The sequence below is a fragment of the Sturnus vulgaris genome, chromosome 4 (genome assembly GCF_052056855.1).
Source record: "Sturnus vulgaris isolate bStuVul1 chromosome 4, bStuVul1.hap1, whole genome shotgun sequence".
Taxonomy (NCBI): Eukaryota; Metazoa; Chordata; class Aves; order Passeriformes; family Sturnidae; genus Sturnus; species Sturnus vulgaris.
In genome coordinates this window covers 74,256,671-74,734,099 of record NC_142246.1, presented here as the reverse complement: position 1 = coordinate 74,734,099, position 477,429 = coordinate 74,256,671, and the positions used below count along the sequence as shown (strand labels likewise).

Below are 477,429 nucleotides of genomic sequence, written 5' to 3'. Positions count from 1 at the left end.
TAGCTTTGACCGAAATTGACCTTTCTGGGTAAGTAAATAGCTTGCCTTAATTCCTACACTGGATCTCGAATTTTACTGGCAGATAAGATGAATTGGGAGCAAAGATGAATGCGCTTGAGAACTTTTCTGTTGGGGCTGGAGTCAGCTGTGCGGATAGAGGTAGGAAAGGCTTTCAGAGAGGTGGCGGGGGAGGTCGCCCAGGAGCCGAACTGTCTCTGTTCGCCCTCCCTGCCTGCTGAGCAGCTCATTAGGAGCAGGGAGCTCAGGGGGCAGCTGCGAGTTGTGCCCAGGCTGCAGGGATGGACGGCGCCCCCGGCAAGGAGCCGTGACCTGGCCCTGTGCCTGGCCAAGCACTCGGGTCTGCGGCTCCGGTCTACTCTCTGCACTCCGAGATGACTCAGCATGAAACTCCCAGGGTCTGGGGGCTCAGCCCGGGAGGTGACCAACGCCCGGGGAATTCATTGTCCCGGAATCTTCCCGAGGCCCCAGCTCAAGCCGCTACTGTGTGCACCACGTTTAAATTATTCAGGGAACAAACGGTGTGGGGCTCTGCCACTGGAAACCTAGAGCAGAGCTGGCAAGGCAACCTGGTTGGACTGTGTGAGATTACAGGATCTGTTTGTGCTCTGCTCCATTTATGCTGTGGTTTTCCAGGGAGCAACCGGGGGAAAAACAATGATCCCAAGCAAATATCTCACATGTTGACGGCAGAAAAGTGCTTCTATTTTAAAACTGAACGGGTGGAAATATTCTCGGCGCTGGTTTTTGAGGCATTGAAACTGTTTTTTCCGCCCCTGCTTTCCCCATCTGCAGCCGGTCGTGCTGCTTGAGCGGGAGGAGGTGGCTGACGGGAGGACCCGAGGTACCTGGGGGTCGGGGCATCCACCCTGCTCATGCCCAGCTCTCCCTGCAGGTGTCAGCCTTGCTCCACGCACCTGGGCCTGCCTCCCGCCACCTTCCTCCTCATCCTCATCCTGTACAGTTCGGGGCTCACCCCGCCGGGCCCGGGCCCCGCACACCCCGAGCAGGGTGCATCGGGGTGCTGCTGGTGTTCCTGAAGTTGCCGTGGCTCCCAGTTTGGTCCTCGTCTGAAATGCCCGGCAAAATGCCTCCTCCCAAGTTTTGTTCGGCTTTCCACGTTTCAAGTGAGGAAAGGGGAGATGCTCTGGGGCTCCTTTCCCCACTGTTGGAATCCGCTTTGGGAGAATTAAGCTTGCTCTGAGTTTTCCAGAAAGGACAGATTAGTGCCCGGGAATTAAACCTTTTATCAGGCTGCCTTAATTAGGAAATGCACCTGGGAGTGTTGGTGGAAGGCACTGCATGGCTTCCTTTGCATTGTGCCCACAGCAGTATTGGTGGATAGCTCAGGGTTTCTTTGCCTGTGATAAACACAGTTGTGTTTTCCCTGGGGACGGGAAGCAGGTGGGATATGTTGGGATGTGTGTGCAGCAATTTTCAAAACTTGCAGATGAAGTACAGGCACTGTTTTATGGCCACAGAGGCCATGTAGCTGTTGGTGTGCATGGAGTGTCCCTGTGCACCAGGCCATGCGTGACATCAGGAGGGGAGATAGCAAAGCCCCTGGTCATGTACAACACAGGAATCCTGTCTCCAGTTCTTGGAAGGAGCCACAGCAGCTGTGCAATGAATTCCTAGATCTTGGTGCACAGTGGAGTCACATGTAAGGAACTAAGACTTGCAGCCTAGTAGGAGTCAAAGAGGCTTTGAAAGTGTGTGTGTGTGTGTGTGTGTGTGTGTGTGTGTGTGTGTGTGTGTGTGCAAGAAGAGAAATCCCAGGACAGGCCCTGATCCACCACCAATTCCCTTCACGAGAGAACACTAGGAATGCGTGACATGGACTTTTAATTCCAAGAACGCTTGATTTCAAGGTCCTCTTCCCTGAAGGTCTTCTCCCAGTGTCCCCACTAGGAATTTTGTGGCCAAGTTCTCCATGGTTTCCTGCAGCTCCTTAGTTCAGCACCAAGCAGCTTCCAGGAGTGCTGCAGACAGACCTGCTGACATCTGCGCGGGGGCTTGGCTCTCTTCCCTTTCCCATGGAGAGATGCCATGTGTGCACTGAAGTGACTTGGTTTGGTTGGACTCTTCCTATCTTCTTTTTTTTAATTTTTTTTTTCAGGGAGTGTTTTTGTTTTTTTAATAAATCCCTTTAGCTTTCAGCTCCAGCTTCTGAATCTCAGCATCTGTCAGTGGTGCGATGAATTCTCTTTGGTGATAAGAGAACAGCTGCCAATAGCAAGAGCAGGGATGGCATTTGGGTTTTTTTCTGCTGTGTGAACCCTTGCAGTCAGCAGAACCGCCCCTGTGCACACAATGGGGAAGGCACCTCTCCTACCCAGCCCACTGTTCTGCTGCCAATTTAGCAACATCTTTTCCCTCCACGTTAAGCAGATGCACACAAACAATAGTGCAGCATAATGGAATCCTGAACTGAAAGAGCTGGAAGTAATTGACAAATGGCTTTTTTCTGGATGCCTTCTGAAGGTGGAAGCGGTATGGGGACAATAAAGGAATTTTTTTGAAAACTTAAGGGATTTTTCAGGGAAAGAGAAGCTCCTTCGAAAAGACTTTGAATCATGTCGGTAGTGTTTCCTAGCACAACAGTCTGCTTCCAGTGAAATGGGTAGAGGAAAAAAAAATTGGTAGAGGAAAAAAAGTCCTTTCTGTGGAGTCCTGAATTTTAGGCACATCGGATTTGGGTTTTTTGTTTTTCTTATTTAAAGGTCTCTTTAACTCCAGTCTGCCTATGAAATTTTATCACAGCTGGAATGCATGCCACAACAGAAGGCATTTTGAGACCAATTATTTTGACTAGAGATGTTTTGCTTCTCTAGTTGGGGTAAGTTTAGCTGACGTATTTATAATGAGGGTGAAACTCCAGGAATTGTGGACAACTTTGTTCCATAAGGGATTCTTGGAGAAGTACGTGGGTTTGGGACTCTGCTAAAGAAAGAACCAGACGGTTCCTGCCTGGAAGAGAAGTCTGAGCCTCCTCTCACCTGGTTGGAGTTTGACAGCAAATTTACAAAAGGAGATTGTATTTCTAAGGCACTCAGAAGTGAACCCAGCCTTTCTGTAAAGTCATCCTGTGGGTTTTGCTGTAAAGCCTCGCTGGTGCTGGTGCATATCTCCAGGTATTTGAATGTTGTTGTGAGTAGGATCACAGACACACGTTCTCATTTGGTTCTGATGAGGATTTCTATGCTGAAATAAATTGTGCCTTTTCCAAAACTCTTTCCAATCTTTCAGTGGGCTTTTAAATCTGATCTATGAAGCTCTGCTTTAGTCCCAAACAAGGCCTGGGTATTGACATCTGGGATGATCTCACTGCACTTCCTTTTGGCTTGTTTATTTTTTCTCGTCATCTCCCAAGATGAACACATGCAAATCATGTTTTTTTCCTGTCTGATTTACTAAATGCCACAATCTCTGCTAAGTAGAAGTGGTATAGTTTGAGATTTGGTGATATCAAGATGAAGGTTTGCCTTGCCTCCAGAAATGCTCCAGAAAGATCAAGGAATTGCCGAGGAATTAAATGTCTTGTTTGGCTTAACTGCACTGTGGATATTGTTGCCTGCCTGCCTGCCTGCCAGATTGGGGTTTTCCCCTTGCTACTTAGTCTGTCTTCGTATAGGTTTTCCTCAGTTGTTTTGCTTACTCAGATTGGAATTCCATGATCTTCTGAAGTTACACAGGTCATTTTCCCTCTCTCATCCTCAGTCTCTGTCCAGCCTCATTAAATCAGGGAGACTTAAAAGTGCCGAGGAGGAGGCTGTGTATTAAGAAGTGCTGGGAAGTCAATGAAGAGCCAAGTACAATATAACAAATCCTGCAATTGCTTTTAATCTCTTATTTTGTAATGTCTTGTGTTTGTCCACTCTTCATGCTAGTAGATGCCCCAGTCCCATCTCCATGTGGACCTGGGAGACCTGGAATGCTCCTTTTCAGCTATTACTTGGACTAAAACTTCTCTGCAGAGAAGAGAGGAAGGGAATTGGTGACCTGCTTTCCTACCTGATTTTTCCTTTTTTTCATCAAATTATTTGAGCATTTCATCTATTACTTCCACATATTTAAGCTAATGTGTTGATTTTTCAAAGCTGTCAAACATTAAGCAAGGTCCACAGAAGATTGTTTCCCACTCTTAGAAGCATCTGTTGGACCTTTCCTCTGTTCTCCAGTTGCCCTCCTTGCCATTTCCTTTCACAAATCATGCTGTGTCCTGTATCTCATCAGTCATACAAAGCTCACCAGCATGTCCCACAAGTGGCTGCAGAGCACTGGGGTTTGACCAGTCTCAAGAATTCTGTTCTGCTCCCCCTTTCCCTGTGACCTCAGAATGACAGTAACCCAGTCATCCTAGTGTTCTGGGAAAAACGAGGCAGTGATTGAACTCTCTGTCTGTGCTGTGCACATTGAGCCGTGAGGAATTTGAATTCTGCTACTCTTGCCCAAAGCCCATCTTGATTCTGTTTCCCGTCTTCCTACAGTCTGCTAAGCTGATAGATGCCTTGTGACGGTGTTGTGCTGTCAGAGTGACTGCTGGAATGAAAGCTCTGTGCTCCACAGAAGACACAGTGCTGGAGCTGCCGTTGTGTCAGCCTGTGCTGTGTCACTGGGAAGTGATCTTACCAACATGTGAAGTGTGCTCTTCCCCCGCTGCGATCTGACTCCTGACAACGTGCCGAATGGCAGGAGTGACTCCTGAAGGCTGCAGATGATCCATGCTGCAGGGGAGGGCTTTGGAGTGGGAGTCAGAGAGCAGCGTAGGGATGTGGAGCTGTTTACAGCTCCCTTGCCTGTCCTAGGGCCACGTGTCATGGAGAGCCGTCGGGCTGGGATACTCTGGGTATTCCCGGCAAGCTGGGACTTTTTTCAGCAGCCTCGCAAGGAGTTGAATGGCCACAGATGCTTCCTCCTGACTGGAGCTGGGAGTTTGAAGGGCAGCTGAATTTGCTAATGTTGGTGCTTTGATGCAGAGTGTGAGAAATGGTGATGAGGCATGAGGCAGAACAGCTTGCTCGATTGCTGCTGGAGTGACTCCGCAGTGCTGACAGTAGTTAAAAACATGGCTTTGGTGCATAGGCTTAGTTAATATATAGAACTTGGAAGGCTGCTCAGAACAGCTACGGGCTCTCTCTGTCTCTTTTTAATAGAGTCGCTTCCCTGCCCAGAACTGCACTTTAATTTTCACTCTCTTTAGGGTCATTAGAGAAGACTGACATTTTGGGAACATTTGTACAGTACAAGTATGAATAACAGTATCCATGCTTTTTCCTGCAAGGGCATGTGCAATGCGGTCAGGGTTATTTTCCTGGTTGTTAGCAGTGGTGGCATTTTTGTTGCAAGTATAAAACATGGTGTTCTTTTTGCTGGAGAGTTAGTCCAAAGCAAAGACTCAGCTGGGATTTGAAGCAGGACATACTGGACAGGCTGTGCTTTCTTGGGACCATAGGACACGATTGGATTAACTCCCCAGAAAGACCTCTCCTGCAGTAGGAAAGTGACTTTAACTGCACACCAAGTAGGAAGAGCAGGTAACTCTGCCACCTGTGAGGAGTCTGGCTGGGCCTGGCAGGACAAAGACCACACTGAACATGGCTGACAGCTCATGTCCAAGGTGTCATCCTGCTTGTGTTCAGGCAGCCCAGTCTGCCCTCATCCTCACCTCCTTGGCTATCCAGATGCTGTATCAGTGGTTCAGGAAGAGACTTCTTAGTTCCTGCCTGGCCTTGTGGTGCTGCTGCTGCAGGAAGCAAGATCCCAATGGAAGCATGTCTTGCAGGCAGCTGGGAAGGGCTGTGGTTCTGCAGGTCACGGTGAGACCTGCCACTGCCAGCTGGAGTGAGAGGAAGCTGCAGGATGGGCAGCAACAACCCAAGAGAACAGATGACCTTGACTGCACATCCATCTCTCTGTATCTGAGTCCTTTCAACTTCGTGAGAGCTTTCCAGATCATTTTCTCAATTAACGATTGATGTGCCAGCTGTTTCAAAAGTGGGATCAGGTGGGGAACTCAGTCGCTTATGTTGGCCATTGGTCCCTCCATGGGTGATCTTGCTGACTCCAGTGGGAGTACTCCCTGGGGAGGGAGATTTACCCAGCACAAGTGGGATCCTTCTTGAGCAGTGCCAGCAGCTCTCCTTACAGAGTACAGCTGGGGGAATGGTTGAAGAGAAAGCAATCTTGGGTTTTTTGTTTAGTCTCAAAGTCGTGTTCTCCAGGTTAAGATATTCATCAGCTCATGGAAGCGGAAGCCAAATGCCTCTGGAGTTGCTGAAAGAATATTTATCAACATTTCTCTCTTCACCACATTTCATTTAAAAAAAACCCCAAACCAAAAAACTAGAAAAAAACCCAACTGAAAACCTGCAGCCTCATTATTATTTCAGTGTAACTTGTGCCATGAGGAGATCAAGCAAGCATGTCAGTGTGTGACTGTCAGCGTGAAGAGACCAACTGTGGCTCTGTGTGTGAGCGAGTTCTGGGCATGCTACGTCAGGGGCACTGCTGAGTTTCTTTCAGGCTGCTGGAATGCTTTTTTTGGGGGGGGGTTGTTTGCAGGGTTTTTTTTGTTTGTTTGTTGTTCGGTTTTTGTGGTTTTTTTATGGACTACTAAGGTATTAGGATGTGGACTTGTCAAACAGGCTTGCCAGGTTTTCAGCAGTCATCCCAAGTGGACTGCCTAAAAAAGGGCTGGCACTGCATCACATGGAATGACCGATGATATGTCATATATTTTTAATGGGCAAAATGTTTTAATAAACATTCTCCCTCCTAAAATACTGGATTTTAAAATAGGTTTTAGCCTTGAGCCATGTAGCTACCCAGCTGTGAATTTTATAAGGCAACAATCTCCACACCATTAGATGTTATGACTGATATGCCAGCGATGGCAATAGCAAGTATTTCCACACATTAAAAAAGTTTCCAGTAGCAGTTAAAGGAAGTATGGCTCTACTTGGAAGATTTTCTCAGCTCAAAATGAAAGCAATTTGATGAAATTATGAAGTCAGCCATGTACTGTGTTCTAGTGAGCTGCAAGTTCTGTGTATTGAAGCCATGCTGATTGCTGCACCTCACAGCTTTAATCACATTCCCTGATGCTTTTGAACATGAACATTATTTTTCTTTTCTTGTGACTTCTACATCCTTAGCTACTCAAAATTCCGCTGAAAGGTCGCACAATGGGGGCAGATGAGACCCTGGTATGATCTACCACAGTTGTCTTGGTGCATAGGAAAAGCCTGCTTAGGTTGTTTGGGGTTTTTTTCTGGGTTGCAGCAGGTATCTTGTTTTATTTAGAAGTGTTTGGGACCAAGTCTCAAGTTGAAAGGTGATCCAGTGATCTCTCTTCGGGTAACCCAAATCCTTCCTGTACTGTGACTTTTGTGCAGAGATCATTAAATCATGTAGCCTGTTGGAGAGCTGTTCTCTTCAGCCTAAACCTATGAGCAAATCAAACACTGTCTCTGTTGAAAATGTCTCACATCTTGTCCACCACTGAGAGTGAAATCTGAGTGTTTGTGTGTGTCTGAAAGGGAGAGCTGATAGACATCAGCTTCTGCTCTTTGTTGTTCTTTCTTGCCTCCTCTGTGAGCTGTAGTCATCCTTTACTTACACATGGGATAAGAGAGTTTATAAAGTTGAAAACAAGTGTTGTCGTTTATGGGCTCTTTACTGTCTGGGTTGGGATAAAGCAGATGTGGTTTGTGTGATTAATTTAAGTTTGGCACTGGGACATTTATTTACTTTACAGAAAATCCCCTTTTTTCAAACCAAAGGTATTGGTTAAAATTCCAGTAGTCATTCAGAAATCCTGCACAAAGTCATTGTTTTAATAGTTTACAATTAGCTTCAAGCTGTAGAAGGTGACAGCAGGCTTTCTGCAATGCTCCTGTAGGACAGAAATAGAAGCACAAACATCGCTTGAAAAATCTGACGAGAACTGATACCAGGGTGGTGTTAATCCTTTGCAGCCTGCACAGTTCCACCCAGCACTGGTGCTGCCAGCTCACTGGTGAGCTGATAGAGCTGTAGTGAACAGTCCCATGGCTCGTCTGTGTCCTGTCAGGCTTTTCCTCTTGTGTCACTAAAAGGTACTCACATTTCTAGCAATGTAGGAAGGAACTTTTCATTGCTGCTCATGCAGTGATTTGTTTTACCAGCAAATAGGTATTCCATATCATTAGAGTTTTCAGGTTTGGTATGTCTCTGGTTTTGGTGGCTGAACCAGAAGACCCTTGAAGAGAAGTAAAAAAATTGCTTGTGCAGTTTCACATCTTTTTAGCATTTAGATGGACGGTGGCCTAGGATCCTGCCACAGAGGAATGAGTTGCTGCTACTCCACAGTTTTGGCATTATCTATTGGTGCTGGCCAGGCAGAAGAGAACTCACAGGTCCTGGGTGCTGGCTACTGTAAGGGTAAATGACACCAAGCAGCCTCTGTCCCACTGGGCTTTTTAGTCCAGAAGATCCATTGCAACAAAGGAATTCAGATACCTCAGACAAAGTCACTGTGCCAGGTCCCCACTCGGGAGACTGTTGTGTTCACCTGGTGGTCTTGTGGAGCTCTTAGCAAAGGAATGAAAATAACTTTGCCTGATGCTTGGTATGGGGTAAGGCTTTGGAAAGACACATCCAGATGTGCCCTTTGGTGTCCATTTCTCTTTCAGGTAAACCCTGTTTTTTCATACTTCAGAGCAAATGACAGCACATCCCTAGCTCTGAAGTTGCTGTGGTACCCAAAACTCTCCCAGGGATTTGTGCAGCCTTATTACACTGCACTCCTGAGCAGGCTTAGGGATCTGCAGGACAGGATTTGGCAGCGAGCAGGGTAAAGCCTTCCTGCAGGTTATCCCTTGTGATGGGATCTTGTTTCCTAACACTAGCCACATGTCACTCACTCCCATAGCACTCCTGTCCCTGTTCCTCCTGTGCTGTCTGTAAGGAGCAGTTAGTTAAATGGCATATAAATCTGATTCCTCTTGGATGAAAAAGCGAGTCAGGTAAGTTGCTGCTTGTTTTGCTTTGACTGCTGTGTCTATTAGGCAGTGATTTCTGGCACTTTCTCCTTGCTGCTGTCACCCCTCATAAACTGCATTCCCTGGGGCCCGACAAACTTGTGTGGTACCAGAGAGCCGCGGGAGAGCATTCCTGCCTCTAATTCCTGCCGCAGCTGCCCGGCCTTCCCCTGGCGCCTGGGGCCGGGGGAGAGCTGCAGGGATGGATGCCCTGCTCTGGCATTGCAGGGAAGCCACAGCAGGTGGTGGGGAGCAGGGGCCTGTGGTGGGGGAGAGGCTGGGGTTCTGCCTCTGCCCCGTCAGTGCCAAACCCAGCCTGGGGCGCGGGTGAGGCAGAGAGAGGCAGCACGGTGATCTCATTCCATGCTTCTCTATGTGTGCCAGGCGTCCCTGCGGGCTGAGAAGAGCCCTTTGGTCATGAGGACGGGGCAGAGGGACGCCGTGTGTGGCCACTGTCATCAAGGACCGTCTCCTCCTCGCCAGCTCGCTGAGAAGGGACAGGTAATTAATTGGCTTCCTTCCCGGGGGAAGAGGAGCTGTGGCTGCCCGTCCGTTCCGTGTGCCAGCACACGCAGCCCCAGTGTCCCGGTGCCCCGGGAAGCGCCGCCGCGAGAGCGGCAACGGCCGCGCAGCGCTGGCACGGCCTGCGCGGGGACCTGGTTAAGTCTTGAAAGACTTTGTGGGTTATGACATTCCCCTAAATGTGCTGAGCTTTCTTTAACCTTTCATAAAACATTGTGATCTTTATGGACTGTATCATATTGTGCAGTAATGTGCTTTATTGTCCACAGAATAAGCTTTTCTTAAAGATAATTGGAAAGCTGGAAATGGCTGCTATCGGCTGATTTTTTTTTAACACATTATTTCTGAAATGGGCCTGGTGTAATAATGACCCTATCTGTTCAAGATTTAAGATTTGTCTTGGCAGAGAAAATTGATCCATTTCACCTTTGTCTAATGGAAATTTTTATCTGGGATTATCTGTTTATGTAAATGAATGTTCCTCTGAAAAGAGAACTTGAGGGGGCTGTAAATCTCAGTGACACTTTAGTTTCATGGGGGGAAAATTGGAAAGGATTCTAGTATTTATCTGACTGAAATTGGTTATAAAAACAGAATTATCTTCGTGTACCTGCTGCATCTGATGTTTCTTGGAATTTCATTACCTTTTTGAATAATGCAGCATCACACTATATACAGGATTCACTGTGATTAGCCCTGAAATTGTTGGGGGGGGGCGGTGTATTTGCCAGCACTGTAATTATCAGGAAAAGGCAGCGTGTTTGGGGCAGTGGGATTCTGATTCCTGCCCTAATGGGTACCAATTAGCACAGTCACATTATTCAGAGGCTCTGAGGAGAGCAGGGGATATATACCACATGACTGTTTTTCCTTACAAGTTATGTGGGGCTTTTTTAAACTAAGCAGTGAACCTAATTACAGAGGAAAATGTCTTTGGGTAATCAGCTTTTGTTTACAGTTTGCAGAACAGGACTGTGAATGTAGCATTTAAACTAATATTTTAAACATCATCTTTAAAAGCAGTTTTGCCATCAAAGAGACAGCCTAGGATTTTTTTGCCAAATTTCCTCTTGAGCTCTACATGACACATCCTCGATGGGATAAATCATGGCTGGGATTGCCATACCAAACACAACATTTGGCTTGTGCCTGCTAAGCATTCAAATGTTTGTCTAAGGATTTTGTAGGTGTAACATGATAGTGTCCTTTGTCGGTGCCCAGATGGAGCATACACACACACAGAAGAATACACATTGGACATACACATTTAACAGGTGGAACTTTTGCTTGCTATTGCTTAGCATGAAATTCCTGCTCATCTGGAGCAGAGGAAAAGTGGTTTGCATCTAGGAGCCATCAAAGAATGCACTTCGAGATACAAAACAATGCCCCATACTTGTACATCTAATAAAGTGGTCTAATTTTCAAGCATCTTTCAAAGCTTCTGGTGGCTCAGAGCTTCCCCCTGCTCTAGCTGCCCAAGTGGACGATAGGAGCCTGATTTGGGAGGTGGATCATCCCAGTCTTCCTGGGCTGGTTGCAATGGGAATTGCACTTAAGGCTCTAATGAGGGTTTTCCTCTCTGCAGTTAAAAATCATGGTTCCAATGGATGCTGTGCAGAGGTGCACCAAGGCTTCTTCAGCCCAACACAACAGTAAGCACTAAAAATATTTTTTAAAACCTTTTGAAAACAGAAAATCAGCACTTAATCGTGGGTTTCACTCTGTTAGAGTTCCAGATCTTAATGTTGCTCAATTTATTTCCAAAAAAACTTGAGACAGCAACGTTCCCTACACAAGTTCTTTACTTTTGTGACTTTCTGTTCCACATTTCAGGCAGTCATTTCAGTTGGAAATATACATTATTACCAGGTCATTAAATCCAAAATAAATGAAGTGGAAAATTACAGAACTCCATGGATTACAGTGCACCCAACTCAAAATAGAAGTGTGTGATTAAAAACAAAATGGTCTGCATTTTAAAAATGGATTAATAGTTTTGGGCCCAGCTGGCAAAATATCACATGAAATGTGTTTTCAGACTAGGAGTAATGTAAAATAAATGTCACTAACGGTGCTCAAGGTGGGCCTCTACAAGCACAGGAATTTGCAATATAGAGGCTCAAAAAAAAAAAAGGGAAAACCAAAGACATAGATACATTTATAGTGTAAGGAACTGAAATGCAGGACAGGCACTTGAACAATGTAGGGAGGAGGACAAGGCTTTGCTTTGCTTCAGCTGAAGTGTAAAAACATTTGTAATTCCTGCAGAACTGGAGCATGGTTAGGCTCTGCCGCCTTGCTTATTTGCTTTGAAGGTAACAGTGATGATAACCAAGAAAAATAACCACAATTACTCTGCTAGGCAAAAGAATAACAACGAATACATCCCTAGACAAAAGCCCTGGGGCCTGTGAACAGCTTGGTTGTCAGCATCAGGAGCCCAGCATTAGGTAGCATTGTACACGTAAATGACCTCCTCCTTGCACACGGGCAGTTGGAAAGAGGCAAGTGTGAGCACAAACAGTTGTGTCTTCACATCTGCTGTTTAACTCATTTCCCCTGCTCTGGGTCCTGGGACCTGTTTCACTAGAGGCTAAGAGAAATGAGACTAAATGAGTGGTGAAACAGGTCTTTTTTATCTCAGTGAACAGTGTAGCTGTTCAGTAGTGAAGTAGAAAATGAAGAGTTAGGAATGAGGCAACGTGATAAAAGACAGGTAGGTATTTTGCAAGAAATAAAAGGGGATTGCCTCGTGGCATTTTAGCAGATCTTCCAGGCTTTGGAACTATTTCCAGGTCGGGATAAGTCTTATTGTTCTTCATAAGGTGAAGAAGAAGAGAACATTTTGCAAAGTGTGGCATAAAATATACTAAACACTAAAGGAAGAATCAAGTTTGCATAGTTAAAAACTCAGCAGGATTTTTTCCTGGTTTGTCCTACGGCAGTGTTTAACTGCTGCTCTAGGGCTGTGCTTTGTGTGTGAGCCAGACCTGGAGGAAGGGACTTTTGGCTCCACAGTGGATAGTTTGCAGGTTCAGAATTGGGGTTTCCTTACTTGTGTTGAATTTAATGTCTGTCTAGCTTGTGTGGCAGAGCACAGCAATCCTGTATCCCTGCCTCTGTTCTGCAGCCTCCAAGAGCTGTTCTACACAATGGAGAAGGGAGGAAGGGGGGGGGGAAAGGGCCATCTGTAGCTGCAGATGGGGATTTGTGGACGGGGTACAAGTTGCAGTCACTGAGTAAGCAGAGATGCCCAAAATATGTCACCTAAATTGACCAATCATGTTGGGAAGGGGAGCATTAGCCTGTTTGGATGCGTGGTCGGACAGACCCACCCCAGCAACTGTGCAGCACACGCAGGCAGGCAGGCAGGCAGGCAGGCAGGCGCTCCATCAGCTTCCTGCTGCGCTGCACAGCCGGACAGACGAGCTGCTCCTACCTGGCAGCTTGGCTCACACCTCCTCCCTCTGGCAGGTGTCATTGGGCTTCTTCAGAACATGTTGCAAGAAATCCTTTCTATTCCTTTTAATGGGTAGGGTTTTTAAAGGGATGATGTGAGATGTTTTATACTGTTTGTGAGCTCTGAGATGCACTTTGATGACCAAGTATTGTGATGCTGCTGTTGGTGAATGGATCATGCTTTGTTTGACCAGGCGACAACAAGACTTGCTCCAATTACCTAGATTTCTTTTCTGTTCTAGGAGACGATGAATCCCCTACAATGCTGCGTTTATTGGGGAGATTAATTCTAAGGAGTAAAGCTCTTCTATCCTCTTCTTGGAGAAAGATTTTCTTAGGGTAGAAGCCATATGCATTCCTGTACACCACATCTGCTCAATATTATTGCAAGCTGGTGAACCTTTTCTTTGCATTCCCTTCCAAAAGAGCTCATCAAACCTAGCCTGCTGTCCATAGAAGTTTTTTTGAAAACTATTTCTATTGAGTGTTCTAGGTTGCTGTTGTCCTGCTCCAGGAGAGGGTAGTGCTGCAGAGCTTTCTCTCAAAGCAGGCTGGCCAGTGGTGAAGGGACAGGTGGGTTCCCTGCACACTGATGGACTGGTCTGGGCAGGCAGATGGAAATTAGGTAAAAGGAAGAATTCAGTGTGGCAGTGTAAGTTTTCTATATGAGGAAAACCTCAGTGAGGGCGATGAGCCCATGGAGTGGTCTCTGAGGTGGCAGTCTTGCAACTAGGATCTTTTAAAGCCAGGGAATTTCCTATGAGGATCAGACATTATCCCTTAGCACATCTTTCATACTGATACGTTTGCCATAGCTTGTGCTCGTGTCCAAAAAGCCAAGCTGCATTCCCTCGGAGGATGTTCTGAGGAGGCCATTGAGTCCTGTCCAGACTTGCAGGACGGGAGGTGGGACAAGGCTTGTAGCTGTGAAAAGCACTGTGCAGGGTTGTTGGTCAGTCACTGCATTAAAGTATGTGTTAGCTGGTCGTTTCTAGCCAAGCCTGATGGCAGCCCCGTCAGTTCTGCAGTGAGGGATCTGCATCTGCTGAAATGGAGGAGCTGTAGACCTCCAGGAGCACAGCTGAGCTCACAAGTGCTCTGGGCAGGCCACAGAAGACACTAACTTGTACCACCGGTCCGATGCAGTGCTCATTGCTCCTCCCCAGGAGGATTTTAGGGTGCCAGTGTATGCTATCTTTCCTAGTGAGCTCTTGAGATCACTGTAAGGGTTGGTGTGGAGGAAAGACGGGGAGAGCAGCACAACTGCTTTGGCTGCCTTTCCTTGGAAGCAGTGGCAGGCAGGTGCCAGATGCAGCTGTAAAGCAGGAACAAGGGGAGGTTTAGCCCCAGGCTTGGGGTTCCTCAGAGCAGCTTTGCTTCAGCTGGGGGCTGAGATTCAAACTGCTGTGACTGCTGCTGAAAGGTGTGTGTGGGGTTTCAGACCTCATCCTCAGGGAGTCTGCCCTTAGGTACACTGCATCTGTTTGCCAGGTACCAGGAGCCAGGTTTGATTTCAGAGAGGGCAGTCGCGACTGTGGCAGTTCAGCCTTGCAAGCATTTTCTTCGTCTGTATTTCATGACTCTTGTTCTTTGATGTGGGCTTGGTGTTTTGTGAGCTGTAAAGTGTGGTGAGCCTGCTTACACAGGACTGCAGAGGAACAAGCCTCCTTGTAATGCCTTTCAGGATGGCTCCATTATTAATGGTGTCACTGAAAATACTCCCTTTTACTTAGGGGGTGAGGATAGTCTGCTCCACAGATGATCCAGATAAAAGCTGTACGCACAGGTGGTAGCATTTTCTTTAAGGTATAGTATCTTTCTCTGTTAGCTTTAAATTTAACACCCACCCACTCTTCCCTGTTTGGGGAGCTGGCACAGGAGACTTCTGTGGGTTCCTGGCTGTTCCCATGTTTGACAGCAGAAGTGTCTGCGTTTCTGTGGTTAGAACCAAAACTGTGTGACCTGGAGTCATTAAAACTTTATCCCTCAGTAATGTAAGAGCAGTGAAAAGAGAAACTCGAGTACCAGTGTGCTGGGCAAAACAGGTCATGGTGAAGCACCTTCGCTCGTGTTGGTGTTGCTGCTGAACACTGAGAACGAGGGTCTTAACTGAAATGCATGTCAGGGTTGTCAGGCAGCTCTCGTCTTTCCTCTCCTGGAGGCTTTTCTGTTTTCAGGGAACCTGTGATTCCTGAGAGCTGGCACACAGCTGCCACCAAGCTGTCTGCTTGCCTCAGCTCTGTTTGGCCCCGCTGTCTGTTCTTCACATGCTGACTGGAAGTGGAGCTTCTTCCTCCCAGGCCTGCTCTGCCTCTGGCTCCCTGCAGTCCCTACGTGTCTTTGCCTCTCTGCAACCTTTGGCTGTGGGCCCTGTTCTACATCCAGCCAAGGCTGCATCAGCTTCGGGTGTTACTGTCCCCTCCCACTCTTTCCTTTTGCTGTACTCCTTGCTCCAAGTTCCCCGACTCTGTGCTTTCCCCACACCTGCTCCAAATTCCCCCTCTGCTTTCTCCCCCCTCCCCTTCCTCACCCAACAAAGTCTTAGGTTTTTCCCGCTTGTAATTTGTCGCTAATCAGCTGTCAGTGTCGGAGCAATGATGAGAGGTTCATCTCTTGCTGAGGGTAATGGCCTTAAAAGTCACCGAGTCAATGTCAATGGGATCGCTCCAATTCAATCAGAGCCCTGGATGAGGAATGGCCCCCGCTGACATTAGCACTCATTTTGAGCCCAAGCATCTGGGCCCTAGTAAATAACCATCAGTGGGTGGGTCCGGGGGACAGGTCATTAGCCCCACGAAAAATAAATATCGTTTCCCTTGATGGCTGCGAGTAATTTAGCTCAGACGAGGAAATTTCACCCTAGATTAAGTATGATGAGCCAATATCAGTCAGAGGAGGCCAAACAGTGAGAGCTTGATGAGATAGAGGGAAATTTATATGCAGCTGGCTGAATGCAAGATGAGTTTAAAGAAATTATATTCTCTTGCACTCCTTGTCCACGTGCAATGCCAGGCACCGTGTTTCCCGAGCTGACACCCCCTCCCCACGCCCTTGAGGCTCCCCCAGCGCCCAGGCACACGTTTGTGGGCTGCAGGGCCCACCCAGTGCCACCCCTCCCCTCCCCTGCCCTCCCCTCCCCAGCGGCAGCAGTCCCTGCTCTCGAGGCTCTGGTGCCGATGGCTTTGGAAGCGCTGCCGCGGAGCCGGAGCAGCCGCGGCTCGCAGGGAGGCCGTGCCACGGCCGAGGGCTGCCCTGCCCCTTCCCAGGCCCTGAGGGGCTCCGTGGTGCCAGAGTTCCACCACTGCAGGGTGGCTCCTTCCCTCCTGCCTCCCCTCTGCGTGTTTGCCCTGCGTGCTTTTTGTGTTTGTTACTTATTTAACCCATCAATCCTGCGCACGATATGCTCGGCGGCTATTAATTCCACCCCTCCAGCCCCTCTTTATTGGCAGCACACATTGGGAGTTGTGTTTTATGCGTGCTGCAAACAGCGAGCAGGCAGCGTCTCTCCCTCATTGGCCCAGCTCCGTATCCTGGAGCTGCGGCTGGAGGCTGGCTGGGCTCTGTCCCGCAGCTGTGGTTCGGAATGCAGATCAGGCGTGCTGCAGTAACCCGAGCAGCTCCTCCTCTTTGCCAGGCTTGTCAGACCGAGCCCGGGAGGACTGGGACACGAGTACGGGATGATGCCCACGAGCTGCAGTGCCAGAGGAAAACTAAAGCAGGACAAGAGCAGACAGAAACCAACAGAAGGCACATGGAGAAGCAGGTTATTTTGCAGAGGCATGAAGGAGGGAATTAAAAGTGGAAGGAAACAAGAGGCGTTCTGCAGGCAGTGCAGGATTTGGCTGTCTCTTGAAGGCCAGTTTACTGTGTGTTAGAGCTCTGTGCTAAGAACAGAATTCAGTCTAATTATGTGATACAGTTCCGTGTCTTTTCCCTTGATTTTCACCTACCTGGTGCATTTGCTGGTGCCTGAGTAGTCATTCTGACTTCACTTAGGTTTGCTGGTGACCCAATGAAATCTGTCAGCCAGGAAAGACCAAGTATTTAGCTTGTCTGACAGAGAAAAAACAAAAAGGTGGAAATCTGGTGGTACTTTTTGATATAGAAGTAAGTATTTAATTCTGGAAAATGTTCTAAGTTTTCACCCTAAACCAATGTAAGAACCTGCCCATCTCTCTGTTGTTTTTTCCTTCTATTTGACGCACTGTTAATGTATTTATTTTTAAATACTGGAAATTCCTGAGGCATGAAAAATCAGAATTTTTTCCTGGTGATATCAGGGATTGACCTGGTATCTGTTTTGACAGGTTTGAAAATCTTGGTGTCCTTCTACCAGGACACAGAGAACATGGTTTTGACAGAGTGGTTCTTGGTGATGGAGTAAAGGTGAGCCACTCTCCTCTCTGAAGTTTTTTTGCGCATTCTTTCCCTCATCTCCTGAACTTCTCCCATTCTTGGTGTAGCAGAGTTGCAGATTCTGTTCCTAGCACAGTAAAAAAATACTAACAATAAAATTACGTGTAATTTATATACAATAGCTTTTCCCCACACTTGTCCCTGCTTTGAAAAAAATTGGTTGACAGGACGTCGTGGGCCTGGGTACAGATCTCTTTGGAGGGTGAGGGTCTGTGTTTGGAATGAGTGACAGCACCTCTGTCTGTCCCTGGGGTGGCTCTCTGGCCTCTCCCGCAGGCAGGGGCAGTGCACTGCAGCTAGAGGAGTGACTGTCAGCTCTCAAGCGAGCCAACATTGTGTACCTTCTCTGCAGCAGGATATGCGTAGCAGAATTCGGAGTTCTTTGCTGCATTTTCCTACAACAAATGGACTTTTCCTTACTACTGGCTCTTGCTGGGGGGTTTTCAGTCTTAAATATTTGCTTTGTGTTGTGCATTAAGTTCCAGCAAACCTTGGTGGGCTAAATTCTGACCTGCCTAAGCAGGTGCAAAGTTAACAGAGTTACAGCCCCTTGGGCTTACCCTGCTTTTGGCCCTGGGCCCGCCCTGCTGCCTTGCCAAAGCAGAAATTGCTTGTTCTGTTTTGGTTTTTTTTTCTTTTTTTGTCTCCTTTTTTGCCTGCTGTGTGACCATTCTCTGTGACACAGTATCTGTCTCCTGATCTCCTGTGTTGGTGCATGAGCAAATTGATGAGCAAACCATTGACAAAGTCCTGATGGTGGAGGGGCTGATGATGAATTGGGGGCCATTACAGCAGGTATTGTGCACGTTTTACCAGCTGACACCGAACTTCCCTTCTAATGCCAGTTTCCTTCTATCTGGGAAATGAGTTGGATGCCGGCTTCTCCCAATTAAAGCCAGTGAGGTCATATACGTCCTAATTACAGGCTAGCCTTTTGTATCTAAATGTGACAGACATGTGCTTGGAAATTGCTTTTAATGCTTAAATAAACATGATGAGCTCCGTGGCAGATTTGAATCGCAATTGGAAGTGCTCAGCCCCTGGAGTGCTGGGCTGGAGTGGTGACAGCCACTTGTGCTGCTGACCCCTGCTTGGGATCTTTGTTCCTGGCACAGCACTGCCACTTTGTGTGGGGGCCCTCACTCAGCCTTGCCCTTGCTCTGGACAGGACTATTTCACAAACATATGCGGCAGGATCTCTCAGGAGCACAATACGGCTCTCCTGTGAGAGGAGGAGAGGACTGGGACAGAGACTAATTGAGTTTACACCAACAGCAGGGGCGGATGAACAAGCAGGTCTAAGGCAAACCCACAGGACGACACAGGATGCTTAAACGTAGACTTGGAGTACTCCTGAGAAATCATAAGTGACTGCGGTCACCAGCCCGGCTGGGGGATGTCTCCACATGGGCAAATTCTGCTCCCAGGAACTTAGTGAGAAATCTGGACTGTTTCCAGACAAGCAAAACCAGTCACTCCTCATTCAGACCACAGGCATTATGCTGCCCTCCTGCATTAAAGCTTTGAACACGAGGGGATAACATCTATGTAGATATGCAGGAAGAATCTTTTGAGGATATATGCATGTTAAATAATATACTTAACGTTGGACCAAAGGCAATGTAAGTGTTGTGCTTTATTTGACACTGGAGGCAAAGCGCTCCATTTCCCAGGCAGCTTGCTCTTGCTTGCATATGTATTTGTTTCTGTTGGTAGTATTCCCTGAAGGATTGTTTAAACAGGCTAAAGCCTTGCTTGCTATTTTCCTGTATTTTATAATGGTTGGCAATACTCAGTGCTCACCAGCAGTCACACGTACCTGCTGTGCCTGGCTCTGCCTGTTTGTTCCCTAGGGCAAAACCTGTGTCTGAAGGTTGGAGCCTGAGTAAGCAAACTCTGATTATCTGTGAAAATCAGTAACCCTGTTTGTGGTGTCCAGAATAGTGGTGCTGTTGCAGGAAAAGTATGGAGGAGTGGTGACCATAGGCACACCTTGCCCTTGAGCTCTCATGATTTCTAGTCATGGTTCAGCCAGGCACTTTGGTGTGTTCCAGGCTGTAGTGTGGTAGGAAACGTGCTTGGGGCTTGGCCTATGAGGATATGCCTTCCTATTTGTACCACCTAAATTCTCTGAACCAAGTTAGACTGACATCCCACAAAGCCCTGAAGCTTTACCTTGAAGAAGCTGTGCAGTCTCATTGGATCCCTTCAAACCCAGTGACCCTAAAGTCCTTCCCAGTCCCAGGCACAGGCAAGTGCTCTGCCCATGTGTGTGTTGGAAGGGGACCTGAGCACACACACTTGTCTGCCGCCCTGATTTTCCAGTAACATGTCTTGCTCAGTGTGTGGATGCCATCCATGGTGTCACCAGAATCGCACAGGTACCTTGAGTTACACCTCAACAACAAGATTTTTGTCACAGCAGGATGGGGGAAAGGTCTTGGGGTGTTAGAGTGTGAGGAACATCCAAAAGCCAAGGGTTTGTGTCAGGTCAGAGCCCATTAAAAAACCTTTAAGGACAAGGACTTTATTTAAGGAGTGACTTATGTTTATCGCGCTTTCTAAGCTGTGCTTAGATCTGGAAAGGCTTGGCTCAGGAAGGTGGGTATTGATGATGGCTTATATCCCTAATTTTTCCTGTCGAGTTGCCACGAGAGCCTTTAGGACTGTACCCTGTTTGATGAGTGCCATATATTTGCTGGCTTTCAATAACAACCTAACCAAGCCTTCTGTTGTTCAGAAGCAAGCAGCCTCCCCTCAGGACAGGGGATAGTGGCTTTAAATTCAGTGCAGTTGGTAGCAGGTAATGGGCATGGTGGCACTTGTGGTGCAGGACAGACTGGGCCCCAGGCTGGCTCAGGCCAGGAATGCCATTCGGGCTGCTTGAAGCGCTGTGGCGAGGCAGGCCTGGCAGAACCCGATTTAGCCTGCCTTTGTGCATGAACACAGCATAAGTGTGTGCATAAATTCAAACTGCAAGCAGCTCTCTTCAAGGGGGTGCTCGAGGTTATGTGCTGGCATGGGCACCCAGCTGGACTGAGACTTATCCTGACAGGTACTTTCCCATGGAACAGATCAGCATATTTGCCTGTGTGTCATGGCCCAAATCCTTTAATGCTGCCTGAGCAGAGAGTGCTGTCTGCCTGCTCTGTGGAGGGGCGAGCACCGTGGTGCAGGGCCAGAGCGATTCCCTGGGCAAGCTGTATTTTCTCCTTTGAACTGACGGGTGTCAAATCCACAGCGGTGTCAAGACAGATGTGAAGTACTCAGGGCTCATGGTAATGGATCATGCCCTGTTGTTTTATGCTGATAGCACAGTGGCACAATTTACGTCAGCTGTTCTGCCTTACCTTGAACTGTAAGGCACAGCAGCTGTTGAGTTTATATTTACAGCACTGTAAGTGTTTAGGCCATGCTTCTGACAAAGCACACACATATTTCATGATGCTCTGCAGCCTCGTGGGCTCTGACAAACCCTTTGCATGGATGGACAGTGAAGCACTGAGTGTGAGTCAGAGAGGGGTCTGCTCTGAAGATGGGCTGTAAATTGCTGTGGAAGTAAGATGTTTGTTCTCTCCAACAAGCAACTTATTTTCATGATCCTTGTAGGAGCTGAACTGTCTTAAAATGTGTCAGTGCTTTCTCATATTTGGTTGCAGCAGGCTGGTCTGCACAAAAGTTACCAGAGAAGTGGAAAGTGCAGAGTCTGAATGGGTTTTATATTCCTTTTCCCTTCCTTTTAACCCTGCTTTTAAACAGCGCTAAGAGTTGAAAATGTGAATAAAATCTGGGAGCGTTCATAGCGAGACTAGGTGGAAGCTGTTGGGGAGTCAGAGCTGTGCCTGGATACGTTGCTGAATCCCAGGCTCAGCCCAGGTGAGCTAAAGCATGAAGTGAAGCCATTAGTACCCTGGGATGTGTGCTATGTCCTGGCACAAGAGAGGGCTGTTGGTTGCGGTCTGCAGAGGTGCTCTGTCCTCTGCGAATAATGTGACATCAATGCCATTTATTTATTTATTTGGCACAAGGTGGGGATATTAAAGGAATAAACAGGTCTTCCCAGTAAGAGCTTTATTCCTAGGGTGATCTGTAATAGCATCAACCATTCCATTTTAAATGATCTGGCTCCTGAAGGCATGGGGCTTTCTGGAAGACGAGGAGTGCTCGGGCAGGCAGAATAACAGCTCTGAGCTCTCTCTAACTCCTTGGAAGGCTCTGGGAATGCCCTGCAGGTGCAGGATGCTCCTGTCTGTGCTGGGTGCATTTGTCTTAGCGGCAAGGAGAGTAACATTTCCCAGAGACCATGGGAACTAAGTCTGCCCTGCTGCAGGCTCCTGGTGTGAGCCTGAGGTAGGTCAAAATCCTCAGATGTGTTTGCACATTGACTCCCAGGTGATATCCTGAGGCTGAAGTGTCTCCAACAGTCTGGGTCCTGCTCTCTTTGGCTTCACAGATACTTTGCCCTGCCACATTTAAGATCTATCCAGGCAAACCTGTTCCATCTGCAAAGACTGCTTTTCCCTCCCTTGTCAGGGTGTTGTGAGGATAAACACAGCAGAGATTGCCAAGTGCTTATTGATAATAGGAGCCATATAACTACCTGACATGGACATGCTGCTCTTTTGTTCATGTGCCTGGTAAGGAAGGTATTATTTATCCCTGCAGCATTCTCTGAGAATGGAGAGCTCCCTCTGGGCTGCGCCTGATGCCTTCAGGCTGATCACTGCTTTCTCTGCCATCGTCCTCTACCTTATTCCTACACCCTTAACCCACCTATTAGCTCTTTTCTTAAACTAGAATTCGTTTACAGTAGGCACTACCTCTGTCTTGTGCATAGGACCCTTCCTCTCCCTCTGCAGAGCCCTATTGCACAAAAGCAAGTTCCTGGTAGGAATTTGCTGTTCTTTTTCTGTCCAGATGGCCCTTCTGAGCCCCACTTGACCTCTCACGAACAGGCTCTGGACTCAGAAGCAGGAATTAGCAGGCTTCATACTCTACTTCACCACAAACTGTGAAGAGCTTGGGCAGGAGGTTGGCTTCAGGGGGAGGCAGTGTATTGGAACACATTGGAAAAGCCACTTCATGCGAGAAAATGTGGGGAAGCAAGTGATTGCTGTCGTGCCTGGAGCTGAGACTGGCTTTCCAGCAGGGACGGGGGGGCCAGAGACCCCCGCTGAAACAGAGAGCTCCCTCAGGTGTCTGGTGTAAATGTTCATTCCAGGGGTTTCTTCCTCCTGGAATGGGCAGGGGGACACTCCTCCGTCCAGCTCTGGCTGCCCCTTTGGAGTCTGTCCCCGAGAGCCGCTTCCCTGGGCCGGGTGGCGTTGGGGGTGCCCTCACTGTGGCTGCTCTGTCCATGCCAGCAGTGGCTGTTGGTGATGGCCATGGCAGGGATGGAGCCCTGATGGGGAGGGGCTGAGGGACAAAAGCACACAGTTGAAGTTCTAGCAGCAGAGGCCAGGCCTGGGCTGTGCGTAACAGCATGTGCAGGGGTTTGAGTGCTCTGTAAGCTCCTCCAGCCCGGTGAGAGTTTGAGACTGGACTTCTTGGAGCATGGTGGCACAGAAAAGTCATTATTGGCTCCGCCAGCAGTGTGTAGGTGCTGGAGTAGGGTCCACCTAAGAGTAATTCTACCAAATTAGTGTAATGCTGCATTATGGTTGGGTGTTCATCTGTTCTATTTCTCTGTTTTCTCCTGTAATGAGTCTTTCAATTTTAGAAAGCTAAGACAAAACCAAAAAGTGTAAGAAGTCCTACAGTAGCCTAAAATGCAAGGTCACTTGATAGTCCTTTGTGCTTCTTGTTCTCTTTAATTTTTTTTTTTTTTGTCTTAGTGGCAAAGAAAATATTTTAAATTTTTAAATCCTAGAAAAGTATGATCTAGCTATTTTTGTAAAAATAGTCTTTTTGGTCACAGTTACATATTTCAGCCCTGGTTCTCTGCTGCTAGAGGCAGCTGGGAGGCAGTTTCTATTTGTTCATTTCTCTCATCATAGCACAGTTTCGGATGCTGCCGTATCTACTTCTCCTCCTCTTGCTTGATGACTGTTCACCTCAGCATATCTTCATCAGAGCAAAGTTTTGAAATTAACACTTCAGAGCCCTCTGTCGCTTTTAGGGCATCCAGTTCCAGTGACACCTCTGTTGAATGCTTGTCACTGTAAACAGCAAGCTTTTCAGTAGGTGTGGGTGTAAATCCCAAATTTGACCAGTTTCCCCCCTAAATCTCTGGGCTGGAATCACGTACAAACTGTTCACTAAAGCTGTACCCACCATTGTTCCCAGGCTGAGGTTTTACCTGAGCAGGTGCTACTAAACTCTGAGGGTTTCAGCCCTTGGCCCTGCACTGGCAGCACTCTCGAAGTGCAGCTTATCGGACACAAGGAGAGGCTTCAGAGCAGACATTCTCAGATTTCCAGTGTCACTCTCAGCGAGGCAGGATGGCAGTGCTGCCTGTGTATCAGCTGTAGGAGGAGCGTGCCTGTCCCTGAATCGCCGTCCAACGGAACAGCGAGCTCATCCTGTTTGTGAAATGATGGCATTTTAATCCACTGGAAAAAGCAGCTTGAGCTGGCCAAGTTCCTCTTCTTTCTCCCCCTTTTTTTCTCCCCTTTCCAACTCCAATTCACTGCAGCTAAACTGTGGCCAGAAAGACTTTGCAGAGTGCGGTTCCAGCAATGTTCTCTCCAGAACCGAGACATCCTCTGCTTTTTACTTCTGCCGGCAGCAAATTTTGAGGAGTGATTTATAAAGTTCAAGGCCTGAGGGCTTTGTAATGGAGACACTGACAGACACTTAACTGGAGCATTGTGGAATGCAACACCAGAATACATCGAATAATATTCGTGAATCTGCCATAATGCTGGATATTGTCACTCATTATCATTGTAAGAAAGGGGTGATTAAACTAATAGTTACTGAGAGACATTTCTGGTGACAGGAGGCAATGATGAGAATGAACTGACCTCAGTATACATTTAGAACTGGGAATAATGGGAAGTGGCAGGAAGCCAATAAGTGAACATGGCCCACAGCTCGGATCAATGAATAACTTTTTTTCTTCTTTACAGCAGTACATGGTGTTTAATGAAAAATCAATAGCCCCCTGTAACTCAGAGCCGTAATCAATCGTTTGACCTGAAGCTTTCCCTTTTTTTCTTTCTCCTTTTCCTCCCTCCCGTCCCAGGGAAGGTGTCCAGAGCTGATGACACAATTCAGTTGCGAAGGGCAGTACTTCACCAGGCTCACAGAGGGAACCTGACAAAGCCCTGCTGCAATTTATACCAGCAGCAACATAGATACGTATATGGAAAATCTGGGGATAGACTTGGCCAGCTGTTGCCACTGCCTTTTGCAGAGAAGTCAGAGTCATGTTTATGGCAGGTAGGTTATGTCATCAGGCCTTAGGCTTTGGCTGCCTGCTAAGGATGTCCAAGGAGGTTGTTTGAACATAAGGGAAGGGAGAGCATCAGTGTTGGAAATTGGTGGGAAATCCACCCCAGTCAGCAGTGCTGGTTGACTTAAGAGGAAGGATCCGTAATGCTGGGTGTTGGGGTGTAGTGTGTGATGTATTCCAGGGAGAAGTTGCTGTCTGAGTTTCGCAGTGAAATTAAGATGTCGCTGGTAATGGTGCAGGATCTCTGCAGGGTCTTACTGGGCTGCACTGACAGCAGGTGTGATGTGGGGCTCATGTATGATTGCTCCTGCTGTGCACTGGTGAGGACAGGAAGAAAAATCAGTAATGAACCCCTGCTCTCAGCAAGTTCCTGGGAAGGACTGATTTTGGAAAGCTATGGCTTTTAAGAGCTACTTGACTGGAGGTTTGGGGTTGGTTTGCTGGAGTTTCTTGGGTTGTGTGGTTTTGGGTTTTTCGTGTCTTTCATCTCCCTTACTGGGTCCTTGCTCTAGTCTTGTCACCAGCTAGTAGAATGTAAGATAGTCTCCAAGGGATGGAAATGAAGCGTTGAGAAGGATGAGGACCTGTTTGCTGCAGGATTGTTCCCAACAGCCTGTTCCTTATGGTTTTACTCGGTCTGCTTCTGAATGCCACAGAGACAAAAGGGCACCTTTTGCCATGGCAAGGCAGCTCTTAAATGGGAAGGTTTTTGCTCATAACCTGTGCTCTAAGGTATCATCTCAGTCTGTTGGTTTGGGTTCCTCTTTAAGCACTGACTAAGCAGTTTTCTTTTTTGATGCATTGGAGAGATAAACGGGTTAAGCTAACATTTCCAGCATCTCGCTGCTTCCTCAGTCCCCCAGCCCCCTGCTCCTTGTTGTAGCAGAGGGAGGAGAAGAGAACAAGCCTGTCTGCGGGGTCTGACGGCTCCCTTCTGCTCCCGCGTGTCCGTGGCTGCTGCTGTGCCGATTTCCTGGCACCGTCACAGCGCCGGGCCCTTGGCGGGCAGCGCAGCTCGCGCAGGATTGCCAAGCTACTCTTTCCAGGGATTGTGTGTGCCACGACTCTCGTCTGCTGTCACGTGCTGCAGCCCTCTGAGTTCTCCTTCCATGCGGCTGAAACGTGGGTGCCTCGGGATGTGGAAGTGAGGGGGTATGATGGGACCTGGCTGGGCTGGGGAAATGCTGGGCTGCAGACAGCAGGTTTCCCGAGGGACACGGATTTAGTCATGCGTGTTTTGGTCTGTTTCGGAGCTTTGGGTGGAAACCGGCTGGGAAGAGAATGTTCACTGTCAGAGCTGCACACATGCCTGTGTCCTCCTCTTCTGACCTCTGAGTGTGAATGACTTCGCTGTCCATTGACATGCTGGGATAGTGTCTGTCAGGCCCTCTCCAACCCTCGGCTGGACAGGCATGTATGGCCCCAAGGCAGGCTGAGTTCAGGGGAAAACATAGGCTCTGAGCAGATCTCCGCAGCAATGATGTGCATTCCCACTCCTTCTCCTTCATTCTCTCACCAGTGCTTTGCCTTTAGTGACTGGTGTTCCCTGTGTGGTGTCCTGCTGACCTCTTTGCTTGGAAAACACAGTTCGGGATTGAGAACAAGCTCCTTGTACTTCTAGACTGTTCCTGAGCAGTGTTGGAGGAGGAAAAGGCTTTACTGTACTATGTAGGAATGTGTTTGGGTCTTGGAGTTCTGTTCCAAAAGGATTTACAAGATGATTCCTTGCTCTGTCCTGCAGCTCTTGAGATTTGGAGCAAAGGGAGTGGTTTCACGCAGAAAGAACATGTTCTGGAGTAGCTGAGCAGCGGCAATTTTGGGGTTGCTCCGAAACTGTTCCTAAACTGGGAGAAAGAACTGGACGCAGCGCTCAGAACATCTACGCTGGTTTTGTATGTCATATTTGGCTCTGAAGCCACGTTTATTGCTTTCATTCCTCTGTGATCCCTTTGTGAACAGAGTTGAGACACTGTTGTGCTGCTGTGGGTGCAAGTCAAGCAGCCTTCACCGTACTCCTTTTCTGTCCCACACCTCCCAGACCTTCACCTGCTCTGAAACAGGACTCGCTGAGGGCTTTGGGAAATGGCTTCAGGAGAGATGACCCCTTCAATGCAAGGAAAATGCAGAGTGAAACTCTTTGCTGGAGATGTCACTCACTCCCCACTGCCACATCTGTGGCTCTGAACTGCCTCCTCAGTTGCTGGCACGCTGGGTACAGCAGGAAGCAAAAATGCTGCTGGTAACAGTGCTGGGAGTCAGAGGACCTATGAAACTCTCAGTCTGGGTGATGCAAACCTCCTCCTGCCAGGGGAGCGAGTGAATCCACAATACCCTGGGTTGCTGCAACGGCAGCTTGGCAGGTGGCTGCGGAGCAGTCAGGAGCTCTCAAGCTGTGGTAAAACACTGCATGGCAATGATGTAACAGCCACATCCCACCCGAGCTCGGTGCAGAACAAAAAGGACCAGCTTCTCTAACGGGTGTAAATTGGGGAGCAGCACCGACCGGGGCGGCCGAGGCCTCAACCCTGCGGCTGCTCGCCCAAGTCTCGCCATCCATCTCTGCGGTGCCTTTTGGAGATGAACCTGTATTTTTACCTTCTGCTGCTTGTCTTAATTGATTTCTATTTTTAAAAAAATACTGTTTGTTAATTCACGTTGTGTCTTTGGCCGACCAATTATATGCATGGCCATATTGTGTGACTGCAGCAGTCTGGTGCGGCGCAAGGAGTGCCACATTATGTGAGACGTTTCATCTCCACAAGTAACCTCGGCACTGTGGCAAATGAATACACGGATACAGTGCAGCCAGGAGAGATGAAAGGCATTGACCGCTGCCCCTGCTCACCTCACAAATGGCATTCTCTTGGAATTTTTTCCCCCCCTTTCTTGTTTTCCCGACACATTTTGGTCCCCTTTTCGCTTCTCCCCTTTTCCCTTAAGTAGAGATGACACAGATCAATACCTTTGATGGAAAGTAATAATCAGGCCTATTAAGTGACAAAGGTTTACTCTGTAACAGCTGTGCTGGCGGGAGAGGAGAGCTTGTCTGACTAATGAATCATGAAACAATCAGGCAGTAGCCATTTGTGTTTAGATCTGTAAATATGGTGTGGTTCAAGTGCCAGACCATCTCCAGCACTCCAGCTGGGGGCACAGATGGTCCACATTCAGCACAGCACAAGTGTAAAGAAAAGCCTCCCTGCTTCCCCCTCTCCTGCCTGTCCCACAGTGCCCCTCCCAAAGGAGAGAGCAGCCAGCTTGGGAATACACTTGGGCTGTGGGCAGGAATCCTGAAGTTGCCCTTCCACATTCAGCAGCTCCCAGCAAAATGCCCGCTCCTTAGCTTGTCCAAGACACCGAAAAAAAGCCAGGAAACCCCTCAAAACCTCTGTGCTGTATAAGGACTCCTATGTTTTGGACTAAAACACTGGAGTTTATTCCTTGCTTTCTATCCCTTGGATTTCTTCCTTATGCTCTGCTGACACCTTTCCTTCCATAGTGCACCGTGATGTCCACTTGTTAGTCCTGAAGGGCAAGTGACTGACACAGCAGGAATTCACAACTAAAACACAGGAGCAGAGCTTGGTGAGAGAGAGAAGGAAATAAAGTTGTCAGGCATTTCAGGCTCTTTGCATTCTCTGGACTGGAGCTGGGAGTGCTACTCCCAGTACTGGAGATTGAGGCAGCCCCTTCCTCGGCCTGCCATGGGAGACTGGCTGTCCAAGGCATGGGAGTGCCAAAGGCAGAAAGAGCAGAGCGTGCAGGTAACTCACTACCTGCGGTTGGTGCTTTTGGGGCAGTGAGGCTGAGCTGCTGAGACGTCTTTTGTTTGCAAAATATATATTTCTGTCTTGACCCTGCTAGAGCTATAGGGTGTACTTGAAAGCATTTAATAAATGTTTTGTTGTCTTTTAGTCTCCTGACAGGGAGGTGGTGGTGGGACACCATTATCTGGACTAGTCCATGGGAGAAATGATGGATTATTAGTGCTGTGATCTGACTTTCAAATCCCTCCGAAGAAGGCAGTACTGCCAGAAGCAAGGGAAGGACTTGCCATTCTTATTTTAGTATTTATGTCTCCTAGGCATATCTACTTAGCCACCATCTCTGCTCATTGTGGTTGATTTCTTTTAGAGATTGTTATTCCCTCAGTAGCCTCCCACCTTCAGTGGGCCTGAGGCTCCAGCTCAGTCCTGTGGGGTTTGTCTCTGTGCTGCATCTTCTGTGCTGGCCCCTGCTCACACAGCAATGCACTGCAGATGAGAGTCAGGGAAGGCATTTCACCGCCTGGTAATCTACACTGATGTCACTCTGCAGGACACCAGCAAGTGAAGAGACACATCCCCAGTTTATGGGAAGCACAGGTAGGTTTCTGTGCCTCCACTACCTGCTTCTGGCTCCTGCAAGGACCCAGAAACATAAACCCTGCTCATGACAAATTATGTAAAATATTGTGGGATTCCCCCTCATCGCCTGCCTTTTGTGCTGTGGCTTGCACTCTGTGAGTTATGTTAAAGAAATATATACAGACCTGTTAGAATTTCAGAGGTGTCAGCAAAAGAGAGTGAAGGTTGGCTTTGCTTGAGGTGGTTTTAACTCTCATCCTTTCTCTCTCTCTCTCTCTCTGTGAAAAGGGCTTTGGGACTGAGGTTACAGACCAGCATAGCTCAGTGCAGTCTATAGACCAAAAGTTCCTGAATCTAGAAGCAAATACCTTGTTTCTATGTCTCAATGTATTTGGAGAGGTGTGTAAAGCACTGGAGAAGCTACTTGAATTCAGTTGACTTTAAAAAGAAAGCTATTTAAAGTGTGGAATGAGGCCAAGGTGAGCAAAAAGCGCAGAGGAGGCAGGTGAAGGCTGCCTGACTGCCATAGCTCAGCCCTTCAGTGGCTGTGGGCTGCTGGGGTGCCCACAGCACAGGGGAGGGTGAGCTCCCAGTGTCCTCAGGGCTCAGTGCATGGCATTCACCTTGCTGGGCTTTTTGGCAGGAGTTCTGAAGCCCTCGGCCTGGGTAACTCAGGATGACGCAGACTGAAAGAGGGAGAAAGGACATAAAGGGAGTAGACTTTTTCTCCTTTTGTTTGTTAACCCATTATTTTTTGTGGACAAAGGAGCAAATTTGCCAAAACACCAAGAAATACAGAGTGTTTGGACAAGTACTGTTCTTGCCAAAAATCACATTATGTCCCACCTTGTTTGAGCTGTTGAATGTTTATGTCATGCGAGAAGGTGTATGAGGGAGAAAAGCTCCCAGACTCTTCCAGCTCCATCAGAGCAATCAGTAAACCTCACAAAGTTAAATATTCTCTGACTTAAGACCTGCTTCCTTCTTTGTGGTGTTACTTGCTTGCAGTGACCAAAATTCCTTTGAGAACTTTAAACTCATGTAGTAATGTCTTCATCCCCCTCTTGTCCAATAACAATAACCTCCTTTCCTTTCTTTTATTTTTGGGAAGGGGAATAAATTTTTTTTTGTTTGTTTTGTTTTGGTGTTTTTGTTTTTGTTTTTTTTTTTTTTTTTTTTCTCAGAAGCTAGGCTGAATTTTGCTTTTTGAAGGCATCTTCAATGGGCTGTGCACAGCTGACTCTTGAATATGGAGTTCCTGCTGAAACTTCCCAGCTATTACCTTGACAATGTTATTATTATCAAAGCCTGCCAGTATTAGGTATGGCAGTGAGTGCTCAGGGCAAGGAGGGGCACAGCCTGGTCAGCAGAGGAAGGGGGCCACTCACAGTTGTGCCCCCTGTTGTAAAAGCCATAATGATTTAATCTTTTCATACTGGGATCTGCATTTCTCATACTGGGCCTGTGTAGAGCTGCCGAGTGCCTGGTTTGCTTTGGCCAAATCACAAGTACCATTCCTTGAGCATTTGCAAGACTTCAAATAGAAGAACATGCTGGTAATGACTTCAGGCTGCATTGGGGGTTATGGTTTTATTTTTTGTCCTAGAAATAAATGACTTAACTACTAAAATGAGGCAGGCTTCTGGCTTTGGATTGTAATTTAGTTGAAAGTTGTATTAAATACAGTAGTAGATCAACCACTCTCCTTTGTCAACCTGCTTAGCAGAAACCAGGGAAGGCAGATCAGCTCAGTCTCAAGTTGGTGGATATGAAGTATCACATACTGTAGTTGTTAACTAGCAGCTGCATTATCCAGGTATGGATTTCACTTTTTAGCTCTGTGTTTGTGCTCCAATCCGTCAGCATATAACAAGCTATGTTACGTGTCTCACTGTAAAGACAAATAACTTGGCAAATTGTTCCATGAAGCGTTCTCATTTCTTTGCACAAATCCGCTTGATCATAGAGAAGCCAGCCCTGCCACCTTCCTGGAAGGCTGGCTCTTCCAAACCGGTTGTTACATAACCCCCTCTGAGTCTTGCTGGGATGTGCAGAGGAGGAGCTCTACAAGGTGAAAGCACTTTACTGTGTTTAAGCAGAACACAGGAAACAGAGCCCTGGGCCTAAGCTGCTGTCTTCAACAAGGCACACATTTGCCTGTTTGTAGTATGAAAAAGCTCAGTGGCAAATTTTGGTTTACCAGCTAAGCTAAAGCTACACAGGAAAAATCACAGGCAGTGGCTGCTCATCCAAAAGCTGTTCTGAGGCATTGTCTCTTCCACTCCTTGTGCTCACTTGTTTGTATCCAGAGTGAGAATATCTTGCAGAGAATGTACACCTTGAAGTGTCAGAGCCAGCTTTGGCCAAGCTCACCAACAAACAGTGTTAATTTTGAACGCAGGCTGGAGATTCCCATGACCACAGGGGTCCTGCCCCTTGTTCAGCAGCCTGGTGGTCTGAGGCATCGGGGTCAGAGTGCGTCTCTGGGGCTGTGTGTCTATTGTCTGCCCTTCCAGCTTGGGCTGGAGAGAAGGATAATGGAGTCTGGGCCGTCCGCACGGCCGAGCCCTCGCCACTGGCCACGCCTGGTCATGAATTATCCCAGGGAGCTGCTGACATTGGGTGGCCACCCAGGAGCAAGGGAGACGCCTCTCCCTTGGAACGTGGGCACCGGCAACGAGGTTTGGGTTGAGCCACCTGGGGCAGCAGGGTTAACACCCTGGTTCTTCCTTTGCTGGAAGTTGTAATATTCTTGGTGAGAAGAAAGCCAGCGATGGGAATTCCTGCATTTCCCTGGGGCTGGCCAGGTCCTGGCAGCAGAGACACCAGCCCCTGTGTATACAAGGTTGGCAGTCGTTTTTATCAGGAAGGTAGGAGGTCTTCTGCTGCCGCAGGTACATGTCACATGGACAGTGGGGAACACAGACTGACAGGACACAGGGAGATGGAGAGTGTGGGGAGAAGCAGTCAGAGAGATTTTTCTCTTTGATATGCCTGTTGTCGTGGAGACAGGGAAAATATTTTGTTGTTGTTCTTGTGAGTTGCTGCAGTCATCCATTCCCATTCTCCTTTGGAAGTTGGTGAAGCTACGGCTGGGTACCGCTGGAGAAGAGAACAGAACAACGTGGGTTCTTGCTGCTGAATAAGTGGCTGCTTGAGAAAATTGAAAAGCCATATATTGCGTACAGAAAGAGATGATATGTTCTTTTGTGCCACTGATCTCAAGCCCTTGTTACAGGCTGAAAGCAGGGCTGCAGGCAGAAGGTAGTCTTTAGCTATAGATATTTAAGTGCAGTTACTGTGGCTGCAGTATCCCCCATATTGCCATCTTCTTTCCCCAATAGAGTGTTCTTCTGGGCTTTGTCTCTATTTGTAAGCTGTTCACAACTCAGTGCAGGCTCCTTCTGAGGACAGGTTTCTCCTGCCAGCTATCCCAAGGGATACCTGTACCTTGTGAACCCATTGTTTCTGGCTGGTGTGCCTGGCAGGACAGCAGGCTAAGGAGGCCTCTGATCACTGCATGGGGCAGCAGGTTAAGCTCACACTGAACTTCCTCCAGAGGCTGGCAGACTGGCATTGACCGTGTGCCTGCCCAGGTACATGAGAGGTAGCTGCATTCCTGTTGCTGCCTTTGCAGATGCCAGTTCTGGCAAGGCTTAGCAGCGGCGTCATACTCACTGGTGTTTCCTGTGGCTTTATGCTGAGCCACTGCTTTCTGAGCAGCTGCCTAACATGCTGCTGGCATGGTGGGGGTTAACTGGGAGATCACCTCCTGATCCCACTAATTGTGTTCATTTGCCGTGCTGTGGCTTCCAGCACCATTTCAGACACTCGAGGATGTGAAAAAGATGGAGCGAAACCAGTGCAAAGTGGGCTTGAAGTGGCTGCTCTCCTAAATGTCAGCTGCCCAAACTAAATATAACCCTGAGAGTGGAATTTATGCTTCGCACTCCTTCGCTTTTTATTGTGGGGCGAAAAAAGCCAGGAGCTCAACGGGCTGTAACTTTAATAGGTCATTCCAGCCAGTGCTTACCTTTACAAAATCCTGCTAACGCTGGGAAGACAATACAGTGATCAAAAGCAGTGATGAGATTTTTTAGCAGCATTAACCGTCATGACCTAGCAAAATGAAAGAAAATGGTTTAACAGAACTGTCAGATCCAATATAGCTAATAAAGGCATGGATAAATGTTTATTACATACCGGAGACAGATCATTTCTGTACAGAAATTGAGGATGACCTTTACTGATAACTCTTATCTGCCTGATATCCTGAATAAGAAGAAGAGAGGGAGAGAGAGGGCTGTGCTATTGCTGGTGTTTATGAAAGGTGAAGAAAAATTACCATTTGCAGATGATGGTTTTTAGACAAGGCCTCTCAGTAAAATAAAGACATGAAAGTATTCATTCTGTGCAAGGGACTCCAGGCTCTGACCTGGCTGCATCAAATGTAATGAGTGTGTCCAACTAGGACACTTTATGGAGACTTGATTTTCATACATTTTATGTATGTGCACACACGCATTCTTGTATGTTTGTGTATGAGTCTGTGCTTAGGGCAGCACCCAAGTAAAGCTGCCCTGAGCCACCTTCCCTCCAGCTGTGTTTCTGTGCTGAGCACCAGTAGCTGACAGCAGACTTCTAAGAGAGGCCAGCTCTCAAAAACTCCTGCTGAAACTCAGCAGCCAGACCTCTGGAAGAAATGGGAAGGGGAAGCCATTTATTTTGAACTGCAAATGCCATGTAAGCTTCTTGAGGCAATCTGCCTTCTCTGTTCCCATTCCATACAAAGCAGCACGTGAGAATTTGAAACACAGGTAATTGCCAGTGCTGAACCTGTCAAGTGAGGCTGCAGAAGTCCCACCTGACCTGACAGCCAGGTAAACATGAGAGTAAAGAAGCAGACAGGTCAGCAGGCTGCCTGAAGCGCCGGGAGTGGGCTAGCAGAGTTCTGCTGTCAGGCAATCAAAGAACAAGTTAAATGCAGACTTTTTTCCCCTCAGCCTAGAGTGCAAGCCCCAAAACCCTCGCTTCCCTGGTGTTCTCAGCGTGATGTAGAATTGATATGCTGAAAACACAATTGTAGCCGTGAGGGTGAGCCTCTTCCAGAAGGGAGACATCAGCGGCTACCTGTCAAACAACTGCCTGGAATGAGATGTGAGTGAAATCAGAATCAGGGCTACTGCATGCAGTACTTAATCATAAATAATGCTGTCTCGGTAATGGCTGCAATTAGTTATGAACTTCAACCATTGCTATCGTTTCCGTGTTGGCCAATTATGCTGCAGGAATTACCAAGTAACCCATAGCACATTAGCTCTCTGTACTGCCATTGTGGGGAGGGCTCAGGTCAGCGGCTCCTCGCAGGATGAATTAGCACGGCTCTCCCTGCACAATGGTGCTGGGCTGATTTACAGGACTGGGAGCTGCCCCTTTGTCTGCTGGGGGTATAGCAGCAGCACGCTGGAATCACAGCTTTGCAGGGGAGACTTACCCAGCTTTACAGGAACGATGGCAAGTGCCCTTTCTCTGGCTGTGCAGGTGCCTTGCTAGATGCTGCCAGTAATTCTTAGGTCTGGGGGTACTTAAGCAATAAGCAATAATCAGACTTGAAATGGTGCAATTTGAAGCTAGGAAGAGAAACACAGTTAATGGGCTTACCTGACTCTAAAGCATGAAAGATAAGCAATTTCTTAAACTAGTGTGGATGAGAGGCTTAAAGGTTCCCTAGGCACCTGCCCTACAGCTGATTGGAATGCCTTCTCTTTTGGTTTGCAGAGGTGAGTAGGACTGCTGTCATCTGAGGGCAGGAGTGCTTCCATTACTGTGGGGCATCCATCACCTGGCTGTAAGCCTTGGCCAAACAGGCAGGACAGTTTGTTCCTGCCCTTATGGTCTTTGCCTTGATGCTCTTGATGCTCTTGATGCTCTTGATGCTCTGTCACTTAATTTCTTCAGAGAACCACTGACTTGGCTCTTCATGTGAACTTCTGTTCATCAAGTTGTATGGAAAATACTATCCTTGACTGCTGAAAGGCATTTCTGTGTTGGTAACCATAAAGTCCATGGTAGCTGAGGTGTTTGAATACTTGGAAGCTTCCAGACGAGGCCGACAGCCACACCATATTATTTTGGGTGAGAACACAACTCTAAAGGCTCTTTTTGATGAGATCTCAAGCCCCAAGGTCTGTTACTCTCATGGATGCTAAGCCTGTAGTTTGAAGATCTCATACCTGGTTCTGTGCTCAGAGGTTCCAGAAGGAATTAGTTTAAAGCAGAAAATCTTGGGGAAATTAGCTGCAGTTTTAAAACAGAATATTTTGTCAAAATCAAATTTATTTCAACAAGGAACAGTCACTGTAATGGCTGAGAAGAATGCAGAGATTCAATGAGGTATGAATAGCTGTAAGATGGTACAATTACCACCTCAGAAACAATATATTTGTAAAGTTAATTCCTCTTGAACATGAACAATCTCCTTACACTTGACCCCTCTCTATTGCCTCTTCCATGCTTGAACTCTCCTTGAACTTTGTAGATCCATCTTGAGAGTATGATATGGCCATCTCTTTTGCATCTGGTTATTTTAGCTCCAATTTGCAGCCCTAAAATGGCAATTATGGTGATATATTGCACAAGTCACCCGACATGGATGAGTATCGGGATCAGTGCATTTATGCACAGGAGTAGTGAATGGAGACTACAGCTATGATTTTAAATTACTTGATTAATTCTGAAACAACACTTCAGAGTCCATTACATCCAGCAGGTGTTGGGGTTCAGGCTGCACTCCTATTGCATATTCAGACTGGCTTCCCTCAAACAGCACAAACATGTCCCCTCTTTTTATTGCCCCCTCTTTTTTTGTGTGTCCAGCATTTCTTTCCTCCCCCTTGCTCCTCCTTTCAGATCTTCCCTGACTTTTACAGCAGGACAGGAGGGGCAGGTTTGGGCTAGAAGTGTCCCTGCTGAGGCTGCTGGCCTCTGTCAGTCTGTCCCTTGTCCTGTGAGCAGTACTGCCGGGAGGGAGAAAACGAGAGTGAAGCACAGAAGTCATCTCAGCTTCAGGGCTCACTGGATCCGGATAAAGCAGGGAGCACCGGGCTGAAAACTCTTGCCATACATCACTCTGTAAGGACAGCCTTTTGTAAGGATCAGTTGTCATGGGGCTTTATTATGTGCTTGTTGCCTTTATTGGAGTCTTTGTGGCCTGATCCTGATGCGCTCTATGTCTTGTTTCAGCCAGAATAATTGCTGCAGTTTGGGGAGTTCAGCCCAGCAGAACCGCGGGCTCCAACAGGGAAACAAGACCCTATTCAGGGGGAGCACTGGAACGACTGCTCCGTGGCCAAGGGTGTTTCTTCCCATGAATAAGGGGACAAAAGTCTGGGGCTAATGAGAAGCACGATGTTGGAGTGTTTGTTTTAAAGACAGTGGCTCATTCTGCAGGCTGTGCTCTGGAGGCAAGGGAAATTCTGTCTGGGGTTAAGAGGCTCCCAAAGGAAGGGGCTCCTGTTTGCCCTGGATCTGTAGCTCTTCCCAGCAGAGGTGACAGTGCATGAACCTGCTCTGGAGTCCGTGGAAATCACTGGGAGCCCGTCTGCATCATGGAATGTGCTGTAACAGGACAAGCACAGCTCTACTTGGAGGTGTTCATGGGAGATGGAAGAGGTGCAGGGCTTGCCCTAAGGCTCTCTTGGAAAGCATTCCCGGCTCAGACCCACTGAGGGAGTGGAGGGATGATCTGTACAGAGCTCTGCAGGAAGCTCCTCAGGGATAAGATGAGAATAGTCCTGGACATCCTGGGGGGGCAAATAAGAAGTAGTTCTGTAGTTGTCTAGCATAATTGGGGTTCAGACCTCTGTAAACAGCCTGTCAGGGAAGTATCTGGCATGGCCTGGAAAAGCAAAGGACTATATTTGGGGGGTTGTGGGGTTTGGGTTTCATTGCTTTGGGAAAATACCTAGTTTTTTTTCTATCTTTTTTCCCCCCTTGATGCTTCATCGGACTTTTATTTCTTTTTTAGGCTAGATGGAAAATAGTGTGTCAGCCAGCAGCAGAGGTGGCTGACAGGACTCTCTGCCCAGAGTCTGCTGAACCTCTCTGCCCAGAACCATTCCTTTGGAAGCTGTTCCTGACCCGGGGGTGGTTCTGTGCAGTCTGCCCGCTCTGCACAGCCTCCTCTCCACCCACCCGTGCCAGCGAGGAGGCTCCTGCACGGGGGCTCAGGCAGCTGCGAACGTCCACTGCGCCACCCAAACCAGGGGTTATTTATAATCCAAATCCCATTTTTCTGCACTGTCAATTTTTGCCTTATGGGCACACGAATAGACAGTTAAAGGGACTTTTGGTGACATCCCCCCTGGTTAATGAAGCTTGGAGCTATGGGCAAGTGCCTCGAAGTGCCGTTATTATCTGCATGAGCGGGCGAGGCCGAGGGTCCAGCGGTGTGCACAGAGCTCCCGCAAATGTGCACATTGATCATGGCTAATCAGAGCGCCTGGGTCAGGGGGGCTGCAGAGATGGAGAGGGCTGAAAAAGCTGACAAATGAAGCAGCAGAGCTTTGGGTTAATGCAATATTCAAACAGAATGAGCTATTCAGTTCCTTAGGAGCTTGTCACTTTTCTTTTCTTCTGACATTTTGCTGGAGACTGCAGTGGGGAGGCAGGGGGAGTGTGCGAGTGCATGAAAAAAGCAGTGTCCTAACTGGGGGGGGGCAGGAGGAGGTACTTGAAGTGCTTCTAAAGAGCAGAAGGGAGAGACATGAAGGAGCACAATTCTCCTGTGTCCTTCTCACGTTTCCAGTGCTTTGCACTCTAATTTTAGAGCAGAACACTTTTTACTTGGTTTTTTCAAAAGGGGATTCTGCTTTGAAACCTTTCTAATTTCTGCAGCCAGCACTGATTTGTTACTCTGCAAAAAGCCTGCTCAGGCTGGAGCGTAGATGAAGAACAGATGTTGGGGGTGCTTCTCAGGCCAGGGCTCTGCTCTCCCCGGGGCTGAGTTCAGCATGGTAAGAGGTGAGGAGCTGTGTAGGATGCTGATACGTTTGATTGGTTGGTTGTATTTTCAGAACCACTGCACTGAAGGCTGCAGGCAAAACATGTGTCAGAAGCAGCACTATTGCCTTACTTGGGCTTCTCATGACTTTCTGGTTTCTTTATAATAAATGCCTCACCTGAGGGCTCCTAAGTATCTGTTAAAAATTCCCTGTATTTCCAGTGCTTTGCATGCTGGAAGCCTGGCTCATAATGTACAACAATTGTACTTGATGTGGCATAAATGGTATCTGCCAGCTCCTGTGTGGAACTGTGCAGAGCAGACCACAGATTTGCGGGTTTATTCCTGTCACCCCTGCAGGGCAGCAGAGGGGCTGGAGCTCCCTGCTGTCACCTCTTGGCTCTCACCAGAGGAGTGCTTGGGTAATAGTACAGGTAAGTACATAGTACAGGGAGGCTGCTGTACTCTAAAGAAAGTAGCATCTCATGCTCCAAGGAACTCTTAGCAAGAGCCTGCCTGGAATTAACAGCTGGAGAGATTTATTTGGTGCTTTCTAGATTAGAGGGACATAATGCTCGAAGGAGTGAGAGAGGTTTGAGGAATGTAGGGTCACAGCTCCTGGGAGACCTTTGCCGATTCAGTAATCCTGTGGGCATGCAATGCTGAGCTCAGCTCCTGGGAGGGGACTGCCCCAGGAGAGCAGGAGATCCTGGGAAGTGCTGCAAAGCTTCCAAGGGAAGGTGCAACGAAGGACCACGCCACTTGCACTTGATAACTTTGGCCATCCCTTCTCTGTGCAGCTGTTGATCAGGAATCATCCGTGAAAAATTAATCAGATGTTGCTTTTCTAGTGGAGTTTCGTGCCTCTCAGACAACTTTGATTTCTCATGTTTTACTTTGTTTCTCCCTACTGTTTTCTAAGCATTTTCTTCTTGGAAAATCTGGAAGTTTTTTTTTCCTAATTTGCAATTACTTCAGCATTTACAGGGGGCTCTGAAATGGTTTTGCTGTTCCATCCCAGATGCAAATAACTGAGTCCCTCAGCAGGACATTGCAGGGCTTGACCACGAGAGTGTGTGAGGTTGGTAAGAAGAAAACGGTGTTATACCAGCACTGCAGGGAACAAGGAATTTCTGTTTTCAGGCTGCTTCCTGGAACAGTGTCACAATTAAGTTGGAAGGAGAAGGGCAGAGTGAGAGCAGGAGAGAAAGCACATGGCTGTTTGCCTGGTGCTTTTGAAGTGCGTGACAGCTCCAGTTCAACAGTGGTGAGAGCAGCCTGGTAATGTCACCAGGCTGGAGGCTGCAGCCTCCAAAGCTTAGGACAGCATAGCTCACATGGAGCTGACAGGAATGGGTAAGAGCAACAGTGCATAACATAGCAAAGCCCTGGATTTCTTTTTCCCTGCGCTCTGCAAAAAGAACAACAGATGGAAGGAAGACCTTGGGGAAACAGTCATGGAGCTGGGGCTCAGGACATGGGAATTCAGCCACTGGGGTGGTACAAGACCAGGGATAAGCAGATGATCTGCCTCTCCTTTGTTTTGCAGATAATTTCAAGATGTTTTTCTTTCTCCCCATCTGTTTTAACTCTCAGTTCTTCAGGGCTGGCACAGTTTCATATTATCTCCCTTTTAGAGAGGGACTTTCTTGCAGCATGAACCTGTCCTGAAGTACAGAAGAACAGTACTGACTATTTGTTAATGCTGGCAGCAGAATTATTTAATCTTGCCCTGCTCTAACCAGTCCTGCAGTCCGCTGCTGCCTGCCGTGTGAGGTACTTGGCAATGTTCTACAACAAGCTCTCTCCTCATCAAGTTTCTGTCTCAGAGATGCATGTGAAGCATTTCAGTTTTTTCACCCTTTAATCAGATGCCTGACCTGTTCTGAGCAGTGCTCAGCTTATGACCTCTTCCGAATAAACAAGTTTCAAACAAGCTGCCACATCAGATTTTGTGCAGGAGCGACTGTGAGACAGCAAGGAGAGCTGATCATTCCAAATAGTGCTCTTTGGGCCAGACCTCGCTCTCCTTTCCTGCAGGAATTAATTTACATTTTTGGAAAGGCACGACCATCTCACTGAAAAGAAATTATATAATTTCTCCAGCACTGAGAGATCTGCTGTTCTGTGGAGAATGGAGTGTATATAATTAAGCAAAATATTCCTAGTGAGTTGTCCTGGAATGAACACTGTCCAGGGCATTTGGTTCTGCTGGAGTTACACGTGATTTCAAATGTGAAGGAAACCCCAGAGTCACCTGGGCCGCAGGTCCTTTGGTCACAGAGAATGTCAGGAACTCCCTGACACTGAGCCAGCGCTGTATGCTGGACTCTCAGAATGAGGTGGTGCCCAAGTCGTGCTGGGGAGCTCCGTAGCTTAGAGCTGGGTCTTGCTGTTGAAAGCTCTCAGTGTTGAAATTATTTTGGTTTGGGTTTCTGTTTCCTTTGTTCCTTTAATCATAATAATCAGTGGAACTGAAAGAGTGAAGAAAATGGTGACTTTTTTTTTTATTAACTCAGTCATTTTGACCTAAACTGTTAGCATCTTTGGGACACTTGCTGGCAGCTTCAACAACAGATGCTGAAGCTTGGGGAGTGAATGACTGGGTGACACTCACTGTGAAGGTAATGGGTGCAAATGCAGGTACACAGACAGGATCCTGTGCCCATTGTTCCCTCCTCATCACCCAGTTTCTGTTTCTAGTAACTCCTTTCACTGCTGCTGAATGCACATTGCCCCATTTTCCCTGGCAAAGAGGGAAAGCATATTGAGGCTTTGCAGTGCCGTTCTCTGCAAGGGTGGTGTGCTCGAACAAGGCGCCAGGGTGCCAGCTTGGGGCAAGATGTTGTAAATATTGTCCGTTCCAAGGTGTTTGAACACAGGCACTTGCCTGCAATGTTCTCTACTTGGTGAGCTGGCCACTGTGTGAGGACTTGAGCTGCCTTGGCCTAAGGAAGGGCAGGAACCCTGGGAAGGATTATAGGCGAGTATCTCCAGGTATGTCACGGTTGGGTGTTGGTGTCGCTGTAGAGCTGAGCTCTGTGCACACTGCACAGAGGGACCCGTGGAAACAGTGAAAAGGCTTTATCCCTCAGCTCGACAACCCAGTCTCCAGGACACCGTTGCTTGCTGATAAATATGGTTTTTCAAACTCCATTTCCTATGGCTCCATTCCCTCGTGTTTTTGAGAGAGGTGTTCAAACTGCTTTAGCCTTGAGGTGCCATCACAAATGTTGTCAAGAAAGTCATGTAATTGTTGTTGTGTAGCCGTGCCTTGATGACACGTGGACCTTGCCCACTGGTGAGTCAGTGTCACTAAACGTAGATTTGCTTTCCTTCTAGTCCCTTTAGATTAGAAAACCTTCCAAGGTGATTTGTAATAGCTAAACTTGGACCTTTCCTCTGGTTCCTTCTTTGAGGTAGTCAAAAGAGTGAAAATGTGATTTTTCAATAAGTATGCTTGGTCCTGGTTTGTCCTGCATGGAGGTGGCTGTGGAAGTTGGAGTGCCTCTTCTAACATCTGGGCAGGGCCTTGTAGGACAGAGAGCAAATGAGCAGAGGGAAGGTAGGAGTTGTGTATTGTTCTCTTGGAAAAGCAAAGTGGTGAGAAGACCAGCCTGGGCAAATTCTCCCTGCTCCAGCATTTCTGTTTTGGCAAGTTTCTGTGGAGGAGGGAGTCTGCAGTGTTCACATGATGCTCAGCACTCCACAGCTATGATAAAATTCTAAATGCAACTTGATTTTTTAAATCAGCCATGAGTACTTGGTGGTGGGTGGGTCTTGAACACCTTAGGGTGTGTTTGCTGTTGGTAAGAGTAAAATAGAACAAAACAATTGTTTCAGACTTCATAGGGTTTAAGAATACTTGGTCTGTAGTTTCCCTTCCCTGGACTTGAGAGATTAAAAGGGGCAAAAAGACTCCAAACCATCTTGTAGTCACCCTCCTGAGTCATACATATTTTTCCCATCATGTCAGTGTCATAATCTGTTGTTCCCAAGAGAAATAATATTCAGCAGTGAAAGCAGTGCCAAGCCCTTTGCTAAGAGGTCAGGAACTGTAAGAGGAACATCCCTTGAAACAGAATCTGAGGCAATAGACCAGGATACAACGTTTGCTTAGTTTCCTTTTTTTTTTTTTTTTTAATTTTTGGTGTGTGAAATGGCTTGGCATCCATTTATACTTCATGTGAAATATTTACTGTTGCCTTATTTACAGGAATTTTACATGCTTGATCAGAAATACCATCTCTCTAGTTTGTATGCATACTTTCTAGTAACCCGATTAAACCCTAGCTGCTGTGCAGGAGAGAGGATGAGTCAGGTCCTTTTTCTGAAGATTGTTCTTACATAGATTGCTCTTGTGTCCTCTTTGGCTGGAGAGAATTTAATTACATGGAAAGAAAAGGAAAAAAAAACCCCTCTAATACTTTGCTTGGGATAGAAAAAAGTCTAAGAGTTCTTATGGTTTCCCAGAAATGTTTAGGACCGAATCCTCCTGTCAGCTGTTGGAACAGGAGTTTTGGTATGGGCACCAGGCTCTACTCCTCTTCCTCCCCTTTTCTCTGATAACAACGGAAGTTAGCTGGAATTTGATTGTCAGGTGCCCAAAGGAAGTGAACTCCTCCGTGCCTTTTGATTGTACGAAGGACAAGGAGGTACATTTCAATCACTTGAAATACTGTTTATAAAAACAAAAATGGCCCTCTCCCCTAGTTCTGTTCTTCTTTATTATTGAAATTTTATGATTGGCAAGTATTGAGAATTTCCTCAATTTTAAAAGTCATCATCTGAAACCAGAAGAATATTGGATAAGCATGTAGTAGTTTATTGCTGGCTGCCTTCTACTTGATGTGCGATCTCTTGCTATTTAATTCCTTTTGTGAATCCAGGCCATAGAGTTTCACGGCATTCTTAGGTTTCCCTTGTGTCAGTTTTTGTACTGCCTTCACTTGGTTTGTTGATCTGAATTAATCTGTCGTGCGCTACTTCGTTTGTAGCCTCAAACACTGGAATGAGGAGAACGCTGGGGATTTCACCCCGACATCCCGGGCCCCCACGCGGGCGCCCCTTGCGCCGGCAGTGACCAGTAGGGGGCGCCGTCCCTGCCTCGTGACTGGGGGGGGGGGGGGGGGGGTGCTCACGTGCCCCTCACGTGACCGCACGCCCCGACCTCGAGCCGAGGCTCGCACGGCGGCAAAGTCCTGCCCTCAGACAGCACTTCTCCCCTCAGGAGAGCGGCGGGATGGTCTCCCCTTCAGATGCGTGCGCTTCCCCTCAGGTAAGCGGCTCCCCTCAGGCAAGCGGCGACAAGGTCTCGCCTTCAGACGCGCGCGGCTCCTCTCAGGAGAGCGGCTGGTAAGTCTCGCCCTCAGGCGAGCGCCACTCTCCTCAGGGGCGCACGCGGCGGGAAAGCCTCGTCTTCAGGCGCTTGCGGCTCCCCTCAGGAGAGCGGCTGGCAAGTCTCGCCCTCAGGCTAGCCCCGCTCTCCTCAGGGGCGCGTGCGGCCGGCAAGTCTCCCCCTCAGGCGCTTGCGGCTCCCCTCAGGAGAGCGGCTGGCAAGTCTCGCCCTCAGGCGAGCCCCGCTCTCCTCAGGGGCGCGTGCGGCCGGCAAGTCTCCCCCTCAGGCGCTTGCGGCTCCCCTCAGGAGAGCGGCGGGAACGTCTCGCCCTCAGGCGAGCGCCGCTCTCCTCAGGGGCGCGTGCGGCGGGAAAGCCTCGCCCTCAGGCGCGTGCAGTTCCCCTCAGGAGAGCGGCTGCTAAGTCTCGCCCTCAGGCGAGCGCCGCTCTCCTCAGGGGCGCGTGCGGCGGGAAAGCCTCGCCCTCAGGCGCGTGCAGTTCCCCTCAGGAGAGCGGCGGGAACGTCTCGCCCTCAGGCGAGCGCCGCTCTCCTGAGGGGAGCCGCAAGCGCCTAAGGGCGAGACGTTCCCGCCGCACGCGCCCCAGAGGAGAGCGGCGGGAACGTCTCGCCCTCAGACGCGGGCAGCTCCCCTCAGGAGAGCGGCGGGAAAGCCTCGTCTTCAGGCGCTTGCGGCTCCCCTCAGGAGAGCGGCTGGCAAGTCTCGCCCTCAGGCGAGCCCCGCTGTCCTCAGGGGCGCGTGCGGCCGGCAAGTCTCCCCCTCAGGCGCTTGCGGCTCCCCTCAGGAGAGCGGCGGGAAAGCCTCGCCTTCAGGCGCTTGCGGCTCCCCTCAGGAGAGCGGCTGGTAAGTCTCGCCCTCATTTGCGCGCAGTTCCCCTCAGGAGAGCGGCTGCTAAGTCTCGCCCTCAGGCGAGCGCCGCTCTCCTCAGGGGCGCGTGCGGCTGGTAAGTCTCGCCCTCAGGCGCGTGCAGTTCCCCTCAGGAGAGGGGCGGGAACGTCTCGCCCTCAGGCGCGTGCAGTTCCCCTCCGGAGAGAGGCGGGAACGTCTCGCCCTCAGGCGCGTGCAGTTCCCCTCAGGAGAGCGGCGGGAACGTCTCGCCCTCAGGCGCTTGCGGTTCCCCTCAGGAGAGCGGCGGGAAAGCCTCGCCTTCAGGCGAGCCCCGCTCTTCTCAGGGGCGCACGCGGCGGGAAAGCCTCGCCTTCAGGCGCTTGCGGTTCCTCTTAGGAGAGCGGCTGGTAAGTCTCGCCCTCATGCGCGCGCAGTTCCCCTCAGGAGAGGGGCGGGAATGTCTCGCCCTCAGGCGCGTGCAGTTCCCCTCAGGAGAGGGGCGGGAAAGCCTCGCCCTCAGGCGAGTCCCGCTCTCCTCAGGGGCGCGTGCGGCGGGAATGTCTCGCCCTCAGGAGAGCGGCGGGAAAGTCTGGTCCTGTCCTGTCCCTCACGGCGCGGTGGGAACCGCTCCTCCCGCACATGCCGTCATCCACGGGACTCCGATGCATTTTGTCGGTAAGAAGGCTTTACTTGTTCGGGCGGTGACTCTTTCTCGGTGCCTGGCCTGGGGTGCGGCTCCCATTTCCTTAAGCCCAAGTGATCGTCCTCTACCTCTCCTGCTGCTCCCAGTCTCATAGGCTGGGTTTGAGGAAAACAGGTTTTGGTTGTATTGGGAAGCAAGTATGTTTGGCTCCAACGGGTACTGCCAAGGTTGCAGGCTTCGTCACAGGCTGGAAGCCTGCATCAGTGTGTAGCTGGGATTAAAGGGATTTGTCCTTGGGAGTCATTTTGCAAAGCAGGTGGATTTTGCCCAGTATTGTGCCAAGAGGTTTAAGTCTCTGTTTCTGGAGTAGTATGTTCTTTGTATTTGCCAGTTGTACTTTCGGTCATGTTTGTGCCAAGGAACTTTTCTTCTAATGTGCTCTCTCTTCAGGTATTTTCGTGTTACTAACTGTATTTTTCTTTTATTATTTGTTCAGTTTATCCCTGCTATGTGTGTAAGACTGCCAGAGGAGGGTTTATGCACTGTGTTGTATTTTAGTGTTACTGTTTCTTAAAACAACAGTAACTCAAAGGTAGTAATTTGGAGCGAGTATGTGTAGTAACATATTAATTCTACATTAAGTCTACCAGGTTTGTAGCTATCTACACGAGCAGTCTATGAAACCTATTGTGCGGTGCTTTGTGAAGAAAAGGAGTAGTTGATGTGTTTTTTGTTGGTGGGTATACAAATTGTTGAGGCTCTTGGGTTTTCTTAATTTTAAAAATTTTTTATTTAAAGGAGCCTTATCCTTTAATTGTGGTTACTGAGCTGGCAGATGGATTAATGCATTAAGCGGAGGTCGTGTAGCAGAGTTGGGCGCCTGTGGTGGCGATGCTGGGGACGAGCACAGCAATGCTGTAGGGGCTGAGAGCTCCCCCAGCTGCACCGAGTTCCGCTAACAGCAATTACGTGAAGGGATGCACCTGTGAGGGCCATCGATCCCGGGCCATTTACAGGTGTCCCTGCTTGCTGCAGTGTGTGTAATGTATTTTAACCAGCTCTGAACTGAAAACGCGTGTATCTTACCTGTACCACAACTTGGCTTCAAGAAGGATCAATAGCTTTAAAAATGTGAGGGTTTGCTCAAAAAAACCAACAAACCCAAAACTCAAAAACCTGCATAAAAACCCTAACAAGCAACAGAACCTAACCTTACCTTGAAAGTACAGCATCTGTTTCTGGGTGCTTCTAATCTCCAAGGATGATGCTTTGCCTGCTCTCAGGTCTTTAAAAAGAATTGTTTTCTGGCTAACACTGAAAGGAACAAACGTTTGGGGTTTGTTAGTTTCGTTTTGACTTGTTAGTATTTGGTTTGCTTCCTGTTTGGGTGGTGTGGCACCCGAGAAAAAAAAGAAACGGAAGCCCTGGGGGTGCTGGGCTTTTGGGTGATCCTGAGTAACAAGCTCTTCTAAAGACTGGGAAACAGTTGCACCTGCTGATCAAAGAGCAGGCCTTCAGCTGTAAAGGGTCTCTTGCTATCTCGGTTTCTCCTCATAAGGAATGTTTGGCCTCTAATAAGAGTCACGTTATTGGGAAGGGGCTGCAGCACTGCTTCTTTACTGGCAGGGAAGCAGAGGCCTGGGGAGACAGACAGCAGCATGTTTTGATACTGAGGTTTGGAGCAAGGAAATAATCATGACTTTATCAGTTAAGTGTCAGTCATTCTGTCTCTAGCTATTTTGACATGTTTAATTCCAGTGACTGGGTGGTAAAAGAGATGAGAGTGTTAGGGGGGTTTGAAGGGAAAATTTTAATGGAGGGAAGCAAGGGGAGAAAAAAACCTGTCGAAGATAATTTTTGGCAGGCAGTTGGGTTCTTGGTGCAGACAGATTGGCTGATGTTGATTGTTGACAGCTTCTGCAGCTTGCTAATTACAACTGTAAAAAATTCAGGTGAATGACGGGAACTTGAAATGTTAATTCTGCTTTTATTATTTTGCAGCTGCAACTGTTAGTTGGCTCTTGCTGTAATTGATGGACACTGCCAGTTGCTTAGACAGATGGGAATTAATACTAGTGTTCCCATTAGAACTCGCCATCACAGTCACGTTGGCTTTGCTCTCCTGCGCTGGGTTGATGTGCACAAGAAAGTGCGTGTGGAAGCAGCAAACGTGATTGCTGCCTGCAGCACTTGCCTTCCAGGGTATTGGAGCCATCCATCCAACACAGAGCAGATGAGCTGCTTGCCAGGTTAGTACATGCAAGAACAGGCTGTCTGTTTGCCCTCAACTTGTGGAAAAGGTTACGTGTTGATAAATATTGCCATAATAACTTGGGAATCTTAAGACTTGTGTTAACTTGTTCTGCTTATTCCTCGTCAGACATGCAGCTGTCATCTTGGCTGGTGTCTTTGAGTTGTAGTCACCTGCACACCATATGAATTGGGAACTATAATAGGGGCTGAAAGTAAAATGCTAGAGGTAGGGTAAGTAAAACAGTTAATACTGTCAGGTAGTAGAGGAAAGTAGCAGTGGGTCGGGGTTTTTCCAAAGTGGAAGTGTAATCTTGGTGAAAGAAAGTATTAAGAGAGTTGTAGTTGTTTGACTGACCTACAAGTGGGCCTGCTTTCCATATGGGTGAAGTCCTGGTCTCTGATTTGCTTCAGCCTTACAGGGTTGGGTTACTGAGAAAAGAAGTGGCTCAGTTTGTCCCTCTGAGGACTTGTTGTTTTGCAGAGGTTCAGTCTGTGGGAGTGAAGCAAGTCAGCACATGCAAAGACCCCTTTGTATAGGGAGGGAGCTGCAGAAGTTTTGGTCCAGGTTCCTGAAAGTTTGGTTGGGTTTTGACCAGCAAGGCAAGTTCAAAAATTCCAAGCCCTCAGAAGCTTGCTTTTTTTTTTTTAAGCAGTCTTCAGAATACATGTCTTTGAGATGGTGAGGAAAATGCTTCTCTCCTGGATGCTGAGAGATTGCAGTGAGTGGGACTCTCATCCCTGGAGGTGTCAGTGAGCTGTGTTTACAGGTAAGCAGACAGAACACACAGCAGGCTCAGCTGGAGGTGCCAGTGTCCCTAAGTGCTGGTTCATTGGTTCCATGCAGGGCAGGTCCCGCACACACAGGGCCCTCTCCTCCTCCCAAGTCTCCTGCCATGGTATCCATGCCTGGTGCTCAGACCCAGCAGGTCTGGCTGCTCACTCGGCCTCGGGGCTGAGGTGTGAGCAGTACACAGGAGCCCCTCCCCAACCCAGCCGCAGAGCTGTGGTGTGCCTGCTGTGCCCTTGCACGCAGCACAGGAGCTGTTTGACGCTCAAGGTAGGAGCGTGTTGCCCACTGCTATGCCAATTACTGGATATTAATGGCAGGATAGCATGCATATGCCTAAACTGGGAAGCAGAAGGTTAATAGACGAACAGCACCAGAAGATCCCATTTATCAGTTTCTATTTATCTCTCCTTGGGAGGTGGCAGGTTTACAGTAAATACCTTCTGTCCTCCTAATTTCCTAATGATGGGGATAATGATGGAGAATGGTGAAGTCATTAACTGGGACAGCCTCTGTGCATCACTCTGTCAACCACATCTCTCCAAGACCTGCAATGAAAAGTGATAGGCCCCAGCTGTTCACCAGATTCTGTTGCCTTCCCCATGCTCAACCCCAATTGCAGGCTTAGCAATTAGCAAACAAGAGAAGGTAGTGAGACCCAAAATCTGAAAGACAAAAGCCAATCCCATTCTCTGCTATGGCAATGACATGGCAAAGTCTGCCCTGCATTTGGGTATGGGCTGGCCCCCATTGCAGTGCTCCCAGTTCAATGCATGGTATCCCCGGGCCGGATGGTGTCATTTGGGCCAGTACGCAGCCCTGGAGGGAGGAATATGAGCTGATGGGGTGGAAGCTGGAAGAAGGTTGTGCTTCTGTAGCAGAGGCACTGGATTTCCTTGGTCTTGCCAGGAAGAAGCTGTTCAATGCCTGTAAAAATGGCAGCAGTTCTCTGTGTCTGTCTCTGTGTTCTGGGTACTGATGGATTTTGGGGCTTACCAATGGTCATGTGGAACTGTGGGGAGTGCATGGGGTTCTAGGTCCTGCTGCTTGAAGTTTCAGGACAGGTAAGTGTTCCTGAAGGATGAACCACAGTTCAAATGAATATGCACGTAAGTAAGTTATTGCTTTGAAAAGATTGTCTTTTTTTCCCTACAATGATATTTCTATCTAGGTGACTCTTGAGGATTTTTTATATTTGTTTCACATTTGGATGGTGGCTGTTTTTAGAGAGTTAAGAGTGGTTTGCCATTTATAGCAGCCAGGTGTTCATCTAGTGAAGGCCTGTGATTACAGACAGCCCTATTTGGAGCAGGCTGTGGCCTGGAGTACCACGTGGCAGAGCCACCCAACTGTCCTGTGGGTGGTGCCTTTTGGTCCTGACTGTCACGTGCTGTGCCTGACAGTCTGGCCTTTTGCGTGGGTGCATTCTGAAAAGAGAGACCTGCCTCAAGTGAGCTTTTCCTGTCCATCCGCCGTGTGCTCTCGGGCTGTGGGAACTTTGTGTTAGAAGGGTTCATTAACTTTGAAATGTTTCAATTGAGAAATTTCACAGCTCTCATCATAGACCAGGGTGGCCGGCTCAGCCAAGAGTGTCCCCTGACAGTCAGGTACAGATGTGATTGCTAGTCAGAGCACTGTAAGAAACCTAATAGTGTCCCAGCAAGTGTCATACTTGAGTTGGAAAGGATTAAACCAGATAACCCGGAGAGGCTGTAAATAATTTTTATTGGGCATTAAGAAACTAGGGAGACAAGAGGAGCCTTTACCTTGTAGCTTGCTAGCAATTGTGCCCGCAGGGTTGCGGAGTGTGCGTAGTGGTGAAAGAAAGGATTCTGGGACTGGTCTTAATCTGAGCAGGTGCTTAACTGTGTTCTGAAGTGCCTCGGGCCAGGTAGATCATGGTGGTACAAAGGGATGTTTTCTGACTCTTTCCTGCTATGTGAGCCCAAAGACATGAGGAATGAAAGGCAATGTAAGGCTTTCCTGTGTGGGAGATGTGATGTTAGCTAGTTAGCATATGAGACAAATGGGAGAGTAAGTGTTCCCTAAACACTTCTTTGTTTTCAAGTTCTAGATGCTTTTCTTGGCTGTTCAAACCTATCAAGTTCGTTGGTTGTTTTTTTGTTGTGTGTTTTTTGTTTGTTTGTTTGTTTGTTTTTTAATTAATGCTTATCTGTTAGCTGTATGCTGAGGAGTCCTTTCCCAAGGGAGTGGAGTTTGTTAAATACCTCTGGTATCATTTGGCTATTAACTTTGTGCCTCCAGTCACTAATTCTGAGGCTGGGGAAAGCGCAGTTTGATTTAATGCCTGATGATTCAGGGCCCTCTGTTTTACCTTCTTAGCTTGACAGAGGCTTAGGGGCTGATGTTTGACTCTTAAGTCTGTCCTCCAGCTTTGTTTTAGACATGTGAGGAGGTGCCAGTTCACTGGATTCTAGCCACCCCTAGGACAAGCTGTAGGGGCTCCTTGATGGTTTTGCAGTGTTCATTTTCTGGCCAGCTGGCCTTGCCTGGGTTCTCCCAAGATGGGCTAGCCCAGTGTTACCAGTCAGGCCAAGTCTTGTGGTTTGCAGCCCTCCTGTGTTGCCATGGTTTCCATTGGAGTGCCTAGCCAAACGTTAGAATATTCTTAATTGTTAATTTCTTAACTTGCTCTGGTCTGTCCATGACAAGCCCAGTGGTCCAGGGTTGAACTCTGCGCTTTTGTTTCTGTGGCTAGCCTTTCTGCTTTTGACAGCTGAAACTTGGCACAAACTGAGCTAAAAAGAACATTTGATATTACACAGCTGTTGACTTCTAAATAAGGGAAATCATATTAGTTCCTCTGTAGACAATCTGTATGGTAATTTCAGGAAAGCATGAGGTGGCTGTTCTCCCTGGGAAGACAGACCTGATAGATCTTTTAATGTACATGAACTACCTGTAGGCAAGACTTAAGATCCTAGCAAGGAGGAAAGTTTTGCTTAGTTGACTAATGTTTGATGGGGAAAATAAAGGCAGGACCAATTGCCTATCATTGTGGAAATTTGTTTGGGTAGGACGGTAATATACAGCACGAAATCCTGAGGAGGATGGGTGCTGTTACAGATACTGCTGGTCAAGTGAAAGAAATGTCACTGGAGCATTGTAATAGCTATCTGAAATAATTTTTTCAATTATGTGTAACATACAGCAGTCGATGACTTAAAAAGTTATCCTGTCTGACAGGACAAAGGCAGCAAAAAATGTTCGATTTAAGACTGTTTGTAAAAGGTGCAGGATGTACATGCTAACCCTCTGGCTATTGATGGTTGAAAGGAGACAGGAGTGGCTGTTGGCAGTGAGCGTTTAGCTCTTTACAACTTGCCTGACTACATCTGGTTCTGGCTGCTGCAGACAGCCACAACTTCCAGAGGCAAGCATAGCAGTGCTTCTGCAGGTCATTATGGATAAACCTAATGTTTTACATGGATTTCAGTGGACTCTGGCTTCCAGAAGAATGGGGTAAAAGGAAGCTGTGAATGGTGTTTTTCTTGAGTAACTAAATTGTTCCTGCCTCTGCTGGACGAGGTACTGAAGTTGGGATTCAGTAGGAGCCACTTGCTCCAAGTGGCAGTGCTTATTTTGGGCTGCTCTGTACTGCTCAAATATGGGAGAACTCATTGACAGCTGTGAAGAAATGTGAAATACAGGTGGAGGCTGTTTAAATCAAGTGCTGGTGGTTGTTTTAAGGAGAGGCAGCTGGGTATCCAGTGTATCCCACTGATTGCCTCAACTCAAAAGCGCTGTCACTGCTGCATTTGCTGTGGCACTAGGCTGTTTAAAGGGAATTCCAGGAGCTATAGAGAGTTCCGGCCATCCGCCACTTCTCTCTTCCAAAAAAGCTGTTGTGATTTGTGTTTGGTGTGGAGGAGCCTCCCGCTTGCTGGTCTCAGAACCCGCCCATGAATCTGCTCCTGCTGCCCTTGATACTGACTCCTGAAAGTCCTATGGTAAAGACTAATTAACCTAAGTTGCATTTCATTTGTCATTTTTGCCTCCTTTCATATATTTTCCTTACTCTGTCTACTTCTTTCCCTTTCCCATCTTTGCTCCTGCCAGCAGAGGAAACCTCTGCAGTTCTGTCCTGCTCCCATTTTCCAGATAAGCCATCCATGTTACAGAGAGCTCAAAGCTCAATGGACTGTGCATGTGGCGTTTTTGGGGTAACTGCTGTAAGAAATGGGCAGCGCTGTGGTGCAGAGCTCTGCCTGTCTGTTCCCAGGGCTCTCACTCAGTCATGGAGCCTGTGCTTACATATTCCATCAGCTTTGTTGGCTTGGCTGCCTACACAGGCTAAATGTAAGGCCCCTAGTGAGCATTTCTGTCACTTTTGCTGTTCTGGCCACTTTGCTTAATCAAAGAGCTGAAAGGAAAGCTCTCATTAGAGAGGCTTCCTCAGTTGTACATAAGCCTCTGCTTGGCTAATTGAGGCTTTAGAGGGCTCGTGCTTCTGGTTGGGTTTAGTCTGCTTGACGTGATCTGGGCCTGAGGCAGAATGAAGTGAACAGGCTTAAAATGATGCCTGAGCAAACATGATGGCTGAAGACGTACAGGGTTGTATTCTGTAAGGCTGTTGCTCCGTGACTACGGAGTTTCTTGCTGAGGCAGTAAACTGCTGGAATGTGCTGTGGCTGGAGAGGTTGTTGGGAACATCTCGAGGTGAAAATGGGAGTCTGCGTAGGGGTGAACTGATGGTTTTCTGCTTGTATGTTCAGTGGTTGGAGCCCAGGCCCCATGTATGATATGTTGGAGAAAATGAGAGAGCAAGGCAATCTGGGCTGCAGAAACTGCAGTCTTAGTGGAGGAAGCAGGTCAGTGCCAGGGAAAAAAGTGTAAGGGGTAGGGGGACAGAGCTAAGGACTCTAGCTAACCTATCTGTAGTGCTCGAGGCTCTTACACTTTTGAAGCAATGTAGCTATGTCAATTTTGTATATTTTACAGACTGTATTTTATTACATTTTTTTGTGTACTACATGAATTGGTGGTCCTAAAAGTTGCCACCTGAGAAGGAGTGAACAAGGGAAATTATTCTAAGGGACTTGTTGAAATTATTCCAAGGGACTTCTAAATTATACCGGTAGAACTTATGGCCTTTACAGTTGGTGTCCTAGAGAAGAAGTGTGATGGAGGAGCTGAAAGAGCGCTTGTTCTTTGAGGATATGAGAATTCTTCCTCTGTGGTCAGTGACTTGAGTAAATCACACCTGAGCAGTGTTCCTCTGTTGTGGGCCAAAGGCATTGATCTGAATGCCATACAAAATGCGCAGTTGAGTTGCTCCGCTTGCCTTGGAAGGCCCTGGCTTGTAGGTGGGTATGCACTGGAAATGCTGGATGGTAGAGAAGTGGAAGAACAGGAGGCTCACATGTGTTCCAGCTGCTGGTGCTGAAAGCCAATCTCCATCCCAAGCGGAGAGTCTGAGCAGAGATTTCAAGGTGTTCAGTTGCGTTCTGCAGCTTTTTGAGAATTGTGTTGCAAAAGATTAAGCTGTGCTTGAAAGAGTTGGAGTGTGCAGTTGCTACTGGTTGGGAAGTGTTGATCCTGGTGCTTGGGCAGGAAGGCTCCCTGCCCTCTGAGCAGTGTCGCTGGTCATGTGGCAGGGTCCTCCTTGGAGTCTTTCCTTGGGAAAGGAAATGGACCAGCTACCAAGTGCCTAGAATTGGTAATTAAGCTGGGCAGAGAAAGAGTGCAACCAGTGCAGATCAGTTACTGAGCACGGTAAAGATGGAATCCCTTTCCAACTGGGGATGGCAGGAAGGAGAAAGGGGGAGGGTCAGTGGGGCGTCCGTTGGATCTTTACCAAATTGCCATGCCTTATTCCTCATTGGGCAGGCCTTGTCAGATATGTCTCAGTAGGTCTGGCCTGTTGGGGGTCAGCGCGGAGACAAAGGGGCGGATGGGGAAAGGAGACAGGATATAGGGGAATGTACACGATGTCACCCAAGGGACATCTTAACTGTTAGTTTCTCTGTTACCAGTCTGCTGGTGAATTTGTGCCTGACCTTTCAGTGAGGATTTGACCATTCCCTCCTCCCTCTTTCTTTTGCTGTTTGCTTTTCATCTTCTTGCAAAGAAATAGAGGTTGAAATCTGGATAGTTCCTATGGGAAATGAATGCAGCAGTGTTCTGTGAGGAGGAAGCTGTGAGATAGCAATGAGGAGTTTTGTCGGGAAAGCCTGGGCGAGGAGCTGAGATGACTCTGAGAAGGCACAGTTGAGAACAGTGCTGGGTAGTTGCCTTGCTTATGTTGTGTCAGAATCTTCCTACGCCACGGCAGGTTCCAAATGTGTGACAGAACTGTGCCTAAGATGGAAGGATTCTCTGTCATACATCTGCTGTCTGTCTCCCACATATGGAGGGGACAGGGACCTTTGTTTTGGTGGCAGAGGATCCTTGAGCGAGCTGTCTACGTTGATCTGAACAGATGACTTTGTGTGCTGGAGATGAAGGTGTGGCTGAGCAGCGAGGCAGCGGGGAGGGCTGCAGGGAGTAGAGTGCAGGCTTGCAGACAGGTCGGACTTGGCAGAGTGATGGCTTGTCAGGCAGGGGTGAAGTCCTGGTGAGTGACCGGAATAGAAACTTACTTAGAATTGTTAAACACAGAAAAGCTATCCTGAGCTCAGGCAATCACAGAGCCACAGGTTGTTAAGGACTGGGCGTGTGTCCTGAATGAGTTCCCCGTGGGCCTGCTTTATTCTGTGTCCCTTGCCAAGGTGCTGCTGGCTTGCATGGTTCTTTGGTGTGAGTACAGCAGATGTTCTTCTGAAAGAAGCTACTGCAAAAATGGTGTAAAACAAAGGGAGCTTAGAATTCTTAAAAGTACATCGATGACTTCTTATTGACTTAGCTAAATTTTCCTGGCTCACTGGTTGTTAAAAGCAGGGAGAGGAAGCTCTATGGTCTTTGGGCTGTAGAGATGAGGGGCAGATGACTTTTCCCCTGACTTTCAAGGATCCTGGGCCCATGGCAGTGGTAAATCAAGGCGATCTCTGCTCAGCAGAGCAGGATAGTGGAGTTAGTGGATGACTCTGGAAGTATGCAAAAGCTCATAAATATATCAGAGCTAGTCGTGAATGAAATGGTGTCATGTTCTGATTCCCTAAATGTCTCTGAAAAGCTTGATTCAAGACTTTTGTTCTTATGTTGTAGTTATGGCTTTGTCCCCAGCTTTGCAGTGGTCTTTCACTGTTCACTTTGCTAGTAAGAGCTGCCTTTTCCCTAGACTAAGTGATCTGTAGCCCCATAAGCCCCAGAGGAGTAGGTGTGGCCAGGTCTGTCTGTGGAGTCCTGCTCTGTTACACACATCAAGTGCTCTTGGTGGATTATGTGGGTGTACTGGCTGCAGCTTTGTTTATTCCCTGTTACCCAAACACTTGTTCAGAGCCTGGCAATCTCCAAGCAGCAGGCTGCATTAACCATGGCTGTGGGAAGGTGAGGAAGCCATGGGCAGTCTTGGATTGGTCTGGATGGAGCTGCCGTCGTTTCTTGTCCTTGTTTCTCTCATGTCTAAGTGAGACTTTTGGACGTAGAGTAGGATGTGGTCTGTGCTTTGTGAAACCTTGTGTGCACCCTGCCCCCGTGGTGCTGTCTAACCAGCAAAAGGCTATGTGATGGTTTTGTATAGGGCAGCCAACAAGAAGGAAAATAGTGTCTTAAATGATAGCCATTAAATTCAGTAAGGAGACAGTTTATCATGGATGTGGAGTCATATTTCCTGTTATCTGGGACTATGAAAAGGTGTTTGTGGTAATGCTTGCTTAAAATATGTTTCACGTTCTAAAGGACATTTGGGATTTTTTTTTCCCCCAGCTGAAGATCTCTGCGTTACAAAGATACGCTGGGATTTAACATGCTAAGAGCATTTGTGTGTATGCTTGTGTAAGTAACTATATATACTGAAAGTGAGGGTGTGTAGTAAATTACGGACAGCTTCAAGAGCAGACTGACCCAGGTTGTGTAGAAGTTACAAAGTGGGGAAAATAACTAATAAAAAAAACCCCCAGTTGCCTAAATAATAATCTAGGCTGAGATCGTTCTCCTATGGGTAGTCAATGAACTGCAATAAGTACAGTGGGTTTGGAAGGAGGTGAATTCTGCATCCAAGATAGGAAAGAGTAGGTTTAGTACAAGACATATTTAATAAAGAAAGATAGTCCAGGAACTCTTAGAAGCCCGAAATATGAGGCTGAGCATAGCAGTTAAATTTCTGATCCATATCAACATCTGGAGTTACTTGGCTGTAGGGCAGTATTCAGCGCTTGTATACCTGTAAGTTCCTTAGACAGGAACGTAAGGTGAGGATCAGAACTCTTGAGCTGTATCTGAATACACACAAGCTGAAGCATGCATCGGCCTCTGTAGGTCTGAGAGGGAGATGCAGCGTGGCCTGAAGGATCTGACCTGGCCCACCCTTAGAATTCCCATCTGCTCTGTGGTGAGGTAAAGTAGCAATGCTGGAGCAGAGTCTGTGTATTGGTTAGGAGTTTCTAGCTCCCCATGACTGCCTTTGGAGCTCTGTGGAGCTGAACTTGCATCATTGTAAATTAAGCTCCTGCTGAGGTCAGAGGGCAGGAGCTAATCTGTAAATGAACATTGCTCAAACTCTAGTTACCCATTGGACCTTTGAGATCAGCCCTAACAAGCGTAATGCAACCTGGATTAGTTTGTTGTATGCCACTGGGAAATTAAATGTGTCTTCCAAGTTCTTGTCACTTAAAATTTGCTGTGACATTTAGTGTGTTGGACAAAATGCAGGAAAAAGAGGTTCCAATTAACCAGGACATCAAATGGTGTGGATGGTGCAGTTTATTTTGGAGGCATGATAGTCAGAAAGGTCACTCTCCCAGTCAGCTGACCTCAGTTGTTTGAAGCGTTGGCTGTGGCTAATGAGCACTCAGCTCAGTCCATAATGGGACCTTTATGGAGGGCAAATCCAGATAATGGATGTGTGTGGGCAAACTGGCGCTTTCTGATAGCTATGTGCTGGGCGGGGGACGGGCAAACTCTCTCTAAAATAGAGAAAAAGGCACTGAAGGCAATGTTTAAGAGCCGGCAATGTCACCACAGAAGTCAGTACCCTCACGCCTGGGGGGAAGTTGTTGCTGTCTTAGTGCTTCTGCTTGGGCTTGTGAGCTGCACAGAGCCGTGTGTAACAGGGTGGTGGTTTCAAGCTGTGGCAGATAGTAGTTCCTTGGGTATGGTGAATGGAAATATATTGCTTCATCCACATAGTGCAGTCAGTGATGACATCAGGCAGGAGGTAAGATGGCCAAGTCTCCTGATAGGCTGTTGTTCTTCAGCTGCTTCAATGTTGGTGTCAGTCAGTTGCAAGTAACTCGTTACTTGTACCAAAATTCATGGCAACTGCTGGCCCTTTATGTGGACTGTTTGCTGTGTCAGCACTGGGCTCTACTACATCAGCCTGAAAAATCTTGAAAATTAAGACATTTGGGCAGAGCTTCTATAAGAGATGCTGGATTTACACCAAACTGACCTCCAGGAAACTGTTCAGGTTAAACTGGCCGGTGACCTTCCCTTTATGCTCAAAGCTTTGGGTGTTCAGGTTAAAAACGTCATTTTCCTGTATCCTAGCAAAACCCTAAGTTTTACCTAAATTTTTAAAGGCACTGGAGCAGTTTTTCTGCTAGTAAGTGAATCCTGATAAGGCAATGTGGGTTGGCAAGTGGTGGTTTCTTGGAGGTGGTGAAACCCACAGATTTGAACACCCCTGGTGCTGGCTGAGTTCTTGGAAGTGCCCATTTGAAAGAAATGAAAAATAATTCAATATGCTGCTGGGATCTCTCTGAACTTTACTTATTTAGGAAGTAAAAATGAGCACATTGTTTGTTAGATATTCCTGCTTCTTAATACTGTGTTTGTTTTCCTTCATTCAACTCAATTCCCAGTATCCACAGTTTCAGAGGGGTGTCCAGCAAGTACCTGAGATATATTGTGCTGTGAGGGAGGCATCCTCTAGCCAACCTCTAGGATTTACCTTGTCTGCTTTCCACCAGGCTCTGTTGAATTCAGCGGGAGTGGGAATCCAACTTGCACTGGAACTGGGAGAGGGGAGGAAATGGTGACAATTAAGAGGGCTGGGAGGAAGCTCGGCCTGTTCTAAGTTGGTGGCAGTAGGATCACAGGCCAGACCAACAGTAAGATAGTTGCGTTGAATTTCTGGGAGGAAATAAGAACTTGGAATGGTGGGGTGCGATACTGTCAGGCTTTTGGCTGAAGCAGACTTCCTGAGGCACAGTGCGAAAGAAATAATTTCTCAAATTAAATAGAACTCCCTGCATAACTGAAGTCATAGCAACAAAATGACCTCACTGCAACTTTACTCCCCCCTCCTTGTAGTTGTTTCTTTAATTTCGTACAATATGTTATTCTTGTTGTTTGGAATCGTGGGGAGGAGGGAGAGAGGGAAAACCAACCTGTGTAAAAATTAGCTTTGAGTTATTCCATCTGTGGACTCTTAATTTTGTCATGAAAACAGAGAAGCCTGGCAGGAAGCGAGCTTGTGACTGGCTCCATGTATCCTCTTGTCTGGAGCTGGGTAAGAAGTGTGGCATTTAGAATGAAAGCAAAAGCTTCATTTCTGGAGCTCTGAGTGTTTGCCCAATTCTTTGACCATCTGTTTTTGTTGACAACCACCTCTTTGTGTTGTGCCAAAGTTATTTTGGCTTTTATAATTTGTAGATGCGCGCGCGCGTGTGTGTATGGTGGAGTAGTTGTGTGTGTCTGTGTGTGGATCATTAGGGTGCTGCTGACTGGGTCAGACTGGGGGAAGTGGGATGTATAAAAGTAGGTATTTTGTGAGGATTGAATTACCAGGAGAAATACAGTGAGTAATCCTGGCTTCTCTTGGAGACATTTGAGTCCTATTTGTGTTAGCTTGTCAAAAGCTGCCAGCTTCGAGTGGCTGCCCTTAAGTAACTTTAGCTGCATCACAGCCATTTACAGTACGCAAGTACTTGACTCAGAAATCACTGCTGGGATGAACAGTCCTGATGGAAAGCTCAGCAGCTTACTGAAGGTGGATAGCAGACGAGTCCCTGTGCTCCGTGGTGCTGGCATGGAGGTACTCAGCCCCCTTGGCCTCTTGAGCTGTGCTTCTCTTCCGTTCTTTGTGTTGTTTAGGGGCTAGTTATTCATTCCTTGTATCTTTATATGATAATTTTATCCCCAACCAGTATGGATTGGAGATGCACTGGAGCAGCTGATGTCGAGAATTCTATCATGGAAATGCGAAAGCACTTGGAAATTCAGCCTCAAAACCTAGCATGAGATGCCTTTTTGAACATACATGTATGGTTCTAAGCCTGTGTTTTCTCTGCATTGTAATAAACTGTCTTTGTTTTCTTCTGAAAGCTATGTAGAGAAGCTTAGTGCTTTCTGTGCTGCTTTGCACAGTGAGTTTTTCCTGCACTACGTTCTGAACTCTTGTTGGCATGAGGGTAAGCCGGAGTAACCTCCACAGCTCCTGACAGCAGCAAAATGAGGCTAACAAATATCCTTTCGAGGATGCAGCATGACAGCTTCATCCATCCCGCTGCATTGGCATCGGGAGTGTGGAATGGTGGTGTGTCATGGGCCACTGCCACTGCACGCAGTCATTTATTTAGTAACTCGTGCACAGGCACTAAAGGGGAGCCTGCAAGACATCAGTGTGGTGGAGACAAATACGAAATTAAGAGGTGGCAACATTTAGAAAAGTCTGATTTGTGCTATTCCATCACTGTAACATTCTGTTCAGCAGTGCTTCAGGTATAAAGTGAATGGGGTTGTTAGGGACAGTAGCAAGGCATGCGCTGTGGCATGGCACAGTGGCTTCCCCGTGTTTTTTGCTGTGTTCTCAGATTGAGGGTAGCCTTTTCCAAAGGTAAGCTCATTCACTTGCAATATCAAGTGTTAGAGTTAATTACGCAGTTTGCACGAGATGTTTCTGGTGCGTGAACCAGGTAGATTAAAACTGCTTCAGATCTGGAGGATTACTTAATTTTCTCCAGTGTCGTTAATTCACACAAAATTGAGTCTCTGTTAGTCAAGACTTTTCAGAAATACCAAGTGCTGCAATTCCATTCTGGAGAGAAGTGATTTCAAGTGGAGTGCCTTGAAATCCAGCTTCTTAAATACTTATCTAGAGGAAAAAATAGAGAAACCAAAACACATGGAATAGGTTCTGAAAAGGGAATAGTTCTGAAAATCTGTTCATAAGCATAAAATGAAAATGCTTCTGTCATTTTAGATGTCTTTTCAGGGGTTGCCTTCCAAACCTGTGTTTGTGTGTAGATGAGGTGTCTGGGGTCTGTGAGATGTGTTGACTTGTACAAATGCTTCTGGTGAATGCTGGTGCAGTTGACTATGAACAGCTTATCTCAGAAACAAAACTGGAATTATGGTAAGAAAACCAGGACTGAATTCGGTAAGGACAATATGTCCTGCTGAAAAAAGGGAACAGCCAAAGTTCTGTGCATGTAATAGATGGTGTTTCTTCTGTGAAAAATACAAGGCAGGTTTTTAATGGCAGAGTCCAGATGTGAAACTCCTAAACCCTGTGCAGGCACTTAAAATGAATGCTTTTTGCTGCAGTGGGAATGAAGAGTCTTTAATTTTTCTCACTGGTAGGAGCCCAATTTTAACAGGATAAAAAAGATTTCATGTTGTCTGTTCTAGGAGTAAGTCATCAGATTAACTGGAGAGGAACACCAGAGGTTGTCCGTCCCCCTTAGCATCAGCTGTGTTTTCCTCACAGCCAGGCCAGTTCTAACCCTTAGTTTGCAGATCTTGCTGTGTGCAGGTAATGCCATTTGGGTCCCTTTGCTTAATAGCAGTTTAGAATAAAAGGCCTCGGAAGTGTAGCATTCAAAGCATTTCTGTTTTCAAAAGGGTGGAGGGAAAGATGGTTGAAAAATGAAAAACGCCAAGGGCAGAACCTGCATGGAAGAGTAGCAAAAAGGCTCAAGCAAGAGCCATGATTTTTCTGTTGTGTTCTCACTGACCTAGTACTCTGTATTTCCCATGTTGCTTTTCCTAATATTGCTGTCAGTGCAGTACAGGATGGCTGCAGAGGTTATGATTGCCTGCCTGCTAGGGGAGCGAGTGTCTCAGTCTTGCCTAGGAACCAGGGTAGCTCAGCAGCTGTTAGTGCAGCTGGAGAGAAGGGGGAGCTCGTGGGCCAGGTGTGGGGGAAGGTCGCCTGTCTGTGCATGTCAGACACCTGAGATGGATTCTCCTGTTGGCACGTTGCTGGAAGGTGGCACTTCGAGAGCCAAACTTTAGTGTCCTGTGTGTCTGTGGTCACTTGCTTGGGCTGCTTAGAAACCGACGTGAAGAAAATATGCAGGCAGGGTTGGCCACTTGTGCCCTCTGCATACCAGGAACACAAAGGGCATAAAGAGAGCCTGTTCTGCAGCTCTAGGAACCCATGCTTAGTCATGACTCAGGATATCTTTTGGTATAAATGAATCCCACCTCATGGGTATCAGTGGCTTTATCATCCATGAAAGCAAGCAGAGGTGGCAATGGCAGAGGAGGCATGTAACAAGACCAAAATGTTGCGGTGGAGTTGAGTGTAGTTCTTTGGTGTTGCCTTCTGGTGATATTTAGGGAGGACGGATATTTAAGACCTCCTGTGTCTTTTCTAGATGTCTAAATAGCTATAATAAATACCAGCTGAACAAGAAAGGTACCATATACTCAAGGGGCAAGGAAAAAAACCTGTCCTTAAAACAAAGGCAGGGGTAAATTCTTATTTCTGCTCACTAGAATAATATTTCATTTATGTTGCAACGGCAGATTGTTTCAAGAGTTGATTTCCAAGCAGAGAGCAGTGCATAGGGAAAGGATGAGGGCTCCGTCTGCTCGTCAGTCTGGGATGGTGATCCAGTTGAGCGCTGGTACACAGGATCTTCTCTGACTGCTGATTTGTTCATTTGTTGTACCCTGTTCTTTTCAGAATGTTAATTTGGGCAAGATTTCTAGTTCTCAGCATTATCATGAGACCACTGGTAACAGCTCAGTACAGCTTATACTTTGTGACTGCTTGTTGCTACTTGGAGCTAACAAATACCTAGTTGGGAAAGCACATGGATTCAGTGAGCTGTGAGTTGCTTTTGTAAGATGTAGCGGGCTCTTGAGAAGCGTTTTTTATGGCTGTTGGGATGAGTTTGATGTTACAGCTCCAGCTTGCCTAGCAGCTGCAGTCTGGAATGTGGAATATTTCAGATCCTGTTGGGTTGTTTTGTTTCTCAGTTTTTGTTCAGACTCCTTCCCATGGCTGAAGTGGGTGGAAAACCAGGCCTTTTTCCCTTGCTGATATTGGCACCTACCCAGACTTTCCAAAGTTGACAGCAGAAGCTAATGCAAAATACTGAAGTTGTAGAAGTTGTTTGGAGATACGTGGTACCATCTCATGTCAGAAGGAGTTAAAAGTGCAGAAAACTCAGCCTTGAAGAAGGGTGGGCCGAAAGACCCTCTTGAGCTTCCTTTCAGCTCTAATTCTTTGGACTTATTAGTCTTACCTGAAGTATCCTTTATCACTAAGGAAGTATTGGCCACTCCTGCTAATTCTGGCTGTAAAGCTTGTTTTGGTCAGTAGGAGTCTTTCCTGGCATTTGCTGGTTGGTTGGTGATGTATGGGAGAGGCTGATTGTTTATCCAAGAACACTTCAAGACCTGAAATCCAAGCCCCAGTTTCTTCCAGAAAGAAGAGGATCATCCCAGTGTGTGATGACCTTGATAATTTTGATGAGAATTCTACATTACAACTGTCTGATCTTGTTAGTGTGTGCTTTTTTTTTTTTTCTTCCCTCGTAAGTTTTAAATCTGATTTAGATGAGGTTGAGTAGATAAATTGTGGCAGGTCTAACTACTGCTCAGTTCTGGAAGCTGTAGAGCACTTTAAGTGAGGTGGTGTCCTTAGAGGTGGGAGCAGCTTGTTGGGTCAGGGGGGACTGTTGGTGTCCATAGAATGTCCAGCTGAGGAAAAAGACAGCAAGCCAGGGAGCTTTGGGTGGGATGAAGCACCTTGACTTAGACAGGAACGATGGAGGCAGAAGGGGGCGTATGAAAAACAGCAGCGGCAAGAAACAGAAGCCTACGCATTATCTGTCTGTAAGGCATCGATGGCATAATCTGTTTACTGTGTTGGTTCTGGGTGAGGGCTATGGCAAGAGAAAGCAGAGGAGCAAATGAACTTAGGGGAAAGCACACAGACCCTGTTTCTAAACTTGAAACTTGTTCATGAAGTATTTTGGGTTTCTATGCAGGTTAACAGCCTGATTGGGCAGAAGATGTGATTTGGTGCAGTTCTACTGCTAAAAAAAAACTGCCAGCTTATGCCACTGGGGCATGACGTGGTGGATAAAATGCAGTTTACTTGTAGCTCCAAGGGGGTTAAAACAGTTTGAGGTGAAACACTAGATTGGCAGGGTTTGATTAAAAAAAAACAAAAAAAACCGACAAAAACCCAGAGGGGAGTATGTGAGTGTGTGGATAAGCAGAAATGCTCTTTTGTTTCCTTTTTTCATGCTTCTTCATGTGTGGAGTGGTTCAGAAAAAATGTTAAATTTCTATGATGTGCTCATGCTCCACATCCCTTAAATCCATGTGTGGCTGCGGAGCTGTTGCCACACAACAGGCTCTGTGTGCTGCATATTTTGCCAACAGCTACACCTACTTGAAGGCAGCACGAGGCATTTGGGCTGGGATTGCCAGGCTGCTGGATGTGCTCGGAGCCCACAGGCGGTGAAATGCATCATTCCAGCTTGAGTCACAGCTTTGGCTGAGTGTGGGCATCAGAATATCCTCCCGTGGTGGGGGCAGGGGCAGCGCTCTCTGTCTGACTGGAGGTTTAATGGGGAAGGGTTAATGAAGTCGCAAGGCAGTGACACTGAAACTGCAGTGCAGGGCTCGCCGTGCATGAGGGTGTGCACAGGGATGGATGGAGGCAGGTGTAAACTGCTCGGAGAAAACAGAGCTCTCCATCTATGCCATGTCCTATTGGAATATTTGTCTGGTTCATTCTGGCTTCCCCACCATGGATGTGTTGTGAGAGTAACTGTGTTCCCCATCCTCCCTCCCTCCTTTTCCTTCCCCCCCCCCCCCACAAGCTGGAGGGCCAGAAGGTGGGGTGGTACCTCAGGATAATGGTAGCAGAAGGCGAAGGAGGCAGACAGCTGGCAAGTTCTGCCCCAATATGCTTCTCTGAAAGAGGCAAGGAAAATGCCGAAGATGTGATGCCTGAATGGCTCACTTTGCAGCAAAAGGGAAGATGAAAAGTAAAATTAGTTAACATCTTGCTCATTTCAAACCACCACACGCCATCTTTTTGCTTCACCCCCCCTCAAGCCATTTCTCTATGGCTTTGAATTCTGAGGTGAGGAGTGAGAAGTCCCAAGCAGTCCTGGGACTTTGCAGAAATCTATGTGTTGAGCAGCACTGCCAAAAGACTGAGGTCTTCTGGTAGCCCTTGTGTTATCTCCCTGTCATCTGTACGAGCCTGGGCAGCTGGAGCAGACAGGCAGCCAGCCACAGGCCTGTACCAGGAGCTTCTGTTCACTGAACTGACACAACAGTACGGGAGTCTGCAAAGGCAGAGGGTGGGGATGGGGGCTGGGGGCCCTGCAGTTGTTCAGTCTGAGAGGGGAGTTCCAGTAGCGGGGTGTGGGTGCTCCTAAGGGAGTCTGGGAACCTAGAGGTGTTGAGCGAGAGAGATGTTGCTGTCTGCAGTTGCTAAATGGAAGGGTGAGAGTAGGCAGAGCTGAATGCTCCTGGAGGTGCTCTGTGAGAGGGACAAATAGAGTGATGGGGAATCCCAGCTAGATGGAAGGGGGAAATTAATTCCCTGGGAGGGCGGTGAAGCATTTGAGCAGTGGGCTAGAACTTGAATGAACAATACCTTATGCTAAAAGGTTTTTATTTCACCACCTACTGCTGCTTTGAACGATCTGACCAGCACATCCCTTGCTGGCCGAGAGTTCCAGGTGTGCGCTGGTACTGCTGGGAACAGCACTCTGATTTAGGACAGGATTTCCACGTGCCTGTTGTGTAGGGGATGGGTCCCTGTGATCTGCTGAGGGTCCATCCGATGTCTTCATTGTGTGGACAACTGTGTTTTGAAGAGATTTTTGGTCCAGCCAAGCAAAACTCCATGCAATGTCATGGTGATTGGTTTTATGTAATGCTGTTCAAGCAAAGCCTGGACACTTACTGAAGCAGATGGCAGCTTATTGAGCAGCCGTGAGCAGAGGCTGGGTGCTCACTAGACCCCTCTAGCAGCAGCGCTGTGGGCTTTTCTCTGACTTTGCCAAGTAGTCCTGTGAAACTTGTACCTGTGACATAAGACTGCAACAGTGGCTCTTTGGCTCTCAGTGGTTACTGGTCACCAGCCGAGTCTGCAAAGCGACAGAGAGGAATTGGGAAAATGATCATGTTTAATCCTTCCACCTCCACTAGGAATACTAACTAACCAGCCTTAAATGTGTACATAATACTTCTTCTGTAGAAACTTAGTTGGAAGTTCAGCTGAATGATCATGCGATTATTGTAGAAACGTTACTATTAGCATAGTTGAGGTACTTGAGGACAATTCCTTTGGGTAAATGTTGCTGTTGGTTAATGGAACAGGAACTGCTAGATGCCAGTGCAGACTGCTTTTGAAAATTCCTTCATTGCGAACACCCCAAATCGCACGTATTGCTGTTTTCAGTACAAACCAACTATGCCAGCAGTTGGAGTTGTGGAAAAGCACCTTCCAAAAACTATTGGGTTGGTTACTGTCCATGACAGAATTTCTCACACTGATGCCTGAACTATGTGGTCTGGATTGCTGTTGCAGGTTAGGTTCTGTTCCAGCTGGAATGTAACTCTGATCTTGCTTGCTGCTTCTCACGCTGGACAGGAGTCCTGTAGGAAAGATGACGATCAAGGAAATTAATTTTTTGCTGCTTTTGGGAGCAGGTCTCTGAGGTGCTTGTCATTCTAGCAATGCCTTTATAGCTGGGGGATGATGATGCTCCTTTATGTCAGCCTGATTTCTGCTGTAGCCCAGGGGTGCTGCTTACTCAGCAGTTCTCATGCTCCTGGCTCTAAGTGCTTTGGGCTGCTAAGCAGAGTTCATACCTAATAGCTCTTGTTCTTCAGCATTGACCTGCTGCAGTAGTTTAACTGCTTTTCTCTTTCTTTATCTCTTACTTATAAAACAGGCCCAAATGATTGGTAACCCTAGGGAATACCCGAGATGCCTCTAGTGAGGCTTCCTGTCTATTTTGTCTGAGCAGACAGGACCTAAATTCCCTGGGCTGTGTCCTTCTGGCATTTTCACTGTCAGTATTCAAGTATTCTGTCTCTGGTTTTCGGACCTTGTGGCTGTTTTGATGGTGACTCAGGTTACTGTAAGCAATGGGTTTTTACTGTGATGTTTACAGATGTTTACATGGCTTTTGACATCAGGATGAGTAAAAGAAAAGGCGTGTCACTTGCATGCTACCCGATGTGGTGGAGGTGGCTTTGGAGGACCAAGTTCCTCAGCTGCATATATATTTTTATATATCATATATTTGCCTGTATACTTCTAATAGGGTGGGAAAGAAAGTACAGTAATGATGGGAAGTTATTTAGTGCTGCATGGAGTTAATTGCTTCTAATCAGTGCTTACATCCGTCTGGTTTTATGGAAGACAACAAGCCTTCGTTGGATGTGCTCATTAGCCATCCTGTAAATCACAGGGATGTTCTGGCATCTCCCGTATTGTGTGCCCATTAGCTGGGTTGTGTTTGCATTTAGCCGTGAAAGAGGAATGGTATGCACTGGGATGGGGATGGCTTTGAGTTTCCACTTAAGGTTCCTTGTAACAATTTGCAAGTAGAAGTTGTTTCCCAGTTGGCTGCTTAAGCCTTTGATGAGGGAGTTCCCTGGCTATGTCGGGTTCTGTGAGAGAAATGAGGTGTCAGGAGCTGCTTTCCCAGCAGATGGGGAAGTGCTCAGGGTGGCTGGTCATTGTATTGATACACAGTGTGTAAGTGCAGCTACTCCTCCTGCGAGAATCTCTGAGGGGCACCCCATCCTTAAAAAGAAGAATTTCAAAAACTCGATGCCAAGGAGCTTCTCCTTTTTGTCAAAATAAGGTAGTTGTGTCAAAGAAGGTGAGGTTTTGGCTCCTCTGTTCCAGGACCAAGTTAAATAATGAGCTGGAGAATCTGCCCTGTGCAGCTGCGGAGTTGCCTTGTCCCCAGGCGTGGCAGAGCCCTGCCAGGCCCCGTACCTGGTGCAGCATGATGGATATGCCCAGGATGATGAATGGCGTGTGTCTGGGCACCCATTACAGTGCAGGCACTGCAGCAAGATTAATTGGGTCGGGTTGTGCCAGCATCTTTCAGGGCTCAATATATTGGACATTTATCTATCCATCTTGCACATCCGTTACAGCGCTGTGTGCTCAAGAAGAAACCTACGGGTTAGATCTGTGTGCCGCAGGTAGAGGGCGGCTGTGGATGTGTGCTGCAGCTCCTGCTGCCGGGGCACTGTAAGCTCAACACAGGTGGAAAAGGAGTGTTGGTTTTGGATAGAAACTTGGCAGCTACGTTCCTGCTGATTGTTAGCTGTTTCCCTTAGATCTCTCGACTCCCAGCTCTCACCAGGTGGCAGCCTCCAGCATGCCACCACGGGAGCCTGGGGATATGGCAATCTGAGCCTGGATTGTAAATGAGGACAAGAAGAAGGGGAAAAAATCCACAACTTAAGCCAGTGTCCGCTTCAGGAGTTTTTAAGTGTTCAAGTTTTTTGAAGTTTTTCAGAAGCTGGCACCAGGAGGACAAGCAACTTGCTGTTTTTTTGTGGTTTGGTTTTTTTTTGTTTGGTGTTTTTTTTTTTTTTTTTTTTTTTTTTTTTTTTTTTTTTTTTTTTTTTTTTGTTGTTGTTGTTTTTTGGTGGTTTTTTTTTTTTTTTTTAATTTTTCTTTTTCTTTATTTTTTTAAAAAATTGTCTTTGAAATGCCATTGGGAGCAGTTTTACCGTCCTGTGATTGTAGAAGCTGATGCATACAGCGGGGTGTACATGGCCTGCATCTCTTGAGTCTCCACTGAGTGGAGGCACAGCTCTGCTCATTCATTTAGCAGGAAGTCTGTGAGTGGAGAATTATGGTATGGGTTGGTATAGAGCGGGTGAGGTATGCTGGAGACAGTGAAAAGGGACTCCAAAGGAAGGTCTCCCAAAAAAGGGAGACCAAAAGGAAGCAATATCCAGCAGCAATATATTTGAAACAAAACAGTCACAACAGAAAAAGCAGAGCATGAGGGCAGGGTACAGGAAGTGCACAACCTGGATAACAGCAGGTGAGGAGGCTAATCCACTCACCAACAAGTGAGGATTTCCAGGGGAATGGAGAGATTAAGGAAGTAACAGCTCTTTGTGTTTTATGTGCCTCATGAGTTTAGCTCTATCTTTATAATTGATTTGCTGCCAAAAAAAGTGCACGGACAGTTGTGTTTGCTCATGTATCAGCTCTGTTTACTTGGCTTATCTGGGATTGCTTAGAGCCTGAGTAACACAAGTAAAGCAAAAGGCAGGAGTCCTAAATCCAGATCTCACCTGCTTTGTTGGATGTATGGGAAGCCAGCAGGTTGGTAGGGTTCTAGGAAACTGTACTATGAAGTGCAAGTCTGTGTAGGCCTAAAGGAAATAACTAGTTTGGTTCCAAGTGAGGCAGCCTGAGAGAGAAGTAATGGAAGCATAGTCGATAGTAATAACTGTTTTGGAAGAATTGGAGCTTCTAGCCTGACGGTGAAGGTGTAGGGCCTGCAGGCTCACATGATGGCATCTGGAGGGTTCTCCTCCTGTGCTCTGGGTCCAGTGGATGTACTCACCTGTTTGTCTGTATTCACAGGTACACACAGGCACAAGGTTTGCCTTCCTAGCTTGGCCTAGAAGAATCACGTGGCCACACATAGGGAAAAACTTGTTCTTGGAGTGAGAGTTTTGAGCTGCTCAACAGTTTGGAAAATAAATTACTTACATAGTTGCCTTTTTAGGAAATGACTGTTGGGAGAGGTCCATGTGACTAACGGAGCTCGTGTATTGGTCCATAATCCAGAGTAGGGCACAGCAAGATGGAAAATTGGGGCATCAAAGGTTTATAAATAATGCTGTGGCTTCTGTATCTGCATTTTTCTAGCCAAGCTCACTTTCCCAGCCAAAAGCATTCAATATTAAGTTCTGTCCTGAGCTGCCGGGTTTAGCAAACCTCTGGAGTTTGGTTTTTTTCAGTGTTTTTTTTTTTTCCTGCCCGCCTGTCAGGCAGTCTGGACTCTTGGAGTGAATTCCTGTGCCTTTGTGTGCAGAGCTGCTAAGAGATGGCTGTCTGCACTGATGTGATGTCCCTGTCCCCTGCTCCTATTACATGCGTTTGCAGTTTAGTAATTGCGTGTGGATGGCCGAGTCGGTGCCAAGCCCTGCGTATCCAAAGTCGTTTGGTGAAGGAGTCCATTATGCTTGTGGCTCGCAATGATAAATTCCCTCTGATGGTGGCAGCTCACAGCAGCCTCCTCTCGTAATGGCATTCTGCTCCTGTTGGCAGCCTTCCCTGGGCAGGAGACACTGCCCTGAAATAGCACAAGTGATGAGAACAACAATGGCTGTGCAACTCGGGGAGACCAAAACATGGAGCAATCCGTAATTACTTTCCTGGGATTGCTGTGTTTAAGGAAATGTGCAGAGGAGACGATAACCTGGCATCTGGATGTTCCCAAGGCAAAAAGCCACAATGGACTAACCCAGGAGACCCATTCTGGAGCATGAGGGGCTGAACACAGTTCTCAGAAGTGGATCAAAGGGGGGTCCTATGTGTCCTACTGCAGTAACTTCATAGAAGAACCCTTTGGAGCTTGTTTTTAAGATGTAAACAATAGAGCAGGGGTCAGCTAGCAGTCTGGGAGGGGGGCACAGGTGGTATATCTGAAAAGGAAGCAGCTTCCAAATTATGTACTCTGTCCAAATTGTTTTGGTTTAGATGTATTGACCTTGGGAATAGCACAGTGGCCCTTTGACGGATTGGTGCCCCATTGGTCCTAATCTAATTAAAGCAGCACTTGCTGCCCGGCATGGACCAAAGTGCAGCGGGGTCAAGTGTATGTCAGTAATTTAAGCATTTAGTTACTAGGCTGTAAAATGATCATCAAGAAAGCTGTCTCTAGTGGAAACAGTTCAGTAGAATGGGTAAAATACTGTTGGAAGAAGATCTTGATGTACCAGTGCTGTTGCCAGAGACATTGCATATATTCTGCAAGGGATTTATACATGAGAAAGAGTTCCCAGGGAATGGCTGGAGGAGGGATTTATGCATGGACCAAAACAGTTGATGGAGGACTTGACTTCGTTCCTCTCCTTTCTCAAGAAGTCAGCTCCGCTATCCTACATTCAAGGGTAGAAATCCACTTGAATTTGGGCACGCAGTTTTTTGTTAGCAGACGTGTGGATTTAGAGCTCTGTGAGGCAAATGAAAATGCAGCTTTAATAATCAGGAAATGGTTAATACTGCTCAACTCATTAGATACCAGTCACTTATTGGGTGTTGGATTGTCTGCTTCCTAATTGTTAATGTTAATTGGCTGTATATCTACTTGTGTGGGGTAAGTGATGGGGAGCCTCTGCCACAGACCCAGTCCCTAGCTGTGAAGGACTGGAAAAGGACAGTCCCGCATGCCTAGATGGGATGGTGTGAGGAAAATTAATTCATTTCCATAAAGCCTGTGCCAGCCTTGGAAAAAGGTAATCAGTGAAGGGAGCATTGGGCTCCTGTGCTGACCATTTTGTGCAGGCCCCTTACCTGGGCCCTGGTTGAGGCACAAGAGAGTGGCAAAATTAAACCCATTATCAGCTACTTGGGGTGTTTTTTAAAGGCTCTTCTGCACACAGATGTGTGCAAAGCTGGCACACTTTTTTGCTAACCACTTTATTACAAGCGTGGGTATTTCTTTCACTGGGTTATTCACAAGCCCCTCGCTCCTGTCATTTGCCCTTGACTGCAGTATAACTGTAAAACATTTACTGCAAGGCCATGAAGAATCCATATGTCCGTGTGATCTGTCAGGCCACCAAGACGCCAGGGCTTGTGGGGTAACATAAGGATATCTGAAGGTGACACATGCTGTCATTTGATGAACAGAGATGCAGAAGGGGGTTCTGGCAGCCACTACCTTGGCCTTGACAACTTGTGATGGTGACCAGGTGGGGTGTGTTATCTTAATAGTCTGGAGCTCTTGTGAATTATTTGCTGATAGATGTAAACAGCTGTTATTCTTGGTAATGGAAAGCAATTAGAAACATCTGTACTCTTGGCGATGAGTAATGCCTCCCATCTTCACTGCTCCCAAGTGCCAATTGGAAATAACTACATCATCAGGATGGGCTGGCAACCTTCACTGCATTATGGCCTGGTTGTACTGAGCTGTGAAGAACAAGAGGTGAAGCATGGTGGAATGAGCCTGTGTCTGAGCTGGCTGGCGTTTGTTTCCCCCTTCAGGATGAGCAGAGGGACGTCAGGTGCTCCATAGCTCCCTGTCGGCCTGCAGGTAACTCAGTGTTTGGAGCTGGAGCTTTGGGCTGGTATGGCTTCTGGGGCTGGAAGTCTGTGATGGCACTTTGTGCCCAGATACCATCTTAGATGGAACTGCAGCTGTCCCTGAGGCCTCAGCCAGGCATGTATGTCCACCTCAGGGCTTGCCTACAGCTGGAATGAGGTCCTGCTCTGGAGACTCTTGAGTAAAGGAAAGACCAGGAGAAGCCCAAGAGCTTGGGATCTAGCACCTCTAATAAGGCTTCTCAGGTGTGCTCAGAAGGCCCTGGTGACAAACACTAGTGACAGTGAAGTGTATTGTGCATAGAAGCTGATTTTGGCCCTCAGTAACCTCTGAGGTGTGTTGTTGGAGTACACGTGGGCTGGAGTCTTTATTCCACCTTGTAAATTACAGAAAACCTATTGTGGCTTCCTGTGCCTTCTGGATCACAGAATGACTAGATGAGTTGTATTTAACAATACCAAAAATTGGGATAATTTGATATAAAATCCTTAGCTTTCAGGTTTTTTAGTGTGTGATTTTTATTCAGTTTTCCAGTAGCTCTGGAAAAGATAAGAAACTAAAAAGGTCCTAGAATCTTGATCTACAGATTATCGGCTTTGATCCTTGGAAAGCAACATCATATTTAGGTAGGAAGGGTTGTTAGCAATACTTCTGAAGTACTTGTGAGGAAAGGGGACTGATGGAGCGTGATGGGTTGATAGTGATGGATTTTTCCCTACTTTTAGTTGACTGTTTTTCTCTGTTATTGAAAAATAAAATCTAAAAGGATGTATCAGGCAGCGTTTATCTATTTGTTAACTGTGTAGTTGTCTTTCACTTCGTGATGGTTCTTCCTATTTTTTTTCAGAGTCAGTGTTAACTTGTTTTCTGTCATTGTTTTCACTGTGCAGGAGGGCATTATTTTATGACTTTTACATGGTTTTAAAACAAAGAAATGCTGAATTTAGCATATCTCTAGCATCCTGGCTAATAAATTGCAGGGTGCTGTCAGAAGGGGATGGATCTGTTTAGTTCCTGAATTGTAGTTTATAAGTAGAGAAGAAGTACTAGATGGGCAAAAGTTTCTGAAACGGACGGTAGAGGTGTACAGCAGATTTCTTGCTGTATTAGTTAATTCTCACAGGCTATGTGGGTCAGTTCCCCCACCAAATGAAGAAAAGCAGGGAAGTAATTAACATAGGAGACAGAAAATACGAACTGCGATTCTGTGCAGAGGCATTTCATGCTCTGTTGGCTTCATGAGAAGGCCGAGGTGCCAGAGCAATAATTAATATATTGAAAGAAGACAAAATAGATAAATTATGCAAGGTCAGGGCATTTGTTGGCTTTGCAAGAGGGAGAGTTGTACTGAAGCTATGTGGTACATGCAACGTCTAGAAGCAGTAGCTGGGCTTTTAGGCTCCCTGGGTGTGGGGTGAATGGCTGCAGGGATGCAGGTATGGATGGTGTTGGAACAGGCTGTTACCCTCATGCTGATAGCAAGGCCTGACAGAGCAGCTGCATTCCTGTGGGTGCTGCTGAGAGGGGCATTTTAGGAGGACTCTCAAGTGTTGGAAAGGCCGCACGTAGAAATAAGTGCTGAAGTGGTTTATATGTATATGGGCACTGTCTAAGTTCTAGTTAGAACGTGAGTAGTTGTTGTCCTCCCGCCCTCCTGGGTTCCAGTAAAATTAGAACAAGTAACTTGTGTGTGCTGCATCTCCACGCACAGCAAGGTGAAATTCCCTTGTGATGTTTTCCAGTGCTAAGCTGGCCACATGTGGATGTTTCAGATCGTAGTGAATCTGCGTAAAAGGTGATTTCTCTGTTTCAGATTATCTGCAAGGAAGAGGGAAACCTCTGGGATTCCTTGTCCTTTGGTGCCTTGAAGCTAGGTGGGTGCAGAGTTCATATCCATACCATGTTCCCAAGTGTTCCTTGAGGTTTCAGTGGGAGCTAGCAAAAGGTGGTCCTTTTGTGTGACTTAATGAAAAGGGAGGAGTGGAGGAGGTGGGGCTGGCCCTTTGTGTCCCTGATGGGGATCTCGGAACAGCACGTGTGAGTGTCCTTTGGTTAGTTTTTGGAGAGCCAATGGCCGTGGTATCTCTGCATGATGGAATGTGCGCTTTTGGAGAGAGCAGCTGGGTAGGGCCAAGAGAACTTGAATACCACCCTGGCTCTCAGCTGGGTTGGCAAAGTTGGGAAGCTGATGGAGAGTTTTTGGGGAATAGCACAAATTGTATGGATCAAGGTAGCTGTCCCAAGTACCAGGTTTGATCAGCACAACTGTTGTGTGCCAAGGACAGCTGCTGGGTTAAGGATTAGCATGGGCTCCGATTGCTAGGGTTTAGTTGACAGATGTCATAAAAAGGCCTTCTTCAAACCTGTTCATTCCTCCAGTGCTGCTCTTCCAGATGGGAATTGCAGAGCAAGATTCAGTGAAATCTGCTTCTGTGTTATTTGACAGAAAAGAATTACAGTGACCTTTTCTAATCCTTTCATTTCAGGTTTGATTTACCTGCTACACTTTGATCAGAAATTTGTGTCGTTTTACAGGATTAGGTATTTTCATGTCCAGTTGTGGAATGAGTGTAGTGTATAAAAAATTTTATGATTATTGTATTTTGAAATCTGGGATTAACCTGTGATTCTTGATTAAAAAGATATTCTACAGGATGGGGGTGGGTACTGAAGTTGTTGCTTAGCTTGCATCCCTTCTTGTTTGGAAGAAAGCAAAACTGAAGGTGTTTTCTCAGAAGTATGCTAGCAGAGTAAACAAATTTGGGACTAGAGAAGGTAGAATTGTTTTTACCTCTTGAAGCACCTGAGAGTTTCCTTGGGAGCAAAACAGAATGCTTGGCAACAGCTAGGCCTTTGCTTACTGTGTCTGATACTGGGAGATGACAGTGCGGAGTCGGTGTCTGCTCTCATGGTTTGTAGCTCTGCTGAGGGTGGCATCAGCCTCCTCCAAGTCAGGGACTTCAGTATCCAGCGGAAGGCCCCTTATTAAGGCTGAAGCTGATTGATGTTCAGCAAATTTCAACAAAAAGCTAGGTTCGTGCAAGCTGCTTTTTTCTGCCTTGGTGCAAAATGGCAGGGAAGGCAGTTCTTGAAGCAGCCCTTAGACAGAGGTTGAAGAAAGGTGCCACGAGGGAAAGCATTAACTGTCACTGAATGTGGGATACAAGGATGCCTCCCTCCCACAGCCAGGTGACTGAAGGGATGGTTTGGGATCAGCATGGATACAAGGAAGGCTTCCATATGTGTGTTAATACACGAACACATTTTAAAAGCCTAAGTGTTTATGTTGTATATAGCTGTGATGGGTTGACTGACAGTAGCATTGTTGTCAACCTAGGAGGGAAGTGTTGGGACTGCTGTGTATATTTTACATAGAAATAAAGAAAAAATCCATATAATGTGCTCTATTTCAATTGAAATCCATCTCAAAGGTTTTTGTTTATTCTGTTACTGTTTCCCCCTTGAGTAGGCGGGGAAAGTAAATAGTACAGGTCTACTTTGCTTAAGACTGTCGTAGGAATTTTGGTGACATGCTAGCATGGTGGGTATCCATGGCTGTGTGAGGGCTGGATTTGTTCTTGGTCACCCTTTTTAGAAAACAACCAGCATTTATGAGAGAGTTTTCACAGGTTTGTAAATGAACGAAGGCAGTTCTGCCTTGAAGATCAAGGCACTGTCTAGTGCAGTGGGCAGGAAAGCTGCTTTGACTGGTGGGCAGCTTGTTGAGACAAGGGCTCTGGTGGATAGGTTTCCCTTGAAGAACAGCTTCGTGCTTGTTCTCCTCCTAAAGCTCTTGTCGAGGTAGTGCTGCTAACCACAGATAAAATGCTCCTGTTGCGGATGCGAGTCAAGGGGCTAACAAGGAATTGCTTTTTTCCATACTGGGTATGAAAGATGCGATCCTTGGAAATCCTTTGGGAGGAAAACGGGAATTGAAGGCAGGCTGGAGTTGTGTGCTGCCAAATGATATAGTCCTGGTTGAGCCTGGAGTATAGCGTGGAAAATCAGAGCCGAATTTCCAAATGGCAGTTATCAGGCAGCTTAGTTAACTCTATTCCCTAGGAAATCAGTCTCAGGATTATATGGTCTCAGGAAAGATTAGCAAAGCTGAGGAATCTTCAGGTTGATAAATAGGAAGATTAGATGGAAGCAGTGGGAAAGCTACTTAGTATTGAAGTCTTTGCCCTGAGAGCCAAAAGAAAAGCTTTCAACTAAGCGCATTTGGAAGGAGCAAGCCTGAAGTTGCACGAAAAGATGGCATAAGGAGGCAAGATGACAACTGGGACCCAAAGGAGCTTTTAGCTTCTTCTCCTTACCATTGATGGCAACTTAACAGGAACTAGTACCACGAACAGACAGTGCACCATAACCCCAACTACTGCTGTAACTGAGACTATGCACAGGCTAAGCCTCTGTGGCATGAGGCTCTAGGGGTTAGGGGAAGGACCAAACCTGGCCTACACTGGAAACTGTGGGTACTGAATCATACAACCCTGATCCCTGATGAAGCAAGAGAAATATTTTTGTTCTCTATTCACAATGGCAACCTGCTTTTCAAGGGTGTTATGGGCAGTAAGTCTTGGTAATGATTGTGGAAAGCATCCTTTCAGCTGAAATGAGTTTTTTAGTTTGACTGCCGCAAACAGTGCAGTTGAGTAGTGCACAGATGAGAACAAGAAATAGTTTGTGGTAAGTGAGAGCTGGTTTGGTGTTCTAACGTTTCCAGGAAGTTAGTGTGTTTTTTCCTGGGGCCGTGGACTTTTGCATGCTCCATCGCAATGAGTTGTGGTGAGGCATCCACGCGTCTGCCATCTGAGCTGTGCAAATGGAAGGCCTGTTGTTTGTCCCTGAACACTTCTTCTGCAGAGTTGTGTGAGGTCCAGACTAACTTACCAGCTGGGCTTCAAGAGTCGAGGTGATCTGGAGCCGAGGTGTCCTGCTGCCAAGGACTCCTTGTATCGTCTGTCCCCAAGGCATACTCTCAGCATGTCCCAGTGTGCCAGCGCTTGCTTTGCTGCCTTGCTGAGGGATGTGCCTGCATCCCTGGGGCTCTGGAATGTCCCTAAGGATGGAGCTCAGGGCTGGGCCATAGCTGGTAAATGGTGTGATGGTCCTAAGCAGAAGTGCAGGCAGAGGAGCCTGGAAAGATTTTTGTGTTCCTGTATCTTTTCTTAGTACAAAGTTAAAAATAGTTGGAATGCTGGGAGGCTGTAAAATACTGCATAAAACCGAGAGAAAATTCATCTTTTCTCACAACTAAAGAGTTTTCACCTATATCCAGTGAAGGAGAGACCAGTGGTCATTTTAAAAGGAGTTCTCTTTCTCCCCTGGATCTCCAATGCTTGCTTTGTAGTTTATAGATGCTTTTTTAACTTGTTCATTTAACATCACTGGTGATCCATGGATACCTGGATACAGCAGCGTGATAAAATTAATGTCTTGGAAGTGTCATATGTTCTGTTTACTTGTGCTGTCAGGAAGTAATGCAGCAGAAACATGAGAACATTAGACTGAATGATGTGGCAGTCCTCTGACTTCTTGCTGGTGATAAGCAGCCCAAATATTCTAGGGAAAAATTAAAAAGGAAAAAAAAAATTCCGGAATGGGCAGTTGCCAAGTGACAGAGGTGAAGTGGTAAAACCAAATGTGAGCACATTTGATATGTGATGATAGGTGGCTATTTTGAAAGATCAAGTCTTGCTTGTGGCATCTGAAATGCAAAAATGTCCTGGTTTTATTATAAGAACAAAGTTGGAGACAATGAGTTTGAAGGACAAACAGCAAAAATACAAAAAAGGATTTTCATTTTGAATTTGTGTGGCTGCCTTTCAACTTTGTTGAGTGTAATCCTCTCTCTAGCTTCCTGAAATGATTGTGAGTCGTTAAAGAAAAAAAAAACATGTCCAAGCCCCTTAAATAGAGCACCTGTGCTCATGTTTGGGTCTGGAGCCAGGTTTCAGTATGAGTTCCAGCACATTTCTCTGTTCTTTGTGTCAGTACCTTTGCGGAAATAAGTTCCTTGTCTTGCTATCCCAAAAATCCTGGGTGACCTCTCAGATTGGCTGTAGTCGCTGCCTGGGATTTGGCACAGGAGCATTGATATTACTGGTTCCAGTGCTCATTACTTACTGCTCTAATTGTTCTGTCTTTCATCTATTCCATCTTCCTCAAAGTCTTCTATAGGTTGGACTAATCCGAATGAGTTGGTATTATCTGCATAGGTCGTCACCTCATTTCTCAGCTTCTTCTCTAAATCATGACTAATGACGGTAAATAACTCTGGTCTTAGTGTCTTGGGGCACCTCCTTGTTAATCTTGAGCCATTATATTAATTGACCATTTGATCCTCATCTCTGCCCTGCCTCTCCCTTCATCCCTCTGACTAACTTGCAGCCAGAATTGTCTGTGCACAACTGCCTCATTTTTTTCAGAAGGCTTGATGAGATGCTCGGAGGCTCTTGGGGAGCCTGGAATAACATGTCTTCACAAAAATCTTGATCTCCTGCTTTGATTCAATTCCATTATCTGGCATGATTTTCCACACTCTTCCCAGGCTCACGGCTGATTCATTACACACACCACTGTGGCAGCTGCTGCTGCTTCTTTTGGTGTCATGTTGGCTCTCGAGAGGAGAGGATTGAGGTGGGGAAAGAACTTGGAGAGAGGTATGTGGCAGGGGAGGAGGAGGAACAGGGGAAGGCAAGCAAGCCTTTTGTCCTACTTGCTCACACAGTATTTCTGCCAGCATGTCACCATGTCATCTCAGAAACAAAAGTCGAAGGGGGAATTGATTTAAGGTGTTCCTGACTGGAATAAAATAAAGAAACTTAATCTGTAAGATTATGTACAAGTCAATCAGACTCTGCTCTGTGAGTCACCATTTTGCTATCAAGCAGGTTGTAAAAACTGGCTTTGCCCATTCTGTGTTTCACAGTTGCTGCATATTGGGGAGTGGAAGGAGAAGTTTGGTGTTTCTTGTGTTGTCTGTCTCAGCACCAATAGGCCACGTTTTAAAGGCTAAGGTTGCAGGATATCTGCATAAGGAAATATCCATCTTTTTGGCATTTCAGTTTTCCCCCTGGAGATCTTGTTTTGATGCTCAAGTGCTGGCGAATTCTGGGAGCAACTTTGGTTATTGCTGCCTTTATGAAAGCAGCTATTCCATCGGTGTTGTGAGTTTGGTACTTAGTAGGAAGGTAGAGGAATACAGGCAACGGCTACTACAATCCAGTGCTTGTGTAAACTGCATGTTAGTGATGGAATAAATCCATTCCGGGGCTGATGGCTGTGTGGCTCAGCACTGTTAGGGAAGTAGTTGCTCTGTGTGTGTATAAACCACTGTGCAACAGAAGTGCTGAGGAGACCAGTGCTCTGTTCTTGGACCCGCAGCTGCTTTGTCACAGTCCCATCCCACTTGTATTTCCCTCTCTTGTTCCTGGAGAAAGAGGTGATGGAGGCAGGAAAAATAGCTGAACTCCACAGAAGAAAAAGCAGAGTTTCCAAATGATTTCTAGTCGATTGAAGCAGAGACTAAATGCTGAGTTGGGGAGCCAGATGATCCATTTCACAGGTGTCGTGGTTGTGTTAAGGGAGTGCTCCGAGAAGCTGTCGATGGGAGTCCTCAGATCTCAGAGGCCAGGAATTTGACCTGGATGTTAATAGGTGAAAGGTTTGTAGGTGTAATGTGAGGGAAGTTGCTGGATGAAATGTTACATTGAGTCTCCTCTGCTCTTGGGTCATTGTTGAGATTTTTTTTGGTGGAGAAATCATAGATAGATGTGAAGATGGAAGACAGATGGATAGACAGAAAGACAGGATCAGATAGTAGATGAGTTACAGTTGTAGCCTAATGCATGTGCTGTCTTAATGCTGCGATATTAGCACAGCATCAGAGTCCCTCTACATCTGCCCCCCTTCCTCCAACTGTACCGATTTATATGAAAATTAAGATTACAAATTAAAGCCAGGCTATCCTGGAGTTTTCCAGTTCATCAGCCATCCAATAAAAATGATGTCGAGCTTGTGTGCATAATTCCCAGAAGATTACTTTGTCCTTACAGCTAAGCTCTGTCCCTGAAATAAAAGATCTCTATCCAGTTTTATTGAAATAAAGAACTAACATCGTAATCCCAATATTGAGGTATAATCTTCATTATCTCCTGACCCTCTTGAGGTTTTTTTCCTCCCACCCCCATTCTATCCTGATTCAGATTTATTTCATTTATAATCCCGATGTGTTTACCTTTATTCAGATAGGATTATAAACCAAATAAATAAAAGCCCTCCCCCCAACATGCCCTAACATAGAGCAAATACCCTTCAGTTGAGCTCTCATTCTGTGATGTGTTGAGCTGAGCTGTGGTGCACTGGGCTCAGTTCCTGCTGGCTCTGTACCTGCATTTGCCCACAGCAGCACTGCCCACACAGCCCTGGAGCTGCTCCTCTGGGCAGGGGCTGGCACTGGACCCCCGTGCTGGCAGGCGTGGTGGGGACATGGTCAGTGTCCTTGGAGGTGCAGGCAGGTGGGCTGGCCTGTTTGGGAGTGCTGCTCTTGCTCAGTGCACCTCCTCCTTACAGTACTCCCCAGTCCTTGGTGGTACTTGAGTTTGCTTCTGTGCTGAATGCGTGACTGAGGCCAGCAGTTAGAATGAGCTGACAGGCACTTGGTGACTTGGCCAAAACCTCTGTTGAGCTGGTACAAAGAATGGCTTTTCTTTTCCCAGACCCTTTGTGGCTGCAGGCTGTGCCCTGGGCTGGTACCTGTCTTAGTGCTCAGGAAACGAGGGTAACAGGGTTGCTCAGCTAAGGGCTTTTTTGGGTACAGAGCAGTGTTTCTATGCTTTAGGAACAGCCAGGTGGTAAAGGTGAGGTCTATACCTGCCTCCTTTTAGTCACACACAGTAGGTCTGGTGATGGGTAATGTCACGGTCAAGTGTCGTTAGTTATGTCAGAGGGCTCACGCAAAGCCTGCCTCTGCTAAAAGGGAAGCAAGGCTTTTGGAGGCTGTGTTCTATAGTGGTGAGATAGTATTAAGGAAACCTCTTTGCCTACTATAATCACTGGAGTGTTTGCCTACATGGAGAAGAGAGGAACCTCCAAACCGTGAAGTAGGAAAAGTGGTGATTTTTTGGGGTTTGTGCATTGTACGGCATTGCAGCAGGCTGGAGATCCCAGAGGTGTCTCGATGGCATTTCTTTAGGAACATAAGGAACAGTCACCTAGATAAGAGCTGTGGAGATCAACAGTACCAGTGGGTCTAGTATGGGAAAAGGAGGTGCAGCTCCAGCTCCTGCCTAGGCAGGTGGCTTTTCTGGTGGCCCCAGTGTCTCCCTGAGTTATTTAATCTGTATGAAATCAAGTTGGAAGTACTAAGTTGCAGTGAGAAGAGCTTGGCGATTCCGAGGAGATGATGGTAATGCAGTAGGGCATACTTGATGTTAGGGGGTGAATTTAGTTTGCTACAGAGATATATCATGTTGCATTGCTAAAATAACTGTGAGTCTTGTCCTGGAGTAAAGTATGTATGTACTTAGGAAGAAATCACCCAGGTAGGCTGAGGTTATTCCTTCTGTGTCTCCATCTGCTAAGCTGATAACATAGAGACATATTGATGAGGGCTCAAGGAAGACATGAAATATTTCATCAGTAAGATTATACCACACAGAGACAGATGTTGGGAAGCTGTAACATTTAAAAATAAAGAGATAAACACATGCTTGCAGGAGGGATGGAAAGATTATTGTGGGTTGTTGTTTTGGGGTTTTGTTTTTTTTGGTTTTTTTTTAGTGCGTGGGCTGAGCGGGAGGAGGGAAAGGAGAACAGGGTGCTGAGAGAGAGGAAGAGGTTGTATCAGAACCTAAAGAAGTTACTACCTGAGGGCAGACTGAGGAGGTGAATGCTGCTGCCTTGGGATAAGCAGGTTTTGTGGGAGTAAGGGGGGGAAAGTGAGTTTAGCCAGGTTTAGAACCTCTTTTTCTATGGGCCAGCCATGCTGCTACTCATGGCAGACTGTATTTTCATCATTAATTGTAAAGCTTTCCTTCTGAGCTGGTCAGATCTAGAAGACAAGTAGTGCTTGAGTTAGGGGCGTCAGTGAACAGGAGGGCCACTGTCTGCTATGGGTAGCATGTGTCTGATTGTGTAATACCTGCATGTAGGTGTCAGTCAGCTGAGTCTTCCGCCTTGCCTGTCGCTTCCATGGTGCGTGACAGGCACTGCCAACGCTCTCCTTCGAAAAAGTTGCACGAACCGTGGTGCTGTGGTGCTCGACAGCAGCTATCCCAAGCCTTGCTGTTGTGCTGGCCCTCACTTGGCCCTCAGCTGCTATGAGTCATGCCTTGAGCAAGCTGTGTGTTAACCATGAGTGGTGTTTAACAGCTGGAAGCATTTCTACTGGGCTGGGGCCGTCCAGCCGTAAGTGGCCTGTAGATGTGTTTCTGCAGTCTCCAGTAGGTTGGATGGGGGACGAGGGGCCTCTGTATATGTAATAAAATGGAAGTTTTCAGCAGAAATACTTCAGAGGAATTGGATATCAATGAGGTCCCCTTCCTGAGGAGGAAGAAAAGTGCTTTCATCCTTCTCCGAGAGTGTGAGAGCCTGTCAGTGGCTCCTGTCTTTAGCAAAACTGGCGGCATCTTGCAGGTTTGGTACCAAAGGAGGGTCCTACTGGCATAGGTGCCAGGCACCTGCAGTGATTCCCCAGCTCCCATGGAATTGTACAGGGGTACAGCTTTGTTTAGGGCCCTGCTGGGCAGGGGCCAGCTGCAGCTTCCTTGTCTCGTCCCAGTACTCTTAGGCTGGGGAGCCACTGACTCCTCTCTGAGTGCTGGGAGAGTTTTGCATATCTCCTGGCAAAGTACAGCGTTTGACTGTCTCGCCACCAGGGAGGGTTCCTTTCTAACTTTCTCACTTTGATCCTGTGATGAATGACAGTGCCAGGGACATCCTTAATGCCATACAACCTCTGGGGTTCCCTAAAGGTGATATACATCATGTGTAAACGTTGCCATCTGCAGAATGCTGCTTTATGAAGAACTTCCAACTCTGCCTTAAGTGGGAGGCTGGAGTGACAAAGTGATGGTGTCACTTTGCAACTGGCCCTTGAAGGATGGTCCATTCCCTTCGGGAACCATCTGTGTAGCCCTGTGTGCCTGATGGAATGTTTATTGTGTTTGGCTGAAATGAAGAAAATCATCTTTCTGTTCCTTGTGCTGTGATTTTCAGCGAGTTTAAAAGCTTTCTGAAAGATTGTTCCCTCTTGGCCCAAGGACAGTTAAGTTTGGAGCTGGAGCACAGGCTGAAAGGTTTAGCTTTGGTGGAAGTTTTGTGAAACCAAGTGTCACAAAGAGCAGTTGATACACATTTTCTTCTTCCTCTGCAGCACGGGAACCAGCCTTCTGTTTGCCTGTGATTAATCAATTTACATAGCAGGTGGGGATAGCAAATTACCTACTTAGCTATGAGCAGGAGTGGCTTTAAAGGGATGGAAACATCTGAAAAAGTGTTTGAAGAAAGGACGTGTGAAGTTGTGTGAGGTCAGTGGCCAGCTGTTGATAGGAGGAGTGTCTGAGCAGCAGCTGGCCATAGATTATCACCTTGCTGATGATCAAGGTGTGATTGCCCTGTCACTCTGACTTGGCCAGTTCTTCATTCCCCCTTGTGTCAGCCTTGTTCCCTGAGGCTCTTGGAGAGGCTGGCAGAAGAGCAGAGATGTATGTGAAGGTGTTCTGACCTGGGCTTAGTAAGGTAATGCTTATCTGCAGATGCCCAGGTACTGGTCGGGTTCTGGTGTTTTCCACTGTTGTTGCGAGCACGTACCTGGAATGGGCTGAGAAAGCAGCATGAGGGTACCTACGCCTGGAACTGCTGTGCTCTTGGGTGGCCAGTCCACAGCACTCTGGCTCTCTTTACAGTGATGTTTTGTATCAAATAACTTAAAAGCTATTGCTTCTTTTAGTGTAAATACTGTTGCACTGGTTGAGAAAAGTGATCAAATTCAGCCCTACTGCTTTCTATCAAGTTCCCTTGGGTTGTTTTGTTGTGGTGGTGATGGTTTTTGGTGTGGGAGGTGGGGCTTCTTTTGATCGGTTTGTTTGTGGTTTTTGTTCTTTCAGTTGGGGGAATGGTTATTTTCAGGATTTTTTCCCAGTATATATTTTTGTTATTTTCTTGTTTCACATAAAGGCAGGGAGACACTCTGCAAGGTGCAGAAAAGATGATGGCACCAGGGACAGATGAGGAAAGAGGGCAGCAGTGCCTGTCTCAAGAGACAAGGCTGGAAAGAGCCGCTTGGTTAGCTGTGTGTGATGGCATCTGTCGGGAGTATGTCAGGACGATGAGCTGTTGGAGCTGAGAGATGCAATGGGCACACGGGGAAATGTGTATAAACTGCTCAGGGTTGGAAAAATTCCATGGAACACAGGACATGGGATCTGCTGTTGAGATATAGCCAGGCTTGGGCAAGGGGCAGTTCATTGGTATTGGAACATTGCACTGACCCACCTGCCTTGTGCAGCTGTCCTCGCACACTTGGGGAGTCTGACACTGCTCATCCAGGGAAGCTGTGTGCATCAGTAAGATAGTTCCTCAGCTGGGAACACCAAACTGCTCAATCTTCATGTGGCATTGCAAATTGGGCTTGTCTTCTTTCCTGGTTTTGCTTCTCGCCTTCTTCCTTCTGCCTGAGGTTTCTCTTTGTCCAAGCAAATCTGGGTGATTGTCTTCAGAGCCCAGAACCACTGGCTGTGATGCTTGTGTATCCCAGTCCCAGTTGATGCCTGGTTGTGCCTAAGTGCTTCTAACAGCTCTTCCAGTGTGGGTGAGAAGGCACCTTGATCTGCTGAGTCTTAGTTTTTCCAGCTGCAGTATGAACAAATTGATTTCCTAATTTCTCATTTTATATCAATGGACAGCAGGACAGCTGCATGATGCTGGTAATAACAATGGGAATGGAAATGGCAGGGATCTGTACATGTCTGTAAGTTCCTGGCTTCCTGACTAAAATAGCTTTAAGCAATTTCAAAGACATTTATTTTTCTTGCTCTAACATCACTAGAAAAACCTAGCCATAGGACTTGGGGTATTTGAAACAATGTATAGTAAATAGTAATGAACTGACTGCTCATTTAAAACGCTAGCATTTCATTAGAATGTGGTTGGAGGGGTTGTTCTTGCAGATGTGCCAGTAAGGGACACAGGTTTGGCTTCTTCAAGCCCCAGAGTTGACATTGGTTTGGGAAGTAATAGACCAGACAGTCAAGCATCAGGATTTAAGACGCAGACGTCAGTCCATAATGTCTATAGTGCTGGTACTCTTTATGTGACCAAGTTGCTACGTCTAAGGGTAGGTGGGGTATCCCATTTGGAAAGGCAGCTCACAAACAGCACTGTGCCACCTGCAAACCAGGAAAAGGTGGTGCCTGCCTGGAATATTGGCCTTCCAGACCTGTTTGGTGGCTGGCGTCTCTTTCGTGTGTGTGTGCTGTCTGAGCTGCACCCTCAGCAGCACAGTGGGAATGGCCATGGACAGCATCCAGCAGTGGGAACACAGATGACATGCTGGTCGCTGCTCTCCTGCCTCACCTGGCTGATGTGGCAGAACTGCTACCTCTCATGAAGGTCAGAAGGGAGCTACTGTGCACTCCATGGAGGTGTTTGTTGGAATTGTTGACTGTAATGAGAGGTGTGAGGATGTGCTCAAGAAGTTTCTGCAGGCAAAAGGCCTGAACATCCAAAAGATGTTCAGATGGGCCCAGGTCAGGAGAGATGTCTGGAGAGGAGCATTACAGGGCAGTAGTGAGGCATCCAGAGGATTTGTCTGAGCAGTTGTTTGCGAGATGCGTTTGTCTACAGAGTCTGTGAAGGCTTCTAATTAAGGTTCCTTGGAGAAGACAAGTCAGCTGCCTTTTGTGTTGACAAGAACACAAGTTGAGGAAAGATTGAGCAGTGAGCAGGGCAGCAGTGCCCACCCTCGGGGCCAGGGACACGGGTGGAGTGGCAGGACCTGGACAGAAGCCTGCAGGGATTCCGTCTTGAGCCTGACTGAGCAGGTGGGAGGCTGAGGTGCACTGCCTGGCCCACGGCCCCATTCTTTGAAGGCGTGTGAATGGAAACATCCGGAAGAGGGCTGGCTCGGAGCACTTTATTACTATCAGTGCCTTAGTAATGTTCACACTTTGTCATTGCTCACTTTTATGGGGGGGTTGGCTTCAAATGCAGTATATTATGCAATGGTTTTGTCATGTATCAGTGATGATATTAACAGTCTAATGCTAAACAGGTTCTGAGGAAATGAGGAGGAAAAAAAAATGACTTACTATATTTACCCTGAAACAAGATTCAATCTGCCAGTGTATTTAATGCTATATTTTTCATTATCTCACAAGCATATGTTGGAACTGCTACAGATGATGAAGTTAGCTGCTGGGCAGAGCTATCATCAATGCTTTCCATCTTTATTTTAATAAGAGGAACGAGCAAATTGTTTGTGACCTTTGTCAAGGGCTTCCTGGAAGACAAGAATCCTAGCTGCAACAGAATCGCTAGCCTGGAGCCCTGCTGAATATTCAACGCTTGAGCCCTGCCTGAAACGTGCTGTAACAAAGCCATTGTGTCGCATGGAGCCACGTCTGCCACAAAGGAACTGGGAGCTAAAGTTAAACCTTTGCTTTCTTCTCCTCACATTCCTGGAACAATGTGGCAATAATGCTGTTTTGTTCAACCTACTTGCAGGGCAGGAAGCTGAAAATGGTGTCTCCCTGACAGCTGGCTCATCACGAGTATGCTGCTGTGGAGAGGAAAAAAAAAAAAAAGGGGCTTTTGGTTTTTTAGGAAGTAGAAAGCTGACTTAGGTGCTGTTGCTATGTGTCACATTAGGGGCATGTCCCCTATGGCCAGCAGCACTGAGGAGTAGGGATATTCTGTTTTGAGATACAAGGTTCTCTTTGTATGAGGTGTGACTCGAAGCACAGTATGTGACAGTATGGAGCAAACAGGTATGCCAAGGCAGGGGTGGTAACAAAATGCATTCCTGGAATGGAAGGGGTTCCTGCAGTATCCCCTCACCAGTACCAGAACACCGAATGTCATCACCACCCCTCCACAAGAAAACCCCATCCTGAGGCATTACTCCAGTCTGTAGGCAAACTGGGGAGGTGGGGGGTGCCCAGTCCTGGGACTGCAATTGCCTCTCAGCAGCAATGGCTTTGACATTTTCACTTGTGCAGCTCTTAGCAGTTTGTGGAGTTAGAGATTGTACCAGATGCTGTCTGCTGATGCAGATGCTGATGCTTTGCAGGTGACCTCAGATAAAACGCTTCACTGTGGGTTCTTATGTAAGCTTCCAGGCAGCGTTTCATATACTGGAAGAAAGAGAAGTGCAGTAGAAGTGATAGTATGCTTCTGTCTGTTATCTCCGCTTCTGGTGACTGACTCGGTGTTCACACTCGCATAACATGGTGCAAGAAGGTGATCTAGGGAACTAGATTTGTAGTGGGATGATTTTATTTTGGCATCAGCTGTTCTCTGACATCTCGGTACATTACTCTGATGCATTGACATGAGCCTTTTGCTCACTAAGGTATCCTCAAAAAGTGGAGGGAAATCCCTTGTGGTCATCTGAGCAAGTTCAGTTATCAATGCAAATTTCATCAAGCTTTTGTGGAACCCACTACACTCCAGCTTGTAAACATCATTCCAGAATTGGTATTCGGTTATCTTATGGGTGTAATGGCTGTCTATTAGACGAGGAACTCGCCCTTAACTCCCTTTGTAAAAAGAAGGAGCAGTGATCTGAAATGGCAAAGATCTGAAGTTACCTTTTGGCACCTTTGGCACCTTCTTCTAGAGACTTCAGAGCATTTGTTGCACCGTTGACTTGGTGGTGCCATTTATCAGGATTATTATCACATTGGAGCCTTCTGAAAACCGGGTGTACAGTGATTCCTGGCATTAATGCTTCTGTGCAAAACCATCTGGTGGAAGCTTGGAGTGCTGAACGAAAGGTGTAAACCTGGATTAGCGTGGATATGGTTCTCTATTGCCTTTGGCTCATTCACATCTCACTGGATGTTTTCCAGGTTCCCTTGGAAGAGCCAAGATTGCCATCATACAGTGTAATGCCATATGTTAAGATTCATATGACATATTACCTAAAAGTCATAAATTATTATACTGTGTCTCTTTACAGGGCTGTGATTAGAAATGTTTATGTAAATGCACCTTCCCAAGAAAAATGGCACATGATGTTAAACAACAGTATGCATGGCAGCTCTAATGAGGTACTTTGACTCAGTTAGGATGTTTCCTTGAAAGCAATCTGATCAGAGTATAATGAGGTATTAATGTCCTTTTTTCAATGCACTGATCTTAGATGAGGTTTCTGCTGGTGCTGACATTGCTGGGGAAGAATATGATTGAGAGACAAATGTGTAAAACACACTGGTCTGTGAACTGGGAATACCTGGCCCTGGAGTCCAGTTTGTGGTCCTGGCGTTGTGTCTGTGTCACTTGACAGAAATCCGATATGTACACATGTGCATAGAGAGATCCTGTTCTTACATAGGACTGAGACAGGTTTCACTGGGGCTTTTAAGTTGCTGCCATAAAAGTGAAAAAGTTGTCCCTCCCTTAAATTCTCATTTTTTCTGGTGTAAGTCAGCTTATCTTGAGTTCTGCCAGTGATGGAAGGTGTAATATGCCCACTTAAGTTACCTGTAGGTTTGCTTAATTGCTGCTTCAAGCACAGGTACAGAAATCCACCCAGCCGAGAGAAACGGACATAAAAAGCTGAGCTAATTGAGCTGTCTATCTCTGTATTTGGGAAAACAAAACAACAAAACGAAACAAAAACCCAAAAAGCCCAAAAAAACCCCCACCACCCCCAACCATAAAAAAAAAAAGTTGGTTGACTCTCTTAAATATCCAAACGGAGGACATGGAGCAGTTTGGATGAGGTATTGGCATAAAACAGGAAGGATTTAATGCTGAGAAGAATGTGCTTTTTTTTGTCTAACAACAATAGATTTTTCAAACAAGATGAAGAGATCCAATCATTCTAATTAGCACTGATTCACTTTCTCTCCCAGAGGGATTATATCCGAGCTCTGTGGTGGGTACAACTGCAATTTGCTCTCTCCCGTCAGTGCCTGGGATGCTGGAATAGCCCAGTACAACACCAAATGGGACAATCCCGAATGGAGGTGGTGAATTGATTAGGAATCAAAACGTTCAAGAAGCAGGAAAAAAAAGAGGAAACAACTGGCTTGTTTTGAAGCACATGGGAACTTGTGCAGGGCTCACACAGGTTGTCGGAGTGACTCGGACTCATCTTTGACATGGGGTGTGCGTGGCAGGGCCCCTCAGTGGCACGTGCAGCTCGCGGCAGCTATTCTGGCCTCTCGGCAGCGTGCGGTGGGTGTGAGATGTGCGGTGCTGCTACGCCAGCACTGCTGTGTTTTCAGACACGGGTGTTGTACGTGGCTGTGGCTGCCTGCTCTTGTCACCCCCCCATCAGCACCACAGGCGGGTTCCAAGGCTCGGTGTTGCCACGGGATCAGCTCTCTCATGATTATGTGAGGGATCAGCGTGATCGGCTGTCACTGATTTCACTGACATCTGTCCCCACAGCGAGACAAGCTGCAACATGAATTATTGAAGACATACACATGCAGATCTGTGTCATGATTACGCCAAACAATGTGCTTTGCCACCCTCCGGAGAGCACAGAGAGCCGTGTGGACAGCTGCTTTAACCCTTTCTGACAATCTGTTACCAGCTTCCCAGCACAGGAACTTTGTGGAGACACTTGGGTCGCTTGGGCAGCCTCGGTGCTCGTTCCTCATGCTGAGCTACTAATGCAGAATTCCTGTCCGGACAAGTTTACCTCCCTGCAAGGCTTTGCAAAACAAGACATTTGAATCTTGATAGGAGAGCTTGGTCTCGCAACAGGCAGAGAACGCCAGACCTGATCCAGAAAAAGACCTGCTGGTTAGTTTTAACCCTCATTCAAGGGGAGGGCATGAAACCTCATCATTCAGCATGACTGAGACGTGAAAAACTTAGGGGCTCTCAGTGCTTCGGTCACTGCATGGCAGTCTGAGGAAGGGGGTTAGGAAGCAGTCTTAGGAAACAGTAATGGGCTTGCTGACTGGAGTCACTGGGTGAATTCCAAACCTGTGTGACATTGCAGCCGTTTATGTTTGCTTGGTTTAACAGTGTGTATTGATTAAGACAATCAGGTCCTTTTGTTGAGGATAAACCAATAGACAGTTGAATCTCAAACTACCTATCCTGTCAAAAATGCTTTGAGTCAAGCTGGCTTTTGTATCCCATAGTTAAGTGAGCAAGTTCTGAATGTGGGTAACTTTACGGTCAGGATGAAGCCTTTTTCCATTTCAGCGCAACTTCAGCACAGATTTAAGTAAAGCAGACACATCAAGGCCCACTCTGCTGACCTTGGAGGTTGGAGGGGGGGGCACTCTGGGGTCCCTCTGCTCCATGGACCTTTGGAGTGAGCCTCATAATTTGAGGGCTGTTTACAGCTGTGATTCCAGCAGTTTTCATCACCATAGCTGACGAACGTTTTCTCTGCTGGTTTTAGATAACAGAAATGAACCGTATTGATGGGTTTTGCTGCCTGCTCAATGTCGTTATGGGTTATTCAGTATTGGTTTGTAATGACTGGACGTGTTTGGATTTTTTTTTTTTTAATCTCACTGTCTTCTGCTCCTGCACAATAGATATTGATTAAGCAAAGACTTAATATGTCTTAAACACTGTTAGAAGGGAAGATGAGCTGTCCTAAAGGGCTTAGCAGGAGTCAGATGTGGCCTTCACCTTGTTGCACAAGTAATTATAATGCAGACCCTTGGTCAGAGCCATGCATCCACAGCCATGAATGTTTGGAGCTTTGGGGGAATGGATTATTCGCTCTAAATATACTCCAAGTAATTGTACAGCTCATATCCAGCAGGTCAGGATTACAAATTTCATTACAGATTTCAGAGATTGGAAGCCTTTGTACAATTACCCTAAGTCCAACTAAGAGGTAAAGTCATTCCTAGGAGAGGGACGCTGATCTAATATGACTTTCCCTAGGCTTCAATTTCATTAGGAAAATAAGAATCCTTTTTCATTTCATCTGGGTTTGATACACCCTCAGACATAAGGCATATCAGGTGTGATGTATACTTGGAGCCTTTTCCCCGTCATGTCTTAAAGCTGTACAAGTAAATATCCTTTGGGACTCTCCTTGCTTATTTCTGAACAACTTTGTGACTGCTGGCTAAGGGAGTCCCTTACGAAAAGCCTTGTGAGGCTGGGGACATGCTGCAGGCAAGTTTCAGGAGGATGTGTGTACGTGAGACCAGATGGTCAGAGTATGGCCTAGGAGGTGAGGATTGATAGAAGAAAGCGTTAAACACTGATGCTAACCCAGAAACAACTGGTTTTACCTACACATCGGTCACTCGGTGTCTATGTTGGTGCAGCAGGGTATTGATTTTCTGCTTGGCAAAAATGAAATGACACTCACTGTAAAGCTACTTACACTTTGTGCTAAGATCAAAGACCCAGAAGGGTGGTAGAGAGGAATAAATTGTGAACTTCGTAGGTTGGCTACAGGCTCGAAAGGTGTGAGCAGGGGGTAGCTCTGGGTGGGCTGTGACTGGGTGTGACTGGGGGCGGCTCGAGTGCAGTAGTGAGGTGCTGGAGCGCATGAGCATGGGCCCCAGTGCTCTGTGGAATCAGGGCTCATGCAGGTGGGGATTGAGATGGGGAAGTACACAGACCTTTGTCTGCTGCCATGGGCATGAGCTGAGTGGCACACAGGGCTTAACTATCAGAGAGAGGTTGCTGCTACATTGTTTATTCTTAGCCACATCTGTTGCCCTCCTCTTGCCTTCCTGTGGCAGAGGATGGTGACAATGAATTCTTTAAGGTGAGTGAACAGGATTGTATGTTCCCCATCAAAAGAGCAGCATCTGCTGTTTTTAGCACTTCCTAGAATCATGAGTGTCTTAAATCGAACTTAACACCAGTACGTTAAGGTTGTTTGGTATATTAATACTGCATATTTCTTGGTGGTTTTTAAATTTTTTTTCTTAATAAAAGGACTTTGCCTTTAGTGTTTCAGGCTTCCCTGTAGCTGGTATTACTTTGCAAAGCAGCAACTTACTGCTGTTGTTTTCTCATTGCTGTGCTGGTGCCACATGGGTGTTTGTTTAAAAGCAGAGCTGCACTGGAGCAAAAATTTGTGTGAGTGGACATACGGGGAACCTTTGGGTCAAATTCACTGTTCCTGGCTGCTGTAGTCATTTCAGCCTAAAACATGTTATTAGCCTTTGGCTTTGGGAAGCCATATGGCCAACAAATCTGGCCAGAAGCAGACTGAATCCAATTCACAGAAAGCTGGTAAACCTGGATTTGTTGCTGAGAGTGTCCAAATGTTGTCTTTAGTCAGCCAAGAAAACACTCACAGCCAAACTATTATGATAAAGTAAGACTGATTGTTGTGCTTTCACCTGACAAACACAGGTGATGGATGCAAGGAGTGACAGCATCTCTGTGAGGCAGTGCGAGTTCATAGCCTCTCATTCCAAAGTGCGGCTCGGGCTCTGGTGTAGTGGCAGCGTTATGCTGGCGAGGCTTTGGCTGCCGTCCTCTTCCTTCTGCTACCTACTCGAGAAGAGGAGAACAGGCTCAGCCTTGGTGCTCAGTGCTCTGCCCGAGCCAAGGAAGAGCAGAGGGGACTTGGGCATCAACTCTGTTACGGCAGCATTGCCCAGTGGACTTCGACTTGTGTGACCTGGTTGGGACTGGATTGCAGTTGTTTTTCCGTTTTTTAATGAGGGAGATGTAACTGTTATTATATATGAATCCAACATGTTTAGCTCCACAAGAGAGGGGGCGATTTTTATTATCTTTCTCTTGTAAGAGTTACTCGATTAAGAAGCGTTCAAAATATTACCCAGTCACTGAAGGTTCTTTAAGAAAAATATGACTGCTCATGTAAACAATTAATGGTTGTTAAGCGTGGCAGTGTATATTATGACAAACAACACATGCTACATTATGCCAGCTGGTGTAATGATGTGATAATGTCTGACTCATTAACTCTGGCACACAGTTTACGATGCCCTTCTATGACAGGATTAATTGATTCACACATACATTAAAACAAAAATAACTAAACTGAAATTCAGCTGGAAGCCTGACTTCTCATTTGTCATCAGCCCTATTGGTGGCTGCAGCCAGTCCAGGCCCAGTGCAGAGCCAGCCGAGGTTTGTCCCCTGACCTCTGTTTGGGCCGACTCCATGAGTATCTTGTGAGAAGGGAGAAAGTGATGAGAGCAGCCACCACACTGAAGGGTCCCTGCAGTGACTTTGAGGCATTCTGGGACTGTTGGGATCAAATAATTAAGGTGAAAGGTGAAGATACCCCAGAATTTGCGAAGCCCTTTTTGCCTGAGTAAAGCCACCAATGCGTGGCCTGTTGTTTGCTGTTTTTATGGAGCCAAGGGCTAGTTCATGTGTTTGATGTGCTCTTACCTCAGAGCACTGAGATAAGCTGTTACTGGGGAATCTTCCCTCAAACAGAACTTGGACAAAAGTTGGAGCAAGTGCTTGAGGGATGGCTGAAAGTTGTTCAGGCAGTAGAAAAATTGAATTGGAAACAATTTGATAAAATAGAAACAAACCAAATTAGTTTAAAATGGAAATGAAAAAGCTTGTGGTGACGTGATGTCTGGCTTAACCTGCCTGGTGCTGTGGTGCCGGTGAGGAGCCCTAAGTGTCTCTTGTTGACACCAGAGCTGTATTGTCAGGCATAGAATAATAATGTAATCTACATCTTCCTGTTTGACAGGGAAGGAAAGAACAAGTTAATTGTTCGTACTAAGACAGCTTTACAGTTGTCTTGCTGAGTTACTGTTTGTAGCCGAAGGCAAGTCCTGAGGCCTATGTGTGCTCAGAGCTGTTGGCAAAGGGGGACAGAAAGCGGGGGGGCAAGTGCAGGAGCTCTCTGGAAGCTTGGAAGAAGCTGCAGGTAGAATTGAGACTTTGTTTCGGCCTGTGGCTTCTGGCTTTCCAAAGGCAAAGACGCTGCTAAAGTAAACAAGATCTGAAAATAGAGCCTACTACTTGAATGCCAAATAGTGAAAAAGTTCTAAGGAAGAGGTGGCATTATCCAATAAGTAGACTTCACGCCATTTAAGAAACTGAGGTGGCTGAATCTGAAAGTTCAATATATTCTTAATGTTCATGTTTTAAGTAGGTTGCGTTCATTTGTGGTATAACTTGGATAAGTGGATTATTCCTGCAGCATGGAGCAGAATGTGAAGAAGCTTTCTTGGGGCAGAGAGATCTGTTAAAGGGGGAACAACCTAGTAGTACAGGTACCTGGAGCAGGTGCTTGAGCTTTGCTTCTGGGATGTGGATGAGACCTGGGATGCGAGTGAGACCTGGCTACCCCAGCTGCTGTGTTTCACTCTTGATAAACATATGCAGCAGTCACTGAAATGCTCTGAAAGCTCAAAACTAGGTCCCTGGCTCCAGAAGACTTTGCTGCATCATGGGCTTGCTGGATAATAGAATTATCCTGTGGCAAAGGATAATCTAGGCATGAGTCTAGTAGACAATCTCTGTTACAGACATTTCTTTGCAAAAATGTTTGAGTGAAACAATATCATGAAAAGTCTTTTCCTTCCACTGAGTACTCAGGGTTGAGGTTTTCCCCTAGTCCTTTCTCTGAAAAATATACATGTTTTACGTTTCATCCACCTTCCCTGCCTCCCGTTTCCTCTGAAAATGGGATCTTTTGTTTGGGGCAAGTTTATTTCCTGTCCTTTTTCCAGCTGAAATCCTGGTGTGACAATGTTCTTGGTGCTGGTTCTGGTTGCTTGGTGCCTTGGCCTAATAGCGCAACTGGTGATCCTTACAAATGTTTTCAGCGAGGGTTCTTACTCTATGGATGTGGTTTGCAACACAGAGCACCGAGATTCTGTTTGAAATGAAGCACTGCTGGGGTGTGTTGGAATGGAGCTAGCTCAGGCTTTGTCCAGGGTATTTGCACTGAAGCTTTGTGCGTGGAGGACCTGTCAGAGCATCCTCTCTTTGCTTTGGGTTTGTGTTGGGTTTATGATTGTGGTGTCCCGCCCACAACTGGGCAGTGTGCCAGTAAGAAGGATAATCATACTTGATTTATGATTGCGCAGATAAATGGAATAGTAATTATAGGCAGTGTTTTGGCTGTTTGGATTACGTTGGGCACTGAGTAGTTTCATGTATTGTAACTTTGCCTGCCAGTGGCTGCTGATACCTGAGGAGGTTTGCAGATGTTCTTTCTACGTGCTCTGGCCTGAGTTCTAGGCAGGTCCATAGGGAGGTGAAATCCCCATTCAAACATGGTTGTTTCCTATGGCTTTGAGTTTTGCTTCACTCTATCTACAGTCGTTTCCTCTTTGAAAGGCTCTCATGTCTAAGTGTGCCTCGGGTCCACATCTCCATCTTGCTCTGGGGAGAGCCCTGACTGGCCTCAGGATGGGCTCATGTTGGGTTTGCTGGAATTTCTCCAGGCAAGGGGAGTACTGAGGTACTGCTGGGTTTCCAGCCTAGCTTACTGAGCTGAGAGCTGGGGCTGTGTGCTCAGTTGGTGTTACAGGCACCTGGTGGGACACAGTGACCGCCACAGACGGCTCTTAACCTTGAGCTCAACACATTCTTCTGGAGACCTCATGTTCCTTGTATTGAACTTCTCTGATGGTTGTTTTTTTGTTGTTGTTTTTTTTTGTTTGTTTGTTTGGGTTTTTTTAGCAAGTCTGTAATTGTCCAACTTGAAAAACCAGTTCAGATCAAGTCCTTACGGTGTTGCAGTGCACTACGAAATTTTTTTCTGCCCTAAAGAGCTTGCAGTGAGGAAAGCAGTTAAGGAGAAAAGAGTATTTTATCTCAAATAATTCCTAAGAGTCTGGCAGAGACAAAGATTCAAGATACTGTCTGTAATTGATGCATCTTGAACTGGTATTAAAAAAAAAAAGAAAAATCAGGTGTTTGGCCAAAAAAATGCCGCTTTAGTCTATGTGAACCTTGGCTGTAAGGATTTGAGTTTGGCTATTGTGAGATGTACCAATCTCCGTGGGCTGATGAATCAAGTGCTGTGCTTCTGTTCGGGGTTCAGATGACATAATTGGTTGCGCAAGCTTTTCAGAAGAAGGAAGAAATTATGATGACAAAAGCGGATTATAAATATTGCCTGCACACACACTGTACAGATTGTACAGCATACCTGTACAGCATTGCTGGTATCCTGCCTCGTGCCATCTCCTGATGGCCAAGGATGTTTGAATGGCCACCTTAAGTAAAGTATCCCCTGTGCTTGGAGCCTGTGTCCCTTGGGTTCTGGGACGTGCACACACAACTCTGAGGGGGTCCTAGCTACTGCCAAGGGAATAGTATTTCTGGGGCTTCTGGTAATGATGGAGAGGCTGAATTTCAGCTGAAGGCAGCATCTGATGATGAAGGAAAGATAACAATCACCTCCAGAGGGATAATGGATTGCATAATTAGTTGCACTCATGGTTTGCTTCCTCCTGATGTGGAGTTCATACTTACGGAGCAGTTACTTTGAGAGAGCCCGGCAGCCCTTGGCTTGGAATTTATCAGAGGTTTCTGTGTTGTTTGTGTCCTGGCTAAGTGTGGGTAACTGATAAGAAATAGCCTGTGGAGCTGCTGGGACTGTAAGGACGGTAATGCATGCTAAACACGGAGGCCAAGCACTGCAGGCAATTCCTCAGTTCTCTAAACCACCTGGTAAAGGTTTTGCTGCAAACTGAAGTGAATATTTAAATATTCTTCAAGTTAAGTTTATTCATTTTGTTTTCATTAAAACAATTGGAACAAACGGTGTGGCTCTAATTTCAGCAGGAGGTTCAAGTGGGTGACTGACCAAGCTCAGAGTGTATTTATTCCAGGCCTCAGCAGAGAGATTACTCTTGGGGATCTTATTGGGCTACATGATTTAAAAACTATCCAAAACAAAAAGCAGCAGCAACAACTTTTCGATATCTAACACATGCAGTGGCTACATAATGTTGCTTGTAGATGGATGATTGTTTAATTTAATGTTTAGTCTTATGCGTGGGCTTACTCAGACAAACAGTTGCTTACTCCCAGGAGATTATGGGCATTAATATCAGAGTGATAACACAAGCATCACAGCCATGCTCGATGAGAGAGCTGGAGGATTCAAAACAGCCTGGCCCTTACAGGAGCCGGTTTGTTTGGTTGATTTCACTGTGACTTTTCCTTCTTGAGCTACAAGGGAGGCTGGGACAGCTGCAGCATTACCTGTGCCTGCAGATGAGAGGGAGCTGGGCTCCTGCAGCCATCCCTGGTGGGATGTGCATGAGACACCTTATCCTTGAACTGCATCGAGGAGCTGCAGCTCTGGCTGTGCTCACATCCCCTGTGTTTCAGTGAGTGCTCCTGTCCTTCCCACCCTGCCCCTGGTGACACTGCTTGCTCCCAGCCCTCAAGTCCGGCTGTTTAAACACAGGAAAAGCAGCCCGGGACCCTTTGTCCTAGGAGAAGCAGGGTCCAGCCCTGCCTTGGGTGTATGTAGAAAACACACCAGCCATCAAATGATGACTTCGTGTCTCAGAATGGGCATGGAAGTAGTTCTGCTTAGTGGCAGTGCAGAGAAATTATTAATTAACCAATTTGGTAATAGAATATACAGAGGCGACGTGGCTGCCTGTAGGAGGATCAGAGGGCTGTAATTTGCTGCTGTCTCTTGAATTACATTATGGAAATGAGCTTCAAAAACTGCAGGAAAGGAGAGTCAAAAAATAGGGCTGTAATGGGCTTGGGTTGTTTTTCAGTTGCCTTTTTTTCTATTTGCTAATGATTATTGTATGTCCATCCTTCAAGTCATTTGTGATGTGTCCCATGCTGAGAATTATGACCAGCAGCAAGAAATGGGAAATTAATTTGTTTTAAATGATACTGCACATTATCAGGAGAGAGGCTGCATTTTCAGCCACCAAAATGATTCCTAATGACAAGCTTAATCCTTCCATCAGACCCAGCTGCACAGAGTGCTGCAGGTCAGCTCCTGGGCGCCAGGGTAAAGCACAGGGTGGATAGTCTGGCTCAGTTGTTGGAACCAGTAAGTAAATGTGGCGCGAAGGTACTCTCGGTGACAGAGCACTCCTGCTGAGAACCCAGTAAAGAGGGAAGTGTGGAGATGAAGTTGTGTGATTAGCAAAGGTACACATCCCTAATGGAAGTTCCTGGGGCTATAAAGAGCTTAAGCTTACACAAACTAGGCAGTGAGAATCCTGGCACTCCTGAAGGGCCTCTCATTAGGAGCTGGAGCCAGGAAGGAGCTCCAGGCCTAACTTCCTGGCCATTAGGTGGTTAAATGAATGAACAGGTAATGACATACAGACTTTGTTACACAAGTTTTGTGTTTCCCTATGTAATCGAAGCCCACCTTGGCATGAGTTTCTAGGCTGCATTTTTGGCACAGTATAATGTTTTTTTCTCTGTCTTACTCTGCTGAAAAATTTTTCCCCCCAGTTTCCACCCAGCTTGGGCATTGAGCAATACACAAGCAGAGACTGGAATTGTTAAGCTGGAATTGTTTCAGCTGTTGTGCTGATGGCATCATGGGATTTACAAGTAGTGATGGACAGGTTGGTATGGCGAGTCTGGTACAAAGTACAGTCTTCCTGGCTTTGAAGGTCCGTGGCTCAGGTGAAAAAGCTGTTTTCTAGGTTTGAGAAGTACCGAGTCAAGGATGCCAGGCTATGGACAGAACAGCTACAACTGGGATCTACGCTCACCACGGTTTTGAGCAGGGTGCTCACCTCTTGGCAGGCTCCAGTGGAGCCTTCCAAGCCTGGTGTTTTAATATAATTCTCAGGTGTTTTTGTCAATAACCCTGGATTGAACTGCTCCAGATGTGTAACAACTTCTCGGTGCATCTCTGAAGGTTTTGTTTAGGCTAGGAATACTCATGCGCTTAGAGAATTTCCCTGCATTTTTGCTTCTGAATGACATGGGAACATATTGAAGGAAGTAGTGATCTTTGATTATGCCGGTTGTCCCTCCAGCTTGTGTGCCTGGGCTGCCCCAAGATTGTTTGCCCTTGCATGAGATGTTGGCTGCCTTGGAGTGGTGTTTTCTGCAAGAGTTTTTTACGCCTTGGCAGCTGTTGGTATGGTTGTTCCCACCTGGCCCGGGTCCAGGACTTGGCTGTGCTTGAAGCAGTCAAAGCAGGATAGGTGTGGGAGAAGCAGGCCATTGGAAGAGGTGTCTGAATACGGGCTGGCTGAGTGTCCTGCGTGGGATGGAGCCTCTCCCATGCGTGTCACACTGCCATGTGTGCTGAGTGCTTGGAGAGACGCTGTGCGGGCTCATCAGCCCGGGCTGTTTATTTGGTGTAGCCACAGCTGGCTGTGGAGTGTGGGCTCGTGACTGACAAACCAATGAGTTCACCCTTCATCTTTTGAAACTGATACTGAGACTCCCCGCGTCCCGTATTTTAATTTTTGTGTCCTTCTTTGTCATTTTCCCAATGAAAATTACCCCGGCACTGATCTCAATGTTAATGTATTCCTGCTTACATTTGACTCCTGAATATGTTATGGCTAATTATCATTACACAGGACGAGAGATCAGAGCCCTGACGGAGGTGCTCCGTGTGGGTACAAAAGGAGGCCGATGCTGCGCCTTGGCTCGAGGCCCAAAAATGGTGACCGAGCATCTTGAAACTAGGGGAGTCTGAGGAGGGGGACTTACTGCCTTTTTTTTTTTTTTTTTTTCTTCTTCTTAGTTTCATTTTATTATGTTTTATGAACTGGAGGAGGGACCAGGATGGGGCTAAAATTTCCCCTTGAACATGATGTCAATATGTTGGCATGTCTCCTTTTATTAAGATGCCATCCAACTGATAACAAGTCCTGCTGTGTTTTACCAACATAAAAAATTAGACAGGAGACCAGGGAGCGGCAGGTGGCTTTTGGCACTAAGAAATAATCACACTTGATGTGGAAAGTAAAGTAAAAGGAGCCATCTGTTCACTGCAGGAGGACGTGAAAAATCACATTAACATATTGTCACTAACATCATGAAATACACAGTTAATAATAAATTTAGTTATCATGGCATACTGCATTGGGTGCTTCCTTAGAACAGGTATTGTGCGGAAGATGTGCTTGCCCACACACCCGTGTTGAGCTCTGTCCTGGCTGCCGTGGCAGCCCAAGCCCTCCCGTTTGTTGCTGCTGGTATGAGCAGACACGTCTCTGCCAGGAACAGGGACGGTCTGTCAGAGCTCCTCTCTGCCTCTGCCTTTTCATCTGCTCTGCCTGGATCTGTCCCTGTCTTCTGATTGCCAGGCAAGCACACAAGATGGTTGAAAAGGAGGAAGTAGAAATCAGATGGAAAGAAGGGAATGAAAAGCGTAGAAAGCATGAGGAGTCATGAGTCAGGTCTATTTGCAATGAGTCCCGAAGTCCACTGCCATGTCCATCTCAGTCCTTGGCAAGTTGATTTTGGATCACTGGATTTGTCGGGGATGGGGCCCTTTGTTAGCTGGGTGCAGCTCGTTCCCTCAGTGTCCCTGCTTGAATTTCCCAGGGGTCCCAGGACTGTGAGTCCTGATGGATCGTTCCTCAAAGACCCCGTGGAGTGGAACTTGAGGGGTGTGATCATTTATAAAAGATGAGGATTGAAGCCTGGAAAGGCAAGCAACACCCACACACAGGCACGCTGGGGCAGAAACAAGTGCTGGGTGTAATTAATGTCAATCAACCTGGCCGTATGGAAAAGGGATCTTGTCAAATGAACTTGATACCTTTTTTGATGAGATTATGAATCTGCCTCATAGACTTGTCTTGGTAGTAAATGAGATTTTGATTAAGAAACTGAAACGATACCAAGTTAGCACACACACCAGATGAAAAACTTGCTAACTGCTAAGTCTTGAAATACAACTATAGCCAGGTTCTCGGTGTTGAGCATGTGTGATTATCTGATACCCTGCAGGAGTAGCTTTAGTCCTGCACTGTCACACCTCAAAGTTTTCTGTTACTGGCATTGAAGAAAACGCGCTGTGGCTCTCAGTGAGAGCGCAGAGGTGTCTGGGATGTTGTGTAGCAGGAGAAGCATTGCTAAAGGCTCTATTGCAGGTCTGAAATAGCACTAAGGAGTGAAGAGTGAGAGAACTGAAGTGCTTCCATGCCCACGAGGGCTCATGACTGACTCCCGTTTGCAAGACTGTGCTTGGTCCTGGGACTGCCTGGTTCTGGCAGTCCGGTGGAACTTAAGAGAATGTGAAGAAGACTGTGGAAAAGATGGAGAAATGGAATTAGTTGTCTTCTGGGAATGTGGCATGGCCACTTTTGAAATGAAGTAGGGAGAAGGCTGAGGAGAGGTTGGAATAGCAGCCAGGGGCTCTGGGACTTGGGTAATAAAAGACTCTTCGATAAAGAGACATAAACCTGCAATAAAAAGACCGTGTGGTAAGAAACTGTGTCTGGAAGCTGGAACAATTTTCTGCTTGCAGGTGCAAGTTTTCTAGTAAAAGGAAGGGCTTGTTTTTTAATGGCTTGAGGTCCTGGTATAGAAAGGAACCAATTTATGTTTGCAGTAAGGAAGCAAGCCCTGTAAAGTAGACTTGAATATCCTTGTTTTACTCATTAATCCATGTTGTGACCCTTCTGGAGAGGCCATTCTGCCTCCCTTGAAACCCCTAAACAGAAACCTTTTCTTGTTGTGAAAGTGAGTTGCCTGGACTAGAGTGAAATTATGGACTTGGCAGAATGTTTGGCTGCTGACAGTTCATTTTACAAGTAAACTGTCACTTGAGGGGGGAAAAGCCATCTCTATTGACAGCCTTTGTGCATTCTGACAGGCCTTTCTAGTTCAGCCCCTTCGTTTTGTACCTGACGGACCTCTCTGGCTGTGGATGCCGAGGCAGATGGGCTCCACAGGCAGCCTGAGGGCACAGGAGGAGGGAGGGACCAGAACTCTGGAGTGCCCGGAGCTTTTTGCCTTTTATCATAGCGCTGAGGGGACCCACAGAGGCTGACAGTACTGCAGGGGCTCCGGGAGGAGCTCTCAGTTCCCAGGGACAGAGGGCCCTGTCAGGCCATACAGGCATTTTAACACAGGAACTGGGAGAAGGTTGTGCCTGTACACTTAGGAGCACCCATGCTTCATGATGGATCCCAGACTTCCCTGGTTTGCTTGTTGCCTTTCCCTACTTACCTTTTCCTTTCTGATGTACAGCCATCTTCCTCCCTGCACAGGCATCCCACCTGTTTGCAGCAGGAATGGAGTCAGCTCCTCCCAGCTGATGGCATCTTTCAAAAATAAAATAAAAAAGTGACTTTGGGGGCCCTCGAATGATTCCTCACTGCTAGCTGCAGGGCTCAGGTGATATGGTGCTTGAAGTGCCTCCAGAAGCCAATGCTATTTGCAGAACAGGGTTTGCCCGACTTTACAGTTTGGCAAGTTCTTGTATGCATAATGTCCATGTACAGCTTGCAGTGTGCCACTGCCAGAGGTATCCAGCCAGCTCCCTGAGATATGCCCCTTGATGGGGTGCAGTGGTTTAAAGGACAAGAATGTTTCTATTCCTTTTCCAAAACGTTGCTAGATCTCAAACAAAGCCCTTTCAGGATGCCTCCTGCTATGGAATGGAAATGGAATTGCAAGGAAGCATCACCATGTGTATCGTGGTGTGTTCATACACATTTGTATCCTTGGACTAAGTGTGCTATAGTGTGTTCTCATTTACATAACTAATTGGAGCACAGTCCTTATTATTTTGATGATGAGTCTGCATAATAGAAATCTCCTTAAACTCCTGTAGGAGACTGGGGAGATAAATATCGTTGAGTTTCAGTCTTGTGCTTCTTTCAGTACTGCAGTGTGCTTGAAGTGGTGCTAAAGATTTCAGAACATCTGGCGGGAGCAGGTGGCGGTTTACCTTTCAATATGTTATTTAAATGACAATTTAGTTAAGCCTGCAAATAATAATAGTCATAAAAAGTCTCACATAAAATCTTGTCTTAAAGGAGCTTTCTGAGCTGAGCTATCAAGCCCTTTATGTTCCAGGCTCAGCCACTCACTCTGTGGTGCTGAGCAGATTTCCTATGCAATGTTTGTGCTGGATGTTTTTTGCTTAGTCTCTTGTCTAAAATGAACCATCGTATTAAATCAAGGTGCGAGGTCTAAAATGAGCCATCATATGAAGGTGTGAGTGCAAAGACAGCTGGAGGTGCCACCCAGGAGCAGTTCTTATGTCTGAATATTCTGCTATGTCTTGTATATCCCATCCCCAGAGAGAACCCCTGGTGCCTCATACAGTGACTTAGGCTGTTAGTGTCTTCCTGTGTCCAAGGTGTCAGTCATTAGCATGTGTGATCCTTTGAAGGTGGTGGTCTTTACCAGTGTCCTCCAATAAATGCTCTCGGAGCAGGAGCAACACCTCCCTGTGTTTCTGTGCTCTTTGTTGGATCATACGTGTTCCACAGACATTCCTTTGTTTCACCACATCAGCGCTGGGACTGCTTAGCACGGGCAGCACTGAGTGGTAATGAGAGTCTGATGAGTACAAAGAGGCCCTGCTTCCTTACTTTATTAATTGGCTAATGAAATTAGAGGTCTTATTTACAGATGGAAAGCTGACTGTGGCTGTAAACGTGCTGATAGAGCATTGGGCCACAGGAGATACAAGATGAGACAGAGAAGGGGATGAATAGATGCATTTTCTGTTGGAAAAGTCAGAGGAATGGATGTAAACATGTTTGACCCAGTAAGGTGATGGCTGCAATTTTCATCGTTCAAGGAATGATTTTCACTCTGTATTACTGCATGAGTGTAGATTGGTGGGATATTAACGGAGTCAATGCTTTCTCTTGGCTCAGGTTAGTGGCTTTGAAAACAGACTGGTTTGCAGAAGAGAGAGACAATTAAAAAAAATAATAATCTGGGGATGCACCCACTGTTTTCTCTTTGGGGATGGCTGTGAGTGTAGGTGAACCTGGAAAGGGTCCTTTCATGGTCATGGCGGTGGGACTGCACCCCACAGAGAGATGTAAGGAACCAGGTTTTGTCAAGTATTTACTTTTTGGCACTGCTTCATTACCTCCTCTCTATAATTTATTATGCCGTACAGAAGGAGGTTGATTGCTCCCCATCTCCTTGTGAACAAGTGGGATTCATTTACCTGCAGCAGGCTTTTCAGTCGAAGGGAAGCAGAGCTGCATTGTTGCCTTGTTCCAGTCCCGTTAAAGTGTGGCTTGAACCTATTGCTAGGTTGATTGTTAGTTGTCTAGAAGGCCTTTTTCCTTCTGTGCCTTTAAGTAGGATTTCCTATTACAGCCTGGTCCGGAAGCACGCAGGGCTGAGAGCTGTACGCTGTGCTGGGGGCTGTGCTGTGGGCAGGGCTCTGGACCTGCTCACAGAAAAGCACATGTGCTGCAAGTGCTCCCAAGTCCACCTTCTGCAGTGACAGGCGACTGAGCATGTCCCAGCTGGGGGTTCTCACCTTGCACCTTCAGCTGAAGGCTTTTGAGGTTGGAGTCAAGTGTGCCATGAGTTGGTTGCAAAACGACTTCTTTTCTACTTGTTTACATCGTTGTTGAGTGTTGGAATTGGTTAGGAAGCGCAGGGTTACAGGGCCTCACAAAGAACAACACAGTTGTGTCTCCGGGGGTGCAGTGGGAACAGGACTGGAAATTTTTGGGCTTGCTTGCTCTCTGCTATTTATAAATCTCTTTAGTATTTAATCATTGAGAGGATAATTAGTAGAAAGGACTCAAGAGGAAGATGTCGTTAAGTGAAACGCCGTGTGGTGAAACGTCTGGTTTAACCCGGCTGGTGCGGCACGATGTGGAGTGTCTTGTAAAGGCATTGCTTAGGGCCAAAAGTGCCCCAAGGTGGGGTTTGTTTTGAGAGGGAATGGTTCACTTTCACGTATTGCGCAGTAGGAAACCTTCCGCCTTGCAGCTCCCGAGTGATTTATTGGAGGTGTTTAGCCAAGGACTTAAATGGGTTAGTAGACTAGCACCTTCAGGGAAGTTGCTCTTTATAATTTAACTTTGAGAGAGCAGGTTATAGTGCTCTCAAACAGTCGTGTCAAAGACCCAGCAAAAATTAATGGCTCAGAACTAATGGCAAGCTTTCCAGGATGCTGCTCTGATTTATTGAGTGGTGCTAAGCTCCAGCATCCTTGTGTGGAGAGCACTTGCCTTCCGGTAAGGGGGCTAATATTACCTCAAGCTGTTGTCAGTTGACTTGGTGAATTGCCGAGATGCTGCTCCGGGTGTAGGTAGCTGGTGGTGATTACTCCAAAGCATTCAGGGAGCAGAAACCCTGGGGAAAGGCTGATGAGCTGCCCGGGAGGATGATGTTCCAGCCGTGTAAACAAACTCCTGCCTTCTCCTGGCCATAATGAGGACCAGGCCCCAGCGACAGAGCCCGCTTTGCTCTGTGCTGCTGCATCGGAGCTGAGCAATTTGCAGGGGAAAGTGATTGGACGCAGGCCCTGGGATGCACGTAATCCACTAATCACCACTCGGAGATTCCTGGTGCTCGGGAACAGCAGGAGGGAATTGGCTTTTATGAGCTGAAGGAGACTCTGGCATATGTTGTTGAGGAGAGGGGGAGGAGGGACTGCTTAAATATTTATAGATTAAGGGTACATCGGGATCCCTTCTGTCTTCTTGTATGCCTGGTTCCCCTACTTCTTCCTGGGGACGGCAAGACACAGTCTCCTCAGCCTTGCCTGTGGTTTAACTGGGAAGCATCCAGTCTTGAGCCTCTTTCCAGCCCGTGTGCTTGCACTGTTGGACTGGGTGCGTGTGGAGCCTTGTCACCACCGTCTCTCTGGGCCGGCTCAGTCTTCCTCAGAAAATACCACAGCTGCAAAAACTCGGGGCATGGCAGCCTGGATGCTTGTGGAAAGTGCGTGTGGAAGAGAAAAAACAGGTTAGTGGCAGGCAGAGACTAGCCTCCTTCAGAAAGCTCTCTGTGTCTCCACCCCAGTCATCCCAGGCAGAACCTGCGGAGTGGAGCGCTGAGGTTCCTTCCCACCCCTGATTTCAATATCAGGGTTTGTCTTCCTGCAGACAAAAAAGATGGCCTGTTCACTGGAAGGCTCCCCCTTCACTGATGACTTCTTAAGTGTGAGTTCCCCATACCCTTTCCTAGAGGAGGAGGGTGTGTCTCATGTTGTGCACAGTCACAGAGGAGCAGGTTACATATGCTGCCATGTGCAGAGTGCTCTGCTTAGTCCTACCTACGGAGCCTATGAGGGAGACAGGAAAGGCTGAGGAAGAAGGAGCCCTTGGCCACCTCTTCCTGTTCACCTGGAGCTGCCCAACGTGGGCACAGCAGTAAAGGAGCAGTGCTCCATGGAGAAGACCTCTCTGCTGCGAGAGGCACTGAGAACAGTGTCAATGGGCAAAGTGCCTGGAGGAGTCCTTCCTCTGTGGACAGTGACTGTGGAACTGAGCCCGAGGAGCTGTGTGTTGCCTTCCCCCAGCCTGGTGAAAGCTCTAGGATTTTGGTTTGGATTTGTCTGCTTTTGCGGTGGTGTAGGAAAAAAGTTTCTCTGCAACGCACACGTTTTTCTCAAGTGCTGCACTTCTTATCAGTGCCCCTGGAGGATTTTTGAGGGGATAGAAATAGCACGGCAGCCATTTCAGAGGTGCTGGCTATGACGGGACTCTCTCAGAGCCACCTCATGTGTCTCTAGTGCAGGCAGGGCTGAGCCACGTGTGCTCAGAGCCCAAGTGCAGAGGACTGTCTGCTGCAGGTGAAATACAGAGGGAGAGAGAGAGGCTCAGAGGAATTCTGCCAGTTAGCTGCTTTCAAAAGGCCCCACAAAGCTGTGAATAAGCTGTAGTTAGTGTTTGCAGGGCAAGATAGCTTAGTTTTATGTTCATGCACATCCTCAAATCTCTTCATTTGCAGCTGGTTCCATATACTGTTTGGCACTTTTGTGGGAATTGGTGCATGAGTGTGTTCTGTCCTATCCAGGTTAAGAACTCTTTTAAGACCTGATAAAACCTGTGTGTATATAAATCGCTTATTAAATGGCTTAATATTGGATATTCAATTGCATAAATCAGTTCAAATTAGTTAAAACTGTTGCTGTAATGAAGATCTGCCCCTCAAATCCAGTGTTGTGCACAAGTCCTTGACAATCCCTGTGCAGTCCACTTGAATGCTTCCAGGCAGCTCAGCTGATGTGCTGAAAGGACTGCTGGAAACAGCAACATAAACTGGGCGCTGGAAGTGTTCCAGAATGGTCCCGGACAGCGTGAGTATGACAGTGTGCAGCTCTGTGAGGCTCCGTGATGGAACCTAGGTGTTCTTCTGGTGGCTGTCGTGGTACATCTGGAGGCACAGAGTTAGCGGGCCACAGGGATGTTTCCTTCAGCTTTGGGAGTGTGGAAGAGCTGCTGCTGGCATGATTGAGGACCCACTAGAGCAGGACAAGGAGTGTTTCTGTCCAGCAGCAGCATAAACCCCTCAGAAGTGAATTTTAAGCCTGGTGCAGCTTTAATGTTGTGTTCAAGGGCATTATTTACAGCCCGGTCTCCAAGCTTGGGTTAAAGTTAATGCTCCATCTGCGATGTCAGTTATGGGAAGTTCTGGCCTGAGCTGCTTCAGTGGCTGGCAGTCTGGAACTGTTACCTGGAATCTGGAGATAGCTGCAGCATTTAGTCATCCAGCCTCCCAGGTCACTGGCCTTTCACTGGGACTGTGCCGCTGTGGCTTTGCCAGTGGAAATACTGGAACCTTATCTGGAACTAATAGGCACTGCACTTCTTATATTTAGCCAATGGTGTCACTGCTGCTCCACAAGATGGGTGTTTTCCTGTGGATTTGAGGAACACGCAGTCAGTGGTGCTCGGTGTTCCAGGGGCTGGTGGCTGCCGTGCTCTTCTAGTACGAGTCTGGGCAGCTGAGGGGAGCCCTGAAGATGGAGGAGGAGAGCTTTCAAGATGGCTGTGAGAGTGGATGTGGTGGGTTTACTGAAAATGGCAACTTTGACATCCCTGGGGTTGTTGGAGCTCCCAGCGACCGCCAGAGGGAAAGCAGAAGTGAACCTGAAGAAGCCTTCAGACTTTGTTCATGAGCTTTGGAGAGCCTCAGGCTTGTCCTGTCCTGGTTTGCCAGTACTGGTTCCCCACTTAAGTGGAAGCTGTTGTTGTTATGAGTGTTTGCGATACCTGGGATGCTGTGTTGCTCCTGACAAAGAGCTGACAGTGTGTCAGCAGTGTGTGTGCCAGCTTGGACGGAACTGCCAATGCATGCAGTTCATACTTTTTATAAGTGCCAGCTATGGGTCCAACAGTAGGATGGCACCCTGCAGTGAGCTCGGAGCTGAGGGGAAAACACCAATCCACTCCTATTTGTAGGAGGAGAAAGGAAAGATCCTGTAAACTAATTAGCTCATTTGGATCAGATGTCATTTCTGATCAAGCCACTTAGTGCTGCTCTCAGTGGCAGATCAGATATCTTCTGCATTAAATGCCATTCAGCAGGACCCGCAAGTGTCCGGGGCACCTGTCATCTGCTCTGTTGGGATGCTTGGGACACGATTAACAATGGCAGAGGAGCTTCCCCAGATTTAGTTCAGCCACCAGAGTTGGGTTTGTTCTGTCATAGGGTATTTGAGCGTGGTTGACCAGATGTCAGTGAGCTTCAGGGTTTTGTCTTGTGCCTTCTTGCTGGGAATTTCCAGGGAACAGCTTTTGTCCGAGAGACAAAACTCATGGAAGTGCCGGAGGGTGTGGTCTTAATTGCGCTGGTGGACCTTGGCCTCTTCCTTACACGTTCCCAGGAACAAAGAAGCAGCTAGGTCAGTGTGGGGCAAGGAGGCTGCAGGATGCAGGACGGGAATTGAGTCCCTGAAATGGTGTTTTCTGCCGCAGTGAATATTAAAAGGGACTGATAAACAAGGAGTATGTGCTTTGAACAATGAATAAATAAAATCTTCACTGGTGACTTACAGAGCGCTCAGGGCGTTTGTGTGATTCAAGTGTGTTGACATTTGACTTGGAATAACATGGTATAAAACCATGTGGTTCAATTCTTGCCTTGCTCACCTTTATACTGAGGAACCATTTCTCCTTGCAGGATTTTTTCACTGTTAACACTGAAAAGGGTTAAGAGAATAGGCAAAAATAAACGGTCAAGTGAGGTGTTATTTCGACTCTGGTCTGAGGTAATTTATTTTCATTTCGGTAGTTCTTAGGGATTGCAGGTAGGTTGGCATGTGAGCCATGGCGTCACATTTGGAGTCACACACGCAGAGTCAGTAGGTGTTTTATTGTGATAGAGGAACCGTTTGGAAAGAATAGCACAGAGGGGAATTTCTCAGGAGGATGCTGAGGAGACCAGCTGCAGACTTGATGTAGTACTTGCCTAACCACTCTGGCATGTTTGTACCAGTGCTTCTGAGATAGCTGCAGATGGTGGAGCACTGGAGTGATGACATCTTGCTGAAGGCAGGAGAATCCCTGCAGAAATTGTTCAAAATCTGGGAAGCTCTTCTTGACTCCTACTTGAGTGGCCTTAAGCTTTCCCAAAGGTTTCTCAGAGAACTTAGAAAAGGAATATGGGATTTCCCTTTCTAAAGGCCCAAGTGTTTGTGAAACAGCCTCACGACAAAGCATGCGTGTGTAACTGATGGTGGGGTGTGACAGCAAGCATGGGGTGCCATGCAAGGGAGCAGAGGGCCAAAGTTCTTCAGTGGTGTAAATTTCGCATATTGACAGTGATGCCAGAGATGTTAATGCTGGCTTAAACCAACTGAAAACATGGTCCAGATGATCTTCATGAGAGAGAAGTATCATAAACCTGGTGTTTTCCATTGTATTGCACTTGGTCATGGTTTCTCACCTGTGAAAATTGGCACAAGATCAAAATGGATGTTCATAGGGATGGATACACACCCACAAGTGCAGAGCACTGGAGAGACAATGCCAGTGGTAGCTGGCCTACCATTTTTCCCAGAGATAAGTGCATATTGATGTGTCCAGGCTGAAGCACAAGTTCCTGGGTTTGTATATTCCCGGTCTACCTTTGGGTAATTCCAGTAACAGCATCTTGTGTACCAAAGATAATCTGTACTGGAAGCAGTGTCTGCAGGAGTGGTTGAGGATAAATATGACAGAAATGTCGTTGCTTGAGTGACAAACCCAGTGAGCTATGTTTGACAGTGTCGTGTCAGATCCCACGCTAGGATAAAATATGTGTAACTTGTGTCTTCATAAACATATGGTACGTGTAGTGGGGAAGGTGATTTTCTGACACGTCTACCTGTGGTGTGCTCTAGTAACGTGTGCTGGAAGTCTATTTGTCTATAAGTCTACTGGAAAACTATTTGCTTGTGCTCTCTACCGGCTCTGCAAAAGATAAATACCACTTCTCTAATCCTCCCAAGTCTGATTTTGGATTCAGCAAGAGGAACAAGACCATTTTCTGATTATCCAGTTCTTCCCTGTACCTGTGGCTTGTCTGATCCTCCCTGATGAAATTGCTCGTGTTGTTTCTGCTGAGATTACTGGAACTGGCCGAGCACTGGTCAGCAGAGGGTGGGGGTGAATTATAGAGGGGGGGAAGAACTTAGATTTAACTTGATCATTAGAGCTCCAGGGTGTTGAACTGCAAGCTGGGAAGATGTCCCTTCCTGGCACTAAGGGCCAGGTGAGCTGATTGCAGCAGATCTGTGGTGGTGGATGGCACTAGGAGAGGTGACCGGGAAACAGCCAGCAGCAGCAGCTCCTGAACTGTGCTGGTGGACAGGCCATCCGAGAAAGGCTTTTCAAACAGGGTGCACTTGGCAACCTCTGGCATCTGTAGGACTGGACAGGCACGATCTGCTGCCAAACACCAAGGTCTGACCGCTGGCAGTTACTGGGCAGTACTTTATTTTTTAAAAAATAGAGGGAGGTTTGCATCTCAATATTTGAGCGGTCAAGCATAATACAGTGAGAAAGGTGTCAGGATGCATTTCATCTAATACAACAGGATGCTGCAGGCAACACTCTGAAATTTGTTGAAAAGCAGGTGACAGCCACCCATGTAAAGAGTCTCACTTCCCTGAAGTGTGTTATGCTGGGCTGTTGCTATTAATTTCACAGGCTCTGCCTGTGAGTGGGGAGTGAATGAGTGATGCAGTGTTGCTACCCAGAGCCACCTCGGCCTTGGCGGTTCCTGGGCTAGTTAAACATGTTCCATGTAATCCACTTAATTCCATGTGTGAGCTTGTCAAAAGCAGACCAAGGATGTACTCAGAAATGTGTATGGCGAAGAAACTGTGTGGTGGATTACCATGGTGTGTTACTGTTCCTGGGAGTTCAGAGGCAGCTTTAATGCCAATCAGTGATTAGGGCAGTTGCTGCTGGATCTTAGTATAAGTGGAGTCAGGTGTGGCAGGAAGCATACAGCTGGAAGGATGAGCTGTAGGACAGCAGAATACTTGAGGTGTAGTGCAGGGCTGGCAGCCTCACCCCTCAGGCCCAGCTGGGCTTCCGTGGGGCAAGTCTCATTGCAGCTGTCCACACTTGGCACCATTTCTAGCATTGCTTGGTTTTCTGTCTCCCTGTCACAGTGACAGGGATGTGAAGTACAGGTGGAAGTAGCAGGATTGCTCAGGTGCTGATCACCTTCAGCACTGCACATAGGTCAGGCACATGCAAACACACTTCTCCCTGCTGCCTGGGTCTTAGCAGAATGATAGCACATCCATTCCTAAAACCTTTGCGGAATGAGGGGATGTTTGGTGGTTTGTCAGCCTCTTCTGTACAAGCCAAGATAGTGACTGCTACTCAGCAGGCTTCAGAGGGGGCTGGTTTAGGACTCGGAAAGGACAAACCAAGCTCAGCTCCTCATTCACATTAGATTCTCATCACTGTTGAGTTGCAATTGTTAGTTCTTTTATGCAAACTCCAGAAGTAGCAACAAGTGAACTCAGTGAGAAGGAAGTTGTCTGTTTTCAGCACCAACTTCTTGTCTAGTTGTTGAGATAAGCCTTGTGCTTTGTCCTGTTTGTAGGGTCAAAGGACTTAATTTAATTTGTTTGCAAAGCCTCTTCGCTAGAAGGCTTCGCTCTTGTCGGTTTGTGCTGGCTCATCTAACGGACCTCCACAGCTCAAGAGCATTACTCTTGCAGAGAGAGAATTGGCTTGATAACCTGGAATGTGCCAGAGGTGTCTGAAGGCCCCACTGTAAACTGTTCGGGTAACAGAAGGTAGCCAGAGATGCCTGTCAGGTTCATGAACTGCCTCAGCATTGCTGCATGTCGTGCCAGTTTGTCTAATGGAGAAGTAGCTGGGGTAGTTGAGCCATGTGCCGTGCCTCCAGCTACTCTCCTTCCACTCTCTGGATGCTCAGTGGCAAGGCTCCCACCCTCTTGCTCTTGAATTTTGGGTACGGGTGGCCAGTATCAGAAAAGCTGATGCCTCACTGGAGTACACATGGAAACCTGGATCAATGAGTGGGTTGGAAATTCTGTCCCTTGATACCGTTTGTAATCAACGTAATGGAATGAACCCAAGTCACTACATTTGAGACCAGGGTGGGGTGTGTCCACCTCTCGTGGTGTCTGTGCCAAGCACCATACTTGCCATGCTCCAGGCCTAGAATGTAGCTGTCACTCTCTGGCATGAAGAACAGGAAATTTAATTTGTTGGGTGGAAAGAGTTAAATGAACTTTAACTGAAAAGCTCTATCTCTCCCTCTCAGGGTAGAAAATAGCCAAGGGCAACAGCGGATGACTAATGTGTAGAATATTGCAATTAGGATAGCAAGGTACTTACAGGGATCAAATTAAAAAATTCATTAACGTACGCACTTAATTAAGAAACACTTTTCGGTTTACATGATAAATTATGACACCTATTAAATCTTCTAGTACAAGCTGTAATGGCTTCTTTGCTCCTGGGCAGAGAACTATTGCCTTTGAGGCCCCCGAGCTCCCCCAAGGACCACAGCACTGGTTCCTTGGGTGTCACAAACAACACTGCTCCCTGGGAGGTGCAGGCCCCGCTTTGCTGGAGCTCACTGAAAGTCAAGGCACCAGCCTGGGGATGAGAGATGCAGGATGAATGATCGGACAAACAAGAGATGACTTTGAGGGTAAAGAAAGAACCAAGAGAGCAAAGTCAGGAGGGTCCCCGTGAGGAGCTGGTTCCTGGACATGTCCCACTTTGTCCCATGTCCGACTGGGCTGGAGTCTGCCCATCCTGGCTGGTGGTGTCGGGAATACGGGAGAGTTTCCCAAGGCAGGACCCTGAGCTGCAGCTCCTCCCCCCTGCTTTGGGCATCCTTTGCGGGTTTGGGGCACAGCGACCTTGGGGTGGGAGCTGGACTGTTTGTTCTGCTGCACTGGGAACGTGTTCGATTGAATGGACATTTCGGGGAATTTTTTGCTTTCTGAAAGAGACCAAACTTGCAATTCCCATAACACCTGTTACTGTAATTTGAGGGGGGACTCCAAATAATGGAAATGCGTATTTTGGCTTTATTGTTACACAGCTTTGAAGTAAATCCAGAGTACCAGTGTAAAGCAGACTGTTTTGAGACCATTCCAATTTTTAGGAGAAGGGCGTTTTCCACTTGATTTTTGTAAACCTTCTGGGCTTTTACTTTTGATTAGTCTGTGCTTTGCGCATCCAAGATTTCTTTCTAGCATTGGCCGGAGGAGAGTGTGGTGTTAGCAATGTGGGCTGACTGGGCTGACCTCAGGTACACCGGAGGCTGGTACCCAGGGATCTGGGGAACTCCTCCCGAGTTGTCAGTGATGGTCTGTCCTAGCACAGAGGTCTTTCATGCTTTGCTTAGTTATTCCAAAACCTGCCAGCTAGATGTAGTTGACCTCTCTGTAGTTGTTATTCTATTTATTTGGTTTTAGTTTCACTTGGCCTGTAATCTGCTCTTGTTTTTGGCTCTGTGCAGTAACTGGTGAGGAGCACTTGTGCGGCCGGGTGGGCGTGAAACCATGGTTCCGATCACATGCTGTGATCCTTTGGAAAATCATTTTGGATTCCTGAGCAAAAGCTGCAAGTCTTCTGATCTGAACACCTCACACTGCTTAGGTGCATCTCAAGAATGCTTGGTATCTAGCATCTTTCTAGCATTTCAGGCACTTAAAGTGCCCATGTTACAGTTTCAGACTCACGTGCTTTCAGAAATTGTGTGTTTCATTTTCAGGTTCTGAAATTAAACTCTTGAAAATCAGACTTTGTTTTTTGTCCAGAATGCTTCAGCCTGAACCTGTGTTGTGCTGCCAGGACCTTTCTGAGAGTGGAAACCATCTTTCTCTCAGACTGATGTGGATTTTTTTCATAAATGAGTTGGAGTTTTGAATAAGGTTGATGAAGTGCCCTCAGTTTATTAACCAGAGCAATTCTAAGTCGTCTGAAGATTTACTGTTCATTAGCAAATGTTTGAGTAAACCTGAAATGAAAACAGGGCAGGAGAAGCAGGAATGATGGCTTAATTGTTATAGGCACATAAATAGAGTTGAAATGTAGGTGTTTCACCAGCTCCTATGTGCCTTGTCCTTGTTGTGGAGATGGACAGGGTGGATACAGTTGGGACGTGCCTCAGGTGTGCAGCTGTTTGAGTGATACTTGGGTGTTCTTTGTGCTGGTTGTTTTCTTGCTGGTGAACTTTTGACTGTTTTCCTTTGCTCTTGGCAAGCTGTGGGCTGGTGGTAAGTTTTCTGCTTGCATCTTCCGCTTGGTGTTCCCAGAGATGAGCTCTGACTTGGAATACCTGTGGGGAGCCATGGGACTGTTCCAGGTCGGTGGCTCTGCTGTCCTCAGGAACACCTCTGCACTCTCCGTGCACTCCTCCTGCCTGGGCAGGATCAGGATTCTCTTGAGCACTTGCAACTAGGTCTGCCCTTTCCTTCAATTATACAAAGTGGAGTAATCTCTAGCATCCACAGTATTTTATCAACAATGACAGGCCTGCATAAATAAATAAAAATCTTACTTTATGCAGTGAAATATCTTGTTGCTTTTTAATAAATCAATAACCAGAGGTGACATGAGCAAAGCATCTTGAAAACAATTTCTGAGGTGATATGGAAGGCACTAGATTATCTGAAACAGTGATTTTCTTTGCAGATTGTTTGGTTTGAAAGGAGTTCCCTGCTGAGTTCTCCAGAACAGCCTAGAATGGCTGCTCATCACTTGTTTGTTAGCATTTACAGCTTTAGATCTTCCTTGAAGTGCACGAGGTGCCTCACGTGTTCAAGAACTAGCAGTAAAAATCACTAACAAATAAACATCCTGGTCCCATTTCAGCTGACTGCATGTTGCTGCTTATGACAGAGGGGAAGAAACAGCTCAGATTTCTTATTGCAGTTTTGCACTCCTCTGGGGTTTTTTTCACAGAGTGCCAGCACTTGTGTATGTCCTTCCTGTGATCCCATGTGAGAACTGTGGTACAAAGTACAGGTGTGAGTCCTTTCCTGGTGACCAGGTGAACTCTGCCCAGAAGCCAGGGTTCTCTGAAAGCACCTGGAGCAGTCAGGTTGAGAGGGAAGACCCCAGATGGTGAAAGGAAGAGCCAGGCAGCGTTGCACGGTGGCTTGTTCTGCCGTTTCTCTCTTGTCATGTCCCTCAGAGAAGGTACAGCGTGAACGCTGCTCTGGGACACGCTCACACCTGACCCAGCTGAGCTCAGCCTTACCCTGTGTGTGCAGCAGGACGCGTGCTCGACCCTGTGCCCCAGGTGTTGCTGCCTCTGGGAGGCTGCTGTCCAGTCCTGTGCAGTGGGAACTGGCTCTCACGTGTGCTCTGCTCAGGGCAAGGGCTCCTGCGGGGCTCTGTGGGAAGGGTTCTGGGGTGCCTTGGAGTGCTGAGCCCGAGGGGGGCTTTTCAGAGAGCTCCTTGCACTGTTTGGAATGGCAGTTGGTGCCCTTAGCCGTCTTCCTGGAACACAAGCACACGTGCCAAGTCTGCATGTGTTGGCCTCCAGGGATCATTCAGCAGGGAATGATGGGAATTTGTTCAGTACTCAGTGTGTGCACAAACTGAGCGTGTGGTACCTAAGTTGCTGTTCTGCAGGTATTCAATGCCTTGGTTATATTGATGTGACATCTTTCTGTCCTCTCCTCTATTGAAAGTGCAGGGTTTGGTGTGGTCTGAGCAGCTCCTGCCAAAGGGAGCACTGAGGACTTGGGAGCTCGTGTGGCAATGTGGGGCTTAGGCCTGGGAGCTGTCCCCTTCCCAGTCATGGTAATCTACACGTGCTGTGTCCCCTGCTCGCTGAAACAGGCCTTGGAAATGTGCCCAGAGTCCCGATCCGGAGGGGCACTTGAGCTGCCGAGCTCTTCCATTCCCACTGACGCTTGTGACAGCCTTGCCTCCTGGGAATGGCTGTGAGTGTGCTGCTGGGGCTCTGCTCAGTCCTGCCCTCGGCACTGTCGTGTGCCACACCAGAGAGCATTCACCGTGAACGCCGGCAATCCGTTCCTGCTTGTCTCTGTTGTTCTCAGCTCCCTCTAACCTTAGTTGGATTTCTCCCTGTCTCTCCTCTCTGGTTTGTTTCCTTCATCTCGGATGCACTGGCATGGAATACTGATGAGGAAATATTTGGTCTAAAGCCAGCTAGTCAATTTTGGTTAATTAATTGGAATGGTGATTGGCAAAACCCCAGCCCAAATTTTTGTAGGTAATTTATAGCCTAGGTAATCGTTTACTCGTGGATAATTATCTCTACCTGTAGGTAGCAGAAGGTAATGGTTATGGAGATCCAGATGCATCCCTAACAAACGCAGGCTGAGGAAATTGCAAACACTTAGTCTGAGTTATCTGTTTAATTACTAGAGCTGTGCACTAACCCCATCCTTCTTGCATTCCTGCACCTCGGGCCAGGTGAGCAGAAGTAAGGGGGAAATGATTTACTCTTTCTGGGAAGTCAGCGCTCCTGTCTGGGCTTTCTCAGCTAGCACAGATGTGCTGGCTCCTGGGATGTCCTAATTTGCTTCATATCAGGCAGCAATACATCCCTGCAGCTCTGCAGGGTGTGTGAGGCAGTGAGTGAAGGGTGATGCGAGAGAGCAGAGTGCTTTGGGTTGTAACCTCTCACGGGGTGCAGATCATGTTCTTGGCTGATCCAGATGTGCCTGTAGGGCAGCCTTTGGCTAGGTGCTTGGCTCTTGGAAAGGGATGAGCTACTCGAGGAGGGGCATGGGGCACCTGCTCCAGAGCTCCCTAGTGCCAGAGTGCCAGCCTGTGCGGATGTTTGTGCAGTGCTTGTGGGCCAGGAACGCCCTCCCTTGGTGTGCAGCACTCTTGGACCTGGCTGCCAGTGTCACATTCTGCTTTGCGAGTGACTTTCTCCTGCCACAGGTGTAGGAGGTTTATTTTGGAGGGTCATGCCAAGTTGGTGTCGCTCTCTACAGGACAGGGGGATGTCATGTCTGCAGTGACAGTGCTGTGCCGTCTTCTGCAGAAAAGAGACAGCAATGTGCCATCTCTTGCTTTGGTACTCCTGGAAAATTCCTGTTGGTGTGTTCAAGTGTTTGAAATGCCCCTCTGATAAAAACATGCTACAGTTTGGAACAAAGGGACAGTGTACCCCAGTGCACGTTCAGTACTTAAAAGTGACAGCTACACGACAGGATGACCGAGCAACTGCTGAGATTCCAGACAGCTGTTCCCTTGCACTGTGAATGGGATGGACTTGTTTCTTTGTTTGCCAGGAGCTGCTTGTTGTGCCCCTGGAATCTGCTGAAGTTCCTGTTCCTTGCTCCAGTGTGAAATAGAGCCCCAGTACCATCCTGCTGCAGCAGTGGGCTGAAGGGTTGTTTTTTCACTTGTAAAATCCTTTGAGTACATGGTGTCATTCTCAGAAGGGAGCAGGCTGGATGGCGACATGCCTTGGAATGAGAAGCAGGTCTCCATGCTGTCAGTCTAATTTTGCATTAGTGACAGTAGGATTTTTCAGCTCTGCCCTCAAGAAGAGAGCAGAGGATTCTCCAGAAAGAGGAGAGAAAACCCTTCCATTTTGCCTAGCAACAGAGCAATATCTCAGTTTTGAAAACCAGATTCTACGAGTCCTGTTGGGTTTTTAGCATGCTGGCTTTTCAGTTTGGCTGCCTTGCTGAGGGGGGCGAAGGGGAGCCCCGGGGCTGCGTGCTCGGGTTGGGATGAGGGCTGGTACTGCCCCTGAGCTGTCACACCTGCCTTGGGTGCTCACGAAACATCCTCCTCCAGGCCTGCTGCAAGCGGGGGCTTCGTCAGCAGTGACCCAACAGTGCTGCTGGGCACCCAGAGCCCTTGGGATCACACACAGAGCACCACCAAGTCTGCACAAACCGATTTACATCCTGGCTTTGGCACAGCCAATGGGATTTATATGGATTTATACCAGGCACCAAGTTGAGTCTATAGGAAAGCTGCTGGTTTGAGGGGATTGCATATGGCCCAGGAGAGCAAGGAGAATGGGAAACATATGCTTGACACCCACAGGTACTGCAGAAGCAAGTGAGTGTGAATTGCTAAAGCGTAGTTTACATAATCTGGTCAATAATATGCACAGATGGAGCCTGAACGTATCGCATGAATCAGGAGATGCCGAGTGCCGTAAGGGATGGCACAGTAGCAAACTGGAACTTTGAGGGTAAATTGATAAATTATTTTCTGTTCACTAGAGCAGGGGGGAAGAAACCCAGCAGAATTAGAAGGTGTTTGTTGTGGACAGCAGCGCTGGCCAGGGATGTGCATGAAATGGGTCGTGTTGGGAAATGCTGGTATAAAACCAGTTGGGGTGGGCATTGTGCCCAGTCTGCAGAATTCCCTCACACTGCCTCTGGACTTGGGTGGTCGGGAGGGTTCAGTTGGCAGAAGTGGTGCTTAAAGATAAGTTTGGATGGATGGGAATTATTCTGTCCCTTTATCTCCCAGTCAGTTTTGGTGAACTTTGAATTGCAGCAGAGCCCTTTCCTGGGTATTGATGATCCCAAATTTGCTTTGCTCAGCTTGGCGGTGTTTCTTGTCAGGGTTGTGATATCACCTGGATGAAAGGCAAAAATGTGTGTTAAGCTTGGACTGGGGCCGTGATAAAAACACATTTCCCCCACTTTTTCTGGACATCTGTGCTTTTGCCAATAGAACAGTCAGGTCTGCAGTGGATAAGCAAAAGCTGCTTTCGAGGCAGAGGGTCTCTGACTTGAGCAGCATTTTGCTGTGTGCTGTGTTAGTGATTGACACCGGTGTGGATTACAGGGATGAGGCTCCAGCCTGGTGGGTGGAAAGGACTCTTGGGCACCTGCACAGGAGCCACTGGTGTGTTCGTGGTGCGCATGGAGGGTCAGGAGTCCATCAGAAATTGAAGTAGGAGACTTTGTGTGTGCAGTTCCTTGCTAACATCTCAGCCGAGATGGAAGTTGGCACATATAGAGTCTTTGCTTGGATCTTTTGTTTTTATATACTTTGCCAAAATTTAGTTTGGCTATTTTCATTTTATGTAAGTGTGAAAAATGTTATCTGTTTAAGTTGCTTCTTTGCACTTGTATGAATAAAAAATGGCTTTAATTAAATTAGGGAAGAGCTTTGACAAGTGATTTGTCTATAATACGTACTTATGGTTTGTGGCATTTCAAAGAATAAATAACCAAGATGTTGAGGCTTAAACATTGGCTGCTGCACATGTTCTGTCATTCCTTCAAGGATAGCGAAGTGTTTTGAGTGTGGGTTTAGGTCCCCATCCTGCAGATCTTGCATGCTAGGTCTCTCCTGTCCTTCAGAGATAGGGAAGGTGCCTGTCAATGACATGGGGAGGGAATTGAACTGGAAGCAGCCCAAAGGCAAGGCTAGGCAAGGCTCAGATTGCAGCTCTGTAGATCTGCAGGAGAACCAATGGCGGTGGGAAACTAGGTGAATTGACTGCAAATAAAGCCACATAACCTTCAGAGGCTTGGAAGGAATTGCGGCTCTGGAGAGACACTGCCACAGTCCCAATGGCACATCAGGTGCAGGGAGCCAGGAGCGTAGGTGGTTGGAGGGCTGGGGGAGGGGAGCAGTGGACTCAGAAAAAGAGGTCATGGGTTAACAATGCCAGCTCAAAAAGGAGAGCTGCTGAAGAAAAAACTGCCTTCCAGGATTACTGCTCGTGATGGGATTTTTGCTTTGCCTTGTTTGGCATTTGCTTTAGTTGGAAGAGACAGGAAAGCAGGAGAAGGGAAGGATCAGGTCGCATGGACATCGTAGCATTGGCGAGTCCCAGCTCTGGGCGCAGAGGAGCCGAGGCAGAGTGACCTGTCCAGTGCAGCGTGGCTGTGGGGCCAGCTGAGAGCCTCTGACCCGGGCTGTGCGTGGAGCAGCTCTGGCAGCCCTGGGCCCGGGTCTCTGCGGTCTCTGGCAGCTGCAGCTCTGCTGGGGCACAGCCCACCCTTTTATTTATTTGTAGTTTTTCTCCCTGACTCTTTGACACCCACCACCTCCCTGCCAGCCTGGTGTGGCTGATCAAGCTGTTCAAACAACTGGAAGACATCAGAAGTTAAACACTCATTATTTTAATTTGATGCTAATCATGTGTTAATGAGACTAATCCTTGCAATGATTCAGGTAATTTGCTTAATGGCTGCCCAGAGTACAGATTACAGCAATCAGTCACATCTGATAAGATGTCTGTTGTGGAGGAGCCTGTCAGGCTGTCAGGTGAATGAGGTGGGAAAAGACTAAGGAGCAAGATCTGATCCGGTGTAAGTCAGGAACCTTCCTGTTGGGAAGGGCATAGGAAGGGGCAAGTCCCCCTGCACAGCCGGGTTTTTAGGAACCAGGGAAAAGCACCTCAAATCTCTGTGCTTCAGGGCTGTTTTATCGGGGATCTGGTCCTTTCCTGCCTGGAGACCGACTCACACTGCCATCTGCATTGGACACTGTGTTCTTGGGGTCATTTGGGCCATGTCAGAACCTTCGGGTGTAAGAGACAACTTAACTGATCCCATGGAGTAATCCTCTGCCAGATTGACAAGCCTTTGTCTTGGTTGTTGTCTTTGTGGTGGATCACTTCATCATGGCTTCTGTTGGCAGTGAAGCTGAGGTAAAGCAGCTCTGGAAAGCTGCTCGTAGCCACCGTGTGTTCCAGCAGGTCTTGTCTGGACAGAGTGAGGCTCAACAGAAATGCTTACCTGCAGTGTGAAAACAGTTGTCACTTAGATGAGAGGATGCAGGTACCCAGTAGTGCCGCTGGTGAGATGGTGCTTGGGTGTTTGTTAGCACAGCCCCTGTCTCTGTCCCTGTCCCTGCAGGCACATTAATCCTCAACCTCCACTTGCCAGGCCTCAGCACCTGCCCCTTCAGAGCTGCACTGGCTCCCCCCTCCCCAGGAAACATAACTGGAGACGATCTGTCATGTGGGAGATGTGAGCCCAACAGCTACCTCTGTACTAGGGGTTGGGGCTTGCTCTGTCCACCCCCTCCACCCCCCCCACCAGCAACAGGATATTGTGGGATTCCCAAAATAAAGAATATGATAGCTTTAAAAAACCTAGGTTGAAAAAAGCCATTAATCACATTCCTGTCTGCAGACTCAGGAATGGGAAAATGTCTTTGGCTTGTCTTCATGATGCGTGGCAGAAATTACTGTTTGTTCAGTGGTATTTGGATTCCACCATTTGTGGCAAAATATGCTGGGATTTAATCAGTTTGCATCTCTGCTTAAGGCCCAAATTGTTACAGGCTTTAGGGGGATGACATTGTCCTAAAGCACTCATTTAATGATTTAGCGCAAACAGATGGTTTTATTTTTTCCCATTAGAACCTTTCAGCTTTTCTAGTTACATAGAGATATAATTATTATCTCTCCCTTTGATTAAAATGCACAGTATTAATGCCTTACTCTGTCGGGTTCCAATTGCATTAGTTCTCTGTGGGTTTATTAAGTGCTGTTGAGTTGACATCATGTCCAACATGCTGTGCTGCGCGAGTCTCTGGGAATCAGCTGACAGGGAATGCCAGGCACTCGGCATCCTGGCAGGGCTGCTGCTGTGCGAGCACACGTTTGGGTCTCGGAGCAGGAGGCTGGGCTGAGCTGGCTGCAGCTGTGCGGGGCCTTGGAGCTGCCAGCAGCTCGTAGTGGTGGCCGCTGGGACACAGGCCCCTGTAGCCTGCTTTGGAACGTCCTTCTGGAGCAGGGCACGCAATGGCAAAATGCTGAGCACGCTGAATTTGGGATGGGAATTAAGCAGGAATTTGTTATGGTCTTGAATTTTTTTATTTTTACCTGATTGCTGAACAGAAATGTTAATTCTGTGTTGTGGTGGGTGGAGCTGAGGCTTGAAAATCTTTTTAACAGCTCAGAGGTCTTGGCTTAGGAACACTGTGCAGGCACACCAGCACTGGGACGCATGTAGAAAAAGCCCATATGGTTTATTTACAGTGTGTGATGAGTGAGTGGCAGTCTGCTTGTATGTTTTATGTCTCGTGCTGGGTAGTTTTATATGTTGGTCACTCAGCGATCACTTGACCTGTCATTTTTCAGTGATTTGTGAGCGCTTTAGCTTTATCAGTTACTTTCCCAGGCTATAAGCTACCTTTTTTGAGAGCATAATTTGTTTATAATAAATGTTTTAACAGCATAATTTGTTTCATGTTTGTAATTAATTTTGAGCTTTGAGACTAAAATTGCGTGAGAAAATGTAATGGAGAGAGCTGTTACCTCAAATATTTCCGCTAAGGACTTGTAATACTCTGGGACTCTGTCTCTTTTATTACTGACTTGATTTTAGTGGATTTAGGATCTTGCAGTGGTGGCAATGGTTTCCCTTCCTGAAAAGTAGTTGAAAGTTCCACTGTGTTCCTCTGGCACAGCCGGAAGGATTTAGGGAATCCTACCTGCCAACTTCTTGGTCCAGTAATTCCGACTTAATTCAGGATAGCAGCAGAGCTGCTCTGCCTGACAATGTTTTCTTACACATTGTTCCTGGAGCACTGAGCAAAGCCCTTGGAACCACAGAGTCAGTGCAGGAAATGGGCATTTCTTCCATTAAAATCCGGTTTTCTCTCTTGTTATCTTCTTTCCCTAAGGTGACTGAAAGTTTCTGTTTCCTGGATGTTTCTTTTTTGGCTGGACATGCCCAGAAATGCGACATTTCTCAATGACACACTGTAAAGCTTAAAGTGGTTGTTTTTGTTTTTGTTTTTTTTTAAAGAGGGTAATTCTGTAGTGGGGGTGACTTGAGGGGGGCTCATAAATGGGAGTCTTTGTGAAGGATTTTGTGTAGAGAGTGAAAGGCGACGAAACTTGAGTTTCAAGTTAAACACTTAAAAATGTGACAGTTGTTTTCTGGCTGAAAACATAAAAACCTTTTCCAGGTAGAACTGGGATGGAAAGCTTTGCTTCACATGGTGTTTGAAGGAAGTTCTGCACACTAAGTGGCATTTTCAAATAAAAATGGACATTGTTAAAAAAGGCATATCTGGAGGCAGTGTCTGTGCTGTGAAATTAGTGTCTGTAAGACAAAGTTGAAGAGAGACAGCTTGATAAAAAGCATTCATAGATACAGATCTTTTGGATTTAACCTTCTCAGCAGTGCTGTAGGTGGATGTGTGGCCTAAAGAGCCAGAGGGTGTGGTGTCTTCTTTCTGAGCATTGATGCATGTTTGCTGCTATGATATGAAGGTAACATGAATTGCAGAACTCAAGTCTATAAGAAGACTTGAGATTTTTATTAAAACTTCATTACTTACCTTTAGTTTGACAGTACCTTAATTTTCTGGGATCATTTCCCAAGGCCAGTGGGAGTGCATGGAAGTGGGAGCTGCAGATGATGTTGTGGTTTGTCCTCTACTTCTGAGGTAGATTTTCCACTAGCTTGTGTTTGGAAAAGCATACATTTGGAATGTCTGTGTAATGTAAACTATTGTCCCTCTAATTCCCTGTCCATCTGTAGGACAAACGTTTAGGCTGTGTGCAAACTATACCAAGTCTATATCATCCATAACGTATAACTGTATATGAGAATGTGCCACCGATGTCAATTTTTATTTTATTAAATATAAGCTGCTCTCCCATCTGCGCATTGGAGACCCCATATATTGTTTGCCAAAAAAAAAAAAAAAAAAAAGGCACCATTTCCAAGCGTTCAATAATTTTGCATGGAGCGATGTGGAATGCCTCAGTTTCTTCTTTCCCTTACATTGCTAGAACTCCTTTTTGCTGGTTGTTCCTTGCTGTGTGAGTGCAGTGCCCTGGGCGCTGAGCAGCCGTGCGGGCTCAGCCGGGTTCCCCTGCCAGAGCCGCCCTCTGGCCTGTCCGTGCCTGCAGGGGTGCGGCTGTGCTACGGGCAGCTCGGCTTCTGTCCTCCCTCCCAAGCTTCCTCCCACCCGGGGCCAGCACTGCAGCCAGGACAAGGCCTTCAAATGAGCAGGGAGACAAATGTCTGCTGTAGCTCTTGATGCTCTGGCAGATGAGCTGCTGGGACCTTTAGTTGGCATCTCTCTGTGGTTCTCAAGGAGCCAACCTTGTCAGGGCTGCCTTCTTCCCTTTTTTCCCATTGCAGGGATCTCGCACTCTATGTGTGTGTAAGAGCCTGAGTGTCTGTGTGGCTCGTGATACCCCGCAACAGAGATTGACAGGAAGCAGAAGCCAGGTTCATCAAAGGCACAGATTTCTGATCCAGAATTGCAGTGACTGATCTGTGCCAACACAGACCTAGACCGGCCAGATAGACTGAACAGGAGGAAAACGCAATGCCAAAACGGAAGAAGCTGAAACCTAATTAATCAGAAACAAATAAGTCATCCTAATGGCAGCACAGAAGTGGTACCAATTTAATTGGAGAGTACCCTATGTTCCGTGAGGATGACACTGTGCAGCAATTCCACTGCCAGTTACTGCCGTCACAAGTGCTGAGTAGTGAGAACCGAGTGAGTTAGTGCCTCACATGCGCTGGATCCTGCTCATTTCGGTTCAAGGCCCCAGGGACTGCAAGTTCAAATCCTGTTATGGATTTTGGCCTCTTTTTCTCTGGGTGTGGCAGCCAGATCACGGGGCCTCTCAAATCCATTAGTCCTCTGCAGGGTCTAGAATAAAGAGAGTAGGTGTCAGGGAAATGAGATGGATGTGATGGTGTGATAATGAGATGTCTTCACGAGGCAAACAGGATGGGAGCTGGCTGTTGTCTGAGGCACACCTCGGAAATTTGGGGCATAACAGGAACTGAAAACAGGTGCCTTTTCATTAGAGAGGGGGAGGAGAGGAGATGGGTGAAGCATGAGAACAAGTCACCACAGGTCCCAGTGAAAAGGAGATGAGGAGAGTGTCTGTCCACTGTTCGGGTCTGGCAGCGTCCCTCATTCACACCTCGCTGCGCTCAGCAGCTGCAGCAAACGGGGTGCCTGGGGCTGGGAACACGGCTGGGAGGATCCCTGCCTTCAGTGTCCAGGAGGTTAGTTCTACCCAGAGAAGCGTGTGAACCCAGAGGAACGCCATGCAGAAGTGGCACAGCTGCTCTGTCAGGCCAGTGCAGTTACATTGGTTTGGCATGAGGAACAGAGTCAAGCTGGGACAACGTAGCAGGACTCCTTTGCTGTTCTTCTGGATTTGCCATAAGCCCTTGGTTACTGCCTTGGAGAAAGGCACTTAAAAGGGATAGAGCCCTTCTGAAAGAATCAGTGCAGATGTCATGGCTAGGAGGACAGTAGCCCGTGGCTACCAGGTATCTATTTACTGCAAGTGCATGAGCAGGGACTGTGACAGTGTGTCATTTCATTGGAGACGGGTGCTGTGTCCTGCTTGGGAGCAGCAAGTAATGAGAGATAGCGCTGCCTGGGAGAGCTTATAGTAATATGTGTAATGCTTCTAGTAGGAAACACGGGAGAGGGCAGTCACGGGTGCTGGGTAAAGGTAAAGAAAGGGGACTGGTGTCCTGCTGCTATGTCTGGAGTGCTGCCTTTCTCTGGATGAAATTTGGCACGCAATTTTCAACAGCTATTAGACCCCACAGATTTAGAAAACCCAACCCTTAAGAGAAAATGTTGGATTAGAGAGAAAAATCACTTCTGTTTCCTTGGTTACAGAAGAATATGAATAAATTATATGGGGGGAAAAAAAACTCAGTACATTTTGAGTGGTCATTTGTGACAACTGGTCCTGTGAGTGTTTGCACTGAGGAGGAAGAAGCAAGAGCTTTTCCTGTCTGGAGTGGGGTCTGTGTACGGTGTGCAAGGCTGGACAGCTCATCTCTGTGGGCAACCAGGCTGGCTGGGCCTCTGCTGGGGTGAGGAAGGTGAGGGACCCCTGCTGCTGGCAGGGGAAGAGGCTCTGGGACACCATGGCACACCTCAGCTCTAGTCAAGTGAGCCCTGCATATCAAGCTCAAATTTCAATGAGTTTAGGTCTGCAGCCTGATTCATAGATCACCTAATTTCCTGCTAACTGGGTTTGCAGAGCCTGTGTGTGACTTGGGTATTTCCATATGGAGCTGTTTTACCAAGACGAGGCGTGAATTTAAAGTGCCCTCTAGGAACATTATCTTCTGGAGTACGTTATTTGCACTGAAAAATACTTTATTTGCAATCTAGTTGATATCACTTCAGAAATTGTTTGAAAGATGCCAGCTAGCTATTCATAGTGTAGAACGAGGGATCCTTCTGGATAACTGTCCCTGTTTAATCATCTGTGTTTATTATGGACATCCACTGGTGACCTTCCTTCAATTCAGGAGGATTATGGATGTCTGGATATCAAACTTGCTTTGGAAATAGGTCTTCAATCGATGGTTTTGAATTTTCCTAAGCCCCAGTCCTGTCTCCATTCTAAAGAAGCTCTTCTCCTACTAAGCTGGGTCTGATTTTTCTGCTGGATTACCTTCAGAGGCTTGTTGGCAGAAGCTCTTGATGACGCTGCATTGCTCGTACAGAATGCTTTTCATCCCAGAGGAGAGTTTACCTGTGTGTACAGCTCCTGCTCCGGAGGCTGGGATAAAGTCATCCTTTTCAGGATGGTGATCTAAGGTGTGGCATGTGTAGAGGATTGCTTTAACCTTCTGCATGATGGCATCCCAAGAACAGTCACAGAGTGTTTGGAGGATTCTCCAAATGAGAGAGCTCCATTGAGCTCCTGCAGTAAGCGTGTCCAGCAGGCCCAAGGGGCCCCCAGGCAGCAGGAGCAAAGGCCGGGAGAGGTTCACTTTTCAGTGCATTCTGGATGGTGAACAGGAGGTCACCTCTTCTGAGAATGGAATCAGTGAGGATTCCTTCCAGAGACAGAGGCAGTTCTTCCGTGTGGCATCACAGCAAACCTGCGCACGCTGTCCTACAGCAGTGGCCTCAGGGCCCTCTCCAAGTAAGGGATGGACTGCAGCAGCCAAAGCCCGTTCTGTGGGGATTCTCTGCCGTGGGGATGGGAAGCTTCTTGGAGCCCTTCTTGGGCAGGCAGCAGCACTCGCATAGCTCTAGGCTGGGCATGGCAGATTGCAGCGTCAGGGCCGGCTCTTCTGACCTCACTGTCTGTGCGGGTCCCTCACTCACACCGTGCTGTGCTCGGCAGCTGCAGCAAACAGGGCGCCTGGGGCTGCGACCAGGGCTGGGTGGATCCCTGCTTTCAGTGCTGCCATTTACAATTCTGAGAGAGGAAAAGTTAACACACTTTGGAAGAGTTTTTTTTCTTTTTTTCTGGCACTTACAAGTTCAGCACGCTTTTGTGCATTCCAAGCAGTCCTGCCCAGATCGACCACCTGTTCCCTAATTCTGGGTATAGGCAGGCTATAGTTCTTTTCCATATGGGCAGTGTAATTCCATTAAGTAGCAATCCAGCACTCTTTTTTTAACATTAAACCTCGAGAGTTAATCATCCATCTGTGTGTAATCATTGATTCCATTAAGCCTTATGGCCTTGTCAGATTATCAAACATTTTAAACAGCACTTTTTTTCTTTTTTCCTTACTCGACAGCAAAAGCATTTGTTGGGGGCACGATTCAAGTGAAGTTTTCAAGCCATACCCCAATCTCTGAGATATTTACATTTCCCAGATCTTCTCCCTGTTCCCAAACACAGAGCTGGCCTGCATGGGGTCATTTGTGTCACACACTGGGTCATTGACGTGCTCCTTGACCGGCAATGCCAAGATGTTTACTTGATGTTGACAACTCCCCCACCCCCCAAAAAGCAATGAAGCAACACAGAACCCAAGAAAAACACCCAGACCACCCCCACACGTGATTTTTCCCCTGATTATTCAACACTCAGGGTGTACTCACATCACCTTGAATTTGGCGGAATTATGGTACTTAGGGTGCTGCAGTCAGAACAGCCCCTCAGACTGATGGATGCATCTGACCCTTATTTTTGTAAGAACAGGGCAACCTGTTGTGCGACGGCATGTAGTTTTTAGTATGCAAACAGAACCAAAAGCTGTTTCTCCCACGCAGGATTTGAAAAATAAGGACATGGTATTCCTGGAATTAACCGTGTTCTCAAGTCATTTCCTAAATGTGACAGTATAACTTTGTATAAGCATGTAATTACAGCCTGGTTATTGTCCAGAAATTCCTGAAAGCAGAGCTCAGTGGTGGATCTGTTGGATCAAGAGGAGGGAGATGCTTTAGAGCTGCTCACGAAATCCTGAGCCAAGAGGCTGGTGGGTTGCTATGGCAGGTAACAGGTGAGGGGTTAATGGCAGGAGGCACGGTTTTTCCCTTCAGACTTTTCCTTCCTTCCATATTCATTTCCCTTAATTATTTAGTGTCACATTTGAGCCAGGGATGCAGTTGCCCCGGCCCCAGACACTAGTGGCTCTGTTGTGCCTGGCTGGGAGAGCAGAGGGTTTCTGTGTTGCTGGGCTGGAGATACATCTGCAGCTGAAAAGCGTTCTCAAATCTTTGATAAAAGCTGCTAAAACTGAGTGAAAGCTAATGGTACTAATGCCAGTAATTGTGGGGTATGGGCCTGGATTACATTTGCCCTGTGTTTGGGTGAGATAATTCATCCTATGAAAAGTACATATTTCAGCTGGGATTTTGATGACACTGTTTACTCAAATCTTTTTAAATGAAGAATCTGTCAAGTTACTAAGGTGACTTGAGAGGTGAAGAGAAGTAAGCAGCAGAGTGGTGAGGTTTTGATTTTGAAATATTCTATGAATTTTAGAATCTGTGAAGTGCTGGCAAAGAATCCAAATGCCATGTCTGATTCCAACCAAACCACTGTGATTACTACTGAACCTGATTTAAAACCCAACAAAAATAGCAAGCTGGGGGGGTGGGGGGGAGGGAGGGCTGGTTTCTTATTTCCTTGTTAATTACATTCATTTCTTTTTTTCGGAAAAATATTAGAGTGATAATTAGGCCACACATCATGTGTGGTTGGATAAATACTAGTTACATGTTGAGAAAGGGGGCAGAAAATTGTATCTAATGAAAGGAACTGGTGCCAAATAGTATAAAGATTTGCGTTTGTCTTGGATAAGTGCCGTGCGTTCACCTCGGCTGAAGGAGGAGCTTGCACGGGGCACAGCACGCTCACACAGCTCTGACAGAGGCTAGGGACTGTTCCTGGCACCCAGGGCACCAGCTGGGCTCTGGGCAGCACAGGGGCTGTTCTGCAGGCACTGGCTTTGGCCATGTTTGAGTGCAGGTGTCAGTCCCTGTACTTGGTACAGGGCTCAGGGCTGCTATTCTCAGCCCTCTAGAGGCACAAGGCTCTGGGGATGGGATGAGGGCTGGCTTACCTAGGAACAAACAGGACAAAACAAACAGGACAAAAGCTGTGACTGTGTGGTTTCGGTGGGGCTTTTGTGCGCTCTGGAGGTTGTGTCCAGCCTGGTCCCCCAGGGCCACCGATGGCAGCACCGCAGCTGGCATCAGGGAAATCACTGAGCCGTGTGTGCAGGTGTCTGGGAACTCTGTGTATTGTGATTCTGCGTGGAATTCCTTGTGCATCACTGACCTGGAGCAACAGGAGGAATGCCTGGTAGGATGAAATGGGGGTGTTGAGGTGTGCCAGACACTCCCACAGAGTTCGATATGGCAACTTCTGGCCTAGTCGGAAGCTCGATACTTCGGCTTCGTGGATAACTTCAGCAGCAGCTTGATCCATTCTAGGTCTGAAATTGTAAAAAAGAGGAAGTGCTGGATTTTGCAGTTAAGAAAATTGGCAGTTAGATCAGTGAGCTGTCTGGCTGAGGGACTTAAAAACGTCTTGAGCCCTCAATTTCTAAATTGCTGACTTTTCCCCTAAATTTCAAAAGTACAAGAGGGGAAGCAAGTCGAATTGCTGTCTCCTTGCATTTCTCTCGAGCAGATAGGAGGTACTTTAATATAATTTTTAGTGGGTTTTCCCTTGCTTTGAATCATGCCATGAATGTTAGGTCTTAGGGTGGTAAAGTAAATACCACACACATGACGTGTGTGGTAGAAAAAGCTGTCCAGCTTGTTTATATCCAAAATCTGCACTGGGCCCTTCTCTGTGTATTGCAGAGCTGGGGTTTCCTTGTGCCAGCTTGAGTGAGGGCACAGCCACCAGTCCTGTTTGGAGCAATTAGGAAAGTTGCCTTTCTCCAATCAAAGAGAGGTATTAGCAAAATGAATGGGAGTAATTAAATCTAATTTAGTCATGTAAATGAGTTTAATTAAAAGAAATCTACCCTTTAATAACTTGAGGGGGAAAGGCACTCCGCACGGAGTTTGGAGTTTGGTTAAGCTAACGAGACACAACAGCTGAGCTGATGAGCCCATGCTGTTGTCACCTGCCATGTGCCCAGAGGGCTCGGGGCCCAAGGCCCTGGGGTGGGCACCCCAGGAGCAGCTCTTCCTTTGGCCTTGGAGTTCCACCTACTGACTTGTGTCATACTTGAGGAATTTGTGGAGAAAACCCTCCCATGATTTTGGGTAAGAATGGGCACACGGGTTGAGGAATGGCATTTTGGGAAAGAAATCCTTGAGCTGCTTAGTTGCCCCGCCTGTGTGGCTTCCTACAAGACCTTTCTGTATGAAGCTGTATTAATTCCTTAAATATCTGATCATTGGCAATAAGCTTTTACTGATCATGGATGAATTCAAAGTAGAGAAGCAGTGTGGGGAATGGTGCCAGGGGAGCTCCAGTTTTGCAGGAGTGGCTATGCAAGCCATGGAGCTCCTTCCTGGCAGCCTGACGTCGTTTTTCCATTGCTTGGAGGGTGCTACTGCCAGGGATTATCATTTGAGGCCCTTCCTGACAGGCACTGGGCATGGCCCTGGGGTGTTCCAGGGCAGAAGGGGGTCACAGAGATGAGGATGGCCATGGGGGAAAGAGTTCTGCTCTCAGCAAGGTATCGTCTTCCTCCTTGGAGAGCAGCTGTCCATCTCCTACAAGCTGTTTGTGACTATGTCACTTGGAGCTTTGCCCTTTATTCCTTGTAGTGAAGCAGAACTAGTTGTGTTTGCCGTATCACCGTGCAGTGCAGCACTGCCAGCAGGACTGTGGAGGAGTTGTTTGTTCCTCTCACTATAACAAGGAGACTGACAAAGAGGACTGAGGCTTGTGCTTTCCACCTGGGAAATGCCAAAGATGTGTTGTAGCATCAGGGGGGGCTGGGGCTGATAAATGCAGGACAGGTGCCGGATGCCAAGTGCCATGGAGGCTGCTCAGAAGGGGGATGGCTCTCTGCTCCCATCTGGGATTCCTGAGCATTACAGAGTGCACATTGAGTGGGAGCCCAGGGCCTCTCGGCTGGCCAGGACGCAGCAGCCTTGCCACATCCACTTCCTCTGGAAACATCATTCTGGTAAATCGTTCCTTCCCAGCCATGGGTGCTGTCTGTGTGTGTCTGCAGGAACTGTGATTAACAGGCTGGAGGCAAGTTAGAAAAATGGAACTAAACAGCAACTGAATGGAGCTGAGCAGAGGTCAGGAAGAAGGGCACGGGCTGGTTCCAGCTCCCTCCCACATCTGGTCTCAGTTCACTGGGATTTGCTGGGATTGTTAAAATCATCTGGGTTTATGTTCTTGCCCTGTCCGAAGCATGACGTGTGCTGCACGGAGCTGTGTGTGCCAGGGAATGCCACTGACTGGGTAGAGTGTTCCTCAGGGATGTGGGCAGCTGTGCTGGAAGGGCTGCATCAAACAGGCTCCTTGGAAAAAGCCTTGAGAGCTGCCGCTCCTGTGGCCATAGCTGGCAACTTCTTCCATTCCAGAGGCTTGTAGGTTTGTGTGTTTGTTTTTTCTGACTTCATTTGCACCAGCTGGGAACATGTTTGGCCATTAATTTCCATTACCCCTTGCCTTCGAGGAACCCTGGCTAAACGATGTTCTCGTGGCTTTATGCAGAACAGTTGTCTTGTGCTTAGTGTCTCTGCTTCAGCCTGGCAATGTGTGGAGGGATTTTAGCTGTAGATCGGTTGTGGAGCTAAAAGTTATTTCAGTAAGCCCAACTGCATGTATCAGACCGACCCAACTATAGCCAATAAGTGATTTTTCAATTTCTATTTTTCCTTTGAATGTAGCTTTTTGACAACAGTTGGCAATTGCAGCATCCTATCGTATGCTTTCTCTTTGATGGTCTTTCGATTTTCTGGAAGTAGTCTCTCTCGTAAAACACTTCATTTCTTCTTCAATAATAGTGAGCATTCTGCAGCTGGAATTTCAAGTGCTGGTTCAGATCAGCGTGTACGTTTTGATGGGATGAAGCAGCTTCTAAAGAGTTAGTGTGTGATTTTAATAACCAGTGCTTGGGTTCACATCCACTCATGATGCCGTCTACTGAATGTCCTTTCCCTTACAGGCAAATCCTTGTCCAGGTGGACACTTGAACCACCTAAATTTCCTCCCAGCCAGCTGCAGAGACTCCCTTTAAAGCAAAGAAAATTAAATACCTGAAAATCTAAAAGTCTGATTTGGGTTGAGCAAGGGCAAAAGTGGTTGCTATTGGAGGTGCTCACCAAAAAAGAAGACGACTGAATTCGGTTTTCTCCCCTTCTCTTTGCCTTGTATCCAAGCAGTTTATTTAAGAATTGTTGTTTTGAAGACTAAATTAAATTCAGACAGCTTTGTTAATGATGCCTACACTGGTTATTTGCTTTGGCTTGGCTGAAATTAAAACTTTTTTTCTCTGCGAATTATTTGCTTCTTCAGGGTTTTGTCCAAGCTGGTTCATCAGCACAGCAAAAGCAGTTTGAGCTGTCAGGCCCTCTGCTAGATTTACTCAGGTTTGCCAGCCTGAAAGAAATACAGCCAAGCCATCAAAGTAAAATTAAATGAAAAACATGGGAACCAATGTGCTGGAATGAGTTGCTAGGAGGAGTTGTCTGAGGGCTGAGCCGTGGGACTCAGCAGGCATTTGTAGGCATTGTGCTGCATGGTGTATTGATCTCATCCTTTTCTGGTGGCTGGATTGGTGCTGGGAATGCAGGGGCAGTGCTCTGCATCCCCCAAGGAGCTGCTGGAATGGGGCTTTGCCAAAACTACCTGGGAACTGTGTGGAGATGTGCATGGACGTTGTTCCTGCTTGTGTCCATCTTGAGCTCTTTCACTCGTTGCCACGACGTCCATGGCCAGGGAGCCTGCAGCCAGGGCGCAGGGCATGCGCAGGTGGTGTCTGCTGCAGGGCTCAGCGCTGCCATTGATGCTGTTTCTCTGAAGTGTCCTCCATCCTGGGCAGCAGTGCTTTGCTGGACACTGTAGGGTGTGGGAGCTGCCCTGGGATGCTCCAAGAACAGTCACCACCATGGATACAGAGATGGATGGGCAGCAGCTTTGGCTCTGCCTGTGCTGAGAGCTGCCTCCTTCCTCCCAGATGCTAAGTGCTTCTTTCAGGCACCGTGTGTGTAAAGGCAGATTTGGACAGTGGCAGCAGCAGCAGCCACAGAAGGCTGTAAAATGAGACTGAAGCAGGAAGTACTGTTTCTGTAATTGCTGGGGGAAAAAGTCCAATTGCTGTTACTTATACCTGCTGTAACAGGGATTAAATCCCATAATGAACTGCACTACTCTGGATTGACACCAGAGAGCAAAATTTATCCTGCTAACTGGGTGTCCTTCAGATTCCATCAGACTGTGCTGGCTCGCTGGAGATAGAGGGCCCCGGGCTTTGCTGCGGTTCCTCAGGCTGTGCATTGCCTTCCTGGCACTGAGGCTGCCGGAGCCATGCGGGGTGGGGTCCCTGCTCGGGGCCGGGGCTGTGCACAGGGGCTGGGCGAAGCTGGCACAGGCAGGCAGAGACCCTCGTGTATGCTCCCAGGACGTATGGGCACGTGCAGAACATCTGTGGGGATTCTGGGGTTTGGAAGTGAGCCCTGCTCCCCTCTTGCCACTCCTCGAGACATCGGTGGAGCAGTGTGCTGGAGCGGATGATGCGTAATGGAGCATGGCTGTGTCCGAGTGTGTTCTGGGTACAAACCATCCCCCTGTACGAGCAGGGTTTGTGTGTTAATGTGCTTTTCCTTCATGCAGGCCTGGTTCCATTAGAAAGGGGGGCATTGTGCGATATAACAGACATGATTAGCTTTAATTGCACTTCTTTGTTGGGAAAATAGACATGTAATTAAAAACCTGACACGCATTGTACTTTTTTCTCCAATAATTTACTTGCTGACGCGTCTTCAAGCGGATATTCCGCAAGGCTCTTGCCATTTACTCGTGCACATCTCCTCAAGTCCAGCTCCTGTCTTTCTGAAACTCTGGTGTCTGACGTCCAGACCGAAATGACTAGTTAACACATTCTGCTGATTGTTCCCTCCTTTCCCAAGAGAAAAAGAAGGTCTTAAAATGGTGCTCATTTTGTGGGATAATTTGGGATATTGATTTACTGGAAAATGAGATGCTCTTTATCTTCTCACTGCTGGGGAACGTGCCCGGTTCTTGCTCAGAGTCTCCCGTCTACAGAAGGTGAGGTGAGACTCGGGCCACGCTTCACTTGTACCAGTTAAAACATTGTTCTGGTTTGTCTGGAGTCCAAACCCCTTCTCCAGAGTCACTTCTGTGTATGCTGGGAAGATCTTCCAGGGTTTCTTACTACCATTCTTATTTCCCAGGAAAAAAAGGGGAAGTTCAGATAGCCCCAGCCAGGCAGTGTTACCCACAGCTCATTTTAGTCCTCTGGCAGAGTCCTTTCCCTTTGGGAATTCCTGTCTCTTTTTCCTGCTCAGGTGCCTCAGACAGTGCTGAGTTACTGAACTGAAATGTTGTACCCTGGCTCCGTGCCGTGGGTGCCCTGGAGTGACATGGAATGTGATGTGGGTCCCTTTGCCTGGCAGCACAAGGACACGGGTGAAAACCTGACATGGTCTCACCAACCAAACACCTCTGCGTGGGTACAGAGCAGTGCTCAGTCTTACAGGAGCAGATAGACAGACACCTAGCACCCGAGCTGTATGGCATGGTTAAACACTTGGGCTGTGCTCCAGGGCTGTAACTGTCTGCCAGGGACACTGCACACAGTGCAAACTCCAGCAGAGATCTCCCAGGAGAGCTTGGGAAACCTGTCAGCCTCCGTGTTCCTTGAGCTGGGCTGCACTGGGGTCTCCACAAAATTCCTGCTGCTCTGGAAGATGCTGTTGCTGTGCTGATGATTTGTGCTCAGCTGTTCCCAGCCTCTGGGAAGGTGGGGTTTTATGGGAACCCCTCATTCCATTTGTTCTGTTTATCTCTGCCACACTTTATTTTGTCCATCTTTCCAGGGTCCGTGTTGTTTTCTGCTTTTTTATTGTCATTATTCAAAACATGAATAGAAGTGCATATCCTCTAAGTTATGAATGTAATCAATTTTGAGTCTTTAATTGTAATTTTTTTTCCATAAAATTCTTTTAATTTAGTCTAATATAATGGCACATCAAGCAGTAATGGGTACATTAAATTGAATCATGATGTTCATATACACATTTTATGACACAATCAAATATCCCAATGCATTAATTCATGTCAATCAGTTAATAAAATCAAATAGGAAACATTTCTCTAGTGCTGTTAACTGCATTTCTCCCATTTGGAGGGTGACAAGATGGTGAGGGCCTCTATATCTTGCCTAGTTCATGTTTTCTTGGCTGTGTTGGAGTCGATATATTTACTTAATTGATGAGTACAAAGTGTGTCAGTTCCCGTGGCCCCCCCACCAAAATCCAGGAATGGGGAGTGCAAGGTCCCACCTTTACCTTGTCCTGCCCAGGATCTCTTGGTACAGTCCTGTCCCCAGAGACTCTCCTAAATAAAGGAATATCAGCTGTGAACTTGGGGATAACTTCTCTTTAAAGATGTCTTCTCTTCTGATGCTGGCCGTCAAGGACAAAGAGCTGCAGTGAGTTTACTGCACACTGTTGTGAGGAAGGAGAAAAGGAAATTTCCTTTCTTAGCAGTTGGCACTGGAGCAGTTCTCCGGGCTTCTCGTCTGCTGCACTTCCAGGGTGGGTGCCAGCCGGACTCCAGAGGGTGCTGAACCTGCAGTAGGTTTCTTTGCCTTCTTTGCTTGCAAGCACAAGTTAGCTTTCTGGTAACAGTGTTCCTTCACCTTGCTCATAGCCCGCTGACAGGTGTTTTACCCTGGGTGTACAGTGCTGGATGGAAAATGGACCTTTGTGCAGCAGTTACTCGGCGTGCCTCAAAAACGGACTGTGACAGAAGCAGTGAGATACTATGGGCTCTCCACACCCTAGGATGGGGCAGTACAACGTAGGTGTAGCAGCTCTTCCGTCTTTTGTAAACAAAGGACTCGTGTAGATAAGCAACCAAGTAGCTGAATGAATTGTGTCTGGGTACCCCAGAAAGTGTTCCAGAACTGACATTGCCAGCCCACACGTAGATAGGGTTTGCTGGAGCTGTTTCCTCTATGATGCTTTCAAAGTTGATTTCTTTGGTTTTTATTTTCCATTGGTTTTTATGCCAAAGTGCAGGGCTCCCAAGTATCATGTCTGATGTTTAGAGTGAGAGCCATGATACGGCAACCAAAATGGGATTTCAGACTCTAGGCAAAGGGTCTGGTTGTGATTGTATGTTTTTATCCAAAATTCAGTCTCTTCATTACGGAGCTTTGAGCAGAGGCTGGAGGTGTGCACAGCAGCCAACCTGAGCACTAACAGCTGAGTGTTCATCAGGGCACTTGAGTCACTAGAAGTCAGGGCTGGGGTTGTAGGGATATTTTAACTCGGTGACATTGGCTGGATAGAACTCTCCATCGCTCGGCCGTTCATTGCGCTCCAGCTCCCTGTTCGCTCATAATCCTGTGTGCCACAGACACCATTTGTGGTGGGAAGGGAATGGGGGAAGGAAGCATTGGTGTCTGCGCCCTCTGTGTCCATGGCAGTTAACAGCAGAGTGTCAGGGCATCTCTCAGATGTGCTGGGCACAGGCTGTGCCACAAGGCTGGAACAGCTGCTCCGGGGCGCAGTCCTTGTAACCCCAAGGCTTGTGCCCAGTGCCCGTACCCTCTCTGGAATTGGGACCTGGCCAGGCTCACTGGCAAGGATTTGTGAGGAGGACGTTTATTGCTTGTTGCCCATTTCTGCCTGACTTGTCACTGGAGTCTGGCTCAAGGTGTGCTGAGCTTGGATTCCTGCTCCTCAGTACCTCTGATGTTGTTAGTAAGGAGTAGCCACTGTGGAAATGCAAATGAGAGTGGAACTGGGAGATGAAAATAAGCAAACTCCGAGAGTTACCAGGGACAGGGAATGTTGAAGGCAAGGTTTGAAATATCTGTAAGCACACAGCATTTGGACACCCATTTTTCTGCTGAGTAGGTTGAAATCCTCCAAGCCCTTGTGTTTTGACATCCTCTGATATTACAGTTGGTTTGAGAACAATGAGGAATGACAACATCATGCATCTAGATCCGTGTGAGTGTGTGTGAGCAGGCAAGGGAAGTGCTGGGCTGTGCTGGTGGGCTGGCAGGAGTGAGGGGGTTCTTTGCTGATGGCACCACGTGCACAGCAATCCCCAGAGAGTATTTGCTTTTTTCCCCTTCCCTCCCCATAACTTTATATGAGAGAAGGATTTTTAGGAGTGCTGATCTACAACATAGGTGGAAGCACTAGATCAAGTTTAAGTTTAAACACTGACCCGTGACAGTCACCTTGCTCTGTGCTGTGCCTGTTGTGGTGAAGGTGCTTTGAAAGCAGGATAAAATTCCTTCTAAATAAATAGTTTTGGTATTTCCTTCCCTGTATAGTGCCTATGAGGAATGGCACCTTGGTAGGGACAGCTCTGTTAGGCCGTTTCATGGCCCTGTGGTGTCCCTAGAGTCACGTTGGCTGTGGGAAGGAATGAGCACCCCTGGTTTGTCACCTCAGAAGTGTCTGTAGGCTGATGGCTCAGCGCATTTCCCAGCTCCACTCTGCCCTAGTGCAGGGGAAGATGTTTAGTCAGCAGAAACACAGCACAGTTCACGGGCTGTTGGCGTTCTATTCCACGCACCACAGTATTTGTTTGCAGGATTGTCACAAACCTAACAAATGTGTTGGAGGTGCCTGCTGTCAGAGGGCATTTCAGAGCTGTCTGTTTCTGTGCAGCTGCAGTTGTGCTCCGTGCTCCACTCTCCCTCTGTGCTGGAGTGGTGTGAGGGAACCTTTTGAGAGGGGCTCAAATACCCTTCACTAGAGAGCCAAACTGGTTTCATTGGCAGGAGAGGGACTTGAAGCCTGGGAGCAAGAGTGGCAGGAAGGTGGAAGGGGCTAAGGGACAGGCCTGGCCTGTGCAGTGCTGGGGCTGGGTGGGATTTTGGAGGAGAACGCAGTGCAAGTCCTCCAAGCTGAAACTGCAAGGAGAAATTTGGCTGGGGGTAGGAGGTTGCTTGTTTTCTTTGTCCAGGTAACATTGCAGGTGTGGAAATGATGTAGAAGACATGGTCCAAGGTGTTGGGTAGACCCTGAGACCGAGTAAAGTCAGGCTGTTCTGAAAGCAGGTGCTGCTGCTGTCTTAGTTGAAGACTCATGAAGAGGGACGAGAGTTGGGGGGAGGGAACAGAATTGGTTCATAAAAGGTCTCTTGTTTCTCCGTCCCCATTGCAACATGCCTGCCTGTGCGGGGTGGAGGCAGGATGGACCCCAGGAGTGTTGGAGGGAGGGATGCAGAGAGGGAATGAGTGCCTGAGTGGGACAGGAGGGCTGGGAGGTCCCTGCTCTCAGAAGTCTCTTTGCAGAGCACAGACAGATGCCGCTGGGTTTGTGCTGCGTGCGTTTTGGAGTCCAATTCCCAGCCAGGGCTCCCCTTGGCAATGGAGCGGAGGCTTGTGGAAGCAGGAATAGCAGTCCTCCCACATCTATGGAGCAGATCAACAGCTGCCATGGGGGTTGGGCAGAGCTTTTTGCCTCAGGCTCGGACCCGTCAGGCATTTTGTGGGAGCGTGCCAGCATCCGCATTTGACAAGGCAGTGGGTTGAGGTGCTTTCCTTTCCTGGCTGTCCCTCCCCACTGCCCCTGGACTTAAAATATTTAAGGAGCCGCCTTGCCCTCCCTGGGCAGGATGAAAAGGCAGGGATGGGTTTGTTGGCAGTGGCGGTGCCAGGAACAAGACGTGGCTCTGCAGGCCCATCCCCTCATGTTCCAGCAGCTCTGTTCGGGGCTCGGGGTCTGACCGCAGCCCCACGGCAGCTGCAGTGGCTGGGAGCAGAGCACAGCATTGCACCTCTGGCTGTGACAGCCCTGTCAGCCCTTCTCCAGGTGTGCAAGGGAGCATGGCTGTGACGGCTCTGTCAGTCTGGCTCTGGGTGAGCAAGGGGAGCCCTTTCAAGGAAAGCCTCGCCGAGATGCCAAGTGCTTAAAAAAGTACGTCCGTTTCTGCCTCTAACCCAAACTCGCAGCCTGTGGGGTGGCTGCAGCAGGAGAACGGGCCCCATCTTCTCTCCCCTTCTGTGGTCTCCAAGAGCAGTATTTCCTTCCTCCTGCTGTCACCTCTGGCAGTGGGGGGACTGTGAGTAGGCACCACACAGAGCTCTGGTGGCTTCAGCTTAGGGGAGCCAAGGACTGGAATACTCCTTCTCTTGGTGTCTACCTCTGAGCATTGCAGGCTTTGAACTGATGGAAAAAGAGTATTGTGATTAATGGGAGCTTACTTCCTGCATGCCAGCTCACCTTGATATCGTGAAGACCAAAGTGCAAAGGTTTCAGAGACCATAGCTTCTTTCTTCCTTTGTTGGCGTGGTATGGCATTGGGGCCATCATTTTTGCAGTGGTAGATCAGCTTAGTATCAAGGCTGTAACGTCAGTGAGGCACAGCCTCCAGGGCCATCATTCCTCTCTACACTGAAGCTGAGGTTCCTTTTGTCTCAGCTCAAACCTAAACTTTTTAGCGTGATTAGTACATGTTCTTTCTTGTTAAAGTCTGTGGGTTACCAGAAAAGCCAACCCAAGGCACGGTGAAGGCACTCTGGATCCAGACCTTCTGTGTTTGCATTGAAATGCCTTTAGGACAAAAGTTATTTTCTAAGCTGCATCTCTGAAAATAGTTGAGGAAAAAATTGAAGTGATCTGCCCTTGAAAGGAAGAGATGAGCTGAAGAGTTCCAGCCTAGCTGCAGGGTCTTTCTGTAGGGTCTTTCCATTCCGTCTCTGGCTTCCCATGAAGCCCGGGATTCCTTGGCACCAAAGTTAGGGAACGTTTCCCTTTCGGTATCCATCATGGTGTGTGTGGGGAATGCTGAGAAAGGAGGAGCATCTCCAAAGACATCACTAATGAAAATACTCGTTCTAAGTGAGAGAAAGGGTTCTAATCTGTCTGCCTCATTTTAGGTTATTAATGTAATTGAAAATGCAGTCTACCTAAATCATGCAAATTATATGCAGGGTGAGGATTTTTTTTCTGCTATCATAATGATAATCTAAATAAAATGTGGGCTGTAAGTGGAGTTGTGAAAGACTGGATCTGAGATTAATATGAAATGCAAAGATTGGAAAAAGATACGCGTAGTGTAGAGCTGCAACTCTGCTTTTATGACATTTGAAACCCTGATTTATGACCATTGTAACCAGGTTCTTAACTGTATGGAAAATGGAATGAGGTTAAACTTCTTCCTATTAGCATTAGAGTTACAATCACAACACATTACAATGGACTAATAAATGTGACTTTTTGAGTAATGAAATTGCCATCAAGGCCCCATTAAGTGGAGTGAGGTTGTAATTGGAGTTGGGCTGTCCAGGCATGGGCAGAGGCTGCCAGAGCCCCCACAGCATCCCAGACGCCGTGGGCAGTCCTGGATCCGGTCTCTACCTACAGAGTGCTCCCATAACACCTGAGAACACTCCCATTGCCGCCAAGTCCCATGGAGCCAGAGCAGCCTGGAATCATGATTCCGAGTTGTCTAGGATCTTTTGGGAAGTGGGTATGGCTTGTGTGTGAAGAGGCCCAGGGCAGAGCTTAAAAATATGTCTGTGCCATAGGCAGAAATTTCAGGTTGTCACCAATTTGGATTGCATTTCATATTTGATTCGTGTAGAGAAAGGGGCTGAATTGCCAAAGCAGAAGTGGGGATCAGGTGTCCCGCAGCAACTGGAAGTCCCTGAAAATACCTACAGCTTAACCGGAAATAGCTCCCAGTCCATTCCTGAGCAGCTCCTGCACAAAGGCAGCAGTATGGTGAGCTCCCTGCATTTCCACACTGTCATGTGGCTGGAGCTCCCAGAAAAGATTTGCTCCCAGGACTTCATTGTGTTCCTAATTCTTTCCCCCTGGAGCCCTGTGGGGAGGAGTGGTGTCACAGTGCAATGGATGGCCAGCCAGGCCTGGGAAAAGGCCATGGGAGCATGTGGAGAATGAAGAATAGCATGTAGCATCCCCAGCTCCTTAGAGGTTCAGGAAAATAAACATGTAATCCTGAGTTACAAGGAGGAGCAGCACATTGCCATCCCTGTCGTACGTGTTAAAATGGTTTTGCCACCCCAGTTAATAACAAAGACTCTAAATCTCCTCCCGGCTCCCTTTGGTTCCCACACTGGCTCCCATTGTCTTTGGAAGAGCTGAATTGAATTCTAGTGCAAGGAGTTATTCGTGCCATGGAGGGTGGACTTGATCATGCAGTTGGTCCTTGCTGCATGGCCTCCTGCCCTGTGTCACCCTCAGCTGTAATGTCATGCTTCTGGCATTCATGGGTGCATCTGAAGGTCACAGATCTGGGGGACTCTGGCTCCATCAGAGGCAGAGGACATGGGGCTTCTGTCTCTCCTGAATTTTTTCCTAGATGTCAGGGTCCCTGAGGGTTGTGTAAGACCCATCAGGACTGATCTTCTCACTTACTAGAATCAAAGGAAGTGCTTTAATCCACTGCTCCTTTTGGTGTTCATCTCTGTGTCCCTTCCCTAGGTTTTTGTGAATGAATATCTTATACAGGCATGTCACAAATGACCGTTTTGTGGGTAATCATTTTGATATCTCCATCAGAGTATTGGTACCCTGTTCCCATTCCTGTGGACAACTCCTAAATGGTGGTTTGTTTGTTTTTTCCAGAAATGCTATTAATTTACTTTGCAGTTGCCCTTCTAGATCAGCATCAGGATGCTAAATTAGATCTGACCATACAGAGACTTTCTTTAACCCTTTTGCTCTCTGTTTTCTCCACAAGCACAAGCCAGTGCAGCTGGTGCCCTGTGTTCATGTGGGGGTGGCTGTTTTACAGTAAACAAGGCAGGTATCTTACACAAACCAGAGCCTCCTGTCCCTGCCTTTGTGTGTTACAGAGCAAATAGTCCACACACCTGACAAAATTCTGCTCCTATTTTATGCAAACGCAGTCACTTCCTCTCCAGAACCTGGTGGTACCGAGGGTCAAAAGAGGATGGTTCCCTGTACGCGTGTTGCTCCTGAACAGATGCAGACTCGAATGTCTGAACCAGGATGGCACTTGGCCTGCCTCCTCCCTGTAGCCCAGGTGGCCCTGGCAATTCAGGCTGGCCAGGATGCCGTGGCACTCGCTGTGCACAGAGAGGAGGAACAGGCTTGGTTTGCTCTGGGGCTTCTCCTGGGCATCTCCTGGCTCTCCCTGTGGCACACTTGCTGCCTTTCCAGCTCCACTGCCGCTCTTGCTGGAGGTCACTGTGTCCACTGAGCCTGGCTCTTTGTCACTTCTGCTCTGCAGGCAGAGCCTGATGTGCCGCTCACGACGAGCAACCTCCCCTGACAGCCAAGCTCCGTGTGCTGCTCCCTTTGGACAGGTGATTGATTCCTCTGTAATACTCTTAAATGGGAGCTGTATTGGGATCCGGGGCCATCTCCGGATCAGAGAGACAAGGTCTTTAGCAGTAATTGGGCCACCCTGTGTCAGGTGAACTGCCCTGCTTATGGGCCAAATGGAGATGTCACTTGGTGTCACTGTTGGAGGGGATCAGCGCAGCTGTGAGAGCGTCACTGGTTCGTGGCACAGGTTCCAGCCCCACGCCTGGGAGAGCAGGTCGTGCCAGCAGTGCTGAAATCATCGCCTGTGACACCGGTGGTCACAGATGATCAGGGCTCCCAGGCAGCGATGTGGGCATTTTTTTTGTCGTATGTTAATACCCAGCTGTGCTCGCAAAGGTGCGGGGGCTCCTAGATTGCTCCGGTGCCTCTGCCTGCGGAGGAGCACGACAGGTGCCCTGGTGGCAGTCCCGGCCTGGCTCTTGTACGGCTACAGTCTAATGAACAGCAGCTTTCTCATGGTATTTACCCTTTTACTAAGTGTTCCACTAAGTGGCAAATGACAAGAGGTCACTGGGACGTGGTGGAGGCAGTGCTGACACTGCGAGAGGTGCTGGTTTTCAAGAATAGTGGCTTTGCAAAGCTTTTGGGTTGGGTTTGCACCCAGGACATGTCCCTGCAGCCCTGTGCCGCAGCCCCGTGGGATGTGCTGCCGTAGAAACCTTCCCACATGTCTGTGTCCAAGACACCTGGGCTGGCTGAATTTGGGTGTATCTGTGTGTACATGAGTGCAGTTAGCTCTGCGTGTATGCAGAGTGACATAAATCCATTCCGTGATCTCACATAGCAGTCTGGAGAATCAACTTTTCTGGCTTCTCTGGTGGGTGCTGCTCGTCACTGGACAATCTTAGTACACTTGGTCTAGGCTGAAATCCTGGGATCGGTGAACTTGGTTCTCCCTGAACCCAGGATAGTTCCAAAATCCTGCTTTGTTTTTCTTATCTGAAGGCCTTCTGACCCAGAACAAAAGCAAACACCTGACTCATGGAAATAGAAGGCTCTTACCTTGGCATTGGGTTTCCGTGTGATGATGTACTGAAAGCAGACCTGGTGGTGTGGTTTGAATGGTGTGTTAAGGCATCATGATAACTATTTATACAGAGGCTTTTAAAATGATTTATAGTTAGGTCTCAGGAGCTGTCCTCCTCTGGTTCATCCAGTCAAAAAATAAATCCTCTTGGTTTCAGCTTCCCAGGAAAGCTCTCAGTGATCCTCACCTGCTCCTACCCTACCCCTCTTCCTTGTTCTTTGCCCATTGCATCATCCCCTTATCCTTTATTATCCACACTGCTGTCTCTTCTCTGGATCCATCCACCCAGGTGTCTCAGGGCTTGCCTGCTGCACATGCTGCACACACTCGGATAGTGGAGCCGTTTATTCCTTTATTCCTCAGTTATTCCTTTGCCAGTTGTGGTTATTTATTCAGCTCCTCTCACGGCTGACAGGCCCAGTCTCTGTCAGTTCAGGAGTGTGACATAGATAGTGCAAATGGCACTAATGAGGGGCAGTCCTCATTAGCTGGAGCTCTGATGCTCTCGGGTCACTTGTTCCTTGGGCTGTAGGCAAAGCTGGTAAATGAAATACACCTTGGAGCCAGGTTCTGCCGTGCCATGGCTGGCATTCCCGGTGCTTCCTCTTGAGGACTGGGCACACTCTCCTAGCCACACCACCGGGTGGGCAGCAGGTTCCCAGTGAACACATGTGCTGTTCTGGGCATTCTTGGCACCCTCCCCGGGTCCTGGCTGCCCTTCCCAGCGGCAGCAGGCTCTGGAGCACCCTAGTAATCCTCTTGAGCCAAACGACACCTGATCAGCGGGTCCAGGGGGTTTTTATGCAGGCTTATATCCGACGAAATCTCCCAGTTTTACTTTAATTGCTGTTGGCAACATGTGGTCTCTGATAAAAAACATATTTTCTGTCGAGATTGCATTCATCAGTTGGGCTAATTTTTCCTGGCCCTACACCCATCAGAGCTTCTTTGGAAAGGGAAACAGCAGCTTGTGGGTTAGCGGATGCCAGGCAACTGAACAAAAAGAGAGAGGGGGAGAAGGGGAAAAGCAGCTCGGAGCCTGCTGCAGACATTTGCACGGAAAGGCCTGGAAGGGTTCCTGTTCCCCAGAGCCCTGCCGGTCTGGTGCACGCTCGGGTGGCGGCACAGGGAGCGTGTGGCCCGTGGGCCCCGTGGCCGGCATGGGCCCGCGCTCAGAGCCCGGGAGGCGCGGCGGGAGCCGCTGCGCAGACAGCTTGTGCGCCTGACACGCTGCCAGCGCCAGAAGCTCGCCGGGTATTTCTGTCTTGGCAGATACACGTTCTGTTGTAAAGGTCTGTTCAGCTCGTGCCTGCCTCATTCCCAGGTAACGCTCAGCACAGACTTGCAGCAGGATTTTCATAGCTTGTACTACAGGGCTTTTCCGTGACACTGGGGAAAAAAGAGGGCAACTGGTGTATGATGCAACTCCGGGTGGATTGCTGTCAGGATGTGCTTTCCCAGATGTGCTGATCCCAGCTCTCCATGCCAGCAGCTCCCAGCGTCGTGCGGCAATGCTGTGGGTGACCCTGTGTCTGCATGTGATGAAAAAAATAAGACGAGGAACAATGTTTGGTGGGCAGGCTACCTTGCCACTCACTGAGAATTGCTGTGTTGGCTTAAACCACCCCCTGGATTCTTGGGAACTTGCTCCAGAGGCAGCAGGAGTGGGGGGAAGAAAAGAAGTTCCAAAAAAATGGATTAGCCTTAGTTTTGAAGCAAAGCTGAAATGTTTGCAGGGTTTGCATGCTGGTCTCCATATGTCTCTTTTCAATTGCATGTGCTGGAAGAAAAAATGGCAACGTGTAAAGGGATCTGTTAAAGTGGAGAAAGGGAAGCGCCATGTGCTCCGAGGCTGCAAGGGAGAACAGGGACCGCCCAGCCCTTCCCTCTGAGGAAAAGGCATGTCGTTCCAAAGTCCCGAACTTGGGAGCGATGGCTATTGGCTTTACGTTCAGCAGCATTCCTATGCTTTCCCGTGCCCGAGGAATGCAGGAGCAGAGGACTGTAGCTGCTCCCCAGCCCTGCGCACCACCCAGACCGTTCAATGAGGAGCTGGGAGACAAATAGCAGCCTGCTCCCTTCAGGGGATGGCTCCCACAGCCCTGCCTGCCTGCTATTCCAGTGCTTTTCATTCCTAGATGCAGCCTGACTCAGCCTTGTGCTAATCAAGGCCCCTTTCTGCCCAAACACAGGCTTCCATCGTGTGCAGGGGATGGCAGCGCTCCCGCTGACTCCGGGGAGGGCAGGCCTGGGCCATCTGTCCCTGCCGCTCGGCTCCCGGAGCCACGCACGCAGCACATCCCGCATATCCCTCCCACAAAGCGCTGCCGCTCCGTACAGCAGTGGCTGCGTTTCCTCAATGGATTTATAATCCATCCAATACGGTACATTCGGAATGTGTTACAAAAAGGACAGATTTACAGGAGACAATCTGCCTTCATGATGATTGCATATTGTGGCATTTCTAGTCCATATGGATCAGTAAGACTTGGATAGCAGGCATTTGACCTTCAAAATCATGCAAATGTGAAACCAGACTTCCATGTTTTACAGCTGGGAAAGTCACAGTGTAGCTTTTTCATCTGATTTGGGAGGCATTGATTAAAATACAGTTTGACTTCAGAAATTACTGAGATTTTCATACTGCCTTTTTGCAAAGCCGGGGCTCCAGATCTTTCTCCCTCCTTCCTCACTCCTCCTGGCTAAGCCTGACTCATTAACGCCTGTGACTCAATTGATCATTTCAGAGAGAAGTTGCTAATTTAGAGCCACGGGCTAACTATAAACAAGACTTTAAACCTTTTTGCTCCCGCCATAGTTAATCTGTGATAATAACTCCTGAGAGCCTCTGAAAAGGTCTTGAGTGTGGCTTTCTGTCAGCAGCATTAGGGAGCTGTACATTTTCTCACTGAGAAACCTTGGCCATGCCAGATCCAATCAGGGTGTTGGGAGTAACATGAGCCTCCTGGTTTGCCGAAGAGCTCCCTGGGTTCTGAGCAGGGAGGTTCTGCTGAGGCTTTAGGGTGATTTTGTCTGGGCTCTCAGTGCTTGTGTTACTTTTGTGATTTGCCGGGCTGGGCTGGGAAGGAAGGGCTCTTGGCTCTGCCCAGTTTAAGCCCCATGTGCCCAGCCTGGGAAGGGCTGCTGTTTTCCTGCTTTCACCACCCCTGCACCTGCAATCTTTGTCTTGTGGTGGTGTAGCCTCACAAGAAGTCTTACCCAAACTCCTTCATTGGAATCATTAGGTTTGCCCAGTTGCTCCTTTGTCAAGTTAAAAAACCCAAACCCAAGACAGCTTATCTTTCACAGTATTTTGGCTAGAGCCTGAAGACACAATTTACTTGCACCACATGCTTCCACAGAGCTGTCTCGTGCACTCCAGAAGGAACGTGTTCAGGCTGAGATGGGGAGAATCTGTCCTGGCACAGGGCAAAGGGAGAACCAGTGATGCCCAAAACATGCATGGCTTTAGTTTGTCTGATGTTCCAGTCATTCCGTGGGTTTGGATTAGTAATTCCGTGAGTTTCCTTTTTTGTTGTCTTTAGGGTTTTTTTCCAGTTCCTCCCTACTCTTGATGCATCTACAGAACTTTATGCCAACTCTGTATACTTCACACCCTTGTACAGGGACAGCCATGGCAGGGCTGGTTCTGCAACCCAAGAGAGAGTGTGTCCAAGGCTAGGGAAAGAGGGAGGGGTTTAATGTGGTCTAGTGTAGTGGTTTGGTTTTTTTGTTTTTTTTTTAAGAAATTCTGTTTCTTCAGTTTTAAAATTAACTCATGGACAGAAGTTTCTGAAGTTTCAGTAATTTAGTGGCCATATGCCACAGAACTGTTTCCTGCTGTGAAATCTGTCATGGACAAAGAATTGAAAACAGAAGGAAAACCTACACTAATATCACCAGCTCTGTGGAGAAGAAAGAAGGACTCCTAGGCTCTGGACACTGGCAGTCCAAAGCGGTAATTAAGGACCAATGTCTGCCTCTATCAGTAAAGGAGCACTTGAAGGAAATGTCTTTCCCCAGCAGAAGCAGAGGGTCCAGATATTGCTGTCAGCTGGTTGATCCCCACAGACAGAGCCACTGTAGTTCAGGGTGCACTCTGCAGTAAGGGCAGCAATTCCTAAAGCACGTGTACTTCCCTAGACTAAGCAGGCCTGGGGATCTCGGCTGCTCCTCGAGATTCCCCCAAGACTGTGCAGGCTTTATCCCCAGCACTCATTTACCTTGCTTTGTGACCTTAACAATAGACTTGCTTCTCCTTTGGGTCTAAATAATTCTGGCAAAAAGAGTTGGAGAAGGTTGGGGTTGATGGGTTTTATTTTTTTTTTTCTTTCTGTAAAATCTCCTTTTTAGAAGAATCGACCAGGGATATGACTGGACGAAAAATAGAAAATGATAGGATCATTTTCTCTGCATTTTCTTAGTACTGTCATGTTTTGAATGACACAATCTATTTTTTGTCATGGATTGTAGCAAACGGTTGTTTTTTCCTTAGTTCTGCCTGTGAGCTGCCAAGTGCCACCATGCCACGCTCTCTGTTCCTGCCTCCAGGGCTCCGGTCTGGCACTGCCAGGAGGGACCGGTTTGCCTGGCACCACAGCCTGGGAAGCCTTTGCCCAGCTCATCAGCACCAATCCCGGGCAGAGCAGGGAGCTGGCAGCTCCTGGTCTTCTGCACCGAGCTTCCAATGGGGGTAAAAGCAGGGGTGGGAGCTGGCATGGGCACCCTGTGCTCCCGCAGGAGGGGCAGCTCGGCGGGGAGCGTCTGCGTTCCCATTTCTGCAGCGCAGACACATGGGCTGGGCATGCAGCTGGGCATTGTGCGAGAGAAAGTAAAGCAGGGTTTTTACAGGGAGTGTTCTGTCCTCAGCCACTTGCTCTCGTGGTGTCTGTTGTTACCAGCTACTGCTGACTGGTAAGGCAACAGACCTTTAAGATAATGATATTTGCTGGAACGTGTTTGTCAGGCAGCCAGCTTTCCTCTTACAGCGGCTTTTATTCTCCCTAAAGCACTATTCGTGCTTAACTCCTGCTGCTCCCGCTCTCCTAGAGCCGTTCCCGTTCCCATAGCCCCTGTGTCAGTGTCAGCTCAACAAACCTGGCAAAGCTGGGCCAGGCTGGATGAGTCCTGCAAACAGCCTTTCCAAAAGCTGAGGCCAGGTGGACATGCCAAGTGCTGCGTCTCTTAGTCATAGGGGCTGCTGCGTGCTATGTTTATGCAATACACAGGTATTAGCTTTTATGGGAAGAAGCGTTTGGATACCTGATAAAATTTACTGAAACCCTGTAAACAGAAACTTGACTTTATTCTCCCTCTGTGTCTGCCTCTTGATGCATCTATTTTATAGCTCTCAGAAGGCTGTGGGTCAGTTGTTGCCATCTTGGGGCTCAGCAGTCTGTGGGTCAGTCGCCACCATGTTGTGTAAAGACATGGGTGAGTCACCGCCATTTTATGGCTCTCAGCAGTCTGTGGGTCAGTCGCCGCCATTTTATGGCTCTCAGCAGTCTGTGGGTCAGTCGCCGCCATTTTGTGGCTCTCAGCAGTCTGTGGGTCAGTCGCCACCATTTTGTGGCTCTCAGCAGTCTGTGGGTCAGTCGCCACCATTTTGTGGCTCTCAGCAGTCTGTGGGTCAGTCGCCGCCATGTTGTGGCTCAGCAGTCTGTGGGTCAGTCGCCGCCATTTTGTGGCTCAGCAGTCTGTGGGTCAGTCGCCGCCATTTTGGGGCTCAGCAGTCTGTGGGTCAGTCGCGGCCATTTTGTGGCTCTCAGCAGTCTGTGGGTCAGTCACCGCCATTTTGTGGCTCAGCAGTCTGTGGGTCAGTCGCCGCCATTTTGTGGCTCAGCAGTCTGTGGGTCAGTCGCCGCCATTTTGTGGCTCAGCAGTCTGTGGGTCAGTCGCCGCCATGTTGGGGCTCAGCAGTCTGTGGGTCAGTCGCGGCCATTTTGTGGCTCTCAGCAGTCTGTGGGTCAGTCGCCGCCATGTTGGGGCTCAGCAGTTCATGAGTCAGTCATCACCATTTTGGGGCTCTCAGCCGTCTGTGGTTTGGTTCCTGCCATGTTGGGGCTCAGCAGGCTGTGGGTCAGTCGCCACCATTTTGTGGCTCTCAGCAGTCTGTGGGTCAGTCGCCACCATTTTGTGGCTCTCAGCAGTCTGTGGGTCAGTCGCCGCCATGTTGTGGCTCAGCAGTCTGTGGGTCAGTCGCCGCCATTTTGTGGCTCAGCAGTCTGTGGGTCAGTCGCCGCCATTTTGGGGCTCAGCAGTCTGTGGGTCAGTCGCCGCCATTTTGTGGCTCTCAGCAGTCTGTGGGTCAGTCGCCGCCATGTTGGGGCTCAGCAGTCTGTGGGTCAGTCGCCGCCATTTTGTGGCTCAGCAGTCTGTGGGTCAGTCGCCGCCATTTTGTGGCTCAGCAGTCTGTGGGTCAGTCGCCGCCATTTTGTGGCTCAGCAGTCTGTGGGTCAGTCGCCGCCATTTTGGGGCTCAGCAGTCTGTGGGTCAGTCGCGGCCATTTTGTGGCTCTCAGCAGTCTGTGGGTCAGTCGCCGCCATGTTGGGGCTCAGCAGTTCATGAGTCAGTCATCACCATTTTGGGGCTCTCAGCCGTCTGTGGTTTGGTTCCTGCCATGTTGGGGCTCAGCAGGCTGTGGGTCAGTCGCCACCATTTTGTGGCTCTCAGCAGTCTGTGGGTCAGTCGCCACCATTTTGTGGCTCTCAGCAGTCTGTGGGTCAGTCGCCGCCATGTTGTGGCTCAGCAGTCTGTGGGTCAGTCGCCGCCATTTTGTGGCTCAGCAGTCTGTGGGTCAGTCGCCGCCATTTTGTGGCTCAGCAGTCTGTGGGTCAGTCGCCGCCATTTTGTGGCTCAGCAGTCTGTGGGTCAGTCGCCGCCATTTTGGGGCTCAGCAGTCTGTGGGTCAGTCGCGGCCATTTTGTGGCTCTCAGCAGTCTGTGGGTCAGTCGCCGCCATGTTGGGGCTCAGCAGTTCATGAGTCAGTCATCACCATTTTGGGGCTCTCAGCCGTCTGTGGTTTGGTTCCTGCCATGTTGGGGCTCAGCAGGCTGTGGGTCACTTCTGCCATTTTGAGGCCGGGCATGGGTCGGCCGCTGAGGGAGAGGAGATGTGCAACGAGCGTGTGCAGATGTCAGTGGTGGAACAGCGTGGAGTGTGGTGTAGACGTCAAGCTGCGAGCAGTGACAGGTACTACAAACCGAGCACCTCTGAAATACTGTGCAGAATCAGGTAGGTTTCTTGTTTCTTACCACATCCGGCTGGCTGCCTGTCCCCTTTTCCAGGGTGCACATATCACACTTTTTAAGCTGTCCTGTATGTCTGTTGTCAGGAGAGCTCCTCTCTGCCAGGGCAGCAGTGAAATCTGATCTAGCTCTTCAACTGGACTTTTGACTTTTGTTTCCTCTGAAAACCTGCTCTGTCTGTCTCTCTCTCTCTCTCTCTCCCAGCTCTTCTCAGGCATCCAGGCATTCTTCTAAGTACAGTGGAAAAGGGATTCTTTGAGGAGAGTTCCCTGTGCTGTGATTCTCTGAAGGAGTGTTGTTGGCACTGTTTTCCACACTGGTACCAGCACACATGCTGTTGGCATCCCTCACACTGCTGGGGAGCATTTAGAGGCAGGATTGGTCTTAGGGAGAGAAACTGAGCTGCTGATATGGATAGAGATTAACCTTTGGGTTAGTGTCTGGACTATGCTGGGGGAGAAAAACAGTAATTTTCTTCAGTGCTTAACTCCCTTCTGTTGGGCAAAATCTACCTTGGCAGATTCTGACTACTTCTGGCTTCACGAGGGTGGTTGAGTTTCCATGGAAATTCAGTGCACCCATCAGGTTCTGAAATGGCTCCATGTGCAGTCTGGATTTGAGAACAATTGTTAGCTTGTCTTCTTTTTTCATGCCACCTTTTGATAGAATTGGCCCATTTTTCTATTAAGTTGTGGTAGAGCAGTTTCCTAAGCAAGCAGACTCCAGAAGTATATGCTCTCCACACAGGTACATTTACAGGCATTGTAAAAGTCACTGTGGGAGAAGCTGCAGGACTCGGGTTGGTAATGGGGGCACTTCCAAGTGTTCATGTGTGTTTCTGAACAGTTCAGAGGAGTTGTTCGGTTCCAGTGGGTCAATAATCTGCATTTTCAGAAGAACCTTACTATGTATTTATATAATCTGCCTTGTAACAAGTCAGTTGGTGTTTGTGTGACAGATCATAACAGCATGGAAGGAGCCATTATTGTATGCTTTTTGTCACTCCTAATAGACTTCCATGAGGGGTATTTTCCTGTCAAGTTGGTGTTTGTGCAACTGAAAGTGAAGGGCCCAGCAGTGGGGCTCTCAGTACAGACAAGAATACTGCACCAGAGCTGGGCAGGGAAGGGCTCCTCCTGTCCCTCCTCTCCCTGGCAGTGCCAAGCTGTTGTGCATGCAGAGGGGTTATCTTGAACCAGCCCCTGCTACTGGGTTGGGTTTGAGATGGTCTGGGCTGTTGTGCTGGAGCCTGGGCACGGCCAGGGCTGTGGCACTGCAGATTAAAGCCCATCCTGCGAGGACCCCCCTTCCCAGGCCTCATTCCCTGTTCTCCTGCCTATTACCTCCTAAGCATTGTAATAACTCGGGTAAACTGCCGGGACAACAACGCCGTCTGGAGATCCTGCATCTGCCTGCCTTAATCAGCTTCCTCCCTTGAACAGGAATTTAAATAATGAGTCAATTAATGCTCTCAAATGCCAATGAGATGCAGAAGAGATGGGTGGAGGTGGGAGCAGTGTGAGCTGTTCCAGCACTGGATTTTATGAGGAGTCACACACTGGAGCACCCAACTGATTATGTGTCCCACACAGATGTGCCCACCTGGCACCGCTCCCCATGCCTGGCTCACCAGAAAAGGCCCCTTTTCCAGAGGGCTGTAAACCTTTCTGCACAAGACAGACTTGTCACACACCCACGCCAGCCAGATGGCCTTTCCATAGGGCATGGTAGCTTTGTTTTTTAATGGGGTCTTAAAAATGCAAAAGAACGCCCAACCTCTGTATCTTCCATGCTGAGGATCATTTTAATTCATCCCTGCAACCTGCACAGATTATTTTGACAAGCACCTAATCCTTTCTTTGTTGTTTTGACTTCACCTGTGCTCAGTCAACACTTCAGCTCTTCTTACCACACTTTGCTTATTCTAAACAGAAGCACTAACTAATAATAACTAAATCGGCCCCATAACTTGTTAGATTTCCTTTTATTTCACAAACTAAATGCAGGAGGACTGAGAAGAGATTTGCTCTATAAAAGTGTCTGGAAGGGAAAGAATGGTCCCTAAATTTTAGGTATTGACAGTTCCCCTTCTACCTCTCCACAAAAATAATTTTGGTTGCTTTTTGTCTTGCAGAGGATTTATGTAATTTGTAATCCTATCTCCAGCAGAACCAGACAGATAGTGTGGAAAACATGTTTCCTGTGCTCCTGTGCCTTGCTATTTTGCACACTTCATTGCTGTAGCAATGCCTGATGGGCCGAGTAATGTCCTTAATATCCCAAATGCTGGAGCTATGCTGGCTGTAAACACTGCTGGAGCGCTCTGTGCCTGGGGAGATTTGCCATCCCAAAAGCAAGGAGGATGGCTGTTCCCCCACCTTTGGTGGGAGCCTCCTGTGCTGGATGAGTCTGAGATTATCCTGACAGGAGCAGGAGCTGCATGAGCACCTGGCACACAGGGGCGAGCCACATTTTGGTCAGTAATTCCTGTTGATCCCCAGAAGGAGTCTGCTGGAGGGTTGCTGTTAAATGTGAGAGCTCCTTCACCCCTTTGTCTGTGCACAGAGATAAAGGCTGTGCTAAGATGCATAGAGGCAAAGGCCAGAGCTGTGCCTCGTGGCTGCTGCATCTGGTCCCAGCAAACTTCCCCTTCAATTATTCCTCTGTTGGTGACTTAGAGAAGCCCAATGCAGAGTTATTCCACCTGACAGCAGCAGCAGAGCATCCAGGTAAATAAAGATCACAGTCTGGTTGAGAAATGAAGTTGGACCTCAGTCACATCTAATCAGGGTTAGCTCACCTAGAAACTTACCTGTCAGCGTGTGCAGGACTCGGATACTTTCCCTGCTCCTGGTGAATTGTGAGCAAGGGTGTGAGGCTTAGGCCAGAGCTTGGATGGGGATTTGCTGGTGAGCAGAGTTGCAGTGGGGCCAGTCCCTTCAGAGGAGTACCTCTCCAGGTCTGTGAGAGAAAGAGGGACACACCAGGGCCTCCAGCACTTGACCCAGGTCTCTTGGTATCCAGTGGCTTCTAAAAGCACAGACCTTCCCAGCTTTCTCTCTAGTAAGTAACAACCTCTATGTGGAACACATTATCCCTGTCTGTCAGGAGCCCTGCCTAATTGCAATGGGAAATGTAACGTTATTCTTTAACTTCCCATTTATGAAGCAATTTGCAGGGGAAATGGGGACTGTGTGATGTCCTTTCAGAAAGGAGCTGCAGTGCTGGAAAACGCACACAATTTAACAACTGACACATCCAATTGTGAGGCAGAGGAGGAGCACTGGTTAAATATTCCCTCATTTGCTTACCCTGTGTGTGGGATATGCTGCTGATTGTTTGTTACTGCAGCCTTTGAACTCCTAGGGCAAGTGAAACCCAGGGTGCCACAGCAGCTCTGCCAGGGAGCCTGGTTACAGCTGAGAGAGGCAAATTGCTCTGGCTTGGATATTTGTGTTTGGTCTGAAACGTGTTCAAAACATGCAGGGCTTGTTTCTAGGGTGGAATAGAAGAATAGAATGAACTTCTGGTAAAGGCCAGCGGAGCCAAGCATGCCCACAGGTTGACCAGGCTGCCCCAAGGCAGTGAGCTGGGAGTGCTCTGCACTGGGAACGTGGAGCTCCTCTAGGATTTCCAGTGCCGCTTCCTGAGCAGAAAATGCCAGATGCATTTCTGCAGATGACAGAGCAGAGTGCTTACTCTGGTTCTGGTCAGCAGAGACAGGGGCTGGCCAGTCTGGGAGTCCTGAGAGCATCTGTGGGGTTGATGACCTGCTAACATTTGTGCCTTTGCACTTTGTCCACACGTTTTCCATCCTGCTCAGCATTTCCCATTAAAGGAATTGACCATTTTAGGAGTAGGACATGGCTGTGAAGCTGCCAGCAACCGAATATAGACATGCGATGCTTTTCCCTCACCTGTCTGCTTCACCCTCGCAGTGGCTCAGCTTGTGCTGCCTCCCCTGCTTATCTCAGTCATTTGTGAATGATTTGAGGCTTTCAGAAATCCACTTTCTGTAGCCAGTAGCCAGAGGTGTTATTTCTACCAGGATAGATTTTCTGTCCCTTTTTCCCCCCCTTTGTCTCCATGTGTCATTCCAAGGCAGAGTGAGTGATACACTGTGCCACAGCTCGGTGGATTAGTCACTGACCTTTTGCTGGGGGATTCTCTCTGATGTAGCCTCAGTTCCTAAAGGAAGTGCAGCCGTGCCCGCTGGTGAGTGCAGGACCTGGCAGGCTCGTGACGAGTGTCCAAGTACCCTTCTAGAGATCCCTGCTCTTTATCCATGGCCTTGGGTCTGCATTTTTAGCAAGTGTTGGGGTTGCTGAGGCACAGCAAGTGCAGGAGGCTGCTGTGGGATGGCAGGGCGCAGTGTTGGGAGAGGAGGGGCTGGTTTGGTGAGGAGTTAGCGAGACCCCCTGCTCTGCTTCGGTCATTGGCACTGCAGTGTCAGTGCCAGCCCGGAGCACTGGGCTGCATATGACCAGGTAATGCTCTGCAGCTCCCAGTCCTGCTGGCCAGATCTGAGTCTCCTGAGGAGCAAGGGATGCACTTCAGCTCTGTCAGATACAGTCAGAGTAACCTGCCTTATGCAGCTTTTCTTTCCTTCATCTAGAGGCTTAAGATAAACCCTTGGAAGAAGCCAACATGAAAGCCATGTTCTTGAGTGCAGGCTTTGGGAGTGTTGTAGTGCTGTGTGGATTTGCCATTGTTTTGCTGCTGCAAAGGAATGTGGGGAAGGATCCACCTGTTTACCTGAAGCCAAGTGAAAAAGTTGGCCCAAGTTCCCTGTGGGATTTTAAGAGAAGGAAGAAAGGAGGGCTGTAGGGGAGACCTTGTTGCCAGAAGCTGGACATCCATCACTAAACCAAACTGATGTGCTCTGGAGTGTCTCTGTTGCTGTGCAGGACAGTCTGGTGCTGGGCTTCACTCCCACAGCCTTTGGGCAGGAGGCACGGAGTTCATGTGAGCCTGAAGGGGAGTGCAGACATAGAGGGTGGCTTGGGGCTGGCTTGGGCTGCTGCCTTTGTGGAATGTCACTGGGGTCATAGAAACCAGAAACAAACCCAACAGCATCTGCAAGAGTCTTGAGGAGCAGCTCCCTGTGTCCTGTTGAAATACAGCATAAATGGGATGCAAACTTCCAATTTATGCTGTATTTCAACAGGAAACAGAGAGCTTCTCCTCAAGACTTTTCTTCAGGATGGTTTGGGAATGATGTGTTCCTGTGGCTTTCCAATACATTGTTAATTAGCCATATATATCCACAGTGACATGTGCAAAAGCTTTTTGTGAATTGAAAATACACCTCTCACTGACTGCCTAAGTCACATAGGCATTTTGCAAGTATCTCCCAAAATAATTTCTGAGCATCTCTTCCAAAGGGAAGTTGAGCATGGGATTTGCTCCCTTTGAGGAGGAGCTGCTGGCAGTGTGATTTATGGACTGTGCCTGGTGGAGTGCAGGGATGAGGAGCACACGTGAGAGGTGGAAGGATGGGAGCAGAGGGCAGGCCTGACCATCTAGGTGCATTAATGGAGGGCAGTCTGTCATGTTGTTAATGATGGCAGTGGCACTTCATTATGCTGCTGGAGTACCTGTGGCTGCTGCTGAGGGAGGAGATGCTCTTTGATGTGTTAGTGTCACCTCTGTGCCACAGTGCTCTCAGGGTACCTCACTCACCTGAGAACACAGGATTTTCCCAGGCGTTGGTCCTTCCTTCACTGGTTTGGGCTGGGGTTTTTGTTACTGTTGTGGCTTAGACAACTGCAGGCATTAAAGAGCAGGTAAAATTAAATGAGGTTCAGCTAGCTCAAGGGGCCTTGGGAAAACTGGGGCAAGCAAGAAGAAGCTGGGAGTCCCTGTCAGCTGGCAGCAGCACACACTGCAGAGCCAGGGGTGAATTCCTGCACTGGAAGAAGAGGTTGTGTGGCATCAGGAGCCTGTGTCTACCTGTGACCGTGGGCTCACAAGTCCCAGGGGCTGCTGTGCTTTTGGAAAACCTGAATAGAAGATCCTGATGAAAATGGGGGGAAATAGGGCAGCTGGCTTAGCTGTGAAATAGTTATGAGGGCAAATGTATCTCAGATAAGCTGCTGGAGATCTGCAGGTACTGGAGGTCCTTTCTGCATGCCTTGGGGGGGTACCATATGCCATTCACTGAGGGCACAGTTGGTGTGCTGGTAACCCACATGCAAGGTGGAGGGTATGGAATGAAGAGGTGACAGTGATTGGGCCCTCTGTGTTCTTGTGTTATCTGCCCTCTAGGTGAGACTTTCTATCTGCAGTAGTACTGAAGGTACAGGTATGCGCACAGCTCTTGCTCTTTCTGTGCCCCTTGCTGTTGACCCTGTTCAGGAGTAAGATTTGAACAGGGCAGAACCATGTACTCCTTTTCCTGTTCGAAGAGGACTTCCGGTTAATGGTGCTTTATGGTTATTAATAGTAAATTAATAGTGTTTACCTCAGCAGGCTCAACTTTCTTTTACTACCTGACATTATTTTGGTAGGAGAGCTTAGGTCAGTAACAGGTGAAAAGTGGCTGCCTTAGAGGGAATGGTTTAGAAACCCCTCAGATGCCAAAATGGTGGGTATGTGAGAAGCTGCCCAAGAGCCCGAGCAGCCTGGTACATTCCTGGCTGGTGAGCTCCAGCTGTGTGTCCAGCTCTGTCCCCTGGCTGGTGTCACGAGTGGGCTGACCAAGAGCTCTGTCACTGCTGGGCTGAGCTTTGGGCTCCAGGAATGCGCTGGGTCTAATTGTAGTGTTCAGCTGAAATCGAAGGGAGCAGCCTGGCTCGTGTTTTGCTTGCTGTATTTCCTGTATCTGTGCGGGCAGCTTTCATGTTGTTTGTCTGCTCCGTGCCCCTGAGCTGAGACCTGGGCTCTCTGTTCCCTGTGAAATCAGACCATGTGGGCAGCTGATTTACAGGGGAGCTCTCCCAAGCTGAGCTGGGGTGTTTGAGGTTTTACTGTCCCCTTTGGCTGCTTGTCTTGTGTGTGATATGTGGAGAGGCATATAAAGACTGGAGATTAAAAAAGGGGAAAAGTTCTCGTTTGTGTGTGGGAATAAATCCAGAGGCAAGTGCTCCTGGTGTGTGGGAGGAGGGCAGGGCCCGGTGGGAGCTGCAGCGCTCAGGGGAGCAGGGCTGCCCTCCCGGCCCAGGAACGCAGCATCAATGGACCATAAGTGCTCGTGCAATGGCACTGGATCTGTGGCAGCTGTTTGTTCAATGTTTCATGCTTTTAGCCACATCTGTTCCAAATGAGTGTTAATATTGCAGTGGCATCCACTAAGGATGGGCTCTGTCAGCTCTGCTGAGCGTCAGGCTGACCCTGGTGACAAGGAAAGAGCAGTTCAGCCCACAGTGCTCCTGCTCCCTCCACCCCCCGTATCCCTCTTGCCTGGCTCCGCTCCATCAGAACGCCTTTCCTCCCCACCGAGGGGGGAAAAGAAACGGGAAAACTAAGGCAGTGATTCTCAAGGAGAAAGATTGCATTTATTCCTAGCACCCTGTCCAGCAATGTCAGATAACAGTTTATTCATCCCCTGGCCCCTGTATGACATTGAAGCATATCAACAGTGACAAAAGTATATTGAATAATTATCTTGAAATTAATACATTATCCCAAACTTAAATAAATGTCATCTGATCAATATATCTTGGAATGGAAAGGGAAGAGAATGTGAAGGGCATCGCTTCATTATTCATTAATTTTAGAGTAATGTAGGCAGATGAAATGGTTATTTCAGAGCACTGCTATTATACTCTCTGGCATTTTAAATAACTCCCAAGATTTAACAGTATATATTCCCGTGTCGAAGCAGCTTACACTCGTTAACACTGTGGGTTCCAGATTACTCTGCTTGACAGTGCCAAAAAAGACCAGAAATACTGCTCCAACCCCATTCTTTTGTTTAGTTGGGGTTTTTTCCTTTGCCCTTTCTGTTTCTTCCATGGTTTAAGGGACCCAGTTCCACCTTCACCAGTACAGCACTCTTTGGGATCAGTCCAGCTGAAACATCTGGGCATGAATGTTGAATTGCTGGGAATGAGAGGTGACCCCATTTCATCCATATGTATGGCTCTGGCTCAAGATCAAGCTGCTGGCTGGAGATTTCTCTGCGAGGAGAAAATGGAAGCAATCTTGTGCCTCCTGGAATCAGGATCAGTTCTTTGGCTGGCTTTCCCCAGGAGCAGGCAAGGGGACGTCCTCCCGTGTGGCCTCACAGGGATCAGACAGGGCTGGTGCTCACCCATGGATGTGGCCAGGGACCTGGCTCTGGCCTTTTCCCCTTTCAGGGGCCATTGCAGAGCTACAGGGACTGGCAGGAGCCAGTCCAGGGCACACATCTGTAGGGTTAGAACAAAACCAAGGAAGCACATTGGCAGCTGCTGTAGAACTACTCGACAGAGTTGAGTTGATGAACTGAGGGATGCCTCAGCTGAGAATGCAGCCTGGTGGAGTGTGGTGCCTGTGCCAGCACATGCAGAGCACAGCCAGGACATGGTTTTGGATGGAAGTTGTGGGTACTGGGGCACGGTAGGGTTTGGATGACAGGTCCTTAATGATGCGAGAGGAGAGGCAGCCCTGAGTCTGTGCTTAGCTCAGGCACCTGTGTGCCACCGCTCTGCCTAGCCCAGTCCTATGTGGGGTTCTCCTGGCCACAGAGGCCGGAATGTCACCAAGCCCGTCTTAGATCAGTGTGACAAAAGGCCCAGCCATGCGGGTGCCTCCTTCCTGTGTTGCTGCCGCTTTCACTCTTGCCGTGAGCGTTTTCCCCTGCTGTGCACCCTTCCTCTCACCCCACGTGGGCTGCAGTGCCAGGTTCACACTCTGCCTCACACCAACAAATGTCCTGTCCTGAGGTGTCCAGGGACAAGCACTGCACTTAATGACACCTAACAAGGTCTGCAGTGTCAAATGAACCAGGCAACCCCACTCAGAGATCCTGGGAATGGATTATCTGTGCCCAGCTCAGAGGTACTGGGCATGCATTATCCAGTGTCTCAGGCTCACAGCTTGGAGTGGGGCTGGGAGAACAACGCTCTGTCAGTAATTTGCTTCATAAATATGACCTTTGAGTGTATTTAAAATCAGTCTTCACAAGTGTCCTGGGTGTCACACACCCAGTTATGATTTTGAAGTTACTCAGTGAACTTTTCTGTGTTTCTCCTTCCCTCCTCTATGGCTGTTTTAATGCAAATTTCCAGGCAAATTCACAACTGAATATGCTGGAAATTCCAGCTGTTGCTTGGTTTAGGGGAGTCACTTCTGTGGTTGGTGGTTTATTTCCCCCGTGCAGGTCTGTGGAGGGGAATAAACCTTGTTCATCCTCCAGCAGAATCAACCCTTTTTTCTTTATTTTCCCCTGTGGCTTAAGTTGATCTTTGATCTAGCCAACATAAATATTTTCTCTCTCAGGAAATACTAACTCTGTTTTTCTCTAGGAAAACAGTAAAACAGGGTGTAACGTTGAGAGGTGCCGTAGTGTGTGCTTATGCATGTATGTGTGTACCTGCAGAATGTTCCACGAACCTGCATGCTGTACTTAGAACTGAAGCATGTTCCGCTGTGTGAAAGATGAGAAATGTATTTGTTTCTGTGGGCAACAGAGCGAGGGGAGAAAGGAAACAATTGCAGTGACACAACAAAGTGGTGCCTGAGATGCTGATAAATTGGGGCTTTTTGAGAACACTGAGGCACACACGGAGCGCCTGTGTCACCGAGGCGTGCCAGGCCAATGTGAGTATGTTTCAGGACAGCATTCTAGGGACAGCCAGAGGCAGGAGTGGAGCAGAGGAGGCCCAGGAGCAGGATGTGCCCTCGGTGTGACTCACAGCTCAGCGCTTGCTGTGATGTGTGCTGAGCGGCACTGGAGCACCCAGAGCCCTGCTTCCCAAAGCCCTCGCTTTGCCTGGCCCTGCCTGGGAGCTGCAGTCACTGCTGCAACATCTGTGTTTATTTTGCATGACAAACTCGTTCCTGGGCTCTAACAAACCGCGTGCTGGTCTGGGACTGGGATTTGGGCTCCTCGGCAGGGCTGTGCCGTAGTGTGCGCCTGGCCCTGCGCTGCTCTATAATACATATTCCATTACTTCATCCATAGTTAATGGCAAGTGTGCTATATTTTTAATCTTTATAGCTTTATTGTGTGCAAGTGGTTTTAATAATTGGTGCTGCAGGATGGTTACTTCCCAGAATTACCCTGCAAAATTGCTGTGTTTTCAGCCTTCAGTCGTGCAGGTTGTAAATTATAAACTTGGGTAGTAATAAACTTGGCGCTCTCTCGCTGCTCTGTGGAGATGCCAACCTGTAACAACAGCAAAAAGATACATGCTGGCAAAAATTCCTCCCTGAAGCTATCCTCCTCATCCTGTGTGCATGGCCTGTGGGGTAATGAGATCCTCTGGGAACCCCTGTGTGTGTGACCATGAGCAGGAAAAGAACTGCAGTGGGATGGGGATAGTGGTAAGGAGCAAAGGGGTCTGGGGGCTCCCTGAACCCCCTACCTCCTCTAAGATATTCCTTGATCTCCTACCCACGTGGAGCACGAGCACATCTGCCAGAATTGTGATAAACAAGGCATGTGGTATCCCAGTGCCTCTCTTGGTGTCCTGAGCCTGCACATCCCTGAAGTGGGGCTCTGGGGCTCAGCTGCACACGGCTGGTGCTGGGACTGCAGCCTCAGCTTGTGTGGAATCTGCTCATCCCCTGGAGGGCTGAGCTTAGGGTGCTGCCCACCAGTGGAGCACATACACTGTGAAGCCTGGGACAAGCAGAACATTTTTATTTAAGAAAAAGAAAGAACACACAACTGGGTGAAGGTGTTTTGGAGGCTTCATGTTTCAGCTGGCTCGTTCTGTTTGGCATTTCTCAGTTCTCTATTTCTGGGCGCATCCCCAGCAGGATGATAGTAGTGCCTCCCCTTCCCCAGTGCACTGGGGTGATGGAGACTGTATCCCTCCCTGCTGTGCTACCTTGGCTCCAAGTTTCCACCCCAGAGAGCCAGCCCCCAAGCCCCAGGCACAGACAGTGCCCAGCATCCCGAGGAGCTGTGAGCACAGCAAACACGCGGCGTCTCTGCGGAGGGGCAGCTTTGGGATGGCCTCGGGTAACAGCAGCTCCTTTGATCGGCCTTGTTGCCTTCAGCGTCCAGCTGCCGGCGACGTTCCTCTGCCTCTGAAACGCTGTTCACCCATGGGCAATATCCACCTGCTGCAGTCCTCGGAGCCAGGCAGGGGATGTGCAGTGTGCTCTTGGGGCGCCTGCAGGAGCTGCTGCAATAGCTGATGATCAGCCTGCAGGAAGCTACGAGTCTGGGGGACAGTGTCAAGGGCCAGGCAGCACTTCCCGCAACCAGACAGCATGCAGAACCCAGCAGTTCTCAGCTGGGGACAGGCTCGAGTCCTAACAGCCAACTCTGCTTCAAAGCGACACAAAGAGCTCCCTTGAATTACTAAGTTGATTTTATTTTGGCTTAGGATGAAACTCATTGTCAGTGACGTTTTCAAGCCTAACATGGACACAATTAAGTATTAAGAGCTGTAGCAAGATCTAAAGAGATAATTTATAACAAATAAATTATATTATGATTTAAGCTTCTTTCCTTCACCAAGAAACACTAAAGACATGTGAGGTTCCTAATAAAAACATGTATCTTTAAGTCCCCAGGTAATAAGGGATGAAAACATTCTTCCGTAGTTCCTGAGCTTTGAGATGCCAACATTTGCTGTTTACACCTTGCTCTGTGTGGGGCTGGTCCCCCTCTAATTTCTGGGAGGTGACTGGCTTTGCAGGTGGCTGTGCGTTTCCAGTGGATACAAGTGAATTGGGGAATCTTTATGGTTTGACCAAGGTGTTTCAGCACATGTTCATCTTGTCTCTTTGGGGCCCAGGCACGTGTTGAACGAAAGATTTTTCATCATGAAATGTTTGAACATTTTCCTGTGATTCAGCTAACCCTGCCCCATCCTTTTGCAGGTGTTGCAGTGCCTCATGGCCCAGCTGTCTCCTGAGGATCTCTGGTGACCCAGCACAGCCACGGCAGACCTGCCCGGTGACAACCATGAGGCACAGCAGGAGGTGAAGGCTAAGGTAGGAGATGTTCCAGTCTTATTTACACATGAAACGCATTGATAACAGATTACCACTGAAGCGCACACACACACACACACACATCAACACTGACTGAAGCACACAAACAGATGCAAACACTGTGATTCCAAGTGCCTTCTGGGACACCCACATTTCTTCTGAGGGCTGGAACAGAGCAGTGATCCTGTATGAGCAGCGGTGGACTGAAGAACTTAAGGTAAGAGGGGAGGAATTTTATAAAGCAGCTTTTTTCTGCGCGCGTGCCTTTGTTGTCTCCTTTTGCATGCTGTGATTTCCATTTTACTTTGTGGCTGTTGCCAGTTGTGCAGAGCGCTGGTTCACTGTGAGCGCTTGTCACAGTGTGTGTGATTTCTTACTGATGGTGTCCAGTTTGTCTCAGTTAACGTATTTGTGGGCAAAGATTTCATTGAGATGTATGTTCAAGACCACCTAATTATCTTGATAGAGGCTTTGAGCAGGGTTTAATCTGCCTTGTGGAGCACATTGGGGATGCCAGGCTGGGTGGGGAGGTGCCTGTGCCCATGCTGCACTCATCTGAGAGCTGCTCTGCTGAAGGCTTTGAGGGAGTTGTCCTCACTCATTAGTCATCCTGTCTGAAACAAATAAGGTTATCACTATTGGTTGAAATTTAAGATCCTAATATGGCTGTGCTTGATGGAGGGAGAGCAAGTTAAACAGTCCTTGTTTCCAGTGCTCAGGTGTTCACTTTCACACAAGCTGTTGTGTGTTTGAAAATCGGTATGTTAATGCTGTGTGTGCCCCTCTCCCCTGAGAGCAGCTGCAGTGCCAACCAGTGCAAAGAGTTCCTGGAACTGGGACCTCTTTGTGATACAGGGATTTGGATCCCACACCCTGTAGGCTCGTGACAATCCATCTAACAGTCCGTGTGGGTGTGATGTCTGGGAGAGGAGACCTTGGGAAATGCCTCTTGGGAAAGGCCTGCTGCTGTTACTGAGCTGCTCAATCTCACAGGAGAATTGTGCGCGTAAGGCTCGAGGTACTCCAGTGCTGGGCAGGTGTGGGGCAGAGGCACAGCCTGAGCATGGGCTGTTGGGCAGCTGAACGTGCTGAGCTCAGGGCAGGGCTGGGGCATGTGCTGGGCTGCCTAAATCAGGTGTTATGTCTCATTTACCTTTCGCAGAGAGAGTAAAGAACAGAACTGTACAAGGTCCCTCCTAAAGGGGGTTGTATCAGCTTACCCCAAAACCAGCTGTGAGGTGAATCTCAGCTCAAATACTGGGACCCCACAAAGCATTGTCTTTAGAAAGTACACCCGTCCTCTGTCAGAATGCAAATTTGGTAATAGTTTCCAGCAACCAACAATTATGTGAGCAGGAAGGAAGCCACCAGCAGTGCTGCCACCTCCTTGACAGCTCTTCTAATCACCATAGCTTTATCAAGAAGTGTTAAGTTGTATTTTTTTATTGATATTTAAGAATAAATTCTTACAACATCATCTCTATAAAAGGTTCATCACAGACCAAATACCACTCTAACCTTTTAAGCTTCTACAGTAAAAACTGTCGTCCTTATTTATCTAAGTTTGGGAGAGATACAAATGTAATCATAACCCCCAAGGCAAAATTTTATGGCAGTTTTCAGAACTCCTCTCTATAAAAACTACTCAAAGCTACCAACATAAAAGCTCCCAATAAAATTTGCTTTAGATCCTAGTCATAAAACATGGAATTTTTTCCCTGGTCCTGGAACTACAGGTGTCCAATTGGCAGCGCTGGTCGCTGCAGGATGCCCTGGCAGTGCCAGGCTCCGTGTACCTGCTGGGTCAGGTGGGCAAGGAGGTGCTGTTGCACCCTGAGCTGTGCCTCGCCTCATCCCAGCACAGTCTGTGGGTGCCTGCTGCTGTGCCTGGTGGCAAGCATGGCCACAGGAGATGTGATTAGACTGTGCCTGAATCAATTCTGGAAATTCTGAAAATCCTTGGGTGTACAGGGAACTGTATGGTAAAAACGAGCTGGAAAAGAGCATCAGTAATGTAGAACACATAACTCTTGCCTCTGTTGTTTGGCTGTTCAAATACTGGGGATCTGCACTTGTTTGCAAGACTGGTGGCCCTCCAGGTCTTACTTTAGTGACATAGGATTCCATGCACCAGAGATTGCCTTAATTAAAGATTCCTTACTGTTGTTTGCATGTGGAGTGTTAGTAGCAAGTAGAAAACCCTTTATTTATCTTTAGCTGAGGTTGGGCTAGGCTGAGTTGGGCTGAGCTGGAGGGGAACCAGGTTGGACTGGGGGGGACCCAGGCTGACTGTGTTCTTGAAATGCAGTGCAGGAATAAATCTCTGCAGACTTTAGTGGATTCCTGGCAACTAACTCACGTTTTATCAGCCTAGATTAATTGGCTTTTACTGTGCAGGGTGGATTATGCACCCTGAAGCATCCCAGAAATGTCATGATAAGTAAGAAAAACTTGATGTAGAACTGTGCTTGGATGCAAGAATTTTACTGAGGCAAAAAATCTAGTATGTTGATTCCTAAAGCTGCTTTCTTCAGAGACTGCAGGAGGCTGGAGGTGGCCCAGAGAGCCTCCACGTGGTGACCCACATCTTGTGTTAGCCGGCCTCGGCCTTGTCGTTCCAAGCACCCGCCGCAGGCTCTGACTATTCTGTTAGCTGGGAAATATTAAGTGCTTGCTGGTCTCAGCTGATGATGGTTTTTGTGAGGAGGGTGGGAAGCCCACAGCCCCATCTTCTGGGAAGTTTCCTGCCCGTGGTGCTTCCCAAGGACTTTTTCCTCCTGCCTCCGTGTGCTCTTCTGCAGAGACATCCTTGGGAGCTCTAGGACTGCCAGGAAGGGGCAGTCAGGGAAATCAGGTGGATCCCATAGTTACATAAGATGTGTAATAAAAGCTGTGATTCATGACAGGGCTTTTCTGTGTATCTTAAAGTAGACTTAAATTACAAATCTGCCTTCCCAGTTGTGTGTGATGTCAGGAGTTGGGTCTGGGAGCATTCCCAAGCTGGCTGTTAGAGCTGTGTTCCTGTCTCCCTGTCTTTGCTCCATTGGAGAGGCTGCTTCCTGTCTGCTGGGTCTGTGACTAGTGGTGAATTCTGCTTTGTGGGCACTGTCCGACACAGGAACTTCTCCCCAGTGCCCATCCTGAGTTATCACTTCACATAGGGCTCTTGGGTCTTTGCTGTGTCCAGCTAAAAAAGTTGTAATAAGTGTATGTCGGTGAGAAACGCTCAGAGAAAGGACATTTTTTTTCTTCTCTGAAGGACTGACAAACTGATAGCTTCTGTGGCTGCATGGGGCAAAGCTACCACACCAGCTCTTCCTTGCCTCCCTTCTTCCTGACAGTCCTGAAGGAGCCCTAAGGATAGAGTATGTCCCGAGTCCTAAATAGCCTTCGACATCCATGTCCTCACGAAGCCGTGTCCTGACAAAGAAGTTAGAAATCTGTACTAAATTAATGAGACTGTTCATTGTAGTGGCAACCATCCATACACTCCCTCTGATGGCACCTTTTAATTATTGTTACTAATGACAGAGGTTTGGGGTCACTACTTTCAGAAAGGAGCAAACCAAGAAACTTCTTTCTCCTAAACACAGGCATTCCAAGCTCCGGAGGCGCAGGCTCAGAGGGCACAGGAGATACAGTGTTGTGGTTCTGTATTTGGTTGATAAACAGAGCCATTCATTCCCTGTGCCTTTGTACCTATTCCCTCTCACGAGCTCCAAAGGCATTTTATTTTTTCTCAGTTTTGGCATAGGATCAGAGGGTGGCTCTCTGCCTCTGATCTAAGTAAAATAGTCATGATTTGAGGTAAGTGCTGTTCACATTATTCATCGCTCCTGGCAAAACAAATGTTTGTCTTAAAATATGGCCATTAATATTTTGATGAAGTATTGAAGCCACCTGGATTTTGGGCAGAGCCAGGCTGCTGGGTGAGGGGCCTGGTAGCGAGGCGGCCCAGTGGTGGCCGGTCAGACTCCATAGAGGCATTCCCAGCCTTGAAAGGTGCAAGTGCAGATGTATTGACACCATCCTCTATGTCCTGTTCACTGCTGCTCAAGGGAGAGTGGCAAGGGCCCAGCCCCAGGTGCTCCTGGACAGAAACAGGCCTTTAATGGGTTTGATTTCTCTTGTGAAAGTAAGTGTATTTGTAGCAGAGTACAAGGTGGTTAATTCTTGCAGGCATTTATTCTCACAAGATTAGGGAAAGGGAGGGAGAAGCTGTTGGCAGTCTGTGCTTAAACTAAGTAGAGGTTTCTCTGTGAGACTCGTGCAGCTATTGATGGCTTGAGCTCCCGTATCTCTGCCTTCCACAGGGCTGTCAGGCACCTTTTGTGAAGGCTTGACAGCATCATCAATACTGGCATTAGAGCTTCTTGTGCAGCTGATGAGGATGGATATGGAGCCATGTGAGAAATTGGGCGAGGTCACTGCCATTTTTTTCCTGGCTTTCAAGGAGGCCGTGTTTGCTTCCCTGAGTTCTCCCGCAGGGACATGAATTGATTGGTGCTTCTGCCAGTCACTTGGCAGGATGAGTTGGGAACCCCCAGGGGCTCTGCCAGATTGATGGATCGGGGTGGGTCCAAACGGAGCTCTGGGACTGCTGGGCCATCAGCGCTGGGATGCAGGGAGCCCCTCTGAAGGCTATCTCTGGGGATAGACACTGTGTCTATGTGCTCTGTGAGGTGGAATGCTCTGACAAATTGTAGTGCCCGCACAGGCCACTGCACATCTTGGACTGTTCTGTCTGTTCTCTGGTGTCCAGTTCTATTTTCCTGTGCTGCTGCTGCCTCTGGCTGTGGGAACAGAAAAGGATCCTTCCCCAAATGTCTCCCAGTTGGCACCTGGAACTCGTGCAGTTTATCCAGGTCGTCATACTGTCCTCAGAGCCTGGCTGGAGCCTGAGGAGAGAGGCTGTGTGGCTGCTGGCTGAGGGGCTGCACCAGTGCACTCGTGGGGCAGTAAGAGTGGGGTGAGCAACCATATTGTAGCTCCCAGAGTTTCTATGGCTCCCTCACTGCTCCAGCTGGGAAATAATCTGCACCAGACTTGCTTCCTGGCACCAGCCAGCTTCCTTGGTGCCAGCTTCAATGTGTAGGCTGGCACATTGCTGGAACAGGGAATGTGTGTGTGGCACAAAAGAAGTGGAAACACTCCTGGCTCCATCACCTCTGCTCTGACCTGCCCTGGCTCCATGGAGTGGAAAAACATCCAGGACTAGACATCCCTCTTTCCTCTTGGTTTACACCATCCTTTCCTATTCTCATTACTGACGGTTCTTACGGGCACAGGATCCACCATGTCCCAGGTTAAATGCAAATTATTCCCATTCTGCCAAAGACAGTTCATACCAGAAACAGGAAGTCGCTTCCACTGAGGTGTCTGTGAGATTCCCCAAAGCAGTTCCAGTTGGGAAGAGCCAGTTTTCTGCAGGTCAGGTTTGGCTTTGTTCCTCACAAGCCAGTGGAGGTGCAGCAGCATGTGCAGCTGCTGGAGCTGAGGCTGCCCCAGGGACCTGACATGGCATTGAATTCCTGTGCTTGTTTAACAGCAAAGGCTGCCTTGGTGCTGCTCCACGTGTGAAAGCTCCCCGGGATTTGCCTTGAGCTGTGTCCTGAGCAGCTCTCGGACATTTAAGTGCTGGGGCCGTCCTGCAGCAGCCTGTGGGAAATAGCCTTTTGCAGACTATTTCCACAAGGTATTTTAATGCTCCCACGTTGCAGATGTGCCCTGCTTGACCCGAGGCACAGGATACGCAGCAGCTGCAAGGACAGCGTTCGAGTGGGACATTCCCTCTGCACCAGAGCTGCGCTGTCTGCCACGGAGAGGAGGTGGGATCCTGCCTTATCCTATTAACTGGGGGACCTTCTACCTGGAGATGAAAGAACAAAAGCCTGGGCAGACAGTTAATTATAGCTTCAGCTTCACAAGCAGAGTTAATGAATTTTAACGTGCCTCAATTAATAACTAATTGGGTTTTGTGCCTCGGCTCTGAGTGGAACTGGAGGGGTGTCTGGAAAAAAAAAATGGTCTAAAGATGAGGGATTTTAATTGAAATACTGTAGGATTCTTGTGAACAGGGAAATGGTTCCTGGTGTTATCGTACAGTTTGAATGCAAAGGGAAACGAAAGGTGAAGTTGTTTCCAAGAGAAAACAAGTGGCAGCATTGCAGTGCATTATTGTGTTACCTGTAGTGTGCCGTTTGGAGAGTCCTCTGTTCACAGCATTAGTGTGCCATGGAGAAGAGGGTCCTGCAGGCACACCAGCATGTTCTGCCTCAGAGTTCCAGGAGTCAGAGAATTTAGGTAGAAAGAAATGATACGTAACATGAATTTTTTTATGCTCTAGGCTGGAATGTGCCTGGTAGTGCTATTGGTCTAATGAGATATTTTATGTCTATTTCTGTGGAAAGAAGATTATTTTTTAAGCCTACAGTTAGGAGAATGTCCAGTGTTTTGCTGTGATTAGCATTAATTCAGGCTCTGGTGGGCCAAAGGAAATGACCAGAGGTAAAGGTAGCAAAGGTTAAATCATGTTTGCAGTAGTTTAAAAGAGCGATAAATCCTGGAGAGTGCAGAAATAGAGGAACACTCTGCATCTCAAGCAGCAGAAAATTGTCGTCTTTGGAATTTGATGCTCTGAGTGTGAAGGAAGAAAGGAAAATATATCTATATGCCATTTCCTCCTTCAGTACCATTTCCAGGGAATATTTATCAGCAGCCTCAGCCACCAGGCAGGAAAACACCCAGAAGCCGAAGTGCAGATTTAGTTTGTTTTGTTTTACTCTTTCATTTTTCTGGCTGCATTCAAACCCCCTCAAGAGAGAATGTAGAATAATAATAGAAAAAGAAAAGAAATTAATTTATTCAATGCAGCATTGTCAGGCACCGACCCTCCACCGATGACTATTTACGCTGGGCTGCTCATCATGCCCTTCACAACTGCTGCACAATAAATAATAAAAGATTAAAACCTTAAACCTGGAAAACTTAGGAAAAAAATATTAGAAAATTTTATTTCGGATTATAAAAATCCGCGAATGATTTACTTTAAGGGACAATTTCATTGCTGCCATGTGCAGGAACTAATGATCATGGAGGGCTCCGGATTGGTGAGGAGGCTGCTTGGGAAACATAGTCATGGGTAGGTGATAAAGTCACCTTGCTCCCGCGCTGCCTCACTGTCACCGCAGTGGCTTTCACCATTTGTTACAAGAAAATGATGGTCCATGTACATATTTATACGTGGATGGCAATAACATGGGCAATAACCTTCCCTGAGCGAGCCACCTTGTTTTAGGGAGCCCAGCTTGCTTCCCGGTGCCAGCAGCCCTCGCCCCACGTGCAGGGAGCTGAACGGAGCTTGGATGATGGACGTTTGCAATGGCTACTGTTCTTTGGCATTAAGGATGTTACTTAAACTGGGAGCGGGTGCCAAGTGTGCCAGGTTCCCCCGAGTTGCTCCCGTGGCACCCCCTCAGTGAGGAGATGGGTCTGTAAGAGCCTTACAGCACCCTCCAGAGCAGCATGTCTCCTGCTCTTTGGTGGCTGGAGTGTGCCTGGATGGGCGTTGCCCTCCTGTGAAAGTGGGTTTGTGCTGGCCCCGGGGAAAAGCTGAGCTGCTTCAGCAGCGAACCACTGTTTGAGTTCTATTTTGTGTTTTTTAAACATACGCACACACTGTGCAATTAGCACATTTGTGTCCAGGCTATTGGGGGCAAGGCTGTCAAATGGAGCAGCAACTGATGGTGCCAAAGCCCAGGAAAAATACAGTTAAAAGCAAAAGGCAGTATAGGGTACAGAAGGCAACTGGCTGTGCTTTGGGGCACAGAGGGAGACACCTGTGCAGGTGAATGAGGGCACCTGGAGGTTTAGTAAGCCCCATTTGGAAAACTTCTCTGTGTCTCCCAGCCCTCTGCCTTGTCTGTGTCCTGCTCATTTATTCAGTCTGGCATATACTCATTCTTTGCTCCAGATTCATATTTGCCATTTACGTGCCTTGATTTCAGGCATTTGCCATGTTTTACCCCAGTCTGTCTGTGTCCGATGGCAAAGTTCCTCGGTTTTGGATTTACTTAAGAGTATGCAGTTCTGGCTATGGTGCCTTCTTGCTTTTTCTCTAGGCCTCCTGCTCAGGAGGCTTCTGAAACCTTTCTGGTTCTTCACCACCACCTTCTCTTAAAAAAAAAAGGCAAAAAACAGTGTGAAGTGGTAGGAAAGGGGTTATGAATTTGATGCTGCTGTGCTAAGCGAGTTCCTTCTGTAGGGTGAGGTGACAGCAGATGGAGGTGTTGGGAGACAGTGCTGGTAGCCCAGAGGCTCTGGTGCAGCCCGGTTGCACCTTGCCCTCGCCCTCTGAAGCACACGCAGGCCGGGCAGCATTTTGGCACCTGCCCGTGGCTGCACAGAAGGGGCTGGAGCGGAGCCTGCCAAGTGCCGGGCCCCGGAGGAGCTGCCAGCCTGAGTCCCACAGGTCACCGGCCATGCATGGCCAGCGCCTGTCCCTGTGCGTGTCCCGCTCCTGGCTGCTGTCCCCGCTCCTGGCTGCTGTCCCCGTTCCGCCTGCTCCTGCCGAGGCGCTGACAGCCAAGGTCACAGCGCTGCGGGTCTGGCAGGCAGGGTCTGGGCGGGGACCGGGCTGGCTCGGCTCTCCGCACCCATGGGAGCCTGGGTGAGGGAGGTGTCACGGTGTGCTGCCTCCTGAGCACGGGGCGCGGCGTTGGCACTCTTAGAGCTGTCAAGTGCCACTCGGGAACCTGTGATTTCCTGCGTGCCTCTGGCTGGTGCTCCTCGCACCCCGGAGGTGACCGGGACACGGGAGGGCGGGCAGGGGTGATGGGCACAGCCCACCGGAACTCGGCTGGCGCACGGAGTGGACCAGAGCAGTGCACCGTGGCCACCGTGCTTGTCACTGGAGCCTGCAGTGCCCTTGATTCCAGGGCCAGATCGGCAGGGCACGTTCTTCTTGGGAAGCACACACAAAATCTGGGCTGAGGCACAAGACTAAAGGCATCTCCAAACAGCCACGGTCAGGCATGGCTGCCTTAGGATATGCTGCTGCTTGTCTTGAAATGAGTGAAGAGGGGGAGACCCCTCCCTCGGCCTGCTGGCCACACACAAGCTGCATACAGAAGGTTTTAAGTTTTGGTTGAGAATTGTTTGTGGCACGGCTTGTGTTCCTGCTGGTCTTAATGAATCAGTGGTAATTTAATTTATCAGTGTTAAATGTTTGTTTCTCGTTTGGAAGTTGGATGCGAGTGAGGATTTAAGGCCATCATTGTGTTTTCTCGAAGCAAGGTTCCACATCTGTATTCACGGGGAGTAAACATGTAAGGTCCTTTCATGTGGCCAAACTGCAAATGGCACTCAGAGCCAAACCAATATGCAGCGTATTTTTGTACACATTTCTTCTGCTTCACTTAACACCTACCAAGCATTTCAGGAGAGGCCCTTGGTCAGATCAACCAATTCCTTGTGGGCCACCAAGCATCCTTCCCTGTCAGTTGCTGTCCAAATCCTCCATCCCAGTGCTGCCCTCCCCACAGCCCCCCCAGACCACTCACCCTTGGTAATCTGCAGAGCTGGCAGCTGAGTGCGCTGTGCTCCTGCCAGCGTAGGGAGGTTTTGTGCCTTCCTTTAAAGCTGCTCTTCTCTCACCTGCACAGGTGGCTTTGCCTCACAGTCCCTGGCTGGGTGAGCTGCTACATGTAGGGACACCGTGCACTAGATCAGATACGAGTATCGGTGGTAGAAACATGTGATTCAGACAAGGCAGTGCTGGTATAAACTGATTGTATCCCACCACTCCGGTGGAGAAACTCTCACGGGCACTTACTGTAGCCATGTCTGATCCCGTGGGGATTTAAGCTGTATTTGACGTGAACTGGAGTGAAATGGATTTCCATTCACCCATACAGACACTTCCAGCAGTTTAACCAGCTCACTTTCCAAAGTGGTTTCAGGGCATGGGAGCTCAGGCACAGCTGGGGGAGATGGGGAGGTGGGGGGGGGGGGGGCGCTGTGGTGTCTGAGGAGCCCTGAGGTGACAGCCCATGAAAGGGATGGTGCAGGTATCTAGGTGCCCTGTCCAGCATAGCTGGCAGGTGCTTGTCACAGCCCAGTTTTCCTGAGAGGAATTGAGGGTGTTCCTACACCCTGGGGTAGGCCAGCACACTCTGTGCTCAAAGCACAGCAAATGGGAATACTCTGCCTAAAGCACTTTGGGGTCTTCGTGTTGTTATTGCTTTGATACTGAGCAGAGATTTATGAGGTACTCCGAGGTGGTGATTGAATGTATCTGTGCTTCAGGACCTCATCATGTAAGCAGGAATTAAAAAGGGGATTTTTAAGAGGAATGCCAACTCTCCAGCTTTTGCCACAGTTGTCAGGGATTCTACCAAAGCCTGCAGCCGAGCTGCATTTATTTCATTTGTTTTGATATGCAAGTCTCCTTAGGGAAGGGAACGAGTTAGATAAAATATTTTTAAAAGAGAAACTGGAGAAAACATGTGCAAGTTCCCCACCCCAAGAAAGATATTGCATGGGATGTAACAGGAGTTCCGGGGGTATTCTGTGTTTTACTCCCATCTCATTCCTGCTCTGTGCAGAAAAAATATCTCCTGTGTTTATGTCAGGAGGGTGAAAAGCCAAAAATGTCATGAGTGCCTGTGGAGAGAGAGAGAGGCGACTGGTCAGCACTTCCCAGCGTGGAGAATCCCAGTGAATAGGATCAGGTTAAAGAGAGGAACCATATTCTGTACCTTCTAGCAGGAGGCAGGGCTTGACTGCACATTGATCAATACCCTGAGCTAGAACAGCTTGTAACCCATGAGGAGGGCACTCCCCTTGCTGCTTCTGTTTCCTGTCTGCTGTAAAGTGAGTGGGTGACTTGGAGCCCCCACAGAAGCCCTCCAGATGTGGGATTCCCCCGTGAGTCACTCAAATGTGACCTCTGTTTCAATCTAATTTAGGTGGGATTTTCCTTGTGGAATTAGAGCTTCCTTGTGGAATTAGGTTTGAGGTCAGAGCTCTCCTTCCATTCATGTCCGTGTTGTTGGCTTTCCCAGGGCATCCCTCCTTCCACAGCCCCTTGGAAAGGAGAGAGCCTGAGCTTTGCTGTCTTGCCAGGACCAAAGAACACATGGGGTGACTGTCATAGCCAGACGTGTGTCACTGTCCTTTTTCCCAGCACGTCCCATCCATCCCACTGCCCCTTGAACAGAAGGAGATGGGAGTGAGGAGCAACAGAGCATGAACCCCTCCCCAGGAGCCCCCCACACCCAGGACAGAAGCTGCTGAGATGTGCCATGTTGTCCCTCCTCACAGAGCAGATCCCCTGTCCTGCTGCCACTGTTGCCTCTTGGGAAGGGGGAGCTGGTTTTTTTGGATCTTTGACCTGGGAATTCCTTTTCTAGAGGTGCTCTTGACTTCCAGTTCAAAACACTTCAGAGCACATTTCCCATTGCTATTTCTCAGCATCTTGGCACTAGTTTTATTAGCACCAGTGTTAACAGCAGCAACTTTCATATAAGCACGAGTTAGATTTTGCTAAAGGCTGTAAGGAGCCATCCTGTTCATTCCATGTATACTCTGCAGAGCTGTGCTAATTGTTCCTCTTGAAGAGTCAAAGCCCTGAACTTCTGAAGCACCACTTTGTGGCTGCCTTGCCAAAAGCACTGCCAGATCTATGTCTCCTAAGCTTTCCTGACCACAGATCGCTAAAGCTCGTGTTCCATGGCAAGTCATGCAGGCATTCCAAGCTCCAAAATGTGGGTGTGGAGGCCAGTTTCTGGGTGCAAGTTAGAGGTGACCGTGGGTGTAGTAACTGCTGCATAACCCCATACGGAGTGTAGGCACTGCCTGCCTGTCCGGGAGATCTCATAGCTGGCTCCAAGCTTGTGGCTATGGCTCAGTACGAGCTTGGAGCCAAACTCGAAGTCCAGCAAACTGGAGGAGTTTCAGGCACTGTCCCTGCTTGGCCTGGCCGAGCAAGAAAATTGTTTCAGCTTTTCTCTTGCTCCACGGGCTCTTAAGCTGGAACCAAAACCCAGAAGCGAAGGACAAAGATGTTTGGGTCACATAGGAGGGCATCTGAGAAGCCCCCAAAAGCAGAGTTGCTGTGTTGGCTCAGTGCTGTGCTGGCAGCCGCTGCTGGGCTCTGCAGAGAGTTTTCACAAGGTCCCTGCATGCAGCACTGACTCACTGCAGCCGCAGCCCCTGGAACATGAACAGCTGGAGCAATTTCCAGCCCAGAGTTTTCCAAGTTACGAATGTTGGTGAAAGGAGAAATGACACTGAGAGTTTTTAAGGATTTGGTTTTGTAAAAGACATCTGGGTTGGAGGTTTGTGTTACCTCATAAGCATCTGTATGTTTCATGTGCTGGTATTTCACTGGATCACCTGGCTCCGTCTTTGTGTTTGGATTTCTCTCCCATGTGTCTTCACTCTTGTCCTGAGCCTTCAGCTTTCCAGAACGAAAAACAGTTTGTAGCCTTTGCAAGCACCCTTAAATGTCCCCCACCTCCTCCCAGCTGCTCCGTTCTCTTTTGGCTCTGCTTTAGGGATGTTTTGGAGGAGCTAGGAGATGGGGCCTTGGAGGAGTTACAGGCAGATAAACTCTGTGCAGAGAAGCCCTTTTCCACAGAGATGGGAAAGAGCAGCTTCCCTGCCTGAAGGTGGGAGGAAAGAAATCCCAACTTTCAGCAAGGTCCTAAAAAAAAAATCCCAAGAAACTTCCATCAGACTAGTGACACTGGATTTTCTCTTATGCCTGTTCCTGAGAATGCTTGAGTGCCATGAGAAACCAGCTCTTGGAAAGGAGGGCTGTGGTAATGTTCTGGGATTCTTTGTGCCGAGCACAGCTCCGGGCGTGATGTCCCCTCTGTGGTCTCACCACTGGTGATGTGCAGGAATTCCTTGCCGTTGACTGCAGCCATAATCCACTATGTGCCAGCCAAAATCCCAGCCTGGCAGCACCCCCCTGCTTTCCATCACAGAGGGCCAGGGATGGAGAGAACCAAAGCTGTGGCATGTGGTTTGCAGAGCTGGTGATGAGCAGAGCCCAGCTCCGGTGACGAGCACAGCGTAGCGCTGGTGCAGGGCCTGATACAGATCAAAGGTCTTTGCAGTTATAATGAGATACTCATGCATGGCAACTCTGGGTATAAACTCAGCTGCTACTGTGTGCTTAACTATGGGAAATGGAGCAAATCAGGGCTGAAGTCATTGTGTCCCACCTCAGCTGCGTCTCACAAATAACAGCCTTGAACACCCTCGTCAGCAAATCCATTTCCTGTGGCTGGCAGCAGCAGGTCCCAGGCCGGGTGTTCTCTGCACTGCCAGGGGTGACACGGCACAATGAGGTACAGTTGGGAAATATTCACAGAGCCTGCTCATGGGAACGCTGATGGGGACAAGGCCATGATGGGTGTCTGGCACCTTTTGTCCCTGCCAGTGGAGGGGAGCTCTGTGGGGGAGGGCTGTGCTGTGCTGGTCACGGGGAAACTGAGGCACGCTGTGACCAAAGCCGTTGTATGTCCTGCAGCACAGTTTGGAGGCCGCAGGAAGCCACGGCAGGGAAAGAGGAAGATTGGATAGTACCTGGTCATGTTCCCCCAGCTCACAGTATGCCTAGTGGGAAATGGGGGGGCTGAAGGCCAGGGCTCATGGAAGAGACACCAGACAAGGGAGGGTGACAGCCTTGTGGTTTTGTCCCTCATATTTGCAGGTGACATGCCTCAGACCTCCCTGACTCAGAGACTTGCAGCTCCTTCTGGTGTCTGTCCAGACTTTTCTGATGCATTCTTGCGGTTCGGGCTGGATGTGGGGCATAGTAAGTTCATTTTCCAGCTGAATTTACATCACAGAGCCTGACATCTTCCACACCATTTTCCTGCTGGAGTCTCCTTTACTGAAGACTGAAGAGCTTTCCCTGAAAGGCTGGATGCTTTGGCACTGCTTCTATTAGATAGAGCTAGAGGTTTGCTGCTGATAATCCTGCCACAAATTCAGAATTAATCACAGCATAATGGAATCTGGTAGTGCTGGTTGTTAATTCTCTATTGAGTCTACATTCCCGTGTTTGTTCTCATTTGTTCTGATCAGGGCCATTGTCTCTAATATTGCTGCATAAAGGGTAAGAAATAAATCAGCGGTGTTTAGCTTTCCTAACCATCTGCTCTGGCTCCCATCCCAAACTCAGTTTTTAAGTTGGGCACAGTTTGTGTGATTTTGCCTTGTGACGGAGAACAACTCTTGGGAGAGGAGGAAAAAGTGACTCCTGATCTCACTCCAGGGATCGATCATTCCAGGGGTACTGCAGTTGAACTCACCAGGTTGTCATGCCTGTGATTAGGCTGAGCTTTGGCAAAGGTACCACAAGGAACTGCTTTCTCTCTGGAATAATTGGATTAATGCTTTTAACAGCAGTGTGTTACTTGGAGGTACAAAGCACTTGGTTTGGCCATGGAGTTGATGTGCTTCGGTGGCATTTGGTCCCACGAAGGTCAGTCTCCAACCTGTGGAGGCTGTGATGCACCCCTTGGATCGTTACTGAACCTTCCTGTGGAGCACAGCCAGTTGGTTTTAAGAGGTGTTGTTAATGCAGTGAAATTCAGGGCATTTGGGAGCTGCTGCATTGTCACAGATGGGACATACATCTTGTAAACTATAAATTTTTAAAAATTATTTCGCATCTCCATTGCTATGTGGGCCATGTGGCAGAAAGCATGGGATAATTCCACGGCTTTCATTATAGCGCACACATCAAACATTTAAAGTCCACGGGTGGTATTTTCAGGAACTGTTATAATAATTAGGAAAAGAGAATGGGTTTAATAAGAGTGGTAAATGGTGATTGGCAGCCAGACCCCATCCCTCCCTGCAGACCCATCTGCACGGCACATCTGGGAGCAGGGAGGAACATGTTCCATCCCACCTGCCCTGACTCTGAAGGAAGCTGGAGGGGGGGTCTGGGGTCAGTCTGGGACACAGCAGTGACAAACTTGAGGAGAAAAATCTGTCAAGTACACAGAGAAGCCCAGCCATACCCTTCCGGTAGCCACTCGTGCTCAGTCTCTCGGCAGCTGTGGCTTGGGTGCTCAGGGCTCATAGAGCCCTGTGGGCCCCAGGCTGTGCCAGGTGAGCACAAAGGGATGTCCCTTCCAGCGAGGACCGGGGCCAGAGCTGGCAGCTGGTGGGACGTGGCATGGCCTTGCCTTTCTCAGGGACCTGGTCACGGGATGCCTGAGCCAGGCCTTTGCAGTCAGGCACTGCTCCCCCTCTGGAGTCTAGCAGATAGAGGTCTGCAATTTTTTAGTGCACTCCAGATGTCAAGATGAGCCATGAGAGGTAAAATCATGACCTCTTACTCGAAAGTCATAATGGGCACTCTCATCTACTTAATCGTGCCGAGCAGTGCAGTCCCTAGGAGCAGCTCCTTGCCGTGGGCTGCATTGTGGTGTGGAGGGCAGCTCTGACAGCTGGAAATCCAGTCAGGCTGTATTGATTGTGAGCATCTTCTAAGTGATGAGATGTCCCAAATTACACCCAGTGGAGGAATATTCTGGAAAGAGGGTTCCCGTGACTGAAGTTTGATACTCCATGCACAGCAGCCATAGGCAGGATTGCTTCCTGTCCATATGGGGCAGTTTGGGGTGCTTGTGCTCACCCACTCTGGTCCCCATTCATTCCCTGGTGCTCTCTGCAAACCGTTGGAATTCCTGGTGACAAGCAGCAGCTTTGTTCAAGGTGGTGGAGGTCCTTATGTAAGATACCGTGGAGGGGAAGGACAGTTCCAGTGTGCCAGTGAAGAAGATGTTGAATAATTAGCTGCTTCCTGCAGCTGCACGGTGTGTGCTTCCAGGTGTTAAATGGACAGTGCTCAAGTCAGCAGCTTGAGAAAGCAGCCAAGGTGCTGGCCTGGGAGCCACAGGCTGGCTTCAAGCACCTCGGGGCTGCATAAGCCCCACCTAGGAAAGGCTCTGGTTCAGGTGGTGCTTTCAGCTGAGCTGTCCTTTCCTTCCCTGGGCCAGGGACTCAGAATCACAGCTGTGGTGACCTGCCGGTCACCGGCCACCTTCGGGACAGGCCACCAGGCAGGTCTCAGCAGGGAGCTGGAGTCGCCACTGGCTGTCACCGTGCTCTGCTGCACCCTGAGGTGCACGGCCAGGCAGGGCTGACCGTGGGATGGGGGAGACACCCCCTCTTTGCTTTGAGCTGAGGGCTCCTCACTGGCCATGGCAGCCAGGCTCTGGATCTGAGGAAGCACTGTGATCTCACCTGCCTCCCACGGGGACAGACACCCATGGCTGGGGTCCCCTACGTGTGTGCCCTCTAGCCTGGCATGGGGCAGCTCTTGTCCACTGACCTAAATTGAGGCTGAGCAAAGAGAGCAAGCAGCTGCCCCACTACTGCTGCTCTGTTTTCAGCATGGCTCGAGCATCCCTAATCCCCACGGATTTTGTATCTACCAAAACAGCTTGGGCCCATCAGTAAATTGCAGTGGCATATGGTCCAGGTTTATGAGTAATCTGGCACACGCTGAAGGCAAGGAGGACGTCATCCTTCAGCAAATACAGAAAATATTTGGGGTGGGGGGGGGGGACGACTATGACTGTATTTAATGTAGTTGATGAGAAAGCTGTGAGAAATGTTTACCTTTGAAGCCAGTCCTGTTTCAACTTCAGCTGCTGGGAGAAGCCGCTGTGTAACAGAAAACAAATAGAAGTAACAGGGGAGTCCCACAAAGGTTTTGTCACTTAAACTGAACCCATGGGTGTGTGTGGGGTTGGAGGGGAAAGCAGGCAGCTGCTGCCACCCTGTATAAAGCCAGTGCCACATCAGCCACTTGGAGCAGTCCTCATCAGTTCCCTACAAGTGAAGTTCTCTAGCTGGGGCATATGCCAGAGGCACAGCTTCATCCCTGAAGAGAGGAGGGAAGTGCAGTTTTAGAAGCTCTGGGAGGAGGAGCCTGATTGTGGACACCTTGGTGGGCCTGACCTTGTTGTAGTGGCAGTGGATGTCCCAGCATGGTTTCCAAATGTTCTCTGATGACACAAGAATCACCTTCCAGTGTCAATGTACTCAGCATTGGCTTCGTCAGGGCAATTCTGAGGAATGTCCAAATCCTCTATGCAGTCCTGTCCTGGCAGGAACGTGAAGCTGTGAATGGTTTGAGCTGCACCAGCCAGTGTGACAGCCCTTCTGTAAGGGCTGGGGTCATCCCCAGGCTCTGCTGACATCCCCCAGAGACATCTGTGTCAGAGCTGGGACATTTCTGGGAGCAGGAGGACATGGAGACTGGAAGGGACTGTGTTGGGTAAAACGCTGTGGCAGCATTGTGAGAGCTTTTCCTTGGCCCCTGATTGCTCCCTGGGGCTCAGAGCAGGGATGCTGCTGTTCCCTCCAGCTGGGTTGAGAGCTAGCAGTTTCTCTTCTCTCTTCCCTGCTCAACTGCTGTGGGCTTCCGGAGCCTCATTGTACAGAGGGCTTGAATTTCCTTTCACTCTTCTTCCCAAAATCCATGTTTCCTCAGTATGTTTGGAAGCCCAGCTACAGGAACCTCGCTCTCACAGCCTCCCTACACTGTGTAATGCTTTGGCAATGCGGAATGTTTTCTTTGGTTGCATAGACGTGGCTGTGACATTCAAGGGGGAGTCATCTCCAAGAGGAGCTCCTGTCCTGTGGCCTGGTCAGCAGCATGGAGAAGAGCACAGTTGGCTCTGAGTGCCACTCTGCTCTTGCTGCCAGCTGCCACTTGGAAACACCCCAAACTTCAAGGAAGGTTTGGCCTCTTTAATCCAAGAAAAGGCCTCAAACAGCTCACAAATAACTTAAACCTTGGGCTTTTAAAACTTTAAACAGAGCCTTCGAGACTGTATTTGTTCAAATCTTGTGTATCTTGGTGGCTCAGATTTTGAGCCCTTTGCTGCAAGCTTTGAAGCAACACAGTGTGCAGTTTAAAAGGAGCTTTGCTTTTTAAGTGGGAACTGATTATTTTAGGGCTGGGAATTGTGTGTTTTCTGTCTTTGTTTTGCACAGTCCAATTTTGAATTTTGGAAGCTAAAGAAAGTATCTCGTATTATAGGGTGGGATGCAGGCCGTGTGCTCTCAGCAGCAAGATGGAGCAGAGTGCATTGTCCCAGTGGGCGTGGCGTCTTTGTGGGACCGTGCTGAGACATTGTGCCGCTGCTGGGGCAAGTCACTGGAGCCAGGAGCTGAAGTTTCCTGCAGTCCCTGGATATCCAAGGGCATTTGCTCACAGTTCTTACTTTAAATGTCTATTGACAGGATCATCACGTGCTCCATTGCTTTGCTGCTGGTGGTGTGTGTGTGTGCTCAGATGGATCAGGGACAAGTCCCCCTTGCCCCCTCCAGGTCGCCCTGGTACAGTAAAGGCCCCTGTTGCCCCCGCCCTGCTTGGTGCCAGGGACAAGGACATCTCAGGATCTGTGCCTCTGAATGCTGAGCTGTGTGCCATGCCTGGGAACTGGTCCCACAGTGTCCCCTCATGGTGCTACTGGCATGAGGGAGGGCACGGCTCTCAAGAGGCGCTTGCTGGCGTTTTTCAAAGTGTTTGGGGAAGGGCTGAGCAGCAGAGGTGTGGTCTGCGGTTGTCCCTGCAATTCTCCTCTGTTTTCATGTGGGTGGGACACTACCCATGATCTTTCCAGCTGTGTTGACAGGACATCTCAGTGTGTTTGTAGCCGTGCACAGGCAGTGTCCTGGTGTTTGTCTGCTGCTGCTGGACACATGCTAGGCCCTGAGAGCCGAAGGAGTTAAACTGCTTCCAAATAGGCCTCTTCATGCTAATAAAGTACCTTGGAGCTGGTCCAGCAGGCAGACACCTGGGTATTATCCAAGCATCTGACACCCCTAGAGAGCCAGAGCCTTCATGAGCTTTGTACACTCTCAGAAATCTTAGAGAAGAAAGCAGGCTTTCCATAGAAAATGGATTTTCAGGGCTAGTGAAGGACATGACGTTCAAGATCATTGCTTTAAAATAATTTCAGCTGCAGTTAATGTGAAGCAAAGAAGAAAAGAAAACCCAAGACAGTGAAAGGATAATTAATTCTGAGTTGGAGCTGCAATTTGGAAGGGCTGTATTGTGAAGTGACCCTTTGTCCAAATTATACCCCCACTGGCTCTTCTCAGAGAGCCCTTTGCAGTGAAATGTTGTGTTGTTTCACTTCTATACTGAATGCTTGTTCTCCCCTGGTGTTACAGAGTGACCTTGAGTTCAGCCTTTCAGAAAAGGGCCCACTGCAGTGAGGAGTTTCTGCAGGGAGCCTTGGCACAGGCTGGGCTGAGCAGAGCCCTCTGGGGCCAGCCCCCCTTTCTGTGCCACGGTAGGACGGAGCCTGGCTGTCCCCTGGGCTTATGGTACCCTGCCATCCGTCCTGCTTTGTTCCTCTCTTATCCCCAAACCACCAAGCATGCACCCTCATTGAGAGAAGTTCTGCAGAGCCTCTTTTAGGACCCTGGACTATCCCCTTTGAGCAGCACAGTGTCCCTTCTCCCGGGGTTTCACCCCACAGAGCTCTAAGGGAACTTGGCTCAATGGATCAGCCTCTCTGGCTCCAACCTCCTCTTGCTGGTGTGTGTCTCCTCCATTCCTAGCATGTGTTGTACTCAGGTTCTCCAGAAGCTTAGAGATGCTTTTGATGAGGAGCTATTTCAGGGATTGAAGCCTGTACAGAATATGGTGTTTATTACTGGGCCATTCAGATGTAATTTTAATAATACCTGGTTTTGGCCTACTTGCTCTTCCTCAGCTTACAGAGAAACCAAATAAAAAGCGTCGAGGCCAGAGCTCTAATGAGAGTCACATTTTGGACATCAGATCAGTACAATAATGCATTTCACACTGTTGTTTCCTAATTTGCCTAATCAAATAAAAGGAGATGAAGCATCACAGAGCCCAACCTCCCCGTTCAAACAAGGCAGTGCTGAACCCATCACTCGGTGCTTAAATTAATTTTCCCCACACAGGTTGGCCAAAGCACATAATTTAATCAGCATCTTGCAGCTTTGTCAGTAGATAGCATCTATCCCAGGGCTGGCAATCCCAGGCAGCTGTCCCGAGGAACCACAGAGTGCCTGGATAGCCTAGAGAGCTTTGGGGAAAGAGGGGAAGGTATCTCGGGCCACTGCAGTCCGTGCTGTCACAACAGGCTATGGAGCAGACAGGTCTGTGCTGTGCTAAATCCCAGGAAAATCCTTGCTCCAATGCCACAGTTAGAGCAGATGGGGCTCCCTGTGCCCTCAGGAGATGGTCCAGAGAAGCGAGGGCTCTTGTTGGAGCTTGGGCAGGTGCTCGGGGCCAGGGTGGGGCTTGAGTAAATGCTAAAGCCAGCGGTGTGGTCAGGGAGCAATTTCTCCGTCACTTAGTCCCGTCTTGTTACATCCCGAAATGGGCAGGACCCGTGCTCCAGGTACAGCTGTGTCCCTGAAAGCAACTTAGAAGCAGCATGCTGTTTGGAACAAGTTCTCCTAAATGTTCTGCTGAGCAGTGCTGCAGGGAGCTGGGTGCTTTTTGGGTACTGCCCAATGCACCACCCAGAACAAAGCAGTTCCACTTAGAGAGTGATGAGACTTGGGAACCCCACAAATGCTGCAAGGCTGGTGCCGTTGCAGATGCTTTTCTCCTACAGTGTGTTGGAGAACTTAGCAGAATTTGAGATTGTGCTTTTAAAGGGGAACCAATCACTACGTTGAGTTTGAGGGGTTTTTTTTTATAATTCACTGGGAGTCAGGAATAGCATTTTGGTGTTGGTGACATCAGAGCAGATGTAAAAATTGTACTAAAACCCCCCAAAGTATAAAACCATGTTTGAGTTCTGTTTCTCAGGAGATTTGTCCTGGGCTTGGCTGTTGCTGTAGAGTACATCCAGCTTTGCAGGTGGGGTTTTTGCCTCAGAAGGTGCGTTTGATCCCAGTCCCAGAGAGGATGGCTGTGGTTTGTTGCAGTGGGCCCCTGGGCCCTACTGGTGCAGCCCAGAGCTCCCCAGAAGGCAGCAGCAGCCACAGGCCACAGCTGAGCAGTCCTGTGCATTCCCGTTTGGGAAAATAAGTTAATTTACAAAGTCAGGCAGAGCAAGCAAATTAAAAAACCCCCAAACTATGAATTAAATAATACAATTTTGGTGCAAATGTGGAAATCAAGTCTTGCTTTTCCATGGGCTGTGGAGCCATCCTTGTAGCACAGGAAGAACCATTGTGAGTTCACTGCCTCCACCCAAAAAAGTCATCAAGTAAAGGCAGTTTCTCGCATCCAAAGTCCCTCATTATATTAAAAAAAAATTGCAGCACAAAATTTACAAGTGCATCATAGGATCCACTTGCACTGTTAAACAGATGGCACCTACACAGGACTCAAAATAGATAACAATTTTAATTGAGCCAATGCAAAATAGATTTGTGAAATTTGTAAAATGGGGCATTCCAGGCCTGCTAAGGCCCTCCCTAGAAATTGTGACATTAATTTTGTAACGGCACGAGAGGTGCTCAGAAGCTGCTCCGTAGGAAATGAAGCGCTGCCTTGCCTTGCTCACTGCAGCCTCTGAGGTTTCTGTTCCACATGCTGCCCCTGCTGTGGCTTTTCCTGGGAGTGCTGTGCCCACCCCTTTGGCCACGTGGCGCCGTGTGCCCAGGGTCCTGCTCTGGTGCAGCTCCATGGCCAGAGCCCTGGCTCTTGGTGAGGACATCACAGCCGAGTCCCTCGCTTCGCCGCCACTCGGGAAGGGGACGTAGCTCTGCCCACACCTGAGCTTGGCATCTGCAGCAGGTGGACTGTTACCTGTGCCCATCCTGCTCCCAGGGCCGCATTGCCACGCCCATTTCTGAAGCCCAGCAGTGCCTAGAGGGGAGGTCAGAGACGGGTCCTGTCTCCCAGCACTGCAGAGCTGAGCTCCCAGATTTCTCCTGAGTGGCTCGCTCCTCTGGTGAAGGAGAGATTTCCTAAGCTGAACTCCGGAGGCAGGTGGTGCTGGTGCCTTTGCTGCTTCCCAGTGAACTGAGGAAAACACCTGTTCTGCAGCAGAGCAGGGTTCCTGTAGTCATGAGGCAGCACTCAGTGAGAAAAGGATCAAATGGGAATTTTTCCCTCATTGACTGCACCTTTCTCTGCAGTCTGAATAGTGACCAATAAAAGAGCCACTTCTTCCCCAGCTGGAAAGGGAGGTTTGGTCTGAAATGACATGATACAGAATTCCCAAGTTCTTCCTAAATGTGCAAGAGAAACAGCAGAAAGAAAAACCTAACACCTCCCCTACTTAGAACTTCCACCTTTGTTTTTTCCCTGGAGTATGTCAGCATGATTTAAACCATGAGGACGTGCTAAGGTGACAACAGTAACCAGGGCAGTCTGATGTCACCACGGGTTTTGCAGAGGCTAGACACTTGTGTTCTGGGAGTTTGTGAGAAGCCCAGGAAAGAGATGCAAACCCATGCCCTGCATGAGGTACCGTTGCTGAGAGTGGTCAAAGGTAATGTTGTCTTTGCCACTAAAATCCAGCACCCTCCCCTAAGTGGGTATGCACCCCTGTGTGGGAACGTTCCAGTGTGATGAGGCTGAGTCAAGTGTGGAAAACAAACTGCAGCGTGCGAAATGCAGAGCTGTGGTGTCGCATTAGGCATGATCAGAGGAGGGATGCAGCACAGAAATATGCTGCAGGAAAATCCCCAACAGGAATCAGTAGCAGCCAGCCGAGGCTGTCCTAGGCTGCAGTGCCTAGGGCTCAGGATGAGCCCGCATCACAGCACTCAGAATTCCCTTCCATTTCGCCTTGGATCGGCCTGGCCCGGTTCCCCCAGGTTATCCACAGCAGGTTCATGCCTGACAAATGCTGTAGCTTTTGCTATATCAAAAAACTGAAAGGGAATATGGTAAAAATTAACTTCTAGTTCATATTAGCTCCAGCCAATTCATTTCTGCTATTATCAAAATGTATAAAACAACCATAGCTTTGTTGTATTGAGGATGTTCTTATTCTCATGAATTCTCCCTTGTCTCACTGGTGAGAGGAGCCCCTCAGGGTTGCTTGGTGGCATTTCTGGGCTCTTTGTACACGGCTCTTTAGGGTTCTCTCAGGCATTCTGAGTACTCTGCCAAGGAAGTCTTACTTCTGTCATCTGGATCGGTGGATTGTGTATCACCTTATGCCTCTTGCCCCCCAGATTATTTGTGTTGGACATTCTACACTGTGTAATAAGGAAACTCTCAGGTATTATCTGCACCAAAATGCTAAGTGTAACATGCTGTGGTATTGTGCCACTTAGAAGGGAAAAGCCGTGTTGAGACCCAAAATGCAGTTTTGCTCGGGATCAGCCTTGAAGAACTGCTCGTTTCACGGTTTTCAATGGACACAGACAGAAAGGACAAAAAATGGTCAGTGCATTTCTACCTGTGTGTCTCAGTTGGTTACAACTACTCCTTGAGAGACAGCAGATAAGTTTAAGGGGAAAACCCTCTTCCATCTGCATGTTGTCCCACTACACAGCACAGCTCAGAACATGAGCCAGCAATACCTTGGAATGTGTTGTGTGTACATGGAAAATGAAGGAAAAGTAAGAGGGAGCCGACTGTGTTTTAACCCAGCATCTGCTGAGCTCAGTGCTTCCAGCTGTGCTGCCTCAGCACGTTGAGGAGCAGTGCAGGACCTCACCTGTGTCCTGGCACACCCTACCCAGTGGTGGCTCTTGGTCTTGCGTTGGTCTGGAGACTGCAGAGATTTAGTCAGGGGCTTCAGCTCAGCCAAGGGCTTGCAAGACACGCCCAGCTCAGGGCCAGCGCCAGCCAAGCTGTGGTTCTGCAGCCACAGGACGTTGCTGTGGGCGCTTAGTGGTTCTGGTTGTGTGGCTGATGCTCCACAAGGCACGACCAGCATCCTTGTGGTGTTTGAACGGTTCTCCCTGGTCGTGGGCAGCCGGGACCCCTGGATGCTGCTGTGGCAGCTTTCCTGGCCGCACTGCGCACGGGCTGCCTCTGGAAGTCAGTACCATGGGTCACCATGGCGCTGGAAAATGGAGGTCTGAGCTGTGGGAACGATGGGGAGGCTGCAGGGGAGGAGAAGACGGAAATAATGACTGAAACTTAGATAATAGTTTTATTTGTAGTCTAATGTGCAGACATGGCTGTTGCTGATGAGGCTACCAGTGACATAAATAAACTCAAGCAGAAGATGTAAGCGAGTGGATAAATGTAAAGGCATCTTTGGGCAGTGCCACGGATTTGGACATGGACCAAGAGAATTATTTCTGTCCCTTGCGATTCCAATGAAGAGCACAAAGGAGATAATTAGCCCAGGATGCTCCGCATTGCTCTTTCCATCTTGTGCACATTCATGCCCACCAAATGTGAAATGTTCGCCTTTTCCCCTCCAATGTGATGGTTGTTGAACTTATTTTTAGTGTCATTTGATAAGCCTCCCTGCTCGCAGAGAGACATCCCACTGACCCAGCCACTGGTCATTGTCTATACCAGTTCCCATCAAAACGGGCGCGCTTTGTCAGGTTTCGACTCGAATATCCATTCTGCCTCTGAAGTACAGTATCGAAAGTGACTGGATCATTTGAGCCTTTTTCTTCAGCTGCTCCCTCCTTCCTCCCCCACAGTGTTTCCGCTCACGCTAACATAATTTGGCATCGTCGACGTGACACGACACTGGTTTTTCTAAAAAATTATAATACATACATTGTCGATGTTTGGTGATGGCCGGCGCTCCCATAGATTTAATTTCCGAATTGATGGGAAGAGGTCTTCCCCAGTGCGGAATCGTACCCAACGCTCGGCGCCCCCTCCGCCGCCGAGGAACGCACATACAGTAATAGGTCATTCAATGTCAAAAGGCATAAAAAAGATGAGCAAAATCTTCACAGGCTGCTGCTTGCTGTTGCCTTTAATTATATTAATTAAACTTTGAAATTCTCATGCAAAGAGAGTTGCTGGCTTGTGACGCTGAAGAGCCCTTGGAGATTTGTGGGGGGGAAAAAACCCTGAGATACCAGCTTAGTGGCTACTGCTTTTTTTAATCTAAAAAAAAAATACACAAGCCTACGACTGCTAGGTATTGTTTATGGATGATGATGTTTTATGCGCTGCTGAACTGTGAATGCAGGAAAGGGGAAAAAACCACCAGCCACAGTGTCAAGGTCTTGAAGCATCAGTCCCTCCAACGCGGCTCGAGATCTCTGCTTACAGGCTGTCTTCCCGCGGAATAACGCTCTAGTAATTCCTTCCTGTCCCGGGTGCATAATGAAAGAAAGGTGTCTTCAAAAACTAAAGGGCAAAGTCTTGCTCGCTACTGATACCTCGAGGCATCCTGTCTACATTTTGTCATGCGTGTGCACTTTTCAGTGTTAGAGTGACAAGATTTCCAGTCAGAAGGTTCCCGTAAGGCACGATGGAGGAGCTGGCGAGGGTTGGGGATCTGACATGGCTCTGAGGCACTTGGCTCTGTGCCTGCTTACCCTGGTGGGAATTGTTATCCTGTGCCCGTGGCGAGTAGTCCCTGTGTAAATACCCCGTGCCTCCGCCGCAGCTGAGGAACGCTGCATCGCCGCTAAAAGCACGTTGCGTCCTGAGAATCTGTAGTCTTTTAAAAACAGGAAGTAACAAAAACAGAAAAGCATTCTCATCTTTGGTGTCTGTGCTGTCCCTGCGGTGTTGCACAGAGCCAGGCACACATGGCAGTGCTGCTCTCCGGGGCACGGGCAGAGCCCCAGTGCGCAGTTGGAGTGCGGGCTCCCAAAGCAGGGATGCAGGAACCTGCGGAGCTCAGGCTGGAAGATGGTCCAAGGGATGTGAGGAAGGGCTCGGTTCTCTCAGCTGGGCAGGACAGTGGCAATGTGGCTGTCTCTCCTCCTGGTATCCACTTCTTCTCTACTGAGAGGGAACTCGGGTGAAGTTGATACAGCGGCCCTGAGGGAAGAGAGAAGCACTTACTGGTGGAGTAGCACACAGACAGAGGTTGCTGAATGCTAGGAGGAGGCTGTAATTGAAATTCAGATGTTTGGGAAAATAACAAACCCATGAAAAACCTTTTAAGAATTAATGGAAATTACCCAGAGTGAGGCACCACATTTGCCTTACAAATGCGGGCTCTAAGCAAGCGCGAGGACACGGGCGACACATTCCAACACTCCCAGGCCTTCTGCGAGCATAATTCACAAATTCTGGCAAGCTGCAGTGAACAAACCCAAATCCATCTGCCCGTGGGAAAGGAAGAGCACGGGGAAGGCAGATCCTGCCCCCAAATGTCCCCCGAGCCAGGTCCTCACACAGTGAGCACAGATAGATGTGACTGTTAGGTAGCGAAGCTGCTGCTGATCTCAAACGACATTTTATTACCAATAACCCTAGCTCTGCAGCTACAGACTTTACTCAGGATCTGTAAATTGCTGTGCACACAGAAGGAAAAGGGGTTTCTTGTGATGCCATATCCATAACAGAGTCCAGGTGACTTCTGACAGCTTTCAGTATAGCATAACTAAACAAATCCATCTGCAAAATCTTAAACCTGTTTTATTCACTTGGAGCTCATTTAAATGCCTTATCTCCCACAGGGTCATGGGCATGTTGGAGTAGGGTGTGCTGCCTCAAAGCAGCTCTCCGGCACAGCAGCAATTCTTTCCCTTTGGTCACAGGCATCTGTCAAGGATGGTGCCACGTGAACAGTGCTGGCTTTGGAGCAGGCGGCACTGCTTGTGCTCTGAATCCTTATTTCTGCTTTAAGAGATGCACTGCTGGAGGGAAGTTACTGCTTTCTGCTCAAACCTGTGAGATTACGAAATTGCCAAATGAAATTTGGGCTGGGTTTCATATTTCTGTCATTTGTTTAGTTTAATCTCCAGTTTTTCTGGGTATCAAGGAAGGTGATAGCACACAGCTATCTGCCACGACACAAAGCGGGTCTTGGCTGGCATGAGAGGGGCAGTGTTCTCATCAAGGGGTTTCCTAATGGTTCAGTGCTGGTTCTGTCAGCTGTTTCAGAAATACAAAACTGGTGAAAAGGTGGGGACAGGAACTGTAGGAACTTCTGGCTGCCACCATCTGTGTTATAAATGTAGAAGAGATGCAGAGAGATAAATCATCGAATCCTTTAGGCTGGAAAAGCTCTTAATATTAGCCAGTGCAACCGTTCCTTCATTGCTGTGAAGGCCACCACCATGTCCCCAGGTGCCATACCCACATGGCTTTTCTGCCAGGATGAGTGGTCCCAGGCAGAGCAGGGAGAGAGGAGAACCTTAAACAAGCACTGCCCTTTCTGATTCCCCACTCATCTCCCACATCTCTGCCCCCAGCTTCTTTATTCCATGACTCATGGAGAAGGGAGGAGAGAAGGAAGTTTTGTGGTCAGGCAGACTGTTGCCTGTGTCACTGGAAGGGAAAACACCCTGAGCTGGGGAATCTCAAGAGCCCTAAGAAAGAGCAGCTCTCCAAACACTGCCAGCACCAGACAGAAGCATGTGGTAGCAGATACTCTGTCAGTTTAAGTGGGAACTTCAACCATTTGCATTCTAGGTGGGCAAACCGAGGCATGCACAAAATAAAAGGCTGATGTTCACTTGTCAGGGGTTTATCACCTCAGATCAATAAGAGCTGCAGGTTTGCATTAGTAGAAACAGTGATGTGACCAGCAGCACTGTCTCCTGCAAACTGGTATGGAGAAAAAGCTGCAGACTCACTTAAGTCCTTCCTCGAAAGGCATCCACAACCTCCCATGCAGCACTATCTGTGTCATCGTTGAGACCAGCTCTTAGAAACAGAATATTAATTCTCCTTCTGATTAATCTGACCTTTACATAAGCAACTATTTACTTAAGTAGAAGCACTGTTTACTAAACATTAGTCTCACCAGTCTGGCTTTAGAGTTCCCAGTTAAAACATGTATGTTCCATGTAACCAATTCCATCAGTGCATTCCCATCCTGGTGGCATTGCCAGGATACCCCAGTGTGGGGAGTTCCTGTTAGACTCCTGTCCCTGAGCTCGATTAAACCATCAATCCAACCAATTTGAGTTCTGACGTACCATGCCTTGTAAATCACTGGCTCATAAACCTTAACAATACCAACATGTAGTCGGTACAAAATTGCACTAAATTAGTGGTTTAGCACTAGAGTAATTAAAAAATGAGTTATGCATGCATTCTGTGATCTTTGTAGGGAATATGAGAGCTATCTCCATGCACCAGATCCAATAGGAAAAACCTCATCCTTCATGCTCACAGATGCACCAGAGGTACTGCAGGGAAAGAGTGTGCCAGGTCTTTTAACAGTAACGAAGAAGAGGAAAGAGCTCTATGGCAAGGGGGTTTACCTAAGAAGGAATTCTTTTCTGTTACATCCAAGCAATTTCTTTAGTTGTTGAATTTCTTACTGAATCTAAGTTAAGGGCAAGGCGTAAATTCTTCCAGGGCATGGGATCTCAGGGAGTGGGTGCTCGCACCACAGCCCAGGTTAGAGCCTCCCCTGGCAATGCCCAAAACGAAGGGTGCCCAGGCACCAGGAGGCGCCTGCAGGAGCAGCTCTCTGCCTCGCGTCCCTCTCCAAGCCCGTAAGGCTCTGTGGGCAGTGCTGGGGGAGGAGAGATCACTTTAGGACAGTGTCCACCCTGGGCCTGGAGCCTGGCCACTGACGGTGGCGAGCCGAGGGCGGCGAGCGCTTTGGGCCGTCTGTGTGTGTGTGTGTGTGTGTGTGTTAGCAGGCACGTCCTGCTGCCCCCGCCATCCCAGTAGAATTCTCGGCTCTGGCAGGGGCAGGAGAACACGGCAGGGGCTCCTCTGGAGCCCTTGCAATGTTCATCAGGAAATCAGAAAGGGCAGGTGAAGCAGGCTGGATCTGGGATGGGATGTGACTACACTGAGCTCCCAGGCTGAGCTGCTCTGAGTGGTCTCAAGTGTTTCTCCTTGTGTGTATCCTTTAGCATGCTGAGTAGTCGTATCCATGGGAGAAGTTTCCATGAATGGCACTGCGGATGTGTTCAGGCTCAAGACTAAAAACAACTGCTTTTCGCAGAGGGGCACTGGGCAGTGCTGTTCTGCCGGTACAGTCGTTGCTGTGTGATATCTAATGTCCTAAAAGCTTGGCTTCTCCTGTGCTTGGAGGACTGAGATTCCCCACTGCCCGTTGCTGAGACTCATGTGCTCCTGCCTCGGCTGCAGTGTCCCGTGAAGGGCACATGCCCTTTTGGGATTTGGCAGTGATCCTGCACTCCATGATCGGTTCCTGCAGAGCCATGAGGAAAGAGAGGGCTTCAGAATAATGTCCTTCCCAAGACATGTACCGAACAGTCATGTCTGTTGCCCCATCCTCACAGCACTACCAGAGCATCTTCCATCCCCCGAGGGAACATCCCTGTGAGCACAGCCTGTGTCCCTGGGAAGCGATCTGCTCCCAACAGCTCCCCAGGACAGCCTGCCCAGGTTGCTGCTGCAGTTTGGGTCAGCAGGCGAGAACCTGCTTTTCCTGGTTCTATTTCTTCTCACATGCACCCTGTGGCCCAGCCTGTGCTCTGCCTCTCTCTAAGGATCAAAGTTGAGGGCAGTGGCTTCTTCCCTGTAGCTCTTGCACTAACAGACAGAACTGTGTTCACCTTTTCCTCTTTGCTAATGCATGGGAACGGGCCATTTCCTGCTTTCCACACCTCTTCAGAATCGTTACCTCCCCATCTGCTGCTCACTGGGATAACGAATGCGGTCTGGACCTGCACGCTCATGTGCAATGGTGACAATTAAAAGGGAATTCTGAGGGACTAAAGCTGGGAGGGATTCAAACTGGCCGCTGAGGTGCCAGTGCCTGGCAGCACCTGCCTCAGAGTCCTGTTTCCTTGCTGAATTGATCCTGGCACTTCGCTTGGGCAGTGGGAGCAGAACCAGAGCACCTGTGCAGGCCCAAACTCCGCTGTCCGACAGGGCCCTCAGTGACCTCCGTGTTCCAGAGGTGGCACAAGCACCGTTACCTAGAGCTTGTGTCACGTGGGCCATCTGGGCACTAAACTTCCTCTGGCATTAAATCCGCCCGCTCCTTCCCTGGCGGCAGGCCTGGGATGTATTTCAGTTGCAACAGTCACTCACCCCATGAATACCCACTGACAAGTGTACCGCTGAAGGGACGTCTGTATTTTCTTTTAAGATGACTCTTCAGTGTGGAGAAGGGGTGCCAGCCCACCCCATCCTGAGCAGCTCTGAACAGCCCTCAGAGACTGGATGCTGGCATCTCTCTCCCACTTATTCTTTGTCCCCCACAATGTGGTAGTCCCAGACCCCTGGGAAGTTCAGGGCGTGGTGGGCATTGGAAACCGGTTTCCCATTCTGCTGACACCAAGCCCGGGGCTGTGCTACCAGGCTCTGAGCACTCAGCCCTCCTCTCTGCCCAGGTGTGCTGGCACCAGCACGTTTGTCTGATGTCGGGGAAATCCATTGCTGGTTCTCCCTCTCACCTCTGACAGAGCTCCCACGCTGCCATTCTGCAAGGGGGCACCCCTGAGCCCTGGTGTGAGAGTAGGACTTCAACACCTGGAGAGTTGCCTCACAGCACGACCTGCTGCTGGAAGGACTGTTTGTCACACAATTCATCAGCAATAATTCCTTAGAGGAGTGCTCCTGAGCCGCTGTCACTGCTGCAGGCACCAGGATCCTCCCTGGGGCTGCTTGAGGCAGCTTTCCCCAGAATTCCTGAACTGCTGGCTGAAACACCTGTGACAGGGCGGAGGTGAGCTCTGAGCTCCAAGAACACCGCAGGGTAGGCTCAGAGGCCTCCTAAAGTAACAACATCATCGTGAAAAGAAACAAAACTACAACTGAATGGTGCTCTTTGGGCCCTAGCAGGAATTTGGTTTTCCACTTTAACAAATTTTACCAGCAGCTTCAGTGGGAAGGTATATATTAATCTGTGTATTTTCCTCAGATTTATGTAATGTAAATAGTGTGTGTGCATGAACCTCATGATCTTTCCCAGCAATCCCACAGTCCTGGAGGTCAGCTTCCAAAGGTCACAGGGTCTGGAGTCCAGGAACTGATTTCACAAGGAAACCCAAGAAAAGGCTGCTATGAGGAGAAGGTGCCAGCACAGTTACAGATACCTCACAGCCACCTTCCACCCCTCGGACCTGCTTTAGCTGCAGGAAAAAAAAGGGCAGGAAGACAGGACTAAGTTGTTTCAAAAAACAGTTCCTATATTTCTCACCTGATAAATGCTGTATTTTGGAGCACCGGCCAACAAACCAGACCTGCCAGGGAGAGGGTTCCAAAGAGGCAGTTTAAAGATGCTAGGTTGGAAGATTACATTTTTCCGTGCCTGTTTGGAGCATATACTGTGGAGGGCAGGGCACGTTTATGTGTGAAGTGCTGCTGTTGGCATGTAGGGTGGCTCATACCCACTTGCTACTCACTGCAAGGATGGAACTGCACACAGCTGCTGCCACCCCGGGAGCCAAGGGTATCTTTGGTGTGCCGGCAGCTTTGAGGAAATGCCATTTAGAGCAGCTTTTTACCCATGAGCAGCACTTACTGGGAACTGGGCACATGGAGAGGTGAGCACAGTTGCTCCATACTGGGAGTGTTTGTCACCAGGATGTATCCCCGTGGGACCCGGGTGTAGGGACTCTGCAGCTCCCTCTGTTCTGTGGCACCCAGCGAGAACCACCCGTGTCCCGGTGCCCTGCACCCTGTCGTGGACAAGGCAGAATGGAGATGGCACAGGAGTGGGCACTGGGCTGCTGCGAGTGCTGCCTGCCCTGCCCTGACGGGTTTGGGTAGTGAGAAAAGAGAGGGATTTCTTTCCTTTGCCGAGTTTTACATGACTGCTGTATTCAGCAGTTCTCCAAATAACTCCTGCCTTGACCAAGAGTGGTTGTGACAAGCTGCCTGTCCTGCGAGCTGGCCTTCCAGGGCTGGGCAGTGCTGAGCTGAGAGGGAGTGCTGAGCTGGCTGCTGGGGCTCGGGGGGAGATAAAACTGGCTGCATTTGAAGCATCTGCTTCCAAAGGAGGTTGTGGCAAATATTTTATTCAGCAGAGCTGGAGGTCTCCTGTCTCTAGAGGGCAGGAGTTTGTTGTTTTCCTCATGCAAGGCAAGCACTGCATAGGAAAGGATGTGGAAATGGCCTAGAGAGTCCCCATTTTTGCAGCGCGGATCCTTTGGAGCGAGGGCCCTAGCTCATTCTCCCTGACCCTTGCCAGTGAGCCTCCCTCACTCCAGCACTGCTGCCTCCCTCAAAGTGCCCTCCCTGGCCTGGCAAGCTCTGACCCTTTACTGAAGGACGTGTTCTCGGTTCCCACTGCGGGCACCTACCAGTGGAGGGCTCCTCTCCTTCAGCTCTCCTTCTCCTTGGAAGGCAGAGCGAGGCCATGGCAGTGCCAGAGGGAAGGTGCTCCGTGTCCTGGCACCGGCCCAGCGCACCTTGCCCAGCGCGGACACTCAGCCGCTCGAGCACGTGCTGCCAAAGCAGGACACGGGGACACGGATCCTGCCGTCTCCACGGTGAGGTGCAGCGTGTCCCAGGGACAGCTCCCTCTCCTCCCACCGGACACTGGGGGTCAGACTGAGATTCATGCTTCAGGTGAAGCTCTGAGAGCCACACGTGCAGCCCTGCAGCACGTGGGGCAGAACAAGGGAGAGGTTTTCTCTGAGACATGTCTCAGCTCTTTGAGCTCTTCCCAAATCTTCTGGGATGAATCCCTGCTGTGAATGGGGATCCCATTTATGTTTTGGAAGGGCCTCTAGACAGACTGACACCAGGGCTGATCTCTAGTGGCAGTTTTCTCATGTCAGCATCCTAAACAACTTTCTGAGTTCGGTACATCTTTTTTAGGAAGAAAAAGAGATAATCTGCTACTATAGAGGCTTCAAGTCTCATAGAGTCAAGAATCAGCCCGGTGAAACCATAAATAAGCAAATCCTAGTGCTTTGAGGCGTTTTTACCTATGAGGACCAAGAATATGAGAAATACGGAGTTCTTGGGAATGGCACCTCTAAAGCACCAGTTAAACACTCCCGTTATTCTTCCTTCCTCCCCTTTGTGCAGCCACTGTGAGAGGAAAGCAATTTGTCCTCTGAAATCAGGCGTACCAACAGATAAAACTGTCAGAAGACCTGTTCTCCTCAAACTCGCTTGTCATCTATCATGACCTCAACTCAGGCCTCTCCTAAAATCCCCTTCCTTTAGGAATACTTCCCAGTGTCCTTTTCGTGATCAACTCTCTAACCTGGGCCTTTCTGAAGAGAGACTCTCCTCTTCAGATGGCTCAGAGATTTAAGATGCAGGTGCCCTATGGCTTTAGGTCATGTCATCCAGGGTCTGTTCTAACAGAGCAATGGCATTCAGACCCTGGCCCGTGGATTACACAGCATCTGGCTGCCATGTGGCAATGGCTTGTAAGGAGACAAGGCAGCCCAGTTCTGTGGTACTTAGGACATTATGGAAATCATAAAGGCGAGTTATCATACAGTTACTATGACCAAAAAATCCACTTCAGAAATTCTGTGGGAAGATGTCAATCTGTTTGAAGCAGTAAGCAGGGTTTAAGTAGGGGCTCTTAAGAGGAAGTCTAGCAAGACTGCAGCAGGAGGGTGCAGCTCCCTGGGGTTGTACTCACTTGGCTGGGGCGGGCTCTTGCTCTGGCTCTGCAGAAGGAAAGGGAGAGCCCAGCAGGACCCTCGTTCTGCACACACACTGCACGTGGCAGCCCTCTTGATGCCACTGTGACCCAGCTGTCCCAGCCCTACAGCTGCTCAGTGCTGCTAATACCAAGCATCCCTGGCCTGTGCAATGACAGGATGCAGTATGTCAGGGGCTCCTGCCTGGCCCCCCACGCTGGCCTGTCACACACAGTGCTGGGAGCCCCCAGCATCGTGCACTGGGATGTTTTCTCTTCCTGCCTTGGGAATGGGGCCTGGGGGTGGAGGCTGTATTCCCTGAGATGTTTTTTCCTCACTAGAAGTCATTGCTACTGATGTGCCTATGGAGATGCCCCAGTTCTCCAGCAGTCAGGAGAGGTGTCCTGTGGAAACATAGGCTGAGCTTACTCCCTTCCCTGTGCATTCTTCCTAAATGTCCAGTATCAGTGCCTACTGGAAAAAGGGATTTGGTGGGGTGTTTGTGTGCTCAGAGTGCTGAGGAGGATTCACAGGATTTACTCCATTGCTGCCAGACCTGTCCGGATCCCCTGACTCCTAACCCCTCTGTGCTTTTTCCTCTCAGAAGCTCTGCCATAGGAATCAGAGTTTGTTCTGGTTTTCAGTTCCCACCTCCGCCTTTTTCCCTTTTTTCCTTCGCTCACTTTAATTTGTAAAATGAGTGAGGGCTTTGGAGGGGCTTTGTTACACATAAGCCCAGAGATGGTGGCATTAAGTGCATTTGCTAAATTAATAAAGAAATCTGCGCGTTTGCTGTAGGGTTCTGTTGTTGATTTGGGAACAGTGAGCTCTTGCAAATCTCAGCTTTCACCTTGCCAATCCCCGTATCCCTCTAAGTGCACTGCAGTTCCTTGGAACCTGTTGGGGGTTGGTGCTGGCATCCTTCACTAGATCACATTTATGCATTAGTGCCATCTGTGCCTGCTGCACCTTCTGTGAGCCAGCCCGGCCAAGTGACTGGCAGTTATCTGGGACTGCACACAAAAGGAGAGGAGAAGAGAAGTGGGGGGGAAGGAGGACAGTCACTAAGGGTGGCACCTGAAGCTTTCTGTGTGCTGGTGGGTTTGTGAGCACAGACCTGCTTTGGGGTCCCTCCCTGCCACTGCTGAGTCCTTTCTCTCTGAATAAGAGAGAATACCTGTCTCGTGGCATTCAAACCAGTTCTCCCTGTCCTTGTGTTCTGGAGAACTGGGGAACAGTTCGGGGGCAATGCTGGGCTTTGCACTGCCCTGTGTGTCCAGCCCGAGCAGTGCTGTGGTTCTGTGAGCTCAGGGTGGGGGAGCAGGGACGGAATGCAGGAGTGGCCATGCTGGTTTATCCATTTGCCTTCTGTTCAGGGGAGCTGAACTGCTCCCAGCACCGAGGTCCATGTGGATGGAGTCTGTGCACTTGGAGATCATGAACTCCCAGCTGAAAGTTCGGATTGATCTGTCCTACACAGGCAGGTACAAAGTACAAGAGCAGACAGAAATACAAAGGGAAGAGTTCCTACATTGAATGTAACTGTGTTAAGAATTTAGAAGTGAATTGTCTGGCTTAGAAATTAGTTAAATCATTGCAGTGTCTGTCTGTCCAGAAGAATAAGGTGCTTTATGCAGCCTAACTTACATCAGGGATGGAACACTTGAGCTCCTGGCAGGGGTGCTGAGCAGCCTCCTGAGCTGAGCACCCTTCCTGACAAGGCTGAGGAGTCACACCTTCCTCTCAAAGCAGGACTCACCTGGGTGTGTGCCTGGACAGTGCCCAGAGTGGGGGAACGCTCCTTCTCATAACTAAGTTTATCAGTATTTACATATAATAAGTATATCTTTCCAATTTTTTTCTGAATGACCACTTTCACACTGTGGTGTCTTTTCCACTTAGAATACAATACTTGGAGCTCAAGATTTGCTTTTTCATTCTTTCCATATGTTCTGTGTTAAACATATGCTCTACTTTATATTTAAAAACTAGCTGCAGACTGAAAAAAAATTGCCCACACCACAAAAATATGTTCGCTTCATTATCCAGAGCTTCTGGGTTGCTAGTATTTTACCAGGCAGGGGGAAGCACCCTCGAGGGCAGTCTCAGAATGGGAGATAACTCGGAGGAGCTCTGGAGAGAGGGAACATCTGGTTCTCACTAAAGCATGGATAGGGCTGGCCAGAGCTTAGAGCTGTACACGGCCTAGCTGAGGTGGTGATGGAGCTGTCAGCTTTGGAATTAATTAATCCTCCACTTAACTCAGGAATTGGCCTTGGCTACTCAAAAGCTGCATGGATGCAAAAGGAAAAGGAGCAGTGTGTGCTCTGTGTGTAGCTCCCTGCCCAGCGCCCTTCCCCTCCTGGCTAGGCTGACCCAGATTTGCTCCTGGCCATGGAAGTGCAGATGGCTTGGCTTGTGGGGCACACAGCTGGGCACAGCACAGGACCAGGCCAGCATGGACATCCATCCAGCAGCGCTGGAACCCCAAGGAACGCACGCTGCATTGTCTGATATCTGCCTGGCACGGAAGGCTGGCTGGGGCTGGGGGATGGCACTGCCATCACACAGGGACAGTGTAGTGCGCCTGGGGCAAGGCAGGGGGCTGCTCCTGAGCCCAGCCTGAGCCTGGCTGAGCTGGAGCAACGGCACAGTCAGATCTCCCCAAAGGAGCTGTGTACTCTGCAGAGGGCCCTGACCCAGCTGGCAGCTGTGTGGGCACAGCACAACCCCCCCACAGTGTCACTGGGAGCCTTGTTCGGAGCAGCCTCCTGCCTTCTGCCTGAGGAGACACTTGGGAATGCCACCAGGAGGAGGACACTAGAGTTCTCGCCATTTGACAAAAATCTGAATTATCCCACCTTGAGAGATTCACGCTGCCCGAGGGATCAGATTGGTTTGATTGGACAAAGGAAAGGAACAGCCCCCACCAAAAAAAAGTCCCTGTGTGAGAACTGGGAAATGGCTGGGGATGGTTACCTGGAAGTAAGATGTAGGAATGCTGTGCTAAATGGTGAATCTGGGAAAGGTGGCAGGGTTTGGCAGTGCTGCTGCAGAACCGAATTGAGTGTGGTTGCCGTGGCAATGCCGTGTTTGTTGTACACAGACCTGAGCCCTAGGCTGCCCAGAGCCCTGCTCCCCTCCTCGCCCAGTCTGAGGTTCTTCCAGGGCTCTTGCACTCACTGTCTGGGAGGCAGGAGACAATGCCCCGGCATCCTCCCCCCGGGCAGGGATATTTGAAACTTTAGGAAATCACTGGTAATTTAGACCTTGTCTGTGGAATTACCTGGTAAATGACCACAGCAGGCTCAGAACTCAAAAGCAATGAGGTGTGCACAATTGCCTTCCGTAGCTGCAGCCACACATGGACTGAAGCCTGAATTTAATTGCAGTGTGGGTAGATCGGTGCCTTTTCTACATCCTTTCCCTGATGAGCATGTCAGCTCTTCAGAGTTGAAAGCACAACAGAACCAAAGCCTGCACTGGCAAATTAAGACTTCTAAATAAAAATTCTCTGGCAAAAATGAAACATAGGTTCAATTATTGTAATTAGTTGCATATTTCAAACTATATTTTCAAGCAGGTGTAGTTAAATGAATAAAAATAGCTTTGTGAACTGTCCTCCAATGGCTTACATGTATTTAACTGCAGTTAATGAAGGGCTGATTGGAGCTAAATTATTTCTAAAATTTTTAAATGACCCACGCATGTTGTAAGGGGCCTTGTACCAGCTGTAATAAAATTTAATCCAGCTGGTCTGTCCTTTGCCCATGCTAGGCCTTACTGACATAAATGGCTCTTTTAAGGCCACTTTGCTTGTGTAAAAGCCCCTGCTTCTAATTGTACCTTTGCATGAACTGGGGGAGGTTTCAGTGTCTGTGAATTACATCTGCCAAGCAAGTACACAAATTCAAGCCCTTTCTTTCCTGGACTGATCCTGGAGCTCAGTTCACATAGGAAGGTGCACAAAACCCAGCAGTGTCATGTAACACTCCATTAGAACGTGTGAAATGTAAAGATATGGAAATACTCTTCTAAAATCTAGCCAAACAATCAGAAAAAAAAAGTTTGAACTTCAGCAAACCAAAATCCAGCAAACCAATTCCCAGCAGGAGCAGTTGGAATGTGGTCAGTCTCTGCACTGAATCCAGATGGATTCCAGAGCAAAGTCTTCGTAAAATAAAGGCTGTTCCTGCAGTGCTGCAGCCCCACTACCACATTATAAATTAATGCCAGAGATGCCAAAAGGGCCCTTAAGTAGAAAATGTCAGCATGCAAATGTTGAGCAGGAGATGCACAGGAGCACTGAGAGCTTCCAGGTCCCCCTGGGACAGTTCCTGTCCCATGAAGCCCTGGGAAAGCCTGAGCCCCCAGCCCTGCCCACAGCAGCTTTGCTGGTGGAAGAGCATTCCCCTGCACACCGGGAGAACTGCTGGAATGGCCACTGCCCTGCCACAGGCCCTGTGGGGCAGTGTGTGGAAAAACAGTCTTCCACCCTGTAGAGGAGCACACAGACTCAGGCAGGGCCACCTCCCCACAGAGAGCCAGCTTGTGCTTGTGCAGCCTTTGGAGAGGCTGACTGGGGAGAAAGAAATGGGTAACATGGAAAGAGGAGCACACAAAAATCCCTCTGCTCTAAAAGTGAGGGACTCCCACTTCACTGATGGCAGCATTTGGTACATTAGGAGAGCTCAGTACAAACCTCTCATTTGCTCAAGGCACAGCCTGTGTGATCTACGGACGGTTTGCTGGAGGTGGGACACGAGCAGGACAGGCAAGCCATGAAGTGTTCCTTGGCCTGTGCATGTGGCAGTTGGGGACCTGGCTCAGTGGTGGCCTTGGCAGTGCTGGGGAAGCGGCCAGACTTGATGATCTCAGAGGGTTTTCAATGTGACTGCACCAAAAACTCACTGCTGTAATGGATCATTTCCTGGTGTCTTATTAAAGTGTGGACTGTAGAAGTTAGGTATGAAATGACACCAGGAAACACTCAGGGGAACTATTTCTGTGGAAAACTGACATTTCCTATACCACAGCACTGGCTGTGCTGTGTTACCTGTCCAGCCCTGTGGTACCTCTTTGGAGGATGTTCTCACCACGGCTTCATTTATACTACTGCACAAGAGGAAAAAGTGTTACTGCTCTTTATCTTTTTCTTTCTCCTTCCCCCAGACAAGTGATTTGGCTGTTCCTAATTAAAATGAAGAAAAAAGTGGCATAAGCTTAATTAAGATTTTAATTCAGTTAGAGCCTATAGGAATAAATCACTGCAGACTTGGTAGTGGCAATCAGAAAATACAGTGCCTGTTCCTCCTCTGTCACAGAGACACAGAGATGGTAACAAATAATGGGAAATCTGGGGAGACAGGGATGCAAGAGCTTACAAGTGCAGGTGTGTCTCTAACCCAGGTAATAACCCTGTGTTTGCACCTACTCTGGATCAAAGTGCAGTGGAACTGGCTTTCCCAAATACAGCTACAATTCCTGTCTCGGGTGCTGGATGTTTTGGTGGGATTTTGGGACAAAATCTTTGGAAGCCTAGGTGAGAAACTGCAAAAAATGTGGAACATTGCATGTTTCCTAAGCAAAATGATGGTTTTCCTTAGGATTAAGCAGTGGTGGTGAACACAGGAATGAAACACAAACACCTCTCAGCTGATGGGCTCACCGTGGCAGCTGGGGTGAAAATGCATAGAAATGAGGCCCAGGCAGCCTCACCTCCTGAATCCATACTGGATTCAGAAATCCTGCTTTTACTGTCTTTACAGAATAAACCTAATGAAGATCTCCTGACACAGAAAAAGTTCCTTTGAGCAGCACCTCAGACTGTACAAATTACATGCTAAAAAAGCTAAAAACTGCAGTAATTCTAGCAGTTCTATGATTTTTTTAATGTAGGACTGTATCTTCGCTCCTTGGCTAGTAAATTCTCTCCAGCAGGTCTTATTGTCAGACTTCTAGTACAAGTTTTCAATTCCAAATGAGAAATTCCTTCAGATTTCTACCAAGAAATTAGCAGCACATTATCAAGGAGAAGGGAATGCTGGTTTTACAGGACTAAGATTAAAGAAAATGCATCAGAGGATGTTGAACAGGCGCAGGACAAGTGCACTTCATTTTTCTTGATTGGGAACTGGGCTCCTCCCTCAGCTGCTAAGGGTTCAAGTCCAGGGTGAAAACCTTTGGCACAGGTGAACAGAACTGAAGCCAATGGTGGCACCTCACCTGTGCAGGGAACAGCAGAGGCTAAAGCTGTTCCCCCACTGCCTGGCCTCAGCTCCCACTCTCTCACTGCTACTCTCAGGTGAGCCACTCTGGGAGCAGTGGCTGAACAGTCGGGCCCCCCAAGGATTGTGGCAGTGACAACACCCCCAGATCAGCTACTTTCGTACAGAAAATGCTGTCCCTGAACAGTGACAGCAGTTATTTTAGACGGTATGTTCCTTTGGAATCAGCCTCACTGCAGTTTCAATCACACACTCGTACACTGTCATCTCAATCACGGATGCCACTTGGCTGGCTATTCCCCTCTTTGCCTTGTTGAAAGGAAGAAAAAGATACTGCAGCAAAAAGAGGCAAAAATCACACACCCATGCTGTGGCCTGTCCCCTCTCCTTCCCAGCTGGATGAGGGTCACACACCCGTGCTGTGGCCTGTCCCCTCTGTCACTGTCATCCCCGTGAGGACAAGGAGGAGTGGCAGACTCTGCTCTGAGCGCCCTGAACACCTCTCTGTCCCTCCAGGACGCTTCCCCGAGGTGCCATCCCAGCGCCTCGCTGGGCCAGCTCCCAAGGCCACAGGGCCACTGTAGCAAAGTGTGCAATTGCATTTTCACCATAATTAGGTGCCTAATTGTGCGCCTGGGCCTGGCTGCTCTATTTGCACGTGCACTTAATGATGATTTATTGAGGAGCTCTCTGGCCGCGCCTCGGTCCCCAGCCTGGCAGAGGCAGCCACAGGGTGAGAGGTGAGCCTGAGTGCTCACTTATCCCTGGCTTCTTTTTTAAGCTGAATGCCTTGTTTCTCTTGGGGCTTTTAAACCTTTGGAGCAAAGGGAGAACTCCAGCTCCAAGTGCCACTGTGATGGGAGACAAGCACACTGCTGCACTAAGAGCTGAGAAAAAGAGAAATGGCAGGGAAAGGGCAAGGACCAGGTTAAGAAATGAAATTTCTATGCGAGACGTGCAAGCAGTGCTGATGTTGAAGTTGGCCAGTGGTGTGCTGTCAGGCAATAAGAACCTGTACCAGCCAAGGTCAAAAGGGATCCTCTTTGACGACAGATGAATTCTCAGTGTCCTGTCTCAGGATTATCCAGCTGCCTTTCAACTCAGAACTGCCTGAACTCTGACACTGGAGTTCGCAGGGCCAGCTCAGCTGCGCAGCCACGCAGTTGGACGCTTAATAGACACGGCGCTGTGAAAATGTCTATTACTTCCCTTCAGTGAAACACTTTTTATCTACAGCATCCAATCACTCTTTATGGCGTATGATGTCAAAAACACTTACTGCACAAGCAGAGATCTGTGTTTCTTTTGCCACAGACAATAAATCTTTAGTGTCTTCTCTTGCCACGCATCACTCCACTTGCTCTCAGGAGGCACCATACGCCTCTCTTTCCCTCTGCCTTTTCTAGCAAGGTCACTTTCCAGCGATGAAGCAACTTTTCCAGAAGGTATAGTGTTCAATAATTAATACCTTCTGATAATAGCTTCCCAAAGCAGTGCTTTAAAGCTCTAATGCTCATCACAGACTTGCAATGGGAAGAACCCTTGAAATAGATCTGAGTAGCACATGTGAAAATATCAGCCTTAGGAAGCTGGGGTGCCAGTGACCAAAGTTACACCATGGGAACAGACAGACCTGTATGTAGCCCTGGTGCCAGAGGAAGCGCAGCCCTTCCTCTCGCAGCAGGCAGCATGGCTGTACCGCAGGTGTGAGCAGCTCGGGTCACCCTGGTGTGCCTGCTCTGCTCTCCTCTCCTGAGCAGGCACATCTGCTGCTCCTGCAGGCGGCTGCTGCAGGAACAGGGAACCCAGTGGGGCAGATGCTGGGGAAGGTGCCCAGCTGCAGGCACTGAGGGCTCTGTGGGCGCTCAGAGCGTGAGTCACAGGTGGGGAACAGACCCTAACCCCAGAGTGGCAGCGAGCCCAGAGCACCATTTCCTGCTCCCTCCTCCCAGCCATCTCCTTAGCACCAAACTGGCCTTTCCAGACCAGCTGCAGTGACAGCAGCCTTTGACAGAAGCACAGCAAAGGCTGTCCCTACACGCACTGCACAAACCAGGGGATCAGTAGTTTCAGTATTTCTCCTGGCTGACAGGTGGTGCCATGTGCCAGGTAGGGCACGTGGTTCATCCCGAACACAATGGGTGAAGCAGTTATTCATAAAACTGCTCTTCAGAGCCATCTCAAGAACGAAGTCTTTGTTCCACAACTTTCCACATAAGCAGTGCAGTCCTTGATAAATGCAGGTGGGTTTGTGTAGCTCATTCTAGACTGGCATAAGATCTGACTTGGCTTGGCTTTTGTCTGCATATGAGGAGAAATCTCTGCGCCTTAAGCTCGGCAACAAATAAGAATGTATTCATGGGAGAAAACCTGTTTTATGTTGCTTTTCTTTGCCATCAAGTGCCCTTGTCACTGTTTTTACTATTTAACTCTCCTGTCTTCATCCCTTAGAAATGCACTGTGAACCCCTTTACCTGGATCAGTGATCCTCTGCTCCCAGCTGTACTCAAAGCTCACCAGGGCCATCTCTTCTTCCCCCTCCTGGCCATGGGTTTGTTTCATTACTTGAGGCTCACATCATCTCTGCACACGCGCCTCAGTTCCCCTTGTCCGTCGGGAGAGCCCTGCCGCTCTGCCCAGAGGACACACTGCATTTAGGGATGTATGGGCACGGCCCAGTGGGAAGGCACGTCCTCCCTGCTGCGGGGGGGACACAGCACACAGCATTAGTCCTACTTCTTCGAGCCAAAACCTAGTATTACTCTCCTTTCTGTAAGCAGAGCATTTATGGGTTTATAAATCAGGACAGACTGACATCAAACATGCCCTGAGAGTGCCTCGGAGCATTCACAGAGTGCCAGCTGGGCATGTGGCTGGCTTGGAAGGAAAGGGCCATAATTACATTCAGCATAGGAAAGACTGAAGGAAAGAGGAAGAGTTCTTTCAGAGAATTGCCACAGTTCTAATGCACAAGATTCCTAGGTACAATGGAAAAGTTATCTCCATTATATTCTAATCCTTCAAACACCTTTCCTTTTTGTTGTAACTGCTGTTATCAGAGGGCAGAACTTCACTGCACTGCCATCATCATGGAGCTGATTGGCCCCATGATCTGTAACCACCCGCTGGGGCCCAGCAGTGTCATCAGAGGGGACCCATGGCTGTTCCAGCATGGGAGGGGCATTCCCGTCACTTCCCTGAGCACTTCACTGGGGAGCCTTTGTCTAGAGATGTTGTGTTAGTGAAGGCATGGCAGCAAATGGCCTGTGACTGCTTGTGGCTGGGCTGCAGGATATACTCCAGGTTCAAGAGAGGCACCCACAGCTCCCAGGGGGGCAAACAGAGCCGGGAACAGGGCAGCGAGGCAGCCCTGGGAAGAGGGGGTGCCCTCACACAGCCTTTCTGTCTCTCCTGGGTGAGCAGGGGGGCCCAGTGGCACTACTCAGAGTTTCTGGGGGATTCTTTAACTCAGGGGGGGCTCAGCTGGGCTGGGGACCTCCTTCCCAGAATGGAGTGACATCCTCTGAGCCCCTGAGTGCTGCTCTGAATGTTCAACTCTAAGCATCAGTTTTCTTTTGGATCATAATATGCTTATGCTGCTCATCATTTTACAGCCTTCCCAGATTTTAGCAGGTTCTACGTTTTACTATAATGTAAAAGAAAATGTCATCCATCTACTTTGGTACAGAAAGATATAAAACGTGCTACAAAGCTCCTGTGTGCTTTGCACCTTCATTTCCCCTCTGCTCAGACAGGCACGGTTTGCATCCAGAAAGGGAACTTGTCTTTCACACCAGTAAAGAATTTCTGTTGTTTCATTGCAAAAACTGATAATGAACTCCAAGAAAATCTACTCCTTTTTCATTGGATCAAACTGCTTTACATTGCCACGTGTGGCCTGCTGGACTAAGTAATAGAAGACAGAGCAAGGCTGTGGGAGACAACTGCAGCCAGAAAGGTGTCTGAGAAACAAGCATTACCTAGGAAGGAGCAGTACTGAGCCCCAGAGCAGCCAGGAAGCTACAGCAGGGAAGCTCTGTCCTAGGAAGGCTGTCACCCCGTCCCCAAGGTTGTGTTCAGAGATGTGTCACCCGTCCTGAGGCTGCAGGCTGGGGACACTGCTCCTCTTCCTTGGCACCTGCCCAGCACAGCGTGGAGCCTGGCAGGAGCTGAGGCCAGGTGAACTACAGTGGTTGATCTCATGCAGCATTTGCCCACCAGCTGCAGAAGTTACAAAATTCTTATTGGAGTGGCTGGGAGGGGACAGAGCTGTGTGCACCCACAAACCCCCTGTCCCAGGGAGCAGCAGCAGTAAACATGGCTGTGAATTGCATTCACTTCCTTGGAGGCAGTGTTTAAATTGCAGGAGGCTGTGACACAGCCAGCCCACAGTCAGTGGTCAGCAATGTTCTGCCTGGGGAGCACCTGGCCAGTTTAAAATGCAAACAGCTCAAGTGTTCTGGGGGGTTCTGTTAACGCTTTATGGATCTCTAGTTCAGAATGGACTTAAACATACAAAAACTAATTTCAGACCAAAAGTAATTTTGAATTATGGGAATACAGTAATAAGATCCGAGGCAGTAAATGTCATTTTGGATCACTTTCCTTCTCTCCCTCCCCACTGTCTGTCTCTCCCATGCAGTAGTCACATCCAGCAGCATGTGTGCTGTAGTTCTTCCCAACTTTTGAAGAGCTGTAGGGGAACACAGCTCCCTCCCCCTGCCTTCTTTTGGATAATGTTGTGCTCGAAAGGGTTAATTAACACTGCCAACTGCTTGCAGGTTTAGAGCCCCAGGTGAGGCAGGGCCTGGGTGGGCACATCTGAGCAACCTCTGAACTCCAGTGACTGCAATTTACCACAGGTTTATAACAGTTTGCCCTGGGTGAGTGAACCAGCTCGGGCTGCCACAGCTACGGCAGGTGACACTACACCTGCCAGGTGAGACAGAAACTCATTTTCTAAAAACAGCTTTTCCAAGGTGTTTTCACATGCCTTTCCTGTTGATTGGAGGAGCAGAGCCCAGTGAAGTGACAGGGAAACCAGCCTAGTTCTGGTCACCTCATTCTGTCACCGCCTCCCATCTCAGAGCCTCTCTGGCTCCGGTCACTTATTTCCAGGATCACCTGACTGTTATATCCAGTATTTTTGCTGATCTCCTCCAGAATGGCAGTGGAAATGCAGCCTGGTCTGTGGAGAAACACTGGGGCCTGTCACTTAAATCTGCCAAACCAAGAATGCCATTTGAACGCTAATCTAGATAAATGATACATAAAATTGATCTGGATTAATATGCATATCGATATAAACAGAGGTATGTGAGTTCATCGTGTGGGAATATAACGTTTGTGGAAGGTGTTTTTTCATTTCCATCCCCTTTTGCTGAAGAGTGTGTGAACACAAACACTTCCTCGGCGCTCCGTGTGCGTTACCCGTGCGAGCAGCTCCCATACAGCGATGTATGTATGTGTAAATTGTGTGAATGTAAATATAGATAGGCCATATGTCCCCAAAGTCCCAAAAGAGCATCTGATGTTGATATGTAGACAGTGTGTTAAGGACCTTCCTAATTAATAAGCCAGATTAAAAACCTCTTGGCAATCAATTAAGATTAATGACATAAGTCATTCTGTCTCCCCCTCCACCCGCGTCTCGGGCTGTGAAAACCCCGGGTCGGCAAACTTTAATCCTGTTATCTGCTGCCTCCTTCATGTGCAAAGCCTGGAGATTAGCTCAGCGGCCATCCCCATCGCGGGCCAGCCGCTCGGACAGCTGCCCTGCGCCACCAGCTCACAGGGGAGGAACAGGCTGGGCAGGGGAGCAGGCCTGCTGCGTCACCGTGCTGCAGCTTACTGCATCAGAGAGGTGGTGTGAGGATGAGGAAAACAAAAGTGTTTGTGGTTTGGGAATCCTGCGCAGTGCAACACTCAGTGATTCCCAGCCCCTGCCCTGCCCTTGCCCATGGAAAGGTTTCCTTTGCCTTGCCTTGGGGACTGCACTGCTCGTGGGCTGCCAGGGAAGCTGTGGGACAGCTGTGGCACATCTGTGCTGCCCCCTGCACTGGTGTTCCTTTTTCCATGGCCGTCATCCCGTGCTGTATGGCCTTGGAACTGCCAGGCAGGTTGGTTTCTTCCTGCCCTCTACCAATGCTCACAGAGGGATGAGCCCCGAAGGCTTGTTTAAGAGAGCAGCAGACTCATCTGCACCAAGGGAGGCAGTGCCAAGAACTGCTGCCTACGTAGTTGGGAAAATATCCCTGTTTCTCCTGACACCAGCACAACATCCTCTCTTCAGCAAGATGATCCCTCCCGCTTCCACTGACTGACAGCAAATCCATCTGTCAGGAGCGCTGCGCTAGTAGGGATGGGCACCTGCCAAGCAGCCAGCCAGACCCCTCCTGAAAGCAGCCCAGGTTCCAGGGCGAGCCCATGACTCCAGTGACCAGGAGCTTCTTTTGGAGAGAGCACTGCTATCCACATCTTACACGTGCACAATGTCTTAATTTTGTATTCTGCAGAGATGCTCAAAAGTAGCAGTTTAAACAGGTATTTGTGTTAACTCTGCAGCCACTATTAGAAAAGACCTTTAAAGCAGGTCAGTACTAACAAGCTTAAAATCAGAAACAGCTACAAGTGTCTTGCTTTTTAAAAGGCTGGTTTGTACATGGAAGTAAAAGCCTGGAAGCATTCTACAGTTCTCCTCTTTTCTGGTTCTTCCAGAATGAAGTACAGTCTTTCTTTTCTTTACCACCGACTCTATTTCCATCCTGGTAGGGCAAAAATCTTCACTACAAAGTGCCATGGGCTGCTGGTGGACCTTAAAACGTTTGTGTGCATAAATGCACACAGGATCAGAGCCTCAGCCACCATCACATTGCAGCAAGCTCAGACAAAGAGTCCAAACTGCTGAGGATCATCTCTTGGTGCTAAACTATGAGCTGAAAAACAAACACGGGGATGTAGAGGAAAAACCAGGCCCCTGAGGCTGGTGCTCCCCCTCTGTGCCAGGCTCTGTTCCTGGGAAGCCCCAGACTCCTGGGAAAAGAAGTTCAGTGCAGACCCTCAGACACTGAACTGGTTCATCAGAGTAGCCCAGACTGCTGCAGCTCAGTCTTCTTTGCCCCTTTAATTAAAAAAAAAAAAAAAAAAAAAGGAAGGAAGTCTAGCTAGGAGCACAGACACAGGGTAATGCATCATTTATAAGTTACCTTGTTAGCACAGCAAACACCACATGGCTCTGCAGCCGAAATCTCCTGCTGCGGACTTGCTCTGTTTGATGGGAGCCCTTCAAAAGCGCTCGTGGCTTAATGGAGGCTGTTTGTGGGGCCCTGGATCCATACCTGCTGTCCCTGTCCCTCCCTGGGAGCTCGGCGCAGCTGCCGCGGCTGCAGCTGTCTCTGAAGTGGCTGCGTGTCCTCGGCCCCCAGCACAGCCAGCCCGCCTTGCATCTCTGGATTTGTGCCTGAGGCAAGCCGGGGAGCAGCTGTGTCCAAGCCGTGCTACCTTCAGTGTAGCAGCCCCCGGGCCCCCCGTGCCCCGGCCTGCCCCGCGCCCCCGCGGCCGCCGCACAGCTGTGCCCGCAGCCTGCTCCGTGTGCCCACACCTGGGCACTGCCCGCCTGCGGCGGCCGCGGCTCCCGGGGCTCCAGCCCCCCGGCAGCCTCCTGGTACGGCCCTCGCCGCCTGCCGTGGCACAGCCAGGACAGCGCAGGGATGCACCAACTGCTCGCTCTGCTTTGATACTTCGTGCCTAAATTCCAACTGCCTGATCAAGGACTCCAATTCAGCAGCGAATTCTACGAATGGAACTGACGAGTTCTTTAACAGAAAGACGATGAAACAGATCAACTCCACGGCTCTGGGGGGGGGAGGGGGGTGTGTGTGTGCGTGTCTCCCCGTGCACACACGTGCACTGACACACACCAGGAGCGCACCATGGCATCTCCACCCAGTGTGTCAGGAACAAGGAAAAAGACACCATTTTTTCCCCAAGACGGCAAACACTGTGCAGGCAGAAATGGCACTGAAATGGCACTCTGCAGTGACACAGTCACATTTGACCCACCATTCCTTTAGGCACAAACATCACTCCTTTTCCCTTGAGCCACCACTCTGTTTTTCACAAGCCAAGGTGCTGGCCAGTGTTGCTGCTGTTAGGCACAGGGAAGGCAGGTGTCTGACTGCAGGATGGCTCAGCAAAGCCTGTGCCAGGGCCATCTTTACAGGAACTCCCTGCCTTTAGGGGCAGAAATCCCCGAAGCACCACTTCTGTGTTCCTGTGCACACTGCATTACCTGTTAAACTGTATTGTGCCATGTATTTTGTGTGTAGATTTGCTGTTGTTATCGCTGCTCCATGTCACATGTATCATTCATGCAAACAGGGACTAACCTGCCAGGGTAACAATGCTAACAGCTGTATCCAGCTGTGCTCTGCACCTGCAGCAGGGTACTTGGCCATTCTGTGTTTCCAACACTTGTCTTGCTTTAGTCTCACCTCTTCGTCCTTTTGAACAGCACCAAACTTCATCCCAGGAAAATAATCAAAATTCCCATTGCATCCCACTCTACTTCCTCTGCCTAAGCCCTGTCTCATCCTTTTATGTGGTCTTCATGTTGTGTGGTGCACAGACAGTGTTCTGCACAGCAGTGCTCTGTAGTACGTGAGACTGTGACCTGCTGTCATCCTATTTAAAGGAAAACATTTGCTCCCCTGGCTCTTCCTAAGCGCCACAGACAGGAAGCAGAGTGGGCCCAGGAGATAAATGCTGACATTCAAAGTGATACTTTCGGAGGAGCAGCAATCAAAAACACTTAATTTGGTTTCTCTATCAGAGGTGCAAACAGCAGCTCTGTGTCCTCATCAAAGCAGCGTGAGGGGGAGAGGCCCCTTTTTCAGTGGCCACCGATGTTCCAGGAGAAAGGATTGTCTGAGGAACACATTTCCTCACCTTTTTGTTCTGTGCAAGCTGCCATTGGTGTGGAAGTGCAAAGTTCTAGGAGGCAGCTTGCATGGACATTACTGCCAGCCGCTGCTCTTACAAACAGTTGGCTCTGAGAGCGATGGGTGTGCCTGTGGCAGAGTTTATACCCTGCACGAGGCTGTGTCCTGATCTCCACCTGAGCACACGCCAGCCACATCCAGCACCCCTCCCTCTGCCTCCGGGAGCCCCGCGTTGGTGCTGCGTCTACAGGCCAGCGCCAGGCCCCTTTGGCTGCGCGGACTGCCCGCTGTGTCACCCATCCTGCCGTACACTCGGGTGTGTCACCCTTCCCGCCGCGCCACCCTTCAGTACCACTCTGGTGAATATTGCGGCTTTTCTAAAAGATGCAATTTGACACCCAGCCAGCCTGTTAAAGAGGCAGGTACCTGGGTGAAAATCCCAGCTCATCTATTGGACCTTAAGAGCTCATGTATCATTGGTCGAGAAAGTGAATGATAGAAATTGTAACCAAGCACTTGTGTGAGCCCGGGAAAGATTGAGCACCCTATTTAAGCGTGCTCACAAGAGTAAATATAGAATAAAGGAAAGCTTAAGCCTTGTTACAGTGAACTACGAGTGTCGTGTCTTTATCTCGGACCGGCATCTCCCCCACGGCTCAACCGATGAAACAACAGAAACAATCGAAACAACGTATTACTCTGGGGTGCCACCCTTCCTTCAGTGCCACTCCGGTGTGCCACCCTTCCCGCCGTGCCACTCCAGTGGCTCTGTGCCCCACCCCGTGCCGTGCACCCACACCCACCTGGTCTCCTTGCTGCGGCCGCATGAGCGAGACTCTGTCGTACTGGCGCCGCAGCAGCGCCCACAGCGCGTCCAGCCGGCCCTGCGGGGACACAGCGGGTTCAGTCGGGGGGAAGCAGCACACCCTGCCTGCATGGGGGCTGCCCGGGGGCACCTGGAGTGCCACAACGGAGCACTGCTTCCCTGGAACCGGGCAAGCTGAGGTAAGGCTGCTCTGCGTCCCCTGCAACCACCGTGGTGCTGCTCCTGCCCACCTGGAGTGCACCAGGGAGGGCACTCACCTGCCCGGGGAGAAGAGCGGGTTAGGAGCACCTCGCTCTGCACAGATGGTTCCAGACCTTGTCTTTCCTATGTGTCTGCACATCACGGCTTCAGGGCTTTCTGAGGGTCACAAAGGACTCACAGGCACTTGGCAAGACAGAGGTATGCAGAGTCCCAGCTACAGCTGTGTGTTTTCTGCTCTTAATACCTACTACCCTCCACTCCCCTCGTGAGCAGTGCTTGTGCTCTGTCTGCAGGTGACTCAGAGCACCATTCTTATGAGTCAGGTAGAACAATTTGCTTTTTGTCAGACTTCTTGCTTTACATTGTTTTATATAATGTTTTGCTTTTCTTGGTTTGTCATGACAATGTGTGTTTAAAACTTAGTGTAGCAGCTACAAACTGTGCAGTTTTGGGTCTAATTAGCTCTACTAAGCCAACAAAGCCCCCATAGATTTTAATGCTCTCACTGTACAATATGTCCCTTTTTAAGGGGGGAGGCAAACAGCACGTGGCAGTAATGATCAAGTATTGCATTTAGGGCTACAAACTGCTCCTGCCATCCCTGCTGAGTAGGTGTTCCCTTCGAGAATAGCACATTACACTTGAATGGGAACACTTGGAAAGTAACACACAGCACAGCCTGCATAAGGCACACGGAATCCAGCCCTCAGTAACAAATCCTACCCAAGACTCAACAGATACCTTGATTGGCGTGTACCACTTCTGCTGCATGGCTGGTGAGGTAGGCTTCCGTTTGGGTGGTTTAGGGTGAAAAGGTTCTTCTGGTTCTTCTGGGAGTTTCACCACAGCATTCTTTGCTTTTTCTAACCTGGCCCCTTCTTCTGTGGAGCCTTTGTCACCCCAGCGCACCTGAGGAAAGGCAGAGTTCAGGTGTGAGTGCACCTCAGGGCAGGGAAACTGCTGCAAATAACAGGATAAATCTCAAGAGGTGCTGGATAAACAAGGGAGGAGGTGCTGAGGCGATAACTACCTCTTCATAATGGTAACAACGGTCTTAGGTAAATGTCTGTAATTAAGTCTCAACAGTGAAAGAAAATCCTATCTTGCTTCACATGGGCTGTACAGGAGGCAGGGGGTCTGTGAAATCTTCTCCAAGTAATGATACAAAAATATAATTTCCATTTCTTATTTATCCTAAAATACCAGACCTTAGTCTAGCACCCGTGAAAACCAAGATTTCTGAACCCAGGTCTCCTAGCCCAGAGAGTTTTCAAGAACCCCAGTGTAGATTTAATGTGATGCTTGGGCAGGTTTGAGCAGGAGCTCCTTGAAGCTGCTCATGTTTCCATGTTGTCCTGCAGGAAGATACACACCGGAGAAGTGTAGGTGAAGCAGTCTAACCTGCCTAAGTGCATGTAGAACATGCAGTAGAACATGTAGCAGTGTGTACGTTAATCACTGCTCCAAGTGTATAAAATACATACAGAGCTGAAAGGGAAGGAACCCTGGGTTATCACTACTGGGGATGCAGACACATATTCCCACTTCCATGCAGACTATATTCCTTGTGCTTTGGACATAAAATACATGGAAAAACCTTCCTGCTAAGAGGGATGATTCACCTTGCTGCAGGATTCCTATTTCACCTTATAACTGGAAGCACCATGTAGCAATCTCAGCAGGGGTGTTTGGTATGCGGCACACAGAAACAAGCCTGACCCTTCTCATATGAAAAGGAACAGCTAAAAGCCGTGGCTGGAGTTTGAGAGAGTCCTTAGTGAAAGTGGCCTGGATCATTTCAGCACGACTTGCCATAATAATGCTACTTGCCGTGATGTGGCCTGCCAGGAGGCCCCTGTACACCTGTGTCTTCTGCTGTGATCAATGGTTCTTTTACAGGAGTTGTCATGACTGCTAAAATGTATTTCAAACACTGCTAAAACCATTGGATAGTGAATCTCTCACTGAAAAAATCACCTGCTCCTTCAGACAGCAGCCATTTCACCCAGAAGAAACCAGAAGTGGTGGAGTCTGACCACCCAATTCTGACATAAAAATGAATTAACTGTAACAGGTGGGGTCTGGCAGTGACATCACAAAACTTCCCAGCAATGCCAAAACACAGAGCTAGGAGAGCAAGCAGCACTGCCCAAGCTGTCTGGGACTGTCCCAGAGGGGTGGAGCTGGTGGGGAAGGCAGGAGTGGATGAGTACCTGGCCCAGCACAGGAGTGGGAAGTGCACGGGTGCTGGTTCAGTCCCTTCCCCAGACCGGGAAGCTGGCAGAAGAATCAAGCTGCCAGAGGAATGGCAGAAGAGAAGAGGCTAGAGAGGCAATAAAAACCAGATGACTCCACTGCCACGTGGACTGCAAACATGGAAGAAATGTCATGACTGGGCCAGCAAGTTTGTCACTGGCCACAGCACAGAAACCACCTTTAAGTGCCAGATAAGGAACAACCTCTCTTGGGGTGTTTTCTCTCACTTCTGCCCCCAACTCCCCAAAGGAGCAGCATGCTCTTCTGAGCCAGGGAGAGCTGTGAGGCCTGTCCTGCTCTCCCAACAGCCCAAGCCCGTCTTCCCAGCCCCAGCCCAGACACAGCAGGGCAGAGGTGAAGCTCTGCAGTCAAACCTGGAGGCACTGACCGGCAGTGCACAGCCAGACCTGTCACTGCTGTGGGAAGGACAGAGCCACAGCCCCACAGAAGGGGGCCTTTTTTCGAGGGCCCATGATTACGCTGGCAGGAATTTCAGTTGGTTTACATCTTTAGCCCTTAGTCCAGGCACAAAATTTCTATCACAGATGAAAAGGTTTTCTAACCTAATCATCAGTTTCTACCCTCGTTTGCATTTTTGCCATGGGCTGAACATGTCTCTCTTTGTGGTCCTGATGTCAGTTGTGTTCCTGAGGTTTCTGCTCCGTTGTGCAGGATCCCATTTGGGAGCCCCTCCTGGAGGCTATCATAGTTTCCCTCAAATCCAAGCTTGTGATTCTTGATGTTGGAAAGCATTTCTTAGTTTGCCTTTGAAAAACACTGCACAAAATGTTTGCTTTTTGTGAAATCTGAAGCTCCTCTAAATTAGCAATTCTGAACTGCTGAAGAAAATGCATATAAGAGACACAGCTTTCAAACCTGCGTGTTCTGTTGCTGCATTTAAAAAGTACTCGAGCAAAGCTGATTAGGCCAATACCTTTAAAGCTTCATCAAGATACCTCAGCAAGGCCTAGGTGGGTGTTTCAGACAGAGACAGCTTCCTGGACTGCAGTTAGGAACTGCTTTGCATGTTCCATATAGGCTCACTTCACTACAGAACCTGCCATAAGGATGTGCCCATAAGGATGCACATTCTTCATTCTGTTTTAATTAACATGATGCTATCATGTCTCTTCAAAGACAGGCTCTGTTGTTGCTGTGAGTCCCTCTGGGATCAAGCCTCTCCTCAGCGTCACCATTGTCAGCGCATTTGGCTGGCCCACACTTGGGGGACTTATGTTTCACTGTAATTCCTTCCAAAACACGCAGAAAAGGCTCTCACTCTCTCTTTCTCATTAGCTTGATGGAAAGAGCATGTCTTGAGGCAGCTATTTAAAGTCCCAGTCAAATGGAACTACTGAAAGCTGTTCTTTCAGAGGCAAGGTCAGAATTGTTCGATATGGTAACAAATTTTCCAAGGCTTATGCCAATGGGAAGACAAGCACACATTATGGCCTTGTATTTTCCGTGCACTTTCAGGTCTTTGTTTCCACACTCGCAGCCTGGGAGAGCTCATGCTTGAGGGAACTGCCATCTCCAAATCATACCAACCTCCATCCTTTTAATTCCCCCAACTCCTCGTCCACCGTAGTAGGAAGCATCCACTGTGGGCCACTTCTTGGAAGGCAAGGGCTCCTGTTCTTCTTCCTGTAAGTACATTCAAATGCTATTTACTTTTAAAAGATACTTACACACATACTGAATGTCTTTTCCGTGTATTTCACTGGAGTTCCCAGAGCATTACTGCCTGTTGGTTGCGAAAGGGGTGCAAACACTGAGGACAGCAGAGCCTCCAGAGCATTACTGCCTGTAAGAGGGAGAGGAATTCCCTTGTCTCGAATGACAGAGCTGGGGAAATTGCTGCCTAAGTCCTACATGAATCTTTAGATGTTGGACAAGGGCTATTCAAGCTTTCTGCTTTCAGTGCAGAATGTGAAAAACAAATCTTATCTTGGAATAAAAGGCCCTAAGTGATTCTGTGGACCTGGGTTTAATTCAGGCCACAGTGAGCTGAGACAGAGCAGAGATCTGTTCTCTTTGGCAGCCCTGTTCTGCACTGCAGCGACCGCCCCTGGGCCAGTCCTTTCTCTGACAGCACTGGGACAAGGAGCAGGACACGCAGCGTGCAGGCACGTACAGGAGCACTTCATGTGAGCAGTGTGGTACCATGAGCACCATCAGACCATACCTCTTTTGGGGCTGACGGAGGTGGAGGGGGATCCTTGATGACCTGAAAGAGTCAAACATAGGAGACAATAAGGTGCTGCACTGGCAGCAGCCAAAGGCAACAGCTCCCAGTAAGAGTGACCTTGTTTGCACCTGAGCCCCCCACCCATGACCAGCAGCGAGCTGGCAGCCTGTGCTGCCTGCTCCCTTGAGCATCCATCAGCGAGGCCTTCTGGAAATGACCACCACGTGTCTGCCAGAACTGCCATCCCTGCCTGTAGACACTCTGGGCAGACGTGTCTGCCACCGCGCCTCCTGGCCGGATGAGCCCCAGCCGCTCGGAGAACAGCCAGTGCCCAGACCCTCCCAGAGTCCAGCAGCAATCGCGGAGGAAACGCGTCTGAGGCCTGTGTGAGGTCCTGCACAGCCGTGAGCTGAGCAGCTGCTGCTGCTGCTGCTGCTGCCGTGCTGCTGGCGAGTCTCTGGCCCAGTGACAAGTGTGAAATGCCTGCTGGCAGCTCACGCTTCACCTCTGCATGTCCCGGCCGCTTCTGCAGCCCTCCCATTTCCCACCTCCCAGCTCCATGACTGTGCAGTGCCTGCACTGCAGTCACACTCCCACACTTCTGACACTGCTCTGGGCGAGGCCCCCTCCCGGGAGCATTTCTTACACCTCTATTTAAATCTCTCCCTACAGTCTCTTCCCTTTCCCTCTGTCACATCCACACCATAAAGCTCAGAGAATGCCCAGCACTGGCAGTCCCAGCAGGGGAGAGGCAGGCGAGGGACCCTCCTCACTGACTCGGCTGAAAACTGAATGCACGGCCATTCTTCCATGAGAAAAGCAGGTGAGTTCTTCGGGGACATTGGGCCATGTTTTGGGCTTGGATATTGCCTGGAAATGACTAAAAAGTACACCATGAATATCAAGGCGTCTGTTCTTGCTAAGCTTTGATATTACACAGACATATCCAAAATTGTCCATACTGACAAACACCTCAATCTAATATGGGTTTTAAGTAACTTAATTGAAATATGCCTTATTTCATTCACTCTGTGCTATTTCATTCTAGTACTTTCAGTGAACACTGCCTATGCACAATGTCACTGTAGAGACAGTCAGCATAATATATGAAATAAACATATTTTCTTGAGAAATACAGTTTTCCATCTTGATTTGCATTTCAGTTCTCAGTGCCACCCAGATAGTTACTACTGGCTGCCTAAACAGGCTGTGGACTTTAAGCAGTGCATAAAGGAATTCTGCCCAATAGGAGAAATAACTTGTGGCACCCCTGGTACCAGTTTTCCACAGCCCTTCAGGTTTAAGATACGGAATGGCTCATTTGTCAAGCTCAGAGTGCTTTGGGTGGATTGGAAAGTGACCTGTGGATTTTAACCAGACATCCCTTTGCTGTTAGGATGTTGCAAAACCACGCCAGACATTACTTTTCTTTAAATAGTTCTGAACACTTCCACTTCCCAGCCATCAGGAGTTTGCAGCATACTTAACAGAAAGTAATTATTTAATGAGTGAAACATTCTTGAGAGCCACACTGGAACCATTACCCTAACTTTACATGAAACAGCAACACAGAGGGATTGTGAGACAGATCCTGGGAGATACTTGCATGTAGGATTTGCCAAAGCCTGGAGATACTTTCTTCTCGCTGAAAGCAGTTAGGAGACTGGAAACAGTAAAGCAGCACCTTCACTCAATAAGGGGCCATCTTATTTCATTTCTGTCCTTATTTCCATTTCACCCGTCCCTAACCATCATCCCAAAACAGTCTCTTTTTCTCTGTCAGGCCTGCAAACTGTACAGGAGAAGATCCTCCTGCGTAGATCTGTATGTATCCATACGAAATGGCACTGCCCTTCCCCTTCTGCAGCTGTGCCACTCTGAAACCTCCCATCCATCAGCACAGGCAGCTTTGCTCAGCAAACCTCTCTGCAATGAGGGGGGATGGAATTCCTGTGGGCCCTGTGCCCACTGGGGACGTAGGAATCGCAGTTCCCCCCCTGGACGATCAAGGGAAACCTGACTTGTTTGAGCTCACTGTAGCTTCCTAAGGCAATAGTCAATGGCAGCTTTTGCTCATCTCCTCAAGTGGAAGATCTAATCCTGTGCTAGCTCCTGAACTCCCTGAAGTTTGAGGGGCAATTCAGTTTAAAGCCAAGCAATCCATTAATTAGCTGTTATTTCTAATGGCTTCAGAAAACGAAACTTGTTTTAGAAGTGACAGTGGTATGAGAAAATAATCTGCTTTGAGTAGCAGCTCCTCACCCTGCTGACAGCACTGGAATGTCAATGCCTGCATCCTTATGCTTCCGCAGGCTCTCACACTCACGCACTCGAATCACACGTGCACACACAAGGATTCTTTTCAGTCGTGTGATATTCCAAGTGAAATCAGTAGAAAACTGTTTATGAAAAGGAGAAATCCAAGGCACATGTGCAGCTCTGTATGGAGTTGCACACAGAACTGCACAGTGGAAGGCCAGAGCATTGTAAATTAACTTTTTCTGAGCTGGATTCAGATTGTTTGAATGACAAAGCCTCTGAATAATGCTGCTGCCTTATCATCCTCATGGAGAGATGTGCTGCTTCCTCAGTTTGTTTGGTTTTATCATCAGCCTCTCTGGGCAAAACTCCATCTCATTTAGTGAGTTGTAAAGAATGAAGGTTTGAGTTTGGAGTAAAGCTGATTTAGGTAAAGAAATCATTAAAAAAAAGAGGTTGGTGTTTGAGGCAGCAACGTCTCTGATCCACTCATTAACACTTCTCTGCCTCTCCATGATGTGGGCATTAGGAGATGTCAGCACAGAGCCTACAGCCAGCTTGCTGCAATCCTGTGTTCCACAGTGAGGGACGAGTGACAGTCACAGTGAGACCCTTGAAAGTGAGGGACAGGGAAGGAAAAGGAAGAGGAGTCCCCTGCCCCACCCTCTGAGTGTGCATGGGACTCACACCATGGAATGCTGTGAGACCGAGCCCCAGCCAGGATGGGTGGGGTAACACACCTGCCTGGCTGCACACACTTGTTCTGCCCCCAACACCCTGAAACTCCTTTATCCTGAACGTGACTCCTGTGCTTCTGCTGTTTGTTCCAGGAAGCCAGGCGCTGTGCTCTGCCAGGGAAGCAGAGCCTGGTCCTGCCTGGCCCTAATGGTGCCTTCTCTCCTCAGGGATGCTGCCCTGAAGCCCAGGACTACTAAGCCACAAGTGGCCCTTCCAGGTGATGCATGTCCAAGCCTCATGTGCAGGAGAGAACGGCAGGAACTGAGGCACAGCACGAGGAGCAGTCGGCAAAACCAGAAGGATCGGTATTGCGCAGTAGGTTCACAGCGTGTGGGCTTGGAACTCAGCAGTGCTGTAGCATAGAGGCCTAAGATTACCTTTTCTGTTGAAGTAACAAATAGTATCCACAGGAGGTAGGAGGAAACAGAGGGCACAAACTCTTGAAGAATTATGGTTTTATAAGGCTGGAAATTGATACTATAGAACTATCCACTGGACTGCTTCATGTAGAGTGTTTAAACTTAGGAAGCTGGTTTATGAATCAAGGTTAGGTTTTTTAAAATGAGAAAACGAGGAACTCACTTCTTACTGATTTCTACTGTTCCTTTTCCACAGGAAGGCTCACCATATAACATAAAGTGGAGGTATAACAGGAAGCTCCCTCGATTTCTGAAGGGCCTGTGCTATGGAGCATGAGAACAAGCGAGGCTTTTTGTTCTCACCTCAGGAACCTCAGACTGTGAGAGTGCAGATGGGGGCTGAGATCTCCTGCCCTTGGACAGCCAGGAGCTTGATGGGGGCCACGGGTCACAAGGGCTGCAGCATGGTCAGGTGAGAAGGGCAGTTCCTCTCTGCCCCACATTCCACAAGCCCCAGACAAGAACAGGAACCCAGACCAGGGAAGCAGTCTCCATTTCACAAGTCCTCCCTGCTGTCTTTGAGCTGGATGAATAATAAACTTCCCTGCTCCTCCAGAAAGGAATGGCAGGAGGCAAGTGACCACTGCTGCTGCGGGGGTGAGGATAAAGTGCACTCAGATAAAGAGATGGATGTGTGCAGGGATTATGAAAAAAAATAGGGATTTCCAACCTGAGAGCCCATAATGGACTACAAATACCAATTTTACTGAGAGCAGTTTTAAAGTGGTCCTTGATTTCAGGGTAACAGCTGCACACCATTATAAGGCCACCCCATTCCCAGTAACAGCACCGTGCTGGTGCTGGTTGCTGTGTGTGCATCTCAGACAGGTGGGGCCATGCCCAGTGGAGCCCCAGTGCTGGAGCTGCTCTCCCCAGCCCTTTCCTGCCTGTCACAAGCTCCGCTAGAGCTGCCTCCCCTTCACAGAACCGGTTTCCTGCAGGATCTGTGTTTCCCACCCATGGGTCAGGGTGCAGGGGCTGTTCCCCACGGTCTGTACTCACCACTTTGCAGCAGAGGGGCCAGAACCACCAGAGCAGGCCGAGTGCCACCAGCAGCAAGAGCACGAGGACGGCGATGAGCGCTGCCACGCCGCTGGACTGCGGAGACAGCAGGGACAGCGTCAGTGCTGCCTCACACTCACCCCAAACGGCAGCGTTAGCTCTGCTCAGCCCAGGGGCTTCCTTCTCATGGAAAACTGATAGCCTTGAGATCAGAACGAGGCCCAGCTTGAGGAAAATAGAGAGTCCATTGCCTGCTAAGGAATGAGCCACCAGACACAGCCTGTGGGTAAGAGGTGCCTTTACCTCCATGAGGACACGGGTCTCACACACGGACTGGGGAGCATGCTGGGAGAGTTTAAGGTGTCTCTCTGAACAGTACACCTGTGAGGCTCTGATGCTGGTCACCCACACTCCTGCACAGACTGTGGCACACTGACTCCCTGCAGCCATGCTGTGGGAACCTCAAACTGAAGGAGGGGGTGTTCCTGCTTCCAGCAACACTGTATTGCAGAACTGAGCAGCCCACCTCCCTTACCTCCCACACCTCCCACCTACCTCCTGGGGGTGTCTGTATTCCTACACTTGAGGCTTTTAGAACAACGCTGACAGAAACACAATAGAATCCGTAGGAAAAGAAAATCTATTCAGACTTCATCTGAGAAAAAAGGAAAGGAGAGACGCAGGGAAACTGCGTGAGCTGTCCTGACCCAGGGGTGCTCCACTGCACGTGGAGGTGGAACAGAGCCATATCCCAGGGGCAGAGAGGCGCACAGGTACAGTGGGTGCCTGGGTGCCTAATGCCGTGTATTTTTGTTTGTTTTCACTGCAGTAACGTGTGTTTGTTAGGAAGCTCTAACTTGTAACTCATCTCCCAGTCAGCCATCAGCTGCTCAGCTCCCAGAATTAGTGAGCAGTTCTAGCAGTGACCCATTTCTTGAGTTGCCCATCTGCTACTATGGAAACAGCAGTTCTTGTGTGGAGCCGCCTTTGCTGCAGCACAGGCCAAGAGTAGAAACCAGAAAGAGACAAAAAAGGCTGCTGAGCAGCTCTTCCTGCTGCTGGGCACATCTGTAGCTCTGCTTCCTGCCAGGGCAGGCTGTGAGCACAAAGCAGCAGAGCTGCCATGCAGCACAGTGGGAAGGAAGGCCTTGCCCAGCACCTCGCTCTGAGATGCTTTTTGTCATCGAGGCTTTTCTGTTCCCTCTCTGTGCACTCCTGGCAGCTCTCACAGGGACACCATGTGCTGCCTTCCCTGCGAGGGCTGAGGTACAGGCAGGCTGCAGCTGGGCTGCAGCAGCTCCTGTGCTGCACAGCCCTCAGCCACCCTGCTTGGGTGTACGGCTGGCATGCTGCTGACTGACAGAGGCCCTGGAACAGAGGACTGTGCTTTGTGCTCTGTGTGTTCCTTTGGCTCCCAGCTCAGCCAGGCTTCCCCTCCTCAAACTGCAGGCCTGCAGAGGATCTCTGATCCCTACAGCTCCACCAATGGCGAGGTTTTAAATGAATAGATTAAAAGTGTCATTTTTTCTCTTTTCAGTTACTGATCTATGCACAAAGAAATCTTGTCGGCAGCAATGTGTGGTGATGGGCAGAAGAGATTCTGTTCTCTCCGTGCTCCACGCCCAATGGAAAAGCTGCTCTCAAGTCACACTTGAGGTAAGACACATTTAAAGGCCCACACGCACAGCACGTGCTGCACACCGTGGGCTTGTGTCTCCCTCCACGAATTCCAGCTGTCCTGTGGAATACAAAAGGAATCAAAGGAGAGCAAACATGTGAGAGTAGAAAATACATGTGTTAAGTTAGAGCAGTCACTGGCTGCACAAGTGTGTGGTTTCTCCCAGAAGCAGCTTTTATCTCTTCTTTAACCTGTGCTCACACTTAGCAGAATGTTCACACTGCCTCACTCCTAGGAGTAAGTGGGATACTCTGGCCTCTGTCTCCCTGGGTGAACAAGAGCTAAGAGCCTACACTCCTTACTCAGGCCCCAGAGTTACAGAGCATTAGTAGCCCTGCAGGACTGTAAGCTCGCTCCACACCCAGGCTGAAGGGCTGAGCTTGTGCCCATGCGTTCCCTCAGTCCTACCCAGGGGAGAGCCATGCCACAATGGGACCCTGGGTGACCGTCACCCCTAGCCCTCATGACGTGGCATCTACAGTGAGGAGGGCTCTGAGGGCAGGGAAGCCTCCCAGTACTTGGAAAGACACAGCTTGGCACAGGAAAGTGGAAGCAGAGGTTCTCTGAGGTTTTGCAATGCAAAGCCCAAAGAGGAGCGAGGTGTGGGCATTTCACAAGGAGTTACGGAAGTCCTTCACTTACACACTCCGAAGCAGTGATGGTTAACGAGCTGGACATGAAAGACTGGCCTTCATTCAAACTCACCAAAACCTCCAGGGTTCTGTCAAGAGACAAAGAAGAAACATGAGCAGCCATGGAACAGCTGAGAAAGGCTCACACCTGCTCCACAGGCACTTTACCTGCAGTACTTTCTCCTCAGGAGAAAGGGAGGCCTGTGCTTATTCGTATTTGGGAATAAGTTGGGTCTTCTTGACAAAGAGCTGTCCAAGTAGAGAATACCCCTTCCCCACTCCACAGAGCAGAAAATACTCCCAAAAGTTTTACACAAAATAAACTGAAGTTCGACTGTAAAAGTAGCCTTGTTTTGTCTGTTCCATAAGCATCTCCTTAGTCACATGCAGACATTATGGGTAAAGATGTCGGATAATTATAAATGGTCAGGACTTGCTATAAATAGCCCTGAACACTGCATACAAATGGTATGTGGTTTACATTTTACAAATTAACCCTACAAGAAAACAACACATGGTGGATGTTAAACAGAAGAAGACTCCTCAGCTTCTCTGGCTTGGATTCCCAGGATTCAGACAGTTTATGTTATGCATAGATGTAATTAAATAAAAATGTAGATATCCATGAACTAAAATCATTAATCATTTACACCGTTCTTACATGTCATGAGTTTTTATTCTGGCACAAACACTGTAGTCAATATGGAGTTCAAAGCTATTTTAGCTAATTTGGCTAATTTCTTCTTCACTTTTAGCAAAAATGAAGTGAGTTGCTTCCACTAAACTAATTTTTAAATTATCTTCATTCTGAATAATTGATCCAACAGAAAGAATAACTCTAATTTCCTTCTAACTGGAATTCACTGAAATAAGTGAATCAGAACCAATAAAAAAAACAAAACTATTTGATTCCCTTGCAGAGCAATAAATCAAACCACAGTGAAACTTTGGTCAACGATTACTTTTCTTAAGATGTGGTGCTTTTTATTATTTTTACTTCAAATTACTTGTTTCAGCATTGTAATGGGGAATGCTGGGTGAAATTCCAGCATGAGGATTCTTCTCAGGTTAGGCCAAACACTCCTGGAACTGCAGGGCGGGAGGGTTTCCTGCCTCCCCTTGGGGAGAGGAGGACCCCCCAGGCTGAGCTGCTGGCACACTCCTGCAGCTGCCCTGCCAGCCCTGTGTGCCCTGGCAGCCTTCTGAGTCCCGCCTGGAGTGCCACTAGTGAGGAACGAGGCTGCTTTGGTAGATGGTCTTTGCTAGCAAACGGAGCAAAACGGGCACAAAACACACCTGGCTAAAACACGTAAGGCACGCTAAAGGAAAGGATCATTCCCTGGCATCCTGGGGACCTTGACACGTCCTTGAGCTGCCTGGGTTGTATGAAACATTCTGTAAAACAAAAATATTTCCCAGTGGACTGGAGCCCACTGTACACCGGACTGGTTGCATGACAGTAACTGTTCCTAGTTATAATAGGTACTAGCTGGGACTGCAGTGCCAATCCCAGTGCCATGTGTTGCCATGCGATGTCATGTGCCACCCTGAGCCCACAGGTGTGCCACCCCATGCTCCCACTGCAGGCACACTGATGGATCCCAGGGAGCAGCTCACTGAGCAATCAGCTCCAGCACTGACACACTGCGGGAGGGCAGCCCTGCCCTACCCACTCGCAGCCTGATACACCGCTGCAGGCATGAGCCGCTGGAGATGTCACTGGAGCTGAGCATACCCGCTCACTTCTGCCATCCACAGAGTGAACTCACTCAGATAATTACCTCATCTTCAAAAGGATGAACCTGTCAACACACAAAAGCACTTCGTCCCTGAGACTGCCATGGCTCTAGGGGACACCGAATATGTTCTCTCATTTCTTGAGCAGCCACCTGTTTGCTGGGCTGTGGGTACTTGTGCTTTATACAAACACTGCCCCTGAAACTGGGAATCCCAGAGGGAGGTGTCCTGCTTCTCCTACTCCTTCACACACAGCTCAGAGACGGACACAGACACAAACACACCCTGGTGTTTACCAGCAACCAGCCAAGTGTGTGTGCTTTTAGCTTAGCACTCTGCCACAAGGGAACATACTCTGAGATGAAAATGACAAGCAGCACTGATGCCATTTCTCAGGCCCCTACATTTCTCACTGGTGATTGTCAGTGTTGTGCGAGGGCCGAGTCCCTCCCGTGGAACTCAGAACAGCCAGGTCAAGAGAACATTGCAGTGCCTGCAGCCAGGCAGCCCTTGGGCACAGCCCTGGTTCACAGTGAGGGTGAGGCTGTACTAATTCCATACCAGCACAGATCTCAGCTGAGGGCTGATCTCTGCAAGGCTGCCACAGAGCGGCCTGTCCCCTCAAGAGCCAGGCAGTGTTGTTGCCATCCCACAGCACATCCTGCAGCCTGGCAGCAGGAACACGCAGAGGTGAGCAGCTCCTCTCCGTGCAGCTGGCACACAGGGCTGCAGGGCCAGGCTGCAGGGAAAGGCAGCAGAGCCCTGCTCACGCCTCCTCCAAAGCCCAACAGTGCCCACACCACAGACAGTAGCTTTGCAGGGCTTGGAGCCAGGATGCTCGTTCCCATCCTCTGCTCCCTTGTGACACCGTACCTGAGCGAGGTGGGATCAGAGAGCTGGCACGGGAGCACGAGTACGTACAGGGCGGTGCAGCACAAACCCCGCTGCTCTGCCTGGGCTGCAGCCTCTGTGCACCTTCCGGTCTGCACTTCAATCCCCTTTCACCGCACTAGGGAAAAGTGCCCTGCAGTTACAGTTCACAGGCCTTCCTCCGTGTGCAAGGGATTTTCCTATCCTTGGTCTGTGCAATATCACTTCTTGAATGGGAACCAATCCTGGAAAACTGAAGTCTGAAAAGAGCTTTTTAAAAATGTTCTGATTTCTGACCAAAGGTAACCACAAGATTCTTGCAACTTGACGCTGTGTCAGTCCCGGCCCACTGCCCATCCTAATACACAATTTACCCAAAAATGTGACTTGAGGAGACCGAACAAGTAGCAATTCCTTCCATCGTTCCCACTGCTGGTTTATTGTGACAGCAGAGGGATGTGGCCCAGTGCCATATGTCCCTGCAACTCTGGTCTAAAGCCTCCCATTCCCTGTGAAATACAACTGACATTTCCATCCATGGTAACCTATTTCCAAAGTATTCATTTGCTCCTCACTTTATGGGAAGCTACTAAAAGACTGCCATTTTATGACCCATTAAAAAAGATGAAAAAATTAAATACAATTGTGAAAGACATTTGCTGAAAGTAATAAATAATTTACCTCCGATTTTCACACACTGAAAATTAAACTGGCAACTGCTCAAAAAGTTACTAACATTACGGTGACAAAGATACTTCAGCATCAACTGCCTGCACTAAAATAGCAAAAATGCTGTACATAGGAGGAAGGTAAAAAATAGGTCTGTGTATTTAAAGGGCACTTTCCCTTCCAACACTGCCTTCATGAAATAATGGATAGCTTTATAATACGGGCCTCGTTTGACCAAGCTCACTCAGGTGTCTTTGGCCACTGCTTGCCGGGGTTACCATTAGGTTTCGCCCCCCCATTCTCTCTGAGCCAAGCAGAGGGATTCGCTCCCTGCTCTCTTGTTAACAAACACTGTGGATCAGAGAGATGTCTGCATCCAGGGACTCATCCCTGCTGCAGGAGGAGGTAACACACAGAGGAAGGGATTTCCAGCCCGGGCTCCTGGCTGCGGTGCTCTTGGCATACCCACAGCCCCAGCTGCACAAGGACAGGGACAGCTCTCCTGGAGCAGGGCTCCAACCCTGCCTGTCCTGTCTGTGCAGTCCCACTGTGCCACAGGCCAGCTGTGCCCAGGGAGCACTGGGACCAGTCACTCAGTGGGAACTGTGCTAGGGACAGGATATGGCCTGCAGTTAGGAGAAGTGGTCACGGGTGTTTTTCCTCCCATCAGCCACAGAGGCATAAAAAAGAGCACTGAGTATTTTCCTGAGGATAGCAAGACTCGCTCATCCTGGAATTCATTATGATGTTTGGCGATTTTGGTAAAGAATTAGTACAGAGTCTCCCTCCTGCCCTGTTTGGTGTAGCTTAGCACTGATATAAATTCAGATGATGGTTCTTTAGGACCCCATGGTTACCTCAGAACCCTCTAGCTTTTCCAGCCACGTCCAGCCAATATACTGTCTGTCTGGGCCTGACTTTGCACAGAACTGGACTTAAGTGCAGAGAGACACAACCTTTCACTTCCGGGAACTCCTAGGGAATGTGAGAGAGCTGGAAGGCAGTGAGGAACCAGCTCTCATCCTGTGGAATCCTAGGAACCTGCAGTACCAGGGTATGAAACGTCATTATTCTGTTAAATTAGACTATTAATTCAGCTCGGGATCCTATGGTCAGTGCATAATGTGCAGCACTTAGTTCTGCTCACGCAGTCCTCACTAATGCTCTGGGAACACTTTGTGCCCTAGGAGGGACGTGAAGGACTGTGGCAGAAATTACTCCTGATCTTAACACCACATCCATATGGCTGAGGGGCCTGTTAGCCTATACAATTCATTGAGGATGTTTCCATCTGTGAATAAGTCCCATTATACCCTAATTGTGTCAGACTAAATGTATTTCTAAAATATTTGCAGAAGTTAATATTTATAACAGACATTAAGCCTAATCCAGCCCTATTTCTGGCTTGCCCCCACCTGATTTCTCTGGCTGTTTTGAAGAGGGCAGATTGTCCCACGTGAGCAGCAGACACTGAGAACCATACCATCTTTTATTTTTGTTGGAACAAAATGTTGTGTAGGGAAATAAAAGACAATGCCTACAGTAAATGCTTCACCTCAGTGAGGTTGCAATGGAAGAATCGGTGCAGGTGGGAGCAGTTGTGACCCCTTGGCTCCCTGCCCAGGGCTGCAGAGGAAGCCCAGCTGTTTGCAATGAGGGGTAATTCCTCTATACCATTCAGGTCAGGACTGGCCATGGGCACAGCAACATGGGGGTTATTGCCTCCACCTGAGCACAGGGGCTCTGCAAGGGAGAGAACAGCAGTGAACAGGTGAGAACAGTCTGATCTGGAGCCAGCATCCTACCAATTGCTGAGCAGCAGCAAGTCAAAAGGGAGAAGCAGAGGTCACTTCCTTCTCTGCTGGTGCTGGGAATAGCTGCATGCCCCTCATCACTGGGCTGCTGGCCAGCAAGGCTGGAAGAGGAGTGAGGAGCTGAGTGAGCCCAGAGTTCATCCTGGGGGCTGGGGCTTCCTGCGGCAGCAGCCTGCCTGCTCTCCTCCGTTTGCCATGTCTCTGAGGACAGCTGGTTTCTCAGAGGTACTTGGGATCTTTGTGCTTTTGCCTTTTTGAAATATTGACCAATGTTTTGTGGCATGGGAAATATTTTAGTCAACATGCTGCCTCTTAACTTGCAAATCCTATCAACTGCTCCTTTTAATTGGTCCCCTTGTCTCTGAACAATGTTTATTTTCCAAGTGATACGTAGTCACCATGTAGGTTTCAGACTGAGGAGGAGACTTGGAAAATTGGTCCTTAAACCCACACTTGCATGCTGACATCAGCTGCCAAGCTCCTTAGTGCCTCAGCACAGCACTGCCCCTTACATTAGCGAGTAATTCAGCTCTGTGGCCAAACGACCCCCTTGTCTGCACTGCCATAAAGGCTGCTTAGTGGAGAGCACCACAGAAAGAGCTCAGTGGCCCTTCTGACTTAAAAAGAGAACAGAAATGCTCAACAGAGTCACCGAATATTAATCCTTCCTCCAGTGACCCTAAAAGACATGTGAGACTGAGTTGCAGCTTGCAAACACTCTGCCTTTACTGATGACAATTTTTCTACATTTTTACCTTCCTCAGCAGAGGAAATATCAATGACACAACGAAAATAACAGTAGTAAAGGTAGCCATAGCAAGCAACAGTAATTCTCTCCTCCCTGTGGTTTTCAGCCACCTGGTTCCCTGTTATAGGACAACTCACTTAAGCTCCACACACATTTCTCAGCACTCATTCAGACAGGCTAAGGGATGTTTTGCATAATTCCATGACCTGACCGAGTTCTGGGCTTGTCTGACTAAACAGGCAGTGCCGTGTGTGTACCCGTGTGCACTGGAAATCACAGGGGTTTGTGTACTTCAGTATTTGTGGGTGGCTTCTGTCGGAAGTGGTTGTCAGGGCCACCTTTTATATGTGAGTTTGGGCTTTGTGATAGCACAGGCTGTCTCAGGTTACTGCCTTTGTCTGTTTGTCTGTCTGGTAGAACAGGGTGAGACAAAGTGAGGGCTGACTGAGGTACCAGCAAACCCAGCGTTGCAGAGGGGTGTTGGGTGAGCACCCAGTGAATTCCAGGGTTAGATGTGTGTGTGGGCAGTGGGACTGCTGGATGAACCCAGCTGGGAGAGGTGTGGCTGGGCTGTGCTGCCAATACTGAGACAGTAAGACAGGACGATGGCTGCTAGGTCAGGTGTAATTACAAGCTTGTCCTCTGCCTGCTTTTTAGACTTGCAGTGCTACAGGGAAGTACAGCTGTGCCATGCTGACATGAGGCACTGACACTTGGTGTGGGAATGTCAGTGTGTCAGCCCAAGCACTCGAGTGTGTCCTCTGAGAGCACTAATAGTGCCGGATTGACTTGCATGCTATTCAGCTATTTATTTTGTGTTTGCTTGAAGAATCAGGCCAATGTTTTTGAAAGCATATTTAACTATACCATATGCCTACTTAAATCATCCCTATCAAACAAGTTGTGGGTTGCTGCTCTGGTTCATTCTGTTCTGTTTTCCCTCCCTTCCCAATGTGTTTATGTGTATTTATCCAATTTGCTCTGTTCCTCGTGCCAAATGGCAGGTCTGAGATCCCAGCCAGGCAGGGGCAGCTGTGCTATTGTTGGTGTCTGACAAAACAGAGGTCATGGGCTGGGCCTGCAGCTCTAGCTTTAATGACAGCTTGTGTTGGACATTACGGTGCAGTCACAGTGTAATCAGGGTTCATGGGCCCTCAGAAGTAGGCATAAACCTTAACTTTCCCCTTGGGAACTAAGAACTGAAGTATCACTTTTAAGATGTAATTCCCATGCAAATTAACCTCTTGCAAAATATTCTGCTGTTTGTTTACTTTATCGCCATAGTTCCTTTCTCTGTTTGGAAAACATCCAACTTAAAACAACCCCACCACAAAAAGTCTAAACCTGAAAAACCAAGCAACAGTCTAGTTGGAAGAAAGGCTCAGTCCTGCATGGAACTGATCTTAGCTGTTCTCACTTCTGAGACTGATGGGAAGATAAGTTGTGCCAACCTAGGAAGTGACTGCTCATAGCAAGAAGTAGGCTGCTGTCCTTCACAGGTGGGCTCTCCCCTCCCTGGAAGGTTGTTCGAAGTTCAGCCCAGCAGTTCCAGGCAGTGACACAGCAAGGTGTGATCATTCCCAATACCCTCTGTTCAGCAGGAGATCAATCTTCAGGGTTTGGGAATTCTAAACGCTTTGCTCCTTGGGTGGCCTGACACTTGATCTCCTCTCCAGGCCAGAAGGCGGGAGTGTCTAAGCTATTGCCAAGGGTGTTCTGGGAGCTGCTCTGAGGCAGCAGAGCAGAGGAGGCACAAGTCCCTGGAGCCACTCGGGGAGTGTGCAGCTGCCAGAGGCTGCCTGGCTCCGGCTGCAGCACTGCCGTGGTGCTCGGCATGGAAAAGGGAGCGTGGGGAAACAGCACATCTGTCACCCACACACAGCCACAGCCTCCACTCAGGGCAGCACCAGATGTGTTCATTCGAAGCATGTACTAACTAGCTATTTCATAGCTTACAATTATTAGCCACAAGTTAATTAGGCAAACATATTCACCATCAGTCACCTTACAAAGCATCACTTCTTCAGCACTGCTTTTACTTCCTAAGTGTCTTTATCTGGCACAGGAAACAGGAGGGGAAAACTACAAATTCCATAGAGGAGCTACAGCCAGAAATTCATGTGTAAAAGGTGTTCACGCTATCCTAATGAATGCTAGAGTACAGAGGTAGTGCTTTAGCCGAGTGCCTCTCCATGCTGCCGGCACAGTGGCACACGGGAGGAAGCAGTGAGACTTCGGAACCTGCAGCTGATGAGGAAGAGAAGGGAAGTAACAGGGGAAACAATTATTCCTTACACCAAATTTGCCAAGACTAGCTTCCCTGCTGCTGCATGTACTGGCTATGTGCCTGGCATCCTGCCTGCACAACCAATCTGGGACCACCACTCTGTCCCGAGAGAACGGGCTGTGGCTCCCCAAGATACGAGACTCAAAAGCAGTTCATCAGTTGCTGGCTCTCAGGTCACAGGCAGCAGTGAATCGAGCAAAGGTAGGAGAGAATCTTTCTTTGGGAAGTGGGACAGTCAGGATCCCTGGTTAGGAGCCTGCCATGACAACCACTCCACAGAACACCTTCCAGCTGCTCTCCAAAGGGACAGCTGTCTAGAAACCCAGCAGGGTAATCGGAAAGATTTCCCCAATCCGTTCATCTTCTCTGTACCTGTTTGCTTTCATGTGTCCACACTCTTCCCCTTAAATCTGGTACTATCTGGTATTAACATAAATGACACTTGCAAAATGGAAAGCAAGAACTCCCTTGTCTTGGAAACGTCTTGCACCTAGAAATCCTAGAGCCCCTAGAGCTGTATGTGAAGCATGTGATGGGTAACAGATTACTTCCTGCATTGCTGTGTGCCTTATGCCCAGTGAGCTGCCCCAGACTCCATCAGCTCCAGGAAACTGCAGGTAACCAAGAATTTGGTAATACATGAGTAGTCATTTTCCTTCCTACCACCCGGAAAATAATTCCTATTGTATCTTTCCTCTTTAAGTGCCACCAGCTGTCTGTGTTGGACAGGATGTAGGAAACGATAAATGGGAGCTCAAGACCAGCATTTGAATAGAGGGTAAATAAAGTCATTAATAGCAGCAGTGTGACCTGTCTCACCTTGGCATGCAAGATGATGATCAAGTCGAGGTACATGTGAGACAAGTTTCACTTAGACTCAGGTTTAGGCTGGAATTCGTCCTTTTGGGCTCTGCTATTCCTTAAGCTTCCAAGTCCAAGGTGAAGGATGCTGCCTACTTCTGTCATAGCAAAGCCTGAGTTCAAGTGCAGGATGCACAAACATGGAAGCTGGCCAGCACTGCAGCTGCATGGAGAATTGACTTCTGTACTTCCCTGAACTATTTTAAGAACAATGGCAGTTCCTCAGCCTGTTGGTTCAGTTTGAATAATCCACTGCCTAGCCTACGTCCATCCGTTCTTGCCCGGCTTAGAGGATGGTCTGCACAAGATGGGATGTTTGCAGTAGGTACCATCAAATCCAAAATGTTACTGCGATATTCCAGTGAGAGAGTTCGAACAGGTTGAGATAAGTAGTAGTCACGTAACTATTCACTAGAAGCATTTCAGTACAAGTGTTTTGTGGTGCTAGTTTAAGCTGTAGTTATTGTCATGCACTCCCCTAATAATAGCAAATTTGTAAGTGTTCAGGCAGTGTGAGAAATGCCGGTTTTCCTGCTGGCCTTTCCATGCAAGGCACAGGGGGTTTCACCAGTGGCTCACCAGAGCAGAAGGCAGCTGGAGCTGAAGCCCAGCGTCCAGACAGATTGTTCTGAATGCAGAGTCACAGAACTCAGGGCAGAAGTGAGAGAACAAAAGTGAAGCTAGCAAGGAATGAAGAGTGGTTTTCATGTACTAGTGTTCAAAGACACGTAGGCTGTGGTTGCTTTCCAAGGCACAATGACTACAGAAATATGTAGAGTAATGGAGGGGTCACAGCTACCTCTGGGGTTTGGTTTGATTCTCTCCAGCTGTGGCAGGACAACAAATCCAAGCCTCAGCTAAAAAGGGCAACTCATTTTCTCAAATATTCCAAGGCTTTCAAAATGTGACTTTTACATGGGCAATGCAGTAGAATCAGAGTCCTGTTTACTAACCAGCTTGCTTGTGTTGTTACACCTGCCATCACAGTGCATAAGTGATCTCTCAAAGCAATTCAACCTGGCTTGGCCTCCTTGCCTTGCTGCAAGGTGTATGTGTACTTTCCCTTTCTGCTTTATTTCAAATTTGTAGCGTGTTTTATAAGGCATGGTTTGCTTGTGTGAAAATTGTGAATCGTTGTCAGCTGTTAGCTGATCAGGAGCCTTGTAAATGGGCTGGGTTTGTAAGCAGACTAAGGAATTTTGCACTTTAGAAGCAGCATGACAAGAAGGGATTTTAAATGGCACAGGCAGCACAGTCATGTTGTCACCCAACCTAAGGATGATAGAGCCATCTGCTACAGGGTACTGTGGAAAAGCAGACTTTGGAAAAAAAAATGCTTGGTTAAATCTACAGCTGGCACTTGGGAAGCTCCAAAGACTCAGTGCAGCCAACAGCTGGAAAGGAAGCAGAAACACACCATGGCCAAAGTCCAGGAGAGCAGGGACTCACCAGCCCAACATCGTGGATGCTTTGGCATTTTATCTATTCCACACAGCGTAGTGTTGCTCTCTCTACATGTGAAAACTGCTAATTCGTCAGGCAACAAGCAAGTGTCTCCCATTAGGAAAAGATACACTGAAATTTGTTAGGCCCGTCTGGACTGTTCACCCAGAAACTGAGGTGCAGGTTTAAAAGTCACACAGTAAGCTAACTTGGGCTGCTTGTGTTCTCTTAATTCCACCCAAAAGAGCACTAGAAATGAACAGAGCAGTTGTTGCTGCATTAGTGACTAATGTTAGCTCCACTACATGAGGAATTACTGGGAGATATCCAGCAGTAGTCTAGGCTGTGCCAATGGGAAGTCAGGAGTTCAAGTATGTACGTATCTTTCATAGCTGTCAGTCTTCTGCACAGTAAACTGCTCAGCTCTGGGCCAAAGCTCCAACTCCTTCAATAGCGGGTCAGGGAACTGTGTTTCACATTGTAAATTGGGAAAATGTCTTGTCCTGTGAACCTCTGACTGTATTGTGCTGAGCTGCATTATCCACACTGCAGTTCCAGGGTGGCAGCTGTCTGCGTCAGTAACACTCCACAGTGTAAGGAAAATGCAGCATGTGCAACTGAATTGCACGGCTTTTAACCTACACAAACTTGTCGTGTACTTCACGTGCATTCGGCAGGACCGGCTGTTTACGTACTCTGGGACAAACTGTGTGTGGAAAAGCGTCTACAGCATCAGTTTTTGGGGAGCTTCATACTGGGACTTGATTTGCTACTGCTCCTCTGTTGTACAGTAACTGCACTGAAATCCCTGGCCTGGCGAGGAGGCATTGACATTGACCCCGACAGACTGACCTTGTTCTGATGACAAAATTGGTTCCCTTAAAGCTGTAGTGGTGCTGAGTGGCTTTAGCTAAGCCAGGAGCTGCAGAGCTGCTGTGCTGAACACTTGCACACCCCAGCAGCTCCCAGCTGAGCACTGCTGCTGCACTGTGAGATGCACAGGCTGCTCAGCAGGCTTAGGGCTCTGACACCCTGCTGCACGTGGCACACAGCTATGTGAGAAGCAAGGTCAGCATCCACATGAGTTGCGAGTCCCTCACCCACTCCCTTTGGTCTCCATGTAGCTCTGCTCCATGCTCGTTCTCCCTGCCAGCCATGATGCAGTTCTGGAGGCAGAGCCTCTGTCCCCAACCACCCCAATGGGGACAAGCAATGAACATTTTCCCTCCCCCAGCCTGCTGTTTAACACACAAACCAGATGTGCATTGGGACCTTTGCTATCTGTCTGACAGCCCAACTGAGGCAGCTGATGGTAGCTCAGGTCAGAAATGGAACTACAGACAAGTTATCTATACAATACACTTAATTCTTCAGCTGCTGAACTGCCACAGCTAAATGCTAATGCAGAACTGCTGAGCTTCCTTCTGGATTAGCATTAGCCTCATCACTAGTAAGTCTCTGGGAAGAACTATCTGACAAACGGGGAGGAAGCCAACAGCCAAAGCTTTGGCCCTCCCACAGGATCCAGATCTGATATGCAGTTTTCTGACTTCAGATTAGCCTAGGGTCTTTGGGAAGCTGCACAGTGAAGTCCAAGTGATCATAAGGCCCTGAGGCACGTTTGAGTTAGAGAGGAGGAGGGAAGGATTAGTTCTCCAAAGGCCAGAAGTAATGTGCAGCCCTGGCCAGTGACACTGAGAATAAGACCAGAGCTGCAGTTTAGCCTCGGTGCTGGAGCTGTTAACTCATTGGATCAGGACATGTGGAACACGGGTACATGTCCTGACACCTAATTTTAATAATAGCTTGTAAGTGTCAGTGGTAATGTCATCTCTTTAGCAGTGGGTCTGAAGATGATCCAGATGAGAGCATATTATGCCCTGTTAAAGCAGCTAATTTGCATAAAACTTATGACAAGCCAGGTCTTTTCAGGATTTCATAAACTGGCTGAATATTCATTTTTAAAGCACTGTCTGAATGAGTTTGGTCACAGATGACTACTCAAAGCCCATTCCAGAGCTGGTATATACACCAGGGAAATAACACGAGAATGAGGGGGAAAAAAGGCAACAACAAACCACTCCTGTAAAAGTTAACAAAATACTGCCTTCAGCCAAACCCCTCCCAATTAATATCAGCTATAATGGTGCCAAATTCCAGCAGAGCATGGGCTGGTATTTGGTTCAGTACTTACTGGCCACTTTTGTACAGGACTGGTGCAGGGCAGAGCAAAAAATCAGATTGTACTGTTTTAGGCCTTTCATCTGAAAAAAAAAAAAAAATCACATGAGCTTACTATGCTGTGCAGCTTAGGTGAGGAACTGCCATGTGAACATGCTGTGAGGTCCCTCTGTTCCCATGCTCCTTACTGCTCTGTCCTGGCTGGAACCAGCGGCAAAGGCAGGCCCAGGATAAGGAAGATGGAACCCCAGAGCTGGCTGTAAATCCCAGATGGGCCCATGTTACAGTGCTTATTTGAGCTACTCCAGTCAGCTCATGCTCTTCCAGAGAGAACATTTCCTAGAATCAACACCATTTTTGTGGAGAACACTATTAGTAGTTTCCTGGTAGCTGGAAGATGAAGCTTTGTTTCTAGTTGACTCCATCCCTGTGTGTTGCATTACAGGACTGTTCTATTATCTGTGACTTGAGTGTCTTTTTCCTCCAGTGTTTCTTCTGTTTTGGACTCTGTGTGGTTTGCAAACCTTGTACGCTTACACAGCACCTACCTATAGATCACATGAAGCGCTTATTTGTAGAGCCTTGTGTCCAGTACAGCATTTCTGTTCTGCAGGTATGAGGAGGGGAGGATGGAGCTTTTTTGCCTCACCTGTTTGGTAAGCTGGGGAAAATTTGACTCCCGTGTGCAGAACCATCTGCCCAAACTTCCCCATGGCAGGTCTGATGATTTCTGTGCAAGGACTATTTCCTGACTGTGGGGTGAGAGCAGATCAGTGATCTGCCAGATCAGCTTGGAGAGGACTCTGTCCTGCATTTCAGGAGCAGGCAGACAGACAAGCAGTTCAGGGGCAGCTGAAGGAGGAGCTGTTGGCATAAATGAGCTTTTCATATGTGCTATAATCTGTACTGACTGCTTGGCCTAGATTTGGGGCTAGTTGTGAGGTGGGGAAGAGGGATTAGCACATTGCCATATGCTTTTGTCTTAATGGTATGTTTCATAGATTATTTTTCTATCCCACAGCTCCATTTGGCAGGTTTCCTTTCTAGCATTTGGTAATGGTTCTTTATAAATGCAGAAGGAAAAAGATGCCAAATGCATCCTTTAAAAGCAGGGGAACTGACACCAGTAAGGGTGTGCTCAGAGGCTGATCCCAAAGAGAGCCCAGGCTCTCAGTGAAAGGAACTCCCAACAGCAGCAGATCCTCACCTGAGTGCTCTCACATGCTGAGGGTTCTGCAGAGGGACTGCCAGTCTTCTGTAGAGGAGACTGCAATGACACAGGGATGATGGCCCTTCTCTTGGGACCATCTCCTTCCTCCTGCTCCAAGAGCCCTGCCTATCTTCCTGTTCATCCCGGTTCCACTGGTCCCCTTTAGGCTTCCTCTGAAGCAGGCAGTCAGAATCCAGCACAAAGCGGTAAAGAATGACCTTGTGTATTGTGGGAAGGACCACTTGAAATTCCCCTGGTTTTTTTTTTGTTTTTTTTTTCCTGTGCTATTCCCCAACTGCTCACTCTTGTCCATTGCTGAAGTTGTGGACCAGAGGGGTGTAGAAGGCCCTGGCAAGACCCCATAGAGCAGATTGTGTTTTTATAATCAATACATCACTGTGCCATTCCCCTACCCTCATGTGTTTCAGCACACCCCTTTCTGCAGCCAAGAAAAAACAAGCAGCCCAGAGCTGTAGTTGGCAATTCTCGCATCAGATGGTAGCAAGTGTTTGTGGGCAATGGGAAGCAGAGGTGACAATTGTAATGGAAACTGAAGGGAAATTTATACCAGTGCAATTGACTTATACAGGCTGCCTGCATCCAGAACTACTGGATTATCCTGTTATCTGCCAAATTATTATAGGTGTTTAACAGGCAGGAGAGACTGGCAGCCCATTCCAGTATTTACAATATCCAGGGCAAGGAAGAAACTGCATGGGAAAGTGATTGTGTAGCAATTTAAGTAAAACAGGCTAATACAGAAATAAGACAGTAGGCAGGGAAAAAACCAGTCGTAGTTTTTCCTTCAAGTTCTTTTTTGGTTGTTTTCCAGTCTGGCTGGCTTCTAAGGAATTCTGTTTAGAGCTAGAAGTTAGATGTACTTATCCTAGCCATCCACTTGACTTTCTGGATACAAAAACAAACTCACGTACAAGTTAGAGGGACGTGCCTGTGCAAGGTGTCATGGTCACCATCTGAAACAGAACTGCTTTGGGTTGTGGCCTCAGTAAGCCCTGATGCTGGGCACACAGAGCTCATGGACCATGACAAAACACTCCACAGTTCTGACGTGGCCTTGTTCTATGCTGTTGCAGGAGAGGACTGACGTGCCCCTGAAACCCACAGCACACCTGGCACACCACCCAGAAAGGCAAGACCCTCGCTGGAAACCAGGTAAGCGTCTCTGGGAATTGCAGTGAGATGTCTTGGCCAGGATTATCGTGCAGAAAGGGACTTCAGTCAGTACTCTGCAGCCACGGGTGTGTTCATCAGCAAACATCTGCTTGCCCAAACATCAGGAGCCAAGCAGCTCTTACCATGCTAATGCCCACAGCCAGGGGGCTGCCAACACCACTCGCAGCTAACGGCACCTGGTAGCAAAATGAAACCACTGAGCAGAGTGTGAAACAACTTTGCTCCCTTGGCTAATCCTTAGAGCTTTCCTGTTCTCTTCTTCGATATTTTTCTCTTACAATTGTCACCAAATGAGGTAATGAGAAGCACATTCAGTCACTGCCTCAGGACTACAAAGGCAGACCATGACAAACATCCACACTTACGGATTGTCGTGCCGTTCACTTGGTAGGTGCAGGTCACACTGTCGCTCCTCCCACCTAGAGTCAAGCCACTTCCTCTGAGAACAACCTGAAACTCCTCTGCAGGGGCAAGCAGACACACAAAATCACCAAACTTCAGTGCACTGCTCTAAGTTACACAGGGAAATTTCATTTAGTCTGCAATAAGCAAAGCACAACATAGTAATGCTTCCAACTTAGTGACATATCCTCTTTTCCTGGACTCTTGTACTGAATTGTCCTTATAAAATCGGCAAAGTCAGGATTTGTTCCCAAATCTTCATTGAGACAGCCCTCTGAAACTCGAAGTGGATTCAGACGATCATCAGGATCAGCTCAGGCTCAGCTGCACAGTAAGACACAGTTCCTCAGTGAATGAGAAATGGGAAATCTGGGACTCAGAACAAGCAGACTCCCCAAATCCAGGTCAGGATCACTTGAAGTGCCCGATGACAAAAAACATTTCTCCTTAGTACTATTTCTCTGCAACTTGCCTAAGGGCTATGATGTCTGTAGCTGTGCAGAGGAGTGAAAGGGTTTTTACCAGGGCCACTGGCTCAACCGGAGCACCCATGTTTTCACGAAAATATCCGAGTAACCTTTTGCAACTACCATACTTTGACTGACCTCCAACTGTGCCAAGATTGTGAAGCTCAGAGAGAAGACAAGACAAGGCCTTAAAATTCCATGCAACTCCTCTATTTCATTAATATATTGCTCTCACTGCCCAAAAGTGCAGTCATGTGCTTTGTTCTTACACTCCACAGATTTTGGGGCAGATCAGGGACAAGTGCAGAGCAGATTCATGGGAGAGGGGCAGGTAAACACTATTCAAATTCCATGTGCACTACCCATGCTATGGAAGCAGGCCCTCGTGGTCAGCTCCTCTGAGGAGAATAAGAAGTCAACAGAGAAACCCGATGGTTTTTAATGTCTTGAGGGCTTAAGTTAGAGAGGCCTTATTCTAGAGACATGCAGTTTTCCTTAGGATAAAACAGGGCAACCACAGTCCTACAATAATTGAAGAGTATATTAAAATTATAAAACCTTACCTCCTACGCAGACACTGGATGGCTCCAAATATAAAATCTCAGTGCATGATTGTTTCAAAACCTATTGCAAAGGAGGAAATAGTCACAAATAGGTTTCATAGTGGTATTTTAATAAGCAATCTTAGTTTAAAACAAATGCTTTTCCCTAGAACAGACATGCAGCTCCAGGTTTGGTTTGTTAAGTCTGACTTTGTAGGACACTGCCTGGAGCATGCACAGCTCCTGCACACCTGCACAGTCAAGTCTAGGAGTTCCTAAGGCTTGGATTAGTTTGTTAAACCCCGGAGAACCTTTAAATTATAATCACGTCCAGTTCCCTAAACTGATTTTCCATGAACACCTAATGTTTTTGCCAAAAACGAATCACAAGGAGGATGATCCAAAACCTAACCCAGTCAAAAGCAGTTCTGTGCAATTGTGAGGACAATGCGCTGGTAGCAAGGGATGAGCAGCCCAGCCTTACTGAGACAATTAACAAAATACGCTAAGTGTCAATTTGTCCTGCAACCTCACTCGGTTTCGCTGAGCTCCATATGTAGTTCAAAAGCTTTTGGCAGCAGGCAGCACCATAAATCATAACTTGCATGGCATCTGTTCCTGCCCAGACCTGTACAGTGCATACAGGGTTTGGGTAGGTCATCCTCACAGCTGGATTCTTCTTTGAACCAAGTCTTGAAAATGCTCTACAGCTGTGCAAAGCGTTTACCTCCTGAGGTACAGAGGTCAGAATAGCCTGGAGCTGCTGGAAGCAGACAGGTGCTGACACGTTTTGGTCACACTTGGTGTGCTAGTGACTCTGAACAACTGTGGATTTGTAGGGCCGCCAGTGACCTTTCCTCCCTACCGATCCATTCAAACTTGTACCTCTGTTTACATCAGTGCTCACCGGAAGCTGACCCTAAATCAGCCTGCCGTGATTTTTGGGGAAAGGCAGCAAGGGTCTCTGAACTAAAGTCTGTGTCCTGTAACCAAACAAATGCATCCAACTTGCTGTTTCCAGAAGGTCTTTTTAAAGAAAAGAAAATGTTCACCTTTAGAAAGCCCATCCTTGTTGTTCTGCCGTATGGTTTGTGTAAAACCCAGTGACAGCACAACAGGATGGCTTTCACACTTTGTGTGTGCACAGATCATACTCCTGCGGTTTTACCTCCTGGTCAGCACACCAAGCCTGTCTCTGGAGTGCTGTCCATGGACACACTGCCAGCCAGACTGTGCCCAGTGAGTGTGCACAAGCCAGAGATGGCAGCCTCAGAGTTGCAGGCAGTAGTAGATTTTCTACAGAGACTCCTTTTCTTTCCTCTCTCCCTCACAAATGTGGGGTCTGTAATTTTCTCTAGGAATGCTACAAAGAGAACAGCCGGTGAGCAAAATTGTAACCTCAAGGAAAAGAGAGCTAGGAACTAAACGCTGTTGATGGTGTGACATGCCATGAGGATGTGCTTTCCTCTTCTACTGTGCCAAGTTCCTCCCTCAGGTAACCACAAAACCAGTCTTATCAAGAGCTGCATCTCTCAGCAGGATACATATTTCAACACAGAGCAGTAAGCACACTCATGTGCTTGTCACTGCAACACATGGATTGTCAGTGTGATAACTCTATGGCAAGTGGGGGGACAGTAATGGAAGGTCATGTCTGAGAGGGCCCTGATAACATAAAGTGTTTAAATCTGCCGTGAGCACTCTGTGCCTGAGCTGGATCTGTGCATGCAGGCAAAGCCTCAACAACTGCCAGCTGTGGGCCCTTCCTTGATGAGGAATTCCCTGCAGCTTTGGGCTCCAGGATTAGTGCAGGGGCACCTATTTAAATAGCAGGCAAGAGCAGGGCTCCTGAGTGCACAGGGGAACAGGGCATGCCAGTGGGGTCCAGAAGGCCAGGTCAGAGCTGGGAAAGCTGTCCCAGCCTACAAAACGCTGCTATGGAGCAAGGCCCTTCCCTGGTGAGTTAATGCCTTCTGCAGCCCCATCCCAGCTTGGGGCTGTGGAGTTCCTCCGAGCAACTGATGATGAAGGCAGAGCTGTGCTGCTGCTGGCTTAGCTGTGTCCAGCTGAGCTCTACCCAGGTGCTTGTTTCAGTTCATAAAACTATTCTGCTTCATTCCTTCCAATTGGCTGAATCAAGACTGGGCTTACCCCATGTTTCCACGTGGGTTTGTTTTCCTATGAGTCATTTAGAATTTTTACTGGCAGTTTGCTTCCTTTTTTCTTTTTAAACTGAAAGCTATTTTATTTTCCACTACTGCTAAGGCAGTAAAAATGAAAGAAAAGTAAAGCAGGAGGTGTTTAATTGGTTTGCTGGACTCACTGGTTTTGTTCTAGAGAAGGAAATGCTGACTGTGCATTGAGCAGGATGTTTTGTGCTGAATTCATTGTGATTCCTATGGCATGTTAAGTCAATGTGTGTGCAATCAGAGTGATGAAGAATTTAAGGTGTATGTAGGCTGGTGAGCTGCTCTTTTTGTTAGGTAAATAGGATTTGTGCCCCCTAATAGTGTGGCAGAGTTAGGTTTTAACAAAAAAAGATGTGGAGTAGGTTACATGAGGAAATAAATTTAAGTAGAGCTCTTGATTTCTGTGATAACACTTAAGAAACCGTGATCAGGCTTTTTAAGTGAGAAGCATCTTCACAGCCCACCTGAGGCTCTGGACAGGCCAGCCTGTCCATAGAGCAAATAATGTTTGAACTCGCTGAAATTAACTGTTTCCAAAGTTAAGCCTTTCATTGTTTCTAGCGTTAGTTTCACGTCACGTGCCTCTGCTGTGCTCAAGCCAGCTCTGTCCTTTTTTTCCCCCAGTGCCGATCTGTGTGGAAAGGCACAAGGCAGCAGGACTACCTCACACTAGATGGAGGGCAGTCAATTCAGGGTGACTTGGAATGAAACACATGCTTTTCAAGCAAACACCGTTTTGGTGCTTCTCTCCCCCAGAGTCAGAGCAGGAACTGCAGCAGTTAATATCGAATGGGTCCTACCTTGCTGTGCTGCCAAACATCTGTGCTCGTGATTACACCTCTCTGCCAAGCCTGGCCTGCTCCCCGCGGCTGCTCGCCAGTGCCGTGGACAAAGAGCAAGGGGAAGGGGAAGGCTGCTACCCTATCCCCTATCTAAGTGAAAAAAAATCCCTGAGACATATGGTCTTGCATAAAATCACCACCCGAGAGAAGCCTGGCGCGGCGTTAGGTTAGTGAGAATATTCTAATTACACCAAGGCTGAGCAGCACCTCATTGGCAGCCCCTGAGGAAAGCAAATGGAGATGACAAAACTGCGGGTCATGAGATGCGTTTTTTAACAGCATTGCAACCTTTACCCCCAAATTACTAAAAACAGCCCTAAACTCATTACTTACCAAGTAATGTAACTAGGAATCAAGACAAACTGTTACTTTCCATAACAGGAAAAAAAGTTGTTTGGGCTACTTAGTTTTTTTCCAATTAGTAAGAGAAGTCTGGCTCAAAGAAACTTCTCACCGAGGAGTTGCTGGATTTCGTTTGGACCTGTGACTGCTTCCTTTAGAGGCAGTTGTACAGCATCCCTTACGTAAGAGAGCTGCCAGGCATGCAGGGCTGGCTGACAAGTCCCATCCCAATCACAGGGCACAGGCACGCTCACTCTAAGCGGAGCCGTGTCAGTGCCGGTGCTGGCTTATCAAGCTCACTGTGCTCCAGGAGAACATTATATGGTTTGTAGTATGTCATAGAATGTCAAATTGAGGGCTGCACGGCACTGAAGGGTAGAGCAGAAAGCATTCTATTCCAGGCCATTGATTCCTTTTAACAACTACATGCAGTAATTCCCAAAACTATCTCCTCGGTCTCAATCACATGGAAAACATAGCACAGCGTTAGTTCTGAACCTTGCACTCAGTGCAGCTTGAAGATTAGACTGTCCAAGGGGATTAAATAAGATGACTGATTTAATCAGAATAATTCTTTTAATGATAACTTGCTGCATTTCTCCTCCCCCCACCTCCTTAAAGGTCTAATAGTTTGCTTCCTGGATTCCCAGTGCATAAACCGAGCATATTTTCTTCCTACAGGAAATGATCCAATTAAGTTGATGTATAATTGATAATGAACCGTTTAAGCTGATTTTGGCCTTGAAAAATCTTACCCGCGTCCAGTCAGCTGGCTGACCCCCCTTCATCCGTGGTGGAGGGACAGCACTCAGGGAAAGGGAGGGAGCAGGCTGAGCACACTGCCCAAGGAAGTGCAGGGAGGCAGCCTAGCTCCAGGGAGCTGTACTGGACAGCAGGAGGGGTTACTTGAAAATCACGTAGTCCCTGATTGCTGCTCAGTACCCAAGCTGCAGCCTGGCCCCTGAGACAGCAGGGTTTGGACAGCAGAGCTCAGTAAGGGGTCACGTTAGAGACATGCAACCAGCCTTGTCCGGTGTGTATCCCTGGAGCAGCACTGTGGCCATGGGCAAGTTGCCACCCTCCCTAAACACAAGTCCTGCTCCCTTCCAGCAGGTACCAGCAACAGATGCTGTGAGTTGGGTAATTCACCTGCCCCCAGTGCCAAAGCCAGGTCAGCCTGAGGAAGTGCTGCTGACAGCACAGCTGGAAAGGAAGGCATCAGATTCACGGAGAGAGGCTGGAGCACATGTTTGGGAAACCAAGGCAGTAGGTTTCATAAACAGAAAGGCTAAAATTGTTACTCACATGAATGCCCCTTGCCTACCTCAACAGAACTGACTCCCTGTCACTAGACTTTGGTTTTGTCCATGCTTGGGCATCAAGTGGCTGTCCAGCGTGGTTTGGCAGCTTCCCTCCCTGCTGACTGTGTGTTAGCAGGGACAGGTCTACCCATCACCAAGTCCTGTCAGCAGCCCAAGGGGCCCCTCTGCCTGTGTGTGCTGAGCAGTGGCCACAGGCAGGGTGACAGCGAGTGTCCCCACGCTGCACGTGAGAGGCCATCTGTGAGGTGCCGCTGCCATGCACGCTTTGTGTAGCAGCTCCCTGTCACCAAGCCCTGTAACTCCAAAACGGGAACGCACTGCCACGCACAGCCAGTGACACAGGAGCTGTGCAGCTGACATGGAAACCCCCAGGATATTCCATAGATAGCCTTCGCTGGTGTCCACGTGGATCGGAATGCCAGAGGGATTTTGCTGACGGCTCTTTGCAATAGGAACAGACTTCCCTCCATCACCCGCTGAGTTTTACTGGAGATAATTTATACTTTTATAGCACTCCCTGCTTATACCCCTTTAGCTGGAGTCTGACCCTGGGTGAATCTAGTTTGCTTTTTTAAGGACCTCGCATGCATTTAATCCTTTGTTTGCCCTCACTGGTACTAGATGCACTCCTTGGATGGGTTTAAATCAGTCCATGTCAGCCTGGAAGTTTGTACCCTGCAAACCCTGAGGTCTCCTCTCCCTGGTCACCCCTTCACCAGGAGGTAGATCCTTGAGTATCCCAATCTGCAACTTTTCCTGGAAAAACCGACAGCTTTATGCTGAGGCGTGTGGTTTTTCCCCAAGAGGCTCAGCCAACTTGGAGAGAATTTTGCTTCAATTTACAATGCTCCGGGTGGTGCAACTTGATCTATTTTTTGTTTGTGTCCATCATGTCATTATATTTAATAGTGGGTTTCCCATGTAAAATGAACAAAAAAACCTGAGCACCTGTAAAATGAACAAGCAGAAGGAGATTTTACCAATTCTGTTTCTATTCCTTGCCAGGTAGAATTTTTAAGAAATTTTGTAACACTGAAAGATAAAACAACCCTAGGCTGACCCTTTTTTGAACTACTTCCTCTAAAGTTCTGCGTGTATCAGTTCCTGTAGTCTGGTAAGTTTTTGTGGTGTTTCCTAATAACAAAATGTATTTTAACTTCCTGTATTAAGTGCTGTCAGCTTACTTCAGTATAAAAATGTGTTTGTCTACTTAGAGCTGTCATACACTATAATAATGTTACTTAAGTGAGTTCCCTTAATGTAACTTTTCAAGGTACCAGCCTTGTCCAATTCTGCCTGCAGAGACAACCAGATAACTTTCACTCACAAATCAGCAGGACTTGAGTTTAATTAAGGGTTTCATTTTCTTATCTAGTACTGTTCGGCTGCATGGTGATGGAAACTGTGATCTCCCAAAGCCTTCCCCCTGTCTTGGCTCACTCACAAGGCTACACTCTGTGTAATAATCAGCCAAACTCCATCAGTAACTGTTCCTGAGAGTGCAGCAACTTGCCTTGAGCATTTTGCTTTTAAGCTCTAGAGTTCTTCTCAGATTTATTCACCCTGACAATGCTATTTAGTTATGACCTTGTAAGCTAGGTATGAGCAATGCTGGCAGAGCAGGAAACCTTGCAAAGCAGCCCCCTCCTCATAGGTCTGGACAGATTTCTAGAACTGGTAGTGGATGTTGTTCAGCAGAAACACAACGGCGTGGAGGTGCTTCAACCCTTCTCACTTCCCTAGGAATTTATCAGAACTTATGGCAAAACATGGCACAAGCTCTCTAGCATCTAAGCCAAAGTAACGCTACATGTTCATCTTCACTCTCTTCATTGTTAATCCCTAGTCATGATTAAACAGATATTGTGTATCTGTCCAGAGAAAATATACTGGAATAGTTGTTTATATTGAAAGCAACTGCAGGAGCAGTTACTACAGACAGTCTGTGCTAAAAGTCATCACTTTTTTTTTTTTTTTTTTTTTTGAACACTAACAAACGTAGACTAACTGCTAGGCTCTCCTGGAATACAGTACAAATATAACAGGATAGCAGCCAAATAGTCTCATACCTGTAGTAGAGCTTTCTGCATCACCTACTCAGCAGTTCTGGGTTGTAGTTTGGCTCAGAGGTTTTAATTGCTGGGTTGTTACCATTTCTGAAGACAATGTTTTTTCTGAACAGAAATGGTTCAACAACATTCACGGAGGGTTTCACAACTGCACCTTTGTACTTTGAGCAATGCTGCTGCATGTTTGTGACCTATCTCCTTTTCATCTGGTTCAAAATTAGCTCTCCCCTTCAGAGTAGCATCTCTGAGTCTGTATTCTCTAGCTAACTTGCAAACGGAAATGAGTTTCTGTAGCGACTAAAATGGAAAACTGTGACTATTTCATGTTCAATTAGATCTACTTATGAGTGCTATAATCTTATGAGAATGAATCGTCACAATCACTCCAAACCCCTGCAAAGAAAACTGAGTATTAACTGCAACATACCAAAATATCCTATTAATACTGCCACCACACATGCACTACAGAAAAATCCGCCACACACAAAATGACAACCAACCAGAAACCTTACTATGATCCTTCTTCCATCCGTGCTCTGTGGTAAAAGCCGAGTGTTGACATGTCCAGTGTAAATAATGCCTAACCCAACTCAGGAGCTCAGTGTGCAGAAGCAGACTTTGTGTGTAAGCTGGAGAACAGTGTTCATTGGTTGGCTTTTCCTGTCACTGCTAGGCTGTTACCTTGAAACAATGTGTTGCCATTCCGTGTCTGCTCCTGTCCTACAGCAACGATATGCCCTAATCTGGGATTTTTACAGCCACATTTTTCTTAAGTATCAGAGGAAGCTGGATTGAGGCTAGTGCAAACACCGTCTGCCATATCTTATCAGAAAGCTTCCCTCCCTGCTGACACAGAAGTGAAGGTACTTTAAAGTTCCTGGGAGGTAAAGATGCAGCAGGCTGGCACTGCTACTAGCCAGACACTGCCCAAAAACACCTTGGCTGAGAATGCAGGTGACGGGATAGCCTATGGCTTATGCTAACCTTCGATGTGTTTGAATGACAGGTGCTTCAAGTTGAGCTCCTCAGAAACCTCAGGGGATTGTTCTTGTGCTGCTTGCTCGAAGTACCAGAGAAGTGTGGAGCCCCGAGCCCTCAGAAGGTGCCCACCTGCAGGTCAGTGACCCTCCCTGGAGGGGAAACACCCAACCCCAATGTCTTTACTGCTCTATCCCAGACATAGTTATTTGCAAAGCCCTGTCCTTGGAAACATAATGCCATCAGCTGGGGTTCAACATTCAGCTCTTACAGAGGAGCTCGGCTCTGGCACTTCGATCATTTGCAACAGCAGCGTGGCTGAATCCTCTAAGTCCTTCAAATAGCACAGAATGACATTTTATATAGTAAAGGGTTTAGGCAGAACCACATGGGCTGCATTGTCTTTTCAGGAGAATAAATGCCAATGCATCCAAAGATTGATTACCTTTCTTTAGAAAGCTCAAGGAAGATTCTGGAACTACATTTATTTTAAGTAACGAGGTAAATAAGTTGTTGCAATATGGCATTCACAAAAACCACACTGATCAAGGGAAGTGATAAATTCATGACTGTGTAGTTTCCTGTATGTGAGTAGTTTCCTTGGTTATTTAAAAAAAGAAAAGGAAAGGGAAATGGATGATAGTAGGCTCACTCAGAAAAAGGATTTCATTATTGCTTTTGACTTCTGCTAGTAAGCCTGTCTGAAATGTGCTGCCTGCATGCAGCAGCACTGTTAACCTTGCATAAAAGAGACAGTCTTCAGTTTAAAATGAGACAAATAAATTGTGTCCACAACCACAGGTGTCTAACAGAAAGCTGAAACAGTGTCAAGCCACTGATCACAACCAAAATGTTTCTCTTTGATCCTTTCGAGCCAACCACAGTAATCAGGTGAATGGCCTCATGCCACTCACAAGAGTTTCTCATGCCGTGCTGAAAACTGGAACTGAGTCTTGCCACTTACTGGGATAACAAGTAGGTAAAGTCATGGATTAAAAACACTTCTCTCTGGATGTAAAGATTGGAGTGATTCCTAAATTGCACTTATTCCCCAGATTTTAAGCAGTTGTTCTCAAGGCTCCCAGAGTAACAGTTTCCGTTTTCTCCAGACTAAACTCAAAGCAGTCATTCATCAGAGCCACATGTCCCAAAGTTCCCACATGAACTCCCCTCTCCTTGTGAGGAGTCCTCAAATTCTACACGAGGTCTGAGCATGAGTAACTGCAGGACACACAAGCACTGCTCATTTACAGAACTGGATCTCTAACGTAATGGGGAGTGAACTTCACCTACTGCAATTTCCTGCCTTAGGAACCAATTCTGCCTAGAAGAGGAAGTGGGACTGGAGATTGTGCTCTAATCTTGAAGAAATGTAAAACTTATTGCCTGGTACTCACAGAATTGATTATCCCCTTAAGTGCTTGGAATCCTCCAGTGACAGGGAAGACTTGCTCTTTCACATCAGCAATTCTTTCCAGCTTTGGAGAGAAAATGCATGCAGACACATGAATCATCTGGCAAACTAAATTCCTCACACTGCTTGACACCCTTAACATTTAAGTGGATATCTAAAAGCAACCCTCATCGCCTCTGTGACAAGAAGGAAACTCTAGCGCTCTCTCACAGCTAACTAAGTTTTCTGAACTGGAGGACTTAGCACAGCCGACTGCAGCTAACAAAATGGTGGTTAGTCATCGTGGCAAGCATCACACTGAAGAAACCTTGCAGGGCCTGTATTTTGGCAGTGATTTTGTACCTCTGTCCAGAATTACTTTCCCCTGTTTGCTCTGCCTTTCACTAAAACCCTTTCTCTGCATCTTCTGCAGGAAGGAACCTCTCCTGTACCACTCCACTGAAGCCACTTTGACCAAACAGGAGTAGCTACAGCCTTCACTGGGACACAGAAACTCTGGAACAGCTTTTTAATGAAGGACATGAATCCCGTGTTCTTTTCCTTATCCCAAGACTGTTACATATCCACTGCTTGAATCTTGTCTACAGCTCCTCTGTTCATATGATCAGTACCCTGACCTGGCTGCCGTTCCAATCCCAGGGGCTTGCCTGCACCCTCTGGTTGGCAGCTCCCAGTGAACCAGGGGATTTCCAACGGGTCTCCTTGGCACTGATCACAACACCTACGTGTTCTGTTTGTCTACGTACACATCTCAGTGTGTTTCCTGAGTCAGAAGACATTACACTGCCTAATGTAAGTACTGCTTAACATTAACTCTGTAAAACTCTGGGTTGAGGTTCTGCCTAGTACTTGAAAATAGTAAAGTTCTTATTCTTACCTGTTCTTGTTCAAAATCCTGGACCCCAACACAATAAACTCTTGCTCCCAGCTCTCTGGATTTCCTTGCCTGTGGTGACACAGAACAGAGAAATAAGCTTTTTTTTTTTTTAATTGAGCAGGCAGCACCCAAACTCTGCAGAGCATGACATTTAGTCCCAGCTTGTGCTCACCTCTTTCTCTGCATACAGGGGAATCTGCCCATCCAGCTTGCCATCGGTCAGTGCAATGATGATACTAGAGAACCTTGAGGCTCCTTGCTTTGCAATTTGCACATTGGCCTGAAAACAACAAAATTAATTAGCTACCTTAAGAAACTACACCCAAACTTGTAACTGTGATGCATCTTCAAAGTATCTAATAAAACATCTGAAATAACAGCCTCATCCTCAAACCTCTCCCTCATGACAATCTTCTGCCTGCCTTGAACTCACTACCAGCAGGGAAACCCCTCGTCAGTCCTTCCCAGCCACCCCTGAGCCCATCTCCACAGCACTGGGGTCACTGACTAACACGCAGTTCTTCCAGGACTGATCTCTTCAAATGCACCGTTAGGATTTCCTTTGCTATCCCCCGGATTTCAAATGCAGTCAGTAGGTTCCAAAATAAAAAATTAGTTTAAGCCATTCTTTTTCTTTTTTTAATAGCAACAAAATTCCCTTTGCCTGGTTTTTCAGTGCACAGATCTTGTTTACAAACATGGCTCTACAGTCACAGAGGAAGAACGGATTTGTCTGTAACAATGAAAGCTTAGATCTTTACCTTCAGGGCCAGGGCTTTCATCAAAAGTGCATTGTTTGAACAAAGAAAAATATAAGTAGCTGGGAAGTCTGTAAGGAAGAGGGTCCAAAATGAAGAGCATTTGTCCCCCAGATGCTGCTCTGTGCAGTAAGCTCTCCCCAAGGAGAGGCTCTGGAAGGAACCACCAGCCCCACAGCCCTCGTGAGCTGTGTGTGACTATTTACCATGTCGCCAGGATGCTGAGTGAGCTCTGAGATCCACAGCATGGAACCATGCTCTGAGAGAAGGAGCACGTCAGAGAAATTCCATGTGGCCAATTGCTGTGATGGTTAATCATCTTCTGCCTGGTAATTTGCACAGTGTCTGGCTAACCCCGGAACCCCTCAGGCAACCAGAAAGATTTGAGCATAACAGACCAAGGTGTACAATCAATCTGTTTATGTTACAGGTTGTTACCCAAAGGGTGAGAACAGAGAATGTGTTGATTGCAAGAAGATGAGCAAAACCTACCTGTTTTAGTCCTTCATGTATGTATGTCTCACCTGCTGGTATCACCTCCTCCAGATCCTTAAGACCTTTCTTGATTTTCTCTCTGTGAACAAAAAACAAGGTAAGAGACTGTTTGTGTGGCCTGAAGTGTGGAAAGGGTGTAATTTATCAATTGGAAAAAAGGATTTGTCCTCGAGGAGAACTGAAATGAAAACCTGTAAATTAGAGCCTTTAGCTAGGATCCCACGTAGAGGCAGACTGTGTATTCATGGCACAAGTGGCGCTGTGGGAACAGGTATTTCAGACCTGTCTGATAGAATATGCTTCAGAGAGTCAAAAAGCTGGAATTAAGGAAAATGTTCAAGCAGAGCAGATATTCCCAAGAGGTGGTAAAGCCTCAGCATTACATAGCCCAGTGGAAATTCTGTTGCATTAGGTCTGTTTTGCTGCTTTAAACCAACTTTGCTTCCAATCACACTGCAAAGAAGAAATCCCCTAAAACAGCACCTCTATTTCAGCAGAAATCTTCCAGGCCAATATGGAGGAATTTAATCACATAGAACTGAACTTCAATAATTAAAACCTTTGCCCTGAAGAAAATATCAATAGGAAAATGCAGCATTTGCAAGACACCTTTTGTGCCCATGGGAAAAGAGCAGGATTTTGACAAGAGTTTTTTTGACTGTTGCAACCTTTTTGTGTGACCTTTCGTAAGACATCTCACACAGCTCCACAGCTCACTTAGATTTAACATCTACACCATGATTTTCCACAAGCAGCACAGCAGATCCGCCTGCAAGATGTTCACTGACTGTGGGGTTCAAAGGGGAGAAGTTGATAGACTGCACCACAGGAATTATTTCCAGTGATACCAGCACAAGTGGGGGGAACACAGGCGGAGAGACTGCTGAAGGACTCAGATCCCAAGGGTCTTCATTCTTCTGTTAACACTGCTTCAGCCAAGTCCATGGGAAGTAATGCTAGGAAAGGATAAGCAAAAACTAAGAAGGGGAAAAATTTGGGCCAGAATATATAGAACACTCTGAAAAATCTAGGTGAGAAAGAGGAACCCAGCAGGGGTGAGGAGATGGAGGGAAAATACATCGCAGGATGCATGAAAGCTTTCCTTAGGCCAGACCAAATGAGAAAGAATGCATATGCCACACTGCCTGAATGCCACCCACTCGTCATTTGTTCCACGGATGGGCTTCCTCTATGTTTAGCAGCTCTGTTCCAAAGTACAGTCCATCGCTGGAATAAGCTCCCCGTCACAGGATCCACTGATACAGTCCGGTAGGGGAGGGAGTAAAAGAGAAATGTGGCGTCGAATGTATGGAAGGGAACAAGTTATGTAAGATAATACAATCTGTTTGATCCAAATATTTTACATGCAGCATCTATAGAAACAACTTGCAAGTGATTATGTACGAACACAGATTATAAACCACAGAGTTGGTGCTTGCCAGAAATGAGTGGCAGCACATCACAGGCGTTAGTGCTTTGCTGCCAAGAAACAAGCAGCAACTCAAGTCCCAGTTTTCTGAAACAGATTTCATTTTGCAAAAATAGCTTTTGTACAATCAGTTGGGTTTTATTTATCTGCCATGTCTTGTGACCCGGTCACACAGCAATCTCTGGTGCTGCCAGGCCTCTGCCTACAAGGCGTTCCAGGAAAATCTTTGGTAGCGTGAGCTTTGTTTGCTGCATCAGGCACCATCTCCTGCCCTCAGGGCACAGCTGCACTAGACAGACCCAGCCAGATGTGAACTAGCTCCCCACATTCTCTAAGCAAGCTGGCCAAGTGCAAGCGGGTCCTGATCTGGATGTCAGAAGGTCAGTGTGGATGCAGGACTTGTGGCCCCCAGAACCAGCAAGAGAGGTGGGCTCCACTCTAAAACTGGTTTGAAGGCCAGGCACGGGAGCTAGTGCCAGCCTGCACTGTCCTGATAATGGGACTCAGCAGTCACCCAGCCACCGCACTCAGGATCCCCATTCTGCTCTTCAGTGCTCTCACAACTTCTCCTTCTCTAGTTTCTCTAAGGGTGTTTCCCACGGAAATCCCCGAGGAAGTTCTGCTTGAGTTACTCATCTCTACTGTGACTGCAGAGCCTTCAGCCTAGGCTTGGCCTAGACTCATCCTAGGTGCCTGGACACCCCACAGCACAGCCTGGAAACATTATCGCAGGCTGAGGGCCACTGGCTTTGTGCAACAAGTCGGAAAAGGGAGGGAGGTGGAAGAGGCAAAACAGAAACAGCAACTGGCAGCCTGTGTTGGGGCTGAATAAGTGCAAATTTAATATCTTTTACCCACTTAGCGTATGCACTGCAGCCCATTTCTGTGTTTTAGCACAGGCACAACTAATTTTTAGTAGCTAGCCCGTCTGTTCTCTCTCTAAGCTGTGTAACTGCCTCAGACAGCTCTTCCAGCAGCAGTCAGGCAAACACAGCTGTTAATATCCACGCAGGTTCCAGAACCGGTGTTTGTAGCTCCTCTGACTGAGGGCTAGTATTCTATATGTCTTTTCCCTGTGGCATTCCACCTATTGAAGTGCTGGAATCTTGAATTATCTCAATGTGATGAGCATACAAGCACTGTCAGGAGTTGGTGGCTCTCACTGAGCAGGTAGTTATGGTGAGAAATGAGGCAGTGTGCTGCAAGGCAACGGGCTCATCCCTAACAAACAAAGGCAAACCAGAAGCGGTACTTGGGGTTTGCTGCTAAGAAGGAGGCGCAGTAAACAGGAAAACACGCACACGTGGCAGTGAAATCTAGAGAGGAAGTGTTCCTTGACAAAAAGAGGGGTGGCTCCATCTCTGACGAGGCAAGCTGTTGCACTGCTGGAAGGAAACCCTGCACGATCCTCCTCAGATGCATCATTCGGAGGAGGCTTATGCCTGCTAGGCCTCTTAAATACTACAGAGGGTTGACTCATTTAGAATAATTACTCTGCTCCAAACTTGAGGCCTCCCACATGGACTCCAGATGCAAACCACATCAGCGGCCAGCTCTGCTGTACTTGATGCAGCCAGCAGAACGCACTCTCTACAGATGGCTCTGTTTTGGCAACCTGCCTTGGACCCAGGCTCGGGGCAGCTCACGTGACTGAGGCCCCAAATGCGTCCATGCCTTACATGTCCCTATGAAACCAGGGGCAGTCAGTGTACCGCTGGGCTAGGGACAAGGATGGTACATGTACCAGGTACTCAAGCATCCTCCATTTCCACCTTCACTAACACAACCTCACTTTATCTCCAGCAGGAGTTTCACCCAGGCAGAGGCTGCAGGGCTCGTCCTGGCCACTGCCACCGGTCAGTGCTGCCAAAGCAGGCTCACAGAAACCTGGACTGCTGCTGGCCAGCACAGCTGGCCAAAAGAGAACAAAGGCAACATCGTGCCAGCTGGATGGTATTCCTGAGGGTATCCACTGTCCCAAACCACTTGCTTTCCAACAGTGAGTCCCAAAGGTACGTGCACCAATCATTTGCTTGCCACTTATTACACAGTTTCCAGCTCAACCTCACAAACGTGCGTGTCTCAAAAGGACTTTAACCGGTCTGAGAAGGCTTTTCCACCTGGATGCTGTTGTTAGGCTATGGATTTATTATAGCACTGTATGTACTGTGATTAATAATGACTTCTCTAGACAGTTAGCTACAGCACTGCTCGCACTCACAAAGTATTTGGGAATTTGGGGGCTTTGGCGCTATGCTGTGGCCTTTTTTATATCCACAACCTTATTGTGCAGTAAGCTCAGTGAGAACTTTGTGCGAAAAATCAGAAGGCTACAGCTTTCCAAACAAAAAATTCTGCCCTACTTTGATCTAACTGCTGGAAAGAAATTGTGGTTTCCTGACATTTGGGAATCAGCAAGTCAGCCAGGGCAAAAACACACCTGCAAGTCTCAAGTGCCTGTAACAAACCAAGGCCCTAATATCTCACTATCACCCTCACTAACACCCATCCCCGGAACTGCAGTGTGCTTAGCGTCGTTATCCTCTGTTGGGAAAAATGACAGCCTCAGTTTTTTCCTCTGTTGACTCCTTTAATATTTAAAAGAACAGCTGTTCCAACTGTATCTATCCGTCCTTGCCTATGTACATATGGTCACAGTTAGCAGTCTCGTTCTCCCTTCTCCTCGTAATTCCCCTTGAACAAGCAGGATGGCACTTGGCTTCCCCTGACACACTCACAAGAGCATCGGCCAGGCCGGAACTAGAGCCAAGTCCTGCAAGAGAGCCCACCAGAACTGCAGAGGCGCTTGCTGTGGTTTCCACGAGGCTTCTGAGAAAACCACGCTTCTGTGGCTCCAAGTGTGCCAGAGGCAGGCAATGAAGAAGGCGCCTGTGTCCCCGTGGCAGGGTTCCAGCATCCTGCCCAGCATTTCAAGTGCTCTGCGTGCTATCAGCGCTGCCTCTCAGGCCTGATAAGGAACAGGCCACTGACAGCCTATTGAAATGGAGAGAAAGGACCTCATTGACTTCAGCAGGCCTCAAACAGGCTCAAGTGTCCTCTCCTGACCCCTCTCAAGCCATCTGGAAAAATGGCTCATAAGCTTGTCTCTGCCCAGAGAGCAGATCCAATATCCCAGTCCGGATGGGGGGAAGTGGCCATTTTCAAGACAGACCACTTTTTAAATGCTAAAACAGGAGGGGCTCAGAGCTGAGTTTTTACACATCTCAGATGTCAGCTGCATTTCTGTAGCATGACACGTGCCTGTTGCCAGTGGCAGGTCTTCTCAGGAAGTCTTGTACTTGTTGTTATGTATTGTTTAAAAAAACTGACCCACAGCAGGACTAACCAAGTACAGCACGCCCCATTTTGCACTGACCCTACTAACAGGAGCAGAAAGGATGGACCACCTCGCTTCCACCCTGCCACAGGGAGTGATTCCTAAATGGTTTATCCACGTGTTCAAAACTCAGAAGGTTATGCACCGCGGTAGCTTCTGGACAGAAGGAAGAGAGCAGAGGTGGTGTTGCTTTTGAAAAGGCTGAGAGGACACTGAAGGATTCTGACAGCAGTGCCACTGTCCTCTGCTGCGAGTGCTCATTCCACGTGACCATTGCCCGATTTCTATGAGTTTGGTACTTATTTTTGCAATATTTTCTTCTCTACCTGTTTCTCCTCCCTCTGTTTCCCCTCACCCATCCTTAAGCAATCCCAGCTGCTAATCTTCACTTGTTTTAGAAATCACAGTGAGCAGCCTTGAATTCCATTGTCTTTGAAACCATCCACTGAAAATTCAGGCACAGCCACATCACCACAGTGTCAGAAAGATCTCACATCCTTCAAGAGGCACCAACCCTCCTGTATAAAACAGCTCCTGAAGCCAAGACTAGGAAATACAAAACAAAATACCTACCTTATGTGAGAATGTGTGAAACGTTTATTTACCACTTCATGCTTTTTCTAGACATGAAAAAATCCTGATAACCATTCTATGGATGCTGCTTTACAAAAGCAAATGGAAGAATCAGTCTCGCACTCTGCCGAGGGAGATGCAGAACCACACAGAGACAAAAACGTTACTGCTAGTGTTTCTGCAAAGCAGGTGGCAGAGTCAACATCAAGGAATTGTTTCCCATCATTCCTCTCCTTCCTTTTTTATGAGGCTATCGAGGGATATGATCACAAAATTAAATCAGCTCTGTGGAGAGGCTTTGTGACTGGCCACCACTTAGCGGTATTGGTCATTGTTCCATACCTGTTACTGCTCCTCTGACTCGGTAAGGACAGAGGGAGAGAGAGAATTAAAAAAGCAGAGCACTGACCTGTCTCCAGTTAGTGGCATGATGACCTGTGCCTGAGTGGAAAACACGATGAACGACAGTCTCATCTTGGGGCTTTAGGAAAGGGAAAGAAGGCAAAAACACATTTCAGACAAACATACAGATGTACAGTGTTTCATTCACTTATTCAGGTCTCATTCACATGATCTTTATCCCCCAGCTTCCTAGGAATGTACTTTGAAGTACAAACCCAAAATGCGAGGAGTTAAAGCTTTTTTTGCCCATCTTCTCCTTACCCAGATGCTCGGGGAACAAAGCCCCCAGAATTACTGCTCTCTCTCACATGCTTAGTCTCCAGTGATGTGGCCAGCCCATGCACGGACGGTAAGGCACATCCTTTGGAATTGTCAGGGCCTCCGGTGTAACACCACGGCAGGGACACGGCTCTGTTCCCTCTTGTTCCCGTGGGTACCAACCAGCCAGGCTTCCCACATTTGAACCTTATCCCGTCAGTTTCCCCTTCGCTTTCAGGATGACACCATGTCTTATTTCCAACCCTTTATGTTTATCAAATCCCGTCACAGAGGCAGTGCCTACAGACTGTCTCAGCCCAGAGACAGCAGCCTGAAGGGTGATCAGGAGTGAGACCGGCTTTGTTTCTCTCACCAGAGTTGTGACACTTGAAAACTCCTTCCCTAAAAGCATCCAGGAAAATGTCATGGTAAAAAGCAATGCTGTATGAATTGATTTTATTCAGGAATTCAATTTTTTTTTTTTAATTTGTTTTCCAGGAGGTTACTTGTCTCTTTGCACAAGGTTACAGGGAATCATATCTAATTAGCAGTAGAAAACAGGAGTTGCCTGATGCTCTTGAGGCCCAAGACAGGAATTTTGCCGAGGTAAGTTGTAACATTTCTCCTGTATGATTTTAAATTTTATCCATCACAGTTTTAATATATTCACCAACTTTGTAATTTACTGTATGTGAGTATGAGCATTAATTATTCAGGTTGCAATTAGTAAGGACTTAACACTTGAAAAGCTGAATGACCATATATTTTGAGTTCACTGATGTCAATGATGCAACTTAACATTATTGACATGGAGGGAATGTAAATACTGCAAGTCTGCCCAGAACTGCACAGCTCTTGGATTTAAGATCCAGGCTTGCAGTCTGTCCGTAATGACTCTGCATACCAAAATCTGAGAGGCTCTAAATTAAACCAGAATTGAAACCAAGGGATCATCACCCTTTTGAGACACCAAACAAAACCAAGTATTTGCAATCCCAGCCTCTGATAATTGCATCACTGCATACCGATTTCCATGAGGCTTCCCTGTTGGAGATGCACCCCCACGTGCAGTACCCTCCAAGTTATGTTTTAGCCAGCCTCTCTTCAGGATCCCCAGAGAACCTTTCTCTCCGAAGCCAGCCCATCCGTGCCTCCCCTGTGAGCACCCGGAGCATGGGGTGGGAACGCAGCCACACCTCCATACAAGTGTTGCAAGAGGGAGTGTCATTTGGCTGGAGAAGATGCTGAACTGAGACATTGCCACTGAACTGTTTTGAACTGTTTCCACTCTCTCAGGGGGGGCAAATGTTCTACCACCTACCCAAACAAGTCCTGCTTTGGTATCAGGCTTTTTTTTTTTTTTTTTTTTTTGTAATTCCAGAGCTTACAAAATAACTTTTTATATAAGTTTACATAAGATTTGCTTTTGACAAGATGAAAATAAGCTATATTTAATTATAAAAGCCTAATGTATCCTTTTTTAGCAAGTCAAGATTACGGTACTCTCCATTTGGTTTTCCTCAGCAAAACCTACCACACCATTTCTTCCTGTGTGTGGTGGGGGGATTCCTTCAGTTTATTGTGGATTTTGTTGTAGGGTCTTTTAAAGCAAAGCGCTGCAATCCTCAACTATTTGTACAGAGCAGTCAGCTGGGATTTGCAGCAGGTCTATTTCAAGAGGAGCTGGACTTGCCCCACAACACTGCTGACAGTAACAAAGTTGATTATATGTAAGTATGTATATGTAAGCATGATTACATGTAGCAAATCTACTCCTACATGGCATGGGCTTCCTCTGCATTTGAGCTCTAACAGTGCTCTCTTCCTTTTGACCTGCACTCTATGTTTACACCTGTGTTTACATGTGTTCAATACTGCTTCTTTATACAGATCTCCAAACACGGAATTTGAGCAGTCCTCCATCAGAATCTAGGCACATGGTATATTGAAAAATGAGTTTAAAAAAGCATCAAATCACTTCTGAGAGTCATTTGAGAGATTAACTGTTTAAAGACACATATTGTCACTTTTTTGCTGGGCTCCAAGCACAAGAAAATCAAGTAAAATTTTCCAATGTTTTCCAGCTATTTGGGCCTTAGGAAGCTAAACTTTTAATGTGTTTGTGGGACACATCCCGTGAGCTTGCAAAAGCACGGGGACCGGGGTGGGAGAGGGGGTTAACACAGCCCAGAATTACTCCAGCAGCACCTCGGCTGTCACAAGCAGCACCACGCACCTCACAAATCTTTCTGTCAGCTGGTTTACAAAATTAAATATCTCTCGCCAGTTCGTCGCCACGCTCCCAGACCTAGAAGGGAAAACCAGAGCACATCAGCGACCTGATCTGCGGTGACATTTCGGGGAGAAACTGCCAATATTCGCTGCTCTAGACATCTCGAGGTACCGCCAGCTCTCGTTGATAAGTTTGTAGCCCGGACCCCGCTCCCCCCTCGCCCTGAGGGCGATCGCGGCCGCCCAACTTCCCCACAAAAACCCGACCGCGGCAGATATGCTGCCTCCGCTCACTTTTCTGACATCTCCGGCCGCAAACGCACCTCCATGGGAGAACTTCCAAGGGCCCCTCTCCACATCCCCTCAGGGGCTCCGGGTAGGATTCCCGAACTTTCCGCCGAGCCCCTCTCGATACGTTTCCCGCCGCTTCCCCTCACAGCCCCTCGCGTCCCCTCACAGCCCCTCACGCGCCGCCCGTCACAGCCCCTCGCGCTCCCCTCAGCGCCTCCCGCGCGCGCTCGCCTCGCGCCCCCTCACAGCCCCCGCGCGCGCGCCCCTTGCGCTCCCCCTCGCGCCCCCTCAGTGCTCCCCGCGCGCGCGGTCTCTCAGCCCCAAGCAGCGCCCGAACAAAAGCGGCGCCGCCGCCCTGATCCCCGATGGCGGCGATTCCCCCATCCCTCCCCGCTTACTTGTCCAACACGAAGTACATATCGAAGGCTCCGTGGCACGACGGCTCGCCCGCAGCCGGCGCGGCGCCGGCGGGCAGCGGCGGCGGCAGCAGCAGCGGCAGCAGCAGCAAAGGCACGGCCCCGGCCATGGAGCCTGCGGGCGGCGGAGAGCGCAGGCGGGCGCCGCCGTCCTGCCGCTCGTCGGAGTGGCCGCCCCTTGCCGCTGCCACCGCGGCTGGCCCGGCCCGGCCCGGCCCGGCCCTGCCTCCCTCCCTCCGTCCCTCCCCACAGCGGCGGCGGGCGACTGGGGCGGGGGACAACAGGGCGGGCGGGTTCGCACCGCCCCCGCTCTCCCGGCCTGTGCGTCCCCCTGGCGTCCCGTCATCCGCGGCGGGCGCGCTCCGGTCCGTGCTGCTGGCGCTGCACGTGTGCCAGAGAGCGAGCCCCAAATAAATGTAGTGGTGAGGGGGCTGGGGTTTGCACAAACACCACGGAATTGTGATTTTGAAACGAGAAAAGCCCCGTTCTAACAGTGACCGTGTGTCTCCTACAGGCTGTGGAGGTGAATCAGACTGCACAAAGGATCGATCTTGCTCTCTGCTCCACAGGAGGAGATGGGCAAGTCAGTCATCCTGCTGGAGAGTTTTCCTTTCATCTCACTTCATCCCCGTTCCTGCTGTCTCTGGATGATTCGCTGTAGCCACAGCGCTCTGACCTGACACATCCGTGTCACGGTGCCTTCTCCACGCTGATCCTAGTGCCAAGCCAAGCCTCCCTATGATGCAAGCTGGAAACTTTACCAAAGCCTGCGGACCAGCAGTGAATAATGTCAGCTAGAGATCTGGCTCACAAAGTTCTTAAAATGCCTTGGAGCTAGCAAGGCCAAAGGGTAAGCAAGCGGTGTTTTACAGTCTCCGTGGATACACAAAACATGGAGGATTAAGGACAGAGCAGCCTGGGCTTTGCCAAAGACCCGGCCAAAGGAAAGGCTGTGCAGAGGCGTGTGAGACAACAGAGGAAGCTTGCCTGAGCTTCCCAAAACCAGCTGCACTCCAGCTTTCCAAGCTGCACGAGGCCACCCCAAGCCCCAGGAGCACTCGCCTTGCCTGGGAGTACGGGTCATGTTATCCAGATGCTGGAAATCTTGCTTCAAGAGCATGTGACCCAGTGTGTTTGGAGCAAGCCTCCACTGCCAGTTCACTCTTTACTTGCTTCCAAGTGTGTGAATTCCTCTTTTAGACTGCGGTTTCTGCTGAGGAAGCAGATAAATCATTGCTGTTTTGATGGAATGGCTGGATGAGAGGGAGATAGGCACGTAGGATGTACAGGGCAGGGGCTCATGGGTGCTTGGCTTCGTTCACACGAGGACTGGAGCCTCCTTTCCCGGTTCCCAGAATTTGTTTGCTGATGCTTGGCTCTCTCCCCACCCTCTTCCAGGGGGACTAGGGAGAAACCGCCCTCACTCATTTAGAACAGAACTCTGTAAAAAATGCAGCTCCAAAGTAAGACAGCACTAGAGGCAGGAGTTTTCACGTGGATGGTCGATGTGCAAATGAACACAAGTTCACTGCCAAGGTTTACTGCAGAGAAAGTGGTAAACAGAACAGCTTACAGCACCTCTAGGGTTATAGAGCTCCCTGATTCATCTCCAGCACTTGCAGATGATTTCCCCGCACGCTGTTCCTCAACATCCACCCACTCCCACCATCTTTGTGGCCCAGGCAAACGGTGCCAAAGCGAACCCATCGTATTTGGGGAGTGAGCAGTTGGAAGGAAAAGTCACCCTTGCTGTAACCTGGCTGTGAGCCTGGCCCTGCCCCTGGGTCCTCAGGAATGCTTCAGCAGAAAGGTGGTGCCTGGGGAGAAATCCTTCAGTGCCGTGGTGAGATGACCTCAGGACTGGAGTCAAAGAGTGGCTTGGTGGCCACACAGGCTGCCTTTTGCACAGACTGCAGAAGGTCAGGAGGGCTTTGTTGCTCGATAAATCCAGTTGAGGTCTAGGATACCTCTGTCCAACATCTGTGAGCCAGCCTGCTTTCTTCAGGATGCTCAGTGGTTGCCAGCATTTGGAAAGATGAAACTTGGGCGTGTCTGTGTGTGCGGCTGCAGTGCTGATGGATTAAATCTCCTTTCTGACTCAGGTCTGGGATTGTCCTTCTGCCAAATGACCCAGGGGCAGCATGAAATGGGACAGCTCCACAGCGCTGGCCCTGGCCAGCACTTCCAGACACCCCGAGCTGTGCAAACCCAAGGGCAGGTGATGATGATGGGAAGCCTTGAGCCATGGAAGCTCACAGGAAAGTGTTTTTCTTCTCCCCTCACAGGATAAGCACAAATGGAAATGTCATGCTTTGTAAAAGGAAAGAGAAACCAGAGGGACTCCAGCAGTTCTACAACATGCAGGACCTGTTTGAGAGCTGCCTCCTGAAGGATTAGCTACAAATCCTTGTTCCCTTTACAGCTGTAGCCTTGTGTCTGTGTGCATCCTGGGAAGCACTGTAGAAATGAATAAGTAAAAAGGACAGCATTAAGTAACACAGGAACTCTCGCGTCCATGTGGTATTGCCTGCATCATCCAGATGGAAAGTATCTGTCTAGACAAATCTGGGAATTATGCAAGCTCAGAATTCCTGAATAGCTCTTCCTTTTCAATATCATGCAATATTTGCAGTACCCAGTGAAAATACACACAGAAACAGGGACGGGAAAGAAACCCTTGAATTCCAACAGCCAGGAAACCAAAACACTAGCAATATGTTGGATGAGAGAAGGTATAAATGCAGGAATATGGAGCAGTGTCCCTGCTGTCTGCACGCTGACTCATCCCTGAGGAGCCAGGATCAGCCCTGGTGTTCGCTCCTGTCTCAGCACAAGTGGAGCAGGCTTTGTTGAGCTTCTTGTATTTGTCTGCTGCCCCATGCTCTGGACAAGGCACAGAGCCGCTTGTTTCCACTTTTCCAGAGCTCTTTGTTTCCACGGTGCTCAGACAAGCAGAAGGAATGAAAACAAAGAGGGAAATATGGGCTGTCCTGCTGCAAACCACAACAGCATAAAAATAAATCACTCTTGGCCTGGGAGAGCAGAAAAAAAAGCAGGACAGAAAACATGGAAATCCCACTCTGGCCCGAGAGCTGCTGCTGGCTCTGAGAAACGCCCAGGGATCACGGGGCTGGAGTTTAGCACAACTCTAGAGTTGTAGTGACCCTTTTTGGTATTCTTGGGAAACAACGGCCCAGCCAGAGGAGACAGAAGAACGGAACAGTCAGGAATTCTCCCTGCAGAGCAGTGCAGCCCAGGCAAAGGATAACACAATTCTCAACAGTATATGGAGAAAAATAATTTTTAAAAAAGCACAGGTCGTGATTGTGTCAATTCTGTCCTCCCAAGCCTGGGAAAGAGCAAAGAGCAACTGTGAGGCCGATTGATAAAACAACTGCTTGTCCCACTGTTTGGGGGCAATCAGGGCAATATTTCTGCAGGGCCAGCGGGCTGCAGCAGGACATCGTGCCTGAGCCACCGTTGGATCAGCAGCCCGGAAAGCAGATGTGCCAATTTCCTGTCCTTGATGATGATGGGCCCTAATTACGCCAGAGCTGTGGCAATGTCCTTTCTTGTGCATGACCCCTAATTTGGTTTCATGGAGTCATCTGTGCCAGGTTCTTCCGGCTGCAGGGCTGGGGTGAGTGACAGTCACGAAGAGCCGTGTGCTCTGTGTGCCAAAACACCTGGCCCATGCTTTGACCAAGCAAAATTCAGCTGGGAACAAACAGAATTCAGGCAACCCACTGGGATTTGGGGCCACTGCACGGCTTGCTTGACCTCTTGCAGGTAATCGTGCCTGCTGACAGGGAGCTGTGTGCTGAGGGGAACATTCCAAGACAGGTGTAGGCACTCAGCAGAGACCAGCACTTAAGAGAGGCTGTTCACCTGTGGGGGGGTGAATTTTGGAACTGGGGGGAAAAAACACTCTCCTTTGTTTTTTCACTAGGGAGATATCCTTGCTGGTATTGCTGCTGGTGCTTTTTTCAGCTTTTGATAGTTCCTTTCCATGATTTCTGCCAGTTTATTTGGGTTTTTTTATTTCCCTTTTTTTCCCCTTTTTCTTTCCCCCTCATAATTTGAGTCGTTCCCCGATTCTGAAGATTTCCAGCAGGGCATTTATTTAGTTTATGTATTTAAACAGAGACTTTTATAAGTTTGGGAGGGACTTTTTAGAAGGCTTTGTGGGGGATGTTTCAGCTTTTTTCTTGCGTGACATTTTGAGGAAGCTTCTTGGGGTTTGGAATTTTTATGTCTGTTTTTTCTTCCCTTCCTTTCCCCAGGAGCTCTTTGTGGAATTAGGCATTTGTCTTTTCGTGTAGACCCTGATTTGCGTGGGTGGGGTCACCGCTCCTGCTTCTTCCTGAGCCTAGCTGCACCCCCAGAAAGTGTTCCTTGTTCCCTGATTGAGGGACTCTGATTAATCTGTACCAGCAGCTCCCATCTCTGGGATCCCCAAGGCTGGGGATCACCTGGGCTTGCTGCTGCTGGGAGACGATAGTGCTGGGCTGTTTGGCACAGAGGTGCTGTGGAGGTTTGCAGGGCTCTGAGAGGTGGAGATCCTGCTCCCAGGACATCAGGGATGTGGCTGTCCTGAGGAAGATGTGCTGCTGGCACAGGTCTGGCCTGTGGGAGCCTGATGGAGGAAAGAGCTGGAGCAGGAGCGTTTGGGACTGTGTAGCACCAAGAGGAGCAGGTGGAGAGATGCCAGGCTTTTGGTGGAGCTTCTGCAGTAACCTGCCTGCAGACAAGAGCCAGGGCACATGGAAGGAGGGCTGGCTGGAGGTGGTGCTGATGTGAAAGGGGATGGAGGCTCCACAGTGGGGCTGGGTGGCAGCTTGTGCCACCTGGAAGTTGGAGAAGGGCTCTGAGCCTGCTTTTTGTAGCAAGTGAGGGAGGAGCACTGTGGAGTGAGGCTCTAGGTCCTGGGCATGCAGAGTGGAGGAGACTTGAGAGTCCTTGGGAGGGGTCAAACAGCTCCAAGGAATGCATGAGCAGGTCCTTGTGGCATGGCCAGTGTGGGAAGAGCAGAACTTACAACTGTCTCTGCTGGTCCAGGATGCCATGTGGACATGTGGGTAGATGGATCTGGGATCACTGCCAGAAGGATTGCCCTCTGTGGGTGCCAAGCTCCTCAGGGGCAGGCTGGCTGTGTGCTTGAGGCTGGGAGAGGAGTGCAGCAGGGTGTCGGGGAACTCTGTCACCCCACAGCTAGAGCTGAGCACTGGGCAGGACAGTGGAATGGCGTGGCTGGGATCACAGTCACAGAATATTATGAGTTGGAAGGGACACCTGAGGATCACTGAGTCCAGTTCTTGAGTCAGTGGCCCATATGGCGACGGAACCCACAACCTTGGCATTTTAAACCCCAGGCTCTGAAGAACTGAGCTAATTTGGGGTCAGTTCACTTTGGGATTTTAAGGCACGACTAGATTTTTCATCTGGTCTTGCTGTTGGCCATGCTTTGAGCAGGAGGTAAAACAATCCAAAGCGCTTTCCAGCCTGATTGGGTGATTTTCCTTCCTGCCTGTTGCACTTGGCTGCAGCACCGTTCCACTGCCCTGTGTAATTTCAGGTTGGTGAAGATCTGTACACCAAACTCTGGCTAGCCTGTCTGGAGGACACGGCATTCAGAAGGTGGGATGGGACTGTTATTGCAGTCAGCCTCCGGTTGTGCTGCTGTCAGTCTGCAGGGCAGGAAGAGTGCGTGTGGGAGTGTTTGCTGGCTGAGTCACGGCCCTGCCTGCTTATTCACCAGCCAAATAGCGCCGGTGACTTGGGGGCATCGACCTACCCTGTTCGTGTGAGCTGCTCCCTTGGCTGCTGACGACAAGTGTTTCTGATCATCACTCTGACTGTGCTGCCTTAGGATACGAGTGAAGCAGCTGGGATGTCTTATCTGCCTGGTGTTTATATCTGTGTGACTCTGAATTACCTTTTCATCAGTTTCTCCGCACGTAAAAAGTTTAACTTACGTGCACTCACGTCCTGTTGTCTGCAATCCGAGGATTTATCCTTTTCTTCCTATGTCTGGGCAGTTAGAATGGATGGAGGTGGAACAGTGTTGACTAGATTGCAGGCTTCATTTTCTGTAGTGCTGCTGGCAGAGCAGCAAATGCTGCAAGGGCGGGGAGGGTCGTGTCCCGTCCCCCAGGGACAAGCTGGTGAAGCAGCTTGGCAAGGACTTTGTTTTCATGGATCAGGCTTAGCAGGGCGTAGAAGGTGGTGTGCTTGGCATTGCTTTTGGGGGGCAGTTAGAGTTGCCACGTGGTAACAGCCACATGAAGAGCTAGGGTGCTGAGCTGTCATCCCTCATGGGGCAGTATTTCCATGTTCACATGGAATTCTTGTGCCTGTAAGAAGGCCTTTGAAAGGAGATGTTTTGCTCAGCAAACCTAACCAAGAAGCAAAATAGCTCATGGTACAATAGTGCCATGGCACCATAGCCCAAGACAACTGTAGTGAAGCATGCTGAGCAGGAAGGGCCTTCAGTTCCTGCTGAAGAGATGCCAAGACATGATTTAGTCCCCTGGAAAACTCATTTCCTGAGTTGGACATGGTGATGAGTCGGTGTGTGTTCACTTGGGCAGCTCATCTGGTGGCACAGACAAGCCGTGGTGCATGTGCTCCTCAGTAGCTCCCTGCCAGTCCTGTGCCCTCCCACTTCCTCTGCTCAGGAGCCCTTACTTGTTTTGCTTGCTGTTCCAGGATTTTGTGCTCCTGCCCTCGCTAGAATCGTTGGAACCAGCTGCACTTTGGAGAATGAGCCAGAGTCACCATGGGATTGGGAAGGTACTGGGTGCACAGAGAGCAAAAGAAATGGGAAATGGTGTCAGCCGTCAGCTCCAGTGAGTAGGCAGATGTTGTAGGTAGGTAGGGTTTGTTGGAACCAGTGTAGTGGTCTGCAATTCGAGTTATGCCCTTAGAAATAAAGTTTACTTGGGAGCTCATCAGCGAGGATCAGTGTGCCAGCACTGTTTGTCCCCCTCAGGACTGTATTGCCATCTCAGCCTGTGTTCTCAGCACCTTCCCCATTCCCTGCCTGGCCCCCGAGTGCTTGCTCAGGCTGGAAGTGGGAAATGGCAGTGGGTTCTCCACAGCTGGACTGGGAGAGGTGTGCAGTGTGCACCCCTGAGCTTGCTGTGCTTAGCATGTTTTGTCCCATTCGTTTTGGAGCTGCTTTGCGGGCACCAAGTGCAAGGTTGGCCCCAGGCAGGAGTATCAGAGAGAGCACAGCCACTCTGAGCTAGGAACATGGCAACTGCTCATCAGTGCAGTCTGTCCTTATCTGCAGGAAGTAAGGAATAACCCCCATAAATCCTGTCCTGTAAATCAAACCCTCCTGAGCTCAGCCCTCATGAGCCACGTCACAGATGGTGGATGAGCAGCAGGGAAAGGTGCAGCTGAGTCACCAGCAGGGAGTCAGCACCTTGCAGCCTGAGGGGAGCTGTTTGTACACACGAATCAGCCTGCTCTGTCCTTGTCTTCAAACACACACCTTCCCAGATGGGCAGGTGACATCAAGGCCAGCTGTGACACTGGGTGTGCACGTCAGTAACGTGTTTGTGTGAGAATGCTGAGGGGGCTGCTGCTGTCTGAGGGATCCACAGGAGCGTGGCTCTGAGAGATCCAAGTCCCCTGGAGCTTGCTAGCCAGCGTGGATATTTGTTGCAAGGCTGAGTGGCCATAGCTGTGTCGCTACCTCCTTGCAGCTGGGGCAGCGAACCTGGGAGGGTTAATATTCCCTTTCCCAGTTTATATTGGAGTCTCCCAGTGTGATCACTGGGAAAGGAGTGCTTGGGGGGAGGTGTGGAGTGTAATGCTGCATCCAGGCAGTACAGGGAAACTGAGTCTGTACAGCATCCCGAGGGTCTGGATGCATCACCCAGACTAACCCTCACCTCTAACTGGAAGCCAACATCAAAATAACGGCCATTTTCTCTGAGACCTTGGCCTGGGTTCTTCCCCTGTCCAGCCTTACAGAAATAATGTACCATCTCTCCTGCTGTGTGGTGAGAGACAGTTCCCATCTTCGGGTGGAGATTTTAGGGGTGTGCAATAGGAAGGCTCAACTTTCTGTGCCTCATTCGTAAAGTTCCTAGGCATCCTGGAATAAGATGCATAACAAGAAGCACCAAACAGATCGCTAAAAACGCCAAAATAAAACCCAAGCAAAACAAGGAAAAAAAACTCTCTAGAGCAGTATTTCAGCTGTTGTGCTGAGGGAATTTTCATTCAGCATCTTGTAGGCAGTGTTTCATGTCTTGCAGAATACAAGTTACTGAATGTAGCTCATCAAGGCAGAATGCTGTGATATAATTTAGAAGCTCATTAGAGATCATAATCACAGTGACAGATGTTGGTGGGAAGTAGTAACCATCACAAAGAAAAATAGAGAGCTGTTTGTCATGAGGGTACTAGATCATGTGGGGGCAACATTTTCTTAGCTATCTAAGGGATTTGATTATCACTTGGAGGTTTCCATCTAGGTTTCTTAGTGTATAAATGGCTTGGAAAAAAGGCACTCAGATATTGAAAGACCTTGTCCAGACTTTGCTTGTAAGAGTCATAAATTGACATTGTGTCCACTAACCCATGTTGGAGCAGGGCATGCCCTTCTCTTGGGTGAGCTGTGCACCCCGCAGCATCTCTGAGTGTCAAATGCTGTGGATGGGAGCTGTGCTATGAGCTGGGAGAGCTGTGCCTGGGTGAGGAGCAGCAGGAGCAGCTGAATTGTGCAAGTAGCTGGAGCACACGCTGGTGGAGCGTGCTGCAGAGAAAAAGGCATTTAAGGGCACCTAAAAGGTGTTACTTGGCCTGTTATTGGGGTAAGCACAAAATCATCTCCAGATTTGGAGATGTGCACTCTTCCTTTGTGGCACCCACTTCCTCTGGGTTGCACCATCAGGACTGAAACAGATTGGGCAGATCCTGTGCACGAGGAGTGACTCCTGCCAGCGTGAGAGGCTCGTGGGTGCGCAGCTCCATGGGCACAGAGCGGAAATCCTGCCCTGCCAGAAATCCTGGGTGGCAGATCCTGGCCACAGTGAGGCTGGAGCCCCCTTGCTATTGCTCCTATGTGATTTGGGAGTGCAGAGATGGAAAGGGGGCGGGTGGCCACCCTTGGGAAGGGGAACTGCAGGGCCTCAGTAGTGGAAGTAGGTTAACAGAACCATCATTACACTCTGCTGGCATGTGGGCTCACTGGGGTGTGAAGTCACCTGATGGAAGCATTGCCCAATAACAGAAATCCCCTAGCAGAAAATGAGCTTTTGTTGCTGCAATGCTGTTCTTCTGAGGTGTTCCATCTGCTTTACAAAGACTGTCTGACTGAGCCCAGCAACGCTTCTGTGAGAACAGCATCTCTAGTGACAGCCTCCAGCTGTCTAGCAGATGAGAGCACCCAGGTGTCATGGCAAACAGGGAGGGAATTACAACCATCCCATTTTACTGACAGAGGGATGCTCCTGCAAGACAAAAAGGGACCACCTAGTTGGTCTGTTTGACAGCTGAATGTCCTTAAGTCAGCACGGAAAATGAGGGTGTGGAGTGTGCTCTAAGTTCATACAAGCAAATATAAGAGAATCAGTCCAAATAGTTTGATTAATTTTACCTTTGTGGGCTAAGCAATTTTAGACAGTTACTCCGAATGATCTTAAAACTTCTGTGTTAAAAAGAGGAGAGTCCAGCAGGACCACCTCGGGGCTCAGCCTGGCACGGCCGTCCCGACTCTCGGTGGCCCTGGCAGGCCAGGAGGGGCTGCCATGTGCCACAGGGCACAGAATGCAGTCAGAGCCCTGAGCTGGTGCTGTGGCACAGATGATCTCCATAAACTGTGATGACATTAATCTAATGTATGCGTTCTCCTACGAATGTGAATACCAACAAATACAAATCCCATGCAAATCAGGCGCTCGCGCAGTATGTGCAAGTGCCTGAACATCTGAGGACTCAAATATTATATCAGAAGTCGTTCTCAGACATGCCGGTTCCAAAATTTGCTGTTACACGGCCCTTCTATATTCCCATGGAAACTCTCAGGTGAGGGAGAGATGTGCTCCCTGCTCCCCTTGAGCTAAAAGAAGTTTGTGAAGGAAAACCTGGCTTCCCTGCTGGATTCCTCCTCCTTCCCCAAGCCTGCAGTCCCTTCAGATGCCCGGCTGCCAGGAAAGGCTCCCCCAGCCTCTGTGCTTTCCCCTTGGGGCGGGGGAAAGGTGGATGTTAAGCGTTCCTCAGAAAAGGAAGCGGTACCCTGTGCCAACTGGCAAAGAGCAAGTGCTGGCACTAACTGCAGGAGAGAAATTATTCACTCATTCTGCAGGAGTGTGTATTGGGAATCCCTCTTCCAGTCCTTGCCTGGCTCCTCCAGCTGTGGCTGCTGCAGCCCAGATGCTTGAAGAGACTTGGGCGTGTGTGTCCACAGGGGGCTGGGGAGCTCCTCAGGATGGTGTCTCTCGGGTGAGAAAGCTTTGCCTCTCTCAACTGAACAAAGAGGGAAGCAGAGGGCAGCTGAGAGCTGTGCCAGAGGCTGTGGGAAGGGAAGGAGGGAGGGAGGGAATGTACTGCCCCTCAGCCAGCACCATGGGGTACTCAGGTTGGAACAGGAGAACAAAAAGGTAGGAACAAGTGTGCAAGAACACCAACTGTAAAACCCCATAGTCCATGTTTTGTGGTTGGTTCTTTTTTTTCAGTTGCTGGGCAAAACTCAAGAGTTTCAAAATGGTGCTGGACCTCATAGAACGAAGTCTGATGGATTCAGCAGGGTTCATGGCAACACCCCAGGAAGAACGGGAGGAAAATAACCCAGCAGCTCGTGTATGGACAGTCAGAGGTGAGGTGATGTGATCCAGGTGGAGGGACTGGGGTTGCAGAGACGTGGGCCTTAATGAAAACAAGTAATAGGAAAGGCAGAAGGATGTGTTGTAAATACCCAATTGCACAGGTTATTCTTTTATCAGTTGCTTGTGCAATCAAGACAGGGATTTAGGAGAGGGAGCAAGCCTGTCCAGGGGGGTATATCCCACATGAAGACTGTTGTCCCTTCAAAGTGGCCAGATTTTGTGGTGGCACAGGGAGACTGCCGATGGGAGCTGTGAATGGTCCTGGAGAGGGGCCTGTCCTGGCAGTGGCAGTGGTGCTTGCCTGGCTCCAGGAAGGGGGCGCTGCCAGAGCACAGGAGTACAGCTTGGAGGGGTGGTTGGGTTTTCTCTGCCCACCTGGAGCTCATGGATATGATGAACAGTGTACCATGAGACCCCTTCCAGCTTTCCCCTCACTATACCCTCTGTGCTCTCGGCTGCTCAGAGGGTTCCAGGGGACTGCTGGCTTACGTGCTGAGAGAAAATAATCTGGTGTCTCTTAGGCAGAGGCAAATCGTTTGGGCTGACATCACATTTACTCTTAGCCAAAACCTGCATGTATTGCATGCATAGCCCCCCTTAATGAAAAGCCCCGACCTCTGCCAGCAGGTTAAGAGTTAGGGCCAGCAGCCCCTGGCACATCGATAAATCTTGGTGCTGAGCTCATTATGTCTCCAGCCTGCTCGTTCAGGAGGGATTCACGAGAGGTGATACAGGAGTGACCTTTGCTCTGCCATAAACGCGGGTGCACGTGAAGCAGCTCAATCAGCAGGCTCTGTTTTCGGCTCCCTTCACTCGGGGTACTGCAGCATCACTGCAGCATCCTGGCAGCATGGTGAGGGGTGCTTGCCTTTCCGTGTCCCCTCCTTTGTCAGCTCCCTCAGGTGGCTTTTCCCAGGCCTCCCCTTTCTGACCTTGTGGGACTTTTTTACCGTCTCCCCATGACTTCCTGTCTTTCAACGTACTTTGTAATTTTGACGATGTTGATTTTTTCTGCAGTAAGGGAAAAACGTGGCTTTTTTTGATAGCCAGATTGCATGTTTGTTTGTTCTTTTATTTTTGGCTTCTTGGAGCTTTTTGCCACTTTTCACTTTCTAATTGTCTCTTTTTCTAATCCAGGCACTTATGCTCAAAGCCAACATTTCTTATGGCAATTTTTTATCACCTGCTGGCTAGAACAGGATTGGAAAAATACAGATTCTGACTGAAGGACCTACAAAAGTAAGAAAACAAAAAGACTTATTTTAAGGATTTCTTCTGTGATATTATAGAAAAAAACCCAATGTTTAGAGGTGAAAGCCCTGGCTGCATGCAGAGGTCTGGCTTAAGCTTTAGGACAGAGTATCTCTTTGACTCGAGAGGAGGAAAGTGGGATCTCAGTCTATGTCACAGGGGCAAAACCTACCAAAAAGGAATTGCTTGGGCACTCAGATGGTTTGCAGCTCAGGATAATGCTTTGAGGGCTGGCAGGAGACAGGAGCTCTGATGTGCAAGGGAAATCAAGCAGAGGCAGTGGTGGGCACGGGATCCTAGTGGGGGAGGTTGTGCTTGCTGAAGTGGGATGCTGCAGTGCAAGACTGGCAAAGAAAGGAGCAGCAGTCCTCGATCTCTTGGGAAAAAGGCATCTGTGTGTCTTGAATGACGCTGTCATGTCTGGAGATGGCCGAATTTTTTTCAGACCCGGTAGGGTAACAGTATTTTGCTGAGACTGTGCAGGGCGTCATGGGTTCGCTGTTGTTTTTAACGACCTTAGTTAAGCAATAAACTGGAAAACCCCCGTGTTCTTTGGAGGCACAGGTATCTGTCCCCTCCTCACGAGGTTTGCCTCCTCCCCTGGGGCTGCTGGGAGCTGTGGGATGCTGAGCCCCAGCTCTGGGGATGGACAGGAGCCCTGCTTGCGAGGCAGGAACGAGCTGCAGAGGGACTTGGGAATGGGCTTGGTCACTACTGCAATTTCGGTTTCCGTGGACATTCGGAAACCAAAAGACAGAGGCAGTGATGGCAACAGGTAATGTTAAAATGTTTGTTATGTATGGGGAGGCTTAATGCTAAACAGCTACATTTTGGAATCCTTGAGCACAGCACGATCCCAGGCAGAGATGACAAGCTCTCTGTGAATGAGAGGAACACCCTGAATAGCACTGTCAGAGGTGGTTAATGGAACTGGGTGTTGGTTCCTGTTTACCTGGCTCTGGAAGGAGAGCTTCTGCCTTGGTGATGGGCTCTGAAGCCTTTAGTGAAGCACACGTGCTCCACGTGAGCCGTGTGCACTGCCCTGACACCTCGACGTTGGGGTGCCAGCCCTTCTGGGAACAAGCCCCCAGCCACAGACCATCCCTTCTGTCCCCTTTGGCTGCTGGCCTAGTCCCAGCTCAGCAGGACTGATCCCAGTCCAGGTCAGAGTTTGGCAACTGCCATCCACCTTGGACCCCGTGTCTGAAATCCTCTCTTTCCATCCAGCTATTGTTTCTGAGGGCCCGTTCACAAAAGCTTTGTGTGCCTGCTTGCTTTGCAAGCTTTGCAAGCCCGTGAGCAGGGCTAACCCACCCGTGTTCCCTGGGAGGTTATTCCTGGCTGAGCAAGCTTTGCTCTGTGCAGCTGATCTGCTTAAGTGCACTTCCCGTCCTTGCTTTCACTCCACTAGTCAGGCTGCAGAGAGAACGTCTGTCTTTGTTCTGATGTGAGACCCTTGCGTAGGTACACAATCTTCCCCGTGGTGTATGCTTTAAAATAGATTAAATGCCTTTTCTGAATTGCAATCGAGATTGATTTTGATAGAGAGGACGGTGGAATCATATACAGAAGAAAAAAATCTTTTAAAATGAGAACGGAAGCAAATATAGTTTAGTAGTATACTCGTTACAGAATGAACAGCATATTGTATGTGCTGTGTTAGAGGTATGTTATGAATAACAAAAGCACTGGAGCATTTACATATTTGTTTTCAGAAATCCTGGCAGTTGGATTTCACCATTCTGCGCCTCTTTGCCAGAATCACTAAACAGTGGTACATATGGCTTCTGAAGTACCATATGCCGTGGAAAACGTTAGCTGATGCCTATACTGATGCGACACGCTATAGTCTTTATTTAGATTTTTTTGCAGTTTTGAACAAAGAATATTAGATCATGCAAAACATTGTGCAAGCAGTATGGAGTAGTACATACAGGAAAACATAATGCATTGTGCCCAGAGAAAAGGCAGCTAAGAAAAGGAGAAGAAAGGGTGGTGTCGGGAATTAGAACGTGCACGTGCCAAGAAACGCATCAAAGGGTGGGACACGGCTTTGTGCGGCCAAGGCAGGAGGTTTTCCTGTGCCTGAGGCAGAGTCAAGAGCCAGAGCTCTGTGGATGTACACGCTTTGAATCAGGTCCTGTTTCTAAGAGATGCTCCCTGTTACAAAAAGTACCACTCAGGCTTAAATCTAAGTACATGCTTGAGATCCTCGGAGAGCAAAGGAAGCCACGTGCATGAGCGCTCTCCCTAGAGCCCCCCTTGTAGAAGCAGGGTTAACTGCTCTCTCTCCTTTTTCCTTGTCTGAAAATAATGATGAGGAGCACAATGAGTTCTGCGAGGATCATCTTGAAAACAAAACAAAATATAGTTTCCAATGCAGCGACCGCAAAGCCCAACCTGGCATTAAGAAATGGATCCAGGCATTTGTTTTGACAAGTTTTTAAAGCACTTTTCCCTCCCCCCCACCCCCCCCCGCTTCATCTCACCTCACCGTTACTGCACTCACATCTCTTACGTCGGTGGCAGTGCTGAACGCTGAGGGGAGCCTGGTGGTGGGGCCGGCAGGAGCAGCAGAGGAGAAGGTAACCCTGAGGGAAAGGAGAGCAGGGAGGTGTTTCTTGGCACCATGGCTCCCTGCTGGAGCCGTGCCCCGCTCTCCCCTTTCCCTTTTCTTCTGGCTCCTCTGTGGGCAGACCACTGCTCTGTGAACACTTAATAGGCTTAACTTTAAGCAGCAGGGTAGATCCAGTGGGATTACTCACGTATTTAAACGAAGGTAAAATGTTTGGAGGGGCGGGAGAAGCATCTCATCTCTGTCTCTTGATTTGGCTTCTGCTCTTAAAGCCACACAGTTCTAGTGTCTGAGGATGGGAGGTTATGGGGTTCACATAGCCTCGGCCAGAAGCATGTTGGGGTGTATGGGGTACAGCGAGTGTTAAACCACACCAAGGAAATTGGGGAAATCTCTTATAACCTGCAGACATTCATTGGTTGAGGCCGACCAAGTAACCAGGACAGAGACAAATGCAGCGCCGAAACAGAAGGTGGGTAAGGCTCAGTCCCGAATGCAGCTAGAGCAGAACGGCTTCCTGGGGAGGTGAGAGCAGAAGGAAAGGGCTCACAGCTGAGCAGTGCCGCAGATGGCCAGGCACAGGGTGTCGGGGAAGCCACTGTCCGTGGGAAGAGCACGTGTGGAGGCAGAGATGGGGATGGGCTCCACTGTGGCACAGTTGTGCTGACCTGGGACGGCTCTCGGTGTGTATGGGGATCTAATAGCACAGGTATTGGCTATTAAAGAGAGGCCAGTGCTGGGAGACAAGCCTGTGATTCCCTGCCTGGCTGAAAGAAGCATGAAAGGCACTGCATGCTGCCACTGGTCTTGCATGGTGTGAGCAAAAGTACTGGAACATTTAAGAAACTGAGGTTGTCACAGGAGCTATCTGTGAGGCAAGAGCTCTGTTTGTGTGTGTGTGTGTATGTGTAGGTAGGTAGAATCTCACACATGTCATGAACGACTACCTGAATGGAAGTAAATAGAAATAGAACAGAAGCTAAGGGAAAACAGGGCTGAGGGGAGCTTTCACTGAGCATCTATTTGAGGTTGCCTCCCAGGCTCCCTGGAAAGCACATTGTGGCTCAAATTCAAGCTTCATTATGTGGTTGCAAATTTATTAAATTACTAAGAGGAGAAGATTGACATCCTTACATCTATCTCCGATCGAGGTGTTTTAATTCCTTTGTAGGAACAAGTACCCTCCCAGGGCTTCTGAGCAGAGGAAAATGGAGCCTCTCTTCCCAGAGAACGGTGTTTGTAGCAGTGCCAAGCAGGTGCTCCTTCCTTCCACCTCTGGTCTCCACATGTCTCATAGGGCAGGGCAATGAGTGCCCAGCCTGCCCTGGCTGTGCAGCTGCCCCTTTGGGCTGTGAACCAAGCTGTCAGGGCCAGCACTGAGCCCGCTATGTCAGGAGCAGGGCGGCTGTCCAGGCTGCAGCAGGTAGAGCTCCAGAGAGGAATGCCATGTGAGCCAGGCTGCCCCCTGAGCAGGTCAGCGCAGCTCCCTCGCCTGGCCGGAGAGCTTTTCCCGGCTGTCCTGGCATCAGTCTCCCTGCCTTGTTCTGGGTGTTCTCCATGAGCACAAGCAGCCCATTTGCTGCATTAGCCTCATTACATTTCCTTTCCAAAAAGCGTCCAGCACTGTCTGCCTTGTGGTTTGGAAAAGGGTTAACGCTTTCCCCTCCCAAACCTCAGCTCACCAGCACATCTCCCTTGTGCTGCAATTATTGAATGACACTTCACAACTTCATCTCCTCTCCTGCTACATCTGCTTGCTGATCCCATGTGCAACCTCGCTCACATCCCAAACATCTAAATGCATTGTTTCCTCTGTTTCTCCTGCCAGCATGGAAAGGAGCCATCCCTGAAGCAGGATTGCCTTTGAGCTGGCAGCAGACGAGTGATTGGCATTGGGCAGCACTGCTGAGACTCTGGCAGGCCGTTTAGCAGAGAACCTTGGCTAATGAATGTCATCCACACCTAGCAGATGTGCCACTGCCTGCCATGCCAGATTTCTGACATAATACGGGGTTGCTGGACACAACAGTGCTCGGGAAGAGCCAGGGAGTGACTCGTGCCTTCAGCATGGCGTTTGGTCCCGCTCGTGCTCTGTGAGAGGAACGAAACCTGCGGGGAGGAGGGAAGCACGTCCGCATCTCCCGCTCCTTGGCCCTGCTTTTATCGGTGCGTAAATCCTATTTGTGTTCCTTTCACTCCTGTGCCAGGGAAATTTAAAAGGAAAAGCCACCACTTTTTTTTTTTTTTTTTTTTTTTTTTTTTTTTTTTGTACCCTGTGCTTCCAGCCCCGGCTCCTGCTGGGCCTTCCAGCCTCCCACCGGGTCCCAAGACAGGGAAGCGAGCAGGGGCCTCATTGTCCCCCGGGAGCTGGGATGGCTGCGGGCAGGTGCCTGGCACCTGCATCCCGCCGCCGGCAGCATCCCGGGCTTCGTCTTTCCTCTCCTGCCCTCCATCGGAGGGAAGCAGCATTCGCCGGGCACAGCGGGGGCCAGGGGCAGACCGGCCCCCCGAACCCCTCCGGGTCTCCGAGACTCCCCCTCACCCCGCTTGGCGCGGGAGTGAGGACGAGGCCGCCTCCTAATCCCGGCCTAATCCCGGCGAGCGGCAGCAGAGCGGGCGGCCGCTAATCCCGGCCCGCCGCCGCTAATCCCGGCCCGTGGCCGTGGGTCCCTGCCCGCGTCCCCGCGGGCTGGGGGCGATGTCCCCTCCCCAGAGCGTGCAGTGGGGTCCCGGCTCGAGGTCCCGGCTCTCAAGGGACGTAATTCGGCTAATGACCCGACTCGGTCATTAACCCGCTGTTTGCCAGGCGGGCGGCGGCGCAGGAAGGGGCGGGGGCCACTCTCGAGTGGGCGCTGCCCGCCCGCTTCTCCGGCAGCCCCTCCCAGGCTTCTGCCCCCCCTCTCCGGCCCGCCACCCTCCCGCCTCCCCGCCGCTTTCTGGGGGTGACATCGCTGCCGTTTTTCCCCGTGCTCCCGGGAGCAGCGCGGCGGAGGGGTCCCCTCAAACACCCTCCAGGGGAGCAGCCTGGGAGGCCGGGGCGGCTGCGGGACGTGTCCTGCATCACGGGGAGCTCCGGGGGGGTGTCTGGGGCTTGTTCCCTCACAGCCGGCTGGAAGCCAAGTTCAGTGCGGCGTGGCCGGGCCGGGAGGCAGCCGGGGAGAACGTAACGGGGGGTCGGTCCTGGGGATCTCGTACCCCAAGCAGCATTGCTCCCTCCGCCTCGCTGCCTACGGGAGCTCGGGCGCCGATGCACCGTGTAACGCCTGTCGTTTTGCCGCTGTCCCCGTTTTTTTTGCTCGGCCTCTTTATCTTTCAATTGCAAAGCAATTAAAGGTCGGTATGAATCTGCGAGCATCCCTCCCCGCGGGGCCCTCTGATGCCCGCTGTATTGCCCTTTAGATGCCTCTTCCTTTTTTTGTTTTACAATTGTTGTATCAATATAATGCTTCCTTTCTTCCTCTGTCTCTATAGATACAGATATACAAGGCAAACCAAAGGTTTCGGCTGCTATTCAGTGCCTCCTCATTTGTCCCAGAGCCGTAACAGTGGTGCCCTTTCTCTTCTGGCTGCTTTCCCCTGCTTCTGGAGCAGCAGTTATGGGAGAAGCAGATGGCTACTGATTGGGTGAGCTTTGTGGCTTTAATACTGAATACTTTATGGAAAAGGACTTTATCATGCTTGGTTGGTCAGAGGAACAACGGGATGAGATTTATGACTAGAGAAAATAAATCTTTTTAAGTTTCGAGCTCCTTCACACACCCCACGTCAAGTTGCTGCAGCAGAGCTGGAGCTGAAATCCTCTGCATCTTTATTTTTTCCCTCCCCCCCGCCCCGTCTGTCTGTCCTTTCATTGGTCTCCCCACCCCCTCTGCGCCAGGGTTTAGCAAACCTTTACTAACTTTAGGCACTGTCACTCGCTGGAGAAGCCAGGCCCTTCAGAGCCCCCAGGCAGCACCCGGGAGGGAGGGGCCATCCCTGCATGAGGATTATCCACCTGACGGGAATATGCTGGGCACTCAGCTCCTGCCAGAGCTCGGCCACGCGGAACTCAGCGGCCACCCAGGGTCCGGTGGAGAGCTGTGAGTGACGTCCTCACGTCCCGGCAGCAGAGAGCTGATGCGGCCACCAAAGAGGCGTCCGGGCCACCGCTCGGAGCTCAGGGCTCGCCAGGGGGGAGATGGAGGCCAGCAGTGCCCGAGCCCAGGCTCCCCACGCCGGGCCGAGGACTGTGTGTGGGACCGTCCCTCCTGGAACCGTCCCCTGTGCTGTGTGTGCTGTGTGCCCTCTGCCCGGCCTCCCACCGAGCCATGGGCAGCGCCGGGCGGCGGGCACGGTGCTGGCACACAGAACGGCCCGAGGGTGTACAGGAGGCACAGGCAGATTTCAGTCCCGCAGGGATTCCCCTTCTTCCGTTTCTCTCCCTTTTCTGTCCTTCGTAGCCAATCATGTCTTCTGTCAGGCTGTTAAACGTTTGAAGGAAGGTGAAGCTAGGTGAAAGCTTTCCAGGTTTTCAACCTTGATGCTGCTGTCAGGCCAAGTAAAGAGGAGAAGCAGAAAGCCTGAGAAAAATAATTTTGAGGTAGAAAGTCAGCAGTGGTACTGGGCTATGTATGGACTGTTTAACCAGCCACCTGTATTATGTTTGGTGGTTTAGGTTTTGGTCAGCAACAACAACAAAAAATTCTGTGACCCTTTGGTGAATATGCCGATCGATATTTCTAACCAGACTCTGCATTTACTCAGAAGAAAATACAAGGGAAGTTCGGGCACCTTCAGGGATGAGTAAGGAGCCAAGGTGCCTATGGTGTGTCTGAACCGTGAGAAAGGAGGTAGGGAAGGTATGTCGGGTTCCTGGGGAGCAGGAGCGTTCGCTCCTTGGTGGATGAACCACAGCTAAAGCTGCTATCTGGCCCTTTTTAGAGATTTGTGGTTTTGTGGCAAGGCAGTGACCTGACTGGTGAGGTGGGGCTGAAGGTTCGGAGGGAATAGGAAGGGACAGGCACCCCAGGTGTGTTTGGGAGCTGGGCTGGAAACAAGACAGAACATTCCTGGTGTGCCTCGGCCCTGGCAAGGACCTGGAGAGAGGCACTCACTCACCTGGTTATGGGTCTGAGGACTACCCGTGCTGCTCGGCAGAATTAGCAGTGGGAGAAGCACGGCTCATGTCTGTAGCGTGATGGGATGTCTCGGGCACCCCAGCACAGGGCTTTCCCGGGAAAGGAGCCATCCACGAGCTGCTGACAAGCTGAAAGGATGATTTCAGTCATTCAGCTGAGGCCCCGATTTATTTCCACTACAGAGGCCTGTCTGTCTCCAGGGAAGGGAACCGTTCTGCCTGCATTTCTCCAGGCACCAGGAAAGCTTGTGGCTCCACATTTCATTTTGAGTGGATTTTCCATTCCACCTGGTGTGTACCTCCCGGGGACCACAGCTGCCCCTGCCCCTGGCGGCAGCAGGCAGAGATGGTGGCAAGGCAGTTTTGAGCATCCCTTCATGTGCCCCCTCCCCACAGAGCCCTGGCCCCGCAGGGATGAGTGTGGCTGGGCTTGTTTGCTTCCGGGAACTCGTGGGTTCTCTCGGTGATTTCATTTTATGAGTGACTTTATTGCAGTCACCTGGGAGCTGGCTCTCAGCTGTGTGTGTGTCTTCCCGTAGGAATAACCACACACCCGTAGGCCTGGTGCATGACAGAACCCAGGCAGTGTTTCCCAAAGGATGCTGGAGTGTTTCTGAGCACAGTTAAGCAGCCTTTCCTGGTCCCTCTTCTCTCCCCTTCCCGCGTGAAGGTCAGGGACGAAAGAGAAGAGTGACACCCCCGGGAGCAGGTGCTGTGTCCCTTGCAGCCATCCCCACGATAACTCATCGCGGGCAGAAGATGGTTATCACGGCGGTTAGTGAGAACGGTGTCCAAGCATCCAGGCATCCCCACTCTGCCAGGCTTCGGCCCCTGCAGCCGCCTGGATCCCCTCCCGGCCAGGGAGCAGCGGACCCTGGGCCGCTCCCTCGGGCCTTGATGCCGGCCAGGGCTGGCTTCTGCGGCAGTTTGGCTCGCCAGCCCAGCCCCTTCTGAGCTCAGCTCCCGGGCTTGTCCGCTGCTCCTGGCGCTTCCCCTTGCCCGGGAGTTGCTTGTGCCGCGCTGGTGCCGTCCAGGGGGCTCGGCAGAGCAGGGGCTGTGATTTTGGAGGGCGGGGAGTGGCGGAGGTTCGGCGGCTTGCGGGCGTCCCCGGGAAAACGGCCGGAACTCCTCAGCCCGGGTCGCCCCTGGCTCTCCGCAAGAGAATTTCTGGAAAAATAAACGAATAGGAAATCCATGGATGTACCGAGACAGGAGTGTGCGGCAGCCGGGAGGCGGCGGGCAGCGATCGCACGGCCCCGTGGGGTGACGCCGAGCTCGCTGGCAGCGCGGCGGGGCCGGATCGGGCCCGGCGCACCTGGCCCGTGTCCCCCCAAAATCCCGGCGAGGCATTTCCACGGAGCCGGGAGAGCGCCGCCGGCACCGGGCTGTGCGGGGCCCCGAGCTTGGCGAGGGTTGTAGTGGGCGCTGCCGGCGGGGGCACCCCCAGCAGAAATTCCAAAAGGAAGAGTCTGTCCCAGTGCCGTTCTGCGGGTCGAAGGACGCTGTTCCCTGGCATACACTTTTAGAGTGGCATCAGAGGCTGCATAAAAGCACAGAAATTCCACCGCGGTCCTTCCCAGTCCCAGGGAATTTCGGTGGCTTGGATCATGCCGAAGCGATTTCGAGATCGTCTATGTGCCATGGTGTCCCTTAAAATTCTCTCGAATGAAATTAGCGCGTAGTTTTTCTTTTCCCCCACTAATGACAGTCATTCGGACAATTTATATCTTACAGCGAGAGCTGCAGGACTGGGGGAAAAAAAAATGAAAGAAGAAAAAGGAATAGGAAAAAACAACCCACCACATTTGAAGCAGGAATTGACATACAAATTTTTACAGACTCCCGTATTTTTAATGGTATGAGAATCTCTGTTTTAGGAGACGCTGCGTTTTGTCGAATTAATAAGATAAATGTTGAAAGCATATTATATGCAGCCTTTAATCCTAATGCAAGGAAAATCGTAATTATGTGGAGGATAAGTGAATTTGAAAGCCAAACATCAGCCCACTCTCTGCAAACCCCGCTCCGTTCGCCCCTGGAAAACGCTTTGTCTCTTCCTTTTTTTTTTTCTTTTTTTTTTTATTTTAAGGGGTTTCAAATTCTATTTTTAATTATTCTTTTTTTTTTTTAAATCTGTTTTATATCCGAAATGACGACGATCAGGGAGGGACCGGTAAACACTTTTCCACGCGATAAATCCCTTATTTCGGCACAGAGCATCTGCGCGTGTGTCTGTTCCCTGGAGCTGCGCGGGTGTCGGTGGATGCGGGAGCTCCGCGTGTGCAGGGGGAGAGCCCATGGCCGCCTCCCGCGCCGCAATGGCCAGGAACGGACGGGGGGCTCCGGCCGGGGCTGCCCCCTGCCCCGGTCCTGCGGCGGGGGGCGCGGGGCTTCCCGGCGCCGCTGCCCCGCACGCCGGGCCTTGGCCGGGCGCGGGCAGCTCAGGGCCGCTCCGCGGAGCCGGGCCCGGCCATCCCCGCTCGGCTCCGTCCCGCACAGGAGGTTTTTATCCGCGCCTCCGCTTGCCCCTACCTGGCAGGTGCGGGGACAGGGCGGGGAGCGGCCGCCGGGATCCCGGCGCCGGGCGGAGCGGCCGTCGAGCTCCCCCGCTCCCCTCCCCACACCCCCGCCGGGCCGAAGCGGAGCCGCGGCCCCGAGCACGCCCGCTGCCCCGGCAGAAGGTCGGTGGGGAATCGCGCCCCGCGTTTCCCACCCCCTTCCCCGCTGGTGCCCGGCGGCGGCGGGTCCAGGTGAGGGGCGGGCGGGCGGCGAGCGGGCAGCCCCGAAGGGGTTAACGGGAGGGACGTGGGCTGTCACGCGTCATTGGGCAGATTATGTGCAGCAAACAAAAAGTGTGTGTCTGCGTGCCAGCCCCTCACTGCACCGGGTCCGTCTGCACCGCGCGCCTCCCGCTCCGCCGCCCGCACGGCCCGGCCCGGTCCGGCATGGAGCGGCGCTGAGAGCCCGAGGCAGCCAGCCCGGAGCCGCCTTTGTGCTACTGTCGGGGCGAGGATTGTCCCCACCGTCCCTGGTGAGTACCGGCGGAGGGGCCCCGCCGCCCCCCGCCGCCCCCGAGAGGGAACAATGCCGGGGACGGCCGTGCTGCCGGCGGCCCTGCCCGGGCTGCGGGGACCGGCGGGGGAGTCCTCCGGGAGCGGCCCCGGCGCCGCCCGGCCCGGACAAAGGGCGGCCCGGGGGAGGCAGCGCCGCGGGGCCGGGGGCGGCCCGGGGAGCCGGGGGGATGCGGCGCCGTGGGGAGCCGTACGGGGCCCGCCGCCGCCGGGGGGAAAGTTCGGCCGGGGCCGCTCGCTGCCGGTGCTTTCGTTTGGCGAAATCGTTCCTTCGGGGAAGGGATGCATCGGGCATCGGCGGAACGGGGAGGGCGCCGGGGAGGCGGCCGGAGCGCCTTCTCCCCGGCCTCCGTTCCCGGGGAGGGACCGAGACCCCCGCCGCCGCTCAGGGGGGGGTGAAGTTTTCGGCGGTGCGGGGACCCGGTCGTACCCCGAAATGGGGGGGGCGGAGCGGCGGCTCGGCGGAGCCGTGCCCGGTGCGAGCGGCCGCAGCCGTAAGCAGGCGCACCGGGAGGAGCACCGGTCTTTTCCCGAGCCAGCCCCAAATGACGGATTTCGATGGCAGATGGGGCGGGGGGAGGCAGCCGTGCGCTAATCTGGTCGGGAAGGGCGAGGGCACCGCAGCCGGGCGCGATGCTCCCTCCCCGGCCTCGGCGCCGCCGACCCCGCACCGTGCCCGCTGCCCGCGCTCCGCCAGCTGCCCGCCGCCCGCATCCCTCCCCTCGGAACGCGCGGCAGCCGGGGCTCACCCTGCTCCATAAATAAGCGTGTCGAGGTAAAAATAATTACCTCTGCTTGCTGCTTTTAATTAAAGTCTCGGAGGGAAAGTGCTGGATTATGATAATGAGCAGCCATACGTTCCCCTTGTCGCGCGGAGCGGGAGGTGAGCTGACACGCAATCGGCGACAATGACAAGCCACTGGAACCCACCCGCTCCCCCGGCATAGCCCGCAGCTCGGCCCGGCTCCGGGGCTTGTCGGAGGGAGACCCGGCGCCTGCTCGGGACAGGACGTGGCCGGTGGGATTCCCGCGTCTCTGCCCAGAGCCAGCTCCGCCGCGATATCTAAAAAAATAAATCAGCACGGCAGAGTCCCCGCACCTCGCCTCTGCTCGCAGCTCCTAGCTCGCTTTAATTTTTTTTTTTTTTCCCAGACCGGAAAAGCTGCTCGCCTGCTTTTTTTCTTTCTATCTATCTTTTTTTCTTTAAAAACAAAAATTTTTGAAGTTTTTTTCTTACTGTTTTATTTATTAATTCAAGTCTATTTTATTTTGTTTTCTGGAGCATCCCGGTGTACCGCTGAGCGGGACCCGCTGCGGTAACGGCCCCTCTGTGCCCCTCTGTCCGCCCGCAGGGATGGAGGACGCCGGCGTCCAGCGGGGAATATGGGACGGGGATGCCAAGACGGTCCAGCAGTGCTTGACTGACATTTTTACCAGCGTTTACACCACCTGCGACATCCCGGAAAATGCCATTTTCGGCCCCTGCGTCCTGAGCCACACGTCCCTGTATGACAGCATCGCCTTTATCGCCCTCAAGTCCACCGACAAGCGCACCGTCCCCTACATATTCCGGGTAAGAGCCGCTCGTCCCCGGGCCCAGCTGCTCGCCACGTCGGCCGGTGGCCGAACGCGTGGCCGCCGCGAAGCGCGGGTCGGGCCGGGGAGCCCCCGCCGCCGGGGAGCTGTCCCCGAGGGCAGGGCAGAGCCGCCGCCGCCGCTCCTACTGCTGCCTGGCCCCGTGCTGTCTGTCGGTCGGTCGGTCGGTCGGTAGCTCCTTCGGTCAGGTAGATTAACGTGGGGTTTCAGGTGGACACGTCGGCGGCCAACGGCTCGTCGGAGGGGCTGATGTGGCTGCGGCTGGTGCAGTCGGCGCGAGAGCGGGAGGAGCAGAACCTGGAGGCCTACATCAAGAGCGGGCAGCTCTTTTATCGCTCCCTACGCCGCATCGCCAAGGACGAGGAGCTGCTGGTGTGGTACGGGAAGGAGCTCACCGAGCTGCTGCTGCTCGGCCCGGCCCGGGCCCCCGCCCGCACCAACGGTGGGTGCCTCGGGTGGGAGGAAGGAGCGGGATCCCCGCCGCCGTGGGGAATCGGGAGGCGGCGGTCGGCCTCGGGATGCCCCGCTCCCGATGCCCAGACTCTCGGCGGATATCCCGTCGGCGGCCCCGGCTCACGGTGCTCTCTCTCCCTCTTTCTCTCTATCTGTCTGTCCGTCTGTCGTGCCCGCCCGACGCAGGCTCGCCGCCCTTCGCCTGCCCTGAGTGCAGCCAGCGCTTCCAGTTCGAACTGCCCTTCGCCGCACACCTCCGGTTCCGCTGCCCTAAGAGGCTGCACGGCCCCGACATCGGCCCCGCCGCCGAGGCCGCCGGCGCCAAGGACGGCGCCGGCAAGGAACAGGAGCCCAGCAAGTTCGGGAAGCCCGGCGGGCAGCCGCACCATCCCTTCCCCGGGCCCGACGGCGGCCCCGCCGCCAGCACCAAGCCCTCCACGGACTTCCACAACCTGGCGCGGGAGCTGGAGAACTCCCGCGGCGGGCGCGCCGGGTCCCCGGGCCGGCCGGCGCCCTCCGAGGGCGGCGCCGAGGCGGCGGCCGGGAAGGCGAAGCGGCGCTTCCCCGAGGAGGAGGAGCGCGGGCCCGGGGCGGCGCGGGGCCGCTTCCCGGCGGAGCGGCCGGGGCTGCCGGCGGCGCCCAAGGAGGAGCCGGGCTGCGCCCCGCAGCAGCAGTACCGCGCCGCCGGCTCCTACTGCGGGCTGGAGGAGGGCGGGCGCCTCTTCGCGCCGCCCAGCCCGGAGACCGGCGAGGCCAAGCGCAGCGCCTTCGTGGAGGTGAAGAAGGCGGCCCGCGGCCCCGAGCCCGACGGCGGCCCCGAGGAGGGCCCGGAGCGCGGCTCCCCGGGCGCAGGCGGCGCGGAGCCGGGGCTGTGCCCCCGCGGCGGCGCGGGGGGCCCGCTGGCCGCCCGCCTGGACGGCGGCAGCCCGGCGCGGGGCAGCGCCTTCAGCACGGTGCCGCAGCTCGGGGCCGGCCCCGGCGGGCCCGGCGGCGGCGGCGCCGACGAGAGGAAAAGCGCCTTCTCGCAGCCCGCCCGCTCCTTCCCGCACGTCCCGCCGCTGGTGCTGGGGCCCAAGCTGGGCGGGCTGGGCGAGCCCTGCCCCGACGGCACCGCCGCCCCCGGCCGCCTGTACGCCGCCGAGGCGCTGGCCGCCAAGCTGCCGGGCGGCGGGGAGGCGGCGGGCGGCGGCGGCGGCGGCGGCGGGGGGCTGCCCAAGCAAAGCCCCTTCCTCTACACCACGGCCTTCTGGCCCAAGAGCTCGGCGGCGGCGGCGGTGGCGGCGGCGGCGGCGGGGCCGCTGCAGCTGCAGCTGCCGTCGGCGCTGACGCTGCTGCCGCCGTCGTTCACCTCGCTGTGCCTGCCGGCTCAGAACTGGTGCGCCAAGTGCAACGCGTCCTTCCGCATGACCTCGGACCTGGTCTACCACATGCGCTCCCACCACAAGAAGGAATACGCGCTGGAGCCCCTCGTCAAGCGCCGCCGCGAGGAGAAGCTCAAGTGCCCCATCTGCAACGAGTCCTTCCGCGAGCGCCACCACCTCTCCCGCCACATGACCTCCCACAACTAGCGGGGACATCCCCGGCCCCGGGAACCCGCCCGGGAGCCCCGCGCGGCGCCCCCCCGGGCCGCCCGCCTCTCCCACCCTTCCCCTTCGATGCACGCGTTTCCACTGTCCGGGGAGGGGCGGGGAGGGCAGCGGGTGAGGAAGAGGAGGTGAAGAAGAAGCAGAAAAATGAAGGTAAAGGTACGAAAAAAAAAAAAAAAAAGAGAGAGAGAAAAGAAAAGCACCGGGAAAAAGAAAAAAAAATCAAATTACTTAAAAAATACATTTTTTAAAATGTCATATATTGCAACATATTGATGCATTTGTCATACGTTTCTACTTAAATTATTAAGCACTTATGGTTTAGATGTAATAATAATTCTATGTCAGGGTAAATTTTTATTTTGGATATGAAGCTACGGGCGAGGGAAGCGCGGCGGGGCCGGCGGGCGGCGGGCCGGGGTCCTGCATGCACCGGGCGCTACCCCCGTCCGGCCCCGCCGCCCGCGCCCCTTCCCCCCGAGTGTCACTGGTGCCCGTGGAATGGAGTCTCGGTAGTTCCGTGTTACCTTCCCTTTCCCGTTTGGGTTTGGTTTGGTTTTTTTTTTTCCTCGCCCCTCTGGAAAAAAAAAAGATTTATTAAACTTTATAGTTTATCCGGGTATGTTGGATGCTTTGACAATAAATGACTTTATTTTCTTCAAAGCACCTGGACGTTAATCGATGCGGGGGAATGGGCGGTGACGAAGGGGTGGCCCCTCTGAGGCGCGGTGGTAACGGGGCCCCGGGTGGCGCCGGGCCGCGGGGAAGGGCAGGCAAGCCCCACCACGCCGCCTCCTCTCTGCGCTCTCCTTCCCTGCTCGCCCGCCTTCCTTGGGCCCCTGGGACATCTGGCCATCCTTCCTCTTTTTCCAAGCATCTTTATTTTTGTCCGGCGTTTTATTCAGCCTTTATCTCTCTCCTTCATCCCGTCTTTCCCTTCCTTTCCTCTTCCTTTCGTGTTTTGGGTTATCTTTAATTTCGTTCGTTTTGCCTTTCTTTTTCTTTTTGCCTGTGTTTCTTTTTCCTTCTGTCTTTCCGTGTTTTGGTATTTTCTCACCCCACCCCACCTCTTCCTGGAGCCCGTATTGCCCGCCACCCTCTCCACGGCTGTTGGTGGTCCCCGGCTCGCAGGGTGGGCACAGCCACGGAGGTGGCCCGGAGGTTGTCTGGGGTGACAAGACCCAGGGCAGCCCCCGGCCCGCGGTGTCTTAGGGGCCAGGGGTGGGTCCCCTCTGTCCCGGCCGGGGACCTGGCCGGGGTGATGGCATCGCAGCCGGGCACACACGGGTGGACCAGGGCAAGGGGGATATCCCGGGCATGGCTGCACAGCCTGCTCCGAAGGGCTCCACCCGCAGCGGGTGCGTTTAGCGTCAGCCCCGCGTGCTTTGGGGCGCTGGGGACGCAGCAGCCCGGGGATGTGCAGGAAACCCATTTCCACGCACGGGCTGCCATCACCCTGGCACCGAGGCTGTGCGTGGCTCAGCAGCTGGCAGGGAAAAGATCCCAAACCCGGAGCTGTGCAAGGCCGGAGCCCAGGCCAGAGCGTGAGAACCCCACAGTGCCGTGTAAATGGGGTCCCACAGTGCCACCGGCGTCTGCTGCCGTGGGGTCTGGGGTTTGCACGGAGTACCCGGACCTGCTGCAAAGCCTTTGCAGTTCCTGGGGAAGTGCCTGCGGCTTCACGTGGGGAAGCCTAGGAATGTCTCTGTCACACACAGTCCGGGCAGTTCCCGCTGGTGTTTCTCACTCTCTCAGCGCACTGGCCCCGGCACGGTACCTGTCACCCCCAAGCCACGGCAGGAGCCGAAGAGACTCCCCCGCTCTCATTCCCTGCCTCAGGAACACGCATAGCTTCGCCTGCTGCCCTTAATAGCGGGGACGATACACTGATCATCCCGTGGATTTTCCTTAGAAGGGGTGCCAGCCCCGCGCGTCCCTTTTCTGAGGGTTCCAGGGATGCTGGACGGGGCTCCGGGGAATGCGGGCGGGCTGCGGGGATGCCGGGGGCGGCAGAGGCGGGTGGGCACCGCCATCTAGTGGGAACGCCGCGGGGCTACCGGGAATGCTCGGGGCCCGGCGGGCTCCTTCCCGGGAGGATGCTCCGCTCTCCTTCGCCTCTCCAGCAGCCGCGGGCCGGCTTTCGGGCTGGCTCCCTCCGCCCCCGGCGAGGTTCACCCCGAGCGGCGGTGTTAATTCCGCTCTCCCTGACTCCCTGCGTTTGTCCTGCTGCTGCTGGAAGGATGCTTTTTCCCTGCACTAAGGTGCACACTCGGCAACCCAGCACACGCCTGCAGCTTTCAGAATCTCCTCCATCTATCCCAAACATTTCATGGCCTTGCGCAGCCGTGTAGTGTGCTGTGCCTCTGCCCTGCCCTGGCAGTATCCTGCAGCATCTCGCTTTCTGTGTGCTTCTTGTGACTCTTTCAGAAGGCACGGGGCTAAGCCCCAGGACTTCTCCCCTCGGGTTTGGATCAGTTTGCAGTCAGCCCCCTAAAAGCGCTGTCAGACAGGGCACGTGTGGTGCAGCAGGTGCCTGCGCTGTTACTGCCGCACAAAGCTCACACTGTTTCTCTCTATAAAAATCTACAGACTAGCAGTCACGAAATTTAATCCAAGACTTTATTGTGGTGAAATCGGATATCGAACTCTAAAGTGATAAATCAAACTCCAACTAATGTTTCCTGCGCAAGCAGAACGTGCCGTAATAAGGCAGTGTCCATGAGCCAGTGGAGTTGGGTGTTGTATGGAGAGGGTTCACAGGAGCTCCCCTTGGGCCTCTTGGGCTCAGGGCTCAGCACAGCAGGTCCCTCACTCCCTAGAGCCATGCTGGCTCTCCTCAGGTCAGCATGAGCACCATGGCCACGTGCTGTTCCTTTGTCACTTTGTCAGCATTGCTCTCTTTTTTTTTTTTTTTTCTTTTTCTCCCCCCGACCCTTTTCCTTTTTTTCCTTTTATTTTATTTTCTTTTTCTTTAACTGGCTTTCCCTGTCCGTGGTTGATGCTGTACTGTGTCTGCACAGCAAAGATGCTGGCTGGGATGTGGCAGCTGCTGAGTTTACCTGTGTAGGGTCTTCACCCGGTATCACAGCCCAGAAAATTCAGTGCTGGGACATCACACGGGCATTTCTCCGGGACAGAGCTGCCCCTGTAAGCTGTAACTCACCTGTAGCCAGGCCACACTGCAAATTATAGCAACGCTAATAATTCCAACAAATCCCGATATTAATGATATTCCTGAGGAGCAGAAGGCAGCTTTGCACCCACAGAGGTTTCTGTCTGAAGGTGCAGCAGACCCACAGCCCGTGCACCTTGGGGCTGGAGCTGGGGGTAGCTGCCTGCCTCGGGCCTGATCCTGTCACTGCCAGCTCCACACGGCAGCAGCTTTGGGAATGGATCAGCACCGGGGGTTGGACACAGGCACCTCGCCTCCTGGTCAGCGTGGGCACGGGCTGTGCAGAATTTCACACATATTTCCAGACTTTCCTCTCCTTAGGTCTGGGCAGAGGTGCACAAGCAAAGCTTTCACAGCGCAACCGTCGAGCATCCTCTCAGCGAGCCTGCGGAGGCCGTCCCGAGATCTTTGTGCGGGTTTTGTGCCGCGCATGAGGATGCCGAGCAGCGTGCTGGACAGATGGAGGGAGATCTGCTGCCCGGCCGCCGGCGCTGTTCGCTGCCATTGTTGCGAGGAGGCTGAGCTCCTCTTTGTACCGTGTCTATCTCTACTTAACCTCTGAGTGCTTGAAACTGGAAAAGCCTCTATTAAGATTTCTTTGCAATGACCAGCTCTTGGAAGTGCATTGTTCAGCTGCGGATGTCCAGGGAAGGCTGGAATAGTTCCCTTGTTTTGAAAATCATATGAGCTGAGAATTGTATTATTTCCTCTCTACTTTCCCTGCTGCTAAGGTCTGATTTGGAGTGGGGAAAGACCTGACCCAGGACAGAACATGCTGATTGTGGGTTTAAAACAAATACACACAAAAGCCAAAAATGAAGGAGAGAAGTTTCTGTGAGATGCAATGCTGTCCTGCAAATCGCTGGAATGGCTGGTGTGCTCTGAGCTTTATTTAAAAGATTTTTAAATTAATTCTGAGCTTTATATAAAAGATTCTGCTTTTCACTTGTTTTATTAACTGCTTATTTATTGTTTTATTTGTCGTTTATTTATTTCACTTGTTTATTTAATTTGATTTATTTCCTTATCCAGGCTTTTAGGATGGCTTCTGAGTGATTTCGGTGACATTCATGCCCATGTTAACCACTTGCACCTGTGCTCCCCACAGCACCTGAAGGTAACAATCATCCTAATTAATTAATTAAGATGAGGACAATCAATTCAATTAAATTCACCTGTTTTAGGGCACGCCCCCCTGGTAACAGGCTGGGTTCTAAAAAGCTCCTCAAACAACTACAGTTCTTGCTGCTTCGGGAGTGGGGATGCTTCCAGAAGGACTTGCAGGGTGACCTGGGTACTAGCCATTTCCCTTTGACTGTGCTGAGTCTCCTTTGGACACATTCTGATTGATAAGGTTGGTTTTTGTTTTTTTTTTCCGGCTCTGCTGGCTGGCCTTATGTCTCCTCATGCTTTGTCTCACGTGTTTTTAAGTAGCAATTAAATAGCACCAGGCTGGCATTGGGAGGGGGGAGGGCTCCTGTCGTGCAACTTGCAGGCCCGGTGCTCTGCAGCAGATCAAACAGCCTAGGAAGAGTCCTTGTCATCTTCAAATGGGGAATTTTACACTTGAAACCCAGCTTATCCTCTCCATTTGCTGGGTTTTCTCTGTAACTGAGCCCTGAATAATTTAAGTAACGTAACATCAGCGTTAGGCTTCCAAAGCGGCTGGTGTGTGTGTGTGAGGGTTGCTGCTGCCAAAGGCAATTACACACAATTGCTCCAGCAAGTTCACTATTACATCTATTTATTTATTTAGATTTACACCTCGTGTTTGGTTTGTTTTTATGTTGGCCTTTTTCGGGGGCTTTTTTTTTTTTTTTTTTTTTTTTTTTTTTAGTTGAGGAGCACCTGGAGCATTTAAAATGGGTGTATTAGGCAGGTTAACAAATAGAGGGGTACCCAAAAGCATCCAGGTCTTGCCCAAAGTGCTGCTTGTCAGTTCTCAGAGTTTCAGGATGAAGATGAAAACACGCCTTGTGCCACAGGGACTTGTGTAAGTAATTTCTCCACAATTAAGGTGTTTGGGTATTGCTCTGGTGGGGACAAGGGAGTCCCCAGAGAAGGGGGGGCGTGTTCTCCTGCGATTGTCCCATTCCACAACAAAGAAAGAGGAACACAGGGAATGAGTGGACCCCCAAGAGTTCTGCTGCCTTGCTGTGCCCCCAGAAAGGGTCAGGAACGTGCACCGCTATGGGGTTCCCTCCGAAAGCAGGTCTTGGGGACCAGCCTGGGCAAGCCCATCTGGCTGGTGTTGCCTTCTGGGTGGCCACCCCCCCCTCAGGAGTTTGAGTTTGCTAGGAATTCTTCACTGGAAGGGAAAAGCAGAGGTGTGAGTGAGCAGAGGACGCGTGGCACCAGGGTGGTTTGCTGTTGCAAACTGCGAGGGTGGACAATAGGGTCGGAGTTAGGAAGGCTGGAGTTGCTGGTGCACCTGTGGGCACAGAAGCTTTTCTAATGCTGGGTATGCCTTGGCTGGGCATGCAGGTGCCTCCCCTCTGCTCCTGGGCGGCTGCTGTGTCCGGGCACCCCCAAGATGGTGATTGTGAACGTTTTTGCTTTCACCTCTACTAGTTAGTGGCAGAAGTGGTTTCTGGTCCGGTGATGCAGACGGAGAACCGGGATTTTGCTGCCGTGTTCCTGTACCAGCTGCAACCTTTACACCAGGATGCCCAAGAGAAAATCCTCCTGGAGCAATGTGGCCGTGTCTCTCGTAACTGTGCTGATGCAAAACCTTGCACGAACACCACTCGAGATGATAGGAAGTCCTGCAGGTCCTCATCGTCCTCGTGGATCCGGATTTGTAATCAGCATGTGTGTGTAATTCAAGAGGAGGTGGCTAAGTGGAAGTCATGGATTTTGCTAGGCTAACCACTACAGCTGGGACAAGTAAACAAGATTGGAGTGCTCCGACCTTCCTTCAGGTATGTGCATCTATATATAGGGCAGTCTATGTATACATGTCTATATATAACACGTGTGCATATAGCTCTGTGGATATATCCGTGTGCTGAGAAATGGTTTGAAATTGCAGCAATGCTGTGAGATCATCTGCTCGCACCAGGCTGTGCCAGGTGTCCGCCAGGCTGGGTACAGCTCCTTAAGTGCGTGTCCCTCTCTGTGCCCCCGACCTTCAGCTTCCTCGGAAGGCGAAGGTCACCCTCCGGCGTGCCAGCGGCTCTGCCTCCTTCCTGCCGAACCCGATCCCTGGGCGCGTGGCCCGGGCGAGCCCGCCGGGCAGGAGCAGCTCTGGGCTGCCCGGGGGGCGGCTCCCAGGTGGCATTTAGGGGACAGCACCTGTCGGCAGGAGTAAGGAGGGCACAGCCCGGGGCTGCAGGCCGCGCTGCGCGGGGCGTGTTTGGCCCCTGTTGGCTTTGGTAGAGGTGAGGTTTTCCCGGTGGCTTTGAGGACCTGGAGCGGCCCTAGGAGCTGAGAAAAGCATAATCCGTGCGGAGCTGTGCCAGGGGGATGGATGGCCTGTTGTTGCGGGGGTCTCCTCCTGTGCCGTGGTGCTGTGGGGTTTTGGTGCTTGGGAGGAACGCGGCCGCTGGTGCTGGGGGGCACCGGGGGTCACCTTGACAGCAGTGGGGGGCTGAGGACCGTGTACCCCTGCCCAGGAACCAAGGAGCATCTTGCGGCCCGACAAGGGGCCACCGCCTTCCTGCTGGCCGTGAGATGCCCTTGGGGTGCTGTGATGGGGAGCCCCCGTTATCCCCAAGGGCGGCTCTGGGCAGAGCGTGCCCCCGTGAGGAGTGAGGGAGAGCGGCTTTGCGGATAGGGGGATTCTGAGCCCCGCTCCCGAGCCCCCTGCCCGGGGCCGGGCCGGGCGTGCAGCTGCCGTGTCACCCCCCGAACCCCGGGCGGGGGGCTGCAACCCGAGCCTGTCCCCAGGGTCCCACAGCCCCGTGGCCTCGTCCCGGCGAGGAGGACAAGTTAATTCCCAGATAGATGCACCCCGAGCCCCGCATCTGCCATCGGGGGGGCGGGGGGGGGGGGGGAGGGGGCGTGGGGCCTGGCACAGGTGCGAGGTCCCCTCCCGGTTATAAATAGCGGGGAGGGGCGGCCCGGCTCCCCCCGTGCTCGGTCCCCCCCTCCAGGGCTCGGAGCGGAGCGGGATGCGGCGCCCTCCCTCCCTCCTCCCGCCCGCCGGCAGCATGAGCCCGTCCTTCCTCCTCCTCCTCCTCCTCCTCGCCCTGCCCGCCCGCGCCCGGCGAGAGCAGGTGCCCGGCGGGGCTCAGCGGGGCCGCAACGCCCCCGCGTCTTCCTCCTCCTCTTCCTCCTCGGCGGCGGCGGCGGGGCCGAGCCGCTTCCCGCGGAGCCGCCCGGATCGGCGGCGGGGCCGCCTCTACTGCCGGGTGGGCATCGGCTTCCACCTGCAGCTGCACCCCGACGGCCGCGTGGACGGCGCCCACGACGCGAGTCCGCTCAGTGAGTGGGGATCGGCAGGGCCGGGGGGCTCCTGGGCCGGGCTAGCGGGGCTGAGCATCCCTGTCCTTGCGCCATTGCCACCCCCCGGGGGGTGACAGAGCCCCTCGCTCCCGTCACCCTCGCCGGGGCGAGCTGCAGCCCTGGCGGGCACGGGCAGGGGCGTTCGGGGTGCCGGGGGGGAGCTGCGGTTTGCGGGCTCTGTGAGAGCTGCCTGTCTCCTGCCGGGAAGGGGCACCTGGGGGTTCGCCCGGCCCGAGGAAGTGAGCCCGTGGGGATGCTGTGAGAGCCTGAGGTCTGCACTCCCACCACAGCCCCTTGCCAGGCACCTGGGAGGGAGGATGCTGCCCCTTTTCGGTCCTTTCCCTGTGGGACTTTTCCATCCCTCTCTCTGCATTCTCATTCTCCCAGCACAGTGATAGGATATATTCAGTTTAAAAATAGGACTGAGGCTGACGTTCCCCTGAGAGAAAGCTGTGCTAACTCATGGCTTATCCTCTGGTCGGAGTTGCCATGATATCCTGCTAGAGGGAATGAGATGGCAGGTGGGGATGAAAAATCACTTCAAGAGCCCGAGGGCTCGGGCCCGAGGTGACCCTGGCAGCGTGCGTGGCTCAGCTGTTCATGGAGCAGCCACCACATCTGCCTGGGACCAAAGAATTTGGGGCCCAGACTGTGCCGTGGCCCCAGGAGGGAGAACAATCCCTGGGCAGGAATGCTGGGAGCCCAGGAGCTCTGCTCGGGCCTTGGTGGGCACAGCAGGCACGTGGCCTGCAGGGGTTGAGGGGATGGGTAGGAAAGCGGGGTGCCCGTGCCATGGCTCACTCTTTGGGAGACGCGGGTTTGGAAGGGCAGGTAGAAGTTTGGTGCTACAGCTGTCTTGCAGAGACCTGAATTATTTGCAGCTCCTTCCTCCTTAACCTGAGCTATCCCCCCCGGAAAGGCCACAGCGTCTCCAGCTCTGCGTGTCGGAGCGGAGCCAGCCCCGGCTGGGGACAGGCGATGGAGAGGGCGGGCCGTGCCAGGGTGCTGCGGCGAGGAGGCCCTCGGGAGGCACCAGTTGCCTTTTGGCAGGGAAACCCCAGCTTTGGCCTGTGGGAAATAGGGCTTGACCCCAGGCAACCCCAAGAAGCGGGAGCATGTCTGCCACGGCAGCAGGGGCACCCCCAAAAGGCAGGAGGATTTGGGGTGCCCTCGAGGACAGCCAGGTGTTGGACGAGGTGCGTGCCTTGCTGCAGAGCCTTGTGGCCTGTGGCACATGGGGTAGGGGGTGTGGCAGCCCATAACCCCCAAAGTGCCCCCTAGGCCCTTGGTGCTGGGACTTGGGTGCCTCGGGGGGATGTGCTTCCTCCTTAAAATAAACGTGGGAAGTGGTGATCTGATACCCAGCCTTGGGGGATTTAACGTGGCTTGTGTTTGCTCCCGGCATGTTAATCCCACGGCCCTTTGGGGGCCAGGCGAGATGCTCTGCCGGCTCCATCCTCTGGGGTCGGGGCCACAGAGCCCCTGGGGCTGCAGCTGGGCAGCAGTGCCGGCTCCCCGGGGTGCCAAGGGGACGCTGGGGACATGGTGCTGACCCCCCCCCCCCAGCTGTCAGGGGCTGGGGGGATTCCCGGCCCTCTGCCCCAGGTAGCCCACAGCACCTGGGCAGGTGCTGCTGCTGAGGGATGCTCGGAGGTTGGGGCTCTTCTGTCAGATGAGCTGCAGGTCTTGCATGGCCCACCAGGGGCCGGAAGCCCATCACACTCGGGGAAGTCCTGTTTTTTCCACGGCTGGGCTGCCCGGTGCCCCGTTCCCCAAGCCCTGCTGGGAGCACGGCGTGTGAGGGAGCATCAGTGGTACCTCCAGTCCCAGCTGGCCTGTGTGCCACTGACTTTGAGCTCAGTTTCTGCAGGATGAGGATGGGCAGCTTTGATCCCAGCAGGCTGCTGTAGGTACGAGGAGCTTTTCCCACCCTTGGCAGTGGTTTCCCCAGGGGCTAACTTGTTCTACCACAGCCCAGCCAGGAGTCGTGCCCCAAAATCGAGCTTTAAAAAGAAAAGAGAGCCCCAGCCACCCCCCTGTATCCATCTCGGAGTGGATGGAGGCTGCTCTGTGAGGCAGAGGGATGGAGCAGGAGCTGGGTGGAGCCAGGCAGCTGAGGAGCAGGGACGTGGGAGAGGAAATGCAAACCTGTCAGACTGAGTTGTATTTATTTTTTCTCTGTCTGTCCTACCGATATGAAAAGAACTGTGATTTATTTTGGGATTTCTGTCGTCCTAGGTATTTTGGAAATATTTGCTGTGTCTCAGGGGATTGTAGGAATACGAGGAGTTTTCAGCAACAAATTTTTAGCGATGTCAAAAAAAGGAAAACTCCATGCAAGTGTAAGTAAAACCCCTACCCTCCCCCCATTGTGAGTATGTGTTGTTTATCAAAAGCTTTGGGGCACGTCCCCGTGCCGGCACAGCGGCAGTCCCGGGCACGGCGGGTCCCTCGGGCTGGCTCGGCGCCGGGCAGGCACAGAGGGGACAGGTGGGGCCCAAGCCCCCCGGCCCACCTTCCTCCTCCTCCTACAGCGCGTTTAGCAGCGCAGAGTGCGCCTTTCTGTGCGCGCTGGGGCGTGTGCATGGGCAGAGCCTGCTCTTTGAGCACGGCTGGGTTATTTTTAGCCACTTCTGCGGCAGATCGCGCACAGGGGTTTAGCCAAATGTCTCCCGGCGAGCAGCACGCGTGGCGCCGGCAGCCCCGGGCTCGGGCTGGCTTTGCCCTTGGAGACAGGGAGCCCTGCGGGGGCTCGGCAGGTGAGCTCCAGACCGTGCAGCTATGCTGCAGCTAGAGTGCAAAATTCCTGGTCGCTCTGCTCTGCAGGATGGTTTCCTGAAGGCTGAGGTTGGCTGCAGGTCTCGGGATACTTTTTCCAGCTTTGTGTCCAATGAATCCATAAGTTAATTTCGCTGCTTGTTTCAAGCTCGGGGTGTTTCTTTCCCGTTTGCTCTTGTCAGTTGCAGAGGTGGTTTGAACAGACACGGTGAACTCCTGTGCTTTAAAGGAAAGTCGGTGCCTTTGGAAGGTGTGTACACATGCACCGCCCCAGGAAGGGCATTTTTAGGGCGGCATCTCGTCCCTGAGGGTGGCTCCCAGAGAAGCCTGGTCAGGCTTGATGGCTGGGGGAAAGGGTCAAGGTGGTTTCCCACCTTGAAGTTCTGGGATCAACCTCTCGGTCCCAGAGAGATGTCGTGGATGTGCCTGCACTGCCCCGAGACCGCAGATGACTTGAGGGAGATGTGTGAACTCAGTTCTCTATCCCCTAAGCCTTCTTGGAGTGTGGCTCCTGAAGCCTGTTGATGCTTCAAGGGTGAGCACGTGCCTGCTTACTTTAGGATATGAAGTGGGAGCATGAATGGTACCTAGGGGAAAAGAGGAATGGTTCCATGGAGGAAAACATGAGGTGAGAGCAGAGGGGGCAGAGCAAGGGCAGAGGGAAAGGATGGGGAGCAGAGGGAAGCAGGCAGAGCGACATTGCCGGACTCTCCAGAGCCTTCCCTTCTGGCGTACAATGGGCCTCTTATCTGAGCTGAAGCCTTGATTTATGCCCTGGCACAGGCAGAAATTAAATCAAGCCTCGTTGGTGCGTGGTTAATTGTTGACACACAAAGGGCAGGGCCAGGGAGGGACCTCAGTCAGGAGGGTCAGGGCAGGGGTGAGGACACACGATGCCCCGCTCGGGTGAAAGCTGCAAATTTGTAGAAACTTGACCCAAATGTCTGAAGATTGCTGGACTAAACAATGCCAATAATGCAAACCCGGCATCTGTTGTTCTTTCCTGCGCTGGCAGGATTGAAGTTATTTCATGGCCTAATGAGTTCCGAGCAGTACAAAGCACGTCCTGTGCCCGTCACTCAGGGCAGGGCTTTGATATGGGAGTCAGGCCGGGGACTTTGCGCTGAACCACAGACAAAAGTCATCCCTGCAGGAATTTGGGCTCCTCCAAAACTCGCTCTTGGGCTCAGCTCCATCCCAGCTTGGTGTTTTACAGACGCTCTCCTCCTCTTTCTTTTCTTTTATTTTCTTTTTTTTTTTTTTTTTTTTCCTGCCAGCTTAATTAAATTACTGAGTGGTTCATTTTTAGAGGCAGCAGCTTCAGAATATGACAGTTATCCCGGCAATTATCAGTTGTGTGCACAGATGGCTTTTTCCTCGTTGATAAATCCTCGCTCTCCTGTTTGTCCATTTTTAGCACGGAGCGGGTGGGAGGGATTCGGTGCCTGTCCAGCACGGACCCCGGGGGATAGATCTGCCCAGGTAATTCTGCTTTTCCAAGAGTTGCCACAACGGCGCCTCCCTTGCTGGGGCAAGTCTCTGCTCGACTAGATTCTGAAGTTTAACTGACTTCAGGACTGCCCTTGGTGATGGTCTCTGGAGTTCTGCAGAGCACATCCAATGCCAGCCACGTGCTGTGGCTGCCCTGCCTGCTCTCTGTGGGGGAAAATGGCTTTTCCAGACTGGAGCAGTGCAGCCGTGAGCCGAGAGGCTGGGACGTGAGGAAGTCTGACAGGATCATGGTGAGGCAGCTCTTGCTGTGCTTCCCCCGGGCAGGGCAGGGGCTTCCCTCTGTGTGTGGGACTTGGTCTTCGGGGAGCACCAAGGGTCACCAGAGCCCTGCTGGGAAAAGTGAAGGCCTGTGCATGGGAGAAGCAGAGGGGAGAGTCTATGAGAGACAGGGAGAGCAGAAATGAATCACAGAGGTGACATCGCTCAGAAGCAGCAAGCTAGAGAAGGCCTAATTTAAGTGCTGTGAGGCAAAATGTGCGCGGCAGTTTGTGGGCTCTCGTTTGTGCCGTTTGTGTCAATTCCATTGGTTAAATTCGGGCTTCGGAACACTTCGCTTGTGGTTACAAAGCCCTGCTGGGGGTTGGGTCTTGTTCTCGCTCGCTGGTTCGGAGTTGGAGAGCTCAGCGTCTCCTCCTTGTCAGTGGTTTGGAGGTGTTGCCGTGAAATGGAGCTGGGGAAGCCTTTAGGGCACCGTGCCCCATCGGGCTCAAGCGTGGCGCAGCATTTGGGAGGGGCTGCTGACAGCTATAGCTGAGGGTCGCGGGGCTGTAGGCACACAGCGCAGTGCCAGGCTCCGCTCTTCCGTTTTGGAGAGCAGGGAAGGGCCCTGCTGGGGCAGCCCAAGCCTTTCTATTCCCGGGAAAGCCCAAACCTGGGTGGCAAGCAGCTGCCGAGCTGGGCGTTCCCCAAAGAGTGGGGTGCCCGGCGCCCTCAGCCTCGGTGCCCGCTGTTCCCAGCCGCTCCTTAGGGAGGCGGCCGAGCCAGCCGGCACTGGCGGTGGGGGACAGCGAGCGCCTGGCCCTTGTGAGCAGTGTCCCCCCTGTCCCCGCAGGCCCGCTTCACGGTGGATTGCCATTTCCGGGAGCGCTTCCAGGAGAACAGCTACAACACGTACGCGTCGGCCGTGCACCGCAGCCCCCGCTCGGGCCGCCAGTGGTACGTGGCCCTCAACAAGCGCGGCAAGGCCAAGCGCGGCTGCAGCCCCCGCGCCCGGCCCCAGCACGTCTCCACGCATTTCCTGCCCCGCTTCGGGCAGCCGCAGCCCCCCGAGCTCGCCTTCACCGTGGCTCTCCCCGACAAGAAGCCCCCGCCGCCCAAGCCCAAGGCGGCCCCGCCGCGGAAGAACCCCGGCCCCGTCAAGTACCGGCTCAAGTTCCGCTTTGGGTAGCGGCACCGCGGGGACGGCGGCACCGGCAGCTTTCGGGAGGAGCCCGCGGCAGACTCGCGTCTCCCTCTGCAGAGGGACACGGCTCGGCTCCCGGGTGGCCGCGCCGGGCTCGAGGTCTTCTCTGAACCACAGCAGCTGGGAGGCATCCCCGCAGACGGGTGCTGGGATGAGCAGCTCGGGCTTGCCAAGGAGCATCCCTGTGGTGGACTGAAAGCACTGCACGGACCTCGGGTTAGCCTTCTGTTGTTGGAACGAGTAGAAAGGTACCTCTATAGCCGACGTATTTTTTTAATTTTCCACTAGTGACTCCTTTGACAATCATTTGCATACGAGAGAGATGTTCGGAGTCAAGTTTGTTTTTCTCGCATCTCCTTCTTGCTGCACTTTTTCCTCCAACCATACCTCAGGCACCGTGTATCCAGGTCTGTCCCTTTCCCTTCTCTTAGAAGCCAGCTCTTCCCTTCGACAAACGAAACAGAGAGACCAAGCCCTGCAAATTCAGTCGCCTTATCTGTGGTGCCAGGTAGTCTCCAAACCCTGTGTTGGCAATAATAGATGTGTGTGTATGTATTTTGTGATGTGTACATCACAATGTGTGGTTTGGGGAGGGTGGCTGTTTGCACCCCGCTCCTGGTGGTCTCTCCTGTTCTTCCCTGGACAGCTGCAGGAGCGAGTCTCTTCCTGTCCCTTCGAGTATGGATTCCATGCCCGCTTTAAAATACCTCTGCCCTGGTGCCAAGGCATTCCTACTCCCTGGAGGAGTCCCTACGCAGGTATCCCCACAGGATAGGGATGCTGTGGCCCCCAGGTGCCCACTGGTTTCATCCAACAGTTTTTGCTGCTGATTTATTTTATCACTTTCAATACATTTGCAAAGGCAGGGAGCAAGGTTTTAATTTTACAGTGAGCGTGGTGATGTGGCAATAAATGCTGTTACAGCTGCTTGTCCCTTGGGGAGTGTTTTTCCCACCCAGGTGGCCTGATGGCCCCGATATTGAATTGTTTCTCTGTCGTGGTGCGATCTGTGGAGTAGTTGTGCACATGGAGCGTGTAATCAGTGTTGCTGTACGTGCAGGCACTGGTAGCATTGAACCTCACCGGTGAAGCCTTAATCGGAGCCCAGGAGGGCTCAGGTTGGCAGGAGCCCTCAGGACCTGAGCCCCACCAGCGTCCAGCAGCAATAATTAGCCTCCTCTCCGCATCTGATTGTGGTACCAATGGCTGTTCCCGTTGCAATCGTGGTTCTTTGCCTTTGTCATCCTTCTGGCAGCCCCTGGTCAGACGCGCGTGCTCCACGTACGAGGACGGATGGGGACGTTGGAATAAAACTGTTGTGTTTTATTTTATAACCTGATTGTGTGGTCTCTTCCCTTGTCTGTGCCTGCCTTTCTCCTCCCGAGGGAAAAACGGGGGCACTGCAAAATTGGGGTTGGCCAGCGTGGTGTCGGTGATGGGGTGGAGCTGAAAGGGTGTGGGCGTTCCCTTTGCTGTGCCCCCAAACCGTGCCCCAATGGCTCCTCTGGGGCAGCTCTTTGCACCTGGGTCACAGCAGGGCCGGGTGAACAGGGGTGTCCTGTGCTCCCCGTCACCTCCAGCCGCACTGTCTGGCTGTGCACGGACGGAATCCAGGTAATTAGCGCTCAAGTGACCTCTGTGTGCTAATGGAATCGGAGCCTTTGCAGGTGTTCCCCCGGCCCAGGCAGGTGTGTGGAGCTCCCCGGGCAGGTAAAGGAGGAGTGAATGTGCTGGTCTTGCTGCATCCCCTCAGAGGAAAAAAGGTATTGGTTTAATCTTTTACAGAAAACTCTTATGGGGGAAAACCAGAAGCTGATGTTTTGCTGTTGTGGTAATAATTAAAATGTAGTGATGCTATTGAAACAAAGAGGCCGGGGGGGAGCAGCCCCAGCAGGGAGAGCAGGGGCAGGGAATCCAGCAGACACTCCCTGTTCCTGTCAAACACCCTTCTTTAAGGGAATCCGCTGGGCTTGCATAGCAGCAGGGCACTAAAGACCTGAGAATATGGTCAATGTGTCTTTTAAATTTAAAATTTAAATTCGTTTTTCTGGGGGTATTGTTTCTGTTTTCCTTTTCAGCCCACCTCAGAGGTACTGCTGCGGTGCTGGGGAAAACAAGCCCGAAACCCAAGAGGCTAAAGAGGATTCCCAAGTTCCTTTCCAGACAATTGCTGCTCTCAGAGGAGGTGCGAATCCACGTGGAGCTGAGGGAGGGGATACAAGGAGTACAGCAGAGTGCAGTGAGCTGCCAATGTCCTCCAGCTCCCTGGTTTTAGGGACATTCATTGACCTTCTGAGAGGGGAAAAGCCTTCCCGTGTTTTTTTTTTTCATCCTGTAGTCACTCCTGCCAGGGGTGTAGGTCTTGTTCCAGAGTCCCCAGAAGGATTTGCGTGTGTCCTGCACTCCCGAATGCATGGCTTGGAAGGAGCATCCTTGAGTAGGAGTGAGAGGAAGAAGATTTTGTATGGAGCTGGAGAGTTCGGGCAGGTGAGAAGAGAGAAACGAGCAAATCTTAGAGTTGGAAGGTCCCTTACGGTGCCTCAGGGATCTCCCGGAGAGCTGGGGTGGGGCTGAGACCACGGCAGGGTGTGTGCAGCCCCCAAACCCCACCGCCAAAAGGAGCCCCGAGGATCCCCCGTTCCCGCAGCCCCCGCCCGTGGGTGTGCGGGGCTGGGCCGGGCTCTCCGAGCAGCGCTCGGGTGCGGGGCTCGTTCTCGTGTCCGCGCTTCCCTGCGCAGCGATGGGCCCGGCGGCTCGGCCGGTTCCTTGCCAGGGACGCGTGTGTCCTGCCCAAGCTGCGTGCCAGCGCGGTCACAGCGTCCCAAGGGCTGGAATTGCCGTCTTGGGAGCGCCCGTGCCCGCGGCTGGGAGGCAACTCCTGGGGACGGGGACGCCGCAGGTCTTCTGTGCCCCTCTCGGGGGCAGGGCCCGTCGCTCGCAGGTGTGCAAGGTGTGCTCCTGGAGCGCAGAGCAGCCGGCACTGCCCGGCGGGGAGGGCATCCCTCGGCTGGGGGCCGTGCCCGCGGTGTCCCCCGGGTCTCGGCGCTAGCTCACCCACCCGTGTGTCCCTCGGGCACCGCCCCTCCGGCACGGCTCCCCACAGGTGAGGATGACCCCAATTTCAGGGTAAGGGCCCTCAAAGAAGCGTTCTGCAAAGCTGCCGGCTGCGGGGTGAAACAAGTAAAGTAAGCAGACCTGCTCCTGTTTTAATGCGTTTCTTGAGAAATCAGCTCTGGGTAGGACATCGACGGATCACGTACACCACCGCTGCTACCAATAGACGAGCCGGAGAAAATAAATCAGGTTTGTTGGGTATTACAGCGGGGATTTTTCACTCACAAAATTCCCACCACGAAACGTGAAGTGGTTCGTAGTCCAGAGGTGTCATGTCCATCGGGTGCTGTTGAAGTCATGGTGACAAGGCAGAAGGGTCCTGGTTGGTGATTTCATCTTCTTCACTGTTTTTCTTACATGGGAGTTCCATTTTTGTTTTTCGATTTTATATTGGCTCGTTTTTCAGTTTTTTTTTTTTTATTACTGAGCCGTGTCCCATAAACACTTGCGGTCTTCTCATTTGCTAGGCATAATTTTTGGGAGCAGCGAAGGCGTTACCCACGGGGAGGGAAAGGGCACAATGGCAAGATAATTCCAGGGAGTGGGAATCGCAACAGAACGACAGCAACAATTAACATAAAAACGGGGAGCTTTCCACAGTTAACAGAAGATTAACAGAACAAACAGGGGCTCAGGAGCACCGTGGGCGTTGTCACCGTGGTTGTTGTCGCAAGGGAAGCGCTCCTTGCTCCTTCTCCCGGCGTGTGTGACTGGGCGTGTTCCCGCGTGTCCCGCTCCTTCCTGCGGGATGCCTAACTTGCCTTCAATAAACTCCTTGGGCTTCTGATGCACTCCCCAAAAGTCTCTGGCAAGGGCAGTTCAGGCAGAGCTTACTCGGTTTTTGGGTTGAGGCTTTTCCTTGGAGCTCTGCCCTCTCACACTTGTCGCAGCTTGCTGTGAGAACCGAGTCGGCCTCGGGAATTCTGGGCTTTGCAGTCACACTTATCGTGTCTTGTGTCTGGTTCCCTCTGGATTTTTCTTCTTGCCCTGTTTCCCTGGTGTATATGTCTACAAACATTTATGTGCTTTTCTGGCCTCTTGAGGAAAATAAATTAGCAACTACCACTATTTGCCTAATAAATTAGGCAACTACTACTATTACCAACATAAATATTAGTTTGGGGGGGCCCTTGCTACGAGGAGCTGAACAACATTTTTATAGCACATGTTTTGTCAGCATAGTTTGTGAATGGTGGAGCCACTGCGCAGCATCGTTGTCCTTTGGAGTTTTCCCCTTATTTTGGTGTAGTGAGATAATTATGGAGTGATTTAATAGCATGTGTCACACGTCTTTGGTAGCATTTGTGGGCCAGGAACACGTGTGCTGCATAGCTCAGCTATTGCAGTACCTCGTGTGCTATCTTGTTTCAAGTTCCTAGTTCAGGCAAAACCTGACTTTTTTTTTTTTTTAATGCCTTTTTAATATTGTTTTTTAATATGCGGAATTGACTCTTCACACAATCACGGAATCCCAGAATGATTTTCCTTCTAAAGATCATCATCATCCAGTCCCCTGCCATGAGCAGAGACACCTTCCACTAGACAAGGTTGCTCCGAGTGCTGTCTGTTCTGGCCTTGACCATATCCAAGGCAATTAATGGGAGTCTTTTAGTCCACGGTGGGACACAGCACTTGGGCCTTTCATCCAAGAACGGGCTGCTTGGGTCCAAACAGAGAGGAGTTAGCTGGTAAGTGATGTCTTGTGTCCTCCTTGGGAAACGGACTTGTGTTTAATGGTTTTGGAAACACCTGTGAGTGGCCAGTGTTCATCACAGGGAGGCTTCCACAGCCAGACCTCACTGTCCTGAGGAGTTGTGTTCACCTTTGCTCGTGCCCAACATCAGCTTCCAGCTCCACTTCCCAGAAAGGAGTAAAAGAGCACAGCCAGCACAACAGGGAGTGCCTGGGCTGCCTTTCTGCTCTCCTGTGAGCCAGGGGCTGCTGTGCAGCTGCTGTTCACTGTAGGCTTCCATAATCCCTTGTTATTTGTAGCATTGCTCTCTAGGAACCCATCAGCAGGGAAAAGCCCTTGCAGGATGCTGAGGCTGTGTAGAGCTCCGGGCCTGGGTTATTAGAGTCTCTCCTGATGTACTTGATTTTCTGTTAAGGCCTTTCAAGCATGCTCAAATACCCTTACCTTCAGTCCATGCACTTGGTCTGGATGGGCAAACAAAACAAGTGCTTGGCAGAAATCGAGTGCTGTTGTAGAGTACTGGAAGGCAGTGTGTAGCTTTCCTCTTGGACTTTTCCAGGGTCTTTACTGTTACCTGTCTCTGTGCAGTGACACAAGGTTGGATCCCTGCCTATGCCAAGAGGCAGGGCTCAAGTTTCTCTTTTCTTTCCTGACAACTTCTTGCCACTGAGAGGCCTCTTCATTTTGTTTTCCCTGCACACTGAATTGTTTTGATTTAAGCTTTATTTGGGGCCACACGGAAGAACACGATTGAGCAAGAACTGTTAATCCACCTCAGTGCCTTTCCTGCAAGGACTCATGGACACCCATCCTGTCACTCAGATGCCAGCTGCTCTCAGGGTGGGAGTGGGCAGCCAGGGAATGGGATCTGAGTTGCTGCCTTTGGGTCAGAGGCGTGCCTCGTGCCTTGGGTGGCTTTTTGGGGAGCACACGTTCCAGAGCAGCAGGACGGTGTCCATAGATGCCCGGTGAGATCCTGAGTGCAGAGTGCCAAGTCACAGCTCTACCTGCAGGCCCTGCGAGTGCTCCCAGAGACCTAAGCAAGTATTTTGGGGTCAGGAGTTGTTTTTCTCTGCTTTTCCTGAAGGTGTAGCCAAGCGTGTTGCAAAAATGGCTATTTTCTCCACTGAAAAGCTTTCCATGTATGACCACCAAAGCATGTGCGTGTTTTACTCCTGTAGCCAGATGTGCTAAGAATTTTACTTTTCAAGCCAGCACCTGCTGCAGGTATCTGTTTGGTTTGTGTCTGTGAGAAGTGGGATTTGTGCTGGACAGAGAGGTGCTGTCGGGAAGCAAGGATGGAGTAAGTTGCCTCTGGAGATGTGTGGTGAGGGACTGAGTTGCTGGGAAGGGGAATATTTATAGGCTGTATCCATATTTACCTGAAACTGGGGCTGGGGCAGGCATGGGGGTGCTTGGGTTTGGTCTGGGCCTGTGAGGATGAGCCATGAAGAACCCAAGCGAGCCCCTGAGCCATCCATGGATGTTTTGAACACTTCCACAGAAAGGCAAGGCAGTCATGATTCCAGAGGAGAAAGGAGAGGTGGTGGCTGCTGAGCACTGGAGCGTTTGCTTTGGAATTGTGACTCAGAGAGTGTATGGAAGCAGAGAGCATCTTTTGGTTCTTTTTCTGCTGTGTAATCTGCTCTCTGGTTTTAATGAGTTTTGTGTGCTCTCATTAAGGAAACAGCATGTTTCCAGATGGAATTTTGTGATGGGCCTTGAATAGTCCATGCTGTTTTACAGAACTACTTTGGTTAGGGGTCAGAGAGGGAGAAGATAAATCACTTTTTATTATCTTTGGATTTTTCAATCTGGGCACATGAGAGTAGCTCAGTGCTGGCACAGTCCTCTGAGGAAACAACAGTGTTTGGAAGGTTTAAGCCTCAATAACTACTCCATTGTCTCTCAACTGCAAAGATTTGGTCCTGCAGTCCCAGACAGATGAGGCGAAAACCAAATTTCTGTTACTCATGCTAAGTCTTGTGGAGTCTTTCAATTCTGTTGTATGATGTACTGTGCACTATTTTTCTAACAAAATCTGTTTGAAATTTAGATTAAGGACTAGACTTTAGGACTGTTTGCAGAAATCAAAAGTCTTGTGAAGCCTGGAGGACTGGGGTGATGACTGCTCTCAGCAAAGGTTATTTATTAACATCATGTCGGATTCCCCTCACCCTTGGGCAGGACACCTCTGGGGCTGTGTTGCAGGTCACAATTAGGGCTGTGTGTAAGATTGACCCAGGTGAGGTCAGTATTGACCTGTAGGTCTGGGGTTTGGACCCAACACTGAGCTGAACCAGGATCAGGGTGATGGATGGTGCGTTTTGTTACATCCTGAGATTTTATATGGCCCCTTTAGCCTGCCCTCCAGCCACGAGGATGTGGCTGCAGTGGAAGGTGAAGCTGTGTCAAAGTGAGCTGAAAGTAAACCTGCACCTCCTCCAGAAATTCCTGCAGTGGGAATTGGCTGCTGTCACTGCCACCCTGCCTGGGGCTGTGTCCTCCTGGCAGTCCTTGCCGGCCCCTCACACGAGCTCCAGAGGTGTCTGTGTGCCGTGTTGGGAATGTGCCTCATCCCTGGGAGTGTCCTTTTCTTCCTGGGCAGCCAGACGGAGCTTTTGGGCTTGTCAGCCTCAGAGTTTGATTGCCAAAGTCACTGAAAGGAAGACAACGAGGTTTGTCAGAGTGGTGCTGTCAGTCCCCACCTGAGAGTCTGTGCTTTGTCTTGGGGTGGTTGTGTATTTGCACTGCAGGGAATGATTGAATGCCCCCTTCCAAATTCCGCCCAACAGACCCCAGAGGCTCTTACAGCAATATTTTCTTCTTGACCTCCCTGTGTGTTGATGAATTCTCCAAATGGCTCCGAGCAGTTGTGTAATTTTTCGCGGAGGCCATGGCACGGCAGAGGCAGTTGGTGGAGGAGCCCCGAGCCGTGTTTGGAGCAGGCGGCGCCGGGAGCCGCAGGGGATTTTGTGCCCAGGTGTGTTCGCCAGGCCTCGCACCTGCCTCTCTGCTGCCACCTGCCGGCCGCGCCCGGTACTGCAGCGCGCCGCTGCGTATGCGCCTTGACTCGCCGGGCTCGGTGGCGACACCTGCCGACTGGAGAGCGATACTGCAGCGAGCAGGGCGCGCATGCGCACTGGCCACGGAGACGCCGCGTGTCACGTGGCCATTGAGGGCGGCGCGGGAACAGTGGTGAGCATGCGCAGTGGCGTTCCGGGCGCGGTGCTGCCCTCCTGTGGGGAGCAGCCGGTACCGCAGGGCAGGAGCGAGGCGGGCGCTCGGCGCCGGTCCCGCCCGTGCGGGCCCGCGGTGCCCGGAGCCCCGGGAGCAGCTGCGAGTCCCGCCTCCGGTAGCGCCCGTCGAGGGGCGGGACGAGCCAACGGAGGAGCCGGCCTGCTCCTGTGGCTGCAGCCGCGTTCAAGGTGAGCGGGATCCGGCTGGCCGGGTGCCGGCGCCTGTGAGGGTCGCTCCGGAACGGGCAGCGGGGACTTGGCTGGGGGCGCGGGACGGACGAAAGCTGTCCCGTCCCAGCGCGTGCACGGAGCCGGGAAGGAGCGGCGGGGCCGCCCGGCAGAGCCTTTCCCGGGAAACCCGACGGTGGGGTTTGTCCCAGCCCGGCCCCGGGCGAGGGGCAGCGGGAGCAGTGTGGGGCGCAGGGAGGATGCGGCTGGGGCTGGAGGCAGAGCTTGGGCGTTTCTTGTATTAACGTGAACGTGCAAAGCAGGGAGTGAGGTGGGACAGAAGCACTGCGGGTGCTCGGCAGGTGAGCCAGGACTCGGGAGGGCGTCGCCTTCCTGAGCTCCTGAAGTTCCACTTGCCTCTCTCAGGAGCAGTCATGAAAAGTTCCCTGCTTGGAGATGGGCCCCAGAAAGAAGGAACCTGAATTTGCTGCTTCGGATAAGACTGTAAGTATGTGAAGCTTGCTGCTGTAAGCAGCCACTAACTTCCACTGACGTTTTAACGATTAAAAATGGTCACTTTTATTTTCTCTGTGCACTAACTTGGTTTTTCTACGCAGGGTTCAGCGAGGCTGTGAATTGCAGTCCAGAGCATCCTCAGGCTCCTGGTGCTTTAGGCTGAGGGATTTGGCAGATAGAAAACATTGCTGTCTAACCCGGATTTGGATGTGAGTTTCCAGAGTTACTCAAACTGGGAAAAGGCTAGGAGGGTGATGGGAAGGGCTTCATAACACAGTTGGGCAGCGTCAAGGCAGGAATGTTTTTGAACTATCTCTTATTTTTGCTTTCCCAGGTCAGGGTTAAGTTGGTGTTTGCTAAATGGGGTGTGGAGTGATGAGGGTTCTGTTGGGGGAGTGGACACAGGGACACCCCTGGCTGTTGTGTCCCGCGTGGGTAGAGAAATCTGATATCAGCAGTATGTATTTATGGATATTTACTCAATCCAGGGGTGCCAGGTGTTGGTGTTTCAGAGGGGAACAGGGGCTGGCAGACACTGGGACTGGTTGTTTGATTATTGCTGGAGATGAGCAGCTGGGCCTTCCCTGAAGCTGTGCTGGATGTCCTGTCTGGCCTCAGGTGTATGCAGTAGGTGCAGGCTGAGCAGGTTTGGGGCCTGGAGTATCCCAGCTTGATCACTGTTTGTTGCCTTGCAGAGGAAAAGAGTCCGTGCTTGGCTGTGTGCTCCCTGCAAGCCCAGCCCTCAGGTTCCTCAGCGTTTGTGTGACCCCCTGCCAGTGTCACCATGGCTCCCTTGGCCATCCTCCTGCCCAAGGGTCGGAGCTCTGTGGAGCTAGGGCACGTCACTTCTGGAGAAACAGCTGTTGTGTTGTAGATCTGCAGAAAGGCTGAGGCTCCAAGTGGTTTGAGGGTTGGATGAAGCAGAACAGGGTATAGGCAAATCAGTTCCAATAGGCTGAGGACCGTCCCTTGTTATTTATAGAACACTTAAGCCAATAGTGAACCAAACCTGTGGCAATGATTGTAAGTAAGAGTTGTACTTGTTTTTCCCAAGGTCACTGGGAAGTGTGGGACAAGGACTGAAGGACAACTCCTCGCCAGCCTGGCAGAGAAGCAGCAAATTGTGCTGGAAGAATATCCACGAGTACCTGTGGGATGATGATCTACAGTTGTAAAATGAATCTGGAAAGGAAACCACGTTATTTTGAGGGAATACATCAGATGGAATACGTGAGAGATTGTTGGATGAGCCATCTCTTGAAAGCTAGAAATATGTTCATGTTAGGTCGCTTTTCTTACATAAGCGAAGCATCTGGAAACACTCCAGGAAGGCTACGGGAGGTTAGTGAAGAGCTGAGGACACACTTGGGGTCGCTGCTGCCTCGTCTGCCCCTCCCGCGATCGCATCTGCTTGTCCCAGGATGGTTTGGCTGAAGGTAAAACTGCCTCTTTCTGCAGAGCTACATCAATATTCTTCAGTCCAAAGGGTGGCTTGTCCTGTGTTCTTGGCTTTTTTAAGAGCTGTAGTTTTGCCAAGAAAGAGCATCGTGGTCTGGATATTGCGTTCAGCTAGAATTGTGCCTCTGGTGCCTTTTTCAGGGAGAAGCCAGAGCTTGGATTTCTCTCTCTTATGTGGCCTTGGTGCTAAAGCCAAGTACTAAAGGTGCCTGCAAATGCACGACTGGGTGCTCTGGAGGTTAGGAGTGATTGGGACTTTGGGCAGGTGTACCCTAGTGATTTATTTGATCTCCTTTGGCTCTCCTGCTTGAAATAAATGTGTCATACCCCTCTGCCCTTCCATAGTCCCGGGGTCGTTATTTATCCTGTTATGGCTGGCTGATGGGCAGAGGAAATGCTGCCTCACGTCTGGTTCCACAGCAGATGTGAGCCTCAAGCGAGTCCTCGGATGCGAGACAAACAGAGGCTTACTTCAAACGCCCTTGAGAGGAGAAGGTCAAGTATTTTTGGGGCTTCTACCTCGTTCAGTTAAACCTTTTCTTACCACTCACGACAGACAGAAGGGCGATGGCGTCCCAACCACTCCATCTCACACCAAGGTTCCCCTTGGCTCTGCCCCCTCAGCCTCCTGCCCCCCTCCCCGTGCCTGTGAGGGCAGAGCTCCTCAAAAGTGTCTGCCAAGGGCAGTTCAAGCAGTGCTTATGCAGGACTTAGCTTTAGGCTGCTGGTTTGAGCTCTGCCTTTTCATACTTGCTGCAGTGTGCGCTTTTCGTGAACAGTGACTTTGCCCCAGACCTTCTATCTCTGCTGTCACACTTTATATTATTTGTGTTTCCCCCTGCTTTTTCATTCCTTCCCTTTCTCTGTTTCACTGATCTGTCCACCTTTCAACTTTTACCTTTGTGTGCTTTTATAGCCTCTTAATGAAAATAAATCAATACAAAAAGGAGCTTGAGATTTATTTTTTTTGGAGGGGGAGGAGGCTTGGTGTCCCCTAAGGGGCCTGAACCTACTTTGTGAGAGTTACTTTGTCAATGGAGTTTGTGAGCCGGCGTGCCTATGGGCCTAGAGCACTATTATGGCTATTGCCGTAACTCCAGTACCATCTTGTTCCAGGCTGCGGATTTAGGTACAAACTGATATTAAAAAAAAAAAAAAAATCAATGTTTGTGAGTGACAACAGTAACCTGAGCGAAACATAGACTGCCCGACAGGAGCTGGGGCGGGCCTGGGCGGGGCGTGAGGGGTGGCAGCGGTACCGGCGCTGCGGCCCGGGGCTGGCCCGGGGATTGCGGCCCCGCCCCGCGGCCCGGCCCCGCTCCCCAGAGAGGGGCGGGGCCTGGGGCCGTTGTCCAATCCGCGCTGCGAGCGGCGCCCGGGAGCGGCCAATGGCGAGGCAGGGCGGCAAACTTGGGCGGTGTAACCGGAAGGCGCGCGCTTCTTCCGGCTCGGCTGTGGGGCGGCTCGGCTGTGGGGCCGCGGGGCCGCGCTCCGGCCGCTTTTGGGTGCAAATGGCGATTTTTAACGCGTTTGTGTTCCAGGCCCGCAGCGGGACCGGCGCTGGGGTGCGGGATGTGCCCGGGGGCAGGTGCGTAGCAAGCGCGGGGAAGCCGCGATAGGACCCGCGAGCTGTTGGTCTCTGGGCCTGGTGGCGGCTGAGTCCCCCTGGGTGGGCCTTGCAATGCGTAAGAGCTAATTTGTTGAGATGTTGTCTGAAGTATAACGTATTCTATCTGTTCAAGTTTCGTTTGGTGTACTGAAAATGTGACGTTCTTGCGCATGTGGGAACTCTGGCCCTGCTTGTGGAGATGTAAAATAAGTCATTAGAGTGCTCCGGATACATAACAGAAAACGCACAGTAGTAAAAGTTACTTTTGGTGAAACAGCTGTTGTATTGTAGGTTTGCTGAAGTGCTGAATCTCAAAGCGTGGTCTAAGGTTTGTGCAAGCAGAGCAGGGAGTAGACAGATGGGCTCCAATAGGCTGAGGACTACCTCCTTGTGTGGAACCTTTAACTCAACAGTGAACGCAAAATCCGTGTAAATCCATTCTAAGTTGTACTTTTTTTTCCTCGAGGTCACTGAGAAACGTGGGATGAGAACTGAACCATGACTTCTTGAAGGCCCTAGCAGAAAGAGGAGCAGCAAATCGTGTGGAAGACTTTCCGTGAGTACCTGTGATTTTATAAATTTAACAGCTTCAAGATGAATCTGAAAAGCAAAACATGGGTTTTTTTTGAAGGAAAGCCTCACGTAGAAACACGTGAGAAAGGTTATTTGATGAGCAGTTTCTTGAAAGCGAGAAATATGTTGGTGTTAGGTTTTTTTATATACCTTCTGCTTGAAATAGAAGTGTTATTCCTCTCTATCCCTTCCATTCTTCTGGGGTCATTTTTTATTCGGTTATGTCTGGCTAATTGGCAGAGGAAATGCCACATGAAGTGCGGTTCCACAGCACATGTGAGCAAGGTTTTGCATGAGCTTCCAACGCGTCACAGTTTCTGCTGCCTGGCAGATGTCCTGGGAACCTGAGATACTCGGGGAGAAATGCAACACAAAAGGTTAAATCTGTGCCTGAACTGAGAGACGATGGGGCCCTGCTGTGATGGTTTGGCCTTGAAAATGGAAGCGTTGTTTGTCTTGTGATACTTGTTTAGCATAACGGTAGAAAAAAGGTAAAATAGCCTTTGGCAGTGGTAGGCCGTGACTCCCTCAGTTCCCTCTCTGGCCCGAGTTTTCCGAGCTCCTTGGAAAGGAGCCGCAATCCCGTCGTTCTCCAGCTGGGGTCACCCCTGCCTTAGGCAGAGCCATTCCAGCCCGGGAGGGGCTCTCAGTGCGTGCGACAGACGGGTCTGCCCGTACGGAAGGGCAGCACGATTCAACTTTTATAGCCTAAAAGGGTCTTTTTCTACGACTTGTAGTAATTCAAAAGGTTTTTAGGGTTGTTTTTTCCCGTTTAATTTTTTTCCCCACTGTTCTGTTGCATGTCCGTCATCTGTGGGGTTCCCTGCTATCGGTCTGTGTGTCTTTTTAGTGCTGTCATGGAGTTGGTCCAAGCTCTGGTTCTCGTGCAGTTTTCTGGTTTACAGGAGAGGTCATAATGTTTGCTTAAAACGCTTCAACGTGTGAAGGAATTTCACCTGGTGGTTCAGAAGTTACTGTTGGCTGTGATCACAGAGACACGTAGGAGACATTTTTGGTTTTCTCTGTCGTGAATCTGCTGAGGCCACAGTGAGCAGGCATTCCCTGTGGAGCTGTGGGGGTTTTAATCTGCACAGGGCCCTCTGTATTTGCAGCAGGGCTGCAGGGAGTTCTGTACAGCTGTAGAGGCTGGTGGCTGCAGAGGAGTGGTGCTGGCACGGTGAGGTCCTGGCTGTGCTCTCTAAGGCACCTGTGTGCTTGCTGCACTTCTCTGGGCACTTTAGGGCCCTGGGAACTGCTCCTGCCAGGGAGATGGAGGCGGTGCAAGCCAGCAGGGCTTAGCTGCTGCAGAGCTGGATGTCAGGGTTACTCCAGGAAGGTCAGAGGAAAGAAATCTAAAAGCTCCCCAGGGGCTGAGTAGGTGCAATCTTGACAAAGCTTTTTGTAACCCCAATTTTGCTGTAACGTTCTCCTTAGCTCAGCCCCTTGTTGGAGGGCTAGCAGCACTGTTTGTGCCTGTCTCTGGGATGGGGATACTCCATCCCGCTGTGGGGAGCCGTGTCCGTGCTCTCACACCCTGCTGCCTGTGGGAGCCCTGCTGCTGTGTCTGCACCCTTAGCAATCAGTCTCTGCCAGAAGATGAATTTCTGTGTCTTTTCTGCATGTACAGCCAGCCTATCGTTTCGTAACAGACTCAAGCCCAACATCACTAGCTGGGGTTCCTATTTCATCCCCTTTTCCTACAGGCTTTTGCACTGTACCCACACGGCAGGCTGTTCTGGGAGGTTTGTTCTCTGTGGTGAGCCTGTTGGCACTGAAGCACTACGTATACTTGCTGGGTAACCAGGTCTGTTCCAAACCTGACCTGGAGAAGTGTGTGTGAGAAATGAGCTCTAGGAGGTGGAATTCACCTGAAAGCCAGTACAGATCTCATGGCCAGAAGAACTCGGCAGGCAGACAGGTCCTGACTTCTTTACACAGGTGTGTGTTTACCCTGTCTAGCCCTAACCTCTACTCTGGTATGCATTAAATATTACTTGTTTATTCAAGGTGATAAAGGGTTCTGTGGGTATTGGCACTGGTATTGACAAAAGCCTTAGGGAATTATGCAATAGACGGGAACTCCTTTTTTATGTCCCGAAGGACGTCTCTCAACAACTGTGCTGATCTTTTGGGAGGGGATTGGTGTGATGGGCCAGAGAGGAACACTCCAGCCTCACTGATGCGTCTGAGGATCCTGTAAGCTTGGACGTGGCTTCCATGGCGATTGGAGAAAGTTCTGGTTGTGTGTCTGTGGGTAGCAGTGCAGCAGTCAAAAGTGTTTGGGCGCTTCAGATAATTAGGTGGAATCTGTTGGGGGAAATCAGGGAACTTAGTAAGATGAAGATTCATCCTTTCTCTGCTGTTCCACTTGATGGGGGATGTGGAGGGAGAGGGGGGGAAAGTTTTCCACCACTAAAACCAAACCACAAAGCAGGTAAAAACCTCAAATCGTGGTGTCGGTGTTCTCAGTTGTATGAGAACTAAAGCCAGATCATCAGATGAAATCTGTGCCTGGGAGAATGGAACTTGTTGGTTTTTTTTGCCCCTGAATACTGGCTGTCAAGGCAGTTGGTTCGTCCTTTTGGGTTTCAAGTGCGTGTTCCTGAGGCTGGGCGAGAGCACTGGTTACACTTGGGCAAGCTTTCCACATGACCCCTTTCACGTTGGAAAATTGCTGAAGCTGATCCTCCTGCTGTGATATCTTTCCCCTTTACTGTTTCCCACTATCTCCATAGGGTTCCCAATCAAGAAACAGAGGGTATTATAGAAATATTTATTTATTTTAAATGGAGCCATCTTTGTTTAGTAAATTGCCGTGGAAATGACATGAGTCACGCAGGGAATCATTACTAATTTCAAACACTTCTGCCCTTGCAGTACAAAATACCTGTCTGATTCCATGTCACTGGACAGTGTCGTGTCAAAGAGACTGCCTTTCCTGCAGATGTCACATTTCAGCTTCATCTCCTGAAGGCTTAGTGTGCATTTCTTCCCAGTGCAGTGAGGGATAGGTGGGTGTGCAAATCGTGTTACTTGTTGAGACTGCTTGTGCAGGTGACAAGTGGGACCTTTTATCTCCAGAAGCCATAGGTGCGATGCTTGGCCTCTCATACACATCACGCTGCACATTTAACTGGTGTGATAGAGCACACAAGCACTTAGGGTGCTCAGAAATGGGGCCACTGGATCTGGAGTCCGATACGAGCTGTGGGGAAGCTGGCTGCCCCTTTATGGTGCACACTGATTTCTGGTATTTCACTTCCACGAGGCAGAAAAGGGAAAAGCAGCAGGAAGGTGATAAGAAATCAGGCAGAGAATCTTATTTCAAATAGTAGAACTGGCTAGGGCAGGTCAGATGTTTGTTGTAACTTTTCTTTGTGTTTATCAGATGTTAGTTACCAAGTACCAATTAATATAATTATTGCTTACTTCCCTCCCTGAGATCCATCTCTTGAAGTCATAGCTGTGACATAGCAGAGACAAATCATTCCCATTAAATAGCAGTGTGTGGACTGTGGGTGCTTTTAAATGCCTAAGAACGGCATGATTTCCTGTCGTGCATGCTCTCCACGACCAGGCTGCTGGCTGTGACTCCGTGTAGAAAAGCGTGCGGACAACAAGGAGAACGGAGAACGTCTTTTATTTCTTCATTCTTTGCTGTAATTTATGGAAACGAAGCACAAGTTAGGAGAGCTGAGTCTGTTTCACGGAGTACATGAATAGTATTATTTCAGTGACATTACAGCTGTAAATAACAGCCTGGTACTTGTGCTATGGGGCAAAAGAAAAGCTAAATGCCTTTGGTATCCAGAAGAACTCTGCTTTTTTGGTCCTAAAGACTGAAAACAGAGTCTTCAGACTGTGGTGGGACTCACACTCTGTTAAAGATGACTTTCTTGGTCTGTGATAGTGACTGGCTCATAAATTTGCTTCTCTATCCTGAATTTGCTTTCTGTCGTAGACTGTTGCCCATTAAGTACTCAAAAGCAATTGCCATGCTCGAGGTCAGTTGGAAAGCTCTTAGTGCAGATAGGGGAAGAGCCAGGTTTCCCCTCAGGCTGGGTGTTTGTGTTGGAGCTGTGGTTGCAGAGGCTGCTGACACGAGGCACAGAGCAGGTCACTGCTGACATGTCTTAGTGACATTTCAGACTCTGTGTTCACGGTACAGCTGAATTTTGGTGCTGCAAAAGTTGGTTGAGAAGCAGTTGCTTCAGTGGGATTTCGGTTATGCCTGTGAGCATCAGGTGAATTAAAAAGAATTGCTTGATGTAGTCACTGCTGCTGGTGTGAGGCGGGTGCCATTGCTGTGGGACCTCTGGCCATGGCCTGGCAGTGTCCAGAAATGCCCTGGAGTATTCTGTCCAGTTGGAGCTGGCCAAGGCAGACCAAGCTAATTTTAATCACTTCAATGAACCTGGGAAATAGAAGCCAAGTCTAAAAAATCATAGAATAAGATCATGGAATAGGCAGGGTTGGAGGGGGCCTTTAAAAGTCATGAGCAGGGACACCTTTCTTAGTCTTTTTGCCTTGTTCTTCCTTTCTGTCCATGATTACAAGAGAGAAACCCCAGTGTTTGACGTGGAGGTTGTTCATTCCCCCTTCAGAGTTGGTTTGCAAGAATGATTGCGTCTCTTTGCAGCACTAAATGTGCTTCTAGACTTGGAGCTGAACTATGTGCAGGTGTGGGTTGATAAAATAGAATTTGGTGGCCACAAAGCACATCTTGGCTTTCCAAGAGAAGTCAGAGGGTTAGACTGGATTCTGGGGTAGCTCAGTGGAATTGAGCTCAGTTCCCAGGACATCAGAGTGCATGGAAGGTGGAACCACATTTCAGGTTTAAGAAGACATAAAACAAGCCCCAGAAAATTTAGACCTTCAAAGGCATTGTGAAATGATTTTTGACAGTCTGGTAGATGACAGGTTACATCAGGGACTACAAATTGAACTGAGCAAGAGAGCTCAGATGTTGCAAAAAGTGATGGTGCCCTGTACTGTTGCAGTGGAGTGTAGCAGTGACCGGGCACCCCCCTGCAGCAGAGAGCCTTTCCCTCAGGGACAGTCCCATAACCTCACCCCACCAGGTGCACCTGCGAGCTGCCAGGGTGTTCCAGTAATGCTCAGAACAAAGGAGATGCTTTGCCAGGTGCGGTTCACACCTGCGCTGGCAGTCAGAAATGTGCTCCAGGTTCACATGGGAGCACCGGGAGGGTGGCAGGTCAAGAGTTGGGCTCCAGCCAGGAGCCTCCTGGAGCTGTGTGGGGTCAGCTCCTCGCCTTCTCCCTCGGCCCCTGTCAGCCCCTGGGGTACAGGTGTCTGGAGGCTGCAGAGAGGCTCCTGTACCCCACTGTGAGCCTGGCATGGGACAGCTGGTGGCACAGGGATGGACCGGGTGAAGCCCGTGCTGCTGGGATGATGCACAAGGCACAAATACCAAGTGCTCGCCCTGCTCGGAAATGTTTGCTTTAGGGAGCTGAGCTGCCAGGGTGGAGAGCAGAACACAGGGAACCTGCTTGGAATGCACAGGTGTCTAGGGACATTTCCTAATCACCCTTTCAGGCAGTTCCTGGAAACTTGTATTTGTGAGGTATTTTGTGAAAGAATAGGCAGCATCCATACCTAGAAGGTAATTGTCAGCCGCTATGTGGTGATTGCACCTGGTGAAAAGCAAACCGGGTGGGAGATGGAGCACTGGCACTCCTAAACTGAAAAGGAAACAGGTAGGCAGTAGCTGTGAAGCAAACCAGAAGCCTGAGCTCATAGTCACTGTGTTGATTATCACTTAGGAAAGTATTTGTTCCATTCCCCACAAATCAGTACACATGATAATGAACATTTTCATACTTGTGATAACCTCTTCTAATAAACGCTGCTATGTGTAGCTGACCAGAGCAGAGCACCATCAGTAAAGTGTTTGTAATGCTCTATGCAGTTAAGTAGAAAAACAAAGCAGGGAAAAAAAGGACAAGGTATATGTTGGAAATAGTAGTTTCCTCCTGAAGTCAGCAGAGAAGCTACAGTGCAAGCCTAGCAGAGACACGTGCATAGACACATTGCTGTGAGCTGGAGGTCTGTGCTGGTGTTGGGGGGTCTGCACACCCAGAGGAGGAACTGGCAGGCTTCTTGGTCAGTGTATAATCATTTCGTGGGGGGTTTCAGCCCTTTCTTGTAGTTTTGTAATTTCTATTTGAGCTCTCAGATGAGCTGATGTGCTCAAAGGACTATGGATGACTCTTCCCTGTGTATGAAGTCTCCATAACACGCATCTCAAAGAGTATGCCCAAACACCTGGCTTTTAGTGATGGTAGGTTTCCAATCTATCCATTCTGCTTCACTTTGAGCAGAACAATGCTGCTGAATCAGTTTGCATTTCGGCTGGTGGGGAGAATTCTGGTTCTTGCTAGAGGAACTTGATGTAGCTTGTGCATGTCTCGGCTAAATGGTAGCAATGTGGGTTATTGCTCAGACTAATCACTAAAACAGGTGGAAGAGCCAATTGAGATCAAAGTGCTCTGTGGCACACGGGTCTGCTGCAGCTGAAATGGGACACAGCAAGGGAAGTTCTGGTCTCTGAACACGTCTGCATTCGTCCAGCCTTTTATGTTTTCAGTGATGGATTTAACCCCAAGACCCTCCCAGCTGTAGGTGCTGGTGGAAAGACTGAGCTGAATAACAGCTTGGCTAAATTGACCTTTTCCTGAGCATTTAAATTGTTTAGGAACCTTCCCAGTCTCTTGTTGTTTCCTGCCTGCTCTTTCTCCGGTCTTTGACGCCTGTAAATATGTAAGTGTTGTTTCAATTGCTGAAGCCAGGAGCGTCCATCGTGCCTGCTGCTGCTTTGCCTGCACGCTTGTGCCAAGCGTGCACCCTGGAATGTGCTGAGGGTGGGGGGCCGTTCCTGGCTGGGTGTCCCATGCAGGCACAGCAATCCCAACGTTAAAAACGAGGACCAGTTCTCTCCACTCGTGTAGTAGGAAGTTAAACACTGCTTGGAAGTGTGGCTTGGCTGAGTTGGGACCTCCTGGTCCTCACGTGTCTGATTTGCACGGTTTGCATAGAAAGGGCTTCTGTGAATAGAGGAGAAATGAGCATAAGCACCTCCTATGAATTTATCCAACCACTGGATCCAGTAATTTGGAGTTGTCTGCACAAAGTAAGCTGAAGGAAATGCTCAGGTCATCTCTTACCTGCCCTGTGGGACTTGGTGGAGTATTGGACGGCTGTTGTCAGCCAGAGCTGATCAGGAAGTGGCTCTGAAGTACCTGAGAAGGACGTGTGGCAGAGGGGAATCTTCCAAAGCTGCTGAGCATCCCCGCCACTCTGTGCAGAGCACGCTGGCAGGGAGGGACACGTGCACTTGAAGCACAGCATGTATCATTTCAGAGTGCTGTAGGGCACATCACCTCTCCCAAAGCCTTTCCAGCATGGAGAGAGCTCCATGTTCCATCTGCTACGAGGCCTTACCCTGTGTTTCGTTTTGTTGTCACCTATCTTGTCTCAAGTGCCCGAGGCTGACCCACGGGATGCATTTCCAGCATTTGATTTCCAAATGAGCTTAGGGGTTGGAACGATACAGACTGAGTGTGCACTCGGGACATGTTCTACAGCCCTTGCTTGCTCTCCCAGAAGAGCTGTCCCTCAAGAACATTCCTTGATTACAGTGACAGTTTACAAACTTGAGCGTTGTTCTAATGAACAAACAACAACCTGGGAAGGACTGCTTTGGGTTTGTGGCTGCACACACACTGTTTTGGCAAAATAAAATTAACTAGGTGCTGCTTTCTAATCAATAGCTATTGCATAGGCCTTGGGTGTTAGCAGCACAAGTCAAATACAATTTAAGACTTAAACTATTACAAAATAAACCTTATAACTCAGGCTAGGTTTGCTGAGACTGGTGTATGTAAAAGACATTTTCTGGCCTCAGAATGACAGATTGTCTTCCATTGTCCAGAACCCAGCTGGAAAAACTATCCCTTCCTTTGATTTAACTCCCAGGGATGTTGTTTTTCTTTTCAACTTTTTCCCTCAGAATCTATCCATTAAATGCAGAGCACTGAAGTTTGCTTTTTATGGAAAATATCTATGAACAATGGAGAAAGGATGAAACCTTAGTACTGCAGAAGAGCAGTGGACATTCTATAAATAGTAACATTTTTCCAAAGCGTGCGGGATGCCTCCGGTTTGAGTGGGGCGAGGCTTTGCACACTTGAGTACAGATGCAGAGAGGAGTGTCTCGTTGTGTGTGAGCACGGAGCAATGGCTCTCTGCACGGCTGCCTGGGTGTGCTTGCAGAAGGCGGGCGGGGCAGCATCCCGCGTCCTGGGCAGGGCATGTGCCTTGGGGAAGTGGCCCTTAGCCCCAGGAAAATTCCTGCTGGCCCTTCGGACAAGGCTGATCCAGCACTTGGTACAATGAAAACCTGCGGCCTTGTAGAGCTGAGGGCTTAAACCTTGTGCATGAGGAAGGGAGTGGGGAGTGTAACAAGTGTTCTGCTACAGTTGCTGGTAATTATTCCAATAGCCAGAGACAGGACGGGTCCTAGCTGGACAGGGTCCCGTCCAGGGTGGGCTCCTGCCCTCCTGGTGGGGCTGGCATTGGAACAGACCCGGTTCTTGGGCAGGACTGCATAGCACGAGGCACTTTGGTGCCGTGGCAGCTGGTGTTCTCGGGTCGCTTGGCTCGATCCAAGCTCAGTTCATGGCATTTTTCCCTTGTCTTCTGTCAGCTTAGGTTGGGTCTTGAAAGAAATGCAAACGTTTCATCTTTGCGTGTCATGAGCTATTTGTTGCCCTCCCTTTACAAAGGGGAGTGCTGTCTTTTGGTTTGCTATGGTGATGTCGTTTCCTGATGCTCTGATAAATGGCTGTTCCTGAGCACTGATGCTGAGGACACGACAAATGAGCAATATCACAGGCTTTGGAGTTTAATATGTCAGGAGACAAAATCAGGCATATTGTTTCTTTCTTTCTTATGTTTCCCTTCTAATTAAGAGCAAGTTTTTGGTTGTGGAGTAATTCTATGTGTTCCTTAGAACAGTCACTTCTGCAGAACGTGAAAGCTAAGCAAACTCAAGAGGGAAATAATTGCAGCAGGGAACACAGATTTTCTGTTGGGTGCTATCAATGCTTTACTCAGTGGATAGGAAATGGCAACTGCTCATTAGCTGAGCTAGTCCCACCTTGACTCAGTTTCCCTTGAGGTGAGCTAGGAAGAAATGCACTTCTGTGCAAGAGAGGTCAAGGAAACTGCAAGGCATGGGAGGATCCCTGTGAGGCACTCGTGGTGCTGCTGTGCCTGTGGTGGGTCGTGCTCCAGGGCCTGCAGTCACACCTGGCTCTGAGGTGGCTGCTGGCTCTACCCCGGGCCCTTGGGGAACCCACTTAGGTACAGATTTACCTGCTGGCATGGACTGAGTGTGTTGGGTTGGAATCCTTACCTCTGCAGCTTTCCCCCCAAGAAAATCTGCCTGGGAGACCTGTCCTGGCAGAAGTAACTCTGCTCCAGCATGAGGAAGGCTTTCTAGAAATCATTTGTACTCTGAGCTAATTAAAATGAGAGCTCTCCACTGCCAAACCACAACTGCTTTCTAGTGTCTGGAATCTTGTTTTAAACTGATGCAAATACATGTGTTCTACATCTGTTCTGGAGAGTTCAGCCCTGACATTCTTTCATCCCGTGCAATATGTGTGAAAAAAAAGGAAAAAAAAGAGGATTGGATGTGCTTCATACAAATAGGATATTTAGTCGGCTTGGAGGTGCTTCCACCGTGGTTTCAGTGCTCAGGGACTGCTCCTGTCAGCCTGGTTCAGCTGAAGTTGGTAGCTAGTTGTGACTGACTCTGTTCCCACTTTAGTTCATTATTCCGTGTCTGTCGTGGAAAATAAGATGGAAGAGGAATGTACTGGCAAACATAAACAGCAGTGACACTGCGGCCCCTTCTGCTTTCCTTTGGAATGCACTACAGTTGCAATGGGCACGGGACTGGCAGTACCTCCATCAGGTGCCTGCCTCGGAAGGCTTTTCCCTAGGCTCTGCTCCTGGGAGTTTCTCGTTTGTAAGTGCTCCTGCTTTGTTTAGCAACAGGAATCACTGGACGTGAGTATCTTAGGGACAGACTCCTGTGTTTGGTGATCGGTAGCAGTGAGATGGTGATTGCACCCCAAGCAACTTCTGTTCTCTGTGGAATTGTAGCAGTTGTAGGAGGTTTTTTGGTTTTTTTGTTCAACTGGCAGCATTTGGGAAAAAAATATTGTCTATCGTATGATTGTGAACTAGTGTTGACAGAGTTGTCAAAATAAGGTGGGATAAAATAAACCAAATGTTTCCATTTACTGGACACATGAAATTAGATTGATCTGTTAATATTATTTGCTCAATCATTGATTTTTCATCCCAGTGCCCGATTGCCTTTCCTCTGGCTCTGAGCACGCCTGGGACCCAGAAGTTAGAGATGTTGATGGTGGATATTGCCAGAGTCAGTCTCAGGCTGTGCCCCTCCAGTGAGATTTGCTCATTCCTTGGCCCTGTGTGCTCCTTTCCCTTCTTTTCTATCCGGGGTGTAAGTCCAGCCTCCAGTGCAGGTGGGAGTCAAGTGCTCCACAGGAGCAGTGCAGGGTCAAATGCTGAGTGCTGCTGTGGAGTAAGCACTGGGCAGGAGCCCTGCCCTGCCCTGCCCTGCCTGTGTGAGTGAGGCCACGGGCTCCTGTGCTGCAGGACATGTGTCACCACTCACCTCTGGGGCTCCAGACCTCGGCAGCAGAGCCCAGAAACAGCACCTGAGGCTCCGGGCACATCGGCCTCTTCTGCTGCACAGAAAGGCACATCAGACCTGGCTGCCACACACATCTAAACATGGCTCAGGAGCACAAACCTCAGGGGTCAGAATGTGCTCTTGGGAGCAAAGATCTGCTTGTTCCGTTTAGCAAATATTTCTGACGTACAGTGCTTAGTGACTGGCTTTTCCCAGGTGGTTTTCTTCTGACATGTCTCAGGCACAGACACGACTGTCACATCGAAATGGTACAGAGGGAATTTATAGCAACTGCTGTCGGAGAGGGGAGCTAAATGGGGTAAGAATAGAAAAACAGGCAGTGAGATGACAAATTCTCTTCCACCTCAGATCCTAAATATCAGTGGGTTAAATAAATCTCGGCAGAAAATGGCAACTTCCCCCTGCTTCACATCAAACATTCCAAAGGGCTGGGGAGGAATTGGAAGAGGCAGGAGGTGTGCTCCACCAGGAGCCTGCACTGCCCTAAGGGCTTCTTACTCTCTCCTGTGGGTGTGCAGCCTCAGACCTTGGGGGTGAGCGTGTGGGCAAATGATGACCATGTGCTTTTTTAGAAAAATAGATGCTTTGGTCAAATATGAAAAGAAGGTCATGGGAAACATTTCCCACCCTTTCTCTTTGAATTAAATTACCCCCAAACCCCAGCCCAGGCTTATCTGAGACCCCAAAGCTGTATTTGTGATGCTGTGAAGGTGGATCCCTTGGGGCTGCTCCAGGGAGAGAGTGCTGCTGTGGAAGGAAGGCTGTAAATTGTTTAAAACAGCCAGTGCAGCATGAGGAAATGGTACCAGTGTGTTGGAATGGATGGTGCATGCAGGACAGGAGAGACTGATATTTATTAGCTTAAAATAACATTGACTTTATAACAGCTTCTAGAGGTCCTTGCTGAGGCTAGGCATTTCTCTGGAAATGCAGAGGTGATGACCACGAGTGTCCTGGAGCGTACAGAGGAAAATGAGCTATAAAGTTATCTGCTCAGGATTTTACCATAGGAGAAAGAGAAATCTGGGGAAGAACTCTTGACCCTGTTTGGTTTTGATGTATTTGGGAGCCTTTCTCCAGCATGGGGTGTGCCAGTTTCCAGCAAGGTCTGTATGGGTGTGGTGGTGCCAGCCTGTCTTCACACACATCAGAGACCTTGGCAGGTGAACTAAAACACCAGGGAGAGTCTGAGGGGGCACAGTGAAGGAAGTGGGGAGGGACGGACTGTGCTAACACAATGTAAGTGCATAATTCCACATTCTTGGGAGAGTTTTGCTGAAACGTCCACTTTTAAAGAAAATATTTGGGGATCATTATTACAGGAAATAAATTTCATGGTGTTTTTAAGCTGTATCTATAAAAAGCTAGAAAGGATACTGAGTAGACAGTCCTGGTCTGGTGAGCGGGCCCCACAGCTGTGTTGGCTTCACAAATGTTTTGCATGTGCTGTTCTTAAAGAGCAAAGGAGAACAAAAGGGGGAAAAAGCCCAACGCAGAACCCTTCAGTCCCCTCATCTTCCAAACCATGAGAATTTTTCCTGGCTTTTTTGTGTAATAACTGTATCGATGATGGTTTGAGCTTTTTCCGCTGGATGTGTGAAATAACGAGCGAAGGCTTGAACTCCAAGGAGCGGCAGTTGGGAAAATCGGGCGTAGCGAGAGCCCAGCCGTGTTTGCGCAGTGCAATGGCCATTATGCAGATGGCAGCTACCGGGCGCTGGGCAGGGGAGCCCGGGAGAGCGGAGCTGGCAGGCTCCGGGCAGGGAGCGGAGGAATTCCCGCTGCTGCTGTGGGGCAAGGGCCGCGCTCGGCACTCGGCTCGCCGGCGTGAAATCGCGTCACGGACGTGGCTGCTCGCTGCTGCTATTTTGGTGTGCGAGGCAAGTGGCTGGAAGTTCCTATCTTTAATGATTTCCTCTTGTTTGCTGTAACCAACAGCTGCACCACGTTTTCTGACACCAGTTAGAGTGTTTACTGGCCAGTGCTCTGCAGACACAAAAAGGGAGGCATTTAATCTAATCTCCCTGGATGTCTCTGTGTTTGCACTTGCAAGTTTTCTTTGTGCAGTCTTTGGGCAAGTGCCGAACGAATTAATGTTGCAGTTGGACACGGGCTGCCCTCTGAGCCCGATTATTGCCAGGAGCTCCTGAGGCACGTCCTCAAGAGCTCTTTGCTGTAGGGTACAGTAACTAGAAAACAATATCTTGTTACTCAGAATTGCTTTTAAGCATCCAGCTGAGCAGATCTGAGGAAAGTCATGCATGATGCTTCTTCAACTTGTTAACCAAGGATTCAGACCAGAGCATAATCCTCATGAAACACAAGAGAACTAAGGTTTTGTTAGGTCATTTTTGCTAACTCAGGCCTGCCATTGAGGCAGGTGGGACGCACAGATCTGACTGGAATTGAATTCACAATGTGTCACGGGGGCTTGAGTCCAGCTTGTGTCAGCTGGAGATGTGACTCAACGTACAGACAGTCATTCGGGTTCTTGAGAGTCATCGTGAGGAAGCTCCTTCTCACCTGCCCAGGCTTTGTGCTTGGGTGGTCACTGCAAGGACTTCAGACGGCTCGGAGGTGTCTGTGCTGGCAATGGACTGTCACACTTCTTGGTCTTTAGGGAAATCTGCTGGGCAGTAACCCAGGGCAGCTTTCTGCAAGGTTGCAGAAATGTATGGAAATGGACAGGTATTGACAAGACTGACTCAGGATGCCTTAATGGACAGCTAAATGTATAACTTTATGCTCTGCTGTGTGCCTGTACCTTATTGCCAAAGGGTTTCTGCTATATCAAACGAAAGCTAGATCCCCATGCTTCCTTTTTCCTTCTCATAAAACTGGTTTTCAGTCAAGGTCTTTTTTTCACGTGGGTCAATGAGTTTTTGCCTGGTATTTAAAGGCTTGCAGAAGGCTGGACCTGTGCAGTGCCCAGTGACAGCAGTGGGAGTCTCAGGGTACAGGTGATGGGTTCCTCACCTGCAGGAGTTGCTAAATTCTTGACCCTGCTCGCAGATGTGAACGTTGTTTGAATATGAGAGCTGCTGAACGCTGTTAGAATGTGAGAGCTGTATGGAGTCAATAGTTTTACCCTCAGCTAGGGCTAATTTTCTTGATTCCACAGCACTGGTGTACCAGGTTGGGGGTGAGCTGTGGAGGTGAAGCACTTGTGTTGCCTCACACAGTGCACGTGGGGACTCAGAAATAGAAGGGAGCTCCCCTTAAGACTGATATGTATGCTTTAACAATAAAACAATTTGCTTTCTCCATCCAAATCCCCAAGTGCTGTTTTGGAAAAATACGTAGAGCAGCAACTTTTCATTTGTAATCCAGCTTGCACAGCAGACACTGGAGGCTGGGTGCAACAAATCAAGATAGAAATGGCTGGTGCATACTTCTCGGTTTGGCCATATGCTGCAAGCAATGGTTTTGACAGATGCATTCTTCCCTAGAGATGGCGTTTAGTTCATCAGCCTTGGGTTAAATGTGAAGGATCTGAGGTAAAATTCCAGGGCTCCGTCCATTGGCCACCAAGCCCATAGTGTTTGTGTTAAAAGAGTGCGATGGGAAATGTGACCCGGTGCTTGGGAATTGAGCTGGTGCCAGTTGTGCTGCAGCGCTGTGTTCATGGTGTCATACCACACACATCTGATAAGGGAGGACATGATGGCCTTGCATGAGTTCTTGTGCACAAGGACTCTGCAGGTCATGTGCAGAGGGCTGTTTTTTATTTAATAACCGAGGTATGCAGGTGCTAATTTGAACCAGATGTGTGTAAGGCCAAAGCCAAAGTTTGTTACACTGCAGTGAAATGATGGCCTTGCATTTCTGGGACTGGAAGGAGGTTTTAGATCAATCTTGATTTACTAAAATATTTAGGCAGCTATGAATTCTAGTGCTTGAACTCGTCATTTCAGTTTTGCTTGCAGAGTTACTACCTTCCTCTATGTCCTCCCTTCATTCGAAGCCCCTTTGATACGGTCGCACTCGAGGAAACCTTCCTGGAGCATCAGGGGGTTATTGGCTGCCCCAGGTCTCACTCCCCTGCCAGTCAGGGGTGTTGGCATGGCGTGTCTCTGCAGAGGCAGGGGTTTGCCATGCCAGAGGCAATGGCACAGGCAGCCTGTGTACGGGCTGAGATAGTCCTGGCTCTGGAGACCTGGTCCTTCCAGCAGCACGGGCATCTCCATGGGTGTCAGAGTGTGGTGGGCGCAGGCACAGGTGTGAGCAGGCAGGTGGTGCAGAGGAGGGGCTGCCTCATTAGGGAATTTTTACATATATATATTTGCGTATATAAAAAATGTTCTCCCTTGCCTACCTTATTATCCTCTTCAGACAGCAGGAAATAAATGGACTATTTGCATGATGTGATGTGTTTCAATTTCATCATGCAAGAGGCAGCAGGCTGCATGAGACAGGTGTGTGTTACTTTCGGTCTGCAAGGGTGGCCAGTCCAGGAGCCCTAATGTGTTCCAGGTTCAGGGAGACAGGAAAAGACCAATTGCTATGGCTTATGCCACGCTCAGTGGTGAATTTCCCGTGTTTTCGTTGGTTCTGTCAGTGCTGTAGGATAAGATGATGATGTTGAATGAACCGTTACCTCTAGTGTACTTGGGCAGGCCGGAGGCTCGATGGTTTGAAATTGGTGCGAGCCCTGAACCGTGGTGTGGCTGTGCCAGGCGAGCAGGGGAGGCTGCAGGCTCCACCCCGGGAGTTCTCCCGATCGGCCTGGGAGGCCTTCTGCAGGCTGGCTTTTCTGTTTTCAGTCAGGTTCATGGTTTGTTGTGTTTGGCCAGTTCTGTCCCTCCTCGTGCAGTGGGAGAATCAGAGTATTCCACCTGCAGACTGGTTATTGACAGGAATTCCAGAGTGAAGCTTCAACATGACTGTTCTCAACAGTGTTTTCTCATGTGGAGACTGCCTGGACTGCTTAGATTTTTGGCTTAACAACAGGTTAAGAGGTCTTGCATACTTGTGAGTTTAGACCTCATTAGGAGGTTTTTTTGATCAGTGTTAACCTCCCAAAATCAAGAGTGTTTTGCTTCTCAGGTTTCTGCTCATCTTTGCTTTTTCTCTTGACTTAATAATATTTGTAGTTCCGGGGATGTGCTTTTGCTGCCGCCGTGTAGCATAATAGCAAGATCTGCTCTAATGCTTGCACGAAATTTTATTGATCCCGTTTCAGTGCTCACTGGGGAGTCTCCTACGGGGCCTGAAATGATTAAAAATAGCAGTGTTGCTTTTCGTTATGGGTCTGACTTTCCCAGTCGCCTGAGTTCCAGCAGTTACTGTAGTTTGGAACTGAGCTGCTGAGAGCGTGCTTAGCCAAATCATAGATGCGTGCGTAGGAGGTGTTTAAAATAGTTGTGATTTTACTGTATGGCCATCACTTTGACCAGAAGAGAACATGGAATTGCTGTAACTCACGTGCTCTTTTTGTTGTCCTGTGGTGAAGAAGATCCATTGTATAGAAGCTGTCGTTTTCACAGGCGAAAGGAAGTATTTTTCCCAAGGTGAAATCTTCAGTTTTATTTCTGTGCAATGTGCTCCATGTGGTTATTTGAAGAACTAAAAGCTGATCAATGACGTGAGATCTGGCAATGCAAGTGCTTTTAATGAACTTTCATAGCCCAGTGCGCTAATTGGCGACATAATATGTGTCCAGCTTGATGCGAGGTGTGTTTATTCAAACCAGCAACAGGAGGGTGTTTCAGCTTTGTGGTTTACCCCTCCTCAGGTAGCCAGATGTGGAGAAAGCACCTTCTGCCTGGGCCAGTACTGCTGTGGAACTGTAATATACACTCTCTGAATCCTGCCAGCTCCGTTGCTTTTTTGATCTCTCTATCATTTTCCTCCTAAACACTCTAGAGTTGAAGGAAATAAAGGCTAGATGCTCACGTAGTGGGTCAGGTGAGCTCTTAGCAGACAGCTTTGTTAAAATGGCCGTAGCTTGGATTCATATCAAACAACTCTCGTCGTCTTTTCCTAGCGTCTGTCTGGTTTACACCGCGAGATGTACACAGGTTCTTCTCTTTTGAAACCTGCTTTGTTGTGGGGTTTTTAGCAGAGTTCATCTTGCTGCGTGCCTTTGCTGTGTACACACAGTTGTGTGGCTTTGTGATAATGAGTTTCTCAACCAAGTGACCATTCAGTCTAAATGAAAAAGGGAGTTATGTTTCAGTCTTGTTTCTTTAGTGTTTTCTTTGACCATTCTAGAATTGGAGTTTGGGTCTACCTTTCTTCTTTGCCAATGGATATCAATGATTTTTGTTTCCAAGAGCCATCTTGTTTTATTAGAAGCAATTGATTGAGATGGGTCAGAACACAAACGTATTTTTAAACTTGGTCTATCAGTTCCCTGTTACTTCTGCTCTTTCACTTTAGTCTTTAGTATAGGAACATATTGAAGATGATGGCTGAACTCAGACTCCAGCAGGAGCAGCATAGGTATAATTTTCTGAGAGACACCAGAGGAACCTTTGGTGCAGAAGGCTACGTGCTGCCAGCCTCATGTTGACGGTACCCACTCATGTGAGTGTTGGTGATCTAGACTGATAGTGGAGCATGTAAAGTTAGAAAACTTCCTGCTGAAAGAGAAACGTGGACTCCGTGGCATTCCATACAGCAGAGGGATCCTCTGTGCTTTTCTTCCAGTGTCTTTACCTCTGACAGCCCTCAAGAAAATGAGACAGGGGAAGGCTGAAGGCTTCTTAAAAGCTTCCAGCTTGGCTTTGACAAAGGAACGTCCAGTGCATCTGACAGGTTTTCTTCAAGCTCCATCTCAGCATGAGGATCATGGTGTTCTGCTGTGTCCATGCCTCTGCAGTTTTCCTGCTCATCAGGATGTAAAACTGTGCCTGAACTCCAGGGTTATTCACAAATGCAACAGAGATATTGCTGACAGGCAAAAGGTAGATTCATACAGAAAAGCAGGAAAATGTCTTTGAGTATTTTTTACATAGCTTCTATACAAGTTCTTCTTTTATGTTTCTTCTTTGGGATGACAACTTGACTTGATCACAGTTAAGGCCTGAGTTCACTTTGTCCCTCTCTGCTCCTGAAACAGGCCAGGTGCAGCACAGCAGCTTACCTGGACCCAGCATCTCCAATGGGTTTAGAGGGAAACTGCCCAAGATGATTAGTGTAAATTTCCCTGGAAACTCCAGGGATCATCCAGTTATGGGTCCCATACCAAACAGCCGGTGTTGTGTTGCGAAATCACAGGTCCCTCAGATGTTTTCTTTGGAAGCCCTGGCAGGAGGATGTTCCTGGCCCTGTGGCTGAGGTTACAGTGACCTGCTCACCCTGGGAGCTGCGGCCCGGGGGCTGTGCCAGGGCTGCACGAGGGATCCATTGCCCACCGGTAGCCCCAGGTGTGCATGTCTGGCAAAGCCTCTGGGTGTGAAGCCCACGTTTGGACACGCTTTCTGGGGTTGGGTATTGTAGGTGCTGAGGTGTCTGCACTACTCGGCACTCACTTGTGTGGTGAGGAAAGTATTTCCCTAAGTTACAGAGTTCCACCTCTGCTGGTGGTGTTACACACTGAGCATAAATTCTCTCCTCTTGAACAAAACCAGTAATTAATGACACAAGCTCAGGTCACTGATTGTGCTGGGATGCTTCCAGCTCCCTAGGCTTCCATGGTGCGGCTACAGCACATAAATTGCCTTTTATTGCAGGTTTGTCCTGTTTATTTTTTCATGAAAAGGTTAGGACAGCTGAAATGATGCCTGGGGGAGCAAAAGCTTATCTCCACCGGGTCCCTGTGTTATTCCCCACGTCCCAGTTACATTCTGCAGCATTATAAAACTTTCCCAGTTTGAAAAGCTGCTCGAGTTCTGCACTCAGAGGCCCCAGATGACAATAATTTTGCTTCTGGCCATCAGTAGATACTGCAAACACGGTGTGCTTACAGTGGGGCTGGGGAAGTCACACAGGGACCGCATTCTTTGGAATCCTCTTGGTTTTATCACTGCGGAACAACCCACAAAGATTTGTATTATTGCACCTGAACAAATAGTGCTGTGCACTTCCCCCGAGGAGGTCAGCGCTTGTGCGGGGCCGTTCCTGGGCCCCTTCCCTGCTGCTCCCGCAGCCTGGCGCCCGTGCCACCTGAGCAGGTGTCACAGGGGCCATGTTTGTGCATGCTCATCTTGAAAGGGCAGCTGCGGGACACCAGCAGCTCTTTGTGCAGCGCTGTTTTCCTAGCAGGCAGGAGCAGCGTTCGTCTGCTTGCAGTTACAGCCACGGCCGTGGTGTTAGCAGCTCGGCCTTGCCAAATTCTCTGAATACTTTAATTTCATTGTCATGCGTAATAACAGGTGTACGGTGTAGTTGCCAGTTTCTGCTTGCTGGCTGGGTGAGTAAATTATTCGTTGCAAAATGAGAACAGTATTTAATTGATATTTGAAGATGGAAATGGCTAGTAGCAAGTGCACACGCTTGAGCTGTGAACTGTTAAGGGTTGGGTTGCTGGCATCTCCTTGTGGTCGCTAGCTAGAGGAAAACACCTTCCTTGAAAGCCATTCTCAGCTGCATAGAATGGTATGAAATGTGTTGCTTCAGAAATATGTTTTCCATATAATTCCTAAGGTTTTGATTATAGGTCTGTCTCTCCCCTTTTTTTTTTTTTTTTTTTTTTTTTTTTTTTGTTGTTGTTGTTTGGGGTTTTTTTTTGTTTGTTTTGTTTTGGTTTTAACCTATTTTCCCCTCTTTTTGAGTCTATGTTGCTGTTTGTAGCAAAAAGCTCTTCTTGTGTAGCTCCATCATGGCTGCTCTGCAAATCCAGTTTTTAATTTAGGAGTCTGAGCAGACACAAAAACCAGATTTCCCTGGTTTTGGCTGTGGAGGCTTTTGAGGCTTACATGGTCTGACTACTGCTGAGCTGAAGTCTGATTTCGGAGCCAAACTTCTTTTTTCTACATTGTTCTCGTGCAGACCAGACATTTGTACTAGGCAGGACATATTGCCAAAATATGGAATTGCACCTCCTGCACACAGAAATTAGGGAAGGAGTCTCAAAATGACTGCCTTCTGCCAGGTCAGATGCGTGTGTGAGAAGGGGAGGGGAAGATGGTAAATGTGTTCTCAGAGCTGTGCCTCACTGCCTGTGGGGTGCACCCAGCAGAAGAGGGGTACAGGCAGGGTTTTGGAGCTCAGGCTGTGCCTGCAAAAAGAGATGTGGAACTGGAAGCTGTTGCCCAGAGCTTTGCTGATTTATGTTCTTTGAGGGTGTGGTCCCCTTATCCTGTTATCTACACAGTTTGGAGTTCTAGGTTCCATGTTTTGAACAGATCTTATGCTCTGGAGCAGCGTGAACATCAGCATTTCCTCAGTCAGAAACGCAGCTGACACACTTTTCAGAATTCTTTCTCCAGAGGGAGAGTCCAGGATTTCTCTCTTACATGCTTTGCAGTATTGGTGTTTGGAGGAGGATTTGGGGCCTTATGTTCAGTTTCTGAGGGCTCTTTGAGGTTTCCTGAGTAATCTCTTTTATACACATTTCAGAACGACTGTGCTGGGGGCTTCAGCCAGAGTTTGCCTCTAAACGGCCTTAAAAAGAGGCTTGTGAGAATACTGTGGTCAGCACCCAGATAAGCAACCTGCTTCTTCCAAGTCTGGAATAACCTTTTATTATCCATACTGTGTCCAACCTGCACTGTTCCCGGGATGGGCAGCACCTCCCCTGCTGCAGGTGAGACCAGACTGTTAGTGCGGCCAGAATCTCTGAAGAAACACTTGCAGAAAATCCCCGATCCGTCTGGAGGTCAGGGCACTCTGACAGCGGGGTCAATCGCTCCGAGTATCCTGCAGGCCTATCTGGGGACTTTGGACTTGCCTTTGCTATGTCTTTAACAAAACAAGGGACTTTACATTTAATAGCTAGGGATGAGGCTTTTGTTTACACAATGTCGTATTTCATCAAATACTACATTCTTTAAGTGAAAAAAGTAAAAACTGCAAGTTTGAAAGATGCTTATGCTGGATTCTTGGTTGAGGGGGAGTGAGGCAGCAAATGGATTTCCAGCAAGACGGCTGCTATCGGCCAGAAAATAAGGGGGTTAGGGCTGCTTGGTCCCATTACTCCTTAGGAACCTGGAGAGACCAGGAACTATCCCTGGGGCAGGGCTGCTGTTCTCAGGGGACTCCAGTGCCCCACTGTTCCACCCCTCTCTCAGCCCCTGGAATTCCTCATTTGGCAGCATGTCAGGAGGGGACAGACAACCTGCTGCGTGCTGGCTGAGAGGTCTCCGCTTAGGGAAGGCTTCTCTCGGCTGGGAATGGAGGTGCTAACAGGACTTGTGTCTCAGCCCGCTCACCTGAGCGTGCAGTTCCTGCTGCTGCCTGCTTGGAGGCTTGCTTTACTTCTGAGAGCTTGAAGTTGTCGCGTTCACAGGCGCAGATGGAAGTTTAGGGTTTGCCTTTTAGTACTGCAAAGCTTTCAGTTTTGAAACCTTTGCTCTCAAAGAACCACATAAACTGCTGCTGGGGGAAGCAGGTGGTACCAGACCAATGATTTTTGTTGTGGGAATGACACAACTTGGTTGTTTAAGTAACGTGCAAACTGTGCTGTGTTTATACGTGGAGCATAGGGAGCTCATACCAGAAAGAGGAAAGGAGCACAACAAAATACACAGATCCCTTTCCAATCCACAGTCTCAAGTGAAATCAAACTGTTTTGGGGTAATTATCCTGAGGGAGCATGCAGCCATGCAGACTGCCCGGGTGGTGCAGGAGCTGTGGGGAGGGCACACACATAGATGTGAGGCCTGTGGAAAGGCTCAGCTTCAATCTTCCTGTCTGGCCACAGGTATTGCTTTTCACCCTGGGTGAATTGCTTAAAGCTGTTAATGAATCTTTAACACTGGGTTACTTCCAAGGTTAGGAAATTCCCACAGGTGTCAGGGAGCAGCAGGAGTCGGGAGCACCTCTGCCAAGGCAGGGAGCCGGGGCCGGTGGCACCAGCTGGGGTCAGCCATAACCCCGTGGTAGGGACGGGGCAGGTCAGAGGTTCAGGCTGAAAGGTCGGTAGGTACAAGGCCCAGCACCGTGCCAATACCCCTAGCCTGGGCACGGACAGGGCTTCTGCCAGGGCTGTTGGGCAGCGGGTGCTTGGAAGAAGGCTGGCATCTCCAGAGGGTGGCAAGGGGCTGCAGGTGCCTCGATGCCAGGCTCTTGGCTCACCAAGGTGGCTGTGGGCTGGGGAGTTGCTGTTTTGTTGGCTGATTGCTTTTTACTAACATTGGTTTGGCCAGAAATCAGTATGGAATTCTCTGGTTTTAGCCTATCAGTGCTCAGTCTCTCAGGATGTGAGCAGGTTTAACAGCATGAACGAAATAGCAAGGGAAACCATTGCTGGGCTTCCCAGGAAAGGGTGCCCAGGATGGATCCTCTGCCAGGGCTGTGCAGGCAGGAGGCAGATGCTGTGGCTCAGAGAGGCACTGGTACCTGCAGTGTGTCTGGGCACTTGGCTGCTGAACCCGGTGTTACGGAGCTGTGAAACTCGGCACTCTGCCAGCCTCACCGGAGGAGGCGATTGCTGTGGGAATAACAGTGGAATTCACCTTTGGATGAGGGCAGCACGAGAGCCAGGGTTCTGTGTGCTGGTTTCGGTTGGCAGTCGGTGCTGGGGAGCCTGAGCTGGGCACGGGCTGATCCATGCCCAGGACAAGGGCTCTTGTGAGACACGGGAGCCACGGGCAGCCGGGGAAGCTGTGGCCACTTGCTGAGGTGGCCTTGGTCAGTGGCACGTTTGCACACGCCAGGTGGCTGGCAGGAGGGGCACTGTAAACAGCACAGCCCACGGAGCCGGGCTGGAGGCACGCAGGTACTTTCCAAAGGAGCTGCAGTTCCTGGTTGCTCTGGCTCTGTGCAGAAAGCCTGTCTGCCGTCCCACAGGCTGTTTGCAGCCCCTGACATAGCCACGGAGTGCGTCTGCTGCTGTCATTCCCAACCGGCAGCAGGGGGAATTTCTGCTCTGCACCTTCATTTTCATCTGAGCTCACTTAGAATAAAAGGCAATTCTGGTAACAGAGCTGCTGCTGAGGATCTTTCTTGGCACAGGAGAGACACTTTTCCCTTCTGAGGTCCCAAGCTTTCATTTGAACTCGTGTGGAAGCACCTGATAGCACTGAAAGCCTTCATAGCTTGTCCTGGGAGTTCTGGGGTGCTTTTACCCCTGCACTGCCAGCAGACAGAAAGGCTGTGAACCGCTGACCTTTTTTGGAGATGCTGAGCCAGGCCAGAGAGAGAAGACGAGGCCAGGTCCAAGTCTTGATTTGGAAATTGGTTTCTAGCATCAGTGCTAACAAGAGTGGTGTTAAAATCCACTGTACCGGGAGATGGTTGTTTGGCAGAGTTTGTTTGAGGCATCTGCCAGTGTTGATTTTAAGCCGTGTCTAGGGGAAACTTGGTGAAAGGGAGCACTTGGTAAAAGTAGCAAGGGGAGTTGAACAGAGAACAGGGACAATTGTGTCAGGTTCTCCCCAGGAACCCAAGACCAGTGCAGGTGGTGTCCACTGTCACTGCAGTCCAGGGTGTGTGTTGTGCAGAGCAGCAGTTCCTTCAGGCTGAAGGTGCCCCACAATAAATATTGCTGCAATGGCAGCCTGGAAAATTGCTCTGTCTTGAAAATTGCTACACTTAAAGCAAATTATGTGTCTTAAATTGCTCATCTTACTTTAGAGTTATAGATTATTAAAAATAATCTTCCAATTTTCAAATACTGGCTTTGATTTAATGCTGCTTTTTCTCCCTTTATCTCAAGATAAAGGCTTATTATTCAGTATTTGCATCCTTAAAAGAGTGCACATCTGCTGTATGATTTCAGAAATGCTGTAAAATGAGTATTGCTACTTTACTACTTGTGTCTGTGGGATTCTGCTCTGCTGTCACTGATGGCAGCTATTCAGGGATCCATGTTGATCCTATTAATGCCAGTTGAAAACTCGGGTTCCATGTTTCAGTTTTCTTTAATCAGAAATAGGGCTTGGAAATTTTTGAACGTTGCTTTTAACTGGCTGGGTGTGCTTTGGAAAGAGTGTGCCTGTGTTTTAGGGAAGCAGCACCTTCCCTTGAGCCTTTCCAGAGCCAAGTGTTTGGGCTGGGGAGATGGCAGCATTAGTCTCCTGTGTATGAAGGGGGGCTGTGGCTGCTCTGTAGGAGGTTGTGGTGTTGGTGGATGTGGGAGAAGCATCCCCTGGCCTTTCCCAGTCCTCAGGCAGCCAGCACAAGGTGTCAGCGTGCTGGCAATAGCCGTGGTTCTCCCCTGGTGTCTTTGGTGGCCTGCTGGTGGCATTACAAGGCACGCAGCTTTGGAGCTGGCACCTTACCAGCTGTGCCTGATGTCCCCATCCAGGCTGGTGCTGAGGTGTGCCTGGCCTCGCTCAGGGTGTGAGGACACAGGAAATGGCTTCCCACTGCCAGAGGGCAGTGATGGATGGGATACTGGGAGGGAATTGTTCCCTTGTCTTAGTGACACAGTGAGCTCACTGGAATGAAAACCATCTTTTAGGATGTTTTTATACATCTTCCCCCAGCAATATGCCTCAAGTAACACGGATGCTGCTTTCAGTACTGTAAAATGCCAAGTGGTGTGGTGTTACCCACTTCTTTGATCAGCACAGCCAGCCCAGGAAACTGATAGGGCTTCCTTTCATGCACCAAAGCAATCTGGTGAATAATTGTTAGCAGAAACCTTGGGTTTGTAGCCGTGGTGGTGGGCTCAAAAGCCTCAGTAATTCCAATGTACACCTCTGTGGGAAGATGGGTTATAAGGATAGTGCAGAAGGCAATTTTCCTCAATGAATTACAGCTGTACTGATTGCTGAGGAGTGGAGATAGCCTTGCCTGCCCAATGAGGATGGGTGTTATAAAAGAGGGGGCTAGCTGGTCCAAAGTAAGTTACAGTGAGCTGGAGCTTGAGCCCCAGAATCTGCTGCAGTTTGGGATGGAGCCTGCTGGCTGTGCTGCGAGGAGGTCAGGGAGATGTGGTCTGCAAGGGACACACAAGGTAAGAAGATGTTGTGGGATGGACAGACAGGGTCAGGTGGCCGGGTGAGGGACAGGTTGGGGTTTAGGCAGTCATTCAGAAGGAAGAAGACTTGCAGAGAGAAGGAAAGAAAGTGTCAGTGCTGTGTGGAGCTGCCTGAGAGAAGGCATGACAAGTTTTTAATAAAGGACTGACGATGGTGTCAGTCCAGTCCGTCTCAACATAATTACTACACCTCTCTCTTCCCCCTTCTTGGCCAGGCTGTGTTTCGGTGGCAGTACACAGTGAGTTCTGCTGAGTTCCCAGAGCTCCAGGCCTGGGCTGCATGATCCAGGATGCCTGTGTGGGTGGTGATGCTGCTGGGTGGCTGTTGATTATTCTGCCTGGTATGTGCTGCCCGGATGTGGTACCTGCTGCCCCGGGGTGTACTGTTCTGCAGGGGGAATGTGGTCGGACATAGCTGGGCTGGGATGTGCTGGGACAGGAGCAGGTTTAAAGAGGAGAGAAAAGGCGCTGCAGACAGAAGTAGTGCTGTGTGTCTCCTTACTCCTTGCAATGCTCAGAGCAAACGGCTTTCCTGCAGGAAAAGCACCATAGAGGGGAACTTGGGATCTATTTCTCTGTGGCACAGCAGTAATTTCTCAGCCTGACTCTCCTTAGAGCATCCCTCCGCTTTCTGGAGCACCACAGATTATGGCAAGTGAAGCTTCATGAATTGCAGGGAGTTGCTATAGCCACCAATTGCCAATAATTTTCAGATAACAGCAGATAAAGACCCTGGTTAGAGCGATTTATCGGTCTTCTTGGTAGTGTGTTACATATGTAAAAAGTAAGTTGAGTTTTACTTACTCTGGCAGTTAGGAGCACTACTAAGGAATTCTTCTCATCATTTCCTCTTTCACCTTGTGAAAAGTTAAATGGGGCAGTTTAACCTGTAAGAGAAAGCGTTTGTCCCAGCTGCCTGGCTGAGCGTGGAGCTTTGCCAGGAAGTTGCCCAGGGCTATGCCTGCAGGGATCAGGGAGCGTTTGGGACATGCAGCCTCAGGTGATGTATCTGCCCAGGAGATCGTACTCTGTGTGTCCCCAGCCTCGAGTCAGGCATCCATTCAGCAAGTGTTGAACGTGGAGTAATGGTGCAGATGAACTGCACTGATCCCAGGCAGAACCCCTCCTTAGCTCACTGCACTGCTTTAGGGCCAGCTGGGACATGTGATTGCTTCTACAGAACTTCTGGCCCTTCAGCTTGCCTCAGATTCCAGTGCTGTGCATGTGGGGGGGTGTAGGCGGGAAAGGGAATTGGAAATGTGATGATCAAGAAATTTGAAGAGTTTGACATCCCCAGGATTTCAGACTCTTTCTAAACTCCGTATTTGCAAGTACACGAAAGACCTGCCCGGTTGTTTTTTTGTTGTTTTCTTGGCATTTAGTTGAGAATTGAAGAGGCATTTTTCCCTACTGCGGATAATTGTCATTCATGAGTTCTATGCCTAAAACCCTTTGCCCAAGGCCGAGGTGCAGGTTTATTGCGTCGTGCCCCCTGTGTCTTTGTGTATGTGGCAGTGGGGCAGGAGGAGATGGATTGGCAGAGGTTTTGAGGAGAGGGCTCCCTCCGTGTTAACCCATAGTTGAACTGCAGAGGGGGATTTCAGCAAGTGAACGTCACTCAGACTGCACTTCGTGTTCTGGAGATGGAGAAGTACTCTGCTTTGCGTCTGGAATTAATTTTCCATGTGTGAAATTGCACCTGCAGAAGGGGATTCCACCTCTCCTGACAGCTCTGCTGTGAGTTTGAGGAGTTTCACAGAATCAATGTCAAGTCTTTGAAAAGTAGCTGGGGCTCTGCTGGAAATCGCACTCATCCAGAGCTCTGAGGCTTTTTACCACCCCTCTCCAGTGAGAGCTCTGGTAGGATAAGCTATGTTTTGAGCTGTGATGCGTTCTTTGGGGGGTGTTGTCCTTTGCCTGACAACTGACTGACAACTTAACATGTTCTCCTGTTATGTCATTTATGGCTGAGGAAGCATGGCCCTAACTTTTGCTTGCTTTTACCTCAGTTTCATCGTTTGTTTGCTGGCTTCTACAGCTCAAAATGTCAGGTTTGCTTTGCCCCTTCCCCTCTCACCCAGAAGGTTTCTGTGAATCACAGTTCACTTGGACAAATGGAATGGTCAAGGAATTTTTTCACTCACCATTTTGATGCAGTGCTGCATTTTATTTGGTGCCAGGTGTTTAGGGGTGGTTCCTGCAGAGCTCGGCTCTGCAGCTCACCCTGGCTAGGAGCAGCAAGGTGTTCTTGATGCTCCAGTGTCAGTGGAGCCAGGTAACCAACAGCTCCAAAAGGAGGTTCTTGTTCCTCCAGAAGTTGTTCCTTCTCTGTAAAAGATACTGAGTTTAGGTATTTTGGGTTTGTCACCCCAGGAGGACATTATTGGAGGGTTTCATGAAAGTCTGTCGAAGAAGTTCTGAACTTTCCAAGAAAAGCAGTGCAATCCCGGTTTCTGGATGTGTAGGGACACTGAGCTGTGCTGTGCCATCCCGGTTTCTGGATGTGTAGGGACACTGAGCAGTGCCATCCCGGTGTCTGGATGTGTAGGGACACTGAGCTGTGCAATCCTGGGCTGAGGATGCTCTGACAGTGTGGCACGGTTGGGACGCCCCAATAGCAGCCCTGAGCACCGCAGCCAGGCACAGGTCGGGCTCTCTCTCCCCAGGCTGCCAGGACGTGCAGGGTGCTCTGGGGCAGCACAGAGCTGTGGTGCTGGCACCACGTGGAGCTCCGTGTTCCTGCACGGCCCCGGGCTGGCCGGGAGGGCTCCTGCCCCTCGATGGAAGCACATTCCCGCACACAGCACGCTGCTCGAGCAGCTTCTCCAGACACCAGATGTGCGGATGGAGCACCTACTGTGCTTCAGCAGTCAATTACTCAAACCCATAATACTTGTGCTTCTGAAATTAACCACTTTATGAATTATACAAAAGGAAATTATCGGTGTTGACAGCTGATTCTCTTAAATGGAGTGTAACCAAAAACATAATTAAAAATACGTCTGGAGTTCACCATTCCACAGTGCTGACTCTCATCAAATTTTGAGCTGCTGTTAGCAATGGCATGTCTTGCCTAAGTTTCTTAATTTTCCAGGTATTGCCCTGTCTTAATAAATCTGCATTTCTCCTCCTCAGAAGTAATTATGATTCCTGGGCACTGCACCAAAACTTGCAGATGTTTTGAAGATGTCCTGATCAGCTGAGATTAGGACATGAGTTTTAAACTTTATTCCGTAGGCAGGGCATCCTTGAAAGCTGACTCCATGAACTGGTTCAACAGTCCAGGACAGGGAAGTGTGAATAGTTGCTTGTTCATCAACGACTTGATTTCAACACTGGCTGTTAAAAGAACCTCACACAAATGAATGTTAATCTCTTCAGAGACATCTCTGCATTTCTGCTGACATCTGACCACACCAGAGGTATTGCTCACCTCTGGCTTTTGTCACCTCTGGTTTTAGCTTTGTGGTGATGAGACCATATTCCCTGTGGGGGTGAAAAGAACTTTCTTTATGCGTCAAGCTGTGTTTGGTACCTCCTCTCTTTGTCTGTGTTTCCTTGGAAGCTCCTTGACAGTCCTGCAGGGGCTGGCCAAGGTACATGCTTGTGAGCCTGTGCTCAAGGCAATCCCTTGCCTTGCTTTTTGTTTCTTAGATGTACTGCACATTCTCCCCTTAGCTGTAACTTTTTAGAGCATTCCTCCACCTTTCTTTTTCCTTCAAGGTTATGTGGGTGTTGTTGAAGTAAGTGTCAGCTTCGTGTTCAGGAGTCATCAACTTTTTATGATCTTTTTGAGGGGTCCTTCCCATTCCTCATCTCTGGATCTTTACTCTGAATATTTTTTTTGTTTGTTTGGGTTTTGTGTTTTTTTTTTTTTTTTTTTTTTTTTTTTTTTTTTTTGGTTGGTTTTTTTGGGGGGGTTGTGTTTTTTTTTTTTTTAATTTGTTTGTTTGTTTTGTTTTTGTTTTGTTTTTAGTTTTTGTTTTCCCATAAAGCCAACTCAAAAGCAGTTCTGCTTTCAAAACCCAGTGAGCATAGGAAAGGAATATCAACCACAGCTGCAAGGTGGGAAGTGCCTGGAAACGGGAAAGCTTCACCCACCCCACGTGAGTGGCATGAGTGATCCAAGTGGCAGAGAGCAGCTTCCTGGAAGTGGGCCCAAATGGTTTTCTGTACCCAGCCAGGTTTGACTTGCAGTCCCACGATGGCAGTGAGGTGATCAGTGATTCTGTGCATGTCTTCCCTTGCCTTGAACATCCTGCACCAGCTTTGTTGGGAAAGGTTCACTGCAGCCTGCACAACAGTTTTGCAGCTTCATCATTTCTTTCTCTTTACCTTCGTTTGGTCTAATTGTGACTTTACCATCTGCCAGCCTTTTCCTGGGACTGTTTAGTCTGTGAAGAGATGCACCTGTTTTTATATGTGTGAAAAATACTTGAATTGCTTTCCTAATGGAAATGAGTCTTTTGCTTTCGCCCTGGATTTAATAAGTAAACTCCGGTTGCTGTTCATTGTTCTTAAGTAGTATTTACAAGTCCTGGTTGTTAGAATCTGTCACACAGTGGCATGCAGTTCAGGCAGCTGATTAATTGAACATGACTAATACAAATTCTTCCAAACATAAACAAGAGAAAAGGAAATGTAAAAAGAATATTCCCTGGCACTCGCATGTGTCCCAGGGCATAGAGCCGTATGTATCAGACTCACACGACAGTGGCTTATAAAAAATGGAGCCTTTCAGACTCCAGTGATCCCAGCTGAGTTACCTGTGTCCCATTCGAATGTCAAAGGCCTGTAGGCTCAGGGCTTTTTTTGACTAGTTGTTGTTTTAGTTTGACTTGGCTTTTCCAGATGCCACCTCCTTTCCTGTGCTTGCATCATCCTCCTGTTGTTTCTGCAGCTGCTGGGATAAAACCAACAGCCCTGGGTCTGTAGTGAGAGAACAGTGGCAGGTCATTATGCTGCATTTTTAGGTTTGTGTGCCTGATGATTCCAAAGACACAACTAAGAATAAGCTTTTGTATTATCCATGTAGCATTGCTGTTTTGTGGGGTATTTTTTCCCCTTTTTTATAGTGCTGTCTACCATATCTTTGTACATGAGCCGGGATCCTTCTGGGTGAAGTGTGTGCCAGTGCAGTTGATAACACCTGATTGGTTTGCCTTTGTTACTACACTTTAAACCTTCCATTTGCAAGCATATTGCCATATTTATGATGAAGGGCATCCACAGTGAGTTTCTTCCTTGATTTTCCAGGTGTGCCTGGTGTTGGCCCATCAGAGTCCCGTGCATGGTGCACAGACACACCGGGCAAGAAGTTGGGAAGGAGGCTCCTCTGATTGGAAAAGGGCCAGAAAAAGGCAGGAGACTTGAAGGAAAGGATTGGATTTCAGTGTTTTTCCTTTTAAGTCTCGGTGCTGCTTTGGGAAACTGCCATAGGCACTCAGAGGGCTTGTTCTTCAATGGAAGCACCCTGGCTGCACCATTCCATCCACCCTCACGAGGTGCAGGGTGGCTCCTGCCGTTTATCCCAGACTTCCCCTCTAATTCCTGGCATTCTGCTGGCAGTTCAGTGGGGTTGGCACTTCACTGCAGCGTCCAGAGCTGAGCTGCTTGCCCTTGGTCCCTGGCATGTTTTGTGGACGTTCTGAAAGGATTTAGTATTGCAGTTGTCAGGAGCGACTTTATGGGTATAGCTCTGCTGTAATCCTTCATAAGAAAACTCTTAGTTCCTTTCATGCCATTTTTTGTTGACTTGTCTTCACACTTTTTATGTTTTGCATCCTGGTGGGGAAATACATTGAGTGTAAAGGTGTCAGAAGGGAGGATGGGAAGGGGAGGTGTCTGTGGCAGGACAGAAAAAGCAAATGGCCTGTGTCTCCAGACCTCCAGCTCTGCCTAGGTAGAGTCTAATATGTCTGAGTATCCCTGCGTTTCCTGGGAAAGATCAGCAGCCTCACACTTCTGGCTCACTAACATCATGGACAAGGAGGATTGTCACACTCAGATGACAAAAAAGTGGAGATGAAAACTATGGGTCTGTCTTAGGTGAATAATTGGGATACATATGAAAGAGGGAAATGGGGCACAAGCCTTCCCATTGGAAAGGTGACAAAGCAGACACTTCTTTATCAAGGTTTTATTGTCTGTGTAGGTTTGATAGGGTCAATTAGTGTATTAAGTCCTGCAACAGTAAACAAGAAGGTGCTTGGAGGAGAAGGTTTACTGCCTTCTGTGCTGTATTGCAGCAACTGATTTGCTGCTCTAATGATAACTAAGAAGGACTTTGTGTCCCACGAAGTTTATGGCTTGATATGAGTGTTTGTTTTAGATACTGCATCTCAAAATCATTGGAAAGTGTTTCTGGGAGAGTGTTTTTTCCAGAGCTTTTTTTTATTTTTTTTTTTTGGCGGGGGGGAGGTTGCCAAGGCTTTTCTTTTTAGAGAATTTGCTTTAACTGGAAGTTTTGCCCTCATGAAATTCTGATGGTGGAAGCAATTTCCAAAATGAGGATCCCGCTCCATGTGGGGAAAGTGGCAAGGGGGTATAAGGAGGAGCCTTTGCTTCTCCAGTAGCCCTGGGATCTCATGCAGGGCTCAGCACAAAGCTTGGCTTCCTTGGCTCTAATGGGTATTGAATTAGATTCAAAGCAGAGAACATCTCAGGAGACAGCAGTGCCTGGTGAGGCTGTGGAGGAGGAAGAAGTGCCAGACGCTGTGTGCTGTGAGAACCGCAGGCATTTCTGGCCAGCGGATAAGGTGCCAGGATAGGGAATGGCCCGCAGCATCTGTTTTATGGCCGCGGATCGCTAGGTAGATGGCTTTTGATGATACAACAAAGGCTATTTTGTATCGGTGACAGAGCTGCTTGGTGAGATATTTACTTGTATTTGCTTAGCTGGAGCTGTGCACTTCCGTGTGAATTGTTGGGAGCTGTGGGGTCCTTCCCCCCCGAGCGTGGGGCTCGGCTGGGCAGCGCAGCCGGCGACAGCGCCCAGTCCCTCACAGGACAGTGAGCAGGTGCTTGTTTTGTCACACAAAGCAAAGCCCTGACCTTGGCAGTCCCCTTCCCGTGAGCCTCATCATTTTGAGCGAGGGTGTTGTTTTTGCTGCCTGGCTGACTCAAGGAGCACAGCCTGTCCCGGAGGCTGAGCTCGGCCTGCGCCTGGCGTGGCGTGCAGGTTTGCACGGGCTTTGCTTTGAGAATGTGGGCACGCCTCTGCTCCGGTAAACACCTTTTCGAATGTACATGCACAGCATTGCCCTAGTTGGGATCAGTTGCTGCAGGACGAGGCTTTGAGACTATGGTTTCTTTGAGAAAATAATCATTAGCACTCGGTAGCTACAAAGAGCACACCCCATTAACCAGCAACATTTCATGGCATCCCGGCAAGACAGCTGTTGTGCACTTGGCCTGGTTTGGTTACGTTCTGTATCTGCTGTTGTAGGTATTTGTGATAGATTCTGTGATTACCATCCTCGTTGTTGGTGCCTTGCTGACTTGGCGAGTTTGAGAGTTCTGAAGGAGAAGGTTTGTGCTGTAAAATACTGGCAACGTCTTTATTTTCTTAATGAAGGCTTTGGTACCAGGCATTTCACTTCCTGGCATGATCCCTTTAATACCACTTCATCCCTTCCTTTCTCTTGCATTTCCTTACCCTACTATACAAGAGGGGTAAAAAAGGAAAGACTCTGTGTCATTCTCATACTTCCTTTGTATTCAAAAGAACATCTGTAGTAACCTGGCATTTCCCTCAGTCGTGCTTTGCCCAGTGTCTCTTTTACCAGCTCTGGAAAGTTGTCTGGACTGCAGGAGTATCCATCAGTGATCTCCCCAATACAGCTGTGCTCTCTCAGATGCTGACAATGTACTGAACTGTAGTGTGGAACCAGAGAGCTCCAAAGAAAGGGAATTATTGAAAGTCATCACATAGTTCTTTCAAAAAGTGAAAAGAAAGATCAAAGCATTTGCTGACTATTAGTTTCCAGCTGTATAAAGAGCACCCCTGCAGTGGCAGAATAACATCTCTCTGGGAAGCCATCTTCTTGGACAGGGCTCCTGGAATGGAGTTTGAAGAGCAGCTTTTCATGCTGCTCTCAAAATGGACTTCCAGTTATCCTGGAAATTGGTTTCATGGGGCATGTTCCTTCTGATTTCACACAGAATGAAGTTTAAACTATTTTCTTTGCTTTATCTTTGTGGGGGGAAGAGGATGGAAATTTCTCAAAAGTGCTTTATTTTGCGTTGTATTAATTGATGGTTTTGCGCAGGAAGTTGAATGGAGTGAAAGCATAGGAAAGCAGGGAAGAAAGGAGCTGGAGGCAAGGGCTCGGGAAGAGAACAAGTACTGAAGTTAATTCAGCCTTTGACTCTGCAGGGTGATAAGTGAATTACTTGAAATGCCAATTGATCTGGGTGGGAAGTGGAAAGCCACTCTAATCCGATTAATCCCAGAGCATGGGATGCCTCTCTGTCAGTGTGAAGGCAGCCCCAGCACATGCTCAGCTGTTGCTCTTTCACAATGCGTGCTGCAGTTGTCACTCCCAGGCTCCTGCCAGCAAAAACATCCGCTGGGTTCATTTTACCACCAAATATTTTTACACTTCTGTGCTAATAAATATAAACTAGCTTGGCTTCAACTGCCATGTCGCATCCTCCTGTTCCTTGCACCGCACCAGAGATAGGAGTTGAGCTGTGCTGCTCATCCTTCCAGCAGCCTGATCTCTCCTGTCCCAGAGGAGCTCCCATCTAGTGCTGATTTTAGCCCCTGAATGGAGGGGTGAGCAGAAGGGAAGAACTTGAAATGAGCCTTTGCGGTTGTAGCTTTTTGACAGCGTGTCCTGCCTGCTCCCAGCGGAGCCTGGAAGGATTTTCCTCTGGCGGACTGCTGTTACAGGCATGTTCACACGAGTGCAGAGCTCGGGAGGTGGTAGAGGTGCAGGCACTGCCTGTGTACATGTCGTTGTCCCTGGCTTACACTTGTGCAGTGTTCTGTGCCTGGGGAAGGATGGCACGGCCCGAGTGCGGTACCTCACTGATGCTCTGGTGCCGCAGTGTGGGGAGGAACACGGCTCAGTGGCAAGGTGGGCACAGCACCACGTTCTTCTTTGGAAGGACCTTTCTTGAAGGCTTCATCTGAGCTCTCTTTAAGGGCGTGCCAAGCGTTTAAGTACTGAAAATATACTTGTTTTCCCCACTGCAGAGGCTTACACAGCTGAAGTCTCCAATATTTATGTTTGACGTCAATGGGAACGTTGCCTGAATGTGGGATTAGAAGCACTGAGCTGTTCCCTGCTCCGTGTGCACACCAGCCGGCCCCATGCCATGTCACAGCAGCGTTTGGGGAACCCTGCCAAGCAGGGAGCTCCCCGTGCACTTGGGACAGTGCCCTTCTCTAGGTACAGGCTGTGGCTGCTGCCGTGGGACAGACGTGTGGCTGTCAGTGTCACAGGCTGGCTTCTGTTTCGGGTCAGGCACACCCATGTCTGGCTCTTTCTGTGTGTTCCTGTGGAGGGCTTGGGTTCTGGGGATCTATGGGACGTAAAAACATTTGCAGGTCTGAGGGGAAGAGGCAGCGCTCAAACCAACGGAGCCTCAGCACACTTGGCTGGATTGACTGCTTGGTAGACTGAGGGTAGAAATGTCTGAGGGGCTGATGAGTGGGGAGGAAGCGAGTGGGAGGGGAAGGATGCTGAGGCCAAGGTGAGTGTCCGCAGCTAATTCTAGATAAACACCTCAACAGTGGGTGACTTTTATTTCCCATCATTTGGTGTTCAGGAGATGGCTGACCCACTTCAGCACTGGTGACTCCATCGCCATAACTCTGGGTAGTACTGACAGGAGGATGTGGGCTTTACCCAGATAACACGCGATTAGACCTTCTGTGTTCCTTGTGGATGCACCAGTCCAGCTGTTTGCTCATTCTCTCTGCATTTCCAGCTCGGAAAAGTGCTGGGCTCCCTCTCTGGTGGTTCGGGTCAGATAATCACAGGCTGGGTAAAAAGGATTAGGGTATTAATTAAAGGCTGTTAATCTGTAAAATGAGATATTAATAACCTGTCTCTGCCTTGGCCGAGTTTTTACCAGGGCGATCTTGATAATTAAGACATTAATGATTAAGAAGTTCTTGGCTTCTCTGAGGAGGGGGCAAGCTAAGGTATCTCAATGGCTCATTTCCAGACAAGTGCAGAGAGTTCAAGGAGGATGGAATTCAGATGCAGGATTTCTCCTGTTGTTTGACCAGATGATTGATAGATAGAAGCATGGGTGTCTTCTTAGTTTATGGGCTTAGAAAGTGTACTGGACCAAACTGGACATAAAAATATGGTCTCGATGTCCAGTTCCCTCCTCTTGCCACAGGGCAGCTGGGTTCCTCTGTTAGTACCTAAGGGCAGAGCCCAGCTTTGTATTGCTGTCACAGCCAGATGATGAAGGTGACTTTCTCAGGTGGAAATTTGAGTGCCCTGCCCCTGGGCCGGTGGATTTCTGTACATTTCCAGCAATTACAGTTCAGCAGGTGTTGGTGCAGACCTGCTTTTCTCCCTGGATGGCTGAGCAGTGTTTGTCAGCTGCATCCCCGAGACTCCAAAAACCTTGGTGTGCAAGTCTGCTCTGTGCAGCCCTGTGCTGCAAGCATCAGGGAGCAGCTGTTCCTCTCAGAGGTGAGGAACTTTCTCTCCTTAGTGGAGGCGTGGCAGTGCACTTGGGGATCAGAGTAATGAGGTCAGACCCAGCTACTCTGCAGCATTGGTTCATAAAGAAGCAGAACCTTTTGCTTCTGTAGCACATCGCAGAGCACCTTCTGCTTTGGGAGAAAAAAAAAAAATCTCCTTTCTGTTTATATCTTACTGCTGTAATTGTAGCCAGTCCACTGCTCTGACTAGCATGAATGTATTTCTCCAGCACAGATGTTCTGGACATTTGCATTCTGTTGACATCAATATTTAACTTTATGTTTTTAAAGCTCAATGTGATTTTGCTAGAGAATTACATAAATAAGAACATGTGTGTAACTGAGCTGCATCCCTCCCCACAACGTCTTGGAATCCAGTCCTTCGCTTCTGGGTGGTCACTGTACTTCTGGGGTGTTTTCGTAGCGTGTGTATAGTGGGAGCTGTCTGCTAAAAATGAGAATACAACAGAATCCTGTTTACAATTAGGACACTTGAACTATCTTGCCTCAGTTGTCCGTGTCTTCCCGTGGTCAGTGCAAGGAAACTGGTTTGTTGTTACAGAGACAGCTTCAGATGTGTTTCAACACATCAAGAAAAGCTTTACTTGGAGGAAGGGAAAACATTCATCCTGTGAGGGCTGATGATGCTCTCTTGGAGCATGGATGGCAAATATGATATATTAAATCCTTTAATATGGAAACAAAATCCCTAAAAAGCTGCATTATGCCTTTTACTTCTTGCCAGTCCCTGTCTGCCAAAGTTCATTTCTGTCAAGATAGGCAGAACTGGAGTTTGTTTCAGGGTGAAACAGCCGGGGCTGTTCCTCGTCCTGTCAGCGTTACTGTCCTAAAAGATGCTGCCATACAAAATCCCTCTGTGCTTGCTGTGCCTCTGGCATCCCAGTGGGTGGAAAGATGCTGCCATACAAAATTCAATGTGGAGAAAACAGATGTGTTCAAAAATGAGAGCGGTTTCTGGGCAGCTTGTTCTTGTAAGAATCACGGCCATTTAATGATAGACTCTGCAAGGACAGTGGCCCCAAACTCAGACACTGCTTTGGGTCAGTGCCATGCAAGTGGCTCTGATAAAAACCCAACCTGTCTGAAATACTGGTGCTCAAAGTTTGCCAAGCCACGTTGCAAAATGGTGTTTGCTGTTTAGGTTTAAAGTAGTGGAAGTGTCTGTGAGTCCTTCCAGATTCACTCTTGCTGGTCCCCCTGAGGGCCGTGGCATGAATCCTTTCTTGTCCCCAGTTTTGTGTAGGACTTCTGAATCTCGGAGCTGGACCTGGTAAGATCAAATTCATTTCTGGAGAAGCTCTGAGAGGCAGTTGATCCTGGCAGTGTGCTGGGATAGAGGAATGGCACACGTCTCAGTCTGAGAGATGGAGAAGGATTCGGTCTCACACCTGGCTCGTAGCATGTGATGTACCTAATGGCTTGGGGCCACCTTGTTTTAATGGTTTTAAGGGTATAAATTTAGTTCATTCTTATAATATCTTCAAAGGTTAAAGCTTTAACTAATTGCAGATATTAACAGCTCTATTTTATCATCTTAATCTCTACTGCTGCTGTAAACTGAGTGACACAATGTCTGTGGGGCAAGACTGGGCTGTGGCTGACACAGCGCTCCATCCTCAGTGGGTTCAGGCTGAGGAAGCTGAGCGAGGAATGGGTTGGGATTAAATGTGTGCCCTGGACAGAAAATGTGCATTACTGCTTTTGATGCGTGTTCACGATCTGTGCTCTCGCTTGGCACCAAGAGGGTTATGAAAGGGCTCTGCTGGAGCCCTCTCCCCATCTGCTCTTGGACAGAAAACTTGTCCCTTTAGTGATCTTTCATGCACGCCATGCAGGCAGTCAGGCATTTAGACACGGAAATTGGGGTCAAGTGGAGGTGCTCAGGTGGGTGACACCCGGACTCTCTGAGAGCGGGTCCCAGGTCCCTGCTGCAGGTGCTCCTGCCAAGCAGCTGTGCTCTGAGCTGCACACAGGGCATCTCTGAGGCTGCACTGGGCACTGACCTGAGCCTGTGGGCTTGTGGAACCACTCCTGCCTTTCCAGCACTCGCTTCCTGGGACCCTGCTGTGGTGCTTGGAAGAGCCCGAGTGCGAAGATGCGATTTCAGGGTAATTACGATTTTTCCAGTCTTTTAAATCCTGAGCATCTTTGAAAACAGCAGCTGATCCTGCTGCGACAGGGCTCTCCTAACCCCAGGAGACCTGTGCCAGCTCCTCCAGATGCCTGCGCTGTTCACTGCAACCGCACTGATCGTGTTCTAAGCCACCCCCAAGTCGCGGAGCCACAGGACTGGCTGCAGTGGCCGTGTGCTGTGAGCCGGGGACACCAGCCTGAGCTTCACAAAAGCCAGGCGTGGCCCAGAGAAAGGTGTGGCTCAGGGTCTGTGTTCTGTCTCCCTGGAAACGAGGCAGGGAACGCGTGGCTGGATCCCACAGTAGTCGGTGGCTCTGCCCCGGGTGTCCTGGCCGTGCAGAGGGGGCATGGTTTCCCTGGGGGATACGGCCCCGGTGCCGCCAGGAAATGCCTGTAGCTGCAGGTGGGCACGGTCATCCTTGTGCCTCAAGGCAGCTCGTGATGTCACGGCCTTGAGCTTCTGCAAACTAAGGCAGCACATCAGAGATGTGCAAGGCTTTGGTAGGGATGCTGGTATCACTGCCTCACCTGAACGTTCCTTATCTTTCTGCTAAAGTATTTTACTACACTTAGATTTTGTACGTTCACATCTTGGAGTAAGGCATAAAGGTTCCTGCTTATCCTTGCTGCTGAGGACTTGTGCATTACTTTGGAAACCACCTGACTGAAAACTGTATCAGAGTTGTAAATAGAAGTATTGAGGATATGGAATACCCTTGACAGAAAGCAGTAACTCAGTGGGTGATAAATCCGAGTCAAGATGAAGGGCACGTTTCTGCCCAGCACAGCCATGGTAAATGAGACTGTATTTCCAGTGGATGGTGTTGGGCAATAAAGAGGGCTACTGGAGCTCTTGGCTTGGGAAGGCTTCAGCTCACTCCCAAGAAGAAGGCACTGGACTGGAACTTGCTTTTGCCTGATGTGGTGCTGATTTTCTGTTTGGCTTAGGGAAAGGGTAGGAATAGTTCAGAAGACCTGAAGCATGAATAGAAAGGATTTTTGGTTTTGTTTTTTTTTAATGCCAAATGAAAAATAAGCTGAAGAAATGGGGGAGAAAATTACCTTGTTAAATATAATTATGAGGGCAAGTTGTCAGCATAGAAATAAAACCCTGGAACCCTAGTGCTGATGTTTTAGGTAGGATCAGGCTGAGGTTCAAAGTGGTTGTGGAATGCTTCAAGATGTTTGTGTACCTGCTTGGGAAACATTCCTGTGTATATTTTCAGGGCTGCTCATTGTTGCAGATAACTTGTTGCAATAAATTAGGCACGGAAAAAAATAAGCAGTGCTGGTCACTTGGTGGTGGCCTTCTTGAGTTCACTGAATGCTGTTTTTTCGTTCTGTTTTTAGATTCTTGGCCAGGGAGGACAGCCAGGAGATGATATTCGGGGTTTAAATTCTTTACTATTGGCCATCACTGGTTTTGTCGGAATAATAGGATAGGGCATCCTTGGAGACAGAGGGGACTTGGTAATTTAGGGATTTATTTTCCCTCTTTGTCCAGGCAGCTCTTGAATGTTAGCAGCCTTCTGGTTTACATACATAGCTGTCAGCAATGTGTTTCTGTTTTTGGAGCCAGACTCCTTGTTAAGTGCTGCCTGTTTGGCATAGCTGGGTTGGCACACGGTGTCTGTAAAGGCAGTGAAACCTTATTTATCGGTGTTGTGTGTCCCACAAGCACCACAACCAGCCAGACCCTGACAGGAGCTGTGTCACAGCCCTGGAGGTGGGGACTCCAATTCTCCAAGCCGATGAAGCCAAGGAAGCGTCAGAAGAGAGCTCGAGGGTGAAAGCTTCCGAGCTTCTCCTGGCAAATGCCACACCAAAAGGGACCCTTGGACGCCGTGCTCACTTCAGAAGGAATTTCCCACTTTCTGTGTTCTTTGTGAACTGCAGTTACTCTGAGGGTTTGGTTTTCAGAAATTTCAGAAGCTTTGAAAGGTAAATTAAATTACCACCAACTAGGCTGCTTGCTTTCTTTTAAACAGAACACATTCTTCTCAAATTGAAATATAATTATGGACCTGATGTACTCTGAACATTTCATTTATTCAAACTGAAAATTATATTCTCTGCAAGCTGCTTTAAAGCCAAAATAAAAACCCCAAGCTAATTATAGCAGCAGTGTGGAGGAGGTCTGCTAGGATATTGTATGATACATTTTGACAGCTGCTTTTTACTGGAAGGTTGTCAAGACCCTCACAAAAATGTTTTGGAGTGCTTAAAATGGGTGAACCCAGAACCTGTAGCTGTTGTAGCCAGCAGAGTCAAGGACTGGTGCAATGCATTGGGCTGGGGCAAAGGCGTGTTCTCATCCCTGCTGGGCTTCTCAGCTGCATTCAGAAGCTTTTGCTGAAGCAGTCAAGGGTGAAACTGAACCCTTATTTGGCACACAGAAGAAGACTCCAAAAATGTTCGTTGGAGGAGAGGCATTTCAGATATTAGGGATTTTAAAGGTTTGGCATGGCAGTTCATTGTTATAGTTGTGGTCCATAGGTCAGTGGCAGATGAGGTTCTTAGAACAGTGACTAAAATCCATCCTTAACCCCTTCCACAGGTTTTTTTTTTCTTGCACAGCTGTTGCCGTGTGTGTGCAGTCCTCAGACTTGGTGAACGCTGCCAGTTCTGGCCCGTGCTAACTGGGTGTCTGTACATGGCAGGCGTGTGGAGGAGAGCCCGGTGCAGCTCTCCCTCAGCCCTGCTGTTGGCAGCACGTGGCCAGCACTGCCATGGCACTTGGTAGCCCTGCGGCACCTTCACTTGCGTCTCCTCTGGGCTGCCTGTGGGTCCCTGGCACCAGCGCTGGAGACTCTAACCAGTGCACTGGTAATAATCCTAGGGGTGGGATCCAGGGATAAGGAATATTCAAGAACCTTGTGTACACCTGGTGACTGGCACTTTGCTCACGGTGAGGATAGTCTAGTATCACGGGGAAAACGGTGTTCGATGGCCCTGCTGGAGAGGCATGGTTTTGACTCCTAAAAACCCCCAAGAACGGACAGAGAGGAAGAAAAAGGCCAAGAAAGAACTCGGGAGTTCTCTTCATCCTGTGGAGAGATGGCAGTTTGTACTGGACTTTTTGGAACGCTGGCTTATTCAATGCATTTGAGGGAATATTGAAAAGAAAAAAAACTTTCCTAAGTGTGAGTTCAAGGAAAACTTGTCTATTGAGGTACCCAAAAATCTCCTGTCTAATTTAGAGTGCTGCCAAAAGAAAAGGTAGGGGCAGTGGAGGACTGCAGTTCAAAAGAACGAAGAGGTGTTCATGACAATGGAACTGTGAAAAGTAGATGTGATTTTCACTTTAATGCATCGCAGTCTTTCCCACAGTGTCTTTGGTACTAGATCTTATGCCTAATGGTGGCATGCAGCTGGATAAGGAAAATTGGAATGAGTTACATCCTGTGTAGTGCATGTCGTTGCTGAATGGAGAACTTTTTCTGGGAGATTTAATAACCCATGTTGTTCTTAACAAGAAGCAGAAAATATTTTCTTGATGCCCCATATAGGCAAATTGATCAACAAGTTACGCCATGTGTGATTCTGGCTCTGGGACTGAATGCATTTAGGGATTCACTTGTTCAAGAAATGCTCATTTGCATCAACTGACATTGACTCAGACTTGGTGGAATCAGATTTGCTTTGCTTTAGCTGAACTGTGAAGTATATTTGAATTTTTTTTTTCAGACTGCCTGCTGGTATGAATTCCAGAAGTGTTTACTGGAATTTCAACCGAGACACACGACAGAACTACCCCAGGTGGCCTCTTGTTGTTTATATTAACATCATTATTCTAAGACTATAATTACTTGGAAAATACTGCTAATTAGGATTACCACAAGGCTTAGCAGGAACTGAGGAACCTGCTTCTCCTTCTGCATGAGCAGTTTGGTCATGTCTGTCCTTGGTTTCACAGTCGGGAGCTGTGCTTGCCAGAGGGGCTCGGGGTGTGGAGTCCGTTTGTTAGCTGTGAGCTTGAAGTCTTTGATGTGAGAATGCATCCCACTGCCCAGTGGGACATCGTCGTGAGGGTTTTTGGTGGTTATGTGTTCATGTTGGTGGCTTCTGTGAAAAAAAAAATGGCTTTTATGAGGGCATCTGTATCTGACATTTCCAAGTCTTTCGTGCAGAGAATTTGTAGGACTTAGTTTGTCACATTTGCGTGTACTACATCCAGGCAGTAAGTGGAAGAAAAGATTGTATTTAATGCTTCGCTTTGAATCCAAATAATGAACGTACAAACCCGAGCACAGAGTGTGGCCTGCTTAAGTCACCGGTTTGGTTTCAGCTGGCTGAAATGAGCTGTCAGTAAGTTACGTGTCCTACCCTGGCTGCATTGCAATGGTTTTTCTCTTATTGGTATGCGATGTAGTTAAATGTCATTGTCTTTAAATCATATGCAGTCAGTCGTGAGGGTCTAGTTCAGTGCTAATGTTGTTTACTGTAGTTCTGCTCTCCAGCACTCTGAGGAGCAGTGACCTGCTGGGCATTTTCCTCACTAAGATCCTTTGGAAGCTGTCACAGTGCTCTTGCAAAGCTTCACCACCTGTCCACCAGAGCACTGCAGTGATTTGAGAGTTAGTGATTTAACTCTCAGCAGACCTTGGCATTTGGCTGGGTTAGGAGTTGTATTAGTTGCCCTGATCAGTGATTTATAGATGTTGAGAAGATGCTGAACAACGATTTTTGAGGAGCACTGTAAACAAAGCGTGTTTGTATTAGCAGTTCTTTGATGTGAAATTCTATTCAGATGGTGCCAGGGCGCTATCTGAGAACAGCATCAAGACCATCCCGATGTGTAATTTCGCAGCAGGCATTTCCTGCTGTTACTCGGTGGGGCTGCACCTGGTGTGAGGCACAGCTGTCAGTGCTGTCCAGGTACAGCCGTTACTGAGCTTTCCAGGGAGCCCAGGGCTCTCACAGGACAGCAGCCACTTTGGGAAAGCTGCTCTGATGGGCTCTGTCAGCATCAGCCTTGCGCAGGCTTCCGAACCGTCAGGAGGGGTGCCCAAGCAAATGCAGCTTCTTCCCAACCAAGCCACTTTTGGGACGTGCTCAGGATTCCGTAGCACTTGAGATTTCAGATGAGAAATAAGAGCCAAGTCACCATTACCCCTCAAGTCACAAATTACCCCTCAATGGTGTCAGGTACCTGAGGGAAGGTGACCAGTGCAAAGTCAGCTGTGTGTGGTTCCAGTTGTGTTTCGCTGGGCTGTTGAATGTTGGGAAACATTTCTGAGTAACTTGGCTTCTTTTTAAACTGCAGCTTAGGATATCTTTGCTCTGCTTGTCTTTTCAGATGCATGGCTTACATTTACAGCTATATTTCAGACATACTGGTTGACTGAGGGGTTTTACTGATGCGAGCAAGCAGGAATGCTGCTGACAGGGAGACGGGAGTGGAGTTACCAGTTGGATTTCATTCGAAATGCAGAGAGATACTTTTATCAAGAAGGCTCTGCTCTTAGGCTTTTTATCTATCCAAGGGGCAGACTGCACAGGAGAGCTTAGGAAGATATCAAACGTATGGAGTTGATACAGACTGAAGTTGTTTCATCTTTCGTCTCTGCAGACAGTTCAGGAGTCAGGCATGCTGATGGAGTGTGGTCAGGCGAGGTCTGTAATCATGACTTAGCTGCCCCACACTGGGTCAGGTTTCCGAGCTGTCCTTTGCAGGGCTGCTTTGCTTGAAACCCCCAAGTTTCACCAGTCGGTGCTGTGGATGCCAGGGCAACACGAAGTACCACAGACCTCTCCACAAAACTATGATTCTACACTTGTATCTCCTTTGGCACCTGCAGTGGGCTGAGAAAAGAGCCTGGAAATTCATAAACTTTAAGAAGTAAGAAAATGGGAGCAATGCAATGCAAGTGTCACTCCTGGGCCAGGATCCGATTCCCTGAACTCTTGATGAAGTGGATGACCAGGGAATGCAAAGGAAAGCTACCAACAACAACAGAGAGGCACAGCTCAGTGGGGGAGTTATGGTAGAGAGGGCCAGAGCTCCGACAAGGTCACAGGAGGGCAGTGGTGACTGCTCACTGAGTCCACGATAGCAGCATGTGTTGGAGTGATCAGAGGAGTGATCACGGCACAGGACTCTGGTGTGGCTGGGCACTCAGAGAGGTTGGGCTCTGTTTTTGTACTTGAGAGCCTGTTTCCCCTAAGAAGACTGGCCCTTCACAGCCAATAGAGTCAGGCTGGGTGCTTGGGGGAACACTGCAAAGGACTGATATAGGGCAGTGTCTCCCTTTTCTCCTTTCCTTCCTTCTTCCCTCTCCAGTCATCTGTCTTCTCTGAGAAGAAACAACAGCAGATCCATAAAAGGAGCCTTGGGTAATGCCTTCTATCCCAGTGTAACTGAGGTTTAATTAGTGCAAGGCTCCACTGCTCCTCCATGCCAAGCAGCCTCACAGGAGCTCTTCTCCTCTGGCTTTGATGTTGGAGTAGTGGTGACTTAGGAAGAGCCTCGGAGGAAATCTCTGAGATGTGAAGGAGAAGCCCTCAGAACTAGGTCCTCTGGAGAGTACGTGCTCAGTCCCTTCCAGAGGGAGGACTTGGCTTTCCATGTCTGCAGTAAAACCTGTTGGCAGCACAGCACACGCTGCCAGATTTGGGTGGTAGCTTGCCTGGAGGTGGATGTTCTGGGGTGGGGGAGTGCTGAACTTTGGTTGGGGCCGGAAATACATGAGAGACATCAGAAGTAAACAGCTGACCAGTGTGAGGCAGCTGTGACAGTGGTTTCAGCTCAGCCTCCTGGGCCATAAGAGTGTGGGACAGTCCAGCAGTGCCAGTGACACAGCCTCTGCTGAGCTGCAGCGTGTAGCCAGGGCAAGGCGTTGTGCATGTGTTTGCTGGGAAAAACCTCTTTCCTTGCCTTCCCAGGGCAGCACGGTGCCATTCTACTGGGCTCTGCATCGCTCCCCACTTTGCCCTGCCAGCAGCAGGAAGGGTGAGAGGGTTAGCCCTCAGGGCTGGGGAAGGAAGAAGCACCTCTGCCCAAGCTGCAGCTGGGACAAAAGTCCCTCTACCACTTCAGCACCCTTGGTGATGCCACTGCTCATTTTCTGTCTCTTTTTCTCCTGTCATGTTCGAGAGAACGTGTTTTTGAGGGAACAAAAGCCTTCAGCCTGTCAGCCCCATGAGCTGCACGTGTAAGTCGTTAAGGATGTGGCTGTTGAGCATCTCCTTTGTATGACAGATCTGGAACCAAATGCGTGTGAGTCCACGGAAAGGGCTTGATTCAGTCGACCAAAATTATAGGGTAGCTCTAGTTTTCCCTTTTTTAATTGATGGCAGGGTTTTAATGTGGTCATGGTACAGTCACGTGCTTTATAATCAGATGGACTAACTGCTGGCTTGCGCCTTATAAATCCACATGCATACCTTCCAGATGCAAGGCAGAGAGCAGCAAGACATCTTTAGGAGGTATTGGCGAGGCTGTTTGCCGATAGAAAATAGGCACGTGGCCCTAAATCCCACTGACATGAGAAATCAGCAAGCGAAGATGTGCTTGACAAGCCCCTATGTCTATTTATAGGTGGGTCTGTAAAATTCGGGGCAAACTTGTCTCTTTTTTTGTCCCTTTCCAACTACATTTGCTGCCAGATTCTTCTGGCTAGCTGTGGGCTGCTGGAGCTTTGCATGAAGCCATCTGCAGAGCGGCACCACCCTGTAATTACACAGACGGGGATCTCCCAGCTCAGATTGGGCTGGTAGATTTGTTCGCAGGGCGTTCCACGTGTGGCACTCGCATCCACCTGGCCCAGAGCGGCAGTTCGGTGAAACAAATCCACCCTGGGCTGCTTGCACCATGTGAGGAATTGTTCCTGAAGTAATTAAAATCCTCTTTCCAAAAACCCCAAAGGTCCAACACGCAAGGGTGTCATGTGCCATACAGTGAAGGTCATCTACAGGCTTCAACTCCAGCAGGTGCAATTAAGAAGTCAGACGGCCAGCTTCCAAAGTCAGAGGTTTTTCCTGGGCTTTCGGTTTCTTTGTTTGTTTCCCACGTGAGTTTTTGGGGTGTTTGGTCCGTGCAGGCTGCTTTTTTCAGTCTGTGATCTGTCTTCACTTTTTGTTAATTACTGGTACTGTAGTTAGGCTCTCTGTCAGGGATTCTCACTTCTGACTTGCTCCCAGTGCTTGATTGGACTGATGAGTGGATTTCTCTCCTGCCGTGATAGAGGCAGAGGCATTTCAGTGGTGCTGAAAGTAACTGAAGACTATTTGATAATTATGGGTTTAACAAAGCTAAGGATCTTAGGAGCAGGAATGCTAGGACAGAAAATTACTTCCCCAGAAGCTGCTTTGCTTGCAGGTGCCTTCCTTAAGGCAGAGTTGAATTGGTGCGCTCTGCCCAAGGGAAGTGGGGCAAAATATGCTGGATGCTCAGCGTCCTGTTTCTGTGTGTGTTAAATTTGGTGTTTATTAATGACAATCTCCAAACAGCTTCTGCAACTTGCCAAGAGGTGCTAGTGAAGGCTCTCTGCCTTGAGTAGTTTGCCGACCTCCTTTCCAAGCCTACCCCTGCTCCGTGCAGAACCACGATCTTGTGCCCCCTGGCCTATCCCCCTCCCCTGAATTGGGGGACAAAACTCTAACTGGCCCAATCTGCAGCAGTGAGAACTTGTCCGTGGTCTCTTCCAGCAGTGCCAGCATTGAGTACACCAGGGAATACAGCTGAGGCTCATGCCCTGAGGCTGCCAAGCAGATTTTACAGTTGTTTCAATAAACAGCATTTTTAAAAAGGAAAAAAAAAAAGCAAAGTCTGGGAATGACTCCTTCATTTCAGCAGTTGGAGGCATGACATTCATTACAGTCCAATGTGTTGAAACATCCTTGACAAATACCAGGACAGAGTTCTGTAGACAGGTGGGTAGTTTTTAAAAGGTCAGCCCTTAAACAAACAAACAAACAAAAAACCAAAAAAAAATAGCAAGAAGGAAGAGACAGGCTGTGAGGATTGCAGTCCCTTCTGTCCTCTGGGAGAAGCAGCATGGCTGCAGGGAGGTGTGGCAGGTGCAGGACAGGAGCTGCAGTGTGGCTAGGGCTTGACCTGCCCTCTGGGCAGGGAAAAAAAACTCTCTGGCATCGACAAGGTGTGGCCTTGGAGAAATCTTACCTCCCGAGCAGGTCGTGCACGGTTAGGTAGAGGCACGTCAAATCCTATTTTAATTAGCATTTCCAGATCAGCAGCTCAACTGACTTCTGTGACTGGTGACAGGAGAAATGAGTATGCTGTTGTACCATCAAAAGCATCTAAACTTTTTTGTGTTAACAGCAAGTCGCTTCTGCTTTGCTTTGATTTTACTTCCTTTCCTGTCTTTCTCCTTTTCATTCTGGATTTCCTTCCCCCCGTTATGGAAATTTGAGGACTCTGGTGGAGATCAGAGCTGCTTTTTATGTTCTGTGAGTCTGTCTAGGACTGGGGATTTTTGTTAGGTTTTGACCTGAGTAGAGCTGGTTTTTCACTGTATCTATAAACCCGAAGCCATCAGTCAGTGCCTGCTGTGTCTAGCATGGATTTTTTGGCCTGGTCCTTCAGGTTTCATAACCTGAGAGTGTGATCACATAGGATATGTTTGTGGAGCTACTAGCAGCTGTCATCCTACCTGGATTCAGCTCTCCTGGGTTTTGTGTCAGTGTGTTGTGCTGTGTGGTTTGTTTCCTGCTTGCTTTCCTAGGGTCCATTAGAACTGGCATCAAAAAGGACAGAGACATTTTGCAAACTGTGCCTAGTTATGGCTTGTTGTGATTATATTTGGGAAAGAGCTTGCTCTGCTGCTTTCGGAGAAGGATGTGGCTGTAGCTTCGAGCACCAGTCGGCCCCTCTGCACCTGCCAGGCACAGGCAGCCCTCCAGCTGCCCCAGAGGCAGGGAGGAGTACGGGGAGGGAGGCTTCGGAAAAGCAAACACTTGTGTCGGCAGGATCGCTGCCTTGAGGTTGTTCCTGTGGAAGTGCAGGTGACCGGCGTGGGGGGGGGGATGTTCTCGTCTCACTCCCCCGCCGTTCCAGGCGAAAGCTCCTAAAATCTGAACAGCTCGTTGCTGTTTCAGGATGTTTGTTGGCTCCCACGTAGCCAGGTAGCCTGGCCCTGGTATCAGAGTGGGCTGCATGTGTCTCCTCAGGGAATTGGAGGACAGGCTTAGAGCCTCTCAATGGCAATGACTTTGGCTGCTGTTGCTGAAGAGTGGGAGCATCAGGCAGAGCCCTGTGTTTTGCCTCGATAGCTGGAGCTGAGATTGTCAAAACATCATGTTTGTCAGGTGGGACATCCTGGGGTGGGTGCAGGTTGTGTCTGTTGAGAACAAAATAGTGCTGAGGCTTTATAGATGTGCTGGCTGAGAAGGACTCCGTGTCTTGTGAGGCAGAGCCCTGATCTGGGGAGGTTGTGCTCCCATGCAGGACCAGGCTGGGGACCCTCTGCTCACCCAGCAAATCAAGCAGGGGGATCTGTTCTCCTCATGTAATTTCCTCCCCCCTGTTTTTGACCCATTTTGAAAGCAAGAACAAAAAAAGCAAACACTCCCTGCAAGTTCAAAGCTATGCAAATCAATTCTTTACTGTTTTGACAGCAATTTTTTTCCACTGGAAAACGAATTATACAAAAGGACTTGTGAAAAGCCAAGGCCTGAGAGCCGGGCAGAGGCGGCGTTCCTGCAGCGCGAGGTGAGATGGAAATGCCGCGCACCTGCCCGCAGCCGCGTCCCTGCCACGCGTGTTGTGCGAGGGCTGCCAAGCCAAACAGGCAGCAGGCTTTCAGTAGCACCTGTGGTGGAGCGGGGCTGGCCCCTGCCAGCACAGCCCCAGCCCCGGGTTCCACTGCACAGCCTTTCTTTTTCTTTCCCTGACCCATTTTTGCAGAGCTGTTAGTGATGACCTGGCCGGCCTCCCTGCGGGCAGGCTGGGGATGAATGCTGGCACCCCTGGGCACCTGCAGCACCTGCACAGTGTGGGATTGTTGGTCCCGCAGGACCTGGGGAGCCGAGGAGCCTGCTCCGGGCTGGGAGTCCGGCCAGGTGGGAGTCAAGCAGGGCAGGTCTCGGCCCCGAGGAGTTCGTTGGTCAGTTAACAGAAAACACATCTGATGTTTTCTTTCCGTCACAGGAGGAAAAAGGGTGACCAGGATGCAGATACAGGAGCCCTCTGTGCAGCACTGCCATTGTCTGTGGAAGCTGGTGTGGTGTTTGGGTGGGCTTTGAGTAGTCCCTGACCCCGACTTTAGGCATAGCCTTATTATTCTATTTTCTCATGCCTTGAAACTTTCAGATTGATAAATCACATGTTTTCTGGGGAAGGTACTTGGATGCCTGTCTGACAGGGACACTACAGGACAGTGAGCTGCAAAAGATCCCATCCTTAAGCAATATTTATGGGCTTTTGAAAGTTGACATTCTGGGGGAAAAAGGTTGCATTTCTTCTCCCATGGTTTCCAGGCTAATATTTTTTTTGCTGGTTTGTCTAATGGTTTAGCTGTGTAATAACTGCTCCGCTTGTGTATGTGTTAGCAGGATAAGTAGCCGTGTATGTTTTCAGTGAATCACTGAAAAGTAACAAATGGCCCCGCTCCTTCCTGAATGGCCGTTTCTTACAGCCCTGTGGGCCAATGGCAAATCCATGGTTGGAAACCTCTGTGAGCTGGGACCTGACCGTGCTCAGTCTGGGAACTGAGTATGTTGAGCTACACTTGCAGTGACTTCAGCCCTCTCACCCACATCCTGGAGCCCACAGGAAAAAGTTAATCCAAAAACCCTGTAGCTGCCATGGCCCCACACCTCCTAAATCCATCGTTTTGCCTCTCAGCTGGGTGCCATGGGCAAATGGTACTTGGGACTTGGTAGAGGGGTTTGGAAGAAGCACACAGGAACCTGGTTTGTGTAGCGGGCTAAAGGGCCATCCCAAGGAGCTGGAGCCCTCAGTTTTATCTTTGCCTCCCATGGGGTGTCAGTGGTTCAGTGGCAGCTGTGACACCAGCAGAGCTCGGTGGTGCCCTGCTCCCGGCCGGCTCCGGCGTGGGGAATGTGCACAGGAGGCTCTGTGAGGTTCCGACCCTCTGTGTGTTTGATTGAGCCACTGCTGGCTGAGGTGACAGCTCGGCAGGGTCTTCTGGGCTGTGCTGCCCTTGGCTGTCTCTCTTTGTGTGCTGAGTTTGGCTTTGGTTTTCTGTTTCTCAGTCTACTAAAAGCCTTGTAGTTTCTCAGTAAAGGCTGTAAAGAAAAGCTGCCTCCCAAAAAGGTCCCGGGAGGCATCTGCAGGTCTCTGTTTTTGATAGGCTCCGATTGCAAAGCAACTCCCCTCTCCCAGTCCTCTAATTAAATTCGCAAGGGCTGGGGACTCCTCCACTTATTCTTTCTTTTTTTTTTTTTTCTTCTCCGTTCTTGTAGATTTCCTTTTTTGCTCCCTCCAGTGAGTTCCTGATATGCAGACAACTGCCTGCATGCTTCTGCTTCTCTCCTCCTCACGTCTGTTGGCAGTGCTCAGAAGATTGCCTGCAGCATCTCCCCCTCACCGGCCTGGAGAGCTCATGACCTTCTATCCCCCTGCTCCCCGTTGGCTGCACCCAAAGGCTGGGGCTGCCTTCTCGCAGCTGATGCCAGCTTCTTGTCTGACTCTGTGTTCTGCACGCACCTCTGTTTTTCAAAGGCTTCTGTTTTTAATGCTCACAGAATTAATCTGAACCCGGTCTCTCAGCAAGCTGTTCTCAGCCAGAAGATTGTTTTCAAACTGAGGCAACACTCTGTTTACATAGATAGGCAAATTCACAGTCCACAGAGCTTCTTCCAGTCAGAGCAGCTGTCGAAGGCTTCGTACAAGGGCAGCACGTGGTTCACATGTACACCAAACAGTTCTTCTTCTCAAGAGTAACCCTTTTTTATAGTTATTTTTCTTTTTTGTATTTTTCTTTCCCTGAAGAGTTGAAAGCTAGAACATCTGCTTCTTGGCCAGCCATTCTTTCCCACAAATGCTACTTCCCAAGTTCAAAAAGCTGGGTTGGGTTATGGTGTGTGGACACGTCTCGGTGCCCGTGTTTCTGGAGTCTGCCTGGGAGCACTCCCGGGAGCCGGGCAGGCCGTGCTGGGGCCCGTGCCTCGTGCTGCAGGGACGGACAGCGTGTTTGTGCCGTGCACCGCCTCCCTCACACAGCCCAGACTGAGCAGAAGGTCAGTGCCTAGCTGTATGTCTGTGCTTGGTGCTATTTTAGCTCCAGGGAGCCGAAAGAGCAGCTCAGCACTTCATTCCTGCCTGCGCGGGAGACACGCTCCAAGCACCTGGGTTACAGATATGAGGGGAGGTCCCGTGTGTCACTGGTGCCCACTGGTATTTCCATTAGATGTAACCTGAGCTGCAGGTGGCAAAGAAGGCCAAACACGGTGCAGCAGAATTCCACTGCTCCTCATTAAACATGTATTTCCACTGGAAATGTGTTTTGCACCTGTCCCTTTCAGGCAACTGCACTTGTTCCCCTGGACCCCAACCTGAGACTTCGTCCATGTGGAAAGAGCTTCCTCTGTGATTTAGTAATTGGCTCCTAAATATTGTCTGTCCCTGCTCTCCTGTCACCTACCCTTGGTCTGGTGTGCTGTTAAAGGGGCATGTTCCGCGATAGTTCCATCAGACAGCAAGGCTGGTTTCTTTGTGTTTGCCTGCGTTTTCTGTCCCCAGCTGCACCACACCTGAGCACTTCTGCACTGCAGCAGTCTCAAGGCAAGTGGAATCACTGTGTTCTCCGGTTTGTTTGCCATCCTGCAGGTCCCAGCCCAGCAGTCTGTGGGCACATTTAAAATTCAAAGGTAACTAGTGTGTAGGACATGCAATGTGCTTGGCAGGTCTCTCCATTCGTTTCTTACTGATAGCACAGTGCTTGGTTTTGTGGCTGTGCAAGTTGTGCTTGATTTTGAGGATCGCTGGGTGGAAAAACACGCCTAATGGCATGGTCTGGTAGGGCTGTGTGCTGAAAGGCAATAGAACTGTGCAAATAATCCATGTGGTTAAGGAGATCACTAAATGCCTGGATGAATTGGTTATTCGCAGTGGTTTGTTGGTTTTCTTTAATCTGGTTTGGGGTATGACAGGTTGATGTTAGGCTTTTCCAAGGATCCCAGGCATACACTCCTGAAGAAATGCCCTCCTGTTTAGCACAGCCAAGTGCAGCTCCTTCTAAGTGCCCCGCTTTTGTCTATAGGAAGCAGCAGCCGCAAATGGTTTTGGAATAATCAGAGCATTTGCATCCAAGACTATTTGTCTACGATAAAACCATATCACTGGAGATGGAAGTGAGGAAGATAGGTGGGGAAACGTAGGATCTGGTTCTGTTCCAAATGACAGCTTGCCAGTCTTGAACTTTGTCTGCTGCCTCAGCCTCTTCCCCCAGAGAGATTTATATTTATAGGAACTTACCATAAATAATTAAATGCAAATAGGCAGTATTGACTCCAAGAACTCACCAGGTCCTTGGTGCAATCTCACTTCTGCATGCCTCTAATGTCTGAGCAGGGAACGGGCAAAGGAAACTTTGTGACGTGTGGTCATTGTCATTGCTCCCTTCCAACTCGGCGCTACTCTTTTACTCTGTTTTGCTCAAAATTACAGTAAGTGTAACTCACTTTATTCCACTGCTAAATAGGTTCAGTCGTTAGGCTTCAAAACTCTTTGTACACGTGACTTTCCAAACCCATCACAAACAAAAGCTTTTTCACCTTTTGCTGTATAAATTCCTGAAAACTCAGGAGTGGATGTGAAGCAAAATCTTTGCACTTAATAGAATTTGTTGTGTGAGAGACAAATCAGAAGGATAGAGACTTCTGCAACATGGTTTCCCTCTTCATGAATTTCCTGGTATTTTTGTTCTCTTGTTTACTTTTCTGTCAATTGCTTTATCGTTTTGGGAGGAAAAAGTGCAGATTTGTACAAACCTTGTCTGGGCGAAAAGGTGTGACAATTGCAGTTTGAAAGAACTGAAGAAAGTTCAACTGATTCCTGGTTCCATAAGTGACCGTTTCTGGGTGATTAGAAATGAATCCCAGGTGAGGAAAGAAGTGATGCTGACAGATGAGAAGCGTCACAGACCTCTTGTTTGGAGGAGCAGACCTCCGAAATGTGTCTGTAATGTGCGGCACTTGTGATCTTCTGCTTGCTCTCGTGGAGGCTGTAAAGTGATGCTATGGTGGGGTGTGCACTTGCATGAGCTTTGGGATGATTTACAGCCCATCAAGTGGGAAGGGTTGCTAGAAGGTTGGTTAATCAGTTGCTCCGAAGAGGAGCGTGCTGAGCGCAGGGAGGACACTCGTATTTCAAGATGGTCAGAAGTACTGCAGGAGATTGTTCTGGCTCCTCTCATCAACGGCACCGAGGGTAAAAAATTGCAAAATGAGTAACGCATGTTTTGATGGAATTAAATGTGAAATTGGAAAAGGAAACGTGTCTCAAGTATAACAAAGGCTTGCCAGATAGACCATTACACTCTAGAAATCTGCTGCTGTTAAAATAAAAAATCTTTTTGAAAGAGTTCCATGTGGTATTGTTTCCATTTTCCCATGTTCAAAAAGAAGTATCGCTTGATTTCAGTTGAGTAAAAACAAACATGTGTGCAGCGAACAGATACTCGTATACCTCACCTGCATAATGACCTCTGCTTTCCACCCTTGGGGTTTTCTCTGTGGATTCCTGGATGCAGCAACCCTTCTGTCTACTGGTTCGTTTTGCTTTTTGAGGGGGTTAGTGTGAGATGGGTTGGCAGAACGCAATTCTTTATCTCCGTTCAGCTGCCCTGCCCTAATCGGCATTGCCTCTGGGCACAGATTTTGCTCTGTTTGTTTGCTTGTATTTAAATTATCAGATTTTTGCCCTGAAGCTCATTGGCTGCTAGAGCTGAAACAGTACAGGGATTTGTCTTGCAGGAGAGAGTGCTGGGGAAGCCTGCTGCATTCTCTGGTCAGGACATGGAGCAGGGGTGTGCAGTAACCAGCTCCCAGCCCCACACCTCTCTGAGAAGTTTATCAGGACTATTAGAGTGAGTCACTTCAGCTTTGGCTGCAGAGGGGCATTCCAAATACAATAGTGTTCTCACTCTTTGTACCTTTGTGGGGTGGTCATTGCACGGACAGCAGCATTGCAGGTGGCCAGAGAAACCACCCTTGCTTTAAAAACAGGTGTCCAAGGGCATTAGGCTGTTCAAGTACTGTATACGTGGCAGATGATACTTGGGATCTGTGGGAAAAGCCTTCCCAAGTGCATCCTTATGGGAGTCCCCTCTTCCCACGGGTCAGAACGTAAGAACCATCACCAGCCCTGTGCAGTTGCGTGCAGTCAGGCTCCTGGTGGCCAGGTGGAGGCTATGGAGGAGTTAACGTGCCTTCCTCATTTTCTGAGAGCAGTTTCTGTAAATCACATGGCTGCCAAGCTCCAAACAGGACAGAGGCTTGGAGGGGCCAGAGTGACTGGCGAGGGGTCGGGGTGGTTGGTTCAGGGGTCAGTCAGCAGAGAGAGAGACACAGAAATCTCTCAACACAATGGAGGTGGGAAGCAAAATTCTGCATTTTGTGCTTTTAAATCTCAAGGGTGAACAGACAATTGCTGTTTATGACTGAAATAAGAACAGGCGTGAACATAACATTGTGTCTGCTGTGCATAAGTAGTCCTTTCTACATATTAGGATTTCATTAGTTACTAATAAAGAAGCCTTTAAAAATGCTTGTTCTCACATCTGTCAAAGGGGAGATGTCCCCTTTGTATTCAGTAGGTATGCTTAGTCCTGGTTGCTCTGAGTGGAAGAAGTCTCATTTCATGTATGCTTCAACCACGTGTACCTGGGTGTAAACTAGGGCACACTGCAAACTCAATGGACAGGTCAGCACTTCATCCCTTCTAGAGGAGGAATGTGGCTTCAGGCGATGTTTCATTTAACTTCTTTCCTTTAAAAAGTGGAGGAAGGTGGGCGTAGAGCATCTCCCGTATCTGGGGTTTTATGGGTGGAATGTAGCACATGCAAAACTACATTTGAACCTTCCCACTGAACATAAAGGCACATTCAGACTAAGTGCCGGGACAGCTTGTTTGCTTTATTTATGTGTCTCTGTGTGCACAGTGGTTACTGAGGCTCCTGTAATACTGAGAAGGCTTTTGGACAGATGGAGGGACAGGTACGAAGAAGCCCAGGAAGAGAGCCTTGGCTAGTGCTGTACTGATATAAAGACTCATGCTGGCAGAGAACTTACCGTGCCCCCTGGAAACCTTTTTACTGAGTGGCTAAAAACATCCTGTTTCTTGGATCAAGTTAGATGTGAAGCTTACCTGCTGAATCTGGGATTTGTTGTTGCATGCCAGGTTACATACAGCTGGAGGATGAGACAAGTTGTAATTGCATGGGCTGACATCAAAACTGTCTTCAGCCATTCTTTAGTAACCTAAAAAACATTTGCTTGCAGGTAATTGTACGGAGTTGTTCCTTGCCTCTGTGTTCTCAGCAGCTCCCTCAAAACGTGTCCAGCACACTGTTTGCTAATGGGATAACTTTGTGCCTTCAGCCTTGAGCCCTTTATTGAGCTCTGAATAAGCAGTCTTTTCCTTGCAGTTTTCTTCCTTGGCTACTGATGCATTTAGGCAGATATAAAAAAGCCTGACTAGGGGTGCGTGGTCTGCCTCTGAGGCTGAAAGGCTGGGTGAGTATTTCTGTCAGGATGCATCTGAAGGGCAGCCGTAGCAGGTTCAGCTGTTCCGCAGTGCTGCCTCCCTAAAGAACGAGTGTCTGGGAAACTGCCTCGCTCTGAGCGCTGTGGTGCCCTTACTCTTGGTCCTGCTTACTGAGTCACTTGGGAAACTGTAAATTTTGGATTTTTCAGGAGAGCTTTGTGTAGTGTGCAGGGATATCAAATTATCTTTTCAGTGTGGGAAGGCGTACTTTGCTGAAACGCATTTTTTTCCTTGGCTGCCTGAGGCTGTCATAAGATGTGAGACCTGGTCTTAAGTTGAAGTCTTTGAATCAAATTCCTGTTCACAATACAAAGTAAAAATACTGAACAATGAAGTTTACGTGATGTTCATACTTCAAATCCAGAGGGTAATATCAGAGGCCTTGTATTTGATCTGTGCGATTGCTCTGAGTATTTTTGCCATTTTACTGCATCTCCTTTATCGAGGGAGTATTATTTATATGAGATAATCCTCATTTGGTTCCAGTTTATTAAATGAAAGGAATGTGTTAGGTAGTCAGTTCTTAAGAGGTCTGGAATCTGGACTGTAATTGAATCCATTCCCTCTCAGCTAATTTATGTAATCTGATGAGAAACAAGTGTAGTCCAATTTGTTCAAAGAAAATGGAGAACGTTCACTTTATCGAACCATACCAAAAAAAGGTCTCTGCATGGAGCAGGGCAGCAAAAGGCCAAGTTGGGGTTCCCTTGTCTGATCGACCGTCCTTGGGGCCTCTCTCCTCATGAGGGAGGATGGAGGGAATGTCTTGCAGTGGAATCGAACTCTTTTGGTGTTGTGTGAAGTGCCTGGTTTATTGGCTTTCTGTGGCAGGGTGCTAGGTATGCTGTTTGTGAAACTGCAGGCTGGGTAGGGTCGTGTCCTCATGCTTAGCTTGTGACCGCAACGTTTTCATTTATTGCTACGTGTGCATGTTGTTTTCTAAACCAGAGCCAGGTAGGGAGCCGTTCTACTCCAGCACCTGGCTCCTAGATTTCCCCCGGACTCATGATGTGAAGTCCCTGCTTTATCTCATCAGCAGTGAAACTCATTGAGCTCGGGCACGGCACGCATGAGGCAGAGCAGGGCGGTCCGGCGGGCAGGGCTGTGCTCCGTCTGGGATCTCGGAGTGTGTTGGGAGCTGCACGTCGGGCACTGCTATCGCAAGAACCATCCCATCTGCTGCCGCCCTTCTCCTCTGGCACCGCTGCTGTGGTCTGTTCGCTGCAAGTGGGCGAGCACTTGGCAGGCAGCGGCTGGCTGGGGTTGGGATTCCCTCCCGTTGTGTTCTCGGGTATAGGCAGAGATATGATCTGGTAATCTGTAAGGGCCTGTAGGCCGAGTCATGGCCAGCAACCCATTCCCAAGCGTGGGGCAGAAGGCAGCTTCTCCCTTCCTTGCTCTGCCCCACGGATTTACGAGCAGTTGACAGAGGAGATCTGCTGTAGCCCCACACATCCAGGCCAGAGTGGAGAGGGAAGGAGGCATGGGCAGTGGGAGCCGAACCCAGCTCCAGCTGTCCTCCAGCTGTGCCTGTGGAGCAGAGAGGCAGCAGTGGCGCCATGCAGGTGAGAGGGGTGATAACCCCGCAGTCCAGCCCAGAGTCTCTGGAAGGAGTGGGATGCTCAGTGGCTGCCTGTCAGCAAGTAGAGGTTGGAGCGGGTCACGCGTGACAGACACGGCGTCCCTGGTGACAGCTGTCTCTGCGATCTGCCAGCCCCCAGGGCACAGCATCTGCAGGGGCTTTAGGTGAGAAAAGACTCGGTTATGGAGCTTTCTCTTTTGTAATCAGCAGAGTAGTAGGACTTTGTGCTGTTGTTGGAAGATGCACAGCTGGCACTTCCTCCGGAGGCCCTGGGGGTGTGTTTGCTGCAGTTGGCTCTGAAAGGGAACCCCTGTGGTAGCTCACTCTGGGCTGTGGCCGTGGGTGCCATCCGTCACACCAGCTTGGTGTGCCGCTGTCCAGCTGCTTCAAGGGAAGTCACTAGTGTTGAATGTCTGCAAGTCCTTGGCTCAGGGTGCTCATCCGGTGCTGTGGATGTAGTCTGAGACTTAAGTTCAAACTTCGCTTCCAGAAAAGGTCAAAACACCCCGAGTTTCCAAACTGTGAAGTCTCCAGTCCTGGAGAGGATTTCCCACGCTCCAGCCCCTAATTTGCAGGGATTACCATATTGCTCATAATAGTGCAGTGTGAGAGAATTCAGGGTTGAGAAAAAAATGCCTGTCTTCAACATCCCAGGTTTTTATGAACTTTACTGTGATTGATAAATTGCTCAGGATCTCTTAGACAAGAGCTACAGCAATGTGAGAAGAGCAGTGCTTTGATTTTTAGTTCATAAAAAATGCGTGTGTTTTTTTCCTTCGTTTGGCATCATACTTAACGTGTATAAAACCACTTGGCCCTTTGTTTGCACCCGAGTTCTGGACTGGCTGACCGAGATGCTGATAGAGCCAGGCCAGTCACTGTTGAGAGTGGCAAAGGGGTGAAACTGGGGAGCCTGATGAGAGGAAAGCCGGGGAAGAGCCTGGCTCTTTAGATGAGAGCAAAGGCCTGTGGCTGGAGGCATATGGGGAAAAATAGCTTCTCAGCATTTATCTGTGACTCAGTCTTTTCCTTGCATAATGGTGTATGAGACTTGATGTCTGCACTCACAGATAGTACATCGTGATTTTTGAAGATTTTCAATACCTGCACTCTGGTCCCTCTCAGTATTTATGGCTGTTTCAGTCACTCCTTAATCTCCTGATCACGCATGTTGCTGTCTCTTATTCAGCATCTGGGATTTTTGTCATAGTGTTCACATCTTTTGGAAGTGAAACCAGGCCACTGTGCTGATGTGAGGAGTTGCCACGCAGGATTCCAGGAGATAATCCCTAGGAATGTAAAGCAGCAGGGAGCAAGATAGATGTTGGATAGATGCATAGGTAGGAAGCAGACACTACATTCAGTCTCGACCTTTGCATGTGTGAGAAGTAAAATCCATTACTGCTGACTCTGCTGTAAAAGTTTAATTTGGAGATGTATGGTTCCACATCTGGCTTGTCTTTCAATACAGCAAATACTACTGTTCACTTTAAATTTCTCCCGTTTTTACCGTTTCAACTTCAATCTCATAAGAAAGATCAAGTCTCTTCTGAGAAAAGATGGACTTCTTACAGCTTTGGAGAAACTAACCATATATATTTGCAATAGGGAAATGGAAACTACAAACGACTAAAACCTTAGAGGAGAAAGAATTGTGACTTAGGGACAATGCTATCCTGCCCTCCTTTTGTTGTCTCTAGAAAGAGCAGAACGGAAGGAAAAATATCTCAGGAAACAGAAATTGGCCAAGTGATTGTCTGGAATGTGATTAGGGATGAAGCTTCTGTGTGCAGTTTGGGACTCAGGAATGATTCACTGCTCCTTACGTGTGAAGGCAGCGTCACAATGCACAGACAGATGCAGAAGGCAGTGGGATCTAAACCCGGAAGCTCCTTCTGCTCTTGCTGATTTCCTAAAAACGAAGGCAAGGTGTTTGCAGTGCTTCCTCATGTGTTCGCTCATTCCACGGGAGCTCTACAGGCCACGGGGTCACCTCCTAGGATTAGCTGTGCTGTGTATTTGAAGTTCACCTCAGCTGGGTGTGTGGGCTGTGGAGGCAGAGGGGCTGTGGCACCGCGGAGCCCAGCGCGGCGCGTTGCCCGCTGCGGGCAGGGACCGGCCAGCGCCGGCACATCTGCCCTGCCTTGTGGTGGTGGCCGGTCTGGGCACTCACTGCCTGTTAACCACGGGCACAAAAGGGCTCTTTTTAATGAGGCTGCCCCGTCCTGTAGTTCTGTGAGTGTGGCCATCAGCCAGGGGCTTGTGTGCTGCTCCCGTGATTGCTGCCACACGCAGGTGTCTGGGGAACCGCTTTCCCTCCGAGTTCTGCCAGGAAACCGTGGTGGCTGAAGCTGGGACGTCCAGATTTTTTAGTGGGTAGTTGAATGGCAGAACTGGTTCTTGGTTCAGCTGTATCCTAGCCAAGACGATGGCAAACTCCTCCTGCCCAGCTGGGGTCAGTGCTGCTGGCGCTCATGGTGCCAGCTGCTGCAGCTACAGGTGATGGTGCGGCAGACACGGCGAGGGTTTCTCTGCCAGCAGCAGAGTTGGTGCCTAAGGCTTGGCAGGGCACAGCCCTGGCCTCGGCGAGGGAGAGCCCGTGCCCCTGCCTGCACCCAGGAGGCCAGAGGCTGTGTCTTGGTGACTGACTTGCAGGAACCACAACTGATGGGGAGCAGGGGGGGGAATCTGCTTTAACTCTTGGTAAAAACCTCCCCTAAAGCTTCCAGAACTGTTATTTGGAAAAGACCTGGCATTTAAAATTTTGAGGAGAGGGAGGAGCAGGAAGAGGCAGAGAACAGCCCCTGATGAGCTCAGGGTGGGTCTGCGATTACTGGCTTTTGTGGCTGCATTTTCCAAGCTCTGCTGTCAGTAATTAAAGATCCAGTGAAGAATGGATATGCAACTGCATTTCCCACATCCTTGGTGAGGTCTGAGCCATCAGGGTCTTGGAATAAACATTTGGTTGAAAAATTCCTCAGTACCCGGAGCTGAATCTACTCATCTCCTGTGCTGCAGCAGAGATCTGCAAGTAATTTGATGGCATACAAAAGAGTATTTTAGTTAAAAGTTCTCGTTCAATATTGCCATGTTTTCTCTTGTTTTGGAATATTGATCTTATCTCCCATTTGATGCCTGTTTATTTTCCTTTGTATGGAAATGTCTTGTGATTAATCATTTCAGTGCTCCTCCTTAGATCTCATTAGTAAAAAGGAAGTATTTTTATAAAAATAATCTGTGTCTTATAGGATGTTTTGTGGCTGCGCCGGTCATGTCAAAGATGCTTCATCAACACCAGTTAGTGCAGTGGCAGTCATGCTCGGTTTGCTTCTGCGCAGACTCGGAAGGGCACCGTGCTTGATAAAAGCAGAGTACCCAGACTGTGATGCTTCTGCAGGTGACCTTGGCACAGAAAGCCTTAAATCTGACTGACCATTGCTGACTTGGGCAATGAACGTCACTGGAGACAAAAATGTCAACTGTGGTACCTGCAATGAAGAAATGGTACTCGGGAGTAATTCACAGGATTGCTGACTGCTCAGGACCCATCTGCTTCCCTGCCCACCTGTGCTTACTTGCATGTGAGCTGCCCTCCTGGCGTTGTGTCCCTTCTGCCATCTCAAGTCACGGACCCCTGAGCATTACCACAAAATGGAAGCTCCCGAGTGACGTGCTATAATCCTTTGCCAATACTAACTGGAGGAAGCTCTGGCCTCTGTCCTAAGTGGAAATCTGTCCCCAGACCCTTCTGTGGTCTGGCTTGCATTCTAAAGGAAAGGTTGATTTTCTTAGACCAACAGGACAGAGCATTAAAAAAGTAACTTAGCAGCCTTACACTCCACTTCCCTGAAATGTCACTGGGTGTTGTTCCCAAGGCCTTGTCGCTGCTCAGCCCTGATCAGACCCCAGTGAAGTGGACTTGCAAACCAGGTGGTAATCAAGAGAGCAGCATTCCAAGGACTGATAACCACATGAAGGCTTCCTGTGTATATTCTTAGGCCCTGTGGCTTTTTAGCAGAAACAAATGCAAACTACTTCTTGCTGTAAACATAAGGCGTGTGGAAGTGTCCTAAGGTTTTTTTTTCTGAAAGGATTATGACGTTCACTGTGGGTACAGGGTTTGCACGCTGCCGTAAGGGAACTGATTTTGGGCATTCATGGGCAAGTGGATCCCTGGAAATAGAGATGTTATACCAGTGGAGAGAGTTGTAGGTCTTTTTGCAGCACATCTGAGCTCTGTGCATCGGTTAAGGTCTGCAGGTTGCATTAGCCTGTATCTGTTGTCAATTCTTTTCTATTTCTTCAGCACCCCACCAAAATCATAATTTTGTTCTTTTTATGCAGTATCTGGATCTTTGGTCTTGCGACAACACTTGGATCTCTTGTTGTGGTGGTTGTTTTGGATCATGGAGTGAAGCTGGAAAGTGGCAGGAGATTGGTGCCGTAGAGCTTCATTCTGCTGAGCCACCAGCACATTCACAGCAGAGTTGTTATTATTTAGTACAAAATGTTTGGTCATTTTTAGGCCATCTGTGAAAGAGGCGCCTGGGGAAACTGTACCCTTAACTCCCATTTCTCCACACACAGAAATCAGATTACAGATGACTAAAACCTTTGGGCCGTTCTCTACGAGGCAGGCAGGGACAAGCAGGGCAGGCCAAGCCGCAGTTCGCACCGCAAGGGAAACAAAAACACAGGTGCTGAACGGACTGTGGCCACACAGATGAGCTGTGTTTACGGAACATGGCTTTGCACGGAAGGGGAACATCGTTCTTGTTGTTTGGCTGTTGTTCGCTCAAGGCGTGTTTGATTTCAGCTCGCCTCCGGGCAGAGCTGTTACAGCTCCTGCTGTAACAGGAGAACTTCTGCAGCAGAAGTTGTCTGTGGTGAGAGAAACGTGTGATCCCGGGGCCCGAGAGAAGAAATTCTGCTGGAAGGCCCCTCCAGGGAGAAGGCTGCTGCTGGCCACCTGAGCAAACACTCAGCCCAGCTGGCGAGCCTCGAAAAGCCAGCACAGGGGATACAGGGAATGGCTGTGCACAGGAGGTTTGCTTTGGGCTTCCCTCCTCGGCCTGCCTCGCGAAAGGCCGTTCTCCACGTACATCTCTGGGACCATGAGCTGGAACATGCCAAGGAGCACATGCCTCCTCATTTCAAGTAACGGGAGAGGCCCCACAGCGCCTTGAGGTCCGTGGAGCATGCTTCCAAGCGTTGCCGGATCAGTGCCGTGGTTCCAAGCATTGCTGGATGACGTGCTGCTCAGTATTCTCGTTTGTGCCTGGTGTACCTGGAATGCGTGTGTGCCAGGGATGCAAGGAAGCGATAGGGACCAGGGTACAGCGGTCCTGCAGAGCAGATGGACCCCAGGGAGAAGAGATGAGATGCCCGGATGGGGGACAGCGCGCCTTGACCATGGGGTGACTTTGTGGGCTTGGGAACACACTGCTGGGGCAGAGCTGGTGTCGCTGACCCGAGGACTCGGTGTCAGGAGCCCTGCCGTAGCGGAGCACACAGAAGCCCATGTGAGACAGCCAAACAGATGTTGCAGAGGGCTGGTGCGAGGCAGCGAGGCGGAGCTGCAGCGGGGGATTCTCCAGATGACAGCCAGGAGAGCTGGGTGCGGGAGCCACGGCAGCGGAGGTTGCTGTGCTGAGTGAACTCTGCAACGGCTGAGAGCCAGGCCAATAGCAGCACGAGTGTGGGGTTAGCCTTCACATGCTGAACAGATTTTGCTAATATCACTTTGTTATGCAAATATGTAATTATTTCATTTCCTCCGCAAGGAGTATTTGTGGTTTCCTGTTCCCTGGGACTTCCGAGAGCTTGTGTGAAGGGGACAAATAACTGCGAAGTTACTGGGTTGTGCGCTCGGTGGCAAGCTCTGAAAAAGTGAAAACCTTGACGTTTTGGTGGAGGTTTTAAATGACACTTCTGAAGGGACTGCCAGAGGGTGGTGAGGCTGGCCCTGACAATGGCACAGGACTTGCTCACCAGTTAAATAAACTTGATTTGGATTGCAGCCTGCTATCTGCCTGGGGCTAAGGAATTAAAAGGCCAGGTTGCTGCCCAGGCTGGAGACTGTGGTGATCAGGATGGAGCTGCTCAGGCCCATTAGGGCCTGGAGTTGTGCTGGCTGTGGCTGAAGGGCAGGATATGTCTGCATAACTGGTGTGCAGCACTTCTGTGGAAGAAGCAGAAATGAATAGCAGAGGAGCGCAGAAGGGCTGTTGTTGCCTTAGAGATCAGGTGTGAGAGTTCGCTGGGCGTGGAGAGGAGCTCCCCGTGTGCTCTGTGGTGTGTTTTGGTTGGTGAGCTCACAAGGCTTTGGCATTTAAAAATCTCATGGAATGGGAGATATTTTCAAACTCTGCAAGCTGCAGAACTCCGTGTAATGCGTGTCCTGATATGTCACAGGGACAGTCTGTAAAGTGAGGGATTTTGGAAACCCTGTGTGTGCCTGGGTACCATGCTCAGAGAACTGTGGTTTGAAAAGGGCGATTTGGAGAAGGCTCCTAATGCCCTGAGAAGTCTCCTTCCTTTCTGTTTCACACCCAGTGTCCTCTTTCTCTATCTTTGCTGGCTGTTAGAAGATTGTGTAGGGCTAACTTTCTATTTTAGACACTTAGCTGCAAGAGTCAGGAAGCTGCTCAGAGGATGTGTTGGAGATTTGAAAAAGATCACATCTTTGAGCAAATGACTTGGCACTGTAGGTATAGGACAGGATTCAGCTTTCATTTCAAAACTTGTGGTGTGTTGTTGCTTGGGTTTTTTTTTTTTGTGTTGCTTCTTTCAACAGTAGGAAAAAACATGACTGAAACTGAAATGGTAATTTCCAGTTGCATAAAGATTCTTCTTTGGGATTGACAGCTCTGCCATGGATAGAAGCCAGGCACTGCTGCTTGTGATGAATTGTTTAGCTATCCGTTGAAATAATGTTGTTTTCTTTCTGCTTGGATCCACATTGGTTTTATTACTGGTGACCAAAAAAAGCAATCATACTTTAATGTTTTAATTATGAGCTTATTAATGATGTTTACTTCTACTGTTAGTTTTTGTATTGCACTAATGTGCATTTTTTACTTCGAGAAAAGTAGAGGTAATGGTACTACTTGCATCGATAGTGGCATGGAGTGTGTTTCCACATCTATGGATAGTTTTTGGAGATTGATATGGCAGCTTGGGTGTCTCAGCACTGTTTGAAGATGAGTCACTGCCACGGGTTGTATCTGAGCCCTCAAATGTAGGAGCATATAAAAATCATGACTCTGCTGGTGAGAATCTTCACTTTCACTCGCCTCTCGTGGTTACAGATGGGCCTATAACAACTGCGTAACAGTACAGGCTACGGATCCTAATTTCAGTGTGGGTTGGGAGGCAACACATAGCGTCCTAGTGTTCTATTTGGGGCTGGATAATGATACACTTGCTGTAGCCCGTGGAGAACCCGAATGCCGTGTGCTGAAAATGCTCCGTGTGCTGGTCTGCAGGCCAATCTTGTTACGTCCTTCTTCAGGTTAGAAACCAAGCTGGTCTTGGGAAGCAGCACACGGGCAAACCGCGTCACTTCGGCGAGGCTCCTGTTCCTCCTCCCGTGCGTTCCCTGCCCCACGTACAGGTGAGGCACCCCTCTGTTGCAAAGCCTTTTGTAAGGGACAGTGTCGGGTATGCTGGGCTGCTCTGTGTGGCTGTGGCACTGGCCAGGGCGAGTGAGACATTTCTGTCCTTTTGGTGCTGAAAGACAGCAAATGCAAGGAGGCACATGGAATTGTCTCAGCCGAACAAGAACACCTTGCCGTGCCTGCTGTAGTGGAGGAGTCCTCCCGTGCAGGATTTCTGTGGGTGCACGTCTCTTCCCACGGCCTCCAGGCTGCTGAGGGCACCTCTGCCAATCCCTGCCGGGTGGGAGGAAGCCGGAGGTCGCTGGTGCTGAGGAGAGGCAGGCAGAACCCCGGCACAACTCGGTGAGCATCGCTTCCACCTGCCCGCGGTGCGCTGTGCTCCGCTCCCAGCCGAGCCTTTAGACTTTCCAGGGGAGAAGGGTGAGTGCCCTGCGACCCGTGATTTTTTTTTTTTTCTTTTATTCTTTTTTTTTTTTTTTTTAAATGCGATCACGTAATTGTACGGCCTTTGGGAGGAGCTGGGTGAAGGCGGGCAGGGGACCGTCCTCCGCCTCCATCGCCATCCGCCCGGGGGATGGAGTTCGCAGAGCATCCCCTCCCTCCGTGCCGTCGCTGCGCTCCCCCGGGGTGGCGGCTCCCCGCACTTGGGCCCCGGCGCAGCGAGGACGGGCGGGGCGCTCGCCGCGCTTGCCCCGGTGTCGGCAGGGCGCGGAGCCGCGGAGCGGGAGCGCCGAGCGAGTGCCGGGAGCAGCACCGCCGCCTGTCCCCGACACCAACCTGCACGGCTGGGAATAAACCCCCTCGCTCCCCGCCGGGAAGGGAGGGCGGTCCAGACCGTGCAGCTTCCCTCCGCCCCGCTTTTTGCCGTTGTTTTTTTTTTCTTTTTTTTTGCCTTTCCCCCTTTTTTTCTTTCCCATTTTCTCCTTCTCCAGAAGGAGGACACCCCGTGCGCGCTTTCCGCGCAGTCCCGGAGCGCGCCCGGCCGCGCCGAGGGGCCCTGGGCGCTGCCGCCGGGACGGAAGGGCGGGATGGCGGCGTCGGCCCGCTGGGTGCTGTGCCTGTGCCTGGGATGGGGCTGCCTGTCCCTGGCTCTGGAAGACGCGCTGCGGCCGCGCCGTCTCGGGCTGCGGCGCCGGGCTGCGCCGGGGGCCGTGCGGGGCGGCCGCGCCCGGGCGGCCGCAGGTGACGACGGCCCGGGGCAGCGGCGCTCCGGGCGGCCGCCGGCGGCGGACAGAGTGGCGGAGCACATGTTGAGGCTCTACGAGCAGTACCGGGGCGGCCGGGACCCGCCGGCACCAGCCGGGCCCTGGCTCCGTCGGGGCAACACGGTGCGCGGCTTCCGCCCGCTGCCGGCAGGTGAGTGCGCACCTGGCCGGGGGAAGAGGGGGGGGTGCCCCGCCGGGCGGGGCTGGGCTCGGCCGCGGGGCAGCCCCGCGCTCCCTGAGCGCCGGCTTAGAGCATCCCTGGGGTTAGTGCCCGGGGAGCTCGGTGGGGGGGAAGAAATGAGACTGTTAGAGGAGTATCGCTTCCTGCAGGGACTGCCGTGTTTTACGTTCAGTCCTGTACTTTAATTGTAGCCTTGCCGCTTCTGCTCTGCTTCCAGCATCGCTGTCATCACCATGGCTAAGTACAATGCGAGGGGGAGGTGGAGGAATTAGCGGATCTTCTCCCCCGTTAGTGGTGTGTTCTGCACGTGTAGCTTCTGTCGGAGCCAAGGGCTGATTTGTGCGTGACGGAGCCGTGACATGGTTTGGGGATCCTTCAGGCTCTCTGCAGCGTTCTCATGTTGACAAGCGGTGATAGTACTGACAGTGAAAGGCAGCGGCAGACGAGTTCAGTTCAAGCACAACCTGGGTGTCGGAAATGCTTCATCTTGGCGTCTTTGGAAGGGGTTCTTAGATCTCCCCGTGATTACACACTGGCATGCACGGGTAGATAGGTGAAATTGTAAAAACGTTTTCCATAAGGGAAGGGGGACGCGTTTAACATGCCAGCCTCTCAAAAGAACCATATCCTAGCAGAAATTGAAGAAGTCACTGTCTTGGTGCTGCATCTCCCCCCTTCCCTCTTCTGGTTTTTGTGCATGTGAGCTCCACAAGGGCTAAATGGAATGGCCAGAACCCGAAGATGACCATCCCTGGCATGTCCTTCCCTTATCTTATGCACCCCCAAACCTTGCTGCATGTGGGACAGTTTTCATGCCACGCACAGAAGCCCCATTTGCCAGTCTCTTCATTACACCAGTGCACTGATGCAGTGGCTTTTTCTTAGACAAGCATCTCTCAGTGAAACTGAGAGCTGTCGCTGAGTTTCAGCGGCTTGCCCCAAGTCCTTCCTGTCCCAGGAAAGAGAGCTGGGGGGCAGGCTTCCTTGCTTCTTCAAAAGCAGCAATGTATTTTATAAGGCAGCTCTGTACAGAGATCAGATAAATGAGGAATGAGTGTTGGTGTCTTAGGTTTCAGCCCTTCCAGTATTCCTGTCCACAGGAGAGGCTTTAGAGGGGTAATTACCCTGGGTTTGGGGGATTGAGAGCCAGGGCTTCCCAGCTGCTGCTCTTACTCAAGAGCTCTCTTGCCTTTCTACCGTCACCTGCTTGCTGTGTGAAGTCTCACACAGTCCGTGACTGTCACTGAATTAAGCCCACCAAAAGAGGGGAGCATATAATATTCACTACAGCCCCCCCACCCAAAAGGAGAGGTTGTTAATGATCCCAGCAGAGCAATATTTGCTCTGTTACGCATATTTGATTAAAGCCATTTATTGTTCTAGACCTAGAATGCTGTTGGTTGAAATCCCATCTCTGCAGTCTTTCGGATTATATTTATACTCTCACTTGATGCTGAGTGGCAGCAGTCCTATAAACACACTGCTTGCTAATCCCTTTCCTCCTCCTCCCAATACTTTCACAGATCAAGTGCCAAAGCAATAAATGGTTTAAATTTTTTTGACACTTTAATAAGTATTTATGCAAAAGATTTAACCAGTTGGCTGTTGTCTTTCTCCTGCCATTGGCAGCAGCAGCAGCTTATTTTTTTGTGGTTGTTGATGGCAGAAAAGTCTGTTTCCAGAAAGCCCTTATATTTGATGTTCCTCAGGGTGGTGGGTGCAGTGGAAAGGCTTATTCCGACTTCTTCCTTGGGCCCAACTGCCTGACAAGTACCGCAATGAAAATGGCTCGTCCAGAAGTGTTCCCCTTTCAAGGTACTTTGTCTCTAGATCCTCTGCTTTGACTGTTGCACTCCTTGACTCCAAATCTCAGTCTTCCACGGGCTTCCCCTTGTCCTTAATGAGACACATCAGTTAATTTAATATATGCCGTTGCTGTTGCTCCTTTGCATTTTACCATTCCCTCTGCCAGCCCCTTCAAGACTCAGCTTTTTGTCTGCTAGGAGCAGAAGTTCCCCAAGAATCCTCCTGTGTCTCCTCCATCTACAGCAAGAGGTCTTGAAGCAAATCTTCAGTGGTTTCATTTGCAGTTTAACTGTGCAATTTACTCTGACATTTTCAGGAGACAAACTCTTCCTTTTCTGAAACATAGCTTTCAAATGCAGCTGTGAAACCTTTGTGTCCTTGCTTTTCCTCTGCAGGGGCTTCTGCTTCTTCTGCAGCACATGGGAAAGGCCTTTCCCAAATATCCCAGGAAACCCAGCAGACAAATTTTTGAGACCCTGGAGTGTCGTGTGATGAGACCAAAAGCTCGTGGGATTTGTTGAAACTCATCCCTGTTCTAGTCAAAGAACAGCAGTGTCACATGTGGCAGCTGCGGCCCTCTTACCAACAGCCAACAAGACCCAGTTAGGAGGGATTAATCAAAACAAGCATCCTCATAGCTGTTAAAAGCAAGTTTGTCTTTGTGCAGCTCAGTTCTCTGAGGGGATGGGACCAGAGCTTCAGCCCCGTGTGGCATCTTTTTGATGCCTCCATCCCACGCTGCCCTGAAATCACTCATGCACCAGACTTCACAACTAGGCTGGATGGTGGCTTGTTTGGGGTGGGGGTTTTGGCCATTGATTTTGGTGAATGTTCAGGTAAATTTGTTTCCTGTTAATCTTGCGAAATTATCCGAGAGCAGAATTGTTCAGAACCTTTGCTTGTGACAAGGCTGAAAAGAAACCCCAGGCCCGAAATCCATGAGGCCTGAAATCCATGAGGAGTGAACTAAGGATCAGTAACACGTCTTCCGGAGTGTTGAGTTACACTTCAGCACCGTGCTCTCTCATGGACTTAACTGCTCTAATTTGTTTCTCTGTGTTTGAGTCAGGGGATGTTCAGCCTGTGATTTCTGTGGCAGCTCTTCTGACTGTTGCAGGACGTTTCTGGAATGACTCTGGTACCCCTTGTGTTGCTTTGGACAGGCCTTTTCCAGTTCTTTACCTGTGGGTGCCACAGGAGCGAGTGGTTTTCCATTTGCTGTGGCTGCGAAAGGCACACGGGGAGAAGGTCAGGTGGTCTGTGAGCCACAGTGGAACACTCGGGCAGTTCTGGCAAGGGAGCTCTGAGGCTATGATCCTGCCCATCCAGCACTTCTCTCCTGAAAGAGACCTGACCTCCAGCTGGCAGAAATCTGCTTACCTGCAGCACTGCCTCTTGAGGTGTGCTGGTTGCTGCCCAGGCTCAGGATTTGGAAGTCAGACACAGCACAGAAAAATAAAAGAGAGCAGAAAGATAAAAGCCCTCGAAAGATACACATATTAGGTTTGCTTCTGAATGCATTTTTCATCCTAGCGTCACTTAGGGAACATGGCTTGCAAATGAGTCCTGACTTTAATTGGAAGATCCTCCTAATGGTGTTATAGTAAAGCTATACAGTGAGAAATTACTTTAAACTCTTTTTTTATTGACTGAAGTTCAAGCAATTTCAGGTCTTACACCTGCCCTTAGGCCAATTCCTGTGGTTTTAGCACTATGCTGTCCTCCCTTTCAGAAGGCCTCTCTTTGCTTTGTTGTGGTGTGGAGTGCCCACGCAGACGGGGAGGTGGAGGAGCACGCACAGGGAAAGCAGCGCCTCGTCGGCTGCCATCAGCCTGCAGAAACCAGTCCAGCCCAAATGTTGGCCCCTCTGAGCACCAGTAGTTACCAGGGGTTTTTGCATCAAGGGCTTTAAAAATACTCACTCAGGAGACTTTCTTCCCCCCCTCTTTTGTGTGTTTCTTTGGTTTGGCTGTGGTTTTTTTTTGTTGTTTTTGTTTTTGTTTTTTTTTGCTGCACCCCTATAAATACAATGCTATGTAGTAGCATCCTGGACCTTTTAGGAACTTGAACAACATTAAGCTATGATTTGGGCAGATGGGCAGGATCTGTAGGTTCGGCCTCTCGGGACCAGACCCAGAATTTGAATTTTCTGACTTTTGTCACTGTGTGTCTCACAGAAGCGCCATGCACACGAGTGACCTGCGCTCACAGTTCCCTGCTGGTCCCCGTTTCTCGAAATCCTTGCTTCAGCACAAGGGTCTCTGGCATCAAAGAACAGGCTGTGCACATTTGCTTTTCACCCACCCAGCCCAAGTGCAATAAATTGTGGCTGTGGGAAAGAGTGAGGTTGGCTCTTCTCCTGCCCAGATTTGTGCTACTGTGGATGTACCCCCTTAGCTTGCTTGGCTTGTGCCAGCTTGGAGCTAAATGTTGTGTTTAGTTTTCACACCTGCTGTGGTCTTCCTGCCTAAAATACATAGAAAAGAGATCAGGTGGCCACTGTGCAGAGTGCTTAGGCTGTGCAATGTGCAGATTTGTGCGTTTTGTGTCATGAAACCCCCATGTAAGTTAGATCCTGAATATGCAGCATTGCTGTTTCTACAGAAGTTCTTCGTTTGAGTGGCTGATGGCTTTACTCTGTGGTGAACTTGCTGCTGTTATATATCAAGTTGCTAGCTGCTGTGATCTTACCTGCTTTGCTCAAAGAATTAGTAAAAGCAGTTTGGCACTGGGTCCCATGCTCTTTCAAAAGGGAAAACCGCATCCTATCTTTTCCTTTTGCACAGAACACAGCTTGGTAAAGCAGCAGCCTAGTAAGAGGGTTGGTGGGAACAAAGAGAAAAATCTGGTTTCCGAATCTGTTTCTGTTGAGGAACTTGTTCCTGTTTCCAGCTACAAGTGAAGTTTTGTATCTGGGCTGTGAACCGATGAGAACAAATGTTTTACACTGGAAACACGGATCCATTCTTAACTGAGCCCTGGCACTAGGGCACCTCTTTAATATGGCCTTTAAATGACGGCTAATGGTGACTGTGTAACTAAGCAGTCCTCGGTATTGCATCCTTTTTCACCCGTGGGATAGATTTGGCAGTCCATAAAAGGGTCAGGGCATCCTCTATAAATGTAAACACACCACATGTTAGCAGACTCGTTCCAGCTTACTGATGCCTGAAATCCCCCTTGTGACAGCAATCTATTTGTGTCAGTGATGTCGGTCTGGACAGACCCACTGCAGTTCCTTAGAAATACTTTTTTAATGCCAGCCACAGGCCGTCGTTGCAGCTGTGGGTTGGTGCAGGGAGGTGAGGAAGCATGGGCCATGCCCCTAAGATCCAGCAGGTAGAGGTACTTCAGCAGCACCGCCAGGAGCTGGGTTTGAGCTGTCAGGAAATAGTCTGGCATGTCTGGTAGCCCGAAGAGGAGTGCCAGAACATGTATAGAGTAAGTACATGTGTATTTCTGCTTTTGTTCTGAAAAGACTGTCCCCGTCTTTGGCCCCATCTTGCCTGGTTGTCCTAGTTCCTCTGGTCCTAGTCTGTAGCAGTGAGCAGTGCTAATGGTGCAGTGGTGCTGTGCCTCAGCTTCCGCCGTTCAAAAGAGCTCTGTCATGCAGAGCTTGGTCTGAAAAACTCATCAGGCCAGCAGTAACATCTGGTAGAGGAGAGCAGAGGCTGCTGTTAAAATCTGGCCTCAGAAGATGTCTGGAAGGCAGCAGCGTGTAGCTTGGTTCCTGATACTTTTGCTTTCCTTTTTTTCCTCTTTCTTACTTTTGCTCTGGAATAGTTTCCAGCAGCGTGTGTCCTATGAGCCAAAAGACAAAGTATCATTTCAATGAAATGAAATTTTCCTGAGGAGAAGATGTGTTTGTAGTTCTTTTAAAGGGTGCTTTCTATCCCGAGGAACACTTAGTTCAGTGCAATGCTCACAGCTGGGAGCGAGGTATCGGTGTTGCAGAAGGGGCGTGCTGGACCCGGCACTCCCAAATTTTGATGGAACCCCAGGTCACGCAGTTGGGTTTCTTGAGGTGGAATCTGGCGAATCCACAGGTGTCTGTGCTGGCCACTGGTAACTGTTTTTGAGATGATTTTGCAGATGAAAGATCTGGGAACTCAGACCTGCTGAAGCTTGGAGGTGGTTGTGTATGAAAATAGCACCATCTACTGCAAGTGCTTTGTCTTGGCCTAGCGTTACAGCCCAGAAGTGGCTGCTGGAATTTAGCTTTTACCCAAAACTACAGACTCCTGTGTCTGCCCCAAGTTGTGCAGAATTTCTCTACGAACAGAAATAGTTTGTTTTGTCTTCCAATACAGTATGCTAGTTTAGAACAGGAAGGGTTTTTAAAGTGGCATTCTTAATAAAAATGGAGATCAAAACTTGCCATTTAACATACAGCAATGATGCCCATATCCTAATCGGAGTATTTCTTTTTCTAGGGAGCCCCGAAGGCCAGGAGATGTACATTTTTAACTTGACATCACTCACAGAGTCTGAAAATGTCTTGTCAGCTTCGGTGTATTATTATATTGGTGATCTGCTGCACGCGAAGTGGAACTGTTCCCAGTCCCGTGGCTGTTCTCATCACAGGCACAGGAACCCTGAAATTCAGATAGGTCTTTCAGTTTGGACCTTTGCTTCAGCTGGGAACCCGACTCGAAGCCTGGGACATTTCCTCATAAACGTCTCCTCGGCTTACCAGGATACCCTTTCCTGGCAGTGGCAGGATATCACTCAGCTCCTGCATGAAGCAAAGCAAAACAACGAACTGCTGCTCAGCGTTAAAATGAATCTGACCAGCCATCATCCCTGGGAAAGAGCACCTTCCTCCTACGAGCCCTACATCCTGATTTACGCCAATGATTCTGCTATCTCAGAGCCAGAGAGCGTTGTCTCTACTTTGCGAGGACACCTTCATCCTCTGGCGAGGGTCCTTCCCAAGCCAGAGGGCCACACGAGGGGCAGCAGCATCCCTAATGGCCGCAGAAAACGCTCGGTAAACGTCCTGTTGCCATTGCAGAACAACGAGCTCCCGGGAGCCAAGTACCAGTACGGTGAGGACGAGAGCTGGGAAGGCAGGAAACCCTACAAGACCTTCCAGCCGCAGCTAGCAGACAGGGCCAGGAGTAAGAAAAAGCAGAGGAAGAATCACCTCCAGAAGACCCAGACTCTGCAGTTTGATGAGCAAACGCTGAGGAAGGCGAGGAGGAAGCAGTGGAACGAGCCAAGGTATTGCGCCCGGCGCTACCTCAAGGTGGATTTTGCAGACATCGGCTGGAGCGAGTGGATTATTTCCCCTAAGTCCTTCGATGCCTATTACTGCTCAGGAGAATGTCAATTCCCAATTCCAAAGGTATAGTCTCTGTTGATTCTTTTTCACTGTCTGTTCCCATAAACCGGGCACTTTGTTTCCCACGTCAGTAAAAGGCAGCCAGTGCCGGCGTGGGTTTGGATGCAGGACCTACCCAGACTGGCCCCACGCAGCAATGGGGCGGTGGTTGGAACATCTGGTCAAGAGATAAGCTTGCACAGGTAATTTAAAAAAATTGGCTTGCTATTAGTTTTTCATCCAGAACCCAAAGTGCCATAAAGCATTTCCTGAATAGCGCCTATGATGTGCGAACTCGTTACTAGCCTGTTTAACAAACCAAATACGAGCCAGATCTGTAAAACCATTTCATTGGCAGCACTTGTGCCCACAGGCAGTCGGCACAACACGCTCCAGGCATGCCCCGTACCATGGGAGGCAAGGCTGCTCCAAGGGCAGAGAGCTCCAGGCAGTGGCAGCTGTGCTTAACACAAAGTTGAGTGAATCCCTTCTGATTCACTGGACCAAGGGGATCCAAAAGCTATGGATCTGGGCCCAGTGACTTGGAGAACATCCCCTGGTTTGTATGAGCTGGTTGCATGTGAGTAGCAGGTCAGGCTGATGTGCTCCTAGCCCTGTGACCTAGATAGAGGAACTCTGCTCCAAATGTCCAGTGTCATTATTAGCAACATGTATTCCCTGGAGGCTGCTGCAACTTGAGAGTAGGACATGGGATTTGAGGCTGGCCTAAAACGAGGGGCATGCACAAGTAACACCTGCAGGGAACATCAGTAAAGGCAGGGCTCCTGGAGTCAATGCGGCGTTTCATTCCAGAGTATTCTTTATTCCTGTCACAGTGATGCCAGAGCAGTTGGTTCCAAAACATACATTTTGGAATTTCAGTGGCTTAAGGAGCCAAGGCAGTCGTCCTTTGAAAGTGATGGGTGGAAGAATTGTACCAAAGGGGATGGTGCCCAGACAAGGCAAGCTGCGGGAGGCAGGGTCCTGTCCTTGGAGGGGGAGATGGCTTGCCTACCTCCAGCTGCAGAGGCAGGCTTTGGAGCTCAGCATCCCAGGATCTGCTACCACTGACACTGTGTTTGCAGAAGGATACCCTGACCCTCAGGCAATAACAGACTAGTCTGTGCCCGTGGGTACATCATGTTCCTTTGCTGAGGGTGAGCTCCTGGAGTTAACAACCTGCTGAGTAATGGAGAACAGATGTGCCCCCCCCCACCTCCAGATTTGCATTTTTTACCCATGCCCTGGTTCTAGTTAGCTGTTTTGACTGCTGTCAAACCCACGTGTTGGGAGTGTGACCTGGTGTAGAGCTTGTGGGAGACGCTCTCCTGGTCAGGGAGGACAGCTACCTTTTGGCATGTGTGATCATCAGGCTGGGGACAGCTGTTGGGCTCCCAGTTATTTTGGGGAGAATGGTGCCCAGCAGCTGAGTAAGGAAAAGTGGCTGGGTGCTACCACAGCTTTCACTTCCCTTTGAGGACAGAAATGATACAGAAATCTGAGTTGTATGATAATCTAAAACTTGTTTTTAAACCTCTGGCTGCTACTGCTGAGGAGTATAGGTACTGTTGAATTCAAAACAAACCAACAGAAACCTCTTTCATCAGCTTGGAGGGAGACTTAAAACTTCATGTACTAATGTGCTGTGCAAACCATATTACAAGCTGCAGTTCATGGTTACTCCTGCGCTTTTTGCAGGTCCATATCCAGCCCTTAAGGATGGCTTTTTGTCCCAGAAACAAATCATCTCTCATTGCATGAAAACTGAAAATTGAACGTTTGGCCAAAATGACATTGTTCTGTGTATTTGTCAGCGACATGTTTTTGGGTACACACTGAACTGTTTTGATTCCTAGATTCTGTGTGTAAGAACAACTCTAAAAACCAAACCAAAAGTCCCTGGCTAAAAGCTTGTGCATACCTACAGATACTTGGATCAGGAAGCATTTCAGGGTTCAGAGTAAATCTTTTTGTCATCTCTCTGTTGTGTTGGTTTTTTATTTTTATTAGCACCTTAATGGTTTCTGGTTTTGTGACCAAGCAGCTACCTCACCTGGCAGATTTGCTTTCTGTTCAGAGCAAACCCAACCGTGTCCCTTTTTATAAATTTAGGAAACTTTGTCATTTGAAGTTTCTTCTCCAGAAGAAAATGCCACTTGAGTATGAGGTACAGCTGTCTTGGAGGCTCAGTTCCTCAGCAGTGGCACTGGCTGCAGATGTTCCAGCTGAGGGGGTCTCAACAGGGCCCTTCAACAAAGCAATATTATTGCAGAGTACATAAATCCATGGCAATGTGGGGGCGGTAATATGTTGTGCCACGTCTTTGTCTTGCAGGCCATGAAGCCATCCAACCACGCCACCATCCAGAGCATTGTGAGAGCGGTCGGAGTCGTCCCGGGCATTCCCGAGCCTTGCTGCGTTCCTGACAAAATGTCCTCTCTCAGTATCTTATTCTTTGACGAGAACAAAAACGTGGTTCTGAAGGTGTACCCCAACATGACAGTGGAGTCCTGTGCGTGCAGATAACGCCTTGGGAGGCCTTTTGGCAATGCCAGGGCGATCACTTGCTGTTTGGGGAAGGGGGGTGGGCAGGAGTCTCATCACACCTACTTTGTGTTTGCACTGCCAATGCATTTCCTTTGGACGAAATAGAGAACATGTAAAGAAATCTAATCAAGGAGAATGGGAACAGAATGGATTCCAAGTACTGATTCCAAGGAAAGGTAATACAAACTTCATTTGTGTGTGATTCTGACCGAGACGCAAGGCTTGGGAATGGGACCTGACTGTACCTGTTGAAAGCGGGAGATGTGAGTAGAATCTGCAGAGACTTTTTGGGACTTTGGCTCTCAAAGGACATAGTGATCTGTATTTGTACAACATTTTGGAAGCAGCAGAAGCTGGTAATTCTCGTCTCTGTTCTAATGGTGACTAATGGCACGGGGAGGTTAGAAATGTAATAGTCTTCATTTTAAAGATGAGTTTCTTGCCTTAGGTTTTAGAGCAGTACAGCAAGGCAGGCAAAACAAAGCTGACATCCTAAGAGCTGTAGATAACCCTACTTGACCATGCATCTCCTCGGTACAAGGCTGCCCACCTGGTGTGCGAGTTTCTTCTCACTGACACCTACTCTGTAACTCAGCTCGGCGGCCCTGGGCAGAGGAGCTCAGAACGGGACCGATGCCGAGTGCATCACTCTGACTTCTGCTGTGGAAACTCAGCAGGCCAGGGGCATGAGAATACCACACTCAGTGAAGTGTCCGAATGACTTGTTCACCACGTGTTCGCAGAACGTACCTGCCAATAATCTGTGGGTTGTCTTCTTGCAAGGATACTGTGGCCAGCCTTTGCAGTGGTGTCCTCTCCCAGGTAAGAAGCAGCAGGACCAGAGGTCATAGCCTCAGGCTGGACATTAGGAAGAATTTCTTCACGGAAAGGATGCATTTTTAAATGATTTCTGGTGAAAGGTTTGTCTGTGTCCAGAGTGCCCATTAAAAAAAAATAAAAAATAAAAATTACCCCCAAAAAGGAGAAGTTATTTTGTATCTGGAAATAAACTAATACAGATGCTTCTAATTTATTTTATACCTGTGGCCCTCCTCCCGTATCGTTGTTTATATCAGCACCCGGTAAGCCGTGCAGGTTTCTCTGTCAGTGCCAGGACTGCAGCGGAGCTCCAAAGGGCAGGTGTGAGGGGGGCGTGCTCCACCGCTCACGGCGGAGCTCGTCTCATCCGTGCTGTTGGCCGTCACTAACACGGGCGTTCGGCTCGGAGCTCTGCAGAAATGTCAGAGAAAATGACTTTTCAGGTAAAAAGCCGGTTTTTGCTGTGTGGCTCTCGGACGTTTCCAGGAACAATCGATTTTCCCGGCGTCGGTATTCCCGCCCTCCGTCCCACGCCGCTGAAGGGGGACGGGCGCGCCCCGCCGCGCATGCGCAGTGCAGGGGCTCGCGCGGTTGGGGGGCGGGACGCGGCTCGGCAGTGTCGCGCGTGCGCGCTGGTCGGGCGCGCGGCCCCCTGGCGGTGAGAGGCCATAGCGGAGGACGGCGGGAGATGCTGTGGATGCGGCGAGGCTGGAGGTGAGCGGAGAACAGCGGGTCCCGGAAAAAGCCCCGAGGGGGCCGTCCCGGAGCAGAGCTGGGCGGCGGGGGCTGCGCGGGGCCAAGGCTGGGGCCGCCTGGCAGAGCCTTTCCTGGGAAACAGAACCTGGAGGTTCTCCCACCTCGGCCGCGAGGCGAGGGGCAGCGCAGCAGAGGGGTCCCCGCCGGAGCAGGGGGGCAGTGCTGGGGCGCAGGGAGGTCGTGGCTGGGGCTGGAGGCAGAGTTTGCAGCTTCCTTAGTTTTAAAAGAGCGTGTAAAGTAGGGAGAGAGCTGGTATAAAAACGCCGCGGGTGCTCGGGCAGGCGAGCCAGGACTCGGGGGAGCGAGTCGCTTTTCTGAACTCCTGAAGTTCCACTTGCCTCTCTCAGGAGCGGTCGTGAATTTCCCGTTTGGAGTTGGGCTCCAAACCGAAGGAACCGGAAGCTGCTTCTTCTGATAAATCTGTAAGCATGGGACGCTGTATGAAACTCACTGCTGTAAGCAGCCAGTAACTCCCACTGATGTTTTAACTGTTGAAAGTGGTCACTTTTATTTCCTCTGCATGCAAACAACTTGGCTGTCCCATGCAGGATTCGCTGAGGCTTTGAATTGCAATCCAGAGCATCTTCAGGCTCCTGTTCAGGCTGAGGTGTTTGGTGTGCAGAAAACATCCCCGGCTGCCTGACTTGGGTTTGGATGTGCGTTTGCACAGTTCATCAGAGTGGGAGAAGGCCAAGAGAGTGGTGGGAAGAGCTTTCTCCCAGGCCTGTGCATCCTCAGCACACCTCAGGTTGGCTTTTCAGTGTTTGTCATCTTTTGTTTCCCAGCCCAGGGCCGAGCTGGAGAAAAGGTGGAGAGAGTGGCAAGTGAGATTCACATTTTTAATTCTGTCCCTGGATTGCTGTTCCTCCCGAGGAGTCTGTGCTGCCCAAAGTACACAGGAAGGAGATGCTGGAGTACCCGTTTGAACACCTGTTGAGCTCGGAAGAAACGCTGAGCGTGAAATTCCAGGGGAGGCTGCGCTTGCTGTAGTGACCGGAGAGAGAAGCTCCTTGCCCGTCTTTGCCCGCCCCGCACGGGCTGTGCTCGCTTCCTCTCTGGCTCCTGGGTTCCCTCTTTGTCTCTGTACCCCTCAGTCCTTGCTGTGTGTTTGGCACTCTCTGTCTTTTCTCCGTCCTTCTCTGTGCCTCTGTGGTGCTCCCTGTGCCGTTGTTTCCCGTGGGATCCTTGTGTCCCGTTCACTGTCCCTGTTCATTTTTAATCCCTCCCTCTTGTGCTCCCCGTCCAGCATCGCGGGGGTTTATTTACGTTTTTTGATTATTATTTGTTTTCTTTTTTCTTCTTGTGTTTTTGTTTTGGTTTGGTTTTTTTTTTCTTTTAATTTTTTTTTCTGTTTTGGTTCCATTTCATCGTGCACCTTGATGTTAATTTTTTAATTTTCTTCCTGTGTCCTCTCTGCTGCCCCTCCTCCTTTCTGCCCCTTGTCCCCTGTGTCTGCAGGGCTGGGGAGGAACTTCAACCCTTGTGGGGGTTGCCCTCCCTTTTCTGGTGTCAGCAGAGTCACTTTCTGTGGGATGGACCCATGGGAGGGGTTGCAGTCAAGTGCCCTGCTGCTGTCCAGGGCAGTTGGAGTCGTTCTGTGCCTTCTTTGGGGTGAGGAAAAAAGGCTGAGGGGGGCTCCGACGTGGTTTGGGGCAGCCCAAGGTCCCTGGGAGAGGGAGCCGGGCTGCGCTGGAGGAGCAGGTGAGTCGGGCATGGGGGGGGGGTCATGGTGGGTGCCAGAACATTGAGAGGGAGGGGTGGGTGTAGAATGCATGAAAAACAGAACCTTAAAAAACAGCTAAATATAGTCTAAAAGGAATGTTTTATTGGCTTGTGTTTGGATAGAGGTAGGGTTTTTTTATAGATACTGTAAATAGAAAAGATAAAGAATAAAAATATATAAGCAAATATAAGAAACCAATATATAAATATATTACATTACATTATATTCTGTTATGAAAATAGAAATATACAAATATTTATACTTTCAAAGCAATGTTTTATTGGTTTTTATTTGGTTAGAGTAGGGGCTTTTATTTATTTATATGATATGTATGTTATATAAATAATATAGGCAAAAATATACAAATATACAAAAATATATACTGACAAAATTATTATAAATATATATGCATGTAGAAATATATGTAAGTATAAATATATGTAAATAAAAAATATATGTAGTATGTAATATAAATAATATTATATCGATTTTATTATACTTAATATGTTATATTAAATAGTATATGTTATAATAGTATGTAAATAGCATATAGTATATTACTATACTAGTAAATAATACATTAAATAGTATATAAATGTATAATACACAATATAGACATATAAATCTACAGATATAAATATGAAAACTAAATAGAAAAATATATTCAAATATAATTTAAAATAAACGAGTTTTTTGTTTCTATTTGGTTAGAGGCAGAGCTTTTAAATAAATAATATTAAAAACTATAAACATACAAATCTATATGGATATACATAAAATAGAAATAATATTAGTAATATAAATATATGTATATAATGAATAATAAAATTGTATATATGATAAATAGAATAGCAATTGAATATATGAAATATGTCTAGATTATGACTATAAATTAAATATTAAAAAATAGATGATTTCTATATATAAAAGGTTTTTTTTTTCATTTGGTCAGAGGCAGGGCATTTTTAGTTTGGGTCGGGGTTTTTTTGGGGCGTTCATTGAGAGGATTTTATGACGGGTGGGGACTCTGGTGCTTGGAACTCTCTCCCTTCCCTGGCTGTCCCTGACAGGGCGGCAGTGCCGGGCTGAGTTGGGCGGCAGTGCTGCCGCCGTGTGGACACGGGCGGGTACTGCACCGTGCCCCTCTCAGGATGGCGGAAGGGCCCGCGGGCCGGGACCCAGCCCTGCGGACACACTCAAGATGGCGGCCTGTCTAGGACCCCGGCGGATAGGCGTCTACATAAAACGCCTGTCCGCGCTCGCCGGCGCCCTCACGCCCGCGGCACCGCGGACCGCGCGGCCGTTGTCGGCACGCTCTGAAACGTCGAGGAAAATTGGCGGCGAGCGGATCGGCGTCGGCGATTTAGTCAGGTAGCCCAGTGGACATATCGGGGTCCTGATTTTTTCCCGCCCTTTCTGCCGCCATTTTTGTCAGGTCAGGCCGGGGTGCCGCCCGAGCCGCCATGTTGTGAGTCCAGGCACGCTCAAGATGGCGGCCGCGCTAGGACCCCAGCAGAAAGGCGTGTACTGAAGAACTGCCGTTTTGTGAGTGCTGCAAAAAAACCTGCTGGGGTGCCGGCTCGGGGTTGGCTGCAGTACCGCGCTGTGTCCACAAGGCGGCAGCACTGCCGCCCTCCCCACGCTCGCCAGCTCGTCCTGCCCGGCGAGGGCGTCTCTTGCACCTTTGTAAACCTTGAAGAATAATTCTATTGCTGTGTAATCGCTTAACTTATTAAACGACATGAAAATCAAAACCTGCGTCCGACTTCATACCTGGTGTAGTGCTGTGAGTTTCCCTCCAGCCTGTCTCTGTCTCCCTTAAATTCTCCCACTCAAATGATGGCAAAGCGTGTATACCCCTGGGTGTGGTTTACATAAAGGGGTGTGGTCTACTGAGAGAGGGGCGTGGATTGGAGGGGAAGGGGCGCGATTTAAGGCCAGTGGCTGTGTCCCCGCAGTGGCTGCCTCCGCCATGACGCGCCTGTCCTGCTCCCGCACTGGCTCCGTCACCGTGGGGGAGGGGGAGCGCGGCCGCAGCAGGACCCTGAGCCGGGGCAGCACTGGGGGAGGGGCCGCTCCTCCCCCCGTCAGCCCCTGAGGGACTCCCCCTTTTCCCCTGTTATAAATGAGAGACAAAAGTCTCGATATTCAGTAAAATTTTGGATTGCTTTATTTGATATAGAAAGAGCAAGCAGCGCGCTGGGGAACGCGAGGGGTCACCGCCCACTCCACGCTCCACCCAACCTCGGTTTGCAGCCTCTTCTTATGCTGTGGGTTCTCATTGTAATCAATACTTTTGGTTTTGTTTTTTTTTTCTTTTTTTTTGCTGTCATAATTTTGCTAGGTAAGCAGTGGTGGTTGAATAAACATCCTTACACAAATTCACAAAGCCTTTGGGTGATAATCAGTCACAGATAGCCATCTGGTCCTTGTAGATAACCACCAGAGAAGTTCTGGAAGTCTGGTCCTTGAGATAGGCAGCATTGATCAGACAAAGGCAGGAAGGGCTTTTTGGGAAGTTCGATTTTGCAAGCTGGTAGCCGATACAACTTGTTTGAAAAACATAACATAATGTAATGTAACATAATACAACATAATATAACATAACAAGGTAATTTTAAACAGAATTATTTAGTCATATAATTTCCTTTATCTAGTGTCCATGCTTCACTTCAGAGCTTAGTATTCTGTTTTATGCAAATCCCAATGCTTTTGTGATTAACACGAATCTTTTATCAATTGTCACACCCCCAACATATTCACTGGGAATTCCCCCCTGACCCCTTGGGACCCACCTTGAACCCTCCGGGACCCCCGAATGATCCCCAGGAACCCAAAGACTCCCTGGGTCCACCCATTGGCCCCCAGGACGCCCCTGGGACCCCACCCCAGACCACTGGGACCCCTTCCCATGTGACCCCTGGGATCCCCAAACACTCCAGGCCCCCTCCCAGAGTCCTTCTTGGACCTCCAACTTCCCGTGGGACTCCCCTGGGACCCCACACATCCCACCCCACCCTCCCTGGGAAACCTCAGGGATCCTCACAGGCTTCCCGTGGTGGCAATAAAGGGTCAAAGCAGTGACGGAACCACTTCTGCTGTGTGACCAGTACTTGCACTGGGAAAAGTGGGAGCAGTGGCAGGGACACTGGAAGAACTGTGAGGGAAGTGGGAACATTGGAAGGCACAGTGGGAGGAAACTAGGGGAACAGGGAGGACACTGGGACTCCTGGGAGTGATCCTGCCATTGAGAAGGACACAAAAATGTCAAAGTCATCCCAGTGCTGCAGGACACTCCAGAAACCATGAAGACACAGAACAGGGCCCCCGGGGCCATCCAGGACCACTCCAAGGGCAAGCAGAGTTCTAGGCGGTGCCAGCTTTGGTCTGGGAGAAATCCTGCGTCAATTGGAATTTTAGCAGGCAGAAGCCCAGTTCCTGGAACAGGGACCTGTACACAAACTGTGCTCCTTTTCCCTGTAAAACAAAATTGACCCTCCCAGTTTCCTGATGTCAGTTTGGAGGAGGCAGTTGGCACTCAAACAGCAGGCTAGGTTTGTAAAGGGTGGCAGGATCCTGATACATCACTCTGTGCTCGATTGCTCCTGCGTTCATCCCTTAATTGGCGTTCGATTGCTAATGCCTGCCGATCGATTAGATCGGCGATCGATCGCTAATGCCTGCCGATCGATTAGCTCGGCGATCGATTGATCGCGACTGCCGATCGATTAGCTCGGCGATCGATTGCTAATGCCTGCCGATCGATTAGATCGGCGATCGGTCGCTAATGCCTGCCGATCTATTATATCGGCGATCGATTGCTAACGCCTGCCGATCGATTAGCTCGGCGATCGATTGCTAATGCCTGTCGATCGATTATATCGGCGATCGATTGATCGCGACTGCCGATCGATTAGATCGGCGATCGATTGCTAACGCCTGCCGATCGATTAGATAGGCGATCGATTGCTAATGCCTGTCGATCGATTAGCTCGGCGATCGATTGCTAATGCCTGCCGATCGATTAGATCGGCGATCGATTGCTAATGCCTGCCGATCTATTATATCGGCGATCGATTGCTAATGCCTGCCGATCGATTAGATCGGCGATCGATTGCTAATGCCTGCCGATCGATTAGATCGGCGCTCGATTGATCGCGACTGCCGATCGATTAGCTCGGCGATCGATTGCTAATGCCTGCCGATCGATTAGATCGGCGATCGATCGCTAATGCCTGCCGATCGATTAGATCGGCGATCGGCGGCTAATGCCTGCCGATCGATTATATCGGCGATCGATTGCTAATGCCTGCCGATCGATTAGATCGGCGATCGATTGATCGCGACTGCCGATCGATTAGCTCGGCGATCGATTGCTAATGCCTGTCGATCGATTAGCTCGGCGATCGATTGCTAATGCCTGCCGATCGATTAGATCGGCGATCGATCGCTAATGCCTGCCGATCGATTAGATCGGCGATCGGCTGCTAATGCCTGCCGATCGATTAGATCGGCGACCGATCGCTAATGCCTGCCGATCGATTAGCTCGGCGACCGATCGCTAATGCCTGCCGATCGATTAGCTCGGCGATCGATTGATAATTCCTGCCGATCGATTAGATCGGCGATCGATCGCTAACGCCTGTCGATCGATTAGCTCGACGATCGATCGCTAATGCCTGCCGATCGATTAGATCGGCGATCGATTGCTCGCGCCTGCCGATCGATTAGATCGGCGATCGATTGATCGCGCCTGCCGATCGATTAGCTCGGCGATCGATTGCTAACGCCTGCCGATCGATTAGATCGGCGATCGATTGCTAATGCCTGTCGATCGATTCGCTCGGCGATCGATTGCTAACGCCTGTCGATCGATTAGCTCGGCGATCGATTGCTAATGCCTGCCGATCGATTAGATCGGCGATCGATTGCTAATGCCTGCCGATCGATTAGATCGGCGCTCGATTGATCGCGACTGCCGATCGATTAGCTCGGCGATCGATTGCTAATGCCTGTCGATCGATTAGCTCGGCGATCGATTGCTAATGCCTGCCGATCGATTAGATCGGCGATCGATCGCTAATGCCTGCCGATCGATTAGATCGGCGATCGGCTGCTAATGCCTGCCGATCGATTAGCTCGGCGACCGATCGCTAATGCCTGCCGATCGATTAGATCGGCGATCGATCGCTAATGCCTGTCGATCGATTAGCTCGACGATCGATCGCTAATGCCTGCCGATCGATTAGATCGGCGATCGATCGATCGCGCCTGCCGATCGATTAGATCGGCGATCGATTGCTCGCGCCTGCCGATCGATTAGATCGGCGATCGATTGATCGCGCCTGCCGATCGATTAGCTCGGCGATCGATTGCTAATGCCTGCCGATCGATTAGATAGGCGATCGATTGCTAATGCCTGTCGATCGACTCGCTCGGCGATCGATCGCTAATGCCTGTCGATCGACTCGCTCGGCGATCGATCGCTAATGCCTGTCGATCGACTCGCTCGGCGATCGATCGCTAACGCCTGTCGATCGATTAGCTCGGCGATCGATTGCTAATGCCTGCCGATCGATTAGATCGGCGATCGATCGCTAATGCCTGCCGATCGATTAGATCGGCGATCGGCTGCTAATGCCTGCCGATCGATTAGATCGGCGACCGATCGCTAATGCCTGCCGATCGATTAGATCGGCGATCGGCTGCTAATGCCTGCCGATCGATTAGATCGGCGACCGATCGCTAATGCCTGCCGATCGATTAGCTCGGCGATCGATCGATAATTCCTGCCGATCGATTAGATCGGCGATCGGTCGCTAATGCCTGTCGATCGATTAGCTCGACGATCGATCGCTAATGCCTGCCGATCGATTAGATCGGCGATCGATCGATCGCGCCTGCCGATCGATTCGCTCGGCGATCGATAGCTAATGCCTGCCGATCGATTAGATCGGCGATCGATTGATCGCGCCTGCCGATCGATTAGCTCGGCGATCGATTGCCAATGCCTGCCGATCGATTAGATCGACGATCGATCGCTAATGCCTGCCGATCGATTAGCTCGGCGATCGATCGATAATGCCTGCCGATCGATTAGATCGGCGATCGATTGCCAATGCCTGCCGATCGATTAGATCGGCGATCGATTGCCAATGCCTGCCGATCGATTATATCGGCGGTCGATTGCCAATGCCTGCCGATCGATTGCTAATGCACACTATTTGCACACTCCTTGCACACCCTTTGCACTCATACAGAGGCAGGAGGTTTCTCAGTTCTGGTCGGGGTTTTTTGGGGCGTTCATTCCGGGGGATTTCCTCAAGGATTGGGACACTCCTTGATTCCATCCCTTGCCTGTCTCCCAAGCGCCACCCTGTGGGCAGAGCGCGGTACTGCGCGCCTGCCTCTCCCAAGATGGCGGCTCGGGTGTCGCTCCCCGACCTTCTAACTCTGGCTGCAAAAGGAGGGTGGCACAGCAAGGAGCCCGCTCGCTCTAGTGGGATGCCTGCGCACGACGCCGACACCGATCCCACGGGTGCGATTTTCGGCGGCGTTTCCAATCGTGCGGACATCTCCTTCAGCCCGCTTCGGCCCGGGGGAGAGGGGCGGGGCCGCCAGCGATGGTCCCGGCGCAGCCCGGGCAGGCTCGGGGCGGAGCCGGGGCTTGGCGAGGCGGGGCACGGAGGTCCCGGGGACGGGACCGGGCGGGGCCGGGGCGGTGCTTTAGGGGCGGTCCCCAGTGGTCCCGGGCGGTACCAGGGGCGGGGCCGGGTGATCCCGGAGTGGTACCGAGCTGTACTGGGGACGGTGCTGCAGGGGCGGTACCGGGCGGTACCGAGCTGTACTGGGGGCGGTGATTCAGAGGCGGTACCGAGCTGTACTGGGGACGGTGCTGCAGGGGCGGTACCGGGCGGTACCGAGCTGTACTGGGGGCGGTGATTCAGAGGCGGTACCGAGCTGTACTGGGGACGGTGCTGCAGGGGCGGTACCGGGCGGTACCGAGCTGTACTGGGGGCGGTGATTCAGAGGCGGTACCGAGCTGTACTGGGGACGGTGCTGCAGGGGCGGTACCGGGCGGTACCGAGCTGTACTGGGGGCGGTGATTGAGGGGCGGTACCGAGATGTACTGGGGGCGGTACCGGGGCGGTGATTGAGGGGCGGTACCGAGATGTACTGGGGGCGGTACCCGGGCGGTGATTGAGGGGCGGTACCGAGATGTACTGGGGGCGGTACCCGGGCGGTGATTGAGGGGCGGTACCGAGATGTACTGGGGGCGGTACCCGGGCGGTGATTGAGGGGCGGTCCCGGGGCGGTCCCGAGCTGTACTGGGGGCGGTGATTGAGGGGCGGTACCGAGCTGTACTGGGGGCGGTACCGGGGCGGTGATTGAGGGGCGGTCCCGGGGCGGTCCCGAGCTGTACTGGGGGCGGTGATTGAGGGGCGGTACCGAGATGTACTGGGGGCGGTACCGGGGCGGTGATTGAGGGGCGGTCCCGGGGCGGTCCCGAGCTGTACTGGGGGCGGTGATTGAGGGGCGGTACCGAGCTGTACTGGGGGCGGTACCGGGGCGGTGATTGAGGGGCGGTCCCGGGGCGGTCCCGAGCTGTACTGGGGGCGGTACCCGGGCGGTGATTGAGGGGCGGTCCCGAGCTGTACTGGGGGCGGTACCGGGGCGGTGATTGAGGGGCGGTCCCGGGGCGGTCCCGAGCTGTACTGGGGGCGGTACCCGGGCGGTGATTGAGGGGCGGTCCCGAGCTGTACTGGGGGCGGTACCGGGGCGGTGATTGAGGGGCGGTCCCGGGGCGGTCCCGAGCTGTACTGGGGGCGGTACCCGGGCGGTGATTGAGGGGCGGTCCCGAGCTGTACTGGGGGCGGTAATTGAGGGGCGGTCCCGGGGCGGTCCCGAGCTGTACTGGGGGCGGTGATTGAGGGGCGGTACCGAGCTGTACTGGGGGCGGTACCGGGGCGGTGATTCAGGGGCGGTCCCGGGTCCGGCTCAGGTGTGCGGGTCCCCAGGGCGCCTGCGCGGGGCGGGGCCGAGGTGATTTAACTTCCGAAAATTGGCTCGGCCGCCATTTCCTCCCTATGAGCTGACTGCGGACGGCGGCATGCTGTCGGAGCTCCGCACAGAGGGACAGGACGGACTTCGGCTTCCCCTCCTCTCCAACCCTCTCCCCCTCCTTCCTCCTCCTCGTGTTCCCCTTTTTTCTCTCCCTTTCCCCTTCCTCCCCAAAGCCGACGCCTTTCCCTCCCCTATTCACCCCTCCTTCCTCCTCCCCGTGTTCCCCTGCTTTCTCTCCCTTTCCCTCCTCTTTCGGCTTCCCTTCCTGTTCCCCCCTCTACCTTTCCTTCCTCCTCCCCCTGTTCCTGTTCTTTCTCCCTCAAACCCTCCCCTCCTCTCTCCCCAAACCTGACCCCCCTCCATCCTTCCTCTCCTGTCCCTACCCCGCTACCCCTTTCTATTCCCCCTCCTCTGTCCACCGTCCCTCTCCCCCCAACCCAGCCTTTCCTTTCCCCTCCCGCTTCTCTCCGCATCCCGATCCCCCTCCCCATCCCTGCTGTCCCCTCTCTTTGTCCCTTGTCCCTTTGTTTGTTCCCCCGCAGCCGCGGGGTTCGGGGTGCCGGATAATAAAGCCCAGAGGGCCGGAGCCGGCGCCCCTCGCGGGAATCCCCCCACGGGGCCGGAGCCGCTCTGCGGCTCCCCCCACACACAACAGTGCCCCACAGTGCCGGCTGTCCGGCTGTCCCCACATCACACTGGGGGGGCGGGCATGGGGGGTCGGGGGGGGCCCCCTCCTCAGGAGGGGGTGCTGGGGTGGGTGGGGGGCTTAGGATGGGCCCCCTCATTAGGAGGGGGTCCTTGGGGGGGGGTGGGGGGTGGGTTAGGGAGGACCCCCTCCTTAGGAGGGGGTCCGGGGGGGTGGGGTGGGGGGTGGGAGGGGCCCCCTCCGGAGGAGGGGCCCCTGGGGTGGGGCGGGGGGCGGGCCCCCTCCGGAGGGGGGGGTCCGGGGTGGGAGGGGTTGGGGGGTTAGCCCCCCCCAGCCCCTCCTACCTCGGACCTCCCCCCTCCGGAAGGGATTCGCCCCCTGAGCCCCTCCCCAGGACCCCCTCCTCCGGACGGGGCCCCGGGGGGAGGGGGGGCGGGTGGGGTGGGGGGGGAAGCAGAGGGGGGCACGTCACTCTGCAGCGTGAACAGATTAAAAAAAAAAAAAGCCAAAAAACCGATCGGCCCCGCCCTTCCTGCCCCCCCCCCGGCCCCCTTCCGGAAGAGGGGGGTCCCCGGGAGGGGGCCGGGGCGGACGCCGTCCGGAGGCGGGGGGGGTCCGGGGAGGGGGCGGGGCCTGGAGGGGGGACACCCCCTCCGCCCCGCCCCCCTCCCCAGACCCCCCCCCCCCTCCGGAGGGGGCCCACCCTGACCCCCCCCCCCCAGGACCCCCCCCTCCGGAGGGGGCCCACCCCCCCCCCCAGGACCCCCTCCTCCGGAGGGGGCCCTTCCTAACCCACCCTCCCCTCGAGGACCCCCTCCTAATGAGGGGAGCCCCCCCCTAACCCGCACCCCCCACTCCGGGACCCCTCCTAAGGAGGGGTCCCCCCAGCCCCGACCCCCGGGGACCCGCAGTGTGATGTAGGGAAAGCCGGAGCCCCGGCGCTGTCGGGCGGTGTGTTGGACCGGCATGGGGACACCCGCAGAGCGGGCCAGTCCCCGTGTGGGGCAGGGACGGTGCGGGGCGCCGGCTCCGGCCCTCTGGGCTTTATTATCCGGCACCCCGAACCCCGCGGCTGCGGGGGAAAGAGAGAAAAGGGGGATGGAGGGTGGGAATAGGGGGGCAGACGGAGTATTCGGAGTGGTTGAGCCAAGGACGGAGAGCAGATGGGGGTGTTGGGGTGTGCAGGGCAGGGGGAGGTGGAGTGGGGGGAAAGGGAGGGTGGAGGAAGGAGGGGGAGGATTGAAGGCAGGTAGGGAAGAATTGCGGGGGGAACGGGATTAGGGAGAAGGGACGGGGGCGACTAGGGTTCGGGAAAGGTGGAAGGAGCAAAAGGAGAGAAGGGTAGGGTAGGGTAGGGTAGGGTAGGGTAGGGTAGGGTAGGGGCATGGGGGGAGCCGGGCCCGGGGGGGAAGGAGGGGAGGGCTAGGGGGGAGGGGGAGGGGGGGGGGGTAGGGGGGGGGGGAGGGAGGAGGGGGGTGGGGGAGGGGAGGAAGGAGGGGAGAAACGAGAGGTATAGAAAAAGAGACGTATAGAAGAAAAGAAATATAGAGAAAAAGAGATACAGAGCCCGGCCCGGGCGCAGCCTCCCCCCCGAGCGCCGAGGAACAAATGGCTCCGCCGTGCTCGCCCCGCGGTTTAAATCCCCCTCAGCCCCGCCCCGCGCAGGCGCTCTGGGGCCCCGCACACCTGTGCAGGCCCCGCTCCCCACACCTGTGCTGGTCCCACCCCCCGGGGCCCCGCCCCGCCCGCGCCCTTCAAGTGCGCCCGAGCCGCTCCCAGCTCGCTCCATAGGCGGATGCTTCTCTTGGGATGCGGCGGGACCATCGCTCGGAGCGCTGCGCCGAACCCAATGCGGGGGCTGCTCCCGGTGCTGCGGGGAGCTCAGCTCAGGTGAGTCTAGGGATCGGTTCTGGGTCTTGCCGGTGCCTGCCGGCGCCTCCGAGTGCTGCCGCCTCTCCCCGGGCCGGCAGGGTGCGGGTCGCAGGAGCGGGATGGGATCGGGGCTGGGATCCGGGAACGGGATCGCTGCGGGCAGCAGGAGCCACCCCGGGACGGGCGCTGGGACCGAGCCCGGCGCTGCCGCTCCTGCTTCGGCCGCAGCGGGCGTGGGACTCTGGGCGCGATCCCGCTGCGGCCGTAGGGAGCCGGGGCTCTGCCGGTAACCGTGCCTGGGAGAATGGCGGTGGAATCGTCTCGTGCAGACGCTGGATCGAGGCTGGAACCGCCCAGGGCACGAGGAACGCCGTACGAGCCCTGGGAGGAGCCCCAAACGCCCCCGGTACCGCCCGCACCCCCCGCGGGTATGCAAAGCCCCCGCAGCCCTCAGCGCAGAGCAGCGCCTGCCTCCCCTTTTCCCGTGTCCCCACAGCCGTGGGGCTCCCGCCCGCCGCTCCCCTGGGGAACGAGCGGGGCTGGAGCACCGTGGGCGGGAGGAGCCGCTCAGCCGGGGCCAGGCACTGCGTTCCATTCAGGCTGCTTCTCCAACACCTGCCAGGTGAGATGCTTCCCCCTTCCCCTTGCTTTGCCACTCAAAAAACCTCTGCAATGGTAAATGAGGCAGCTGAGAATGTTCTTCTTTATTTCTAGATCACAGGATAGACTGGGGGTGAGAAGGATCCTAAAGTCTTTCAAGTACGTGGCCCATTTGAGAAGTGAACTCACAACCTTTGCAGTACCACTCTGCTCCAACCGATTGAGCCAATCTCTGCGTGATGGGGATGAACCTCCCAAGGATGGGAATCCTTGGCACCAACAAGGGAACTGCAGCTCCTTCTCTTCTGCTAAAGCTGCTTTGCACACCAACCCCTGCAATGGCTGTAGGGCAGAACTGGCTGGCACCTGACATCTCAGCACCAAACTCTTCCCATAATCCTGATTTTCCCACCCTTTCCAGGATTTACCCAGCAGCTGTAAAGTTGCTCTTGCAATGTCCCCTTGCAGGGAGAAATGAGCAGGATAAGTCCTGAGGCTTCCTCTGCTGCAGGACCAAAGTTCTTCTGGAGAGTGGCAGGGGGCATTTCCTGCAGGCGAGTGCTGCCAAAACGATGGTAGCTGCTGAAGCTGGGGCTGCTTAAAGTCAAGGCACTCTTCCCTCGCAAATATCAAAACCCAAGTAAGAGCCTGCAGAGATTCCTTAAAATCAAAGGTTTGGGTGGGATGGAGTTTTGTTTGGGTGAAGGTGGGAGTTTTTCAGGGAGCCAGCTGGAAGTGCAGAAGGGATGGGAAGCTGTTGCAGGTGGGTCCCACTGGAGATGCGCTGAAGGGCAGGGATGTGCATCCCTTTCCTGAGGGAAAAGAACTTGCAGAGGCCACTGCTGAGCCTCTGAGAAGAACTGAGATTCTTCAGGGAGAGAGGCCCTCCTCTGGGCACAGGGAGCACCTCTGGCCCCTGCCTTCTGCTTGAAAAGATCACCTGGAGCCTGAGCTCAGGGGAGTTAAATCAGCTGAATTCCAGGCAGCTCTGTCAAGTGTCTCCTGGGGGGGGCTGGGAGACGAGGGCTTTAAATAGCAAATTCTTTGGAATACATACCTGTACCTGTCTTGATACTGCTGAGCTTCCTTGGAAGCTCTGCCGGTTCCTGGCACAGCTGGTGTTCAAGTGGCAGCTCTGCATGGGAATATCCACATTCCATGAGGCACTGTGAGGTTATGGCAGTGGGAATTGAGCAGGGAATTCAGGGCTATGGGGATAATTCATGGGAGCTAGCAAAGCTGATAGTGACCTCCAAATCTGGGCACTACGCAGAGAACAACCCTTGTGCTGCCCTGTCAGCTCAGGCCCCTGGGCTGGGAAGTGCTGGGAATCAAATGTGCAGAATTCTATAAATCACAGCAACTGGCATCACCCAGAGGGACAATCCAAGTCCCAAACAATTCCTCCACAATCCACTCTGGGGAGAAGGACCCTGTGCCTGCCAGGAGCTCTGACCCTGCTTTTCCTACCAGCTCCTGAGCAGTGTCAGGGCCACCACTGAGGTCTTTAAAACCCAAATAAACCCCAAATCCCATACAGTGATTAATTCAAATCAAGAGCTGCATTGTTGTCATTAAAAGCTCAAAACTCTGTTAAGAATTCTATGACAACAATATAATGGATTCTCAGGAACCTCATTAATGCTCTTGGTTTAATTTTTGTGTTTTTAATCTCTCATTTGGCAGCTTGTAAAACTTATCCTGGAATTCAGAGGTCAAGCAGAATTGGCTTTGGATTGACCTTCACCTCTGTTCCCACTTTGTGCAAACACAACTCGTGCCCAGGTGGGTGAACTCATCACCTCAGCTTTTCACTCCAGAGTATCCCCTCCTTATTTCCCTGTAGATGAACTCAGATCCACTCCTCACCTCCACTGGTCATCCAAGCGTCCATTCTGTTCCCCACAGGCCCTGGTGGCCCCAGGGAGCTCCCTTGGCCTTTCTCCTGCCCCTCTGCAGCCCGAGGCCTCTCCTCTGCTCCCTGCCTCCGGCCTCATCCCGCACGGAGCCTCTGTCCCTTCCTGGCCGCCTGAGGAAGGAGGACACAGAGAGTCCCGAGTGCTGAGCCCTCCCTGCAGAGCCCTGGCCGCGCTTCCCAGGGGCCTCAGAGTTCCCAGACCAATTGTCTGCTGGGCTCCCTTCCTTTACCTCAGCAATCCCCTCAGAAATGCCACCACACTCCCCTTGACATCCCCTCACATTTTCCTAGGCAAATAATTCTTGTGTCCCCTCTAAATGACCCCGGGTTTTCTGCTCAATGAATGGCATGACCCGTGCCCACTGCTCATGATTCACCCAACCAAAATCAAGAGCAAATGTAGCTTGGGCTTTAAGAACTTGACATAACTTGGAAGCAAAAAAAAAAAAATCACCTTTTTCTTCTGGTTTCTTTTTTTTTTTTCCTTTCAGATGCTGGGCTTGCCTCTGTGGATGTGTGCTGAGCTCTCGCTGCAGGGACTGTCAGGCCTGAAGGACTGCAAGTTCGTGTTCTTCTCACTGGGCAATCAGAAATTATTTTTAATTAGACCACAGAAATGCTTCCTGAAACCTTTCCCCTTTCCTGCCCTTTGCTGGTACAACTTCTCTTTCTGACTTTCAGTTTACAGCTGTACCCTGATGTCATTCCCCCTGCCTGACTTCTGTGCAGCTCCTAGCTGGGAAAAACTGGGAAAACTTAGAGGGTACAGAGGTGAGATTTTTAGCTGTATTTTTCCAAAATTTCTCATCATACTGAAGTTATTTCCAATTCCCCAGTGAGAAGAGCATGAACTCACAGCCATGCAGGCCTGACAGTCACTGCGGGAAATCTGACACAGTATTAATAAGTAACCTTTCCTGAGAGCAGTCACCACCCCAGTCCTCCAGCCTTGGCAAGTTTTTGCAATGAATGGACTCAAGTTCTAATGCTTAACCGAAATTTATGTCAGCTTTTGTTAGAAAGATACCGGACAGTAAATCATACAACAGAATTTAAAAATTGCACAAAGAATAACAGGCCCAGACCAAACCACCCCCATCACTGCTCCATCCCAGTTTTGGGAGAAACAGTGATACAGTTTATAAATACTCTCCTTCCACGCTATTCAGTCCTTCACTGCACATCCCCAGAGAGGATTTACTCCATCTTTTGTTCCCAGCAGCACCTCTCTCTCCAGCACCAATCCCACTTCTCATAGACACAAAAGGAGCAGACCTAAGGCAATGGTTCCAGCAGCAGCTGCAATCCCGAGCTCCCTGTTCCCTGGATTGCTCATCCAAGCACTCCCAGGATTCTCACCTCAGCCCAGACTCTGTGTCTGTCCTCAGAGGGAAACACAGCCTGACGGGACACGGCTCTGGCACCCCATTTACTCTTGTTCCTGCCGAACTGGAAAGCCATGGGTAAGTGCAGTCCCTCAGACCTTGCTCCCCTGAACACCAGGAGAGCTGGAGTTTCACCCAGATCCCACATTCCCATGGCAGTTAATCCCAGCAGGGAGGCAAAGAGGAACCCTGCATCCTCTGACATAGCCCACAGCACGGGCAGCACCAGGAGCCCTCCAGGCTCAGACCTCTGGTGCTGAAGCCTCTGGGCTTTGGCTGATCAAACACCACAGCTCTTGGCAAAGATGGCAGGAGAGTCGTGATTCTTCCTGTCCTGAAAGAGAGGAGGAAAAGAAAATTAAGTCCACTGCAGCAGTGAAAGGATCTCAGCTTTCACACTTCTGCTCTGATTCCTCACTCTGGGGTTTTAGCCATGACAGGGGACACCAATTCAGAGTGCCCTTTGCCAGCGTTTTTATTCCTAACTATTTCAGACATTAAAAGGATGCTCATTTTCCTTATTGCATTCTTTGCTTATTTTTAACAGAACCATTTTCATCCCAGACCCCACTTGTCAGTTCTTCCATCCTTTACCACTGGACTTGGCACAAAGGGATACCCGTGGTGCTGCATCACAAGAAATCCCAAAGAGAAACCCCTCCCAAACCTGACGGAGAAAGCTTTCAAGGCACTCCAGAACACAGACAGCTGTTCCTGCCTTGTCAGGCCACACCAATTCTGTCCCATCCACCTGAACTGTGCAGGTGAGGAAAAGGCTTTCCTTGCTCCTCGGGAATCACTGTCTGAGACCACAATGTCCATGCTGGGCAGCACGTGGAAACAACGTGGGAAAAGCGGGACCAAGAAGCACCACTTCACTTGGTTGTTCTGCTGACATCTACTTTAGTTCTGCTTCCCTTCACAGCTGCTATTCTGCCAAGGTCAGCTCCATTTTCAGAAGCCTCTGTCACGTGTATTCAAGGCCGGAAATCCTCCCTTAGGATTTCCACGGCACATCTGGATTTGCCAGGAAGCCCGTGCACACACAGATGCCCATTTCTGTGATAGGCCAGTCAGAAATCATGTAACCCAGCAACTTGCTCCTCGCTGCACCCCTTGCAAATACATTCAAAAGCCAGAAAAAACAACAACTCAGCAACAGCCCACAAAAGCCACGGCTTAGTGCAGCATCGTGTTACTATTCTGCCCAGTGATGGAGAGAAAGGAGGAAAGCTGTTCTTCCAGCTCTGCACAGAGCAGTCTGAAACAGCCAACACTGTCCTCACCTGTGGCTGTGGCAGCTTCTCTCCTTCCTTCAGCCCTGCCCTGACTTCTGAGGGGCCAGAGGCACCACACAAGCCAAAAGGATCAGCACTCGCACCCACGGCTAGTAGAGACATCTTCATGGTCCGTCCTTGGCCAAACAAAGCCCAGGATGTTTTTGTTTTCCTGACACACTGGGCCAGCTTCATTCCCATTTACCAAGGCAACAGACACCCTGTAGGACTCTGGGGTCAGAGCCCCTCTGGCACAAAAACCCAAGAGAAGACTGCAGGGAAGAATCCAGGAGCAAACTGAAATCCCAACATGCAATGAAGGCCTGCTGCTGGCAGGTTCCTGGTGGCTTTTGGGGCACAAGAAAAGCCTTTAGACCATGAAAACATAGGTGAGAACCCCACAACGAGCACTTAATGCTACAGACATAGAATTGCTTTGGGATTTGGCATTTCTTGCACCAACACAAACAAATTAAAATAATTAAGTGCAGAGTCCTGAAGCTCAGTTCTTCCAATCTTATTTTGGTGGTGTCAGTTGACATAATAAAATCCACAGCAATACTTCAAAAAATGGAAAGTAACCCCTCCCATTCAATTCTCCAGCTTAAAGGTCCTCTTAAGAACACTTTAAAGAAAAGAAGAAAAGCCCAAGACCTGCTATCAGCTACTGTACCAACCACTTGTTTTCCATAGATTTTTCATTACACCTGATGGCTTCTCCAAGGAAATAAATTTGTACCTGTAAAAACCCGTCCAGTAGGGGCAGGTGTTTCTGAGCCCACACCTTGTAGGTAAAGCATCAGAGGAGGGGTGGCACAGAGGGATCCTCAAGTGCCCAAGACAGGTTCAAGTTCGCTGTGTTTGGGCAGGATTATTTGAAACCAAAGTGCTCTGCAGCTGCTCCAAGCCTGGAGGTCACAGAAACAAAACAAGCTCCCCCCTCCTGCCTCACTTTGTGCCTTCTCCCATCAAGGGAGAATCACATCATGCAAAAGATAATAGAGAAGAGGGTCACAGCAGTCCAGTGCCCCCAGGACGGCTGGCACCAGGCTCCATTCCCTCCTCTGGCTGATGGAACTTAAACCCAGGTGTTCTGGGATTTGAGGAGCAAAGCCCAGCTTTGCCACTTGCTGTTCCAATCTCTCCCACGTTCGCCGAGCAGGAATCTTGCTGGGTTTCCATATTACATCCCAAAGCAGCAGCCCTGGAGTACTGCTGGAACCCAGAACACCCTCCCCTTCTCAGACACCAACCTGACTAGAAAGCCTCACACTCCTCCAAGGGCAGGAAAACCACAAACCAGTAAAAAAATGGATATTTTACACCAAACAGGACCCCTTTCAGAGGTCAAATACCCCACACTGCGTTCCTGAGCATTCCCAAGGCTTTTGGACAGAGAAGTAAAACTGCACACATGAAGCACCATTTCCCTTGTACCAACATCCTCCATAAAACCTCCCACATAAAAGCCCAGGTGTTCGTAACATCCTCAGTAACACACTGCACAGAAAGGATCAGGGTCCTTGGTACAAGAGTCACAGCAGAACCTCTGGCATAAAGGGCCATTTCCCTTGTAACAACACCCTCAGTGAAACTTCCCAGATGAAGGAGCAGGTCCCGTGAGACACCAGCCTCAGTGCAGCAGTAAGCACAGCCTTTATCCGGAACTCACAGAATCAATGCCCGCGGCAAGAAAAACACGGGATTTTGTGGAACCGGGGAATGGAGGAGCTCTCCTGTCCCAGCTCTGCCTCCTCTGCCTGCAGCAGGGCAGATACAGCTCTCAGACAGAAGATCACTTCAGTTCAACATCACCAAATCACCTGGCAACACTGACTATGAACCCCAAAGTCCCAGTGCTGTCTCCTGTTCCTGTTTCCTAAGGCAAAACACACAGGTGGGCTCAGGGGAAAAATGTAAAAAAAAAAACCAAAAAAAAAACCCCAAACTTTTGGGAAAGTCCAACGCTTTCCCTCAGGACTGTTCAGTTTTTTCCCCTTTAGCCTCGGCCGTGACAGCAGGAGCAGCTCCTCTCTGCGACCCACAGGGTGGGCCCAGGGACACCCGTCCCACTGTTTCCCGGAAAACGGAGTTCAGCCCATCCCACAAACATTTCCATCGCACCTGGGAACGCGGCAGGAGCTTTGTTCCGTGAAACGTGGTCCCAGAGAGCCCCGAGTGCGGGACAAACCCGTCCCACGCAGCAGTTGGGTCCGGAGGATCAGCGCTGAAATGCTCAAATCCCGCCGCGGATCCGCCCGGCCCACGTGACCTGTGCGCAGCCCTCTCTGCCCTCCGGCCCCTCACCACAGCCGCCGTTCGCTCGTTCCGGGCGTCGCTGCGCCGGCCAGAGGATCGCGGCCGCACCAGGCTCAGGACAGCTCGCTCCTGGAGCAGCTGGCCCTGGCACAGCAGGAATGGGGCGGCCGCACCGACAGCGAGCGCCGCGTTCTGCCCCGCGGGTCGCGCTCGGGCGGACACGGCCGTGGGCAAGGCCCGGAACCGCAGGCGCCGGTACCGCCCCGGCCCGGGCCCCGCCCCTGCTGCACCGCCCGCGGCTGCGCCATGCCAGCTCTTCCGGTCCTGGCCATTGCGGGCCCGCGGGGTCCAGCGAGGCTTCACCGTGCCCCAAGGTCAGGGGGTGCCGTGCCCCCAGGGCGAGTTCCTCTCTAGGACGGGGATGTGCACCTGCACGGGGCTGCAGAGCTGCTTCACAGAGCCCTACAGCGCCGGGCGGGTGGAGGCGAAGCTCCTGTGGCTCTGCAGCCCGGCTGCCAGCCCTTTGCAGAGGCGGCGGCTCGCTCCGTCCTCACCATGTCCCCAAAACATGCCGCTGTTCCATGGAGCTGATGGTCCGGGCCATCCTCACCTCGCCTTGGATCTGTGGGGTGCTCAGCCGAACGCAGCGAGCAGCGCCGAACCGAGCCGAGCTCTGCCGAACCGAGCCGAGCTCTGCCGAACGCAGCCTCTGCTCTCGTGACTATTCAGGAGTGCTTTTAGATCAAATTATTTTCCCTGTTTACCTCCCTGCCGCTGTTTCCCTCCCTCTTGCCTTCCCTGTGCTTTCTCAGCCCGCTCCCAAAACTGCTTTGGATCCTCTTTACCCTCCTGTAAATCCAATTTTCCTTGCTTCCCTCGTGTCCCTCTATTTACTCTATTCCTTAACTTACATTTAACAAACCATCTCTGAGTCCTAAGCTTTGTTATTTTTTTTCCCCCAAATCTTGGCTTAAAATTATAAAATAGAAATAATTCTCTCTTATTAATAAATAATGTTAATCTCTGCAGCTGCCTGAACAGCACATCCCAAAAGGATTATACCGACTCTTCCTACCAGAACTGCATTTCAGTATTTTTCTGGCCAACACCAAAGCTAAGGCCACCTCAGCCGAACAGCAAAACCCAGTGTGCATTCACAGTGATAAATGTGTCTGTGCTCTGCACGCAGTGTCCTGTACGCCTTGCCAAGGCCAGAGGACAGGACCTGCAGCTGCCACCCCACTGAACGTGTCACAAGCACATCACTCACCCTCCTGAGCGATTGCTCACAGGGGTTTTCCTTTTTCCAGGGTCCAAAACTTGTCAAAAGGAGTGAGAAAATGCTATTGGCATAAGGAGCTGCACAACTGATGGGAAGGTCCTGTTAAAAAAGAAGGGCAATATGATACTTGCTTTCACATTTCTATATTAGTTTCTGCATTGATCATAAGCATTTAAATATAGTATTATATACACCTTTAATTAGCTGTTTGTTAGTATAACGTAATATACCAGTTTAAGTATGTGCTGCATATCTTATAGAAATAGTAGTGTGGTGAATATACAATATCACAACCCTTAAATAAACACTGGGTGTTAAATACCTCTATGGAACCAAAACAAATGGTGTAAGGCAATCTTGTTACCCTTTTCTGCTGACTGAATTCTCCCAGTGATAAGATAACCGTGACACAAACCAGAGCACCAGAGGCCAATTAGAAAATACCAGGTCAAATTTAAATCCTTATCAGAGGATGTAAAACATCAGGATGGAGACACAAGGAGGAATGAAATATATTCACTCGACACACAGGATGTCAGGCAGAGTATGAAGAAACCAAGCAGAATTCCCAGAGCATCGAACACTTTGCAAGAATGTTTGAGTAATGTCTGGACTTTATGAATATGCATGTACCTCAGCAATGTAACAGTGTAAAGGGAGGGGGACTACTGCTGTGTTCTCTGGCTGTTTGCCAGGAGCACCCCAATGCTGGACTTCTGTCTCTTTATTTTATTCTTCATTAAACTTTAAAAAAAAAAATTCTGTAGCTGTATTCTGTTTTTCACAGTCCTCGCTGGACAAGGGATACAAATGGCACAGGAAGCATTTAAACCAACCCAAGGGGCAAAAAGCCACATTGAGTTCAGAGGGAGGCTGAATCCCTGCAAGGAAATCCACTGAAACAATAAACAAAGCGATGGAAATTGAGAGTTTGGTTGTGGCCACCATCTTCTGGTATGCAATGTTATTTTATTATCCCAAATAGTCATAGACCAAAACCAAGAAAGATTTTAAGTCCTAAGCTTATGAAGTCTAAGCGCAAATAAGACCAAATTATAGAAAATCTGCCTGTAGCCACTTGTAAATTACTTTTCAATCACTGAATAATTATTTTTGTAATGCTGGCCTTGAACTATAGTGTGTGAACTCACCAATATGGGCTGCTCTGGCTTGTTGTAACCTTGCCTTTAAGCAGAGAAAGATTATCTTGGGTACCCGAAATTAGGTGAGAAAGAAAAAAATAAAAGTAAAATGTCAGATAAAGGACAAGACAGTGACTGCTGAAGCACCTGGTCAGCAGGGAAACATAGAAATTCAGGTAAGATGTGAACTGCAATCACTATATTTGTGATTAATGGCTTCAGGTGCACACTGGAGTGACCCCATTTCCTCTGTCACCTGTGCGTCCTTGCTGCGTTTCCTTGAGTGTCCCGTAATACTTTGGAATATATTCTTCTTCCCCTGCTCTTGTCTGCATTTGTCAGAAAGGGTTCATTTAGACAGCACAGCACTCACAGAGAACCAACTGCACAGGAGTCTCAGCAGGGTTTCACTCACCCTAAAATCCTGGCCAAGGGCATCGGGTCTGTGTCCTATCCCAGAGCTGCCTTCCAGCAGTTTGCAGTCCCAATTCAGCAAGACAAGAGAAATGGGAAGGATTCAAGTCTTGAACATCAGACGGTGGCAAAACCGGCTGCTTTCAGGAAGAGTGGACGTAGACAGGGGATTGGAGAACCTGCTTGGAAACACCTCTTTTCCACATGGGCTGTGCAAGCAGTTATTCAATATTTCTGTACTTCCACTTGGAGGCACACCCCGCTGTTTCAAGGAATGTTCATCTGCAGCTGGAAGGCAACTGTCATTTAATCCCTACCTCTTAACTGTGCATTATTTTTATTTCTGCCCTCTATACTCACTCGTCCCTAACCACTTTCCGAGGCAGGATTATAAACTGTACTTGGAAATAACGCACTTGGTCCAACCTGAGGAGCTTCAATCAGCACCTTGACTTTTACTTTCTGAATTCACATCCCAATAACATGATTTCAGGCAGTCTAGAGTTTTACAATTTGATTTACTCCATACAATTTCCAGGCAACATGTTCTGCTCCTTCCTTTCCTCTCTCACAACTATTTGTTACCTGCATAAGACAAAGGCAGCTAAGGTAAGTCACGGATTCCAGGTAAAAACAACCAACTACGGGAGGAGGACAATGAACTGTGCACAGATTTATTTTATTTACATCTCTGTAATCTGAGCTCTAACATTCAACACGACACAGCCAGAACAGAGCTGGCAGTTGGCTGCTGTGCCCTGGTGGGGCTGGGCTGGACCCAAACTGCATCCCTGGGGAGGCCATGAGCCCACCCCTGAGTGGCTGTAACATGCAGCCTCTCACTGAGCACTTGCCAATTCCCTGTCAAACAGAAAGCACAGGAAGGAACACAATCGTTTATTCCAACTGCAAAACCACTGAGATGCCTTTCAGGACCCAACAGTGTTTAGTCAGTTCTTACTTTGCAGTTCACGAGGTATTTCAGCTATAAATTCCCTGTCATTGCTAAGAGCTGAGCAGCTCCTAAGTAAGAGGGGTTCCAGTTATGTTTTCCTTTTCCTAACAGTAGCTCAAAGCTTAAGCAGTTTCAGCATCCACCACCCTGAAGCCAGTGGATTGCAGGCATCTTGCATGGATATTTTATAACTTAAATGAAAATTCTACCTGCAGTCTGAAATACATAAATATCTTCTGCCACTTGGCTCTACTGAAAAGCTTTCTGCTAATATAATACAATATTTGTCTAACAGAGGGATAACCACATTCTTAATTTGCATATTTTCTATCAGCACATTGGTTATTGCAATATTTTTCAACGCCAGCCTCTTGGCACCGGGTCATACATCAGCAGGATTTCAAGCCTCGGGCTTTTCAGGGCATTTTTTGCCTAAGTTCCAAGTCAGATGCAGCGTGTATTGTTCTGGTGATGCAGTGCATCTCCTCGGGTGATTCCAGCCCGTGCCCCAGCACTGCAGGAGCAGGGGCAGTTGAAGCTGTTCCTTCCCTGCTTTGTCCTCTGGGAGGCTGAAGCACTGCTCATTCCCAGCGCACAGGAGGCAGCAGCAAGGACTGTCCTTCAGCAGCCCAGGAGTTCCCGAGGGGCCATTCCCGGCTGGATCCAAGGGCCCATCCCATCATACTGTAGTCTCTGTTTTTTTAACACTTCGACTGCGAAGGTGTTGCCGTATCAGGTTCTTCTCTCTTAGGTACCTGAGAGGGAGAATGCATGGAAATTACCTCTGCAAACTTTCAACCCAAATTGCAACCAGCTGGTCAAGTGGCAATGAAAACTTTCCCAAGGCAGGCAAGTTTAGTATCTTCTAAACATTTCCTGGACACTTTGATCCAACATGATTATCAGCCCATCATCCAGTAACAGATCTGTGGCTGCTGCAGCCTCTCGGTGCTCTTGGACTCAGAGGCTCACAAATACAGGAGCCCCTCTGGCTTGTACCTGTGGGGCATTCTGAGCTACTGCCAGGGGGATCTATCCTGTCATTCACCTCAAGTTCTAAAGGGACATCTGGCACTGATGTGGCTCAAATGCTACAGAACAGAAATAGTACCATGTGTGTATTGCATTTATCCTTTCCAAGGGAATACACAGCAGCAAGTACAAACTGAGCCAATGAAAGGCTCAGAAAGCAAACAGCAAACAAAACAAAGAGAAGTTACTTCAGAAGTTTTCTGAAGGTCCCACTCTGTGTGTAATCAGTATTAATCCTGGAATCTTTAAGAGCAATAGGATAGGGAAAGGACTGTAAACCCTCCCAATCCCTTCAGCCTTCCCATCACTGTGTTCTACCTGCACTCTGCTACATCTCTATGTTCTTCTCATGAGCCAGGCCACAGCTGTACAGATTACCCTGCACTCTGTGCCACCTCATTTAGTGTCTGTTTACCTTGACTTTGTCTGTTGAATCTCCTGCTTCTCCTCTTCATTTATTCTGTGCAGAATCGACTCCAAAAAGGGAAGATGAAATGAAATGTACTGAGCAACCTAACAAAGAGAAGACAAGAAAGGCACTACCAACTGTGGTCATGGAGAAAAATTCCATGAACTCTAAGAAGTGAGGATATACATACATCACTGCTGATCTCTTCCACGTCCCCATCCATGAGAAAGAACTTGGCAATCCTCTCAGAGGGCCCCTGCAGCAGTCTGTGCAGCAAGGGAATATCTCCACTCCTCAACTGCTTCTTTTCTGGAATTTATAAGAAATGTCACAGGACACGGAACATGAGCTCTGTCTACCACCTGCAGTCCTGAGCCTTTTTTCCTGACACAGATCCCATACTTACTCAAGTGCAATTACCAGATACCTTAAGGTCCCTAATATTGTGTCATTTAAAGTACCTTCTCCTCAGTTCCCTCCTAGTCTCTGAGGTGTTCCCATTAATAAAGATCAAATCTCCCTTTTCCTGAGAAAGTAAGAGTAAACTGCTATGGAAGTAAACTTTTTCCACTGAACAATGAGTACTTGGAACTCAGCACATGCAATCCAAAACTGTCAGCTGAAAGGACCCACAGTACTATTATTCAGCTTTTCCTCTCCAGAGGAGATATCTCTGAAGGGTCCCTGAAAAGGCAAAATGCCACACCACACACACAGTGCACAAACAAAACAGAGGCCTGGGATGAGTCCTGTTACTCCGAGGGACACATTCCATATACACAGATACACACACACACACAGAATGATTAGAGATTAAGTGGTCAGACAGCAGTGGCTGGCTTACCTCCAGATGCATGGATAACATAAAGTGCAAATTCATGGGGGCTGTTTTCTATCTGTGAAAAAAAAAAAAAAATCCATTAGAATCACAGATCTTCCCAGCACTTCCCTCTCAGCACATTTTCCCCGTGTCTCAGCTCAGAGTTTTGGATCAAAGTCTGACACAGGGATCCTGTCTGTAGAAAAGTTAAAAGATGCTGGATCTGGATAAGACAGAAAGCTGTACTGCCATGTTCACTGTCCCTGTGCCAGCCCTAACCCTTGTGCTGCCATGCTGCCCAAATCAGTAACACACTGTAACCCTCAGATCTTTCCTGCCTGATTTCCTTGCAGCATCCTTAACTACTTCATAGAGCTCATTTCTCCCATCATCTAGGTCTGCTGTTTGTGTTGCTGTGCCTGACAGCCACATGCAGAGAACAGCAGAGCTCTGGAACACTTTGTTTGCAATTTATTCCCTACAACTTTACACTCTGCTCTGTAATTCCCTTCCTTTTTACTCCTAGAAGTTAAGTTTTCCTTCCAAGACACTCCCAAGTCTTACTAGTCACATGAAGTAATTCTGCAATAGCGAAGTTTCGAGACAATTTAAATGGGAAGTTCAAGACCATTGAAATATAAATTAAACATTAAGCAGCCATGCAAAATCAAGGTATTTGAGAAACATGCAGCAGTAAGGGCAAAACTACTTCTGACCACGTACAATGTTGTCGGTGGGAGATGGTCCCACGGGAGGGCAGCACCGCCACGGGCGAGGCGCAGCCCCTGCCTGCCCCCGGAGCGCCGGCAGCGCAGAGCAGGGGCCCGGCAGGTCTCCGACCGCAGCACACGCCCTTCTGGCCTCTGAGAGCCATGAAACATTGGTAAAATAAACCCAACCCGTGCACTTGAAATTGCCCACGTAGGGTTTTCTTTACACTCTGCTCCATGCATTATCGCCGCCCAGTTATTCCCCATCTTTCCCGCAGTGCTGGAGCGCGCATCGGAATGAACGTTTCCAGAGCACGGCCACGCTTCCTCCTGCCAGCAGACCTACCTTAAACTTACGAAGCAACTGTTCTATCACTTGTCTGGTTCTCATCTGGCTGTTGATTCTTATTTTGGTTTCCGATCCAAAAGCCGGAGTGAAAATTGATGTCTGGGAAGAACAGTCGTGGTGTGAGCTAAGGCAAAACTCACTGGACAGGGTTCCCTGTCCCTCCGGCGACAGAGCCAAGCCTAAAATGTCCTACCTCGTGGTTGTAGAAGTGGCCATTGATTGAGAACCTGTGAGTTGCTACTTGTGTCCTGGCTATGGTGGGGAGCTTGGTCCTCTTGCGCACGGCCGCGGCACCGCTGCTGGTCCGGGGCAGGGTGGCACAGTCGAGCTCCTGCTCCCTCCTGGATTTCAGCGTGAGACTTTCATAGCATGGATAGCCTGCACAGAGTAAAAGCACACGTCGTGTGCAGCTGCTCACACAGCTCCCTGCCAGCACCCCCAGAGGATGGAGGCTCTCGGTGAAGGGGTTTATTTACTATTTATTATTTTTTTTTAGGAGAGAAGGTAGAGCAGGAAAGGAACAAGGCATAGGCATATGATGAAGAAGAACAGGCTGACTGCAGTGGTTGCAGTTTGCTGTTGTGCTCCCTGGGCAATGATTTCTGGGATAAAAGCTCATTCCCACTGGCTGTTCACCAAGTCACCTGCACAGCACTGTTGGCCCTAATGAGCCCTAGGTGGGTGTTTCCCCAGCTTGCAGTACATGCTACACAGAGCAGAGAGATTTCCCTTTGCTGGCAGGGAAGGCCTGATGCTTGAAATTCCTTTTGCACTGTCACAGAACACAGAATTTTTGGTTAGCATGAGAGCACTGACTTTGCTCAACGTCTGGCTGTTCCTCAGTAGACTTCAGTGTATCCCCGCTAATGTGATGGAGGTCATCAAACTCTCCCCAGCGAGTCATTCCCCTGAAAGACCAAACATGTAGTTATCATTGACTGCTCCTCATGAACCCAGCAATTTCAGTTTATCCTGTGGCCAGGGTTCATGTAATACATTTCTATCCTTGCTCAACTTACAGACTTCAGCACAGTAATTTTAGTTTAAGTCATAATGAAATCAGATATTAAAATACGGTATGATCAGGGATCCCAAATGTAACACATCCAATTTAGAACCTGTTGAACATCAACCAGGACATAACATAAATGTAACTTGCAGTAATTCCTGATCTGTTTTACAGCAACAAACCCTGGATTAATCACACTCAGACTACCAGGCAGGCACACAAAACACATATATTGTTGTTTAATAGTTACAGAACACTGGTCTGTTACACAGGTTAGATTACACACAGCTCCCTGTGCTGTCCAAACCAGCTGTGTATGAGAGCAGGAAGTTCCATCCAGCCTGTCAGAAAAACTATATTCATGTCAACACTTCCATAAATCACTGCCTAAACTCTTCAGCATAAGGTCTTCAGCCAGTTACTGCTCTGACTGAGAATAAACCAATTTGTAGTGCAATACTAAAAATTAATTTAATGTGTATATATACCTTTATAAATATATATATATATATTCCAAACAATATTCAGCTACCCCCAATTTACATGCCAAACAAGATCTTGGTTGGATTCCACACATTTACCAAGTTCATTTAAGATCAGACAGCCAAGCTGCTCTGCATACCTTAAAGCATGTCAGGGCAGCCCCACGTTTTTGGGATCATGAGTTAATGTTTACTTTGGGATATAGATTTCCACCAGTCAGAAGCTTTTTAAGAACTGCCTTGCAGGCCACGCACACCCCACACCTGGTCAAGGTAAACCGAGAGCCAGATTTGCCTAAAACTCAGGTTCTTTCCTAGTTACTCCTGTCAAAATTCATCCCTGAATTTCAACAGCCAGAGATGGGAAGAAGACTGCCAAGGTGGCAGATTTAAATCCCCAGTTCCAACATGTCCCACATGCAATCCAAGACAATAAGCAGTTAGAAAAATAAACTCTGCAATACACAATTTATCAGGGAGTCATGCAGGGTGAACATTGGCTCTGCCCCTGTACTACAAGACTCTGATTCAGCTCATCGAATTCACAACCAAGGCTGGAAAAAGAATGTTCAAAACAAAGCAAAAGTACACTGAGTACCTATATCAGCTGAGCACAACACACTGGGATATGAAATGTCATTGGCAGCAGCTGGAACAGCTTGTCTGTGGGCATTTTAGGCGTTTTTACACTAAATTTTGCACAGACAAAGCCAGTATTCATTCTTTGACTTGAACTTCACCTGTGCAGCGATGGTTCCAGACCTCACACACCTGGGAATGTAAGCTGGCACAGACAATCCCTCAGCACTCGCCTGCCAGATTTTGGCTTCATGCTCTACTGTGTGCACCAACACGAGAGCTTTCAAGGGCTATCAGTGTCAGGTGCACATGCAAACACGTGGGGTTGGTTTAGGTATTTTCCCATATTTTTCTATATATCAATTTCCCACTCATTGTATAGGAATAGTCAGTTCCCATGAAAAAGAGCAGCCTCCTCCAGCTCCTCAGCCTGAGGGCCAAACACAGATGCTACAAACACAAACCTTTCTGCTCAGCAGAGGCTGTTGAAAGGCTCTGCTGTCCAGCAAGCACCACGGCCTTTGGGCAGCCTGGGATATCCAGTGCAGCCACAACATGAGGTAACTTGCAATGCTGGCCTCCTGATGGAAGTTCATATTTTACCTTTTACTAGGGAAAAAATCCACATTCTCTGTTGACTTCAGGGTCACAAAAGAAGGTATCTGCTTCTCATCCTGAATTTTTAATCGGATCGGATGTCGCACTCCCCAGAATATTGAGAGGATTCCTTCAATGAATGGTGTGCTTCCTTCTCGCTGGAGAAAAACAGTGAAACAGTTAGTGGTGCATAATAACAGAGTAAAAATAATCAACTCATAATAACCTATCTCCCCTCAAACTAAGAGGAATACAATGAAATCGCTGAGGCTGGCACAGCCCTGGAACAGATTACTTGGAGAACATGTAACCTCAGTTTGAGCAATTTCCAAAACAGCCAAAGCTGCAGGCTGACCTGATCCGTTTAGGAAATCAGTTCTGGTTTATTCTATTAGATGGAACATGTCATGCAATAAAAACACCACAGCAAGTGCTGGAGTCCAGTGCTATGAGGAGAAGAGAGCACTAATTTGTGATGTCTAGATTAGTGGAGTTTCTCATCCCTACATCCTTACCTGACTATATGTCAGTTGCAGATTCTCTTGATCTGAATAGTAAGAGTTGTAATTCTTCAGAAGAGAACTGAGCTGCTCTCTAGAAAAAAGATTACAATGAAAAAATATTTTTAACATCTGTGTAAAATGCAGGTGGTATGTGGCAGGGTAACACTCCGTAACTGTGCTACCCACTGCATCCTTGTAGAGGCTTGTAAATGATCCATACCTCATTTTCTGAGAGTAAAGTTTTGTCAAGTTACTGGGTTGTTCATAAGTTGCTTCTTTAAAGACCCAGAGGAAATTAATTAGTCAGTCCCACATGACCTTAATAACAGTGCCCCAGGAGAGCTCTCGTACTTTGCACCTCTGTAGCAGTCATGAGGAAGAAGCAAACAGAACAACATCGTCATGCACCAATGTTGCAGTTACTTTAACTAGGTTTTCCCTGCATGATGGCTTCCATTCAGCTTTAATACTGCTTCGGATACTTTTCTAATCTCCAAGCACCTTACAGGATGCCTAACATTTCTATTTCCCTCTGCTTGAAACAAAACAGCTTTGCACCACGTCTTTGCTGAGAGGAGAAAGGAAGGAGATGAGGAGAACCTCTGCCAACAAGCAAGGAGCCATGGAGACAAAAAGCCAGCTGCAGCTCAGGCTATGGAGGGCTGAACAACGACAGAATTAATTGAAATGCATTTCAAGGCCATCGAGAATGAAACACTCTTCCCCACACCGTTTAAAGATGAATCAGACACTAATTCAAGCAAGCAATTCCCACCAGCAGAGGTGGTTAACCATGGGGAACAACGGCATGGAAGAAGTGTACAAATTCTTCCTTTTGGACTAACACTTACAATGGTTTCGTGTCCTGCCTCGCAGGGATGTGTGAGGACACCAAGTCTGTTTCCAAATAGTGCCTGTTAATTCCACGTTTGTGTGAGCTGTTGGAACAGCAGGCTCACAGATGGAACACACAGCACCTGCAAACTCTGCACCACACGTTCCTCAGAGAGCTGCTGAAGATGCTCAGCTACCATCAGAAACACTATTACAACCCCTCCACCGATTTTAAATAAAGAAGCACCCCAGAGGAACTGACAGCCCAACTTGGGGACAAGCCCCAGGAACGTGGCCTTCCCCTGGGCCCAGCTGCCCACACACCAGAGAGAAACCAGGGACAGCCAGCAGGGCAGGCAGCATGTCCAGGCTGGGCTTGGGGCAGAGAGCCCTGCAAAGCATCAACATGGAAAGCTTTCCCTGGCACACCTATCCTTCCCCTCTCCACTTCATAAACAGGACAGTGTCCTGTTGCTTTAGAGAGCTTTTTCCCAGGGTCAGAAGGGGAAAGACTGGGTTTTTACCTAGCAGGTAACATTAGGATAAGGGCTGCACCACTAAACTCAAGGTTCATTGCATTCCCTGCTAATTCTGTGGATGTAAATTATTTACTTTACCTTACTGCAATTCCACACACAAAAATATTTTTAACTAGCTTTATCAACTGGATTCTAAACAAGGAGTTTCAAAATTTACTTCAACCGACTTAGGTCTTAAATCCTCAGCATACTGGTGGCAAAGCCCCTTCTTGGCATTGGTTTAAAATAGCTCATTACAGGTTCTTTGTGTCTCCTGAGCTGTGAGGGACTGCATTCAGGTGATGCCACCAAAAAGGAACGGAAATAGATTTGGGTATGAATCAGGTACAAGCCCAGTTCTGATCACGCTGGCTACAGGTAAGCAAGATTAAGCACGTCTTGGCCTCGTACACGGCCAAGATCCAGATGCAATTGAGGATTAACAGGCAAGTAGGAGATAGGCAGCTCTGCCTGACAGATGTTGTGACAGACCTGCTGATCCTTCTCAAGAGGTGCTTCAAGCTCAAGTCTCTTTGTACTTCATTTGGCAATCATTTTATTGACAGCTGTTACTTCACAAGTTTTTTCCAAGTAGGAAGTGAGGAAGGTGAGCTCCCTGAAGATGTACCAGAAATACAGAAGGACTTGGGTCAGACTCTGAGGCCCACCTATTACTCTTAGTCCATGTTGACTGCAAAGGCAAATAAAATCACAGCCTAACAGCAGTAAGTGGTCTGCTAAGGGTCATCTCAGAAGCAGATTCTGCTTCTCAGAGCAAGCTCTCAAGATTTTTGCACAGCTTCTTGCCTCGTCTAGAAAAACTTGCCATTACCTTCCTCAGAAGTTTGCATTAAGTAAATCTTCCAGGTTTCAGCCTTGCAATAGTGCAACCAACAGTGACAAACCACACAAGCAATTAGAAAAGCCCTGAGGGAGAGATTAACAGCAGCTCACTCTGGCTTGTTTGTCCTTGCGAAGTAGAAACATAACAGAAAAAAACACACTTTCCTTCTCTTTGCCCCAGAAGGGAATATGTGCACCAGTCTAGTTCCAGGAGTAGTCTTACTGTAACACATCTTCCTACTGCCCTAACCTAGAGACAGATGCCATCTCTGCTGAGTTTGGCATCTGGAAAATCAGCAGCTGTTGTGTTGCGAGCAGCTTTGTGACAACAGCCAAACAAAGCCATTAACAGAAGCCAAAGCCAAGTAACTGGCAGAACAACTCGCCCCAAAAACATAACGTGCACTGCAGATTCACCACTTTCTTCAGCAGCAAAAGCAGGATACAAAGGAGCTGCAAGATCGGGTGCCCCGGGGATAAACCACAACAGAGTCCAGGCTGCTCTCTGGAAACACTAACCCAGGACAGCTCACCTGTGCCCTCCCCTGCCCAAGCCCTACACGCGGTCTGTGAATATTTATGGCAGTTATGCTGGAGACGCAGCAGTTCCGCCAGCCAAATCATCCCACAAGCTTTGGTCAGCTTTTTGATCCAGCCATTGTGCAATCCCCAAACAGCAAGCTTGCCCCATCAGCAAGATTCACAGGATAGAACTGGAAGAGAAGCAGTGCAACAGCAGATTCAAGGTACAGATGAGGGATAACAGTCTGGAAATTGCATTGGAAGCAAGCCTGAGTGTATATGGAATGTCAGTGGTTCTTGAAACACTTATTTCCTTTTATGCAAAGCAAAGAAAGTTTAAACCATCGCTGTCAAGCAGAAAGGTCTCACCTGGGATGCACACTTCATCACATGAACAGGCAAGTATATAGGGGAATAAAGCCCCAGAGACACCGGTTTGCCTGGCACATTTCCAAACGCTTTGCATGCCAAGTTCACACACATTAATTACCTCTGACACAAAAGCACTGCATCCCAAATTAGCAGCAGTATAAAGGGAACAACTCTTGAAGAGAAAGGGAGTGATGCATCTGATGCCTGTGTGCTCTGGGCAAAGCCCTGACACCCTTCCTTGAAAAGGGAGAAAACAGCATTGCTCAGGCCACATAGCAAATTATCAGGATTCAGGAACAAATCTCTACTGCAGCACGATAAATTGCATTGCAGACCCCATCCCTGGCTGAGTCTACAGTTAGTTTCTATCCCATGGGAAGACCAAGTGGGAGGGAAATGGAGACCCTTCTTCCAGCTCCTGTGCTCTTGTCAACTGGGGAGAAACAACCCCATAACAAAGAGGACGGAGCTAAATGCCAAGTGGCTCAGAGTTCGGGCCAGCAGTAGGAAAAATTCCTCCCAAGGAGACTGAACAATGGAAAAGCATCCCACAAATGACAGTTAGACTGCAATTCCAAGCTTTTCTTACAAGAAGGTGAAAGAGAGACTTCCTCTGACCACAGCAGTGAGCTAGCAGCCCAAAAGTCTTTCTGTACAGATACCCTGCAATCCAGGGCTGCCAAATCCCAAGCTGCAGACAAGCAGAGCTCAGCTCTGGAACTTCTGGTCAATTCCAACAGATTTCCAAGACAGGAGGGTCGTCTTCCCCAACTTGCAATTTTATTTCAGAATCCTCTAGAAGGGCTGTTCTCCTTAAAGAACAAAACCCACAGATTCCAAAGGTTTAACGCTCTGTTCTTGTAAAGGCCGACTCTGTTCTGTAGACAGGTAAAACTAAGTGGTAGGGATTGCTACAGGCTCAGCTCTCTATAGGATCCCTTATCAAGGAATAAATGTGGAATAACTTGAGAGAAAGAAGTCATAAAATATTCAGAGTTTTAATAATTTACCTGGTTACGAACTTGTCTTCATTGATGAAAACAGAAGGCAGATGCTGTGCCTTCATACTCACTTTCTTCATTTACTCAGAAGAGGTGAATCTAAGAAAAAGGTCAAATAAAGCAAATACATTCACTACTGCTACTACAAAAGATGGAATAGTAATCAAGCACAAAGCTTATTTGGCCAAGTGAAACAGGACACTCAAGCTGAGGGCTCACTGCACTATATTTTGACTACTTCATACTTGGCCTTAATACCCAAGTATTTCCCACTCCTCACAAAGAAAGCCATAAGCCATTCCCATCAAGTATATAATAGTACCTTAAATCCCAAGTACTACATCTACCAGGAATTTCTCAAGCAGTTTTAGGACTACTTTGACTCCAGGATTATGCTCGAGTTGTTAGCAGTCTGAGACAGCAGCCCGTGTACTGGTCAGGATCCGTGTGTCCACTATGGATAGAGCATTACCCAGGGTCACCAAAACACCTGGAAAACATCCAGATTCCTAAAACCAGGCATGGGAAGGAGTCATGATGATCAGCACAGTCCTGCAGCACACCAAGAAATCAAGTGGAATAGCAAAGACAGAACAAGACAGTAATTTCAGGGAGGTAGCAATACCATTTACAGATTTCCACATGGGGATTTGAGCATCTTATGCAGGCAACGAGCCAGACCCATGAGACTTCAACAATGCATTCCTCAATAAGCTTAATTATGGAGTCTAGGCTCTTTCCTTCACCCTCAGGTACTACAATAAAAGGAAGACTGAGGAGTTAACTGAACAAGTGGCATCACACATGGGAGGGGGAAAAGCCCTCAAAGAATCCCATGGAAAGCAGTAACACCTCCAAAGACTGCACTGGAAGCTGATGATTCCACTTCCATTTCTCTTATTTGGGCATAATGACAAAGGAGTTTGGCTCACAGCACTCAGTGTCCGTTGTGCCTTATGCCAGGGGATTGAATTGAATCTGATTTCAGACTGCACTGGACAGGGCCTGGTTAAAGATATCTGCAAAGTAGTTGATTGTCTCTAGTCTTAGTGACAAGCAGCCTTCCAAAAACTGATTCAGGGAACATTCAACCTTGAACAAATCATGGCTGGGCAAAGAGTAAACACCTCAATTCTGCGTACTGCACTACTGAGCTGCTTTTTTTCCATAATCATAGATAAATATCTTCTAAAAAACAACGTATGTGGACAAATGAGAAATTCTGAATAAAAACACCATGATCTTCACCCTAGAAAAAACACAGGAAGTTGTTTCATAATCCCTAAAACCAGAGTGCACTACCAAAACGAGCTTTACCTGAGCAGCTGATGTCTCTGGCAGTGCTCTGTCAGTAGCTCACCGAAAGGAGCAGCACTCCCTTTGTCCTTTGAGTGACATCCATCAAGACAAAAACATACCTGAGAGCTAAACAAGCCCAGGGACTTCTGTACACACCCGAGTTTGTGTGTGCGAGAAGACACTGCTGTATACCACTGCTTGGGTTTTCCCTTTGAAATTACTTCAGTAACCACCGGACACACCTTGAAATCTGATTTCATGTGATTTACTTAAGACCTCTAAGTGAAGCAGCTGCCTGTGTCAGTGTAATTTCAAGCCACTTTTACAAGATGCAGGAGGGTTTATATGCTTTGGCACCTGAATAACTGAACATACACTTCAGCTTCCTCCCACCTGTCAGGAAACAACATGTTAAGAGCCGAGTCACCTCTATTAACTGTAGAGCAGCAACACTGGCAAGCTCCAGCACCGCTTCACTGCTTGTGGTTGCACTCTTTTCTACAGTATTTGGCCTTAAAATGATTCATCTGAAAGAAAAAGCTGATCTCTGCACATGGAGAGAAGTGACCTTTACACACACAAAAAAGGGATGAGCACTGTGTCTTGCTATGCAGTGGATGGCTCCTAGTAAATTATTTCCTTAAACACCTTGAACAGATTTTCATCAGCCGGGTGCCATTAAAATCCTGAAAATAAACCTAACTGGGAGGATGGGTGGTGATGGGGATAATTCTTCACCAATGCCTTTCTCTTTCTCTTTCTCTCCCTCACAGCCCTACTGTCCAGGACAAAGCCTTCTCTCCTATGGCTGGCAGAGAAGCACAACGCTCACTGTTTTCCTCAGCTATGTGACCTGCTGTGCTTATCAGCCTCGTACCGAACACTTCCACACCACCAGCTCACTCCAGAGATGAGCCTCTTCTCCCTGGACCCCTCTCATGGGCACATTCTGGCTGCACACCTCTCACAGCACTTATTTTTAGCCAAGCCCTGAACCTGGGGGTTGCCAGCACGCAGTGACTTCCCAGTGCCAGTACCTGACACAACAGATGTCAGGATATTTGCACTGGCGCTCCCTAAATCCACAAAGCTGTTAGACTTTCCATCACCTCCTGCTATCTTGCTGCTTTCCATGTCACTTCCCTGTAGTCCTTTTGAGGAAGCAAACAGAAGTGAAATTCCTTTTCCATTGCTCCCTTTGATTTGAACTAAACCATGCTAATTTTCCTGCCACTCTAACCACGTCTGCCTGTGTCATTCATTCGAAGGCAACTCCTGACTTACTTTGTATCACACAGGTGTCTTTACCATCATGTTAAAGTAGATTAGAAGGGCAGAATTTCCTCAGATAAGTTACACCTGGAAAGTGGGATCCTGGCTCGACTAAACTGCTGGCCTGAGACTTAACCAAGTAGAAATCTAATGCTTGAAGGAAGACTGACTGAAGCCTGAAATACGTAGTGAAGGAAAGAAAGGAAAGCCAAGGGAAAGTCAGGAGGAAATTAAAACTGGGCCAGCTGCAAACTGAGCATCTCTAGAGGAGGACTGCAACTATTGGAGGAGCCCAGGAAAAGCAAAGGGAAGACAGACCAGTGCACATTCCAAAGCTGCAAGAGCACTGACACATCAGGGCACAAGACAAATCTCACAACGGTACTGAGCTGTACTTATCTGTAAGATTCATTTCTGACCTGAAATGTGGCGCTTTTTTCCCAAAGAAAAAGTCCAAGCGTCGGTGCAGAGGCAGACAAGAGGACCTGCTCCCTTTTATTCAGTACAGTGATATTTAAGTCATTTACTTAAGGGGACAGACCAGGGACAGTAGAGTGCAGGAATGACAAAGCAAAAGTTCAGAGCAAATGGCTACACAGACTTTTAGACAAGGATAAAAAAAGGCAGCTGCAGAGGAGGACTGGAAGGAGAGGGACACCCGGGATCCAGAACTGAGCCAAGCAGGAGCAGCAAGGCAGCACCTCAATTTGTGTAACAGCCTCCATGTGCTTTCTGGTGCATCCATATATTAAGCCAGGGTCTGCAGAGTGCAGTGTGCTACACAGAGCCTTTGCCAGTGCTAGAAAACCTAAAACTCCAAATCTCAGTCAAGATCCCTAGGTGTTTTGACCCAGTGCTTCCTAAAGCTCTTCCAAACCCTCAGGAAGTCGGGATAGGGTGAACCTCTTCTATTTCTTTTATGGAAACCACAAGGCTCAGCTGTCTGTTAATTCAGCTATCAACTACACACATGGAATAATTTGTACAGCTCAAAGCTTTGCACCATAGGCACAACACCATATCCAGCTGCATCTTCTAAACTCGCAAGTGTCTGATATTTAGCAAATTTTTCAATGATGATTGGTTTCTATAAAGATGAATTTAAGATTTGTTCAGATAGATAAACTCAGTATCAGCAGAATAATAGCTCTAGATAATAGAGAACAATAATAATAGAGAACAATCCTATTTAATAAGAGTACAAATAAGTACGATATTACAAATATTGTATATTACAAAGACTACTATAAGTAATTCTATATATCAAATATTACAATAAGTAATAGAGAACAAACTCTAGTTATGGAACTTCATATTTCCTTTTTAAATTCTTTTTGTTTACGTTAAATGTCCCTACCACCGAAGAAAAAGGTGATAATTAAAACCAAGTACTTACTCTGAACAACTGTGTTTTCCCCACTTAAAAAAAGGGCTTTGTTTTTTTCTCGGGCTTTTCGAGTTCTTCACACCTTATTTTAATAATTAGCTGTTCAGTACAGAGCATTAGGAGCACTCCTTTGAGTACAAATCACAGCATAAGCCCTCTGCTCGGGCAGGCTCGGAATGGGATTTGACAAAAACAGCAGTAAGCCGGTTTATGAGAATACGGCCCCTTAACTTGGCCAGGCACAACGCAGGAGTCGCACACGCTCCCTCCCCGCAGGCACTGCTAGAGAGGGGCTCGCACACTTCACTTTCCAACGCGATGCTCCCCCGTTTGAGCAGGAGAAGTTACTTTCTGCTGGCAGCCGGCCGGCACAGGCCGTTTCCAGCCGCCGAAAAGAGCGCACAAGGTCACGCACGTCCCTTCCAAAGCACGGGCGCACGGAGCGAAGGGCAGCGCTCCCTGTTAGGCGCCCGCCGCAGCCTCTGCGCGCTGCCACACGCCGTGAGCAACTTGCGCCCAGCATTTCCGAGCGGGCGTTTGTCCTGCCCTCCCAAATGACCCCCGAGGAGTGCGGCTGGAGTTCCGGCTGGCTGCGGACCTGGTCTCCCCCGACAGCGCAGCTCACGGAGCGAGCAGAGCAGCTCCAGCCGCGCTCCGCGCTTACCTGGCCGTGCGATCCGAGCGGGAGCAGCACGGGAGGAGTCTCACGTACCTTCCCCCGAGCCCTGCAAGAGGCATGGCAGCATGGCCCTGGAGGACAGCTACCTCTGCCGCTGCAGGGGACCCTCCGAGCTGGGAATTACTATTTTGCTTAACAAACTGGGAATGCTGGAAGCCCAGGACACTCCCCGCACCTCGGTGCACGTCGGGAATATTTACCTACCACTTTCCTCTCTCCAAGCGCTGACAGAAGCCCGCCCTTAGCCACAGGTTCCACCTCCAGGAGGCTCCGGTTAACACTTTAATCACTAACTTTCCAAGGGGAGGCAACCTGCCGGCTCCTTGGAATCATCTGGTGAAACATCCTGAGCCCAAAGCACTTGTTAGGCTTTAACCTCGTCTATTTTCTAATCCACTGGATAAAGTGTGCTTTCCCCCAGATACCCTCAGATACCCATCTTCAGTGTTTGGGGGAATAACTGGTACAGTCCATCAGGTCATGCCCCGTGTAGATATACCGATTTAGAACATGATGACAAATCGTGACAGCACAGGTTGAGCCCTTAACCCCACACTGCTATTTTTGCCGAACTGTATAAATAACTTACGAATATTACTGGGCAAGAGCTGCATCTGTAAGAAGGCAAGCATTGCCTCCTACTTTAATTGCTCAGCAATAAATTGCATAAGCAGATGCTTAAGCCAGAAAAATGAATTGAACCAAGACACACCTTCCCAGTTCCTACTGTTTGCCCATCTGTTTCCAGCAAACAATTCATTCACCAGATCAATCCCGAAACAAGAAGTTATTGGGCTGCAGAGAAGAGCATGAAAAACACAAACCTGATTTTGCCTTCACACTCGTTTTACTGCTCCGATTTATATCAAGTAACTTTTGCTTTATATGATGTGATGTTAGGGAGAGGCAGAACAGACTCAAATACTCAAATATTTCATTCCTGATCACGTCCTATCCTGTGGTATACTTCTCTCCAGAGACGGACACACTGCCCAGCACACACCACAGTAAGCCTGGTACTTGGGATTAAAGTTTATGTTTCAGTTTCTGGCTTTGCACCTTGAAAATATTGACACAAGGATTTAACTGGTATTTACAACATTGAGAATCACTCAAAACGGGAGGGAAACAACATGCAAGCTTTTTTTTACTCTGTTCACAACAGCATAGAAGCTCTGTGCTGGGGCTTGGAGCTTCATGCCAAGCTCAGTCTCTGGAGCTGCTCCATCTCAACTGGGACAAGTTAGCACAAATCCACACAGCCTCCCAATTGCTGTAAAACCAGAGGGTTGATTTTTCCTGTCCTAGCTTCAGATACTTGAGCACACTGCCTGATGCTCTGGGATCAGAGAGCTGGAGCAGAGAGCAATAGCAGCCTTATCCCTTCAACTCTCTAACCCAAGATAATGTCAAATATCTGTTTTTGACAAGTCTGCCAGCCTGCTGGACACTCATACCGTGAAACTGTTGGGCACCAGAGGTACCCGAGAGTTTTTATGACTGAAGACCATAGTAGTGGCTTAGAACAGCAAATGTGATGTTACCCACCCTCTGCCAAGGACAAATCAGGCTTCATTCTGATACCGAACTTTTCAACTTAAAAAGCAAACAAAACCTCAAGCTTCTAGGGATAGCTGGGGGTTTTTTTGTTTGTTTTTTCAATTTTTTTTAAGTTTATAACCAAGTTTTGAAAATTCAATTCTTAAAGTAAAGATGTCTCAGTAAGAAATGAATATAACAAAGCAATGAAACCTCTAATTGTAATAAAAAACTACAGTTCCCATTTGCAGTAAAACCAGGTGTGTTGGTCCTTACCTTGGCCTGGGCAATGTGGCTCTGGTTTGTTTCTAGTTTTCTCTCTCACCCTTGAACTCTTCCTACCAACCGACAAGTTTTGACCTCATCTGAGTCACACAAAATTGCCTGGTGAGTACTTGGGAAGGACTGGTCAGTGCAGGCTGGGAACAGGTATGGGGAGGGGAAAAAGGTCTTCAGGGCCACTGAACAGGAACTGCTTTACTGTCAACTCCAAGGAACACAAGGCTTTGATCCCTTTCATAGAAATTAAATAATCAATGCACAGAAACAATTATTTTTTCATCTTTCATAATCAGCATAGTTTGCATGCCCTGGAAATCTATGAGCAAGTCATAACTTGGTAATACTATTTCACCTCTTGAGTGAAAGGGTAATGATAATTTCTTTAGAACAGGCAGGGAATGTGATGATCCTGGAGTCTTTACAGACTGTATTACACTTCTGCTTCTTGAATGATTAATAATTGAGTAATTTTAAGTTAATAAGTAATTGGAAGTTGGAGTTAAGCTACTTCATAACTTGGCCTCAAATCATTAACAAACACACTGCTAAAGATAGGAGAGAACCCCTAATGGGAAAAACAGAGATTCCTGTTCTATTTTTGTTGTAGACAATCACAATAAGCAGGCTGCCATGGCAGCATCACACACACGTGCTGCACTTCATTTGAAGGACTCTGATAAACACAAGATATTCCTTTGTTTCGTGGTAAGAAGGAAAATCCCTAATCCTGTTTGCAAACACCTATTTCTAGACAACTCATCAACTTCAAACACAGAGAATGCTTTCAGGATTTTCTGAGCTAGCTACTCTGATGAAAAAAGAGACCCTCATCTGAAAAGACCTGTATTTAAATTTAAAAACAAGCGATCAATTCTTTCATTCTCCTTACAAATGCTACTTGAGGGGTGGCATGATCATAGGAACAAATCAAGAAATTAAAACCTGAATTTAGGCTGAAGAGGGCCTCCCACTCCTTAGCAAGATTATTTTCTGTCATCACACCCAAGTGCCAACAGCAATACTTGTGTGCCGGGACATGTTCTGGAGGCACAATTGATAAGCAAGGAAACCAGAAACTGAGCAACAGATACCAGCTCAGATAATGAAACACACAGTGCACACAAAGGCTTGTGCACTGTCACAGCCCATAATCTCTCACACACACCATTTGATGGATTTGAGGGCCACAAGTTTTTAAAGAATAGAAAAGAAGCAGAGCTGGAGTTGGCAGCAGCACACGTACTAAAGGCTACGGTTTTCAATGTCACACCAAGAATTGGAATTCACCAAACACTGACCTTTGCCTCCATGGAAAGCAGCATGCAAGTCTCACTGTTATTATCCCCATGAGCCACTTCTGGATGGGCAGGTCTAACCTAAGTATCTGGAACACCTTTAGTCATGCCTCGTGGCTGTCATTGCTTATCCACACCCATGAAGTCATCCATTTAATATTACAGAACTGCGTAGAGTCACACAGGGATTTTTACTGCCTGGAGCTACAGAATATCACAGAGGGCAGAATCAGAGAGGAACTGCCCTGTCCCAAAGAGCTACAGTAATATAGCTTGTCACTCCCATTAGAGCTCAGCCAGGAGTCAAATCACCACCTTATCACACCCAGCCACCTTGCACAGCACTTAGAAACTGTGGTTTGGCCACACTCAAGGTTTTCAGATGTGCATTTTTCTTAAGTCCATAAAATATAATTGCTCTCCTTTAATTTTTTTTTTTTCTCTAAGTCATGCTGTATATCTGGATTTTTCTGTTTCAAAATACAAAACCCTTCGTCTCCCTTACTTTTAACAGCCAATCCCCATACAACAAATGTGCACCAATGCCTTACAGGATCCTTTTATGTTCAGTCACTCCTCTGAAATGACCAGTTGAGGCCATGTAACTCTAGCCCCTGGCTCCCTTTTCCCGTTTACAATAACTTATATATTTTCTTAAGGCAGGTGAGTCATCACGTGGACTGTCTTCTATTTTCTATTTCTTTAAAAAATGGCTGTCCACAACTCGCCTCAGTTGAACAGTCATTTCCTAGAGTTCTGGGGAAGATTCAGGTTTTAATCCTGAACTGAAATTGTTACCACCATTCCTAAAAAGGCAGACTCACCTGCTACAGCTGGGACATCCTTACAAAATAACCTGTCGTTTTTTCTGATGCTTCCATTTAGGTTATGTATAAATATGCGTTTTCAATTTGAAAAGTGTTACACATCGAAGTTCTCCTGTACAGACAAGAGCACAGTTTGTCCCTTCAGCCAAACACACTGAAGTAAGTGTCAGTGATCCACACATTTGTAATAACTGGTGAAATAAAAGAGGGATAAACAGCTCTCTCTTGTTTTAGCTCTGACTGTGCAGCAGGGGATCAGAGGGTGGTGGGCACTGGGGAATGCTGGCAGTGGCAGTGTGCCTGAGCAGCCCACACTCCTGTGCTCGCAGCCCCTGTGCACTGCAGGCATTCCTCACATCGTGTGCCCCAGCTCTGCAGGGCACATAGCTCTGCATTGTGTGCAGCTGAGCACAAATCCCTCCACTGATACCTCAGAGTGCTGCAAAGCTGTGAAACCAGCCACAGCTGAGACCTATAAAATGTTCCTGTAGTGAATATTGGCAAGCAACAGCCCTGAAGCGTTAGAAAAATTGTTCAAGGAGAGAGCTATGTAATATCTGTGCATTAGAGATCTATATGGACAGTAAAGCAGATGATCTAGAAGCATCCATTGCACTTATTTATTAATTTAGTCTTGAAAACATGAGCCCAGAGGGCACTGGGAAGGAGAAAGTGCAAAGCAGAACAGATCAGGCTGACTCGCTGAGCTTCTGCCCTGAGTGTGTTGAAGGGACCATTGTGAGTCCTCTCTAAAAAAGTTCATGCTCTGACACAGACACTCCTCACCTCCTCACCTGAGTCTTCCCACTGGAAATCACCCTGCAGACACTGCAATTGCCTGCTCTGTGTTGCTCCTGACCTTCCATAATGCTGCTTTTCCCTTTTTCCAATATTAAATAACCCCTTGGAGCATTCTGCTGTCGAGCACATTTTACTGAGGATAAATTCATTTATATACTTACTGCATCACAGTCATATCCTTCTCCCAAGTGTCTGATTGTATGGATCACATTTTTCTTCTCATCCAGATATTCAAGGCCCAAATTCTTAGTGTCCTAGAGCTTATGGTGGAATTTATATGTCCCCTCCAGGGCAGAGGCGGTGGCATTTCAGTAGCATTGGAGGAAACAATAGAGTCTCTAATTGGAAGGACCAAACCCTCTTTCGTGCTTGGCTCACACATTTACCAAACTATGCTAGGCTTTATGGGAATTAAGGGGGCTACACTTCGATTTGGCTGCTGAGGACATCTGAATGTCTTTCTGGTGTAGAAGTGCTTTGGAAAAATGAATCCAGATGAGGGGCAGATGGAAAATGGTGGAATATCAGTCCACTATCTGATTTGGATACGAGCTCTGCCTGTGCCTGTGTAGGGCAACATTATCAAGTCAATAGCTGTTTTGGAGGTGCTGAAATTCTGGAAAGATTCTTTCCTGTGCAGTTGTTTGGAGGGTGTGTCTTCTAATTAGGAATTTGATCCGTCTGAAACTGTCATTCTCAGCCCCGTGGGCAAAACCTTGATTCTAGCCAGTACACATGTCCTTACAAGTGAAAAATCTGAACACACGGGGAATGCAGATTCAGCCTCTGAGATTATGTTGTCCTGGCTTTTAAAAAGCACACGGGAAACCACAGGATGCCGGGTGACAGAGCCCATCTCCAACAAGAGGATGGTCAATCAGCTAAAAAACTGCAGAGTGTCTTCAGGATTGTTACCTGGAAGTTGTGCTGGCCTGGTCTGTGCAGAGAGCACAGGTTCCAACAGGTGCAGGAATAGATGCAGTTTCAGGCATGAATGCGTAAGTTATTGCGGAAACATGAACTGCATCGAGCACTCAGGGGTAGCTCCCGGGTGAGAGAAAAACCTTCTCGTACGTAAGTACGTGCAGAGCTCGGGTGGGGTGAACTCGGCGTGCATGACCAGGGCCAGCCGGGCAGGCACATTTCGGATCTGCTGCTGGGCTCTCTGTACCCGGCGGGGCTGCGGGAGCAAACGCGGACACGAGGGGGTGCTGCTCACCCGCCTAATGCGCTGCTGCTCCGGGATAACCATCGGTATTCCCGGGAGGAGCGTGTTCCGAGCCTGGATAGCGCGGACACGAGGGGGTGCTGCTCACCCGCCTAATGCTCTGCTGCTCCGGTATAACCATCGGTATTCCCGGGAGGAGCGTGTTCCGAGCCTGGATAGAGCGGACACGAGGGGGTGCTGCTCACCCGCCTAATGCTCCTCTGCTCCGGGATAACCACCGGTATTCCCGGGAGAAGCGAAACTTGGAGTTCATCTTCAGGGATATTGGTATATCTTCCTGCACAGGGAATAAGTGCAGGAAAAGGGCGTGAAAGATTCCGCTTTGGTTATGAATTCTACAGTGGTTCACTGTCAAGGAAGATAACTGGTCTTGGACAATACAATACTACAGGCTGCTGCTTGGTTGAAGTCGTTAAAGAAACACTTGCAGAGAGAAATCTCAGTATTCCTAGAACAGCCAAATACTATTAAAGGAAAAATCTGCACCAAAAGATGCTGAGTCCTGGACACAACAAAAATGGTCATGGCAAGTGTAATCTGTTCTCTCCCAAGGGCAAGATGCTGCTTCTGCCCTTGTCGTGAACAGGAAAATATCCTTTCTTTTATCTCGCAGATTTGTGAGTTCCTAGACAGGAAACAGTGCCCTCTCCCATCAAACACTGCAATCACATAAACAGGGATCCTATTAACTGGATCTAAAACGTTTGAGATACTGGTACTGGGAGGCATACCAGCCTGCAGGAAGAGTAGATACAGCTTTTTATCCCAGCTGCTGCTCTCCCTGTCTGTTGGACACTGCTTGCATTGGCTGCTGCATGGCACCTCATTACAAATTGTAAACTTCTGACCGGTTATGGCCCAACAGGATAACCTGGCAATTTCTGGGTTCGGGCTGATGTGTCTGAAAGTGACACAGCAAAATGTTACAACCACAAACCTCAAAGCAGACTAACAGTGCAATGCGGCACTTGTCTTCAAGAGAAAAGACCCAGTCAGGCAGTCAGCAGCTTGCTATTTCCTGGGTGGTTTGTGTGTGCACGCAGGGACTTGCTGCTGCAGGTTACTTCCAGTGCAACTTCAGAAATTAATCTGTTTCTCATAAAATAAAACATGAGTACCTCTTTGTCATAATTTCTCAAAGTCACGTGGGCATCAGTTTGTTCTATTTCTGTAAAAAGCAATCTATGAGAACACAATTCAAGTTCATGTTTGGACACTGTTGGGGCAGAACCTGAAAATAAATGGGAAAGCTTTTAAATGTGCATTTCAAAGCCTCTACAAGATGCAAACATTTTATTTTAGGTGTTTTTATACGTCTCATGCATGTTGCTGACAGCATTCTGGTTGTTTCCAATGCGCCCTGCTATTGTATTGTACCTTGCTCACGAATAAATACCAGCCCAAAATGAGTGGGAACATTTCATTTCATGGTGTGTGATGTCAGGAGGAACTACTTCTTCATTCTTTTTTTTTTTGCTATAGTGATAAAAGCGATTTCCCAAACCCAAAAAATAGGAATATATCTCTAAAGCTCAGCTGTCATTTAAAGATGGAAGGCCAAGAGATTCAGAAAAGGGCTTTCTGCTGTGCCGTAACTTGAAGGAAAACCTCTGTATTTTACCTTTGCTGCTCATAAATGATTTTGATTTGAGTTTTATTTCTGTTCAGAAGATTTAGGAAAAAATAAGACATGCAGAAAGGTCACAGAAGGTATCACAAGCTGAAACTTGTTTGCAGTCTGTAGCTGAAGGAAGCTGAAGGAGAAAAATCTGTTGAGTCTTTTCCTCCTTTAGTATTTCCATCTAAATCCTTTCAGGACCCATCAAACTGCTCTAGCAATTTACCTTCATTGCCTATGAATGCCTATGGACCTGGAAGCCCATTTAAGCTTGGGCTTTGGCAATTTTCCTGTTTTTGAACTTCGTTGGAGGAGTGCTTGTGTTGGGCTCAGCCTCAGCTTCGAGTTTGCCTGGCCGTGGATGGCATTGATGAGGGTGCCTGACCTGTCACTTGGTTTTCTGACCTGGCACCTGCCTCATTGTCCTGAATTTTCCTGGGGACGCAGCTCTTGGTTGCCCCTGGCTGTGTTCTCTGGGCCTGCCAGGATCTCCCTGCTCAGGTTGTGTGGGAAGGAGCCTGGGCAGCAAGGTGTCTGCCCAGCCTGCTGTGTCCCAGTCCCTTAGGGAGCAGCTGGTCCTTCCTGGGTCCCGATATCCACCACTGGAACTTCCTCACTTGCTACACACTTGAGCACCGACTCCTGGTAGTGTTTGCTGGGCGGTCTCTCACTGAAGATGCAAAAGCAATTGAGAAGAAATGTGGAAGAATTTAAATATTGTAATTCATGTAAGAGCAGGGGAGACACATAAAGATGCTTTCAAGTGGATGCTGTGAATGCGGTTTTGCTGGGAGTAGCAACATTCTCAGTTGGTACCCTGCAGTAGCATCTCCTTCTTACAGGTGTCTGGTCATCTAATGCTTCATCCTGCACCTTTTCAAGTGAAATATTCCCATGGACTCTCACGATCATTAAATGATCAGATGCTTATTATATTCACCTCTTTCACACCTTCTGAAACAGAACCATGAAACCTTTGAAGCCCAAATAATGGTAAAGGATGCCAACAAGAAAGGAATGCATCACGTGCCAACAGGAAGTCTTGATAGTGTTTTTTACTTCAGAGATCTTGTTAATGCATGTGAGATGGGAGGAAAATTATCAGATTACAGACGAGGAAAGAGGGACAGGGAAATCACCTCAGTGACTTCAGTGAGGTGAATAAGACCCTTGCAATCCCCAGCAATGTGTTAGGTCAAATAATGCAGAAGAGGAGAGAAATAAATCATGCAAATCCTTCTTTAAAGGGTTGGTACCTGTGTCAGCTTCAAGCAGGAAGTTCAGCTTTCAGGTGGTGTCTGCAACAGGCACTACTCTGAGAACAAAATGGGCTGCGTTGAAACCAGTGCGTCACTGGTGGCTGAATTTCCTGGCTCTAAGGTGTCGAGTGAAATGATAAGCCACCTCAAATCCTTTTTTTCCTATGAAAGTTTATTTGTTTATGAAATGTGTTGAGGGTGAAATATATTGCTGGAATCCTTTCCAAAGGATTATAAGGCAGATCTGTCCCAGAAATGAAGAAAGCAAGGCACTATGTTTCCAAGTCACAGATCTACTTGATTTCTTTTCAAAGACTTGAAGCGCATGAAACATTAAAGATAAGATTATATATCCATAATTTGTATTGTTTCACACAAAACATACTGAATAAAGTTGATCTTTGTTTCAAAGATCTACTAAATCCGTACTTCTAAGTATGCTTGGTAACTCCCAAACCCTACCTTTGAAAGAAAGAAAACCCAGTATCACTTACATAGTCAGAGGTCTGTATTCCTTATTTAATCCAGGTACTCCATGGCAATCCTCTACTCCTGTTTTTTTTAAATGCATATATATGCATATAATTATTAAAATATTAGTAATGAAGTTCTCAGGGCCGCTAACATTTCTCCATGTGGTACTTTTTAGTGTTTCTTTTTCTGAGCCTCTAGAAATTATTCTGAAAGCCTCAGTAACTCACTCCTCTCCTGGGAGACAAACACCTTCAATCTGTGCAGCCACGTAATTGTGTTGAGGAGAAGTCAGGCAAAACAAAACAAATACAACTTTGATGTTCAGCAGTAATTAATTTGCTCTGGCAGGACCTTTGAAGATGACAGTCTCATCTTTGATGAGGACTTGGCAAATCCTGGCTTAATCAACTATCCCAGAGTCACAAACCTCTCCTCCAAAGCCAAGAGCTGCACTGAAATCACCACGGTTCCAGGCTAACACTTTAGGCATGTGGTGTTTTTTTCTCTGAATCTATCCATCTTCCCAATTGCGTACACGCAATAAATATAATTTACTTGCCAAATTTGTCTTGGGGAGTCTTTGTAATTTTAATTCACAACGGACTTGCCTGAAGTGGAAAATTCCTAATGGGTCCATGCTTTCACAGGCGCACTTGAAAAGTAAAATACTGAAATTCTCTTGATTCTTGCTTTCCCAGATACCCAACTACTTCAACGGTAAATAAAAATGTGACAGTCGGGCCACTTGATCCATAGTATGACTTTAAATGTGAAAGGCCAGGCTGTTAACTTACCTGTGGAAAGCTAGCATCACATTCCATACCAGGTAACACTAGCTAGCAAATAGGCATATTCCACAGTGATTTCATATCCTTGGGTTGAGCCTTAGAGAAAACTCCTGCTCCTGGGCAGGATGATGCCCTGCTCTGCTGAGAGAGGGACCACCATGGCTCTTTGAGAACGACTCTGTCCTTGTGTGTGTGCCATCAGTGCAGAGGTGACCCCGCACACAGGGCTCCCGGGATGACACCGCAATATGACGTGGGGAGGATTTGATTGTCCTGCTGGAACTCATTACCAAGTTCCTGCCTCCAAGAACAGGAATGACATGAATATGGCCTTTGGATGTCCCAGCAATGAATCACTTTGAAATGGGTGATGGCTGGTTCATGGGTTTGAGGATGAGGCCCTGAAAACCAGCAAAAGTGCAATGTGCTGGCCTTTTGCAATTCCTCCGAGCAACAACTGCTCCTGTGCCTCCCTCCAGCCTGCTTTTTCTCCCTCTGTGCCATCACAGTCACATGCAGTACCATACCATAGCTGCAATGCTCCAGCTGGGAGAGAAGATAAGTGCTGGAAATCATCCCAGTATGGTCTGACTGCTTCCTGAGCAGCACAGCGTGCTTCATACCCTCACGGGCTGCTGCTGAGGTTCATGGGTCCAGCATGTTATCAGAGACATCCAGCACTTCTCTAATTTGCACCCACTGCTGTTAGCAGGAAGAGCAAACGTGACTGAACTTGTCATAAACTGAAGTGACCTGCGTGTTAGTAAGGTTAGTTCTGTGATATAAATGGCATTATGCCTTGAAATTCCATTGTGCTGTATAATTTAAATTCAAGGTGCCTTGGTTCCTAAAGGCTGCAAAGAGCCATTGCCACTAATCCTTCAGATATTTTCTGCCAGCTCATACAGTGTCTCTGATGCTTCATGCCATGGATCACAGTAAATAATTTTCCACGCTGTGCTGTTACACTAATTGAGACACACAGTTTTGGGGAAGACACTCAGATGCTTTTATTTCTTTTCCAGTCCTGGCATCTTCTTCACTCCTTCGCTGAGCAGTTTTTGCACCATCTCCTCAGTTATTTCACCACCAGTGTCCTAGAGTCAGATAATAAAAAAGAGATTCAGCCGAATTGAGTATAATCAAAAATAAGCGATAATTTTTCCTGACCGGGATGCGGTCCACGACAGCTAAGATGGCAAAGAACAACGCTGAGCCCGGGATCGGGGCCAGGTGAACACGCTGTGATCTGAACTCTACCGCTCCGGATCCCCCAATGCTCACAAAACTGCTTCGGTCCGTCCAGTTTATACACAGCTTTTCTTAGCACGGAGCAGAGGTCTTTGCTTCCTTTCATCGTTTCGCCTATTCATGTGGTTTTCTTTCTCTGCCTTGGGCTGGACAAAACCATATTCGGGGTGAAGGCAGGCCTTGGTTTACGGGAAGCTGGGATTGAGATGCATTTTTCCCGATGGCTCTGGTTATCTTAATCGGGGGTGCTCATCGTTTGGGTGCTCCCTGCACGGTTTCTGAGAGGGCCATCTCCGTGTAGGCCACGTCTATTTACTTGTTAAACTGGGCTGTCCTGCTTTTGTTGGCTGTTACAATGCTGCGATGAAGCAATCTGTGTCCTTTTCTCCGTGGTTCTCTTTTCGGTTTCTGAGTTTTCTTTATTATTTTATTCATACAAACATTGCTTATTTACAACTTCACACGAATTACATTATATCATGTATTACAACCCTAAAAGGAAAATGACCAGCACTGTAATTAAAGAAACTTGTCTACAATGACAAGCATCTCAGAAATCTCAGCCCACCTTATTCCCAGGTCTCAAAGTCAGTCCCAAAACTCCTCCACTGAAAATCCACTTTGACTGCATATTAAGGAGAACCGCTATTCCTTTCTCAGTTAATCTGTTGGAAACATAGTAAAACAGCACAATTGCTGTAGATTGGGAACTATCTTTAATTCAGAGAGGAAATACAGACAGGCAAATAAAGGAGGACTCGGAGGAGCTTAAAATGGTGTAACATAACTTCCCTCAGTGTTCTACTTAAATAAGAAAACGTGATTTTTGGTATCTTCAGAAGGGAGGCAATTAGTTGTCTGACCTTCTGCCACTTGGCTTACGCTTCTTGATGTCAAAAAAATCACATAAGTACTAAAAAAATGTGTTTAAAAACCAAATTGCTTTGCTCTTATGCCTTCTGCTCCAGACACATGCTTTTCATCTTTTGGTAAATGATTACCATGATGTTTGGCATTTCCTTTTGGAATGGGCTGTGAAAAGGATAGGACATGCAGTGGCTTATGCAGAATTACAAGCATGACTTTCAGAGTGCTATGGGATGATTTCAGACCGTGACACACAGCTTTGTAAACAGGGATCACAAAAGACCCAATCCAGAAAGCACATGATGAAAAATTCTACTGTGACAGAAAGCTTTGGGCAGGCTCTGACTATTCATCATGGCAAGATTGTTGACACCAGAGCAGCAAAGAATACAGCAGCTTTTTCATTCTGAGTGTATATTTCAGGCTTTGAAGGTCGATGCCTATCTTGAAAGTGGACATAAAAGACAAAAAATTTCAACGAGGTTGCACAAAGACACTCCAGAACTAATTTTCTGCTTCCTGTCCAATTCTATACCTTAAAATTGAAGCTTTATTACTTAAAGTCTATAACAAGAAAGGCTGCAAGTTCAAGGGTGATCTATAGCCATTACGTATCCCACATCTCTATAATGCACTTCAGGAACTTGTGTGAAAGGTGAACAGTGACGTTCAAGCCAACAAGTGAACATCCTGCTCATCTTGCAACATCAGCTGGAAGGAAGTTGTTTTCAAACTGCAATTTAGTAACTGTTCTTTGATCAAAACCACTGTCACATGGCTCTCACTAAAGTGCAAACCAAATCCTTATGTACAAATAACTGTGCACCACCACCTCTACAGACCTGGTAATTGTTGTTTAAGATACTATTGCCTGGGACCTGTTTGTGTCCCAGCTGAAGGAGCTTCCTAGGCCTGCTATGCTCCTGCAGACTCTTGTCACTCACCACATTCCACGTGCAATCAGCACCAAAGGAGCACTCAACCTCAGAGTAACAATAAAGCTCCTGTGTAGCAGGAGAAGACTTGGAGCTGCCGTGTCAATGTGCTGTTAGAGTCTTACTGGGTTTGGTGGAGCAGAACTTGGCCAAATGCCCCAAGTAGAATAGTAAAACTAGAATACATGAGGAAAATCATGTCAGGAGAGAATCTTTAAAACCTCATGTAAGCCAAAAAATAGATGAAGCATGAAGTCTAACCAAGAAGAAAGGGTCCTAGGTGTCTTGCATTTCATATTTACTCTCTGACAGAAACTCTTCTGGAGAACATCTTACTAGCCAAGGAGTTTCTGTCCTCTAAAGCTGCTGAAATCACAGGGATTTTGAAGGAGAAATATCCTCTGAAGAATATGTGTGATTGATGGCATGAACTTTATGAAAGGCTGCCAGCTGGCATGCCATCACACATGCCACTTCAGAAATGAAAATGATAGAAGGGTGGCTGGCATCAAAGCTCATAATGACTCTTAGCAGTTTCCAAGCTCTCTGGTGGTTATTACACTTTAGAGGAATGGGGAAGGGATATGGTTTTCTGTGGGTGATTAAACTTTCGGCTCCATGCCCTGTGATCATAATAGATAATTTCCTGATTAACTGTAGTGGGATTGGATACCTCGACTGGTTGGACCTCACAAACAGGTATTGTCAGAGCTTCGGGTAAAAGGCGAAAATCAAACTCCCTGCTGTGGGTTTATATCCGTGATCTACGTTAAATATTCGGATGTTTGGGTTTGGTATCAACCACTACTGTTTTGTGTCACACAGCAACGCAGCTATTGATGCCAAATACAAGTGGGTCAATTCCAGGGTTCTAATTACATTGCTTCCTATAAGAGGAAATTAGCTCTGTGCTGAAAGTAGGAGAAACAGTGACACACAAGAGTAACTTCTACATTTCATTGAATCCAAATGACAAATACTTTTCCTCAAATGGAGAATAAGCCTTTAATGCAAAGAGAATACATGCCCAGAAATAACAAATGCCAAACCCTAATACTGACGAGAGGATAGGGTGGGAATGGCAGAAGGAGAGTAGAACTTTTCAAAGTTCAGAACACACGTTAAGAATTGCTAAAGGTATAAACACACTTGCAGTTCTAACTGTGACTGTCCAAGCCAGCTCAGATCTCAGCTGATGGTGGTTTGGTAAACATCAGGCCCAGAGACATCAGTCAGTCATACAGAGATAGGATCTACCTCTGACGAGCAAGATTGATCTGGGTGGGTAGGTAGTGATTACAAATCACTACTTTAAATTGTCCAGTCACTTTCTTCTGAAGAATTTAAGATTAGCTTCATCCTTTTCCCCCAAAGCACCAGGGTGAATTGCAAATGCACTGGGAAGTTAGTGTGCAGAGGAGATATGATTCAGTATATAAATACCAAGATAGTTAGGCAGAGATTTACACTGCTGAATAATGGTATTTTAAATGTAAAGTTCACAAAATCTAAGATACTTTATACACATGAAATGCTGCTTTCCAAAACTGCTGTAATTCTAAAGGCAATCTACAGAGGCCTAAAACAGCATGAATTCTGTCTTTGTACCACTGGGCCTTAAAAAATCTAGAGAGCTACTTGTGGGTGCTTGGAAAAAATCCAAGGTGCAAGTTCCCAAACTCTCCTGTCACACAAGTACTCTGGTTTGCTGTTACACACCTGTGATGAATGGGAGAAGGCAAACAGGTCATGCCTGAAGCATTTGTTTGACCTGCTGCTAACTCATGATCAGTGATACACAATTCACCCGGGTTACTGGAAATTCTCTATGGCAGGAATTGCCAACAAATCAATGTAATGTAAATTATTCCCTGGGGTTTTCCATTTCATATAGGAATGAAACAACATGAAATGAAGGAAAGGAAGGGAAAGGAAAGGAAAATCCAGTGATGAGAAAAATCAGTTTGATTTCCCTGAAAATCACTACCTTCCAGCACAGTGTTCCCAAGCAGGGAAAGTAGATGTTGGAATTTAAGGCCAGTGCACCCTCTTTATCTCCTCATAGCTGTTGTGCTTTGCACCATCTCAGTGCCTCTGAGTTAGGAACTTTTTCTTTTCGGATCTACATCCAATGCTGAAGCGTGACTCCATGGATTTTAATTTATTCCTGGTTTACACCGGGAGTAAGGGAGTGATTACAATTGCAATGCCCGTGCAATGTAGCATAGGGTTGTTAATTCTGCTTCGCCTACGTTCTTGAAAATACTCTATCTTTTGAAAAGCTGCCATTATTTTATCCTCTTGCCCCAAGCAGGTGAGCCCTAGAACACAGGTTTTTAGTTTTGGGACAGCTGAGGGGATATAGGCTGGTGAAGAGGAGGCTGGGGAGTAAGGGAGGGAGCACAAGTAAGTGCTACTCCCAAGTACCTTGTCCAGTTCTTCCCCTGTTCTCAACTACTCTTTCTGCTCAGTCCTGGAAGTCTTGGCTTTGTCACACTGAATAAAATATTTTTCTGAGTAACTCTTGTTCCGGCATTGTAAAAGGTTTTCAGTTACATATGATGATTAATGAAAAAAGGTGCCTATCTCATAGGAAAGACAATACATGGTGATACCAGCTGCAATACTGGAAAGTCCCTGAGTAATCCTACTGCAATTAGTTTTTTTCTTAAAAATGCAACGAATGCAATTAAAGTGGTCTCTTTTGTTCTTTAAAAAAGTTGCCGCATGCTGAGTAGCCTGAAGACCCTGACAATGTTTCTGGCAGCATCCTGTCCATTTCTTCCCTTTATTTTTTTTTTTACTCCAATACTACTTCCCTTTCTGGAGATGATTTAATTTCCTATGCAGTTACTACATACATGGGGAAAACCCAGGAATACACAAAGGCAGATATTTTCCATCAAACTTGATCAGTAAATGGCTTTTGTTGTATTGTGAGTCTGCCAAAGGGTCCAGAAAGGAAAGACTGTAATTCTGGAGTCCTTCAAAATGCTGAAAAATGTGAACCAAGTTCTGAGTCAACCAGAAATATTCTGCTGGAAGCTCAGGGACTGCTGCAGCAAAGCTCAGCATGGTCATTAGTGAATTTTAGATGTCCAGCTGCAAGCATGGAGCATTAAATGCACAGCTCTAGGACCCAGAAGAGCTGGGAGGATGAGCGCTGGGAAATGAAGCTGGCTAACAGAAAACTCAGGAGAGAGAGAGAAAGAAGTGCTAGCAAAATTTAGGTATGTGATATAATTGTGTATTCCTGGAGCAGCTGCTTGTGCAGCAGGGACATCCACGTGCCATGTGCTCTTGAGGCAGAATTCCAAAGCGCTTCTCCTGCCTCTGAACCAAAGATCTCATCAGCAGGGCAGGTGGAAAAAAACATTCACCAGCAAAGATGTTGCAACTGTGCTTCTCTGCAGCAAGAATCACGGGCTGCCCGGAAAACACAGGAATAGGGATCATCATCTCCTGTGCTGTGAGGAAGTAGTGCTGCGGTACAGCCGAGCTCTGTCCCTCGTGCTTGTTCTCAGAAGTGCAATTTTATGACTAATTAATACTCCTTTCTTAAGCCACTTGCACAGTGACCTTTGTAACACCTGCCCAGTGCAGGACTGATTTGGCAAAAGACCTTCCACTTCATACCCAGCACTTCTAAAAATGAACAAATGCTATTTCCATTTTTTAAAATGAGGGTAAATATCAAACACAAGCAGTTTCATAAAGAGGGGAGGGGGCAGCCCCACACATTTCAGTGAGCCTCTCCTGAGATGGAGAGCTCAGCAAAATAAGTTAGGCTTGCAGAATTGCACATTAACTAAACAAAAAATAATTAATATTTTGGATAGGACTGATCAGACATTGCAGAAGCTCATCACAAGACAGATACTAAAAGTGAATATCATGGTTGCATTTCTAATTACAGCCCTTTACTCTATATTTTTCATGTGAAAGTAGGCAAACTTAAAATCTTGAGGAGTTTGTTGATATCTAATTAAGGAATAGTAGGGGTGAAAGACATAGAGTTATGGCATTTGTAACTATAATTAATTGTCTGTTTGGGCCTCTCAAGTCAGCCAACTTGCCTCAGGAAAGGTTGACAGTAGAGACCATCTCACCACCAAAATACAGATGACACTAAAGACCCCAGCTGAGAGGAAAAAAAAAAAACCACAAAGAAGTTGAGGTATTTTCCTATTGCAGATCAAAAATACAAAGAGATTTTACATATAGTGTCAGAGAAGTGTAGGAAGCTAAGAGAAAGAAGTTGCCCAAAGGAAATCTAAAGAGAAAGAGGATTATCCTTTCCTCTTGAACCTAATGCTCTTTCCAAAAACCCAGTCAGGTCACATTGAGTGACTCAGCTGCTCAGCAATTTTTAAATCATCTTTTACATGTTTGGATCTAAAATTCCCTGCATGAGGAACGATTACTAAAGATAGTGGTGAACAGTCATTGAGGGAAATGAGGGCAGGGCACTGCAAGGAGCCCCCCAGGGGAAAGAAATTCCTCACTGCTCATGTGAGCATAAGGAAATGTAAATTTCCTGGGTATTCAGGTCAGAGAAGGCAGGAGCACACAGAGAATTATCTGAGAAACTACAGTGTTCTCCCTTGGGTACCTCAGCCTCTCTCCTGCCCTTTGTTTTCTATAGGATAACTGGTGTGGAAGCCTTGATTGGTGGAATTACTGAATCTTTTGCCTCCTGTAGCACCTCCAGATGGATCTGAATTAATCCTGCATGTACCAGTTTGCCATGTGGCTTGGACAGGGACTGTTGGATCACTTTGACACCAGTGTCAAAAGATGGACACAGGGACAATCTGCATTCCTGTCATGCACTGCCGATAAGCATCAATACTCAGGAATCTTATCTCTTGGCAGCTCTTAAGGCACTCTCATGCCAAGGAAATTGAAGCTTCTCATTAACTGCATTCATGACCCTTATGACAAAAAAAGTGTTTATACAGCTGAAGGCTGCCAGATATCGTTTATGACACTCATGTTTAAGGTTTAGCAATGGCTCTCTTCAGTCAGAGAGTGTGTGAACTAGAACTCCAGCAGGTCTTAATTCACCCACCTCACGTCTCCAAAACAAGGTCCTTTTAAACCAATTGGAACAGCAGCTGCTTTCTTTGGCCCAAGTCACACAGTTTAAAATAAAACATGTGATCTTTTAATTCAGAGTTCGTCTCTTCTGGCTTCTCGCTGTAATCACAGGAGAGATTTTATCTTTGTCAACTCTGAGTTTTTTTGCAGGCCACTCCAGAGCACTCTGCTCCCTCCATACTAAATCACAAGTCCAAGCACAGCCTCCAGAACACCACTCAGTTGTTCCCACCGTTACATATCAAGATTTGTTATGCTGTGATGATTACGTTGTCTCCGATAAAGGTAAAACACCTTCGCCCTTTCTTCTTATTTGGGTGGAAACACACAGAGCCACAAACATCCGGTCTGTCTGGACCAAGAAAGCAGAAATTACGTTTCCTTAAAACCCAATAGGCAGAAGGCTTTGCACAGAGACAAAGGATAAAAGCTTCATTGCCTACAGAGCACAGAAAGACTAACTTTTTCTTTGAGATACTGAAATCGTTAATAAAATTAAAGAGGAATAACAGTTTCTTGGATTTATCTGGAAAAAAAAATCCACACTCTTTAGGCAATGCAATTCATCCTTCTATTTTCTCCTTGCATGCAGGCCAGAAGATTATCCATGTGATGCTCTAGCTTGCGTTTCTGTAAACAGCTTGCTGTGCATGGAAATAGTGTGTGAGGGGAAAATAAAAAGTCCAGAGTTAGGAACAAACAACCCATTCTATGCTGCTGTCAGGTAACAGGACAGCACTTAATAAAAAGATTGACCTGGAGATCTGATAAAGGCCTACAGAATTATGAAGGCAGTGGAAATCAGAGATAAGGCTCAATATCTACTTCTTCTTATCTCATAGAAGAATCGGGAGGCAGCAAATGAAACCAGATTCAGACTACTGGGGATAAGTCTCAAAGACACTTAATCTTTTCTTACACTTTCCTAGACACGTGCTGATTGCCATGGTTGAAGAAGACAATCCCTAGGCAGACCTCAGGTCTGACAAACAAGGGCTATGATTAGGGATTTGTCTGTTTATCTGTTAACTAATCCAGATGCATTTGCTGCAAGCTGTAAAGTGACAGGAAAATCCATAGCTTCTGGAACAGCTACTGTTCAGCTCATATGCTCTAAGGCTATGAATAGATAGTGACAGATATGGTAATAGCAAGAGGAATTCAGTCTGCATACGTCAATCTCTGAGACCTTCATGACCAGTCAGAGAAAAATAACCTACATTCATTCATATCTGGCCCTATGCTTTGTTCCTTTGACTTCCCCATTACCTGGCAGAGGAACAGTAATGGGAGTCCTTAATGTTTAACCCAAATAAGGCCAACTTGTATTACAGTATTTGTGTCTACTGTTAAAAGAAATGGTTGAACACCTCTGACTTGGTTTGAATAATCTTTCTTCATCAGTCCATCTCCAGTTTTCTTTATTTTCATCATGATCGGAATAAATCTTCTCTTTACAGGGTCAAATTTAAATTTTCAGAAGTGCCTCATTTTATTTCAGAAGCAGAATCCTGCAGCAGCTTTTAGAATTTTCCTTTGCTCAAATTCAAAGCAGCAAAGAACTAAGAAGTTTTTGCCTCAGTAGAGGTGGTCATCCTCAAAAAACAAAGTCCACCTTAGGTTAGGCAAAGCAACTCGCCATGTCATATTTACATATTCTGTGTGTTCTCAATGGTACTACAGAGTCTCAGTGGAACTAGTGCTTATTTCAGTGAAGCTAGATTTGAATTCATCAAAAGAATGCTGTAAGTATTTCTGCTAAAGTTATCTCGGCATAAAAGGTTTTTTTAATGTACATGAATATAAGGACAAGGAGAGCTAGTACCTGTAATTCCTAGAATTACTGGCTCTTACTTCTATCATGTCTTAAAACGGAAAAAAATTAAATTGAAGTCCAGCGACACAGAGATGGGAAATCACAGAGCAAATGTCTTCAACCTGTGGTGGAAAGTCACAAAGAGGACGCAAGTACAGATTAAAATTATCCCAAGGAATTACAAACTCTCTGCAGACTCCACACAGCTCAGTACAGAGCACCTCTGCACGTCTTTACTTCATAAAGGGCTTTGTATTACGGAGAAGCAGTTTTGTGGCCACGGAGGGAAAGGGGCTTACCCACTCACCTGTGACTCAGCGCCCAGCAGCATCTCGCAGGTTCGGAGTTTCCGTGGCTGTGACCCACCCGTGATGCCGGAGTGCCCCGGGTGGCCCAGCAGGATATAAACACGGCCGGTCCCGGGGCACAGGCACTTAGCACCCCGGGATCTGCCAGAGCTCCCTCCACCACGGAACCAGGCCCAGGCCACACGACGAAGGCACGCTCTTGCATCATGACTGGCAAGACTGTGGCTGCTGTGCTGATCCTGCTCCTGATCTCAGCACTTGGAACACAAGGTAAAGAAACCCTTCCTAAAGCTCTCTTGACTAATGGCCGGAGCAAATGCTGGTGAGGAGACACTGTGCTGTCTTACCAGTGCAGCAAAGACTCTCTTAATGCTGTCAGCAAAACCCCCCATGCTGTGCTTCCTGTGCCTGTAGTGAACCACTCCACCTTTTTCTGTTTTCCAGGTGAGGCAGTGCCGCGCTCGGCCATTGAACTCCGGTGCCAGTGCATAAGCACCCATTCCAGGTTCATCCATCCCAAGTTCATCCAAAACGTGAACCTCACCCCCAGCGGACCTCACTGCAAGAATGTTGAAGTCATGTAAGTGTTTTGCAAAACTTCCCTGATTACTTAACCAGAAGGAAGCAGATTTTGCTCTCGAGAGGGTGTAAATGTTTTCCGAGTGGTGGCAGAAGCAGCTGCTCAGAAAACAGAAGGGCAGGGTTCCCTGCCCCTGCAGACAATGTGCTGCATGTCACGAACTGCATGTTGTTTTGCCAATCTCTGCTTTTGAAACTCATGCAATATTTTGACCTAAATTCGCAGTCATCATGCAGCAAATAACTTCCTCAAACTCTGTATTCTACTGGCTTGTGAAAACGCATGGAGCCATGTTGAGCAAAAGATCAAAACATAATTTTTAAGGGGTCGGTCCAAAAAATGATCACACTTCTACTCATGTCAATGAAAAAGACTACCATTAGCGTGCAAATAATTCCAATTGCATTCCAGAATTTTTACTGTAACCAAATTCCTATGGACTGGGAAGTACAATTTCTGAATCAAGTTGGAAAGATTTAACTCTTCAGTGGAAGACTGACACAAACACAAAGCCAGTTGGGGAAAAAACCAGCTTTGAAGAAAGGGAGAGTCCTGCACATGGTTTAATGCATCAAACAAACACATATGAGAAGATACTAAAGCAGTGAAAAAGATCCCTTTATGTTAGGCTACAGCCTCAGTTTATACAACTTGAAGTGGAACATGTCAGTGTATCCCTAGAATGATGTTATGAGAGAAGGGTGACATTGCCTTGGATTTCACTAAATAGCCTTTTTCCCTTCCTTTCTTCCCTCTTGCAGAGCTACCCTGAGAGATGGCAGAGAAGTGTGCCTGGAGCCCACTGCTCCGTGGGTGAAGCTGATCATCAAGGCAATTCTGGACAAGTGAGTCATTTCTCAGTAAGCACAGCTTATTGGAAACCAGTATTTTAATTGAACTTCCAAACACAGACGTCCAAAATTCTGTCCCCTAGGGCAATTATTACCTTTTGTGTTCACTAATTGTGACAAACACTGTGATTGCTTTGAGTCTTAATTACAGCGTTAGCTACTGAAGCCTTACTGGGCCACACATCTCTGGGAAGGTTACCTTCCCCTGCCCTAAGGTACAAGCATTTTGAAAACCTGCAGCACAACTGCACAGAAAATCCAAGCATTACCTGACTGGTTTTCTCACGCTTGCAGTGGTAGAAAGTAGCAATCAGTTTTTCAAATGAATGGCATATAGATAAGTGGGGGGGGAAAATCAGGCTCCAGTTGTCAAGTGAAGCATCAAACTATGGAAATTCACTGCTATTGCATCCTTTTGGGAATGTTATGACGTACCAGGGTCCCTTGAGCTCTGTCACAACTTTTCAGAGTCTTGGGTGCAGAAGCACAAAGTGGTGGATTTCAGCTGACACCAGCAAGCCTTACCTGTTGTATGGTTGATTTTTAATAGCTTCCTTTTCCATCTTCGTTCTTTCTAGGGCCAACACCAAACCTGAAACAGTGTCCTAAAACAAAGAAGAAAAATGTCCTAACTCCTCCAGGGAGGCAAAAATAGGGAAGACACTCACCCGGCTTCTGACAGCTCACCTCCTCCTGCCTCCTACATTCACAATGTCACAGCATTTAGAAAATGTATTCCCTGGTTTGCACTTGCATCTCAACAAGGAGGCAGAAAAAATGGCCTGTGAAGGAATATGGAGATGATTCTGGAATAATTTTTGCTAAATACAGCTGGAACAGTGCACTGCGTGCCCAGCAGAGCTTTCACTAAATGACTCCTTCTCTTTTTGCTAACAGTTTAGGAAAAGACCTGCGACAACTTCTCCCCAGCAAAGCATGGGCAGGTAACTTCAGCCTGGGTCCCTGCCACTCACTGGCTGAAGAGGGGAGCTTCTAGACTTAACATGTCAAAATTCTGGTACATCGGGTTTTGTGTCATCATTTTCAAGATATTATTTATTGTGAATGAGTGTTGTGATGGTATAAACACGTATTTTAATGCCATCTTTTAGCTAGAAAAAAAGCACTTTATTTATTTATTGAATAATTTTTATTTATTTATTAATTTATTTATTTAAGATGTTTATGTTTACATACCTAATAAATGCTTGGTGAAATGTTTCTACTTCAGTACTGTCTGTTATTAATTTTCTTGTCGGAACAGAGAACTGAAAGAGAGAGGAAGCATTTGCTTTCTCTTTGGATCACTCAATGGGCTCCCAGAAGGGCAAGGAGGGGGTGTGAATTGTGGGGGGCAGCAAATTAAAACAGGGAATTGTTGCCTCTGGGAAGTGTACATAATTAACAGTCAGAGGAATCATGTCAGTTATCTACTCTCTTCTCCTTTTCTTGTCAGACTCAGTGTTTTCAGAAGTCTGGAGGATCATTTTCTAGATAATAATGAACTAATACCAGTTAGTTACAGAAATTGTGAGGCCATAGCAGTGTGGTGCTCTGACAGCACAGCAGCTGAGAACATGGCAATGAGCAAGGGTTTTCATTAACTTAAATAAACAGGGAAATCTGATAAGCATTAAGGAAGTCCTCCCTAATTCCAGTCAGGAGGGAGGACTATATCAGGGGAAATCCTAAGAAACACAGCTCCAATTATATGGCCTCACACCTACCTGTAGCGCAGCAATTTACAGAGGAATGTTGAAACTCGAGCAGTGAACACTTGAGAAATGAGAAAGTTGAGAAAATATTTTGATATTTGTTTAGGTTTGGTCTTTTCCAACAAGGAGCCACTCCATATTCTGCACAATCAGCTCATGTTTGCTCATGGTGCAAGACATAAAGGAGTTTCTGGCAGTGTTCGAGCAAGTTCTTGTGCAAGAGGACAACTATTCCGACCACACTTTCCTCCCTGTCCCACTGCACAGCATTGCACAGCCTGCTAGACCTCAGAATGGGAAGGAGTCAAAGTTTCTCAAGAAGGCAGGTTTTGTTCAGACTTGTCTTAAAAGTCTAAGCCTTCCTGTCAATAATCCCGAGGGATTTTTACAAGGTGCCTCCTTTCAGAGATGTAATTTGGAGGTAAGGATGTCGCAAGTATCAGCCAAGAACAGGGAGAGGTTGGGAAGGACCACTCGCTCTGCACAGCCATAAAAGTGTGCGTGTATCCTAAAGGACTGGCATCACTTTGGGTGTAATACAGAAGCATGTAACCTTTGCCACCAGTAAAATCCCAGTCAAGTTATTGGGAGCTGAACCACAGCTGAGAAAGTGCATTTCTCATCACTTCTTCTGTCCAAAATGTCAGCAATGGCTGCAATTGTAGGATCCCAGGCAGGGCATGGGCACCTTCCTCCATAGGCTCATCAGTGATTCCAAGGGTGGAAATGACAACATATCACATCTCTGTTCTGTGTGTAGTCACAGAACACCTTCCTTAGAAGCACAACCAGCACCCTCATGTTTCCTAAAATATGTGTCAGTACTCTTGGAGACTCCTAAGAGAAGCACTGTGGCTCTTCTGACTTGGTGTCTACCTTCGCCAGACTGGGCTGTTCTTCCTTGTCTTATGACATGTTTATCTGCTGTCTTAAACATCTGTGATTATTCGAAATGCCCGAGGTTAGAAAGAAAAACAAACAGCTTCCTAAGTGCTTATTTTAACCAGGTATCATCACAGCCCTTACTGCCAGATACTTTCTCCTTTCATATTCTAAACAGATCAAAGTTTCAGAAGAGCTTAAGTGATTTTGGTGCTGATGCCTCAGTCATTTTAAGCTCATAATTTCCTGCTTAGTGACTAGAGAAACTTTTCAGTACAGAATAAAGCATCTAAATTCTTTTAGCCAAACTGAAAAAGACAAAATCCTTTCAGAGAACTAAAGAAACTAGTTATGTCTTGTCTTCTTAAAATGCTGACTAAATAATTTCATCGGATTAATGTCAAAATACAGTGTGTAAGATTGGGATGAAAAGTTCTTGTAATTATGGTGGGTAAATGTTTTTGCACAAGGCACTTAAGCACGATGCAAAGAGCTGACCAGAGATTCTACACTCATAGAGGAGGGGAAAACTACCTTTGTTTTGGCTCGGAGGGATGTCTGGTAATGTTGTATTCCAAGTGCAAGCTCAGCATTGTTGGCTAAAGCCAATATCCCAAAAAGAAGCGCAAACAGAAAGTGATGGATAACAATAACAGTTTAAAGAATAATTGAAAATATACAGCAGCAAAAGCTAGAGAAGTTTGAAGTGCCACTGAATGGACTGCATAGAGGTTTTTGGATTTCTTATGCAACACTCTCATGTGTTAGGAAACCTGCCTGTGCTGAACCCCCCTCTCAGTGCTCAGGCTGCTGGGAGTGCACCTTTCAGGTATAAAACCTGATGAGAAACAGCACCAGAACGGGACCTCTGTCAAAAAGAAAACGTGCACAGCAATGGATGGCAAATCTCTTGCTGTCACTTTGGTTCTCTACTTGGTCTCAATGGCAGGGTCAGAAGGTAAGAAAATTATTTCTTAAAACTCATGTAAGCAATCGATAAGTATACACATGCAAATGCAAGCGGGCTTACATAGATCCATGGTGACTTTTTGCAAGAGAAGAGCATCCTCAGTAAACTGTCATTCGGAACTAGAAAGGATCATTTGTACCTGTTAGGATGCTGTGGATGTTTCCAGGAGTAAAATATGCTTCTGTCTGCAAATGAATTTATTCTTATGCCACAATATATGTTTGTCTCTAGATTTTAATAAGTGTTTGAATTAAAACAGGACCTTTTCCCCTAAATATGTCCATATAGGATTTCTTTTAAAATGACAATTTTATCCTTTTTGTGATTTTATGCTGGGTAGGCAGGTTGATGACAGAGCAAGAATTATCCAGTTTGGAAGAAAGAATAAGGAGTATGAGCAGATGATCACGGCAGAAACTTAGCAATCCAAGTTTTATTTCAAATGCACCTTGACACCAACAGCTCTGAAAATGCAGCTGCTGTGTTGTGCAAATGCAGTTAATTTTATCTCAGCATCCAGCAAATCAATGTCTGAGGGATAAGAATGAGGCTACAGGAGGGAATACAGTTTGCTTCCATAAATAAAGAAACTGTTCATGTACCTAGACATAACAGTTTTGCTCCACAGGTAAGGCCCTGGAGAAGACACATGAAAGAGTCTCCCAATGCCACTGCATAAGAACTCATTCCAAGTTCATCTCTCCCAAGACTATTCAGGATGTGAGATTAAGCCAAAGAGGACCTCACTGCAAAAATGTGGAAATCATGTGAGCCCTTTCCCTAAATTGCATCTTGCTTCCTGCAGGAGAAACTGACTCGGCATTTCTCATCCTATTTACTTATGTACTTAGAGTGGCAGGATGTTTCCCTAGCAAAAGCCTCAGAGACATCAGGCATCAGGAATGAGGCCTCATATACAAAGGAAAAAACTAATTCCCAGCCAATGTTACAAGCAGCTTCCAGATAGTATTTTAAATCTCTTTCTGCTGTTGTCTTACTTATGAACACCATCAGAGGGGAGAATCAGATTCCCGCAACACAGGGCACAATTAATAACTTAGACATTAAAGACTCAATCAAAGATACAAACTTGATCCTCTTGACATGATTTAAAATAATTTCCTCTGACTTGGCCTGCATGTGGCAAAGTTTGAAAGGTCCCAAGTTATTTCCTGTGTCAGAATGCATGGAGCATTTCCCTGTTTCGGGAGCAGGGAATTTGGATTATACTCTATCTGGGTACAAAATAAAAGATACAGCAAGTTGCATTTAAAACCACTCCTGGAACTAATCACAGGAGCCAGATCAGTGCAGCCAGTAAGCAGAAGGGCTCTGTCAGGCTTTTATGCTTTCGCTACGGTTTCTTAAGCAAATAATGTTTGCACAATCACACCCTCCGAGCAGCACTGCATGGCATCCCGTTCCACCTCACTAGAAATTGGTAATTTAAGCCAGGTTTGGTTAAAAAAACCCCAACTTTTCCAGCTAATTAAGTTCCTGAAAGCTCTGCTAAAGTATGGCCAGATAGAGAACTGAAACCAAATAGAAAGTTCATTAGGCTCGTGATAAGATTACAGCATAAACACCTGTACTGACATCCTTCATAAAACCCCCCGAACACATAAGACAAAACCAAACAGGTCCTTCTGGACTGGCTAAGAGAAATTTCTAGCCATTAGGACAAGTGTGAGGGACACACCTAGCCTTAAATTCTCTGCTCCTTTCTTGGCAGAGCTTGGCTGAAAGATGGCAGGGAAGTGTGCATGGAGCCCACTGCGCCCTGGGTCCGGCTGGCTGTAAAGGCTCTGCTGGCCAGGTAAGCTGTTTCCTTTCCTAGAACACCTGCGCTTAAAAGCTCATTCTAGAAGCTCACTTGACTTAAATTCTTTGCATGCAAATGTTCTCTCTTCAGGCATTAGTAACTCTTTCCACTAGTTCTCTCTAAAGCAATTTTTCTCCATGCCTGAGGAGTGAAATAGTTTCCTTTGATATCTTCCTGGTGTGTTAAAGCACCCAAAGGGCCATGGCTATGATATCCCTAAACCTCTGTTGAGACACAGCACGCTTTGTGTGTCTGACACTTCCAAAAGGCGAGGTCTCCAAGAGTCACTTCCTCTTTCTGGGTATAATTCAGACATGCAGCTGGCATTTCCAAGAGCTTTCACTGCTGTAGACAGGGATAGTCAAATCCCTACTGTGCACACAGGCACGTACAGGTTCTTTCTGTTGGAGCAGTTTTGGTTTTGGTTTTTTTTTTGTTTTTTTTTTTCTTTGCACATGTCTCAATCGGTTGGTACAGTAAAAATACGTCATTAATGATTCTTGAGCACTTTTTGCTCTCCCTTAACTTGTATCAATACTAGTTGTTTCTTCAATCAATTTTTAAATTCACTTTCTACTTAATCTAATTACAGGGCCAGGGACAATGTTGAGTCTCCAGTCAAAGAGAAGTCAAGGAAGAATAAACCTCGGATTTCTGCAAGCATATGAAATGAGAGAAAACATTGCTGCTGAGAATGCCCCCTCTGCTACATTGCTATAGCTGATTATTTTTCTTTCCCTGAGATGGTTGCTGATTCGTTTCATTTTCTTTGCTGCCGCTCTCTCTAGACTTCTGTCTGTGATAGATCAAGGAGTTCAAGAATAATGAAAGTGTTTAAGTGTTGTAAGGACGAGAATAAACAAGATGAAATTAGTTACCCCTAAATGGCCTTACTTAAAGCAGAAACAGAATGGGTACAATTAGCAAACACACAAATAAACACATAATAAGGAAGCATTTGTGTAGCTTTGAAGGGAGTCACGCACTTGTTGCAGTTTTTTGAAGGTGAAAACAAGGCTGTGGATGTGGCAGGTCTCACATGTAGAGTCAAACTGCCTTTTTGAAACCTTTCACAGCCCTCACTAAACACTGGAAATAATGAGGCTGAGAAACATGTCTTGGAAATTGGTAAGTAACAGGTGAATACATACAGATGAAGGGCAGAACGAAAAGATCAACTTTCATTGATAAAGGAACATCACCCACGGATTCTTACACCACCTTGTGTGGGGTCCTGTTTGGTTTGGCTCTCCCACACTGGGTCTGGGAAGGCCATTTGCCAGGAGCTGAAGTTCTCTGGTGATGCTTAATGATGATGTGAAAACAAGGCTCATTGATAAAGAACTGCAGAAAGACTTTAGGAAATTCACTGATTAGGCAACAAACTACGAGGTGAAATTCCCTGCAGGAAGTAACCGAAGTGATTGACATAGGAAAAAACTACAAAGCTCCTATAGAAGTAAAATATTCCAGGCTGACCATCAGCACATAGGAGAGAGATCTCGGGATGATGCTAGGTGTATGATAGGAATATCAGATCAGAGAGTGAAGACTGTTTGTAAGTGACTTCAGCTAAAGGGTATTTGACTGGGTGCACGGGCGATACCTGAACTACCTCCTGTCTCATCAAGTTCCAAGTCACTGTGAGCCTCGGGGTGAAGACTGGGAGTTCACGGCTTTCAGAAGGGAGAAGCTAAAAATAGAGGGACTGCATCATCTGTGTTACTTCTATTTGTTGTGCTGAAGTTTCCACTCACAGACAGGAAGGTGCAGGCAGAGAGACACATATATGCATATATACCAAGAGAAGTTTAGAAGTCATATTTCCAAAGAAAAGAACACATTATTTATTTTAATATAACAGAAAATATTCGGTCGATTTTTTTCTTTCATGTCAGTTCACAGATTATTCTGAGTTGGAAGGGACCCAGAAGGATCATCAAGTCCAACTCTTAAGTGAAAGGCCAATATGGGGATTGAAGCTGTGACCTTGGAATTATGAGCACCATGTTCTATCTGACACACTAATAGACCACATTTTTTATTACATAAAAGGATTTTGCAGCTTATGTATTTATTCTGTGTTGTTTTTCCAGGGTCCAGGGGAATGCTTATACGGCTAAACATTAATGTTAATGTGTCAATTCCCATTGATTTATTGTTAATTTCTTTCTACAGTCAAAAGCATGTTTAGTCTTAGTGATTTGCTTCACAGTGTTTATGGCTGGCCATATAAATCTAATTGCTGAGGTAGAAAGCACAGAAGTGCAGATTCTAGCAGCACTCATCAGACTAGGCACACATGGTGAGAGTGATGGAGGACTCAAAAATGCCACGAGTGCCCTGTGAGGTTCAGTCTGGTGAGCCCCGGGGGGGAGGTGGTGTTTGCAGTTTGACCCCCAGCAGCCCCCTCAGCAAAGCAGCTCTGAGTGAACACATCCACTGTTCCTTCCTGCTGCTGCACCACCAGGTTTTGGCTTGAGATCCATTGGGTCATCACATTTATATGTTACAGCTTTTATGCCAAACAGATCTCACTTATAAGAGTCAGAGATGAAGGTGTGATGTGTGTTATGGCCACTGATCACTTCTAATGTAATCAAAAGTTCCTGCCACGAACTTCTTAAAACTTACCATCTGTTTCCTCCTGCCACTTCTTACTTGCATAGTCAGAAGATGCTTCTGGCCACCTCGATGAGAGGCAAATGCAAATAAGCAATAAACGCAGCCTTAGAGGGCAGGTAAAGCCCGGGTGCCGGTGCCTAACAATTCTCTAGGTGGACCTAGTATCTCTTCTGTTCATATCAGGTAGATAATTTTTTTTGGTAGTATGCATATTTGTTAATATTTTCTAACACTACAGGTAATATTAATGCATCCTGTTCTAATAGTACTTGATACCTTATATTAATATTTTCAATACATTTTCATATTGAGTTGGAGCAAATTAAACATTTCGTTTAATCCACGACAATTTTTTAAGTAGAAGCTACAATACAGAATTGACTCTTTTCAAGCAGAGCTGAAATATATATCGAAAATAAATATGCAGAAATATACCACTGTTTTTATAAATACATATATTAAAAGGCAAACCAACTTAAAACCTGTACTGCTACTTTGTGATTCCAAAGGGATTCAGGAAAGTCCAGCACTTGCTGCGATTTGACTAAGGCTACATAACCATCTATAATTAAACACTGACATTTGAAAAACCCCAGAAGCTGACCTAAGCCTTTCTCCTTTCCTTGCCACAACTTCCTCCTATAGCAATTCTGATGTCTAGCAGATATTTTGCTTTTTACGTATCTGTTCCCCAAGCTTTGCCTCACTGCAGACTTCCACAAGTGTTTACACAACACTGGGCACAGCTTCTGAGTAGCGGAAGTGATAATTTCCCAGCTCCTGTATTTGTCCCTTCAGCTCTCTGCAGCTCAAGAAGAATGGCAGCTGACTGTCGAGGCCTTTATGGGGAAAAGGAGGTGGTTTCAGAAGACAGAATGAGATTTTCCCTGGGTACAGGAGTAGCTGGAACAGGTGACAGGGGCCAGGAATTGGCAGACAGGCTGAACCTGCAAAAGCTTTGCCTCCTGGGCCTCTGGGTCTTGTGTGCACAACTTCTCAAGGGAGAGGATGGAAGCTGTCTAAAACAAAACAGATTCTTAATATTCTTAATTTTCTCAGAGTAACTTTATCAGCCCAGGAGCTGGAGCATTCCTCTGGCCTGGAGTGACTCAAACCAGTAATGGGCTGAAGCCCAGCCTCCATACACCTGAATCCCCCTGAGTGTGTCCCTTGTGCAGGGGCATCCTTTGCTATGGACAACGATTAACGGATCCCAGCCAAGATCATAAAAGATGCCCTTTTGACTTCTGTGCTCATTACTCAGGGTGATGAGTCATGATAAACCACTAGTTTCCATCCTGCAACATGGAGAATGCAAGCTATATCCTGCCTTAGAACATAGGCACGGGAGGTATTTGCTTCCTTTTTAGCAGTCTTTCAGTAATCAGACTGTTGAGTAAGTGTTGTTTTGTTCACTGCCAGTGTGGTTGGTACAGGGTTTAGCATGGAAGGGCTCTGCTCCAGGCAGTATCAGCTCACTCAGTGACGCTATTGCTCCTCAAAAGGAGCAGCAATTCCATAAGCACAAGTCATGCCTGATGGCTGGCAGTAAAAAAAGCTGCCAGAATCTCATAATGAACTTGCAGTTGCCATGACAAAAGCCTGGATGAGATCCTGGGCACAGTGTTGAAGGGATGTAGGGAGAACTTGGGCAAAACATGGCACTCCCAGAAACGTAGCTTAGGAGTGCCTGGCATTTGGGCTCGATCTCATGTCTCAATGTTTTCATGCCTCAGTCGTCCCACTTACTCCTCCTTCACACAGTCCCAATGAAACTGCAACATTGGTGAAAAAGTGCATGGATTTATATTCCAGTACAAACATCCTGCTCTTTTAGACAGATACTATTTGTTCAGGGGCAGGGCTTATCATAGGTAAAGCAGGCTCTTGGTTTCACTTCTGCCCTGGGAATTTCTGCAGATCCATTACTACCGCATGCAGGAAATAGCTGAGCCTGGTGGTCAGGAGCACAAGCACTCACTGATTTCACTTGGGGATTTGAAGGGGAATTCTCTTTTATTTCCTCAGATATTAATAACGTTTCAGCACACACCAAAATGACATAATAAGGTTGCAAATAAAAACTAGGAAAAGTGGGATCTCTAATCAAATGTTAATTTAACCTCTGTGTGTGTGCATGCATATGTGGAGAAACAGAGATAAAAAGAAAAAAATCCCAGCAAAACCTTCCAAGTAAACTGGTTTAAACTCCAACATTTACGATCTGGCATGAGTGGAGCTACACATTAATATAACAACATATACATCATAATAGAATATAAGCAGTAAAACATAACCTTAAGTTCCTAGCAAAACCCTCTCATGGTCCACACCTTCAGAGACTAAACATATTTTTCATCGAAGTTCTGTAAGAGACACAGCTAAGGAGCAGCACCATCAGGAGTCAGAATCAGTATCTTTTGTCAACTTAATACCCAGTAAGAGGTAGGAGAGACAAAGCTGCTAGATCTTTTCCTGGGATGGCCCAAACAGAAATGGGAAACAAATTTTTATCACAATATTCCTTTTACCAAGTTAATGACAAGTGGCACAAAGGAAACAACAATAAATTATGGGCAAACTCTTCCATTCGTACCATAAATAAATTGCAATGCTTTACATGCTAAGGATGAGTTTTTATCAAGTCCCCAAATTTGGGGAGAAGTACCTCATTCAATCCACAGATCCCAAAACCACAAAGCGTTGAGTTTGAAGACAAGAAGCAGAAAAGCCATCATGTCAAAAGGATGATGTTTTTACTGCACTGAAACAGAAGGCTTTCTCCTAATCACTCACAGTCTAGCTGGGTTTGAAAATATAGATCTTGATTTAAGCTAAAGTTCAGCATTTGAGCCCATCTTCCCTTGGAATTGTCTCTCTTGCAAGGTATTATCCCCCGGCACAGCAAATAAAAGCTCAGCATTTATGCAACAAGGTTCTCTAACAGAAAAGTCTGTACAACACCACAACTCTCACTCTTGTGTAGTCCCTCTGCTAGGACCTCGGGTCGCTGTCACTGAAAAAGGTTTCAGACAAGACTTACTTAAAATGTCTGGATTTATGGAGGAAACCAAATCGGTTGTGTTCAGCAGGTCATGCTGTTTAGTTTGCATATAAAGCGTCCCCTGTTTATCATTCATTAACATGAGTAACATCAAAAGTACAGGCATGATTTTCAAACCCATTCAATATCTGCTTCCCACAGAAAGCTTTGAATACTGCAGCCTCAATTCCTTACTAGACATAAAGAATTAGTGATGAATTTACTTTGTATCATGCCCCTTGAATAGAGGAAAAAAAACCCAAAACTAAAACTAAAATCTCTTACATCAAAATAATGCTGAGGTAAAATGCTGATGCAGTAAGGAGCTTCTCAGTAATTTCAGCACTGCCTGAATTCCAATCTGGTGGCTTATATCAGGTAAGCAGTAGCTTTCACCATAAGTGGGAATAAGAAATTCAGTATCTCAAGTACAGACCTGAAACAGCTACAAAGAACAGTTATAACCCTGAAGAAAATATTAATAAAAGACAACATAAATGTAATGGAAACCATTCTGAAGTTATATTATTAAATAAGGATATACTTTAGAAAAAGCACAAAATATACAAGTCTACTGAAATAGTTGGAATGTATGACTACTATAAACATATTTTAAAAAATTAATGCATTGTATCATTATCTGCAGAATAATTCCTCGTCATCTAGGAAGAAGTTTCACAACAGTCATGTGACTCATTTTGACTGCATCTGGGAAATTCCTCTAACGCAATCTCCGTGCCAGCAGAGTACAGAGGCTGGGCACAAAACAGTATTTAAGCAGGAATCAACTATCCCCACACACAGCAGGCATCAGCAATCCTTTGGGACTCAAGCTGACAGAACTAGACCTAAAGATCCCAGTGAAAAACTCCTGTCCAACCATGAACAGCAAACTCGTGGCTGTCCTGGCTCTTTTCCTGATCTCAGCAGCTGTGTCTCAAGGTAAGCAAAGATTCCCAAAGTCTCCTTGGCCGCAGTTTTGCCAAGGCATCAACTGAGATGCTTGTCCTTGCAGAGTAGCTTTCTATTTGTCTCACTAAATTAGTCTCTTTTGAGAGATTTTCAGCACTTCTCTTCAGTCAGAAATCTACCATGTAGATCTTGGACTGATGAGTTGCTGACATCTTGTAGGAAATATTTTAAGGATGCAATTTGCCTTTGCTTTGTTTCTGCTTCAGTTGAAGCGTAGGTGGCTAGAGACAGGCTCTTCTGTGGCTAGAGACAGATTTTGGTTCTGAAGTGTTTCAGTGTTTCTCTCCCTTCCCACACAAATAACAGTTTATCATATTTGTTACTTAGTGACCGTGCTGCCTCAAGCAAGTAATACACAGTCGGAGAGAGGAAACAATATGAACACAGAAACCTGGGCAAACCTCCAATTAATGAACAAATCCAGGGCTGTCTTTTGCAGAGCTGCCAAGGTTTTTGAACCAGATATTGAAACAATGCAATTAACTATACCGTGTAGTCAGTATGGTTAGTAAACACAAAGTATGTGGGTTCATTTTTAAAAGATTTGTTAGTTTAGTTTCCAATGTACTCGGGCATCAGCTCCCTTGAAAGCTAAGTAAGCCTCCCTATAGCATGAGGATTTACGCAGCTCGGACAAATGCAATATTTTAACTGGGAATGTTGTTACAATGGAGCAGCTGTGCTTTATGCTTGATACATTGACCATAAGATCTGCCTTTTCTGCTCACAGGTAGGACCTTGGCAAGGATGGCAACCGAGCTCCGGTGCCAGTGCATAGCCACTCATTCCAGGTTCATTCCCCCCAAATCCATTCAAGATGTGAAGCTGACACAGAGCGGCCCCCACTGCAAGAACGTCGAAGTCATGTAAGTGCCTCTGCAAGAGGTTCCTTCCTCTTCCCCTGCACTGCTGCCACTGCTGCCGGGCTTTTAGGCTTCACAATAGCACTGTCAGCATGCTCACCTCATGCAGCCAGACTTCGTTTTTATTTGGACAGGGATGGTTTTACGTGAAACGTCATGTTTTTCTCCATCTCTGTGACCTTACATATTCCCAAAGTGACCATTGTTTATCTGTCAGGGGACATATTAAATACTTCTGGTAGAAGAACGTAAATTTCATGGACTTGTCATCTAAGAAAGCTTTAATAATACAAAGAAATCCAAACCAAGTATTCATATATAGAGGGAAAGATTTTTGGGAACGTGTGACTGCTTTGAGAGCAGACACAGAGACCCACACAATTCTGGATGGTTCTGGTCCCCTCAGTTGCATAACGCATAAAGCAAAACAGCCAAGTCTAGCCTAGAGTAGCTGGGATCCGTTTATACTATCTGATCTAAAAATGAAGGATCACATTCCGTGACTAAAACCAATCCATGTAGTATTCTCCTGACTTTTCTTTATTCCTTGTTTTGCAGAGCTACTCTGAAGGATGGCAAAGAGGTGTGCTTGGAGCCCACTGCTCCCTGGGTACAGCTGATTGTAAAGGCAATTTTGGCCAGGTAAGTCCCATTCCCTCTTTATCTGGGCAGCTGAGTGGCAAATCTCCCGGAAAAAGCCACTTTGAAGGATTCCATAGTGATACTTCCCATTCTTTCTTAATCCGATTTAAAGAACAGGGAAGCTTCCTGCTTAAATACAGAATCAGTCTAAGTTTTTCTGACTGTGCTTCAGGGTCCTTGCTCAGGCTGATATGTCAGCACCAAACCTCTGAGTACCAGCAACTCCACCTGCAGGGAAGCACAGAAGCGTTTGCCTCCCTTTGAAAAACAAGGCTTTAAAAAAGTCATCTTCCCCTTACTTAGCTGCTATTTCTGAGCTAATGAGGTTCTTGCTGTGAGTAACTGCAGGAGCTCTTGCTACAGAGATTTCCCAGCTGGACACTAGGCATGCACATGCTGGGATTTCAGTAGTTGCTTTCAAAACATCAACTTTATTTTCCCTGTGCTTCAAGATAGCACAAAGAATGGGAAAGAGACCCCCGCATCCTAAATTGTTTGTACAATGCTAAGCAGTGGTAACTTGAACCTTCTTTTAAATTATCCTCTTCTCTCACCTCTTAACAGGGCTCAACAAAATTCTGACTCTCCCCTCTAAGAAACACCGGGACAGAAAAGATCTGGGAACTGCTTCTGCTCTTCTGCCAAGGGAAATGTTTGGGAAAAGCATCACTCAAGCAGTTCACCATCTTCCACATCCTGCATCAGTGTTATGATGTTAACTATGGGTGGTTTTATTTATTTATCTATTTATTTAACTGTATGTATTTAAGGAAGTCTGTCACAATGGCCAGTGCTGTCCATGGGACATGCTGCCTGTGACACTGAAGGAAAAGTGGTTTGCTGAAGGAAATTGAGAACCCTTGGCAGCCACTTGAGCCAAACATATGCAGTGAGGTGCAAAGCACCTGCAGCACAGCTTATTTACACTAAGCCTGATAATTTTGCTATTTCACCAGCAAACTGATGAATCCTCCTGCTCCCCTGGAGTGCACCAGTATGTTGTGTCAACAACAGCTTCCTGAACCACAGTCAGCCTGTGGCCAGACTGTGAACCGTAACGTCTAACTTGAAAAACCTAACCTAAGACTGTACTTGTTATTTATGTATTGTGATTTCCACGGTATTTATAACTGTATTTATTGAGCAGTTTCTATGTAAAAAAGGAAACAGTTATAATTTATTTAATTTCTACTGGATTTTTCATTCCTGTTATTCATTTCTGGAGAAATATTCACAATCTCATTACTCTGTACTTGTTTTTGTATGTTTAATTAGCTAGTCCATCAGCTAATGGAAAAAACTACATTTTACATACAGAGAGTTTGATTGAGTGTAATTATTCCTATAAATGCACTATTAAAAGTTTTATATTTAAAAAAAAACATTTGTTATCTCTTTGATCTTTTGCATTTTCATTTGCTTTATTAGAAAATTTTGCTTTCTTTTTGCCACCCTGATTTCTGGAACCGAAATGAAAATTTTTAAGTCCATGGTACCATAACTTTCCCTTGCTATGGTTACCTGGCACTCCTGACTACACTTACAGACTCTTAGGGTGGGGTGAGTGGCTCACTCTCCTCTCCTCAGGCTGTTCCCAATCCACGGGGGCTGGTGGGTTCTGGAGACAAGCCCTTTCTTTAATTCCCTTGCAGACAAAAGAGTTTTACTCCCAGATGCCTAAACACTGCTAAGTGTCCACTTCAGCCCCACAGTTGTAAATCTTTACTACAACAGAAGGCCACTATGTGACCACCAAGATGGGAATTTGTGACCTTTACTTTGGGTACCCAAAGAGCAAGCACTTGTCCCAGTGTAACATCTGCTTCCTATTCTGATCCCTGAAGTGCAGTCTGCTAAACACATGATGCCTTGCCTCCCTTAAAAATCTTCCAGAAGGAAACAGGGAATAAGAGAGAAAGGACATAAGTTCAAAGACCATTGCTTTTAGCTAGAGTATAACTTTATATGCTATATATAGTATAAGCTTATTTGAGGAATGCACACTTTTATTTCACTTTTATCTGCAATCTAGATAGTAATAAGACAGCAGAAGGATTTTTGCTGGGTAACATGGTGCTCATAAAATAAGACAGCTGTCTCTGGCTGGCTTCTTCTTCAAGACCCTTCTCAGTAAGACTGAGGCCTGTCCTCTCCTTCACCATCGCTATTTTGGCATCAGCTAGAAGAGTTTGGCCACTTTAAGCAGTGTGCCCTGTGACCCTGCAGCTATCAGACCATGCAGAAGCCATGCATTCATCACCTTCCTTTCACTGCAGTGCCCTCCACACCATGAAATGCAGCAGAGGTATATACATATCCTTCCTGTCTTCCACCCCTTACTTCAACTTCCTTTCAAACCACTTTTATGTTCTTTTTTTTTCACAACAGGCTCATTTGGGGGGCAAGAGAAGTGGCAGCTACCATCTGACCAAGCCAAGACCACCTGCCATTTCCCTGTCCTCAAACGCCCCTTCCCATGCCTGGCTGCTGGAGTTCTGCTCTTGTATGGAGAATTGCAATTTGTCCCCTGGAATTTCTGTGGTTGCTGTCCTTGTAATAATGAAAGTAATATTCCTCTCTAATGTATAAACACTGCAAACTATAGAGGAAGTCATGGCAAGAAATACTGGAAAGTCCCTGAAAAATACTTCTAATTCTTCCTTAGAAGAACAGAGGATGCAAACACGAGTTTCCCAGCCTGAATTTCTCTGTCTGTGCTGATTGTTGGCTAACATAAACATAATGTTGGCTAACATAAACATCCTGGTTTTGTGTTAGGTGAAAAATGCATGATCCATGCTTTGCTGACTTTTAAAATATTATGGACTGCTTCCCATTCTAAAATGACTGCTTTTCTTTTGTTCTTATCACATAACAAGGGAAAATCCCATTTTCCCCAGGAAAATAAAGTATGGGACAGACTTTATATTGCAGATTTGTTTCTAGCATTTATTCTTGTTTATAACAAGATATCACGAGCAACTCTATAGGAAATTGATCCTTTGGAAATTAAACAAAGTGCTATGGAAAGTTTGGAGTGAGCAACGAGGCATTTTGTTTCTGTGCGCACAAGTGAAACAAGAATTTTGCCACCTATAAAAATAATTCTGAGATCTCTGCTGGTGAAAACTGTCATTAAAAGTGACTTTAATATTACCTGCAGTTAAATGACTTCTAGTGACAGCCATGGATGCCAGTCAGTGCAAAGACTGCTTCACAATTCCTGTGGAATTCTGGAGAGGAAGGTTATGTGGAAGAATCTGGAAGGTTATAGATATAACCAGGCTCACTGATACCGTTCCCTCTGCCCTTTTATGAAACAGGCAGCAGTGTGACATCTCTACAACCTTCTGCAGGCAGATTTCAACATAGCTATGCTGAATAGCTTTTCATCATTTTAACAAATATCACTTATTTTAACAAGCATCAACCTCTGATAGGTACAATTACCTTATTCCATGGAAGTTCAGATTCAGGAGGAATGTGGTCAATATTTTTTTGAAAAAGTGTTTCAGTAGGTTTTCCAGATCCCATCTCCACCTACTCAGCCAGGGACACTAGCAGAAGTGTAAAGTAAGACTGCACCACCCAAAGTGCACATTTGCAACTCCAGCATCAGTCTGTCGACTTCTTCTATTCCTGACTAGAGGACAGGTGAACTGGAGAAAATCTGATCTTTTTATCTTTTGCAGAAAATTGTTCATACCATACCCTATAAAAGCCTGTGGAAATAAGAAGTCGTTAGGGAAGTGGCTTGAGAGCATATTTGGACCTAGTTAACCAGCTTACCTCCAAAGGAGCCTTCTTTTTTTGTGGAGAAGATTTAAGCAGCTTTTCTGTCTCAGCTAAATACAAAATGCCAGTATTAAAAGAAAAAAATTAAGCACTGAAGTAACCTTCACACTGCAATCCTAAGATTCACGATTTCTAGCTTTTTCCTTGAAATAATTTTCCAGAATGATGAAAGCTTCATAGCTCATAAGAGAAGCAAATGAATTAGTCCACCCTCTTAGCCTGATTCTTTTATTAAAGGCATGTATTACATGTTTGCACAGAAAGAAGGAGACTTCAAAAATACTGACAATTCTTCTTTTCCTCTTCGGTTTTCAAGGTCACACTTTTTACAAGTTTGCAAGCAGACAGGAGACTCAGAATTCAACTGTTGCGCTAAAGCCAAAATGTCAATAAACTTGCAAAAGCTCAGAATACCATTTCTGTCTGAAGTGTACGTGTCTAAAGCATCAGTGGCAGATTTCACAAACAGTGAGACAGGACATGTGAATGAGAGCATGGACACATGGGCTTCTTTTTACTCGATGCAGAACTTCTTGAAGGAATAAGAACGTGTGAGAATGAGCCACTGTGGCACAGGCACAGATTAAACAATTACAGTACAGTTAAAAGGCAAGGTGTCCAACTGAAAGTCAGTAGCTATTCACAGGTACTCAGAAGAGCACAGCCACCTGCCATAGCAGCAGATAATCATAAGCAACAGACGAATGACTCCTGTTCTCCCTTTGGTCAGGCTTTTGCAAAAGTAAAAAATAAAGGCAAAGCAAGACATACTAAGCCAGAAAAGGACCAAAGGGCAGAATGTGAAACACCCCCTGCCATCTATTGATCTTACTGAAAAGTATGAATTTGTCCACGCAGGTGTCAGACCTCTGTGTGAAAGGCATTTAGTCACTCAATACAAACAGTGAAGAGCAAGTGACTTGTTAAAAAACCTGACTCTTTGAAGACTTTGTGTTTGACTTATCAAATAAAGAAATGCACAGGCACCCAGCTGGTTCATTGCTGAGCCAGACATTGCCAGCAGCAGACCAACAATCAAGCCAATTAATGTACTTTTGCTGACTTACTGAATCCTTGTAGTCAAAAGGCTACCAGCTCCTCATTTCCTGCTTTCTTCTTTGTTTGGTACTTCACCTCTGACAGCAAAGGCCATCATTCTGCGAAAGAGAAGCGATGTACGTAAGCACTGCTCACCTGGAGCACAATCTCACTGAGAGGAGCCAAAGAAAACAGCTTTGTTGGTGATGGTTCCTATCGAGCACCCAGCTTCACACACTCCCTGTTACCACCAAGGAAAACCCAAGTGTGTTTTTGCATACACAAATCTCTCACCAAAGTCAGCAGGAGACTTAGCTGAGGAGTAAACATGGGAAAGAGCTGCCAATCTCCCTGCACACACCTGACCTGTTGGCACGCCAAATGCTAGGCTCGTTTCCATGCCAGAAAGTTCTCACAATGCTATTCCTGCTTGGAGGAAAGGATGAGAGAGAGCATGCAATGTCTTCTGATACTAAAATGACTGCTAAAAAAAGAAGAAGAAAATCCATGAAAATTACCTGTACAGTTTGGTTCAAATGGTGTTCACCAGGAATAGAAGCCAGGGCCATCCAGATGGAAAGTCTGCTGGTGGAACAGCGCTCCCCTAGAAAAACGAGGATTTGAACAAACAAAAAAACCCCATTAGAAAGCGAGGATTTTGTCAAATTCAAGCTTATGTTCACGAGCTAAGGGCAAAGTGCATCTAAATTAAACTAATCGTAGCAAAGTGATAGTTGGAGCTAAGTGAAATTATTCTTTTCAGTCAATGTCCTGATCAATTTCATTTTACAGGGACTGTAACTGTTTAGAAGAAAACTAAAGGTAAAAATGCTGAATTTTAATTAAATCAAATGCTGCTTGTTTTCCATAGAATGCTCCTAGCTTGCTTGATCTCCTGCCACCTCATATTACTCCTGACAGCAGCACTCACTAGCAATTTTAATTTCTTAGTTCTTAAGACAGAAAAAACACTTTGCTCATGTTTGTTGCCATAACTTTTAGCACAATGTGTTGGCATAGTCCTGTACCCGGCATGTATTGAAGCACTTTGGAGTCACACTATCTGGAAATTTTAAAAAAGGAAGTAAAAAAAAAAAGAAATAAATACAATATAATGAGGAAGATAACCATGTACAGTAAACTCAGTGGTGATCGCATTTACCAGGAATATTATCAGTGTGTTTCCTCCAAACACCTCCTTTTCTAAACACCTCCCTATAACAAGCTGCAAGGACACACGTCCCTCTTGCTGCTCTGTAGGCTATTTTTGGATAATTCGGTAACAATTATGCAAATGTATCGGTATTATTTTTCCTTCCTTTCAACAAATAGCAGCCATTTTTTGTTGCCAGCAGCAATCCAATTAATTTTTACTACAGAGTCCAAATACACTGGAGACTGAAAGGGCTGTAAGAAAGCTTTCCCTGAGCTAGCAGCTTCAGTGTCTGCTAGGGTGTAAGTCAAGTATGACTTCTTCATTTTTCCTTCATTGCTACACAACCAGTGAAAGTAACAGACAGGATTAAAGGCTGGGTGTCATGAGAGAAGACTTCAAAGATTTTGTGATGATTCCAACGAGAATTCCCATTTTCTTGTGGTCAGATGTCTCATGTCACTGTTTTCTCAGGTGATGCTATCACTTTAACCAAAAGACCACAACTATCCAAAGCACACTCCCAAAAATTACTCAGCTCCACTGAGTCTGAAAACCAAAATTGCCTCAAACCACGTTGGGGGCAATGTTGATTTTGGACTGGTTTTTCGGGGGGGTGAATAGTTCATTTTTTAAGAGACTCAAATTTTGTTTACTTCCAACTATCTGCAGATGGAACAAATTTTAATGTATTTATTTCCAAACAGCTTATTTCCAAGTTGACTGAAATCTTTGTTATCAGGCTAAAACTGTAAGAATGTGAGGAATTTATTTGCACAGCTTCTCTGAGGGGTCCCCATGAGAAGTAAAGGCTTCACCATAGTTAACAATGTCCTGATAGGGAAACTGTATTTTTCTGCACATGAAATTCACACAGATGCAAGGGCAAGAGCCTGCAGGCAATTCAGAGGATGAAGAGCATTTTCTGCTGCTGGCAAGGCCAAGAGGGGCTCTTTCTGCCTTTTAGAAGCTGTGATGACCTCAAAGGCTTATGAACTGAACAATTGTATGGAGGTGGAAGGAGTCACACAGTTGTAATCTTTGTCCGGGATCATGCCTGCCAGTTGCCAGTAGAGTCTTTCCCCACAGTAAAGGTAAGAACAAATTGCTTAAACAATTGGGTCCCAAACCCTCCTGTCCTTACATGTTAGGTGTAATATGCCAGAACCAGTGAGTCCACCACCAGCCACTCACTTTTTGGGAATTGTTGTATGTCCAGGAGTCCCACTAAGTAAGGTGACAGGGAAACTACAGTCCTGCAGTCCCATCGATGATCTTAGAAAAGGGAAGTTGGCACATGAAACTGAAAAGTGGAGAATTGATGTCCAAACACAGATTTCAGAGCCAACCCATTCTATTTGCTAAGGTAATGCCTGAGTAATACAAACACATTCCTTCTAGCTACCAACAGCATGTGTGTTCACGCTCTGATTCCCAGCATTGCACACAGGTGAAGAACCTCTCACTCCGTGGAAGGGAAACAAAAAGTCCTGAATATTAGTTAGGTGAAGATGCCGGAAGGCAGGCAGGAAGATACTGAGCATCGTTTGCCACACATCATTATTTTAAATGTGAATTTTCACATCTCAAAAGGTATTATAGAGATGAGCACACAACAACATCTGATGTGTGCTACGATGCAGCTGGCAAAACGGAGTTGGGATTCTCCATGACACAAGTTGAACAACAGGACACTTCTATGTCTTACATCCTCTGGTATTATTTTTAAGGGCATACAGACCGGAAACTTTTCAAAACTTGAGAAACACACAGGGAAATGGAAGGAAATAAAACATCTGATAGGCGTAAAACTTACTTTGCACAAAACTGCAGCTTGACATTTGGTTACTGCTTCCAGCAAATATGCTTGTACTTCATGCTAGAGCTGGATCCACAGGAGGAATCATAGGTGTTAGGGAAGAGCATCTCATCTTGGCCAGGGAATACTATGAACATACTGGTATAGGTAAAAAAGGCAACATAAAGAAGCTGAGATTATATCAGCAGTATATACCCCCTCTCACTTTAGACAGTACTAGGTAGCAGTGACTCGAGATTTTACGGATCAGAACACAAATCATTCCCAATCAAAACGCTGAAAGAAATAAGACTGCTCCTTTAGAGACTGGCCATGATAAAAGTTCACCTTATGGTTGGATCAGGGACATGCTCCAAAGTAATTCTCATGCACTTAGGAGAAGTCCTCACTTGTTGAAGTGAGACATCTCTTGTTTAAATGTCTTGTAGGTCTCCTTAGCCTGCTGCCAGTGAATGGCTCCCACTACAGGTGCCAAGGGAAACAAATACCTGCTGTGGAAAGGCACACAGCCAAAGTCTGCAACAAAGCAGCCGAATCACTTCCTGCATGTAATGAATTAAGGACTGGATAATGCGAAGGCGATTGACACATGCGGTTTATTCTCTTTATGTTTATTTTCGTTATGTCCCTACTCAGGGCTTGCCTGAGCTGGGACTGCTTCCTGTGTCCCAGTAACCCCGAGACCCACATGAAGGACCCTGACAGATTTCACAGAATCCTGGTGTATCTTCACACAGCAGCTTCTGCTAAAGAGGTGGGTGACTTCAATGGGAACTTCAGTGAGGCAAATACGTAGTGGTGAGCTCTGTCCCAGCTACACTGACACCATCATTCACAATAACTAATTTGAACTTAATTTGAGATGATCTTTAAGGTCCTCTTCCAATCCAAACCATTCCATGATTCTATCTGTACCACCTGCGCTCAGTGCATGGCAAGTTTATCTATAATGAAAGAGATTGGGCAGCAGGCAGGGAAAAAACTCAACTTTCTAAATTGATCCTGTCTGTTCCCTATCTTTTCTGTATTGCTAAAGGAATTTTGCCAAAGGTGGTGAAGGGAGAGAGGGTAAAGGGTATAATTTGAGAGAGCTCAGCCTTGCTGCTGCTGTTGTATAACTGGAGTGAGGAGACCTTACTGACATTCCCACAGAAGGGAGCTAGAAGCAATCTGAAGTCTGCAGGTACACAGCCCTTGCTCAGGCAGATAGTCTTCCATGTTGCAATAGTCCTAGAGACCGCCATTTCCGTTGTTCCAGGCCTGTTTGTGCAAGTCCTGACTCAGAGGACCAGGCTCTGTACCATCTGCTGCACCGCAGCATGTCCATGACCTGATTGCTGCTCCTCTTGGCACATGGATCCGAGGGAGAGCCGGCCGCAGAATTTCACACATTGCTGCTCCATGTCTAAAACCAGCCTCATGCTCCAGACCCCAGGGGACTTGTGGAATTTCCTCAGCAGCAACCACTGTGCAATAAGTCTGATGGGTCAGTTCATGTGAGCAGTCATGCAAGCACAAAGCCAAGTGCTGTCACGCAAACTGTCCTTACTCATGTGCAGTGTCCAAGAACAATGTGTAATCTGTGCATGAGTGACAACGAGTGAGTGATCTGCCCCCCCATCCATTCAGAGCTGCATCTGCCAATCACAGCTGCAATGACCTGAAGCAGATTATCTGTGCATCATCCTACTTGCTTATTGCCTCACTTTGCTACAGCTGGGCAAATGTCTCTTCCTGCAAAGAACGTGACACTTCCTTGGGACAGCCGTACGGGGAACTCGCAGTCCAAAGCTTGTGTGGCTATAACCCAGAGGGAATGGGGATTCCACCTCCATGATCTCAAGGGATCCCAAGGGATGGCAGTGAAGGTTTCTAACTAGTGGCTGTCCCTAAGGTGACCGTGTAACTGCCTTTAAAGGGCAAGCTAAAAGCCAACTGCTTCCAAGGGTGTCATTACCAAGCTGTGTCTGGAAAGGGGTCCAAATTAGCCATCAGATATTTCCTGATAATGCAGGGCAATCACCATTTGCTTGGGACATACAACCTTACCGAATGGCTGATCTCCTGAGGGACTGAGCCAGCAGCTGTAAGAAGCAGCTGAGCTGTGGCTGATGGAGCCCAGGAATGAGTCTCTGTATCCCATCAGCTTGCTATCTACTTAATCCCTCGCTAGGACTGCTTTATTTGCTGTATCTCATCTGTTTCAGGTCCTGACTTGGTTTTGTTTCCAGACAGCACATCTAATCTAAGGCATTCAGGCAGATGGGGCAAGACACACAGCCTGGAACAAACTGATTTACTGAACCCCACTCATGCTCACAAACGTTTGTGGAAGAAAATTGATTGGCTATTAAAACAAAACAAAACAAAACAAAACAGAAAAACAAACCCCGGAAACAAGACAAATAAAGTGCAATATTATATTTCTTACTAAAACTTATTACAAAAGAAAGTGTGATGGCCATAACTGATCTAAACCTATGCGTAAATAAAATTTAGAAAACTAGCATCTCATTTTCATTAAAAGCTCAAAGAAAACTGCTATTTTGCTTCCTTATAACTGAATTTAGCAAAATGCCTCGACAGGAATGAAGAAAAAGAGTGTGCAGAGGAGTGGAACAGAAATGGAGTGTAGATATGGAAACCTTTTTTTTTGCAGAAAAAAAAGATTTCCTGTTTTCAAAAGGTAGGTGAAGAAAGGGGTGCTCAGGGGAGCAATGCCCACTGAATCAGAGTGCGTGGTTGCACACGGTTAGGCAGCAAGGCAAGCTCCAAAACCCAAATTCCCTTTGGCACAGCACCCTGCACCCTGCAAGCCAACGGAGAACCCCGGCAAGAAAGCCTCAGCTCCTTCCAGAGAATGGGGTCCCAGCCGACCCTGGGCGATTCTCGGGACAGCGCAGCGCCACGCTCCCGTCGCTCCCAGACCTGAAGGAGCCGCCGCGCCGAGAGCGGCCGCTCTTCCCTCTCCGCCCTGTTCCTTGAGCGCCACACACCCACCGGCGAGAAGGAGCCAATGGGGCACTGCCCCCCGGCTCCACTCCGGGAAATCCCCCGGCAGCTCCCGGCAGGGAATAAAAGCATGGAAGGGAAAGAGGGCCGCCACGCCGTCTCCTGCACCCTCTCCGCCAGTACCAGCCATGAACCCGCACCTCCGGCTTCTCCTCCTCCTGGCCGCCGCCGCTCTATGCCAGGGTAAGCGGGGAGGGATGGGGCTACCCCTCCGTCCGCGGCCGGGCTCGGCAGGGGTGCGCGGGGGCCGGGGGGTTCCGGGACACCCCGGAGCCGAGGCTCAGAAGGCTCCTCCCGCCTGCCAGGTGCGCCGCTGGGCGGGGAGCTGCGCTGCCGCTGCGTGCGAGCCGTGTCCGAGGTGATCCCGCCGAGGCGCCTGGCTCACCTGGAGTTCCTCGCCGAGGGGCCGCACTGCGCCGTGCCCGAGGTCATGTAAGTGGTCGGCCCCTTCCCCGGCCCTGCTCCTTCCCCGGGCCCGACCCCGGCCTCACCTCGTCCCTGTGTCGCCCGCAGAGCCACGACGAAGCAGGGACATAAGGTCTGCCTGGACCCCGCCGCGCCCTGGGTCAAGCTCCTGGTCACCAGGATCCTCCGCAGGTACCTGCCGGGCCAGCTGCCTTCAGCGCTTGGGGCCAAACTTAGCTTTTGGAGGGGCTTAAACGCAAGAATAACGAGCCGCGTTCTGCTATTGATTCCTGTAGGGAAATCTGGTTCGTTAGTTACGCCAAAAATGTGGCCATAAAGTGGCTTCTATGTCGGGGAAGAGACAACCCAGCAGGTTGTCAGGGACGGTATCCACAACAAATGCCTGATTAATTGAAAATCTAGCCACAGTATGTTCCATCTTCATCATCATCAGGCATCTCTTCCACACCTCCTGTGGGATTTATTGTCTGGTGTATGCAAGAAAACATAGGGAAAAAATTTCCTGGCTGGCTTTACAATTTGCCTTCTGCCTGTTGCAGTTCACCAAACAAGCTCTGAGGGAAGGAGCATCTCGGAGTGAAGTTACCTGTTTGCTGCACGATACCAGGAAACAGATGATACGAAAACATCACAGCTCACCTCTCCAGTTTTCACGTGTTTGTAGATCAGATGTTCTATGTTTCATTCCGTCGCCTCATGTTTGTTATTGCCTAATCCTGTGTATGGTTTTATTGACTGAGATAAAGTGATTGAATCCATTTGATAAGACAGTGGAAGCTTTGCTGGACACCTGTCAGCAACATTCTCTCAATTTTCTCCACCTTTGTGCAGGTCCATCTCACCAAGTACTATTTGCCAATAAGTGTTTATAAAACAGCATTAATATCTGAAAAGAAGATGGGCCCATCGTGAAGGTGATTTTGTGAATGTCTGCAGAGAATGTGACAGGAGAGGTTTGAATGGATCATGCCAATGATTGGGGGTAATCCTTAATCCTTCTGTCAGGAACAGCAGGAGTGCTGTCTGGAACTTAGCATTTCAGTGCCTGTTCAGGTTACATGGGAATAAAACCAGGCTCAAGCAAGAATGTTTTGCTGAATCTCTTTTTCCTACTCCGACTCACCAGCCTTTAAGGCAGAATGCCTTGGACCTCTTTGCACAAGATACTGTCTAAGGAAATCACAAATTTTGCCTCTGAAGTCTTTTGCCCCTATTCAATACTTAGAAGAGTTTAATAATTTCTATGAAATTGTGGGGGTTTGCGCCATGACTGGTTTGGTTTTTAACCAGATTATGTTGAGGTTGCTTAGTTGGTTTGTTTTTAAATGAGTTTACATTGACGTATTTGGTATTTATGCACAAGATCTAAAGGAACAGTAAGTGTTCTGGAGAGACTTAGACATTTTATGTCTACTTGTATGACATACTGTCATAACTCATAAAGAATAACTAATTTTCATGATTCTTCTTCGGAAAATTGTATGTAAAGAGGCGGATTTCTCATGATAATGTAATGAAATATACGATGCAATAAACATGTTTTCCTGTTGAAAAATATCCTGGGTTCTTGTGAATTCCATGTTAAACTGGCCTGTGTACCTGTGCCGGTTGGGCTAGCGGGATGCAGGGAAGCAATGAGCTCTGTGTACCCAGGGATTCCTGGACACACCTGCAAATCAGCTCTCTCTGAAGTGTCAGGGGCACTTTGTACCAAGAGAACGTGTTTCTGTATTCAGAGGCACATTACTTAAACGCTCAGATGTGAAGCTGATCTGAGCTGCTGATATGAAGAGAGATTAACCCCAGGATGAGTGTATTGAACGCAGGCACACCCCTGCATTCTGCAGCAATTTGTATTCTGGTTTACCTGGGAGTGGGCTGTGGTTAAAATTAAACACGTTTCTCTGGGTGGGAAGGAGTAACAGGGTTTGCTACGGTAAGAAACAGTAGAAGTTTGCAACAGCAAATCTGTTTCCAGAAAAAAAATTTTCAGGTCCCAGGTGTAGCAAGGATC

At 48.8% G+C, this 477,429-nt stretch overlaps 9 protein-coding genes and 5 long non-coding RNA genes across 37 annotated transcripts; 11 read left to right on the top strand and 3 right to left on the bottom strand.

Annotated features, from left to right (window-relative positions):
* Window positions 1–16,670: 16,670 nt before the first annotated feature.
* On the top strand, window positions 16,671–224,430 carry LOC148224118 (uncharacterized). The gene is made up of 9 exons (XR_015803508.1): window positions 16,671–16,788; window positions 47,013–47,260; window positions 47,918–48,031; window positions 163,019–163,132; window positions 216,649–216,818; window positions 218,033–218,183; window positions 220,525–220,672; window positions 220,973–222,064; window positions 223,316–224,430. It is a non-coding gene; the product is annotated as an uncharacterized LOC148224118 (long non-coding RNA).
* ANTXR2 (ANTXR cell adhesion molecule 2) lies at window positions 187,215–260,940 on the bottom strand. 2 transcript variants are annotated; one of them, XM_014892052.2, is made up of 17 exons: window positions 260,720–260,940; window positions 260,035–260,106; window positions 257,548–257,619; window positions 251,797–251,878; window positions 250,719–250,826; window positions 250,547–250,615; window positions 249,653–249,733; window positions 240,535–240,595; window positions 239,468–239,563; window positions 236,712–236,781; window positions 224,099–224,177; window positions 221,779–221,874; window positions 217,358–217,399; window positions 216,721–216,816; window positions 213,658–213,825; window positions 212,693–212,773; window positions 187,215–189,047 (listed from the first exon to the last, which is right to left on the bottom strand). In XM_014892052.2, the coding sequence occupies exons 1-17, from the start codon at window positions 260,845–260,847 to the stop codon at window positions 189,009–189,011; spliced, it is 1,440 nt and encodes a 479-aa protein (XP_014747538.2). In that variant the 5' UTR covers window positions 260,848–260,940; the 3' UTR covers window positions 187,215–189,008. The 2 variants fall into 2 exon arrangements, with proteins under 2 accessions (XP_014747538.2, XP_088020505.1); XM_088164379.1 differs by lacking the exon at window positions 260,720–260,940 and adding an exon at window positions 260,354–260,372.
* On the top strand, window positions 259,394–287,889 carry PRDM8 (PR/SET domain 8). 2 transcript variants are annotated; one of them, XM_088164378.1, is made up of 10 exons: window positions 259,394–259,528; window positions 260,086–260,198; window positions 261,252–264,377; window positions 271,429–271,568; window positions 272,716–272,817; window positions 277,233–277,570; window positions 278,876–279,028; window positions 284,944–285,164; window positions 285,398–285,629; window positions 285,827–287,889. In XM_088164378.1, the coding sequence occupies exons 8-10, from the start codon at window positions 284,946–284,948 to the stop codon at window positions 287,206–287,208; spliced, it is 1,833 nt and encodes a 610-aa protein (XP_088020504.1). In that variant the 5' UTR covers window positions 259,394–259,528; window positions 260,086–260,198; window positions 261,252–264,377; window positions 271,429–271,568; window positions 272,716–272,817; window positions 277,233–277,570; window positions 278,876–279,028; window positions 284,944–284,945; the 3' UTR covers window positions 287,209–287,889. The 2 variants fall into 2 exon arrangements, with proteins under 2 accessions (XP_088020504.1, XP_014747535.1); XM_014892049.2 differs by lacking the exons at window positions 259,394–259,528; window positions 260,086–260,198; window positions 261,252–264,377; ... (2 more) ...; window positions 277,233–277,570; window positions 278,876–279,028 and adding an exon at window positions 283,480–283,551.
* A 5,051-nt stretch (window positions 287,890–292,940) lies between these two features.
* On the top strand, window positions 292,941–301,867 carry FGF5 (fibroblast growth factor 5). Of its 2 annotated transcripts, none has more exons than XM_088164457.1 (3): window positions 292,941–293,319; window positions 297,083–297,186; window positions 300,186–301,867. In XM_088164457.1, exons 2-3 carry the CDS (start codon window positions 297,157–297,159, stop codon window positions 300,519–300,521), a joined length of 366 nt encoding a protein of 121 aa, XP_088020583.1. In that variant the 5' UTR covers window positions 292,941–293,319; window positions 297,083–297,156; the 3' UTR covers window positions 300,522–301,867. The 2 variants fall into 2 exon arrangements, with proteins under 2 accessions (XP_088020583.1, XP_014747536.2); XM_014892050.2 differs by lacking the exon at window positions 292,941–293,319 and adding an exon at window positions 294,511–294,823.
* A 6,747-nt stretch (window positions 301,868–308,614) lies between these two features.
* On the top strand, window positions 308,615–311,673 carry LOC106862829 (uncharacterized). The gene is made up of 4 exons (XR_015803507.1): window positions 308,615–308,771; window positions 309,177–309,254; window positions 309,368–309,475; window positions 310,321–311,673. It is a non-coding gene; the product is annotated as an uncharacterized LOC106862829 (long non-coding RNA).
* A 66,783-nt stretch (window positions 311,674–378,456) lies between these two features.
* On the top strand, window positions 378,457–389,528 carry BMP3 (bone morphogenetic protein 3). Its single transcript, XM_014892051.2, has 3 exons — window positions 378,457–378,784; window positions 385,054–385,967; window positions 388,278–389,528. Exons 1-3 carry the CDS (start codon window positions 378,457–378,459, stop codon window positions 388,467–388,469), a joined length of 1,434 nt encoding a protein of 477 aa, XP_014747537.2. The 3' UTR covers window positions 388,470–389,528.
* On the bottom strand, window positions 387,924–389,868 carry LOC148224117 (uncharacterized). The gene is made up of 2 exons (XR_015803506.1): window positions 389,532–389,868; window positions 387,924–389,416 (listed from the first exon to the last, which is right to left on the bottom strand). It is a non-coding gene; the product is annotated as an uncharacterized LOC148224117 (long non-coding RNA).
* A 71-nt stretch (window positions 389,869–389,939) lies between these two features.
* LOC148224116 (uncharacterized) lies at window positions 389,940–393,542 on the top strand. 2 transcript variants are annotated; one of them, XR_015803505.1, is made up of 4 exons: window positions 389,941–390,023; window positions 390,413–390,487; window positions 390,614–390,721; window positions 390,851–393,542. It is a non-coding gene; the product is annotated as an uncharacterized LOC148224116 (long non-coding RNA). The 2 variants fall into 2 exon arrangements; XR_015803504.1 differs by having other exon boundaries at window positions 389,940–390,023; window positions 390,614–393,542.
* Window positions 393,543–401,981: 8,439 nt separating this feature from the next.
* On the top strand, window positions 401,982–408,300 carry LOC148224115 (uncharacterized). 2 transcript variants are annotated; one of them, XR_015803503.1, is made up of 8 exons: window positions 401,982–402,388; window positions 402,700–402,992; window positions 403,085–403,610; window positions 404,657–404,755; window positions 405,380–405,450; window positions 405,570–405,659; window positions 406,111–406,351; window positions 406,821–408,300. It is a non-coding gene; the product is annotated as an uncharacterized LOC148224115 (long non-coding RNA). The 2 variants fall into 2 exon arrangements; XR_015803502.1 differs by lacking the exon at window positions 401,982–402,388 and having other exon boundaries at window positions 402,634–402,992.
* Window positions 403,057–474,596, bottom strand: RASSF6 (Ras association domain family member 6). Of its 18 annotated transcripts, XM_088164375.1 has the most exons (22): window positions 471,975–474,596; window positions 471,353–471,461; window positions 469,524–469,609; window positions 469,035–469,124; window positions 451,164–451,243; window positions 424,192–424,281; window positions 420,105–420,183; window positions 419,596–419,747; window positions 417,739–417,830; window positions 417,116–417,300; window positions 416,920–417,021; window positions 415,888–415,939; window positions 415,234–415,352; window positions 415,050–415,147; window positions 409,675–414,357; window positions 406,522–406,607; window positions 406,248–406,337; window positions 405,343–405,466; window positions 404,840–404,999; window positions 404,028–404,105; window positions 403,399–403,531; window positions 403,057–403,312 (listed from the first exon to the last, which is right to left on the bottom strand). In XM_088164375.1, exons 6-15 carry the CDS (start codon window positions 424,260–424,262, stop codon window positions 414,282–414,284), a joined length of 1,026 nt encoding a protein of 341 aa, XP_088020501.1. In that variant the 5' UTR covers window positions 424,263–424,281; window positions 451,164–451,243; window positions 469,035–469,124; window positions 469,524–469,609; window positions 471,353–471,461; window positions 471,975–474,596; the 3' UTR covers window positions 403,057–403,312; window positions 403,399–403,531; window positions 404,028–404,105; window positions 404,840–404,999; window positions 405,343–405,466; window positions 406,248–406,337; window positions 406,522–406,607; window positions 409,675–414,281. The 18 variants fall into 18 exon arrangements, 17 of the variants coding, with proteins under 17 accessions (XP_088020501.1, XP_088020499.1, XP_088020495.1 ...); XM_088164373.1 differs by having other exon boundaries at window positions 406,248–406,607; XM_088164369.1 differs by having other exon boundaries at window positions 403,399–404,105.
* On the top strand, window positions 449,414–451,635 carry LOC106858353 (interleukin-8-like). Its single transcript, XM_088164433.1, has 4 exons — window positions 449,414–449,477; window positions 449,652–449,787; window positions 450,549–450,632; window positions 451,536–451,635. Exons 1-4 carry the CDS (start codon window positions 449,414–449,416, stop codon window positions 451,633–451,635), a joined length of 384 nt encoding a protein of 127 aa, XP_088020559.1.
* Window positions 454,130–456,695, top strand: LOC106858354 (interleukin-8-like). Its single transcript, XM_014884963.2, has 4 exons — window positions 454,130–454,193; window positions 454,834–454,972; window positions 455,938–456,021; window positions 456,620–456,695. The coding sequence occupies exons 1-4, from the start codon at window positions 454,130–454,132 to the stop codon at window positions 456,693–456,695; spliced, it is 363 nt and encodes a 120-aa protein (XP_014740449.2).
* Window positions 462,391–465,554, top strand: LOC106858358 (interleukin-8-like). Its single transcript, XM_014884968.2, has 4 exons — window positions 462,391–462,637; window positions 463,398–463,533; window positions 464,089–464,172; window positions 464,737–465,554. Exons 1-4 carry the CDS (start codon window positions 462,577–462,579, stop codon window positions 464,765–464,767), a joined length of 312 nt encoding a protein of 103 aa, XP_014740454.1. The 5' UTR covers window positions 462,391–462,576; the 3' UTR covers window positions 464,768–465,554.
* A 430-nt stretch (window positions 474,597–475,026) lies between the features above and the next one.
* LOC106858289 (interleukin-8-like) lies at window positions 475,027–476,969 on the top strand. Of its 2 annotated transcripts, XM_014884856.2 has the most exons (4): window positions 475,027–475,172; window positions 475,295–475,421; window positions 475,503–475,586; window positions 475,955–476,969. In XM_014884856.2, the coding sequence occupies exons 1-4, from the start codon at window positions 475,118–475,120 to the stop codon at window positions 475,971–475,973; spliced, it is 285 nt and encodes a 94-aa protein (XP_014740342.1). In that variant the 5' UTR covers window positions 475,027–475,117; the 3' UTR covers window positions 475,974–476,969. The 2 variants fall into 2 exon arrangements, with proteins under 2 accessions (XP_014740342.1, XP_088020503.1); XM_088164377.1 differs by having other exon boundaries at window positions 475,503–476,969.
* Window positions 476,970–477,429: the final 460 nt, after the last annotated feature.

Excerpts from the sequence above, each read along its gene's own strand:
- LOC106858353 (XM_088164433.1), top strand. The coding sequence starts at position 449,414 with ATGACTGGCAAGACTGTGGCTGCTGTGCTGATCCTGCTCCTGATCTCA. Across the intron at positions 449,478-449,651 it reads CTCAGCACTTGGAACACAAG|GTGAGGCAGTGCCGCGCTCG; the intron begins GTAAAGAAACCC and ends TCTGTTTTCCAG. Across the intron at positions 449,788-450,548 it reads TGCAAGAATGTTGAAGTCAT|AGCTACCCTGAGAGATGGCA; the intron begins GTAAGTGTTTTG and ends TCCCTCTTGCAG.
- RASSF6 (XM_088164363.1), bottom strand. The coding sequence starts at position 424,262 with ATGAAGAAAGTGAGTATGAAGGCACAGCATCTGCCTTCTGTTTTCATC. Across the intron at positions 415,940-416,919 it reads AGTTGCTTCGTAAGTTTAAG|ATAGAAAACAGCCCCCATGA; the intron begins GTAGGTCTGCTG and ends TTTTTTTCACAG. Across the intron at positions 414,358-415,049 it reads ATTCAACAGACAAAGTCAAG|GTACCTAAGAGAGAAGAACC; the intron begins GTAAACAGACAC and ends TCTCCCTCTCAG.
- LOC106858358 (XM_014884968.2), top strand. The coding sequence starts at position 462,577 with ATGAACAGCAAACTCGTGGCTGTCCTGGCTCTTTTCCTGATCTCAGCA. Across the intron at positions 462,638-463,397 it reads CTCAGCAGCTGTGTCTCAAG|GTAGGACCTTGGCAAGGATG; the intron begins GTAAGCAAAGAT and ends TTCTGCTCACAG. Across the intron at positions 464,173-464,736 it reads GTAAAGGCAATTTTGGCCAG|GGCTCAACAAAATTCTGACT; the intron begins GTAAGTCCCATT and ends ACCTCTTAACAG.
- LOC106858289 (XM_088164377.1), top strand. The coding sequence starts at position 475,118 with ATGAACCCGCACCTCCGGCTTCTCCTCCTCCTGGCCGCCGCCGCTCTA. Across the intron at positions 475,173-475,294 it reads CGCCGCCGCTCTATGCCAGG|GTGCGCCGCTGGGCGGGGAG; the intron begins GTAAGCGGGGAG and ends CCCGCCTGCCAG. Across the intron at positions 475,422-475,502 it reads TGCGCCGTGCCCGAGGTCAT|AGCCACGACGAAGCAGGGAC; the intron begins GTAAGTGGTCGG and ends TGTCGCCCGCAG.
- LOC106858354 (XM_014884963.2), top strand. The coding sequence starts at position 454,130 with ATGGATGGCAAATCTCTTGCTGTCACTTTGGTTCTCTACTTGGTCTCA. Across the intron at positions 454,194-454,833 it reads CTCAATGGCAGGGTCAGAAG|GTAAGGCCCTGGAGAAGACA; the intron begins GTAAGAAAATTA and ends TTTGCTCCACAG. Across the intron at positions 454,973-455,937 it reads TGCAAAAATGTGGAAATCAT|AGCTTGGCTGAAAGATGGCA; the intron begins GTGAGCCCTTTC and ends CTTTCTTGGCAG.
- FGF5 (XM_014892050.2), top strand. The coding sequence starts at position 294,511 with ATGCGGCGCCCTCCCTCCCTCCTCCCGCCCGCCGGCAGCATGAGCCCG. Across the intron at positions 294,824-297,082 it reads CCACGACGCGAGTCCGCTCA|GTATTTTGGAAATATTTGCT; the intron begins GTGAGTGGGGAT and ends CTGTCGTCCTAG. Across the intron at positions 297,187-300,185 it reads AAGGAAAACTCCATGCAAGT|GCCCGCTTCACGGTGGATTG; the intron begins GTAAGTAAAACC and ends CTGTCCCCGCAG.
- PRDM8 (XM_088164378.1), top strand. The coding sequence starts at position 284,946 with ATGGAGGACGCCGGCGTCCAGCGGGGAATATGGGACGGGGATGCCAAG. Across the intron at positions 285,165-285,397 it reads CCGTCCCCTACATATTCCGG|GTGGACACGTCGGCGGCCAA; the intron begins GTAAGAGCCGCT and ends GTGGGGTTTCAG. Across the intron at positions 285,630-285,826 it reads GGCCCCCGCCCGCACCAACG|GCTCGCCGCCCTTCGCCTGC; the intron begins GTGGGTGCCTCG and ends CGCCCGACGCAG.
- BMP3 (XM_014892051.2), top strand. The coding sequence starts at position 378,457 with ATGGCGGCGTCGGCCCGCTGGGTGCTGTGCCTGTGCCTGGGATGGGGC. Across the intron at positions 378,785-385,053 it reads CTTCCGCCCGCTGCCGGCAG|GGAGCCCCGAAGGCCAGGAG; the intron begins GTGAGTGCGCAC and ends TTCTTTTTCTAG. Across the intron at positions 385,968-388,277 it reads GTCAATTCCCAATTCCAAAG|GCCATGAAGCCATCCAACCA; the intron begins GTATAGTCTCTG and ends TTTGTCTTGCAG.
- ANTXR2 (XM_014892052.2), bottom strand. The coding sequence starts at position 260,847 with ATGGCCGGGGCCGTGCCTTTGCTGCTGCTGCCGCTGCTGCTGCCGCCG. Across the intron at positions 257,620-260,034 it reads CTGACAGAAAGATTTGTGAG|CCCCAAGATGAGACTGTCGT; the intron begins GTGCGTGGTGCT and ends CCTTTCCTAAAG. Across the intron at positions 217,400-221,778 it reads GGCCCCTCTGCTGCAAAGTG|GTCATCAAGGATCCCCCTCC; the intron begins GTGAGTACAGAC and ends TGACTCTTTCAG.